This window comes from Ictidomys tridecemlineatus, chromosome 6, assembly GCF_052094955.1.
Source record: "Ictidomys tridecemlineatus isolate mIctTri1 chromosome 6, mIctTri1.hap1, whole genome shotgun sequence".
In the NCBI taxonomy this organism is placed as follows: Eukaryota; Metazoa; Chordata; class Mammalia; order Rodentia; family Sciuridae; genus Ictidomys; species Ictidomys tridecemlineatus.
The window spans coordinates 193,698,804-194,275,519 of record NC_135482.1 but is presented as its reverse complement, the minus strand read 5'-3'; the positions used below and the strand labels follow the sequence as shown (position 1 = coordinate 194,275,519).

General features: G+C 38.4%; 2 pseudogenes; one reads left to right on the top strand and one right to left on the bottom strand.

Moving 5' to 3' along the window:
• Positions 1-9,600: 9,600 nt before the first annotated feature.
• Positions 9,601-10,462, bottom strand: LOC101956897 (small ribosomal subunit protein eS4, X isoform-like; annotated as a pseudogene).
• Positions 10,463-296,562: 286,100 nt separating this feature from the next.
• LOC110598583 (large ribosomal subunit protein mL42-like) lies at positions 296,563-306,811 on the top strand (annotated as a pseudogene).
• Positions 306,812-576,716: the final 269,905 nt, after the last annotated feature.

The window sequence follows — 576,716 nt, the reverse complement described above, 5'->3', positions numbered from 1 at the left end:
TTTACAGCCATTTTTATTATTATTTTTTGTACTGAGGATTGAACTCAGGGGTGCTCTACCACTGAGCTATACCCCCAGGGAAGAGGGGTGGGAGGGAGAGCGAGGGGATAGGGGAGTAAGAAGGATGATGGAATGTGATGGTCATCATTATACAAAGAACATGTATGAGGACTTGAATTGAATGTCAACATACTTTATATACAAACAGAAATACAAAAAGTGTGATATTTATGTGTATTAAGAATTGTAATGAAAAAATAATGTTATCTTAGATTAGGTAGAGGGAAGTGAAAGAAGAGGAAGTCAGGGGATGTGGGGATAAGAAAAATAGTAGAATTAAACAGACATTATTACTGTATGTATATATGTGACTGTATGACAGTGTGAATCTACAATATGTGTACTCAGAAAAATGAGAAATTATATCCCATCTATGTATGATACAGCAAAGTATATAAGTGCATTCAATTGTCATGTATAACTAATTAAAATAAATTTAAAAAAGAAAGCAACATTTGTAATCAGCATTTCTGTTTGTCATGTTCATGGTAGTCTTCCAGTGGAATGTAAAAAATTAAATAAAAAGAACAGAAGCTGCATTAAAGTAGATAATGCGTATTTCTAACTGCAAAAAAGAATTGTCTTAGTCTTGGGAAGTGGTAAGGAATAAAGCTGTCTTCCAAGAGAGGGTAATTCCACCATGAGCTAAAGAGAAAAATGGTCGCGAAAGCAAAATCCTGGAATGTGAGGCGCCATTTTCTTCACTCCTGTTGGCCTGGAGGTGCTCACTGGGTTAGGTTCACCACCTAAATTGTGGAAATTCTGGGCCCAGGACACCATGTTTCCTCACCCACATCACTAAGATCAGCAGGCAATCTTATTTTCTCAGGACATATAGAATGATCTGGGTGAAATGTTCAGCCCAGTTGCATGTCACTTAACTCATCTGCATGTGAGATGTGAAGACCTGTTCTAACAGGTGTGCGGCACTGATTGAATGAAAACCAGGTCAGTGTAAAGGAGTTGCACACTGATGGAATGACTGCATGGAAGGCATCTCCCTCCCACACTTGGATTGTGCCAGCTTACTGAGATTATTCACTTAAATCCTCTGTCAGTGAGCTTTGTCCTTCATGGCATAGTGGCTTAGGTATCTATCCTGCAGAGTTAAGGTGGTATGTTCATTAATTGCTCAGCATCTATTTATAGAGCTATACTGCATGCCAGGTACCTATTTATTTACTGAAATAATTATAAAATAAAGGAATAAAGGAAATAAAGGAAGACTTGATGTCAATGTCAATGTCATTATCATGATCATCATCATTACCACCACTATCATTATCTTAGCAGCTATTTTTTAAATGCAATTATAGTCTACTTTCTACTGTTCCCAGTAATCTTACACGAATTGTCTCATTTTATCCCTATCAGGCTTCTGCTTCACATTGCCAATGACATATAGAAAACTCAAGGCTCAGAGAGCTTCAGTAACTTGCATATTTTCACACAGAACCTGATTGTCCTGATTATTACTAAGTATTATTCCTCATGTCCACAATTCCTGATAAAGGTTTTTGGAAGTTCCTTGAGGCCAGTGAGTGTAGACAGCAGTATCCAGACATGGCACACTCTTGTTTTATTTAATTTTGTGCACAGATGGGAATGACTAATGACTTACTCCCAGTTGCATTAAACAAGATTAAAGACAGTGACAAAGACCAAAGCAATGTGTGGAAGGCTTTATATTGCAAAGCCCAAATCCCAGCTCATTCAGTATGTAATGTGGGTTGTGTGCAGGTGTTTGTGTGTCCAGGTGGTATACTACTACCTGGTTAGCCCAGTGATTCACGGATCTCTAGTACCAGCTCACACCACCCTGGTTTTATCTTTATGGGCATGGAGAAATTCACTGCAGCCTTTGGTCCCAGAGCTTCATGACAACTTCAGGGGCTGCTACTTATTAAGTGTTGATGGACCATCTGGGCTCTTCAGAGTTTTGCATAACATTTTCTCCAACTCACCCTGGAATCCTAGATGTTGGCAAGATCTATCCATGAGTCATTATAGAGTTTTAGGGAAAATATGGCCACATTTGATTAATTTGGGTTTTGAATCAGGAATACGAGGAAAGTACAGGTTAGCCTAATTTAGAATTATTCTGTTTGTTATATGATCTTTCTACAAAGATTTTGGAGCACAACACTGCATTCAGTTTCCCTCACCTCATTGTGATTCAGCCTTCTTTCTTTTAACTGTTCAATTTCAAGTTCTGGCAATTGAATAAAATGAGGTATGGGACCTGTTGCAAATACGTTAACTACATTTCCAATATTACAAAAAAAGATGTTTATGAAAAACACATTGTTTCATACATACTTTACCCAAATGGGTTGAACAATGTCTTCCACGCACACAGCAAGAGCTCTCTGTAACATAAGTCATATCCAGAGTGGGCCTGCTCTTGCCATCACCGCACAGAGGACGGACATAACGCGTTTTCCTATGAATAAATCTTCAGACGGTAATGCACTGAGCCAGTAATTGAGAACAAACTGCCTCAAACAGACCCGCACATAACAAATCAAAAACAAATATGTGCACTTATTTATGTGTGACTGTCTACAGACACACACACTTAAGTAGCAGGTCCAGTCTGTCTGTATGAATGGTCTTAAGAAATTCTAAGCCAGAAATAATTAAATATTTTTCCTGTGCAAAGACTCTCAGATATATTAGCAGATAATGATTTGTTTCTTAATTTTTTGGAGCTAATAGGTTTAGGAAATTTTTTCTAGTACAAACAGACCATGACCTTTGTTACTTTTTTCCTTCTCAAAGGAAAAAAATCATGAATACAATCTGCAAAATATAAAGAGTTTAAGATTATTTACACACATTGGAACAGTCATTGAAAGATAGATTGTAAAGACTAGAACAGGAGCCTAAATGTGTATAAAATTAACATACAATGTTCTGGATTACATTTACCACTTTCTTTCATGAAAAATAGACTTTTATTCTTATGTTTTCTATTCTTAAAATCATTGAGAGTTTACGTCCTGTTTTTGCAACAACCCAGATGGTAGGAAAGATATACCTGCTTATTAGAATGCATCATTCCAAATATCTTCCAATGGAAACAGTAGCATAGGATGGAGAAGATCCTTACCACAGTGGCAGTGATGCTGGTGATACCATCAGAAATAAGGCGTTACCCTACACCAGAGCAGGGGCCTAGGAGGTTATGTGACTCCACAGAAAGCTATTATCTGAAATGGTTTTTATTAATCAAAAACGTATATGCTTATTCCCTCTCTAAGTCTATTTAGCATGCTTCTGCTGTACCTGACAGAACTTCCAGGTTTTTCTACATTCATATTGAATCAGCCACAATTCAAACTAATAGCATTTTTCTGGTAAGATTGAAAAGGATACTATGGATCAAGGGATCCATAAACTGTTCTGGAGTTTTCGATACCCGAATCTTGGTCCTTTAGTTGATATTTGTCTGTGTTTTATTCAAACAAATGTTCATTAATTGACCTAAAGCTTTCTCTAAAACTTTTGTGACTTTAAAAGTACAATTAAACATAATCTTTCTTCCTTCCTTCCTTCCTTCCTTCCTTCCTTCCTTCCTTCCTTCCTTCCTTCCTTCCTTCCTTTCTTTCTCTGAAATTGAACCCAAGGGCACTTAACCACTGAGTCACATCCCCAGCCCTTTTTAAAAATATTTATTTAAGGAGATAGGGTCTCACTGAGTTGCTTAGGGTCTTACTAAATTGCCAAGGCTGGTTTTGAACTTAGGGTCCTCCTGTTTCAGCCTCCTGAGTCACTGGGATTACAGGCATGTGTCACTACACTGGGCTCAATTAAAGATAATCTTGATATTTTGATCTTTATTTTATAGTGAAGACTTATACCATAATTCTAAGACAAGGAATGATTTAAGTAACAGTGCAATACATTTTTTTACAGTGAGCATAGAGACAAAATTCTTTATTATTATTAAAGACTATTTTTTTAATCCTTTTGTTTTACCATATAGTTTTTAGAAAATTCGTTTTAAGTGGTGGGAAATTTTTAGGGAGGGTGGAGGTTGGTTGTTCTGGGTTTACTTCTTATATAACAAACTGTTCCTTTTCTCTGTTTAGTTTCATTTATTTAGGTAAACTGTGAAAAAAATAATTGAGAGAATATTAGTGACATTGGAAAGGGAAATTCAAGAATGAAAACTGTCTGGGATGAGCAGGGTAAAGGGAAGGAGGGCAAAATATGGCAAAATCTTCAAGCCTTTCCCTTCTGGGTTGGTTGGACCAGAAGATACATTCTGGCTTTTGCGTTCATTAGATGAACCCCCTAGGGTAATGTTTGAATATGTTGATCTTCAAATAATAGTAATATAGTTACTCAGTCCACAAAGATGTTATGAGAGTCTTTATTAAACTGGGAATGGATATATTGGAACATCTGTTATGTATTTTATAAACTAATGTGCATTTGTATAATGTCTAATATATTTGGTGGTACAACATAAGCATAAATAAGAGAATTATAGAGAGGGTTCACAAGAGGGCCTTCTGATAAACATTACCAAAGCAACTATCTGATTTAATTCAGTAATTTTTAGATGTACACCACAGGAGACGGAATGCACTACAGAGTCAAGTTATTTGTTGACCCCCGGTTGGTTCATGGAAAAAGTGGCAAGGATGGAGAATCAGCCATCTAAAGTTCCAGGAAGGATTGCTCTCAAACAACAGTGTTGGTTTCCCTGTTGCTTTAAAAAAGAAAAGAAAACTCTCTGGTTCATTGTGAAGTTCCCTGTGTTCAAGATGTCGGGTGATGGCAGTGGAAACAGTACAACCTTTAAGAGGAGCTGCAGTCCTACCCAATCTCCCCAGAGAAAACCTTTAATGAACCAAGTGGTTTACTATCTTCCAGCTAAGAAATGAGAACTGATAAATAGGGACAGATTGAAATCAAGAATTCTACACTCACATAGTAGGTTAAGTCTTTGTTCTTCTTTGTGGGTCCTTTCTTATCTTCTTTGCTCTTTCTTTTACATATTTCCACAGATTCTGAAGTTTTATTCTATATTTCTTCCCTCATCTATTGGTTGTTTATGAATAAGCTGTTTAATTTTCAAATGCATAGTTTCCAAAGCTTCTCTTGTTTTTGATCTTCAGTCCTATTGCATTATGGTTGGAAAAGATTCTCAATGTGATTTCAATTTTTTAAAATTTGAGACTTCTCTTGTGGTCTAGCATGTATATGATGTATCCTGGATAATGTTCCATGTACTATTGAGAAGAACGCACATTCTCCAGCTGTTGGATGGGGTGTTCTTTGGAGGCCTGCTGCGTTCATTTGGTCTCTGATACAGTTTAACTCTGCTGTTTATTTGCTGATTTGGGACTCTTTCTTTTAGATTGCATTTTTCCATTCGTTCCTCCTTTGAAGTCCATATGTTGTTGAGCCTGAAGGATGAGGGTCTCTTCCTGCGTTGGGTAGGACTTTTGAGATTATAGAAAAGATTCTCTAGCTGAACTGGCAATACATTATGATTTATGTTGGGTGTCCTCAGAGAGACATGGACATGTGGCATTTTCCTAATAAATACGGTCATATTATGGCAGAATATTTAAAATTTGCATAAGTTTTTTTTTGTATTAAAACAAGCCTTTAAGGTAATTTTATATGTTCAGTATGGTGCATTTGGCCCTGACTCTGAATGTTGGACATGGAGAGTTGAAGGGCAGGCTTACAGATGTTGCCCCTTCTTAACAAACAGCCCACATTTGTCTGTGATGAGCTGTTTAACTAACTTTGTTGGCAACTGGGGTCATGGTCATTGCCAAGACAAAAATATCCATCCTAGTCACCATCATTATGACCAAAAATTTGGTATGGGTGATATTTAATAAAATTTGAGGCACAAAACAAATAACAGATTTCTTAAGTGACATCATATGATATTTAATTTAAATATTTCTTTACAACTTCAGTGCCAGATGATTTATCTTTATTATAGAAAGTACTATTTATTCAAATATTTCCTTAAAAAGACCTATGAAGGTGTACATAAAAGTATGTTTGTTCATGTATAAGTTTTGGTGATTATCTTTTTCTAAGAAAATGATTTCTTTCTCCTTTATAGCAAATTGTGTTATAGCATGCTAATGGGGATTTTAGAGTCTGTAACAATTTACGGTTTATATGATAGATATGTGATTGTATTTTTTTTTAATGAAGTAATGCTTCTCTTGGATTTTTTTTTTTAATGAAACTGGTGAAAATGGAATCTTAGGAGACTTCATTTCACAAGCAGATGCCTGAAGTGCATTCCATCAATGTTTACCCTTGCCTAAGGAACAGGAAGTTCTCAAAAGGTTAAGGATTTGTTTAGGCTGGTCTAATTGGTCTATTGGCTTAACTACAAGAGCTTTGGAGAAACACATGTGGAACATCCCACTGACAACTATTTTATATATTTTTATTTTAATGTTTCTTAGTCAAGTAAATGGAGGCGGTAATGAGTGCATTTGACTTTGAGCTCTCTTGGCTAAGCAGGCACCAGTAAGACTGGTGCAATCCTCTAGGAACACTGTGCATGTGGAAGACAGCACCTCCCACCCCTGAAGGCACCCCTATTGGCTTTTCTCACTCTGCCATCACATTGTTGCCACCTGCCACCCCAACCCCGTCCTTTCGCTGGTCTGCTTTTCTGATTAGTTGGGTATTTTCTAAAGCACCATTTCCATAACATGCCTTCCCCTAAAACCTGCCTGTGTTCCCATCTCTCCCATTTCAAGTCCTCAAACTCTGCCTGGGTTTTCAGTATGTGAAGAGTTTGCCATCTTCATATATTTCTTAATTATGTTCATGTTGGTACCTCCGGTTCAACACAATATTTAAATTTTCTTTTTTTTTTTACTCCGGTTTGTACTCTAAGCCTCACTTTTAAACTCTTTTGAATACATGTTTGAAGACTGGCAGGTTTCGGGCCTGCCTTAGTCAACGTGAGACCTGTGAACTTACATGGAATGGCATACTGGAATCACGGATTTCTTGTAACTGACCAATGAACTAAAAGCATGACTTCAAAGGAAGCCGTCAGTTACGACTGCTAATGAGTATAAGGCTGAGCCTAGACGGCAGACTTGCCAAACGTGCTCACCTGATTACAGGTGTGGTCTTTAGCATCCTGTGTGTTTACTGGAGAATGAAGAATGCCCCGCTGGGAACACTGGCTTAGATATTTGACCTCTGAAAGGGTTTATAGTGTTTTTCAATTATCAGTATTTGTGGTGAGCACTATAGGATGGTGAGATTAAAACACAGAAATGCTCTTAGAGTTTTTTAAACAAAGACTTAAAAATGACATATAATTCTCCTAGTATTTATGTGATTTCCTTATATTTTATTCCAAAGAAATATTATTAAAATAATAAAATAAACATAAGGGCTTATTCAGATCAGTAGAAATGTTAACTTAAATCAACTATTTTTGTCTATATGATGTATGGTTTATAGCATGCTTTTTTATGTACTAAATTCTTTCAAAAAATTGAAGTGCACTAGAAGGAAACAAATTAGAGTTAGGATTTCCATCTCCATAGCTCTGTTACTCAAGAACACTTACAGTATGTTGGGAAGGATATTATTTTGGTATATAAAATGATCACATTCATAACCAAGATGGACATATTTTTGGTCCCTAAGCAACAATACAAGGCAATACTTATTCAGGAGCCTGAAAAAGATTTTGAAGACCCAACAGCACTCAGCCATGGTATCCAAGAATGCACATGCTCACGACCTGTCAGTCCCCACCAGGCGAGGTGTGCAGGTGAACACTGAATGATTTGACATGTTTCTGAATTGAGCTCTGTTGGTGTTAATAGTTCAATTGATATTTTTAGTTCGTTTTGATCAATGCACACCTACTCCATGACTCCTTCACTAGTCCGATAATATTTTAACACAAGTAAATTTTAGTTTACTATTCTTAGATTATAGTTTTTCAAATACGTGTGCTCGAGGGTATATCATATGGTGTACTTTGGTAAAATTGGAAATATTTATGACCAGAAAAGAAAGAATAGCTACTAAAATCACATCCCCTCTTGGTATTACAGAAACTTGACAAGAACAAAGCTTTTCAGTTTGTTGCGGCTGTGTCTCAGCAGCTAGAGAAGACCTGAGGTACACCAGGGCAGGTGCTTAATAGGCATCTGTCAAAGGAAAACAAAGAACATGATAAAACAGGAAGGGCCTGATTGGCCTGTTCTTAGCCCTGGTATTGGATTATCCCCTACACGGAGACCTTATGAAGCACATGGGAATATGAAGCAAAAGAGTATGTTTCAGGCTCAAATATTTGAAAAAAAAATGGTGAAAAAAATTTTAAAAGGTGCATTTTGATTGTACACAGCAGGGAGGTTCATTGTGACAGCCACACATGCATATAACATAATTTAATCGATATCGTTCAGTACCGCCCTTTTTCCTCTCCTTCTCCCTTCCCCTATTCCCTTTCTCAACTCTAGTGTTCTCCCTTCTATTTTCATGAAGTTCCTTTTTGCATATTTCTATCTAGCTTCCACTAAGGAGGGAACATACATCCTTAACGCTCTGTGTCTACCTTATTTCGTTCAGCATGATGATGTAAAGTTCTGTGCATTTTCTTGAAAACCACATAATTTCATTCTTCTTTATGGCTGCATATGGGTGCATATTCAAAGACACCAGATTTGAATTTCGGTAATTTTATGACTGTGAGTCACAAATTTAAAATTCTTTGTTTATGTCCCAGTTTTCTCTTCTATAAAATCAAGGTAGGACATACATTTGAGGATGTTCAATTTATGAAATGAATAACATGTACAAATTGCCTAGGAGACCACCTGGCATAAAATGGACACCCAATAAGTCCTGCCATCGTTCCTGTATTTGCCGAAGTGCCGCGGGTAGGTCATGCTGTCACATCCAGGTCTCTCTCCTTGCTCTTATCTGGATATCACCAGACGGGTCCTCTCTGCTTTGATATGTTTCATGATAACTCTGGAAAGTATTCTAACTAAGACACCAAGAATAAATAGCAGATTAAAATGTCCAGGGAAACTAGCTACTTACTGTTAAGGGGATTCTTGAAGAGTCTCACCACAATAGAATGATATAATGACAAACTTTTAAAATAGAGTGTCAAGACCATTAAAAAGAGTTTTGACCTGGAACATGACCTTCTGAGCAGCAATGCTATTTTCTATTGCCCTCTGTGCTGCATGTGGACCTGTGACTGGAATGAATATTCTCAAACTTGCTGGACATTTTTTTCTCACTTGATGATAAACTCAAAGCACGTAAGTATCTGAGAAAGTAGGTAGGAGGGTCCTGGATCAGGACTGGCAGGTTTCTTTCTGTCTGGATGCTCAGCTCTGCAGGGAGAAAGGGAAAGCAAGAAGCAATGCCGGCTGTCACACCAGTTTGGAATGTTCTAGCTGTGACCAAGCAAGACAGGTACATCCTAGCAAGTGGGAGGGGCCTTTCCACTGGATCTACTCTCTTTTCTTTTTCTTTTTTTTTTATCAATTCATTCTGTTATATTTTCTTTAATTAAGTACAAAGACCTCTACTCTCTAAGCATATCACCTAGAAACCATTTATTTCACCTACTGCTCTGTTTGGCAGCCAGTCTCTTGTCTCTCTCTTCAGCAATGATGAATCGGATTCCTTTTCCTTGGGGAAGAGAAATCCATGGTTTGTTGCCTTTGCCAATAGCAAAAATGTTGGAGAGCTGGGTGGCAAAACTGTTGCCATTGGCATCTTTCACATGAACCACGTCAAAAGAGCCAGAATGTCTCTCTCTTTCTCTTGGTAATCACACCAATTCTTCCCAAGTTAGCACCATACACAGGTTACCAGTGTCAAACTTGATGAAATCAGTAATCTTGCCAGTCTCCAAATCAGTCTGAATGGTATCATTCACTTTGATTAGGGGATCAGGGTATTGAATGGTTCGACCATCATGCGTCACCAGATGAGGGATTCCTTTTGTGCCCACAAAGAGCTTTCTCACTTTGCACAACTTGTACTTGGCCTCCTCAGGTGTAATGCGATGAACAGCAAAACGACCCTTGGTGTCATAGATCAGATGGAAATTCTCTCTAGTCTTATCAATGCTGACGACATCCATAAAACCGGCGGGGTAGATGATATTGGTTCGGACTTTGCCATCAATCTTGATGAAGCGCTGCATGCAAATCTTTTTTACTTCATCTCCCGTCAGGGCAAACTTAAGTCTGTTCCTTACAAAAATGATGAGAGGAAGACATTCTCTTAGCTTGTGGGGACCAGTGGATGGACGAGGAGCAAACACTCGAGTCAATTTATTCAGCATCCAGTGCTTTGGAGCTCCTCCCCGCCTCAGATGCTTCTTGGGACCACGAGCCATGGCTGCTCTAGGAATGGAAAGAGCTACTCTCTTTTCATGAAGCAGTAGAAGTTCCCTGGAGTAGGTCAAGGATGCCTAATAGAGTTTAGAAAAGATATGTGACAATCACAACGAAGAGATTAAAAACTGCCTCTCAAAGGCAACAACGACATTGATTTTATGGAGGGCTCCCACACAGAGATTTTAAATCACAGCTAATGATGACCCTTTTTCGTGAGACACATGTGAATAATAATGATAAAATTAGAATAATAAGACCATCCAATTTGCAGAATTATCCTAAGTATCAAGTCACCTTATAAATTAAATGGCAGTGACCACAGAGACTCCATCCCAGTCCTTCTCAACCTTAACAGCATCATAGCACTCAGTCCCAAGTTGCTATTAAAAAAGGGATTTTTGTCCAGGATCTTAACTTGCTGCTTGCAGTGAGAGGAGGCTCTTGCTGGTGTCTTGACACCTCCGTGAATCTGTTCCTGGAGAATGTGACATCTCTGGAGGGAAGACAAGAGGAAGTTATGTTCATGGTGTGAAAATGAACAACAGCTCACAAAGGTCTCCAACTATCCGCTGCCAAGCAGTAATTGAATGTGCATGGCCGACCTGGGTTGTGTGGGATGCTTCAGAAGGCCCCGAGGACAGGAAGAAGAACAAGGCGAGCAGCACTTTCCTGCACAAGAACACATAAGTTTTGGGACATAATCAGCTGTGAGAAACTGTTATAAGAGCTATAAAATGGGAATGTATAGAATGGTTTTTTGAGAGCACTCAGGGAAAGACATTTGTGCCCAGGAAGAAGGGAGGGTCAGGAGACGCTTCAAAGCTCCACAGAGAATGAGAAAGTGTTTTTTACAAAGACCAAGAAACAATGAGCTCACAAAGGTTTAGACTGGGCCATCTTTCCAGCCCTGTGAATCCCCTCCAGAGACCCATTCCCTGGGCAGAGGACATTCACTGAGATACCAGGATGCCATCAAAAGCCTCCTGAGGATGCCTGCAGGAAAGGTCAGAAGACTCAGGATTGCTATAGCACAGGGTATATTGGGAAACAGTGGTATGGGGCTGGGAAGATGGCCAGGGCCCAGACATTGGAGGACCTTCTGCACCAAGCCAAGGAATTCAGTCTTTGTATCTCATCATAGAGAGCATTAAGGAATTTTGAGCCGGGGATAACATGATTGGACTCTAATTACATAAGGAGCAGCTCCAATGTGAAAAATAAATAAATGAATAAGGTGTATAGAAGTGAGCAGGTGTTGGAGGTCAGGGAAATCAGCGTGTGCATGGGGTGGGGGATCTCCTGCCTTGCTTCCGAAGAAAGGCATTTGAGTCAAAGCTGTGGCTATCCACAGGGAGCAACAGGGAAACAGCTTGCTAGGGGGGAAAGCACGTGTCCCACTAAGATTCCGGGTTAGGTTAAAAGAGGAAGTGGAGAAGACACACTGGGGAGGCCAGTAGTCTCCTCTGCCATCGTCACCAAGGACTAGTCAGTGACACCAAGCAAGTTTCCATCAGCTCCTCCCCTCAGTCCTGGCCTCTCCTGAGTAGATGATCTGGCGAATGTGACATTTACACTGGAGTGCCGCACGACAGTAACTCCAGTGTTTGTAAACTTTGGGTTTGAAAGTTTGTGTTGGCCGATTTCCCTCGTTTGGGGTTTGGTTTGTTTGGCTAGGGAGTGGCATATTCAGACAGGCTCGAACACCAGCCCGCAAGTACAGTCCCGGGCGTGGTGCTTGCTGGGGTTCAGCACACCAGTGAGCTCAGTGGACAGCCCTGGTGGTGGGTGTGGGATGTGCGGGCAGCAAGTGGAGTGCAGCAGTGAACACAGCCCGTTTGGCTGCCCCCAGCAGAGGGTGGGAGGGAACTCCATCTGGAGTCTGGAAACTGGGTTCAGGCTCCATCCTGCCACTAGTTCATTTTATTCCCTGGGGGAAAATACCTCAAATTCACTTTTTAGGTAAACTGCAAAATAGTTCAATTTTCGATACTCTCTTTTCATTTTCTTCTCCTTCTATGTTTTAAACTAGGAAATGTACACAAGGCCAAGCACATTTCTGATTTGTGCCTATATCTGCTTTTCTTCCTGTCTTGAGTAAAACAGACTTGTTGAAATTTTAAAATACACTTCTGGATATTTATAAGAACATGGCATTACTGACTTGAATGAAACTATTACTGGCATTTGATAATTTAATAGATCTTTATTTTTCCTGGAAGCAAGTACATAGATGCTGTAAAGGAAATGATGATAAAGGATTCATTAAATGAAGATCCGGTAATCAAATGAAATCTAGAACCAAGAGGGTACATAGGGCTTAGTAGACTGGAGGTTCATAGTGTCTTTTAGTAGAAACAATCCAATGTAAAAGAAATATCTGGCAGTTAACACCCTGACAACCCTGTCCAGGGATGTCTACATCTAATATATGGACTCGCTCGCTCATAGCTGGGCAGCTACTGTCTCTGAGTTGGTGTAAACTCTTTCATAAAATGGAAAGTTGGTTGTTGATTTTACTGCATTATGAGGTATAAATAAACATGCAATATTCCTATATATATATATATATATATATAGGAATATTGCATGTTTAAAGCCAGATACAAATGTTTATTCTTCTTCTCATCATGAGAGGCAGAGACTTTCCATAGTGAGAAGGGTTCTAAAGACGCTGGGGAAACTATTCCCTGAGACACAGCTTTACGCATACACAGGGAAATTAGAGTTTTGACTCTGAGATGATACAAATGGCTAACCTTGCTTCAAGTGCCCAAGGAAAGACATATATCTCACTCAGGGAACTGGATAATGGCACTATAAAGCATATTTCCAGACGGGTCTAGTGAGAAATATTAAACTTAAAATGGACATGGAAAATTACCTATTGCAGCCTAAGATAGTTGCTTTGAAAATTGGCATGGAGGATACTGATCCAACAAATAATGGGAACAAAAATATGTACCCATGCAGCTTTAATATATATACATATATATACTAATTTATATACATATATAAATGTTTTAATATTATATATATATAATTTTACATATTATATATATATAATTTTACATATTATATATATATATACACATATACACATATATTTCATTTTGTGGAAGAGAAAAAGAAAGATCTATCATTTGGCACAAAAAATAAATCTGAATTATAAATGTTATCTTGGCCACAAAATAGTAATTAAATTAGGATGATTTAATTGCATTATTCATGCTAGAAAGTATGGTATTAATTTGTTAGACAATCTAATACCCACATAAAAACTGAAACTGTATGATCATTATACTCAATCCTCAGAAGAGGTACAAAGATTTCTTTTTCCAAAAGTGCTTCACCTGATAGGCGGGTGAATTGAAATGTGAAAGTTAGATTTTTTTAATATTTATTTTTTTAGTTGTAGTTGGACACAATACCTTCATTGTATTTATTTTACATGGTGCTGAGGATCAAACCCAGGGCCTTGCACTTGCTAGGCAAGCGCTCTACTGCTGAGTCACAACCCCAGCCCCCATTAGATTTTTTTTCTAGCACTAATAGATTAAAAAAACAAAAGCAAAAACAAAATATACTAATTTCCATATAAACATTATCTCATTTTATCTCCCCAAAGGACTGCTTAAATTTGGAACCCTTCTCACCCTCAAAGACAAGGTCAAGTGAGTCTCAGACAGTTATTCTTGGAGCACAAGCCAGCACAGGGCCCAGCAGGACTGAGCATAGCTGTCTGGCACAGAGCCCCCTGTTCTTACATTATTTGCAATACCAATGCTTCAGGGTTATCATTTCAGAGGGAATTTCAAGCTATCTGGGGTGAAAGCCAATTTTTTTTCAGTTTTTAAAATTTCTGGCCCATGCAGGGATGACTTATATATTTACAAAATATAAAGAAATACTACACTGATTTGTTATATTTTAAAATATTTTTTTCTAGTTTAGCTATAGTATTAACATATACTTAACATATTATTAACATTTATTTTATTATATTGATGTCAAATTACTATAAAAGTATTTAAGGATTATTCTTAGGTTCTACATTTAATGTAATTCTTTTTGTTACAGCTTCATGCAGACATAATTGCCAAGTACAAATCGTATATATTTAAAATAGACAGCTTGATATTTTGATATATGTATACATGGTTAAATAGTTGCCACAGACAAGGTAAGTAACATACCCATCATCTCATGGTTGCTTTTTGTGAATATGTATATAAATAACACATCCTGTTGTAATTCCAGTGGCTCAGGAGGCTGACACAGGAGGATTGCAGGTTCAAAGCCAGCCTCAGCAATTTAGCAAGGCCCTAATCAACTTAACAGGATCCTGACTCAAAATAAAGAAGGGCTGGAGATGTGACTCAGTGGTTAAGTGCCCCTGGGTTCAATCCCTGGTACCAAGATAAGAAAAATCAGATCTACCCTGTTAGTAAATTTCAAATACACAGTACATGATCATTAACAATGGTCACCTGCTATATATGAAGTGTACCAAACTTAACATCTTACACTTCAGACATGGGCAAGTTTGTACCGTTTGCCCACTGTCTCCGTAAGTCCCCATGTTCTGTTCCCTGGGAACCACCATTCCATTGTTTCTCCAGTTTTGAGTTCTAGATCATACATTTTAGGGAGATTCTTCAGTATATGTGTCTGGCTTATTGAACCTCCTAGCATCACATACTCCAGAATCGTCCACAGTGTCTCAATAGCAGAACTCCCCTCTTTTAAAAACTGAATACCATTCCGTTGTTGCCTGTGTGTATGTGTGTGTCTCACACAAGTACACCACATTTTCTTAATCCATTCATCTGTTAATGGACACTTGGTTTCTTTCCATTTCTGACTACTGTGAATAATGTAACAATGGAAACAGTAATGCAGCTGTCTTTTGAATATATGGATTTTGCTTGCATTGAATATATTATAACAGGAAGCAGAACTGCTGAATGATTTAGAGGTCCTATTGCTAACCTTTTTAAGGAACCCCCGTACTGTTTCCTTTGTAGCTGTATCAATTTATATTACCACCAAGGTGTTTGGGTTTTCTTTACCCCAGGTCTTCTTCAAGACTTGTTATCTTTTGACCTCCTGCTAATAGCTGTCTCAACAGGTATGCAGTATCATTGTGGATTTTGACTTGCATCTTCCTGGTAATTAGTGATAAAGATAATTTATTCATATCTATATTGGCTATTTCTATATCTTGTGTTTGGAAAAATGTCTCTTTGGGTCGTTTGCCCATGTTTAAACTTGGTTATTTGGGTTTATGCTGTGAGCTGTATGAGTTCCTTACAAATGTTAGATAGTCACTTCTTTTAGGTCATGTTGTTTACATGTATTTTTTCCCATTCCGTAGGCTGCTTTTTCCCTTTTTTATGAAAATTTTCATAAAATTTTCAGTTTGATATAGCTTCACATTCTTCCTTTTTTATAATTGTCACCTGTGCTTTGATGTCACAACTAAAATGTTAGGGTCTGTAAACAAGTCAGGATGGCGCCTGGCATTTTGCCAGAGGGAGTGGTTTGTGAAGTAACGCCAGTGAGCCATTAAGTGTGGAGATTCCTTATTGGTTGACTGCTCTATCTAGTTTATGTTAATTAAGATAAGCTGTGTGGAATGTATGTATACCCCTCCTGTCCTACAATAAAGGGCTCCCACTCCTGCTGTATCAATGTACACAAGTTGCTCATCACCCCCCCCCCCCCCCCCCCCCCCCCCCCCGGTTATTTGGCTGCAGCCGGACTGCAGCACTAAAAAATCATTATTGCCATGGCCACATTCTGGAGCTTTGCTGTGTGTTCCAATATTTGATTTACATTTATTAACATTTAAGACAATTAAATTTTTTTAAGTTGTAGATAGACACAATCACTTTATTTTATTTATTTATTTTATGTGGTGCTGAGGAGAGAACCCAGTGCCTCACATGTGCTAGGTGAGCACTCTGCCATTGAGCCAGAACCCAGCTCTACATTTAAGATTTTAATTCATCATCCATCCATTTTGAGTTGAGTTTTGTGCATGATGATAAGGATCTGACTTATTTTCTTTATTGTTATTTTCTTTCTCTTTTTTTTTCCTCCAGTTCATACTCATGGAATATCTTCCCACCTTCTTCAGTTTTATCTTCTTCAGTTTCTTTCATTAATGCCTTATAGATGTTACTGTGAAGATCTTTTGCCTCTTTGATTAATTTTTCCTATTTTATTCATTTTGACGCTATTTTATCTGCAATGGATTTTCTTATTTCTTTTTTGGATAATTTGTGATTAATATATGGAAATATAATTAATTTTGAATCATGATTTATTCATTATTTGTTGCTCATTTTTTTCTATTGAATTTTATAGTGTCTTGCATCTTAATTGAATCTGTTTACTAGTTTTTACAGTGTTTTGATGGAGTCCTTAAGAGTTTTTAATATATAACATCATTTTATCTGAAAACAGAAACATCTTATTTTTTTTCTGATTTTATTGCCTTTTATTTATTTTTCTTGCTCTGTTGCCTTAGCTAGGACTTCAAGGACTTTGATAGATTTTCCTTATTCCTGATCTCTGAAGAATAACTTTCATTTTTTTCTGCATTGTGTATGATATCAACTGTGGGTTTGTTGTATGTATCTTTACTGTGTCGAGATACATTTTTTTCTATATCTAATTTGTTGAGAACTTTCATTGCAAAAGGATGTTAAATTTTTTGACAAATGTTTTGTCTGCACCTATGAAATGATCATGTGGTTTTGTACTTTAATCTGTTGATGCTGTATATCACATTTATTTACTTGTGTATGTTTCACAATCTTTGTATTCCTGAGATAAATTCCACTTGTTCATGACACTCTATCCTTTTAATGTGTTGTGTAACTCAGTTTTCGAATATTTTATGAGAATTTTGCTTCTATGTTAATCAAGGTTATTAGTGGGTAATTTTCTTCTCTTGTAGTGTTTTCATCTGGTTTGGAATCAAGGTAATACTGGTGTCATAAAATGAGTTTGAAAGTACTCTATCCTTTCCACTTTTGGAATAATTTAAAGCAGATTGATAGTAATTAATTTTTAAATGTTTGAATAAATGTTTGAAAGAATTCACCAGTGACAGCATCAGGTGACCTTTTTTTTTTTTTTGTGGTGGAGTTTTGATTACTGATTTAATTCCCTTACTTGCTCTTGATCTATTCAGATTGTCTATTTATTCTTGGCAGGTTATATTGTTCTAATAATTTTTATATTTCTTCTAGAAATTTTTAACTTATAATTTCTCAAAGTAGTCTCCTAAAATTCTCTATAATTTTGTGTCAGCTGTGATGTCTCCTATTTCATTTCTAATTTTATCTGAGTCTTCTCACTTTTTTTCTTAATTTAACTAAAGCTTTTCTAATTTTGTTTATCTTTTTGAAGAACCAACTTTCAGCTTTGTTGATCACTTCTATTGCCTTTCCAGTTTCTATTTCATTGATTCACGCTCGGATATTTGCTACATTCTTCCTCCTACTAGTTTTAGGCTTAGTTCTTATTTTTCTAGATTATTAATTGTAAAATTATCTATATGATATATTTTTTTTCTTTTTTCTCTATGTAGCTGTGTAAGTCAGCTTTTCAGCACTTGGAAAAAATACCCAAGATAATAGACTTGAAAGGAGGAGAGATTAATTTTATCTTATGGTTTCAGAGGTTATGTCTGGGAGCTTATGGCTTCAGAGTTTTGGTCTCCTGGAGAAGCAGAACATTACGGTGGGTAGCACATGGTGGAGCACAGGGCTCAGCTCATGGTGGCCAGGAAGTCAAAGAGGGAGGTGAAGAGAGTGCGGTCCCCACATCCCTTTCAAAAGAACTTCCTTCCATGAGGGCCCATCCCTAAGGGTTTCACCACCTCCTGGTAGCAACAGGTGACGGCAGTCCTGTGTGTATACATGGGCCTCTGGGGGGCATTTGTGCTGTAAACATCCCTCTTCCTGTGGGTTTTGCTGTTATTTTCCAAGTTTTAATGTGTAGTGTTCCCATTTTCTGTCATCTCAAGGTCATTATTTGATTTCTTCTCTCACCTACTGATTGCTTAGGAGTGTGCTGCTTCATTTCCGCCTACTTGTTTACCTCCAGTTTTGTTTCTGATATTGTTACAAGTTTCCTAACATCGTGTTTGGACAAGATGCTGGATGATTTCAGTGTCCTTAGATTGGCTAAGACGTGTTTGTGGCCTACTGTGAGATGTCCTGAAGAAAGCTGTCTGTGCACTTGAGAAGGACATGTGCTCTGTGTCCATGGGGTGGAATGTTCTGCCGATGTCTGGGGGCCCATTTGGTCTCATGTAGGCTTAACCTAAACTTCCCTTACAGAGTCCAATGATTCCCTACTGATTTTCTGTCTGGATGACTTATCTGTTGTTGAAAGCAAGGGTACACAGGCTCCTATTATAGTGCGTTATGATTTCTCCCTTTAAATCTGTCAGTATGTGCTTTATATACTTGAGTGATCTGATATTGGATAAATATATATTTATAATTTTATATCTTCATAACTCTTAGATCCATTTACCATTAGATAATAACCTTTTATAGTCTCCCATTTCAGTTCTGGCTTAAGGTCTACTTTGTCTTCTATAAATGTATATACCTCAAAGCTGAATTGTGTCTGTTCTATGCTGCATACAGTGAGTCTTTCTTTAAAAAAAAAAAATCCATTCAGCTACTCTTTGTCCCAGGGTTGGAAAATGTAGTCCATTTACATTTAAAGCAATTAAAGACAGGTTAGAACTTGCTGCTCCATTTAGCCGGCTCTCCTCCCTCCTTGCTATTCTCCTTTACGCTTGGATGGTTTTCCAAGGGGGTAAGTTTGCATCCCTTTCCTTTTATCTTTTGGGTATCTCCAAAAGTGTTCTGTCTATAGTTACCAGGAGACTCACCTATACCTCTTCCTCCCATTTTCTATGGTTTTCTTGCTGTAATTTCTTTCTCATTTGTTTTGATACAGGTTTACCTTGTGTAATGTTTAAATCAAATTAAGCATATCGATCTCCTCCAACATTTTTTATTTCCCTATGTTAAGATTCAAAACCCTTTGAATTGTTTCTGGAATGTACAGTGCATCACGGGTCTGTGTAGCAGTTGGCCAGAATCTCTTGCTCCTATCCTACTGTAACTGGGTACCGACTGGTTGACCTCTCATTTTAATTCTATAATAACTGTTCACAAACAGTTTCTAGTCTCGGTTTTGGTAGTTTGAATATAAACTCCAATTTGGGGTCTCTTAGCATTCATTTTCTAGAAGTTTCTGGAATCAATGAATTCAAGTTGCAGAGGTTTTTTTTTTCCAGGAATATGATTATGTCCATTCTTTGTAATGAGCAGTATAAGTCTAATATAATTTAAAAGCACCAGAAAATTTTATTATCATGTTTCCCACAAAAGCTCTGTCCAAGAAATTCTCTTGAATAGCTTTATAGATTGTGTATTGCAAACATGATAACTTATTTAAAATTGTTTTTTCTTGATATGATTATCCAAATTGTTATGGGTTGTGTTTAGGTCATAGGGTATCATCTGTGATAGGAATAAGAGCCATTGTACCATGCTGCAGGCATGATCCTTAGCACTCACTTTTCCTTCAGATAACTTGACCAGGGTCTAACATCTGACACTGATTCCCCCTCCCATGACACGGACTATAAGGGCAGTAGGCATATTGGTAGAAGTAATGATGAATTTTTCTATCAGTCTGCATTTAAGCAAGTTCTAGCCACATTCTCTAGGTTTCTATTTTGAGCTGGATAAGTATTTGAAACACGAAATTGTGCTGATTGGAATGGGTAGACTTAAAGAAGGTTACATCTATCATAACCTCACATGGCTACAGGGGTGGGTAGGTCATTTAAATGGGTACAGATATCTAGGCATAAAGCAAAAACCCTGGCAAGACCTTTGGCAAAATGGAGAGCCTTTACCCCGATAAAGATGTCACGTTCAGCATGTGAACGCTGCTTCGTGAGGCAAACAGAAAAGGGGACCTGGCTACCGGCAGTTCTCTTTATTCTCTGCACACATCAGCAGATCTGAACTTTAAAACTCTTCAGAGTTTTCAAATATAATAAAATCAAATTCTAAACCATTAAGTTTTATTCAATATAAAAGTGCTTTAATTTTCTGATTTATAAGCTACTTAAAAGGGTTTTCCGCACAAAGTCCTCCCAGTTTTGAGCATTACAGTGATGAAAAGGGAGAAAATGGAAAATAAGAAGCTGAATGTGGGAGATATCTCTGGCTGTCACAGAGTCATTTGCAGACAGCCGTCGGTCCCGTGGGCTGGGTGCTGGCTTCCAGGGTGAGTGAGAGGGACTGCGGGAGGGGGCTGAGCAAGACGGGCTGGGACCCAGGTGAAGAAGTGCTTCAACTCCTGGTGGACGTTCACTGGGTCCTGCTCCGTGCCAGGCACTTGCATTGGGGTGCTTTCAACCACTTCAGGAACTAGTTCCTCTCAGTTTCTGATGAGATTAACTGTGTCACAAGGAATGTGTGCACATGTGGCCACGCGTCTAGTCACAAGGGACACATTCCTAGGTCTGCAGGTGGCTTGTCTCTGGGTAAGCATCATAGAGGGTGGTCACACCAACCTAGGTGGCACAGGCTACCCCTCCCCTAGGCTGTGTTGTAACGCTGCCATCACATGTGTGGTCCCACACATCATTATGCACTCTGGGCATGTATTCAGGTTCCTTGTCCTCTGTATTTGCCATATTTGAAAACATGATTCATAACTTCTTAGAGCAAATATTTAGAGTGGAAGAGATTTTATTTATTTTAAATGTCTCTTTGCATTGCTTGTGACTTATATTGTGTTCGTCAGGAAATATGCCTTTCTGCCTTTTGGCTCGACTCTAAACCTCACTGGAGCACAAGCTTCCTGGGGGCAGGGAGTTTCCCTGTTTCCCTTACACATTTCCTGTGTTTGGAGCAGCATCACCCATGGTAGGACCTTGATGAATATTTCCACGTGGGTAAGTGAGTGAATGGATTTTTTTTCTAAATTAATAGATGGGAAACTAAAACATTTAATAACCTGATTGCCTTTACATGACTCAGAGAGTCTGAAAAAAAAAAAAGCCATTCCTCTCAGCAATCATCTTAATCTCGGTGCAATGAGGAGCAATTAATCAGAATAATTACTTGTGCAAATCTGGGGCTTAGGCAGATCATCCTGTTTTCAGCAAGGAGGAGAGGTGCTGATATGGGCTGAGGGCAGGATGGGTACTGAGCCTATGCTGGACCTTTACAATAGCAGAAGCAGGGCCCAGAGAGACTCCAGACAAACCCACAGTGAGAGCTAGGAGATGGGGAGTCAAAAACGACTTCACACGTTCTAGGACTGAGACTGAGTCTTCATGGTAATGTCCAGCAATTTCTTTCACATCCCTGGCCAAAAGACCAGATCGCTAATTTGATAGCATTACCATGTTTAGAAATTTAGAAATAATCAAATAAGAAAAATTTCTACCTCACTAACTTACCTACCTGGCTGAGTCAAGCTTGGGAGTTTCAGTACTTGCCAGACCTGGTTCCTGTTCATAGCCAGTTTGAGACCCTAGAAAGAAGGGAAAAAAAAAACAAAACAAAAGATTCTAGGGTCATGCTACATCGTGACATCTTCCCAATGTGCTCATGAGAACAAATACAAGCTAGGCCTCAGAAGGTCAGTCCATCCTCCCACACCCAGTCCACTCCCAAGGGTTCAAGAGTTAGTCTGTCTGTTTTTGTGTTTGCCTTCTCAGTTAATGCAATTCTTAAACATATTATCTTACAATTCTCTTGAATGCCTTCTCAAATATATGCTTTGATCTTAAGTAGATTTCTAAGCAATTTATAAGTAATAAAAATAAACCATATATCTCTCTCTCTGTATATCTATCCATTCATCCAGTTTCATTTATCTATTCTAAATATCTATTTTCTACATCAATGACTTGAAGGGAGGAAAAAATGCAGTTGGGAAATTGTTAATGATGTACCAACATTATTTGAACACATGCATCATGCATCATGCATTGATTATACTACAAATTGTAGGGGAGATAGAGGAATAATAGATAGATAGATTCATGATGGATAAGTGAATGGACAGATAATTGTAAACAGATTACCTGTCTTGATCTTCGAAGTGATTATATACATACTGTAAGAAAAATACGTATCTCTAAAGTGGTAAATTTTCTGTTTTTAGAGCAATGAGGTATCATTGCCAAAAATGCTACTATTTCATATTTCTTGAAGAATAAGACATCTCCTAATCACTGACAACTTACTTATCGGGATTGGTTCACTTGGTAGAAGCATTAAATATGCTGTGAACATCTGTCAGTCGATGTATGCAACTAGCCAAGATATGGTTTCAACTTTCTTCCCCTCCACATTTTGAAATACACATTAACCTACCTGAAAGTCACTGGATAACCTAATGAAGAAAATGATAAATGTCCAGGAGTCAAAATAATAGTGTTACAGGACTTTCCTAGGACTCCAGAAAATCCTCTCTCCCTCCAAGAATTTTCTTGTGCTGAATTACAGACCCATGGCCAGCGTCAGGATGCACATTGCATTGGAATACAATACACAATGAACCTGCATTACAGATGTAGCCATTATCAAAAAAGCCTCATGGAGATTGAATTTAGGACAATTTATTTTAGAGATAATCTTGAAAGCATGATAGCTAACGACAGTATGACCCTAAACTCAATGACTCTTTATGCCAATTAATGATTTCAGGATTATTTACTAGGGTACTTCAAGTTCACAGAAAGTTTTAAGAGCACCAAGACTGTTTACCACACTGTCATCTCAAAAGCAATAGAATTGGAAGCAAAAGGAAATGCTCAACCACCTTCATTAAGAAGTTTATTGAGCTGCTCATCTCAACAGCAGGGTATAAACAGAGAAAACAGCCTTGGAAATAAATATTAAAAGCTCATCTCCATAGACCTATTGGAGGAAACAGAGGGCTAACAACCTTTGATATAGCTTGGGAGACTCTTCCTCAGCTGGAAATGCACCAACGAAAACCTTTCCAAGAAAGGAATCTTTTTTTGAGAAAGAGAAGAAATTTTTTTCAAAACCTATTAAAACACCCAGTGTGAAATAATAGAAAAAATTAAAGGATGCATCATAAAATAATACAGCCTCAGAAATCAGCAGGTTGTTACGGAAGAGGAAAAATACTACCTCAGTCATGTTAATAAAATGAGAAGTGAAATTAAACACTATAAATAAGATTTCTTACAGTCTTTAAAAGAAAATGGTTCTAGAAGAATAGTTTGCTGAGGCTTAACTGTTTCAAATAATTCCTGTTTAAATCAAACACTATCATTCAGAGTCTGAGTGGTTTGGGATCTCAACCTCTGGGTGCCAAGCTGGGTTATGATGTGAGAAAAATGCTTTGCAAGAAAATAAAATTGGGTTCAAGTCCTGGTCCTGCCTCACATTATATTATATGACCTTAGAAAGTTGTTTAACCTCATCATTTGGTTTTATCATCGGTTCACTTGGGAAATATCCACTAGCTGCTGGCTGAAAACGTGAGTTTGGGATTGGGGCAGACCTGAGTTGGGAACCTAGGGATGAGCAGGTTCACTCCATAGATGGGTCTGTTTCCTAATCTGTAGGAAGGATGTTAATATGTACCTCTCACAGTTGCCAGGATTGAAGAAAAGAATGGGAAAGCCTTTGGTTTAGCCCCAGGTACACAGTCAATACTCAAAATCAGGGTCAACATGATGTTAGTTATGGTAGGAAAGAGTAAATTACCCACCTTCTAAAACCACTTGAAATCCAGCAGGTGCTGAGTGGGAACTCACTTCTCTCATGCTATTTTCCACCAAAGTATTACCTCCTTAATGTTAAAGACTCACGGCCACTATCGACAGTATTGCAATATAGCTACTTAGCTAAATATTTGGCAGAATAACACATACACACACACTCCATCTTGCAATCACACAGTGTCTTAGAGTGTAGGAATCATTCTTATGTATATTACCTCATTTGCAAAGCACAGCAAGCCTATGAGGTAGATGGCATAATTATACTCATTTTTCAAAAATGGTCAGGGTTCAGAAAAATTAGCTTGTGAGTCATGTGGCTGGTTAGTGGCTCCTGAACTTCTGGCACTTAATTCAATGTATTTCCATGATCACACCCCATCTTTGGTAAACTCTAGAATTTTTGTTCAGAGAAGGTGATGATCAACTGTAAGAAGCAGATTTTTTTTTTTTTATTAGGAGCACAATAAAACTCTCACAGGAAGATACTCCTGAGAAATACATGGCATCGATAACTCTGTGTCCCTCTTTGGAGGTAACCCCAGGGTCTCGGTGACCTCAAGCAGTCTCCAATGATTATTTTCTCCAGAAAACTCAGACATAACCTCAAGTATAATCTTGCTCACTCTGCACAAAAACTAAATCATATATAACAATCCACTCAAGGTATTCAGCATAGCTAGCATTTCCCACATTTATCATGTATCACACTGTACCCCATAAATATGTACAATATTTTGTGTGTTAATTAAAAGGAAAATAAAAGGATACCACAGCCTTCCAAAACAAAAACATAAACAAGAAAAGCACAAAAGTGTGGTTAAGTCGGCTGTTCCTTTAATCAAAAATCAGGACGAGTCTTCACACCTGGTTTCTAGAATCTGTAAATGTTATGGGGCTGGAGACCAACTGGCAGAGAATGGGAAGAGGATGAGAAACAAATGCTTTTATTTACTGAGAAGTTATAACAGAACCCGAGCCCAGCAAAGCAGAGGGCCTTGGGACTGGGACGCTTCCCTGCCAGCCTCCCTTCTCCCGCTCTTCTTATTAACCTTGTTCTTTTCATGTTAAGACAATTTGTAAAACTGTCTCCTCACTCTCTGCTTCCCTTCCTGTCTTAAGCTCTGTGGATTAATGTAACCCTCGGTCAGATCTGGGCCACCAGCTCCCACAGGTGGCTTTTGCTTGTAAACAGAAAGCCGAGGTGGTTTTACTGTTTATGTGCAAGTCACTGAGTAGATCAGCAGGTGGATTAAGTTGAAACCTCTTCTTCCTGGGAAAGGCTGGACTGGCTGCAGGAGGAAGGCTTCTTCCCCCTGCTCCAGGAACACCAGACACACCTGCCCCATGTCCCCAGGACACAGCCGTCAGCTGGTGTCATTAAAGGTCATGGTGCCTGTCACTCTGATATTTTCAAAATGGAAATACTCGAGGGGGGAGGGCCACACTGGAACAAAAATATCTCAGGTTTGCATACCTATGTGAGGAGCAGCTTTAAATTAATTTAGAAAGAGGCAATTATTGCCTTAAATAAATGGTGCAATCTGAAACATTGGCAACATTTTGCAGTTTTCTCTGAGATCCATTCTTTGAATAGGTTGCATAATTATCCCGAAAGTGGAGATGACAGGAGTCTGATTAAGGAAACAGAAAAATTGGGAATATCTTTCCAAACTCAGAAGCAATTAAGCTGCCATTTGGGAGGCTTGCAGAGTCGTGTGAAGAAGGTGGGTTTTACTGAGACCCGGGCCTTGGTTACAAGAAGCCTCCCACTGAAGCCTGACACAGTGGCTTCCGGAGCTAGCTCCATCTCCGCTGATCGCCTCTTTCATTTGCAACAACGTTTACAGCAAATTCCTTTCAGTGTGAATGTGCCTTTCTGATCCGTCATTCCTGATTCCAGCTCCGTTATGTTGCCACGGCAGAATACGGCATGTCCACATTTTTGCTTTGTCTGACGCTGCATGCCCAGCCTACCTGGCCGTGGAATTAGCTCAGGATGCAGATGCACTAGAACCTGTGTCACTCCTGGCAGGCTCATCTCCAATAGAGATGGCTGGAATAAGGAATCTCTGAATGGTACTTACTTCTGCTATTCTCCTAATCCGTGTAGACAAAGATAACTCAGCAAACATAATCATTTTCTTCTCTGTACCTTGATCCACTGCACTGGCTAATTGCCTGTTGTGAATGTGAGATGGTGCAAAGATATCAATGACAATGAAAGCCTGGGATATGGAGTGGTTATACCGTCATGCACTGAGCAGAGAGCTAAGCATTCCTGAGTACTGGTGAGCAAATGCACATGACAGCACTGATAACATTTTTATGCCAATGGATCAACAGGAAGAAAAAGAAAAAAAGTATATGCTTATAAATGAATGAATGGAATTTTTGAGAAACAAAGAGTGTGTGAAAGCAGGAGTATCAGCTCTCAGCCACGACCCCAAAGCTCAGGAAAAGGCAGGATTCTGCAAAAGAGATGGTGTGCACGGCTACCCCAGACTGTGCTGAGGATGGCAAGACACTGGCCACCAAACACGGAGATCAAAGGACACCAGTGATCAAATAAGGAGGCCTTCTGAGAGTGGCTGACTTCCTGGGGATGGGGAGTATAAACAAAGACAGTGGCCTTCAACAAAAGCAGGACTGTCCACCAGGCCCTTGCAATCTTGAGTATAAAGAGTCCCTGGAACTGAACCTTCTCAGGGGTATTACATCAAAACACACCACTGAATCCCTCCTTGCTTCCTCTTCTGTCAGAGCAGACCTCTCTGAAAAGTAAACTGGACTCTTTGTGTGTAAAATACTAGGTCTGGCTGAATGCAGAAGAAAATCAGAACCCCAGGTCTGTGAGTGACTTCTCTGAAAACCTTCCTCTGGATGCTCCCTGCCAGCTCCTCTCCATCCCTGGATCCTCAGGTGGCAAAGGAATTCAGGGGTAAAACTACAAGTGGCCCCAGTGTTCTGTCCCTGCCCTGCTGCAGGGAAGGGCAGGGCTTCTCCCTAGGTCTCTGGGTATTTCAGGGCAGCAATTAACTAACCATTTACTAAATCCCTGGGCACCCAGGGCTCTTTCTCTTCAGAAAGGAACTGGCATATTGTAGGAGATCCAGCGCTTCCGGCCCCGCCTGACCTTGCCTCTGTGCCCTGCTGATCAGCTTCATTCTTTGCTGAAAACCTACAGTTTGGGAATTGTGACAACTTCATGATGATGATGATGATTTTTTGACCTCTCAGAATTCCTGTAGATTACTTGGGGTCATTCTCATCTGTCTAGTCAGTATTCTTAATCTTTAAGACATTGTTAAAATACTAATTTCCCAAAGCCATGGTTTTAGGAATTGTGATTCAGTGAGTCAGAATGATGGCCCAGGGACCTGCATTTTAGGTGTCAAGCAAATGAAACAAAACATAACATGGGACGGGACTGGCAACAGCTTACTTCTCTGGCCTCAGATTCTTGCCTCTCTGTGCAGATAATAGCTGATGTTTCCATTGTGAATGTTCTTCCAGAACCTGCAGCCCCCATGATGTGCTTTCTGCAAACCTTCTCAGTTACATGTTTAATTTTGCTCAAGCCAGGAAACAGAGTTGTCTGATGACCTCTGAAAAACAAATATCAATGCTTTCTTTCCTGCTATAAAGGCAAAATAGAAAATAAGGAGAACTAGAGAGCATCCAGGTTTATTGTTTTCTTCATCTTCTTCCTATCTGCCATTCTAATTTGTTAAATAAGTTGTAAATGAAATGTCTGCCAAAATACTTAGAAGGCATCTCAGGAAAATTGGAGACATCAAAAGTATATAGGTAAGTTGGGAAGATAAGGGCAAATGAAGAAATTAGATGTATTTGAAAGGGTGGACATCTACTACCCTGAATTCATTCTTTTATAAATTCACAAATGGATCAATAAGCTTTTTGTTACAAAAGCCAACTTAGTTCAATTCTTCCAGCACCCCCTTGAAGTTATCTTGGATCATTGTTGAAGAGTGGAACACTGCTCATTCTCAGTTGTTACATTTCTCTGTCCTCTCTTCTACTTGTGAAATGGCTCCTGTGTCCTGTGTCCTGCTAGCTGGAATGGTATCCTCAGGTAACCTTCCTTCCAATACCATGAACTGGTCTAGGTCATATGTCAGTGTTTTTTTATAAAATGAGGATTATTTAAATATTAACTCACTCAATTGATTTATGTAGCCTAAATATTAAAGCCTTGCACTATTTGTGAAGACCAATAAATAATTATGGATAATTATAATCATACCACAAGGTTCAGCTATTTTTTTAATTTAAAAACTAAAAATGTTCTTAGTTTATTGAACACGTAATTAATGTGAGAAAATTTGGCATGCCAATTTCATTAACTATCTTTTCATCAATACTGATGTAAATTAGAATATTTAGGCTAAAAGATCTTATTGAGAAATTTTTTTATTGCCCAAGTTTGCACAACCTCACAGATGGTTCGTGCTGCCTTCTGACCCCAGAAACACACTATCTAAGAGACTCCAGGCACGCCCAGTCTCTATTCTTTCCTTCACACACCATTGTTTAACCAAATTCTCTACTCTTCCTAATTCTGTGTCCAACAACCGGTTAAATTCCCATGAATGTAGAAGTTACTCATATTACTATAAAGATTACCTGATAGTTCTTCTAGGTTTGTTTTCATTTTAAGAGGGACTATCAGGGTCAAGAATGCTTGAAATCAAAGTTGCTGTCTTCTGAGCAAGGATATAACAAAAGCTATGAATGGACACAGTAGTGAGAAAATTCAAATTACCCCTCAGGGACATCTATAGTGCTTTCTGTGTAGACTCCACATAAAATGCAAGCACTTTACCCTCTACATGAAAAAATGTTGTACCAGTGTCACCCAAGCATTATTCTTTCTTTTAGATTTTTCAAAAATAACATTTGTGTGCCTACTTTGAAGCATCATTGGCCTCAATAGAAGGAGACAGAATGATCTGAGTGGGAATAAATTAGACTTGAAGACATTGGTGCGGACTCACATTTAGCTTAATATAGATTCAGACGGCCGCATACAGACACACTTAGAGGTGAGTGTCTATGCTCAAGTTAGCATAGTGCATAGGCTGTGTTGCTGCTGCTGAGAAGAACTAGGAGGAATGGCTCCCCAGGGGCCATGAGCAGGCCTTGCACCCAGATCTTGCCTTTTCCTACCACTGCCCAAGGAAAGGAACCCAAGCTCCTCAAAGCAATAGTTGATTCTAGGATTTAGGAAGGAAAATAGGGTCATTTTTAACCCTAGAGCATCTTGAAATGCCAAAGGTAAAGGAAGTACTCAAAAGGAAAAGAGATGCACACACTCACACACACCACACACACACACACACACACACACACATACACACACACACATACACACACACACACACACACACAGAGACAGAGAGAGAGAGAGAGAGAGAGAGAGAGAGAGAGGCTGACCGCTGGGGGTATGTCGAAGGGACACAAGGCCAGATTGGAAAAAAAACAAATGGCCAAAGATGGAACATTAGAGCAAGTAAATAACTAACCAGTGCACATTATAATCCATACTATGAAGAAAATGATTGAAATAAGAAAAGAACAGGGAAGGGGACAGCAATAGCCCAGGCAGAATTTCCAAGGATTCTCAGATTATGCAATCTAGGAAGTGAAGAAAAACTCTGCATTCCTTAGGCATCCACTGCACGTGTGACTCTTGTGATGGGCAAAAGGTGCAACTAATTCAGTCCAGGGGGAGAAATAAGAATGTCCAAGTGTTTCTGCCCTTTTCAATGCTTTATTCACTCAAATACAATTTCACTCTATAGGTTCTTCATCAAGAAAATGACAGTCCTTAACGCTAGGCACTGCAATAGACATCGTCAACTCAGAGCAAAGAATTCTAGATTAATTAATTCACTACAAACAATTAATTCTAGATTAATTCTGAGTGCTGCAAACACACTTAATCATGACAGGCTCATGACGGACATTCCCTCTGCGTGCTAAGTTCAAGTGTCAGTCCAAACATCTCAAGGCTTAGGCTCTAAGTCCAGCAGATGCACCCTCACTCAGACCACAGTGATCAGGTCAGGAACCAAGGCCGACTTCTCCTGGGATGGAGCTGACGGCCAGTGGAGGAGAGAGTCCTAGGGAGAAGTCTTGGCTCTCACCAGGGTCAAGATGTGGCTGTAGAGTTGGAGAACGGAGAGGAAGTTGCAGAGGATCAGCAAACAATGAAAAGTGTTGGGATGTCGGTCCAGGTCCCCAACAGGCTCTCAGGTGAGGGCATCAGTATGACTGGCTGAATGTCTGTTCTTTTGCTCTATTATTTATACTAAATTGGGGGCTTTTAACCCCCCTGTCAATCCTTGTCAGCCACCACTGGGTCTCTCAGTGACATCATCTACCCTGGGGGTGAAACATCTGGTCTGGTGGGCCCCACCCTGATCTTTTCACCTTCCCTTCTGACGGGTGCCTTTGGGCCAGGACACCCTGCCACAGGCTTCAATCAGAGTTTATCAGGGTGGGGAGAAGTGACTTGTCTGTGCCTGAGGGCCACACTGGAGGGCTCTGTTCCGAGTGCCTGGTGAGACTGCAGGTTTCAAACTCAAGTTTTTAAAATGGAGTTGCTTAGGCTCAGGCCTCAGGCCATCCATCCTCACAGACTGCCGCCCGGGAGGCAGCTGTGGAACCCGGCTGATAAAGGGCAACTTCATGGTCCAGAAACTCGCCCATCTTTGGCCACATGACTGAGACTGACCTCAGCAGTATTGAATCACAGTGATCTCATTTGCCCTTGAAATGACGTGCTAGCCCAGAAACACAACCTCAGTCTAGATATGGAAACAAAATAAGATAAACTCCAGTAAAAGGGCATTCACCATCAAGGGATCAAGGGAGGAAGTTGGAAAAACTGCCACAGCCAATAGTCTAAGGAGAAAGAACTGGTCAAGGACATGGGCTATCCTAAGAGGCATCCCAGAGCAGATAAGGACATTAGGCGAATACTAAGGAAACCTGCACAAAACGTGGACTTTAGTTAAAAATAGTGTGGGAACATTAGTTCATTATTTCTAATAAATACACCATACAACTACAGCATGTTAACGATAGGAGAAAATGAGTGTGGAGTATACGGTAGCTCTGTGCTCTATCTGCTCAGTTTCTCTGTAGGTCTAAAATTGTTCTAACAAAGTTTCTTTAAAAGATGACAAAAACTGTTTAAATAATTTATAATGAAAACAGTGGCATTTTCACATATCCTTTCAAAACCATTAATAGAAAACTTGATAAACTGTCAGTTATCTATAGCTTTTTACCTTTGAACTTTTTAGAAGAGAATTTTCAGAGCTACACATTTTATTTTCCCCTCTTTAATACAGTGGCAGGGTCGCAGTAGGGAAGAATTAGACTGCAAGTACATTCGACAATTTACTTCCACACATTCTTTCCTCAAATATATATTTTGAATCATTTTTTTTCCTATTTGACATTTCCTTTTATTTTTGCTCCCTTAATTCTTTTGTTATAAACTTTTAAAGCTAAAATTTGAAACTCTGAACAGTACATGTAATAATTTAAGCTTCACCAATTAGATGTGGATTAAAATTTTATCTCCTAGCTACACAGAGATAATTTAAGTGACGCAAATTACTTTAGCTCATTAAGCAGGGAAGGCGTGATCATCTCCATAAACCAGAAGGTTTGAGATGTATCAGAACGATGTAGAAGTTTTATCTGGCAATATTAGACTTGTTTACTAAAACTCACTTTGCATAGACTGTGGAGACATTGCTTTTAAGAGAGACAAATAAAAATGTTTTTAATAAACTAAACTTATTATGCACATGTTTAATGATTCTAGTCTCCAGTGTATATTTTTATATTATAAATGTTTTCCTATTAAAAAGTATGAACATGGTTGAATTGTTTTTAATGTAGAATTAAGAGAAAATGTAAGACTATTTTTAGAAAATATGTTTCACTTTGCAAGAAGGTGTTCCTGTTATACATACGGAATTAAATCGTTTGGCTTTGTTTTCTTCTTTCCTTTTTCTTTTAGTGCCTATGAGAGAGTCATTCTATTTGCTGATTGCTCCCATATCTCAATATCTTGTGTCAAATTCTGATTCCACTGCCTGAAGGCACTTCTATTTAGACAGCTCATCCTCACCTCCACCATGGGGTTTTGAAGATTGCACATAATCCAGCTTGCCTTCTCGTTTCCATTAAGAATGCCATTCTGCTCACAATCCTGATCCCCTCCTCCCCTTTGGAAGTCAAGTGTTCCTTGCTATTGTGTTTGCCACGTCTTGTAGGAGATTCCTCCTCTCCTTCTTGGGTGATGTTACTCTTTAAAGTCTTAGGTCAGATTACCCTGGAATCAAAACTCTGAGGAGTTGAGGGGAGACATCAAACGTGCTTGAGATGTGAAAGACCTAGCTGTGAACCGGGTCCTAGTTCCCTCAATGCTCTTCTGTTGCCTTCTAAAGTTGGGGACTGAGTAGCACGGTGGCCCATGAAGACGGTTTCCAGTTTTGACATATCCCGTCACTTCTAGGACAAGACAAAGACCTCAGGGTGCATGACAAAGCAGTTTATGTCACAGTGAAGTGAGTCAATGGAGGCTGGCGTGTCACTGGCCACCTTCCCAGATGAGACACTTGGGCAGGCTGTCCACACCTGGGTACTCTCAGGTCCACAGCCTCGACAGCCAGCAAAGGGACAAGAGTCAATTGGGGGAAAACTGTGACAGGCAATAAGGTGTAAGAACAATAGCCAAAACCTCAAATTCTTCATGTTGGCAGGGGGAAGGATGCAGGAGGTGGGGGCGAGCTAGAAAGCACATGGAGAAAGAGGGAGAGATGGTGGGCGGGGGGAATGAGGGAAAGAAGAGAGAGAGTGGACAAAGTCTCTTCCATGCTGCTTAAAGAAGTAGAAGGTATTTGAATTCAAGGTAACAAATTTTACCAAACAGCCTCAAAAAGCACAATGACTCAAACTCCAGAAGAATTTAATCTCTACTTTTCCCAGCCTGAGTGGTTTCAGATTCAAGGTGGGGCTCTGTTCCCTGAAAGAATCAGGCTGACTGGGTGTCCGCCTTCCAAGATGCTGGAGCTGGCTCCATCCAGACAGCTACAGAGGAGCGGAGGGGAAGATGAAGACCAGGAGTCTACGGCAGAGAGGGAGTCGGGCCTGGAAGTATTGCACTGGGCTCCTGCTCAGGTTCTTTAGCCACAACCCAATGGCTCAGACATAACGAACTCCAAGGTACCCTGAACTATACCGCTTGCCGTGTGGGCAGTAATAGAAGGCAGGCTATGTTGGGATATGCACAGAATTCTCTGACATACTGAACATGTCTCTACTCCTCCAAGTGCACTAAGCTAAATAAAAGTTTGATTAACATGAGCTTTTGGTTTAACATTTTAAAATACCTGGATGCTCAATGGTTAATATCCAGATGATTCCAAATTGTCCCTCTTGGCTCACATCATGATGCTGTACAGCTAGACCCTGAATTTGCATGTCTCTGTTATTTTCTCCAACTGGAAACTTGATTCTCAACTCCATTTGACTAAAATAGCTTCCTATAAAAAGATCTAGGAATTCCCACAAGTACAGCTCAGTCAGAACCTTTATTTAGTCTTTCAAAAATGGGAAACCATTTAGAAAATAAAAATTTTAGGATGTGACACTATGTATAGAAATTGTAAGTAAAACAAACAAATGCAAAACAAAGCAAATGAATTAGTCTTCCTGGAATATTCAGGGGAAAAAGCACAGTTCCCTGTCATCGTCTCACTGTGGGTACATGCTTTTGAGACAGGAGGAAGTTTCCGTTAGCCCGCAGACCTTAGGAATCAGAACCAGCGGTGAGTTGCATGAGCTGTTTGGCTTCTCCACAATCACGAGCAGCAACTTATGTGTCCTCCTGCCGTTCAGCTGGGCTTCCACATGCATACAGAGACTTCTCTTCTCTTCCACACTCCTGCATCCAGCAATTCCATCTGCTTGCTCTTCTTTTACTGTTACTTCTAGCAGATGTTTTGCCTATTGATTTTGGTCTGGGCCGTCATCTTAGATGTTCTGCTATCGCCTAAAATGAAAAATGTGTGATATCATCATATTAATCACCTGCCAACATTTCTTCTTCATCGGTGAAGCTACTTCACCAGCACCCTCAAGGGTCCTTGTGGATGCCTAGCTTTTAACTGAGCCGTCCTTGACAACTCTCTTCCCATAACTGATCACCAGTCAAGTCCAGATGTTGTTAATTTCACCCTGTGAATGTCCCACATATGGATTTCACTGTCTTCTCTGTGTTATTGTTCCCTCACTAGACAAGTGCTGGTCCTTTAATGAAAATTCTGATTTCTAAATCTCACTCATATTCAGAGTTCACATTTATTTTTTTGTAAAACTAATCTAAATCATAGATAGGAATAATGTCACCTTTTCTCAATAAGCTATAGTAGATTTTTGTTGTTCTAATAAGACAAATACCAAGTCATTTTAACATAGCATTAAAACGCCATCAAAATTGTGTCCAGAAGCTTCTTCATACATCTTCACTTTTACCTGTTCTTTTATCTTGTATTTTATTCTGAAATCACAGTTCAACTTTGCCATCTATCTCTAAGGAACTTTGTCATGTGTACATACTACCATTTAAAGTACATATATGTAGAACAAATGTAATATTTCCAGGACAAAAACTAGAATATGTAACTCTTTAAATCTGAAGCTACTTTTTCCTTGGAGTCTCTCCTTCCTCAGTGGCAATGGCATAAACCTTATGTAAATATCAACTCTGGGTGGTTTCAGCTTAACCCCTGGTCTTCCCAAGATTCATTCACAGTTCTGGAGATTTTTTTAGTGTCAACATATAAAAGAACAATTGTCTGGTCATCGTTATCTGGTCAAAGCTGATATCCTCAAACATGGCTTTGTCCTTTCTGGTCCTTATGAAGAGCAACTGAGATTACTGTGACCTCAGGTGAAATTGTGCCATGTCCCACACTGTCATGGCAAGCACATGTCCTCATCCTGACCCTCAGGCCTGTCTTTGCCTTCTCCTTCTCTGTGAATGGCATGTGTTTCCCAAGAACACGGGGCACATTGGCTGTTTTGTGGTGTTCTCCAGGATGCCAGTGAGTCTCGTGGGGACATCATGGACCAAGGCGCCCTCACACCACTCCTTTGGCATCCTATCAGGGTTCTCAGAGAGTTCAGTAAGTCTGCTGTTTCTCTTCTTCGTTTCCAGGTGGGAAGTGGGACACAGTTATTTTCTACTTTCACATTCTGCAGGTCACTTAGATTGTGATGTCTTTTCTGACGGAATTTCTGTGATAGAGGAAGGATGTGGGGAGCAGGAGCAGAACTGGACTCAGAGACCTTGCTCAGCTTGGCTTATGCATTGCTCTCTCATAGGCGCTTTTCTGTCCCCCAACATAGAGAAGAGGAGCTAACGTATTTCACTGTGCATTATCTCAGTGAACAACATTACGTCTCCTGGGTGGCTTTGAACCACACAAACTTACTTTGCAAGTTCTGAAGTCTGGGAAGCAGAAGACCAGGGTGCCATTGTGGCCAGATTCTGGTGAGGACTTACCTGGTTTTCTGAGGGTAACCTTCTTTCTGTATGTATCCTTAATGGAAGACAGATGGGTCTCTGTGTGTCATCCTCTTACAAGGGCACTGATCCCACCATGGGGCCCACCCTTACAGCTACATGGAAAGCTCACAGCCCCCTAAAGACTCCATCTTGGAATATCACCACACAAAGGGTTAGGACTTAAACAAAGGAATTTGAGATGAAATGAGCTTTCAGCTCACATAAGCATTCTTCTCACCTGAAGCTGGAGGACCTTTCTCTCTCTCTCTCTTAAATTTGTTCTTATGAGTTACACAGGGGAGTAGAATGCATTTTAACATATTATATGTATAAGGATTATAACTTCCCATTCTTCTGGTTGTACATGAGGTGGGATTACATCAGTCATGTGTTCATATATGTATATAGGAAAGTAATGACTGATTCGTTTTACTGTCTTTCCTATTCCCATTTCCCCTCATTTTCCTTCACTCTCCTTTTTCTAATCCAAAGTACATGGAGATTCCTCAGAATACTTGGAATGGAACCACCATTTGACCCAGCTATCCCACTCCTCAGCCTATACCCAAAGTATTTAAAATCAGCATACTACAGTGATGCTGTCACATCAATGTTTATAGCAGTTCCATTTAATAGATAAACTATGGAATCCTCCTAGGTGTCTTTCTACAGATGAATGGATAAAGAAAATGTGGTACACCATGTAATACCACTCAGACATAAAGGACAATAAAATTATGGCATCTGATGGTAAATGAAATAGAACTGGAGACTATCATGCTAAGTGAAATAAGCCAACCCCTAAAATACAAATGCTGAGTGTTTTCTCTGATATGCAGATACTAAATGAAAATAAGGAATAAGGGGAGAGTTGACAGAGAAGATGAGAAGTACTTTGGTTAGACAAATGGAGAACTTTTCTTGATATCAAAGGGCATGATTTGAAACTTTTTTTAAAAAAAATGATTGAAGTGAACAATTTTTCTGGGCTGCAACATCCCTTCCCCAAGATAGAAGCTTTATAATAATAAGGCTTAAAATGTTAGTAAAATGGTGTGAAGGATCAGAGGAGAGACAAAGGAATTACTCTAAATGAAAAACATGAAAGTTAGCACTTCTGAATACCCTTCCTAAAAGGAGAGGTGCAACAGATGCAGCTCTAGATGTGTATATATAAACAGATAGTCTCTGGAATCCTCCTAGACACTGGCTAAGTAATTATAGCTTGAGAAATATGTTGGGTTAATGGAATATATATATATATATATATATATATATATATATATTTCTCTGTATATTAGAATTTCTAACTGAGTATAGGAATAATAAAAGCTAAGCTAATTGAGTAGTTGCTTGGTATTCTATTTTTATTTGATAAATAAAGCAGTCACTAAAATATTATGTTTTAAACACTGGTAGGAGTTTGTCATTTAATTTGTTTCATTCACTTGTAAATGCTCACAACCTATCAGTAGGTGCTGAAATTTCTATAGCGTAGGTACAAAATGAAAGCTTTCACAGTACTATTTTTCTCAGTGCCAGATATTAAAGTCTTAAATAGCCAATTCTAAAGACACTTGAACATTGCTTACTGTTTTACAAATACTTTATATAATATGTAAAAAAAATGACATTTATTAGCTCCCTGGTTATTTTTCTTTGTGACTGTGAACAATGCATCCCAGGAAGGGAAAAAAAAAAGAATTGCATTTGAAATCTAAAAAGGCTACAAATAATTAACCAGGATAAAACAACCAACAGGAAGGAGAACAAGAGAAATAAAAGAATGAAATTAAATTGTGATAGATCGAGAGGTCCAGAGTGTATTCAGAGAATGAGACTCACATTTCTTCTTTTATTAGTTATTTTATCTAAGAGGTCTAAAAGTACAATTTTAAAATTAATTAAGTAAACTAAAAGATGCATAACCTTAGAGAACACAGAACATGTTGATAAGGCTTTCTGATTTTTTAGTGGTGAGCATAGGATTACATTAAAATTTTTGTCAAAATAAGTGATATAATACAAGTTCTACTTTTTATTTCCTGGTATCCACTCCCTGAATTTCTGATTATTGAGCATCCAGTTCAATCCCAACTTAAGCAAATGCTGCACCAACTTAGAATTAGTCAAGAAGCACAGCGTGGGGAATAAGGTGGCATGAATTCAAGTTCAGGTATCTGCTCCCTTTTAGCACTATAAGCCTGGTCAACTTACCAAACTCTCTGAATCTTCTATTTCGCCATTTATAAAAAAGGGATGATGGTGAAGATGATAAAATATCTCAGTCACAAAACTGCTGTGTAAAGCATGGAGTTTGTTGATGTACAGACAAGCACTTTCTTAACAGCTTGCTGGAATAAAATGTAACTCCTTTGACATTTTAGGCTAAGGATTTTTTCCTTTCCATTTCAACTTTTTTTCCCACTTCCTCGTAGAGAGGAAAATGTGTAGCATATGTTAATGGGAATTATTATTTGACTCGGGTTTTACCATTCCACCCACCACGTTCATGGAAGTCATTCTCCTCTCCTCTCATCTATTTCTGAAGTCTCTGGTGCCATATGATATCTATCTACATCGAGTTGAACTGCACTCAGAAAATTATTTCTCTATAGAACTCAGAGAGAGCTTGCCGTCACGTGAGGCAGGTATTACTGTAAGGCATTGTGACTCAAAAGAGAAGAAAGCTGCTCATTATGTCAATTACATTTATGGGAAGCAAGGGAACCCAGTTTCCCATCCCTCCTGTGAATTCTTTCAGTAAATTAAATTATGAGCACACAGACTTGTTTAATTAATGGAATGCACTGCAACTTGGAATCCTATCCTCTGTGCACAGAGAAATCACCACATCCAGAGTCAGGGATGTTTTCTACTCAAACTTCCATCATGGATGGCTGTACATATCCCTATTTTTTGAGAAAAGAGATTATCATTATTGTCACACTTATGTAAGATGTTGATAATTTCTGAGTCTAGCATTATGGACTGTGCTTAGAGGTTCAATAAATACATTTGAGTAGAAAATAGATCATCAAAATCACAGAGAAGGCTAATAGTACAAATTATTTGCCCAGTAATTTTGATAAAAAAAATAACTGCTATGCAAATAAACACATGTCAGAGACACCAGAGTAACTCTATTCCCTTGGCATGGCTGCACTCTGGAGCTGATTGGATCAAAAAATAATAATAATCCAAACAACTCTGAAATTTTTCTGTTGCTCACAGTGTCCAAAAATTCAATTCAGCAAATGTTTGTTGAGTTTATGTTTTATGCAAAGCACTTTCTTAGATATCCTGGATTATAAAGCTGAGAAGACAACTTTGGCAACTCACAGTTAACTGAGACACTGAAATGTAAATGCAAATTTCTACAAATCTATGTGAGCAGTACCTTGACAGGGATTTCTGCAACGTGTTATGGAAATAAAGATTCAGAAGCAATTACATAAACAAGAGGGACTGGTGGGCTTGTGGAGACAAGGGCCCAGAAAACCTATGCAGAATAAGTACTCCTGCTTATAGAATAGCTTAAGCTAAGACCTGGGATATTAAAACTGAGTCTAATTTCTTGGAAAACTGAGCAGTCGAGTTTGGGTTGTGATTAGAGATGGAGCCAGGGACAATAGGATAGTCTGCAGGCAATGATTTGGAATTTAAATGCTTACAAATGCTGCAACAGCCATTGAGATGTTTTAAAGAAGAGTGGAAAGACCATCTTGTTTCTGTAAAGTCAGTTCTCACCTAATGGTCCAATAGAAAGAAGGACACACCTTCCCTGCAGGACAGTGGGTACAGGAAGTGATGTGGCTTGCTCTGCCGTGGCCCCGGGGAGGATGCCCAGTTGAAGGAAGTGAATGGCCAGTGTGATGCTGTCCTGTTCTGTGTTGTTAGCATCCTTTGCCTGTCCTGTTGGTAGCAGGCTGCCTCCTTTCTTCTGACAGACTTTTTCTCAGCGGTCCATTATGTGACTTGAGAAAGCTGTTTCTGTTCCTTGCCCAACTGGGAGGACAGGTGATGAAGGACATTTGCACTTTTTCATGATCAAGACATCTCATGGGTTCCAGAGCAGGTGTATGCAATGAGAATGAGTCTCAAGGCGTGTAAAGAACGGACACAATGATATTTGATACTTCCCACTAGATATGCCTGAGGAGGTGTGCAAGATTGGAAAGAGCTGGTCAGTCCTTTGGGATCAGAACGTAGCCCTGCCTCAGAACCCAGGCAGAGAAAGAAAATGAAGTGATCCTTCAGATAAAAGAAAGCAACAGGTATTTTTAAAGTGAGTGCCCTGAAATTCAGAAAGCAGTTTGCATCTTTGGAGTATTGGTGGTTGATTTGTTTATGGAAGGTATTGACTGGGAGACTTGCACATATGGGAGAAGCCAAGGGCCTCAGGAAGGAAGCCTGGGGAGCAGTGGACTGGATGGACACAAGGCTGGACTGTAGAGGGTGCTCACCTTCTCCTTTATGCTGTTCTGCAACTGTGCACTTTCAAAATTTAGCACATGTTGTTTACACTGAAAGTCATTTGTTTTCCTAGTTCAGGGACTATGGGGAGGTAAGACCCTGGGGAACTCAGTGTGGATCTTGTTCAGGTTTGAAGGGAAGGCAGTAGTGGAGCCACCATCCAGGAAGCGCAGTTATGTAGGAGACCCTCATGCTGAAGGTTTTGGTGAGTGGCAGAACAGTATTTTAGTTATGTTTTGGAGGGTAAAGAGGATTTCAATAATGGATGGGATGAGGAAGATAAGCAAAGAAAAAATTTTCATCTTAAATGTGCTTGCTAATAATCTGACTCCATTTGGAAAACGTCCTCATCTGTGTTTCATGTTCTTGCTGAGCCTTCTCTATATGAAACAGTAGAGGAGGGAGCCACTTCATAATCTGGCCTCATAAGCATGTGTTTCTGGTGTATAAGAGCCTGGCTGGGACGGATCCAGTCATCACTCACCAGCTATTAACTACAGGATGCATATCTGTCAGACTTCAATAGTCTGGAACTTTTATTTCCATAGAAGAGACAATTAGATATCCTGCTTGCACCTTGTGATAACTCAAGTCTAAATATTTAGCCTACCAACATAATTAAGCATTTTCTACAATGGTGCTCATTGTGGGCTTATTTATAGCAGGAAAAACATGTGAACAAAAGTCCCTGTTGGGCAGTAATAGGGGACTGATTAAAGAAAGGAGATATGACACTATGGTGGGATTTATGCAAATAACAGAAATAACACAGGAAAAACTGAAAACGGGGGAAATATTTATCCATTTATCTATCTATCTATCATCTATCTATCTATCTATCTGTTTATTTTTGTGGCACTGGGAATTGAGCTTGGGGATATTCTACACTGAGTTGCCCTTGCAGCTCTTTTTTTTTTTTGAGACAGGGTCTCACCAGGTCGCCCAGCCTGGCCTCAGACTTGTGATCCTCCTGTTTCAGCCTCCTGAGTTTCTGATATTATAGGCCTGCACCACGTGCCTGCTATAAAAAGCATTAATGATACATTGTTTTATATTCTCAACTTATCCAACTCTGTGTTTGTGTTTATATGTATGTGCATGTAGTTACACACATGTGTACGTACACACACACCACCACCACCACCACCACCACCACTACCCCTTTTTTAAAAAGAGTTTTATAAATACTTGAGATACACAGCAAAATGTTGATCATTTGATATTTCTGGGCATGTAATTTATGATTATTTTTCTCTCTTTGCTTATTTCTAATGATTCTATAATGGACATATGAAAACTTGGTGGTAATATTCAAGATTAGGTTTTATAAGTCGGTTTTTAAGAAAACATTGCAAGCTCAGTCAGCCTGGCTGTCTTTGAAAACCTGCCTTGCTGAGAGAGAGAGAGAGAGAGAGAGAGAGAGAGAGAGAGAGAGAGAGAGAGAGAGAGAGGTGTATAGGTGTAGGGATATTTATGCTTATAAATCTGTAAGTCCAGGGAGCCTAAACCAGTCTAAGTGAAGGTCCTCTCCAGGGTCTGTGGACATGCAACTGCAAGCAGGGATTCAGAGAGCACTCCACCAGAAATAGCCTCATTGTGGTCCAGAGATAGCAGCAGCAGTGAGCTAAAGCTTGTAGGTATTGCATGCTACCCTGTTGTCTCTGTGCAGGACCTACAGTTGGTGGGAGTCCACCATCTTTCTGAACCTGTGTTCTTCTGTCTGGTTGCTTGGGCTTCCTGATGATTCACTGAGTTCTGATCTAACTCTGTTTTTGAGTGAGTTGCCTTCTTTTGTTCCAATTAAAAGCTGTGACTGACTAAGTATTGGTCTTGTGGGACAAGCATGTCAGGCTTATGTATATAAATTTCTTAGGGAAAACTACAGATATTCAGAACCTTGAAAGAACAAGAAACTGCATGGAAATTTTCGTTATATATCTCACTGGCTGGAAATGAACGATAACTAGATTTCTGGAAAGAAAGAGTCATAAGGAAATATATTTGTTATCATTTTAATCTATCTGACTGTACCCAGGAAATCATGTCTTCTAAAAAAATGTCATAATCTTAAGATTAAAACAATGTGTCATAAAACCAAATCCAGTTGTAGCAGTAGTTCAACTCCATCTCATCTAAAGTTATTTGCACATTTTTTAATCACATAATTTTTATTTTTTAAATCTATTCTAATTAGTTATACATGACAGTAGAATGCATTTTGACACATCAGATACAAATGGAATATAACTTCTCTATATAGTGAACTATTCTTTGCTTGAATTTTTTTTTTCCTATGGGCTTAAGACACTTTTATATTTAATACCCTTTTCACATTTCTTTAGAAGTTTCACCATTTCAGCTTGTCAATTGCTTCATGAGGACATAATGATGATGTCAGTCACAAGTCTGTCTCATTTGGTGCGTCAGCAAGCTCCGTCAAAGTATGAATCTGCCACTTGCCTAACTGCCGATATGTCTGAGAGTAGGAACTATTTATTTCTTCATCTTTGCAACTGGTAAAATGCAAGTGGAAATCTGGAACGGTTTTTCCCACCACCATCTTCTGATTGGCCATTTGTAGTCCACATTTATAGAAGGAAACATTAGTAATTTTAGCCTGGTATCCATTTTGTAATGGATGTAGTATTATGACACTATTTTTTATAAAAATAACTATCGCTTTTTAGTTTGTTACTTTTTCATCCAAATGCTGGCATCACCATTCGACAGAGGGGTCACACTCAGATGTTTTTTTCCTCCAAGTAAAATGACTTGTCTAAGAAGAAAGAGTGAAGAATTGGAATTTATGATAAAAAATTGCAACAAAGCAGAAAGGGACTTTGTGGATCTAATGACTAAGCTAGTTTTTATTAACAGCTTAGGATCAACCATAGATATATAGGCTATAAATACACATTTAAAAATTAAAATATTATATATATATACATATTAATTATTAAATATATTAAGAATTCTTTTCTCCAATCAAGAAGATCAATAAAAAGGTTCTGAGTAAACCTTGGCTTTCATTCCCTGAGTCTGCCACCCCAGACATCAGCCAGCTGGCCAATCACACTCACTCCCCGTTACCTTGAAACAATGAAATCACAGTGCATTCTGCAGACATCTTGTGGCTCTGTGAAGGTCCTTAGCCCGCAGAACTGGGTGGGGAGGAGAGGAAGGAGGTCTACACTGAGCCGGCGTACATCCTGCAGGCTCACCAGAGGTTGTGCTTGATTTCTCTTCTGGAAATAAAGGTTGAATATGATTTTCTTTATAGTTGGCATAAAAGTCTTTAAGGAAAAGGAGTGAGAATGAAAACTAAGTTTAATTAAATTTTATCTTAAATGGAATATTTGCCATGCTGTGTCTAAGGAGTGGAGCGGCTTAAGGCTAACCTAAGACAGTGTCTGAGGGCAACAAAGCAACCACAAAATATGGTTTCTGAAGGTAAGTACATCAGGCAATTCAACTGAATTGAGACTGTTCAATTCCCTGAAATGAGGGTTCGGTAGAGTGGTGATGCTTTTGATCGTTCTCACATTCTCTGCGAGGTTGTTCTACAGTACTTCACGGCTGCTGCAACCAGCAGAAGCCAGGGAGAAATATGTGAGGCTTATTCTGTGCAAGTAGTGGGCTGATCCATGCCAGAAAGGCCGGATGTTGGACCAAGATGCCACCTGAAGACATGATATCTCAAAACGGCACGTGCTTCCATCGGTAGAGGCTGGGTTCCTCCCTTGGGTCAGAATTGTACCACTCTGAGCTCTCCAGCACCTAGAGACTGACTTAATGTCCCACTTGCCATTGGATGTTCTCATCCAGTGTGTTAGGTGGGACGAGAATGGGATTTGGTATGTTTACATGTCCTCTGCTGATTTAAAGTTCAATCTATAAATGTTACCATATTTAAGTCTGTGTGAAGATCATATTATAAGTGCATAACATATATTTATTTATTTATAAACACACACAAATGAGTCACATATATCCTTACCTGTGACCTCTAATACATATAAAATCAATATACAGTATATCATGTGCTATAACTTTCTTTTTCTTTCTAATCAGAAGCCTCTATTCTTCCTTCAGTCTTTTCTTTAATGCAGGCTCTCTATGAGGATTTAGCTGAGAAGATATGCAAAGGCCTAACTGGTTTTTGCTGTTATAAGAAGGTTTAGAATAACAATTATATTCTCCTCTGAAAGGAATTCCTGTGTGCCCACTATGGCCACAGGACAGGTTTCTGTGCTTGTGAAGTTACAAATGCAGGGAAGTTCCCTTCTCAGGATAGACTGGAGTACGCCCTAAGCAGATATGCCTGTTTTTACTTTCCATTTTCACTCACTGATAAGCAGAGGTTCTTGTGAAAGTAGTGGACTGGTCTATGAGTGAAGGAAACACACCAGGTGCACTGACTGAAACCGTTTTAACTCTCCCCTCTGTGTCCCAGAACCTAGAGTCAGAAGAAACACATTGCCCCCATACAACACAGAGATAAGAATTAATAAACATCAAAAGGGGGTATTGTAATATTAAATGAGATGTAAACTTTATGAATAATAAGGAAAAAAGTAAAATTGCATGTTTGGGAGACAAGAAAATCTAGGAAGGCTAAAAGATTAAAAAAAATTACATGGAATGGAGGGAAATGAAGATGAGATCTTTTTGCAAATTTTTCCCACACTGCATTAGAGAGATGGCCCTGATTGGTGCACATTTTGTTTCATGTCTATTTTTTTCTGGAGTTGTATTCACCTGCTTGCATAGCCTCTCTACTGTGACCTCAAGTCAGAGGGCCTTTGTGTTTCGATGATGTCTATCTTGATAAACTCTGAGGGAAGTAGGAATGTCAGAAACAGTGGCTCTGGAATCCTCACTTCCTGGGTCTATGTCTCTTTAATAGTCAGGGACATAATATTTATGTGGGGACATATTTCATAATCTCTATCACATCCTGATATTCTGATATTTTATGCCATGGGCTGAGCCCCCAAATCAGGCCCTTTAACAAGTGTCCCAGGAGTTTCTGATGCTGGACTCCACGGGCTCCTTGGGGAAACACATGCTGATTTAGACAAGGTTCTGGCCACCATGTTTGCTCGTGGGTTGTAAAATCTTAACAAGTACACCCAACCTTCATTTGAACAAGTGATCTTGTCATTATTATCTGCCAATGAGCATGCCCACGCTGCTTTTGGTAGCCCCTCCCACTTTTTTGAAACAGAGCACAGTTCCCCAGGCATGCTGCACATACATATCCTGGACACAGAGAATTTACTGGGTGTTTACAGAAGGAGTTGCAGCCTCACATAGGTTTAACAGGTGCATCTGGCTTCTTGCCTGTAGGTCACCTTGGAATAAGAAGAGATTTAAAGGATCTTAAGAATCTTCAGGAGAAGTTCATTATACCTGGTGCTTCCCAAGTAAGGAAGCCAGCGGGGTACTTCCTTCAATGGAATGGCATGGAAGACACAGGTGGTGTTTCCTCCTTATATCTCTTCCTCTCTTTCTTCCTTTATGTTAAAAGATAATCATCAACCCTATGGAGAAAAGGTTGACATGGATCTTGCTGGAGCAGAGTTGGTTGAGGGCGGGGCAGGGAATACAGTAAAAGAACACATAGCAAATAATCTAGGGTTTCCAGGAAGCCATCAACAAAGGCAAATGAAAGGATGCAACTGCCGCAGTCTGTCTGGGCACAATTAACCGGGAGGTCACGAGCCACTTGTAGATTCAAACAGGAACTACTTTATTGCCAGAACCCAATGGGAACTCTCCAGAACTCCAGGGAAACTCCGCGAGAATCAACGGGAACTCCGTGAGAACTCAATGGGAACTCAAAAGTAGCGGGCACCTGAGGTAGCAGGAGCCGCCTTATTGCCAGACAGCAGAGGTTTATATACACAACTGAATACACAGCTTGTTTCAATTTAGCATCATCCAATTACAGCAATCAGTCATTATCTTAATAATTATACACAGCTTAACTTGATTATCATCATCTTAATGGCTCACTGGCATTACTTCTCAACCACTCCTTCTGGCAAAATGCCAGGCACCATCTTGAGTTGGTTGCAGCTCTCAACATGCAACTTCTTTCCAATAAAGGTCTATTATGAAATAAAAGTGGGACACAGGGTATGGTATTTGGTTTGCAGTTTGCTGTTCTCTGCTCTTGACTTGGACTGCCAACATATTGAGGAAACTGCTTTCTAATAGTTTATTTTTAAAATAAAAACAAGAATCACCTCACTTTTCCCATCAGGTGTTTGGTGAAAACATTCATTTATTCCTTTTTCCTTCAGTGACTTGCTGAAAATTGACTACATGCAAGTCCCCTGTCCTCCCCATTCCATTCTGCAAAGACCTGTCAATTCCATCTTGATATCTCAGAGTCACTCTTTGGAATGATGATGGGTACACCTAAGGGAGGTTTGTAGTAGGGATTTTAGTAGCAACTGCAAGGCCACCTAACACCCAGCTTGTCATTAGTCCCCAATTCTTTGTGAGTGTAAACACATAAGATTATTTTTAAATTAAGTGAAGCACTTTAGTTGTAAGTTGTCTTTTAGTCGAAGTTGTTCATTCTGGGTCAATAATCTTGGGGTTTCTCCACTGTCTGACTCTCCCTAATATCATAATAAAGGGCATAGTTCATCATAGACCTTCAATAAATACTTGAGGAATAAATTAAACTTCGATTGTTCCAGTTTGGATAATTTAAAATTCAGAGTCTCTTAAGCGAAATGAGATCTACAGCCCACTTTGCAAGTATGACATGTGTTCTCATTTCTAAAGTCATGTATTTGTTTCCATAGCTCTTTAAAACTTGTTCATTTTGCAAGAGCTATGAGGAGAAAAGAAGGCTGTGAAATATTCTCTTGGCAGATAAAGACTAGGCCTAAGTAAGACTCTAATTTTTTTTCTTGGGGTCTCTAGTAAATTGTCTAAAAGGTATTTACCATTGTTGACGACTCTGAGCAATCAGAATTGAAAAGTTATCAAGAACTACAGTCAGACCTGCAATGATCAGAAAGTCATGCCAAAGCTGATTCCATTTCAGGGCAGACAATGTCCAGTGCCTCTATCTCAACATACTTGTCACGATTGTGTCCTTATGTGATACAGATGGCATTTTGTAGAGTTATTTTGTTTTTTGTAGAGTTAATCACTTGAACAAGCAGTATATTTTCTGAGAATGAAGTGAAATCTATTTAAACCTCAGTGCAGGTAAGGACCAATTACTGTATTCTGCCTAAAGAGGTACATACAGGGTGTTTAAGATGAGAGGTAAGTGGATAGGAGAAGAGAAGCAGTCTTTGTTGATCTAGAAAAATATATAGATTGATGATAACATTCTATTGTATAAGCACATTAATAAACACTCCTGTGTATAGATTCTCTCATTATCGTTCTCTTAGGAGATGGATGTCAGACCCATCTTCCACAAATCTCACTGGAGGTTAGGTTTAAGCAGGATTTATTCTTTGTGAAGAGAATATTTTTGATGGGTTTTAAAAAGCCTTAATTTCCTTCTTAGATTTCCAACAGCAATTTGGCAGAAATAACACATTCTTTTCATAATTATATTTATATCTGAGTATTTTCTAAATGGTATTTATTGTGTTTCCTTCCCGGGAGGGAACTTTTTTTTTAAATATGTTCGAACAATAGGTCGAAAGCTAGCAACAATTAAAAAGCCACATTCGGTATAATTTCCTGTGACAATGCTTCATTTTTCACAGGTTCGTCATTGTGTTTCCCAAGCATGATGTAAGCAAAGTGGAGCCCAATTATCCACGGCTTCCTCATTACTGTCGTATATTAGAATTAAGGGCAATTACAGTATAGTCCACACTGACATTTTGAATAAAGTTCAATGTGGACATAGCCGTTTTAAAATCAACTTAGAAATAAAGTTTATGAAGCTTGATTTCTTCCTTTGTTCTGCAATGGGCGATTCTCCAAAGTGGCTCCCGGATTTGAGTGTCTATTAACATGGGACTTGTCTGGCTCAAGGACACTGGGGAGCAGGGCTCGGATGCAGCCTCAGGTGTGATGTATTCGGGACAGGCTTTACCGGGAATAAGGCCTATTTGTCAAGCAGAAAAATGCCCACCTTCTTGCTCAGCATTCCACCTCCAGGAATTCATCTTACTGAAACGTAAACAAAGTGGCAAAGACACGTGTGTATGGATGGTCACTGAACTGGAAAGACGCCAACTCTCTATCAGTAGTAGGACAGTTAAACAAATGAGGGGGATCCAGACGATGGCCTGTTTGGCAGGTAGCTGGGAAACAGTGGGACAAAATGGAAATGTGGCCCCAACAGAACAGAGCGTGGAAAAAGCAGCTTGAGGAGACATCACACAGGTTGCAAATTCCACATGCCCCGAGAGCCTATCCCGTCACTTCAGGCCAGATGTGAATGTAGGACAGTCAACCCTTGTCCTCCAAGCTGCTTGGCTTAATAAGGAGATGATTGGGGGGAATGGAGCAAAGTGCCCATGGATATCCCATGCAGAAACCAGTGCCCGTTACGCCAGGTATTCAGATTTTCCAAGAGAAAGTGGGCAGATTTGGAAGCTAATGTATATTCCCATGTGCATGTTTAATATTTTCCCTTCACATAAGCATATTCAAATATAAGCAAAATGTGTGTGGGCTCTAATGGGTCACCCCTGCTGCTTCATGTCAAAGTTTAGAAAACAGCGCACTGGATTGCAATGCCAAGTTCTCAAAGGAGCTGGACACAGGCTGATGGAAGGGCACAGTCTCTTCTACACACCTGTGTCACTTCTCTTGTTTTAGTGTGTATTTTTTATGCTCATAGTAGAAAAAGCAGTAAAGCCAGACCACAAAGTTTCATGGAGTAAGCAATCTTACCTACAGGCACCGCCCCTATCTCTGTGACTCAGCAATTTGACTTTCTAGAGCTCTGTTTCTTCAATCCTGAAAAGGGGCTGAACAGGCCTGCCATTGATGTGGGTGAGCATCACGTAAGTCGGTGCACACGGGTGCCCTGTTGCAGTTCGTTTCTTTCCTGTCACTACCAAACCCCTGCATGCTTGGAGCCAAGAAGTAAGTGAAATATGAGAATAGAGTATTCTGAGTCCAGGTTTTACAAATGCGCTTCTTTATTTCCTTGGCACAGAACACCAAAATGTGTGTCTTACCCTCTAGGAGGATTTCTCTACATTAAATATTTAATGGTTCTACATTGTTTTCTTAATATAACAAGAGATTTGGGAAATACCACTAACCATTTTATTTGCTTTTTTGGTAACTCATTTCAGCTATTTGTTCTTTCAGTAAATCTTTAGTCATTAAGAAGTCATATCTAATTTTAATGATGGGAATAGTCAATATAGTATATGACATTCAAAATGTGAAAAATTGCAATTATAGCCATTGCCAGTTATTTATTTATTTATTTTTATTTTTAGGGGATGTTTAAGGTTCTTCATTAGAGATTCTGATTCCCTTAAATATTTAAGTGAGCTATCAAAAAAAATTTTAAAAATTGAATGTTCCTTATATAAGTGGAAAAAACTGATTTTGAATGTAGATTTTTTTTCTTAGAAAAACTAAAATTAAATTAAGGGATACATAGCATTCTTTTTAACCAAAAGAACATCTTAACAGCACCTACCACTTTAACCAAGAAAAAATTCTTCCTCATGAGTTTCACTTTCTGCAATATCACCAGTATCAACAGCAGGAGTCGGATCTTTGTGAGGTAGTGAGCCTTCTCTCCAAGGCTTCTGAGTCTGGTTCTCAGTGCTCTGGGTACACCTTCTGTGAAAGAAATTGCATGTGGTGCTGCCCCAGGGTTTCCCAGGGCTCTCCTCTATGGAGTTAGTGCCACTGAGGATGAGAGTCACTCTCTACAGAGCCTCACCCTCTGCTCCCAAGCCAAGTGGGATGGCATCCCAGACCACCTCCCAGGGCATGTGGTCTAAAGAGGTGAGGCCTCCAACCACATGGAGAGCCCCAGGCACACTGCAGGTTCTCAACACAAAGTGGGAATTATTATTATTGTTGTTGCCATATAATTATGGACTAGTTTAAACTACTTTCAATTCTCCAATTGGATGAGAATTGTCATTTAGATCACTATATTAAAGTATTTTAATGTGTCAGTTGCTAAGTATTAGGGCCAAGTAGAGCTATTAATATACACGGAGTAGCAGAGGTTCATTAGGTCCAGACACAGTTGGAAGGAGTCCAAAGAGACAGAGGTTAAGAGGGAAGAAAAAGAGCCTGAGAACGGACTGTGAGCTCTCTCTGTTATCCCCAAAATGACAATAATAAAAACAACTGACATGTAGTAAGCATTTTATACTAGACACCATTCTAACTGCATTGTTATATTAACATATTTAATTATTCTAGCAATTCTATATTATTGATATCATCATTTTATCCATTTTTAGATGGAAAAAAAATGAAAGCACACAAAACTCCATTTGATCATATACAATGGTGACAAAGAAGAACAGAGTTCTTATAATTGTGAAATGTACATCGTGTCTGTACACAAAACAATAAAAACATGGACAAAAATATACGTGAGGTGTTTGGAAGAGATAAAGTCAAAGAGGTAAAAGAAGGTAGAACCAGGGTTCAGAACAAAGAGAGGCAGGAGTCAAGACAGCCAGTAAGGCTTCCCTTGCCAACAGAGGTACCGGGAGGAGCAGCCACAGGAGGGAGGGGCCACGCAGGTGTCTGAATGAGGATCCTGGTGGGCAAAGGGCAAGGCAAGGGCAGATCTCAGGGCCCAAATGCACCTGCAGAGAGGGAGCTCACTGGAGGGAGCACAGAGAGAGTGTGAGGTGCAGCCAAGACCAAGAGGAGACTCAGAAGAAAACAAGAAGCCCAGGCAGGCGGGGCCTCCGGTCCCCAGGGAGCTGGGGATGCTGTTCGGATGGAACGCAGCCATCGATAGTGTTTGAGCAGAAAGAAGTCAAGTCAGCTTCTGGAAGACATCTGGGTCTACGTGACACTGGAGTGTTGGGCACGTCACTGTGTGTCACTATGTGCTCGCCCACATTCCACCTAGACTGGCTCAAAGCACCTGCTCAAGGTGTGACTTTGGGTGATGATGACGGGCCCATGATTGAAGCAAATGGTCCACTCCGTCTGGGGGCGTGGGGGGCGTTGCATGTGGGGTACAGGGGCCATGGGAGTTCTGAACTTTCCACTCAACTGTGCCACGAACCTCAAACTGCTCTAAAAAATTGATGTCTATTTAAGAAAAAAAAAAAGATAAGTGACAGCCTATAGACAATAAATCATAAGGAGAAAAGATAGAACCAGAAAGAAAAATGAGACTACGGCAATTGTCCAGGGACAATCTTCCCTAAGATAGTAGGTTTTAGGAGGTTTGGGACGTAGCACATTGGAGGAGTTAAGGAAATTCTCCCACAGGTGTGTGAGTCAGAGAGCTACGGTTATGACCAGGTGGCGCACACTCAGCCTGACTCTGGCCACTCTGTCTGTGGCTCGGCCACCTCTCAGCAGCTCGTGTTGTAAGTTTGCATACATAGTAGACACACAAAAAATGTGCCTTTCCCCAGCCCCTGTCTGCAGGAGAAGACTCCCGAGGCTGGCCAAGGGGTTAATTTCACTTCCCATCCTCCCCAGTCCAGAACCCAGCACAACGTCTGGCTTGTGTTCACAGAAATAACATGATATCAAGGAGAATTGTTTAACTCAGATTCTATAAAACCTGAAATAGAAATCCTGTAGACATGGAACAGCTGAGCAAGGTGTTGGAGACAGATAGAGTACATTTTCTTTAATACCAGAGAAGCTAGACAAGTAACTGATGCTTTTCGGTGTCATTAACTGAGAAATCTGAGAACATGTTTCTCACTAGAGAGAATTCAAACTTCAGTCAAGGACAAAACGAATTTCAGTTGTACTTACTTTGTCAATAAGTTAAAATTTCAATTGAGTTATAAATATTTTGCCAATTTTTTACACACACAAAAAAACAAAGAATTTATAAGTAATACTTCTAATAAATATTTATTTCATTTACTGCTGGCAGTAAATGAAAAGAAAAAATATTAAAAATTGAAAAAAAAAAGCATTTTCAACAAAATAGTGACTCTTGTTATCAAGAGAGCAAATGCTAACAGATAAACAAAAAAGTACTAATTAAGATAAAACACACCCCAAAGGCTCAGATGAACACCCTGATGGAGTTTCACAGGTGAGTAACAACTAGGGTCTGTGGAGGGATGAGCCCCACACCCACTCACCATAGTCTACCCAAAGTGCATCCAGAGCTCTCTGGACAGTGAAAACATCCTCGACTCAGCTGCTAGAACGCAATCCAGGAACGAGAAGAAGCCATCTGCTGGTCAATGGAGGAGGACTTTGGAGGAGATCTTCTGCACTGGGCTTCCCTTGGGGGTGTTGTGTCCTATGCTCAGCCACATGAAAGTCACTGCTCAAAGCAGAAATGAGCACAATTTAAAAAGAAAGAAAGAAAGAATCATAATTGAAACATCACTATCCAAAAAGCTTAATGTCACTGATTATTGTAGGAAAACTAACCACAATACCCGCTTGCTCTTCATTCATTCAACATGTATTTGAACATCTGACCAGGATTATGCAATGAACAAAATCAAAGAACGTCTTTGCTCCCTGAAGCCTATGTTCCTGTGAGGTGGTGAAAGTCACACAAAATGAATCATGCCTCATCCAGTGTTAGATAGTATGAGAAGCAGCTGTTCAGGGAAGGAACATAATGGAGGGAAAGCTAGCTACCAGGAGGAAGTGAGAGGTGAGCAGACCTGAAAGGCATTTCATTGTATACAATCAGTGAAAATCCAACAAACTCTGGGCTTGAATCTGGTCGTGAGACCACATCCTGCTGGATGCTATGTTGGGGTTTCTTTATTTGCAAATTATGGATTGCACTATTATCAACTTCCTCAGTGTGTGGGGGGATTAAGTGAGACAGTTAGGAATATGATTCCATGCAGTCTCATATATAGTAAGTGCAAACGTTTCACTTCCATTACTTTTGTTGGAAAACTCCTGCAGATTGCTCCAAAAAATGATGTGTCACCATGGTGGGATAGGCTGACGTCTTTGCAAAGATAGGACACATTCAATACAATTAAGGGGGGATTTGGGTTAGGATGCTTGAAGGTCTGCACAACTGGAATTCCTATTCAAATACTAAAGAACTTTGTAAATATCTGAAAGGGCATCTGTAGTTGGGGGGGCTATGGGGCTACCTATTTAGAAGCTGATGCTACTTCAAAACTTGGGTTTTCTCTGCTGCTGTTCTGAGCCATCCTTAGCACTGCCCTTTTGAAGACATGGAGCCTGATGGGGACTTTTGGTGTAGCCGTGCTTGCGATATGCAGGGCACACTAGCTTCTGTCCCACAGCAGCCCATCCCTCAAAGCCCACTGCTCAAATACAAGGGAGTCTGGGCTCTGGTCACTGAACACAAACCCTGCAGTGCCCAGCACTGCCCGCACTGTGTGGTGGACAAATGAGCGGTTAAACACGTCTCTGACAACAAAATGCTTACACTTCATCCACACTGAGGGTGGCAATACAGAAATCCAAGTCTAGAAAATAATTTTATAAATACCCAACAAGGAGTTAGGTCCGCCATCAGGGCTGGTTTAACGTTGGACGAAGGACGTGGAAATTTTCCATTGCTCCCGTTTGCCTTTTTTAGTGTTGGCTATCTCTGCTGTCTTGTAGCATGGCTGGAACCTTCCATCCACTTAGGACAAAACCCAGAACTGCACTCTTCAAAACATTCAGCAGGCTTGTGTGCTCATTTGCCGAAGTCTGGCTTGGCACAAATCAGGAGCCACTTGTCAAAAGAAACTAACTTTATTTTTAGAACTACAAACGCCAAACAAAACAGCTCCTCAGGGAAAAAACCCTCAGAGCCCAACTGCCACCACCGGCTTCCACACGCCTCTCTCCCCCACACCAGCCTCTCAACCTCCCACAATCCTCCTGCTCCTGAGGCCGATTGGCTGGGTTGCGTGGGCAGAGCCAAAGAAGTCACCCAATGAGCAGCTCCGTGGAGGAGCCAATCAGCTAGATGTTGCTGGGGCCGCTGTGAGCCAATCATCAGCTGGCAGTCTGAAGGGCAGGGAAACAGCCCAATGAACATCACCACAGAGGAGCCAATCATCTAGATGTTGCTGGGGCCACTGTGAACCAATCATCAGCCGGCAGGTGGAAGTTTGCTGGGGCCCCTTTGGCTGTGGCTCTCAACACTCATTTGCATTTAAATTCATCAAAATAAAAGGAAACTCAAAGTTTGGTTCCTCAGTGCAACCAGCCAGATCTCAAAGCTTATGAGCCATCACGGGAGATGGCTCAGAGAGAAGATTCCTGCCTTTCCACGAAGCCTATTGGCCAGCACTGAGTTTTAGAAAAAGGGTGAAAAATCTTCCTGTACTTCTTTTCTAATAGCCTGTCCGTTTCCCAGAGTACCTAATTAGACCAGTCTTTATGGATCTTTGACCAGAATTGATTTGCAGGCCCATTCTGGAGCAAAGTAATCAGATTATTGTTGAATCCATCAACCTTCCAGAGATGCAGGGTGGAGTGAGTGTTCTCCAGTTACTCTGGCGGCATGGTGTGGCTATGTTCAATGGAACTTGATTTCTATAAATAGGCAGGGGCCAGTCTGGGTCCTCATGCTGCAAGGTGAGGATCCTGTTTTAACTCCTGAGTCTGAAATCAGTAGTGGGAGTTCTTTGGTTTTGTATTTTAAAGTTCAACAAAAAATATTCTCATATTACCATCTTGTGATACAGACTTAACTGGAAATTTGGTCTATGATTTGCAATTAAAAAGTCACAGTAGATTTCAACCCCAGAGTATGCACATTCATCAAATCATACATGGGATCTGGAAAGGGTTTTCTAAAAAATTAATTCCTAATGAGGAATAGCAGAAATACTGTATATGAGCATGACTTGGAAAGATAAACACAGCATGTAACTTATTTTTCCTACAGTAACTCTAAATACCTAAAGTTAAGAAGAACCATATAAAATTGCTGTCCTGTTTAAAAAAAAACCCACTGGCAGCACCAGATGCCACAGCCATTGCTAATAATTGTATACCAGAATTTTAAAAAGTACGATTCTTATGTATGAAGGGCAGCAGACTTCTGGGGCTGACTGGATCACGTCTACACTCACACTGGTGTGCAGGGGTGAGCCAGGTTTCACAACATCCCTGAACATCAGAACGGTCACCATCCCAGATTTCCAAAGGAAATCAAGCCCTTTTTTTTGAAAAGCAAGCGCTCTTCAAGGGGCTGCTTCCCTCGCTCTCTTCTCAGTGTGCTTTCTCAGGAATGCGCTTCTGTGCAGGAACTGCATGGCTACCAGGAGAGCGAGGCTTGCATTTATTCAGGAAAGGCAACCAAAGAGCACCAAGAGCGGCAGCAAGTGACAAGGTGGAGGTGGGAAGAACGTGTACCCAGACATTCTCCGCAAATGTTGCAGCCAAAGCAACTATTTCTTTTTCTTTTTTTTTTTTTTTTGCTTTTTCTAAAAAATAAAGTGAAAATAAAATAAAACTGCATATCATTGCATAATACAACATAGCTCACCTCTTCTGTGGGGCAGAATGTGAATATTTTGCTGCTTTCCCAGAATATTTATAGACTTCCTGAGAATGAATACTTGCTCTCCAAAATTACATTTTTAGTTGTCTTCTCTGTATCCACAGCTCTATGAAATGTTGGGTCGAGAACGCTGAGGCCTGTTGGCACAGGAGTCAATGAACTGACATCTGTTGCTGGTGGTTTCATTACCAAAATGTGTATGTATCTGAAAGAAAAATTTCAGAAGGAAGTGTTTCGGCTCCATGTCAATTGATAGCTTTATATTCTATGCCTTCATAGTTTATTTTGTATGAACTTGGTCCTTTCAAGAAAAAAAAAATAAATCCCTTGAAGCTATCTTACAAAAACTCTGCTAGGGTATTATATGTATAAGAAGACTCTAAGAAAACAAACCTGTGGACTGGAGCTAATGAATTATCTATGGATCGAAGTTCAGATTTCCAAGGTTTACTTAAAAAAAATGAATATATTCAGAGAAATGAATGTCATTACTATTTCTTTGTCTGCTACCAAATGGCATTAAGGGTAGATTTTATTTTATAAGATGTACACAGTACTCTACCTAGGGTAATCGAAAAAGTATTAATAGTCAGAAATCATGTAAATTTCAGTTATGTATTTATGAAATATATTGAGGCTGTCAGTCTTTATTTATTACAGTGTGCCACAGAGTCTAGACAAAATAATAGCACATTCTTTGTAGAGGCATGCATTTCAAAATTCATTGAATCTGCTGTGATGCCAATCCCTGGGTCTCATTCACGAATTTTTTACAGTTGATTTTTACATTCCAATAGGAGAAAAAAAGTTACCAACACTTTTCCTCCTTCAAATTCAACTAGCCGTTTGCCTGTAGTGTCCGCACGTAACCTTGAATGTGACCATTACTTTTGGTTTTTCCCTCTCCTGCTCTTTCTTCCTCACATGCCAGTTTATTATGCAAGTGCTACCAATTTCAAACATTGCCTTTTTGAGAACTCGCCACACTCATGCACTATGAAAACACCCTGTTTCCAATTCTAATTCATTGCAAATCCTCATCTAACTGCTACAGATAAACAGAACCTGTAGCCCTGGTTTTATTATCCATTAGCTCAAATCTGACCTGATTTTTTTTTTTTTTTGAAGTAAAAACCATAGCTAAAAATCCAGTGTTAGAAAAAACAGAGCTAACACTTGACAAATCTGGAAAGGCTGACTGACAGAGAATGAGGAATCTATTAAATCTTCAAAGATCTGGTTTTCTATGGCCCAGCCTCTGCTCCAGGCAACCCGAGGTATTGGGCATTAATCCTGCATTAGTTCCTGCTGCCCCAACCTCCCCCATCGCCCCTCCCAAAACGCAGCAGGAGGCCTGTTATCACCAGCCCTGGAACCAACTCAGTGTGCACCACTACTCAAGAGCAGAATCCTTATTGAAATTATGGGCTGTCCGATCGTTTAAACATTTTTATTTTCCTCCTGCCTTGCTCTTCTTGGTCTTGTCCACAGGAAATTGATTTCTACCTGACAGTCATCCATTTATAAGGAGGTACTTTGTACAGAGTTCTTTATCTTCTTGCTTATGGTCCTCTTTTCTTCCTGGCCTATTTGTCTGCCCTGATATTTTTCTGCATGATAACAAGGTTATCTACTGAACAGCAATAGCCTTAACACAGGAGTGACAGCTGTTCAATTTCAATGATCTTGGGAATTTTCCCAGGGAACAAACACAGTGGATGTCCATTAAATGTAATCATTTTTAGATTTGCTCATTCAAATACACAACCTGAACTTTAGTTTCCATCTCCAGGATGGAGGGATCACCCTCCGTACAGGAGAGCCCTGAGATGTCCTGGTCATGCCCACTCTGGAGGCAGACTGACTCTGGAGATTTCCAGCAGGATATTTAATGTCTATGTTTTCACTTTCCTCCTCCACAAAATGTAGATGGAAACACTGCTTTCTGCACAGTACTGCAGTGGGGATTAAGTGTTCAACTCTTACTTTGGTGCCTGGCATGTGGAAGGCACTTCATGAATGGGGGCCATTCTTATCCTGCAGTGGACAAATTTGTCTCTATGACAGTGAAGGAATCATCTTGAATGTTTTGTCCTTGTGACAAAGGACTGCCATTTCCATTGTATTAGCCATTATCTAAGTAGAAGGGACGCTATTGAGTTAATCTAGTGATAATAATGTAGAGAGGTTCAGTGACACTTCACTCTGACCAATGCCATTTAATCAGATTGAAGAATCGTATCACTTTTTACAGTCAATCACCATGAAGCTGTAAATCTCCCAGCTCTTTTTGGGGGGATAATTTTCTGGGGTAGGCATGCGGCACATTGCAATTGGTTCTCTATGTGAGTGCATGAGCTCTTATCTATAACATTAAATAGAGTTATGGAAAGGTGAAAAAATGTAATAGCTATTTTAATTGTACATGTGTGCAATCTTCAGGTATTTCGACAAGAATTGGCAACTTTATTATCATTGCATTGGATGCAGAAGCAAGGGAAACAGTTCTATAAGAACCATGGGTTGCATCCTGTGCTCAGATGTGAAATCCAGATGAGCGCCTTGTACTGCGTTAATGTCAGGAGTACAGGAAGAGGCACAGGATTCTCCCCCTCCCCACACATTCTGCTACTTTCCCACCTGGATTCATTTAGCCCTGTTGACTCTACATACCAAGCATCTCAACCATCCATTCGTCCACAGTGATTCCTCCCAAGGATGAGCCACTACCAACTTGGGCTGAGACTACAGCAGTAGTCACCTGGCTGGTGTCCAAGATCAACCTTCTCAACTAAATCCAAAATCACAGAACTATTTTAAATCCTGCAGTTGGAGTATGACCCTTTCTGAGCTTTAAGCTCTGAATGGCCCCCCATTTCCTATCTAGTGAAGCACCTCATCCTTGCCTCCTCTGCAGTGCCTTGCATTATGCAGGCCTGATTCCCAGACAGTCTCCTCCTGGTTCTCCCCTTGCTCTGTTCGCTCTGCCATGTGGGTTCGTGTAAAGTCTCGGGATCTGGCGCATGCGCCATGGCCCTTCAGATCCCAGCCCGGCACTGCTCCTGGCACATTCATTTCCTGCCTTCCCAATCCTCATCTTCAGACCTCTCGTACATGATCCTTACCAACCTGTGCTTGCCCACTATTGACCACCCTGGGGGTACCTGTTGATGATCTCCTGTTAAGGTCTGTAAACAGGTCAAGATGGCTCCTGGCATTTTGCCAGAGGGAGTGGTTTGTGAAGTAACGCCAGCGAGCCGCTAAGTGTGGAGATTCCTTATTGGTTGACTGATGTATCTAGTTTATGTTAATTAAGATAAGCTGTGGAGAATGTATATATACCCCTCCTGTGCTACAATAAACGGCTCCCACTCCTGCTGTATCAATCTACACAAGTTGCTCGTCACCCCCCGGGTTATTTTGCTGCAGCTGGATTGCAGCAATCTCCCTGTTATATTTTGAAGTCACAGGGGACAGGAGTTGTATTTGTCCTAAAAGAGCACAATACCATCTGACATGTAATCGTATCGCTTGTTGAATGCATTATTAAAGAAACTTAGAGAGTGCTTAGGTCGTTTTTTAATGCTGAGTACTAAGTTTGTTATTATTGCAATTACTAACCTATTAATTCTATAAATTGATGAGTTTCACTGTGACATTTGCACACATGCATTATGGTGCTTTGCTCATGTCTGTCTTCCCTGCTGCCCTTCCTTCTCTCCCACTTTTCTTTCCCTTAAAGCCTGTCTTCTAATTTCAGCTCTTCATACACACACACACAGACACACACACACAGACACACACACACACACACACACACACACAGTTTTCACAAATGCAGTGCTTGTGTTTTTGTGCCTGGCTTATTTTGCTTATGGTGATGACCTCCAGTTCCATCACTTTTCTGCACATGACATGATTTCATTCTTGTGTAGGCTGAGTCACACTCCATTTCTTTGTGCATGCCTCTGTTGATGGGCACCTAGTCTTAATCCATATCCTAGCTATTGTGGACCTTGTGGTAATAAACATGGGTGTACAGGTATCTCTTCTGTGTGCTGACTTCGTTTCCACTGGATGGACACCCCAGGGTGACATAGCTGGATCATAGGGTGGTTCTAGTTCAGCTTTTTGAGGAAACTCCATGCTGTTCTCCCTAGTAGTGCTACCTACACACCCTCCAGGGTTGTATACTGTTCCTTCTCCTCTACACCCTTGCTGGTGTGATTCTTTTCGGTTGTTTTGATAATAGCCATTCTTACTAGGATGAGATGGAATCTGAGTACAGTTTTCACTTGCCTTTCCCTGATGGTTAAAGATATTATTGGGCATTTTTTTTCCATATATTTTTTCAAGCATTTGTACTTTTTACTTTAAAGAAGTGTTTCTTTGAATATCTTTCCCATTTTAGTGGGTTTACTTATTATTTTTTTCTTATTTGTTTTTGTTCTTTACATATTCTAGATGTTAATCCTCTATCACAGGAATTGTTGAAAATGTTTTCTCTCATATTGTTTGAATGGTTCACAGAAAAAAATTCAAACTTGGACCTGAATAATGTCAGAACTACTTGATTAAATCTTCAGTTAGATTATTTGATCACGGGAGCGGACTGTGATGAAGTTATTTAAAGCATTGTCCCCATGGCTGGAGTGTAGCATTCCAATCCTGCTGCGCAACACACGTGTGTCTTTGGGCGAATCACTGAACTCGTGCTATTGGCTCTGTTTTCTTAGCCATCAGGTAGTTGTGAGGATTAAATGAATGAAATACCTTAACTATTTAAAATAATGCTACAAAACAACGTATTTGTTTTGAAAGCTAAAATAAGAGAGAGAGTGTTCTAAAATTATACTCACTAACAAGTCTGAAAACAGCCCATGTGACCATTCCTGGTGTGTTGGGGACAGGCTGGACGTCTGGGGTCTCTGACTACGTGGCTCAGAAGCACTCTGGTCACATGGGCAGAGGACAGATTTGGTGTCAGCAGCCAGGGATACGGCCTTCAGGCCTTCGCTCACACCGTTGCAATCTCCTCTCCTGAGTCACCAAATTCCATAGGCAGCATCCTCAGACACCTCTACAGCACCCATGGCAGGGGATTTCCCAGAGGATAACAGGGGTGACTCTTTGAAGAGAGAAAATCCAGGCTTTTTGCTGGGATTCTTCATAAATTGCGATTTTCCAAGCACAAGTTCCCCCTTTTGTGCTAAGAAAAATGTCTGTGTACAACTATTTTCATATATTTTATGTGATAAATTTCTCTTCTACCACATTAAAAGCTCAGAATAATTTTTCTTGGAAAGCCGACAGAAGCTTAACAGAAATCACATTGAGTTGAAGTTTTTAAATTTCTAAAGAACGTAGTAGCTTCATCAGCTCTTAAGTACATTTCAGAAAAATTAAATCCAACGCAATCATTGATTTCCCCCTTCACCCACCCAGGCTGCTTTATGGAGGAAATAATCCACAGTATACTACCTAGGAAGACATGCTTTCCAAGGTAAATCTGCTCTTGAGAAATAACAAGTAGCTTCGGAAGAATTGTGAAGTCTCTATATTTCAAAGGAGTATTTTAAAGTACAAAATTATAATTGGCTCTTTCTGTCAGACTGAAAAAAGACCCTGTCCCCATCAGTAATTAATTTTAGATATATAGTGATCCCAAAATTTTCATCTCTTAAATTAACTGCATATTAGCACTTTTTGGTCAATGAGTTTATTTTTCTTTTCATTTCCAAAGATGCATTAAGTAAGAAAGAAAAGCTTTTAAACAGACTTAATTAACAGCCAGAAATGATGTGATTTATGTGCAGGAATCGTACATATGGCTAAAGTTCTTCCTGTGCCATATTTTCAATACATTAAAAATATTTTCTACATTATAATGTTCTATAAAATTATTCCCAGCAGCTCTGGGGAATTTAGTTATTATATCCTTGGCATGATGAAAAGATACACATTCCTCTGGGATTTTAACATTCTTGAAGGGGTTTATAAGCAGTACAAAATGGAAGCTAAAACCATTTTCCTTAATTTTCTTTTGTGTTTCTAATTAGGCATCATAAAAACACAGTCGAGAGCAGACACCGGAAGTAATAAATGTAGAAATTTTGTATATATTCACTGCATTTCAAGCACATATTGACCCTGTGCGCCTTTGGAGTAAATGAGCTTGGGAAGCCATTGCCTATGCCTGTGTGCTTCTAGGACTGCTGAGCTGGAGGCTAATCAAGGGCTTGTTACTTTCCTGAGTTATTGCTACACACATTTTAAAGCCAAAGTAGATTTACTGGTGATGACATTTTAAAACAGGAACATTGGGATGATTTGGGAAAGAGAACCAATTCTGAGGCTCAGCCATTACCATGGCAACACCGGGTTCAGAGTCTTCACTTGGAGGTAATCATTGGGTGCTCTCAAGGAGAGCATCGATGATTTAGTCCTGCTTTTGTCGGGAAGGTTAAGTGGATTCTATTAATAAATTGGAAAATGGGAAATCTTGGATAGGTGCGGCTAAGGTCCACTGTCCATGAAAGAGGTGTCATTAATGGCTTCTCGAGCCTAGTCCCCCCATGAGGGTCTAATCTGCTTCAAACAAGGTAGGGACGTCACCCCCCTCCACTGCCCACATTTCTTGGATGCCATATTGTAAGCCTCCCCAAAACGAAGGACACTGATTATTTCCTTTATCAGTTTTACGAATCATTTCTTGTTTAAATTGACCAATTAAAAAAAACAATAATTTCCCTACCTACCAGTCAAAACACATGTGTATCACGAAGGGATAAGCCATCTGTTTCATTCTCTCCCTTGAAGGAGGAGTGTAAAGTCCAAACTAAAGTCACATATTTTTGACAAAATTTCCAGGAAATTTTACTGAACAAGACCCATCACACACACACACACACACACACACACACACACACACACACACGCGCGTGCGCACACACACGCAAACACACAGAGCGCTGTCTCTATTTCAGTTGTGTATTTGGACACTTTGCTTTAGGAGACCAGTGCTTAACATTATCCCCTACTTTTTAGGGATAAATTCAGGTTCCCTGTAACAACACACAAGTGTGTACATATCACCGACATCAGAAACGATACCTGGCGGTGGTGGAGGGAAGGAAGAGGGGCTTTTCAAAACAGCTCTGTGTACAGATTGCTCTTGATTGTGCAGAATTTCAAATAGATCTTATCAAATAAGAGGCTGTGAGCAATTCCTGGTCTATTTAAAGCTTTCTGAGGAACAACCAAGGTCTGCACAGCACAGCTTTGGGTCTCTGTGGATCATCTGCTGGACTGTCGATGTGCCCACGTGGGTCACTGCCACTCTGTAGCCTACACATGCCCTGAGCACACTTCCTGAGGGAGAGGTAGGGACAATGGCTGACAGAACTGTGTGGACCTGCAGGTGACTGAGGAGAGGTGGGAACGAGGCTGAGGGGACACTTAGCGTTTGAGACTGTTCCAGACTGTCACTCCTGCATTCTGCAGATGGTCCTAGGCAACTGCTGAACTTAACTAATAGGCAGTGGCCACTAAAGCAGAAGATGTCCTAATCCCCACCTGGAAAGAAAGATGGTTTTCCCCCACATACACAACAAATCTTTTAATATTTGAAGCATCCAAAAGTTTTCTCTAAGAACAGAGGAGTCTGTTAGTTTGGGGAACCAGGGAAGCAAAATGCTTTTTATTTTAAAATTTTTCTTAAATTACCAAACACAACCATCTAAATCTTAACTGGAAACACACAGGACGACCTGCTAAGGGCACCCAAGACCAGTCAGTCTTGAGTGGCAACCTATGATGACCCTGAGGCCCCTGCTCAGCTCTAACCAAAACTTCCCCTGCCCTGAGACTTCAGACATGCAAGGAAGAGCCGAGCCACAGAGGCGAAGGGTGAGGTGTCAAAATCTGAGCATGCAACTGAGAGAATGATTTGCCTGTAGAATAAATCTTCAAGCAAGTGGAATGATGATACATAATGCATGAGCCTGGAATTCAAGGGGACGGTTGGCGCCGGAGACATAAATTTCAGAACATCAAGATGAATGTTCTTAAAAACTACAAGACTGAAAGAAATTAGCACGAGAGCAAATGTGTATGAAAACAAGCAGAGGTCCAAGGACTGAGCCTTTCATGTCCCCCCACTGGGAAGATCAGGGTAAAACAGGAGAAGAAACTGAGCAGAATCTGCCAGGAAGAAGAGACCCAGGGCAGGGAGAGGCCCAGCCCCAGGCCCTGAGTGGAAGGTGCACTGGAAGGAGAGGGACACCCACCGGGTTCTCCTGCCCTTGTGCTCCTGGCAGACCATTCCCCTTCGTCACAAAGAGCCCTGACAGCGGAGAGCAATGCCACGTGAATACTAATGTCAGGTTTGGGGAAGGTAGAGGGTTCTGAGCCCATTTATAGTTGCAGATCCAATCACAGGAAGGAGGTGAGTTTGATTAGAACGTATCTAAGAAAAAAATAGGAAAAAATGAAGGACTAATGACTCTTTCTGAGGCATTCTGGTGTTGGGGGGATGAGTTGGAGAGAGAAATGTTGTAAAGTTTATTTGTTTAAAATGAAGGAAACAGTCGCATATTTGTGTCCTGAGAAGAGTGATTTATTTTATTTTTTATTTATTTTTTAGTTTCAGTTGGGCACAGTACCTTTATCTTATTTATTTATTTTTATGTGGTGCTGAGGATGGAACCCAGGGCCTCGCACGTTCTGGCCAATCGCTCTACGGCTGAGCCCCAGCCCCAGCCCCAGCCAGAGAGCGAGTTATTAATAAAGGAAAAGGTCAACACCAGGGAGAGAGGGCAGGACGACTTCGGTGACATGTGTAAGGAGTCGCACCAGACAGACTCTAGCACACCTCGGGGACACAGCTTCCAGCAGAGGCCGGCGGGGCCCACAGGCGCGGCCCCTGGGCTGCGGTCCTGGATGACCCGTGACAGCTTCTGGTTTTTAGCTGGAACAAAAACCAAGAAGCCAGTGGAGAGCGGGCATGGAGGAGGGAGCGCTGGAGCTCGCGGAGGGCGAGGTCAGAGGAAGGGAGGGTGAGCCTGCTGGAAGACAGCGAGGCTACGGTTTCCAGGCAGGCTGCAGGGCCCGGGTGACTAACCGTGGACTTCACGCAGGGCCTGCGGGTGTAGACGTGGGGTTTCCCCCAGTTGTCAGCTCGGAGGGGTCCTGCGGGTACCGGCGTGGAGGAGGTGGGAAGGTGATGTCATCCAGACCTGAGTGTGGTTTCAGAATGACTGTGATGGAGTGCGGCCAGGTGAGGCACCCAGAGTGTGCACGGGGCGTGGTCTTGCTTGCGCCCTGGAGAGGGTGAGGTGGCAGAGAGGGGACATAACGGTAGAAGACACTGGTAAGCCAAAAGTGAGCTAGGAAGATGGTGTTTGGGGACATGGATACTCAGACTTAGGAAATGACCACACCAAGCCTGGAGGAGTCCCCTGATGAGACTGATGGATTAGTGAAGGGTAATGTGTCCCTTCAAGGGAGAAGGGGACTCTGCTTCAGTGATGTCCGCAGGAGGGTCAGAGAGGTCAGAGCCCTGCACACTTGCCTGACTGAGTTCTCATTCCTGTGGCTGCCAGGACGGAGGACAGCTCTTGGGAGAAGAGGGTCCCTAGGACTGGAGGTCCAGCTACTGCAACATCTGCTCAGGCAAAATCACTAAAAACAGTAGCAAGAGGAATCTAAGAGTTGGCGGGTGACAGTGTGGGGTAAGGGGAAGATTCTAGAGTGAGGCTCACAGCTGATTGTCAGGGAAGAAACAGGTGATGGTCATGAGGGGACCTGAGTGATATCTCCAGGCTCAGCAGCTGCCCTGGGGACCCACCCACAGGGAGAGGGCTGAAGAGGGGGCAGACAGTAGCCTGGTTCCCACTGCCAAGTGCCCGGTGTCTTCCGAAACCTCCAGTTCAAATTCCTGAAAATTGAAGTGTGATGGTGTAAATGTCATTTTCAAGCTTATGAGGCAAGAGTGCAGTCAGAGACTTGTCTGTGAAGTGTCCACCTGTGCTTCCATCTTCTGGAGTTGGGGTAGGAGTTTCAAGTGGCTGGGGCTGATGAGACCTCTCCCTTGCTGATATAAACTATGGCTCTCTGGAGATTGAGTAATTAACATGCGATTCTACTCAGAAAAAAACCTGTAGTTAGGAAGCTCCATGCAAATATGCTATGGAATTCATCTGTTAAGGTGATTAAGATTCTGCTGTTCTACCCAATTGGTACCTGACCAACATGATTTTACCCAGTTCCAAAACCATCCTGGAGGGGCAGTGTGTGTCCCTGCTCCCTCCTTAAGGGGACCTTTTGCATGTGAAAACTTTACCTTGACTGACCTCTGAGCAGTAGCTGGGCTGGTCAGGACTGTGACTCCAATGCTTCTAAAATACTCAAATTGTATTCAATCATAGGAGCAATCATATTTAATTTGATTTCCATCTTTTTAAAAAAGTGAATCATACTTAGCCTAAACCCAAATAAACAGCATCAAATGTAAGTGGAATTTTTTTTTTCACTCTTAGTGGAAAGATTTAATTCTGAAGCACACACATACACACATGCTATTTATATAATAAAACCCAAATTAATCAAAGCAGGGTCATTTACTTATGTAGTTTTAAGTCTACAGTATGATACAGTGAATCTTGAAACCCAGAGTGGGAGTTCAGATTCTTAAATTCTATAAGTAAAAGTGTAATCCTGAAATTTTAGCTGTTTAAGCTGGAAAGTGAACTAACTGAATTAAGTAAGATGGAGACAAACAAAAAAGCAAACAAACAAAATTTGAGCTGTTTTGAATTGTAGTCTTCCAAGCATTCTTTTAGTTTGATTGTGTTTTGTGTTATAGAACAGGATGTTGCACCAAAAAATATGTATAGAAGTTAAACTGTGATAAGTCTTCACATGATTTTAGCCCAAAGGCCGAGAAGCAATTAAACTATGATGAGTCTTAATGAGGAACAGTGCATAGACTGCTTGCCCCCTTCCTTATCCTCTATTTGACACTTTCTTTCAGAAAAACCATCCATATCAGGAAACGTATCAATCCTGGCCTACTGTGTAGAATAAAGTGTGCATTTCCTCGGTGCTTCTTCACTGACAAAGAAAGTGCCTAACTGGAAGGTCATGAGTTTGCAGAAAGGGTGAGGAGGGAGACTTGGAGCTGATGGTGGGAGGCCAAGCAGGTCTGCAGCCCCGATCTGCATTGACTGGGGGCTCTGGGCACACTTCCAGCAAGCATGAATCAGGGCACTCCATCTGTTCACGTTTATGCTCAACTAGCACATATCCTTTGCTCCTCTTAATCATAGTTCAGCAGTAAACCTAAGTGAACACAACCTTGAATCAGGACCAAATTGTCATTCTCACCAACCTTTGAACCCAGATAAGCCTGGTGCTGCTCCCCTGATCGCACCTGTGGAGCAAATAAAACACTTACACAGCAAATGCCTTCTGCTTCTACCTGTGGGTTTGGAGCATTTTACAGGAAATCGCCTGATGATTGCTTTAGGTGATAATGGAAAGTATAGATGTGCCAATTGCAGCAGAGCAGTGGCCTTGGTGGCTTTGAATGATGGCATCCTCTGTACTGAAGGAGGTTGGGTGGTAGGGGCCAAGGCTCTTCCACTTTCTTGACACCAATTTGACCTTAGTTTCTTACTTATTCTCTCTGTAATAAAATTGATAAAATAAACACCTGCATCCTGTGGTACCATTGATTTCCATTTTTCATTATGGTTTTAGCTCACAGAATCTCACTAATAGTTTCATGCATTCGCTATTGGGCACACCCGCTCTGTCAATGTGTCCCCCAGTCTTTTCAAGGTATTGAGTTGGTCCATGTGGACTTTTGCCTTGTTTATACTGCTGCCTCATGTGTTAGACCATAAATGATAAAACCTGGTATTTCTCTTTTTTATTAACTCATATACTTGTTCATTAACACTAAGGCAAAAGTTTTACCCAATAAACTGGAAACCACAAGATTTCCTCATATAAAACAGCAGGGTCATCCCAATAGCTGTTCCAACCCACCTGCCAAATCTTGCACCTACTTGGCTTCATTGAAATGTTAATATTAGTTTTATATTTTCATAATTTCTCTCATATGGTTCCTTTGGTTGTTCATCCAAATAAGCCAAGATCTAAACATGGGGGTACTTTTCACAAATTACTGGAAGTCTTTCTTTGTACACAGTATACAATACAGAGAGAATCTCACAGGCATTAATTCTAATATTAAAAAAAAACTTGCTATTTTTGTATCAACTGATTAGGAAAAAAAGAAACTCAAGTCAACAGAAAAGAAATCCATTGTCTACTAGTTCATTGCAAAGGAGCAAAAAGTAGTCAAAATACTGAAGCTATCCCCCATGGTAAAACATTGTTTCATTGGATGAACTTCCAAACAATCTCTGGAAATATGTCAAAAAATATGTTCCTAAATCTTTTCACCAGAATGGGCATTCCTGAAGTGGATTCCAAATTTGTTAATAAATAGATGTATATTTGTCAACAATTTCAGATTCCTAGATCATGAAATATTTTCAATATGCTGAAAAAGTGGACAAATTACCAGTCATTTCTTCACCAATTGAGTATATGCTTCTTCTGATGTTAATATTTTAGAGGACAAAATGACATATGCAGGTTTTTTTAAAAATACATTTTAGCCAGTAGTACCAATAGTTCATGATTTCTTTTTAATGCTCATATTTGGCAAAAGTTGCTGGTTTCATTGTTGCCAATTTTTTTCCCTTGAAGAACTAGAAGATAAAGCTCTTTAGTGTTCTCATTTGCAAATGACATCCCTGGGGTCCCTCTACAAGGCACTGAAGTGAATTTCAAAGTCACCTGTCATTGTTCTTTTGCTGTTACCCTTCAAATAAAATGACCTCCTAAATGGGGAATATTCTTGTCCAGCATGTGAGGCAGACTCATTACTTAATCAAGTAGGAAGTGAAGTATTTAAATACTTCAAAAGAAAATACGGCTGCAGACACGTAATACTTAATTAAGAATAAAACTACAAACACCAAATAAAGAGTGTTGAAAAGACATTAGAACAAGATGAATTAAAAGGGCATATTTGCCATCTCTCTTAAAAAAAAAAAAACAACGAGAAAAGGGATAAAATGTACAAAACAATCCTTTCTAAGACATTTTGTATCTGTGACAAAGGATGCATATCCCTGAGTGGCTGTAAATGAGCCATGTGAGGGCAGCAGTTTCCTGTTGACATTTTGAAGAATTTCCAAGCTGTAAAAGAAGAACAGGCAGAATTCAGTGGAATCCATGGCAACTCATGCAGAAAAGCAGGTAAATGCAAATCATAATACAACTCATCAAAAGAAACCAAACCCAAATGCACATGCATGTTAGAATCAGGTGTCATAGACCATTATAAAAAATTTTTAATAGCATCCTGTACATTATAGTGTTAAAGATGTAGAAAATGTAAACAAATAAAAAAAAGACAAGAAAGGATCCAAGTCAAACTTAGATAGATGAAAACTATATTGAATCAAATGAGACATTTACTTGATGAGATTAACAGCAAGTTAATCAATGAATAAGGTAAACTGAAATTGAAGACATAGTAATAGAAGCCATCCAAAATGAAATCAAGAAAGAAAGATTAAAAAAAAAATAAATATAACATCAATAAGCTGTAGGACAACTTCAGGTGGCCTTATGCATGCGCATGGGTGTTTTTTCTGAAAGCTCGGGGAAAATGACCTGGGTTGGGGGTGGGGGGGGCACATAAAAAATGTTCAAAGAAATCATGGTCAAATTTTTTGAAATTTGATGAAAATTAAATTTACAGATGCAAGAAGTTCAAGAATCTCAAGCAAAATAAAACACCAAAATATTCTTATTAATGTGTGTACAATAGGTATAAAAAAAAATCTTAAATGAAGCTGGAGTGAGGGGTGGGGAGATTGTTATATGGAGAAACTAAGGTAAGAATGACATTATATTTATCATTGGGATCCATGCAACTGAGAAGAGCATGAAGCCACCACCTTGGTATGCAGAAATGAAAACACCAGACAAGCTTTAGTTTTACAGGAAAAAAATGTGAAAGGCAAAATTTGTCTTTCAAAAATGGAGATGAAGTAAAGATTTTTTTCAGAATACAAAATTTGAAAGAATTCATCAACTGCAAACTCCCTACATAAGAAACATTAAAAGAAGTCATTTTGGTAGAAGACAAATGAAACTGGTTGGAAATTTGGACCTAGACAAGGTATTAAAAACACTAGAAATAAAAAATATATGACATCGTCAATTAATGTAATATAGGTTCACCTGAAAGTAGACTAGTTCAAGCTGTGTTTTATAAACAATAAAGACCCAATTGAAATCACATAACATTATATCGAAGTTAACAAATTAGATAAGATGCAATTATAAAAATTACATACAATTAAACTAAAAAAGGTATAAAAGGACTCAGGAGGCTGAGGCGGGAGGATGGTGAGCTCAAAGAAAGCCTTAACAAAATCGAGGTGCTAAGCAACTCAATGAGACCCTGTCTCTAAATAAAATACAAAATAAGGCTGAGGATGTGGCTTAGTTGTTGAGTGCTGCTGAATTCAATTCCCAGTAGATTTCCCCCCTCCTCCCAAAAGAGACATAAAAAGAGGAATTAAAAAACTAAAAGAAATGGAAAACAAAGGGTTAGATAACAGAATAAAAAGCAAGTTATCAATATCATTAAATGTAAATGGCTTGAATACTTCAATTAAAAGAAATAAATTTTCATATTGAACAAAAGAAGAATACTCAACTTCATTCAGCATACAAGATATAGTATGAATATATGTGCATACATAGGTATTTGAATGCACATAAATATTTTATATTTATACACAGAATAAAATAAAAGTGTGAAAAATATACCACATTACAACTAATCAAAACAAAGCAGGGGTAGCATATTAATATTATTAGTTATGAAAAGAAAGTGTATTTTGTAGGGAAAGAATATAGCCACAAATAAAGAATTTTGTTTCCAATTTTTAAAAGGGCTGAATTCATAAAAAAAGAAGTGACATTTTTAAATACTTACGCACCTAATAACAGAGCTTCAAAATGCATTAAGTACCGAGCGATATAGACATGATAATGGACTAGGAAACTAAAGCCCCTTTTGTCCTCAAATGATATAGAATTATCAGCAATCTATGTACAAGAATAAATTTGTGAGAACTCTCATGACCAATTGACAAGTTACAAAATCCATTCCTTTGTGAAAACAAAGTTCCCGTGAAAGAGGTAAAAATACTGTGGTGTTTGGTGTATGCTTTGTGTCATTCCCCCTAGTGGCATATCATGCAGCAAGTAAGAGGAAATCCCTGGCTGGGACTCTGCCTGGGGACTAACTAAAAGACTGGGTCATGTATCCAACATTCAGTCTTGCCTGAGGTGGCCCAAGAAACTGATTTCTTTTTGACTTGACCTGGAGTACTGACAGAATTGGTGCAAAAATTAGAAGCTGTTGAACAGAGGTAAGCAGCATATTGAAGCTGCATTTCTGGCAGACATCAGGGGTAGGAAGAAATTGTAAAAGAGTTAAGAAGTGCAATTACCTCCTGTCAGCTTATGGAGAGGGTCTTTCCTTGTACACAGTAAATACAAAAGGCAGGAATAAAAATTTTTTTTCAAATGCTGAATTTCCAGATAAAAAGTTCCAAGCATACAGGAAATGGGGAGGCATGGTCCCCAAAAGGAATTAAATGATATACTCCAGACATAATTTTTAAAAGATGACAGTTAAAATCTTACTCGATAATAAAGGAGTAATAGGTTTTTTGTGTAAGATCAGGATTAAATCGAGGATATTGCTCTTACCAGTTTTATTCAGCATAATATTAGAAGTGCTAGCCAAAGCAATTAAGAAAGAAAGAAAGAAAGAAAGAAAGAAAGAAAGACACAAATTGCAAAGGAAACAGAAAAATTTTTCACTTCATAGATATCATGATATATATAAAATTCTAAAGATTTTCCACATACACAAATAAACACAAAAAGCTGTTAGAACTAAAAAAAAAAAAGAATCAACATAGTTACAGGATAAAAAACCAACACACAAAGTTCAAAGTTCAATTGAATTTCTATACAAAATGAATAATGTGAAAAAGAAATTAGGAAAACAATTCTATTTGTAATAACATCAAAAGAAGAACACTTAGAAATAAACAAAGTCATACAGGTAAAACACTTGTACACTGAAAACTACAAACCCTTCTGAGAAAATTAAAGAAGATACAAATACATGGGAAAAAAACTCACATTCATGAATTTGAAGAATTAAAAATTTTAAGACGTTCATATCATATCATAGGATTTTTAAAAAACAAAATACATTTACACATTCAACACAATCCCTCTCCAAATCTCAGGGGATTTTTTTTTTTGAGAAACTGAAATAAATTAGTTCAAAATTCATATGGAATCTCAGGGCCCTAAATATTGCAAAACAATTCTGAAAGTGAAGGAAAATTAAAGGATTCATACTTCCTGATTTCAACACCTAGTACAAAACTAGAGTAATCAAAATATTGATTACTGGCCTAAAGGTGGCCAAATAGACTGATGAAATAGATCAGAGTCCAGAAATAAGCCCGTACTTTATAGTCAAATAATGTAAGTGTGTCAAGGTCACTGAGAGCAAAAAGGACAGCATCCTTCACAAATGATTCTGAGAAACTAGATATTCACATTCAAAAGAATGAAAGTGGATCTTTTCCTTACATCATATGTAAAAATAATTTTGGAATGAAATAAAGATCTGAAACTATAGAACTCCTAGATAAAAAGATACATGGGAAGAGATTCATGACCTTATATATATTTTTATGCACTGGATATGTAATTTTGCATGTACTTTGCTCTCTGAAAGGATATATGTGAAAATGCTGATTGATTATATATATATAATCATTAATGTGCAAGAGCAAACCAAAACCACAATGAGGTATCACACTACTTCCATTAGAATTTTTTAAAAATTAAAACAAAACAAAACAAAAAACAAATTACCAAAAAAGAAAGCAAGTGTTAGCAAGAATGTAGAGAAGTAAGAGTCTTTGTGATCTCCTGGTGGGACTGTAATATGGTACACCTTCAATAAAACAGTAGGGAATTTCCAGGAGGTAGAGCTACAAGTCTACTTCTGGATATTTATCCAAAATAATTGACAATAGGGTCTCAAAGACATATTTGCCTACCCACACTCTATAGTAGCAACATTGAACTTGGTCAAGACATATAGCAACACCCATGTTTACAGACAGATGAATGCAGGAAGAAACTGTGGCAGACATTATAATATTATTCAGCCATAAATAGGAAGGAATTGCTGTCACTGTCTCAGAACAGGGATAAACCCGAAGATATTATACTAAGTGAAATAAGGAAGTCACAAAATGACAAATACTGTATGACTCCAGTTACAGAATATCTAAATCAAATTCATAAAATCAGAAAGTGAATGGTGGTTACCAGGGACTGGAGCATGTGGAGAGAAGAGTTGTTTAATGGGTATAGAGTTTCAAATTTGAGAGAAGAAAAATTTTAGAGAAGTGTTTTATAGCAATGTGAACATATTCAACACTAGACTTGAAAATTGGTTAGGATGGAAAATTTTATGCTTTGTAGCTTTTGCCACAATAAAAGTATAAGTAAAAGCAAATAGAACTGAGTGAACTAGACAGTTAAAGATATGATTTAATATTTTAATATCTTCTTTCAATAGTTGATAAAAGAAAGAGAAAATCAGATGCCTGGACTGTCTTGATTGGAATGATAGCTTGGAGTAAACCTGTGTCAGGGCATTATATGGAACATTTTAAGCAAGTAGAGTTTATTTTGATTCGATTTTCCTCAAAGCAGTTAGCACAAAGATAATTTAAACTACCTTCATGGCAATTTGATGCTGTGAGTTTATAAATAATTACCAGAACTATGGCTTAAAATTGAATTGTAGGATATGATAGGAAGGAAGAAGACAGCAAATGCTGCAAACTGCATTGATGAAGAATTCATAACTCCACGAGAGAGCTGCACATTGAGGACTGCCCACAGAACATTCCGTTTAAGAAGAAAACCGAATCTTCTTTGAAAGATGGTCATATTCTCTTTCCTTCTTTTGTGCTGGATATATAATTTTGCATGTACTTTGCTCTCTGAAAGGATATATGTGAAAATGCTGTATATCATGTTTGGAAAAAAAACATATGAATCATGTCTTCATGCTGTCATGGAAAACATGTCATGAGATAAGGAAAATTAAGTAAATTAGTTCAAATACTTCAGACAGAAGTTTGCAAAAGACATACCTAGAACTGTGCTGCTATAAACATTAATGTGGCTGTATCCCTGTAGTATGCTGTTTTAAGTCCATTGGATATAGACGGAGGAGTGGGATAGCTGGGTCAAATGGTGGTTCCATTCCCAGTTTTCCAAGGAATCTCCAGTCTGCTTTTCATATTGGCTGCACCAATTTTACAGTCCCACCAACAATGTATGAGTGTGCTTTTTCCCCTACATCACCACCAACATTTATTGTTGTTTGTTTTCATAATAGCTGTTGTTCTGATTGGAGTGAGATGGAATCTTGGAGTAGTTTTGATTTGCATTTCTCTAATTGCTAGAGATGTTGAACATTTTTTCATATATTTGTTGATATACAATAGTACAATCGTATATCATCTTCTGAAAAGTGTCTGTTCAGTTCCTTGGCCCATTTATTGATTGGGTTATTTATTTATTTATTTATTTATTTTTGGTGTTAAGATGTTTTCTTTTTAAGTTTAATTTCCATATTTTCTTGAAATTATTACACTAGTCTTCAATTTTAAAATACTTCCTCTGACCATGCATACACGGCTGAGGGGTATTGATAAGTAAAGCAAAGGAGAACAATGCCCCATCCCTTTTAGATTTACCTGCAGTGATATTTCATAGGTGTCAGTTTTGTCATGTGACTTTCCTGTTTAGAAGCACCAGCCACACGACTGCATGTTTGACTCCTTGGCATAGCTGACCCATATCCTCACCTCCAGAACTTCCAGAGCATTCCCAGCAGACCAGTGGCATCCCTAAGGAATGTTGGGGTGCCCTGTGCCTTTGCTCATGCTGATGCCTGGGCTCAGCCTGCTTTCACCTCTTTGTCCATTGGGCTCACTCCTCTTTGTATCTCAAGGCCTGTCCCTCCAGGGTCAGCAGGTCTAGAGGGCTTCTCCTCCCCCTCCTGGAGGGATTGAATGTTCCTTTATGGTCCATTTGTCCTGTGTGCACGCTTTCAAAGTGACACCGTTCCTGATGTATGTTGTTCCTTGAAACCATGAGGGCTGCACCTTACATCGGCATCTATGCCTGCACATAGCAGGCACTCAACACGTATGTGTTGGATTGGAATAAAATTAAAACCATTTTAGATATTCATTCAGGTATAACGCCGAGTTTTTCCCCCCAAAGCTGGATAATTCAATGCATTCATCTGCGTTACGAATTGCGATAAAAATCCATTCTAAAGAGTGACAAACAGCAAATAATCCTGGGTATGTCGTTCAAGTAGCCACCCCAAATTTAAAACATACACACGCACACACATGCACGCGCGCACACACACACACACACACACACACACACACACAATCCTAAGCATTTTCCAAAAATTATTCTGGCTTCCTAGAGAAGCATTTTCAAAGGCCCAGGTGGAAAAGGATTGAAAACAGATGCAGAGCTAGTGACCTCAGGGGTCTGAGGTTGGACCCCCTCCACAGGAAGGCAGCCTGCAGCCAGGATGAGGAGGTGCAGCGCTGGACTTCCTCGTTCACCCAGCTTTTCAAACTGCAGACTCCAGCACCATGGGGAGAGAGCAGCCACATGGCTGAATGGATGAGATGAAATTATCTATTTGGAGAAGCCAGGCAGCACTTGCATGGTGTTTACTTTTTAAACAAGATGCTCTTGCTTTTGTGAAATGGCCATCTCTTCAAAATTTAGCAATGTACCTGTGCCCGTCACCTAGAGCTGCAGATCACATGTTACATGGACCAATCCAGTGTCACCAGGGCTTATAGAGGAGCCAACGTGAGGCCAGGTGTTGAGTCACAAATATGCTCTTTACCTTAATTCTTAGGGCTGGGTCTTCTTTGCATTCTATCTTGTATGGTGGAGAGATAACAGGTCACATGTTGGAGGGAGAGGTCTGGAAGCCACGTCTTCCCATATTTAGCCCACTGTGGGTCTGATCACTGTGCGCTTGACATCATCTATCTCCCCATTTACCTAGCACTAACTACCACACTAACGCATGGGATCAAAGTGGCTCTTAGCTCTGGAGAGAGAGAGAGAGATTTTAGGTGTCAGTTCTTTAAGAGGGGAAATTCTTTCGGAGCTTCAAAAAATATCACTGAAGAGAGGTGAAGGAGTGTTTAGGAAGAACATGTCTGAGTGTTACCTCTTCGGGTTACAATTTTACTGCTTTAAAGTAATTATAATTTTCATTGCAGGAACTATTAAAAAGGCTTTTACCTGACAGTAATTTTTCTTGTACTCACAGGTCGTTATTAGAATGAAGGGAAGAAAGGAAGACATGAAAGGGAAATGGGACTGTTTACCAAGTGCATCTCCACAGACAAAAGGAGTTGAAGAGGACGTGCTAGGCACCTCACAGCCAGCGGAGCGCGAGTCACTTCAGAGGCACAATTCTGCCCTGGCTTCCCGTGAGCCTGTGCGTTCCTGGGTGAGCACCAAACACGATTTTACTTCTCACTCAAATTTCCTTTTTTTTTTTTTTTAAACTCTCAGATTTTTTGATTGTGTAGTTTTTGTAGTGTTAATAAGCTGATTTTTTATTTTAATTTTTTATTTGTTCTTTTTAGATATACATGGCAGTAGAATAAATTTGGGCTATCTCACTCATATTTCTCTATCAGATGATCTCATTTCAAATCTAGACTAAATTTCTCTTAATGGCTGGGAATGTATGCCCCCCTTTATGGGACGTCCCCACTTTGGCTCTTTAACAATGGAGATTTACATTCTTTTCTATTCATATGTTTACATACACAATTAGGCATCTTTAAGTGCTGGATACTGTAAAAGGCTCTTGATTTTTTATGTCACTAAGAAATATCCTCATGACAGATATATATTTTCCCCAAATTATACACCAGAAGTCAGATTTGAAATTAAACAACTTTTCCAATGCCCTTCCTGGAGTATGCACCTCCAGCCCTGCACATTCATAATCCTGCACATCCCCTACATTTCTTAAATAAATAAAACACAACCTCACTTTGAGACAACTTGCATTCTAGAGACACATCATAGACCAATTGACCAAACAGTGGGAAGTGTGGTGTGTTTGTTCTGGTCCTAAAGAGATCTTCACACTACCTCAGAGTGCTGTGTATCCATGGGTACCAGTGGAGGCAGAATCAGTGGAAGAGACAGATGTTGACTGTTGATGAGCAGGAGGAGGAACGTGTGAGACAAAGGGACATACCTGCCTTCTGGGGTAGAGGGGCTTTCTCAGGACTCTTGGGAACCTCATGCCCCAGTTGAGATTTTCTACTTTGTGCCATGGAAAATGCTGTGCATCAGACAAAGGGTGTGCCTGATACAAGTGTTTCTGGTTCTTAGGAGGTTGCTGTCACTTCTGAAATTATGTCAAGTATCACTTTAACTAGCAAGGTCATCCTCTTCCCATGCATTTATCCAAAAGGGAATTTACTGCACAAATTAAATATAGAAGAGCTTCATGTGCAGTCATTAATGTTTGATAGGCAGTTGCTGTAATCCATGAATAATCTAAAGCACCATCTTAGTTATTTGTTTGACTTTTGTCTCGTTGGTGATTTTCTTTTTTTTTTTTTTTAAATCAGATCATCCAAAAGCAGGGATCTTAATACCTTCCTGCCAACATGGAGGTTAACACTAACACTGACATAACTGAGACTAGCAGCACCTTGAGCACCTGCTCAAAGACCTCCCAGGTGCAGTGTGTCACCTGGATAAGAAGACGGCAACATCTAGAAGGGGTCAAAGCTTTTTGGTGACTCTGGTTATGAGAGCTAAGATTTGTACTAAGGAAAAAAAAAGAAAGAAAGATTTTTAAGAAAGATTCTAGAATTTCAGCTCAAACTATTTTTTGAAGTAACCCAATATTAAATCAAGAGGCCAGAGTAAACCACAACATGAAAATCTGGAAGACAGCTCCAATTTGTTAGCATATGACCTACTTAAATGAGAAAAGAAAATAACAAAATTAGCTTTTATCTAAAGGTCTAGAACTTGGTTGAGACAAGTGTTGAAGACAAAGGAAACATTACCTCATGCTGGTGGCTGGGAGCCTCGTGGAACCAAGCAGACCCAGCGCCCAACAGCTGGTAAGGAGACCCACACCATCAAGTCAACGGCCGGCCATCTTCCACGTCCGCCAGAGAAAACACAGCCACACTTTGCTTACGGTGTCTGGTGTCAGAATGACCCAATGTTGGCTCGCATCCCTGGAGGACTATGGAGAGAAAGCCAAAGCACACACCAGTGTGTCCGCCCCGTCAGCTGTGGGCCAGAAGGAGACAGAATGCTGGGGATTATGTCATTGCTTTGAAGTATTCAGAGCCCAACATAGGACAAAAGTTGTTTTTTTCTTAATTATTCAAAGGAGAAGATGCTGAAATGAGGCCCACTTGTAGTTCAGTTTTGAGTAAGTACAGACAGAAAAGAAAAATCTCTGAGTTTTACACTATAATCTTTGGGAAAAGACCAATAAGAACCAGTTCCTTGTAAGTTATCTTCAAAACTAATTTGCTCAAAAAAGAAAGCAACTCAAGACTCCATATAGACAAGCAGCTGGAATGAACAAATGGGGGATAGAAAGATTACATGAGGATGAAGCTGAAGGAACGTAGGAAATGCCAAAGGGGAAATGAATGCGAGTTTTCCAGAGCTTCAAGTATGCAAACCGGCTCAACACAGAGGTTCAATAAGAACTTCACTCAGTAAATGAAAAGGTTTATACCTGGAAATATCACTTGGAGTCACAGGAAATGCCTGCAAAGAAAGATCTTGTCATAAGAAAGTAGAGTTCTTCCTAGGAGAGAAGGGCACTTCATCTCAAGGCATTCTTCCCACAGGTCCATAACCCAAGTCCAGCAAAAAAAAGCACCTCAGCCAAGGCAAAACTGAAGGACAAATCACAAAACATCTGACCAGCATGCTTCAGAACCTGTAGGGTGGAGAGACACAAGGCTATGCTAAAAGGGATTGAGCAGACGCCAAGGTGAGATGCAAGAGGGATGTGGATTGCAGAAAATAGCAGTCCATTGAAGAAATGAAATCCAAGCAAGGTCTGCACATTACAGAGTGTCACTTTCTTGGTTGTGACAAATGGAGCATCATCATGTAGGATGATAATGTCAGGGAGGGCGGGGACAATCAGGGAGGGCTGGGGAAAGCCAGGCCACAGGATGTATCTCCTATCGTAGAAGCTATTTTGTCAGTCTAATAGCCCATATAAAATTTGAAAACCTTAAGGAGAAATATTGGAAAATGCCTGAAAAATTATAGAAAGAAACTAATTTTCAATCTATTCCCACTGCATCATCAAGAGTGAGGATCAAATTATGATTCTTTCACAATATAGAAAAATTCTGACAATTTACCTTTACCCACCATTTTCTTTGATTACTAGTTTAGGACATACTAGAGTCAAGCAGAGGCTCAGACTAATTAAAAAGTATGGTAGAAAAAAATGGAAATAATTTAGAAAAATTGTCAATAATATAGGAATAATAACAACAATAATATAGGAATCAGTTTTGTTTGGGGTGGAAGATGAATGTCTTCAAGTGAATGGACTCTGAGAAATTAAGAAAAAAACATTCTAAGTACCCGATTGATTAGAAATGTGAAAGATCAATAGGGTAAGAGACAGTGGTGGGAAGGGAGGAGAGAGAGGGGAGGGAGGGATGAAGTGACAGAGGAAAGGAGTAAGGAGGAAAGAAAATGAAAGGAAAATTCCAGAAAAGCCCAAAGGTTACATTAAAATACACATACCATGAGTGATTATTGCCTCCTCATCTCTTTCAAGAGCACTGCTTCCTTGGTCATCACGCTGAAATCACTAGGCGCTGATCTCGGGCGCCCTGGCAGGGAGTGTGGGAGCTGCTGAGGGCCATTGCCAAGTAGGAATGACGCATCGAAATTTCCTTGCCAGCGTACCCCATGTTGCTTAGAGGAAGGACTCGTGGAAATGGACTTGCCTTGGACATTCGCTGTGACATTGCATGTATGTTTGAGAAAGGTGACCCTGCTCAAGGACCAGGGTGGATCCAGGTTTAGGGTGTATCCTGCAGGTTTTAGGAAGTATCCCTGCTCCTTGGGTTTAGGGCATTCCCGATTTAGGACAATTTGGGTTTAGGGCAGTTCCAGGTTTAAGGTTATTCCTGCTGGGAATAGGGCGTATCCTGCTGCCTGAGTTCCCGTTGAGTTCTCATGGAATTCAGAAAGTTATGGGGATAAAAAGCCTGGTGGAGTATGTGAATTTTGCGGGCAGAACTTGGATTTCCCCAGAACGTGTGTAGAGGGCCGGTGTGAGTTCGGGAATAAAGAATTGCTGTTTGAATCTACAAAGCTGTGAGTGGCTCGTGATCTTGTGCCCAGCCAGACTGCGGCAGGGAGCATCCTGAAGGGCAGCGCTGGGTGCTCACCCTGCTCAGCAAGCACCTGGGGTGAGCACTGCACTAGACACTAGGGATCCAGGGAGGCTTCACCCAGGGAAGGAGTCCTGCATGGAAATCTGAAGTCTGTACAGGCCACGGGTAGGAGGTGTCAGTCGGAAGATACCTTGGAGAAGGTGAAGAGGTAGGAGAAAACACTCTGTCTTCAAGATGCCAAAATAAATTGAGATAAATGAGAGTGACAAGTCTGGGTATGGGAGGTATGGGGTGGGCAAGGAAACGGTGTGAGAGGTTAGGGCTGTATTATGGAGTAAAATGTATTTTTAACATGTCGAACTTCATTCTAAGATAAAAAACAAAGTGATTTAAACAGGAACATTGCTGTCATTATATAACTGCAAGAAATAAACCTTAAATACAGCATAGAGAATGACTGGAATTTGGAAAGAAAGAAGGAAGGTGGGGTTACTATGTTAAGACATAGTTTGGCCTAGATTAAAATAGGACCAGTAAGGGAAGGAGGGCGTGCGTGGAAACAAGGGACCTTAGGGTGGCACAGGTAGCAAAAGCACTTCATGTGTATTTGAACTCAGGAGAAGAGGAAGAGGGAGGTGTGGAACAGGAGATCCAGGTTCTGGGCTGATTCCTGCGGCTGATACTGCTGTCCACGTCTCCACTCAGATGGCTCCAGATGGCGATGGTGTGTGGGGTGTGGGGAGAGCCAATGAGTCCACTGCTGACATCTGGAAATGCAAGAGCGAGCTGCTCAGGCAGTTGGATATTTCATTACAAGCTCAAATTAGAGGCATGGGCTGGACCTGCTTTTGGAAAGCATCTGATAAAGTCTAGCGATTGTGGTCATGGCATTCAATATTAGGTCAAGGTTCTTTTGAGAATTGTGACTTCAGATGACTCTTACGTCTTTTTGTTGTAGTTAATGGGAATCAAATGTAGAGCACTCAGATGTTTCTGTGAAGAAAGGTGGGGTACACATAGTCATCTTTCCTCCTTCATGCCCAAGTCATGCATTAATATCCCACTAAGGTGTCTATAAAAATACAGGTAGAGAACATCTCATAACAGAACCTAATTATAATACAGGGAATCAAATTCTCACGTACAGGCATGTTATATTTTCTTCAGAAATATGGAGAAATAAAGATAAATCAAAATGAGGCAGACATATTTCTGTCAGTTGTCATTTCTTACTGGTACAGATTTCCTGAGCATAAACCGGATTCTGTTACCAATTTAAGTGACTTGGGCCACGGTTTTCTCTGTAGCCACACCCATGCTTTGGTTCCATTTAACCTATTAGTCTGGAGTATTTTGTTCACAAAAGTATTTAGACTGCCAACAGGAAATACCACCTACCTGGGGAGAACTGGCTCACAAGTGATATGCTGCCCAGCAGTGGCCTGGGTAGGGTATTGCTGCAAAGTAACAGGAACTGCACAGCCTGGGGTGGAATTGGGAGGGGCAGTCTCCTGGGTAACACCTTTGCTTATCTGTCTTTGGATGACATAAGCTTTCTGCGGTGTTCCTTAAATTTAAATATCTTATCTTTTTGGACCCAAGGCTATGTTTATTTGAATGTATCATATCTAATCCTCTAGAACATCATTAACCTGAGGTGACTATCAGTTCCATATGATAGTAATTGAACAGCAAAATGCTATGATATTATATACTATGTGAAACTACTAGTGAACCCTAAGGGAAGTTCATTAATTTTTACCGCTAGTGAATTATAAGGAAATGTTTAACCAAAGGGCCTTAGGTGTCAAAGGAGACCAGAGAGGAAGGAGTAGATGACCTTGGAAGGGGGGGGGAGTCCATCTGGGTTTGAGTATCAGGTAATCAATCAGGTGATGAGTATAAAGGAAGTTAGCTCCTAAGGCCCCAGGGCAGGAGAGAAGCGAGATACCCAGGTGGGTAGCACATAGGATCCCCACAGGGACACAGGGAAGTAGAGGAGTATAGATAGCAAGAGTCCTGGGTGCAGGGTGAGTCTGGTAAGACAAACAGTGGACTTATTTGTAAATAGAGAGAGGACCAAGGTATCCTATGCTAAGAGAATAAGTTAAAAGCATTAAAAAGTTAGCAGCTGGTGTCTTGCATACAAGCCTAGTAATTGGACATAAGAACTAATGGGAGATGCTCTAGATTTTGTGTCTGTTTTATGGAGAGGGTTATGAAGATAATGAAATAAAAAGTAATTAAATATAGATGAAGAGGCTGATTTTCTTCTGCACAGGAAGCAACTGCAAAACTGCTAAAAGAGACAAAGTTTGAGTTGTTAGATCCTAAATTAAAGCAATAGTAATGAATCATTATTATGTAGAGGGATAGGAAATTATCCTCAGCCCCCAAACATCTTTTTTAAAAATATCATATGCAGAAAGACAGCCCATAATAAAGATCTCAGTAAGTTTATTTCACATGCAATTGTTTTAAATCCATAGAATGGGATCAACCTCAGGGAGGGCAGGCTTGATTCAAGCAAGAGAGGGTGGGGATGGGAAGCCATGTGGTATAGAAGGCACCACAGAGAAAGATTGGCAGCTTAGCCAGCAAAGGTTTTGCATGAGTGTGTGCATCACATGACAATGGCAATTAATTATGAGCTGGTTGCACAGAACTGGAGAGGAACAGTTGCACTCAACTCTTAGGAAAAAAAAATATCACAAGTTTATGAAAAGATAATGGGGAAAAAGAGGATACAGAATGATGACTATCAAATTTATTGGGCGCTCAGCAACACCCTACCACACATAGGAATGAAGGATTTTAAAGGGAGGCCAGTTTTAGGAGGAAGATAGTTTGCTTTGAGCACATCAACTTCACAGTGACTATTGATCACTCAAAGGGATCATTGTTTGGCAGGTAGCCAAGTAGGACAGGAACAGCAGATGTATATAATAAAATCACATGTCCATTCCCTGGGTGAACCCGCAGGGACAGAGGGAAGTGCAGGATCTTCCAGAGGTGCATAGAGACCCTGGGTGGGCACCATGGGAAGGTACCAAGAGCTGTAGGAACTGCGGAACTTGAGAGCCACAGAGGCCAAAGATGGCGTGATTTGTAGTCACCCTTGGTCATCCCTGGAACTGCCACAAAGGCTTGGGGCTGCTGGTGGCTCTGAGGAGGTTACAGTTTGATCTGGAGCTCACCCTTAGCTCTCCAGGAGCAAGTGAATGAGCTCATGAATCCAGGCCACAGAACTGAGGATGCCAGGGCCAAGGTGCAGCCAGCGTGGGCCAAGGACTCCTAAGAAGGAATTCTTGGACAGCGTTTCTCTGCATTTCCATTTTAGGCCAGAAGTCTTTGAGGACATGCTACAGAGAAAGAGGGATTAAAAAAAAGAATAATAAGTGAATGATGTAATTGACATTTTTGGCAAAGAAGGTTTAGCTTTAGAAGAAGAAAAATTCAACAGCAATATTCAGCACAAAAATAGTGTAACATGGGACATTTGTCAAATTCCTGTGGCATTGAAGGACCATTTCTTGTTAAAGCATTTTTTTTCTTTCCTTGTCTGCAACAATTGGTGTTCCCATCTTCTTAGAGCTAAAAAGTAGATCACCCAAATACTATGGACGGTTTTATAAAAACTTCCATTAGAACATGATGGGTGAGATCATCAGGGTAGGTGCTGTCCTTCCAATTCAAATGCCCACCTGTCAATGCAGAATGGAGTCCCTGCTAGGAGATAGTATAGAGGTAATACAGATATCAACAACCATGATAAGGAATGGGTGGTTTTGAAATTACCCAGTCCATTACTGATATTCTTACATAGTGAAGGAGAGAGAGAGAATTACCCTCTCCACCTCATTCCAGGGTTACACCAGCTCCTCTGTGTAGCATCAAAGAGCCGCCCCAAGCAGTCCTGAGAACCTCGCAGGCAGAGTCCCCAGGTCTCTGTGCATTCTCCACCTTCCCTCTGCTTGCTTCCTTTCCTTGTTTTCCTTCCATAATCCTTTTCATCCTCAGTTTGGGGGACTTACCCCTTGGATCTGCATCAGACTTTCCATCCATGGCATCTCATGGGAGGTGGGAGCCATTGGTACAAGGCAGGTGCACCTCAACTCTGTCCCTGGCTTCCTCATGCTCCTCCTTGTAGGCCTCCAGCTGTGTTAGCCAGCCAGTGAAACCAAAATACCTGACAAGAACTGTTTGGAGGAGAGAAGAGTTAATATGTTCCACAGTTTAATGGATTAGACCCAATAGTTGGCTGGCTCCGAGGCAGAAACATGGCAGAAGGATATGGTGGAGGATAGCTTCTCCACTCATGGCACCCTGGAAGAGAGAGCTAGAGAGAGAGAGAGAGAGAGGAAGAAGGAGGAGGAAGAAGAGGAGGAGGAGGAGGAGGAGGCAGGCGACCTGGGAGAAGATAAACCCTTCCAGGGCACACCCTTCAGTGACCCACTTTCTCCAACTGGGTGCCACCTCTCCTAGTTCATGCCACTCTCAATGGATCAATCCATTAGGTGGATGCTGATGTTCCATTCGTAGTCTAAATTCCCCACCTCTGAAACTTGTGGCATTAGGGATCATTCTTTGAATGCTTGAGCTTTGGGGGGGACATTCCAGATCTAAATGATAACACCAACCAAGGGGCACACCTAGGGACACTTAGGGATTCCTCCAGGAAAGAGGAGCATACATACACTTCAGAGCAGATAGGAAACTCACCCCCCAAACTCTATGCAGTCTTGCAAGTCTGTCCTAGGCTCAACCAAAATTTTGTTTCAGTGTTGATCTTGTTTTTCTACAAACAGGATGCTATTATTATTTTCCACTGGATTGCATTTAAATCACAAAGCACCCTATTATATACATATACATGTATTTTTTTTTTTTGTAAAAGGAAACTAGTGGGATTTTAAAGAGCCAACACAAATTCACTGGGGAAAAAAAGTAACTGTTTCCAACACATGTGGTATCATTTGTAATAATATTTCTTCCACAGACTCAAACATTCTCTGGTGTCCTGGAAAGGTGATTTCCCCTCCAATGAGTGAAGCAGTTACATTTATCTTGGATAAGAATAAACAGAATACAATAGGCAGAAGAACTGTAACCTCCTGTGACATCTCTTCTTTATCCTTTAAGTTCAGAAGGACAGTTATCTCAAGATTTTGTGAAAATAAGAAAGGACTTTACTGAGGCCTTCCATGTAACAGACACTTCAACTCATCACATTCTGAACATTTTGTTATTCTTTTCTCTATTTGGTCCTGAGGTTTTTAGTCACTCGGGTGCCCCATGAGATGAGGTTGCCATTCCTTTGTCATACATGCATGTATTATGCGTGTGTGCATACATACACTCACACATAGCTTTTGCATTTGTAATTATTTTTTACCCAACTGCCTCATAAAAGATTAAAATAGAACATTAGACTCCATTCAGAATTTCACAATGCCTCAGTAATAAATCAGTTCTCATCATTTGAAGATGATATTTCAGAACTATGAGGTGGGACAAAAGCTGATTTGAGATTCATACCGTTGTATACCTACTCACAGGAAAAGAAAAAAAAAAACAGAAGCAATTTACACATCTGCAAATCTTAGGAAATGGCTTAGAACATTTGCATGATTTGGGCACATGAAGCCATTTTAGCACACAAATTCCTTCCTTTCATCTCGAAAGAGTGTAGAAAGGATATAAACATGTTTTTTGCAGATGATGTGAATTATTGACTGGCATAAATAGCAGCTCACACTAAATGCTTCAGAAATGTGTTCTTTATTGAGTGAAGAAAGCATCCGGAAAAAAATATGTAGGAAAATCATACTTTATGAGAGCTTAAGATATGAAATTAAAGATACTATTTCTGTGTGTGTGTGTGTGTGTGAAAGATTGTCAGCGTGTGTTGTAGCTGACATTAAAATTTCAGGTTGATCTTTGTTATCCACTTAAATGTTTATAACATTGGTTGAGGCGTTTATACTCAAAGATGACAATGTAATGAAAGAGATAAGTAAGAAAACCTAAAAATCATTCGCAGTATCTCTAATATCTATACTACATGAGATGAATGAACTTAAAAGAAAATACAGATGTTTTTTACCTACTAAGGCAAACTGCTAGAAATGTGTAGTGTTTTTACAATGTCAAGTAGTGTATTATGAAATGAACCTTAAAGTCTTAAAAGACTATATTAAGGGACTGTAAATAGTTTATCTGAAAGAGGAATTTTTACACTATAATTCAAATAATGCAAGAACTACAGGAAGTGCACAGCTTGAAGAACCCTTAGTGTTTGTGTGGTTCAATGATTCTTCTTCTATTATATATATATATATATATATATATATATATATATATATATATTTTTTTTTTTTTTTTTGGATACTGTGGATTGAACCCAGGGTACTTACGATTGAGCCCCTAACCCTCTATACTTTTCATTTTGAGGTGGGATCTCACTAATTTGCCCAGGCTGGCCTTGAACTTGGTCTTCCTTAGCTTCCTATGTCTCTGGATTAACAGATGTGTGTCACTGCACCAGCCTTCTGGGATTCTTGTGAGAGCGGCAGCTGAGTCCCTGACAGTTCCCAGGGGTGGTGAAAGTCCACTCACCCTGGTGGTAAAAGGAATGGTGATTAACCTGCCGGTTTGTCTGTTCTCCAGACGAGCCTGCCCTGTCTTCCTATGCCCTTCACCACACTCCCTCCGTGAGCTGCTGAAGCCAACTCCAACCATCAGCAATCTGAAACACCCAGGTCCTCATCTTGAGAGTCCCTTTTCCCAAGGAGCTTATCTGGCCAGAAAGTCGAGTCCTGTTTCCAGTAAAAGGCGTACATGGAATAATTGGTTCAACTTGTATCAAGGGAAGAAAGTGTGATGTGACTTTTTTTCTTCTTGGCTATGTATAATGAATTACAATATTAGATTGTAATCTTCAAAAGGAGAGAGACAAAGTCAGATGTTTTAACATCCTGTTGCTCTGACGTGCACAGTGCCTAGTAATAATGACCTCTCCATCTCCTCCGTACATTTGAGTGTGTTTGTCAGTACAGAAACACACACATCTCATGTACATATGCACAATACATAAATGGTTGAGTATCTGTAGAAGTGACTAAGTAGATAATATACTAATCATGCCTGCAGCCATAGGAAACCTAGGGATTTGCCATGCATTTGTCTAAAGTTCTGAGACTGAGTAAAAATAGTGAAGTAAAATTCAAGATCTACAATCCAATAATTTGACTTCAAAATATTTATGTAGGATAAATGTATAAATGTTTACAACAAGATATGCACAAAATGTTCATGGCAGTATTATTTGGAAAAGCTCCAAATGAGGAACAGCCTATATGTCAGTTAATAGTACTAAGGGTGAATTGTGGTATATCTATAAATGGGATTATTCCTAGACAGAAGTTTCAATGAATGAACTATTATTATACCCAACAACATGGATGAAACTACAATTTTTTTTTTTTGAGTTTAGGAGGCCAGACTACATAAAATTGTATTTTGTTTAAGAGCATTTATTTAAAGTTCAAATGTAAGTACAACTATGATATTATGGTGGACGTCAGATAGTGTTTACCTTTATGAATTTCTGTAACTGGGCTTCAACAGAAGGTAATTTTTTAACTAGATGATGACGCTCAATTCTTGATCTGATTCAGGCTCTATGGGTTGGTATACTGTGAAAAGTTTAATCAAGAAGATTGTAAACTCTTCCTATATTTAAATTAAAAAATAGTCATCCTCTTTCATGATTGGGTGTCTTTTCTACTTTTCTACTCTATGCTGCAATTTCCTCATTTGAAAAAATGAAGAAAATAATGCTTACTGCTTAGTGTTGGCAGGGAGATTTGATTAGTAGGTAGACTGTGTCAACTCCTGATATGATACCTGGAGCTTGTACTCGGCATTGTAGTAACAGTTGTTTTCACAGACAACAGGACAGTGTGAGGACACCTTCTAATTACCTTACAGCCTCTTTAGGCCCACCTGGGATACGGGATATCGATTTCATTAACAGGTTTCCTATAGCCTAAATAGCCATGAAGAGGGTCGATTCACAGCAGTCAGGAGTGGTGTTTCTGTCTTCCTTCCTTTTCCCTCCCTCCCTCCCTTTCTCCCTCCCTCCTTCCCTACTCCTCCCTCCCCTCCCTACACCTCCTTTCCCATTTCCTTCCTTTCCTTTTTCCTTCCCTCCTTCCTTTTTTCTTTCTACAATTTTTTAAAAAATTACAACTAAAATCATGGATATTTATCCTGTATGATAGGATGTTTTGAAGTGTATTTACCTCGAGCAATGGGTAAATTGAGCTAATTAACTTATGCATGACCTCACATAGTTGTTTCAGGTATACTGATTGATGATTTAAGCCTGATTCATTCATTTAATCTAGGCATTTTTCAGGCCGATTTTGAAGCATGTGCAGCACTAAGGATTGGGATTACCAAGATCAACAAGAAATAGCATCGTTACAAAGTATATAAAAGAGAAATTAAGGACATAGAAATTTTGTGAGCATTAAAGGAGACACCAACTAATTTAGGGATGTTAGGAGTGAATACATGCTGCCATGGTTTTTTGTTCAAGATTAATTAGATAATTCACTTCTAATTGTGGCAAAATACATAACATCAAGTTTGTCATCCTAACCACTTTTAAGTGCACAGTTGAATCCTGGTAGGTTAGTTCACACTGCTGAATGACAAATCTCTGGAATTCCACATCCATGGGACAAGGTCTCATTTCCTCTTCTCCCCAGATCTGGGAAGAGACCATCCTACTTCCTCTGTCTACAACTTGGACTGCTTTAGGTAATTCATACACATATTAAGTAGAATGAAGATATTTTTCATTCTTTTAATTAGAATATTATTTCCTCGATTCACATCAACCCACTGTCTAGTTATTCTTTATATCATACATATGTTTGGTGATATGACACTGTTAGGATCTGGGCCTGGAGTGTGTTGAAGGCTCGGTCTCTAGTGCAGCTGTGTCCAGAGGAGCAGCTTCTGGGAGTGATTAGATCAGAGGCTCTGACCTCATCAGTGGATTGATCCATGAGAGCTGAGGGGATGACTGGGAGGAGTTTAAAAACTTCAGGAGGCGGGGCTTGGTGGGAGGAGGTCTGTCGCTGGGGCTTGCCCTTCTTCTCTCTCTGATCCCCAGTTGCGGGAGCTGAGCAAATTTCCTCCACCAGACCCTTCTGCCATGATGATCTACCTCACGTCAGGCACGAAGCAACGGAGCCAGCTGACCATGGACTGAAACTTCTTGAAACTCAGGCCAAAATTAATCTTTCCTCCCAAGTTCCTAGGGTCAGGTATTTTGGGCACAGCAATAAAAAGCTGGCAGACAGTTACAATATGCTATAGATAATATTTCTGTATATATTTATGTATTTGGAGCATTCATTTCCCAGACTGCTATGGGTTCCACTGGTTTGAGCACCTTTGGGGAAAATCTGGACGACTGTCCAACATTTCAAGGGAGGACACTATGTTCTCCCACACCCATCCCTTTGGTGCTCGTTTGGGAAACCCAGGGCTGGGTAGATGTCATAAAAGCTTGAGTCATTTTTCATAATAATGTGCATGGTTTTGTCTTATTTTTATGTTCATGATTTTATTTTGTTAGCCAAACTGAAAGCAAAGGTCAAAGAAATACTTCAGTGTCCTCATAGGCTGTTGACGAGTGCAAGAGCTCCAAAGGACACAAAGAACCCAGTGCCTGGTGGCCCAGCTCCATTGTCCCCAGAGCAGCTCCTTTCTGCTGACCTGAGAATAGAAAAATATAATTTAGAAAATATTAGTCCCAGATTTTTATTACACTAAAACAATAGTGTACACATAGCACAAAATAACACAATAGAAAACAAGTAAAAATAACATTTCATTAGTATTTTTAGGTTCAAATTTATGTAATTTACTTATTTCAAAGTTAATCAAGATAAATAGTCAAACATGCCAGAAAGTGCCGACATTTGTTTTACAACTCATTGTGGAGTGCATGATGTATTTAATTATACTTTAAGTACATCCTTTGTGCATTAAATACATTTAAACAAAAGTTTGAAGGTACCTTAAGGGTCTTGTGAAAGTTTTGGTATGATAGGTGCATTTTAAGGGCAGATTAGGAGTTTATTTTTCCAAAGATGGAAATATAGCTGAAGATGTAAGAAAGAACCGAGTGGGTAAAGAGAATGGTAAACAACAAGGGCAGTGATGAATCTTCGGTTAGACAGTAGTGTCCCCATTGAGATTAAATACACACACACACACACACACACACACACACACACACACACACCCCAAATATATATATATATATATGAATGAACAGGGAAAGTTTGGTTTTGGGGAGGGGAGTTACTGGGAATTGAACTCAGGGGTACTTGACCTGAGGTCACATCCCCAGCCCTATTTTGTATTTTATTTAGAGACAGGGTCTCACTAAGTTGCTTAGCACCTCACTTTTGCTGAGGCTGGCTTTGCACTCGCGATTCTCCTGCCTCAGCCTCCCGAGCTGCTGGTGTTACAGGAATGAGCCAATGCGCCCAGCAAAACAGGAGAAGTTTCTCCTCAGTGCTAACCGCACATGAGGGAACAGTTTAAAATTATGAAAGCCTAGGCCAGCTTCAGATCTAGTAAAATTAAAAAAATTTAAGTTTATAGGGTTGTGGCTGGTTTTTTTTTGTTGTTGTTTGTTTGTTTGTTTGTTTTGTTTTGTTTTGTTTTGTTTTGTTTTTGCTTTTGGTGAAGGAAACCAAACTCTCTAGGCGGTTATAAGAAGCGGTCAGTTTTAGAACCAGTGTTGTACAGGTCATGTTAAAGTCACCATTCTATCGGCCCTTTAGAGCTATGCTTCTCTGTGCTTTGGTCCTCTGGTTTTTGGTAAATGCCATCCAAAAAAGATATTCTGAGCAAACCAGGATGCAGAAGGAGAGCAAAATCAGGTGCTTACTCCAAGAGCTTCCTCTCAGCCTGTCTTTGGATCCCAAACATTGAGAGTCAGCCTCTGTCCAGGCCCTGGATCCAACAGGCCGTGTGCTGGCATGGGTCCACCCAGGGCGTCTTCCCATGGGCCACCAGAAGGCATACCCACGGTTGCTTTCCCATTGCTCCCCCAGAGTTGTCTTCCTTCCCAAGGCCCCACCAGGGTTTCCTTCCCTTGGCTTCCATGGCTCCAATAGGGGTCTTCACATGGCTCCAGCAGAGGACACTTCCCCACGGTGCCAGCAGGAGGAGGCTTTCTGTGACTGCAGCAAAGATGTCCCCCACGCTCTAGCAGAGGACGTTTCCATGGCTCCCTCTGGATCCCTGACACCTCCCTGTCCTGGCTGACTCAAAGTTAGGGAGTTCAGTCCCCTGCTGTGGCCACCCCTGCAGCTCCAAACCCTTCTGTTGATCCCTTGAGCAGGGGCTGCCCCTCCATGGTCGGCCCTTGTATTGAGCTCTCCTAGTGCGCAAGGAGAGGGCTGGCGAGGTGACGGTGACAGCAACGGACCTAAGAACGGAAAGGACCTAAGAACAGAAAGGTGACCCTTGAATTTGAAAGGTCAGGAAAATCTTCATCCTGTAGGGGCTTTAGTGATGCACTGACCTCACAAAGAGAGGACCAGGGCCAGGGTAAGAACACGGTGAAGAACGCAGGAGTGGCCCTGTCACAAGGTCAATGGTAGGAGGAAGAGATTGAATTTTTTTTTAAGGATGTACAATTCATCAGTTGACATTGTCAAGGTCTAAAAAGTGCTATGTACTACCTCCAGCGGTTGTGACAGAATACAAATAATATACCATCAAGAGACCGTATAGGAGCCACAGCAATATACATAGCCTGTGCCCTTAAAGTTAGACTTTCATTAGCCTCTCAAGAAAGCCTGAGAGTGGAGTCTTGCTTTTTAAATGATCAAGGGTAAAAAGACAAAATATAGAAGATGAACAAACTATCAAAGCATAAGAAGATGGACTTATTATTATTATTTCTAATGATAAGAAATGAGCAAATATAAAAACCAGCATGTTTTAGCCAAAGCATGATAATGATTTTTAAAAAAATTGAAAACTATCAGTTTTGTGAAAGAGAAGACTAAATTAATTATTGTTGGTGAGTTTCAACTTATCTATCTTTTCTGAAGATTGGTAGAATAATCAGTAGTACTGAAATAACAAATTTAAATTTGAAAATATCTATGTAAAAGAAACAAATTATCAAATTGCTTATACTAAAAGAGTGAAACAATTGGATGTTCATCACTGGGAAGTGTTATATAAATAATGCAATCTACAGAGAAAGAAAGCCTTCTGCTCTTGGGTATGTGCTGCTTTCTTGTTGCCTCCCAGCCTTCTTTCATTTTTTTTACATGTTTGAGATCAGTTTTTAAAAATGATGCTCAGTTATCTAAAACAAATACCCATCAAAGAAAATTGTGAATAATTAAAATTACCTAAATAATAAAATTATCCAAAACACTACTTATTACTAACACACCCTGGATGGCTCAGAATTAGAAGAGAAACATTCCACGTGTTTGCTGGAAACTAAGTTCTCACATTTACTATCAACCGATCACGGCTAAAACTTTGGCTAAGTGAAATGATAACTATGTTAAATTGTTTGGAAAATACAAACTTCATCCATTCTTAGCTATTCCAAAATGATCTCTGGGTATAGTCAGATTATCAGAGAATCTCCATACCTAGACATCATTTAGAGTACTACCATTTGACCTTTTCCAAAAATGTTTTGCTAAGCTGGACTTTGGCATGACATCATTGCTTTATCTGGAGGGATAGTTTAAGAAATAATCATAAGTTGTTTTCAAAGAAAATATTCATTATTTCACACAGAGTGTAGGGTTGATTTTTAAATTATTTTCTTAATACTTACAGTAGGACTCTCATTTTTTATCTGTTAGTTTTCTTTTTACTCAGGCATTCTGGGATTTTCTACACTGCATTTTCCAGTTCCCCTTTGCTGCTAGATGTTCTAGTTGAGTTTGAAGCTCCCTGTTAGAAAGGCCAATGATTTCATGGACAAATTTTATGAATGGATTGTTCCCTGACTTTTTCCTTTTTAAAATTAATTTTCACTTGCTTCATGTGTTAACTTTATGTCACTGTGATCAAGATATCTGATAAGAACAAATTGGAGGAAGTAAAGTTTATTTGGGGATCACAGTTTGAGAGGTTCATGTTCCATTGACTCCACTGCTTTAGAACGGAAGTGAGGCCCAACAACGTGGCGGAAGAGGACGGTGGAGGAAAGATGGTCAGCTCAAGGCAGCTGGAGACCGAGAGAGAAGGAAGAACTTGGGCAAAACATATTATTTCCTAGGACATGCCCCCAGTGACCCACTTTCTCCATTCACATACCACCTGCCTACAGTTACCCCCAGTAATCCATTCCATCTATTGATCCATCAAATGAATTAATCCACTGATTGTATCACAGCTCTCATAATCTAATCGTCTCCTTTGAACAATCCTACTTGCCTAACACATGAGCTTTCAGGGGACACCTCATGAAACTTCATACCCAACCATAGCACCTCTACCTTCCAGGTTTCCAAGTATATTTAATCCTACTTCCTTCTCTGTAAGACACACTGTTTCCTTTAAAGAAAATCATGAATTAAAGGCTCAAATAACTCAGACTAAGAATACAAGAGTCCATTCAATCTGGAAGGCCAGGAGTGCGTGGTATGGTTGGTTGTCTTGGAACTGTGTGTTGCTTCTCCTGCATTTGCTTTCCTTCTGATTACTTTCCAATCAATCAGAACTTCCATCACACCTAGAGCCCTTTGTGATGGAGAGCTGGCAATTTACCTGATTTTATCCCATCAATTGAAAGAGTCAATCTGGATAATTCAGCCTGTGCTCAAGGCTTGGCACCAGAATCAGGAGGCACCACACCTTTGTAGGTTCAAACAGCAATTCTTTATTCCCACTCTCACACCACCTCCACACAGGTCCAGGGGCAATCTCGTTCTCCCGTCTGCCCGCACAATTCACCTACTCCACGAGGCTCTCTCCAAATCCCATTTTAATCTCACGAGAACTCAATGGGAACAAGCAACAGGAACACCCTAATCCCAGCAATAATCTTCAACCTCTAACTTCCCTAAAACCCATTATCTTAAACTGGCAACGCCTTAAACTCAAGGAGCCGGTTACTTCCTCAAACCTGATCAGCTCTAAACCCGGATCCACCTTGGTCCTTGAGCAAGGTCACCTTATTAAAGCATGCATGCAATGTCCCATGGAATGTCCTCTAAGCAGCATGGGGTACGCTTGGCAAGGAAATTTCGATGCATCATTCCTACTTGGTAATGGCCCTCAGCAAGCCTGCTAATTTAACTGGGTCTTCATTGATGAAATATTAGTTAACTGACACATTGTCAAATCCCTCCCCTCTTCTTTCTTCTTTTGCTTTAGAGAACTCCAAGGAGAAGAAAGAAGAGAAAAAAAAAAAAAGGAAAGGAGAGAAAAGAAGTGGAAGGCAGCCAGACAGGAAGGATTTTTTTTTCTTTTAAAATTTATAGATACTATTTACAGATCTTACCCAGAATAATGTAGGATTATCTAAAAATTTGCTTTCTTCTTCTTCTTCTTCTCCTTCTCCTCCTCCTCCTCCTCCTCCTCCTCCTCCTTCTTCTTCTCTCTCTCTCTCTCTCTCTCTCTCTCTCTCTCTCTCTCTCTCTCTCTCTCCACTATTATCTATGGATCTGTATTACTATCTCCAACATTATCATAATATGGCACAGCAAAATAGAATCTGGATGCTGGAGATAGAACTCAGAGGATCCCACTCCACATCCAGGTGTGTGACCCACACACTCTGCCTGACTAAGTAGTTAACTAAGCTCTTGAGTATCTAGCTAGTAACTAGAGGGTACAGGTGACCCTGGATACCCTTAATCTAATTTGCAGGTGGACGAAGCCAAGGTGGAGATGGGCAGTGTGCTCGTCTATCGAGAACGGTCCACACTCAGAGTTGGCATGTCATAGGAGGTGCCCATCACGCACAGGTGGGTTGACTCCTCTGTGTCAGGAAAGTCACCGCAGTGAAGGATTTTGAAAGTGTGAAAAGAGACAACCTAAGTGACCCAAGTCAAAGCTGGACTACCGAGCTTCCATGTCCTGCAGGGTGATCTTTCAGGTTATCCATTTTACTCCTTTTTGAAGTAGATAAAGCTCCGAAAGTGGTGGAAAACTGGTAGCAATGGTGAGGGCACCTGGTTTTAGAAATGCAAGTGAGTTCTGCCCCAGGAAAAGGCTGCAGCTTGCTGACCGACCCCTTCCCTCTGTGGAAAATCCAATCTGTGGTGCCTGTGAGAGCCCTCCCGCATTCCTGAGGTACCGCCTATGCTTTTGTTTGATAACCTGAATTGTGCTTGGAACTGTTTGTGGTATCTAAATAACTCTCTAACTAAAGAGTTGCATAGAACCATTGAGATGCATTTGGTTGAAACATATTTTCATGATGTTTCGTTTTCAAATATATTAATCTTAAATCCAATGTATTTTGCTCTTAATTGTGCTCTTCCTCTCACAAGCATTTTAAATATTTTGTTTCAGATATTCTGTAGCATTACAGCAGGGTATATTTTTACCATCTTTAAGTGTCATGTTTTATAGTTGAGTATATTATTGTGAAGAAGCATTGGCCCAATTATACACATGTAAAAAAAAAAAAAGGTACCTCGAAAGGATTGTCTTCCATAATTCAATGTAAACATAGGATGAATCCAGAAGTCCTCTTCTACAAACCAGTGACACTAAAGAAAAGTTAAAAATTGAAGTCTGGAGGTTTGGTGGCTAATAATTGCTGTGGAGCATCCTTCGGGGAGAGAAAATCCAGGAGGAGAGCGACTGTGGGTAGCTGAGAGCAGTGGCCAGTGAGACAATTAATGTTCATAGTGTCCGGATGCGGATTAGAATGCCATGAATAATTGTGAGATATTTCCTTGAGGAATTGCTTATTTTAATCAAGTGATGTACAGTGCATTTTAAACTAAAATATATTTATGTTTATGCGTGAGATGATAGGAACCTAATGAAGTAAGAATCTATCCAAAGCCCTCCCTGAAATCCATATTCCACTAAACTAATAAAGGATGCAGAACATGTATTATTTATTCCATCTTTTTTGATGCTCAATTAAGGAGTTCCACAGACCCATCAATAAGTCAGGCAAGAATTTAACAACCATCCTATTATTGGTCTCTGTAGTTTTTATTTGTTCCTGTAACATTAAGACAATTTCTATGAGGTCGATTAAATCAGATTCTAGATTTAATCTAGAATTTTTAATACAAGCATATTAAAAATATACAAGCGTATTAAAAAATCTCAACGAATCATTAAACTTATAAAAATTTTTAGTGTCTTATCGATGTCAATATTTTGTGAGATATATTCATAAATAACAAATTATTGCCATTTTAAATGGAGCATATTTCTTCAATCTTTTAAAAAATTGATTATGATAAATTCCTTAGATTTTAAAATCAAATATGGAAAATTTCTTAAATAACTTGAATTATCAAAATGCAACCTTATAAAATATATTCTGATAAACTGGAGCAATTCTTATTAAAGGAAGTTTTTTTTTAAAATGGATGATCCTTTCAGATTTATAAAATGTGTTAGGTAGTTTGATGATGCTAATTAAATTGATTAAGGGGTAGTGTTTTCTTCAGATTTTTTGCTGCTGTCACTGAAAGACTTGGGAGGAAAAATTTATTTGGGAGCTCACAGTTTCAGAGGTTTCAGTCCAAAAACAGCAGGCTCCATCCCTTGGGCTCAAGGTGAGGCTAAACATCATGGCAGAAGTGTGTGGCAGAGGGAAGCAGCTCACATGGTGATCAGGAAGCAGAGAGAGAGACAGACACTCCATTCTCCAGATACAAGATGTATACCCCAAAAGCATCCCTCCAGGGAACCATCTCCTCCAGCCACACCCTACCCAGCTTTAGTTATCACTCTGTTAATCCCATTGGGGGAATCAATTCACTGATTGGGTTAACACAATCTTTCACCTTTAAACCTTGCATTGTCTCACATGTGAGCTTCTGGGGGACCTCTCACATCCAAACTGTAACACATGGGTTTTGGAAAATTTCTCTGGATAATTTTGCTCCTATGAATTTTTCCTGAGGGCCATTGCCAAGTAGGATTGACGCATGGAAATTTTCTTGCCAGCGTACCCCATGTTGCTTAGAGGACATTCGCTGGGACATTGCATGTATGCTTTAGTAAGGTGACCTTGCTCAAGGACCAGGGCGGATCCGGGTTTAGAGCTGATCAGGTTTTAGGGAGTATCCCGTCCTTGGGTTTAAGGCGTCCCGGTTTAAGACAATATGGGTTTTAGGGAAGTTCAAGGTTTAAGTTTATTGCTGCTGGGAATAGGGCGTTCCTGCTGCCTGAGTTCCTGCTGAGTTCTCGTGGAGAGAAAGTATTTTGGGACGTGAATTGTGCGGGAAGATTTTAGATTTCCCCTGAACGTGTGTGGAGGCCAGTGTGAGTTCGGGAATAAAAAATTGCTGCTTGAATCTACAAGGTGTGTGGTGGCTCCTGATTCTGTGCCCAGCCAAGACTGAGGCAAATTTTAAAAAGTATTAGGGTGATATTTTATTGTTTCTTTTTGTTTTGCTTATATAGAAGAAGGGAAAGAAAAAAAATACTTTAAAATGACACTGATATGCTTTTAAAGTTAAAGAGTTGGAAGAAACTACACATATAAAGCACATATGCACACACAATATCTATTAACAGCACTTCTACGATGGAGGTGAACAGATAGTGGGGCAGGCAAAAGAACAAGAATCACAGGTAAAATCTCAAAGCTGGCCATATTTCCAGAAGGTTTGATTCATCTTAGTGCTAGTGCTATAGAAATTATACTGTTAAGTTTAGGGAATTGGCAAATAGTATCAGAACTTGGTGTAAAAATAGGATTTAATACACACTCCGTTTTTTTTTTTTTTTTGCTTATATTTCATTAAAATATGCTATGATTAATGGGTATAGCAGCCTTGGTATAAGCTCCTGCTGCAATTGACAAACTTTCCCATTGAACAATGGTATTCTTAAAGTTTATTGGCTTATGAGTCATCTACATTGACTAGTTTAATATTTAGATAATGTGATACCAACGGATGTGAAGCAATCCATTTGAATCATGTTTTTCCTCTACAGTTGGGAATGTCATGTAACCACAGTGGTGGGCCCTAGGATGACTGTAGGTAGCTTTCCTGGCAGTGTGAGTCTGGGAAGCTCTTTGGCATTGTGCATCGGAGTAGGAGTAGGGTGACTGTTGTTTTCTAATGGAACCTGTTGGTTCCAGGTTAAGAGCAAGTGAAGACCCATAAACTCTGCTCTCCAGCCTCTTGCCACGTGAAGTCTTTGCCTGCTTGTTGGGACGCTGCAGGCCACCGTGGAGAGCTGCCTTTGGAAGACTGGCACCTTCTCCCACCTCCCACTCCTACTGCCTCCTGGACTCTGAGATCAACATAGGACATTTCTACTGTCCACTGACTTGTGCGATAGTTTTTCTTATCACTAAGGCCAGAGAGAGATATTTCTCATCCGAAATGCAAACTAGATCAAGGATGAAAGTATATTCCATTCTAGAAACATGATATTTTAAAGGGAGGTGTCAAAAGTATGCAATTCCAAAAGCTATTATAAAACACAGTAGGAGCTATGGACAATAAATGGGAATGTTGGAGGATACAACATTTTGCAAACTGAAAAAGAAATTCCAGCAGAGGTGTGTTTGATGAAATTACATGAAAGCTGCGAAATGTTCAGAACGTTTGGCCAGGAGGAGCTCCCAGGGTCACTGGCAGTGCCCCCACTCGCTGGCCTGACCCTGTCTGGTCCCGGGGGCAGAGGGCTCTGCAGTATCTCGGGTAAGGAAGCACTCCTAGCTCTCTTTACTTCAAATTTTCTCTGTGATTTCACTTCATGGGCATTTTTAATAACTCTTTAAGCTTATCTTCAAGGTGAAAGTTAGATTTTTTTTCTTAGAGAGAGAGAGAGAGAGAGAGAGAGAGAATTTTTTAATATTTATTTTTTAGTTTTCGGTGGACACAACATCTTTATTTTATTTTTATGTGGTGCTGAGGATCGAACCCAGCGCCCTGCGCATGCCAGGTGAGCGAGCTACCACTTGAGCCACATCCCCAGCCCTAGATATTTAAAAATAAAAAATAAAAACACTTTAAAATTGCTTGCGCCGAGAATGTATCAGTGCAGCCTGATCCTGCCACTCTCCAGAAAGGCCTGTGGCATTCTTGAGTGTACCATGTTTATTTAAGTGATACAGGCCTTGGGTTCCTGCTTCTCGTCTGTCCTCTCTTTCCCACTGAGAAGTCAGCTGAAATGCACAGACAATGCTGAGAATGTGAACACAGGACACACACAAAAATATTTTATGAAGCAGAGTGAAAGGTAAGTGGTAGAACTGGTTCTGCTTTGATTTTTTGCATAATATTTGTGAAACCCTTTTCAGCTAATATTTTTGTCACTCATCAGAAAGAGACATAGCTTAAACTGGGATTTGCCTTCCAAAGATATTTTTCTTGATTTGATTTATTGAATTTGAAGATGAATGATTAACCAAATTTTAATTTTAATTTATTTTATTTTGTTTTATTTATTTTTTTTTTTAGTGTGTAAAGTCCCAAATAACTTTTCAGGGACTCAGAATGCAGAGTTAGGAATGACTTTAAACTCTCAAGCAGCTGATACTAGCCGCCGAGCTGTTTCTTACACTTTATCAACCAAAGTGACCTTGAATACATCCCGGCCAGAAACCTCAAATTCTAGGCAGTCCATTTTCCTAATGCACACTTGTGGCCGTTAGAAAACCATCCTATATTGATTAAAATTAATTGATGCATGTATTGCTCACTACAACAACAGAAACCCAATATATCTTCTTCCCAGGTAAGAGTTCTTTCATTTTTAAAAACAATTGCTATAATTCCCTGAGCTTCTTTGTTCTACACTCATTCCGATATGACAGTTTCTCCAGACTGTGTGCCCTTCACACCCTCTCCTCTGTTTCTGCTGACCCTTGCTCATGTCTCTTCCCAAAGACTGGGCGTAGATTCTTCCCAATGAAGGCACTTCAGCCAGCACACATCAGAGCTAACACATGTTCTTACACGGAAGAAGATGATCTCTGTATCATAAAAACGAGATTCCATTATTGCTCTTTAAAATCGTATTCCTAGCAGCTGAGGTAGACCCTGATTTAATATCTTAAATTGATTTTTGAATTTAAGTCGAGAATTTTCAAATCCCATACTTGTTCCAAAAGGGAACGTTGAAATCAAATGGAGATTAGGATTAGTGTTCCAGCTTCACCCTCAAACAGTCACGTGGCTCTGAACAGATGATTCCCTGGGCTGCTCTTTTCTGCAGTCTGGAAATAGTAATGTCATTGCTTCCTACTTCCCAGGACTTTCCTGGCAATTAAGAAAGAAAACTTAAAAGCCCTTTAAAATGATAAAACCTGATATCATTTGCTTATTCATCTAGCCCTGTCTCTCTCCTGCCATATCAATGGAACTTGATAAAAAACAAACTTTTTGTGTTGTGTTTTTGTTTTCCCCAAATCAACCCATATTCTGACACCAACTTCTGTCCAACCATTCAATCCAAACTGCCCAGAGTCAGAGAAGCCTACAGGATAAGGGCTCAGATCACAAGTTGCCAGTGCCTCAGACGCCAGACCTGAAAGGCCACCCAGGCTCTCTGCACCTCAACTCAGGGCTTCCCTCAGTGCCCCCAACACTTCTCGGTCGACATTTGTCAGAACAACTTGGAAAGTCACTGCACTTACTGATTATGTGTTTATGACAAAGGACACAGTTCAGAGACAGTCAAATAAAGGAATCCAAGAGTCCCAGGAACGTGGCGGGAGGGAAGGTGCAGGCTGCCCTCTCAGGGCCCCTCCCTGCCCTACACCAATGTGTCCACCAGCTCACTAATTCTGGGGATCTGCAGGTTCTTGCTCCAGGGCTTCTGGAGCTCATTCTGCAGCACCTCGTCCTTCCCTGGAGGCTGGGGTGAGGCCAGAAGTTCTCAGCCTCTAATCAGGAGTGTGGTCTTTTGGGTGACCAGTGCTGTCCTGAAGCCCTCTAGGGGCTCCGCCCCGAGTCACCGTGCTAGAATAAGTGTGGTGGCAGAAAGGGCTTCTCAATAGCATAAAAGACTGGCATCACCAGGCAGTCCAGGGTTTCAGTAGCTAAGTGCTGAGAACCGGGGACAAAGACCCAGCCGACCTGCTGTCACGACACAGCATTTTCATTTTGAAGCCTACATTTTCATTTTGTCACTTTTTAGAGACACCCATGTCCCTCTGCCACTTCATTCCACAGACAGCTGTGAGGGTATTTTCTGTCCCCTTCCCACCAGCCTCTCAGGGCCATCAGGAGCAGGTAGCCCTCACGTTCCTTGGGCACTTCTGTTCTTATGGAGTTCTCAGTACCACCGTCTCCTTGCTCTCCTATTGAGTCTCGCTCCAGGCACACTAAAGAGCAAAGAAGCAAGAAGTTATAAGTGTTTGAAATGAGAAATTGATGTTCAGAGATTTGTCTTTTCCCCGGGACAAATGCATTTATATTTGTTTTTGTTTTACCCATGGAAGGAAATGTTTGTATTACTATATATATTTTTAACAATTTAACTTGTATCTCTACAGAATAGTAAAATAATCAAATAACCAAAATGTGTGCCCCTGTGTGATCAATCACCTGGGAGTTCTGCTGGGATGACTCCTAGCGATTCACAAAGGACACTCAGTGGTTCCTTCTTCCCATTTCTAGACAGTTTATCCACTCATTATTATCTAGGTGTTAATTTCTAGACGTGTTCTTGATCACAAAGATGACAGTCTCGGGCTGTTCAGCCTGGTAGTCTCCTAGGTGCAGCAGAATTTGAACAAACCCTGTGGGGTTCCTCCAGTTTACTATGCAGTTCTAAACTGGTGCATTGTTAATCTCCTAGGAGGACCAGAAAACAATCCACGATCAGGAGTTTTTGCCAAGAATCATGCACTTTTTATTTTTAAAACCTTTATTTATTTTTAATACCTTTATTCACTTATTCATTTTCATGTGGTGCTGAGGATCGAATCCAGTGCCTCACACACACTAGGCAAGTGCTCTACCATTGAGCTTCAACCCCGCATTTGGGCTGGACTTTGTAAAACCTCCGGTCTCTGCTATTCTAAGACCAGGAGACTAACTTTAAGAAAATGTGCACCGGGTTTTGCCTGCATGTCGAGCATGTGGATGAATTCGTTGAACTGCTAAGGTGCGTGGTTATACAAAGCGACTCTTGCAGGCCAGGTGCCTGGGAGCTTTTCCAGGGGAGACTGGGGATCTACATGTAAGGTCAAACCTGTTGTCTAACAATGAGCTTATCAGACCTGATAAAATGAGAAACCCTTTGCAAATCTGACTCCGAGTGAGGTCTTGTGTACACAAATTGCCCAATGACACCAGTCTGAAAAGGAACACATATATTTAGAGAGCTTATACAAATAGCTGCACAGCATTTTCATAAATAATTAAGAGACTTAGAAAGGTTTCTACTGTGGGGAATCAGTGAGCATCAGAAACTTTCTTTTTTAAGAGCCAGTGTCTCAGTATATTGCTCAGGATGGTGCCCAACCCTTGTCCTCAAGACTTTCCCCTGAGAGGCTGGAATGACAGCTATTTGCCACCACACCTGGCTAGAGAGACTTTAAGAAAAAAAAAATATTTAATTTTCAAAAGCCGACTTCATGAAGTTAAGGATATTTGTTGTGTCAAATGAAGGTCTTCATTTTGCATCTTTTAGGACATAGAAATGTATTAAAACTATCCCCCCAAATTTGCATTTCTCTCATCATTAATCACCTGTGTGATTGGTTTTCATCTTCAAGGATCCAGTCGCAGGAGGTCTGCTTTTGGGCCATCCCCTGTCCTGGAAATCCTGACCCACTGTGCTGCTGCTGTCTGAGTTTGTTAAGTGATGCCAGCTCAGAGGCTCCTTCACAGAGGCCACTCTGGGGGCGCTGGGTTAAAGTCACTGGTAGAGACATATTTCCATGGGGCCGAGCTTCTCTTGCTTATTGAAGACAGAGACTCTGGTGTGAAGCTGTGTGAGAGTCTTTGAATAAGCCTCAACATAAAGAGCAGCTTTCCTTAGACGACAAAGTCGGAATGGCCACGGGCAACTTTCATAACCCATAATATTAGCATGGAAAAGACGAGAACTCTCCATGAGAATTTTCTGTGTTGACTTTAATATATCTTTGATTATCAAAAACAATAAAATATTTTATAGCTGTTGAAAGAGCTAAGATTATTTACCTTCTAAGTTTACTTTAAAATATTTTAATGTCACTTTGATTAATTAGTTAACCAATCATTGTTTTTCAGGTACTCACGATCTTATCTAAAACAAATATCCAGATCTCCTCTGACAATTCTTTGGATTTTGACTTTTAAAGATGGTATCCTAAATTAAGAAAAATAAATGAAATGTTTGCATACCTCTTACACCTAAAACAATGTTTCAGAGATTTCACAAGATTTGTTCTTTTGTTGGATAGAAAGAGAGATGCTAGAAATAATTAGGTTTTTCGATGTGCTCGGTGTTTCTCAACCAACCTGGACACTTCAGTGAGGTCTGCATAGCCAGTTGCTAAACCAGAAGAGACATTCAGTCACTGCAAAAGTTTGAATAGGAAAATATTATTGTATTAGTCTGCTTGGCTGCCATGACAGCATACCAGACTGGGTGGATTAAGCAGTGGAAACTTATTTTCCCACAGTTTGGGAGGCTGGAGGTCCAAGATCAGGTGCTGGCAGAGTTGTTCTCTAGTGAGAACTCTCTGGACCCCAGCCCCTTCTTCTCACTGTGCCCTGCCAGTTTTGGGGGGATGGGGTGCGCTCTAAGTGCCACTGGCTTTTCTCATTAGGACTCCAGTCGTACTAGATTATAGCCCCCACATCACAACCCCATCTGAACTTGCTGGCCTCATTAAAGACTCTATCTCCAAGTATACAGTAGATATTTGGGTGGTATACTGTACAACTATTCTGTAAGATGTTAGAAATGTTTCCTTGGTGCTAAGAATACTTCATGGACATGCAGAACATCAGCAAATAGGCTAGCCCATATGCTGTGCAAAGTTTCTGAAATGTTTTTATTTATAGTGACTGTAGACGGAGTCATGTTCCCTGAAATTCATATGTTGAAGTCTTAACCCCATGACTGTCATTGTTCTGAGAATAGAGACCCAAGCCCCATGGTTCCCCATTGCTGAGGATAAAGACCCAAGCCCCCTTGTTCTCCATTGCTCTGAGGACAGACACCCAAACCGTGTGTCTGGTCTATGAGCCTTTCTTGTTCTACGACTAATTTGCTTCTTCTCTGCAATACCTTCACGAGCCAAGATCCTCTTCACTTCAAGCATCACTAATTTCTCTTAGTTTCCACCATGGGATCCTAGACATGTTATTTTCTTTTTCCTTGCAATGTTGGTCCTCTAAATTTCCCAAATCGCTGCTTGGCTCATACCTTTAAATCATCCAAGTTCACCTCATTTCTTACTTGTCAGGGTCCTTTGCCTTGACTACCAAGGCAAGGCCCAATTACCTGCCTTCCCCACGGTTTAAGAACAATTATAATCTTATATTGATGTTTGTGATTGAATTTTTTTCCCCTACCACTGCACAGTAAATTTCATGGGGCGAGGGGACTGTGTCTAATTCTACTTATTATATTCCCAGTGCATACTGTGTATTTGGCATATATAGGCTATAGGTATAAATTGTTGTATCCATGAATGAATGATTTGCTGCTCTATATTTCAAAGTCTAATTATATCTTCAAATATTCAAGGTAATATGTTTGCTTCCAGATTTGATGTATATCTGTTATGATGTTATCTGACTCTAATAAAAATGCATTAAACAATAAGAGGTGTTTTATCTCCCATCACAGGAAGGCCAGGGGTAGACAGGTCACTGTGGTTTTACCTTAGAACCAGATGGACTCACAGACAAAGTCTATCTCTCCCTATTACCAGAGCATAACCTCTCTATTTATAGATTACTGAAATATCTTTAAACTCAACTGCTCGAAAGAAAAAAGAGATGAGAATGTTGCCTTTCTCCCGGAGAATTTAGGGAGCTACTGAACTAATAATACATTGGAATAATTCTGAGTAGTGTTCCAGCACTTGGATACTACCTACTGCTAGAATTTCCTTCTGCATAATGAGTATTACTCATGCAGGCCCATGATACCACTCATGTTTACAGCAGTTATTGCACCAGTTAGGATGAGGTTTGACTGGTTCAGTATACAGTAGAGAAAATGCTACCTTGGTGGCTTGGACATGAGTTTATCTTTGAAAACAGGAATTGGAGGGCGAGGCCATGGGTGAGAAGTACAGGAAGACTCTTTGTAACTCATTGCAGTGGGGTCCCTGCCTTTGGGAGGGAGATTCGAGGGAGAGGGAGTGACATCAGGGGACTTGGCTCACAGGGCCTGCCTGGAAGCAGCCATTCCTAACAGGGACAGAGAGGGAGATGGAGGGAGATGGAGTGGAAGTCCAGGAGGCAGCAAGAGAGGGGCATGAAGAGTGGCCCGTCTCCTGTCCTGAGTAAAGGTTGCTAAGGGTGGAGGTCCTCTGAGGGTGTGTACCTGCCTCTGTGACCCTTTGCCCTCCCTGTTACTAAGACACCGTTCCAAATAACCATGTACAAAGTCTTGCCAATGAGCTTGAACTCCTTTTGATACAGGGTCCGACTTCTGGAGTGGTGGAGAGACACATTTGAGGACAAATGGCAACGAGAGCTGAGGTGAAGAGAAATACCTCTCATACTTGAGTGGCGTGTGCAATTCTTCATTTATTTTTTTGACTCCTGAAACAGCGATTTGAAGAGAGACAGAAAAATATTTTCTTTTCTTAAGGCTGCCAAGAATAAAGCCTTTTCTCATTTGTTAAAATAAAGAGGGGTAATAAGCTAAAATAAGAAGACATTGACCTTATTCCTGAACTCATGTGAATATAGAAAAAAAAACCCACTTCTTTTAAAGTGAAGCTAAGTTCAGTTATTTTTGCAGTCACTGCCTTTTTGTAGACCCTGGTTATCTTTCGGGTTGTGTCGATAGTAGAACTTTCTGGTTGCAAGGGGAAATCTTGAAACCTTTCACTGACTGCACAAGCATCTCTCTCTAATGTCTTCTCTCCCGTATTCTTGCAAAGGAATTTCTTCATGGCTTTAAAGCCCCTCAGGGGTGTTGGTCTTTTCATTCTGTCAGTCATACATATGGTTTGATGAAGACCACTGGATACCATTTTGCGTACAAAAATTGGGACCTTGCAGTAATCTCGTAACTACAATGTTAGATGAACTGGGTTTGCACTCCCTTACCCACTTTTCTTCCCACAAGATTATTATCTCTATTATTTTCTTTTTTTGTAATAGCACAATGTGAAGGGCAGGTTCTATAAATCTCAGAATAACTAGGAAATTAAAATACAAACCATTTCTTATAAAATTGAATTATCATGCTTAATTCCATGTGCTATTACTAACAAACCCAAATCATTTGGTCAATGTGGATATTCTGTTTGTGCCTGATTATCTCTTTCAAACTCTAATTGGGTATTTATAGCTGCTTCAGATCAGTAGAATAATGAAAAAAATTACAAAAATTATTGTCATTTTTGTTCCCTTTCTTAATGATATTTCTTTCTACAGTTATATTACTTTCTGGATTTCAATTTTTATTCTTACTGAAAAATAAACATTTGACTTTTGAATAGATTTAAATTTACAGAAAAATCCCAAAGAGCATAGAGGGAGCTCTCATGCACTCCACTGAGGCTCCCCTATTGTTAATGTTTTATATTAGCATGTTACAATTAAAGGAGAAATGCAGATATATTACTTTCAATAAAAATCCACATTTCATTCAGAACTCTTTACTTTATTCCCCATACCTTCTTGGTTTTTCCCTACTGTGACACCATGCAGGATACCACAGGACTTTCACTTACTCATCTCCTTAGGCCAAAGAGTTACTTAGACTTTTCTTAATTTGATGACTCAGATAGTTTAGGGGAGCTCTGGCCTCTTGAAGCATGTCTCATTCCTGTGACTTCGTGACGTTTTCCTCTGGTTAGACTGGGTGTGGGACATCTGGAGGGAAGATCCCAGAGGTAAAGCGCCAGTCTGGTCACCCTCCTCCATCACCCTCCTCCGAGGGTGCCCACCATGGGCCAACTTGCTACAGTTGATATTAGCACTGAGCCCAGGATCAGGGAGAGTTTTGCCAGTTTTCTTCTCTTTGAAGTTAACGTCTCTCCCATCTCCACACTGTCCTCTTTGGAGGAAGTCGCTGAGCACCCCAAACTTACTGAGTGGAGAGTCAAGCCCCACACCCCTGAGAGCAAACCGGCAATATGAATGACTTTGAATTCCTCTGCGTGAGAGACTCGACTATTCTCCCCAGTTCGTTTATTTCTTCAATCATTAATTTATATCAGTATGGACATTTGTTTTGTGTTTTAGGTTATAATCCAATCCTCCTTTATTTTTGCTCAAATTGTTCCGGATTTGTATACTTGGCACTTTTACGGGCTTTGTGTCTTTTGGACATTACTGTGACTTTGTTTAGTTTTTTCTTGCTTTCTGACACTTCAAGATGTTCCAAGCTTATCTTGTATATTATGTGATCCAGCCCTAGAATTAGCCATTTCCTCGGGGTTCTGACAAACGGTAGTGTCATTGATTCAGATTGCAGTATGATTCAAAGTGCATATGTGGCCCTCAAAGCCTCACCTGTTCTGTCTTCCCATCTCCACAAAAGCCCTGGGAACTACTGATTAGTTCACTGTCTCTAAACCCTTCCCATTCCAGAATATCACATAAATGAACTCACATAGCAAGCAGCTTTTTACAGACTGGATTATTTCACTTATCAATATACGCTTAAGATCCATCCATATCTTTGAATGTGTTTAATCAGTGAATGATATTCCATTTCATGAATGTTCAAGAATTAATTTTTCTATTCACCCATTGAAGGACATATTGGGTGATTCATTTTGAGACAGTTTTGAATAAAATATGTTATAGAAGCAAGCATGCAGTTTTTTGGGTTTATGTAAATTTTCATAAAGTTTATTAAATACCTAGTAGCATGGTAGCACAATTGATTGCTGGATTATGTGATAAAACTACATTTTGCGTTGTAAGAAACTGAACTGTCAAATTGTCTTCCAAAGAGTTGTTCCATTTTGAATTCTGGTCAGCAGAGAATGAGGGATCTCATTGCTCAACATCCACACTAGCGATTAGTATTGTCAGGGCTTTTGGGGAGGAGAGTGACGGGAGATGGGATTAGTCACTTGGTTGTTTGAATTTTCATTTCCCTATGACAAATGATGTTGAATTTTTATATACTTATTTATAATCTAATTTCTTTGGTGAGGTATCTGTTTATAACTTTTATCCATTTTTTAAAATTATGTTGTTTTATTCTAAAAAATTCTTTTTAAATTTTATGCACAGGTAATGTGTTGGATGTGTTTTGCAAATATTTTTCCATCTGTGCCTTTTTTTATTCTAACATTTTCTTTCATAGAACATAAGCTTTTAGTTTTAATAAGGCCTAACATATCTATGTTTCCATCCATGGTGATAAAGGGGTGGTATTTAAAAATTCTTCACCAAACCAGGGTTTTATAGATTTTTATCCTTTTTGGGCTCAGAGTTTTATAGTTTTCATTTCACCCATGTTTGTGTTTCATTTTAATTCAATTTCTGTGTAAGGTATAAGATCTTCATCTAAGTTTATTTATTTATTTTTGCAATTAGACATCCAATCAATCCAGTATCATTTGCTGAAAAGACCAGCATTTCTTCTCCGGGTTTCTTTGGCTCTTGTCACAAGTCAGCTTCTTGTATTTGCATGTACTGGTCTCTTAGTTGTTCACTGTGTTGCATTGATCCCAGGGTTTGGTCTTTGGTTAGTGCCGTGTTTCCTTGATTACAGTATCTTCACAGTAAACACTGAAATCAGCCAATGTCAGTGCCCTGATTTTCTCCTTCTCCTTCTTTTTCTTCAGTATTATGTTGACTTTTCTAGATCTTTTGTCATGTGTATGACATTTAAAATCAGTTCTTCTACATCTATAAAGTAGCTTGCCATGATTTTTATTAGGATTGCATTGCATCTGCATTTTAAGATGGAAAAAACTATATCTTACAATGTTATATCTCTGATCTGCACACATGAAATATCTCTTCACTAATTTAGATCTTTGATTCCTTTCGTCAATGTTTTGTAGTTTTCCACATACAAATGCTGTACGTATTTTGATAAATTTGCATTATAAGTATTTCATTTACTGCCTCTATGGCAATGTTTAATTAATTTTAAGTTCCAAATATCAGTCTCTCATATATAGGAAAGCTACAGCCTTCTTTTCACTGATCTTGTGTCCTATAATCTTGCTACCTTCACTTATTACTTCATGTGAGCACAGCAGAGCTCTGTCCACAGGATGAATCAGTGCAGGCCTAACCTGTCACTTTTGTTCTCTGATGCAGCTAATTAAATTTCATGTTGACTACCTTTTTCTCATTGTGAGAATGCCATGATGAATTAGAAGGTTTCTCATGCCAGAGATGAAACTAGAAGTCCTCACTTCTTGATTTTAAAAGCACCTTCTTATTTTCCCTCTCATGTATGTCTATGAATGTTTATCTTTGAGGAATGAGTTATCTCTGTGTAATCTACAATCCAAAGAAGAATATAATTAACAGACATACATGACAATTATCACAATTCTAAAGATGATTATGTATTCATACCCCCCAAAATGGATGTTAACAATTTAGAGGTTATTTTTTATTTAAATGATTTTGCATGTTTTCCTTCTACTTTGTTTTCTGTGAAAACCGGTATGAGGTTCTTTGAACACCAGGAAAGAGCTTCCTAGCAATTTGGGAACCATTCCTGCTCTCTGAATGGGAACCCAGCACAGCAGGGGGCTGCCAGCGGATGTCCTTAAGAATAAAGATGTCAGTTGTTGTCCACATTTGACTGAAAGATTCAGACACGCACATAGGCATACTAAAGTGATTAGCGCCTTAGCAGAGCTTCAATAAGGAGGAGGAAGTGAGCCCCAGGAGAAAGGGGCAGGTAGCTACGGCCCTGGCACTGTGGGACACCCCCGTTGGCTCTGCAATGTCTCACTCTGGGGAATCCTACGCCAGCATACAACAGCACCCCTCACTTCCACAGAGAATCTGCCCTTTGTCGCACATGCTGTGGGGCAGTAAGAATAGCTTATTCTAAGACGAGAACACATGGGGTAGAGCTTTAAAACCTGCAAGCCATGCACTGTTCTTGCCTTGAAGTTTCCTTAAAGCTGTGCCAGGCATCTTGCTGTCTTTGTTTCCATTTTTGGACTTGGGAGAGGAAGAGCATCAAAACCTCTGCATGTGGGGCATGAATAAGTGTCTGTGTGTGTTTGTGTCAAAATAATACCACTTAGAAAATCAACAGCCAGAAGAAAGACACTGTTTCACCTGCCATCTTATTTTGTGAGCTTCGTACACCATTTTGGTATCACCAGTTATTCTGTTCAAGTCTACTCATTTTTTTACACCTACAAAGAAAATATATAAGAAACACAAATAATATAAAATCTATAACTATATAACAATAGGGTTGGTAGCTAGCCATACTCTAGCTAACAGTCCTAGGCTGATCAGACTATAGTAGTTATGGTCCTATGAGGGACAGAGACTTTCTTCTTTATGCATGGTATAAATAAAGTAACATTCTAAGACACTGCCATGACTTTTTCCATGCATATTTCATGGATTCCATTGCATAAGATAATTTCCCTCCTGCTTCTCCCTATTATCTATTAAATGTTATGTCATGCTGGGGTCCTGTGCTCTGAAACAGTGGCAGAAAACATCTGTAAAATGGCAAATGCATCCCATTACTGATAGTGACGATCACAAAGTCACCTTTGTATCTGGGTTATTTATGTTTGCAGAAAAATAAAGGACTGCCTTGTAGTTTTCCAAGAAGAAATTATCTGCAGCACAGGAAAAAGAACTATTGATGTTGGAGAAGATGGGTTTCAAGTCAGCCCTTGCTTTCAGGAACTGTATTAGTTATCTATTGCTGCATAACAAATAATCCCAAAACCTAGAGGCATAAAACTCTGCCAAGGATTTGTTATCCTTTACAAATTCTAAGGAAATTGGGAATAGCTTAGCTGGATGATCTGGGCTGAGGGCAGCTCATTAGGGGCCAGGACTGCTGCCATATGAAGGTGTATTTCCTCATGTGCTCACACCTGGCTTCCCTCAGGGGATGGAGGAGAGGGCAGTGCCTTGCAGGTCTGGTCTTGTAAGTCATACATTGTCCCTTCTATAGAGTCCATTTTCTGGGAGTTAGTCACTAGGGTTAGGTGCACTCCAGGGCAGGGCAGGAGCTCCCCCATCTGAAGAGGAGGGTGAAAAGACCTGGTGGCCCATTTTCCTACCACCATACTCCAGAAGCCGTGTGACCTGGAGCAGCCAAATCCCTGAGAGCATCAGTTTCCTCCATACGTAAAGATAACAAGATCTGCCTCAGAGAACTATTGGGGTTATGCAATAGATGACGCCCGTGACATCTTTGTCCCAGGTGGGCTGCTGCAAACATGTAAGGTTGATCAGATGATGGTGTCACTGCACCGCCACTGCTGTTGTTCATGGGCTTGATGTCACGTAACGTGCAAACACAGAGGAAAATCCTTCTTAATGATGGGAAGGTTTGCTTGTTGTTTGTTTTGTCCCCCAAAATGATGGTGAATTAAAGAACCAGGAATACTTGTCTTGTTTTGGGTGGCTTGATCCATACGGAGATTGAGCCTGTTTGTTTTTATTTTTGATTTTTGGAGAAAGTACGAGGTGGATGTGCCACCTGCAGATCTGTGAGCCGTCGGGGCTCAGGCCCCATCTGATCTGCACCGTCCTCCCTGCTCCTATCGTCCGAGTCTTCTGCTGGCTCCACTTGCTGCAGGGAGCCTGCAGGCCAGGCACATGGACCAGCAAAGGGCAACAAGCGTGTGTGCTGAATGGACCCTGCTCTTTCCCATCTTTTAACTTTGAAATAAATTTAGGGTCTTGGAAAAGTTTCAAAAAGAGTGGATGCTTCCCTTGTGCCCTCCATCCAGGTTCACTTAATGGCAACATCTTCTGTAATTATCATCTCTCTTGAAATCAGGAAATCATCAGTTACTATGAACTCATTAACTAACTGACTCTAGTACTACTGTTAATAATAATAATAAAAATTTAACCAATAGCACCATTATTTATCAACAATATGGTGATACTATAAAATATAACAATATCTGCTATACAGTACAGTAGCTTAGGACATTAATAATAACACCATTGCTATTTTTAGCTAATAACATTAATTAAATAATAAAATAAAATATGCAGATTTTACTAAAATGCTTCTTTTTTTTTTTTACCACTAATATCCTTTTCTAGCTTCAGGATCCACAGTGCATTTATCTGTCATGGTGCCTCTGTTGCCTGCCATCTGTGCCAATCCCTCACTTTTCTCTTGTGACCTTGAGTCTTTTGAAGAGTACTGGTTCTTTACTTTGTAGAAAGCCTCTCAATTTGGATTTGTCTGAGGTTTTCACATGATTAGATTGAGGTTGTGCAATTTTGCAAAATATTGCCAGCAGACCAAGCTAAGAAATAATGGCACAGCCATCCAAACATGAAGAGCCCACTTTTCATGAAGAGGTCACCATCACATTCTCTAAAAAGTCAAATAACTGGCATTTCCATCACTTATTAGAAGATGAATTTAAGTAAAGAAAAGCATGTGCCAATTATGGTGATGTGGCAGTTGTTCAGCGAAGTCAGTAATCCACTTCAGGGACCCGGAGAGAGATTTTCTAGATGGACTGCCTGTGTACAAGTTTGCCAGCCTTTGGGAGAAATAGCCGAGCGGCATCCACAAAGAGTGTTTAAACAAACCAATCTGGATGTCAAAAGGTGACGCGCAGCAGAGGGCTGGTGGCGTGAATTCTACATGGATCAACACCATGGCTACTTCCTAAAATAGACAAGACCTGTAGCCAGGCCTGGGCCCAGAGACCTTTCTTGTATAAACTCTCCAGGAGACATTTGTCTTTTCCTTTGAACTGGTGAAGTGTCTCTCAGGAGTATGACAGGTGAGGCTGCAGGAAGAGCCTATGGATTGATCACAGATCCCAGTTCTGCCCTCAGACCACAGGAAGAGAGGAGTAGACCCTGGGGCCCATACTCTGAGCCTCTTGTTATCCATCCTCCTGTCACTCACCACAGACCAAGGAATTTCAGGTGTCCACAGCCAAGGTAACATTCTCACAGTTAGCCTGAGGCCCCTCTGCGAGATGCTTCTGGAATTTTCTTTTTCTCTTGCAGTCTGAACTCATTTGCAAGAGCAGGCCCCTTGCCTGGATTCTCCTTGAAGTCAGACCACACCGTCACTACTATGTGCCTCTCTACATCCAGAGAATGAAGATGTCATTTGAAATACAGTGTGTCACAGGGGTGGCAGGAGCTAGGCAGGGAGAGCAGAGAATTGACTGTAGGCATGTGTTTGTGAAGTGGGGGTACACGGGTGGAGACGCTGCCTGGCCTGATTGGCCATATTCTAGGTGGCAGACTGTGAAATCCATCAAGTCTAAAATGCTATAAAATTATAGCACAAGGAATAATTAACAAGGTAGGAAAATAGGATATACCTTACATCTTTAACACATCATTTCCTTTTTAATATGGTAAAATGCAGGAAATACAAACATACATAAAATGCATTAAATTCATCATTTTAATCTTTTTAGGTAAGTTCACAATTTTGTGCAACCATCACCACTATCTATTTACAGACTTTATTTTATCATCTTGAGTACAATGTGAATTCCTTTTAAACACCAGCTCTTCACCCTTTCTTCCCCTAGCCCTTAGTAACCGTGATTCTACTTCATGTCTTTATGAATTTGCCTAATCGGAATGTCTCATATAAGCCACATCATGTAATACCTTTTCATTTTTAATTTTTCTATTGCAGCACAGATTCTTTAAAGTCCATCCATGTTACAGCACATATCAGAATGTCATCTTCTTTTTTTTTTTAAGGAACATTATTCCATTGTATACGTCAATGTTTTGCTTATCCTTCCATCAGTTGATGAACCCTTGGGTTGCCTGCTCATCTTCATGCTTATGAATAATGCTATTATGAACACTGGGGTATAAGTTTCTCTGAATTTCTGGTTCATTTGGAAATATGTTTAGGAGGGGAATTGTTTCCCATGGAAATTCCACAAATAACTTTTTGATAAATCACCAAACTGCTATTTCCTTGGCTTTAGAAAATACCATGGGATGTGTGGTACGCAGACCTCCATTGTGCCTGGGGGGCGGGGGTCCTGCGAAATATCAGCAGAGCTTGATAGCAACCCACAGACACAAAATGCCTATCCGTTCTTAGAAATGATGTTCTCTCACTCTTTTCTACATTGTTTTCCATGTTGGATAAGTGAGAGATCTGTGTTTAAGCTTGGACATTTTTGAGTCATATTAAAAAAATAATTCAAGTCAATGCTATTTTCTGGTATATCAGATCTGGTTGACAATAGGAAGTAAAAGAAATTAAAAAAAAGCTGATGTACTGAGGTTTGTATACTAAAGAAGCTTGTATAAAATTAAACATTTAAAATTTTTGAGGTTCATAGGTTGATGTCATCGATTTCTAAAAATATATTTTATCACTGGCTTCTTTGGAAACTAAAGAACTCAGTTCCTCTCCAAGGATATATAAGATTTCTTTGTCTTAAATAATATAGCTTAAAAATGGTTCTCTTAGAACTATGAAGGATGTCAGAAAGAAAAGTGAAGAAAGAAGATTGCAAAAATTAAAGGAAATAACAAGGACGGCATGAGCAGCGAGACCCAATTCAAACTGTTCGGGTCCCACCAGAGTCTTTCAAATCTTTTGATGCTCTTACAGTATTCTGATCCCTAATAACCCATATTCTTGAAAAATTAACCAGAAAACTAGCATGAGCTAAATGTCTTTATGTTTGAATTAGAGAACAGGGAAAGGTCTTGCTGCCTTCAGGGAAAGCTTTTAATCAGAAGGTCTCTTCCTCCTGGCTTTTGACCTTCCCTGACGGTCAATTGTTTCTTCACACTGGTCTTAAAAAGAGCCTGTAGCTCTAAGGAAAGGAGGACCGGTATCTTTTTCTTGCTTCGTGTGGTTTATGTCAAGATTTTCCCATTGCAAAAGCACCTACATGTGCTGGAGACAAAGAGGGATGATGATCCAAAAGCATTTTCAGCTTTTGTTAAACTTTTTTTTTTCTCCCAAATAAACGGAAGCACTTTTCATCACTGCTATGAAAAATTTTAACTTGAATGGGGAATATTTCAGAAACTATGTTTCCAGACAAAAATATATTTTTCTGCAAATCATTTTCTTCCCTATTTCTAGCAAAACCACTGTGCATTTTGCACCCTCAAGAATCCTGGCCTGCAAGGGTCTCCTTCTGAGTATATTAATACACATGCACAGTCTGTAATTAAAACACCTCGCTTTTCTCCATTACAATGCCTTATATTTCTAGTTCCTCTAAGAGCTTTCCGGTTTACTACTTAAGTAGACTGAGCCTTGTGTGCCAGCTTAGCAAAGAAAGAAATGAAGAACAGAAGATGACAAATACCTTGTTCATAGGCACCTTGTGTTCCAGATGGTCATAAATGAGCAGTTCCATTGTCCTTTCCAGAGGAAAGTTGGACCCTCACTGCATCTTGTCCACACCTCGATAATATTTGAGGTATACATTTTTTTCAGCATCTGGTAGAGTACATCTGGAGGAACTTCTGGAATGTTTAAGTTCAATAAGTGAGATTTTTTTCCATTAAAATCTTTATGAAGTACCTTAAAAAAAAGTGAAAAACTCTAGTTTAGAAGGTCTTAGGAATAGGAGAAATATAATTTCATTGGAGAATTTCTCAAGATTGCCCATGTTTTGTGTTATTTTCTCACATCGTCAGTGTCTTTCCAATTCTGGAAAATGTTCAGAATTTTTAGTTGATGTTGTGGGCACCTCCCATGTTTGGTATATAAAACAGTATGTCCCAAAGGGTTTACAGGAATTTAGCAGCATATTTTCCTGTTTTTCACATAGTGGGAAATGACTGAATTTTAAAGACTTCTGCATTATACTTCAGGCAAATCTTAGTACCTCAGAAAGGAGTACTCTATAACCATGATGCCAATTTCTCATCTTACTTCTTTGGTAATATTGAGTAGTAGTTTTGATACATAGGCATGATTGATTTTTTAGTAAATTTCTTATTCTCACTGAACTGTAAGGATGCTGAAGGTGAGAGTAGGGCAATTATCAATTTGAAACTTCAAAATTATTTTGCTGCTGACTATTCCATATCTTGGCGTTTGTATTAGCTCACTTTCATTACTATAATGGAATAATTGAGGCTGTGTTTATTGGAAAAGAGATTTATTGAGTTTATAGTTTAGAGGCTGGATGTCTAAAGAGCATAACACTGGTTCTGAAGAGGGTACTTTTTCAGTGAGTTCAGGGTGGATCACACTGAAATGGCAGGAAGACAGGCAGTGAGAAGGATCATGTGACAATACCAGAAGCCACGTAGAGGGGCAGGGGCCCACTCTTGTGTCTCCCTGGGTCATGCCTCTTAGAGGTCCAATGCTTCAACATTGCCACACCCAGGACCAAGTTTTCAGTATGTGAGCCCTAGAGGAAGAAATCACATCGTGACCACAGAGCCTTCAACATGTTTTCATTGATGACTCCACAAAATGAAGGCAGTGGAAAGAAGGGAGTTGATACATATTCCAATTTCAGCATCTCATTAACCCAGATAACCAAGGCTAACCACCTTCCAACGAATCTGTTTTACAAATATTTACAGAAATGAGCAAATATTAACAATAGCAACAGGACACTGCCGCAGTCCGGCTGTAGCAAAATAAACCGAGGGGTGGCGAGCAACTTGTGTAGATTGATGCAGCAGGAGTGGGAGCCGTTTATTGTAGGACAGCAGGGATATTTGTACATTCCACACAGCTTATCTTAATTAACATAAACTAGATACAGCAGTCAACCAATAAGGAATCTCCACACTTAATGGTTCGCTGGAGTTACTTCACCAACCACTCCCTCTGCAAAATGCCAGGCGCCATCCTGACTTGTTTACAGACCCTAACAAGACACTGAAAGTATTTTTTTTTAAGTGTGAAGCCTAAGGAACTGATAGAAATTGGAATGAAGAAATTACAGATACACATACCTGGAGGCAGATGTCACATCCTACTTGGCAGACATGGAATCAAAGGCCGTTACTAGCAAAGGTAAGAAGTCTGAAACTTTATTAATTAATTCATTAATTTACTTATTTATTTATTTTAATTTGTTATATAGGACAGCAGAATGCATTTCAATTAATAGTACACATATAGAGCACAATTTTTCATGTCTGGTTGTACACAAAGTAGAGTCACACCATTCATGTCTCCATGCATGTGCTTGGGGTAATGATGTCCACCTCATTCTACCACCTTTCCTAGTCCCCTGACCCCTTCATTCCCTCCCTCCCCTTTTCCATATCTAAAGATTCCTCCCATGCTTCCCCTACCTCATCCCCATTATGGATCAACATGCTCATATCATAGAAAACATTCAGCATTTGTTTTGGGGATTGGCTTACTTCACTTGGCATAGTATTCTCCAACTCCATCCATTTACCTGCATTTTAATTTAATGCTGAGTAGTATTCCATTGTGTATATATACAACACTTTTTTATCGATTCATTTATTGAAGGTTATCTAGATTGCTTCCACAATTTAGCTATCACGAATTGTATTGCTATAAACATCGATGTGGCTACATCACTGTAGTTTACTGTTTTTAAGTTCCTCGGGAATAAACTCAGGAGTGGGATAGCTGGGTCAAAGAGTGGTTCCATTCCAAGTTTTCCAAGGAATATCCATACTATTTTCCATATTGGCTGCACCAATTTGCAGTCCCACCAGCAGTGTATGAGTGTGCCTTTCCCCCCACATTTTTGCCAACACTTATTGTTGTTTGTATTCTTAATAGCTGCCATTCTGACTGGAGTGAGATGAAATCTTAGAGTAGTTTTGATTTGTATTTCTCTGATTGCTAGAGATGTTGAATATTTTTTCATATATTTGTTGATTGAGTGTATATCATCTTCTGAGAAGTGTCTGTTCAGTTCCCTGGCCCATTTACTACTTGAGTTGTTAGTTTTTGTGGTGTTAAGATCTTTGATTCTTTATATATTCTAGAGATTAGTGCTGTATCTGATTTGCGTGAGGTAAATATTTGTTCCCATTCTGGAGAATCTCTATTCACTTGTTTGTTTCTTTTGCTTAGAAGAAACTTTTCAGTTTAAATCCATTCCATTTATTGATTCTTGATTTCATTTCTTGTGCTATAGGAGTCTTATTAAGGAACTTGGAGACTAATCCGACATGATAAAGATTTGGGCCTACTTTTTCTTGGTTGCAGGGTCTCTGGTTTAATTCCTAGATCCTTTATCCACTTTGAGTTGAGTCTTGTGCATGGTGAGATCTCCTCCTTGATGTCTCTTGTAACCCATTGTTCACTCAATAGCATATTATTTAGTCTCCAGGTGTAGGAGTAGCTTTCATTTTTTATTTTATCATTGATTTCTAATTTCATTCCATTATGATCTGACAGAATTCAGGATATTATCTCTACTTTTTCATATTTTCTAAGAGTTGCCCTGTGGCATAGTATATGGTTAGTTTTAGAGAAGAATCCATGTGCTGCTGAGAAGAAAGTGTATTCATTCATTGAGGGATGAATTATTCTATAAATGTCAGTTAAGTCTAAGTTGTTGATTGTATGATTGTGTTCTATAGTTTCTTTGTTCAGCTTTTGTCTGGAAGACCTATCCAACGGAGAAAGAAGTGTGATAAAGTCGACCAAAATTATTGTATTATGTTCTATTTGACTTTTTAATTTGGCAAGAGTTTGTTTAATAAACATAGATGCCTCATTTTGAGGGGCATATATATTTATAATTGTTAAGTCTTAACAACAGTATGAAATGTCCTTTTTATTCCTTTTGATTACCTTTGGCTTGAAGTCTACTGGATTTGACATGAGGATGGAAACCCCTGTTTGCTTCCACAGTCCATGAGAGTAGTATATTTTTTCCAAGCCTTTCACCTTCAGTCTGCAGATGTAATTTCCTATGAGATGAGTCTCTTAAAGTCAGGATTTGTTGGCTCTTTTTTTGTTTTGTTTTTTTATCTAATCTGTGAGTCTATGTCTTTTGATTGGTGAATTTAGGCCATTAACATCCAGAGTTATCATTGAGACATGATTTGTATTCCCCATCATTTTTGTTTGTTTTTGGAATTTAATGTGACTTGGTTTCTCCTTTGATTTTTTTTCTTTAGTGTAATACCTCCCTCTGCTGATTTTCATTGTTGTTTTCATTTCCTCCTCATGGAATATTTTGACGAGGATGTTCTGTAGTACAGGCTTTCTAGTAGTAAATTCTTTAACTTTTTTTTTTTTATTGTGGTAGGTTTTTCTTTCATCTTCAAATCTAAAGTTTAATTTTGCTGGATACATGATTCTTGGTTGGCATCCATATTCTTTCAGAGCTTGGTATATGATGTTCCAGGATCTTCTAGCTTTCAGGGTCTGTGTTGAAAAATCTGCTGTAATCCTAATTGGTTTTCCTCTATATATAATCTGATTACCTTCTATTGTGGCTTTTAAATTTATATTCTTATTCTATATGTTAGGCATTTTAATTTAAATGTGCCTTGGTGTATATCTGTTGTGATTTTGTATATTCAGCATTCTGTAGGCTTCTTGAATTTGGATTTCCAATTTATTCTTCATGTTTGGAAAGTTTTCTGATATCATTTCACTGAATAGGTTGTTCATTCCTTTGGTTTGGATCTCTATGCCTTCCTCTATCCCAATAACTAAATTTGGTCTTTTTATGCTATCCCATATTTCTTTAATGTTCTGTTCATGGTTTCTTATCATTTTTGCTCTGTGGTCTACGTCCTTTTCAAGATGATTTATTTGATCTTCATTGTCTGATGTCCTATCTTCTAAGTGGTCAACTCTGTTGGTGATGCTTTCATTTGAGTTTTTAATCTGGTTTATTATTTCTTTCATTTCAATGATTTTTAAAATTTTTTTTGTAGAACCTCTATCTCCCTGTTGAGGTGATCTTTTGCTTCTTGGATTTGTTTATGTAACTCATTGTTGAAGTGATCTTTCACTGCCAGTATTTGTTCTCTTATGTCTTCTTTGGGATCCAAAAACATTTTACCCATGTATCTCCTGAAATCTTTCTCTGTCATTTGATTCTGCTGTGCTGCCAATTCTTCTAAAGATGTGTTGTCTTGATTTGTTTGTGGAAGTTTCTTCCCTTGTCTTTTCATGTTGGTCATGTGTCTTCTGTTTCAACTCTGTCGATATGGTGTGTTATTGTTTTTACCCTATAGATTTGTAGTGCTCTTGTAGGGTTCCAAGATGTCTCCTTCGTGGGGAAGGACAATGTTAACAGATCCTAATATCAACAATACATCACCTATGAACAAATTGTTGTTTTTAACACATTTACAGTTTAGTCTCAATGTCCAGAAATGTTGGATTCTGCCGCAGTCCAGCTGCAGCAAAATAACCAGGGGGTGACGAACAACTTGTGTAGATTGATACAGCAGGAGTGAAAGTCGTTTATTGTAGGACCGGAGGGGTATTTATACATTCCACATAGCTTATCTTAATTAGCATAAACTCGATACAGCAGTCAACCAATAAGGAGTCTCCACACTTAATGGCTCGCTGGCGTTACTTCACAAACCACTCCCTCTGACATTTTGCCAGGCGCCATCCAGACTTGTTTACAGACTCCAGCATTCCCTTGGCAAAATGCCAGATGCTATCCTGACTTGTTTACAGACTCTAACAGGATTCAATTATTATTTAAAATATAATCAGTAGTTTCATAAAAAGGTTTACAGTTTCTGGCAGTGGACAATGAACTGGGGATCAGACATAGGGTGATATGTTGAGGGGAGAAGACGTGAGGGTATATAGTTATTATAACTTAGGAAATGTGAAGGAGGAATCTAGTAAAGAGGGTTAGTAGCAGGAGAAAAGAAAGGTGGTAATTTGGGGTAGAAAATTACATGGGAAGACAGTAAAGTACATAAAACAAACACACATATATGTTTTTAGAAAATACATGATGTTAAAATAGTATAATTTGGAGGGTGAAGAAATAAGAAAGAGAAAAAAGAGAAAGAAATAAAGAAAAAAAAGAGAAGGAAAAAAGGGGGGGAGCTTATGCAATTCCTCTGTATTGTATTATTCAGGTGACTCTGTCCTCAAACTCCTATTTCATGCAAAATTCTTGGTTTTAAATATGTTGGGGATGTGAGGGCCAGAGGATAGAAGGTAGAAGAAAAAGAAGAGAATTAAAAGTACTCTTAGAGATTCATTTCTTTCTCTTCTCACCCAGTAGGTGGGGTGGTCTCATCCACTAGGTGTCTCTGCCCTCAGGATGATGTCGGTAACCAGGTGTGAAGACAGGACCTGGTTGGAGCATCTGGAAGCAAGGGGTGGGGGGTGGGGGTAGGTGCTGCCCACCAGTCCCAGCAGGGAAATAGTGCCTCACAGGTCTTTTTTGTGGCCACTCGTCTGACTTGAGCCCCTGGTATCATCTCCCTCCCTTGTGTGGAGATTTCCCAAATTCTGATCTCTCTATTATGCTCCAAACTTTAATCCTCTCCCTCTCTTATTTATCAGATCCCAACCGCAGGTGTGTGGGGTTAATGTGGTTGGGTTTGGGGGAGGAACTGGAAATCAGGCACCTGCTCAAATGGCTATCTGATCTGGTGGCCACGCCCACCACAAAATGTCGAGGAAGGTTTTCCAAGATGGAGTTGTCTGCTTTCAGTGCGGGTTTGTCTGGTGATGTGGGGGGAGCTGGGCCATGGTCTTGTGCTATGGATAGGTAGCACCCGAGTGACCTGCGTGGGAGCAGAGGTGCTGATAGGTTTTATTGTGAAGCCGCTTGTGAGCTGTGTGTGAGCTAGAACTGCGGGCTTTGGGTCTGGAGTCCAAGGACTTACTTGAGCCCAGAGGCTCGATTTCTGTTCTGATGGTCGCAGTACTGGTGATTTCTGTGAAAATACACAGCCCCTGGGGATCCGATCTGGGAACTGCCCTCACCTAATATGAGAATGTTGGGCCAAGATGGCGGCGCCCTGCTTTCAGAGCTGGGTGTCTGGCGAGGTTGGGGAAGACGGGCCATTGCGTTGTGCTGTGGGTAGGTAGCAGCTGAGTGACCTGCGTGGCCGTCTGCAGATGTGTTGAGAGGTGAGTCTGCTAAGGTGCTCCCGGAGTCTTGCGTGGACTGGAACTTTAGGCTTTGGGTCCTCCTCGAACGAGGCCCAGAGCCCTGCTCAGGTTCACAGCACTCGTGATTTCTGCAGAGAGCAGCTCTATAGGGGTCCTCTAACACTCTCAGAGATGCAGTATTCTGACTAGGTAAGATCTGGATCACAGGGCAACACAGAATGCTGCCTCCCCTGGTCCTCCATCTTGAAACTCCCACCTATTAGACTCTCCATTCATTCTTCATGTTTGTAAAATTTTCTGATATTATTTCATTGAATAGATTATTCATTGCTTTAGTTTGTAATTCTATGCCTTTCTCTATCCCAATAACTCTTAAATTTAGTCTTTTGATATTATTCCATATTTCTTGAATGCTCTTCTCATGATGTCTTACCACTTTCATTATGTGGTCTATGCTCTTTTCAAGATTATATATTTTGTCTTCATTGTCTGAGGTCCTGTCTTCCAAGTTATCTAATCTGTTGGTGATGCTTTCTATTGAGCTTTTAATTTTGTTTATTGTTTCTTTCATTTCAAGTATTTCTGTTTTTTTTTCAGAACCTCTATCTCCTTATTGAAATTATCTTTTGCTTCCTGTATTTGATTATGTAGCTCTTTATCAAAATGATCATTTTCTTACTATATTTGCTCTCTTATATAATCCTTTAATTCACAGAACATTCTAATTATGTACATCCTGAATTCCTTCTCTGTCATTTATTCTGTTGTGCTGGCCATGGATTCTAATAATATAGTATCTTGGTTTGTTTGTGGCACTTTCTTCCCTTGTTATTTTATGTTGTTTGTGTGTCTTCCCTTCTACAATTGCGATCAGAAGCATTATTGTTTTTTTACCCTATAGGCTTGTAGTGTGCCTTCAGGGTTCCTAAACCTCCCCTTTGAGGGGAAGCACAATGTTTACAGATCCCAATAAAAACAATATACAACCTTCAACCAAATAGCTGTTATTAAGACGTTTACAGTTTTGTCCCAATATACAGAAATGGTGAGTTCAGTTATTATCTACAATATAACCAGTAGGTTTGCTCAAGGGTCTACAGTTTCGGATGGTGGACAGATAATGAGGGTGAGGCGTAGGATGACATGTTGAGGGGAAAGGAGGTGAAGATTTAGAGTTATTAGATCTTAGAAAGTGTGAAAGAGGAATCTAAAGAAATTGGTAAGTAGAAGGAGAAGAGAGAAAGTGATTTGGGGGAAACAGATAAGTAGGAAGAAATAGAGAGAGTTTAAAAAACAAACAAACATAAAAATTGTAAAAAACAGTAGGAGATAAATGAATATTCAACACAACTGAAATGTAACATTCTTACATCTGAGTCCTTAGTAGCCTAAATCATGCAAAGTATTTGGTTTCACAAATGTTGGGGATATGAGGGCAGAAGAATAAAGAGGAAGAAAGAAAAGAATTTTGAAGAAAGATGCAGGGCTTGTTTTTGTAGGAGATCAGTATGTTTCCTGCTTCCTTTCTTGTCCAACAGGTGGGGTTGTCTGTTGTTGCTGGTATCTCCACCCTCAGGATGGTGAAGGTTATTAGGGTGGGATGGTTGGTCTTGGGCACAGCTCCTGGAAATGGGGTTTAACAGCAGCTAGTTCTCAATGAGGTACTGCACCCCAAGGATCTCTTCTGGGGCCCTGTTCATGTGATGTGGGTGCCTAGTCTTATCTCCTTATATCATCTGGAGACCCCAAAATCCCTGGCCTCAAATTTAGTCTCTACACTATATCTCACTCACCTCCTCCCTTTCTAGTTCCCCATCAGGAACCTCTCTCTCCAGAGGTCTTGTGGGCTGCACACCTGTCATGGAGAACTGTTTTCTATTGGCCAGATGCACACGGGTTTTGTGAGCTAGGGACTGGCTATGTAGCCGCAAGTACCGTGCTGGGTTAGCAGCTGCCAGGGGGGAGTTGGGGACTTTTGGAGCCTTGATATTGTTTCTAAGCCCCAGCCAGTGTCTGAAGCTGGTAGCTTCCCCAACTAAAGATGGCAAGGAAGGTGACCAAGATGGAGGTGTCTGCTTTCAGCCATGGGGTTTTGGGTTGGATGGGGTCGGGCACTGTCACTGAGCTGCGTGTTCAGAGATGCAGTTCTGTGGTGTGCAGGAGTGTGGCTATTGGCTGTCTCTGGACCAAGTGCTCTGTTCCCTGGTGCAGGCTACCGCGTGTAGGGGACTATGGCAGTGGTTGCAGTGAGCCAGATGGAGGCCCCAGAAGAGCCCCACGTTGGTAGATGGTGGTCCACAAAGGAGTGGCAGCCAGAGTTCCTGGCGTGGTCTGTGGCTGGGTGTCCTGTATGGGTGGCCAGCCAATATCCTTGGGCTGTCAGAAGTCTTGCATGTGTGCTAATGTATAAGAAGTCTGAAACCTTTACTACTGAAGGGAGTAGCTATTGTTTTCTGATTCACTACATGTTTTAAGAGATTGTTCTTTACCCTAGACTTCATGTTTCCTATATATCTTTCATATGAATCATTCAGGACTATGTGCCAGAGATCTGATACACTCTCACATTAGCCTCACCTGCCACTGCAGCTTCTTGTCTTGCTTTGCATCTGCCTTACCTTCCCTTTCTACTTTAAAAGCATGACTCGAAAAATATCAGAAGGCAAATTTCTTTGCCGAAAACTTCTTTTTTGTAAGTCACTGTTTTTTTTTCTTTTAATCTTTAGTAAAAATGGCATATTTAATAGTCTGAGTAGTCTTTTTACTAATTTTTTCATTATATATATATATATATATATATATATATATATATATATATACACCATATGAGAGAGAGAGAAAGAGAGAGACATGATACATATTTTTTCTTTACCATTTACCACCTACTCATATGATAGGAAGTGTGATTTTGAAGTCTAAGATAATTAATAGTCTTTTTATAAGTTTCTGATGCAAAATTACATTTCCATAGAAGCACTGCTAAGAATTAAAATAATAGAAAGTCATTTGGGGGATCATCTGAAAACTGTGACTTCATTCTGCTGGAAGAAGACATTGCCTGAATAATTTGCAAACCTGTTGTCTTCTTTTGCCCTCCCAGGCTCCCATGTTTTATGCAACAAGTACGTGATGAATTACAGAGAAGTGAATTTTCAAAAGACATGAATTTTACATTATATTCACGTTTCTCCCCTCAACCACACCAAGGCTCTCTTCTCCATTGTTCTGGGGCTGTGTGGTCTCCTCTAGTGTCTTCATCCCTGCTCCAGTGAACTAACCTGCCACTGCGGCTTATGGTCTTACTTCTGCCTTATCTTCCCTTTCTTCTTTGGATATATTATTCAACAAGTATCAGAAGTCAGTTTTCTTTGCCAAAGACTATAGATATTTCTTTAAATCCCTTTCTTTTCTATTAATCTTCAGTGTGTTTAGTAAACATAGTATAGTTAGTGGTCTCAGTGTTCATCATGTGGATCTTTTTCTTATTCCTTAATGTATTTATGGGTGACTATCATTGAAACCGAAGAAGAGATGATCTTTTCCACACCACCATCAGCACTGTCAACAATTAAGTTTAATTCATGAACAGAGTACAAACTCAAAATCATGAAATTTAGCAGACTTGAATATTATCATTTTGTTTATGCTTAATAAATGATTCCTTTGATATCTCTCTTTATTTGTCCTTGATATCTTTTCCTCAAGCATTATCTATCAGTCTGGTAGTCTATGCTAAAGCAAATAGAGACATTTCAGTTATTATAATACCTGAATCACAAAAATGTGTTCCTAATCCTCCCATGAGATGGTTGGAAAGACCAACTGCAAGGGTCACGGTCAGTTTAGTTGAAGCATGTTTCATCAGAGTTTCATCAGAGTGAAAGGATTGCTAAGGTATGTCAAGTCCCAAGCCTATTGATTATGTAGGTCACTGAGATCAAATAGATGTGCAGTCTGAAGTACCTACGCAACATCTTGACTTGGATACATGGTGGTGAAAAGCAAGAGGAGATTCTGTGACAAGCTTTTTAACAAGATGTAGTTTTCTAGGAAAATGCAGTCCTTAGAATCTGAGTTATAAAAATCTGAAAATGCTTATATAAATGTTCATAATCTTGCCAATATACCATGGTGAAATGCATGCCATGAGATTTCAGAAGTATTTCTAAAAAGTAAGTCTTATTGGAAAATATCCAAAACAGACCACACACACTGAATCAAACCTTATGCAATGGCTTTTTCATATATACATGTATATTAACATCTATATTTATATTTAGATCTAGCTAAAAGAGAATTTTCACACACTGATAAAGCTATATAAAAGAAGATGTCAATAATTGTAGGTTTTCATTATGATACTATGAATTCAAAATACATGCAAAACAAAATACATTTTCTTAAGATCTTAAGCAAACTTAGAGTGAACAGTTTGGTGCTTAGAAATATTTCTGGAATTAGAAACAATTATTTTTTTTTGCCAAGGACCATATATTTAGGTACAGATCATTAGCAATGCTTCCTTTAAAATTTATTCAGTGAATGGTACATGCTAACTCTGAGAGTAATTAAAATCCATAATTGTATGGAAAACTTTGCTTTACTTAAATTTTTATTAAGGCACTGGATGTATTTCATGTAATTTGCATGCTTCAGGACCATCTGTTATCCAAAGCTTTCCCTGTACAATGCTTTTAGCAATGTCCCATCTTCTCTCTACTTATCCTTCATTATTGTGTCTGATTCATAACATTAAAACCATCTTAATCTATAGGTTTGCTATTGTAAGTTTGGGGAAATTATCTCTTAAAATGTTTTAATTATTTTATTGTATAATCTATAGAAATAATAAACAGCAGCATCTGTGATTTTAGAATAAGATTTTAGAATTTCTTCAATAAAAGGAGAGAGACATGGGCTTTCATCTTTGGGCATAGTGTGTAGATGTGGATTAACGCACCGATAGCTCTAACCTGTCCTTTGATAATCTGGCTACCATGCCTGTGTGAGTCACTGATGCTACATCTTTATTAAGAAGAAGGTACTAGGTCATATTGTGGTAGTAAATGTCCTCAAACCTCAGTATCATATTCTCCAGGTTGACGATCACATGCTGCAAGCTAATGTCTCAACTGAGTTACACCCTACCTGACCAGCTCTGCCTCATGTCACCTTCCCGCCTTTATTGAGGATGACCGGATATTTCTTCAGAAGATTGTTGACTATGAAAGAGAAAAAGGTATTATGTTCTGTTTCAAAAGTCCAACTTGGTAGAGACACTTTGCTTCTGCTGCTATGTCACATGATGCTAAGGCCAATGATAATGGCTTATAGAGTGGACAGTGGTACAATTGACCAGTAAATCACAGAATAGTGTTAAGGGTCATATGTTTCAATCACACACTCTCGAAGTCGCCTGTTTTTGTTCCCATAATGTAATTTTCCATAATATAATATAAACTAAAAATAAACAAATTGTTCTGTCATATCCAGAATCAATGTCCTACATTGCACCTACTTTAATCAGAGTATAAAAATATCAGATAGTTTAGGTTTAGTATGGAAGGTTTTTTCTTAATTGTTGCATATAATTGTTTATATTTATTGTAAGCACAAAGAGCTGCCTCAGACCTTTAAGTGCATGTGAGTTCACAAGCACGCACACACACACACACACACACACACACACACTACACCACACACCGGCGCTATTAGAGAAGTTACTATGACTTAAAAGTTGCTTTCTGTTGACTTGGTGTTTTGTTGATAGTGAGTGATGGTTTAGGAGGTGGTTGGAAGGGAGTCATTCAGTGCTGCTGCTGGCTCCTTTGGCCATCTTTCTCTGTGGTCTGCTGTAGCCTCTTAGGTGCAATTAGCTGGTCGAATGCCTGTGCAGTCCTGTGTCTCCCTAGGAAAGATGTTGGCCTGTCCTGATAGAGGCAGTTGCCCAAAATGTCCTTAAAGGTCAGTCTTTTGAGGCTTAATGAGAGGATATTTATTTTGATGGTGACCATCTTTTCTACTTTTATTTGAGTGCATGAGAATTTAGATGAGATTGGCCTTGCTGTTGAAAGTCAAGGAAATGTTCGTGCTATTATGATCAATATGGAGTTATTGTTTTTAATATCTTTAGCTCTTCAAGGACATTTTCCTTAGTGGTTTCATTTTAGTATGCTTTCTTTTCTTTTTTTTTTTCATTGAATCATATTTGGAAAATATAGCTGCAATTAAATTATTTCATTTGAAGCATATTTAATGATTCTACTCGACAACTATAACATTGCAGGTGTATTCCCTCATTTCCAGAGTCATCAATTTCTTCATCAGGATATAAGAATCTAGTTTTCTTTTTTTTTTTGTACAATTTCTAAGATATGAGATAACTGAAACACAAAGATTTATCATTATACAGTTCTGTATGGTTTGGTTTCCTCTATGTAATGTGCTACACAGAATACTTTATTTCCAGCTGAAGATAATTATTTTTTAAAGTAACTAAAAAACAAGAAATAGGAACGCACTGACACAAATAGCCAGCAGTAAATTCAGAATGCACAGCAGAATGTTCAAATTAGAGCACATGTCTCCATGCTCAATTACCTAATTTGTAATTGCAACTATTCATTGCATTTGATTCTTCCCTTCAACTCTTTCCTTCCCCTCCCCACAGCTCCTCCCTTGTAGTTTTTATATAATAGCTTAGTAATAAGCCCAGAATGGCTGTGCATTTCTTACCCAACTCTCTCCACTTCCAAAAATCTGTGGTCAAGTTTGCAGGTGGCAATGATGCAAAGCCAGAAACGCTGCACCTTCGTACTTCTCCTGGAAGGTTCTGGATGTGGGCAACTGTGTCAACCACGTGCAGAACAAAAATGCCTATGTTCATAAACAGGTGAAAGACGAGTGTGTGTGTGTGTGTGTGTGTGTGTGTGTGTGTGTGTGTGTAGAGAGAGAGAGAGAGAAGCATCCTGACCCTAGCGGCGTAGAGGGGAAAAGCATAAAAAATTAAAACTCAGTATCTAAATATATGGAGAGTAGCAGTGGGGAAATGTGGAAATGTGAGCTCTTTGCTTAGACATTATCACCTAGAGCTAATAAGGTGTTGGTACCTAAAAACCTGAATGATCATATTAAAGGAACATTCAAACTTTTCCAATCCATTGGCTCAAGGGGGTGAAGAACCAGGATGTAGGTTCCGTAGCAGTCGGCAGTGACCATCTGATTCCCTCTGGACTCCACTTGTCAGGGTTAGTTAGGATGCTGGCTAAAAATACAAATTTCAAATTAGTGGCATTTTTGTTGTTTTTATTGTGACAAAGCACACCTAACAAAATGTGTTCTCTTAAGGATTGTAAGTGTAGTTGAATGCATTAAAAATGTGTGCAATATCATCACATCCATCTTTAGAACTCTTTTCATCTTGCAAAACTGAAACTTCATACCCGTTAAACAAATCCCCCTTTGCCTCTCTCTTCAGCTCCTGTTCCGCTTTCTCTCTCTGAACTTAAATACCCTAGTGCCTCCTCAATGTGGAATCACACAGTGCTTTTTTCTTTGTGATTGACTTCTTTTGCTTAAACGAATGTCCTAATGTTTTCTCCATGTTATAGAATGTCAGAATACTCTTCTTTTTTAAGACTAAATAATATTCCATTGAATACATCAGCCACATTTTGCCTATCCATTCATCTGCCAGGAGACATTAGGGCTACTTCAACATTTCAATTTGTGTTCATGAGTATACAAATGTCTTTTTGAACCCCTGCTTTCAATTCTTTTGCGTATATACCCAGAAATAGAATTAGATCATATCGTCATGATTGTGCAATTTTCTGAGGACCACCCTCCTGCTTCTCACAGTGGCTGTCCCACCTTACATTCTTACCCATGGTGCCCAGGGTTCCATTTGTTCTCATCCTAGAGAACACTGGTTAAGTCTATGGTGTTGACAGTAGTCATCCTTCTACTGTGGTGTGGTGTGTGTATGTGTGTGTGTGTGTGTATGTGTGTAAAAGACAGAGAGAGGTGTGGTGTGGTGTGGGTGGTGTCTGTCTTATTTTAGGGTTGACTTTCAAGTCCCTGATTATTAATCAAGTTGAATAGCTTTTCAGCTGTATATTGGCCTTTTATTTATATAGCTTATTTTGAGAAATGTGTTTTCAAATCCTTTATTTTTTCCCCATTTTTGGATGGGATTATTTATTTTTGTAGTTGTTAAATTTTAGGAATTCTCTATGTCTTCAAGACTTTAATTTCTTGTTAGATATTCAATTTACATAGACTTTCTCCCATTCTTTGGGTTGGGAATTGACTCTGTTGGTGGTGTCTCGATGCCCAGTTCTTCAGCTAAACTTCAGGACTTTCAGGTCTCACCTCTTAAAGTCTCCACCATCTCCACACTGTACTGTTTGGCCCAAGGTTTTATCCCATGAATCTTTGAGGTTATAATAAACAAAATCCAAGCCATCACAGGTAGTATTGATATGGTATCTGTCTTCCAACTCCCAAATCCGGAATGTCTTTCCATTGACTGACTTCTCAATTTTTTTTTTCCAGAAATGTTTTGTAGCTCCCTCATGTGAGTCCTTAACCTACTTGGTTAGTCAAGTATTTCCTGGCTTCAGAGTCAGCATAATTCTGGCTTCATAGAATGAGGTCACAGTGTTCCCTCTTCTTTAGGATTTTGGAAGAGATTGGGAATTGTGCTCATTGAATGGTTGGTACACTCGGCATGGAAGCCATATGTCCCGTGACTTTTTCTGCTCTTCATCTCCTTGCTCGTTATTGCTCTATTGAGATTTTATGTTTCTATATAATCTAGTCTTGGTAGGTTTTATATTTCTGAGAATTTGTCTTTTTCATCTGGGTTATTTAGTTTGTTGACAAACTATTGCTCATGATCCTCTCTGATAATCTTTTTATTTACAGAGATTGGTAGTAATGTTACCACTTCTATATGTCTTGTTTTTTAATTATTTTTGTTAATTTGGGTGTTTTCTCCTTGGATCTATTTTCTTCTGGCCATTGAGCTAAAATTTGTGATTTTTTTTTTTTTGCATTTTGAAGAATTACCACATGGTTTAATTGATTTTCTTGATGTTTTTTCTTTTCTTCATTTCAATTGTGTCTGATTTTATTTTTGTCATTCACTTCTTCTAGTTTTGGGTCAGTTTGATTTTCTTTTCTTCAGTTCCCTAAGTTATAAAGTTAGGTTGTTGACTGAAGGTCTTTCTTGTTCATTAGTGTATGCATTATAAACTTTTCCAGTAGCATTGTTTTTACTGTGTCCATAGTTGTGGTATGTTGTGCTTTCACTTTGGTTGATCTATAAATATTTTCTAATTTCTCTTTTTTAATTTTAATTTTTCAATTACTTAAAAGCATGATATTAATTTACACTGATTTTTGAGTTCTCAAATTTTCTTTCCATTATTTATTTCTAGCTTTTCCCCATTTGGTTTGGAGAAAATATTTTAGATGATATCTATTTTTAAAACCTAGTGAAGCTAAATTTGTGTTCTAAAAAATGTACTATTATGGAAAATGTTCCATGAACACTTGAAAAGATACCATGTACAACTGAGGAGAACGTGATGTATTTATTAGAACTTGTTGGTGTATTGTGTTAATTTCTTTATCTTCAATCTGGTTATTCAGTATCCAAGGGTTGGACATGATAGCTCCAACTGTTTTTGTCAATTTTTGCTTTATGTGTTTTGATCACCTGTTATTAGGTACATAAATGTTTGGTATGTTGAATGTTTATTACTTTTATTGTCTCCTATAATGTTTTTATATTCAAAGCCTATTTCATCTGATTTTAGTATAGGCACTCTGTTCCTCTTTTCTTACTATTTGAATGACATATCTTCCATTCTTTGACTTGCAATGTGTTTGAGTCTTTCAATTTAAAGTGAGTGTTGTAGACATAGTACAGCTGAATCTTTTAGTTACCTCTGTCTTTTGGTTGGAGATTTTAATCTGTGCACACTTCAAGTGATTATTGATAGAAGGATTTCTGTAATTTTGCATTTTTATATGCTTTAGAGCCTTTTTATACCACATTTTCTACACTGCTGTCTTCTGTTCAGTTGATTTTTAGTGAAACATTTAAACTCCTTTCTAATTTTCTTTTTTGTATATTCTTTTTTTCTATATTTTGTGGTTGCCATGGTGATCACATTTAATATGCTAAAGTTATAACACTGTAATTTGAATGCATGCCAGATTAACTTCAGTAACATACAAAAACTTTTTTTCCTTTAACAGCTCCATCCCCACCCCTTTCAGTTGTTCATGCTACAAAATTATATCCTTACACATTGCATGTCCCAAATATAAACTAATGATATTTTTGATACATTCATCTATTAAATTATGCAGAAAGCAAAATGGGATGGTGCGAGTCAAATTTACAATACCAGTTTTTAGACTAATAAATTTTTAAAATGTTTTGGTGTCTTAGGTCACGTAGAAAACAGGAAGTGGAGCTTTGCACCTGGCAGTATCCTAGCCAATGAGGTTTATCTGAGCTGCGATTATTACTTATAGAGAACAGAAAGTAAGGTTGCACAGTGTTGTGATAATGCTAGCTTTTAAAATTGCTAATAAATTTACCTTGAGTGGGCCTTTAATTTCTTGCTATAGCTGTATGATTAAGGTTCTTTCCTTTCAACTTGAAGGACTCCATTTAGTGCTTCTTGAAGGAAAGGTCTAACAACTCCCACAGCATTTATTTATCGGGGAATGTCTTCATTGTCTTCACTTTGAAGGACAGTTTTGTTGGATATGGGATTCTAGCTTGGTCGTATTTTTATTTTAGCACTTGGTCTGCATTGTGATTTTTATTTCAATACTGGACATTTGAACCTAGAAATGTGCTTGCTCTGGAATTCAGATGCCCTCTTCTTTCCCAGAATTTTCTGTATTTGTTTTTACATCTTGGTTTTGTCGTGGTCTTGTAGACTGCCTTTGTGCCAGAGCATTAGTGAGCGCGTGAGTTGTAAACTTATCGTCCTCCTAAGCCTCTTCTGAGCCTGTCTTCCTCCTACCTACACTTGCCAACTTTCTAAGTCACCTTAACTAGACAATTGCTTTTGAATGTTCTGGTCTTCAGTATCAGGGCTTCCCACGGAGAAAAAGAAGGAAAATGAAGGGAAGACCTTTAGATACCCTGGAAGTCTCCTCAGCCGGCAGAGAGGGGCTGGCAGCTGTGGGGAAGTTGCAACAACAATGGCCACTACATCTTTTGTCTGGGAACAGAAGGGGTAGGCAGGGCCCTCAGCAGAGACTCCCGATATTGGGGATGCGAGAGCAGCAGGGTCTTTATATGCACCACCAGATTTCTCATATCTGTGGTGGCTGCTCCAGGCAGAAGTGCAAAACTGCCTGCCAAGAAGGTGAGAAATGCAGGTCAATTGCTGTCATTGTGCTCAGAGCTCAAATTTACCAGAATTAACTATGATTTATAGTCCAGGTCTTCCTCTGGAAGTTGCTTTCAGTAGACTCCAGAGTTTCAACACTGTTATGTCTGAAAGGTTCTGCCAGCGCAATTTCCAACCATGAGCCAGGACTGGTTTTTGTGAATACTAACTCTACCCTCTTCCCAGAGTCCTCTCTTCCCAAACTTTTTATGTCTTTGTTTTCTAGGATTGAAGCTCAATACTCCATCTTAAATATTTGTCTGAGTGATTCTTTTCTATTTTAAGTTTTCAAGCGAGAATTAGCTGTCTCTGTCCTAGTATAAAATAAAATGCACCATGTAAATCTAGCTCTGTGTGGGTTCTCATATAATTTATCTTCCAAACCCAAACAAAATCGAGTACAAAGAGGTGCTATCAGCAATTCATCTTTAACAGCAGAAATAAACTGGGACCATCTGAGACAGTGCACTGAGAATAACTTAGTGATTTGGGAAATTTCTTTAAGGGATAGCACTGAGATTTTGACCAATTTTTTTGCATGTAAATTCATATTGAAGTGACATCTACAATGTTCCAAGCATCCATACGCAACAACATAAAGACATTTCTTTGCTGAAGATTTTATAGAGATCACAAAAGAATGATGGCAGACATATTGACTCCATCTTATGTCTTTTAAATTGCAATCATTTAAATATGTTGGTTATTATTTTGTAGATTCATGGTGTATAACATACAGTGACTTGCTGATAATAACTCCCATTCCTGAACCTCCTGCCCTGGTGGAATCTTGTAGCCAGAACATGGTGTCTTCTTACACCGGTCAAGATTCATCCGTCCTCTTCTGTAAATTCTGGCTGCACTCAGTTGCTCCATACCACCTTCCCCAGCATTGATCTTTCTTCTGTTAGATCTAATAGGAGTATTTTCAGAGAGTCATGTTTTTCATTGGCAAGTATTCAAATAAAACTTTATGACCAAATCTTGTGAGCTGTGGCCAACTTGGCTTCTTCAAATGAAGTGCATTTGCCATAGAGCCATTGTGTCTATGTGAAAAATGATGTCTTAAATGTTTTGTGGGGGAAAAAGAACCATTCTGGATTGAAGTGAACACTAAATTGGTTTTCCATTTGGAAAAAAAAATTACATGCTAGAATGCTGTTTGTGTAAAAGCATTAAGGGTCTCACCCTAAAGGAAGTCCCTCGGGGGATATTCTGTTAGCTATTGTTGTTTATGGGGAAATGCTCATTCTTAGAAGACTTGGGTACTGACAAGAACTTGTAAACAGAACAGCAGTAGATGTCAAACTGTGCCACGGTGGGGGGAAATGTTCTTGGGTCACCAGTCTGTTACTATAGATTGACTGATTCAATGAGTATAAGGGGGCACAGATCACCATGATTAAAATGTTGCAAAGCAGAACTGTCCTCTTTGAATTCATCATCCGATTGATTCACCCACATTGATTTCATAGAAAAATCAATATCCCAGCTCTAAGCCTTGAAGTCACCTATGTGTTGGAATTCTGTTTTTCCTCTGAAGTGGTGGGAAGTAGCCATGGATATCTTCTTGCCCAAAAAGTATGTTTCTCAGGCTGATTCAACCATCCTTTCTTATGTTTAGTCTATGGTTGGTTGTATTTTGTGTACTTCTCTTTTTCAGGTAGATTGAAGAGCTTTCTGGGGTCCTGCCTGCCACAGCTTCATGGTAGCTGTCCCAGTGTCCCACGTGGGCTTAGGGTCAGGTGTATGAAATGATCCTGAGCAGGTGCAAGATTCATGCCACCAAAGCATGGAGAGCACTTGTCTTCTGTGCAAGGGGGAGAGAACCTCAGGTCTGACTTAGACATGGAGTTTTAACTTCTATGCCCTGTGACATGTTCAAATTGCCTCTCTGGCTTTATAAATTTTATTCATAGATATTAAGTTTTTGTATTATGGCTAATGAACCCCCATATTCCATTTGCTTGATCTTGTTTTGATGAGCGACTTATGTTGCTCTTGACAGGTAGCAGGTACAAGATTGCATTGCCCAAACATAAAAGGACATCCTTGCAGTAAGATGAAAGGAAAAGAAAAATAGGCCTCTGACAACAGAGAGCACCTGCATGTACGTTAAAAAATTCTGGCTGCCATCCAGACCATGTGCTTTATCAATAAGATGCCAATGAGGTGGATGTGTCACTACTTTCCATTTTGTCATGCCTGTTTCGTTTAGATGTGGCTTTTGGCCATTTCTGTATAATTTTAACAAAATGGATTTAACTCCATAAAAAACATCCAGGAAGTAATTTGCCATGACACATTTTAAAGCACATGTTATCTCTGATGACAGCATGTTTTGTAGTTAGATCTTGGGAGAGGAAGCAGAGGGAAAAAATGATGGGAGCTAATGTAAAATTATCCTATCTGTGTCCTCTTGGGCTGGTCATCTATCCTCTGAATCCTAATTACCCCTTTAGTTCTCACACCTGCCATTTCCCCAAAGCTATTACTGAGCAGAAAGTGCAGCTTAGTGTTTTCAGTTCTGATAGAAAATATTATTTCTGTGCAATCACGACTGTGAAAATGAATGAGTTCAGCATCAAACGTTTCTTTGATAGAAAATTAGCCTTTGGTTTTAGGGCTACATAAAACAAAATGGAATTTGGGCAGTGGATTTTTAACTCAAACATAAAACATACCCTCAACTAATTCAAAATGCTGTAGATTCAATGGTATCAAACATCTCTACTTCTAGGCTGAGATGCGTGGGGAAGGTCCTGGTGGGCAGCTGAGCAGTGGTGCCGAGCCTACGGCTGTGTAAGTTAGAGCTAAACTTTGCAGTGAAGACTCTGAAGGGTACTCAAGGATATTTTTTGAGATCTTTATCACATATTCTGTACACAATTAAATGCATTTTTTTTGTACTTTCTTTTAATGACTGTTCCTATGCAATGGTGGCTTCAGAAAGGCAGACTTTTTATTCTTTGTAATTTTTTTTCCTCAATCCAATCCCATTTCCTTGGTGGAAATGGAGATTTTTAAATATAGCAAAAGCAAGTGGTATTAATTTAGAGAGTTGCTAAAAGTGAAAATTATGCAAATGTAGGTGATATTCACTAATAACAGCAGGCACTTATTTTGGGGGTCAATATTATATCCTATAAGAGTGTAGGAGGTCGGCCCTTTATTGGAAGGAGGAAGCAAAGAGCAGACACAGAAACAGGAGAATTCTGCATCAATCGGTTTCCTTTTATTGTAGAGTCACTGTAAAGTGATGAACAACCAGAGATGCTATCAGTTTTCCTTTGAAATTCTTACTAAGAGCAAAGGAAAAGAAAAAGGAGGAAAGAAAAAAAGGGAAGGGGAGTGAAGGAAAGAAATTTTTCATCAAAAAGGAATTCTTTGATGACGAACATCTTGAAGAAGTTATTCTATTGAGTTTGACCCTAATATGCAGATTTTAAGTACTTTTGCTTAAAAATGTGTCACTTTTCATGGCTCATAGCCTCAACAGTTGGAACCTGGTTTCTACTCTAGCATCATGAAGACTGACAGGCCACCAGCAGGTGCTAGTTCCCACAAAGCCACAGGTGCAGATCTCCTGTCCCATGCAACATTGCTTAGAGGCTTTTGTTTGGAATTGTGAATACTGACATGTGTGCAGGAAGTTAGCTCAAGTGAAGTCCACATTTGTAGCTTTTACATCCCAACTTCTCCTCCTAAGGAGTGTGATGTAGGAGAAAAGAAGAGTTGACAATGTGAAATTCAGAAGAAGTCTTTATCAGGACCTAAGTGAGTTTGCTTTGTCTTGAATCCACATTTATTGCCCTTTCTTAATTCCAGTAATTCTTGAAGAGAACAGATCAAGCTTTGTATTTTAATTAGTTTTTTTTAGTGTTCATGGTCTTGAAGATGAAAAGTAAAATAAAATAAAATAAAATAAAAACAAAATTCTATGGATCTGTGTGAAAGAGGAGAGGGCCAAGGTTGTTTTGTGATTAGCATTTATACTGTGCAAGAGTAAATGACAAACTTGAGATTAGATTTGTAATATGGAACCAAATGAGCTAGAAGGGAAGCATAATATTTTGAATTAGAGATAATAAATCAATGTCTCATAAAAATCAGTGAGTACAAAAAGAGAATATGTAAGAGCAAAAAAGTTGGAGAAATGATATTTTTAACCAGTTACAAGATCTGCAAACAAGCTTGTGCCATCACTTAAATATTAGTCAATTCTAAGGCATAACCAAGTTTGTTGTGTTTTTTTTTTCATTTTTGAGGATCTTAGCAACAAGAGCTTGCCAACAAACTAATTGACTGGCATTCTAAAATTATAACTGCAATTACAATATCCTCATGTCCATGCTACTATGCATTATGAAAAGAAAATTGATATTTTGCTCTATGTTCTAATCATCTTCAAATTGGGAAAATCATACTATATTAACAAAAAATCTCATTAAATAACTTTTAGCCTAGTCTAATTTTTTAAATCAATCGATTTCATTTAGGGAATAACTTTGAGGTTTTTTTCTTCTTTGAAATTGTGTCTTTGAAATCAATGTTTACATGGTTCTTTAAAGATAAAAGAGTCTGTCCATGAAATAAGAGTAAACAGTCTATAATTATAAAATCACCTAAGTTTACTTAATCTCCTTATGAATATGTATTTTAAAATAAGTTGAGTATAGAAACATAGACATATCTGTGTAAAGATACAGGCACATTCAGGAAGAGGAATCAATCCTCAAAGACCTATAGAAATATGAATCTCAAATGTGTGCAACATATTAAAGCTGTCAGGCCCCATGAAATGTTCAATATTTATAGATCGACTTGTATTTCTGGGTGGGCCAAATTCCCACATCTTGTTTTTATTTGTTTAACAAGACTAAAAGGAAATTTAAAGTACTTAGACCATACTCTTTATGGACCTCAGAGAACACCGTAAAGGGCATGATCATATTGATTATTATGGGCTGCGAATGTTCCAGATACTGTAACTGTGACAGAATTCTCCCCATTGCACCCATCATGGTGCTTTCCATTTGCCCCCTTGTAGGAATGTGACAACTTCTTTCTCAGTTCCTTTTTTATAGGGTTTTGCCAATACAGCACCAAGGAACTCCCTGCTCTGCTGGATGAGGGTGTCCTGGAGAGACACCTACCCTGACCATCCAAATGTGGTTCCCAGCTCCTGATGGTTCCATGAATCCCTAGTACATCTGTAGTGAGTTCCCCTCTGAAATCTAATTTAGCAGGTTAATTGCATGGGGACTCTGAGTAATAGCAGCTGCGGCAACAGGACAGCGAGTGCATTCTAGAGAATGGTAATGTGAGTGAGGGGCATGTCCTTCTTCTGCCCCCGTGGCAGGGATCACTACCCCAGAATGAACCTTTTCCCACGAGAATAGATGTAACCTTGGGATCTTGCTCGCTCAACACAGAGCTCCAGAAAGCTATTATACCTGAATCTGGGATGACAGGGAATGAGAAGCTGCGTGGTATGGCTACCACTTAGAACCCATTTCCCTCTGCCACTCACCAAGCGTTGTTTCAAAGGAAATTGCTGCCCACCAATGAGCATAAATGGATTTATTTGTAATGATATTCTTAAATATTATGCTTTAAGAAGACTCTTGGCTCCAGGAAAAACAACAACAACAAAAATATATAGAATATATAAGTGACAGGGCTGGGGTGCAGCACAGTGGTAGAATACTTGCCCAGTGTGTGCAAGGCCCAGGGTTGGATTCTCAGAACTCACTGCAAACAAACAAACTAAAAAAAATAATAATAAAAAATAAACAGTTGAAAGTAAAATGAAAAATGTGGGAGCTGGAAACCTAGTGGAGGAGTTATGGGTAAATGGGGAAAGGTTCGGGCTGGGCCATGAGTTTGTCTTGCTTGGTTCCTCTGCACACCGAGGATGTCAGCATCATTCACAAGGTGGGCACCAAGCAACAGCTGCTTACAGTAGGAAATGGGTGTGGACTGTCCACTTGAAAACTGATGCTGAGGAAAGGTGCCACTGGCCACTGGTGGGATCAAGGCTTACCTAGGAAGGAGGAGGAAGCAGACATTGTGTAGGTAAGAGAGGACCAGCTGCCTGCTAGATCTTACTAAGGGCATGAGTTATCCCAAGACCACAGTGAAAAGATAGCAGGACGATGGGATCTGGCTCTGGACCCGAGACTGCAGGACAGGCCTGGAGAAGGTCAAGTTGAAGCAGAAGCCTTGTCTTCCAGGGACAAGAGTACGTCTGAGAGAAAAGAAGAGAGGAGATCCACACATTCCAGGTGAAATAGAACAATGTAAGAAGGTGTTTTAGTCAGATTTTTCTTTGCTGTGACTAAAAGACCTGACAAGAAGCATCCTACAGAAGCAAAGTTTGACGCTCACTGTTTCAGAGGTCTCAGTCCATAGATGGCCAACTCTGTTACTTTGTGCCTGAGGTGGCCAAAGGGTGTGGGGGAGGAAATTGTCCAACAGTACTTGGCCATCAGGAAGCAGAGAGAGACAGACCACTCATCACCAACAAAATATAAAATCTAAGAGATGTCCCCAGCAACCCTACCTCTTTCACACCTTACTTGCCTACAGTTAACCCCAATTAACCCCCTCAGTGGATTAGCACATAGATTAGAAAGACTCTCCTAACCCAATCATCTCGCCTCTAGACTCCCTTGCTTTGCCTCATGCATGAGCTTTACAAAAACTCCTCTTATCTAAACCATAACAGAAGGCTCTAAATATGTTGAATATTCATAATAATAAAAATAAAAAGACATACCATCACTTTCTTATTGCTGCTATGGAATATTGATGCAAAAATTACACAAACTTATTAACTGACAGTAGGCTAGAAGTCATCTAACATCAAGATGTGGCCGCTCGTCAAAGTGTGGCAGGGTTGCTTTCCTTTGGGATGGTCCTGGGGGAACTACCTCCCGCCTTTCCAGCTTCCAGTCACCTGCTCCTGGCTCATGCTCCATCTGAAATTGCATCACTGCAACTGTGCTACTCTTGAGGTGCCTGCTCTCTATTTCCCACGGTCCCACCTCCCACTTGTAACGAGTTGGATTATATTGCACCAGTCTGGATAATCCAAACATATTAACTTAATCACATGCACAAAGTCACTTCTGCCATGTAAATTAAAATGTTTACCTGTTCCAGGGACAAGGTCATGCACATGTTTTGGGAACTAGAGGAAAGGGGAGGCATTGATATGTCCCCTCAGCTCTCAAACAGATTATAAAATAAATCTATGCAGAAATGAATTGATACCTATAGGAAATAATCAGGTATATGTATTAAAAATGAAAGATCATAAAAATATTTAATAGAGAGTTGCTAGAGTGGATACATTGAGGAAGGAATTCCCCCATGGTATCACATCTGGGATATGCTAAGGTGCACACCAAGGATGTACATGCACGTGTGTGCCCACACCTCTCCACACACACACACACACACACACACACACACAAGAACGTCTCAAAGGTCTGAGGGACAGATTCAGAGTTTCTAACATACCAAGGAAGTTCAAATCAAAAGAATAAAGAGAATACAGGAGAATCAATAATGAAAAGTGGGGAGATGTTCTCTAAATGGAAAATATGAGCCTTCAGACTGAATGTGCATGTCTAGTACTGAAAAAAGAAATGAAAATAAATTCAACACAATGGCACAAAGAAATAAAATTGCAGAACATCAAAAATCCATATTCCTTTTCAGTTAGACAAGAGGAATAATTTCCAGAAATCTATTATACAACATAGTGACTATAGCTAATGGAAATTTACTGTGTTTTGGAAATTGCTGAGGGGATTTTAAGGTTCTCACCATTAAAAAAATAAGATTTAGTATGGGCAATAATGTATGTATTAATTAGATCAATTTAGCCATTCCACAATGTATACACATTTCAAAATAGCATGCTGTACATGACAATATATACAATTTTCTTTTTTCAATTTAAATTTTTTTTAAATGTTAAAAATAAGTTTAAAAACTTAAGAAAAACATACTGTTGTTAAAAGCTAACCAAAAAGAAATCATGATTAGACTTTTCATCAGCCATCAAATTTTTTAAAAGGAATAGGAAAATATCCAAATGCCTTGGCAAAAAACACACGCAAAAATCATTAATGTCAACAAGTCTTTAGAACTTAGAAGTGTATACTTAGATGAAGCTTCCACAGGGGAAGGACAAAATGAAGTACATTCTGTCTTATGGCTCTGCCTTTCCTTGTGAGCTCACTTTATTTTGGGGCAAGTAGTTTGCTTGGTGTGACTTTCGATTCCTGAATATTGGATTTCACGTAGATACAGACATAGGTATTTGTTCAGTCTCTGATTTGAGGTGCAGGAGCGGAGAACATATTGGTAGTGAAGATGAGCTCAGGTCGGGGTGTGCGAGGGGGCCTCTCCCTTGCCTAGGTCTTCTCAAGGCGATAGGAGGACAAGTGATACCAAGAGACCTCTTGACCAAAGAGGCTGGACTGACATAAGTTAAAGGAACTGTGTAACACCAAAGAGCCATGGTCACAGGCCAGGGAACATCCACTTCACTGAAACAAGTTTATCACAAAAAATGGCCAACAAGTTGATGGCTTTAAACTGGGAGAACTATTGGGTTTCTAATGAATTAAAATATTCTGGATAGGGGCTGGGGATGTGGCTCAAGCGGTAGCGCGCTCGCCTAGCATGCGTGCGGCCTGGGTTCGATCCTCAGCAGCACCACATACCAACAAAGATGTTGTGTCCGCCGAGAACTAAGAAAAAAATAAATAAATGTTAAAATTCTCTCTCTCTGTCCCCCCCCTCACTCTCTCTTAAATAAAATAAAATAAAATAAAATATTCTGGATATTATTAGGAAGATGGACAAAGAAGTTTCCTTGGATCAGGACCAAAGATTTACTATATTCTACTGACTGTCCACATGTTCATGTTTGGGATTCATGTAAATATTGTACATGTGTTAAAATACCAAATAGACCTTCACTCGAGCCAATGCTACCAACCTCCTGGTGGTGACTTGAAGTCTTGAGTTGGGAAAGATATGTGTGTAGACTCAGAAAGCAGAATCTACTAAATTCTAGTGTCAGTTTCAGGCATCCATCCTCAAAACACTGGAGTGGGAGGAATGGCCACATGGATCTTGAGCCACTGGGGTTTGTTCCATAGTTTGTGGTAAACGTTCAACAGTAAGTTCTCCTGGTTGGTTGGGGAAAGACTTACACGCAGTCTTTGCCAATTTCCCTTATGTAGATAGTCCACCATGGCTAATTCACTCACAAGATGCCACATGGTTCAGAGCCCAGTTGGTTGTCGCTACCTGACGTGAATTGACCCCAGCACGCCATTGGTTTGGTGACTGAATTCTGTAGCTTAAGTGGTTACCATTTGGTCACCCAAAGGTGAGTAAAGTATAGGTGCAAAAAAGTTTGAGTTTAGGTTACATAATGTTTATAAGAAAACAATGGGAATGGTCTGTGGTTTGCATATTTGAGACTGTGAGGAATGGTTGGAGAGATGTCTACACTTTAGAGAGAAGAGAGTTAAAGAGTGATTTCATCATTTTTGGGTTTATACTGCCTTTATTTGGTGGTAAGGGGAAGAGGAGGATCAAATCAAGATAACTGTAGACTTAAATATTCCCCCTTTCCTACCTCATAGTTGTATATTATATTAAAAATAATTTTGGTGACAAACACATTAAACTTTTTTCTTTTGGACTGGCCGTCAGTTGTCAGTTGACCCAATCTTTACACCTTGAATCTGGCTCACTCTTACAGTATAGGGTGGATTATTCAAAGATAGAGATAGTCCCAGGGAACAACTTCTGAGGCTAAATGATCCAACAGAGCTTAGAAAAGGCAAAGGCAGGAACTCCCCTATTAATTATTGGAGTTGAAAACCTCAATCCTTACCCAATTCTGTTCCCTCCACGTGGTTCAAAACTCTTATGTACTGTCACTGTGCAAGTTCTTTGAGATTTGCTAGCCCTCCTTTCTAGCCCAAGGCCTACTTCAAGCTATTCTCCGTGGTATTTCAACCTTTTCTTATTTCAACTGAAATAAGCATTGGAGAATTACTGGACAAATGAATAATAATTTGGCCACCATCTAAAAATTCTGATTCTCTGAGTGGGAATGGGAAATATTTTAAGTCAATTTTTACTGTTATAAAAGCAAGATTACATGTCCTCTGCACACTTCCATTGGCTCAATATGGACAATTGTACTATTTCCAAGAGGTTATCAAATATAGTTGGCATTCCAATTTTTTCTGTTTTACAATTTGTAAGTATAATCACCTTGCATTCCTTGCCTGAAATGCAAAATGTGTTTTCTTTGAAAAACAATGTTAGATTCTACCTAAGAATTCGTAGTTCTTCAATATAATCATTCTTGTCTAAATCTTGAAAATAACTTAGAATCATTAAATAGAAAAAAATCTCTAGTAAGAAAATTAATATGTATTGTTCACAAACTAAGTTGAACAGACTGTTCAGTTTTAAATTTGTCTCAAACAATTCAGTCATTCACAAATGATGATGTATTAAGTAATTTCATTTATTATTTATTGATTCATTTATTAATTCAATTCTTTGTGAAGCCAGTATTTTGTGTGACCCATGTGTGTGAGGGATGTATTGAGAGAGAAAAGGAATGCTTAATGATCTCCCGTGTGCTGAGGGTTTTATTTGTACGACGTTTAGGTAAATATGGAGGCAGACACTACATCCCTTTCTCAGATGATAAAGTTGAGGCTTGGGTTAATCCTTCAGCTGCAATCACAGCCCCTCTGGACTGGCAGCCTGCCTCCTGCTCTTCCTGGCTTCAGTCCTGACTCTTCTTGGGGCCACCTGGCTTCTCTCAGGGAAGTACAACATGAACACAAGGCGTGTGGTTCCTGACATCAAGGTTTTCAGTGTAGACGAAAACGGAAACTCCATTGCCAATATCATGTAAAAACAATGTTTTTGATTTAAAACATGATACAATATTAAATGGAAAGAAAGATACCCTTGGAAACCCGAGTACCGGGGAGTTTGTTTTATTTATTTACAAATACAATGAAATAGCAAGATCCACATCCACTCATCATCTGTCCACTGATGCTTTATTTTGTCCTTCATTCACACATCAATAGCAACTTTTTAAGTGAAAAAGATGCCTTTACCCAGGTTTCTTTACAACTACAGGTATTCTGAGACTAAAATACGGATGGTTATAATTTTATTATTGCATTCTCCTGTCCATATGTATACAAATCACATATTTCTAAGACTTATACTAACACATGTATAAAGAAAGACAAATCCAACCTATAGAATTTAAAGCAGATTTATGTGTGTTTTGGGGGCCCACAGTTTAAGAAAGGGAATTGAAAAGAAGGGACACAGTAGAAACCCACATTTACAGAAGCTTCTGCATCCTAATTGTGTCAATGCATGCATTTGTCGAACTTTGGTAAATCCAGAGGCACTGATGAGCACTGGAGATGACTGAGTTACAACTGCTCATATTTACCAAGCAAAGAACTATATTTGTCAAGATAAAAAATATTCATGACACAAAAGTTTTGCTAACAGGAAAAACACATAGACCTTGTCTTGGTCCATCCTGGCTCCTATAACAGAACACCGTGTGTTGGGCCACTGTCATCATGCACATTGATTTCTCACAGTTCTGGAGGCTGGACATCTGGGGTCAGGGCACGGTTAACTTCTGTTGAGGGGCCAAACTCTTATCTTACCCTCCCGTGGCAGACAGCAGAGAGCTCTCTGGGTGACGAAGGCACTAATCTCTTTCTTGAGGGCTTCACCCTCACGACCAAATCACCTGCAAAGTTCTCAGCTGGGAACATCACATTCAGGACTAGAGTTTCAAAGTATGAATTTGAGCCACACAGATATTCAGCACACAACAAACCTGAGGGAAAGTTCTTAGTAAAATGCTTAAAGACAATTTTAGGAAAAATTCATCCCTTCTGAAACCAACATTAGTGGAAAACTTCCTTTCCATTTAGGGCTTAGTGTCTGTTTTGGTGAATAAGAAAAGGAATATTATATTATGCAAACGCACACACCCATATGTACATACGTATTAGATATAATACATCTAGTACTGATTGATTATTGCTAAGCCAGTACATATGTGTTATAGTTTTATCTCCAATTAATAGGGAAGAGTTTTCTTTAATATTTATTTTTTAGTTGTAGTTGGACACAATACCTTCATTTAATTAATTAATTAATTATGTGGAGCTGAGGATCGAACCCAGGGCCTCAAACCTACTAGGCAGGCACTGTACCACTGAACCACTACCCCAGCCCTGGGAAGATATTTTTAATCAGCTGTTAATATTATACATTTTTAAAGGTCCTACATTTTCTTATTTTTTTTTCTTGAAAACAAGAACAGAATGGAAATATTCTCACTATTGACAATTGTGTCTTCAAGTGTTAACTATATTTAGAAGTGTTTAAGAGAATAATTGGGTTCATTTCATTCCATCATATTGTACTATAATTATAAATTGACCTTTGTTCTATTTATACACACAGATAGTGTATTCTAATAGTATTTTTTTGTGAAGAGGGAACACTTGATGATAGCCTAATTCCCTAAAAGAATTATATGATAGTTCATAAATGACCTCGCCTTCAGAAATAAATAAATAAATAAATAAATGAAAGACACCTGCATTAGAGATCAATTCCCTGATGTTCAGTTTAAATTTGCCAAGCTGCGCTATCCAAGGACACCTTTCTTGTCCTATCATTTGATGGCGATGATTTCCATGTGTTTTATGATTCAAGTCCATTCTGTTTCAGACAATAGTGTCTTCAAACATTTCAGTTCTTCAATTGACTGGCTAACTATGCCTTGTAGAAATTGCTTTACTTGGTCAGAGTACACTGAGTTTTAAATAAGAAGTGGAAAATACATGTTGGGCAAGAATGGTAGCCTACATGTTACAGAGTGGTTCCACATTTAAATATTATTTGCAAATATGACATCAAACTTTAATGTTTTATTTCATTCTCTTATCACAGGGATTCTAAATATGATGTGACAGCCATAACTCTAAATCTCCTTGTCTTTGTCAGTCTCACCCCAAATCTTTGCTGTGCCATCATGAACACTACCATGCCTGTAGCTTTTATATAAGAAACAGGTGGTTAAATACCTTCACATGACTCTGACCATTTCACTGCAGTCTCTTGTGTTGTATTTTGCAAATACCTATATAATACCTTCACAAATTGTTCAGAAGCATCCCACTTTTTGCTTTATCAGTTCCATTAAAAAGTGCATTAACAAAAAGTGAATTAAAGTTGAATGTTAATAAAAGCCTCACTTCCCTAATCCATCCTCTTAAACAGGAATATTTTTAGTTTTGTCGTTGACTCTATGTCAGTCACATCCTGGTTCACAGAGCAGGAGTCTGCAGGGTGCTTTGAGATTCACCATTCCTTCACGCACCTCGGTTGTCCTGGTTTCGTAAATTCAGGATCTGAAGTTGTGATCCTGCAAACTTCTCTCAGTAATGGGATTCAAATGCTGCCCTGTTTGATCTCACTGACTCTTTAGGGCTCCAGATTCTTGACTGGCACTTCAGACATCACCAAAGAGTGTTCCGCAGCCTTCAAAGGGTACATTCCAGTTGTATGGGGGTGATTTACCTTGCAGAGAGCATTTTGCGTACTCTGAATCACAGCATCCATCCTCACAGGCTCTCTGAGCCCTGTTCAGTCTCATTTCCATCAGCTGTGGGGCGAATGGAGGTGGTTTTCAAAGCCAAACCAACCTTGAAAACAGGATGATAAGTGGGAGGCGAATGGGTGGACACTCTTTCTCCTGGCTCCCGCCCCAGGGTCCTGTCATTACTGGAATCTTGACTCTTCCCTGCAGTTCTTGCTTTGATATTCATCACCAGCCTGGGGCTGATTAGGGTTCCAGTAAACCCCTCAGCATCACCTGAAGGTAAATGTCTGTTTCCTTTGGATTCCTCTGATCCTCCTCCACACCTCTCGTGAAGAGTGACCTTTCTAATCCCTGCAAATAGAAAATACAGAGAGGAGGAGTAGAGACCTTTAGAAAAGGAAATATCAATGAAGTTAGGATGGAGGGCCAGGATGAAAGAAGGACAGAGAGATTTGGAACCAGAGGGTGCAGCACTGCAGTTTTCATCCGTGTTTCCCACCTTTGGAATTTGGAGAAAAGAAACTGACGGAGGTCCATATGCCAGGCTGGTCCTGATGATGGAGGCCACAGCTGAACATGGAACACATACATGGGGCTTCCCCATGTCCCCTTGAATTCACCATATTAGTAAGCTGGCAGGCTTCGCCCAGTGGCCTTTGCACTGAGCAGCAGAGAAAATGAAGGTCCAAAGTCAAGGATGGCTCACAGGAGGGTGGTTCCATCAGGTACGTCTGTTCCTCTTTTCATCACGGGGAGGGAAGTTTCCACAGGAAGTTGTGGGTGCAGTGCAGGAAACCGCTCCCTGGGGAGGGCCAGTTCTGTCCACTCTAAGGAGACTCCAGAGTGTTGGACAAACAGCACGTCCCATTGGATAGCACACCAGGGTCAAGTACTGTGACTGCTTCTAAGTGTGCCATTTTAATGTGTTCATGATACCCGCTACAGTTGGTCCGTTTTCTCTTTGCATATTTCCACCATTATGAATTTTTCTTTACTTATTTTTAGGTTTTTTTTGTGTGTTTTTCCTCCCTAAGATAGAAGCACAAACATTTGATTAAAGGTAAAAAATTCCCTTTTAAAATGGGTATACCTGCATCCTTCATTTCATCACCTGAATTTCTATTTGCTTTATTTCATTATCATTCAGTTTCACCTGTTTTCTAATTGGCCCCTGCGATTTCTGCTTTTACATATAGATAATTCCAAACCATGTTGCTTATTCCCTAAAAATTCAGAAATTTTACAAGATATATCATTGTTATTGATTTCTAATATGATGACACTGTGCCCAGAAAACATACTAGATATGATTGCAATCTAATTTATCACAACTTGTTTTAGGGCCGGGATTCTTATCTTCAGAGTAGACATTTTATGTAGAGAGACCAGATAATGTATACTCTGCAGTTATTGGATATAATGTTCTATATGTGTTAATTAGATGACTATATCTGATCCTGTTCAAATTTTCCAGATCCTTATTAGTTTTTTCATCTGATTATTTTATTAATACCTGAAAAAGACCACATTCAATGTGTGACCATAGTAGTAGCTTTTTCTGTCATCTATTTTAGTTGTATAAGTTATGTATTTTGAAGCTTTTTGTATATTTTGAAGCTTTATTTTTTAATTTTAAATTTTGATTCTTTTAAGAATACCCAGATATTGGGATTTTTTAAAATTAATTTTATATATGACAGTGAAATGCATTACAATTCATATTATACCTATAGAGCATAATTTTTCATATCTCTGATTATATATAAAGTATATTCACACCAATTCGTGTCTTGATACATGCATTTTGGATAATGATGTCCATCACGTTCCACCATCATTTCTGCCCCTCCCTTCACTTCACATCCCTCTGTCCTATCTAGAGTTCTTCTATTCCTCCCATGCTCCCCCTCCCTACCGTACTATGAATCAGCCTCCTTATATCAGAGAAAACATTCGGCATTTGTTTTTCGGGGATTGGTTAACTTCACTTAGCATTATCTTCTTCAACTCCATTTATTTATCTGCAAATGCCTTGATTATATTCTCTTTTATTGATGAGTAATATTCCATTGTGTATATATACCACATTTTTTTATCCATTCATTTACTGAAGATACTGTATCTAGGTTGGTTTCACAGTCTAGCTATTGCGAATTGTGCTGCTATAAACATTGATATGGCTGTATCCCTGCAGTATGCTGTTTTTAAGTCCTTTGGATATAGATCAAGAGAGGGATAGCTGGGTCACATGGTGTTTCCATTACCAGTTTTTCAAGGAATTTCCATACTGCTTTCCATATTGGCTGCACCAATTTGCAGTCCCACCAGCAGTGTATGAGTGTACCTTTTCCCTCACATCCTCGCCAACACTTATTGTTGTTTGTTTCCATAATAGCTGCCATTCTGACTGGAATCAGATGAAATCTTAGTTTTGATTTGCATTTCTCTAACTCATAGAGATGATGAACATTTTTTTTCATGTTTGTTGATTGATTGTATATCCTCTGCCTTCATTCCTAGGTCCTTGATCCATTTTGAGTTGAGTTTTGTACATGGTGAGAGACAGGGGTTTAATTTCATTTTGTTGCATAAGGATTTCCAGTTTTCCAGCACCATTTGTTGAAGAGGCTGTCTTTTCTCCAGTTCATATCCTTGGCACCTTTGTCTAATATAATTGTAATTTTGTGGGTTAGTCTCTGTGTCTTCTATTCTGTACCATTGGTCTACCAGTCTGTTTTGGTGCCAATACCATGCTGTTTTTGTTACTATTGCTCTGTAGTGTAGTTTAAGGTCTGGTATAGTGATGCCACCAGCTTTACTATTCCTGCTAAGGATTGCTTTAGCTATTCTGGGTTTCTTATTTTTCCAGATTAATTTCATGAATGCTTTTTTTATTTCTATGAGAAATGCCATTGGGATTTTGAACGGAATTGCCTAAAATATGCATAGTGCTTTTGATAATATGGTCATTTAAAAATATAAATAAATTTATCTTTCTGGGACTTTTCCTACTCTCCCAACTACCTATTTCTCTTGAGCCTAAAAATGTAATGTTCACAGTTGTTACAGAGTTCTTCATCCCTAGATGAATAATTTGAGCTTTTTCTAGTGAGTGTATACACAACTGGGTGCAGTGGCACACTCCTGTGATCATCTCCAGGAGTGGAGACAGGAGGATTGTGAGTTCAAGGTCAGCTTTGGACAGTGAAACTCTGTCTCAACACAAAAAGGAAATGCAGCTCGAGGGAGAGTTCCCCACGTTCAATCCTCAGTGTGTAAGTGTGTGTGAATGTGTGTGTGCCTTTGTGTATAGTGTTTTTTAAGGAATTACGTTTTGACAGTTTCGTTTCTTCTGCTCTCCTACAGCAGCTTAAAGTACTCTGTAGTCTTCTGGGCCTCACTCTTCCATTTACTGTAGCATGAACATTGACACAAGGGTCCTGTGTCAAAGTGTGAGAGAAGCGTGGAAAATGGAAACTGTTTGACCAGGTTCGCTATATTCCCTGTCCCTGCTGGAGGGATTGATACAGGAGACCAACATGCAGTGTTTCTCTGCTTACACCTGCCTCTGAAAAGTATTATCCCCTTCTCAAACTTGATTCTGAAGTTATTTGATATTATCAGTTACACTGTACTTTAATAAAAATACCTGTGTCTTATTTGAGGAATAAATATGAGTTCATATCTGAAGTCCCCTCTTTCAATATTGGATGACAGTATTGATAACTTTTTCCTCTGGAGTCTGCAGTCGTTTCTGTTGTATTGCCATCGACCTGGAAAAGGAAGAGTCTATTTGTTTCCTGATCATAAGCAGAAGCCCTAGGCCATGGTGGAAACCATCAGTGATCTTTTCCTGGCCTTTCCCCACCCCAAGGCACTTGGGTCCAGATGTGGCTGTGGTGTTGATACCCCAAAACTTCCAGCAAATGCCAAAGCCAATCACATCATGTCTAATATACAAGCTTATTTCGAATTTATGTGGATTTTGAAAAATCTGTTTTCTTTGGCTTTAGAAAAGTTACCAAATAGCATATTGCCTTAAGAACAAAATGTTCTTTAATTGGAATCAAATTACAACCTTATGATGGTAACACATGATTACATAGATGCGATATTAAAGTTTATGAGCATATTCTTTAGACAAAATACCCAAAGATACCAATATTTTCATTACTAAAGAGTTAGTTTCCAGTTCACTTAATAAATGTAAATATTAGGAATTTGATTTTATTAAGATTAAAATGTGTTTTTTACTTCTGTATTCAAAGCATACATAAAAAATGGTAACTACATCTCTGTGCAATGGTTTGAAACATCTGGCATAATTTAAAAGCAACTTTCCATTTGGCTGGTACAGTAAGCAAATGGAGTTAGGAGAGTTGGTCTCTGTTTCTTGATGTGAATGTACATGACTAGTACAAAGTCTTTTTGTTTTAGTACTATTTTCACTTCTTTTTTTTTTTGGTGTATCTCTGTTGATGTGCATATAAAATGACATTTCTATTGTATTACGGCTTAAAAATAAAATAGAAAAATGTGTGCATTTTGAACACACTGTTGGTTGTCTTCTAAACAGTTTCCTTTTTCCCTCTTGGTAACTTCCTTAGCAGAACCATGCATTTATAAAGATGATATTACCGTTTTCACTGGGGACAAATCCCCACAGCAGTGCCAGCCATGATCATCCCAGTGACGGGAGTGGGAACACATTAGTCCTCACCAGAGAGCGGTGAAAGCGACTTTGCCAGGGACTTAATGGAAAGTTTCCTTTTGGCAAATAGAAAGACAGGTCAAATGTGCACAAGGCAGAGTCCAGGAGAGCACGGGACGAGTGCACCAGGGCCAGGGAGGACAGACAGCCTCGGGGCCCTGTCGCCTGGGGACTCCTGCTGAAGAGGGGGGACACTTTTTCCTCAGTGATAATCTGTGTTCTAGTCTTTGTGTCTGGGTGCAAGTCAGCCTACAAGACTAGTCCCAGTGGAATATTCTGAGGCCTCTGTTCCTTCTAATTAAGCTTCAGCTTCTGTTTCTAGTAATCAAAAATACGGTATCTTGGACTGGGAGTGTAGCTTAGTGGTAGAGCACTTGCCTAGCATGCAGGAGGCCCTCAGCTCAATCCCTAGAACCACACACACACACACACACACACACACACACAATACACACACACACACACACACCACATGCACACACACACCATACACAACATACACAAACACACACACACCACAAGCACACACACACCACAAGCACACACACACCACAAGCACACACACACACACAATACACACACATGTGTGAGTGTGTGTGTGAGTGTGTGTGTGTGTGTGTGTGTGTGTGTGTGGTGTGTGTGTGTGTGTGTGTAATGATACCTGGAAGACTACTGACCTGTATTCTAGTGGTAAACTTACCTCCTGATTATTTGACATCTTTTAAAGATTTAATAGCTATATTTCTTGTGATATTATATATATATATATATATATCGTAGTATAGAAACTCATTATTTTGTCAATAAGTTATCAATTATAAAGAATATTTTGATACTTTAAATAGCTATTCTTATGTGATTGAAAATAGTCTTATAAATAACAAACTCTCTATAGGTTTAGATATATTCTTGAGTATTTGGCATTATCATACCAATCAACATTGGTTATTATAAGGTATTATAATACTTTTTTGTAATACTTTATAATAACCAATTGTTAATACTTTCTAACCACTGACTACCTTATTCCAGACTTACATGCTGGTAAATAATAATAATAATTTTTAAAAGCCAGCATTCTTTTTTAATAAATTAGTACAATTTCAGGAAAATTAAATTTTCCATTTATTTTTATATTAAATTTCCAAAAATTTTAAGGAAAAGCACTTTAATTTATATAATTCTACCTAATGTGGATGACTGGGAGAGTAATGACTTTAATAGATCATTTAATTGTCTACTTTTGTACATCTGAAATGAATAAAATCGGTGCGATTCATAACATATGGTGAGTCTCAAGCTAGAGTCAGATGATATGCGAGAGCACATGAAGTCACCCTCTGGTGGATCCTAGCTGCACTCCACAAAGTCTTGTATCACTTTTAGTAAATGTCAGATTGGGCACAGAGAGCGTGGTGCTCACCAGAGATACAACTTGTGTTAAGGAAAGACAGAGCGATGTGGGGAGACAGGGAGAGAGGGAAGGGCAGCTGCCTCCCTTCCGCATGTCTACACTGCTGCCTTGCTACTTAGGAAAGGAACTGGCTTCATTTCTCATTTCTTTTGCCCTTGGTTTCCACATACCCTTGGTGTCAGGAAATTCTTTGCTCAGAGCCTCAATCGCTCATACTCAAATTTAAATGCATTTCCTCCTCTGTAATCAGTGAGGGTAGAGCAGCTGGTCACCATCTTCTACACACTCAACCTTCGAGCCTTTTCTTTGGACTAAATGATCCTACTTCATAGAGTCGTAAAATTAGAGGAGACCTTGAAGTCATCCCATCCTTCCTCTGCCTTTAGACAACACTACCCTTTAACCACCCTCCCAAACAGATGAGCAAATCCATCCTATTTTTAAAAGAGATCAAGAGAAAAGTAATCAAAAGCCTCCAACAGTCACACATTCCTCTGATGAGAAACCCTTGCTTTCAGGAAATCATCATCATTATCATCAAATAGCATTTTCTAAACACCCACATGTGCAAAATGTGGCCGTGTGTTCAGACCCTAAAGGGGGCCCTGGAGGCCCAGAAGAAAGGATTGGAGAAAACCACAAAGGTGCACAGCTCCCTGGGAGGCGGGGAGAGCCAAGCCACTACCGTGCTCAAACCTACAGCAAACCCAGCAAAAGAAAATTATTAAAAAAAAAAAAAAGAAGAAGAAAAAAATCCCAGAAGCTCCAGGGGATTGTCATTTTCTTTTTCTTTTTTTTTTATTTAGGAAAAGGCCTTGTAATAAAAGATCATATCCATTTCATTTTCTTCTGTCTAAATATTAGGATTTACTAATTGTCAAGCTCAAGTTTAACGCCCAAAGAAAGCGGGACATGAAGATGCCGAGTGTTCCTGTGAAAGGAATCTGTGTCAAAGCCTTAACATTTGGAACACAGAATGCTGTATCCATTGCCTCTGCTACCAGTGGAGAGATAGGTTGCTTCTGAAAACTTCAGAAATTCTCTTTCCTCCCATTGCTGGCTCCTTTTTCCTGTTCCTGAAGAGCTGAGCTCAAGAGCCCAAAGGCTGTGCTCCCAGGCAAGGTTCAATGCCCAGCCAAGGCCAGAAGGTCTCACTTCGAGGTAAGGGATCCTCATCTGTGAGTGCTACTCCTTTCTTCTAGGTTAAATTGACCAACTGGCCTGGAGGTAAGCCTTTCTGTCAGAAATATTCAATGAAAGGGAAACTAGCCAGGTGACAGGCTGGGCACAGAGGCAGGACAATGGAACCCAGGTGGTCCTGCAGGTTGCCTTCACCCCCGTCAGGCATTCTTCCAGGGAGGGAAACACACTGTCTACAGTCACACATCATCCATATTCTCCTTCCTCACCCCTGTGGGTTTCTCAGCTGCACCCCATTGCTCACCCTTGCAGGAGGCCACCTGGAACTGTGAAAGTAATCAGTTCCTGGAGTCTAGGAGCTGGCCTGAGCCTGCAGGGACCCCTCCCAGGGTGTGCATTACCCTCAATAGGCTTCAAATATTTGGCTGCAGAAGCTCAAGGGGTTATTATGATTACAGTCACTGTTTGGTTGTGTTTGGGTTCCTAACATTCAACAGGCAATGCAGAATATCATTACATAATTTCTGTTACTGTGGATGGCAGATTCTATCTAGAAGAATTTATCATAAACATAAAATAAATTAATATAATATATAATAGTATTAGGTTATAGTTATTTTATTTTATTTTTTTAAAATTTCTAGTAAATATGTCCATTCTATTTTCTAAATTTATTGAAGGCTTAAAATTTTTACCACTAATGAATAACATATTTAGATCTTTGAGGGAAATAAGCCACTATATTAATAGAATTGAATACCACCTATATTTTAAAGAAAAGAAAATAGCACTTGAAGCTTTGCTATGTAACTACATTTAAACTAATTGATTACATTTCAAGGCAAGAACATTCATTCTCATTTTTTTTTCTTATAAAGAAGTTTGGCCTCAGAGAGGAATTTTTTACAATACACTGAATTTATATGCAGACATAGCTGATCTCAAAGTATATGTATGTTAAATGAAACAAGAATCAACAAAACTAAGGAAATGCCAAATTTCTAGAATTTATCATAAAAACTTTATGGATAACCACTTATCGATGATATTCCTATTGACATGTACACAACAGATGTTTCCATTTCAACATGAAGTTGGTGCATTCCCATTTACTCCTGTAGTTGTACAAAAGCCCATCTGACAGGGGCTGGGAATATAGCTTAGTTGATAGAGTGTTTGCCTTATATGCACAAAGCCATGAGTTCAATCCCCAGCACCACAAAAAAGAAAGAAAGAAAGAAAGAAAGAAAGGAAAGAAAGAAAGAAAGAAAGAAAGAAAGGAAAGAAAGAAAGAAAGAAAGAAAGAAAGAAAGAAAGAAAGGAAAGAAAGAAAGAAAGAAAGAAAGAAAGAAAGAAAGAAAGAAAGAAAGAAAGAAAGAAAGAAAGAAAGAAAGAAAGAAAAAAGCCCAACTGACACTAAATGTATTTAGATCCTTCACCGTGGCCATTAAATGATGCCCACTGGTACCTTCTCTATACCACTCCCCAACCCTCTCTGGACTTAGCAGCTGTACTCAGTGTGCTCACTGCATTAGCTGGGTGGGAGGTGCTACCTCTCTATCTCTACTAGTTGCCTCTAGGGTGAGACTGGGTTTTGAGTCCCATGCCTATGATTTCCTAACAGCATCTACACTTCGTGAATACTGCTTCCAGGACTTCACATAAAGTTGACAGTCTACACTTATCCAACCTCAGGGTGGCATTTTTCACTGTGTTAGTCAGATTTTTGTCACTGATGACAAAATAGCTTAAACAGTCGACTTATAAGGAGGAAGGGTCTGTATTGGCTGTGGTCGCAGAGGTTTGGCCCCTGGTGGCACAGCACATCTCGCTGGGAGTTGTGCGGGTTTGCAGTTGTGCAGGTGAAGGACACATCTTCACCTAATGGCGGCTGGGAGGCAGAGAGAGAGATGGTTTTTTTCCAAATTGCCTAATCATGAATTAGGGTCCCCATTTCCCCTTCAAGGGCATGCCCCCAATGACTTAATTTTCTTTTATTAGCCCCCATCTTCTAAAGGTCCCACCATCCCCAATAGTACTATAGCTTTGGGGACATTTAGGATCCAAATGGTGGCCCTGGCATTACCAACATCACAGAAGAAGTGGCAGGAGGGAAAGGAATGGCACCTGCCCTGAGTGACTGAGCGCAGCCAGAACCCAGCATGCAGTCATCCCATGCCCAGGGCCTGCCTGGCCACCAGCTCAGAGAAGTCCTCTCGCTGCTTCATTTCTTCTGTGTTACAGGTAGAAATTGTAGACCTACAAAAACACATTACATAATCTAACTTCATTTTATCCTACATAGGATACAAAAGATTGCATACGTATGTATCTAAGAAAAAGTCAGTAAGAAGTGGTGTATAATGGAATTTTCAGAAACAAAATTACTCTTAGCACAAATATTCTATATTTTGTACCTTAACATAGCATAGTTATTGTCCTTACTATTAGTATCAACCTGAAGTAAAAATATATATATCACTTTACCAATATAGGAGACTTAATCTATTGAAAATTTTCTAAAGGTATGTCTTAATGTAACACACTTCTATGAGAATTGTCTTAAATTTCACTTGCATATTTTTCTTATTAATCAGCACATTTGATTCTTATGAATCATTGTTTGTATTAAGTTTTGGTTCTACACATCTGTAGTCCACTGGGCAAATTTAGAGTCAACTGATTTTAATTCAATTCAGTTTAAATTCTGTGAATTCATGATTAGGCATTTTAGAAAAGAGTATTTTCTTGAACATTTTTTCTGAAGTTAATTTCTTCTACACTTACAGAAGTAATCTAAAGGAATATTTGTCCAAGTGAATGCTATAATCTATGAAAATAAAGTTCTTACCTTTAAAAATGAACAGTTCCAGTGAATTATCTTTATTAGATTATGATTTAATTTGCATTTACATTTTGTTATATGCAAAAATGAGTGGATCTGCTCCTTAAAACAGTTTCACCAATTAAGAAGTTTAAGCCAACATTGTTCCTCTTTCTAAATAAATTTCTCTTCTTATATGAGGTGATACTAATCCATGTCATTTTATTTGTTATCTTGTCCCATCCTGTCATGAGCATAATGACTTCCAGTTGCAAACACTAGGTGAGAAATAATAGACCCTTGTATGCCCAGGTAGCCTCCACAGTCAATATAGATGGATGTTAAAATCCCTAGCCACATGTCACTCACAACTGTCAACCTGATTCTGTTCCGGTCTGCACAGGTGTACTCCTGCCTCACTGTTAATGGAAATTTACTCTGATTCTCAATTGAGTGAACAGTGGGTCTAGAACCATTCTTGATGTAGACTGCATGACTAGATTCTTTCATAAATAATTCCAAAAGTGGAATTTTAAATATTTGTGGTCATCTACTATAATCAACATGAAATTTGTGCCTAGCCAGGATAATCATCTTTTGTAAGCAGAGCAATGCCTACTATTACTGTACTGAAATCAGTGAAACTCACTCACAACGTTGGTGTCTCACCAGGAGAGTCTCAGGTCGGGTATGAACATCTCAGTGTCCTGGTCCACGTACTTAACATTTCAGCCAAGGCTTGAAACAGCCTGTAGGAGCATTTTCCATCACCTCTTGTAAGCACTGGACTTGAGCAAGATGCATTCCATTAATCAAGTCCAGGATGCAGTCAAGACCTTGCTTCTGTTGGAGCCAAAAGGAAAAGAATGATTACATAAGCAGATGAAAATGACATATGTGACTCTATTTCTCTGAGCAGACTTCAGAACATGTTTAATCTTGAATTTTCCTATTTTGAAAGGCTTGCCAAGTCAGCTCTCAGACATCTCATGGAACATGTTGTGGTGAAGCTACATCAAACACTATTCTGATTCTGACACATTTCTCTATACAATTGCACATACCTGGCCTTCAAAACAGGGTAAACTAAAAATCACTGAAGGAGAAGAAAAAGGCTGCTATTAAAATCCTTGAGGATTTCAAAAATCAATGATCCTGCAGAAGAAGAAGAGGCCATTTATCATTACTGTCTCTTTGATGTCAAGAAATGGGGGGAGGGGGGAGAGAAACAGAAAAACATTGCCCTTAACATCCCAGCTGGGGTTGGTTGCCTTAGGATTTACAGAGCACTTCATCACCCCATTATTTTGATAGCTCTCATAATGTCTTTGCAGAATCAAGATTAATACTGCATATTATAATCATTTCATTTGAAAGATGAGAATTGGAGAATCTATGTCATTTTCAGCTGGTAAGTGAGACAGCTAAGCAATGGCCCCAGAATCCATCTCCAAAAGATTGAGAGCAAAATCTGTGTTATTTCCATTCCCTGGCCATGTGTGTTTTACTAACAGGACATCTAATTGTGAATGGAGCATAATCTTTGTTTAAATTAGTGTGATTAGAATATATCTAAAATATTTCTAAAAGTGATTTCTAAGTTCTCTTTGGAGTAAAATGAAGAAAAACAAAAACCAGGTATTTTTATTTCCTCACTTGAAACAAATTCAAATCCTCTGAGTCAACACTTTCTCAATGATGGTGTAAATGATTTCATTCCAGATTACTTGAGATTACGTGCAATTATTAGGCAAGCATATTAAGATTTCTTAATCTTGATTGGCTTTGGGGCTGAATCATATTTGTTTTAGGAGGTGGCCCTGTGTGTTGCAGGTTGCTGGGCACCTGGCCCTCTGCTTACTGGATGCCAATGGTACTCCCAGTTGTGATTGGATATATTTAGATATCTTCAGACATTGCCAAATCACATCTGACTGGGATTCACTGGTTTACCTTAATTTAATTGCTAGGACTGGTGCTATCTCTTAATATTATATGGGGCAATGGAGAAATATTTGCCATCAATTAGAGGAGGCATTAATCTTTTAATAATAGTGCTGTAGTAGATACATTGGCACACTGCATAATTTTCTAACCCGATTGCATTTTTGCTCTTGGCCCACATTAACATTTTTCCAGGCAGCCCTTCTGATCTTTCTCTGACTCTTCTTATCTAGAGAGGAGATTTTCTTTCAGACTGTTTTAGTTCCTATCAGCATCTCCCTATTAGGAGACATTAGATTCCTGACATTTTTACACATCTTGAAAGTGGGGCACTGATTGCACTTTTGTTCTAGAAGATCTTCACAAGAATCTTCATCTGGTGACCAGCATACAAAGATCATGCTGTCTCAGGAGCAACACACAGACAGGCCTCCTCCCGGGGGAGAACTCTTGACTTCTCAGGTCTTCCCGATGGACGCTGGCTTCACCAGACCCTATACATGTTGCCCTGAAGGATTTAGTGGTTGGAAAATTTGCACAAAAAATATTGATTTTCTGGCCACTGTTGTTATTGGAAGTAATAACCTGTCCTTCCATCTCTCACCCAGAAAGCTCACTGTCTCCCCCACAGTATCCATATGCCTACACTAAGGCTACATTTTTATTTTGTAAGTAAATATGCAGTCCTCACATTTCTTGAACACCTATTCTTTAATATAGATGGAAAATTTAGATGCTATTTGTTTCTCATTGTTGACTTCTACATTGATCATTTCAATAGGCCCTAATAGATTATATTACATGATCTATCTTTTCATGCTTACCGGAAGAGTATTCTTAAGGATGCTATTCACTGTGTCACATACCTTTGCCACTGTATATGCGCATATTTGCCCTGAAAAGAAGCAGCTATTCTTTACATAAACAATAGTTTCATTTCTTTTTATGGATATCACAAAAGTTGTGATTTACTGCATTTGCATCCTTGTTATGTCTTTAGGAAATGAGGGCTTCCTTTTTTAGCCAAACTCTAGCAGCTGTGCTCTATCATTTGGTAATGTTTGGTGTTAACCTTACCACTGATTTATTATTTTTCTACCTTTAAATAATTGGACATCTGGGGATGGAATTTTAAAAAAAAATATGCCAACCTCTTAAAAGGTTCACATAACAAGTCACCTTCAAACACGTTTTTATTATTAATGGGAGAAAGCAATCACATGGACAGTCTCCCCCATGCATTGCCCTGGAATGAGAAGATCAAAAGATTGTGTGTGTGTGTGTGCATGTGTGTGTGTGTGTGTGTGTGTGTGTGTGTGTGTGTGTGTGTGGACGGGGCTGGGTTGGATCCCAGAGATCATCTGGGAAAAAATGGTTGAGATCCCAATGCAGTTTGGTAAAATGATGTAAAGCCCTGAAAAGTCTCTTGGCAAAGTGTTGTGAGTGCGCTGGCCCCCGGGGCTGGAGAAGCGTGCCCCAGAGGCATCAGGAGAGTCCAGTTTGACACCAGGTTTCAACATAAAGTTCAGGATCCAAAGGGGAGGCTTATTCTGGTGGAAGTGTTGCCAGAGGGGAAAGCCATGAGTACACCCACTTCTGCAGGATCTTTCTTTGAGGAGAAAAGGCAAAAGCATTTAAATGTCAATTTTTTTAAAAAAAAAATATTTATTTTTATTTTTTTAGTTTTCGGCAGACACAACATCTTTGTGTGTGTTTCTGAGGATCGAACCCGGGCTGCACGCATGCCAGGGGAGCGCGATACCGCTTGAGCCACATCCCTAGCCCTTGAATGTAAATTTAAACAACTTTAATTGTTGAGCCAGAGCAGACAGCAATTCCTCCCCTAGAAGGACTCTCCTGCCACAACCGCAGGGTGGGCTCAGAAGGCACTGGTCCCGCAGGTGGGAGTCAGGCCTTCTGCTGCCACTGCCCCCCGGGGGCCGACTGGACCCTGGGGCTCGGGACACTACGGGATTTGCTTGTTTGCTGAATTGAGTGAGGGAAGTGAGGGAAAGTAGTGAAAGACAATAAGTGTGCCCAATGAGAAGCATGCCGATGACCACTCTGAATTCCTGCCCTTTTCTCTCACCTGCCAGGTGTTAATGATCCTCAGTGCTGTGTAACAACTAGATAAAATAAAGAGTGAAAAATGGCCCCTTAATTAGTTCTGGGAAATCCAGGTAGGTGTTTGAGTTCACTGAAGGACGTGGGCCTGTTACCAGGTGGTGTAATCTTTTTCTCTTACATTTCTGTAGGCCTGAAATACATGGCAGTTAAAATATTTTCTTTGCGTATTGCCTTAAATCAGGAAACAGTGTCCCGCTTGGTGATGGAGAGAGTGCTGAAAGCATTCGGGTCTGAGAGCTAAGGTAGTGTTGATCATACTCTGTGGCAACCCAGTAACAAGAATCTGATGAATATACAGAAAAGGATTCATTTCAGAAAATACAATATTCTTTGAGAAGCATTTATTTTCTAAAAAAGTTCAGCTAAGTATCTGTAGGTATTAGATACCTATTCTATCAGCCCTAGGCCTACTTATATCATGAGCTTTCAATAATCATAGACAACTTACACGAGTATCAAATAACCTTTGTAAATCAACTCGTATCATCACAACACAAATATTAAAACAAACAAACAAACAAACAAAAAGGCTAAAATAAACTAGAAAGAGGCTTAAGTGTTTGGATCTGGCCCAAAATGACCATTAAAGTTGTAAATTTCCTCATTACACCGATAACAATGTAAGCCATTTTCTCTATCGATGGAAATGTCCACATTAATTCTGAGTAATAACATCCCTTCCAAGTGGCCTTTGGTATTTTCATTTTAGCTTTTATGAGCTTGAGTATATTCTTGATTTTGAGGAATGTGTTAGATGTGATGCCGAATTGCCGGGTCACCCAAATCTGAAGGGATTCTTTGCTGCTTGTAGCTAATATAATGCTTTCTTGTTAAGTGGTTTTGATTATGGAAATAATGAACTTTCTCTGTAGATACACAGTCCAAGTGAGTCACCTTGTGTTTTTTTTTTTTTTTCTTTTTTCTTTTCTTTTTTCGGGGAAAAAGGAAGGCTCTAATGCTGTGGCCTCATGGTTTCCTCTGAGGCCCTTTATGACCATTCCAAGGCAGGCATTCAGAGGACAGTGGAGCCAGCATTTTGCTTCAATACCCACGGATTCCAGTGATGAGCTTTGATGCCCATCAGAGCTGCTGAGCCTGCCAGCCACCATTGCTACCCATTGCCTGGTGGTTCGACTGGTTACCTGGGGCAGGGTGGGGGTGGAAGACACTCTGGCAGACTCTGCAGGAACCTCGCCAGGGCTTCCTCAACACACCTGCACCCACCCCAGTTTTGCTCTTGCAAAAACTCCTCTCAGCTCCTTAGTGACCTCTTCCCCCAAATGGGAGTGAAGGCACAGCCAAGGTTCTGGGCACAAGCCAGGCTTTCTTCCCCATCTCTCTCAGATGGCATGGGTTGCCTCTGTTTTTTTGTTACTTTCAAGGTTTTCACATGTGAAATAAAGGAAGAACTACACATTATGTCTAACATTTTTCTTTCAAAGTATTCGTATCTATGATAAAGTTGAAAAAATATGAGGCATGCTAATGAATAACTTCCACATACATTCAACAGTTGTGAATTTTTCTGCATTTGCTTTCTCTCTCAATATCATCCATGGATCACATATGAAGAGACTATTTTATTTTATTATTATATTTTTTTAACTTGGAATTGAACTCAGGAGATTGAACTCGATGAGCCACATCCCCAGCCCTATTTTGTATTTTATTTAGAGACAGGGTCTCACTGAGGTACTAAGAACCTCACAGTTGCTGAGGCTGGCTTTGAACTTGAGATCCTCCTGCCTCAGCCTCCTGAGTCTCTGGGATTACAAGCATGTACCACCATGCCTGGCACTCTTTATTTTTCTAAACTCTTCAAAAGGTCATTGTAGACATTATGATGGTTTTCATCACATATAAAAAGAAATCAGTAATAATAATTTAATAATATTTAATATACAGAATTTCTCATATGTAATTTCTATATAGCTTTTCTTAATCCAGGATGAAATAAAAGTTTAAATTCTGCATTTGATTTTGAATTTGTTATTTTGGGGTCTTAAGTCCATTTCAGTGAGGAAAGCCTTTTCGTTTGTGTGGTGGCTTAGTTTGTTTTGATTTCCTGAAACACTGACTATTTGAAGAATCCAGAACAGTTGTCATTAGAATGTGCCGCACTCTGGACGTGCCTTATTGTGTCCTTCTGTTTAAGGGAATGTGAAGCATTTTTGGAAAGGACGCCACTTAGGTGACACTGTGTGTTTAGGGCAATGTAATATGAGGCACATGAATTTGTTATTCTATCAGCAGTAAAACTAATTTTGATGAGCTAGTAATGGTAATGGTGTGATTGCTAGTTCTCTCCTATGTTTTAAAGAAACATAAACATATATTTTGGACAGGGCAGATAACAGGTGATAGATTGTTGCTTGGTGGTAACATAATTATTTTTTTCTAAAAACTTGCATCCAGTAGTTTTCTGCATTTAATAATGGGTCCTTGTCAAAAAAATTGTTTATTATAGGTTGCAAAATGGTGATATTTATCATATTGGTGATATTTATTCATATCAATGGTGATATTTATTCATATTTATCATCATCATTCTTCTGAAATAAACATCTTTCCCTTTTAGATTTTTTTTATATTTCTAAATTATATGTTTATAGTATTATAAATAGTTTAAGAATCTTAAAAATTTAAAGACATGTAATGAGGTAGAATGTGATGAATAATTTCTATGACTTTATAGGAAAGTCATATTTTGATAAAAATAAAAAAGGTCTAGTACATAAATCCATGAAGCACTTTTCACTTTATACATGTCTAAGTTTTCTTGGTATTTTTGAAAGCAACTTTTGTTGAAATTAGAAAGGAATAAAATCCACCGGGCCTTGAGTTTCAACTTTCTGTTCAAACTAAGAAATGCCTGGCTGTCCAAAGGGGTCAGTCAACAGTTGTGAATTTTTCTGCATTTGCTTTCTCTCTCAATATCATCCATGCATCACATATGAAGACACTTCTTTATTTTATTTTATTATTATTTTTTTTTAACTTGGGATTGAACTCTGGGGCACCCAACCAATGAGCCTCTCTCAGAGGCCTCCTCTTCCCAGGGTGGTGCCTCGCTATGAAATGCCTAATGCACTTGTATTTCTGCCTCCCCTTGTGGAACAGGAAGTAAGCATATCTTTCAATACATCCGTGTATTCACGTGTGTATGTGTGTGTGTTTGTGTTTGCATGATTGTGCGTGTGCATGCGTGTCTACACATATGAAATTTCCCCAAACAATCATGCAAACTGAAGGCCAATAAATGCATACTTTTCCTGGCTGCAGGTGACCATGTCACTTGCAAGTATTAGAGTGCATTTTTTATTCATGGAATTTAGATGAAGTTTTAACATCAGAAGATCCCATGGAGACCCAGATGATTTAGGATAGTGCCTGATATGCCTACAGGTCTTATTTTTTTCTTTCCTTTGGGGATTTGTTGTTTCTATGGAAAAAGTGTCATTGTATAAAGGTTCAAAATGTATTCCCATTAACAGGGTGTGACGGTCACTGTGTCCATTCTGTAGGCCGTGATCTCCTTTCTCCAGGCTCTCAGCAGAATTTCTCTGAATGCCATTATACCACAGGAGAGACACCCTCTGTCTGCGGGGGTATCTGGGTGACTGGCTTCTGTTTTATATTTTGGACTCTCTTGATTCTCTTTAATAAATAACAATTTACACAGCCTAATCAGGTAAAGGTATGTATAGCCTGTGTGATAATAAAGATTCATATGTTGAGACTTTTATAGAGATAAATTTCTTTAACAAAATATTTATAGAATGCAAATTCTGCAGAAGATGACCTGGGACTTAATGTTGGTGCCATTATGTTTAGGTCTCTGACTTGATCAGGTTGGTCAACTTCTGTGAACTCTGGACGATCAACTTTACTACTGTTTTAAACACTCACCTCATCTAAAGATCCAGTGCTTTCAGAGAAACATTTCAGCTGGTGTTTGACCACATTTCTGGGTACTCTGATTTAGTCACATAGACATATAAAACTAACCACCCAGTTGGTCTGCTCCAAGTGGTAGCGACAGTTTTAAGACACAAAATTCTACCTAGATAATAAGAGGTGTGTGGGGAGGGCTCGATTCCCCTAGAAATCTTCCTCTTATGTGTTAGTTGCTTGGAGAACATCTCCTGTTGATTCCCCTTAATGTGCCTCTGACCCTGTTCCTTCCACATTTCCATCTGAACACCTTTGGTGAGGTCAAGGGTGCCGCTAGCTCCCGGGGCCTGAAGCCAACAAGGTGTTAGGGCAAGTAATACCTGAATCTGTCATAGAAGAGGAAATCTCCCCTTTTCCCGCACCTGTGCCCTAAATGGCACTTTTTATTTGGTTAAGACTCATAAAAATCTGCCATGAAAATAGTGACTTCAGCTTCTCATTTAGCCTTTCTCTCAAGTGGTGCTCAAAACGGTGTCTGAAGGCCAGGGTAGCACGTGCCTTCCCTGCTGCCTTCAACACAGCTGTCATGTCTCCTTCGACTTCAACCTTCTGTTCTCCCAGCAATAGCTCAACAGGCACAGAATTTTCTGTGTGATGGCGTGGCGTCAGAGACGCTTGGTCCTATACTCCCCTGTGCCAGGATCCAGTTCTCACTCAGTCCCTGGACGTCCCCCTGCAAACAGTGGTTCTGTTTCTTTTACGAATTCTGTCTAAACCTGGAGGTAATTTCCAGCATGATAATTCACACAGAGGTCTGAATTGCAGGAACAAGTTTGACCAAATATCTATGCCCTTTGATGACCCAAACCCACATTTCCTCCCAACTTCACCTCATTACGGTCAGGAAAATGGCTGAGGTTCTTCACTTTTTTTTCCCCCATGGAATGACGCTTCTGATTAAGCTGGCATTCTAAGAAACCCTTTTCTACTCCCTTTCATGGGATTCTTGACAAGACGGAATCAGGTGTTCTGGCTGGGACTCCAGGCTGGGGTTTCCGGGCACCCTCATTTATCATGAAGTGAGTCACTTTTCTGTTTTTGTTTCCACTTTATTCTGAAAGGCACCCGCAGAAACATTACAAGAATGCAGGGTTGCAGCACATAAATTCTCCTGGTGGGTCTGCTCTGTGTCTGCACAGTCAATCTATCCTACACAACATCATCTTTGAACAATACAAAGTCATAGCTAGGGATAAAAGAATGAGTTCAGATAAAACAGAACTTTCCACCACCCTGAATATTCACCTCACATTTAATCTGAAGCCAATTATTTCAGTATAAATGCATTTTTTATGGCCTTTGCCCTGATCCCCCAGTTGGGAAGTTTTTGTACCTGGTACTTCTTTGTTTATTTGATTTTACTGTTTCCTTAATTTCTAAGCCTCTGGCTATTTTGTTTATAGAAAGGATTCCTAATTTTCTACTTCTGTACACATCCGTAACCATTTTCAATTTTGTTCAGAGGGAAGAGGAAACTGTAAAATGCATTTGGATGAAAGGAAGACCCTTTTATAGCACTATGTTAAAATATCATAAAATGAAAAGGAGTTATTGTTATGTCAAATGGGAATTTATCAGTGCCACTCATTCACTTGGATATATTTTTTAAATTAAGCCCATCACAAACAGAAATCATAGCAAGAGCTGACCCATTTCTTTGACCTTAAGTGGCAGCAGATCTGAAGTCTGGGAAGGAGATCATTTTTTGGAGGAATAAGAAGTTCCCAGTGTTTACAGAGGCAGCCCAGCTCTTTAGACTCACCCGTTTACTTGGAAGGCTAACTATTAATACCAAGTGTAAAGAGGAGGCGTTTCCTCTTTAAAGAATGGAGAGGGAGTGTTAGGTGCCAGATCCTACACATGGGTTTCTTCGAAATACTGAGGTCCCATCGGCCCTGGGTGCCATAATCCAGAAGCTCAGAGAAAAACCCTTGCACCAGGAACAACTGGGTGTAGATACTATTGATGAAAACCCAGAGAAAAGCAGCTCACCTCCTGCCCGCGTTCCTCGCCTTCCTGGACTCCTGGGGGAGGGTCTCGGTCAGGTCTTCGTGACCCTTTGCAGAATCTCTGCAGAGGTCCTCCTCGGGCAGCTCCTGGCCACACACCAGGTAGAGGGCTGGCTGGAGTCAGGGTGTAAGTCGGATGCCCTTGCCAACGCTCTGGACTCCGACTCCAGGTTGAGCAGGAGGGCTCCTTTGTTCCCTTCTGCACTAAAAAAAAAAAAAAAAAAACAGAAACAGAAATTAAAACAAATGTGAATGATCAAGTCCAGATTCCTTCCCCCTTCAATGATTGTCCTGTTCTTTCCAATTTTAACAAAATTGGGGAGTCGATGATTCCAAGTTGTTGACTTTTGCCTTATAAAGTCCGTGGAACTGAAAGTGTGCGTGTAAATTCTGAAGTCAGGCTTCATTGATTCATAGGGAATAATGTATTTTATTCTATTTTCTCATTCTGTGTGTTTTTGAATAAGGGACATTTAAAAGTTCCCTCACATCAATAGAAATAATTGGGCGAAGATGGCTTGCTGAAAATTCATAGGTATGTCTTCAGAAGAGTGGTTTAATTTTTATTTCTCCAGATGAACACAAAGAGAATCATAAAAATAGAGCTAATAATGAACTACGTGCTTCAGAGAAAAAGGTGAGTTTCTCATCACTGGAAATATATAATGAGCCAGTAGTCAAGGATCACTAATATCATTAAAGATATTTCTTATACATCCCTGTTTGCTTGTTTAAAAGTATGCAAAGTGGCAGATACTGACTTTATTTAATTAAACTCAAAATTTTAATAATCTTTGCATACTATTTTATTATTTATTTAATAAACTAAACATGATCATTGCAGTTGGAGAATTTAACTCAAGTCTTTCTTATGGCATGCCATGAAATGAACACTTTGGAATTGTCATCTATATTAAACAGCTGTAAAAATTTAGAATGTCAGAATTTGATGATTTCATATAAAATTAAAATGATTTAGAGTAATCCTTGGGGTGGTTTATAAGTTTTGTCACAAAAAAAAGAGACACAGAATAAAATAGAAAACAATTTTTAAGGGGGAAAATGTAATTTCCAAAACATCAAAATATCAGCATTAAATTATCTTCACAAATTTTCTCATGTAGTTTACTTTTAGTATATAAGTACAACATTATTTTCAATAGAGTATCTCATTCTTACTGATAAAAACTGCTTCAGCCAGAGTGTAACTATTTAGAATTGATCTTAATTAGTATGGCTGATGCACCTTCTGTCTTGATTGCTTTCCCATTTGGGGTAAGTAACTTTGGTGGCTGGGTTAGCTCTTTTTAGCACCACTTAGTGAATTAAGTGATACTGTAGTAAATGCAAAGAATCCATGTGACTTCCCATGGAACTAATTTATAATTAGGAATTATGAGAAACTCCTTAAAATTAAATGTTTGTTTTTGATTGAATTTTGCAGAGGTTTAAAACCTTCTAATAAGATATAGGTTCTGTTTTCTAATTTTGTTACATTTAAATTTAAATATTTTTCCAGAATAATTTTGGACAGAGTCATTTGATTTTTTAAAAAGATTAGGCTCAAATATGCAGAAGTCCCATTAGTAATCCATTTTTGAACAAGAATCATAATTAGTCATGAGGGGAAAGTCATTTTAGTGGAAAATAAAATTCTAAAAAGCTAAACATTAACTGCCAAAGTTGCTTTTAGCCCTTTGCAAATTCTTTCTATGTGATGTCATTCTCTATATTTTTGAATGCATATTTCCAAAGAAATTACTTTTTGCTTAATATAAAATTCTAGGTAATTAGATGCACAAGTGTAGTAAGGCAGCATCAGTGTTGCCAATTTAAACAGGAGGAAGAAAAACAACGGAGGAGTTCAAGTTCTAACCGCTATGCTAACTAGCACACTAGCATGCAGGGCCAATGCCCAGGAGGTACCCAAACACACACATATTTTCCATCACTGAGGAGCTCCAAGAGCTGATTCTGAAACATAGTAGAACTTAACTTTTGTTGGAAAATAACATAATTCTGAGATATATTCCTGACTGTCCATGCTTGAAAGATTTTTGACAAAATGATGGAAGAAAATATAAATGTCCTCAGCAAAATCATCTAAGGTAAGTCATCCCCCTGTTTCAGAAAAGTGTTTCCTAGACTTGCACTTTCCCAAGTGAGGTCTGATGATAGTCCAGGGCTGGAGATACTTTTAATGAAAAAATAAACTGATAGCAAAGCAATTTTAACATATGAACGAATTGATGAATTACCAAACAAACCACATGTTTTTCTTCTCATGACAGTCTGCTCATAGCACACTATCAAAGCCCTGAAGATAAAATATGGATATATTTGACAGTGTAGTATTTTCCTAAAGAAAATTTCTTACTCTAGTTTCTGATTGTTTTTTTTTTTTTACTTTCAAATTCTGAATTGCAATTTAGATGCAAATCCTGAGGTCAAATCTAGACTTGAAACTGTTCAGTACAGAGCAAGTGTTTCTGATCCTTGGTTTTCTCATTTAGAAAGCAGAAATGATAAATCATGCTTCATGATACTGTAGTGAAGAATAGAGAAGAATATAAACTATTATGCAGATAGAGGAAAGGCATCAATCCCAAGAAGACAGCCATGCTGATTATCATCATTATTTTTATTGTAACCAAAAAAAAAATTGCCAGGGATTTATTTTTAAAATACGGTTCTCTGAGAATTCTGTTTAAGAACATGCATAGAGTGACCAAGTGGATGAAATATATATGTTCAAGATTTTGTAATGTGATTTGGAAATAAAATTCATGAAAAACTGCCCTGTCCCTCTGAGAACACCCAGCTTTCTCCTGTTGCACAGATGTTAATTATCCCTCTTCACCAAGACTACTAAGAAACCCGACTGGGCTGCAACTCCTATTTTCCAGACACTCCTGGAGGATGAAGCAAAAAGGAAAACAACCTTAGCTTATTTAACACACTGGCCCCAAAGTGCAAGTAGTGTGATTTCCAATTTTACTTCAGTCATCATTATAGTTGTTCTATGTAATTATTAGTTGTTATTTATAATACCTTATCATCTCTAATTCATAATTTACAGTTTATTTCAGATACACATGTATATAGGAAAATTTATAGTATATGTAGGGTTTGGTACTGTCCCTGATTTTAAATGTCCTCTGTAGTCTTAGACTGCAGCTTTCACGGATAAGGTGGGATTACTATAAAAGGTTAGAGGTATGGGAATAGTGGGGAAGTAAATTTAGGAATTATATAAAAAAGCAAGATATCCAATTCTAAACTAAACTGTACAGATAATTTTATGATACAAACAGAAGTCTTTAGAAGAATAGAATGTAGGCATGTTTCCACTATCCAATCAAATCAACCCCTTCCATTTTCTGGGTTTTCTTTTCTTTTTTTATACTGGGAATTGAACTCAAGGATGCTTACCTACTGAGCTACATCTGCAGACTTTTTATTGTTATTTTGAGAGGATCTTGCTAAGTTTCTGAGGCTGGTCTTGAATTCAAGATCCTCCTACTTCAACCCCCCACATGGCTGGGATTAGGGTGTGTGCCATCATGCCTGGCGTCTTTCTATTTTCAGATGTGGAATTGGGCATTTGGGGCTAACATGAATGCAGTGCTTACAACTTGTATTTCTCTTCTCTCAACACATCACTTGCAACTCTGCTTTTATTTATGAGCATGTTCAGAAGCTTTTGTATTAGAAAGATAAAGAATGGAAGAGTTTAAAGTAGAAAGATATGGAGCAATTACTAAGCTAAATCTGAAGGGAAGCCAAACACAGAAATTGCCTTGGGAGTAATTTCAAACTCAGAATAACTTATATTTTTATACTGAGTGACTTAACAGGCCAAACAGGTAAAAATTACAGCCCAAAGGTCTCAGAAGTTGAAGATCATAATAGACTATCTTAATCTAAACTAAGCTAAAAATTTAAAAATCTCTCTTTACATAAAGTTGATTCAGAGGTAAACCAGAGACTCATCACCAAGATATACATTATCTTAGGAAATTCAAGGACTTTCACACTGTAAATTCTGAGTAATATGGTATCAGTTCAGTGTTAGGTTCAATCCAAGTGTGAAGGAGGCAAAGTCAAATAATCTCAGGGAAAAGTCAAGTTCACCCTCGGCTTCAGTTTCCGAGCATCAGCCGGCCAGTGTGCACACGACAGGCCCACAGGTGGAGGTTGCTCTGTGATGGGAAAGAAATTAATCCAAGGTTCTGCAGTTGTCTGAATTATCACCATGGTCCAGAGAAACTGTCCACAGTATGTTTTTAAGGGGGGAAAAAAGTATATGTAAGGAAATAAGGACCTGCTTAGAGGATGATCTGAAGAAGTTGAAACTAATCAAGGGGCGCTTCAAAAAAATAAAATCTAAATAACTGAAAAGAGTTAATGCACAAAATCATTCGTACCTCAGTATCAGGTGAAGACAGCGAGTCAGGAGTGGTCCAGAGGAATGACACAGAACACAACAGGGGAACCGGGTGACCAGGGGACAGAATGAATGGTGTGCACAGAACCCAATTTCCTGAAATAAAGAGCAAAATGAGTTGAGGTGTCCAAAGACATGGTTGTTGGGGATTTTCCAGAACCGATCAAAGATACCAATACTCCATATTCAGAAATTCTAAGAAATTCCAAGAACACAACTGAGAATTCTAAGGTGAACAGAAAGAGAGAGAGATTATAAGAAACAAACCTGAAAGGAGAGCTATTTCATTCAGTCATTTCTCAAGGGCAGCATTGAGAGAGTGGAATGGTATCTTCAGGGGCTGACATACTACATTTATGAACCTAGAATTCTACATCAGGTGAAAACAGTGTTCCCACCTTAGAACACCCATTAGCTATTATTTCCCGGATATGATTTGCTGCATTTCCATCCCCAGTCCTTCCCATTTCACTTCCTGTCTCCCTCCCTAATCCCTGTCTTCTGGTCTACTGTTCTTCCTTCTGTTGATTTATTGTTTTTTTTTTTTTAAATGGTACTTTATAATTATACATAAAGGTGAAGTTCACAGTAGTGTATTTATATGTGCATACAACATAACTGGTATGTGCACATTGAGTCTCACCATTCCTCTCTTTCCCAAACTTGGGGACAATTGGCCACCAGCAGGTCCACTTGTAGGCAATTCTAAGTTATGAACGTCACAGGGAGCAAAGTTAACACTGATAGAAGGGCCAAGATGGAAGAAGGAAGAATAGCACACACTGGAGTACACATTCAGAGTTGACTGAATAAATTTTGATTGCAAAGCCAATAGTAATTCTTTATCAAAAAAGCAAAAATGAGCAAGCCATAGAGTTAAAATGTTCTCCTGTGTATATGGATCATGTGAGGGATACAAGTAAGAAAGTATCTTTATTAAGTTTGTAAAGATAACCACTATATTTTAGACTTAGAAAAATTAAGTATATGTGATAACATTTCTCATAAAGAATACAATATACAGAGTACAATTACCCAAGAGGTCATGAGCATATCATTTTTTAAAATGTTTTATGTGCATTATAGTTATTTGTGATAGTGGGAATCCTTTTGACACCATCATATGTGCATGGAATATGATTTGCTACATTCCAGTCTCCAGTCCTTCCCTTTTCCTCCCTTCCTCCCTCCCTCTCCTAATCCCTGTCTTCTAATCTACTGGTCTTCCTTCTATTTATTTATTATTTTTTAAATGGTACTTTATAATTATACATAAAGGTGAAGTTCATGGTAGTGTATTTGTATGTGCACACAGCCTAATTGGTATTTACACAGAGAGTTTCACCATTCCTCTCTTTTCCCATTCCTACTTTCTTCCCTTCTCTCCATTCCTCTACTCCACTGATCCCCCTGCTATCGTCTTGGGATGACCCACATTTATTTCCCTGTATTTTGGTCTATCTTCTGTATGTAAGAGGAAACATTCAACCTTTGACTTTCTGAGTCTGGCTTGTTATACTCCACATGATGTCTTCCAGTTCTACTCATTTACCAACAAATGCCATAATTTCACTCTTCTTCATGGCTAAGTAAAACTTCATTGTGTGTATATTCCACATTTTCTTTATCCATTTGTCTGTTGGGCACTGGCGATGGTTCCATAACTTGGCTATTGTGAGCTGGGCTGCATACACAACTATAGAAGGCTAATTTTTAGGTCAATTAGATAAACACCAACGAGTGGGGTAGCTGGGTTATGTGATGATTCCATTTTTAGTCTTTAGAGGAATCTTTGCAAAGTAGCTGTACAAAAACTTTACACCAGAATAATAATAATAAATTATTTCACAAAAAAAGACATTTCTCAAAAGAAGAAATACTAATGACCAACAAATATAAGAAAAAAAGTTTAATATATCTAGCAATCAGAATAATGCAAATAAAATCTATATTGAGATTTCACATCCCTCCAGTTAGAATGGCATTTTCAAGAATAAAAATAATTCATGCTGGCAAGGCTGTGGGGAAAGGTACCTCATCCCTTGTGAACATACTCTTGAAACAATAGTATTCCACCACAGAAGCAGGACCAGCAGACCAGTGGAGGAAGGCATGTCATGAGCAGGGAGGAGGTCCAGAGAGCAGGAACCAAAGGTCAAAATTCAAGGTGAAACCTGGGAAAGGAAAATCTGAGTCATGAGTCCTGGAGACCCTATCAATCAATCTCTCACCTTCAGTAAGAACTGACTCTTTCTAATTAGTTTCTAATAGATTAAGTCAGGCCTAGGAAGAATGATAATCCATTCCATCAACTGGTTTGAGAATTAATTCTGTCTGCAAAACCCTTCAAAGCAGAATCTAGATTAGAGTTTAAATAAACAACTAGGAAATGGCTTGTGAATACTAAAAAATGGTCACTGGATCTCTCTTGTGGAATCCAACAGTTGCCATAAGCTTACAGAAAAAGGAATTCTGGTATTTTTCTTTCAATAAATGTTAACAAAGCTAGCACATAAAAACTGTATCATAACATCTATTTAAATATAAAATAAAAATAAAGTAAGTGGTACATGCCTGTAATTTTAACTACTTGGGAGGATGAAGCAGGAGGATCACACATTCTAGGTCAGCCTTGGCACTCGGAGATCCCGACCCAGTCTTGCACAGGGCCTAGGCTCACAGTAGGCCCAGGTCCATCCCACCATGGGAAGACACCCACCAGAGGCCAGCCTCCAGCACAGGACCACCCCTTTCAACCAGAAGACTACTATAGAGCTCAGGCCAGGACTGGATCTGTCTTCACCAACTTGTGTGGGACCCAGGACCAGGACTCACACTGCGAGAAAGGAAGGCACCCACAACATGAAAAAACACGGAGTGAAGTGCTCCAAACAAACCACAATACAATAACAGAACCCATGGACAGAGAAGTTGATGAAATGTAAGAGAAGAAGTTCAGAGGTTCATAATTTAAATGCTCTGTGAATTAAAAAATGACCTAAATGAGCAAATATAGGCAAAAATTGATCAAACTACAACAAGGAGATAAGAGAGCAAATGCAGGTAGCAAAAGGTTATATCAAGAATGAGAGATTCTGATAAAAAGTCAAAAATCCTTGAAATGAAGAATACAATAAACCAATAAAAAAACTCAATAGAAAGCAACACCAACAGACTAGATCACTTGGAAGAAAGAATGTCAGATAATGAAGACAAAGTATACCATCTGGAAAATAAAGTTGATCACACAGTGAAGATAGTAAGAAAACATGAACAGAATATCCAAGAATTATGGGACAGCATCAAAAGATCAAATCTAAGAGTTATTGGGAAACAGGAAGGCACAGAGTTTCAAACCAAAGGAATTCATAATCTCTTCAATGAGATAATATCAGAAAATTTCCCAAGTATGATGAACGAATTGGAAAACCTAATACAAAGAGGCTTATAGGACACCAAATATACAAAATTACAACAGATCTACACTAAGGCACATTATAATGAAAAATGCCTACCATACAGAATAAGGACAGACTCTTAAAAGCCACAAGAGAGAGAAATCAGATCACATATAGGAGAAGACCAATTCATATCTCAGCAGATTTTTCAACCCATACCCTCAAAGCCAGGAGATGGTGGGACAACATATACCAAGATCTGAAAGAAATGGATGATAACCAAGAATCTTATATCCAGCAAAACTAAGCTTTACATTTGATAATGAAATAAAAAGCTTCCATGGTAAACAAAAGTTAAAAGAACTTACAACTAGAAAGCCTATACTACAGAACATCCTCTATAAAATATTCCAAGAAGAGAAAATAAAAACAATGATGAAAGTCAGCAGAGGGAGGGATTACACTAAAGTAACACCTAATCAGAGGAGAAACCAAGTCGTGTTAAATACCAAAAATAAACAAAAATGGCTGTGAATACAAATCATGTCTCAATAATCACTGTATAACATGTTAATGGCCTAAACTCACCAATCAAAAGACATAGATTAGCAGATTGGATCAAAAAAAAAAAAAAAAGACCCAACAATATGCTGCCTCCAAGAGACTCATCTCATAGGAAAAGACATCCACAGATTAAAGGTTGGGAAAAATCATACCACTCACATGGACTGTGGAAGCAAACAGGGGTTTCCATCCTCTTATCAAAAGAAACAGTTGATATGAAATAAAGTAGACTTCAAGCTAAAGATAATCAAAAGGGATAAAGAAGGACACTACATACTGCTCAAGGGAACCATACACCAATAAGACATAACAATTATAAATATATATGCGCCAAACCATGGAGCATCTACATTCATCAAACAAACTCTTCTCAAGTTCAAGAGTCAAATAGACCACAACAAAATAATTTTGGTTGACTTTAACAAACCTTTTATTTATGTTTTTATCACTAGATAGATCTTCCAAACCAAAGCTGAAAAAAGAAACTATAGAACTCAATAATACAATCAATAACTTAGACTTAACTCACATATATAGAATATTTCATCCTTCAACAAGTAAGTACATTTTCTTCTCAGCAGCACATAAATCCTTCTCTAAAATAGACCATATACTGTGCCACAAAGCAACTCTTAGCAAATATAAAAACGTAAAGATACTACCCTGCATTCTATCAGATCATTATGAATTGAAATTAGAAATCAATGATAAAATAAGATAAAAGCTATTCCAACACCTGGAGACTAAATAATATGCTACTGAATGAACAATGGGTTGCAGAAGATATCAAGGAGGAGATTGAAAAAATTTTAGAGGTGAATGAGAGCACAGATACAATGTATTGAAATCTCTGGGACACTATGAAGGCAGTTCTAAGAGGAAAGTTCATTGCATGGAGTTCATTTCTTAAAAGAAGAAAAAGTCAACAAATAAATGACTTCACGTTACATTCAAAGCCCTAGAAAAAGAAGAACAAATATACACCAAAAGTAGTAGAAGACAGGAAATAATTAAAATCAGAGCTGAAATCAATGATATTGAATCAAAAGAAACAATTCAAAAAATTGATAGAACAAAAAGTTGGCTGTTTGAAAAAATACATAAAATTGACAAACCCTTAGCCATGCTAATGAAGATCCTGTCCCAAAGTTCTAAATAAATAAATAAATATTGGGGATATGATTCTGTGGTCAATTACCCCCAGATTTAGTCCTTACTGCCAAGATAAAAAAAATTACAATACATGAACTAAAATCAAAAGACTTGAGAAAGAAAAAAAATAATAGACATAAGAGTAAAACTTCATGAAATTAGAAAATAGAAAGTGAAATTAAAAGGATTAATAAAAACAAAAGTTGGTTTCTTGAAAAGATTGATAAAATTGGCAAAAGAATAGTGAGTAATAACAAAGAGAAAGAGACATAAATATTTGGAAGTGAAAATTTGGCACTTCAGTGTTGTATACTCAAAAAAGAAAACAAAGAATTTCCTGAAAATCTTATGCCAATAAAATTGAAATTTTAGATTAAACTGATGAATTCCTAAATATATGTTTCTTAAGACATATTGGAAAAATAGTGACAATTCTAGTGCCACTTCAAAATACTAAATCAGTAGTTAAAATCTTCTATGGGAAAATTATTCACATATATGTCTTTCATAAGTATTTATCAAATATCATAGATAATAGATTGAACGATGGACATAAATAGAGTATGACAATTATGTATCTTGTAATATGGTTTTGGGAAAATAGACCCTTATGTGAGTAAATTTTTATAAGTCGGACTATTTGAGCAATGTCTATCAAAATGCAAATTTTATATATAAATAATGTAAAATGTGTACATAATTTCAGTTTTAAGTATGCATTAATACATATAGAATTCATTTTAGTATTGAAGCCTTATTTCAACTTGTAATACTACAATTGAAATAAGAAAAATTTTTGTCAATACAACTCATTCCATGTATGCAAAAATTACAAACAAAAATTGTAAATCAAATCAGCCATACATCTTCAAAGGAATATGCATGTAGTCAAATTTGGCTTATTCCAGGAATGCAGTGTAAGCATAATGCTATAAACATAAGTCAACATACTTCCCCACACTAAAATAGTAAAAATGAAAATAATAAATATTTTTGTACCTTCAGATTAAAACAAAATGTGCAATGCACTTGTGATATTTAATATCCTTTAACAAACAAGAAATAGAAGAAAGTTTCTATTGTAGTAATGAACAATATCTACAAAACCATCTACAGCAACCACCCTCTTTAGTGGAGAAACTGAAAGCTCTTCTGAGTTCAAGGAAAAGAGATGTCTGTCACGCTTACTCATGCAGATTTGTAATGTGAGAGCTATTGTAGGGAGGCAAGAAAGGAAAAATGTACAAAGGTGAAGAAGGAAGAGGTCAGATCATCCTTTTCCACAAAGTATATAATTGTGTAAATAGAAAATGAAAATGAATCTATACCTATGTTGGTTCAGAATAAATAGATTTTCACAAAGACATTAAGAAAAAGACAAATTAAGAAAGCAAATTCAAAAACATTGTGAAAAATAAAATACTATAACTGAAACAGCATTTTTGATATTATTGCATCTTTTAAGTAAAACACTGAAGTTCAAGTCCATGAATACATTAAAATGAAGAGATTTGCACTTAAAATCCAATCTGTGCTTGAATATACACACAGTTGTTTATTCAAAACTAAGTGTGGTTTTTTGAAAAGTAGAGAAAATGATTATCCAACAAATGTCAAAAAGAATGATGTGTAAAACCTGCAAAAACAAAATGAAGTTTGAATTGTACCTCAAACCTTATGTCTGATAGGTTTCCCACACATCAGACAACAACATAAACAAAATACCAGAAGAAAACATGAGCGTTGCTGTTTATATCTATCTTGTATTGTATTGATCAGTGATGAAATGCACAAATCCAAGAGAAAATATTTTTCTATAGTGAAAAATATAAAAGATTAAAATTGAGAAAATTTAAGACATCAAACAAAACAATCTCCATGTTACATTGACACATTCAGGACATTCTAAAATCTTATAAAAGAAAAGCAATTCATGGCAAAGATTATGGACAAAAAGTTTCTAGAACATTCTTTCTAATGCATGAACAGATGTTCGAGTTTACCATAATGAGAGAAATGAGAAAACAGAAGTAACCGAACTTTACCTGGAAAAAAACGAAACTCATAGGGAAGGACCCTCTTGTGAAATTATGAGAAAAATAGACCTCACATGAGCAAATTGTTATAGCTTTTATGCAGGACTATTAGATAATATCTATCCAATTTAAAAATGCCTGGAAGCTTTAACTACTGATTTTATAATTTAGTATATAGTTTAAAGAGATACTCCTACATGTGAAAAAGTAGTAGGAACAAGAATGATTACTATAGCTTTACTTATATTTCTAAAATAATAGAAATAGTATCTGTGTCAAAAAATAGTTGATTGGATAATAATTATAAGACACTTGTTCAATAAAATATTAGGCATCATTGAAAATGATTAAGAATTCTTCTATATGCATGTAGAGCTACATTTCAGACACAATTTCAGTGAGTGCATTGCCATTTGTGTGGGTATATGTATACACCACCCTCCATGCCAACATAAGTATATAAATTGTGTAGTCATCTGTGGACAAATACTCAAAAAAATAAAAAAATAAAAAGGCGCATACGCAAAGAAAGCAGGAGTTGGGAAATTGCAGCCTGGGGAGGGAGAACAAATATCTTTTCTACCTTCTGCCTTTAACTCTTACCTCACATGTATGCTTATTCACCATGCAAATAGATTTTTAAACATTTTGGTGGGATTCTGTTCTTTAATTGAAACATAGTTTAGATATCAATACCTTTGTAGTTTTAAACCACTCACAGTAGGCCATACCGTTATGAAGCACACCATTTACAGATGATCATGTAAACTTCTGAGAGCTCCTTGACTTTCTTACCATCCAAATGCCAACTGCCGAGTGAGAATTAAAATCCAGACGTCACTGCAAGATCTGTCCTCTTTATAATATTATTCAACGCCCTCCTGTGATATATTTTTTAAATGTCATATACTTGATCCTATATGAATGTGGTATTGTAGACTGAATATCTGAGGGCAGTCAATGAGGGTAGGGACCTTAGCAAGGCCCGCTATGACCTCTTCCTTCACTATATGTGGCCTCACCGAAAAGATCAGCCTCCACGGAACCAGAAGGCATGTCCTTGCCAGACATGGAGTCAGCCTGCACAACTTCACGTTGGTCCTCCTGCATCCAGAATGTTGTCACATGAATTTCTGTGGTTTATGAGTTCCATGGGCTTTTATGCAGGACTATTGGATAATATGTGGTTTTCTGTTATATTAGCCTAGAGAGACTAAAAATACATGATGGTGACAAAATCCAGTAAAGGAGAGTTGATTTGATTATTTTATTAAAATTTGATGTGAATGTCTGCTATTGTCTGGATATTGGGTACTTAGTGTAAATTTTTGAGTCTTCCTTAGATTTACAAATTGAAACTGAATTGGAGGTAAATGAGGTTATGAACGTAGAGGCCTCGGAAGTGTGATTAGTGCTGGTAGGGGTGGCTCGGGAGCCCAGAGTTCACCCTCTCCATTCTGTGAGGCTGCGGAGAGAAGATGGACCTTCAGCAGGCAGCTGTATGGCAGCTCCTTGATCTCCAGTCTCCCAAACCTTCAAACAGAAAGCCCCCTTGTCATTTATGTGCTTACCTCACAGTTTGTGGTGTATTGTTAGCTCAGAAGGACTAAGGCAGTCTCCCAACTCAAGATTGTACTTAGTGTATGACATCTGTTCAGTAAATATTTTGGAATGAACAATGAATAAGGGAATAATGAATGCATATTGCCTTTGAAGGCTTTGTGTGTGTGTGTGTGAAATGTGGTAATAAATTAATTTGAGACTTTTTTTTTAACATTGGGGGTGCACCCTCAGTCTCCCAAGCTATGTAAGGACTCTTGAACAAGCTACATACCCAGCCAATTTTGTTTTTATTTGGAGACGAGGTCCTGTTAATTTGCCCAGGCTGGTCTCGAACTTGCAATCCTTTTGCCTCAGCCTCCAGAATAGCTGGGGTTACACCTGTGCACCATCATGCTTGGAAGAATTATTTTTCCACAGTTACAGGAAGCAATTGGCAAAATACTAATGTCTTCGAACTTACTGAAATTTGATAAGTGTTGTATTTATTTTATGCAAATTTGCACACTAAAATGAAATCTTCTTACTGTTCAAGTACATTAGTGGAATGCACTGATCTCAAATTGTAGAGTCATGTTTAATTGTGTTAGAATGCATACTTACTGATGGAAACTACAAGACAGATAAAATATTTGAGCTTTTTATCCAGATCCTATTGTTGAAATCATCAAATCATCAGTGACTTTTACTGTGAAGGTAGGGCAATACGACATTACCTCCAAAGCTTCAAAGCCCCGAAAGCATGTCACAGATCCAAATGCAGCTCCACATGCCAAGAATATAGCTAATATACATGGGAATCGCTCCAAGAAGTCCATATGGCAGTGTGAGTTGAACATCCTTTACGCCGGCGATTCTGCGCTCGCCCGAGTTCTCTCCCTGAAATAGCACCTCTTTTATTTCCTGCAGTTAGCTGGCCCCGGAGTCCCTGCTCCTGCCAACTGGTGTCTGGGATGTGCATCTCCAGAAACCAAAGTGCTGAACCTTGCCTCCCACCAGCCTGTTCTGCCAACATCCATCTCCACACACCTTAAATTATATAGATCAAAGGCTGACAATCGTGTGCCACCTCAAGTAGAGCTATGAAATGTTGGTCTACCGCCCTGGGGGGCGCGATGTTGTGACAGCACTTGACTCTGAGCGAGGTAAGTGGGTGTCCCCGGAGGGCAGCGTGTCCAGCTTCCTAGGAGAGGAGGGTAGGTTTGTTGCAGGGGGCTGGTGGCACATTGGAAGTGGCCTGCTCAGTCTACATGGAGGACAGTCTCCGCGGAGGACAGTCTAGGTGGAGGCTGTCGTGTGAGCTCTTGACTCTTAGGCTCAGTCTAATTGGAAGGGAGGTTTGCGTGGTGAGAGCCACGGGCCACGCTGTAAAATCAAGTCCCCGCCAGCACACCATTTCTTTTAATGGATTTCTACACATTTGGAAAGTTTTCTAATTTCTCTTTAAAAAATAAGCCCATAAATGTCAGGAAGAATATATATATTTTTTTCCTAATGGAGTTTGCTTGCCAAACTGAGTTGGTTGCCGCGTCTGTAGGTGGGCTGCAGGAGGCCAGTGCAATTGAAGAATTTTTTGACATGGTTTCCCTTTTTAAAGGAATTTTTAAAGGTAAAATATAAACAAAGCATGGTGTATTCAGGTTTCAAATTAGTCAACAGATGACATTATCAGGAAGCATATTTTTAAATAAATCTTTGATGGAAGTCGTTGAAATGCATAAATCTAAACACTGTGCCACCCACTTTCAGATGTACATTGAGAACAAAAGAAACAATTTGTGACAAAATTACAATTTTCTAGTGCGTTGGAGCTATATATGTCCTTAGGACTTTGGCGAACTTTTTTTTTTCTTCCTAGTTATTATATAGGTCAGAATCATGTAGACCTTTAGGCCTTTTGTCTGTATGCTATTTAAACACAATCATGATTTTTTTTTTACTTTCAACATTTTAAAGTAGGTAACTAAAATTATAATCATTTTTCTTAACAAAATTAGATTCAATTTCAAAAAATAAGTAACTTCAGTACAACAATCTCTAAAAAAATTTACTTCTTAATAATCTTCATTACTTTAAACTTTACAGAAAAATGCTTATTTTAACACTTCCCCCCCCAAAAAAAAAACAGTCATTAAATTATCTAGAGTTTCTTTGGAAGGCAAACATTCACAACATTTTTTCAGAGACACATATTTAATGGGAAATCAGTTTTTCCAATAGCCATTTTCAAATTAAATTCTAATTTTCAAACAACAAAAATAAACTCATTCGTTTATATATATATATATATATAAATATATATGTAAATATATATATTTAGCTATAGGTGGACGCAATTTCTTTATTTTTATTTATTTATTTTTATGTGGTGCTGAGGAACCCAGTGGCCTTACCTGTGACAGGCAAGTGCTCTATCACTGAGCCACACCCCAGCACCCCCCACCACTGTTTTTTTAACAAAGAGTTACACCCAAATATATGTTAAGTCCTGATTATAAAATGAAGTTTTAACAATTTAAGATGGCATAGTTCAGATATGCTTGATACAAATAGCATTGTAGTTTGTTATATTCCTTGAAACAGTGTCCATATATAATAATTTAATGTATTGAACTTAAGAATCACATTCAGCCTGGAAATGTGTCCCACGCCTCTAATCCTGGTGGCTCAGTAGGCTGAGGCAGGAAGATGAGAAGTTCAAAGATAGCCTCAGCAACTTAGTGAGACCCTGTCTCAAAATAAAACATAAAAAAGGTCTGAGGATGTGGCCCCGTGGTTCAGCACCCTGGATTCAATCCCTAGTACCAAAACAAACAAACAAACAAACAAACAAAAAATCACAACCATATATTTATTGAGTCTCTATGATGAGAAGCTTTCTATGTCCACACTATCAGGAAGGGTAACCACACTTAAGATGTTTATGGTCATGTGAAGACAAGAAGAACGTCATGAAATGAATTCTGTACCATGTGGGGAATGTCCTGCAATGTGCAGACAAACTGCTGCAGGAACACGAGCTGTACCCACAGAGGACAGTTGGCAAAGGTAGGAAGGAAGACAGGATTTATGAATTTGATTCTTGAAGTTCTATCTAATCAAAATTGCTTGGGCAAATCATGGGAGTTCTCTTGAGCATGACATTTCTTGATATTAGGGAAAAGAAAAAAAAGTTAGAGTGGTGGTTGTCTCAGGGTTAGGGGTGAGAATGACTCAGGATGAGCCCAAATGGGGTGATGTTTTAGCAGACTCCGAAGGCTTTCCAAGTTATTGCAGAAGATGATCTAGAAATGACTTTGAGGCGGGGCAGGGGCAGCCAAAGCTAGCCGGGGAAGTGACACATTCTCTTTTGGCTTACAAAGGTCACTCTGCTGAGAGTGGAAGGGCAGATTGCAGAAGCGAAAGGCAGGAAGACATCACCTTCAGGGGTCATTGTGAAAGATGTCCTATGGGTGTGGAGTGGGAGAAAGAAGTGAGTGAGTACAGACGGGATGTGTGGGCCAACTGGACATCAATGAAGGTTCACAAAGAAACGGCAGCTGGCCACAGGGACAGTGGCATCGTTACCAGAATGGAGAAGATCACTTGGTGGATCAAAGGAAATTGGCCATTTGAAAATTCAACTGAGCTCTTGTACTTTTTAAAAAACTATGACGTTAAATACCAACAATAAAAAACTGAAAGCCATTACCACCTCAAATTCTCCCTACAGAAGCTAGCTTATATAACATTTTTTAAAGATATAGTGTTTTTGAAACTATTTAAAAGATCTAATTGAAATGATTTACCTCACAGATATTCCTGTTTCTCTTCATAAGTTTCCGGTTGTTTCTTTTTTATTTATTTTTGGATGACACAGCAAGAGCTTTTCTTGCCTGAGTGGACAAAGAGTTGGTCAGAGGTGAAATCTGGGGACAAAGGAAGGCAGAAACACAAGCCATTGAGTGGAGTGCGCCCAGGGCTCTGTGATAGCAGGACAGTGATAGTCCCAACATGGTGGTTTCCAGGCTGTCACTGGGGGTAAGAACCAAGAGGGGAGTCGCTGGAAGCCGTAGTCCAGAGCAGGGGTCTGCAGTCCAGAGCAGAGAATCACCGCAGGATGACTGGGGGCCCCACACCAAGTCTAAGGGAGTTCACCGGAGCCCAGGAGGGTACTAATGACTGCATGGCTGTAACTCTGCAGCTGTTATCATAAGTAGCTCTAAGCTGCTGGTGGGTGGGAGCTGCTGTCTTCCTGTGCAGCGTGCTCCACCTAATCACTTTTCTGCACAATACTACACCAGCATTCAGGGTGTCTGGTAAGTCGGCCTCGCCTTGTCTCACTTTGCCAAGGGTGTGAACCAGAAGAGGGCAGGATGATATGGGACGGGTGGTGCTTTCAGTTGCCTACACAGTTTGCCTTCAGACAACCAACCTGGTGTTTGCACTTGGGGTGTGAAGAAGCCACTGATCCAGGGCAAAGAAAGCCAGAGGCCAGAGCCTGACCCTTACCAGGGCCCACTGCAGAAGAAACCCAGTCCCACTGTAGACACCTAGATAACTTTTGCTTCAAGCACAGGGGTACTTCTGATTTTTGTTTGTTTCTCTCTTTAAGAAAAAGAACTACTTTTCTACCATTTCTTACTTGAGGGTTCTTAAGCATGTTAAACCTCTCTTCAGTTCTCTGAACTCTCATTAGGCTCTCCCTAGACCTGAGGATGGAAACTGGTCCTCCAGAGAAGTTGGTCTTCCATCCTTATTCAGCGAAAAAAACAATACAAAAACAAATAGCTAGTCTGGACTTCCCAAAACGTAAACCATGAAATCTCCTCTTTCACCTTCTAGTGAAAACGAATGTTTAAATGAAAACTTATTTCCTGCTAAATAAATTATTGGCCAAATAATTTGGCCCAGTAATCTCATGTTTCTCTGGGTTTCTGTCCCTTAATTTTGTGAATTTTAAGATGTCTATTTAACTTTTTTCACATCTTTCTGCAAAATAAGTCCAAGCAGACATAAGTCCAAAAAAAAAAAAAAAAATCTTGTTCAAGAATCCTAATGAGCTGCTCGATAGGAGCTTAGATCTCCACAAACTTCCTGGAGTCAGGTGACTTTGAAAACCAACATAAGTGTCAGAGCTGCTAGTGAGATGAATTGTCTTTAAAGATTTTATAGCCAGTTAAGGAAAGTTTGATTTCTGACTCACCCTGGTACTGAGAAACTGTTCGTTAGGATCATTCCCGAAGAGAGGAACACCAGTCTCCCAGGGTTAGTGTTTTATCAACAGGAACAATTTCCTTTCTCTCCGGTTCTCCCTTTTTGTTCTAGTGTTTTGGTCCTTGTTATTGAGATATCTCTACTTCATGATTTCTTTCTTTAGGAACCATTTTCTTGACATGTGATTAACTCAAGTGAAGTGACCCGTGGAGCCTTTTTAAACACCTTAAGAAATGGTGACCCTTTCATCTTTTTTTTTTCTTTTTTTTATTGGTTGTTCAAAACATTACAAAGCTCTTGACATATCATATTTCATACATTAGATTCAAGTGGGTTATGAACTCCCATTTTTACCCCAAACACAGATTGCAGAATCACATCGGTTACACATCCACATACAACAGTTACTAATAGGGCATTATGTAAAAATGACCCTTTCATCTTAACTTTAGAGTTTCTGTATTAGAAGCAGGAAAAGGGTCACTCTGTTAAGTTTTAGGAGCACAGTCCAAGTCTACTTCTCAACTGGTGAAATGATGATCTACTACTATTTAACAAGTTACGCCACACTCGAATGGCTTTAAACAATAACTATTTTATAATAGCTCTCAATTTTGTGGGACAAGATTTGCCAGGAGACCGTTGAATGACTCTCTGTTACGTGGACATTCATGGAGACTAGCTAGGTGAAGAGGTGGAAACTCTTGTCTGGAAGATCTAAGATGGCTCCACTCAATAATTTAACCTCTGGCAGGGAGGCTTAAAGGCTTGCCCCACCTGGGACCGGGGACACTGCAGGTGGCCTCTCCAGCAGGGTAGGCGCTCATTAATGGTACTTTCTACTATAATCTGAGGACCAACATTGAGGTAATTCCAAGACAACAGATGCAAAACTGCTTATGTGGACTTCTAAAGTCCTAGAAACTTACTTCTGGTGGATACCATTAGATAAGAAAGTCATTAAGACTGGCCATGAATCTGTGCCTTCACTAATGTAACACACCTGGGTCATATTTGAAATGGTTTATTAATTAATTAATTCATTTATTTAGTTATCATCTCATGTTTATGTTTTCTTAACTGAGAATAATATAGTGAATGCCAGGCTCCCAGAGTTGTTATAAGAACTTAAGAAACTTAATGATGTTACCTCTTTTATTGTTATTTACATCACTACTACTCTGTATCTATTAAAATTAATTTGAATTCTGTGCCATTTTTACTTATTCACCTGTCCAAAATTGGTTCCCATCCTCAAGTTGGCAACACTTTGCTCCTTATATATACTCTTACTATAGTTCAATTTTAAAAATCCTCTTGGATCTATTTTCACCCCAGCCTTATCTACATTAGCCCCTGGCAGTGGGAAAACACACACACACACACACACACACACACACACACACACACACACACACACACTCGCCCTATAGTTCTCAGTGACTGCACTTGACTCATTTCTACAGCTTCATGTCACTTTCATTCCTCAGGGAGTGGTTCCTGGCCTTTGAACTTTTTTCTCTGGTTCTCTGGGAGACACTCTTCCTTCAAATGTCACAACTTCTCTCTCCCTCGTTCATTTATATCTCTGCTAAAATATTGCCTTATCAAAGAGGCCTTTCTTCTTCACCCTATTCCTAAGAGCACTGCCTCCCATGCTGGGCGGGGTCACCACTATCCTCTAATCCTTTCTGCTTCTCTTCAAAGTGCTTGTCTCCACCTGACATAATATGGATGTGTTTGTTTATGGCGTGTCTGAATGGAAACTTCACAACAACAAGAATACGCTTCTCTGTCTCTGAATTCCCAGGGTCTGGAATACGGCCTGGCATGCAGTAGGTGTTTAATGAGCAAAATAAATAAATAACTGAGAAGACCCAAGAGGATAATTCACTTTGTCTTGTTTAGGTTATTGGTATATGGTTACTGCTTGTAAAATCTAAAATTTCATTGAAAGTGATGTATTATTTCTGACACGGCCTCAGTTTTGTCTATAAATGTAACTGAACTCCAGATTGTCATTAAGGTGTTGTTCTGTACCTTTCTCCCTCTCTCATTTGGATTCTGATTCAATGCTGAGTTTGGGCTCTGATCTCTGCCACACCCTCAGCATGGTGCCTGCGGTGGTCGGCTGGCCCATGGGGGCCATGATGTTGATGGGCTGTTGAATGCTGTGGGCAGTCTCTTCTTTGGCTGATGATGGTCTCACAGAAAGCAACACTCCTCCTAGTGGTTTGGCAGGGCCCAACTCTGGAGTGACCCCAAGTGGGTTGGCCAAGTGGCATAATAAGCACAGCTGTCAATCTGCTCTAGCTAAGAGCCCAGCAGGCACTCCTGGGAACTGGAGTGGGGAAATGTTGGTCTGACCTGTTTTACCACCTGTATGTGGGTTTGGATGCAAAATAAACAAAATAGGTTAAAAAATAATAATAATAAAGAACCAGTGTATTTAATGAAGACACGTTACTGGCTAGTTGTCTTCAGTAGCAACCACATCGACAATTCACTCTTTTTCATTTTCAAATTAGTTTTTGGTTGTTTTGTAGAAAGAGATGCTTAGCAATAAATTAAGTAATGGTAATTAGCCACATGTTCTTCATTTTGGTGAGTGCTTTGAACATTTCTCCACATAGCTATTAGATATTTCAGCCACATGTAGAAAATAGAGTCAGAGGATTCCACTTTTCTTTTTTTTAACAAGCAACATGATTTTAAAGCAGAAGCATGAAATGTGAGTGATTGCAAGTCTCCGTGAAACACCAAATAACATGCTCGTGTGAATATCTTATATTTGTTTCTTGGTGCTTTTGATCTCAGAACACCTAGCGGGGCTGGGGGAGTCTTTTGCTGACTTGTTGGCATTAGTGCTAAAGATGAAAGAAACAGTCTTCCCATTCCCCCTGCTGCTGATTGTCCTATAAATAGGACGCTACCCAGTTAACCCTGCCTGCAGTCATACGGAGAGTTTTATTAAAAATAAACAGTGCGTGGCAGGGTAGCAGAATGTGGGATTTCTGCTTAGATGCCCACAACTCTTTCAAATACTTCATTAAAATGTGCAGGAAGACTCCTTGGTGCTGCAAGGATGCTATCGTTATGGAAACTGAGGTTGTTGTAGCAAATCAGCGATTTTCAGTGATCATTTAATAAATGAGTTTATGTTTGAAAATATCCAGTGTGATAATATGAATTTTATCACCCCCCAGTCCTGTTTCTTTTATTTTGACACAATATGGAAAATGTTGTTTTGTTTTGACACTCAGAGGAGATGCTCTTTTTACTAAAAATGACTGAACAGTAATGAGATCTTAGTGAACAGTCTTACCAGATTTTCCTAACACAAGGAAATCTGATCCCAAGGAAGCCTCATCCTTCTGTAATAAAAGATCTTAGGTGCGCCCGCGCCATTCCCAAAAGTTGTGCTCCTTGTTCCAAAGTTTTGAACTTGATTTTACCAGGATCCACATAAAATCCATGAGTAGCTCTTGTCTAGACACAAAGCACTCAGAGGACACATCCAGGAAGCCAGTGCATATCCATGGAGTAAATCCCAAGCACACTGTGAAGAGGGACTGAAGATCCTGCCGCCATATTACCCCACCTCTTCAATGGTCAGGTCTTTACCAGGCCTGAGTTAGCTTCTGCTCCTCCCAACACCGCTAGAGTTGGGCCTCTCTATAGGGAGCACAGGGGGAGTTCTGATGGTTTTTTTCGTTTTATTGGTTCTTTTAGTTTCCCATCACATTTGAATTCATTTTTAACAAAATCATAAAACATGGAATAAACTTTGCCCTAATTCAGTTCCCAGTGCTTCTCCTTGCCCTTCCCTCCACCTTCCTCCTGTTCCTTCCCATTCATTCTACGGATCTTTCTGCTATTTACTCATCTTTTTAAATTTTTACTAGTTTTTTTGTGTGTATATATGATGGTGAGGTTCACTGTGGTAGGTTTATATCTGTATATAGAAAAATTATGTCAGATTCATTCTACTGTTCTTTCCTTATCCCATCCCTCCTCTGTCCCCTTCCATCTCCTTCATTTGCTCCTACTGATTTTTCTTCTGTTTTTATTCCCCCTCCTCCATGGCCACCACCAGTTGTTTTGGATTAGCTTTCATTTATCAGAAAAAAAAAAAAAACACTCAACCTTTGATTTTGGGGGGACTGGCTTATTTCACTTAGCATGATAGTCTTCAGTTCCATCCATTTACTGGCAAATGCCATAATGTCCTGCTTCTTTATGACCATTGTGTTTATATGGCACATTTTCCTTGTCCCTTCATCTGTTGAAGGGCACATAGTTGGATCCATAGTTTTACTGCTGTGGATTGTACTATTATAAATACTGATGTGTCTGGGTCACTGTAGTATGATTATTTCAAATTTTTTCGACGTATACCAAAACATGGTATAGCTCAGTCATGTGGTGGTGCCATTCCTAGTTTTTTGAGGAATCCCCACACTGCTGTTTTATTTGCATTTTCGATAATTGCCATTCTGACTGGAGTGAGGTGAAATCTCCATGCAGTTTTAACTTTCATTTTCCTCATTGCTAGACATGTTGCATATTATTTTATATATTTGTTGACCATCTGCATTTCTTCCTTTGAGAAATGTTTGTTTAGTTCTTTTGTCCATTTATTGATTGGGTTATTTGAGGTTTTCTGGTGCTTTTGTGTTTTTTTTTTTTTTTTTGGCTCTTTGTATATTCTGGATATTAACGCCCTATCTGTGGAGTAGTTGGCAGAGATGTGCAGCCATTGTGTGGGCTCTCTCTTTATGTCCTTAATTGTTTCTTTTGGTGTAAAGATGCTTTTTAATTTGTTGTCATCCTGCTCACCATTTTTTTTATCCTATGGCTTCTACTTTAAGAGTCTTGTTAATTAAGTCAGTTCCTGTGTTGGGTCTATATTTTCTTCTAGTTGTTGCAGGGTTTCTGGTCTAATTTCTAAGTCTTTCTTCCACTTTGCATTGATTTTATGCAGGGTGAGAAATAGAGGTCAAGTTTCATTCTGCATATGGATTCCCATTTTCTCAGCACTGTCTATTAAAAAAAGGCTATTTTTTTTTCCAATGTATGTTTTTGGCACCTTTGCCTAGTATCAGACAATTATATTCTTGGGGTCTGTCCTTCCTTTCTTCCTTCCTTCCTTTCTCTCTCTCTCTCTCTCTCTCTCCCCCTCTCTCTCTCTTTCTCTCTTTCTCTCTCTCTCCCCTCTCCCTTCCCTCCCCTTTGTTTCTTCACCAGAGATTGAACTCAGGGGCACGAAGCCACATCCCCAGCCCATTCTTATAATTTTTTTTTTTTTAATTTTGAGTCAGGGTTTTGCTAAGTTGCTTTGGCCCTCACTAAGCTGATGAGGCTGGCTTTGAACTTGTGATTCTCCTTCCTCGGCCTACTAAGTCACTTGTCTGTGGCTCTTCTATTCCATTGGTCTTTATGTCTGTTTTGGTGTTTTTATTACTGTAGCTCTGCTATGTAATTGGAGGTCCAGGAATCACAATCCAGGACTGTGATTCCTCCTGCTTCACTTTTCTGAAGGACATTTGAAGAACACCTGGAGTCCAGAAGTTGAGCTTGCTTGCAGATGGGTTGTCCTGAGTCTGTCACCCCACATATAGTCAGGAGTCCATTATCCAATAACAAATTGACAGTGCTGCTTTGAGCTACTAGAAATGCCAGATCAATACTGAATTTCATGTGAATCTCTGGTTTTAGTTGTTATAATTTTAATATGTGGTTAGTTTATTAACTCAAGCGACTTAGTAACTTTTGTGTGCTTCACTTTCTCATTTGGGTAACTCAGAGTTATTATAATTTTATCCATTCTGGTAAATTGGAAGATTTATAACCTATGAACTGAGTTTAGGCTCTTAGAAGTGTATTAACTATTGTGATTTGGTTTTTGTGTATATTAAATTGGATATACCATTGAGAGGTATCATTTAAGAGGTGTCCATAGACATTGGGCTTTTGGATAGGCAGATGATAATTGTGTCTCCATAAGATGACATGCATGAAGTTAAACTGCTTAACATAGAAAATATAATTGAATATTAGTTATTATTATTTTATTTTATTGAACAAATTAGAAACTGCTCTGAATGTAAGTTATTGCAAGGGAGCACACTGAGGTGACCATGGGATGTAACACAGTGGTCAGTGGATCTCAGATAAGTGGTATGATATTTTATTAGTGACTAAAGTTTTCTGCTCAGGATGTCATAACTTAATACCATAGTCTAGGGGCTTAAACAACAGAAATGTGTTTTCTCACTCTTCAGGAGACCAAAAGTCTGAGATCAAGGTTGCCTTCCACAGGGTTGGATTCTGGGAAGGGCTTTCCTAAGTTGCAGCAAACTGCTTTCTTATTCTCCATTCACTGGGATTTCCTGGTCTGGTCTCTGTCATGTCCTCTCCTTGCAATATCATCATTCTTATCTGATTCAGCTTCTACCCTTAAGACCTCATTTCACCCTAGCTAGCTCTGTAAAGTCTCTATCTCCAAATGCTGTCCATGGGGGATAGTCTTCAGTGTATGAATTTTGGGGAGGTGGGGACACAATTCAGTCCATAATTTGACATTTCAATAAATTAAAAAGTAGCAAATACCTCTGCCTTTTCATTATTAACAGAGGCTTCACCGAGTATGGAAAGATGGATGACTTCTTCATTTTAATTCAAACTGGGATTATATTGAAAAAAAGGGCAATTAAAATGGAGCAGTCAACATTTTCACTGTTGATTTGATAATGTGTTAACACAAGGTAAACGTTTGATATTTCTAATTTATTCTAGAGACTGACTAATATTTCTATTTTACTTTCTCAAATATATTAATTTTAATAAACTGTGTTGTCATCTGATTACACCAAGTGCAGTCAGTTTGGAAAACATGGATGCACAGATGAACATAAATAAGAAAGAAGTCCTGTACTAGTTGCAGGACCAGAGGTCTTCCAGGGTTATTGTCATTTTGTCCATTATAGTCAATTGGAGGGTTTATGGTTTGCTCATTGATTTGAGGATCTTAGGAAGAGTAGAAGCTGTTGAGTCAATGTGTGCTTTTACTTTGGCATATGTTGAGTTTGAAATACGATTGGGACTTTTAATATAAATGTCCACAGGGTATTGGCTTTTGAATGGGCAGATCAAAAGCCCACAAGAGGAGCTCGGCTTCTAAACAGACATCTGTGCATCGTGTGTGCATAGGTGGGACTGAGGCCACACATGTGGTTGAAATTGCTGAAGAAGAAAGCACACTTCAGAGAAGACAGGTCCACTTATCCATTGGACATGCAAGGCATAGTGCCGGGGGCACACAGTAATTTTAGATATCCATGGACATTTTTAATTTATTTTGAAATCAGAAGGAAAACAAGAAATTTTAAAGGCAAATAAAAAGTTTCAATCTTATTCCCAAATCAGAATAATATAAAATTTTCACAGACCGTAAAAATCTATTAAATTTTACCTCGAATAAACAAAAATAAATAAATAAAATGTTTAAGTATTTAAAAATAACTTTCATTATTAATATTAATATGATAGTAGGGCCCAATGAAGACAAAAGTTCTTGGCATCCACAAAAGTTATAATGTGACCCTGGAGTAGCATCCTTTAAATAATTTGGGAAGAAATAAATACCAACACGAGGGTGTGAAGATGTCCCAGGTGGCTGACGTTATTCACCGGGTCAGGACCCCCATCCCTCAAACATGAGTCATGACATTTTTGGCATGTCTACAAGATCTCAGAAGGCAACTGAGGTCCCTCTGCTCTGAGATTGTTATTTTCCTATTATACCTCAATTACATTTATAAAGTTCTTTCTTTCATGCCAGCCTAAATGGTTTTTGGAGTTATTAACTTTCATGTTTAATAAACCAGTTGCCATAGCAACAATCATATCACAGATGTTTTTGCCAAAGCCTCTCTGAAGCAACCACCTTTGTCAATATGTTATTTTGAACATTTCAAAGGATAAATACTTGAAAAAAGCAACACACCTCTCAGGTTTCAAGCTCACAATTTGCGTCACTAATTATACACTTTCTTTAAAGATTTTTTTTTCGATACTATTTAAGAGAAGGCTGATGAGCTAATTTCAAGAATATGATACAGATCAAGGGTCAAAATAAGCCTGGCACAGTAGTGACTCAGGAGACTGAGGCAGGGGGGTCACAAGTTTGGCAACAACCAATTGGGCCAGTCACTATTTTTAAATTTAAAAAAAAAATTTAAAAATGGCTGATGATATAGCACAGAGGTTATGTGTCCCCTTGGTTCAATCCCCAGCACATAAGTAAATAAATAAATAAATAAATATTACCATTCTTCTAAAAAAAAGCGTTCTTTCAAGAAATAAAATAAAATTGAGATCACGAAATATATATATCATGCCAATTGTTTTATTAGCCATAAGTGCTACAAATAATTACCAAACTTTGTAAGGTTATGGGTGTTTCTAGTGAGTAGCACCAATTGTTCTCTCACTATAGGGCTCAAATTCCTGGCATATGTAGGTCACCAACAGGGAGAATTTGTGGTCTTAATTTGCTTTGTTTCTTCACTGCTGTCTCTTATCTGACCTTGAAGTTAAGTCATTGAATCTATTGCAAAGGATTATTTTTCCCAAAAGTAAGAGGTATTATTTAGTAGTCACTTATTTTGATGACTAATTAAGTGCTTTCGTTTCTACTTTTCTTTTCTATGCTCTTTTTCCATTTAGGTTTTAAAAAAAGTGTTGTTATTGTTGTTTTTGTTTTTGTTTAATAAAACAAACGACATCTACTAAAAGCTATTCCAGAGCCTAGAAAAATAAGGGTTCTTTTCCTTTGTTTTTCCTTTTGTGTACCCTTTCCTGTCTCTGGGAGGATCAGAAGCACAAGCACAGGGCTGAGGACCTGCACACGGAACTTTCCCTACAGGATGCGTCCTGCCACACAGAGCCGCACACTGAGCCTCTTCTGCCTCAGCCTTCTCGTGCCTAATGTGAGCAGGGATTCCTTGTTTGTACCAGCAGGTCCGACTTTGGGCAAGTGACCCTAACTTGTCCCATGGAGAACTAGACTTTCCTTTGTGAGACACCAAGAGGCACGGACTGCAAACCAGGTGAAGGGTCTGGAGTCAACGTTTGGGCTCCAGGACCAAGGAAGACAAGACACTAGTGTTTCTAATGGGGTGCGTGCAATTATGTACGTCCATCTGTCTCTGCCCCTGTGCTGGAGAGTAAGGACCGTCAGGTCTTGTGTCTTCCAAGACTGGAAGTTTCGGGTCCTCTTCATGTCAGCCTGGCCTAGGCCAACCTCAGATGAATATTTTTCCTCAACAGAAACTCAAAATCCATGTGTTTAAAGATGCATAACAAATGGCATTAGAGCAACAGTGCAAGACTCATATTCAAATATGTACCAAGAGCACATGTTTATTCTTTAACAAAACTATTTCTTAGTAAGTACGAATCATCAACCACTCTCAAGAAGGGAAGTGGATTGCAGTGTAACTGCTTTTCTGTGTTTTTGCGGTTCTGTGAACATGGACCTTTAAAATCTCCCTGAAAGATTACAGTCTGTGCATTCATTATAAATCTCCAAAAAAAAAAAAAAAACACCTTATTTTTCTTTGAATTTTGACAGCATGAACAACGGAATTTAAAATAAAAGTTGAGAACAGTAGGTCCCCTACTGTGTGCGAGAGCCCTGGGGCTGCAGGAAAACACAACTCACACCCTCTTAGGTGATGGACCTGGAGGAGGGAGACCCTCTGTGAAGTCATCCTGTGAGGTGGTGAGTCCCCTCACGTTTACCTGTTGATATCTGTGGTAAAGTTAAAGCAGAGTGGGGGAATATGTTTTATCTTCTTTCTAAATGTCGTGCTTTGTGGTTAGGTTAATGCTTTGGGTGACCCCTGTGACAGGCGAGCACATTGAGAGGCTTCTCCCCTCGTGACCCTCTGTGAGACCTGAGCTCTCCCTTGGGATTACAGATACGTGTTGGCAGGAGGAGGAGCAGCGGAGAGAGCTTTGGCGTGGGACAATGGAATAGTGAAGTTGATTAGCTCATTCAAAGGCTCGGGAATCTTTGGCCATGTCTTGCATTGTATTCTTTCATTTCATATCTTTACCTTAAATTCCTCTGAGATATGTACAAATACCACCACATGTGTGTGTATACCTACATGTATATATGTTATACATTATGTATCATGTACATAGTATTATATATTATGCATAGCATTACATTTTTTAAATCTTTTTAAATAGTTATAATATGTCCTTGCCAAATGGACAGAACTCTGAGTTGAAATATTTTTGGAAGAAAAATATCATCTTGTTTCAGTTCATTTTAGAAAATTTATTTTGCTGTTTTAAAAATACACACCATATTCTTATATTGTGGAAGTCTGGACTATTTGCCTTAGGAAATAAGGATGTGGATCTTCTACTTTTTACTTGCAGGAATTATACTGATATTATTATTTGTTTATCGAGTGTGCTGTAAAATTTAGAATGTATATTTCAAATTATTAACAAAAATTGTTGTTGTTGTTTTTCCACGTTTGACTTAACTGTCATTATGATTACAATTAAATAATCATCCCTCTCAAAATGTTTGGTTAAGCAACACATCCCTGCATATTTGAAAATCTAATAAAAGGTTTTATTAAAGCTGCCGACTCAAAATAGATACTTGTGCCATGTTAAGTAGTGGTTTAAAACCAAATCAATGGGTTTGCTATTATGGAGACAAGAAAATGGCCTGTCGTCAACATTATCAATATTTCCACCAAATTGAACGTGCTGAGGGAGCTGTTAGCAGTTACCTTGGAAACTATCAAGAAGATGTGCAGTGGCTGGAAAGCAGATTCTCCACATTGACCTTAGGACAAAGTTGCATTTCAGGCCACCTGGGATCCAAGTCTTGGGAATGTGGCCTGTATGTCTGGCTGTGCTCTGGCGCCATTTTAGGCTGATGGTTGCTTAATTTAAGTTCAAGTTTAACTTTGGCCTTTCCAAACTTCCTGGAAAATTTCCTGAAGTCATTCAAGTTCATTATCATTTTGCACACCAAATGACCTATCCTTCAATCATAAAATAGCCAGTTTTGATTTAAAGGTTGCCCACCCAACTCCCACATTGCTCTTAAGGTCATGAAGAAACAGTTGGTGGAATTCCTTGCCTTCTTCTTATATTTTAAATTAGTCACCCCCTTCATAATATAGTCCTTTGTTTTTTAAACCTATCAGATTTTTCTAGTTCTCAATCTAAGTCCCTGAGTGCCTTTTTTTATTTATTCTTTCTTTGTTTACTAAATGTTTTATCAGTGTTTATTTTTTGCATTAATAGTTGTTATGGATTGAATGTTATGTGTCCCCCGAAAGCTCCCATGTGAGACACTACAAGAAGGTTTAGAGGAGGAAGGATTTTGAGAGCCTTAACCCAACCAGTGAATTCATCACTTTGATGGAATTATTAGGGTGGTAACTGAAGGTATGTAGGGTGTGGCTGGTGGAGGTGGGCATTGGGGGCTTGCATTTGGGGTCTATATTATGTATCTGGAGAGTGGAGTCTCTTTCTCTCTCTCTTGCTTTGTGATGCTCATGTGAACAGCTTTCCTCCACCACACTCCACCGCCATGATCTGCCTCAACTGGAGCCGGGAGGAGGAATGGAGCTGGCTGTCTGTCTATGGGCTGGGTGAGGCCTCTGAAACTCTGAGCCCCCAAATAAACTTTTCCTATTCTAAAATGGTTCTTGTCAGGTCTTTTAGCCCCAGCAGCGAGAAAGCAGACTAAAACAATAGCTCAATGTCTTTATGTTTTCAATATGCAGAAGAAATAGATTACAGTGAAGAAATAGATTACAGTGGTTATACACGTTTACCCATGAGCCAGTTATTTGGTCTGCTAGCACTGCCTGGTATACTTGTAATTAAATCCAACTCATTTCCCATATCTTTTATTTGCTGTACAAATTATTAAGCACATAAGAGAAATGGAGTCAATCCAAAAACCACAGAACTAGAATCCTGTGGCCAGACAAAGAGGTGGTCTGAGAACTGTAGGCATCAAGTTTCCGTCTCCAGAGCTCCACTTCACAGGAGTCAATAGAGCAAGCCCCTGGTGGAGCCGGCATCTCCGCAGGGCGCCGTGTGTTGATGAACACGCATCCCACCAGGCCTTAGTATGTGGGAGCACATTAAATATCAACTAGCATCGAGCACAAGAACAGGGCAGAAGAGGATCTGCTCGGAGTCTCGCTGCTTTCAGAGGAAATGGCACGGATTTCAATCTGCATGGCAAACTTGCCTGAGCTAGAATTTTACCAGAACCCTAGGGTTAATAGCTTTGCTCTTTGAGAGTGCTCTAAGCTATTTTCATTTCAGGCCACATTTACATTTACATAGTACCTATCACTAGAGCCCCAAGGTCTCTGGCTGGGGAGAAGCAGGTATTTACTTCCTGAAGTTAATGCATTTTCTCCCATTGCTTTCCAGCCTTTAGACATATTTTCAGGTGAGGAGGAAAATATGCATATGTATAAATGGCCACTTTGGTTTCTAAAATAGAAAAGGGATATAAACCAAAGCCTTGAATTCTTTTTAGAAAGGACAATTACAATGGTTGTTCATTTAAAATCTCACTATAATCCTTCTACACTTACTATTCCACTATTTAAATTCATTATTATTCTGTTTAAAAGAAAAAAATTCAGAAGTCATCTGCAGGTGGGCAATAATCAGTGCTAAGGCATGCCGGCCGCTCAGGGACCACACTCCCATGGCAAATGAGATGAGCCCAAAGGTCTGGTTCTCTAACTTTTTAAGTGGAAGTCCTGATCAATAGCAATTACAGAGTGTGTCAGACCAGGAGAGGGTTAGGATGTTTTCTTTTACAAGTGAGAGGAGACCCGACGTAACCTACCTCAAGGAAAAAAAAAAAAAAGCTACCATATTGGCTTGCATGCAGAACAGTTCAGGGCTAGATCTTCAAGTGTGGCTTCTATAAGGGCTAAAGATCATAAGCAGCACATGGCTCATTTTTTATTGCATTTATTGATTAAGTGTTTTCTCTGAGCTCTGTTTAGGTACCAGCACCTACTCATGGAAAAAGAGTGTCATTTTTCTGGTGCATGTAACTAACAGCCCAGAATGGACTCTTGAGAGACCCCATTATGCCACCTCAGACCCCATCATGAGGACGAGAGGCAAGGAAAGTGGGGATTCTCAAGTTATACCATGTCCAGGATACAGAAGGGTGGTGTCCCCTGGCGCCCTTTAGTTCCTAGCCAGTCTCCATTCCCAGGGGCTGGGGACTGGACAGCAGAAATAGAGGAGAGAAGATCCCAGTTCCCCAAGCAGCAAGCAGGTGTTTCGTAGCTACGAGAAGGTGACGCCGGGGGACTGGCAAACATGGCTTCCATCATCGACAACAATGAGTGACACCTACTGACACTTCTCGCTGGATTGTGCCCCAGCTGGTCACCTCTGCCACGTCATAAAAATTAAAACAATAGCACACCCTTGAGCGTTCACTATAAACTGGATCCTCTGTTAGAGCATTTAGAGAGATTTTCTATTTTATTCCTCATAGTCATCCTGTGGGGTAATTTATTATTTCACTTTGAACCAAAGAAATTGAAATACAATAATAATAATAATTAGCATGCATAAGGTCACACAGCTAGTGAGAGGACAAACGGGGGGGTTGGAGAGAAGCCCGCCCGACTCCCACAGCTGTCCCTGTGCCCCGAGAGTGCTGGCGGACGGCACTGCTCCAGATGTGAGGTGCTCTGCTCACTGCTGTGTCTCCTTCAACCCCTCTTAGGTTTTCGGTATCTCCTTGTCCAGCTGATGCCTAGACACTTGAAGCGATCCTTCCAGAAGGGCAGGCACCTTCAGAACCTCCAGCTTCCTGCGGTCCCTCTTCACTAGCGGGGCCTGTTAATGACTGTAGACGTTTTAATGGAGCCCGCCACCCCCATTCCAACCCTCTTCCATGGAGGCTTCCTCTCTCCCTAGGTCAGCTTGGCTTCAGGTCCATGCAGCCCTCCAAGGAAGGGGCATCCTCACTGCTGGATCTTTACGGGGAGTGCTTACCACACTGCCCTGGACTCAGGAAAGGTTTGTTCTGAGTCCCGACTTGCGCGTCCCTGGCTAGGCCCAATCCTACAGGTGTCCCAGTAGAGTCCAGGAGAGAGGTCCCAGAAGATCCAGGTTTTTTGAACTCCAGCCTCCTGGAGGCTCCGTGAGAGTGGAGTTTTTCTAGTTTTTCCAGGAAATGGCAAAAAGTGGAGCAGGATTAAATATGGCCTGCCAAGGTTGTATAGATGCAGAGAGACAGAAAAGCTCTGCACCATCCCACCCGCAGGCCCACACTCATCCCTGTTCCCTAGCACCAACCGCACCTAACTTCTGTGCCCATCCTGCCTGAAGGAGCAGCTAACTACACTCTTGTTTAACCCTGTCTACCCGATTCACATGTAGTTGAGATAACTTCAGGAGGGTGGCAAAGGCCCTCTGTGAGCTTCAGGTGGATCAGAAGAGTAGACTCCGATTTGATTTTGTGATGTCCACCTCACTTTTGAGGTCTAAGATGACCTATTTGTACTATGTGCCTTTGACAATGTACATTCTCAATAAATTCTCTCTCTAAAGATGGATCACACCCACTCAACAGAAGTACTTTTGTTAACTCAAAGACTAGATAAATCATTGAATGCGTAAATGCAGGAGTGACACATGAAAACCAAACTGCATTATAGCAATGAGTAGGGACTTCACTGATGAAGCAAGTGATTATTGAGCATTGGATATATGATAAATAAAGACGATGGAAACAGCGGGAGACAAGGTGGAGACGGGCCCTTCCTTCAAGTGATGGTTGAACCATATTACAGAGTTGATGTTCCACAGCTTTCTACCTACATATAAATATCATTTTAATTTGTTTCAAACAATAGTAAGGGATGTTAATATTTAAATAGGATATTGCAAAATGCAGTGGCTTATGAAGAAGAGCAAACTCAGTGACTCATGAACGATATTTTAAGGTCCCTCAGTGGTTCCTTAACTTCAAATAACATAATTGAGATGGGCCCAGTTTTCCAAGTTACCAGGAACAAAGGCAAGAACTTAGCAGGGGGTGCTATAAAAATATAAATTCAATGTTTAAAAGGCATTTGCAAGTATACTATAAAACTCAAGAATTTTGTAAAGAAATTAGTGATTGTATAGTAACTTCTCAGTTTTAAGAAAATAAATAATTTATTAAATTTAATATTAAGGGTTCCTGAGCAATGTGAACTTAAACATAGCACCTGTTAATAGTTCTAATATTTGACTTTTTATTCAATGGTAGACATATTAATATAAGACTGAGCTGTAGTTCAACAAAGAACAGTTGATTTTTGTTTTGTTTTACTTTAATTTGTGTTTACAAACAAGTTTCTTTATGGGTCTGAATCTTTAAAATGTAAAAGCTATTTGCTTTCAGGTAGAAAACACTTTTGAACTGACAAAATCGAGTTTTCCAAAGCAGATCCACTTATGTTACTGCTCAACTGTTTTATAAAACAACACTCCTGAGACAAGCCTTTCAGCTTCTTTCTAAAAAGGCGAGAATAATTTTTTATTTTTATTTTAAGGAACAACTTGGGGAAATGCAAATAAGAATATCACCTTTCTAGACTTATAAGAATGCAAAGATATTACCAAATGTGGGTTTTCTGGTAAGTGAAATATATTTTCCTACCTTGTTTACTAATGACAAGTCATCTAATGAGATTATCATCCCTTCATCCTTCCTCCCCATCTGTTTAATTGTGGATAATTCTGGAGTTATTGCCACTGTCTTGTTTGGGAAAGGACATCCATGGAGCCACCAACTATTCAGAAATAAGTTTTCTATATAACCCTCCCATTTTCATACTCTTTGTTTCTAATTCATATTTTCATCTTAAAACTGATAAAGTTACTAATTTAGAGATAGTTCGTTGTAAATTTTATTTCAGGAAGCACAAAGGAGAACGTGCTTCTCCACCGAGCCTTTTCTGCCCTGTTTTAACAGCCAAATCATTTCCAATTTTCTGGTGTGTAAATTCAGTGTGATCAGTACAAATAAACAAAGTGACAAGATTTGGGCAGTTGGAACCCATTGTTTTACAAGGTCTTTGTTTAAAATCTTTCATAATTCATCCTCAGAAACGGCCTTCCTAGTAATCACTTACCTTTAATGTCTTCATTTTCATTTAAATGTTCAATGATCAGGATAATTAGAATTAATTTGGCATTGTCATCGTATGGTAATGAAGCCTCTGCCACTTATCATGAGCATCCTGCAGGCACAGTGTTAGCAGACCAATATGTGACTCCCCACACTTCACACGCTGGTTTACGGTCTTTGGTTGAATGGTAACAGTAGGACCTGGCCTGCTTCCAGTGTCAATTCACGTCAAGCTCTCGTCTCCCGGCTGGCCGGGGAAAGCCTCCTGCACCACTCAGGTCTTCTTCTTAAGCAGCAACAGAGACACTTCTGGCTTCATCTGAGTCTTACAGGCTGGGCCTAAGTCTGTGGTCTGAACAAAACGCAATACCTCTTTGAATAAAGATGGAAAGCATCCCAGTCCAAACCTTTGTGACCACTGAGCAGAATTCAGAAAAGCAACGTTCAAGAAACTTCGAACGTGACAATTGGTGAGGGAGGAAGTGTGATAGCAGAAGAGCCTGGCTGCCTTCCTGCTCCGGGGCTCTCTGGCCACATTCATTCCTGTCCACACCTCTGGCTGAGCAGGAGGAGTGGGGTTCCCCACCATCTTCATTCTCCACTTTACTTCTGGGAAACACTGAGATAAGACAGAGGATTTAACCGGCCATGAATCTGGAGTAAGATTTGTGTCTAGATTTGTCAAAGGAGGTATCTCAGGAGCTTCCTGAAACACCACTTGCTTCAGAGCAGAACCTCAGCGTTTTCTCCATCCCACTTAAAACTCGTCCTTCATTCTGAGTCATCTCAAGAAGGCAGGCTGGATTACCCACATCTGTGCTAGTCTAAATTGTTTTCATTAATAAAAATGCAATTAATGAAATATAGACACTACAATAAGTGTGTCCTTTTCCCCAGCAACCCCATTGCCAACTTGTTCCTGGCACAGCAATGACTTAGGAACAGAATCGCTTGCTTTCAGTAACTGCAATTGTCTGCCTGTAAGATGGGGTCAGTTGGGGAGATGTCCTAAACTTAACAGGTTAGTCAACAAGTATTTTTTATAGTTTTGGAGTCTTGGGAAGGACGGAGCTGGGATTTCCCTGGGCTTTCAGTGCTGACTGGGGTTGACATCATGTGAAGTCCCAACGTCCAGGATGGCCGTTGACCTGGCTGCATGTCAGTGTTGTCTGTTAATCTGGCTGCACCTCAATGCCGGAGCTCAGCTCACACAACCAGCAGCTCACCTGCTCACGACGGTGCAGCGCGGCGGTGTCAGAGTAGTGGGACTTACAGTGGGTGGCCCTGGAAGAGCGTCCCGAGAGAATCCAAGGCAGACACGTGTGGCCTATTTTTAACTAATTTTGGAAGTTATAAGGATCCTTTTTATTTGTTCTTCAGTCTGCTGGTTATGGTTGTTTGAATTTCAAGGGGAGAGGACATAAACCTCATGTGTCATGAAAGGGAAGCAGATCAAATAATTCAAGTATGTGCTTTAAAAAGTGATCGAGTGTGAAAAGGCGGAGAAGACAAACGCCTTAAAATGCCCCAGAGATAATTCAGGTGGTACAAGTGAGGTAAGGGAGGCAGGCAGGGACCTGCCTGGGAGAGGGCAGTGAGAAAATCCTTTGCTGATGGGGGTGTGTGCAGAGCCAGCCTGTGATGACTGGCAAGAGCAGGTTATCCACTCTGTTCAGCGTTGTCACACTGATGGCTCAAAAAGGACCCCCCACCTTGGGATGTCTGCACCACAGAAACTGGCAGACCCTGGGCAGAGGGGCATCTCTTTTCCAGAGACCCAGTTGTCAGATAGTTTCCAGCACACCATGGTAAAGGGACAGCCAGAAGCTGCCTACAGTGGCCCTGCGTGTGAGGAACGCTGGTTGTTGTAGGTTAGCACACACCACAGCAGGCTCCTGATACCTAACAGGTGACAGCAGAGGATATGCTGATGCCTAGCACATATCACAGGGCACTCTGGGTGGTGGGAGAACACAGCACTGAGAATTTGAAACCAGTTTCCAGAATCCCCAAGAGAGCACTAAGACCCCACTGGACACCATGGTTGCACAAGGGCACGCTGGGCACGCTAACTTGTTTTTTTACTGTACATTGTTACACACTTAACATTTATAAATCTGTTATTAAGTATATGAAGTATTTAAATGTTCTGTAGGAAATCAGAAGAGTCACTTGGTTTTTCTGATCTTCGGATTCCCAGAAATTAGTTGAAATTGGCTTTCTGCAGTACTATTCTAATAGGAGTTGTGAGATCAACAAAGGGAAAAAAGAGCAATATTAGTGAAGGTTTTAGTGAATCTTTCCCAGATGTGGAACACCCGTCCCAGGCTTATAAAAGTGATGATGGACCACAGGAAAATGGAGAAAGATCCTCACTAATGTCTACACTCAGGATGTGGAAAGGGGGGCTGGGCGCCTCAGATCTGAGAAGGAGGCGGAGCACAGGCTGTCCCTAAATCCTGCTGCTGCCTCAGGCCTCCGCTTCCTGCTGTGGAGCTTCACACTGGGCTGGGAGGACAGCCCCACAAGCCATCAAGAGGACTGGAGAAGTCTATTTTTTGAAGGTGAGAAGTACAGTTTTTGCAATTTCACAATAACATTAAGGTCTTTATCTGAGTCAGAATGTGAGTAGAAAGAAGACGTTTTAATAACATGCCACAAAATAATCCATTTTAAACATTTCAGAATATTGAAATTCTTTTGGAACTTAATAAATTATATATTTTGTCATGTGTGGGATGGAGTAAAAGTGTGAATGAATTCAGAATTGATATTTTTAAGTGACAACGTTTTATTCCTACTCTACTCAATTGATTTGAGTTGATTCAAAATAAGGCTTTCGTAGAATTTTTAAAGCATATCCCATTGATGTTTATTGTTTGTATTTGTTTAAATATTCTAAAGAATTACTTTTTAAAAATAAAGATGACAACCTGTCTTTTCTTTCTGCATTCTGTAAATCTGAAAGAAACTTTATAATATTATCAGAAGGGAAAACAGAGCTTATTTATCATTTGAAAACCTTTGTCAACTTATTTTTCCTTAATGTTTTAAAGTAATAAATCTTTTGAAATACAGACAACTAAGAAAAATTCAAAATCCCACACATGTCCCTCCATCAAACAATGATTGCTAAAGTTTTAACATGTTACTTTTTTGTTTGTTTATTTGGCACTGGGAATTAAACTCAAGAGCAATTGCAGCATTGAGCCATATCCCCAGCCATTTTTTTTTTTTTGTATTTTATTTATAGACAGGGTCAGTTTATTGAGTTTTTTGGTCTTACTAAGTTGCTGAGGCTGGCTTTGAACTCTCAATCCTCCTGCATCAGCCTCCCAAGCTGCTGGGATTAGAGGTGAGCACCACCATTCCTGGCTTAACATGCTACTTCAGTTATCTATGCATCGTAGATGCAGTTCAACAGATGAGTGAGTGAGTCGGTAAATTAATGATAGACAAATTGATAGACTATAGATCTTTGTAAATATATGATAGATGGGATAAGATTGTACTTATAATTCCATGTAATAACAATTTATTTTCAGTTTAACATTATAGAGATTATGTACCTCAAATTCACATTCATGTGTTAGTTATAAAATAACATCATGCCATATATTCATGCTATACAAAGTTTATAGTGTTCACTTTGAATGATTTACAGTTTAATTATCTTGATTTGTCATAATCATTTTGACTATTTTAACTCTACTAGTGTACATTAATCTTTAATTTAAAAAATGTATTTGTCACAGTTATGTTGCAAGAAAGATTTGTGAGTACTTACAATTATAACATAGTATCATTTACAAATTTAAAAATTGCTCTGTGAAAAGGCACTCAAACATTTTAAAGAACTGAACACAGCACTGCTCCATCTTAACTGTGCATTCATGGATAAGGTATTGAAACTGGAAGCCTATACATCACTATATGTATAAGAAAAATCCTAGTGTCTACATTTAAGATTGATTAAAACAATACATCTTTAATATTTGTCAATACATCAATGATATAAAAATACTTGTTTATGGTTATCATCTTTATTGTTATTATAATTATCACCATGGCTCTTGAAACACATCTTCAAGTGTTTTTTAAATCGTCTATGTTATTTTGCATTCACAGAAATGAGGAGAAGTGCTTTCCCAATCAATACAAGTGGTTGGATTTTAGGTCAGTACCAGAAGGCCCTCCATGCATTCATTGTACAGAACGCCTCCTCCAAGTCTTACTTTGTGGCAGAGGTACTCAGGTTAGACAATATGTACATGAAACTTTAGACCTTGGAGTCAATGCTGGAATCAATTAAGACCTTTGAAGCTCTTGGGATTGAATGAATATATTTCACATGTGAGAAGGAGATGAGTCTGGGGGAGTAGGGGAAGCACACTGTGGTCTGAATACTAGTTTCCTCTCAGAAATTCAAATGTTGAAACCCTATCCCCGGGGTGACAGTATTAGCAGGTAGCGCTTTGAGATGATTCAGGTGGAGTCTTGGTGAGTTAGATTAGCACACTTCTAACAGAGGCCAAAGGAGACCCCCTGTCCCTTCCCACATATCACGGCACAGGCAAAGGGCCTTCTAAGCACTTAAGAGAGTTCCATCAGAACCCAGATTCATTAGTGCCTTGGTCTTGTATATTCTGGCCTCCAGAATTATGAGAAATAAGTTTCTGTTGCCTATGAAAATACATGGCCTACGGTATGTTGTTAGGGCACCCTGAATGGTCTAAGACATGACCCCACAGTGAAATTAAAGGATTATGGAAAAGTAGTGTATTTATTGCTACAAATAGTAAACACAGTATGTCACTATGTTTTCATATATGAGAAGACAAGTGAGATTCAAAGAACAGGGGTGTTTCTTTTTTTTTTCCTTTTAAAAATGCTTCAAGAGTCTCATTTTGTTTTAAAAGGGAATGAGCACCCCAAAGCCATGAAGCTTTTGCTCTGGTCTTGACAGTGGTGGGCAGTGGTTTCAAAGGCAGTGAGTTGGTATCAGGTTAGAATTGGAGAATTACCTACTATAAAAATATCTTCCAGTCCTTCTACCAAGAAACCATCTAGCGTGCCGTGAACAGGGCCTGAGGAGCGTGACTCCATGTCAACAGGAGTTGACACCCACAAAGGGCTACTTTGTATTCTGAGACAGAAAATGTTGAAGTGTGAAAGCAGAATTTATTCACAAATAAAAAAATGAAATAAAATAAAATCAGTATTTTATTTACAAATAAAAATGCAGAAATAATTGTTTATAGCAACTGATGAAAGCAAGTAACTATTATATCCATAATTTTCTTTTCTATCTTTTCAATGTTTAGAGGAAAAAAAATGAATATTAAGCTTAGTCAGCACAAGGGTTACTTTCAAATTGGGAGTAAATATATGAATTTCAAAAAGGCACTGAACACATATGCACAATGTTCAAGTACATTTTTATATAATATGCTGGCTATTACATAGCATTCTGAAATATGTGAAATCCCTGAGATATTAATATTAGCACTGTTGTTATCCAAGAAGTGAAGGAAACCTTCACCTATAACTTAATTATTTTATATTAGTTTAAAATTTTAAATAATCAGTCATCTAGCCTTTACCAGGATTAAATTAAGTTCTCTCATTTTAATAATAAAGATGAGTTATATATTAAAATTATTATTATCTATTTGTCTTTAAAAATTATATTAAATGTTTCATGAACTACTGTGCTAAGCACCTAGAGGTGTTCAGGGAATGTTAACCCTAGATAAATAAGTGAATGTAGGAGGCATATATGTGCTTTGGTTGGACATGTCACAATATCCAAAAGCTCCTGTTAATGCAAGAATATTCCAGGTGGGATGATTAGATTTCGAAAGCTGAAAGCTGTAACCTAAACAATGGATTAATTCAGTTGGTGAGTTGTTCATTTGAAAGGGTTGTACCTGTGGTAACTGTAGGCAGGTGGGACGAGGCTGGAGATGGTCTCTCTTTCCGGGTAACAAACGATCACAGATTTAAACAATGTGTGTGTCCATGAAGGGCTCCTCTGCCCTGCTCTCCTTCGCCTTTACCCCTCTGCTCCCTGTCCACCAGGTGCTCTTGAGGTGGGCAGCTTCCCTCTTCTCTGCCCTCCCACCAGGTTCTTCTGCCCCACCTTGACCTCAGAGCGATGCACTCCTTGTGAACTGAAACATTTTGCTTTTCTTGCTACCATATAACTAAATGCTCATCAGTAAGATCCACTGGGCTTTCTCTGACAGGGAAGTACCTTTGAAGTACTTCCCAGAAATGACGGAAGAGGTTGGCATACCTAATAAGGACTGGTGGCCCAGACGGGTGCAGCTGTCATGGAGTATCAACAGCAAAGTAAAAACTAAGGTTGTTTGTGAAGTTAGAAACATTTAAATAACTGTTTTAGTCACTTCCTTTCCCTGATTTTTTTTTTTTGGTTGTATGCAGGCACAGCCAACAGGGAAGTGGAGAAGCCTGCTCACATAAGGCAGAGGCTGATTGTGCCTAATCAGAATGATTATGTGGAAATCAATCAGAATTTTCTCCTTTGAAGATGTCTGTTCTGACACGATGTCTAACACTGCATGAACTTTTATTCATAGAGTTTTTCACAATGACTCTATTTCTCTCAAGGTTGTTCTGAGTGTTTCATGTTTGCACACTCTAAAGGAAGGGGGAAACAATTCCACACATTTTATTTGACTCATGGAGACTTAGCTAATAAATTAACATTGTTTAAATCTGTGATCATCTGTTACCCTGAAATAGAGACCTAATATATTAGTTTTTATTTTTTCTTATTTATAGTGAAAAATCATTTCATTCATTTATTCATTTACACATTCCTACACAGATTGATTTGACCAGTTGGAAATTAGACACAAACTGCACAGTTTCTCCTGAAGGAGATCTGTGTGCCCATGATAGAAAAGAGAGAGGGTAGGGAGAGGAAAAGAAAGAGGGAAGAGAGGCAAGAGAATGGGGAGAAAGGAGGAAATTGCAGTGCAAAACAATGTCCATTAGTTTCAGGTTGCAGCAGTGAATGTGTGTAGATGTCTGCCTTGGGAGTACACACTTTTTATTAAAGAGAATGTGTGTTATGAGGTTCTATTTAGTCATTGCCAACATCAAGGGATGGTATGTAGAATTGGCTGAGAAGACTGAAGATGTGTAAAGAGAAAATTAGGGTTATTTCAGGTTACTTTAGCTAAAGATTGCTGCCATGTACCTTGTTATCATAAGCTTCTTGGGACCTTGAAATTGCCCTGTCAAGAGGTAGAGACAGTTCCTATAATTTTTAATATGGGCAAATTTGTTACTCATTAGAAGACTTCACTCTGGGTTTAGGTCCTGAAACATGAGGTATATTCCAGCATCACTGGAATACTGGGTCTTGAGGTCTTTAGCCATCATGTAAGAAGCCTCCAATGGGTTTGTGTCATGGTTACAGTGATTATTTAAAGAACACAAAACCTGCTGCATGTATTGTTTTCTGTGATACCCAGCTAAAGTAGCACTTGTTAACACTGGTTCAACTCTAGGTGCATAAATTAATTCATTTCCTATCCTAAGAATATCTTAAAGAAGCAACTAGTCTATCCTCTTCTTGACTAACTTTATATGTAACCAAATAAAACAGAGTATGTTTGAAGGCATGAAAATCCTGGGATGTAAAGTTTATGCAACTATTAAGAATTGCAGCTTCCAGAGGACACTAAATATATTTTATGTCACCATACATTAGGCTTTTTACAAAGAGAATTTCTTTTTACTAGATATCTCAGTTTCTAAAGATAAGGAAATTATTATTTTCTGGTTTTGAAGGGAATAATCTCTTTGGACATTATTTTCTATTAATTTACTCATTATAAAGATAATTTTCATAATCAAATATGACAAGTATATTGCAAATAACAATGTACTATGAAACTTTATACTGGGAAGGAAATTAGATTCCATGCATTCCCCATTGATTACTTTATATATCAATGAGAAACACTAAGTCTAAGATAATGACTGAACAAAAGATTTAGATAATATGGTTGAGCTAGAAACTTCTGTGGTGTACTTCTCCTTTGACATTATGGTGATGGGACTAATTTTATTTTTCTGTTTAGATGTCTAAACTACATTGTTGAACCCTATTACCTTGCCCTTGATTTTTGTGTTGCACAATCAATTTTTAACCTGAATGTGTGAGTCTAAACATTTGTGAGATGGTTGACCAAGTAATCTAATTCAATTAATCAATATCTACATTTTTAAGGCCAATTTGAGGCTATTTGTATTTAGGTCAGAGTATTTCAGTGGCAAAATAGATGTTAAGAAAGACTTAGTGTTTCTCATTGATAAGGCCAATGTGAACCAATTTGAATTTCATTGGACTTAGAAAAATTTTGCAATGAAAGCCCAGTGGATAATTAACACTATGTTTAGGCAACTGGATATGTGCAAGATTGCAAAAAGTGAGAGGGAAAATAATAGCATGAAGCAGCCAGTTCCCAGGAAATATTTCAAGAGTAATGTAAAGGAATGGAAGTTTAAAGAGATTTACCAAATTGTAATGAAAGTTAGGAACATGCACTACATATTTTTAAAGATCCAACAGGATTTAATGATTGGTTGAATTCCATAAGGGGCCCCCACTTGCTATACATTCTGACTGCAGGTTGTAGGTCAAGTGCTGTAAAGCATACTGGATACCTGAGTTGGTGACAAAAAAAGACACCCAGTGCTTGTCTTGAGAGCGCATGGCGGGGCCATGGGTGATGAGAGAGCGTCCCTCCCGAGGGCCCCTCTCCAATGCACAGTGTCCTCTTCCCCACCGGTACCCACTTCCTCTTCTGTCCCAGCTTTGGTACAAGGATTTGAATTCTTCCTTCAAGTGTTTACCACAACTATTATAGGTCACTAAAGACTGTCAGAAATATAATCTAACAAAAACAGTATTGGAAACTCTTATTCTGTCCCCAATTCTACCTAGTTGGCATCAGAGTGAGCTATTTATTAAAATTCTGTGAGACACTGAGCACCACTATAAAACTATATGACACCACTGGAGAAAATTAGTTTACACACCATGAAGTTGTACCGAGAAGTTTGCTATTTTTGTGCAGCTGCTCTTTCCTTGGAGCCTGATTTACTATGAACGTCACAAATAGAATTTTAAGGTTTGTTTAAAGCTGAATTAATATAACAAAAAATTATGTCATGGAAAACAGTCATATTTGACCTTGTTTTTATACCTTTCATGATAGATGTTTGATGATCTTTATGCAAAGGTTCGTGGGGTTTTTATCTTAAAGTCACAACCTTAATGATACACATTTGGGGTACACAATTTTACTTTTCTCTTAAATATGATAGGAAAATGAGCCTTCTAACTAAAAAAAATAGAGTGAACTGTTATCATCAAACATAGAAAATGCGTACTCTTCTAGATTTCATACTGGCAAAATGACCAATGAGTGGAGATTTAGTAAATGCTCAGTGATTTTCATCAATTATTAATGTGGGTTTGTGAAATTCATTGTTTCTCCAAGATGAATCATTCTTATACCTCTTGGTGAAGGCAATCGTTCATTTTTTAGCAACCCAAACCTTACTAAAAGCATAAACACTTAGCAACATTCATGTGCCCTAAGGTGGTTACTATATCAATTTTCCTTCTGTGCTGAGGTCCTTGGTTGGTTTCCATTTCTGTCCCACAGAGGTTAGCCAGAGTTCACTTGCCCTTTTAGTTACGTTTCTAAACCAGATGAAATATGTTTTTTATAATTGAGCTAACCACAGTTAATTGCCTAACAGACGATGCCTACACTAAAAGAAAAAAAGAAAGAATTAATTGCTTGGAAAAGAATGCATTACATATTTCAGTCACATCTACACAATCATGCTAGAAGAAAGTGAAAAGGCTCTGTCAACAGTGACCAGAGCCAATGGCTACCGAGATGCCCAGTGCTTATGTGATTCTGTGCGGGACACGTGTCCTTTGTGCAGGTATTCTCAGGTATGGGAAAAGGAAAATGACTCATGACTTCCTGGTGATGCCGTGTTAATTATGCATTATCAATTTTCCTGTCACTCCACCGGAAACTAATTTTAGGAGCTCTTTAGCAAAAGTTTAGGTAAAATGTAAGAAAGTATCATTTGTTAAAAAAAAACTGGACACTGAAAAAATGAGATTATTTACTATGAATGATTTAAAAATTTATTTCCTAGTCAAGGTCAAGTACCAGGTTACTAGAAATTTTCAAGATATTTTCTGAAAATCTGAGTGGCATGTAAAAAAATTAGCATTTACAGCCTTTTTGCTACTTTTTTCTATACATAAAGAGGTATCAATGCCTTGTTTCACCAAACCATGGTAATAATGCCAATGAATTTCAACCTTCACTCTCTAAGTGTTACAGTGAAGGAAATGGACTAAAAGGATGGACACATTACTTCTCCTGGCTACACTTTAATAAATTAGCTACCATAGTTGAAAACCTAAAAAATATAATAAACTTTAAGAAATTCATTTATGTTAGGTTGATAATCAGGTCAATCTCAGAAATTCTTGAGGTAGCTGCACTTTAAAATGAATATAAGCTTTCTAGTGCCTGGAGGTGTTTCAAATGTTAAATCATTGAGTCAAACATTTTTTCAAGTCTACAACCTTAAATGAAGTTTTCCAAACCCAGTGGTTTAGAAAAGGCTTGAGTAACTCAGATATATTGTCTGTTCAAAAGAACTGAGATCTTTGATAAAGCAGTGAAGCACAATAAGCTTATTCATGAATAAGTTCCTATTCATAATTCTACTGTGAAAGAAATCCAGTCATAAGACAGAATAATACTTAGAAGACAACTACTGCAGATACCCTCTTTTTTTCTATTTATTTATATATGTCAGCGGAATGCATTACAATTCTTATTGCACATATAGAGCACAATTTTTCGTATCTCTGGTTGTAAACAAAGTATATTCAAGCCAATTCCATATTCACAATGGAATATTACTCAGCAAAAAAAAATTAAAAAATAAATAAAATCATGGCATTTGCAGGTAAATGGATAGAGTTAGAGAAGATAATGCTAAGTGAAGTTAGTCAATACCCTCTTTTTTTATTCTTCCCCATCAATCCTAAATCAACTAAAATCGACTTTGGCTATTTAAATACTTTTTATGTACTTCGTATATTAAAAGTTCAACAAGAGAGGTGCATGGGGGCAGGAAAGATAGTGGAATGAAAGTGGACATCATTACTCTAGGTACATTATGACTGCACATGGGGTGTGATGCTATATCGTGCACAACCAGAGAAATGAAAAGTTGTGCTGTAGTTGTGTACAATGAATCAAAATGCATTTTTCTATTATAGATACCTAATTAAAATAAATAAGTTAATTGATTAAAAAATAAAAGTTCAACATGAGGAAAATTTTTCAGTCCAGAGGAGTCAAAGGAAGCCTATTGGAATGTACGTAAGATCTGTGATTGCCCTTGTCCTGACTGGTGTGTGTGTGTATGTGTGTTTATGTGTGTGTGTGTGTGTGTGTGCGCCAGGGATTGAACCCAGGGACTCAACCACTGAGCCCCATCCCTGGCCCTTTTTTATTTTTATTTGGAGACAGAGTCTTCCTAATTTGCTGAGGTTGGCCTTGAACTTGGATCCTCCTGCCCCAGCCTCCTGAGCTGTTGGGATGACAGGTGTGCAGCGCTGCACCTGGCATTTTTTTTTTTTTTCTCCTAAGTGGACCCAGCAGCAGAGGCAGTCCAGGCAGAGGAACTGTACCTACAAAGCTTCCAAAGGGAGATGGTGCCTGGTGTCCCGAGAAAACAAGGAAGTCTCTGGAGTGCTTGGAAGGGGGCATGAGGTTGGGAAATGGCGGGGAGGATGGGGCTGGATGATGCCTCCTGGGGTCCTTATGAGAATTTTAGTCTGAGAAATCAGAAGCTGCGTGAAGTTTTGTGAGTCCTTTGCTCACGAGAAGACACTGAGGCTGTAAATAGCAGAAGCATGGAAATCTCTCGGCCCATCGGCTCTGTAGTCCAGACAGAAGGAGGTGTAGGCTGGGGCCGAGGACCTAGCCCAGAGAGCAGAGGAGGTGTGAAAGGTCTTGTGCTGAGGAACCAGCTGAGGCATGAAGGTAAAAAGGGGCAACAACGGGGTCAGCAGTGACTCCACATCTTTCAACCTGAGCAGCCAGAAAGACCCTCGGCCTGTGCACCTTGCATTCCAAGAGCCTTCTTCACCATCCTTCGTCTTTTGCATAAGTCTCAAACTGCTTCCTGCTAGCGACTTGGCACTTTGCAGTTCCATCCTCCTGGACTGCAGTTGCCAAGACTTCCTCATCTCCCTCAAGTCTTCCTTCAAACACGACTTCTCGCTGGAGCTTGCCTTGCAACCCTATTTTGAAGTGCAATCCCACAGTGACATATCCTCTCTATCTTCCCAATTCATCTTTATTTATAGCACTTTTCCCAGCCTAACGTCAATATTTTGCTTGGTCATTTCATTTATTGCCCATTTCCCCAGTCGAATGGCAACTCCATGAGAGCAAGGACACCTTCTGTCTCCTGAGCTGTTCCCTGATCGCTCCCCAGAGCTGAGAATAGCACTTGGCATAGAGTAGATGCTCTGTGAATATTCCGGATGTGTGAATGGATGCAGGGAATAAGCCAAGAAAGAGGAATGACGACTTCAAGGCGAAGTCTTGATTCAAAGTCAAAAACTGTCCTGGCTTCTCAAGAAGGAGAGCTGTTGAGGGTAAAGGATTCATCCTAAGCAGCATGTGCCCTCGTGGTCGGTTCTTGGTGAAAAAGCAAGATAGCATGAGCCCTGTGACATGACTTGTCTGCTCTCTGAGGGATGAGAGCCTGCAGCTCACCAAGTCTGCACACCGAGGGATCCTCCTCAGTCACCCAAGTCTACAGGACAAAGACTGTTATTCTCCCCTGCTCTATGGAAGCATCTCTCCATCCTTTTTTCCCTAATCACAACCTTCGGTGGGGACTCACTGTCCCCTGGAGAGGGCCCAGCACTGTAGAATGGTGTGGAAGACCTTCACAATCTGGTGACAATGTCTACTTGTCATGCACCCCACTTCTCGGGTGATTCCAAACCCCTAGCGTTCTGCAAGCCACCGTGCCCTTTCCCACCCCATGGCTAAGTGCTCTGACCCTTTTTATTCTGCCTAGAAAAACTTTGTCCACTGTGGTCTTCTTGTGAACTCCGGTTTCTCATTCAGAGGCTAGTGCAAACATTTCTTCTTTAGGAAAATCCCTTGTACCCTTCTCACCCTCTCAAAAGGGTTGTTTCTCCCTCTAGGATCCCCTCTCGATTCTGATCAGACATCTTACTCCCATGACTGGTGAGCATGCTCACTTTCCGTTTTTGACTGAAAGGCAAAAAAAAAAGGAAAACCACATGTTCCATTTTCCTTGTATGAACAAAACTCATTACATCATCAGAGGACATTGAGTTGAGTAACTGATTCGTATTAATGAAGCAAAATGGTCAAAATTGATAAAGCTCCATTGGAAGAGTAGAGATTAAAGCATCTGCCATCTTGTCAATTTTCTAGAAAACTGAGCACTGCCTGATGTGTTTGGATGCTAACTGGGAAGATCCCCCCAGAGAGAGGACACATGCAGTGACGAAAAGGGAAAGATGCTTTAGTACAGAAAGTGGCACAGAGACATGGACATGTAACACATGAAAAGTGGCCATAAGTGGGCAGGGGACAGACAGCCACACACGTTTCACTGGAACACGGGTAGCCACGAGAGGCCAGTTGCGGGAGTCTTTAAAACTCACAGTCGAAGCTCTCGTGATAGCTGCGAAGTCGGTGATTGCTAATTGAGGCCAGGATTGCTCAAGGTGATTGTGTGATTTCACAGATTCAAACCTCTGATTCAGTCAGTCATCACGCCCCAGCTGACGAGTAGGAAAGATGAACGAGACGGACACACACCAGAACGTTTGGCAGATGCTGGAGCAGCAAGGGCAGCTTTCACTGATCCAGGCTCTAAGTGGTCGCCTGAATTCTCAAAACCCCACCCATCCTCGGAAAGGGGCTGATGAAGATATTTCAAAGAATGTTGTGTCTGTTTTTTGTTGTGGTTCTCTCTTCTCTGTACACTTTGCATGTCCTGTGCCAGTTTGTCAAAGGGAAGGGTTTTCTCCCACTCCCTCTATTGCATAGTCCTTGGACCAGAGAAGAATCTAGAACAGAGAAGAAGCACATTTAGAGCTAGTGAATGTAGAAATTCTCTTTGATGGGTAGCAGAATGCAAGATAGTTCAGGGTTTTCAAATTCAACATCTTAGCTCCTCCAAATACCACATTATTTAGCTTTTCTGAAGGTCTCGTTTTGTAAGTCTCCACCTTGGGGCAGAGAACTGAGTGGGAAGATATGTGTTTGAATAAGTTGTCTTTATTACCAAGTTGATGTCTGTACAGATCTGTTCTCAGCATTGATGCTAATTTATTAGACACATCGAACATGGCAAACAGTGACAGTGGTGACTGGTCTTCCCCAATTGTTTTAATTGTGTGTCCTCACACCTCTTCTCCTCACATACAAAATTTTAGAAGTCTGTAGGGATATCTTGGTACATATTTATGCAGATTACTTTTATATTTATGGAAGGGGATCACTTGTTCCCCCAGGTGGTTGTAAAATGGCAATTTCACTTTGACATGATACAAATTGGTTTAGAGAAAACAAATTATTCTAAAGTCTTTAGGAACTGAGATGACGCTGTTGGAGCAGAGTAACAGCATAAATAAATCTAGAAGATGGCGATTTTTATCTCTCCAGAATTAGATGGGCTTGTCCTGGATCATGCCTCTGAATTTAGGTCACTGATTTTTATCCAAGGATGATTTTTGACTTGTATAAGTAAATGGAAACCAAGAGCCACCATAAAACAAGAGTCGGTTTACAATCTTTTGAAATGTGTATTTATACGGACCATGAAATTTAAAAAAAATATTGTGTTTAAGAAAAAGTTGTTTTAGTACTGTTCTGAACAGCAAACACCAAAAGTATTTTTTTTTTTTGAGAGAGAGAATAAGTAGATTTTGTGATTTAGTCCTCTTCCTAGCCTGTCCTGTAAATAGGGAATACTGAAGCATGGAGGGACCTCTGAGTTTAGGTCACATGTTATTTTAGTAAAATTGTAGTGAAATTGAAGTTGTCTATGAAAAACTACACAAAGATAAGGCCACAGCTCACTGGGTTTCAGGATGTGGTCATGCAACTGGCATTCGAATAAAACTGAGACAATGGCAGGATTTGGGATGATGCCTCCGTGCCCCACCCCAAAGGCAACTGCTGATCTGCCTCTTAGAGGTTGGCTGTTCTCTTGCAGAGAACCCTTCAGGGCACACAAGTTCCATTGTAGAGCTTAAAAGTGGAACCATATTCTCCTACTTATCAGTTATTAACCAAGAGGTTTCAACATGGAACTAAGGGAAAGTGGAAGGCTTCAAGGCAGCTTTAACATGAGAGGAAACATCTTCCCCAACTCCTAAAAGAACACTGCACATGGACCACGAGGCCCAGGTTGACGGTGAAGATCCTGCTTGAAGGCACCCGGGCCGTTAATTTCACAATGTTTTCTCTGCACTGTTTTGGCTCAGCATTCAATTTGTCAGTGTCAAAACCTAAATCACACCAAGTTCCACAAACATGTAGCACAGAAAATGGATTATAGAGATGGGCAGTAAGGTCCAGGGATCGGGGAAGAGGGGACCATGATAAGCAGGCACCACACGCGGCCAGCGGGCTTGATATTGCAAGGGACTGAGAGAGATTAATTCAGTGGGTTCAGGCAGGACGCTTATTTTTAACAATTAGTGTTTTATTCTCAATGATCGGGTCCCACAGTTTAAAGTGCTTAATGAGTTCTTACTGGAAAGTGACTGTTTCAGGAGAGTATAATGGCCTTTAATCACTTCACTCAAGCTATTAGTTAGAAAGGTTGTCAGGAAATGTTTTTACTTTTGTTATAAAATTAATTGAATTTCCCATTGAATGGAAAAAGGAATTTGTCGATATATAACCTCCAACATCGTGATCCTTTTTCTTTATCCTGTTTCCCCCTTCTCCTCCCAGTGCTATTGATTCACTTAACCATTTCTCATTTCTTACATGGCTCACATAGCCTAAAAAATGAAGGAAGTAGTTTCTAGCTAAGCGACTCCCTAGTTGTAGTGCTAGGTGATGGGCAGCCTGGCAGGGCTCAGTAGTCGGGTCTGTTCTCAGAGATGTATCCTTAGGGGATTTGACATTGTCTGAATGTGACACAGTGCACTTACACAAACCAAGAAGGCTCGGACGTGTAAGCAATATAGTCTGATGGGAACACTGTCAACTATACAGTCTGACTGAAGACAACGTGTGTTACAAGCTACACAAATATACTTGTATTACCCCCGTTAAGTCACTGAAAACCCCAGTGAAGCAAACACTACGTCCATTTTACAATTGTGGAAATTGGAGTTTAGAGAAGTACACAAGTTGCTGAATGTCAAGCCAGCAGACTTCCAGAGTAAGCATTAAAGCACAAGGCCGGATGACTCTAAACACCTACTCAAAGGGGCTTTTATATAATAGTTAAGGCTGAGTATTACTGGGAAGTATAGCATATGGGTTGATGAATTTTATCCCTTCCAAAACAGAAAATTTTCCAAGTTTTCAGAGTGTAAATAGCGAACCCTATTCAGGTTCATGCCCAGGTTTCCTGATCATCTTCACAAGAGGGGCTGTGTGAATAGTTCAGTGGCTCTTGAAGGTGATACTTGGGTAGCAGAACCAGCATCCATGATACTTTTAGGAATGCCAATTCACGAATCCCACCTTGACTCCGACTACCTAAGAATGGGGCTGAGAGAATTATGTTTAAACGTGCTTTGGGGATAATTATTATATTTGATAAAGTTTGAGAACCATTTTTTTGAAAGCTTAAATTGGGCAGTGTATTTCATATACACACACTCTACAAAATACTGTTATGTGATTTTGAGAAATTTAGTTCATCTTTCTAGGTTCAGTACAAAATATCAGTAATAATAGTACCAGTGTCAAAAAGTAAGTACTTTTGAGGTCTGTGTAGCACACATAGAAAGTCAAAATGTCAGTAACAATAGTGCCAGCATCATAGAATAGTTTTGATGTCTATCAAGTGCTAGGATTATATGGTAAATGCTATATATAAGCACAAGTACATACACAGAGGCTTTCTGAGGATATATATTAAAAATTGCTATGAAAACACCTCATTAAATACCTCAATATTTTTGAATATTTTAATAATGAAGTTTAATATTATTACTGAATAGAAATAAACGTTTCTTTTCAACTTGTTTCAGCATTTAAAAACTATATAAAACATGAAAGGAAAGGTGATGAAAGCTCATAGATATGATACAGTCAATTACACAGTTTTGTGAAGATGATTTCATACAGAATTCAAAGTAGATGCAATTAGTGCTACAAATTAGAAGTTGCAAATGATGATTTAACAAACACATGATTTAACAAACAAATCAGAGAAGAGAAAAAAAAAATCTCCACTGAATTTGAATCTCTAAAAGTGGATTTAATCTTATGATAAGCAATTCTCGGGAGATAACACGAGGTGTTATTCTTCATCATTCCAAAACATGGAGATGATGGAAGTTGAGAATCCTTGTGTCGGAACTACGATTGTCAGTGAAGACAATGAATAGAGTCCATACGTATGCATTTAATTGCAAAAACACAATGTTCAAATGTTCAATATCGTTTGCTTTTTATGTACAGCTCCAGCTTTACTGAGCTGCATGGCTGAATGGGGTGAGTAGCCCTATCTGTGATGGCACGTGGGCCATGGTGTGAGGCCAAGGATCTGAGCAAAGAGCAAAAGGCCGCGTGAATGACATCACTCTCGTCCCACAATCTGGGGGACAGTCAGGTGTCTTCATTTTTACAGCATGAAGTCAGGGCGTTGGCTGAAAAATGCTCTTGCTTTTCTAGCCCACCTGCACCCGTGAAACACACATCATTAAAGAGTAGGAAAGTATGTTGAACCACGCTAAGAAGAGAAATGGAGGGGACATTTGATAGACACACAGTTCTCTTCCTCATTTTAAAAGGACATAAAAAATAAAATGGCAATCAAATTTTTTTTACAGCATTTAGAATACAAAAACTGATTTCCCTGGCTTCTCTTAGACCATTCTGACAGTAATACAATGGGTTTGATATTGCTTTTTTCCCATTTCTCATTTGGGGGACAATGTGAGAATTCCAACGATGTGACCAGGGTCACACAACCTGGCCAATGACCTAGATCAGGATGGGACTTCTCCTTAGATTTTCCTCCAAAATTTTTGTTCTTCTTACTATGTCTCACCTTGCTGTATAATTTAGGGATTTTTAAAATTAGAGTTTATGTACTAATAAAAAAGTAAGGGTTTCTGGAATTAAATTAAGAAATATATGTTATTTTATATATGAAATTTTAGATATTTTATTCCAAGAATTTTCCACTTAAGTTGTGCTTCCTGATGTGTACAAAACTTTTATCATCAATGTGGTTCACCTGTTCTCAATTTTAATAGTAACAGTTTTTAGTTAATATAATTATTGCCAAGGAGAAAATTAACTAATTTGATCATAAGTATTGTTAGTTTTTATTCTGAAGGTAATGAATCCAATGCTTTTCTCTTTTTAGTTGTAATTAATTTTGTTGATTATAAGAAATGTTCTACAAGAAATTTAAAGACGCTTTCATCAGATTTTATTTTGTAACATATTTGACATTTAGTTGTTATATATTTAATGCAATGCACATTCTGAAAATACTCTAATGTTCACACAAAACATTTGGGCTAAAAATATTCAGGGTTTACTTGGTACAGATTGAGATATTATGATCGCAATCCCCTATGTAGTTTTTATGGAGTTCTAAGAGTGCTTAGTCCAAAGATTTTGTAAAAATATGTGTAAAATAAACATTGTAGAACTAAAAATAATGTGCTTTTGTTTATTAGGAATTACTAACAGATAATGTTGATTTAGCTCTGTGATAAGATATTAACATGCATTATATCATTTGTCACAATGTCACATGAGGTCAACATTTTTATTGTCCTAAATTTGCAATAAGGAAAATGAGTCTGAGAATTTTAGTGATTTACACAGCAAAGAAATGTCAGAGCTTCAGGATAAACCCACACCTTTGCAAGTCGAAAGTCCATGTTCTTCTAATTAGTCATTGATTCTTTTTAGTCATGCATGACAGTAGAACCCATTTTGATAAAGTTATACAAGCATGAAATAAATCTTGGTCTAATTAGGACCCCCTGTTCTTAACCCCTGTCTCATTACCCACCCTGAACTCTGAGGGTCCCATGAGGACTTGGGTAAGTCAGTTTGATGCATTCAACGTACAAGGTTCTGGAATCACATTCTTTTCTGGGTATGGCAGACAGGCTAAGATATCAAGCTTACTCAGTTCCTATCTTCACTCCTTACAGCTGTGAGCCTAAATCTCAGGAACTGCATCTGGAGGAGTGGGTGGCAAGCCCACAGGGGGAGGTGCTGGGGAAGTTGAATGGAGGATAGTACCTGGAGCCATTGTCCCCATGTTGGGACCAACAGCTGGTGACAATTGTAATTTCTATTATTTTTTCTTACACGTACATTTATAGGGGAAAGGTAAAGATTATCTACTAGTTTTCTTCCTCTGAAAAGGAAACAAAAAGCAGTATGCATACTGCTCTTACCTGCTTTTTCTAACTCAAGTTATGTTGATGTTCCCCATTTCTGTGTAGCCACTGACAGATGTGCCAGCCAGAGTTAGAAGTGTTCTCTCAATTCTCAATTGCTTTCTCTACTAATTTCTTTCCACCGTATCACAGTTCTTCTAGGCTATAGTTAAAATTTTTGAAACAATATTCTGCTGATCTCTATCAATACTTTGCATTTTGTTGTGAAATATATATATATATAAACATCTCAAAGTCCCTCTGGAACCTGTTCACTGCCTTCTGGGCTCCTTTGTCCCTCAACACTCAGTTAAAGTAGCACTGTCCTCACGGGCTCTCATTCAGCCAGCATTTATTTAGCACTGACACTAGGCCTGGGCTTCTGTGGCATCTGGCAGTGTGTAGGCCCCCAAATAACTCAGAGCGAGGTGTGACGCTGCTGCATGTCTACACCCTGGGCACGTTCCCAACATGTCCTTCTCCAGAGCCTTCAGTTCCAGGTGCTCTGCCACCCATGCTGGTGGCCGGGGGTGGGACCCTGTGAACTCCTGAAAGTTCTTATCTTTTAAGTACGAGAGGTCCGTGTCTATAAACAGTAGATCACATCACCTGTCCCTCATCTTTTAAAATTTTTTTAAGAGAGAGAGAGAGAGAGAGAGGAGAGAGAGAGAGAGAGAAAGAGAAAGAGAGAGAATGAGTCTTTTTTTGTAGATGGACACAACACAATGCCTTTATTTTTATGTGGTGCTGAGAATCGAACCCGGGTTCTGCCCGTCCTAGGCAAGCGCTCTTCTGCTGAGCCACAATTCCAGCCCCCCTCATCTTTTTTTATTCCCTATTCCTTCCTTCCTTCCTTCCTTCCTTCCTTCCTTCCTTCTTTCCTTTTTCTTTCTTTCTTTCTTTCTTTCTTTCTTTCTTTCTTTCTTTCTTTCTTTCTTTCTTTCTTTCTTTCTTTCTTTCTTTCTTTCTTTCTTTCTTTCTTTCTTTTTCTTCCTTCCTTCCTTCCTTCCTTCCTTCCTTCCTTTCTTTCTTTCTCTCTCTCTCTCTTTCTTTCTTTCAATGGTGTTTGAAAACACAGGGGCACTTTATCACTGAACCACATTCCCACCCCTTTTTCATTTTTCTATTTTGAGACAAGGTCTCATTAAGTTTCTGAGGCTGGCCTTGGACTTGCCATCCTCCTGCCTCATCCTCCAGAGTCTCTGGGATCACAGCTGTGTGCCCCTAGCTGGCTCTCCAGTGCTTTCTACTTGACTTCAGGTGATGTCTTGTCTTCCTGCCATTTCTTTCCTCACTCGGCCAGTCATGCCAATCAATCTCTTTCCTCACAGCATCTGCAGAAGCATCTCCTTCTTGTTTTTCCCTCATCTACTCTGTTGTGCAAAGCATGACAATTGTATGGTGCAGCTGCAGTGTTCCCAGACACACATTGTGAGGGACGCAGTATAACAGAAAGTGACAGTCCTGGGGGCCACTGATATGATGGGACTCCAGCTAAATGGGCCTTCTCACCATATCAGCCTCTGCTCTGGAAAGAAATCCAAGATCCTGAGCAGTGTTCTAATTCTCATTTCTCTAGTCTTCTCTGCTACAGTTCTCCCCATACATCTAAATTTTCAGCCACATTAAATGGCTTTCCATTTCCTAGAGAAGCGATTTTGCCCCCTGCTCCCCTGCCTACAATACTCCCTTCACTGTCTTTGCATGTCAAACTTCCTCTCATCATTCAACGTTGAACTTGGTGTCCTTTCATATATTGAGTTAGAGATCCCTCCTCTGGTTCTCCAGTCATTGTGATTCCATATTTATATTTTAGAATATGACTTCTTTAATTAGGGATACCTAGGTTTCAGAGCACTGAGATTAGAATTATGGACACTAGGGAGGACCTGGAGCATGTGGGTCACAGGAAGTATTCAGTCAACAGACACTTTGTGGACATTGTAAGTTATAGGGACTCAATGTTCCTGGTGAATTAAAAAAAAATCTCATGGAAATATTGCTTATGCAAATATTAACTCAAGTTGGAAGATTGAACAAATACTTGTTTACTTATCTTCCCAAATCTTGTTTTTTTAATTTAATTTTATTTATTCTAATTTGTTATATATGACAGCAGAATGCAATTCAATTAATATTACACAAATAGAGCACAATTTTTCATGTCTCTGGTAGTACACAAAGTAGAATCACACTATTCATGTTTTCATACATGTACGTAGAGTAATGATGTCCATCTCATTCCACTGTCTTTCCTACCCCCATGTCCCCTGCCTCTCTCTCCCTCCCCTTTGCCCTATCTAAAATTTGTCTGTTTCTCCAATGCTGCTGTGCCATCCCCATTATGAATAAGCATCTTTTTATTATCAGATAAAACATCTGGCATTTGTTTTTCTGGGATTGGTTAACTTCACTTAGCATTACATTCTCCAGCTCCATCCATTTACCTGCAAATGCCATGATTTTATTCTCTTTTAATGCAAAGTAATATTCCATTGTGTATGTACACCACGTTTTCTTTCTCCAGTCATCTACTGAAGGTTATCTAGGTTGGTTCCACAATTTAGCTATTGTGAAATGTGCTGCTATAAACATTGATGTGACTGTATCACTGTAGTATGCTGTTTTTAAGTCCTTCAGGTATAAACCCGTGAGTGGGATAGTTGGGTCAAATGGTGTTTCCATTCCCAATTTTCCAAGGAATCTCCATCCTGCTTTCCTTATTGGCTGAACCAATTTGCAGTCCCACCAGCAATGTAGGAGTGTGACTTTTCCCCCACATCCTCACCAACACTTATTATTGTTTGTAAAATTCTTGATAGCTGCCATTCTGACTGGAGTGAGATGAAATCTTAGTTTTGATCTGCATTTCTCTAATTGCTAGAGATGTTGAACATTTTTTATATATTTGTTGATTTATTGTATATCATCTTCTGAGAAGTGTCCATTCAGTTCTTTGGCCCATTTATTGATTGAGTTATTTGGTTTTTGGGTGTTAAGATTTTTGATTGACAGCCTCTTCAACAAATGGTGCTGGGAAAACTGGAAATCCGTACACAACAAATGAAATTAAACCCCTGTCTCTTGCCATGCACAAAACTCAACTCAAAGTGGATCAAGAACCTAGGAAATAAACCAGAGACCCTGTGTCTAATAGAAGAAAAAGTAGGCCTGAATCTCCATCATGTGGGATTAGGCTCTGAATTCATTAATAAGATTCCTATAGTGTAAGAATTAAAATCAAGAATCAATAAATTAAATGGATTAGAACTAAAAAGCTTCTTCTCAGCAAAAGAAACAATCTGTGAAGCTAATAGAGAGCCTATGGAACGGGAGCAAATTTTTACCACATGCACATCAGATTGGTTAAGTTTTCATGAATACTTAGGAACAGTAAGAATGTAAAAATCCACATGGAAGTATCAGCCATATCTGAAGTATGTGTGACAGATGGAAGCAGAGGGAGCGGATGCTCACTTCTTAAGCGGGGACCAGAGGTGGTTTACAGGTACACAAAACGGAAATGAGCATGGTGTCAAAATGAAGGTGCAAATTCATGAGTGTTCCAACAGGTGCGCTGTTCAGACTACCTCTGTAAGTCCACCACCAAAGAAGAGATTAGCATGGAATTTATGGCCAAATACTGCAGACTTGTTTGTGATTGACACGGAGTGAACCCTCTGAGAATTTCCAGGCTGCCAGTGTATCTGCAGGGTCCCCAACAGAAAACTTGTCCATTTCATCAGTTGCTAGAGGAAAGGTACAGCTTGTCAGCCTGCTCTCTATGTGACCAGACTTCAGATCATTTTTTCACTCACAAGTATTAGGTCATTTCTAGTAATATTGCTAGTCTCCCATACGCACGGGCATGGGAGAATTAAAGGTCTCTTTCCCTGCAGTCTCAGACAGAATTCTGCTGCACATGCAGACATATATTATGAAGTAGGGACAAAATCAATGGCACGAAGCTTAATGAAGTCCTAGCTCTCTGCCTTTTATGTCTTCTAATTGCACATACCATAAAATGTTTACTCAAGCCAGAGGACAAAATAGTGTAAGGACAGAATTCAGCTAAAGTTATGGTCAGATAATTGTACCAAAATTATCGGATCAGCAGTTGGATCTGAAGTCATTTCAAAATCAAGCCTTGGGCATCATCTCAAAATACTCAGATTCTCAAATTTGCTAGGTCCATATAACCTGTTTTGAAGTGGTGGGGGCACATGGGCAGTAGTTTCTTCACATATCTTCAACCTTAGTGTTTTCTGAATTAAAATAATTTCTGTTGTATGAATCATGGTGTTCAGCCAAACCTTTGGTCTCCGCAGTGATGAAAATAAATAGCATGTTTTAGACACTAGGAAGAATCTAAAAAGTGTTTCAGATTTTGGATTGGAATTCCTACTAGTCAACCATCCCAAGGTACCTGTTCCTGATTAAATCAACTTTTAGCCTAGAGGACATCTCAAAATTTATATTAGTCTGCAACTTACCAAGTTCCTTTTTTAGGTCCAAGAATATCAAATATTTATTGGTCAGATGCTTCATGGCTAACATGTATATCATATTACCTATACTGAACTCAATTTTAAACAGCATAACACGTTCCCTGTTAGCCTTAGTATTGCAATTATCCATTGCCACATAACAAATTAATCCAAAATTTGCAACTTAAAACAAGAATCATTTATTATGTCTCACAATTTAGAGACATTCTCCCCTGGGAGTTTCTTCTGTTTGTGTAACACTGAGAGATCACTAGGTTCTCTTCAACTGACACACAGACTCCTGTGGACATCAGGCACCTGGTCAGGGTGGCACCTGGTACAGGCTGTACTTGGTGGTACTGCTGACCAGCATCCATGTGTGGCTTCCTCAGTATGGATTGCTGAGGAAAGTCAGACAGGGATGACAGACATGGACTCAGAGATGCCACTTTCAGAGTACAGAAAATCAGAGTTGCCAGTTTGCTGAGATACGGGCATAGAAACTGGTTAGCAATAGCTCCACCCTGCCCTATCAGCCAAAAACTGTCATGAATTTAACTTATATCTAATGTAAAGGAAGAACAGTGGTTCCTTCTTCTCCCATGCTTTGCTACAAATGGGTCAATCTCTTATTCCATCTCTCTTGCCAGGGCCTGTCTTTCCTTGGGTTTTAGGCTATTTGGTTTCAGTGCAATCTCAGTTCTCAGATGGTTTAAAAAATAGGTCTGCTTTTGTACTCTTTCCAACTTTTTCTTATCATTAAGGTGTTACTCATGCTTTTCCAAGTCCCACATCTCAAGTGGAAGTGAAAGTCCCTGACTTTAGATTTTGTCTTGGCAATTCTAGATTCTACAGTACAGAGGAGTGATACCTGCGAAAGTGCTTAGGAAAATCACTTTGAGATTAAAATTCCCAGAATTACTTATTTAGACAAACTGTCATTCTAAGAATTAGAATTGATAGTTTTAGATTAATAAAAACTAAGTAAATCATTTTAAAATGAATTTCACAATAAATACTTTTAAGATAATATATTTGAGCAAAACAATGGAAAGGAAAGAAAACAAAACAGAAGAATATGTCAGAACTAAACTAAGAGTGGTTCCAGTCCAGGAGATAATTGGCAGCATATTCTAAAATCATTTTTAGCTGACTTTGAAATCACTTGTTTCATATTAGAACAGGAGGTGAATATTAAGAAGAATGCATAAACTATATTCTATTATACCATGACATAGAGGACAATCAGAGTCATTTTGATTTTTGATCTGAGTTTTTATAGTGAGAACAATTTAGGTAAAGGATGTCATATTATCAGTACTTTGGTTATTATTACATAGAATTTTCACTCTATACCTAGATGTGATTGTTTTATTTTCTCAAATAACCTACTATTTTCTCATTAATGATAACATAGAAAAAGTCTCTTTTGCTAGGGAAATATAGTTCATCATTTCTTGAATATCTATCTGTGTTGACTTGGTCTTCTAGGAAATAAGAAACATGATTTTAATGGGTACAGGTTGCATATTTTAAAAAATGCTCTCATTTTAAAAACACTGGAATTTTAACAACATGTTTTAATTTTCCAGTCCATAACATTTTTAGAAAGTTTGTTTACCTTCATGCAAATTAAGGTTTGGATGTTCTTGGATTTCCCAGTGGAGGTCTAAAACACAAATCTATGCAATTTGATCAACATGTGGTATATGCAACATAACTCTCTTAACCCATTATATTCCAACATTTCAGTTCTGTAACTCTTTCAATGAAATTTACACAGGTGCATTAAAATAGAATGGAAGTTATAATCTAGATTTTATGATTATATATCATTATATTATTAATTAATATTAGTTTATTATGATGTAACTGTGCTTTTCTTATTATATGATTACATAATGATATTACACGTAAGTTCTTATGTGTATTTTATACCTGGGAAAATGGTTAGCCAAAATACAAAGAGTTTTAAAGTTATTAGATCTAAACTATGAATGAACTAAGCAGAATTAGTGTAAATGTAATTAACCTTATCTATAAGGGGCAGATAGATCATGGCACATCTGCAGCTCTGAAACTCCAAAAGGAAGCAAAAATAGTAGCACTATGATCAAGGCATACAACCTGAACCAAATCTTTAGGAAACATCACATGAACCCCAATCAAAGACCATTTTGTTGTTAAAATTCCTTCAAATATGCCAGTGTCATGAAAACACAGAGAAAGTCTGAGGACTTGTCCCAGATTAAAAGGAACTGGAGGGCATGGCAGAGAGCAGTACGTCATAGGATGCATGATATGAATGGACCCAGTCACAGAACTGGAATGTGTAAGGCAAAGCAGGTACTAGCAGCCCATCTTTGTACATTTCTTGAAACTATAGCTGCACTGTGGCTAAGGGAGTGTCCTTTTTTCAAGAAATGCACACTGAAGCATTAAGGGGCTGTAGGGACTCAGGTCAGCAGCTTGCTTGCACACATGTGTGCAGTTGTGGGTGGCCAGGAACACACATGGAGCACATGGGAAGAGGCAAGGGTCAGACACTGGGAAGAGGGTCGCTGGGATGTATACACAGCAATTATTATTATTATTATTATTATTATTATTATTATTATTTGTAAACTTGAATAAAAAATGTTACTCAAGAGAAAACTAGCATAACGTCATTTTAGTCAACCCAGCACCCTGAACTTACACTTGGGGTTTAGCTTCTTCCCTTGCTTATAGACTTGATCAGTCTATGTGTAAGGACAAGCTGAAAGACCTTGAGAAGCACCAAGTTGTAGATACAGAATTCCCCTTAAATCAGAGAAAATGCATTTCATTAAGTCACACTGATGGGTGGTGACTTTGAACTCTTCACAGTCCATCAAATGACACCAGCAAAAAACCCTCTAGTGAGTTCCTACTTACTTAAACTGAAGAATCTAAGATTTGTATCTTATGGAGTCTATTTTATTACACTAAATATAAAATTTGAGAAACAAATTATTGATGAAATGGACAGAAGTGTTATTACAAACTTCATGTTTTAGTGCTTTACAAGCAGATATGAAGGGCTAAAAATAGTAAAATGTTATTGGCTTGGAATCTGTATAGAATTTTCCCTTTTAACATGTACTGTCTTCTAAAAACCTGAACAGAAGGCCCTAAAATCAACAAAATGTGCTTTATTGACCAGCCTGGAGAATTCTCTCTCTCACTTTCTCCTCCCCCTTCCTACTTCCTCCAAGGCCTTAATATCAACAGAAGACGGAAATTCATCTGCACTCCACTTAGTATGTGCAACCAGCTGTGATTTTATTTTTTTGATGCTGCCACAAGAAAAAAGTTGTTTTTTATCCTGAGCTATAGGTGTTAATTGGTATCTTTGTATCTTGCTAATTAAGTTCTAGCAACACCTTTTCCCTCTTTCTCGTTTGCATTTAATGAGCTCCCTTGTTGTATTAATTTATTAGATAATTAGATAAAACAAAAAAAAGTTCAGTTTCTTTAGGAGTGTTTTTGGAAAATATACCTTCAATCTTCAAACACAGATAAAAAAGTATACATTTTAAGAAAAAAAAAAAAAGCTCAGGAAGAATATACTTAATATTAGCCTGCACATTCACCCTGACATTTATGATGAAGTTATCATTAGGGCTTGAACAAAAAAGAAGAGATAGATTCGAAATCTCAGTCAGTAACAACTATTTTGGTGTAAGCACATATGGCACAACATGATGTGCATAACAGAAACCTTTGCGATATTTAAGCACAACAAACAAATTACCAGCTAAGCAATGTGACCTTTCGGCTCTAATTATCATTTTTATTTGCATGTTCATTTTCTTTCTAAAATTCTTCTGAAGCCATTGGACAGGCATCATTAAATTATCTATAATTTATTATGACACCAGAATTTATTTGATAAAAAGAATGAAAAAATCACTGGTGTACAGCGAAACTGATTATTGTTTAAAAGAATTATACTTTCAGTTCATCAGCAGTTAGGGAATCATGGAAATTTGAGTGAAAACGTGCAGATGTTGTCAATTTCTCTCTACTGTTCTCAGTCTTGTTCAGGTCATTTGCTGTCTACATTGCCAATCGTGAAAAGAGCTTATGAGCCAATGGCACCTCTCATTATTTTTTTTTTAAATTTTTTGCTTTTGGTTAAGCCATAGATCCCATTGGACTGGACTATTCTAGTTGTCTCATTGGAAATGAAAATGTTCGTTGTCAAAATTATACATCTTTGGAAATAACTATCAATCCCTAAGGTGAAGTGGACTTCTAAAATTCAAAAAATCAAGTTGTAAATATTTATACTAAATAGCCAAACACATATCCAATCAATGTTGAAACCACATCTCATGAACAAGACACGTACTTTAAAGCTGAAAGTCATGATAATTGCAATCCTGCAGATATTCTCTGATACATGAACTGACAGAATGGCTCCTTTTCCTCCCTAAGTTTTAGTAAAGTCGAGTTTTCCAGCTGCACTTAGCACATTTTAATAAGAAACCCTAAAAAAGCTCAATGATCGCTACTCTAAGAGGCGACGCTGTCAATGCTTTCTGAAGGAGCTGTCCTGGTATTTCAAGCTGCCCACGTAACTGGGATGCTCTGCTTTTGAAGAGACACAGGTTTGTGGAGAGGTCGTAAGCTGAAAAGCAGTGTCAGCTTGTCTCCACGTGATCTTTTGGTGAAATGCCTTGAAGTCAAGTCTCTTTCCAGTGTCATATGCGGCTAATGAATCAGAAAAGAGTTTTCTCCCACGTATTTAAGAAGAAACCCAACCAGGTAAAACAGGCACAGCAATCTGAAACTTCTTAGTTATGCTCTTCCCCGAATGCTAATTTAAATCCCTTATGACTGTCCAAAGCATAAAGGGGAAGGGAATGCACAGAGAGGCAATTGGGGAGACAGAGATAGCAGAGCTGTGAGAAGAGTGTTTGCAGAAAATACTCTTCCCATGTGTGGACTTGGCCTTTGAAGCAAAGAATTACAACAGGAAATTAGGAATAGGCTGGTGCAGCCCCATAAACAAGTACAAAATTGTGTCAGCACACCAAAATATTTCACTAGACAGCCCTTCCCCTAAGGAGGTTCACAGGTGGTGTAATAAATGAAATCAGCAGTCCCTCTACATGTCTAGCTTATATGGTTATTTTGGCTCAGCCGACCATTAGTTATTTGTAAGCTGGGGCATAAATACAGACACTGGTTGAATATTTATGTACAGCTCCAGAATCTACCTTCATTAATTTGTCTATATATGGGGAATATGGCTACGGGGGAATGGAAAATATTTACTCTGGGGGCCCTTAATGTAATACATTAAACACGAATGTGCTCTTGGTATGGGGGGTCCTGGAACTGTTGGTAGGTGTTGGGTCCCTACTGACCCTTTATCATTTTCTGTCTTTCCACAACTGAATATAAAACTGAAAAGCTGCCGTTAACAGTTAACAAATGGTGATACTGCCAGACTCATCTTATAAGAAATTCCCTAAGTTTTTATGCAGACATAAGAGTTTTTTATGAGCTTACTGGTAGAGCCTGGCCTCGGAGCTCAACTACATATGGCCCTAAACGTTCTCCTGCATGGATAGAAGAACAGCATTCTGAGACTCCTTCATTTTTCTCTGAACAATAAAATGAACTAGTTATTGAATTTCTGTTCCCACCCGAGCCCTTGTAACTGTACTTTTAACAGAAGAAAATACTCTAAAAAAGTAAACAAACACAAGAGTTGACACTGAAAGCAATGTTGTCTGTGTTCAAGTTTTTCCAGGTATCAGATTTGGAAGGTGTGCTTGGAAAATGGTCTCACTGCAATCATTAATGCTGAGCCCAGTGGAAGCAATGGGCTAAACATCACTCTTAATTGTAAATCATCTTCTCAATTATCGCTTGGTACCTGAAGACCTCGTTCTTGTTTTGCATAAAGAGCAATTGGAGTTGTTTGCCAAAGCACTTTAAAGATATTTCCTTAACTTTGGCAGAGAATCATCTTACAATTTCATTCCATGCTGCATCTTTCTAGACTTTTATCCTGCCAGAGATCTTTTTCCTAAGGTTAGGCCTCCTCAACTCCCAGGTTTCTCTGATCCAAAATGAGGCAGCAGCTGAATTATTTAATGAGTCAGCCTTGACTCTTGAGTCTACCAAGGAAGGAAACTAAAATTTTACGAGATGGCTTATTTTTAGAGATTAAGAAATGGGAACGGGGGATGTGACTCAGTGGTAGAGCAATTGCCTCACATATGTGAGGCCCTGGATTTGACTCCCAGAAACAAAAAGAAAAGAAAAAAAAAGGAAAGAAATGAATTGTCATCTCCAACTACCTCCTTGAGAAGTAAATTTGAGAAGTAAATTTCAAGTCAGAGAATGAGCTACCTGACCAAGACCTCATCAATGATTAAAGCCTGTACATCTGCCACCAAGGCTGTGTCTTGAATCTCCCGGCAGCTGTGTTACAGCACAGATCCTGGGCTCCTCCTTGACCATGGAGTAATTTTTAAGTGAATTTCCTGTGATTATGTTGAGTCTCCATTAAGCTAGTATGATTCCTTAATTGTAAAAGCTAACACTTTTCAGGATAAGTCCTTTATATAAAACCATGGGCTTTACTGACAGAAAACTGTCTACTTTTTGAACTCATAATCCAATACTTTGTGAAATGAGTTAAGCGTTGGTAGGAAGTATGTTTCTTGTTTTCCTAGTATGTTATAAAATGCTATATTTTCTGAAGTTATGGACTATTTAAATACACTTAGAAAATATTTATATTACTTTTTGTATTATTTTCATCTTTCAAAATAGTAATGTTACTAAAATAAATGAGGTGCTATATCAAGTGCAACTTGCACCTATATAAGAATTTAAGGACTTTAAAATATTCACCTCATATTTGTTAGAAGACATATCAACAGTAGTTATTTATACTTCAGGGATAAGATGAAAATAAGCTTTTTACTGATTTCATTAGTCTAAATTGAGGAATGATAGAGAAATTAAACAGTTTAGAAATATTTCTTTGGAATATATTAGTGAAATCTTTAAAAATACCTTTAGTGCCTTTGTGAGAAACAGAAATATTGTGTGAAATGCAAAATATCTTTGGGGAATTTCACAGAATAAAGAGAAATGGTTGCATATCACCTTTCCAGCTGAGATAGTCTTACTGTGCCCACATCAAACTCTTCCAAAGACAAAGCAAACATGGTGGCTATTCAGTGTCATTTACTCCAGAATAGAGTGACAAAGGTATGAATTTCATTGGTTCTTGACAGGGAGAGCAACTAGGGCTGACTCTAAGCACATATCTTGTTTACAATATCCTAGATGTGAGACTATGCTAAAAACAATGTGGGGGGTTTGTGGGGTGTGGAAACCATGCAATATGCTAGGTATCGCATCAGTGAGAAATAATTCTTGGCTACAAATAACTAATTGATCATTAATCTATGGTCTAGTTAAATCTTTTTTTTTTTTCATTGTGGAAGAGTAAATGTGAAGTTGGGCACCCAGGTCTGGTTTCCCCAGTATATCTTCCTATCCTTTCCCTATGCCTTTTAATGTTCCTCTGGGGTATGGACTAGAAAGCAAAATAATTCAATGTCCTTTCCCTTACCCTGAAGAAGTAGGGGTACCATCACCTAATTATACATTTTGGATGATTGCACTAGAAGACTGCATGTAGGAGACTATTTAAATGGCTCGCAGACATAAAGAGAAGGAAGGACGGGGACATCTTCAGACATAATTTGTAGATAATATTATAGTTACCTTAATAAGAAGCAAGTCTAAATGATATCAAGTAGACGGAAAGAGGGACATTAAGTCTGAGAAACACTTTTAAAGAACAAAATGTTACTGGTTTTAGGGAATTTAGTATCAGATAAATAAACAGTTGATTTAAAAGATGAAACCCAGAATTTTCAACTCAAGATTGTTTCTTATTTTAACATTGCCATAATAATGCTACCTTTTCATCTATCCAAAACATATCATGGTTTGTCACATGGCTAAATTGTGGCTTCTCTTGATTCGGCTCCGTGGAGTAGTTGGACCTGGCTCAGGCTGAAGGCTGGATGAGCCTGGCTCATCAGGTTTCATCCTGAGGCACACACTGAAGTTCCAGGGCAGCCTTGCCCACACTACCTATCTCATATGCAGCAAGAGGAGCTGAGGGCATGCCCCACCAAGTCAACCCACCTGGTATACATTAAAAGTGGAGGATGGGAGCCAGGCACGGTGGCTCATGCCTGTAATCCCAGTGGCTAGAGAGGCTGAAGTAGGAGGATCATGAGTTCAAAGCCAGCCTCAGCAAAAGGGAGGCACTAAGCAACTCAGTGAGACCCTGTCTCTAAATAAAATACAAAACAGGGCTGGGGATGTGGCTCAGTAGCTGAGTGCCCCTGAGTTCAATCCCTAGTACTCCCCTATCCCCCCAAAAAAGTGGAGGATGGGGAAGGAATCACTACCCATCCTGGGATGACAGCAAAGTCATCATGCATGGTCTACCACCAGGAATGAAGCATGGTTACCAGTGATCCACAGTCTCCCACAAAGCACAGTGTCTTAGTCAGACTATTTGTCACTGTGACCAAAAGACCTGACAAGAAAAATGCAGAGGAGGAAAAGTTTGTTTGGGTCTCACGGTTTCAGAGACCCCAGTCCATAGATAGCTGACTCCATAGCTCTGAACCCAAGGGAGGCATGGCAGAAGGAGGTGACGGAGGAGAGCAGCTCAGCACACAGCAAACAGGAGTAGAGGGAGCTCCACTCACCAGAGACAGAGTGTGAACCCCAAAGGCTCCCAGTGATGAACCTCCTCCGGTAACTCTGCACCTGCGACAGTTACCACTGAGTTAACCCACATCAGTAGATTAATTCACTGATAGGCTACAACTCTCATAATCGAATCATTTCACCTCTGAATATTCTTTCATCATGGCACAATGAGCTTCTGCGGGATACCTAATACCTAAACTATAATACACAGCAACTGCAAGTTATTCACATACAATGGTTAGATACAAAGGTCCACTTGAGGGTGTAATAGCTGCCTGCCTCAAGTGTAATTTTTTTAGGCCACATATAGAAGGTATGATATAATTGAAAAGAAAATTGCTTTAGTGATTGGGAAAGTGTCTTTCAGGTAAAAGAGAATGAAGGGACAATCATTACAGACTTGTCTACTGTCTTTCAGGGTAGGCTAAAAAGAGAATTCTACTTACAGAAAGGCAAGAACACTCAGAATTGAGAAGGAGACTGTAGTTGCAGCTGCTCCTGTGGAGGACTGTGATGATCCCTCCTGGAAATGCGCTCATTTGTGATGGCTAAGGCCATGTGCTCTGTATTCTTAGTGACTTGACAAGTGGATCTAACGTTCCTATTTATCCAGCACTTTGTGCTGATCCTAGCACTTACCCGCATTACAAGGCTTTTTAAATGAAAGTTTTTGTCACTGTTCTAGAGGCAGAATGGGGTATTTTTTTTTCCTTCCATTTAGTAGTATTTGTTGATGATGAAATTAAGCCTACTGTATTCTCAGTAATCTATACAGTTTGATTAAAAAATAGCTATGGTACATTTATTTCCAGGTACTAGTTTTATTATACAAATTTTGGACAAGTATTCACTGTTAGACAAAACTGATAAGAAATTTAGGTAATAAATACTTTTGTAAAAATGACATGAGTCTTTTTTATTTTTCGTTCTTTACTTTGTTCTGGAGATCAAACCCAGGGCCTCACAGCATGATACCTATCTCAAGTTATCATTTCCCACATGTAAATGGGAGAATGTAAATTAAAAGTTACATAAGATTGTATATATTTTTTGCTTACTATGGTCATCTCTGTACCACTGAGTTGTTATTCCAACTGTCTAAAATATTAAATTATATTATTTTTAACTCACAAGCTACCTTTTAAGTACTAGATTTTTTCCTCCAACTCTTTGCTGGGGAGACCAAACCCACAGTTGTAGAAAGTGTGTATTCCATCAATCATTTCCAAGAAATGTGTCAGTAATAATCACATCAATTACATGATTAAATGGGAGGCCCGAGTCACTGAAATTTTAGGTCACATAATTGGTCCAATGTCCATTATGACATCTTAAAGAAGTACATTAGATTGAGAAGAGACTTCACAGGAAACCCAGGGCACTCTTTCACTACAACTGGGACTCTTGTCACTAGTGTCCTCAAGTGAACTGGAGGACAAAGCCCTGGCAACATCCTCATGGAACAGGTGGGTTTATAAGAAGCTATCAAATCCCAAGTGTAAGGAAGAGTTTTAAAAATGAAAAAGGATATGACTCACTATCGGAAAAGAAAGTTGGATGATTTGAAAGTGCACAAACTTAGTAGAAGAAATTCATGGATGTAAAAGTGACAAGTGAGAAGAAGAAGAAAGTAAACATATTTGCCTCAACACACTATGATATAAAAGAACAAAAATATTGAGAAAAGTTTACACTAAAAACAATAGGAGAGTCCAATTTCTGTTAATTACTTAGAAAATTGGACAGTAATTATTTATCACAGTAGTACCACGATTAAATAATTCCACTTTAAAAATCCAGTGACTTACACAGAAAAGGATAGAAAGTACTTATGAAATGCATATGTAACTTTGATATCAGTGTGACATCACTGTGGGTAACTGAAGACAATTTCTAGGAAGGATTTATTCAGTGGTTCCTAGATACAACCTGAATGTTGGACTTTACCAATTTCTAATTTCTTCTTGTTTTACTATCTCCTAAATTGGAACAAAATAAATTATTATTCACTGAATTATTTCCTGAGATGTTAAACTGAATCTGCTATCTTGCTAAACAATGAGAAAAACTAAATTGTACCAATTTATGCAAATACAATGTTACGTAAACAAGAATGTGTCTCTTAACAATGGAATGAGATTTTGTTGATGTGATCAGGTTGTTAAGGTCTATGCAATGCTGCATTCATAATAACCACTATTAACTCGGTTATCCTTACATTGTTTCCTCAAGTAGAGTGGTTAAATAATTAAAAGCAGAGATTCAGTGGAAATGACATTCTGCAGTTTTCTTGTGCAATTTTTTTCTGCACTGAGTGCCACACTCAGCTGGAAGAAATAATTTGTCAAATATTCTCCTCTACCAAACAGTGGTGAGAGTCCTTCAGAGAATTTTCACACTAAAATAATCTATTAGTTTTGAGCTGACAGCATGACTCAATCCTGGTGTCTTTGTATCCAGAATTTCTCTAAGGAATACGGTCAAAAGAAACAAGAAAAACTTATTTTTGCCAATGCCATCCATCATTCAAATGGCAAAACAGATGTATCCAACTGAATTCAGAGAGTTTTTCTCTCATTGTTGTTGGCTCTCTTCTTCATGAGCTGGGTTTGTGGTGGAATTGAGTCTCCTGGTGAATCTAAGATGGAAGCTTGCATCTTTTAAGGGTATGTGTTCTTTACTAGCATCCACCAGGACATTTTTTAATTGGGTAATTTAAGTCACACACACATTTTTGAGCCAAATACTCTAGCCAATGGAAAATATTGTGTTAATTGGTTCACCTAAAACTCTATTATTGGACATAGTTTCATCTAAAACATGAAGTTGTCAGTGAGGGAAGACAGGTTTTCTTACCTGGAGAAAAATTAAACTAATACTGCTATGAGATTGGGGAATGCATGCTAAGGAGAAAATGGTTGAAATAGAAAGATTATAAACCAGATCTGCTTGCACTGGGTATTTTAATTTTCACTGTATTAGAAAATCTGCTATGGTTCAGAGCTTACTCAATTCATAGGTCTACACTGGATAAAAATCTACCTGCAAAATGGCAACAGAGTAGCTATGTCTTACTGGTCCTCCTCCAAATCTCCAGACACACTAACTTCTAAATCTACAAGGCCAACATTATCATATTTCTTTGCCTCATCATGATTTTTTTAACACTTCTGGAGAGCCTAGTATGTGCTATGAAACGTGGACGTGAAGACACTTGGAGCCTGTGGCTCCCACAGAATATTTAATATCCCCACCAGCTCTGGGTGGTGAATGGGGATCATCCATGCAGACACAGGGAGAAGCCTTCAGAGAAGACTGAAGGTCAAGGCCAACTGGATGTTAAATAAAGCAGCACGTGGCTCAGAAGGCTGAGACAGGAGGATCCTGAGTTTAAAGCCAGTCTCAGCAAAAGTGAGGGGGCTGGGGATGTGGCTCAAGCAGTAGCGCGCTCGCCTGGCATGCGTGCGGCCCGGGTTTGATCCTCAGCACCACATACCAACAAAGATGTTGTGTCCGCCGAGAACTAAAAAATAAATATTAAAAATTCTCTTTCTCTCTCTCTCTCTCTCTCTCTCTCTCTCTCTCTCTCTCTCTCTTCTGTCTCCTCTCTCACTCTCTCTTTTAAAAAAAAAAGTGAGGCACTAAGCAACTCAGTGAGACCCTGTTTCTAAATAAAATACAAAATAGGGCTGGGGATGAGTTCAATCCCCTGTACCAAAAAAAAAAAAAAAAAAAGCAGGGGATTTTCAGGAAACTGTTAAGTATCTTCATTTCTTACTCGGAGTGTAAAGGGAGATGATTTCTATCATTGGAATGATGGCCATAAGATCTTACAGGGTGTCATAATAACCAAGTGAAAGCTGGAGATTATAGTTTCTCACCAATGGAGTATCAGTGAAATAATTTTATGGGTGAGTAGCACTCGGGTTTTTACCTATGGGAGAATGAATTCTGGAAAGAGTTTGGTACATCACCTGGAAGCAGTGAGGTAGTTTGGAGGCTATTTCCATCCCTCAGACCAGAAATGAAGACCCAACTTCAAGACAAAGGTAGGTTTGTGAGGTGGGGATGTGTCCAGGTGCCCTTTTATCCCATCTGTAGGAGAGAACTGAATTCAGGGCATGAGGAGATGAGAAGCAGGAGAACTTGACCTGGTTTTCTGACTGGCTGTCCTTGTGTGCAACAGTGCAGGAGCAGAATCAGCTCATGTTTGCAGGAAAGGGCGTGGTGAAGGAGAGGGCTTTACTTTAATATGTTGAGTTCAAAGTGTGTGAGGCACTCGGGTCCTGAGGTCCAACAGACACCATGATACTTGTGTGTGGAGCCCTGTACAAAAATCTAGATGTGAAATCTGCCCTAGGGCTGTCAGCCTGCATGTGTCAGTCAAAACAATGGCAGTGTATATGGGATCAGGAAGGAAGAGGATTAGGAATGAAAAGTGAGCAAATAGAAGACATTTGTGTTATGCTTAGTATCTAAGGAAGGAAATAAGGAAAGGCGTGGAGCCAGTCTAGGAGCTGGAGAATAGAAGTTGAGAGAAATAAAACACATTTTAGCAGAGAGTGATAGCAATGGAGTTCAATGGACAGACAGCCAAAATGATGGGCAGTGGTCGGTTGGCAAGATGCTGGCCATAGCCAGTTCATTTTGGAACTGCATTTCTTTCTTAAAGAACACTCTTAAATGAATATTTTATCTTTTCTTTCTTAGAGGTAATTTATTGACACTTAAATCACACAGTGTTGCAACTGGGATTTCTTAAGAAGTTTCCATGTCTAATCCTCTTCTTCCACAGATGAAAGTTCTGAAATGCAGAGTATGTTAGGACCTGTTCAAAGGTACACAGCTGGGGATAGCATTAGCACTAAAATTTAATTGCCTTTATTTCACTTCATCTCTAGGATCTATAATAATTTATTCTCCAAACATAAACCATTATCTTTGTTTTTTTAGAGCAGTATCCTGTTTCCTACCAAGTCCTCCTGTTTTGCAGTCCCTTAGTTCTTATCAGCTGTCAATTCTTCACACACCCTCCCTCTTCCTCTCAGCCTGGATATCATAAACAGCGATCACTTCTCTCCCGTCAACCTAATTGAATCCATCATGCTGTGTCCTTCACTTCCACCTGACCCTGAAACCTATACATCAAGATCAATCCTGCCATCTTTCCCTTTGGTCTCCACACCTGTACTGAACACAATGCTGCAACTGTGTGGATTACATGTCCTTCTGATTCTTGCCATCTGAGCCGTTCTTGATCCCATGGTGCTGAGCTCAACTCTTCCGACTTCTGGCACCATGTACACTGCTCTTCCCAGGTGGCCATACCTTCCCTGATTTCTTAAAGTCTATTCCCAATTCTCCTTTCCTGATATTTAGAATCCACTCACCTTCCACTTCAGAGACAGCAGACACACTCAGATGGAGATGCACTCACGAGTCTTCATCCCCAGCAAGCATGCCTAGGACCCCAGCAGAGAACACCCTCCCCTTCCTTCTAATTCATCTCCCTGTCCACTAACGTCAGTCCATATGAACCTCTCCTACTGCTTCGGGAATTACCTTGTCAGTCATTACACTTTTTGTCTTAAATCTGTGACATCCCACACTCTTCCTGGGTATTCCTGGGTGGATAACCACGATCAGGCTTTGCCTTTAAATTATGTAAATTTCTAGGATTTTAAAATTGTCTCTGGCTTGCCACTCTTCTCTCTTTCTCCCCATTCGTCTCCTTCTTTATTCAGAGAGAAAACTTTGGAAGAGTCTTAGGTTTTGGATATGAGGTGTTCCCCCAAAGCTCCTGTTAATGCAGGAACATTCAGAGATGGAAAGATCAGATTATGAGAGCTGTAACCTAATTAGCCCATCCAAGTCTGCATGGACTGGTTGAGTGGTAACCTCAGACAGGTGGGGACTGTCTGAGGAGGTGGGTCGCTGGGGGCATGCCCTGGAAGGCTGCATGTGCCCTGGGCCCCTTCTCTCTCTCCGTCTCCTTCCTGACCCTGCCATGAGCTGAGCACTTCCCTCCACTGGGCTCTTACTCCATGATGTGCTGCCTCGCCTCAGCCCAGAGCCATGCAAACGGCTTTCTATGGTCTGAGACCTCTGAAACCGTGAGCCCCAGATAAACTTTGCCTCATCTCAGTTGTTCTGGTAGCGCATTTTGGTCTCAGGCATGAAGATGCTCATGAAGACGCTGCTCAGATAGTTTCAACTTTCTCACTTCTAAGTCACTTCTCAATTCACAGGAATTCACCCCAAGTGACTGCCCCTTTATGGATGAGTCCAAGTCAACACGTGTGCACAGATGCAGACTTGGGCTGTATCATTTTCACCTGTGCTCTTGAATACTGCTTTGACAGAGGTGACTTCGTCCAGGCAATGGTTTTAACTTTGCACCTTAAAATTATCTGGGAGTGAAGGTGCATGGGGGCTGAAAAGATGGTGGAATGTGATGGACATCATTACCCTGGGTATACCTATGACTGCACATATGGTGTGGCGCTATATCGTGTACAACCATAGAAATGTAGAGTTGTGCTGCAGCTGTGTACAATGAATCAAAATGAATTCTGCTGTCATATAAACCTAATTAAAATAAATAAATTAATTAAAGAATTATCTGGGAGTAAGAACAATTAAATCATGATATCTTTTGGTGGGTTCCAAGCATTACTATTTCTAGAAATCTCCCTATGTAATCATAATGTTCAGTAAAGGTGGAGAGCATATGACCTAAATGTTAACCCAGAATGGAACAAGGAGAAGAAACTATGACTCACTAGACAGACAGTACACAGTAAAGGAAGAGGACACAGAACTCGCAAGGAAAGTGTAGCACATGGCATGACACTGCTAACAGAGTCGGCAAGTAGGAGTGGGAGAAAAAAGGAATATGTTCTGCTTCCTCAAAAATGAGTAGAAAGTTCCCTAGAGAGAGTCAGAGGAAGAGAAACGGCCTTGAAGGAGAAACAAATTTCCATGTAGAATGGGAAGGAGGTTTTAATTAAGTTTGAAAATGCTAAGTAATTCCCTCACCATCACATTTTAGAAATCACAAAAGAAAATGGTGAGTGGGAGCGAGTTGCAACGGGAAGACAATCCCATGAAAGGAGGGAGGCCTAGCAGAGAGCAGGTAGCAGATACAGGGACCCTATGGTTGTGACTTTCATATTTCTGGTCACTGGGACAAATTGTTGTTCAGATTGTAGTCCAGATTCTACTTTATAGAAGAATTGTAAAGACATTTAAAATCTCTCTTCCTTCATGGAACAGGATGATTCCTCAAAGCGGAAGTGTAGATTGTATGGAATCTCTAGGTGAAGTGGTAGGTAGAGCAGGCAAGGCCACCAACGATTGTGGACATTGTGCCAGGTCTGTGACCAGTGATCAACACTGACAACACATAGCCTGGACACGTACCTAACACCCAAAGTAGCATTCATGCAGTTATAAGTATCACCTAAAATTAACAACATAATCTCTCTGATTGTGTTTCAGTGTGTGTAAACACATACGTATGTTTCTGTGTCAAAACCAACTTAGGACAAGCATAAAGGACTTGAAATGTCAAGATCAGCAGAACTTGTTAACTGAATTTCCCAAACCTATCAAAGTGTTACTCCACAGTTCTTGTTTGGAAATACCTGGAGGTTATTGTCAAACCTTCTCTAACATCGTTCACCTTTAAACTGGATTGGACCTAAATAAACTTAAAAGGTAGTATTTACAGAGTGCTGAGGAGCAAGTATTATGCAAAGGGCTTTATGAGGAATTATTAATTAGTCACATAATAATATACTTAAGCTTTTATTTTGTCATGGGATAGTTCACTCTCATTCTGTGTCTTTAGGGTTTTTATGTAATCCTGAATTAAAGGACTTTTGAGATGTCATTAATGACACATAGCTCTACTGACTGAATCCTATATGACCTTCTCAGTCAAAAGGCATATGTACAAAGTTGGCTAAACCTTGTTTGTGACATGGTTTTCCGGCTGTTGTTTAATATTTACATAAGAATAGAATGTTATTCGTTACTGTTTGTTTAGAAAGGCAACTACAGATAGATTAATTGACACAGGCCTCCAAATGGAAACTTTAAGCTCAAGATCATGTATTATGAATTCCTGAAATACAACAGTGTAAAATAAGACTGCATGAATGACAAAATATCCCTCTTTACCAGAGTTTTCTAGGTGACGTTATGATACCACTTAGGTTTTAACCTATATGTCAAATGATCAATAATTTTCAGTGGAAGTAATGTAGGAAAATAAACTGTAAATGAAGTCAAAGAATCAAAAATATCTAGGAATGTGCCCATAACCTGCATCGGTGGGAATGAAGCTTACACAGAGGAGAGTGAAAGGGAGGTCAGAAAGGAGCTAAATAATTGATCTCCGTGTCCTAAAATTAGACCAAGGAATTTGATCTTTGCAGTCTATGAGTAACCTCTGAAAGATGCAGAGATTTGATCCAACAGAAGCAGAATGGTGTCTCATGCCAGCCTCCTCCCAGGCAGGAGAGGGTGGAAGAAATCACAGGTCAGCAGATCTTCACAGTGTCTAAGTCCTTTGACTCATTTAGTGGGTTGGGGTTATGAGGCAATTCAGCAAGACCTAATGAACAGTTCCTAGCAATTACAGAAAGTCAGAGGTGACTCCAAAAATGTTATTTTGAATAAGTTACAGAGATTCAATCCATTAACCATAAGAAGAAAGGCAGCACTTAATGGAATCGAATTCTATAGTGATGGGAAAAAGTTAGGGTCTTTTATAAGGAATCAACATATTAAGAGGTTTCTGAGTTTCCTGAAGTCCCAAGTCACTGCTCTTATTGATCTTACTTACAGGAAAGACCACATGAACGCATGCAGAATTCACTGGTGGGTATAAGTGAGAAATCTTACTTTTCAAATGACTGGTATAAAGATTTTGTAAATAGCTTTCTAAGTTGCTAGGAATTTTCATACAGCTTCTAATATATAAAGAGATGGCCTAGATATAGATGCTGTGTGCATGTGAATTTTTTATGTGACATTTTTTCCCACACAGTTTGCCTCATGTTTATATTCTTACTGCTTCCTATAACTTAACCTTAGTTTGGAATATTCTGATTTAAATACTTACAATATATCACCAAAAAAAAAAAAAAAAAAAAAAACCCTTGGGAATCTTGGTGATCCAATCAGCATGGTAGTGCAGGAACTCCAAGTAATACATGAATATTTTCTATTCACTGTTTCTCTCAGGATTTTGAGTCCTCGTTCTGAGATTGCAGAATGAGTTTGAATATAGCTGCTATTAACATAGAGTGGTTAGTAGAGATCTAAAGTGGAAATGCTAATAAATTATAAATTACTATAAAGCATATTGAATTAGTGTGTGTGTGTGTGTGTGTGTGTGTGTGTGTGTGTGTGTATGTGTGTGCTAGGGATTGAACCCAGGGCCTTGTGTATGCAAGGCAAGCACTCTATCAACAGAGTTATAACCCCAGCCCTGAATCAGTGTTTTCAATGACTTGAGAATCTCAGTCTCATTCTGAGACATATGGTAAGGCACTTTTGGATTCTTTCATGAATTTCCTCTTCTAGCTGCCATTCTTGCAAAAAAAAATTTAACAGTTAATTTTTATGTCTGTATTTTTAAACCAAACCTGAAGTTTTGTGATGATTGATTTATTTCTACATTTTTTCCTTCTTATTAATATTTATCAAAATAAATGAGCTCTGAATAACTGAGTCCCGTGGTTGATTAATGCATGTTTCTCACATAAAGTATAAAATCTAATATATTCACAGTAATTAAAAAATCTAAAAGAACAAAGCGTCACCTATGCACACATACATGGAAGATCATTAGGTAACAGAAAGAACCAAGAGAGCAATTTCAGCCTAGTGTCCTATGCAGAGCCTCAACCAGGGTTAAAAATCAGAGTTTCCTCCCTGAAAATATTAATTAAGAAAATCCTCATTCTGTTAAAAGATTAAAGCCTATATTCTTAGTGGATCAATATAGCAAGACTGATTTCTTGCTCATGTCAAGGATCGGAGTGTTTTCTGAAGTTCAGGATTCTCTGATGTCTGTCCTTTTATGCCAGCTCTGTGAGACTGTCTCCACCCCTTCCTGAGAGCAGACGTGGGATGCTCCCATCCTCAGACCCTCCTTTTCCATATCTGTAATGCGGGGTCCTATAGCAACCCACCCAACCCCCCTTCAGTGTCATCATGAGGGTAGTTTAACCATCTGTCTCCTGTTTCTGCAGCTTCCCCCGATTCCTATCACCATGGCCATCGCTCTCACCCTGAAAACTCCAGACCAGTGAACGCGTTGGTGTTGTTCACCACATGGTCTCTGCCACCACTCCTCAGCTCTGCCATTGTAGTGGAGCAGCCATGGAGATATATAAACAAAGAGGCATGACCGTTTCCAATAAAACTGTTCAAAGAAGCAGGAGGCCAGTAGGGGACCCTGGTTTTGCTGACAACTCCTCTATATTCTTTTTTATTCTCTATTACTAAATCACGTCTTTATGATTTTAGCCAACATTCTTAGAAAAAAATTCTGATTTGTCTAATTTCTAGGGTCTGACTTGCTTTTCATGCTTCAAGATTCTGCCATCTGACTTTCACCCCCTGAGTTTCCTGAAAGCATCTTGCCAAGGGTGGCTTGCTGAACGCATGACCACAGTCTGGCCCTTGTCACTTGGACTCCCTGTGCTGTGGACTCCACTTAACCAGTAGAGGCTATAGATGTTTGCCCTTTTCACAAGGGGGCGGTTTGTTTGGGTGTAGATTGTGCAAATGTCTCACCTTTTCTCTCACCTGTGCACACTACTCCCAGATACTTTCCCTTCCCTGAGCAGGGTATTCCATGTGTGCTTTCAGACCCTAGCACATGGTGTTTTCACTGCATGTACACCTCTAATTTTACTGGACTTGGAAAATTGTCACCTTTCAAAAGCAAAGACTGTTGCATGTCTGGATAAGAGCTTGAAGCAGATAATCAAATTTGCAGATTCAAACCCACCCCCAGCCAGTCATTCAGGTTCTTCTCACAAAAACAGAACAAAAAGAAGAATATTCTTTTCCTCATGAGCCTATATTTCCTTCCTGTGTGGCTCCCATCAACTTCAAGGATGCATGATTCTCTTCAATTAAAAAATAAAAGTGAAAGAAGCAAGCTGAATCCTATTCCCTACTCAATCTACCATGTCTCAACTGCCTATCAACTGTTTATACCAATTTTTTTTAAAAAAACAGTCTCCTCTCCATTTCCATTTCAGCAGCTCCTGTTGGCTCTTCTACCTTCTGCACTCTGTACTTCCACCCTGACAATGCACTCGAGTGATTAGCTATGTCGGTGGCTCAAAAGGCAAGAGCCTCTCTTTAAGTCCTCAATTTACTGAAGAAAGGTTCTATTGACATGTGAATTTTTTGATTATTCCAAGCTTCATAAAATATTACCATGCTTTGGCTTCAAGAACCATAATTGCATTCTTAAAAAATATTGTTTTCTGCCTCTATTGCAGGTTGATCTCTACTTTTAAAATTTGCTTCTTCACAAATTAATATTTAACTAACTGAATTATTTAATATTTTCACTTGGGGTTCTCAAGAGCTACCACAAATGTAGCATCCCCAAGGCAAATCTCATGAATTTCATGCCTTACAAATGAAACAGTGTCCCTGTGAGTTAGTTTTCCACTGCAGCACTCACAGGAGTGGGCCATGGAATGTGTGTTCTTTTTAGCTGGTGTCTTTCACTCAGCACAACATTTCTGAGATTCATTCATGTTAAATTTATTGCTTGACCTTTTTTTATTGCTATGTAGTTATTCATTGTATTAATATACCAAATGTTGCCTATACTACTTAAAGTTCCGTAAAATTCCCATATAGTTTTTTCTTTGGACATATGCTTTCATGTCTCTCAGAAAAAAAAAAAATTTAGCAGTGAGTTTCTAAACATGTGGTATGTGTAAATTTAACTGCATTTGAAAATGCAAAATTTCCAGGATTTTCACTTACATAGATGCTAATAAGTTAACCTATAAATGCTTTGTAGATGCAGGTAGAAGACATGATACTTTGGGTTCAGGAAAGAAAGGACTTTTTTTTTTAATCCACATCACAGCAAACAGCATGAAAATGATGTCTGTGTTAGTTTGTCATATCCTCCATGTTCCACAGAGATGACCCCGAGAACCCAGATGGATACCAAAACATTACAGAAGAGGAACCACAAACTTTGGGAATCTTGAATTTTAGAGTAAGTAGTTTGCAAGTCTGAACTTTGTCTTGAATGACATTTCTTTGTTCCTCATAATTGCTTCCTACAAATGTAACTGAGAAAAGTACCAGGGAAAGGTCACTGTGAAACTTGCAGAAAATGTGGCATAGAAGGAGGAACACATGGAGTAGTTTCTCAACAGTTGGATAATTTTCCTTCCCTCAGCAATGTGGAAAAATTCTTTAATTGTATTTATTCTAGTTTGTGTTTATTCATCTAAATTTCTCTGAAGGATAATGATGTTGATCTTCTTATTTTAGTATTGGCCATTCACATATCTTTTTTTCTTTTGTCACATGTATATTCAAAAGTTATTTTAAATTCAATTTTAGTTTCTTATTTTTTCAGTTTCAAGGGCTCCTTACATTGTGGATATAGGTATTATGTCAGATATGGCATTGTAAAATTATTTCCCTCAGACTATAGCTTATTTCTTTTCATGGTCCCAGTGATATCTTTTGAATAGCAAAATTTTATCTTGATGAAATGTAATTTTTTCTTTTTTTATAACTAGTGCTTTTATGTACTTATATATTTTTTTATTCCAAGAGTTTCTATTATCATTAATTAAAAGACTCTCCTTTTCTTGTCCCCTCTCTATATAATTATCTTTATCTTTCTCCCCATTGAATTCTGATTTTTGTCAAAAAAATCAAATAAAAATATTAGAATATTTCCATTTTCCCTGTATTCTCTCTAGAGTCTGAAAATAGAAACCTCAAGCCAATATCATACTTCTTGACTACTGTACGTCTAAAGTGTTATAAACAGGTAGTATTTGATAAGCTCTACATCACTTTATAATAATAATAATTATTATTATTAATGTTATTAGTAGTTGTTTACAACAAAAAGGCTAGTTCCATAGCAGCTATGTAACCATAAATAAGGATGTTATTACCTATCTATTCACAATTTGATAGTTTTTCTTTCCCTTAGTAAATTAAAGTTTGCCACAGATTAATTGCTGTTCCTCCCACTGAAATATGGACAGTATTTCCTCTCACTTTGAATGTGGGCTCATTTTAGTGATCTCTTGTCCTAAAGAATGTTGGGGAAAGTGATGGTTGGAGACTGCCCAGACGAGATCATATGAATTGCTGCAGCTTCTTTTCAGCTTTCTTGGAGTACCTTTTCTTGGAGTACCTTTTCTTGGAGTACCTTTTCAGTGAGATCCTGAGACGCCACGAAGAAGTCCAGCCACCCCAACCCTGCAGTACTGGAGAGGGCACATGGGGCTGTCCTGATCTGCCTTTCCAGCCTAGCCTAGGATTCCAGCTAGCCTGCTAAGACTTTGCCCATGGGAGAGTAGATCGGTGGACCTCCAGGCCATCTGCCAGCTGATTGTTCCTTTGACTTCTAGAAGAATCCATGGGCAAATACATCTCTGCAAACAAGTGGAGCAGAATTACTGTTAGCAGCTGTCAGGTAGAAGTGGCTCTTGTGCATCAGGTTTGGGTGGAAGTTTTCAGGATCTCTTATTAAGAGCTTAACATCCTGCATTGCTTCTTCTGATCAGGTTCCCTAGCATACTCCAGAGGACATTAAGATCACACCGACCAGGGCTCAGATCAGGAGTCTCCCTTTACAATCTATAAAACACTGTATCCTATTGGCAATGTTTCTGTCATTCAACCTTGTCATCCCTATAGCCAGAGAAAATCCTGCCAAAGGACATCCCATCTCTGCTACCAAAAAAAAAAAAAAAAAAAAAAAAACATAATTAAGTTTCTGAGCTTCTCCATATTGCATGCTATGTATACACCAAGGGTAATTTTTCCTGCATCTGAATGGATTGGGGGAATTCAATGACATAAGGTATGTTAAAATAAATGTACTAAATGGCATTGAGGATTTGCTCAATAAATGCTAGCTATTGCTATTATGAAGACTGGATAACAAACAGTAAAGGTAGGTGTCACATAAAAAGGTCAAATCAATGCCAGTTTTCTTTTTTTAGTTTGTTTGTTATTCCCCCTTCTAGAGAACTTGTTTTTTTAAAATTATTTATTTATTATAATTTGTTATACATGATGGCAGAATGCAATTCATTTCATATTATACATATAGAGCACAATATTTTAAGTCACTGTACACAAAGTATTTTCACACCATTTGTTTCTTGGTACATGTACTTAGGGCAATGATGTCTAACTCATTCCACCATCATTCCTACCCCCTTTCCCCGACCCTTCCTACCCTCTTTCCCCCACCCTTTCCCTCCATCCCTTTTGCCCTATCTAAAGTTCCTCCCATGTTCCCCTGCCACCATCACCATGAGTCAGCCTCCTCATATCAAAGAAAACATTTGGCCTTTGTTTTGGGGGGTATTGGCTTACTTCACTTAGCATTATATTCCCCAATTTCATCCATTTACCTGCAAATGCCATGATTTTATTCTCTTTTAATGCTGAGTAATGTTCCATTGTGTATATACACCAAAGTTTCCCTATCCATTAATTCATCTACTGAAGGTCATCTGGGTTGGTTCCACAATTTAGCTGCTGGGAATTGTGATGCTATAAACATTGATATGGCTGTCGAGTATATAGAAAACTGTCTGTGCACAGTCTCAAAGAGCTCATGGCTCACTAGTTTATACAATTTAGAGTCTAATCATGGCTATGGTTATAGTTGTTTTTTAAATGCAAACATTGTTGAGATGCTAGCTAGTTACTTGCTAAATAATTTTATTTGTAGGGATTTAAAATTCCGTCATAAAAGACCCAACAGCTTTTCAACTACAAAGGATTTAGTATTGCCTTGTTTTTTTTTTCCAAATTCAAAATTGAAATAATTTAATTACTAAACAAACCATTGACAGCATACTACAAAAAAATGCAATTGTATTTGAAAGAGCTATGTGTTCCATTGTTTCATAGAGGTGCACTAAAGGCACAATTTTATCAAAGATACTGAGGGGAAAAAAGTGAAAGATGGGGAGGGGATAAGGCCAAATATCAAATGCAAGTTTTGTCATAAAGAACCTTGTCCAATCAGTCTGATATATTTTGTGGACCATATTTGCAAATCATGAATTTTTCACTAACAATAGTATGGGGAGTGTAAATGTTTTCCTCTGTAGGAAGATTTTGATTCATTTTCCTGAGTTTAGGGAACTTAGCTTAGTAGCTACCTTGCACAGAAATGCACACGGTAGCATGCTCACATTTAGCACAGAGTTTGCATGTATGACAATTTTAATACTGCTACCTTGAAATGTAAGAGAAGAAGGAATAGGCTCCATGATGTCACCTACTACCAGATTTTGTGAAGTACAATGCAATTCTTGCTGATAACCACCTAATGCAAATTGTCCAGTGATATGTCAAGAGAGAAAAGTGATGACAATTAAAATGTGAACTCATCTCAAATTTATTATAGTGGTTAGTAAAATTATCTGATTCTTTCTGAGGACTGAAGCCTCCAAAGTTTCACGAATACATCTATCTGTAATCCTTCCCTCCCCAAAGCCATTCTTGAATGGGCAAGGATATATCATTCCCCACATGACTGAATCTCCTTGGTATTGTGTTGTCCTTCTTTATCCCAGTTGGTGATACCTTGAGCTGATGGGATTCAGACTTACTCTAAGTCAAGTGTCTCAATGTCGATCCTTGTGTTTGGGTTTTGTTTCTTTTTTTCCTGTTTTTATTGTTGAAGCCTCAATCAGTTGACTGTTCACCCATTTTATCTTAAGAGGGAATCATGGAAAATACTATACTCTCCTTGATTCTTTTATAATATGTCAAAATCAAAAAAGATGAACTACAATCCCTGGACATGAGAACGTGTAGCCCAGTGAAGAATACAGGGATTGAGAAAGGAAGGAAGGAAGGAAGGAAGGAAGGAAGGAAGGAAGGAAGGAAGGAAGGAAGGAGAGAAGGATGAGTAGTTTCTGCTGCTTTGAGAAAGTTGTATAAAAGTTTATGGATGAGGCAAAAAGAAAAAGAGAAAATTGACAGGGATGGGGATGAAGGTGGCTTGACAGAGGAGGTGAACTGAACCTGAGAAATAATAAAGGACCACGGAGACAATGAAAGGAAGGTTGGTCTGAGAGAAGGCAAGAACAAGCAGTGTTAGCTATACAAATGGTTAAAAGATAGGTTGGTTGCAAGTTTCTGGAAACTAACAAGTAGGAACTAGCAGTGGGGTTGAACATGGAACGAAGGTAAGTGGACATTTAGTTTATTTTCCAAATTGGATCACATTTGAGTATCTAAGTCATAGTAACTTGCATAGACCAGAAGCATCTTAGCCAGGCTAGGACACAGAAGAGAAGGCAGAGAGATGAAGATGAGGAAGGAGAAGAAGATTCTTACAGTCTGAGAAGAAGGACTTGACATGCCACGTCAAGGTGGAGGGAACATGGGTCAAGGAGCGCAGAGTGCACCTAGAAGCTGATAACGACCCAGGGTATCACGGTTGGTTTTGGAGATTTGGAGAAAACTTGACACAATGGGCATAGGTGATGATGAAGGTGGTGAAGATCATGATTCAGAAAAGATGGGCTTAGAAGGGTAGGGGGAAGATCATTCCTGTGGAGGACCCCTAATGACTGTGCTTACTTGTGAAGAAGAAGTCCTCTCTGAAGGAGTCGTTGCAGATAAAGCAGTGGAAAAGGAGCAAAGTTCCGAGGCAGGTGAGAGGGAATGATCTCAAAGACATAGGTAGATATGTGGGGCCAGGCAGAGTGGCCATGTATCCATTTCATTTCTGCTTATGCTGTCAGTTGCCAAAAAGACTCCTTTCCTCACCCTACAGTGAAAGGTGGCCGTGTGACTGAGCTACATCCATAGAAATGACATGTGCCATGCGATGGGCTAAATCTTTACTCTGGTGTGCCTCTGGCCCTCCTCCTTCTTCTCCTAGTGCAGGAAGAGGCTGCAGCCACAGAGTGAAAGAAAGCAGGACCCCTCGGCAGAACCAACTAGAAATGCAAAGTTGGGATGGCATTTGAGCAAACACCCACTCCAGTTTGGTTGCAACTTTGTTGTTACGTGAGACTGTGTATTTCCACAGCCTTGGCCACATAACCCTTGTGCATGTGAAAAAAGAGGAGCCAGTGGGAAGGAGGTGAGGGAAACTGTGAGAAAAGGGAAGGGGTGTTAGTGGAGACCAGGAGGAGAGATGGAGATAGTCACCTCCTGACACTCCAGAGGTGCAGGAATGGAGGTCCATGGTGAGGAGCCTGAAAGCAGAGGGCCTGGGAGGAAGAGTGATTGTGAGTCCTGGAGGAGGAAGCAGGGGCATAGGATTGCAGAAGAGAGCTCAAATTTCCAAGCCAAAGCTGAGCAGAACCTGGATGCCTGACATTTATGGTGACACCATGTCTCAATGTTTCTGATATGTGTCGATTACATGCTTTGGATGAAAGAGGCCAGAATTAATTAACTTTTTAAAGATATTTTTATTAAGGCATTAATACATAGCCTCAGTAGCCAGGTCTGTTTGTTTATTCTAATGCAAAGATATTCCCAAGTTTTCTACTCCAAGGACATTCATTTTGAGTTACTTTCTTGACAGTCACCATGAATATGTGTAGGTCTTCCCTAATATCACAGTGCAACTTGTCATCTCCAGAGGCAATCTCTGTGATAGGTAGACATGAATAATAAATTACCTGACCCAGATAAAGATCTTTCTGTTTCTCTGATTGCATTCACCAACCACAAACCAAGATTCCTTGCACAGATTACTCAGACTGTAAATACTTCACAAACCTCAGTGGTATGAATGACTAGATTGAGAAGATTTCCTAAGTTTAGTAGCAAAGTACTACAATTCTGTGGAAGGTAGCATTTTGTAAAGCATACACACAGGAGTCCATAAAGAATAAATTTGGTATAATGGAGTTCATATAGAATGTGTCCAAAATGCCCAAATAGAATATGATATTAATTTCTAATTTACAATCTCTCATATAAACTTAAAAAAACCAAGCGGCTCACCGTTTAAAAAAACCCTGCTAAATTATTAAAATGAAAACTGATACTTATTTGTTAAAAATCATCCAGTGTATTTTATTATTATATGGCAGATTATACTCTATGGTACTGTGCTAAAACCTGCACATTGCCAGTTATCTAGGATGCTAACAGAGCATTCCTAAAGCAGTACATAAATACAAAAATTATTTCCAAATATGTATTAAATTGCAAATTCACAGTTTAAGTAAATTAAATAATTGAAACAAGTGATTTATTTTAATAAAAAACTTAAACTTTGTTCAACAGTGTTAGTAAGAACAAGGCTAACTTTGGTGAAGCATTTGTTAATTTACAAGATTTTATTAAATTTATCTGAAATGAAAGAATCTTAGTACAATCTTCCACTTCTGGAAATATGGGAGATGGAGCAGGTACTCTAACTGATCATCCCACATTAATAATAAAACCCTAAAGTCTTAGAAAATGCTTTATAAATGAATCATTGCACCAAAAAAGGAAGTAAGAATTATGTGTTGAAAACTAACTGGAGTAAGAAACTGGGAAGGGAAGTAGAATTCTCAAGTAGGTTTGACCTAGAGAATCTTATCCCCACAAAAGTTGAATTTCAAATTGGTTTTCACACTGTTAGACTTTATGAAAAATGCAAAACCACCCAGGGCTCTTAAAAATGATGGGGATCTATTGAAAGTTCTTCTAGAAAGCTGGAACCCAAATACTAGCCCCTCAGCATAATCATGAACTGAAACTAAATCAACCCTTTCTTCAGGTGAAACAAGGAAAGTTATCTATAAACTTGACACTGAATGGAAGGCAAACCCATAAACGTATGCACAGACACAAACTTCCCACTAATCCTTTAAGAAAAAGGAAAAGGAGAAAGAAAAAGTTGGACCTCACATATCCTTCCATGATAAAAATAAATAAAAACGTCACACAACAAACCAGAATTTCCTTTCCAGCTGACATCAGTATGCAAATCCTCTTTGGTGGATTTCACCTGCATTATTCAAACACTGCAGAGGGGGCTCCTAGGAGTTAGCACTCACAGTCAACCTTTACTAAAGAAGAGAGCAATCCCCCACAGACTGTAAATGTAGTGTTTAAAATGTTTACAAAACTAAAACACTAATTTCAAACTATGATCAAGAAAAAAGAATATAAAAAAAAAAAAACAGGCTGACTTTTAAAGGGACCAAAGAGAATTCCTAAATATAAGGGAACAAATGGCTTCTGATGTGATACCCGACACAACCCAGAGCCGCAGCGGGGACAGAGCTGAGGAGGTCACCTGCAGAGGCACACTCCAGGACATGGTAGCTCTGCAGGAGAACCTTGCACTTGAAGAAAGAGGGTGAGGGGTCAGCGGGCCCCCCCTAGAGATCCGAAACAGGCCAGAGAACATTTCATCATACCTGGGGATTATCTTGAACTGATGGATGGCAGTGACCAACCTCTATTAACTGACCCAGGGCCAGGATAGAGGCAGAGATGGTGGTGGAGAAGCGGGCAAGGACCGGGGGGATTGCAGGGAAGACGACCCGTAAGACAGGTGAATTCCAGAGTTTGAGGCTGAGCAAAGAAGGAAGGAATCAGCAAGGAGCCTTGCAGGGAAGACTCAGCTGTGGGGCAAGGCAGAGGCCATTCAAGGAGACCAGAGCCCCTCTGCGTCACAGTTCACGTTTAAGGTGATGCTCCACCTCTCTATGTTCACAAATTTTGTTTTTCATCCATGGCTGTTACCAAGCACTTGATTTCACATTCTTTCTCTGTGCGCTGGTTGAAGTGGTTCCACAGTGATTTTCAGGCTCTCAAACGGTCCTCTGAAAACTTAAGGTGTTAGGGTCTGTAAACAAGTCGGGATGGCGCCTGGCATTTTGCCAGAGGGAGTGGTTTGTGAAGTAATGCCAGGGAGCCCTTAAGTGTGAAGGTTCCTTATCGGTTGACTGCTGTATCTAGTTTATGTTAATTAAGATAAGCTGTGTGGAATGTATATATACCCCTCCTGTCCTACAATAAACGGCTCCCTCTCCTGCTGTATCAATGTACACAAGTTGTTCTTCATCCCCAGCTATTTTGCCCAGCCAGCCAGGCTGCGGCATTAAGGCAGCATTTAATTATGTCCACTCTTCCTACCTTTAAACCAATGAAATTTCTAAATGCATGTAGTTCCCAGTGAGCCAACTCCCGGCTCAGCCTCTGACTTGACCTGCGGGGCTGTTTGGGGGGTTAGCACCTGTGGCCTGTGCTCTGTGCTGGCCGCCTCTTCTCAGGCTTCCTGTTGAAGGCGTTGCCTACTTGTGGAAGCAAAGGCCCTGACGGGGGACTTGAGAACTGATAGGAAGCTCCAGGAAGCTGTGTGTCTCATCCCTGACTGCGCCGTCTTGGGCAGTGTAGCCCTTGGTTTCTGACTGAGGGAGCAGAAGGGGGGAGAAGAACCAGAGTTCTCTCTGAAGACCTGCAGACAGGCAAGCTGAGTTTTCACTGCAATACTAGAAAGGCAAGGAGGCATTTCCTGTGACTAAGTAGATAAAGTTGACGTTTTGTTTTCTAATAAAGAATAATGTCTCTATAAACATTTTTACCGGAATGATAACATTAAGGGACAGATGATTTGATTCTGAGTAAAAACCCTTTTCCATCATTCCTTCTTCCCAAGGGTCAGAATTTGCCACGGCTGCCATAACAAAACCCCACAAACAGCGTTGCTTAAAACCAGGGGGAGTCTTTCTTTAGAGGTGTGTAGGCTGAGAGTCTGCAATCGGTGTGTGCACTGCCTGGTTCCTGGGGGCTGCTGCCATCCTGGGCCTGTAGATGAGTCGCTCCAGGTCCACCTTTTTCCATGGCTGCTCTCCTGGGAGGTCTCCAGTGCCTCTCTGAATTCAAATAGGGACACCTGCTATATGGGCCCACCCCGAGAGAAAATGGGCTTATCATAACTTCATGACCTCTCCAAAGACCCTGTTTCCAACTGGAGAGCATTCACAAGAGTGGACCTTAACAGGTTTGGGGATTTTGTCTTTCTGTGAGAGTCTGGCAGTGAGTAAGACCAAGTATGCTTCAAGGCTTCTTCCCATGGTACGGCCTCAGTACCTCAGGACCATGGTGTTTCTGGGATGAGGGACAAAGGGGCAGAAGCCTCAGGTCTGGTAACAGTGTGCCTGCTCACCAGAGGGGCGCAGAGTTGTGTAGAGAACTTGAAACAGAGGTTGATATTTTGATTCTTATGGAGTAAGGAAAATTGTAATTAACAATAATAATTAATTTTAATTAATGATAACAAATTGTCAATAATAATAATAATAATAACTTATAATTAATGATAATAACAAACTCACTTGGAGGAGTACAAGTGACCAGAGCGCTTTTTTTAATTTGTTCTAATTAGTTATACATGATAGCAGAATGCATTTCGATTCATTGCACACAAATGAAGCACGGCTTTTCATTTCCCTACCAGAGCACTTTTGGATAACTGAAAGTGGGCAGATGCACTGTGGGATTACTTGGCCTTTCATGGGGTAAAACATTTGCCCTAAAAGTGGGGATGGTTTTAAGTAGGCAGTGGAAGGAGGCAGGGAAATTAAGTTTCTGATTGTATCTTTCCTCATTTTCCCGGTAACATAGATATAAAGCAAACTATTAATATAGTTTAGGAGATTAAGGCAATGAGTACGGGTTAGAGAAGTTAATTAATAGGATGACCAGCTTGGAAATATAATTTTAAATAGCAATCCATTATATTAAATGCATTCGAGCTTTACTATAAAGAGCGCTTTGAAAATAATAAACTCTAAATACGGATAATTCGGTTCCAACCACTTGAACTGAGTAAACCTACTCTATAGCGTGGAGGTGGGAGGGGGCAGGAAACGGGGACATTAAGGCGAGGGCGTCTCACTGAGGTATGTCAAATCCTATTAGACCAGGTAATTTCCTTGGCTGGAAACAGGACAGGGCTCCTATTGTCTTGTCTCCCTGCGCTGAAGTCCTTTTACTTACTCTCCATGCTTGTTTCATTTGCAGGTAATTCTATTCCTGTTTCTACATTTGCTGTGCTGGGTCAGTTTTACCTTTGGTTTTACTTAACAATTAGTGTGATGTTCACAGTCAATATTTAAAAATGTATTACGTTATTCTAGCTCTCAGTACTGGAAGTTGCAAGTTTAATTTTCCTTACTGGATTGTTATAGTTGGTTGTATCTAAGATTTTGAAACGTTTCCCTCTACTCCAGACAACTACGTTCCTTTGAAATTTGATTACCTGCGAAGCTGGACGTGAGGTTGGTTTTCCTTGTAAAATAAACCATTTAATCTGGAATGCGTACACTTCCGCCTGGAACTTGAAGGAAGGGAGTCAGCTTTGGACTGTTTAGACGTTGCATATTTCTATTAACATACCGCAGGTTGCATCTGAAGTTCAATCACCTTTGTCAGTACTGACACCTTGAAACTGTAGTTCACAAGAGAACTGCATCAAGTCTTCTCATCTTCCCACAGAGAGGCTCGGAGCCTGAGTTGACAGGCAGATGTTGGCATCCTGGCATCAGAGTTGGAAAGAGAGATCCATGTTGACTAAGAGCTTTGCCCTAAACCACTCAGTCTCCCGTAAGACCCATCTAAACTGTTACCCTTAAGAATGTTCAAAAGGCCATGCAACAGAAAGGCCTTTGACATGCTCACCATAAATTCAGATTACCCCAGGTTCCCTTTCTACCAGATGGGCAGCCCCATTGCCAGCAGGAACTTACTTGTTTCTTAAGGATTGGGCATAACCCAACATTTCATTCAGTTTTTTCCCCCCTATTATCTCACCTCCTCTCTTACTTTGAGTTGTTTCTTTGCTTTTTTTTTTCCTTTCTTTTTTTCTAGGTTATAATATCACCATTAGAAGTTTGTTAATTATCACCCTTCCAAAATGAATAGTAACATAGTTGCTGGGAAAACCTTACTATCAAAATCCAACTGCGTAATAACCAAGAAAAATAAGACACACAAAATAAAAGGTCAAAAGCAGTGGACAAGTGCTTATAGATTTGTTCCACGTTGATCAGAAATCTTAAAAGACCTTTAGTCTAGCGTCCTTGAAATCACTGAAAGATAAAGCAAAAATGCTCTCATTCAGGTAAGAAGTCTTAAATTCAATTATGAATGTAGCAGGTAACAAAAAAACAAAAACAAAAACAAAAACAAAAACAAAAAATAGCATGCATTTTCTGTGTTGTTCACATGACCCATCCAGTCAAAGTGTGGCCAAATTCTCTTTATTTATTTTCCAAAATGGCGGATCATTTACATGATGTGGTCAAAAAGAGACTCTATAGCTTGCTGTCTAAGACATTGCCAGTAGGCCAAGAGACTGTTCAAAGATCATGGGCATTAAGCAACTGATTGGATATTAGGAGAATTTTTCCTCAGCACTTCTGCTAAATTTGAGTTCTTTTTGTGTTTAGGGAAATTTTATTGAGCAGCAGTTTAATCCATGATGAGTTTCCGTGATTTCAGGCCTGGATTATGGGAAAGGATAATACATGATTTAAGTTTTGTTTTCAACCATAGCATTCTATGAGATTTATTTTGAACAACTTTGCCGTTTTATAAATTGCTGTTGAAATCCTATTGTAAACAGGTTGTTATATGGCATTCTCAAATAAAAGAATAATGGACTATACTTAAAATTTTAGATTATCATTACTAGAAAAAGCAAAGATAAATATTCACTTCTAGTTCATTGACCCTTCAAATCTAAAAACCTTAATCTGGAGTTTAATCATTATTTAATATACTTTAAAATGTTTCTATAAAGAAATTAATCCAATTGATCTTTTAATATGTCATTTTTCAAATCAAAACCTATGAATTGTTGAAAAAGGGGTGCTCTTAATTTTATATACAGTAATAACAAATAATGGAAGTTTGATAATTTCAAAATCTAAAATCATATATTACCAAAGTACTAGGAAAAAGGATAAAGGAAGAAAAAAAATAATTCACACTTTTACCAAAACAATTGTAGGGAATTTTTGTCGGGCTGCGATTATTCTTCTGTCATGAAAAGTTCTCTCTGAGACATAATGGCCACAACCATTTCATTTTCTAACTTATTAAGCCGTCTCAGGGTGAATTGAGAGTTTCAATTCCAGGTTATGGTTATAATTACTAACTGCAAAAATCCCTGTTGCCTTTCATTAAGTAGTTATAATATTTAATTGAGACTACAGGGTGTCTACACACACAGCATAGTACCATACATAATTATCCGTACACATAAAGGAACACTGAGGGTACGTCTAACAATGGAACAGATTATCAAAAAATTACATTTTTAATTTAAGTTTTGACTTTAATCTTTTCAGTGATTAAATACACATCTCTGCATTTTTCAGCAAATGAGGACATTAAGCTAAATAAATGAACCATAAAGTGAGGAAGGGGGAAAAAATCCTTGCACTGCAATATAAATGGATCAATCTAATATTCATTAACAAATGACACTATGTCTTTATTTTCTAACAGCTGCGTGAGCAAGGACAGCAGGGGACTGGGGCTGCCAGATCCTGCCAGCTGGACGGTCCAGCACCCTGTCCTTTAGGAACTGAGGCAGTGCTGGGATCAAGGGAGAAGGGACCTGGGTGGCCTTTGCCCCAGCCTTTGGCTCCCACAACTTTGCTTCTGAAAGAGTGCATATCCTTCTGACCACGAGGAAACTTCCAAAAGAGGAACTTGAAAGGGATTGGGTCTCTTTGTGCGAATAGTTTTGAAGGTCACCATCATCCAGGTTCGTTTTGAAGGGAAGTCCAAGATAGAAAGGTACCTGACAGTAACGAAAAGCTTGCTCATTGAAACATCTCTTGCGAAAAGTTCCCCATGGGAAATGGAAATCTGGAATTCTAGAAAAAAAAATTGGAATTGTGCTAGGAATTGTGCTAGGAAGTACCCACTTGCTACCTATAAAAGCTTTCAAAGCTTGTAAAATTGCAGCAAAATGGATTTTAATATCATGTATGACTAAAAAGAACAAATAAAAATTATATTGCAAAAAGAAGTTAATGTGAATTTCTTGGGGGGAAGCTATAGGAAATTTTTTAAATTATTAGAACAAAAATAAAAGGCTGCTCCTTAGCATTTATGGAATGCAAGTAAATTTATTGTTATTTTAAAAAAATTCTTTCACTTTATATTTGGAAACTGCTGTACAACAACTTCTTATGCTATCCACCTCAAACCCATCTGAAATAGAAAGGTAAACATTCTTATTGTTTTAGTTATTATTCATATTTATGAACAACATTCTTGCTTTGTTATAATTACAAGTATTTATTTCCGTAGAGATGGGAAATAAATTCTTGGCTACATCTGCCAGATATCCATTGTCAATAAAATGTAGAGCCTAGGAGAGCCACTTTATCTCTTTGGTCAACACTTCCCGTTTGAAGAAAAAATAAGTGATATTTGAAATATAAATTCAAAACTTTATCAAACACTGAAGGTTTGTAATTGTGGATGATTCGTTTGGAAACAACAAAACATGTGTATAATTAGTTTCAGGATTTATACCACTCACCAAACGGTATTCTTACAGGTGTAACAATGGAATTGTGGACAATGTGCTAATAATTCTCGCTAACATGCAGTGACTGGAGAGTACTGCCTAGCGCTCTATCAGCACAGCACATGGAGAGGGGCCATGGAGACTGAGTGAAGTGTGGGACCTGGAGGAGCAGAACCTTCCAGTTCTTCCCATGCTTTCACATCTAAACTGTGCACACACTCTAGCACGCTCAGATGCAGGGGAAATCATCCTCGGTCTAGTTTGTTGAGGAATTATTTAAGTTCTGTATGAGTGAGTTCTTGATTCCACACAGTAAACACTATCCCTGGGCAATAGTAACGGGAAAGCTCTTATTGAAAAGGTAGTGGGGATTTCATAAATCTCCAGGAAGTCCAGAAAGTCTGCTTCTGTACATGGTCAGAGAGACTAGGAGACCATAACAAGAGCCAGGCAACTTCAACGGTCAGAACAGTGCCGGTTCAACCACTGAGGGCCCAGGGCTGGTGCGTTCACATGGAAATGGCCATGAGCTTGGGTACTGAGGTATCCTGTCTCCTTGTCTTTCCTGCTGATAGGAGCAGGTCAATAGAGATGCCACTCCAGGGTCTTCAGTGCAAGTGGGTGTCTGTGGTGGGAGACGGTGGCTTCTACTGCAGGGAAGTAAAGCCCTATTCCTCCTCCCAACAGTGGGAAAGCCTTGTCTTTCTCACTCTGCATAACAAACATAGGCACAGATTCAAGTCAAAGCTGGAAGAGTCACTTCTGAGAGTTGAGGAAGCCCTTTGCATGCAAAATAGATGACTTCTCAGAAGGGAATTTAGTCTACAAAGTGTGTCCTCCAGTCCGTTCTGTATTCCTGGTGATGTAAGTCCTCAATTACTTCAAGTGTGTCTTGTTTCAGTCACAGTTGCTCAAGCTGTATTTTATGATGTGGATCTGAGGCACTTTTTAATTTTTGTTGTGTTTTGTTGTGTTTTGTTGTTTTTTAGTGGTATTCCTGGCATCTCCAGAAGCAGGAGTCTCCTGAGAATTGACACTTGGGTTTATTTTCCAATTGAACCAACTTTCAGAGAAGCATTATTGAAATAAAAAAGTATTAAGAGATTTTTTCCCCCATATTATCATTGTGGAAAGTATCGCCATCTAGCCAGGATGGCGACCTACGCTGGGTTCACAAAAGCTGGTGGCACCAATAACTTAAGAAAACAGGGAAGAAAGCACACAAGCACACAGAAATACCTTTTCAAAATCCAGGATGGCTCTCGAACTTAGGGGTCCATTGGAAAGAGAGAGAGCCACTTGAATTATTTATTCTTATACAGGGAGGACATACAAAGGGAAGTTCTATGGCAAAGGGTCAGGTTTCAGGGGGTTGAATCTAGCTTCGTGATGTCTTGTGGTCAGTTGATTGATATTTTGGCAAGTTACACCCATCTCAGTCGGAACATAGGCAGAGCAAGAGGAAAGTGCACACATGTTTTGCATGGCCCAAAGAGCACGCAATACCAGACCAGTCCTCTCACACGCTCAAATGCTCATAGCTCCCGCACACACAGCCCATAGCTGGGCTGCAACGGGTAAGAACATTTTGCATGAGCTGTAAACTCTTAAATGCTTCAGTGTACAACGCGGTGTTGTTCAACGCAGCTGCACTGTGGCCCAGTCCTCTGGAACATATTCATCTTGTGTACCAATTACACCCATTGCAAGGCAGGTCCCAATTTCTCCTCCTCCAACACCAATAACAACACAAATGAGCCTGGAAGACATTCGTTAAGAGAAATCAGTCAGTCACCAAAAGGCACATATATGAGGTTTTAAAATAGTCACTGTCATAGAAACAAGTGACAGTTACTTGTTAAAAACAAACAAGCAAAAAACTTCCCCCAGCAATGACATCTTTTGAGGGAAATTTGACTGATCTAAATTATAAGCCACTGAAAATTCCCCAGTATGGTAAATTGAAAGTGTGGTGTGTGTGTACTGATCCCTAAGTATAGGATTAGAGACAGAAAAATGCAGCAAAATGCTCTAAGGAGAAGATATGTGCATCCATACCATCGCAACAGCGGGGCAAAATGTGCTTTACCTCAGGTGAGATCTTTTGACCAGAGTGCTTCAACTTTAAAAGATGTGTGTGTGTGTGTGTGCGCGCGCGCACGCGTGTACTTGTCCATGTATTTATATATATGCACAAAAATTCAAGACAACCAAGGCATTACATTTGGGATACTTCCCAAAAGATGAATGATTTAGTTGATCCAGTTAATTATTACAAAATTAATTCTTATAATCTGCACTGAAATTAAGTTAGACCTTTTCTGGATGTATCTTTGAATGTTTTCAATGTAATATGTATTATGTTTATCCCTATGTCATATAGAAATGGCATCTTGTATCTTAGAATTTCAGTGAGACCTTCAGATGTTCAGGAATAGTCAAGTAAAATTTGAGAAGAAACTAACATTTTGATTAATCTCTCAATAATTGTTATTTATTATATCAAAAGTTAATCACCAAAAAATTGGGCTTACAGATGTTGCTTGGAATTATGGGTATAAAACTTTATTTGCATTTTGGAACAGTAGTTTTGATGCAGAATAATTCTAGGAATATATTTTAGTAACAAGAAGAAAACATTTAAGTACAATGCTGACTATTTTCTGTTTGAGTATAAATAATATAAATAGTAACAATAGCAATTTATTGTCTTGGAGTTCTCTTTAATGTTCCAACTTCACACAGCTAATTTTTTCCTCTATACAATGCCTATGAATTATTCAGGAAAGATACTCTTATGTTCACTTTATAAATGGGATAACTGAGAACTCAACAAATTCTATAATTTATCTCAGGACACAGAGCTGGTTAGTGGTAAATCTATCATCAGAAACCTCAAGATTACCGGGGATATTCTTTTCCAATTCTGAGATCCTCCGGGATGGTTCAGGATTTATCCCCCTCACTGAGAGCTACTACTGCTATTGGACTCTGAGGCTTTCTGTGGGAATTTATCCTGATTATAGACAGCCTCTTGTTAAGAAAGGTTTAATAAAGAATATAATTTTAGCATGTTTCCAGGTATCTCCTACATCCTTGGGGCTAATAGAGTCACACGTTTTAAGAGAACCCTAGAGGACAGAAAAGATTTGGCCCTCCTTCTGCCTTGTCTCTTCCTTTAAAGAAACCTAGGGTGCACTGTGGTGGTACTGTGGGGGTGGGATACATCGGCTGAGAAAAACTAGGGGGGTATTACAATTCCATTTTGAAGGCCTGCTTTTCAGTTTATGTCAATGACCATATATAGGACAGCTACCACTGCTAGTCACCCTCTTAGGCATTTCACACATGAGAATATCCAAACCAAGGCTTTCTGGACTTGTCCCAGAGCAGATGAAAGGTCATCAGCATCGTGTTGGCAAGTACTTGGGCTGAGTTTGTAGGGGATAGAGGCAGTGGAGGATGAAGAGCCTGTTTCTCTACACCCTACAGCTGGGTGCCATGCCCCACATCCAGACCATTCCTGTCCACAGGAGTGGACTTCGTGTGGCTGTGTCAGTGCCACCCGCATGCTACTCAGGTGATCGACATCTGCAGGGTAACGTGGCTCCTCCGGGACTCTTATGCACACAAAGGTTAGAAACTGTGTTCTAAAAGGTGTTCTTCTAGTTTTGCTTTGGGGATACAGGCCTGAGTAAATTCGCAGGAGATTCCAGTATGCACCCATGTGTGAGGAACAGAAGAGTAAGTCTACCGGCACTGTTGTCCTAGTCATGCATAGTCTGTTCTGATCAATGCAGGGGTGATCTAGGCATCGATGGCTTGAAAGAGCGCCCTGAGCATGTGATAAGCTCTTTGGAAACAACTACTCTAAGCAATACTTTGAGGTGACTATTTCTCCCCTCTTCTCAGATAGGGACCACTGGGCCAGAGGCACACAGCAGGAGTTGCTGAATAAATAATTCAAGTGGAACATCTGGACCTGAGGTGTTGACACTAAACCCACTTCCCCGGTGCTCCTTCTTATCTAAGAGTTTCCCTGTTAGTTAATAGATTACTGATTTCAAATTAGTATTAAGTAAATGTGCTTTCCCAAAGAAATTCAATGAAAACAAGAGAAAATCCATTACTAATTGATGTAGTAGTCATGACCCCTCAAAATAAATGTAAAAATAAAGAGAGAGAGAGAGAGAGAACACTCAAAACATTTTCTTTTTCTACAGAAAATATAGAGAAATGGATTTTTGGTTAGACTTATTCTAAGACTTCCAAACAATTGAATTATTTGCCTACATCATTTCTACTTTTAGGATGACTATATTCAAAGATTTTTCCAATTCATTCATGCCCATATATTTTGTGTTAAACTATCTCTTGCCTTTCTCTTTAATTATCTGTATAAATGATCTAAAAATCAATCCCAAAGAACATAATTTATTTCTCCATTTTGACCCCTATCTTTGAAAGATCAATTATATATTTTAAACACATTTTTTTTAAAAAAAACTAATCTCTAGAAGTCCAATTTCTCATGCAGGCCAAATTAGAGAGGTTAATTAGGAAGGAAAGTCAGAGCGATGGCCATGATTAGAACGTGGGTATTACTTCAAATGCAAGCACTTTGCAGTCTCAGCAGCAGACACAATTCACTGGTCAGACCAGCCTGCTGCCAAGCCGGTGGATGGCTGTTTCCTGGAGGGACCCAAACAGAGCCCAACGACGGGGCCCATCTCCCCAAGGAATGGACCCCGAATATTTGGCGTCAATAAGATGTGGATTTCAATCCCATCCCCGTGGGTGCCTGGAGGCCTGACATTGCCGAAACTTGCAGAATATTTGCTCCCCATTTAGTATCTCAGGAAAACCGTATATGTAAAAGTGAGAGGTCAGCAGGATTTAAATTGTCATAAAGAGGTTGGCCTGTGTTTCTGCATCCTCGCCGTCTCCAGGGTTGAAGCTGTGAGAAGAAGAGAGCTCGGTGTGGTGTCGGGAGTTAGCAAGCGTCCCCAGCGGCGTGGCTCTGTCCTCTGTGTTCCCAAGCTCCTGTCATGGAAGCCAGGATGAATTCTGGCCTCTAGTCTGTGACTCTCTGCCTTTCGACCATCTTCAGGGTTCCCTGCTTTTACTCAAGTGCTTCCTTCAAGGCCAGATTAGTATGAGCTACAGCAACTCATAAGCAGCTCTTCTAGCGGTGGCGGCCGTGAGTTGTGCTGGTCCCCAGAATACACAGTTGACTAGAGGAGAACTGGTCGGCAATGAAGCAGCTTGGTGGTCTCAGTCAAATTTCTCCAACTGCAGGTTCAGGGGGTGCCCTCTCTATTTCAGTCTGCTTTTTTTGGGGGGGGGGTGACTAAAAGAGCTGACCAGAACAACTAGAGAGGAGGAAAAGTTTATCTAAGGGCCCACAGTTTTAGAGTTCTCAGTCCATTGATAGCCGACTCTATTCCTTGGGGCTCAAGCTGAGGCAGGACATTATGGCACAAGGGTGTGGTGAAGGGAAGCAGCTCACATGATGATCATGAAGCAGAGAGAGACAGTACACTTCCCAGATACAAAATATACACCCCAAGGCACATCTCCAATGTGCAGCTCCTCCAGCCACACCTACCCATCTTTAGTTACCAACCTGTTAATTCCATCAGGGGGGTTTATTTACTGATTGGGTTAAGGCTCTCTTAACCCAGTTATTTCTTCTCCAAACCTTCCATTGTCTCACACATGATCTTTTTAGGGACACATCACATCTGAACAATAACCCTCTCTTTCTGTCTCTCTCACCTCTCTCTATGAGAGGGAAGCTGGGGATCCATAAGACCAACACCTCGGGAGGTGATTAGGGGCATAAAATGGAAACTCAGAAAATAACTTGGGATTCTAAATATCTGTTTCTAATTTTTCCTATTTACTTATTTATTGTGGGAGTTCTCTGGAGGTCCATAATATACTGTGTTCCTATAAAACTATAATGCTTTTTAATTCAGTGGGTTTAGAATCCCCTGGCAGAGCAGGGCACAGTGGCACATGCCTGTAATCCCAGTGGCTCAAGAGGCTGAGGCCGGAGGATCACAAGTTCAAAGCCAGCCTCAGTAAAAAGCAATGCACTGAGCAACTCAGTGAGACTCTATCTCTAAATAAGATATAAAAAAGGGCCAGGGATGTGTCTCAGTGGTTAAGCATCCCTGGGTTCAATCACAGATACCAAAAAAAAAAAAAAAAGAATTATTTGGCAGATATGCCCAATATCCTCAATATTGCTTTGATAAGAAACTATTTTATTGGTCCTTTGATGCCTTTTGACTTTTGAGTCAACGAGTTTTCTTACACAGTGCTCAGGGTCATGACATTGAGGGGGCTCTCGAACTAGCGGGTGCATCAGAATCAGTTGGATGGTTTCCAATGTCCAGCTCAGAAGGTCTGGGGGTGCTCCAGAATTTCCATGTCTAAAAGTTCCCAGGGGTGACTGACACTGCTAGTGCAGGGGCGTCACTTCATACAAAACTATTTCAGTACTTCAATGTAGTCACAGGGAGAGTCAGTTCCCCTGAGGCTTTGAGTCCAAGTCCTGGCACTTAACTGCTGTGTCACGTTGTCTAAGTTATGAGACTTCTCCATGGCTCAATCCCATGGCCCACACAATGGGAAAAGTTATGGTACCCCTTAATAGATTATTGTGAGGATTAGGCAGATCCATCATTGATGATGCCTGCTACGGAGTAACCACTCAATAAATTACGTCAACTGTTAAAGCCACTGTCTAGAAGATGTTATAGGTGAGCAAGGAGTGTCCTAAGTTCTGTGGTGTGATGATGGCATTCGCTCTGTGTCCATCAACAGCCAGTCTCCCTGTGACATAGCTCTCCTTTCCTTAGCTTAACCACACTGATCACCTCAAGTAGTTTTTGGGCTTCTTATGTATATGTAGTGGGATAAAGAAATCGAGAATGTATGACAAACTAAAAAATTCAAACTGCTTCTCTATTTTTTTTTATTGAAACATTTATTTATATTCCAGAGCCGCATATGGATGCCTGCAATTTTTTTTTCTCAGTTGATGCTATTTATTTTAATCATTGCTTTGGTACCAGAGCCCTGTTTTTTGTTCTTTTAAGTATCCCTTATTGTGCTTCCCCAAAATAACACAAATACTGAATTGCTCATAAATGTTTAACTTGTTTTCATTTCTTACAGCAAATGTAAAAGTACAGCTAGCTGTCTTTACTACCTGGTGTTTTCATCACACGATTAATTCTAATTCATTCTTATGTAAGAATAGAACAAGTTATATTTACTACTTAGGCGTGTTTTCATCATTCACTTAATATATAATCATTCTTCAGTTCAGAAGGCAGGCATAAGAACAGTGTTTTTGCATTTTCCTGAGCTCCATTTATCCTAAACCCTTTTAAACAAAACAAAACCCAAGGCAAAATTTTGCCTGGAAAACTTGAGAAGCTTGATTCGTTCCACCTACTCTCCTCAATTTAATTTGTGCTCCTTATCCTAGAGAGTCTAGAATGTAAACTTGGTTTTTTTAAATTATTTTTTTTAAAGATCACTTTGGAAAATCCTGCTAAGCAAGTGAAGTTCAATGGCTTCCTCACAGAAAAAAACCCCGAGGAAAGAATTAGCAGGAATTCCTCCCTGAGTGCGTCTGCTACTTGTTTTTTATGCTTGATTGCTTGTCATCTGGCAGAAACCGATGGTTCTCTTACTCCACAGAAGAGCAGAGGAGACCCACTACAAGTTATCACCGCTTGGATGTGGGTTAAACACTTCACTGTTGTCACTCCAACATGTGCCCTCCAAGTGCCACTTGGCTCCCAATTACAAAGGACTTCTCTGGCAAAGCTTTAATTTAAAATAGACACAGGTGACAGCTCTATTATTTTTGCACATTCAGAGGCATCCACAGCTGTTTTTATTTATCTCAACTGTATATGCACACATTTGTTGTAATTATTAGTTTCTGATGCAGTTAGAGATAAATATTTCAAACGCCCATCAAGTCCAAATTAAATTAAGGTAATCACACTTTTCACCCTCGCCCCCTTGGGCCCTGCTTTCCTACAGGAAATTGCCACGACTTAAAAGTTGGAGGCTCATTTCATCCCATCAGAAGTGCTTTCTAAAGTGGTCTAAGGTTCCTGTTCCTTTCCTTCACAATTTGTGACTGACATTTTATTCCCTCGATATTTAACACACCAAATAAAACTGCTAAGTTCTTACATACATATAAAAATTTTAAAATTATGTTTAATCGCAGGTAGTATTTAAAAAAAAATAAATACAAGAAAAAAAAAAGCGTGGCATGACATCAATTGAAATCCTCTTCCAGATTCTGCATGTGGATGTTGGATTGCCATTTAAATTGCAAAAACCCAATTTGGTTTTAATTTGTTTGTTTCACGTGTGGCGTATTCACTGTATTTTAACTGCTGAAGGACAATAAAGTCATGGCTTTACCGTTGATGACCTAAGAGGAAACAAGGAAGAAATAAAACAGGGTTTCTGAAATTTGGAAGAGAGGGAAAAGATCTTAAAATGAGGGGATAGATTAAAAAGAGAAAATCGCGGTTTTTTTTTTTTTTAAAGGACTTTGATTTGCAAGGTACATAGAGGATTATGCCTGAAAGTATAAGGAAGATATGGCATTTTCTTCCAAATTTTACATTGAAATTCCTTTGGGGAAAAAAAATCACAAATTTTGTTGCAAAAGAGGCCCAAGTTTGGTTTCCTTTCAGATGGGAACATAGTGATTTATCATTTTCTTTTCTTTAATTTGAAAGGAGACCTGATATAAAACACTGTAGGAGAGATGGCTGGTTTATTAGTCAGAATAGTGTCCTTTGCAACCATGGTGACAACATTAACTTTGGCTCTTCTTGAGGTCTTCATAAGTTCATTAATGATGAACAGCCTGGAATGAAAAATTGCATAGCAACTCACCCAACAATCCTTAAGGAAGTCAGGCACCTGCTCAAGAATGCAGGGAGAAGATCTAAGTCAACCATCACCCACTGTAAAAGTCAGAATAGGCAGGTAATAAATGATGAGAATGGCATTTCTCTGCTGCATAAAGGCCATAAAAAGAGAAATACTTTAGGTTTAGCAACAGAGAGCTATGTAATGCTGGAATTCTTGTTGTTGATCACCCTGATTATAGTTTTTAAAACTCCAGTAGGTTAATTTATCACTTACACTTGGATACTATCAAGATGTATTTCTGCATTGTACACATTGGCCACTGGAGAACTCTGATTAAATGGAGGCTTGGGCAGATATGTCCTCTTTTAGGAAGATAATCAGATTGATATTTTCTGGTTTAGAGGCACACTACTGTTAACTGATTTGACTTTTCCTAACTTCAGTTTTTCTGGTTTTCTATTTGCTGTAAAGGGACTCTTTTGAAAGGGACATTTAACTTTTCTCAATACAACAATCTTTGTCTGTCATTTATTCTCCTCCAATAAATAACATTAAGCCCTAGTCCCAGCCTTTGTGATAGACCTTTGGAGGGAGATATGCTTCTGAGTAAGGATATGATGAGATTCTGATCATTCGCTCTCCAAAAAGCCCTGCCACCACCTCATTAGCTAAACACGAAATGTTTCACTTCCTTCATTTGTACATTTTGGGTGTGGGACACATGACAGGTGATAATAGAGGTTATTAGCTGCAATCCCTGTTAAAACATTTAAAGACATACTTTAACACATTTTAATAATCATTAAAGGTACCTCTTAAACCCCAAATCTTTCAAATGAAAGCTTATGAAACTGTGTGAAAGTCAAAACAAGGTATCACTTTCTTATCCAACTTTTTATAAAAGCTATTTAGTAATTTCAAATGTACTTTTAATTTAATTCAAAAATAAATATTTTATGATATGTTAACCTCTGAATAAATCTTTATATTGAGTTTTATCCTTTGTGAATACTTAAAAAAATAATATTTTTTTGCACCTGTTAGCCTGTACTCTCTGTATTATTCCCTTTTTGCCTCTTACCTACCCTGGTCAAGATACATTTACTTTGACTCTGGAAGAATGCTAGCTATTTATTCTACCTCTATTTCCATTTCCCACCAAAAGCGCTGTCTTAGCAGACATTTCTTGATCTTGTAGTCAGTCCAGTTCCTGAACTAACCTACTGTGTTTTTCTTCTTTTACTATAGCAAATATGTGAGGCTAGGTGCTTTTAAAAGATTTCTTGAGTTCACAGTTCCTGAGATCCAAAGCATGACACTAGCATTGTCTTAGCTCTGGGGAAGGCCTCACGGCAGATGTGCTTGCACTTGTGAGAGTGCAAGTCACGTGATGAGGCAGGAAGTCAGAGTGTGCGGAGAGGCCTGTCCTTGCTCTTTCATATTAATGCCCTCTGGAGAATTCATATTAATTATTAATTCCTTCCAAGGGCAATGTCCCCAAAGACCAAATCATCTTGCCGGAGGCCTACCTTGTCTCCCAACATCATCACACTAGGCATCCAGCTTTCAAGTCAAGAACCCCTGGGAGTACACCAAACCACATCCCAAAACAGCACCTGCCAGGCGGCACCGGTGGTCTTTCAAACTGGGCCGGTAACTCCCCGTTGCTTATTAACCCTGAACAGCACCTTGCAGTCCACACTGACATAGGTCACAGTCTACCTGTGCTGCACCACGGGCAGTGGGACTGTCCAGCACATTGTGCTGCCAAAACAGTGTTTGGAAAGCTGTGTTCGACCAGATCCCTCACAGAGGAGAACATGGGGTCTGACAGAGAACTGTCTCCTTTGAAAGGTCCAGGGTCTCCACATAGATACAAATAAGATAAGAAAAAATAGACACGTGTTAAACCATGGAACAGCAAAGGGGATACTTTATGGAAATGAACTCACAAGATAATAATTTGAATTTGACAAGGTGATAATTAAAGTCCCCAGATAGATCTCCTCCACATCTGTATGCCTTTCAGTAAAGTTGGTTAGCATATTAACTACTGCCAGAGAAGGCTAAAAAATATTCACAGGATGTAAAACTATCAATTAGTCTTCATTTCAAGTCCTATGCTAAGTGTGACAAAATGTGATGCATACAATGTTACACAAGTGGTACTAAGCTCTATTATAGACATTAAAGCCCAGACAAAATCACTAAGTGATAATTCTGTCTGAAATATTCAAGACATTTAAGTAGGAATTGCCACTCTTCACAGTTTGAAAGAAATATTGTGGATCTTCAAGGTTCTTTAGGATTAATAATTTCTTATTTTGAATGACCAGAATAATTCTGAAGTATTATATATTAGATTGTAGACACCCACACTTTATAAACACATGATTATTATAACCTACAGCTTTAATTTTATGATTTTTTTTCTCCATTTGAAAACTGGAATTCAGTGACCAGAGAAGAGGGCATACAAGATGGAAGATGTGCCAACAAAAAAAAAAAAAAAAAAAAAGGAAAAGAAATCAGTAAGCATTGTGCCATTCAATTGCAAATAGCAATCCCATGTGTTTTCTTCTTTCCACCTGGGTTTTATTATATATGCATTTTAATTTAGGCATTTCAATGAGAAAAAATTGAATATGATGGTAATATGAAACTGTGAAATTCTGGAAGCCAACTGTTTGGGGTGCCACACACTGTGGATAGTAGATCTCACCGCTGAGAATATCCTTGGACCTGGCCATCTGTACAAAGAGAACTTATGAAGAAATGAACAAAGAACCATGAATAAAGGCTTTCAGAAGTACAATATCACTGATGTTAGTCATATTTTTATATAAATAACATGAAGATCACACTCCTGGCTTTGAATAACGTTGTCATTTTTAATACAACATAGGAAATTCTAATGAGTAAGGAAGGGTCATTTGGTCCACCCATGGTCAATGGGTAATGGTATAAGGCAGAATCTGAAAATGTTCCTCAAAGGCCTGTGGGCTTGGTCTCCAGCCCATGGCACCACTGAAAAGTGGTGGAACTTTAAGAGGATGGCCTCGTGGAAGGAAGTTTGGTCGTTGGAGGTATGCCTTCCAAGGGCAATTGGAGACCACATCTCCTTCCTTTCTACCTCCCATATGTCATGTGGTAGACAGCTTCTTCTACCATGCTCTTTCTGTCACACAGGCCTGAATGCTATAAGGTAGTGACCACGAACTGAAAAATCTAAAGCCATATGTCAAAATAAACCTTTCTTCCTTGAAGGTTGATTATCTGAGGTATTTGGTTACGGTAATGGAAAACTGACGAAGACAGCAGATTAATTGTCAAAACTGATTTTTACTTTTTTCCTATCAGGAAGGATGACTAGAAGAGAAAAGATCCATGGTTACAAAAAGGAGACTTATTTGAGAGAAATTCTAACATGAAATTGTGTGGAATTGGGGGAAATGAAATGAGAAAATCTCTACAAGACCATGTAAGAAAACAAATTCTACTTGAAATGTTAAAAAAGGGAGTGTGCAATCAAAAGCAGGAGTATTGAAGATGGCTTAAGGATACATGGACACTTGGATAAGCAAGGGGGAATCATCTTTTGAGTGCAATACCACATCTGCTCTTGGAGATTAGCAGAATCACTAGTTGGCTTTGACACTGTGTATGCATTTGTGTGAGGTGTCAGACCACACACAGCTGGTGCTGCCTCCGGAAAGAGAAGACATACAGTGTCTTTCTTGAGATAGACAGGAAAGGCTCCTGAGCTTGGTAGAACTCTGGTGGTGTTGAGGTTCTGTCGTATGGAAGGACACACTGCTTATCCCTCTGGAGAATTAATGGAAAACATCCTCTTTGTATTTATATCTTATAATTCATGTTTTATGCTTTTTACTTAAATGTAATTTTGTTTTCTCACTTGATCAGAAACTGTTGATTTTTACCAAATTATCATTATCAGCTGGCCAGCTCTTCTGGACAACCATCCATTAAGTTTCCCATAGAGAACCATGAGGTACCTCACCACTGGGCCTCAGCTCTTAGGTGCTCTCTCTCTTAGCAGTCCTGAGAGGATTCCATTGGTGCAGCCAAAGGAGACCATCTGTTCTATTATGTGAGTGGGTAGGAGTTTTGAAGGAAGTATGTTTTTGTAGAAAATGGACTTTTTTTCCCTACTTAGGAACTCTTAGTCTTTCCTCATCTCACGTTTCACTGTTAAGACATCATGTTCCTTCCACTGAACTATTCTCCAACTCCAGTCTTATCTTTGTGAATGAATTCACATGTCACTTCTCTCATCACCTTCTCTTCTCAGTACCACCATGTGTCCCTCACACCAGCATTGTCCCTGCACAGTTTTCCTGCCTTTACCCCTGCCAGGTCAATACAGAGCAAAGTCCCCAATACACCTTAACCACATATGGAGGACATTGTCAGAATAGATCTTGTAAATAAATGTTCCTATGCTTTTGGAGCCAAAAAACTATTGGTTTTCTTAATTTCCAAGAATATCAAATTCTAGGAAAACTGGCTTAGGATTCATTGAAACTGAATGATCTCAGGACTGTTTTTCTGCTTTGGTTGTTTTACTTGTCAAGTAAAATAATTAAACTAATTCCCTCCCCACTAAAAGCAATATTTGAAGATTCTGTTTTCATGAAGTATTCAACTTTTATGCTACATTTTTGTTAACTCATTTTTCTAAAAAAAAAAAAAGTTAATTATTGCTGTTTTTCACCTGACTTTGTCCCCAGCACAACACAAATCTTTTGATCATTCTTTAGTTAAATGTAAAAAAACAAAAAAACCTTATATTTTATTTCATCTCTGAATTTTTAATATTTTCCATTTTTTCGCTTGGCCTGTTTGAGTAAGATTTTAGTACCTTTTGCATCCCATTTCCCTGAAAATTTGCCTGAAGCCTCGAGGAAGTGCTGCTAGCGCTTGTGCCATGATTATGCCAGATGCTCAGCATTCTCACTAAACATATAAGAAGGAGATATCCTCAGGTAACATGGGTTAGTGTATCCGAGGATCCACAACTTCCAGACCCTTACCTGGTACTTTGAACTTGCTCTTAGGAAACACATGTGTCTTAGGTACTTTCTGTTTTATAGAAACTATTCCCCCATCTCAACTCCGTCTGGCCCATTTAATCTTTGCAGAATTACCCATTCTGCAGCAATCTTCCTTTGCTAATGCTCCTGTGACGCTGTTCAGTGCTTCCGTGCTGCATCCTGTCATAATCCTAATTGTACTGTGGATGGGTTCATCTCCTAAGGAATCCAGAAAAGCCAGCACCCTTCTAGTCACTAGTGCAGTTATGGCCCATGCAGCATTTGGTGTTCACCTGCCTTGGCTGGCTTGCTTTCGTCTACTTATTTTTGAGTTTTCCTAAATTAGGGAAACACCCTTGCAGCTCTATTTTTTTTTAAATATTTTGAAATATTTGAAATATTTTTTAGTGAAGGATTCAAGCTGAGGCTCAGCCTCTCACTACTCCTGGGACACCTGCTGACTATGGATAAAGACAGACTGCCCTGCAGATGGCTGAACATGTCCCTCTGTCCATAGGAACAGCTTAAATTCATCACTAGAAATTTTCTGTTCCTTTTTTGTGGAAGTGGGTGGGAAAAATGATTTGATTATTAAAAAAAAAAAGACACAGTTTTCCTCTTAGGAGCATGGCATTTTGGGAATATGATGAAGCACAACTTGTGATTTGGTAAACACTGATAAAAATAGATTCTTCATTGTCAGTTGAATTCCATTTTGGTAGGCTTTCTTGTAGAAAGCCATTTACCCTTCTGTGGACCTTACAGACACATTTCTGGGAAGAAATGTGCCAAAGTTACATTCACAGGGAGTTTAGACCTTTAAATCTGAAAAATTTTAAAAAAAATAAGAATAAAAAAAAAGCACTGATCAAAAATTTAAAAAGCACTGAGGATCAGGAGAGAAGTGACCACCCTTGAGACCCTTTTGGAAGGGGCTTGCTGTGAAACCGTTGAGCAGCTGCAGTCACTGGTGCTGTCACTTCCTGTGCTCAACCACTCACCCCCTCATGTGATGGAGTGGCACTTGTACTCCATTGCTCATGCCTTTGCAAAACCTCTAGGGGGTCCACACCAATGGTACCTCTCTTGGACATTGGCTGTGGTCTGAGTCATTGACTTGCTTCACTCAAGGAAACTGTGTGAACATAATGGAAGTTTGGTTTGAGCTCCTGTGTTTCCACTGTTGATCAAGAATGAAAGAAGAATGCAGCTTGCCTAGTCTTAACCCACAACATGGGGCCACATCCAGCCAGTTCCAGCAGAGCTTGGCTGAGCCTCAACTGACCCACAGAGTTTCCCAAGTGTTTATAAAATACCACTGTGCGATGCAGTGAAAAATTCACAGATTCAATACTTTGTGCAACAACTTGCATTCTGTTGAAGGCACGCCTGGTGCGAGCCCAACTTAAGAGGGGGACTAAGTGACAAATCTAGGCCCAGCCTAGCAGCCATGCTGCACTGTGAGAGGTAGCTGCACCCACGCAAAGGAGTCAGAACAAAGAAAATACAGAGAGAGTGTGAAAGAGGGCCATAGGTTTATGCAATCAGTAGGCTCCCTGAAGGGCGGGCAGCAACTATGACATACAGAGTTTTCTGGATACAGAAGCGTTTCTCAGGGATTCTCAGAAATAGTTGGGGAGAAAAAACCCATAAAAGACTGAATTTTCTGCCATAATACACAAAGGGACACAAGCTCTTGCTATTTAGGCATTAAAGGGAAGCATGACCCACCCCTGCAGGCTGAATAAGTGTGAGACACCTGGTTTACATTTATATAAAGCTTTGCACAGGATAATTCAACCTTCTAAGCTCAATGCAAAGTAGCATGTCCAATCTATTAAGCACAGTGCCTCTTAACTCATAATACATAGCATATAGCAATGCCACCACAGCGGCTAACATTTATTGTGTTCTTTCTAAGGACTAGACTGGGCCCCAAATTTTGAGGTTTTCACTCATTTAAGGATGTATCAGATAAGTTATTTTGCTATCACTATTTAATAACTGAGTAAACTGTGGCTTAGAAAAGTTTAGTAGCTGGACCAAAATTCAACAGCAAAAACAAAACAAAACAAATGACTATGTAGTTTATTTCCTACACGACATGCCTTTGATACTGTTTCTTTTATTCTTTCTTTTTACTTCTGTAACTAACACATAGTACTCTAAAAGCAAGATGGCACCCAGGATTTGTTAAATATGCAAGTATATATGTACATATGAGTGTGTGTGTGTATAAAATATAATCTATAGGGAGAGATTATATATGAATATGAATATATATGTGAATTTTAGAAAGATTTGGTATATGGCCACAATAAGAGATAAAAAGGCATTGTGACTTTTGTGTGAGCTTTGTAATACATAGATGTACTAGTTTTATAAATGATATTTTTTAATTTATTAGCTCACTGCTAAAATGTGTTGGGCCTTATCATTTAGATGATGTCTATGTATATTTGGGGTAAAATGCCAATGAACTCTTACTGGAAAATTTATACATTGCTGAGTGTAAAATGCTTTACATCGGTGCGGGTGGGGACTTACTTGAAAACATTATGTGAAGAACATTAGGAGCAGAGAGAAAATGCATCTTAAGGAGAAAATTCTTTCCAATTAAAATCCTATTTCAGTACCTCTAAGGAAAAAACCCTGGTACTATTCCATGGCTATCCCAATAGCATCAACCTCATGGAAAGTACATCTGCACAGGACACGGCCTGGATCCAGCTCCCATCCTCTTTCCTGGCACACTCCCCCAAAAGCCCCCATCTTCTGAATGATTTCTACCACTGGGCTGTGATGTATAGCCTCTTATTCCAAATGTGTTCAGTCTCAATACCAAAGCTTTGGGATGAAATGATTTTGTACATTTTTCATCTATTTTTAAAAGTGGAGAGATATTAGATAAAATATTAATTTCTGAAATATTTAAAATAATAGAGGCTGTTATAGTTCCTGTTCCAAAATCTTTTACACTTACAAAAACAGTTTCAAAATTGATACCCTTACATTTAAGTAGCAAAGTTTTAGGGATAGCATTTTGTTTTTAAATAAAACCATGTGATATCAATAATTTAATTTTGCTAAAATCCCTAAGTTGTTACATTAGACTGAACTCAAATTTATTCTCTTTTTTGTTACTAACTTACTTTATATTTTTTGTATTAGGAATTGCTTCTATTTACAACCATTTAATATGACAAGGGATAAATTATATCTTTATGTAATGGCACCATCCAACTTGATATACAAGGTAGGATTTGGTGTGTGTGAATTAATCTACATATTAATAAGTTTTACTAAGACTTCCAACAGAAGTAAGGTTCTAAATGCTTTCTATATCTTTGGATTGCATAGATTTCATACATGTAAATCAGGTCACTTGGTTGTATGATTGAGTGTATTTTAAGAAGAATATCTACATTATTTGTAAACTGTACAAACTACTCATACACACAACCCCATTACATTTAAAAATACAGATATACTTTGATGACATAGAAGCATTCTGATTTAATCAGTGTTGAGTGATCCTTAAGGACTGACATATTCATTTATGTTTTCAGTATTGCAATTATAGCTTTGCTAGTTTACATAGAAAACTTCCAATTGATTTTTCTCATATATACTTTTTCTCATAATACTTTTTCTGGCAAAGGCTTCATTTATTCAGAAACTTAGTATTGGCTATTATTATTCAATTGCTAGAGAAGTAATGCTCAAGAGGGGATGAACAGAAATAATCTTTAAAAAATTACAAGGAATCACCTTATCATTCTTTTTTTAATTACAAACCACATGCAAAGGTAACAGCGAACCATATTTAAGCATCTTCCCTTCTAAAATTCATAGAACTACCCTCTGATTCAACAAGAGTTGACCAAAATACTTAGTTAACATTTTTTCACCCTTGGAAATTTAGGACATTAATCTATTAGCCCTATAATCCATATTTCACAATTTACTTTAATGTGAGAAAAATGCTAAGTTAGAGATGGATTTGTTAATTCAGACCTTATATGGAACCCTAGGTTAATAAAAAATAATTTCTAATAAATACATATACTTTGACTGAATACTTGCTTTGGTTATTATGTTTTGAGAAACAAACAAACAAAACAAAACAAATGAGTTAAAAATAAATACCTGTTGGCCAAGTAGTATAAAATGCTAATTATTTGATATTCAACGTGGGAATGGAAGACTTTCTAACAAATCTGCTTTAATATGAAGAGGAAAGAATTCTATCTAAGTTAAGGATACTTAGTAAGTACCAAGACTGTGTGTGGAGGGCTTTGTGCTAAGCACCCTGCAGGCTTTGGTTTCTATGGTAAAGAAGGATTATGAAATTTAGTCAAGATCACACACACACAAAAAGAGTACAGCTGGAATTTAATCCCAGGAAGTCATTTCAAAGACTCAACATTTGACCAGGCTCTCTATCTTGCTGATTTTGAGGCTATCAGCATGTGAATTTATTCTTATCGGGTTAAATGAAATTCAAGCAGCCTATTTAACTTGAGTCTCAGATACATCCACATAAAAATAAATGGTCCTATTTGTAACATTACCTTCAAGTAGTAAGTGTACTATCTACAATAATCTGATCTGGCCACGGTGAAAGACTTCACATCCTTCTCTCTTTCTCTCTTTCTTTCTTTCTTCCTTTCTTTCTCTCTCTCCTTCTCCCCTTCCTCCCTCCTTCTCTCCCTCCCTCCCTGCTTCCCCCACTTTTTAGAGGAAAATTCTACAGAAAATCATCTCAAACAGGAGCTGCTATACCAAGGTGAGATGTGCAAATCATCTGCATTGTTTGAAAGGTGAGGCAGATTAATCACTAGCAAAACCATTTGATAAGACCATTACTGGGAGACCAGTATCACAGGGCAGATGGACAAATGGTGTTTTACATTTACTGAGCAGCTGCAACCATAACCCTGTCATGTAAAAACAACAGCAAACAAACAAACAAAACAAAAACATATCAACTAAAAGATCCCCCTTTTAATTGTAATAGTAAGTTCTGCATCTACGTAGGTATTTAAAATTAAATTCTTTTCTTTTTTTTTTTTTGGTTGATCATACCAGATACTGTTATTATATTTTAAAGGAAAGAAAACCCATTAAGAAGTAATTTTCTCTTTGTATTAATATTCTAAGAAAGGACACAAAAATCAAATATTTCAGAGTAATTTATATAAAGTATAAGTAAAAGCCATACAAAGTCGTAAATTATATTTTGGTGATTAGCATTCTCTAAAACAATTGCTAGAAATATCTCAGTAGGGATGGTACAATCAGTAATATTGATGAAAATGTAATGTTATAAATTTCAGATTAAAAATACCTATTAATGCTGAGGAGAAGTGTTCATTTCTCTTTGAGATAAGTTTACACCTTTGAATTTCTCTCCCCATACGTTCATGAAATATCTAAAAAATATCACAGAACTTTTGCATTTCAGTTTATCTTATTGATGAAAATAGCACACAAATCAGCATATATAATATTCAGTAATAATGTATTCATGAAATATTAAAAATTGAAAGGGGAGACTTTGGGCTACCTATTGTCTTAGTGCCTATCATTAGGTTAATCTTAGATCTAGAGGCTGCAAACATCATCATCTATTATCTTGCGCACAGCTTAGTTGGGTTCCAGGCTCCAGTTCATTGGAATCCAATCAAGATGTTGACCAGACTTCGTTGCCTCCTTGAGATCTGGCTGGGAAGAATCTACCTCTTGGCATCACTCGGCTTTGGTAGAATTTAACTCTTTGCGACTGCAGGACTGGCCATTTTACTGGAGGTGGTTGTAGGATCCCATTTATTCCAGAAGCTACGGGAAAGTACCTGGAACCACTCACCATTCTTTCCACCTTTCCAATATGGCCACTCACTGATTCATGCTTGCATGTAGACCTGACAGCGTGGGCAAGAAGTTCTCTATAATATGACCAATGCAGAGGAGTCGTGTTCCATCCAGTCGGCACAGAGCCCACCTGTGTATAAGAGAAAGAGATTATACACAAGTGTGACCACCAGCAGTCAAGGATTATGAAAGTCACATTAGAGTCTGCCACACCTGTACGTGTGGATGGAGCTCCACAGCAAGACTGTGAAGTAGTATTTAAGTCTCTTCCAAAGCCCAGTTCTGACAAGAGGTAAATCAGTGGCTTATTATGACAGCTTGTCAGCAGACATTCCCCGGAATATCTGCTGCTATGCCCATATTGGTTGTTAACATTTTCATAGGCTGCCGTTTTTGCAAAAGAAAATGGACAAAGCTTGGCTTTTGTGGAATTTACTTTCCAGAGAGAATAACTACTCAGATATCGTATGCTTGCCATCTTCCAGGCAAAGGACTAATCACTTTATATTTATAAGACGGACTTCCAATTTGTTGAGCCCCATCCGTGACCAGCAGACTCTAGCTAAACTCGTAATAAGTAAATATGAACTAGATTTGCCAAACAGAGAAAGTCATTTATAAGAATCATAGAAATTGTCTGAGAATTGAGAGTGTTTATCTACAATGACTGGAAGGCTTATCTTAGACAAGTTTAGCCTGCTGGAAAGTATTTTTTTTTTTTAAAGGACACTAGGAAAATCTATCTGGCTTGTCCTCTTGGATTAAAAAAAAATGCAGTTTTTAAAATTACAGATATAAACATTATCTTCTTAAAGCAATTGTTGAAATGTTATTCTATAGAAAATGCCCAGTAGTCTGGATTTCAAACTTATTGTAACATTGGCTACTTTGGAAGAAGAAAACTGAATTATTAAAGCATATATTTTCATATGAGAACACTAAAACTGTAGGCTGGTGTACCATCCACAGGGTCACGCAGAGAGTGGACGCTGGGGAAAAATTCAAATCCTGACAGCTGGCCTCTGAGCCTGTGCTATTCAACTTGCCATCCATTTACGTTTAAATATCACTGTCCACTTCTGGAAAATTACTTATCTATCTATCTATTTATCTACCTACCTACCTATCCATTTGGCAAGAACTTGAACTACTAGGCAAACGTTCTGCACTGCGCTACACTATGGAGAATACTATAGGGGAAAAGAAAAAGATGTGCTACAGGTAGGGAAAATAGTCATTTAAAAACAAAACAGTTTAGCTTTTACATTTTTCCCCAAATCTTAACAAGATGAATGAAAAAAAAAAAGGTTAGTCACACTGTCATAGGTATGCCCACCATCCCTGGGCTCTGTGCACTGTAATCTAATGTGTGTGTTCAGTTTTACTCTCCTGCTAGATGTGGTGGCACATGCCACTTGGGAGTCTGAGGCAGGAGGATTCCCAAGTTCAATGTCAGCCTGGGCAACTTAGTGAAAGCCTGTCTAAAAATAAAAAGTTAAAATTAAATAAAAGGGCTGGGCTGTCACTCATTGATAAAACACCCCTATGTTCAATCGCCAGTTTAGAGAGAAAGAGAGAGAGAGAGAGAGAGAGAGAGAGAGAAATAGAATTGCAGTTTGACTCTCCTGGGGAGCAGTTCATGCACTGAAGCCCAACCATGTAGTCTCGTTATCCCTAATAGATGATGTAGTACATCATGTATAGGAAAAAAAATCCAGTTGCCTTTCAACTTCTACCAAAAACAAAACAAAAAAAGCACCATCTTGATGGACAGTAGCATCTCAGTTTGAGAGATGACCATAACAACATTTCAAACAGGCCGTCTCCTTGGGCTCCAAATGGAGGACATTTTCTTCATGTTTTCCTAAGCCCGATTCTAATCTCCCCCTTCAGAGGGCGAGAGAATAAAATTGAATATGTTTTCCACTTCTCTGGTGAAGTAAGCAGGATTTTCTTGTGCTTCTTGAGTCATTGTCACACTTGTAATCTCTTCAAAAGCGAATTTGTTCTGGAAAATAATGGGTTAGAGCCCTCTGTGGAGGAATACAATAGTAGAATATTTTGAAATAATTGTAAAGCAAAACGGATTGTATTTTCAAGCTCTTTGAAATATATATGTAAAGCATTGTGTGCCTGAGGTTGAATAAAAAGATAGTTATAGTCATTACTCAGTAATGCACCAATTACAAATAGCATTGTGTGTATATTTTCTCTATTATAAAATCAGAAAGGGATGGAAACAGATTATAATCATGTTAATAATTTGATTTGCTTCATTCATCTTTTGAGTTATCTTTTCATAAAATTACGTGCTGCGTTATTCCTTTCTGCAAAGTGGAATGGTTTATGTAAGGAGAAGGCTTTCCTGTTAATCAATGTTGACAAGAATCTTATACCAAAAAACAGGGAGCGGGGCTATTGGCAGGTTAGAGTGGGTGAAGAGACAGATGAAGAAGACCAGACTGAAATTATTACTCGCCAGAAAACTATCTATTGCCATTTTATGTTTTCAGAAGTCCCCCCATGAGCTTCCCAAACACAGCTGTGCAGCGTGATTGATAAGCTCCTGCTTTTAAGCTCATTCACATCCATTAGTTCTGCCTTTTCCTCTGTTAAAAATCTGAAGCTGTCAGACTGAAGTAGCATGATCAGCTAATGTTCTTGCCAGATTCAAAGCGTGTCCCTGGGGGTGGCAAAAGTCTTCTAAATCTCTAAGAAATGACTCTCTAAATGTTGCCTGTTGACACCGGTCACTCCATTTACTCTCTCGGAAATGCTGAAATAGATACCAGGCAATTATAGCAGTGGTGTTTAACAGGCCTTGGATGATCAAATTCTCCTAAATGTTTCATTATTTGGACCAAACAAAAGAGTACATTTGAAGCTCACTATTTTATGCAAGACTTCTTTAGAAAATAGTTCAAAATTATATTTTCAAAATTGTTTAAAATTTTCTAGTTTTCACTTCTGGTTTACTGATGATTATGTAATTGGTTCCCTCTACTATTTGATTTTCATCTTGAAAACTGCGGGTATTTTTTCTCTCATCTTCTCTTTTCCTGGCTGTAGTAGTTTCAGAGTTCCTGACTTATCACATTTGGGTATATTGTTTTATGAACAAGGGGAAGAGATGTCAGCAAGGAGAAATGACTCCTAAGATGCTAATTCCCCCATCACAGAACATTCAAAGTGATTGCCAGTACTCTTACAGGACACAGAACAGAGGTTGTTCTTAAAAAAGATAGGAGATAAATCACTTTATCCCCTGGCTCCTTCATCAGAGTGTTATATAAATTTAATCATGTTTTAAAAATGGGTCCCATTAAAGAAGAACAACAGCAAAAAACACCAAGAACCAAAACCTGGAAGAGGAAAGGGCAATGCACGGTAAGGAGTATGCAGAAGAGAAACAGAAGCCAGCCCTCTACTAATTTTTTAATGTGGAAGATAACTCATGAATAATTGAATAAATGTGAAACTTGGGTTTTTTTCAAAAGGAAGCAGCAAATTATGTCATTCCTTCCGCCCTGAGCTTCCTTGTTTTCCAGAGCTTTCTCCCCGTCTCTTGGTCCTCCACCCCTGTTCCCTGGCTATTCTCACTAAATGCACCTGGTCTCACAGGTCTGGGTCTTGAACTATTGAGCTTACCCTTGAGATAGGTTGGGAAAGTGGACCAGCCCTGGAAAGAAAAGAAGGTGTGTGAAAATACGATGCTGAGATGGACGAAGTTGAAGTCACAGTCACGTACCTGGGTACTGCAACCATGGCACACTTTGTGCTACCTCTTGTTCATGATGCAAATTACTCAAATGAGCAGATCCTATTGTGCACACCTGCCACTACACAGGTCAGTGGACACAGAGAGAAGCAGAGGAGCAGATAGGTGACCTGGGTTTCAGTTAACATGGAAAGATTTCTTCCAGGAAGTACATTTCAGTATGTAGACTTGAATCAAAAGAAGCAGGTGGGGTTTGGGGGAAAATGTGTTTCAGGGAGAGGGACCAGTATACAGGCAACTCAGAAGCAAGGGAGTGCTCCATTATGTTGAGGAAGTGAAACAAACAAACAAATGCAGCCTCAGAGCAGAGCAGAGCACTTATAAGAGAGAAAGCTGGGGAATTGATTGCTGTGGTATATTCAGACCCTATTAAAAATTCTGGAGAGTACTCTTAAAATTATAAGCAATCACTGTAAGTTTGACGGAGGACAATGACATGAGTGCATTTGCCCTTTTAGAAGACCACTTTGGCTTCTCTGTGGAGTAGCATACAAAGGAGCTAAAAGTGATGCCAGGTGGCACCTTGGGAGATTGCCTAAGTGGCCCTTGTTGACATACGGTGACAGGAGTGGGGAAGCATTATTTTCCTAGTACCAGAACTACCTTAAAATAACCTTAAAGTTTCTCTCACGCAGTTTAGGATCAAGATGTCAGCAGGTGCTTGCTGTGAAGCTCTGGGGGAAGAGCTGCTCAGGGCCTTGGCTTCCAGCGTTGCCCGCAGTTCTTGGCGCTCCGTAGCTTTTCCACGTGTCATCCACTCTGACATAGTGTTCTTCCCATGAGTCCTCACATTTTCCTCTCCCTGTGTCTGGCTCGGTGCCTCTTCTCTTCTTATGAGGACATCAGTCATATTAGATTAGGGATCCCCAATGACTTAATCTTAACTTGATTACATCCGTAAATACCCTATTTCCAAATAAGGTCACATTCACAGGAATAAGAGATTAGAAATAAAAGATGTTCCTTTTAGGGGGACATAATGCAACGTAAATCATGGAAAGGAAATGAGATGATGAGCAGCTAAAAGGAACCATGAAAAGATTTTAAAACATAGTTCCTGGTGGCAGACTCAACATGACTTGGTGACTAAGTGGGAGTTGAGGGATGAAGCCAAGTCACGGCCAATGTCCAGGCTTCTGACATGAATAATAAATGGTGACACCATTTGCTGAGACAGGGAATTCAGCAAGTCCCCTTAGTGACTGGGTAAGCATGGGTTCATTTTTCCATATGCCAGGTTTGACCTGTCTGTGAAATGTCCATTTGAAGATTTGAGCCTGGTGACTGAAAAATGGCTATGGAATTTGAATGACAGATCTGAGTTAGATTTAAGTATAGGAGCGATTTGTAAATAAATTATAATCAAAGCCTTCAAGTAGATAACATTTCCTAGTAAAATAATGTTTAATCAGATAGAAGCCAATATTAAACATTCAAAAGGCCAATGAGGAATAACATTTACAGCCAAGGACAAATAGGGACCATTATATACATATATATAAAGAACATTTGACACAATGGGTTTATAAGACACTTGACATTAGGTTACCAAGGACTATAGTGTTTGAAACACAAGATAATAAGCAAATTGAGCCCTACAATTGCCCCAGTTTACCTCAGATCACCAACATGAAAAAAAAAATGTGCTGTCACTTTTTCTATTTACCATGGTATTAATGATTCCAGTCATAGCAGTGAGGTTAAAAAAAAAATTAAGAGGACTTCATATTGAACAGGAAGAAGTGAACTGTTTTGACATGAAAAATGTGAGTCATAAAAAAAATCAGTAGAATAGATAAAACCCACTAGAAATGTGATTTCAGGAAGAGTGCAGGACTCAAGCTTACTATGCAAAATTAAATCTGTATGTAAGCAAGACTATTGAACAATCTAAAATTGAAACTTAAATAAGAATGGTATTATAATAGGATATAATATGAAATAAAAATAATTCTGAGGATCTATATAAAATGTCTGTAAAGTGAAAATGATAGAATGTGTCCCCCAATTAATTATTAACTAAATAAGTATAATGAAATACATTTTCCATGGAATATAAGACTCTGTATTCTTAATGCTGATTTTTCCTAAATCATCTTCAGAGTCTGTAAAATCCTAGCAAGCTACATTGTAGAATTTGACTAGCTGAATCTAAAATTGCTATGGAAATATAAAAACCATACAATAGCCATAAAGCTTTTTAAAAGAAGAATAAGGCTGAAAATAGTTAAAATTTTAAGATAGGTGTTGGCATTAAGATAGAGAAACAGTTGAATGGAATAAAAGTAGAATATCAAAAGAGACTCACACATATATGGCTTATAGCTCAGTTGGTGGAGTGCTTGCCTTGCACGCATAAGGCCATGGGTTCAATCCCTAGCACCACACACACACACACACACACACACACACACACACACACACGCACACACACAAATTTCCATCCCATCAGTTCAGCTTTTTGTCAATGTAACCAATACCTGAGATGACTGAAGTATAAAGAGAGAAGCTTTATCTCAGCTCTCAGGTTTGTAGGGTCCAGTCCACGATGACTCTTGATGCTCCATTGGCCTGTGTTAAGGAAGCACATTGGAATGGGCATGCAGTCCATGGAGCAGAGAAGGAAGAGGGGACTGGAGTCCCACAAACCGCTGAATGAATGAATCAATGAAATGGTGACAATCAACCTGTAGGACAAGAAGAGACAGAGGAGTAGGCAACAGTTCACGAAGTTCCACTGATATTGAAGACCAGGCATTAGATCAGTCTGAGACTATTTGCATGGCAGCATGTGCTGGGTGTGTTCTTGATCTTGAGATAATGAACTAGCTAAGCAATTTCTTCTCGGTTTAGTAAAAGGCAAGGGACAAATCAGACCTTGTGCCGCCCTCTGTGGACAGATTTAGATATAGATGCCACTGGAGTAGAGGGTTTCAGGGAAAAAAAAAAAAAAAGGGCAAGGAAAGTCAATTGGTTTAAAATACCTTTGGGGTTCCTCTTGCATGGGAAGAGCAAGCCAGGGTCTAGGCTCTGGATATAAGTGAACAAGAGTCACTGTCCTTTCTTTATTCTTTATACCTCCACCCTTCGTCCCTTGAATAAGTATGATCAGTCTCTTCCTGCTCAGAGAGGGAAAGAGAGCCTTTCTCTCTGGGATTTCACATCTGCCCTAAGAAAAGCTGCCTTTGCCCGTGTTCATCAAGGTACTGCAGGCACCACACTCTGATTGGTTCAGCTGGAAAGTTGCAAGGGGTGTATTTGAGTACTGGACACAGGTCTGGGCCAGATCTCTGTCTCCAGAGACAGTGGGACTACACTGTGGAGCTCCTCTTAAAACTTGGCCATGAAACAGCACACCCGACCCTCCCACTGAATCTGGGGAGAAGCTCTGTTTGGAAACTGTCCTTAGAAGACATATCTGTCTAGAAAATGACATCCTTTTCAATGGAAGTGCAACTGTTAGATGCTGTCCGTTTAAGAGAGCCTCGCTGAAGGTTGAGGTTTTTTAGGGGTTGCTTTTGGCTTGAAATAATTGCCTCATTGGATGGTCAGAAATGACCAGGAAACCAAATAGTTTTCATAGTATTAAATATCATTATGGACTGTTAATCATACTGCACAGTAGAAATCTTTTGAAAATTATTTTGAATAATAGATTCTATTTTGGTTTTGGGCAAAGACTGAAATATAAGCTATAAAATTGATTTTTAATGAAATTTGACAAGCAAAGAAATTAATGTCCAAGGCATAGAATTTTTAATTCTGGAATGATTCCCCTAATCCTCCATTATTTTAAAATCCTTGTGCCTATTTTCAGGAGTTAAAATAGCTTGGCCATGTACCTATTGCAAAAATTATGCTTTTCTGCCACATTTAATTTATTATTAAAATATTTATTAATTAACCATTTCAGCCCAGTTTTTTTCAATCCTGTCAAATGTTTCATGACTACTTTTATAAAGGTTTTTAATTCATGATTTTGCATTTGGTTTCTTTTTTGTGGGTGTGATTGGCATGTGAGTGGGATTTTTTCTTTAACCAAAATATTTTAGGTATGTGACCCAAAGCAAATCAGTAATTAATGTGCACTGGAGGAAATATAATTGAAGAGGGAAGTAGAAATTGTAACTGACTGAGTGCAGCCAGGCTAAAGTATTACAGCTTTCGTGGGCCAGGACAGCTTTAGAGAAATAAGAAGCACCAAGGCTGACCATCGTCCAGAACCCAGGTCTAGAGATGATTTCATTTCATCTGTTTGGAGCTTCTCACAGAAAAGTCTGATGGTATAAAATGAATCTTACAGAAAAGAGTATACACTCCAGGTCAGAGGTAGAACTGTGGGTGGTGGACCAGGGAAATTGGGGGAACGCAAAGTAGATCCTCAGCTAACTGGTGGGCACCAACCAGAATCATTAGGACATTGCTGATGCTTTCTCAGAAGGATAAGAAGCATTGATGGAGAGCAGTAGAGGCATAAGAAAATGGTCAGAGATGCTGTCAGAAGCTCCAGGCAAATCAGGACTAAGCCAGTTATGCAGAAAAAAAAAAAATGGACATTGAGCTCTCAACACCAACAATGGGTGCATGGCCATCTTGAGACAATAATCACTGAAATCATGGGCAAGATAAATGTTTTGTGGGCCACCAGGCAACATAACTCAAAGAACAACTTGGGTGTTATCAAATTGGGAAGAATTGGGACTCTGGCTAGGGAAAGATTGCATTTCCTATCAATATGTATCAGCAGATTTAGAATGAGGTGAAGGAAATCTTCTGTCTCCTTTTATTATCCCCACATCCTGTTTTATACCCAAAGGGAGAATTAGGAATATTTACTTTCCCCTTTTCTTTTCTTTCTTTCCTCCTTCCCCTCCACCAACATGTAATTTTTTAAAAAAATGATAAAAACAAAGATTTGCATTTGGGGAAACAGGAGATATTTTGTCAGTGAAAGACACCATATTTTATAAAAATAACTCTGGATGAGCTATTGATGGTATTGGACTCATTAGGAACTCTAATTATTGTATCCTCACATAACTCTAAATTAGGCATATTTGAAAATTCAGAACACAGACATGGGTAAATGCCTTTATGCTCTCAGGATTTAAAATGGAGATGGAGAAAAAAAATAAAGTGGGAAATTCCTGTGCCTGGGTATTCCCAGGCTCATTTCCAGACCAGTGAGCTGTACTAAGTTCAAGTTTCAGATAAGAATTTTTTTTCTTCTCTTGTTGGTTTTTCAGATAAGAAAATTTTTTCTTCTCTAGTTGGCTTTTCTAAGTGGTGAACTAAAATGTCTCAGAAAGACCCTGAAAAATAATAGGCTGTGTCAATGTGTAGAATTATTGACCTAGGACTTTAGTGAATTACTCCCTGGGAGGCCCACCAATGTGTGTCTCAGAGTTGATTTAATAATGCTCTTCCTAACATGACCCATTTAAAAACGAGTGTTTGTATAAGCTGTTAAGAGATGAAGTGCACAAAGTAAATGTGAATAATCAGAGCCTTTATACATTTTCCCACTCAAGTTCTCTTTATTCTCCAATGAAAACAAAACCAACACTCCACCTTGTGCCTTCCACAGAGTCGATAGCGTGCACCTATTGAACTTCTCAGGGGAAAACCGGTTGTATTTCAAATTGCCTTAAAGATTCATATAGTAATATTTTTCAGCCTAAATCACCCCAATAATTTCTAGTCCACTTCTTCCCTTCGGTTTGCTTACACAAATACAGCTCTTGATGAAAATAATTTAGCTGTGGATCCATGTGAGGCTTTTTAACCTGCCCATAGTACAGCATGCCATGAACGAAAATTTACTTTGGGTTCTCAAATGTACCAAGCAGAGTTTATGTGGTCAATTTCCTCTCGTTTTCTAAATTGTCTGGAGGACCTCATAGGACATAAGTCCTCTGACAAGGGGACCACTTTAGCACCCACATTACAAAAGCTTCTGTGTTCACCAGGGAAATATCTTCCCTTGAATTAAATGTTACCTCTTTAGCACTCCCATTCAGGCACCTGATAAGTCCACTTGAGCTATCTTTTGGGAAAGGTACATGGGAACAATAACACTTCCTTTTTGAACAGTTTAATAAAGCTTTGTGAGGTTTCAAGATGAAAGATAATGTGTAATGCTGATAGCACCCTCCAAAGCCCGGCATTCATGGATCCAATTACGGTTTTTGTCATGGTAAAAGCCACAGTGGATATATTAAATGGGAGTGTGGCTTAAGAATTAGGGCCCCCGGAGTCTGGGTATCTGGTTTCTAAAGTTGACTTAACTTCTGCTTTCTTATCTGACTATGGGCATGTGGCTTAAGGTCTTTACCTCAGTGTCTCCTTCCACCAAATGCCTCGCAAAAGTCTGAGAAATGCTTTTGAAATGACAGCGCAAATGGCCATTTAGAGTCACCCTGGAATTATGAAGAAAAAAATGAGGTGAATGTTAGAAACAGGAAATATAATCTTCTACTTAATTTCAGATTTATCATGAAGTTTTTTCCTTTGCTTTTTTAAGAGTCATGAGGTTTCTAGAAGAGGAATGACATTTTCAAAGTCTTACGGACACTTGTAAAAGAATGCTCTTTCCACTCTTATTTCTCACCAAAATTCTAACTCTGGCTTTTCTCCAACTCCCTGGCCCCCCGACCTCCCAATTCCAAGTTGAAAAGACTACATTGCCATCTGAACTTCACTGAGGGTAGAATGGGTTTTTGGAAGCTGATTTGTTTCAGGTAACTTTTATCAATTTATGCTTGTCAGATTTTGTTTCTTCATGTTTGTGTATGGAATTACTGACCATAGATTTCAAATCCATAATCTTCAACTTGATTAATGTAACTATTAAACAATTGATTATGAATTCATAGCATTTTCTAATCTATTTTTAAATTTTCATTGGAGGAGCATTGTCATTGTTGATTATTCCATTGCCCTTTGTCTTGAGACCACCGAGATGCTGTCAGACAAGCATCTGTCCCTAAGACAGCACCTGTTTCAAGTATACGTATGTGTACCACTAGTTTTCAATAATATGCGCTGTGGTTTGGTTTTATTGTGAAGGACTTCTGTGAAATGTGTATGCTGACTGACAATTTTCTCCACAAATTAAAGATTCAATATAAATGAACAATTTCAAAAACTTACAAAGATTGTCATAAAAATCTTTCAAATCAAATATATTGCTTATCTCAGAAATATTCAATACAGGTAAATGAAATGTAAACATTTTAAATTGGAAAAAATAGATTATGAAATCTAACTTGAACTCTCTAATCAAGTAAATCTCCAGCAGGAAGAGTTTTATGGGATGTGTCTACAATGTATTCTTTCCTAACTCCTTGTTCCAGAGGAAATTTGGTAAGAAAGTGTAAGAACTTCTCTTCACATTAGGGATATGAGGATTAATTTAAGTAATTCTCCTGTAGTACAAAGATTAGGCAGCTCTGATTAGAATTGGGTTGAAAATGAGTAGAAATAACCTCTTACAAAACTTGTCTAAATTTAACGTCACTTTGAACCAATAAACTATAGCCTTTACTACTTTGTAGGCAGATTATAGCTCATCAGTAAGATGAAAAATCACTGTGGAATTACTCCATAATAGTTCTGTTGCTGTGCCTATAAATAGCGTTCCACTGAGTGACTCTGCTTTCTCTAGTTGCTCAGCCATGCTTTTCTGTGACACAATAAAGGACCCTAGAAACACTGCAGATGACAAATTAGACCAGCCTCAGATAAAACAAGCACAGTCCACACCAAATTCTCATGGTTATAAAAACCTATTATTAGGTTTCCAAAATAGTTATAAAAGTAATTTTTATAATTGATTTAAAATTAATCTTTGTATACAAGCTTAATAAATTAAAATAAAATGATTGGAATTTCACTTATGATCTATTATGCCTACCTTCGAGGCATGGTAGATATAATATGTATATCTACTTTTTGTGTATAAAAATCTACACAAAACAAACACATTAGTTCAGTAAATAAGTAATTAAACAGTTGTCCAAAGGGACAAGATGAAGATAGATGTAGATATTGCAGTTGGACAGAGTCTGAGGATTAGATGTTGAAACAACACAATATAATCTGGAAAATAATTTTTGTATTGTCTGACAGGTATACACCCATGTACCTCAGAGGGATAGACTGAAATGGGACTTTTTCTTTCTCAGGCCACAGTTGCCTATGAATAAGCTTATTTTCTAAATAAGCTTATTTTCAATAGCAATGTTACCTTCCAATTGTCACCCAGTATCAAAATCTCCTGGGATGTTTGACAAAGATGAGTATTTTGTGTTTGATCCAGATATATGGGTATGGGAAGACCTGGCAATCTGCAAATGTAACTCACTTTCAAGAAATTCTTCTAAGACATATGTTTGAGAGCAACTACTAGGATGTGATAAGAAAATATGCAGAAGCCAGTGATACATTTTTTAAAATGGTTTTAAGATAGATGCTGTGTTATAGAGAAATAATTTTTGAGCTAGAAGGAAATTAAAATTACTCTTTAATACAAAAAAGCCAGGATAAATCATTGTTGTAAGGCCCAGGATTGGTGTTGAGCTTCTTATGATTAAAGGTTTAAAATCAAGTGGATATTTTCTGTGCATAGGGCCTATGTGACCAAGGACAGATTCAAGGTCATAATCATCTCTGAATGCCCCTGTAGCATTTGAAACCTTCATCCTTTTTCTCTTCCTTTTCTCCTTTATTCCTTCCTTCTCTCTTCCTCTCCTTTTTGCTGCAACCAAAATGACTTAAATTGACACATAATAGCTACTGACTATACCCCATCTTTTAACATACATGTTGGCTTAAGGATAGTGCAGAGATTATAGGCATGATCCATTTCACCTGATTTGAAGAGGGTTTTGATTAAGACTACATTCCTTTAAATAAAACTCTAATGAATGCCGCTTTTTGACTGATATACACATTTCTGGTTTTTGAATTGTTGCCAAAATGAAGAGTGACCCATTTTTTTTCCAGATCAGATTATAATTGTAATCATCTAATTACTGAAAGACAAAAAAATATATATCAAGATACCAGGAAACAAAAATTAAATGGCATGCTTCATGCTTTTATTCCACATGAAATGGGGGTACCAAACCCTCCTTACCTAACATGCCCTCAGCTCCACGTCTTAGAATGAAGAGGTGCATCCCCTTCTGGCCTGGGAGCAGGAGCTTGCCCTCCTTCTTGCTGTTCATGAGATTGTCTTTGGAGGAAATCTTCGGTTTTGGCAGCATCTTAGGGGATACTAGGTTAGGTCAAATGATTTCTTTATTTTTCATAGAATGAACGTGAATGTCATCTTGAACACAGAGGAAAAATTGAAAGGTGTTGAAATGGACTATAAAGGTTACTAAATCCCTTGTCCAATACGATCTTTCAATATCTTTCTGTCTTTTATCATCGTTGAGCTATTTTTACACCTTTGTAAATGATTTTAATGCAGTATCTTCCATAAAAATGAAAAGTAGTTGTGTCCAGGGAAATGCAATTGACTATTATTCTGTGAATAGATCTGTTTTACCTGTATGTAATTTTCATTTCCCCTTTGACATGGTTGGAATATCTTCTTGTTTCTCTCATTAGTTAATGAATCAAGTGCAGTGCTGGGTGTGTTCACTTTGCACCTGCATGAGTTTGCCATTAAACATTTGTAATATGTTGGCATTTAACTTAATCTTCCTTCTAGACAATAAGTACTCCCTTACTTTCAAGTAAGTAGCAAAAACTTATTTGAAATTAGGAGACTATTAACTGTTTTTTCTTACTAAATCATGACCATTTTCTAAACACTCTCTTGTTAATACTATCTTCTAATTGAGTTTTATATTTAATCTGTGCTAATATTATCTTCTTTGCCCTAGAGCTGAGGCTTGCTCCAAAATGTACCATTTTTTTTCCCAGTTCCTTATCCTTCCTCTTGGTAAATATCAATTGCATTTGACACACATTTGGATTGACTAAATATTCTCTATATTATTGCTATAATGCACTTATTGAATTTTTTATGGTAGGAGAGATTCAGGCTAACTTTACATGACTGAGCTACTTTATTATATTCATATAGATAAAATTATTTGATTGATTTTGTTTTTCCTGATCAACACTCTATAATTCATAAACATGCAATAATAGATAGACAATATTGATAAAAATTTCACCTGATATTATGTTGGCTGACTTAGAAATGAGAAAAACAAAGAGGCACAAGTTAAAAGGCATTCTTTTAATTATTAGCCATACTGGTGAGAGAGAGAGAGAGAGAGAGAGAGAGAGAGAGAGAGAGAGAGAGAGAGAGAGAGAGAGAAAGTAAGTTACCTGCATGGCTACAAAGAAATTTTGGATCCTTAAAAACTGGAAAAAGCAAGCATTTTACAAGAGAATAGTCTACTTAATATATAACAAAGATAACTGCTTTATGTTAGGAATTGGTGATTATCAAAAGATTATTTTTCATGTCTATAGTTGTTCTGATTATAGACATAACCAGAATATAACTATAGTCTCTCCCCACCCCCATCCCCAGTTTAAATGAGCAAGGAGATTATTGCAGTAAAGAAAGATGTCAAGCCTGCAGACAAGAAAATGGATCAAATTATGGTTAGGCAGATTAAACAAGCAAAAATTCAGCAGTTGGAATTTATTGTAAAAGCAAATAATAAGAAATTATCCCAAAAATAGAAAAGTGAAAATAGTCCTGAAAATGAAATAAAGAAGATATGCAGGAATTTTTTTTTCTTTGAAGAGAAACTGAGAAGACACGATTGTCAAAAGCTTAAATGTTGCTTGTGAGTGTTAGAAATATGATGGAAATAAATAAGCCAATTATGAAAAATCTCTTTAATTGGTTCTCCCATACATCACAAAATTCTGCTTGATGCTGCTTTTTTTTTTGTGAAAAATTTAGGGCTTTCTTTTAAAGAGCTATGATAAAGAAAAAAGGATGTTATCAGGAGGAACATTTGAAGGTATTATAATTACTTTTGAGTAAGAAGACTATAATTGCAAAGTGTTTCTAAACTTGAGTTTATAAGATCCACAAGCACTTGTGAGGATGATGAATGCAGAGAAAACATCAGACTGTAGCCTTTCACAATCTCATTATTTCATAAAATGTATATTCCCTCCGTCCACCTGTCAGGAATGTTTGAATTTTTCTCTATGGGATGCTACCTTGGCCCATGATTTGTGAGTGTGACTTTGGTGAACACTGGAGAGAAATCAGAGAGGACTGGGTGATGTGTCCCTTTTTTAACATTCCCTGTCCTCGTTGGAAAGGAAGGCTCTGATAAACTATGACAAGGCAGAATTAGCTTCAGTGCAGGGATATTTTGTGAGTTGAAGGGAGGAAATGTACCATGGGGTTTAAGAGCAGATGAATGATGATAAGAAAACATGAAGACACTCTGCCCTGCAGCTATTTTGGAATTAGCATTCTGTCTAGCACCAACACTATTGAACCACATGGCGTACAGCTCAAGTGTCTCAGTGGGATGGAGAATCTCTCCTACCTGTAGGAGTTATATGCCTTACTTGCTTCTACTTACACATGTGCTGAAGCACATTGATATTTGATGCCTTTGCTAATTTTGCACTTGTTTTTAAAGTGAAGCTTCATCTGATGAAAATGAGCATTTGGAAAAAATTCCTCTGCTCTTCCAACATTCCTTATTCATGTATTTGTACAGCTATCAAAATTAGCACGAGAACAGATTATTTGCTACAAGATCTCTCTCCTTTTGATGTCTTGCTTCTCTCTGTTTACCCACAATTATTTTCATAATATTTTATTGTGATGCCACCAGCTAGGAACACATCTCTGAGGGGAACAGTCTTCCAAGGCACGGGCCATGATTGGAAGACAATGAGCTTGTTTTCATTCCAACATCCTTAGCTTTGTTAAAGGCTAAGTGGAAGAAATTAACATGCTGCATGCTTTACAATCCAAATTGTTTCTAATTATTTTGCTTCTCAAATGAAACTGCGAGGCATTGATTGGACTTTTTAAATACATTTTATATCAGTTACCCTCAGTTAACATTTAAAATTTTTCATTGTTGTCAAAGATACTCTATTAGTTGGCGCTGGTGGCTTAATCTATTTACAGGAGACCTTCAAAAGCAGAGGATGTTTTCAGCTTTTATCTGAGTACCCCCACTGCTGGCAGTCTTGCTGGAGGCAGGGGTCACAAGCCAAGGTACACAGGAGGGTTCTAGAAGCTGGAAATCCTGAGTGAGTGCTTCTCCTTTGGAAGCCCATACATCCTCTGAAGCTTGATTGCCAGGTGTGACATTCCTGCACCATTGGTTGGCTCCCACCGCACAGGACTATGGGATATTCCTGGGTGTTATGAAATCCCCTGAGTGTGTAGAAGACTGTCACAGCAGTGGTGGGAAAGGTTGCGAGCCCATGTCTTAGCAGGCAAGATGTCAAGTTATGGAAATTTAGAATTTCTGTAAATAATAAAACTCAGAATTTCATAGTTTAAAAAATACATAAGCAGTAGCCATAAAAATTGTATTATTTTCCCCTCTCCTCCTTTCTTCCATCCTCCTCCTCTTCTTTCTCTTCTGCCTCCTTCTTTTTAAATCATAACACCTTTGACATTTAACAAAACTAAACATTGACATATTGTTAATCAAAGCACTGTAGACCCTGGATTGAGTTTGTATGTATAAATGTTTGCAAGGTGTTATATTTTCAATATTTTAAATTGAAAGAAAAATCGGTCCTTAAATTCCTAATTTACAAAGAGATTCAGGAAAATCATTTAATTTTTGGTTTCTCAAAATATCTCCTTATAAATTTTGAAAAATCTTCTATGTGCTTCACAAGTTTGCATTTTGTGGGCTCTAAGTGTGAACAGTTATTAACACCCTCCCCAAACGATGAGTTATATTTTAATTGAAAAAAATAAAATTCCTATATCTTGAAAATTATTTGAAGTTTTTCTACTTTGAAAATTATGTCAAAGGTAGTACATAGCTATACCATAATTTAGTCTTACTTTTGAAAGAATTTAAATTAATATAGAGATTAAAAATAACAGAGCAATGAAATTCAAATAGTTTTGAGATTTTTCTCAGGAGATTTTAGATTTGTAAACCTATGGAGTAGAATTTATCCAAATTACATCTGAATGTTAAAATTAAAAGAAATACTGCTGGAATCCAGACTCCTGTATGCTCTGTGCCATGGAATAAAAATGAGTAACATCAGCGGAGCAATTACTATGTATCAGGATTGTCACTTGTAATTTTTAATCTTTTTTTTTGTATTTTTAATCTTGTCAACCATCCAGCTACAAAAGTGTTAAATTCTCCTAAGTCTACAGTTGATGAAATTGGGGTTCACATTTTGTTATAATTGGTGCAGCCCTACCTGGCAAATGGCTGACCGGAGAATTCATTCCAAGGTTAACTGGCTTCCAAACCTTTGCTTTATAAAATCCCCAGCCTTTTCCTCTCTCTTTCAATGGCAGAGAAGCGCAGAGATGACCCCCATGTGTACAAAATACTAGACAAATCCCTGGGAACCAACAATGTGAGCAAGTGACTTATAGCAATGAGAACCCTGTCCTAGTCCTACTATGGACAAAGATGCTCACAAACTCTTTGATCCTCCTTCCAGGACAGGCCAGGGCCTGAGTCTCTTTCCCCTTGAACACCATGGTGCTTGGACAGGTTTGGCTTTGACAAATATAGTGTGACAGAAGGGAGGTTGTGCCAAGACAACTGGCCCAGGCTTCCGACTGACTGCTTCCACTCCCGCCTGTTGGGAGGTCACTGGGCGCTCTGGGTATCTCACTGCACTGAGGCTGCCTTGCTATGAGGAGTCCCAGGCTACTGTCGTGAGGAGGCCAGAGAGAAGCCTAGCAGTCATCAGCGCTTTCAGGCTTCTGGGTTCCCCGCTACAGCAGAGGCATCATGAGGAGAGATGACTCCCTCTTCTACGCCCTTCCCAATTCCCTGACCCAGGGAGACATGATAGAAAAGAGACAACTTGTGCTTTAGCCAGTAGGATGGGGTGTAGTTATTTTAGGCATCAAAAGATGGTCAGAGCACTTCTCCGCCTGATGGTCTGTAAACTTGCTCTCTGTTACTTATCCATGGAGTGGCTACTCACACAACTTATTTTGCTCTATAATTTTCCAGTAAATTATAAAAAATGGAAATATCCTACATGGAAAACTGACTCATGATTAGTGTCATTGTGAGTAATCCCTTTGTAAAGGATAAAATATTAAATGATTGATTGTCATTCTCATTTAGGGAAGTCTGGATATTTTCTTGAGCCCTTCCATTTAGACATTCAAGTTTGTAATAATCTGTCATTTGTTTTAAATCACCATTTCTCCTGACACCAATTTCTAGGATATCAATCCATGTGAAGTAGGGGAAATTCAGGAATACGTGAGCATAGATATTTTAGGAAAGATTGGGAAACAGAGGTGTCTGTGCTGTTCAAAACCTGTAGCTCATGGCTCCAAAGATCACTTTGCAGTTGTAGACACGTCAGGGTGCATGCCTGTGACAGACCAATGGCTACTGTCTCCCAGGCCTGCTGGGTTCAGTGGAGCAGAGAGACTCTCTGTCAGCAGCTCGCTCAGGCCAGAAAGGATACCAGCTGGTCTCCTTGCAGAGCCTCTGCAGACACTCATGGGACTAGGCAGGTGTGATACCCTCCTTTGCTGGGTGTGGAGGGAAGCAGAGTCCAGCCCTCAGGACACCACAGTGGAACTCATGTGCCAGCCCTGTGAAGGTGGCAGAAGACAGCTAAAGACAGATCCTGAGCCCAGCAAGGGCAGGAGACAGACAGACTCTAAACTGGAGAGGGCTGACTGGGGAAACTCCAGCAGCCATGCCTCCACGGGAGACAAGGATTTTGCCCTAAGCATAACACAATTTTGAGCTAATTGATGGTATTTTTATAGAAAATAAGTGTCCTCCCCATCATAAGGGCCATGGCTGGTCTTGGTTATGAATAATCTCATGAGAAATTTTGACTATGAAAAGAGAAAAATAACTCTAGAACTACTCTGTCCAATATGGTAATCCCTGGTGTGTGTGCCTATTTAAATTAACTAAAATTTACAATTTTTTAGTGGTTCTGGCACATTTCTGTACTCAGTTACCATAGATGCCGTGCTACTATTATATTGGGCAGCACAGAGAGAACCATTTCTGTGACTATAGGAAGATCTATTTAAAAGTCCTTCTCTGGAACCAGTCTAGGTTCTTTGGGTACCTATGAGCTAAATCTCAGTTTGCCTAATTTCTGCTTAGTTAAAAGGCTTGCCAACTGTAGACTTGACCTGGAGAACTATAGCAGCAGATAGTTCCTAGAGACTATATCTGGTCCTTGCAGTACATAGCGAGAACTTTGAAAGCATTCTAGTGGCAATCTCTCATTTATCCACTGTTCCAAACCTCAACTTAGGACTTGTTTATCCATTCAAAAAGTGTTTCCTGAGCTCCTGAGATTTATCAGGCACTATTACGAACACCAAAAACCTAAGGTGAAAATAACGAAGTCTTTGTTTTCATGTATGTTACAGTTTAGGTACTTGATAAAGACAGTGAAATGTCAAACACATGATTTAACACCACAGGAACGCCTGGGAAGAAGGTTTTCTAAAGGTGGTAGGGTAGAGAAGATGCATTTTTCAATGGCCAGAAAAAGCTTAATTTTGAAAACAAAACACAAAAATTTATTTTGCTCCTGGTATACTAGCCAACTATTGTACTATGTGATTAGTGCAGTGTTTTATTAACACCAGTAAGACACCATAAAATGTGTTTGGAATTCTGAGACCCGTGTCCACCCTCAGCAGAATGATTCACACCTCAAACATGTGGACCAGACATTGGTTTATTTAAAAATCCCTAGAATAAATTGTTAGGTACAACTGAAACAAGTAACTGAGACACCCAAGTTCCCCCTTGAACTCAGTTCGCTAGACAAGTACTATGATCCAGCTTATATTGGCTTCAAAATGATGAATGGGTTGAAAGGGAAAGAAAGTAAATCATAGCAGACAATTAAAAAGGAGAAATACGGAGAAGGATCCTGGCCAAATCATATTGTTATATTGTGTGCATGTATGAATATGTAACAATGAATCCCACCATTTTGTACTATTAGAAAAAGGAGAGAAAAAAACCTAGAAAACTGTTAAATTAATTTAGAAAATAATCACAGAGGGCCACCATTAGATAGTGTCTGTGAGAACAGGGGATGAGAGAGACAGAGAGGAGACTGATCTTCAATGGCAGTTGTAGGAAAGTCTGTAGTAATCCTGATGCCTTCAGTTTTCCACTTGAGAGAAAATGGCAAAGCAATTTTATGCTATAACCAAACCAAAATTATTTGAAGGGAGTTGCGTTAATTTTAGGTATTACAACTGTAATTGTAATTACTTATTCTTTAATCATGGATGCACACTTTTCTAAAGTTCTGAGATGAGCAAAGTCATAAAGAAAAAGATGATTTCATGCCAGGAAATAAGATGAACACTATTCCTCATGTCCGATGTAACTTTAAACCTTCCACATTATTCAACATATATGTGATGCAATTGGAATTTCTAAATTAGATTTACTCTCTTATTACATTTAAAGATGAACAAACAAACAAACAATGTTTTGTCTTATTTAGAATCATTTTTAGAACTTGCAAAATGAAAAATGTTCTTCAGAAAAGAAAAGCCATTCAACATCAAAGCCCAATAAAACAGTAAACTGGACTAAATGTATTCATATATTAACTTGACCTAAGTCTGGGAATTGAGCCAGACTTTTTAAATTATACTACCATTATTTACAAAAAAAAAAAAAAAGGAAAATTTTAACTAACATTATTAAATAAAGCACATATACACACACATTACAGGAAACAAAATAAATGTTAATGTTAACAAAATGTTAAAGATGTGTATATATACACACTGTGCAAATATAATATATTCTTGAGCAATATTGGAAATAGTAACTTTGCCAGGGGAAAATGTATACAATCTCTTGGCTGTAAGGTACATGTTTATTGTGTTATATAAATACACAAAAACGCCCTTCCACAGTTGCCTAAAACAAAATTGAAATTGTACATTTGAATTTAAAGTTTTTCTCTCTGCTTCATTCCTTGGTGAATGGCAGATAATGAAATTTGGGTGTTTGCAAAAACAAATGTAATATAAATGGTACCTTAGTTTTCTGTGAAACAGAAACATCTTTTATGCATTTACATAAAAATTTGCATGTGTTCAGAAAGTTGATATTTCATATTCAAGACTGACCTCATGTAAAGTCATATTTCATTTGCTCCAGTGTTTAGTGAAGGGAAGACATATTGGTTTTATGTTTGCTGTCCTTATTAAGGCAAATTATCTTTTCTGCTTAAAATAACTTTCTTAATCAGACTAGACATTTAGGCCACCTGTACAGACAAACATCCCACTTTTCAATCTCAAATAGTTGGTCTTTCTCGCCCCATTCCAGGGTGTTGTGCATTTCTAAGATGATCATCTTGGTGTGGGGTCCTGAATTCTCCAGCAATGCAGCACCGTGGTAACTGGGCTGGAAGGTTGATGAGCCCAGACAAGAAGAAGGTGCTGATGACAGCGAAGTGTAATTGGGAAACATTGCCTTGGGGGAGAAATAGTTTGAGGCTGGAGAGAGGTGCTCCCCAGCCGCTCTTTCTCCAATGAGATTTATTCTTGAAAGACAGCTTTAAGAATGTGCAACTGAAGAACAAACTCATTTGCTGCTGAAATATAGACCACAACATGCTCAAACTCGCTCTTTGCAAGGGTTCAAGAATGAAAAATGTACATCTCTTCCAGACATTCCCAAACTGTCACTGTGAATGGTAACCCAATATTGCCTTTTAGAAATGGAGAGCACCTTAAGTAAAAAGCAATTATTCCACACAAAAAGCATATATAAATGCCAGCAGTCAAAAAACACTGTGAAAAGACATGATTAAAACAGATTTCAAAAAATATTTATGTGTAGTTTGACTTTTGAAGCCCACAGACATTTTCCTTTGAGGAAAAAAAAATCAGAAACACAAAAAAAGGTTAAGGAAAAATGCAAGAAGTCCATTTAAGAAGGAACAGAGTAAGAAATTATTTCTACTTTGTTACCAGTCCAAAGCCAAATGTAAGAAAGTTCTCAAAGACCAGAAGTTAGCTTGAGTATGAAGAAATCATGATCATCTATTATTTATTTTTATTTTTTGCTCTGTTTCTTGCCAATCAGTTAACACATTGTTAGTAGACCTGATTTTATGTTTATTGTATAAGAAAGTTATATTCTCCCATTTTAAGGGAAGATTTTAACTAAATCTTCTAATTGTACATTAGGAAGTCGTCAAGGTCAGGTCAACTCATGCTTTATCATAAAGCTATCCCTGCCCTTTGATTCCCACCTGCCTCCTTGAGTTTTTTAGAGACCCTGTCTGTTCCTGTCTTGCTGCCCTCCTTATTTCTAAATGTCTATTAATGGTTGAGATACATTTTTAAAATAAATTCAAGTGCCATAATAAATTCAAAGGCTACACTATTCTACAAAAGTCATTAGTATATGTATTGTATTAAATGTTGGTCTAGGTTTTTGCATCATGTGGGTATGCCTCTGTGCCTGTATGCATTTGTTTATATCAGTGTGCAAATTCATTAATTCCTTTTAATATCTATAGAGTATTTCAGGATATAAGTTAATCACTTCAAGAGACTATTTAATTTGTTTGCATTTCCTGCATGATGGGCAATGAATATCTTAGTGAGTTTCTACCTGACCCTTTCTTTCTCCCTGTGTCTTCTGAGTGATGCATGTATCTGTTCTCCTCAACTTCATCCCCAAAATCCACTATATTTTCTCTCTTCATGAGCGTCTACATGAAAATTTCATGTTTTTTTTTTCACCTAGTGCAACAGTTCTTTTAAACTCACATCCATAATAATTCTGCACAGGAATAAGGCAGACAAATGTGTGGAAATAAATTCCACTTGTGTATAAATATCTAAGCCAGGAATATCTTTCATATGAAATTAAAGCTAGCTAAGAATTCATTGAAAAGTTTTCCCATACTGTCTCCTTAAATCTAGTTTAAAGAAACTATAACAGGATTCCAGGAATAAAGACCTCATGGAATGGAATCTCTGGAAAAAGAGATTATGGTTCCTAAGATCCTAGGAATGCAAGGGGCCTGAAAGACCCCTCAGGCAGAGCGCCTCTTCATTCCATGCTGATGGGGGTGGGGAAGTGGGGAGGGGAGGGGAGGGGATGGGGATGGGAGAGGTGGGGGTGGGTGTTGATGTGGGTTCTGAAGAGTGCTCTGTGGAAGCAGCATCCAGCAAGCAGGCGTTCCTTCCCTTGCCCTGCTGCCGGGCTCTGCCCAGGTCCTGTTTCCATCTCTCCTTCCAAAAGGGAATCCGTGGGGGCAAACCCACTGACTTGGACAGGACAGCCTTGGTTTCAGGTGCAAGACTTAAACTGGGTGAAGTGCCTGGAGCCTTTGCTGCAGTCCTGCTGCTGTGCCACAGTCATCTCAGCAGAGAGCGGCTCCAGGCAGGCTAGGGAGGGGCATCCTGCCAGTTTCCAGCCTGTCTCAGAAGAGCATTCCCTCCACTTTGAAAAGTATCTCTTTTGTAAAACATGATTCTTTATGAGAATTCCATCTTCGCAAAGATTGTCTGAGTGAAAGAAAAGGAACTGAACAGCAGGAGTGATGGTCTTTAACCAATTTAGATTTTCAAATACAGCCTAACACTTAGCGGGCTCTGGAGGGATCTATTGAGGTTGTAGGAAGTAACAGAGAGGGGCTGAGGATGGGTACACTTAATTATAGGACACACAGGAGGACATTTGTCCTCTCGCCCCTCATGAGTGCATATCCATACATGTTTTCAGATACAAAGTCAGGACACTTCAAAGTTATAATCGAATCCTACGTACTGAAGTGTAATCCAAAAGAGCACGACTTTGAAACCTCCCCAAGTGTTAAACATGCGCATGGGCGGGTATCTTATGTTTGATACAAAATAACAGGTATACAGAACTCTTGATTGATCCGTTTTTCATAGTTATCCTGAAATGTACAGTAATAATGATTTTGAAATTTTATTAATAATATTTTATTATAAACTGTTACTTAAACATAATTTTCTGAAGAATTTCATTTATATATAATAGTACCATCTAAACCATATAACAATATTATCAAGTAATTAATTTGGAGAGTTTGTTTTAATAACCTGATTAGAGCACAATTAAGAATTTAGAGGAAAAACCTTACATCTTTTCATAAAGTTATCACCTTGTGTTAGTCTAATAACATTTCATAGATGGTTAGCAATCTATAAAATTAAATTTTGTAGTAAGAGAGCTTTGAAAAATATCACCAATATTAGTATTTCTCTTCAGCATGTGAGAATGTGTCACTATCATAATAATTTAAAATAATATTTTTAAAAACTTTCTTTATCAGAAACCTGAGATACATTTCTCCTCTTCCCCCTCCCCTCCTCCTGCTCCTTCTTCTTCCTCTTCTCTTTTGGCAGAAAAGGGTCTTCTTTTTCTTTCTTTTATTTTTTTAAATTATAGACTTCCATTTATATTCTTTTATTATTTAAACACATCATTTCATTTTCTTTTGGCATCTATCACCAGTTTGTGTATTAAGAACTAAAATATCAGTTTGAGGCAACATGGCATTCTCCTGATGAGCTTTATCTGGTGTTTGTCATAAACCTGCGTTCTCTTCTCTTCCAGGTGACTCTCATTGTAAAGGAGATCTCACTTTGACATCTGATGGCAGGATTATAGTATGCTCCCTCCCTTTGCAGATATCCCACATGAACACACACAACCTACCCCTCAACCAGATCCTGTGCACAATAGTGAAGAAACACAGGATCAAGGGCTAAAAACCAGATTAGAAGAAAAAGATGAAACCTTGAGCAAGGACCCGTGATAGGAGAACTTCTTTCTACTAAGCATCGTTGGTATCCTCATGGACACTATCACAGATGTCACAAGAATCTGAATCTTCAAAGACACAGATGATGTTGAGACTCTTGGGGGAATCTAAGAAAAATGTTATCCAGTGTCTCACTTGCCATTTGAGAAAATGCAGTCTGGTATATTCACTTACATGTTATATAGTAAAAACAATAATATTAAAAATATATTTTCATATGTTAGAATATGCATTTATCAATCTCGGATTTGAAATTTTTATTTAGAGGAACCATTTCATCTTTTTTTCCTTTTGCGACATTAAAGGCTACCACTTATTTTTGTGTGTCTAGTATGAGTATACTTACATCATGGGAAAAATATTGTTATTAGTAGAAATGTGGTTAATAAAACATGGATGCTTCCAAAAGGATATTCTTAACTACCACTTTGTTAATCTTTACAACTCATTATTGTTAATCTAATTATTATTTTCCTGATTTTTAAATAAATTTCAAAATGTGTTTAACTGAACATATCCACCAATGGTGTCACCTATATTTAAAATTTACAGAAACAAAAGTCAGTACCTGGAAAAATATAATTAAGATCTTGCAAATCTCTGCTTACTTGGGAGGGAGAGCATTTGTTCTTTGACACAGTCTATCCAATGAATATTCATCTCACCCCTTGCCTGTCCCGGGCTCTGGGTTTGTGTGATGATCAGAAGTATTCCTAGGCTTCACGAACTCTGCTCACATAGACGCCACAGTGCTTTGTGGTGAAATGATGGCATTGTAGATGCAGGCCAGATTCAAATGTAGATGATGGTTCTAGAGCACAGAGGTCTAAGTTAGCTGCTTAACGTGGGTCATCAGGGATGTCTTTCCATAGAATTCTCCAAGGAGCCTAGGAAGTCTGCAATGGCAGACACGACCTGAGAGTGGTACAGGGAGCACGTCGGGAGAGGCGGGAGTCAAAGGAAAAGCCGAGGAGCAGGGGCCTCTGACCTGCTCAAGAGGTCAAGTTCCTGACTGAGTAGAAAGCAGAGGACGGCAGTGTGAGAGGGGGCTGGGGGGGCCGGGGGCTCAATGCGAACACTCTGGGATTCATCCAGACAGATCGGAAAGCCATTAGACGGATTTGCTGTGGGGTTGTGGGGACAAGATGAACATGCATAATTTGAAACTCTCAGGTTGTCACCTCGAGAGATCTGGAGAGAGGACTGAGGGGACTCAGGGTGGAGGAAGGGAAGCAGGGTCAGAGTCCTCTCCAGTAGCCCCCCCAGAGAGATGACAATGGCATTGTGGGGTGGGAGGTGATAGCACCCTATTCCTTGATTTGTTTTTAACATGAATACAGTCATTTCAGAGCAGGAATATTACTCAAATCATTTAATATCTGGAACAAGGAAGACAGACCAATCATCACATGCCCCAGTCTCTGCGGCTGAGGATCAGCTATGCACTTCAAGTTGATCTATAAACATGTTCAATTCTGTATCAAAAAAGCAAAAATGTTCATTTTGGTAATATTGATTCTGCCTATCCAAGAGCAACGTAGATCTTTCCATCTTCTGAAGTCTTCTGTGACTTCTTTTGTTAGGGTTCTGTAATTTTCATTATATAGGTCTTTCACCTCTTTCATTAAGTTGACTCCCAAGTATTATATTTTATTTTATTTTTGAGGCTATTTTAAATGGGGTAGTTTTCCTCATTTCCCTTTCTGAGAATTTGTCACTGATTACAGAAATGTCTTTGATTTATGGGTGTTGATTTTATATCCTGCTATGTACTGAATTCATTTACTAGGTCTAGGAGTTTGTTGGTGGATTTTTTGGGGTCTTCTAGGTATAGAATCATATCATCAGCAAATAGTGCTAATTTGAGTTCTTCTTTTCCTATGTGAATCCCTTTAATTTATATCGTCTATCAAATTGTTCTGGCCAGTGTTTTAAGAACTATGTTAAATAGAAGTGGTGAAAGAGGGCATCCCTGTCATGTTCTAGTTTTAAGAAGGAATTCCTTCAATTTTTCTCTATTAGCATGATGTCTATGCTAATGCGTTTAGCATAAATAGTTTCCTCAACAAATGGTGCTGGGAAAACTGGAAATCCACAGGCAAAAAAAATGAAATTAAACCCTTGTCTCTCACCATGCACAATACTCAACTCAAAATGGATCAAGAACCTAGGAATTAAACCAGAAACCCTGTGTCTAATAGAAGAAAAAGTAGGCCCTAATCTCCATCATGTGGGATTAGGCCCCAACCAACTTCTTTAATAAGACACCTACAGTGCAAGAATTAAAATCAAGAATCAATAAGTGGGATGAATTTAAACTACAAAGTTTCTTCTGGGCAAAACAAACTATCTGTGAGGTGAAAAGAGAGCCTACATCTTGGGAGAAAATCTTTACCCCTCACACATCAGATAGAGCACTAATCTCTAGGGTAAAAGAAATCAAAAAGCTGAACACCAAAAACCAAATAACCCAATCAATAAAATGGGCCAAGGAACTGAACACACACTTCTCTCAATCAACAAATATATAAAAAAATGTTCATCATCTCTAGCAATTAGAGAAATGCAAATCAAAACCACTCTAAGATATCATCTCACTCCAGTCAGAATGACAGCTATTAAGAATACAAGCAACAATAAGTGTTGGTGAGGATGTGGGGAAAAAGATATACTCATACACTGCTGGTGGGGCTACAAATTGGTAAAGCCAATATGGAAAGCAGTATGGAGATTTCTTGGAAAATTGGGAATGAAACAACCATTTGACCCAGCTATCCCACTCCTTGGTCTATGCCCAAAGGACTTAAAAACTGCATACTACAGGGACACAGCCACATCAATGTTTATAGCTAAACTCTAGAACCAACCTAGATGCTCTTCAATAGATGAATAGATAAAAATGTGGAATATTACTTAGGAATAAAAGAGAATAAAATAATGACATTTGCAGGTAAATGAATGGATTTAGCAAAGATAATGCTAAGTGAAGTTAGCCAATCCCCAAAAGCCAATTGCCAAATGTTTTCACCTATATAAGGATGATTCATAGTGGGGTAGGCAGAGGGAGCATGGGAGGAATAGATGAACTCTAGATAGGGCAGAGTGGTGGAAGGAGAAGGGAGGGTGCATGGGGTTGGAAATGATGGTGGAATGTGATGGACATCATTATTTAAAGTACATATATGAAGACACAAATTGGTGTGAATATACTTTGTATACAACCAGAGATATGAAAAATTGTCCTTGATATGTATAATAAGAGTTGTGCTGCATTCTGTTGTCATATATAAATAAAAATAATTAACTAAAAAAATGTTAAGGTCATTTTAAGATTTTAGAAATCAGATGGTTAGATTTTGGTAGCTTATATTATACTACAGTTTGACAGAATCTGATTTCAATGGCAGTTTTTTTCCCCTCATATAAAAAAACAGCAAATGATGCTTTTCTTCATTAATGAGCAAGGCCAAGTTAGGATTTCTTAAAGTTAACACTTACACAAAATATTTTATAAAAAAAAAACTCAGAAAATATTGTCTATTTTGCCATGTTGAAAACATCTTACAGAATACCAGAAAAAAATGATTCTTGCCTTCCAATTAAGGCCCTTTTTATTATGAATTATCAAAACTCAAGTACAATAGTACTATAACTGACCAGAACTGATGATGAGATAATCTATAACCATGCAAATAAAATAATAGTGTTTGCTGTTCAAGTAAATACTTACCATTTGAATCTCAGGGAAAGCACATTGCACTGAAATGTTTTTCAACTCCTGATATTTTGTATAGATTTTTAATAAGCTCCAATTTTACTGAAATGCATACAATGAATAATCAATGTATCTAATGGTATATTCTCTTTTTTGTTCAGACTGAGTCCAAGCATTTTTTAGAAAGCAAATGCTATGCCATTTAATTTTCTTAGGAAAACATTTACTGTTAGAAATGTGTTTTCAGTTCTGCCTAGTATTCAACTCAAAAGCACATCACAAGAAAAACTTGAATTTGCAGGAATGTCCTCAGGTTTGGAGATCAGAAAAGAAGGTGTGCCCCCTCACCTCCAGGTAGAACTACCCTTGTGTATGAAACAGTAGAACAGCAATATCTCAAAGGAAGAAAGAGAAACAGATTCCTCTGCTGGTTGCACATGAGTTTTGTCACCTGGTTTTCTTAATGATCACTGGTTCTCTAAGTTTCCCAGTGTTGGGGCTGGGGATTAACTCAGGGGGAGTCCCAGGACTAAGTGTGGGTGAAGCCTAGGGCTCAATCCCAGCATGCATAATCATTGTTGAAAAATTTTTCTAGATCGCACAGACACACCTGTTACCGCAGTTGAACAGTTGGACTTTCTGATGTTGTCATGATATGTATAAATTGCCATCTGAAGAAAAGCACAGTTACTCCATTTTTCTATTTCTTGAATGCCAGTGATTGTGTAAAATTCCTATGAGATGTATGTGTGAGCTGGAAGATGTTGGGGTGGTGCTTTGATTTGTGTATGGTCTGTCCTTTCTAAAACTCATGCTGAAATCGAATTCCACTTTGGGAGAGGTTAAGAGGTGAGACCAGGGGAATTTCAAGAGATGGTTGGGCCTCTGCCCTCATGAAGGGTTAATTCCCCCATCAGCTGATGAAGTTCAGAGTCCTCTCAAGGTTAAGTCTGGAACTGACACCAGTTGGACCAATGCTCTCGTGTGCTCCCTCTCACCACAGAGTGCCTGGTGCTGCCTCGGGACTCTGCCAGCAGGACCGTCTCCTGACGTGGCCTCTCACCCCGTACAGCACTATTGTAGTGCTGCGCAAGGTACCTTTTACCTTCTTCTCCCTTTACCTTCCCAGATCTTGGTATTGTGCCATTACTGACAGAAAATGGACTAGGAGAGAGGGGCTGAAATGCAGGGAAGAGAGAGTTGGACTTGAAAATGGTGGAGTCACTAACAGTGGATGAAGTGGCAGAGAGTTTCAGAAGAAGTTTCAGAGAAAACTGAAGGCATAAGGTATAACCTGTGGTGTTGATAAAGGCCCAGGAAATCTTTCTATCACGGGTAAAAATAATGAAAAGAGCACAATGTTAGTGTCTCTAGTTTTCTATTAATATCTCTATACACATTCATATTGATCTGTCTCCGTCTATTTAAGTCTACTTACGTTATTGGTTTCAAGCTCAGAGTTGTTTGGGAGGGTGCTCGCTTATCATCTATGCTGGTTAAATGGGGAGGTATAAAGAGACTGTGATTATAGGCATGTATGATTCAATCAAGTAGCAAGTACTGTCAAGACAGTGCCTCTAATCAGATGCTATGAGGCCCCGTGATTGCTGTAGCTTATTTGCTGTCTTAAGGCACAGAGTGTGGATATTCAGGTTGTGATTTTGGAACTTAAGACAGCTGAGCCAACTGCCTACTGAACTCACTGTCACGTGTGGAAGACTTACAGGCAATTGCAGAAGACACATCGTCCTCTACAACTGCTTTGATCGGATCTGATAGAGCCCCGGCAGGAAGGTGTGAGACTCCCTTTCTGGGAACTGGTTTTGCGGAATCACTGGGCATGTGAGGTTTGAGGGACACGTGCTGTGAATTTAGAAAGTAAACAATATTAATATGTATAACTCTCTGGTATTTTTATAGCATCTTTATGAATATCAAAACAATTTTAGATGATCTACTATTAGAAACACTTCAATGTAAACCCCACTCTTATTTAACTCACATTGATAGTGTGCTGTGCTACAATAATACAGATTCAATACCTTCCAGGAATTCCTGTTTAGTAACTTTTATAGGCTGAGTTTTTTCTTTTTAACAAAACTACTTTAAATATTACACCAACTTTAAATATGAAAGCACAGTGGCCAAACACAAAATAAATGCACACATTGAGCTTCTGGAGCACACTAGAGTGACAACAGGGCTCACAGGGTCCTCTCCCCACCTGAGTGGCCACTGCCACACTGTCTGTTCTGATAGAGGCCTTGTTGGAATGCTGTCTCACACTTTTCTGTAATGTTTCAGGTAAAATTTTTGACATTGCCAAATCAGCAACAAATTCTGCTATTTTTGCAATGCTAAACTGCTAGACAAAAAAAAAAAAAGAAGTGCCACAGGAAATGACCAGAGGCCCCAGATGTGCACCCTTGCCAGTGCCACTATTAGGAAAATCATGCCCATGCAGGGATCACGTCACTGTCACTGCTGCTGTCTTTTGGGGACCACATCTGACCACTGTTCCAAACCTCTTTCTTTCAGAGTGATTCAAAACAAAAATCCCAGAACGATAAGTTTTGTGAGTGAGTTTTAAATATGAACTCATCCAGAACAGTATACAGCGTCATCATCAAAATAACAATTTAACAAGGTTGTCTATTGCAGCTCAAGCCTCTTCTATAAATAAAACACAGCGTCAGTTGTTGTCTCTCTTATTTCAGTGCACAACCCCCTTCTCCTAGGTCCCCTTCTCCTAGCTCCTGTGAGGCCTGCCGGCACTGTGCTCTCGTGGGTTAAGAGTGGAGGAGAAGACAGAACTGAAAGTAGACGGTGACTCCGGGGTCCCAGAGCCTGTTATGACAATGTGATTAGGGAGGAGCTCAGCCATACAGTGCTGTAGTTCATCTCCAGGGCTTAACACACACACACATACACACACAACAACAACAACAACAACAACAACAACAACAACAGGACTCTGGATCACCTCCTGTTTCAAAAATTGTGCTTTTGTTTGCTTAAGAAAAATGAGATATTGTATCCCATGTGATTCAAATGTATGATATGTCAAGGTCATTGTACTGCCATGTGTAACTAATTAAAACAAATTAAAAAAGAATTTTTATTAAGACATCAGTTGCTTTTGTTTCAGGTTTTAGCTCTCTAAGAGGGGTGAATCAGCAAAGGTCTCACAAATGAACAAACAGGCTTCTTCCATTGCGATGGCCAGGGAGTCAGAGAGCAGGTCTATTTTGGATTTCCCTTGTTCTGCTCCTCCTTCCTTCCTTTTTCTTTCTGAAAGACTGAAAGCACTCAGTATTCCCTGAGGATATTCTCACAGCGGCTCAGTTTGCCCTCGTACTTGAATTTGGAGAAGGTGCTCACAATGCTGCCGTTTATTTGTTCAAAGGCTCGGGCACATTCTGTGAAACGGACTTGAAGACAAGCATCCCCTTTGTTGTATTCTTTGTTATTTACCCATTTTGTCAAATTATTTGCAAGTAAAAGTGTCAAAATAAGGTCTCTAAAACTTACTTTGGAAGTGGGCTTTCTTTTGAAGGACAGTTATTAAAATAAACTCCTAGGACTGTTCATTTTCTTTTTTCCTCTTTCTCAAATAGAGCAATGTCATCACTTTCCCCCCAGTATTATATTTCTCCTCAATAATTGATATGCTACATTAAAAGAACACAAAATGGTCTTAATTATGCAATAATGATCAAGGCAGAGTGTTTCCTGGGAACTAATGTTCGCCCGAGAGGACGTGATGGCTTGAGGTTCGGCTGGTTATTAAACCGCAGGAAATGCTGCGGGCCAAGATTTGTATTATTTCTCTGAGATGAAAATGAACCAAAAAAAGGCAAAATGGATTTTTTTTCCACTAATGGGTAAAATGGCCTCATTTTAGATTCAGAAGACATTTCAGTAGAAGGAACATGTTCCATAATAGCTAAATCAAAATTTTCAGTGGTCTCTGCTTTTGGTTTTTAATATGATATAACAAATAATATTCTACTGTTGATTTAGAATTTTGATACAGCCAAAAAGATCACTCAGCATTTAAGTTTCTGTCCAGTTGTATAAATGCATAGGACATCATGCCCAACATTTGCTTTGAGAAGTTTTTGTGAGCTAGAAATATATTTTTGTTTAATATTGAAAATAGTTATTTAAGAAAATATTCAGCAATACTACTAATATAATCTATAGCAACCAAAAAGCATGGGTTTTATTTCCTTTTCTTTCTAGGATTCCTTCAGATCAAATGTTGGGGAAAGAAATTTCACCAAAAGATGGTTGAGGATTTTCTTTTGTTGGATCACGCTGTATAAATAGAGATAAATCATTTAACTTTCTGAACTTAGAATCTTTCCTCATTAAATAGATAACTAGAGCTGCCCAAACTCTCTGATTTATAGCAAAATCATACCAAAAATAGCATTTCGTAAGTTAGTGCTAAAAAAAAAATGTAGTCACTAATGTATTTCCTTTTTCAAATTAACCAGGTACAACATTTTTTTTTATACTTTGCTATATGAAATTTGCACATTTTGGTGGGGTACGTCACAGGCATAGCTGAGAACTGACAGAGCTCCTAATGGCCAAAATAAAATAATTTGAGAAAATAATTAATAAGGCATATTGGATTATAAACCAAAATACAAACTAGCCCACACTGATAAAACAAATGATGAAGTACATAAATAAGTTGAGGAGAACTTATTCTCCTGTGCAGAATTGCAAAGATTTGATGTAAATGCTCCATGTGCATGGAAGTGAATGTAATTCCCTATTCTTTCTGCGTGGCCTGTACATGGTTACTTCTTTCAGAAGGACTCGTACACCATGGAAAGGAGAAAGAAACGGTTTTAAAAGCAAGAGGAGTGAAGGTGACACAGGTATGATGAGCCAAGCAAGCCTTGACAGAGTTATCAGCAGCATTTATAAGCTTGTTGGTCAACAAGGGACTTTAAGAATCGCATCAACTTTCATGATGAATGTAGGTGTTCTGCTTAATAGGGAAAGTTCAAAAGCCATGTCCTTTAGGGAAACATCATCTTTTCTCTGACACTATAAAAGTGCCTAAAATAGCACATAATAAGCATATGGCCGCAAACTTAAATGCTTCATATTGCCAAGGAAACATGTTGGCAGGTGCATAAGAGACCTTGCTGAAGATTTAGGGGAAAGATTATTAAAACAAACTACACAGTGTGAAATGTTTGCTATATATGTGGATTTTTAAAAAAAGGGCCCAGTCGAATGCAAATGTAATTTTCCAGAGGGAGGAGATTTATGTCTGTTTTGTGTTCAGCTTTTTCTCTAGCATTTAGGGCAGCCTCTACCACACAGTAGGGACTCATTCAATTTTTGTTGAATGTACTCAATGAATATTTCATTTTAGGCTATTTGCTGGATATGACTTTAATAATAAATATAGCTCTCTTATTCTGTTGGCTGCTAAAGGAAATATGTACTAGAGAAAGTATTTTTTCAATCATAAATGACTGCTTAATAGCACAAAGTTTCATGGTTGGGAGGAGAAGTTACTATGCAATGGAGTCCTTAAGGAGCCGCAGATTCAATGGGGACATAGGAGGCAGCAGGTGCTTTTGAGGCCAGCAAGACCAAGGGACCAACTTTCTAAGTTCAGACTCTGATTTTCTATGTGTAACACAGAAATGACAAAACTGACCTTAGAGAGAACTTATGAGGACTACATTAGCTAATGCACAAAAAGCACAGATAATTGCCTGATATTATGAAATCACTCCATGAAGACAAGCCATTATTAATTTTAACATCTATTATTTAAATAAAAATCCTTGGACACAGTTGCAGACATTGCAGTATACACAGAAGCTGTTTGCTTCATAATGTATAAGATATCACAGCTGAGAAATTGCAGCCAAGATGTGCAGGCACCCCACTATCAGAAATCAATTTTGTAGTTATTAATTCAAGATGTATAAAATAGTATGTCATGAATAAATTCTTCAAATCATCATATGCAGAACTTTCTTCAAATTATTAACAATGAATAAATTCAAATGGTTTTGAAATCTTTTTTTTAAATTAAATATTTAATAACTTCAGATTAGAATATAAGAATAATTGATTGAAACCGGAAGAGATGAAGATTTTTTAGTCAATAACAAAATTGTTAAATAGAGTTGAAATTATTAACTACAGTTGAAAGTTAATGTGACTTGATTATTACAATTAGTAATTATAGTTAATGATTAATTTATTTCATTAGTTCATAGTTTGACAGCCTTTAAAACCAAAGATTGAGATAAACCCATCCTAGAATCCCGGTCTTGAAATTTTTGTATGTTAGAGATGTAAACTAAGATTTTCCAAAATACAGAAGCAAATTCCCCTCACTTTGTCTTCATGGAAGATATTCTTCCTTTATCCTTTGTTCGAATAAAAAAAGTAATATGGACTTTTAGAAGTATAATACCACTAATAAAATACTGTTTATTCCTTATTCACCTCATCATTGAGATTTTTATTTTTGACATATCTCATGATGTACATAAAATATTAGTATTGCCAAATTTGTATTTGATTTCTAAAAACATGATAAATCCTAAAAGCTGAAACTGTGTTAGACCTAAGGAAGCTTTTCATTTTTCTTGGGAGAGATTTAAATAATAAATAATAACAAAATAGTAATAATAAAATATTATACAGTATTGAACGAGAAAGTTCTTTTCCCATATATGTCCTTAATTTTCAACTGCTCATCTTTTCTTGGAAAGTGTTAACAGTGCTCTTTCCGTCCAGGACTCAATACTTGTGTTCACTTTTCTCAGGATGCCGATTTATTTATGGGAATGCCCTGGCTTTCTTTGTGGACTTCCTCCTCCATAAGACTTCTTTTTTATGTAAAACAAATGGAAGAGGAAGAAACATGTAAAAATAACAGATCTGCTGCAATCCAATGACCTTATGAAGTTATTCTCTATCAAATACACACACACACACACACATGCACACAGTTTCACTTCATTCATTTCAGTACTTTTTTTTCCTTTTCTATCATCCAATCAAATTTAATCATAGACAAATTCCAAAGCATGTACTGTATGCTTATTTTCCAAAAATATCGAAGCTGCTATTAACAGATTGGTACAGTAGTTGAAGTAACTGGAAGACTTCCATCCTCATATTCATTAACACATATCTATGAATTGCCTCTATGAGCACAGGCAGATGGGAAGCAAGTTAGGATGCATTGGTTGGATTCTGTGCCTCTGAGGACCTTTCACTCCACACAAGATAAAAATAAGTGTCTCTATAATTGTACCAGGAAGCACATTAAGCAATGTGAATGCCATCACTCCATATTTCAAAGTTAGAATGATCAGCTTTGATTTGGTTGATCTATGTTGTCTTTGTGACAGGAGTTGGTATTTAAAAACCTCAAATTATGGTCTATATTTCAAAGTAGAAGGGTGCATTCAGGTACTCAGAATCATATATACAAAAATGTTGACTTTCTTAAAAATGGTACACTTAAGCAGTATATTTTTCAAAAGAATGAAATTTACTTTGAACTAATTACATAAGTTCTGAGTTGGTGGTGATACCCACTTCAGTGTACGCCAAGGGCCCTAGGGCACAGCTGTGAGGCTGGGCTCACATCTCACCGAGTGGCCCACACATGGGGACCCTAAAGAAATCAGGAAATCTCCACTGCATCCAAGTTGCTCTGCTTCCTTAAGGAATTCTTCCCTTTCAAAATGTATTTGGGTCTCTGTGCACCCTCTTTAAAATGCAACCAACCCTAGGTCTATTTTAAGACTCACAGAAAGTCACCTTCATTTTAGCATGAAATGGCTTAAAAAGCAGATTACTTTTCTCCAAATATCAGCTATAATTTCCATTAAGGGACCAGAAATGTTGATTGCAGTTGGCGGAGAGAGGTTATTTGGCATAACGGGGAAAGTGTGTGTGATGCAAGAGCAGCACAGAGCTGTGGTCAGAGAGGAAGGTGGGGGTGGCTAGAAAAGGGGACCTTGAGGGCTAGAAGACCTGCACAGGCGAGGAAGAACGCAGGAAGCACATTTTGGTCACTTTGGATTTTACCACTGGCTGGCCCCGGGAATTATTCTGATAAGACAAATCAAATTAAAACTTTTTCTACCCAATGTTTCTTAGCTTGATTGTATTTCCTCAGTCACGTGTCTACCTTAAATCAAGTGTACTGTCAAATCAAATACTCTAAGTAGGCTATAAAAATGTCATTAAAACATTGGAGCCAATGTCTGCATGTAAATGCTGCTCTCATTTCACTGGAGGTGATGCTGGAGAACTTGCTGGAGAAAGATGGTTTTGCTTCCCTTGACATTAAGAAGCAGAGGCATTGATGGCAAAACCCGCACTGGTTTTCTCAGGCACAGTCCAGGGCTACACTCTTGTATCCTCCCAAGTAGTGATCCCTCTACCTCCTCCTCACTAGATAGCATAGTTTTTAGACAAAAGAAAGTGTGTGGTTCTTTATCTGCGTAGACGCCTGGATAACTTAACATTGAATGAAGGGAGAAGTAAATGCATCCTTTATACATCATAGGAAGCCTTTATTTTGTTTTAGAACTCTATTTAGGTCCTATGTTTTCTGGAGAAATTCAGGGGGTTTTGTTTTGATTTTGGATTGTTTGGTTTGGTTAGCACTTTTGTGTTTTGCTTGCTTTTTTTTTTCCCCCGGAAAAATTAATACTTTGACAGGAGAACCACAGTGATCACTCTACTCCGAAGCATCCTCTGAGATGAGGGTAGCACACAGAGGTGAGCTGCATGCTGGCTGGGCTGCAGGGTGCTCAGCATTCTCCATACCGTGACACCCTTTCTTGTTGTAGAGAAGTGAAAATGAAATTATTAATGAATAGGCATCCATTTGAGCCTCATAGCCACTTAGCTCCCATGTTTATATTTTTTAATTATTTGGGGGTGATTTTTATAGCCATAACCTAGTAACATTTTGATCATCAAATTTATTGTCACTGCTATGATGCCAAGAAACTCAGAAAGTCAAGTCTAAACAAATCTTTAGGGCTGGTTTGGCTGGGGAAGAGTAATGTTGATGTAGTTTCTGTGACCTTGAGCAGTCCCTGGGAATGTGCGGTGTCATCAATTCACTTTAAGGAAGAGGTCTTAAAAACTTAGTGGCTTTTATGTTACTATTGTTAAATTACTCAGCAGTGGTTTGGTTTCTGAATTCTTTTAAGTCATTTTTGATATCCTCTACATTATGCCATAAAATTAATCTTAGAATTTTATTTTTTCTTGCCATCTGTTTAATAGATGAGAATGTATTAGCTCACACGTCTTAAAGAGGTAGATGGAAGGACAAGGGGAAAAAATTAAAAACTGTTCTAAAATGGTTAAACGGAGTTTTTAAACTCAAATTTAGTAGAAGTTAACTAACAAAACTATATTACGTCTCAGTGAGTGTTGCCTTTCAAACCAGAGACATTGTGAAGTTGTGCCCTTGTTCTAAAATTACTCTTACTTTTCAACCTTTTGGAACTCTTATTTTGGAAACTTCTCTGGTGCTAAAGTGTGGCTCCTAGATCCAAATCATTTCCCTTTTATTTTTTCTGATAAAATATTTTACCCAAGAGAACTAAATCAAATATTTTTCTATTTTTCTAAATAGTATACTTTTTATATTAATGAGATTGAAAATCCAATTGTCATTATTAGTATATTGAAAATTGGATATATCTCATATTTTATATATCCTTATTATCCAAATGATGCCAGCCTTCTGGTGTAGGGTATTGTATTGCCACGGGACTCCCTTGGTGGACACTGCCAAGGCAAGCTTGGTGATCAAAGCTGAAGAAGGGATATCCTGGGACATGGAGGCCAGAGAGAGAGGTGGTCTTTTTGTCAGTTTTCAAAACAATAGGAAAGGCAGGACCAGAGACAGGACAAAGAGAGTGTGGAGAAGTGAGAGCAGGGAGGCGTGAGGAGCTCCTGTGTCAGCCAGGATCAATTCAGCGTGAGTCTTTGTCCATCTGCTATTCACCAAAGTCAATCATTATTTTCTGGTGGTTCTAATGAATGTGGGTTTTCCTTGGTATCATGATTTCAGTGTTGTTAATCCTCACTAAATCTTAATGATCAACATTATCAATAGAGAAAGTGCAATTTCCTTCTCTTATTAGGTGTTATGTTCTGTACCTTGGATTTCCACCAAAGTCTATCATCAGCAAACCTGAGTTCATGGAAATGTCATCTTATGATGGGGATGGGGGTGGATGACACAGGACAGCAGGCCCATCTTAGGCTTCCCCACTTGCTGACTCAACTTTGTGCCCAGACCTGAATTACTTAGCAATAACAGGAAAAAAATCACATTTCTCATTTATCTCTGGAAGACCACTTCTTAGGGTAGTGTTATGGCTTAAATATTAAGTGTCCCCCCAAAACTCATGTGTGTATGTGGAAGAAGATTCGAGAAAGCTTAGAGGAGAAATGATTGGGTTAGGAGACACTGGATGGTAACTATAGGTTGGTAGGTGTGACTTGAGGAGGTGGGTCCATGGGAGTGTGCCTTTGGACTTTATATTTTCTCCATGAAGAATGGAGCTCTCTCTTTCTGAAACCTGTGGAAACAAATCATGCCAGTGAGACTTGTACTTTTGTTTTGCCTCAACACACACATATAGATAAAAATAGCATGGAAAAAGTGATATTTAATAAAAATATTCTGGAAAGATTACAGGGAGACTGTGGTCTGGTGTGACACATTTTTCTGAGTAGCACTCATTTTCTGATTATATGCCATGTCTTGATGGTCTGTTGTTTCTGGGGTGGGTACAGAGTCCTCACATATTTTTCCATCTGGAGGCTGGTTAGAGCGATAGCAAAGGCTAAGTCCAAGCACAGCAGACAAGTTCTAGAGAAAGGAGAGTGAAGAGTCAAGTGATGAGCTAGAGAGACAGAAAACCACTGTTACCAATCTTTAAAGACCTTGGTGGGAGACGGTGATTGTGCAAGAAGATGTCATCCTGGGACATGAAGCTCATGCATGGGTGGAATTTGGTACACACAGGGAGGATGGGAGGTGGATACTCTTGTCCTCTGAGGCCTCGTTTTATAGTCCCAGTGACCTGAGGTCTCCAAGTCCAGAACCAGCCAGGCAAGTCTTGCTTCTTAGGCTGTGAAATCCCTTCTTATACTAATTAGGTTAATTGGAGTCGAACCTGTTAGATCCTAGTCCAGGTATTTGCCCTACCTTAGTTTTATGCTAAGGTGTCATGGGCTGGAGATGTGTATTGTTAAAATGAATCTTAAAGTTTCACTTAGCCAGGATTATTATAATAGAAGTGTAGTCACGAGTGTTGATGGAAAATGAGGACAAAATAAATATGCAAGAACTGGGACGTATATAATCTTAAACATTCACATCATTTTTATTATCTCTCTTTCCCACAGCCTTATGAGGCCTCGGATGCTAATATAAAACCAAAATTAGAAACTTCTCCTCTGAGGATGTTTATTGCTCAGCCTACTGTGCATGAAGTCTCGGTTCTAAAGCCTTAACTCAAAAAATGACATTGTGTTACCCTTTGACATGTCAAAACCAGAGCCTCGCTGTGGCTGTGGCCATGAATTACGAAAGAATGGGTTTTCTAAGACAATTCGTCTCTCTTTCCATGCTCCCTCCCAGCTTCACAGTGTGCAAAGACATGGAGAGCGTTTGTGATTTCAGTGCATGCTCATTGTCACCATACTCTCTCTCTCACACACACACACACACACACACACACACACACACACACACACACACAACACAGAGTGTGTAGCACTGGCAGATGCGAACACCCAGGTGCAGGGACCTGCCGGTGAAGATCTGCACAATACCTTCCCCTCCTACGCCTCCTTCCTGTTGTGCTGATGATCAAGATCTTCAGCTGGGCAGGGCTGCATTATTTGTTTTCCACAAGATCAAGTTGAGCTAAACAGGAAGAAGATTATGGGTTACTAAAATAGGTTTCTCAAAAAGTTTCAAGTTTTGATTTCCTATATTTAAAGCATTTCTCCTGAATTACAAGCATAAAGGAAACATTAATTATAGAAAGCTAGAAATATACTGTAAATTTTCAAAGCTAATGGCTGTCTGTGCAGATTGGGAGTCCTTTTATTCATGGGACCTATTCAGGTTTGGAGCGTCACACACTATGCCAGACGATGAGACTGTGACAACGAGACTGTGACATGGAGAGAGTGATCTACCACTCAGGTGAGAGGGGCTGACGACCCCTTTCTCAGTCACTTTTATGCAAAGCCAACCTCTTCCACAGAAGCAGAAAAGCCACTCTTTCCACATTCTGACTCCATCGCTCTGTTCATTTACCCTGATTTGTTTTTATAGAGAGGTGTGCTTGACTTAAAAAAGTCACCAGGTTTCATGCTGGAGTGAACCTTATCTTGATACTTTAGTAAGCGGCTGCTGAGCTGTATTCTTCTGTTTCTGAGTTGTCTTTTCTGAAATATCCATAGGAACCAACAGAACTTCCAGTTCAGTTTCAGGTGGCTTCTGCTCCCACAGACCTGCAGCCCCCTGGCCTCGCCCCTCACACTCGGCTTTCCCCTTCTGGCTTAAAGAGCAGCTTCTATTAACGCCAAGGGTGAGTAAAGACTCACCGGAAAGCAGGTCTTGCCACCATCATAGAAACTGATCCACATGCCTCACCAAATATCTATGGTGAGCTGATTCCAGAATTATCTGTGGAGAAGCAGGATTTTCATTGTTTTCCCGTTGAAACTCCATCCTGCGCCAAGGTAACAACCTTTGGCCTGGGGCACCCAGCATGTTTGCACCTTGCCACACCTGGGATTGTCCAGATTTAACCAGACTCTGGACTGGTTTCCTTACAGCCAATGAGACAAGGCCTCCATGGACTGATGTCTCTGCAATGCCAAATGTCCCTACAAGTTCCCAAAACCCGAGTTCCAACTTCTACCATCACGTTCTGTTCTGTATCAATGTGTAGTCAAGAATTTGTTCTTGGGCCTCATTTTGAGAAAACTAAGAGGAAATTTCTCAGTTGCCCATCCACAACTGAGCAAAATTAAAGTTAGCATGACATCTCATCTCGGGTGGAAATTTAAATTATATTTGTATGTGTGTGCTAATGCATATAAAACATTTGAGTAAACATAGAATTGCAGGATACTTGAAAATGTTTTACTTCCTCTAGCCTTGGAAGCACACATAGCCACTAGAACACAGTAGAGCGCTAAATGTCACTGTTTCCCTGGGTCAGAGCGTTTGGTCAGAGCCTATATCTTTTCTAACATGCAAATAGACTAAGAAGAAAAACTAACTATCAGCAAAGGGAAAAGTAAAAGTAGGGCCACCCATTGTTCAAACTCATCAAACTTTTGTAAAAGTATTACAGTGAAATGTGGTGTTTTGTCATGGAGGAGCCAAGAATTAGCCAAGCCTAGATATTAACAGGTAGAAGAAATCATTTTATAGTAGTGTTAATATCTAGGTAGTGAGTATGCTTCAAGTAAGCCAAATTCAGTGAGAAGACAGACAGATCTTAAATGCCTGCAAAGAAATAATCCGAACGCCTTCTGGACTGTGTCAGTCCATCAGAGTTCTTGATAGAGATGATTATACTTTAGCCCAAAGGTTACACATGTGCACATCCAACTGCCCCATGATATGTCACATCTATTTCACCTGTGAGAGACACCTGGGGTGCCTCTAGTTCCTCGAGGTTAAGCTCCAGGCTAGAATGGCCATCTCATGGGCCTGCAAGAGGTTTTCTTTGTGCTATGGTCTAGACATTTTTGTCCCGATAATTCCCATGTTGAAGCCCCAATATGTTGGTGTTTGGAAAGGGATCTTTGGGAAGTGACAAGTTCATTAGGGTGGAGCTGTCATTAATGGGACCAGTGCCCTTAAGAAATAAAGACCCCCGAGAACTCCTTCCCCCATCTGTCCCCGCCCTTCCCCGCCTCTCAATCTGCACAATCTAACTCCTACCTGAAGTTGGTTTTCCCAGCTTCCAGAGCTGTGGAACATTGATTTCTCTTGTTTATAAGCCATCCAGATGACAACAACGTGTGATAGCCACCAACATGATTGAGACGCTCTGTCGTCCAGAAGTGGAATTCCAGGTCTACATGTTGTTTATCTAAAATGTAGATTTCTCTATTCAAGCTTTCTATTTAATTTGTCTCTATTTGATATTTTGTTTTCAGGAAAAAAAATAAAGTCATTTGAATTTTATCTTTTATTATTTTTTAAAATGTTTGTTTTCAAATTTGAACATTCTAATTTCGTCTTTTAGATTTTGCATTCATTCATATTCAGATTTGAATCGTGAAAAGTGGACTTTTCCCATTTTCAGTTCACTGAAATGTAAAAGGAATCTTCTCGTTGGTACCCTGTGCTCTCTAACTAGTCTTCAACTCAATAGCTCTGATTTCACGAGTCCAGACAGATGGTGCAATAGTCCCCTCCACTTCCAGTGAGCTTTCGCGGAGGTTTGCTACTTTGTGCCATGAGTTAAGCAAGGTCCCAGTGCTCTTCTACAGAGAGCTCACCCAGTCCTGAGACAGAAAACCACGCCTCATGTCCTGCGGACAGCCCAGAGTCTCTGTCCCACCCCATCCTTCACAGTTGCCCCTGGAGTGTGCCCCAACCCACTCCCCCAGGCATCTGGGGATCCCAGGCCTGCAGGGGCTGTTCATAGTTCATAGTGGTTTGACTTTGTTTTGCTTTTTATCTCTCTGGATAACTGACTCCTGGCACTACAATCAGCAGGTTCACCTGCAGATCTAATGAAAACCTGTGTCCCTGGGCTTCCGCCCACAGCTGCTCCTGGGCCTGGGGGCGGGGGTGGGTGCGGTGGAGGCTCCCCACAACTTCCCAGGCGGGGGACTTTATTTTCAGGTAGATATTTTGAGTTAGAAGGCCTGTCACCCTCTGCTGTTGACAGAGCAATGTCAGGACTCCAATGCAGAAAACCACAGGGGATGGCATTGGGATGCCACCAGGTGACAGCCTGGCCTGGGGACCCAAGGCTGCTCCTGTTCTGGAGAGGATGGAGCCTGCGGAGTGCTCCCTGCTTGAAACCCGAGGGCAGTGAGTCACTGAACCTCTACAGAACATCCTTCCGCCCTGTAGCCTGGGGAATGTCCACTTACCCTTTCATGGCACGTTCCTCTGATGGGTCCTCTGAGCAGAAGGTGGCCATTGCCAAACTTAGGGGAAGGATGCTTAGAGCCTTTCAGACTTCAGCGAGCGACTTCCTACGACAATCTCAGAGCACCCCACCATGTTCCCAGGGCTTCAGGGTGCGTCGGTCTTCACCCGCTCCCTTATTTTATACCATTACTTTCATATAGAAATATTTGTACCTCCACGAACTTTTGACCTGCATTTCAATAATGGACCAAATCATGCCAGAAGTTTCTGGCCAGGACACTTCTAAACATCACCCAGATATACACAAATAAAACACAATTAACTTAGACGTGAGGGAATCCAAAAAGAGGTTGGATTTTAATTTTAAATTTCAACATTTGTTGGGGATTTTTTCTTATCTGTACTGTTGTAAGCCTCTTGTTTAGAAATGTAGGCATTTGACTGACTGCAAGGTAATCCTGCTCATTGTGCTGCTGTGTGTGCAGATGCGTGCACGTGTGTTTATCACATGACTTCCAACGAACATGTTTACAAGGCTCCAGACTTTGTAATGGATAAATAACTAGTTCTCTGGAGACATCCATGATTCTTAAAAGAGCCTTTAAAAGCCTGAAATCTATGTTTCTGCCAAAAGGTGCCTATAAGTCTGCGTGGAGCAGTGGGGAGCACTTTCTTAGTACCCGAGGGGCGAGGGCAGGGCTGCCTTGCTTCCTTGAGGGTTGGGCAGGGAGGTATGGTGCTAAATAAAGCTTGTCAGGCTTCTATACATCAGCGCCCTGATAAGGCTTCCTCAGGAAAGCACCAAATGCAACAAGGGTCTATTCAGAAAACGTTGGTCTGAGATAGGCCATTACAATGGAACTCATCTAAGTGACAGCAGGGCTTAAGTGTGGAATTTTTACTCCCAGTCCAGGAAATTCTAGGGCAGGAACCAGAGCCTATCTTAACTCTTGAGATGTGGCCAGAATCTAGGTTGTTGTTCTCCTGTTTCTGGCTTTTGAGACTTGTGAATTTGGAACGATAAGAACAGAATAGCATATTCGTTCTCCTATGTGACACTTGTCAGATGAGGAGAAGGAGGGGGAGTCCTCCAACAAGCCTCCGCTCCCCTGCTCATTTCTGGTTGAGAACAATCTAAAGCCCATGTTAAATCCTGGTGTGAGCCATAGAAGCCATCTTCTCCTTCTACGCTTATTAGATGTATGACCTAAAGGCACTCTCAGGCCACTTCAAGACCAGAGATCCACACGTGGTGCTTTTTAAAATTTTACCTTGTGCATTTAAAAAAAAATGTACATTTTGTACCATTGTCTTATGACAGGGCTCCTGTAAGATGTATCTGGCCTCTTTGCAGAAATACCAAAGCATACATTTTGTGAAAATAATCACAAAGAATGGAACCTCTCAAGTTAATTGGGTCCTTTTCACTAATTCCCATCAAGGGCATGAAAGCCCCTGCTTAAGTGATCTTTCAAATGATTGGTATAGGTATCCAGGAAGTTCTTTTGGTTATCTTATCTCAGTCACTCTAGGTATAATTCCCCCTTGTTTTGTTTTTGATAGAGAAAATGATGCTATTTCTACATTATGGACATTGATGGTGGGGTTGTGATATGTCTAGAAAAACATGGAAAGATAACAGGAAAGGCAACAGGAAACTATCTTTTAATCATTTGTATACTATTATTACACCTAATGTGTGTGTGTGTGTGTGTGTGTCTGTGTGTGTGTGTGTGTGAAGAAGAAAATCATGATGCATATGACACAGTAAGCTCTCGTTTTATCTATATAATGCTGAGGCAGAGGATCTGTAAGAAACCTCAGTGAGTCCACTCACGATGTCTATGCTCGTTGTCTAAATACTCAGGGAATTAACACAATACACAAATCAACAAGATCAATAAATTATATCATTGCATTCCCATTTGAACATCTCATAATTTTAGAGGTACTGTATTCATCACCAAAGTTATATAAGAACAGATATTGGGAATTTATGATGCGAACTAACCCATCCACGTGAACCCACACTTTCCAGTAGTTTTCCAGATAAAATGCCCACTGTAGCCAGAGAAAGTGATAGGAAATAGGCCAACCCCACCTTAGCCCCTCCAGCTAAGTAATCATCGCAGCCCAGCATGTCATGGACACCTGTGTCAGTTACCTACCAAGGGCACAATCAAGATGTATGGGATTAGTCCAGAGACCACCCCTGGGTTCGACTGTGTGCACAGCAGAGAGCAACGTGGAAGTGCATCTCTGTGTAGAGATGGGCAGTAGGGAAGTCCACTGTGTGCTCCCAGATGACCCATATCAGGTCATTCCAAGGAACGCAGCCGCATACTTTGAAACAAAGCTCAAGCTTCACTTCTGGACAAAGTCATAAGAACGCTTCAGCTTTTTAAAAAGTTTAAAGAGTTCCTTTGCTTTAGTATTTTCATCAATAGGTAGAAAAGAAGTATAAAAGTTCAAATCTTGTTAAAAAGACGAGATAAATAGATCAGTTAATTCTTGGGTCCAGACCACCAGGAGGTAAGTGTTCGACGACACTGACACTGTCTGCACCTTCCCACTGGACTTGGTACTTCTGTGATCCTGTGTGGTACTGGAAATAAAGGTCCAAGGACTCTGAGAGGAAAAGACAGTGGGATGTGGCTGAAGAAGACTTAGATGAGCAAGCATTTGGCCGATATAAATCCCTGGGTGAGCATTAGCTGAACGAGAGGTTGGGAGGAAAGAGGGCGATTCTGGGGAGAATGGAGAGAACTAGGGAGAGCATGAGTGTGAGGGGCATCTGACACCGAGAGGCCTGCTCTGCTGCTCAAGTGGAAGATGGTTCCCAGAGGTGTCAGGCGGCCGAGAGAAGGCACAAAGGGCTAAGGAGGCTGGGTGGAAAGCCTGTGACAACTCCATTCCCAGCGGGCACAGAGAACAGGAGAGTGAGAGCCATGTCCACACAGAGCAAGGTGAGCAGCAGGAAGCTGGAAGCCATCGTTTCCAGAAAGGATCCGATTCATAGACTATTTGACAAAAAAAAGTGATCAAATGCTAAGACACGGACATTAGAAAATCCACAACAAACAGAAATAGATTGTGGTGTCTTGGGTTGCAGAGACCCTGGAGGGCAGACCACGTTCCCACATGGGCCTTCACCAGGGCCCATCATTCCACGTTGTCACAACGGAGCTGCTTCCCATTATCTGCCTGGAGTAGGAAAAGGATAGTCTGAGACATATCGTGTCGGGCGTCCGGATGGAGACACACTGAGGAGGACGCCTGCCGTGGTCTCCTTCGGGTGGAGAAGGCCCCCGTTTAAAATGCACGAGGAAAGAAGGATCATATGTGGATTTTGTTTTGAAAGCACAATCCATGTAATAGGGCCTGGGTAAATTAATAGAGGAGGTAAGGGGGAGGAACTACTTCACACAAAGAGAAAGCTTAAAAATATTTACTTTGTAAAATAAAAATCAATAGTATTTTTAGTGTCTCCAGAGAAGACTTTTAATTGCATTACTTTGCCATTAGAATATGTAAAAGATTAAAATATTGAGTTTATCCAAGTACTCGTTTGTACCTTACTCAATTTTAGACACACAGGGAACAACCCAAAGTAAAAACAAATGCTAAACCAAAGGAAATTGTCCTATTTTGTGCTTAAGTTATTTTTGAGTACACGGATTTTCAGCATATGGTATATGTTCTTAATAACCTATATTGAACACTTTTGATGGGATGACAAAGTTTAATAGTCTGTTTAATACTAGCTGCTCTGGTGTCCCCTGTTCATAAGACAAACTGCAATTCTCACGATAGCTTTCCCACATTGAAAATAAATATGGTAGTGAAAAACAACCAGCGTAAGATTTAGTACATGAAATCACATGCCTGATGACCAGATACCAATGCTGGGTAAGGGATGTCAGTTTTGAACCCGAGGAATGACTACATTTGACCAGGAAATCCATAGATCCAATGATCCTACTCGGTACTGATTTCTGCAAGTAGGTTTGTGACCTAGATGTCTGCCAAGGAAGTTGGGAGTGACATGCAGATGAGTGATTGTTTGCTGTGTAGTTCACTTTCAACTCTTTAAGTAAATTCTGAGGTTGCCAGAAGCAGGAGTGTTGACTAACTGGTTTGTACTGTTATTCCTAATCTAATCCTGATAGCAAGGTATCAGCTTGCTACATTTGAAATCAAGTTAATTAACACATGATCTCTATATTTTAGAAAATATTTTTTTTGCATTTTATTTTGTTTAGGCTTTAACTGTAATCTGAAGAGCTGAAGGAAATTTGAAAACTAGACTATATTTCTAATAAATTTATTTTCATTGACCAAGACACTGAAGGAGAATGCAACCAAAGGAAGAAAAATCAAGTAAGTAAAGCGGGCTTCAAGATCACATTGCTTCTTACTTTTCTTTAAATTCTGTATTTGCTGTAAGTGTATGGAGACAAAATAAGCACAGGATAGTTTAACCAGACTTTCACATTATGTGATTCCAAGCCCATTAGACCATCAGCAGGATTTGGTTCGAGTTTATTTTCTGAGTTGTCTTGGATGCTCTCCTTCCGGGTATGTCTTCTCTTCTGTCTCATGTATCATGTCTTATTTCACCTCTTTTGACAGTATGTCAAGCATTAGCTGCAGAATAATCTGTATGCACAGTGGGAGAGAGAGGCAGACCAAATCCATACTAAATGGGGAACCAGAGTTTTCCAGCCGCTGATACATTATTCTCCCTGGTAAAGATCTGCTAAGCATATGGAGACAAGCTCATGGATCAATAGGGAGAACTTTTAAATGTACGACCATCCTGTGAAAATTTATAATCTTGACTGAAGATATGTTTGGATAGTATAGCAATATTCTCATAAAATTTTTGGAGTGACACATAAGGAATGATAGAAATCTTAATATAAAAAGCACATGTTAAGTCCTTGCAAATGATTGAGCTGTCTTTCTGCCTTATAAATATATTGATTTTCTTTTTATCCTGATCTTTCATAATAGCCGAGTTCTATATATCTTAAGAATTCCAATGACAATAAAAGACAACTGAGATTAGTGCAAGAAGTTTAGGCAGGGGAAGCAAGAGGCCCCGGGTCATGGAAAAATGCACTGGCTTTAACTAATTTTTCGGGGTGTATCCACTGAGGATATCATTTTCTTCACCAACATATGATGCATACCTTTATTTATTTGATATTTTTTTCTTCACCTCACAGTCTATAGGATAGACTTGGAAAGGAAATTCTGCTAGACTTATGTTTTTAATATACTACCTTAAATGCTAACATTTCTTAAAGATATTTACCCCCAAGACATATTTTAGGTCTATTTGTTATGGGAGAAGATTCAGAAGAGACCTTAACTGAAGTTTCCTCTCCTTTTTCTGGTCTTCTCACAAAGAGGGAAATGGTTTCTGAATTAGTGCATATTCCACTGAGAACCCAGCAGGTGATTCCAAATTAAATTCACAACCTTCCAGGATGACATTTTCCTTACAAAGTCCCAGGATATAGCTTTACCAACTGGATTCAAACCAAACCTCTTTATGACAAAGTATAAATCACTAAACTACGAAATCAAGAACAGTACTCTCAATTAAAGCACAATGGCTAGGAAGGAAGAAGTGAGCTGCTATGTGCATTGCAATGGAGAGATTAAAAATTCCGCACAATTTAGGAAAATTTCCCATGGTCTCAAGTTCTGTAGTATCAGAGATTCAATTGCATTAAAGATGTTGATAAATTTAATGAAATAATATTTTCTTGTATTTTATTCATACTTTAATTTAATTCATACTAAAAATTCATACCTTTTTTCTTCATTCAAGGCTGTGTTTAAACTCAGTGTAATCAGTTTAAAAATAAAGAATATAGAAAATAAACATGCAAAATTTTCTAAGTAGAATAGCATGCTTATTTAAAGCTTAATTTCTTTCCATAAATTTTAAAATTGATCAAAACCAATGCTATTTTGGAAACAAAATATATATAAATGATGATAAATGATAATATATATAAATGATATAAATTTTGCTAGGTTTTACAGGGATTATGGCTGTAATCCCAACTACTTGGGAGGCTGAGGCAGGAGGATTTCATGTTTGAGACCAAGTTGGACAATTTAGCAAGACCTTGTCCCAAAATAAGAAATAAATAAAGCTAGGATGTGGCTTCATAGTAGAGTGTTTGCCCACAAAGCATGAGGCTGTGGGTTTAATCCCCAACACAGTTAAAAAAGAACATGAAAGTTTTCAACACACCTACTTTAATTAGAGATTAATTTCACCCAGGTGTGTTAGAACTAAACCAGAGTCTGTTATGAAAACCATTTTTATCCAACAGTAAAATAACAACATATAACCTATTGGCTATAGCAAGTTTATTGCACAAGTATGCAGCAAATGGTACACAATTGCAATTTATTTATTATATTGAAAAAAGATATAATGAATTCTAAGAAAAAGTATTGAATGTATTATTCTGGCTAATCATATTTTGTGACATTTGTACTTCTTTGATTTTGAACTCAACCCTGTTATGAACAACCAAAAAGTTCTCTGTTATTACAATTTTAAAATATTTGAAGTAATCTGATGGCCCCAACATCACGTAATAAAAATCATAAAACATTACATTAACAATTACATTAGTGTTGCAAAAACTTACAAACAGCATACCAATAGTACAGTGCTGTTTTGGCACTTGTGTCTTTTCTATGAAGTTTCAGGAGAAACTTTCTAATTATTTGTTCCTTTTTGGTAAGATTTTTACTGAATTACAATACGTTCAATACTTGGAGTCACAAAATTTACAAATAGATCAATCAGTTCTTATAAATTAATATGGTCTTAATCATCATCCATTTGATTTTTGCAGCTCTTCATTATGTCGGTGACTCTTTTTTTTTTTAAAGGCCTCTATTATTTATATAGTAAAATTCAGTTTGCTAATAAAATTTTCATTTTATAATATTTTATTTGAATGCCTTATTTGCAAAGTAGAAGAATGAACAATTATGGTGTCTCATTATAATTTAGCAAGTATTTAGTAATTTCACTTATTTCTTCTTTTATTACCATAAATTTTATTTTTAAAAACTAGTTGTCTTTGATAAATGATAAAAATCAAATGACATTTTTTCTGTATTTATATCTATTTAGTTATTTTAGTAATGAAAATGCTTTAAAATATCTGTATACACTGCATTCAAGTTTTTTCATGATATGAAATTTCATGAATTCCTCTGAATTTTGCACTTTAGTTTGAAATATTGAGATTACATTAGAAGGATGTAGAATTTATCTCTTAGTTCACTAAAGTTAGAAGTTGAATCTCCCCAACTTTAGGCTCAAAATTCAGGATATGTCTAAGAGGAGATGAGCCTCACTGGGAAGAGACTGCTAATCTAGAGTTTTCAGTGCCACATAGACAAGGTGTTCCCTTTAGCCAATCACTGGGATGTGCTGTCAGAAAACCTATGTTCTGATCTGAAAAACAAGTATGAATGGTTAGACATCATACGATCTGAAGGGAGAATGTTTACATAAAATCTTAAAGGAGAAATGCATTTACTAAAATAATTATTAACTTTTCTTTTTTTTTACAACATCATGCATAAAGGTACCTAGCCTTATTTGGTTATTTTTCCATCATCTTTCTTCTTTTCTCAACTTATTGACCATCAGGTCAGTTTGGTTTTGCACTCACAGAGAAGGATGAGCTCACTTTGGGGAATGTGTGGCCTCCGTGGTGGCTGACCCAGGAGCTCAAATGCATTACGTTTCAGCTTAGTAGCTCCTGGGTCTAACCCTCCAACATGAAAGCATCTGATGGGCATGCACTGGAGGTGGACTGACAGAAACTTTACCAGCAACTTCCACAGAACCTTCGCGTAAGTCAGAAAGCCAGAGATACTGCTAAAATGTCTGGTGTAAGAATGCTTCCCCCATCTCTCCCCTACCCATTTGAAAATACAGGGCAAACACTCAAAATGTCTTCCTTTGGTTGTTACTTTAGTGTTCAATGCCAGTGGGTGGAAGTAGGATAGTCACTCCTCACTCGACATGACCCACATTGAGAGCAACTGCCTTACTGACACTTCCCTGTCCTTCTTTTAAGTAGTTAGTTGGAAATTTTGTACCTCAGGTAGGAAATAAGGTGCTATTCCTGGAAGTTGTGGTACTGTGCCCTTGAACCCTACCCCCGACCTTCACTGTGCAATAACTGCATGCCAGTTCCTGAGCTCAGTTCCTCACATTGATAATGATATCAATATTTCAAAATATCACGTAAGGTAGATCTTGGCAAACAGAATGACACAGAAATAAGCCATTTCCCTAAGATCACTGAGCTCTAGAAGCAGCACAAATAGGACATCAGAGGTGCCAAGAGATGGCCCGTGTATCTCTGAATATTGCAGTGTTTTTAATAACCCAATCTACTGGTTATTTTGCTTAATTTTATCAAGAGGATGAAGTCAGAAAGCAAGATATGTCTCCTACATACATACTGTAGGTTTAACTGCATTGAACTAAACAGATACTTTCTCAGGTGGAAATTGTCTGATCATTTCTTAATAGAAAATGAGACTGACTTATGTGTACACCTCTCCCTTTAGGACTGAGTGGTGAAATGACAGCTAGCTGCTGTGAACTAGACAAACACCAACTGTGTTTATTGCTTTACATTTGTTGTACTTAACACTTGACTCTAGGGGAAAAAAAAACTATGAAATGTCTTTAGTTATTACAGAATCCAGAAACCCTAAGCACATGTATCACTAGCTTCCTGCACATTAAGGGAAAGGCCATTGTACTTTGTCCAATTTTTCAACCATTTGGGCTTCACAGAACTGAAGGAAATAAACATTTGTACTTTAATATTTATCTCAATCGTTCTCTAAACATTTAGCTTATTAAGTGCTTATATCAGTCAATATCAAAACAAATATATGTGCTAGATTTTTTTTACAGATTTCATAGCAGAGGGAAAAACATGGAAATATAAAGATGTCTAATATTTACAATTTTCAAATCTTTCAGTATTTTGTACATTTTCAAAGGGAAATTATGTATACACATGTATATGTGAACATCTACACATACACTCAACTATAAAGAGATGAAAATATATAATTTGACTAAGTTACTCATAAAATCAATGCATTGTATGAATTGTCAAAACTGTAAAAATACACATCATATATTATTCAAGTGAATTACAATCTAATATAAATTATATTACATGAGGTTGTATTTGAAATATTCATCATGTAAACATTTGAAACATCTTACTGAATCAATTAGCTTTGATACTTCTGTAAGGACTATTATATAATGTGGCATGAAAGAGCTTAAATGAGTATGGTAAAAATATGAATGTGCTGAAATACAATATTGAGATCTGGTACTATCCTTTCCTTAGCCTTTATCACACCTTGTTAAAGTGGTATCCATTCAAGCTGGAATTACTGTCAGACATTGTACTCCTATGAGGAGTTAATTCTAGCTTCATCTGAGATTTTAAACTTCAACCCAGTACTGGTAAACAATTGATACTAAACAAATATTTGCTTCGGCTGATAGAAGAAACAAGTCTTTCCTATTAATCACAGTAATTGAGATGGTACAGGCTTTTCAAATATGTAATTAGACTGAGAGAAAGAGAGACATCAAACTTATGGACAAATTGAAGGTTAGAAAACTGAACTAACCTGCTCCAAGTTGCTACCCTGTGCTAATTTCCAGGGGAGAAGGACGAAGGACATCTATTTAGCAGTGTCTCATGTACAACAAGTCCATTGTACGAGGATATTTTTATTCTTTATTTCTCTTGTTACCAACAAGTTTTGTTCAGCACTACAGTGACACAAATCACTGGAGGGCAATTCATGACATTTTGAAATATTTCACTGAAGGAGAGTGGTAAAAATTAGCTTTACTCTATTTAAACTTTCCATTTATTATGTTTTGCAATTTTTTTGGAGTCATCATTCAAAAAAGTGGATAATTATTTTATAGATGGTTACTTTTTTTCAACAAAGTATATCATTAAATTTTCTTCATGAATATGAAATTGTAATCTGGTATTTATAGACTTTTAGTAATAGGATAATGTCATTTTAAGGAAGAATTGCAAAATGAGCTGATTGGAAAGGATAAAAAATTCTGAACTCTTTTAATTATTAAAGTCACAATTTTACAACAGGCAGAAATATTTCTGGGGGGAAAAGTGGTCAAAAAAGTAAGAAATTTTTGACTAATATCCCAGAACTTTTTATCCATGGTTTAAATTATTCTTATATTTCTTATCTTTAAAACCAAGCTAAGGATTTCAGAAGAGCTTTTAAACTTATTTTTCATTATCATTTGCAAAGTATCTTCCAAAAAATTGTCTAGTGATGGTTTTTTGTGAGGCATAATTTTCTAGTTACGGAGACAATGTTTTCACTCTAAAATGAAGTAAGGATATATAGCAGCCATGTGATCATATTTTTCCAGAATATTTGTGATCATAGAAGTTCAGAAACTCATTCATGTCTCCCTATTATCCACTTTTACACAGCATACACAGAGTTTAAATAATTTAGAATAGTATTATATACTGTTTGAGTCTGGCTTTTACTGCCACTCAAAACTGGCATAAAAACAAATTACTTTTCTTAAGATTAAATGGTCACAAAATATCCATTAAAATTCAAATCATTAGAACTAGAAATATAACTTTGCTGTTTAGGCTGATCCCTGTATGAGCTGCCATTTCTCTCTGCCTCTGAAATTATATTGAAATATGCTACTGCTGAGGGTGGGGTGTAAATTATAAATAATTATATTTAATTGAGAAATTTCATTTTGCAAAAATAAAATAAATGATTGTTTGAGTAGAATTTATGAGAAGTAGAAAGGCCTTGATTCAACAATGCCTTGCCAAATTGAAGTCTCAAATTTTACAGAGAGAAATAAAGCTTTTTTGGGGGGGTGTGAAGCTGGCTGCTACCTAAACAGTGCCCATATGCTAGTGGTTTTCCCTCAACACTCACATTTACCTTCCAGCCATATATTTGCATCTCACAGTGCAATATGATTTCCCTTGAGCCGTTCAGAGTTTGTGTCCATGCTTAGTGAGAATAATGTCATTTTAATATCAATTATGATATTCTCAAATCTTCATTGGTTGTTTTGGTCAATTGTTGGGAGATGTTCCTTGCTCTCAGTATCAATGTCTGTATTTTGGAGTCCATAATAACAACAATAGATATTTATGCAGCAAGCCACAGTGTTATGTACATTATATAATCATGCAATCTGTGTGTGTGTGTGTGTGTGTGTGTGTGTGTGTGTGTGTGTACAGACCTATGGTATCATTTTTACTTCTCTAGTTTGTAATTGAGAAATCTGAGAAATTGGGCCATTTGCTTGAGATTTCTTAGTTATGTGTGACTAATAAAAGTTAAAGTTATCAGCTAGAGTTAATAGATTTTTGCAGGTAGACTGGATGTGTGTGAGATAAAGAATTTAAGGGGCTGATATACTCTTGTTTTTTCATTTTATGGGGGAAAGGATCATTCTTTTTCTCTGTGTTGTGACTTCACAAGTGGCATTAGGTTTTATAAGGATGCATTTAAGAAAGTAGAGGCTTTGGCTGAAGTGAAGGCTTTGGATTACATGTGAAAATTCATTTTGACTGTGAGTAGTATGTCCACGGATCTCTCCTCCCTTAGAGGATTTCACTCCAGGTTTATCCCACATGATTACGGAAGATCTATGTCCTGTGCTTGATGAGAGGAAATTAGATGTTTGATGTAATGGGCAAAAGCTTGTGTAAAGAACTGAAGCAATGATAGTGAAAAGGTACCTTGATAACAATGTATAATACAAACAATAATTTTGATACTCTATAATCTTGACTGTAGAAGTGTATTTACAATATCACTTTACTATTCATTAAATAAAAGAGAAGCAGAGGCAGATGGAAAGTCCTCTGCTAAGATGAACAGTGGATCTCAGGTGTTTTGTCCACTCAAATCAGCTAAAAAGGGCACTTGGGCACTTCCAGATCTAACCCAGATAGTCTTCAATAGAAATTACAATAAAGTTTAAATAATTTTAGTTTATATTTTCCAGATTAAAAAAAAAAAAGAAGACCGAACTTGTGTGGAATTCGGGTCCCTGGTCCCCTCTGCAGCTTTTTTTTTACTTCTGACATTTCGATATACTATTAGTATAGACTAACACATTCTTTGTTAAACTATTCTACATGCTTTTTCTTTTAAAAGTTTTAAGTTTTTTATGTTAAATTATACCAGATAATTGCATTTTAAATATATACAAATATGCCACAAAAATATCATAAAAAATTATACCAAAAGTACAGAAGCATTGAAGAAAATAATTTTTTAAAAAATAACATGTTCACTGGGCGTGGTGGTGCATGCCTATAATCCCAGTGGTTTGGCAGGCTGAGGCAGGAGGGTTGCAAATTTAAAGCCAGCTTCAGCAAAAGCAAGTTGCTAAGCAACTCAGTGAGACTCTGTCTCTAAATAAAATAGAAAATAAGGCTGGAGATGTGGTCAATTGCTCCTGAGTTCATTCCCAGGTTTCCAAAGGGAAAAAGAAAAAGAACATGTTCTTTTATGGGTAACTGTCCATTCATTAGTGGTGGGGCTTGGCCAATAATACTTCCCCCTTCCTCACTGCAACCTAAACTGTCGTATGTGATGCATGGCTTTCTGGGACTGTGTTTCACAACAGAACAACACAAGGACGCTACTAAAACCATCGAGTCTACTTTCTCAGTTCAGTGCGGTATCAAAATATAAAGAATGTCACTACCATGTCACTAGCAGTGATCAGATAAGAAGTCATATAATATTAGTAAATGAAGAATAGTAACTTTTATGGACTAAGTTTTGGAGAGGTGGTCCAACATCTCAGAGATGGTACTAAGACCACCCAGCCCAGCTGTCTACAACTTGATTTTTGGGGGTAACATGTGTGTTTACTCACCCACCAGGCCTCAATGCTCAGCAAACAAAACTAATCCATGAAACATGTTAGCTAATTGTGTCAATACAGCAAAAAGTAGAACTCTCTGGGACCTTCCCTATTACACCATCCTTGCTGGGTACTGAGAACAGAAACCAACCCTATTTGCCTCACTTAAGCCACAGATCAACAAGCTCAGCATGGGGGCAGCTCTTAGAATACAAGAAATAGCCCGAGCCTGACAGAAGGCACAGGCCTGAGGGGCCTGGTCTGTGGTCTCCTGTAGGTACCTCCTAGGGTTGAATCAGCTACCTGAGTGTTCTCTGCCTTATAACTGACCATATAGAGTCAGCTCATGGGAAAGAGGCTGACAGTGGCCCTGCTTTTCTAGGGCAAGCACAATATCTCCATAGGCAGCCTCTTCAGGATAGCTGATAATGGAAAAAAAATTTTCCCTCAAAGAAGCTGAGCAATATTCCCAGAAGATACATAGTCATCCTCAAAAGAGGCCTTTACTGTGTTGGCCCTCAATTCCAATGTCTCTTCCTCCAAGAAATCATTTCCTGATTACTTTAAGCTTCTCTCAGAATATCAGCCTTCCATGCACATGCATGTCCCAAATATCCAGAAAGACAAGACTCACTGAGGACAAGAGCCACCAATCAGCACCCTCAGGGACCATAAAGTCTAACATGGTGGCATCCCATGCTGACATTTCTTGCTCTTGTTTGGATCCCAGTGCCTTGCGTTTTCTGTACCCCTCTTTCTCCATCAGGAGATTTCAAGGCTCTTCCGTGATTTTCTCATAAGTGGATGTCTGCATCTTCTTTAACATCTAGTGCATAGTGTACGCCATGGCGCACACTGGTGACACCTCAAAACTTGTCTTAAGTGCACCATCTCTAACTTAGGGGTCTCTTAAATTTTGATGGCTTCTCTACGTGTACAATGAAATCTGAACTCTGAGTGGTTCCTACAGCATTTCATAACCTTCCCTTACCCTACTTCTAGGTTTACTTGGATCATGCCATTCTTGTAGTTCACACTCAAACCCCACCATCTAGCCAAATGTAAACTCATCTTCCATTTTGATGTTCTTCCATTTACTCATGATCGATAGTAACTATTATTACAGAAAAACTCTGTGCCTTACATTGGAGTTGCCTGTATATGTTTCTGCCATCCCCTATAGATTTTGAGAAAAGGAATTATTAAATGAAAGCTCCTTTTCCACATCTAATATGATACTATGCCCATGGGAGAAGGAAATTATTAACTAATTTTTAAAGAAAGGTATTTTTGCTCATTTCTTAAAATCTTTTATGTATATATTATATCCCAACATTACACTAGCCTTGTGGAAAGAGGGTTATGTGAGACACATTTCTTTCCCTTAAAGATATTAAGACATATAATAATTAGAATAAATTGTTAGAGCAGAAATAAAGATATAATGCAGACTAAAAAGGGGAATGGTCAGTTCTTTTTAGATGAAGAGGAAAGATTTCACAGAAAATGTTAGTTGGATCTCAAAGGAAAAACGGGTCTATAATTCTTACATATAAAAATACAAGAGCTGTCCAGGTAAGAGAAAACGAAGAGACGAACAAATGCATGAAGAATGATGGAGATGAAATATCCAATGCACGAGACAAAATAGCAAGAGATTGAATTAGGGAATTTGGGAGGTAAGAATAAACTGATTATTAAATTATATATTTCACACACTCACACGCACATGTATGTCTATATAATACACATGCTGAATAATCAGTTTTTATGTAATGGAGACCCATGGAGAAGTTTTGGAGTGAAGACTTAAGTAATTGGAAGGGGAGCAGCTCAAGGGCAGCTGGTAGCTGGGACAGCCTGAGTTTGTTAACAGCAGAAGTGAGTCTAAACAAGGAGTGACACAGCTGAGGGAGATGTGCCTGTTAAGCAGAATCCTGAGCACGTGGGAGCTGATAACGAGAGGAAGTTGGAGATGGAGCCATCTCCCCCTGGAGGAGGTGGAAGGGGTGGATGCCCAGGTAAGGCTGTGGGGAGGAGGAGCGTTAGGTTGAAGTGCTGAGGTCCATAGGCGAATTCTAGTGGCTGTTGGAGGGTGGGAGAGGGGAGGCAAGGGTGGGAAGGGGCCTGCACAGGAACCCAGGAGGAGGGCAAAGTACAGCAGGCACGGACCAAACTAAGGAGGGAGAAGAGGCTCCTTGCGAGTTTTAATGTGCACCCAAAAGGTATCTGCAAAACAGCCGCTGGCTGGAAGGAAGAAGGGGTGGAGCATCTTTATCCTGAATGCTGAAGTGGAAGTCGGAGAGCAGGGCACTGGACATGAGTAACTTCTGAATCCGTGCTACCTCGTGTGGTGGTCAGTGAGCGTTCAGGGCAGGCGTGCAGAACGGCCGGCAGAGCCGGATCCGATGGCCGCAGGCCCTGGAGGGATCACGTAGACTTGGCCCCGCATCGCCTGGAGCCCTGAGCAGGGCATCCACGAGTCGCAGTCCGTGGTGACTGCCACCGCAGCTCCCTGGTTCGCTGTGTGGGCTACCCCTCCACACAGCATGCACTTGGAAATAAATACAATTACAGGAGATGCTCGGTGCCTGCTCCCAAAGACGCATAAACCTCTCCATCTTCCTAAAATTTACTTAATTTTAAATTTATAAATAGACCCTTTAGTTGTTTTTTGCTGTTCAGCTTAACACCTTAATTCCATTGGAAAGATTATTCATATAGCAATATGATGACTCTTTATTTTTACCTTTACAGAAGTATTATGAGTTAGACAGGGCAGGGATTTTGACAGCTGTTTAACATATGAATTAATGTGGGCTGCCAAATAATACATGATGTTCTACCACAGTATAGATGCAGGTGTCTCAAATAGTCATTTAAATGCATAGCAGAACTATACTAGCCAACACAGCAAGAGATTTCTCTGTGCATTTATTTCTCCTTGTAACTGAACATATTGGCATTCTGGTGTAACCATCATTCACCCTTGAGTTTTGTTGGTGTGTCCACCAAAACCCTGCTATTTGATTTGTCCACATCTAGAAGTTCTAGAGTGAAGAGCTAAAGGCCTTATTTGGAGAATGTTTCCCAGAATACCCATCATATACCTGAGTAACCTGTACAGTACCACTGTTTTCTTCTATTGGTTATAGCTTAAAATGGTGGTGTCACCTTAGGATGAGTTCATGTTTATTATGTATTTAAATACACAGATTTTAGCAGGGTGATAAAAAGTATTAATAGATTTTTTAGTCTGTTTATTAGATATAAAATAATGCAGTTCTCTCCAATTAAAATCTTGTCAAGATTTGCATAGTGACATATGTTGTGGGATATATGAATTGAAAAAAATAAGTATTCAGTCTACTGTTCATAGTGCGGATTCTGCATCCACAGATTCAACCAAATACAGATCTTGCACTAAATAGTTTGGTCCATGATGGTATCATGTGTCCTTGGACACTGGGTCCTGGAACCCCTGTGGATACTGAGAAATGCATTATTTTTGATGATTAATGATATAATTTTAGCAAGTATTTTTTTTTTATATGAACCATACCTTTGTTAGAATTATGAGTTTAGGATGATTCCATGATTGAGGTATGAAAACTTTGTGTAAAATGTGAACTCCTATGTACATCTTAGTGCTAAGCATAGAAGCATGTTCTGCAGACCCTTAAATGTGATACAATATCCCTTTCAAGTTCCAAACTCCATTGCGATTTTTTCTCTTTTCTTTTCTTTCTTTCTTTTCTTTTCTTTTTTTTAATTCCAGGGATTGAATCTAGAGGTGCTCAACCACTAAGCCACATCCCCAGCCCTTTTTACTTTTTGAGACAGAGTGTCACTAGTTGCTTAGGGACTCACAAGTTGCTTTGAACTTGCAGTCCTCCTGCCTCAGCCACTGGAACTGCTGAGATTATAGACATGAGCCACCATGCCCAGCTCTGTTGCATCATTGAACAAAGGTATGTAAATTATTTTAAAAACATATTGATTGGATTTTATTTCATTAACAATTGAAATTGAATGTCACGAATTAAAGGAATGGTTATTATATTATGCATTATTCATCGCATATGATTTTGAGAGTTTTTTATGACATTAACCATAGGTCAATTAATAATCCAAGAACATGTGTTTATTTCATAAATCCTATTCCCATGATGCTATCAAGTGCCTTTGAAGATTTTTACATGCCTTCACTAAACTGAATGATAACTTCATTCTGGATAAGATATTTTTAAAAATAAAAAATGCTTAGATATTAAGCAATCTATACATATTTGTTGAATGAAAAAATGTGACCAAATCATTCTTGTAAAATCTGAGGAATTCTGAATATAGAGATTTTTTTGCCCATTTCCTTTAATTTTTCAAAATATTACACGATACAAAAATCACATGCACAATTTAGACTGTAGCCATTTTTAGAAACTATAATTTTTGATTCAAAAGAAATCTGCAATCTTGCAAAAATGAGACTCAGTTTAACAGCGTGTTTCCAAAGAGACTGTAGCTGCTTTTCTCTCCTTTCTTCTTAAACAAGAGCCTTGTGATGGTATCTCTTAATATTCTACGCACAAAGGAAAAAAATCTAAAAAGCAGAAGAAATCTCCGTTGGGCCTGTCAATACATGCAGGGCCGTTAGATCTGAGAGCGCGTGGTAGGAGTAAGGACCACATGGGGTTGACTCCAGTTCTCCGTCTGACTGGCCTAAGAGCTCAGAGATCTTCCCCAGCAGTGGGCTTCTCTTTGGGACAACCGAAAGGCCTTTTTCATTTACTTCATCGGGACCAGGTGACTCAAAGGCTGCTTCGCCAGCTTAGAATTTTGTCTTTTATTTTTCAGATTAAAATGTATGCACACATGGCATAAGATAAAGGGGGGTTAAAAAGAAAATTCTTTATCAACCTGATGTATCCACTTTTCCTTGTATAATATCTCCAATACAACACTGGATTTTTTTAACACAATTATAAAGTGAAATATAAGATAATATTTCAGTAGGACACCTCTTTGCTTTGTTATTACCTGCTGGCTTTATTACTACTATTATTTTATTTATTTTTTCTTTTTTTATTGTTGGTCGTTCAAAACATTACATAGTTCTTGTTATATCATATTTCACAGTTTGATTCAAGTGGGTTATGAACTCCCATTTTATAATGTGAATAATTTTAAGAGATCCAGGTTTGAATTTAAGATTCGTTTCTTCAAGGTTTTTAAAAGGTTCGTTTTTAAGTTACATGATTAGTTTATGTATTTATGCACAGTATGAAATTCCAATACATGTGTATAATAATGTAATGATCAGATCAGGATAACTGGTATATTCTTCGTCTTAAATACATACCATTGATATGTGTTGGGATTGCTCCAAACCCTGTCTACTAGCTATTTGGAAATTACATAATTAATTAATTGCTGTCATCCATAGTTATCCTACTATGCTCTAGGATATTAGCCCTTGTTCCTTCTTTTCGACTGAACCCCTGTGCACATTTACAAATCCCACGGATGTCCTGTAGTTTATTTGGGCATCACTGTTGAATTGTTTTCACAGGGGTCAAGAAGCAGTTGAAGCGTGGGCCAGAGAGCCTTCTGATGTCCCCACAGTCATGAGAGTTTCAGCTCACCCTGCAAATGGTCACTGCCAGATGCTGAACAATTTCATGTTTTTCCTACAACATCTAGTTTCTTAGTAAGTTCTATGCTCCATGGCTAATGATAGGGTAAAGTAGCTTCCAGAATAGGACCCCAGCCACAGCAAGCCAAGAAAATTATCTGGATGGCAGACTCCACCAGAAAGATAGACTCTACTAAAGGGAAGGAGGAAAGGAGAGAGATGCTGAGCAGGCCCAAGCCGCCACCCCAGAGGGCTGCTCTGGTACAGGGCTGCTCAGCCAGTAACAAGAGAACAAGATGAATGGAGCATTCCAAATAAAGCACTTGACACAGAGCGTGCTTCTCCACCTGCGAAAGAAGAAACTGGATGCCTCCTTCGCATAACCCCGGGGGATCAAAGACATAAACTTAAGCAAGAAAAATACAAAACTCTTAGGAAGAAACAGGCAAAAATTGGACTAGGACAAAATACCAGCAACAAAAGAAAAACAGACAAGTTGTATTTAAATAAATTGAATACTTTTGTGAATCAAAGAACACATTCAAGAAAGTGAAAAGCAACTCACAACATAGGAGAATGATTTGTAAGTATATTTGATAAGGATTTGATATCTAGAGCATATGAGAAGCTCCTCCTTCAGCACCAAAAGATAACCCAACATGGTGATGGACAAAGCTATATGAATAAGCTGTTCCCCAAAGAGGAACTACGAACGGCTAGTAAGCAGAGGGAAAAATGCTCCCCAGTAGTCATTAAGGAGTGCAAATCCAACTAGAATGAGACATCCTTTCACACCCAGGAGGATGGCTATAATAAAAACACAAAATAAATGGACAGAAAAGAAAAACAGTTCATGAAGATGTAGAGTAATTGGGACACTCATGTATCATTAGTGGGAATGTCATAGGGTACAGCCACTGTGGAAAAAGGTTGGCAGGTTCAAAAAATGTGAAACAAAAAATTATTATATGACCCAACCGTTTTGCAGAGGTAGATAAAGCCCTGTGGGGAGTGAGGCATATTTTCACACAGATCTGTATATGAATATTCCTGTCAATCATAGAAACAAAAATGTCCAGTATATCCACACACAGGAATATCACTCAATCATAAAAAGGAATGAAGCCTCTTTACTTTCCAGACCATGAATGAACCTCGACAATATTAGGTTGAATGGAAAAACTCTGATGTAGAAGAACACTACTGTTTGGAATCTTCTAACCAGGCGAATCCAGAGATGAATAGCAGATCAGTGGCTGTCTGTGGCTGGGGAGAGCAGGGCATTGGCGGTAACTGCTACTCTGTGCAGAGTTTCTTGTTGGGTGATCACAATGTCCTGAATTTAGTTAGTGGTGAAGATTCCAAAACAGTGAATATACTGATAACACTAAAGTGTATTCTTGTAAATGGCGGGTTTTATATTATCTGAAATATATCTCAAAATGCTAAAATAGCACAAAGATTTACTGAAATAACTGTTCAACTATATCTATTCAGAAACATATGCAGGAGCCTATCAGATAAGGCTAAAAACATGCTTAATTCTTGCATTTATTAGGCATATATTGAGTGCCTACTATATACTGAGCACCTTCCTAAGTACAAAGGACTTGGCAATGATTAAAAAGCCATGTTTCTTCTAAAGATCAATGTTCCTCAAATATTTTTGTTACAGAATACTTTCATAATCTAGGAAATTATTGTCAACCTTACCAAGCTTGTGTGTGTAAGACTTATCTATCAATAGTTACTATTTTATATAGTAAGCTGAGAAAAAATTAACCCAATTATTAAAATAAAGTTATTAAATGTGAACCCTACATTTATTAAATATTTTATAAATGAACATTTTCAAAAACTTTTTCACATTTTTTACAAGTATTTTGACATTTGTCTTAGTTGAAGACAGACAGAATTTTACATATGCTCCTGTACTTAATCTTTTGAACTCTTTATTCTTTGTTAATGTGTGCATACCAATAAAGGACAGATGACCACGTAAGCTTCCAGTGACCTCCAAGGAGACAATGGACTTCCAATTTCCTCTTTCTCTTCCCTTCCTCCCTCTCTTCCTCTTGCCTCTTTTTCCCAACCCTTATTCGTCAATAGATGCTTATTGATCAGTGAGTTATTTTGAAACACTTTAGTGAATTTAATTCATTAATATAGATTTTGTGGGTTAAATGGGTCCTTGGATATGTTTTTTAGAGCTATTCTTCTAAATGATTCTATGTTGCAAGGTTACTGTTGGTGATGATTTTTTTTTTTTAAAGAGAGAGTGAGAGAGGAGGGAGAGAGAGATAGATAGGTAGAGAGAGAGAGAGAGAGAGAGAGAGAGAGAGAGAGAGAGAGAGAATTTTTAATATTTATTTTTTAGTTCTCGGCAGACACAACATCTTTGTTGGTATGTGGTGCTGAGGTTCGAACCCGGGCCGCACGCATGCCAGGCAAGCGCGCTACTGCTTGAGCCACATCCCCAGCCCCGGTGATGATTTTTTTTAAAAAAATAAAATTATGATTAAAACAATTTTAGGACTTAAAGCTAAAAATAAATAAACTATAAATATACCCATTTAGCATTTTAAACATATGCTTTCATGTCGTCAGGAATCCCAAAATACCATAGATATTAGAGGAAAAAATAAACTGTTGTTGCTTTATAATATATCCCTTTGTGAGTTCATACTGCTAACCCTTTAAGGGTATTGACAGGCTATTATTTCTCATATGTACCATCTTTATCTAGAAAACTGAAAGAGCAACTAATTACATCCTTTCTCAAATGAGTGCAACAGAATGGCTTTTGTTCACAATTTTTTAGTGTATTGAGCAGGACTGTTGAATGACTTAAGAATCTACTATGGCGTGTGCTTGTGCTGATGTTCAGCTACCCTCAGGCTATTTAAAGTGTGGCATGAGGCTCTGATTGTGCACTTGTGCTTCAGTATAAACCCCTGAGGCTCTCTGCATCATGTATGGAGGGTGTGCACCTCTATGTCTTTCATTTAGCTGCTGTATTTGGGGGCTGACAGACATGATAATTACTATTCTTAAAAGTTTGCCCAAATGTTGCTGGGAAAGGGCAGAGAAGGAGCAATTAAAATGAAGGTCATGGAAATAAACCTATTAACGAAAGCGTAATGATTTCTTGAATAATCCCTTCTTCTTTCCCCTACGTAGGGATTTTTCCTTATAAATAATCACATCAGCAAGTCTAGGTATACGGCAGTTCTGTAGAATTGTGCTGCAAAATGCATTTAACTGCATTAAAATACTAAGAGAAATCTTGAGTTTTCAAACCTGAAAGCATAATTTTCAGCTGCTTTGAGAAGAGAGACAAGCTCCTCTTGAAGATATTAGGTATAGTAACACATTTGTACAGAACACCAAGAATAAAGGGGTTGTGATGGGGAGCACCGCATCAGGCTAAAGAGCATCAGAAAGACAGACCATCTGGAGAACACGGGCACATCATCATTGTACGTAGTTCTGCTCTTCATACTTCCTCAATCCTGCTTTCTCTCTCCCTGCTCCCTATATTATTATTTTAGCTTCAGATCATTTCAGCTGTGTTTATCCAGACTACCTGAAAACATTTAGACTTTGTGCAAACAAACACCATTCTTCTCCTATGGTTTTAATAAATGAGATCTACATGAAACACAAGTGCCACCAGGTCACTTAACAGTTGGGGATTCCAGCCTTTGAGTCATAGCTGAGGTGAGACTCTTGAAGGCAACAGGTAATGCAGGTCTAGAACCTACAGATGTTCTTCAAAGTAACTCAAGTTGTAAAAAGGAAGCCCTTAATTCATTGTGACATAATTTTGCAACAGTTAAAGATCAATGAAATAATAATTATTTATTATCTTTACCTGGAGGGGTTTTATTCCTCCTGATGTTGTTATATGTAACTGTCTTCCTATAGCCAATGTGTGCATCAATGTTTTAATAATGATAACTTTTGAACTGCTTTCTACGGTGTTAAAATCAAGGAGATGATGGTGATGGTGTAGATCTCCTGATTACATTATTCTACTTATACCAGTAATGTTGTAGCTCTTCTGAGTCAGAGTCATGGTTTCTGTTTCATTAGGAATCCCCTTCCCACTAAGAGGGAAAGGGACTCTTTGTCAGTGTTTTTCTGCAGTGCTTTGATGGCACTTGCTTAGTTATGTGGATATAGAAACCATGCATGTCTAGGAAAGAACCAAGGGGATTTTTTATTTTGCTTTTTTTTTTTGGTGTTTTGTAAATGTATCTATAAAGATCCTGAATTTAGTTTTCTACTTGCATTGTAGTAACAACAATAACAAAAACTTATTGAAAGATAGGTAGCATATGCAAGTTAGGCAACTCTGCCAGAGGATAAGGCTGATAATATTTTTAATGAAAAGATGTACTTGAGTACTCAAAATATTCAAAAACATGACCATGTTGAAACCATAGGCAATGTTTCATAGAATGAAACATGTAAACTTTGTTTTGTAAAGTTTCAGCATATATTGATTAAATTGAGTATCCTTAGCATACTCATAAACAATTAGAAACACACTAAAGTAAAAATAAACAAAAGAGATGGTATTGAAAATCTTAGTGCACCATTTTATGTGGGTGAAGGGTTTAGAAAATCTCAGTGAATGAAGTAGTATTTTAAAGTACTATAACAAATAACTTTTTGAAAATTATTTCATGGCATTTTTCATACAGGTAATTTAGCCATCAAAGTAATTGTGTATGGTTAGTTTTAATGAATAACTCATTGACAAAAATTGAACCTAGAAGGAAAAACTAATTAATTCAAGGTCATGAAACTAATCTGTAGAAAAATAAGGATTTTAGCACAAGTAACCTTTGATTCAGAATGTTTTACATTTTTTTCAAATAAGAGCAAAATATGTATGTAGCATGACTTCAAATGACAGAATTATAAAAATCACAGAATAAGGATCCCTAACCATCAGCTTCTTTTCCCAAATTATCAACAATCATACCTTCTTGTTCTCCTTAAAATAAAAATCATAATATGCTGTACATCCTTTTCATCTATCTGTGTGTAGGTTGATTTCTACATAGGTACTCTTATCTACCTAAAATAGTATTTATTATATACAGCAACTACCTTTCTGCTAATAATGTGTCTGAATGCACAAATCTATATTTTACTAAAAGTTATGTTGGATTTTCATATATGAATGGGTCTGAATTATCATTATTATTATTATTATATTTTATTATTACCTGAATTATTGTTGTTATTACCAAAATGATATAATAAACAGGAACTAATTTCATCTCTTTACTGTAAATTGTGTCATTATTAGTCAATTCAAAGGTTGAAGTGATATATCTAGAATTACCCTTGAAATGTTTCAGCAACAACAAGAAACAGACAAAAGAGGCCGAATCCTCAGAAGTCACTTATCTGGATAACGAGTACATGGAGGCTTATTATTGATGGCTTATGTTCGTGTGGATTTAAAAATTTTATGATCACTTTGTGCAAAATTCCTTTGTTAGGCAACTGATTTTAGGGAAAGATCTAAGCTTTCTACATATCACTCCCTTTTTTTTCTTCATAATAGAATTGCAATTCCAAATTGAACATACTGATCTATTTCTACAGGAAAACATAGGTGATTTTAGTAAAACTTAAATTTCATGTGGAATGACGTTTGGGAAAATGTTTTATAAAGGACGATAATGGTGGACATATTTTGTGAATGAGTTAAAGTCATTCAAGTGAGGAACATCGTCATCAACAATATTCTGGAGGAACTGGGAATAAGGAGGTGAGTGATGAGAAGTTGGCATGATGAATACATCAAAGAGCAGAACATATCATTGCCTTGGTGACTCACTCCCTCCCTGTCCCCACTCACTCCTCTCTCCATCATTGTGACATCTGTATCCTTATCAAATGCACATGGCAGATGTATGTGCACCTGCTATCAATTCTCAATTAAGGACACCTTTCTGTCCTATTCTCATGATTAAGGAAAGAATTTTGCTCTTATGTCCTTGAGAATTCAGCCCCATGGGGGGTGGCTATTTTTCTGTGATAGTAGACTCCATGGATTGTGATGGCAATAGCAGCCCATGATCTCCAAATACTTTGTGGCCATCTCATACCTTTGGATTAACATAATACTAGCTCCTGGTGGCAGCTACATACCCCAAGTTCAAGAGTAGCTCATAAAAGGGAAGAGAGGGTATGTGAAAGAGCCTACTAGTCACACACAATGGACTGGAAGATTGCTGTCCTAAGTGTAATTTCTCAAACATCTTGGGCTTAAAATGGAATAGTGTTGTGCCTCTCATGGCCTAATGATAAATTTATATTATTATTATTTCATAATGTGTCAAATGCCTATACTTAAAATCTGTGGATAACAGATTGCTAAGTAAATATGGTAATGTATGGGAAAGCATCAGAAATGCCTCTCATCCATAGCAAAAGTTGGATGGGTTTCAGTCCCATCAGAATCTCTGGCTTCTTCCACCAGCCTTGCTGTTATTCCCCGTCTTTTCAGCCTTTCTTCGCACAGCTGTCAGGGCCCCGGATTGCTCTGCATTGTCTGCATAGCTCTAAACTCTTAAGGAAATTCTTCCTGCATAATACAGGAACTGATGAAAATCTAACTTAGCGAACAGGCTGTGAGGAATGGCAGAGTTTTTTACTTGAATAGTAGAATTTATTAATTGTACATTATGGTCCAAGTTGTTCTACTTTAATTAATTTTCCTGCTAGTAAAAAAAAAAAAAAAAAAGAACTAGTGGTGTGCAAACTCTCACAGCTGAGGCATGAGAATCTTAGGCCAGGATTTAGCCCTAGCAGTTCAGTGGCTAAAGTGGCTTCAAGTACCCAAGGATTATCTCCGTTCATTTGAATGCTTTTTGGCTAGCAAGTTAACAGCTGAGTGTATTTTGAGTAAAATAATAAAGGAAACAGCTGATAAAAATATCGATGTTGTGTATCTGCTGGAGGAGATTTGTATCTGCTCTTTCTCAAACCACTGCTGAGCTGTCGGTTCCTCCACTTCTCGCCACGGCAATTATCTCACAGTAGTGTTATCTCCAGACGTCTTCCTGACCAGACAGAAAGGATCTTGGACGAAGTTGCTCCTCTCGTTTGTTTTAAGGAGGTCTGTGGGGTTCTCCTAGGAGCTATCTACGTGCTGTTAGAAATCCACCTACGCAAGGGCTGGATGGAATGGCTGTGGAGGGGCTGTTCTCTGCTCAAAGCGAGATGTGGTTTCAAATTGCTAAAGCCAAATAAACCAAGAAATTGATGGTGAGCTTCCACCTGAGGATGGGCTTGCTCTCCTGTTTATGAGTCTGTCAAAAGATATGTCCAATAATAACCTTTCAGTGAAGTAATAGCGTTTGATGTCTTTTTATCTTCTAATCATACAAGGAAATGGAGCCTGTCGTAGCAGCCAAGTGGTGAGAAGGGAAACATTTCACTGGAGACCAGAGAACTTGTGTAAAGTGAGCAGGATACTAAAGGGGTCTGCCCTGAATAGAGTGGCCAAGGAAACTGAGATAGGAAGTGAAAGCCCATACAAATAAGGGGAAAAATGGAATTATGATTTATTTTTATGCATCATAGGACTATAAAATCTTTAAGTCTTTTTTATCTAATATAGATTAGTGCATTTAATTTTATAAACAATGGGTTTCATGGTGGCACGTACTTCACTTTTATAAAGCATCTGTGAGAAGATTGTGGAAGATTGTGGATTTTATAAAATGGATATTACTTAGTAAATATTCAAATTTTGAATAATATTATTGAACTTATTTTGTTTCACAGAATACAAAAAAAGTATAATTAAAACTTCAAAATCATATTCAGATCAATATCTTGATGATTTTATAAATAAAATTTTAAAAATTAGATGCTGTTTTATTTCATCTCAATGTCTGTTCTCTGCCCCAGAAGTAATAGCTTCATAGAACATTGAACTTTCCCTTAACTTCCATCAAAGTAGCAATTTAGAATATTTTTACATGCAGAAAAACACATTGTTGATTCATGTGTGTCATTATCAAGAAAACCATTTTAGATTGTGAGATGGAGAGTCTCTTCACCTACTAGCGATGAAACTTATTTCTGCACACCATCCCAATGGATAAGATACTCACATTTATCAGCAAAATGTCACAAAATGGACTGTGAAGGTGGGGTCTGAGTAGGTGAAGCTGCAAGTGCTGAATCTGCAGTACTGACTTTACACCTACACTTCAAACAATTAAGGCTGAACTCTTCTGTTGAGTTGTGAGAGTAAGGTTTCCACCTGGTCCTGCCTTTCCTCATTAAAATCCCCAAAGATATTTGTTCGTGGTTCAACCTATAGGACTGAAAAAAGATGTGCTGTATTATTTTGGGGTTCCCAGTTTGTGAAGACTGGGGTTTATCTTGCAGCCAGATCAAAATCTATCTTGCTGAGAGGCTCCTGTATTGCTGTCGAGAAGCAAATGAACTGATTTCTGTGTCAGTTATTCCATTTGCTCACTGGTGCCTTGACTTTTTCCAGACTCAATCTCTTGGATTTTATTTTGAAACTCAGAATAATTCTTGCCAAACCCTTTTGGAGAGGTGTGCTTTGAGAAAATGTGAGTGTGTGAAAAGGAATATGCACTTCAGACCAACCCCTTTACATGGTTTTCCATGTGATCCCCACTGTCTAGCATATCTTACTGATGAATTTGCAAGATACTCCTCTTTGGAAGTTTTATTTTGCTGTCTAGCACAATGCTGTACACAAGTGGTAAGCAAAGTATGGCTGGCTGACCCCCTGCATCACTATTATCTGATAATTAAATTAAAAACACCAATGAATAAAGAATAATAGGATGCCTCTACTGACATGGAATTCCTTTATGATGGGGTCACATCTGCTCCTGCTCACCATTATTACCCTACAACTGCACCTGCTTCCTGACAATTGATGTGTGCTGAATAATGAACTGTTGAACTCCTCCTAGGACATGTCTCCAAGAACCTTTGGATCCAAAAGTGTCATTTGGGCAAAGGAAGATTCAAGGAAGGACTGGTACATTTGTGAGGATATCAAAACACCCCAGGAATACTTATTGAGAGGAAAAATGTCTTTATCATGTTTATTCATTGAGAACTCACTATATTTACTTTGCATATTTTCCCAAGGAATCCTAGAATTCTGTTGCTGAGGTTTTTCCATATTAAACATTTTTTTAAAAAACCAACTTTATAATGAAAGCAATTTAGTAATAATATAAAACAACTATATTATTCCAACTATCTTAATGTTCAAGGTACACTGGCTCAGAATTCTTTACTGATTACTCTGAGTAAAGTTCAGACCTTGAAAACATTTAGCATATGAAAAATCTATTTTTGATATATTTTCTTAATTTAAATATTTTGAGGGAAAAACTTCTTATTCTGCCAAAATTATGAAAAATCTCTATTTAGAAATTTCTACTATTCGGAAGACTTAAAATAAATAATAACCCATGGTCACAGTGTACTTCTATTATTCACTGGTATAATTTGTTGCAACATGTTTGTGCTAGCAGCTTAGCATAACACTTTTCCCCCTGTGAACCAAAAAATAAATTGCATAGTCTTTTTGCAAATGACTTTACAGTAGTGGAGATAAGTGAAAACCTTGGCGTGGCATGCAGATTTTGTATTTTTCAGTGCATTTCACTTAGGTGTGCTGTGTCCAGGAAGAGACATGCTTCTCAGTCAAGGCTGCATGGCTCCAACCTTGATATTTCCACTTTGCAGGGCATGCAGGAGAATGTACTAGACTTTTCTACTTCATTTGGCTTGAAAATCTCATTGTGCCTGGAAATTTAAGACATGGAAAAGAACCCTCCTTGATTAAAGGAAGGGTTTCATGTTTGGATAGTGAATAGCGCAACAGGCGGTAAGTTAAGTAGAAATGTTTACCTGCTTTGCAATTCACAGACCCTGCACTTCTACAGCTTCCATTAGTGGCTACATCAGCCAGGGCAAATTTCCTTGATTCTTTAACCAATTTGTTGATCTAGAAAAAAAGGGGGCAACTCTGTTATTCAGAGTCCTGGTAAGTGGTAAGGTATACGTGAAAATAAGGAGGCATGTCCTGGACTATGCCACCCGCCAATTACTCTTAGGCATACCTCCAGCAACGGAGGTAGCAGTCCCTTTGTAAGTTGTCACTTTTCAGATATGAACGTGTACATGAATATACATACAGCTTTGCTAACTGTATAACAAATATTCATGTACCCACAAACACCAGCCGGTATAAAAAAAGTGGTCTTGGAGTTAGAATTTTATAAAACTGACCAGCAAGAGGCTACAGAGTGAGGAGTTAAGAACAGGGGCTTTGCAGACAGTCACCTTGGTTGAACTTTCGATTTGACTTGATTCCTGCATTTTTGGGGTGGAGAAGTTACTCAAATTTTCAGTCTCTTTCTCTTCATCAGAGTTTTCATGTCCATACCATTGATTTGTGGTATCTAATAAAAGAGATAATATATGAAGCACTGTCACCACGGCCAATAAAAAGGAAGTACTCAATAAACGTTCATCGTCATTTTACAAATCTCCTTAAAATGACATTACATTTAGAACCTCAAATGAGAGCATTTTATTGGACAAAAATGTAATAAGTGGACAAGATGGGGAAGATTGGTGGCAAGGAATCAAGGTGGATTTTCAGCTTTAACTCCTTGACCTTGAGGTTGAAATTTAAGTCTTCTAGTGCAATTTTTAGAAAGTTTCAAACAGAACTAAGAGTGTCAGGATGCCTCATTTTAAACCTACCTGTATCAAATGTTTTCTGTAAGAATGTCTGTGAATTAGTTGCATACTTAAAAATGCTTTGAATAAGGAGAGAATAGATTGATCTGATTTTATTAAAATAGAAGTTATTTTCATGGCTTACATTTCTGTTTTTATCATAAAACTTTTCATGTTCTTAACCAAACTAATGAAAGTTATACTAGGGGGCATTTATATAATTTTGCACTAATCACCATTTATAAAGCTATTGAACTTTTGGGGGCATTTTTTTTTTTATTGAAAATGCTACTCTAAATGAAGAGTGTGCTTGGACCTTTTTGATGGTACAAGTCTGGGACAGAGAACAGAGATGACAGTATGTGAAGCCACTGTTATCCATTGAGGCTCTTGGTTGCAAGTAACAAAAACAAAATTTATAACAGGACAATAGTTGACAAGGACACTATTGGAGAGAGAGCACATGGAGTCCTCGGGGGTTGGGCAATAAGCAGTGGAGGAAAGACAACAAAGGCATGACCTTGTGCTGAATCTGAACATGGGCTCCAGAGCCCACGTGTGTGTCCATGTATAGGCACACACATACTCACCCAGGGAAGTGAGAACACATGCAGAATCAACATCCCGTCATTTCTGTACTTGAGTGTGAGGCCAGGTCAGTTGTGTCTGACTCGCACCCTTCGTGACCCAACACATACTCCCTCTAACTTCAGAGCACACTGCAGTAATATGCTGGAATGTTCATGCCTGAAGATTTTAAAGGATGGTTACCTGTATGGAGGGGAAACAATCTTTTATTATCTTTCTATTAATGGACATGGTAGTTCTATAAGCCATGTATGTACAGAACACAGCTTTTGCAAGGTTTGTCCCTTATTTGGCATGACAATGAGTCTTCAGTAGGCCATTTGGTGTTTCACAGGGGAACATGGTCAGAGTGCTGAATCCTATGGTGATAACTCCAGTGCTTTGTAACTATCTGTATATATTCTTTGTCTAGTAGCCATAACATACAGAATGCTAAAAGAGATTGAAGAGGTTATTGAATGTAGAGTCGAGTCAGCAGAGGCAGAAAGAGCAGGAAGAACCCATTCACTGTCAAGCATTTATTCCACCTCGGGTGAATCAACGACCTCTGCATGATTCACACAATAAACTCACTGCCACGGAGTTGGCTGGTCTCCTTAGCCATACTGCTCTTCCAGGCTTGGTATTGTTCCCAGTATGGAAGGGCTGGAGCCTAAGGCGTGGTATCAGCTGGGTTGCCCTGGGTGAGTGGGTCTATCTTATCCTGTCAGCATGTTTTTATCCACGAGGCCTTGGTCACTTGGTCACTATGCAATAAAGAAACACAGGAGGACAGGCCATAAAGGAGGTGTTTCATCACAGAATCTGCTGACCTGTTGCTTAGAAGTAGAAAGACCTAGACAGGTGAGTATATAGCAAATGGTGGGTTGTGGCCACTGGTTAGGTTGGATACTCAGGAACCTAGGAAGAATAGAATGGGAAAATGACAGGAAATTAGTGGACGAGGTATCTGTGTACAGCTTTCCGAATGGGAAAAAATCCTGGCAATATTTTTTATATATGGATGCTCACCAAAGGGTGACCTCAGAGGAGGAGGATGTTCATAACCAAGAGCTGACCCCTTCTGTGGTCCCCGGTTAGTTCTATCCCAGCTGTTCCTTTCATTGCCGTGAGGCTCATGATTGGAATAGTCCAGCTGTCAGGGACGGAGGTTATGGGAGGACTTCTACTCACCGAGAGTGGCTGCCTTGGACCCCATCGGAGGCCCAGTGTGCCTGCTGCAGGACCCACACTGAGTCCCCAGTGTGGAACCATTACTGGTGACCAGGCATCTAATTGGTGGCACAATGATTGCATGGGACAGTGTTTTGTTCTCTCTGGGCAGCCGCTGTGAATAAGGTGTGACTTCCCGGCACACCATGCTTCTGCTCCTTGGGCTCACAGAGCATTACCCCCCTCCTGGTTTTCCTCACAGCCTGGCTTCTGCTCAGGGTACCCACTTGACAGCAGCCCAAGTGCAGCAACGGGTCCTGCTTCTGGAGTTCGCTGGCCTGCCTCTGCAGCTGGCTTGATAGGCACATGGAAAAAGACCTTTGGTCCACTCAGTCTCATTGTCACCTTGGTGGCCATACCTTAGAGGCTGGGACAACTGTCTCTGAAGACCTTTTATGCTCTGAATTAGTGTCCCATATGTGAAACCAACCATCTCATCAAAATTCATCTTGCCAATAGTCAAGAGCTGCATTTGCAATCTAGCCTTGTCCAGTTTACCCAAGATTCTTTTTATTATTTTTTAGTTTAAAATTTTATTTCTTCTAAAGTAGCATATATAAACTGTAATAAGAAGGACTTCTGTAGTGAGGGAAATTTTTAACATATGGCTAAGTTTGGCAGAGAGTCATAAAAAATCACATTGTGCAATAAAATCTAAAAATTATAGCATTGTTCATAATTTTGTTTCTTTGAGATTGATTCTGCTGACATTCAAATGCAGTGACAGTGGAATAATTTAAATGGGAATAAAAACACAAAATGGTTGCATAGAATGATTAAACTAACGTTATTCAAGTTCTGTTTCTGCACCTTTACAGCCATGACATGATAACTGTCTATTTCAAATCAAGGGAACACAGGAATATGCAGCTTCTGAAGCTCTGGATACAAAACTGCATGGAAAGGAGCCCACACCATTCCAAGTATTCAGATGGACTCTCCCTTGAAATGGATGAGAATAGCCAAGTCAGTGCTTGTCAGGAATATTTATAAAGCTGGAATTCTCTAATTTAATAATCATACAGAATAAAACATTTATTAAATTTAAAAAGTAATGCAAGTATGTTTATTGGATGTCACACATTGTTAGTAGGTTGAATAGAAACAAGGTAATTGTTTAGAATTTAAACCAATGTAATGATTTTGAAGGGGTTATTGATCACGTTCTAGGGAAACAGCCATGGGCGTACTGTGACCCAGAACTGGGACCTCTTTATTGTCCTTTGCAGGCAATACACTTTCACTTTGATTCTTGAATGGCCAAAGAACTCTGGATTTCCTATAAAAATCAGTAACTTGGGCTGGGGATGTGGCTCAAAGGGTAGCACGCTCACCTGGCATGCGCAGGACACTGTTTGATACTCAGCACCACATAAAAATAAAATAAAGATGTTGTGTCCACTGAAAACTAAAAAAGAAATATTAAAAAAATTCTCTCTCTCTCTCTCTCTCTCTCTCTCTCTCTCTCTCTCTCTCTCTCTCTCTCTTTCTCTCTCTCTCTCTCTTTAAGAAAATCAGTAACTTTTGGTGTGCAGAGTGACTCATTTGTAGAAGTACCCATCTTTGCAGAAGGCGAGAAGATGTTAGAGAAAACTTTTGGTGTTCTTGCAGTATCTCACTAGAAGTACGTATCATCTCTTTACTTACAGAACTTTGACTATGTGACTTCAATCACATTTTGGAATTGTATGAGGAGAACATCCCTCTTCTGGGGACTTCTATTAGGTATATGTGCACTTGCATCAGACTACTTTTAAAAAACAAAAGTAGAAAATTGCTTTAGTGAACTGACATTAATTATTATCTCTGGGAATCCACAGCCAATTACAGCTACAATAATCCATGGGTCATATAATTCGAATGACTGTAATGGCCCTGATGTTCACTGAGGACACAATACCCCTCTGCCTCTCGTAGGTTGGTGCTGTGATTTTTTGTTTATAACAACATAAATAGGTACACTCCCAATTGTTTGGAGAGACAGTTGTGAAACACTGTTTATTTTTTTGGCAGCATCCATCTATAAAGTATATTTAATCTCTTTAAATAAGAAATAAGAATTTCTTAAATGCACAGTGAATGAATGGTTAAAGATATCAAACTCTTGACAAAAATCATAGCATTTATGTCTTACTACTATTTTTTCATGCTTTTTACCTTAAATCAAATGGGTTTCTGGCACACCTCTCTTTGGAGTTTCCATGGAGCTTAAATTTTAGCCAACAAATTTATTAAACACCTAAATATAACCTACTCTATCCAAAGTCTTTGAGTAAAAGTTCACTTTGAAATATTCACCCCAGAATAGTTGGTTTTCCTAATTCTTTGAACACTTTGAGAATCCATTCTTATGAAAATCCTCACAAATATTTCTCATGTAGATAAGTCTTGCCATTGTGTTGTGATGTCTTTTTGAGTATGTTTGCTCTGAGATTTCAAATTAGCTCTGGCCCAGGTTCTGGGTTTGGAGACAATAACATGGGATAAATAGGGAGTTGGATGGAAATTATCTTCTCAGACTGAAGTAATCTCCTCAATTGCTAATGTTGCTAATGCAAGACTAGGAATGATACATTAGTAAGTTTCCTAATATTAGCCAGATAAATTTCTTTTCCTGCTTACATTAGTAAAAAATCATGAATGTTGCTTTCATTCAAGGACCATGTGAGCTAAGTTATTGGAAGGTTAAGGCAGTGAACAGGAAAGAATTGGAACCTGACCAATGAGATGGTATGAATGGGAGAGTTCAGAGCATCTGGAGGAGCCAGCTACTGGATCTTACCTTTCTTACACCGCACAGTAGGAGTTGCAGCACTACTTGCTTCTTCAGTGTTCATCTTTCCACACCCCAGAGTTCATCTTTCCACACCCCACCCGAGATTCACCTGGAAGGCGTGGTTTGCATTTGGTTGACACTGGGACATGTGATTTCATTTTTACGCTAGTGAGCTTAGCAAGGGGTGGGGGTGGGGGCTCCAGGCAGCACAAAATAATGCAAAAGTAGGGAGCAGCAAGGAAGATTGGTGGGCAAAAAGTGAAAGGTGACCCTTTTATGTGTATCCAGAGAGTTTTATGACAAGTCAATACAATATATTATTTTCTCCATCTCCCATACTCAAGAAAAGATGGACAATAATAACTACCCTGTAATATTGCCTTTGTTTAAATAATGCAAATGAGTTATTATTTAAAGTTTGAATATTTAGCTTAGGTTAATTTATCTCTTACTTCTTCACCTTTTAAAAATAATTTCAGCTTTTCAAAAATTTCTGCACTCAAAACAATTTCCTCAATATAAAAATGAAATAAATATCCCTCAACATTAAACATTTTACTCCTTGACATCAGAACAAAATACATGCCTTACTGTTGAAAATTTGAAAACACCATTAGTAAATATATCATTATGATGCTTTGTGGTTTTATAGAATTTTCTGTGTTAGCCACTTGAAGAGTAATTATTGCTTCAGAGGTGCAGTACATTGTAGAAACTTGTTTAGAGATTTTTGAAAATTGTTTTCTTTCTTTCTTTCCTTTCCACATTTTATATTGGTACATTATAGTTGCACATAATGACAGGATTTGTTGTTACATATTGCTACATGCACACAATATAACAATACAATTGGACTAATATCACTCCTTTACCCCCTTGAAATTTGATTTTCAAATTTTCTTCTCATTGAGAGTTGTTTCTGGTTTATATCTGGTGATTTTCTTTTGACTACCTTTTTGTAAGTATAGTAATTTTCTATGTTATCTGTCTGTGCTGAGAATTGTGCATCGCAATTATGTTGGGTTCCAATTAATTCACCTGAGCATATTTTAAAAATTGCTGATAAACCAAGTCAATTGAATCATATTATTTAATATTCCAACTATCATCTTAATATTTAAAACAAAAATCTTCCCAGGAAATTTTAATATATAGCTATGATCAATGTTCACTAGTATAAATATTACTAAATTCAAAATGATCTCTATCCTTCTGTGATACAGTCATGTCCATTGATTTAAAAAAATAAAAACAAACAAACCAAGAAAAACTTACAAATAATACTGTTAACTAAGAGGAATCAGACTAGGTGGAAAGTCCAAATATACACTCTGTAGAATGAGCACATTCCTGGTGTAAATGTTTACAATTTACCAAAAAATAAATAAACAAATAAACTCAGTGTGCCTCTCCCTCTTATGCACAGCCAGCCAAGGATAGGCGCCACCTCTCCTCACAAACTGACGGCCTCAAAGACACAATGTCCATTCCATTCTTTGACAGTTTCCTTCCAGGTAGCAGTGGTCATAAGCTGGAGAGATACCATAACAGGCAAGTATGGAGTATGTAAGAACAACATGTATCAAGTGTATCCTGTGGCTTAATTTTAAGATTTTTTTTTTCTGCAAAGGTTTTAGGTTCTTGAAACACTGTAGGTTCAATAAGGCTTTTTGCCATCCTTTTTTGAGCTTAGTTGAACCAAATAATTTGGACGAAGATGTTTTGTAAAATCAATCTTGATTATGATATATTTACTAAAATAATTATAAGATTCCTAAGTTTTGCTTGTATTTATAAAATTGACAAAGACAAAATGAAATATACATGTCTCATATAAATTTATGTGATTGTTTTGATGCCATTAAATTGTATTTATATAGGATTTATTTGTTCTTATGATAAATTTAGTTGGCTGCTGAAATAATCCATGTATTTATTTGCATATGGGTACATGATCAAGTATGAATTGAAATCCCCATTATATTTTAATACATATTTCCAGCTTATATTTGGTAAATTGACTTTATGTATATAATATTGGATAGAGTGATCTTTCTTTTTTCTGATCTTTTAAGTTAGGGATGTATCAATACGGTCTTAAAGCACTCAAGTGTTTTCTTTTACCTTTTTAGAAGTTTTCTAAATTAATGTAAATTCTGCAGTATGGTGTCAGAATAAAATTTGTATTTAAAATAGAGCTTCATATGCTTCCTTTCTTTCTTTATACCAGTGTTTAAAGTAGTCAATCTCATATTTTATTTCAATCATATACCTTGAAATTGATGCACTGATTTGTCAGACTAGAAAAATTATAGAGTGAATATTTTAACATAAGAATAAAGTAAATGAATATTCTTAGAATACAAATCAACTATGTTTGCTTAAAGAGTTTTAAAATATTCTGTATCCATATCATAAGCTACATATTTTCTCCCAACTTTCTAATGTTATTTTCTCTTAGTTTACTCATACTACTCAATATTTAACTGTCTTTTTGAGTTGAGCCATGTTGGAGAAAATAAGTTCTTGGGGAAAAAATTATTATGATAAATTTTTATAATTATTTAAAGTATTTCTAGTTAAATTAATTACACGGAAACACATTACTATTTAAAATTGTCAAGGCTAAGATGAACATTTTAGCGATGTCATGAGATAATGATTACCCTCACATTTTAATCACTTTTAGTAAAGTATTACAGACTTAAAATAGGTACTGAATTCTAAACAATTATCTAGTCTACAATATGTATAGTTTGCATTCTTTTACTTTATGAATACATGAACATTATGTTTTATTGATTCAAACTTCAGCATCATTAACACTTTCTCTCTGTTAATTTATTTCAGTGTGCTATGTGATGATATAATCAATCCCACATCCATTCATAATGCTTTTTAATTGAACTTAAAAATGATTTCCTAGGAAAATAATACATAAGGGATACTGCTGTTACTACTAATGTAAAACATGTTTCAGAAATAGAAAAAAATCATAACTTGTCATTGGAGAGATAAAAATGATAGGTATGTTATGCCATTAAAGTTCTTGCTGTTGCCTCTGCTTTAGTCATTTACCAACACATTGCTCTTACTGAACTGCTGTCATCCATTATTTATACAATTTGTTCTTGCTATTGCAAAGAATGTGTAATGCTATGAAGCCAGTGCACATATGTATAAGCTATTGTGATATTTTAAACAATGTAAAATATGGGGAAATTTTCAGAATCTATATAATCATATTACTTTCTTCTTTTCCCATGGGTTCCTGTCAATTCTTCACTACTCTCAAACCACCAAACATCTCTCTTCTGTTTTGTTTTTCATTTGTTATTTCAGGTTAAATTTGATCTATCTAGTAAAACAACATAATGTGCCTCACTCTGGTTTTTTTTTTTTTTCCAAATTCTCAAGGTGGCATAAAGATCAGGGCTTTGTGCATTAAGAACCTTATTTTTCCCCACATTATTAGCTTGACACAGTGTATATGCATGTAATTTATGCACATTCACATATAAACAATATAGGAAATTGACCCATCAAGAGGCACTATCAGAGAGCAATATATTATCTTTTACTGTAGGTTAATAATCTGGACATAGACTTTATCTGCATTTTCATACAACACTGCCGGAGACAGATGTTAAGTTATTGACCATGAGGACCATCAGTTCTGCTTTGCCTCTTCCTGCATGTGGAAGTGGTCTAATAGGGCCATTTTGGTCAATCTGGTTTGGTTCTAGTAAGACAATGGCCATCAATCCTTGGGCAATATCATGACTCAAACATGTCCAGAGAGGAAAGTACAGGTTTCCAAGATGCACATGAAGTTGCAAAACACACCATTGCTCTCCCCCTGGGAATGCTGACCTTCCTTTATTTACTGGCTGGGACTGCATGTTTGCCTGGATTACTTTCCTGGTCATTCTTTTGTTTCTGGAACACTCATCTGTTAACCTGAATACCTCTCTCTCTTCTTCCTCCCACTTATCAAAATCCAAAGAAGGTTTTATAGATAGTAATTCAATCATTTCTAAAATTATTTACAAAATAGGAACGCAGGGTTTTGACATTTCTCATAAATGGCTGGATGAGGATAAATTTCTTGGATCAAAAGCTATATTAGCTGAAGGAACCACAGATTCAACTCAATTTAACTAAAAAAAGGAGACTTCTTTTGCATTTGTTAATGTTGATATTTGGAATGAGTATAAAACAATTTTCAACAATCTTACATTAGAGGGGTTTAAATTATAAGATAAAGAAAGAAAACAAAGTAAAAAGCCAACTCTACATTAAAGTAAAACCTTTCCATAAAGGAAGTAGAATATGGTACAATTTTAATGGAGGAGGAGAATGTCCTGGATCAACCTATCAGCTGACACAATACAGTGGTGAACCTTTTAAGAGCCATGGCATTTCAATAATATGAGATGTGGAAAGACCTAAAATACAGTGATAATTGGTATCACATGCTATTAGTTAGAATTAATGTTATCCCAAAGTATAAAAGCTGGGAAACGTTTTACAAAAAGCAGAGCATGTTGCCTGGAGACACAATTAACTTGGAATTGCTTAAAGCTTAAGCATTTATCATGAGCTCCACCAGTATGAAGCCAACAAAGGAGCTGACCCTGAAGCTGTCTAGCAGACTCTGTGGTCTGCAGTACACTATGAGAGGAAGGGTACCTCTCCAGTTGCTCCTAGGAGAGGATTGTCCCTAGGCACATGGGCACCACTCACAAAGGCAATGTCTAATCTGGAATTGAGATTCAGGTAACAGGAAAGAATGAAATCCTAACATAGGAATATTTGAGCTCATTGGATGGTCTATTATATATTTGTTTTTTTGAACAGTTGGGAGTTCCCATTAAAACATTTCAGAGACTGAGAAGCTCTTGAAAAGGGGGAAAGAAAGAAGCAGTCTGAGGACAGAAATCAATAGGGCAATGATAAAACCTCCCACAAAGTTGAAAAGGTAGCTCCTGGGGTTGAGTGTGGATTGGAAGAAACTTGTGTGCAAAAACATGGAGGGCTCTTGATGGCACAAACGTGACAACAGGGTGCAGTGGTCAAAGAGGCCAAAATGAGCCACACCAGCTTTCCTGGAACCTCAGGAAGAAGTCTTCTTCTTCTTCTGTGGGCTTTTTGTTCTGTGGGAGGGAAATTGAGAAACTGAAACACATCCAGAGCCATAGGAGAACAATGGCTTGGATCATGAACTACGAGGATCCTTTGAAAGAACTCAGGAGATTTACCTTGAAAAAGATGTTTGTTGAGACTCCGGTGGGTAAGGATCGGCAGGTGAGAAACTATTTTCAAAAGCTCCAAGGCCTGCTATCTGAATGAATATTTAGACTTGTTGGTGGCTTTCTAAGGCTTTTCTAAGAACCAATAGCTTTGATGTCAAGAAATTATAGCAATTGCCTTTTTAAGAATTGGTATCCATCCTGCAGTTCAAAATGCTACTTTTTTAATATGTTGCAAAATGTGCTTTCATTTGGATTACCTTAAAAGTCCATTCTGACTGAGATTCTATTATTTCAGTAATGGTCTATTATATTCCTGCCCAATAAAACAGATAAGGGACTACGGTAGGATACTGCATACATAAGAATTAAGGCTTTTGTTTTTTAACATATAGAATAAAAGGTACTTTAGGCTTTTATAGAAATGAAGAGAACTGATATGTGAATCACATGAATTTAATTGAATAGAGTGACTGTGTTTTAAGTAAGAAAGTTTCATATAGAAGATATAATGGAGATGTTGGAGGAACAATAGTTGTTTAAACTAGCATGCAAAATGACCTCCCAAACCTAGAAGTAGAAGAAGCTTCAGATAGCACTTTACTCCTGAGTTTTTAGTTACAATGTTTTCTCAATAGATCTTTCTTCAATGGGGACTCTGTGGGTCAGGCAGCTTGTTCCCAACATTTCCCTCAGTCTCTCAAGAGACATCTCAGTGTGCTATGAGAAAAGTTCTAATGAAAGTTGAAAACATGGCCGAGGTTTCAATTTTCTCAATGACATAGTCCCAGATAAAGTTTGATAGTTTTACCTGGGTCCTGTGCCACTTTGGAATGTCACAAAACCCATGGCACAGTGTTGGAACTTTTGATCTTGTGCTAAATCAGGCTCACTGTAGGAGGCGGCTCGGGCTGCTGGGGTGTGGGCATTGCTTTGTAATTGCAGCAATGTGCTGACTTGGCATCTCATCAAACATTCTTTTTGAACCTTTCTGATCACTTCCAGAAAAGGGAGGTTCTATTTGGTTATGGTTCATTGGTAGTCACTTAGAAAACTCCATGCATGTTAAAGGTATGCTTCTAGTACTGTCTGTTTTTACCAATGTCTAGAAGGAGCTTTGAAATATGGACAATGCTGAGAACTAGTTTCCATACTCTAATAAGGTGAGAAAATGTATTGGACATTCTGGAACAGGAATCCCATTTGATATGATATTGGGTAAGAGTCACATACAGAAGTAGTCTAAGTGCATAGAAAGAAAAAAAATGCATGAATCTTATGTGATTTGGACCCTGAGGATTTCTAGGACTGATTTATGTTCAGTGATCAAAATTTTCTTCCTTCTTGAAAGTATTTTATTCGTCACTTCATTTTAATCTGGAAATACTACTTGGTAATAAATGTTGCTTTTACAATTATTTGACATCCATGACTTACTACATGAAAATTCCTATTTTCAGATTTCTTGGTGAAAAATAAATACATTCAATTGCACAACATTTGCCAGTCACCTATTAAGGGAAACTAGGATAAAATCAATTGTCTAATATTCTGAAGTTGAGATTGAAAAAAGAACAGTTATACATACCCATCATGTATTTCTTGATGCATAAATGTTGAAACATGGTGAAGATGTGTTTCCTGTGTATACTCATATAAGCTTATGTAACTACATAATAGAAATTGTTTCTATCTTTATTTATAATTTTTTGAATTCTTTAAATATATTTGATTTGTTTATATATATGTGTGTGATATATCTATATCTATCTATCTATCTATGTAGTTTCCATACTCTAATAAGGTGAGAAAAAGAATTGAATATTCTGGCATAGGAATCTCATTTGAAATGATATCAGGTAAGAGTTGCATACAGAAGTAGTCTAAGTACATTTCATAGAAAGAACAAATGCATGAATATACATATGAATATATGAATATATATATATCAGTTTATTTAAAAGAGGAATTAATTGTAAATTTTTTCTAATTGTCTTTAAAATAATTACTATTTTATAGGCCAAGGAAATAATATCTTATTTTATAAATGATATAGAATAAAGGGAACAATATTTACTTGTATGCACCCTGAAAATTATATATTAGTACTTTCAGATTATTTATGGTGATATTAAGATCTCAACATAATTTTATGCAGAGGAAAAAATTTGATGATCAGAATGTTTTATAATTATTTTTAGTTAAATTTTCTATTTTCAAAGTTACTGTTTCCCTGTTGGAGGAAAGTATTCTTGTTTCTCTATTTATAAGAAAACATTTAGTTTTGTTATTTCTCCATTCTTGTTTGATGTTATTTACCTCTCAACTTCTTTTTTGCATAGAGAGAGTAAAGACATAGTAATAACATTTAATGTCATGTGTGTATGTGCACATGTTCCACAAATTAAGGCTTTCAGATTGGTTTCAAAATTCTAAAAAAACCCTATTATTGGCCAAATTTTAATAAAACAAGTGTAATGATATATAAGCCATATGTGCCACTTGCCATATAATTCAGACATATAAAATATAAGATTCAGCTACTTTGAAAACATTTTTATCAATCCAGGGTGAAAAAAAATAAAGGAAGAAAACCTGCAGCCACTAGTAGTCATTCCTGATGTTAGCAAACAATATTCTATCTTCTATTTTTATATACTATTCTTTTGGGATATCCTGTAAAGGGAATTATATAATATGTTGTCTTTCTTAATTGGCTTATGTTATTCTGCATAATGTCTTTAAGATCTCTCAATGTTGTAATGTGTATTACTATTTCTCAATTAATATGGCTTTTTAATTGTTGAATAATATTCCACTATATGAATATACTGTATTTGTTTATTCATTCATCCATTGAGGAGCATTGGGTTGCTCCTACTATTTGGCCCTTATGAATAGTGCTGTCATAGACATTTGTGAACATTTTGATGAAGTGCTAGACTATTTGCAAAGCAGCCACATTATTTTATTTAGTATCAGGACACCTGATGATTCCATTTTTCCCGTGTGGTCACCAAGACTTGTTGCTGTGATTTTTTTGCTTCTGTTTATTTACTAATTTATCTATTTTAAAATGGGCAAATAAATTGTATATATTTTTATGCACAAAATATTATTTTGATATGTGTATGCATTGTGGAATGGCTAAATTGATCTAATTTACATATGCATTGCCCCACTTACTAACATTTTTATGAGTACATGTACTGTCTCAGTGTCTTTCAAGAATATAATATAATGTTATTAACTATCATCACTATGTATGCTGTATCTCTGGAGTTTATTTTTTCCTCTTACCAGATTGAAATTTTGTGCCTTTTGAATGACATTTCCTAATCTTTCCCCTAATATACAATTATACTTACACACACACACACACACACACACACACACACACACACACACATCTGGCTCCTGGGAACCACCTTTCTTTCCTGTATTTTCATAAGTTCAATTTTTTAATGTCTCACATGTGAGTGAGATCATACAGCAATTGTGTTTCTGTTCCTGGCCTTGGGTTGCTTAACCTAAGGCCCTAAACATGGGTTATCCAGTTTATTGCAAAAGTTAAGATTTCCTTCCTTTTTAAGGAAGACTAATTTCCAGTGTGTATACTTAACACATTTTTTCAATCTGCTCATCTTTTGATGGATATTTAGGTTGATTCTATATCTTGTCTATTGTGAATAATGGGGCAGTAAACATGGGAGTGCAGATAATCCTTTTAACCTAATGAAATCATTTTCTTTGGACATGTACCCAGTAGGACTGCTGCTAGATGGATCCTGTGGTAGTTCTATTTCAGATTTTCTGAAGAACCACCGTACAGTTTTGCATACTGGCTATGCTAATTTCCATTTCCACCAACAGTGTGTAAAAGTCCCCTTTTCTCTGTATCATTGTGAATGCTGACCTTTGACTTTTCGTAAGAGCCATTCTAGCAGGTGTGAGTTGACATCTCACCGTTTTATCTGCCTTGTCCTGATAATTGGGGATGTTGAAGATTCATATACCCACTGGACATTTATGTGCCATCTTTTGAGAAATTTCTGTTCTTATCCTTTATCCAAAAATAAACCAGGTTATGTGTACACTTGGTATTTTGTTCATTTTTTTCCTTATGCACATTTAATATCAACCCTTAGGAGATGTGCAACTGAAGAATACTTTCTCCTTTCCACAGGTTCTCTCTCCACTTTGTTGATTGTTCCCTCTGCTTTGCAGAACTTTGCAGTTTTGATGTGATCTGATTTATTCATTTTTACTTTTGTTATCTGTGCTTTCACATCCAATAAATCTTTACCAAAAGCAGTGTCATGGGCTTCCTTCTGCGTTATTTTATTTTATTTATTTATTTTTATTTTTTTAGTAACTTTACAGTTTGGATTTTATCTGTAAGTCTTCAAAAGCTTTTGACCTGACTTTTCTGAGATGAAGGTCTAATATAATAACTCTGTATGTGGATATCCAATTTTCCTAACTTCATTTATTGAAGAGAATATTCTTCTCTGCTTTATGTTCCTAGAACCTGTGTCAAAAATTAGTTGATTATAAAACATGTGAAATCATTTCTGAAATTTCTATTCTACTGCACTTGTCTGTGTGTCTGTTTTGATGCTAATGATTACTATGCCTTAAAGTGGTATAAATCCAGTGTTCCTCTTTTTTTTTTTTTTTTTGTTTCAAAATTGTTTTGGCTATTTGGGATTTTGTTTGTGGTTCCAAACATATTTTAAGGCTTTTATTTTCTATTTGTTTAAAAAAATCATTAAATTTTTTTATGGAGATTGTATTGAATTTTTAGATTATTTTGGATATAATATACATTTTAACAATATTAATTCTTCTAATCCATGAACATGGGATATCTTTTCATTTATTTGTGTCTTTTTCAATTTCTTTATCGAAGTGTTATAGTTCTCTGTGTTAGGAATTCTCATAGTGTGATGAAATCTATTCCTACTTCATGCCGCAGTCTGGCTGAGCACAAATCACGAGTCACTCAAGAGGAACAAACTTTATTTCTGAACTCCACCAGCACACTCCACACACACTACCCAGGAACTCTCCCGAACGCCACATGGCTCCTCCAGGAACCACCAACAAGAAATCCCTCCTCCAGCACTTCCCCAACCAATGGGAACTCTCCGGGAATCCCCGCAAGAGCTCAACCAGAACTCAAAGGGCACTCCGCCAGAACTCAAAAGTCATCATCTTAATGGCTCCCTGGCGTCACCTCTCAACCACTACTTCTGGCAAAAATGCCATGAGTCATCCCAGCTCGGCTGTGGCCCTCAACAACTTCACTTATTTTTATAGCTTTTTTTCTGCATCTTTTATTTTAAAGTTGTAAATGGACACAATACCTTTATTTATTTATTTATCTTTATGTGGTGCAGAGGATTGAACCCAGTGCCTCTGCATTTTAAGCAAGCACTCTACCCCTGAGCCACAACCCCAGCTACATTTTCATTGCTTTTTAAAATGGAATTTTTAAAATTCATTTTCAGGTAGCTAACTTTTAGTATTTAGAAATGCTACACATTTTTGCATGCTGACCTTGTATGCTGCAACTTTATTAAGATTACTTATTATTTCTAACAAGTTTTAAGTAGATTCTTCTTCCTTTCCAATCTAGGTGCCTTGTGCTTCCTTTACTTGCCTAATTGATCTTACTAGTAGAACTTCCTAACTTGATAAACATGTTTTGGCTATTTGGGGTTTTGTTTGTGGTTCCAAACATTAGGAAGTAACATGTTGAGAAAAAGTCATGATAATGATGACTCATTTGTTTTCATACTAGATTTTTTTTTTTTTTTAACCAAGGATTGAAACCAGGGGCTCTCAACTACTTAGCCACAACCCCATCCCTATTTTTGGATTTTATTTAGAGACAGGAATCTCACTGAGTTGCTTAGGGCCTCATTGTTGCTGAGGCTGGATTTGAACTTGCGGTCGTTCTGTCTCAGCCTCCCTGGGATCACAGGCGTACATCACCGTGCCCACCTTTATACTTGGTTTTTATATCTTTAATGTAGATGACATGGATTCAGAGTCAGTTCTTGTGCAATTTTGATAGAGTTCCTAAAGATTTAGTAACAAATTGTGAGAAATTTACCAGTGTTTCTCACCCTAGAGCTTTCAGAATGCCTGTTTGCTAATCTGGTGTGTCCAGCAGAGGTACACCAAGCCTCCAGGGACATATTTGCATACCTCAAATTTACTGAAAACCATCAAGAGCAGAGCTGTGTTCAGCAGGAGACTGTGACATGTGCATGTTATATGACATTCTTATGCAGTCATATAATAAGTTGAAAGATTTAAGATCAGAAAACCAAGCTCAGGAAGAGAAAATGGAAAGCAGTTTTCTATACACAACACAGCTGATGAAAGACTGCATGTTATGTAACCTTACCTCTTGACTGAGTGCCAGGGACTGAAATTGCCTGGGTCTGAGACACAGGTATAAAAGACCCTAAAACTTGAAAATGCTAATCTGAATGGTGAAAAATGAAGTTGGAGACCTGAAAACATATAAACATAATTCAATCTGAAGTGCTCTGAAATTATTAGCCTAAACACTAAAACCAGTTTTTAGAAATTACTTAAATACTGAGTGTGATGCAAGTAGGCAATTTGCTGTAGAAATAGCCCATAGAATGCAATGTTAAAAGGCAAATTAAAAATCAATATCTTAATCCATCAGCTTTGTAAACAGAGTTGATACAATCCCTTTTTTATTTCCTTACTCTATTGGGAAATTAAGTGGATTACACAGAAAAATGGAGTCTCTTTATACCAATAATAGCAAATTTCATTCATCCAAGTTTTTGTGTAATTTGCACTGGTGAGACAGGCTGGGAAATCATTTTTAAAATTTCTTCTGTTATTAATTCAGTATAATCATTTCTCACATTAATTTCACAAAAATAAATGAGATATGAATTTAATGCTTTTTATCTTAAACCTGTTGTGCTCATTCCAAGGTCTACTTGCTAAATTTACTCTTTTTAAAAGTTTTTCTTACCCATAAATCCTCGTCTAGACCCTGGCTAACAACTACATTTAGATTAATGAAATGTCTGTCCCATAGTGCTCTGACTTCTGGCTTCAAGCCTTTTTGACTTTCAGCTAATCCTACTCTTGTGCATGATCCAATCCAGGAGGGATAAATGATCACAAAGAACTCTCTTTTATTCCTATGACTTAACATCACTTGACTCCAAGGTCATCCATGCCCTTGCCTTATTTCTGGCCAAGATTTCCTACGTTTAAAAATCTCAGTCATTTATTACTTACTTTCTTCATAATTCCCTTTTTATGATTATCACTCACAGAAGTTCGCTCCACAGCCTATCCTGTAGCTTGTGCTTTTCTTTGCCATAGCACACTCAGTTCCAAAGAGGTTCCCACAGAATGACATCCACATTGAAGTGGCTTTAAAAAGTTAGCATGGCAGCAGTCCCAGATCTTTTCTTTACTAGCCTGTATTCAGAGGATCTATCTGTGAAGGTTCCAACTTTCTACAAAGCTGTATGATAGATTTTGTGAAATCGACGTGATGGTTCATTTCTTGGATTCCTTAACTTCATATCTAGCAGCTCAGTTCATAAGGTTCCTTGAAGACAGGAATTCACAAGGCAAACTTCAAAGTGCCTACCTACACTCTGTAATCAGCCTTCACTCTTTTCTTTAAAAGTTTAGGCATTTTCCGTAAACACCTATGACAAAGGTTCCTAAAATCATGTTCAGTAATTCTCCAAAGATCCTGACTACATATATAGACTGATGGCAAGAAAATCAGGGCTTTATTTCCAGTCCTATTATTTAGGAACTTTGTAATCTTGAGAAATTTCTTGAACATTTCAAGCCTTCGTTTCCTCATGTGTAAGATATTACAAACAAAGCTCAGATCTCACACTGTTGAAGTTCAAATAATAAACAATAAACATAAACTGTACAGCACTTCCTGATATATTGTGGATTTTCAATAATATTTTAAAGGAATTTCAAATGTAATTATCATTTGCAGTTTAAAATAATAGTGTGCAGAAGCCTGGTATTGTAGTGGGATTTGTGATCTGAAAGATCTGAGTCTGAATCCTGTTTCTAGTATTTATAGATGCAAGGAGTTGGTAAACATTATAACTTCAGTTGTAAAATGGAAATCTTAAGAGTCTATTCCTGAATTCTGTAATAATGAGGTAAATTTTCAAATAAAAAATGCTTCATGACTTGGTAGGTGTTATGCATAATTTAGTTATTGAAATATGGAGTCATTGATATCATTATAAGAACACAAATAAATGCATTTTTACATGCAATTTTTACTCTATTGTCTTTTTAGTCTTAAGGGATAGAAATTAATCCCAGAATCTCAAGAGGCTGAGGCAGGAAGATTGCAAATTCAAGGCCAGCCTCAGCAACCTCTCAAAGCCCTAAGCAATTTAGCAAGACCCTATGTCTAAATAAATAAATAAATAAAAAGAGGAGCTGGAGATGTGGCTCAGTGGTTAAGTACCCCTGGCTCAATCCCTGGTACTAAATAAATAAATAAATAAATATTGCCACAAATAATGAATAACAAAATTACAGAAAGGAAAGTAGACATACTGACCAGGGGTGACTGATTTGGGGAAGAAGGCCTTCATTTCTTTAAATTTTACTACCACCCATTATGTGACATGAGTGATTTTTTAAAATTACTATTCTTCAGTGACATCATATTTGCCTAATTTATTTATGATTTTATAAATAGCTTATCATTTCTGAACCTACTATGAAATAGCCACAGGTATGTTTTTTTTAATTTTAATCATTCAAAAAGGCCTATGTAATACCTTTGTCATATTGTGATAAGGAACTAAAAATAATAAAAGCCAAATTAATGTTCCTCTGTACCACCAATCACAGTCTCTTTAAATTCAATGGATGTTCTTTTTAGTTCTGGAAACAGATGCACAATTGCTTATAGACCTATAAGTTTAACTTGGGCCTGACTTTTCTTTATGGATTAAAAAAAATCAGGGCTAAAAATATTTTATGTTCTTTCTATGCATAAAACAATCAAGAAATTATTTATCTGGTAATCTAAATATGAAAGCACATATTGATCAATTTTCTAAGTGATGCTTTATGGTCTTTGATTTAAGAATGTAGAAAATTGGAAAGAGTGAGAATGGGCTGCTCCCTTGGATGCTGTGTGTGCTGAGAACTATTAGCAATGGCATCCACGTTCATCCACTAGTGCTCACAGGTGGTTCTGATCCTCGTGGCTGACCACAGGAAGCCACCCTAAACTTGCTTGAATATACAATGTGTGATGTGACTTCCTAATTTACAGATAGTAGAAGTTACTATCTGCTTCAGGAAATTTGAATAAGGGTGGTGCATTTGTGTATGTACGTGGTGTGTGTTAGCACTAAAACTTTAGATTATTGGATATGATATATATCTTACTATTGGAATTATCATTAAAGGCAAGAAAATTCGTATTATGGGTCGTACTGGATTTAAATGCAGAATTTAAAATTTCAAGGCTATTCTTAGTCCTCTTCGATAGTCACGATAATCTTTATTTATTTATTTATTACATACATGACAATAGTGGAATGTATTACACTCATTATTACCCATTTACAGCATAAGTCACAGTTATCTTTGATAGAGAATAATAATAGTAATAATGATAGCTAATATTTACTGAGGACATTTTAAACCAGAACTCTTCTAAGTGATAGATACAACAATCTTATTTAAACTTCATAAATTAACCAAATGGGTAGGCACTGCTTTTTTTTTTTCTTCTCTTCTCTCTTTGGATGTGGAAACTGAGGGACAGGGGGTTAAATAAGTAATTTACACCGGCTTGCTGTGAATTCACTTTGAACAAAATATTATTATTGACAAAATACCAAGTAATTTAAATTCTATTATCAGTTTTATTGTTATTCTTGAATCATTCTTCCTTTTACCTGCATTTTTTAAAAATAAAAATAATTTTGGAACGACTGACACACTGCCATTAACTCCATGTTCATTAATTATTCTATAAGAAAAAAATCCCTGGAGATTTTCAGAATTCTGGGTGCCCACTGCAGAGTGGATTGGAAGAAGGAAATGGGTTGGAACAAATAGGTCTGACCAAATGTCATTAATTATTTCATGCATAAGTTGTATTTGTAATTATTCTAAATAATGCGACTAAAGGAAAAGGGAAAACTCACATTAGTACAGATTAAAAAACACATGAACTGCACATGTCGCTCATCTCCCTGTGAACTTCTGGAGGGCTCCTGTGATTGGTGCAGTCCAGGACCAGGTAAGTCTGAAGCCTGGAGCATGCTACTGGAAAGTGTCCCCAAGGTAGAAAAGTTTATAGTTTTCTCCATATACTGAGCTTCCACACCAGGCTTGAACTTCTAATAGGGTAATGAGAGTTCACTAATTTTTCAAGACAAAATAAGTGGGAAGGGGAACACACTTATGTTTGTGTGTGTGTATGTGTGTGTGTGTTTAATACATATCCAAAACATATTGAAAAAATGAAGTCATGGTAGGTGTATTTATGCTTTGGTGGAATATGCATACCTATAGAAAAACTTTGGTTTTGAATCTGAATCCTTCATTCCAGCTTTTGACCTTTCTTCTCACGGGACTAGTCAGATTCAAAACTTTAAATTATAAAAGTCAGCTCCTCATGGGTTCTTTCTTGGGGTAATAATTCTTGTGAACATATGGAAAATGACTTTTTGAGTCATATAAGTCAATATCTGATAAAATGGATTTAGCAGAAACTTTCCAAATATTCACCTTTTGGCTGAAACTAAGCCTGGAGAGTTTAAAGCCCACAAGGAGAATTTTTGAGAAAGTTATGAATGAATGGATACTAGTTTATTATGGAAATGCAATTGTAACCAAGCACTATAATGTGTCTAGACATAAGGGGCTCAGTTGCCAAATATGAAGTGTTCTAGTTTTACAAGAAATCCTCATGGAAAGTGCACAAGATGTTACATGGTGAGAATTCTACCAAGGGTCCATATGTGCTTCTGTCACCATTTGGAACTTGTTCCCCTCTTAGGAGGGGGTTCTTGTGAACAAGCAGGAAACTATGAAACACCGTTCCTTGGACCTTACATATAGGTCCGGGGGAGAAAAATCAAGTATGAGAAGAAAGAGCATCATATAAATTATTTTTATAATTGGTGTTTTGTTTAAGGGTATTTGACAAAGCTCTTGCTGTGGGATGATTTCAGAACAAGGTCAATGAAGAACCTCACAGCTCATTCTCTTTCCCGGCACACTGATTGGAAGATTATATTGACATTCTTTAGATTCTCAGAGGTCTTAGGTGAAATGCACATGGAGATTTGTTCTGAAGGCCATTGCTATGAGCGGCCATAAAGGAATTCTTTAAGGCTTAGAAATGAAACATTTTTAAGGATGGACAGAAAAGCAAATGCAGAAGGCAATGCTCTCCTGAAAAACTTCTCATGCCAGCTCATCAACTTCTGGTTAACTTTGAGGATACCCACAAGATTATATCTGGCGAGAGTCTGATTTTCTGGCCCCTCACCTCTAGGAGGTAGCAATTATTAATACTCTGTGCGAGTGTTGCGTGTGGATGTAAGATATCCAACAATCCAGTTCTCTTGCAGGCACTTATTTTTACAAATGACTTTATAAGGCCCGAAAGAAGAATCATTCTCTGGCGTTTTTAGAATCACTTCCAGCAGCGCGTCTCCAGAGTCAAATAGAGCTGTCTTCATCACTTTTACATATAGACTTCCTCAAACACTAAAAAGAATGATAATCGGCTAATTATAAATTCACTGTTAATACAGCCTTAGAGCTGAGAACATTTCACTCCGGCAGTTAATTTAGTCTGTGGTAAATTCTCACTGTTATTTAATGTCATTTATCACCTGCTGTTTTGTCTTACTGAGAACATCCTGCCTGCCCTGCGCTGTCTACAGTACATGGACCTTCTGTGACTTTAATGTACTCGGAACAAAGGCTCCAAAGTGCTGCTATCGGGGGATTTTGGCAACTTGCCTTAGATATATTCAAGCCATTTTGCTGCCTGTCACTCAGGGCTGCACAAATTGAACTCGGAGGAGAGGTAAAGAGGGTCTATCAGGCATTTTTTTTTGCTGGGAAGAATATGCTAATAAAGCGTCCTCAGCAGGAAGCAGGCTGTGTCTGAGAGAGTTTTGTCAACTCTGAATTAATTTTGTGTGTTAAGAAACACGGGGTGCTTCTAGAGCCGGCCTGTGGTAATTAATCCTTCCTGTTTCTGGGAGAACAGAACTGTAATAAATGCAGCCCAGATTTAACAGATGTGTGCACACAATGTCTGCTTTATGAGGAGTAAAACAAAATGATGGGTACAGAACAAAAAAATGTTGATTTAAAAAACTAGAACAGTATGGAAAGCACGAAGCTTGGAATTCCCAGAGTTTATGCAAATATAGTATTCCTTTAAATGTTCACAGACAACGTGGTTTTGAAAACATCTGTCTATGGGGTTGAATGCTGCGAAGAGACTGAAAAAGACAGATGTTTCTTGTTCTTCAGAAAATTGAGTGAAAAAAAAAAAAGAAAAGAAATTGCATGCAGACATTAGGTAGGAGATGGAGTTTGCTGTATCTAGGTGTGGTTGGTACTGGACACAAATAATTAAATGGTGACAGTAGTCTAGGATCTCTTGTTATCTTAGTTCTTCAGTTTTTCTCCAAACTGCTTTATAGAGAAAAAGTGCAAGATACATTACTTGTATGGAAACAAGGGTCATGATGCACGGTGATTGGAATACTGACCCTCTGAGCAGGAGAGCTTGACTTTCAAAGCAAGGCATGCATTTGTGCTGGGAAGGCTGACACTGAATATATTTCAATACCGTTTGCACATAAGGTAAATGAGAACAGGCGGATGTGTATAAAAACAAGCCCATACCCAAGGACGCATTCTCAGGGTAGGGTGGCCAAACAGCCTCGGCCATTCCATTGTGCCTGCTCTCCGTCTTGCATTCTCTCTTCCTTTCTATCTTATTGAACTAGCCCTGCCATCCTAGGGCCCAGGCAGGAGTCTGACATGGGTAAGGTGAAATAGAAGGAAAGCCCAGCCCGTGGCAACCTGTTTGATAGGGCATGTTTTAAAGAGAGTGTAGCTACCCCCCCTTTTTTTTTTTGGTCTCCAATGAAAATAAGTGATATCTTAAATATATAGTTAGAGATCTGAAAATCAAAATGTGAAGAGAATATAATAAAACCCAGCTTACTGCACATCACTGATAGCCTATCATGCAGCACAAATACTAAGAACAATTTGACTCACTTTCAGTGAAATGTGTGCCTGCCTCATGCAAAAGAGCAGTTTCTGGAGGCTTTGCCAATTTTACCCAGGAAAGAGTTGATTCAGAAATTCAGTCTGGGTTAACCCTTTACATTTCAGTCATTTTATGTAGGTACCTTCTGCTCCACAGAGTTTCATTATCACTAGAGTGTTTTTTTCAGATTATTTCCTGTGTTGCATGAAAGACGTCTGACTAGCTATCTTCATGTTGCTTAGGGTCTTGACCAAAATCAATCATTTAACGCTTGGTCAAAGCTTTTGGCATGTTTCCGTGAAACAATGTACTGGAAATGATCAGTGATCCTCATAAAACAAGCAAAGCAATTAAGCAAAACTGATCATTTTATGTATTCTTTTAAAGTCTAGTTAATGAAAATATTCATAAAGATAGTAAGTACTTTCTCCACCATGTGGATTATCAACAGCTTAACATAGTCTGAGTGGAATATTAAACTACCTCCAGGTGAAACTCATGAACCAAGTCTTTTCTAATTGGATACTAGAGAACTAAAATACAAAGATATTGCACAAGGTGTATTTAAAAATTACATAATGATAACTGCAAAAATTCTGGATTTATAAGAATCCAAGTTTTTCAATAAAATTTATTCACAAAAGCAAACTTTACACTTTTGAATCAATTGTATCTTATTTTTTTTTTAAAAAAATAATTCACTTAATAAGCATATTCAAAAAGTACCTTTGGCTTAGGGAAAAAATATGGTATACAATTACTTATAAAAATTAAATAAGATTATCGCCTGCTCCTGAAGAACACGAAGTCTATTTTGGCTTCTCCAGGTAGATTACATTTCATTTATCAAATGTAAGAAAGGGATTTCACGATGTAGGTAAAATGATTTTGGCTTTACTGACTGAAAGGCATTGGAATGTTAGAGTATTTTTCCAAATCGAAAAGCCAGCATATATGACCACCTGAAAGGTCATGGTTTCTCAAAATAATTCTTAAAAGTAATTTTCCAATTTCCTATCTCAATGTTTATTTAGTGCAAATGACTTTAAAAAAAAAAAAGAGAGAGGAACTTCCTAGAATCTTTATCACACATAACAAGGATACTCACTCACAATGCCCGATTTGGATCAGTTGTGCAAGATGTAGTATTGGGCCATCTCAGAAAATTTCCAAGGAAGTTGGGAGATACAGACAAATGATGGAGAAGACTGAACATTCTCCTAGGAGCGGCAGAGGAGTACCAAAGCCTTCAAAACACAGTGGAGTCAGTGCAGGACAACGCTGCTGCTGTTTGGGGGAAGATGAGCCAGGTTGTCTCTGCAGCTTCTTACACTCTGCTCACTAAGTGGCACTCATTCCTAGGGTTGGGAACATGGTTTGTGAATAGTGTCCTTTTTCAGTTATTTTCAAACCCCATTATGAATTGAAATCATCTGGCCAAGGCCTTACCTCTAGAGATTCTGAATTTCTAGAACATTTATATTCTTGAAAGGGATTTTGTTTCAAAATGGTTAGAAAAGTCCTTAGTGAATGTGTGGCACATAATGGTTATGATTATTATAATTATTTTTGTCATTAGGGTTGATGTACCCTGAGGGTTACTGTGGTGTAACTAGTATCTAAGAATCATTCTCATGGAAAAATACAATTACATCAAATTAGAAAGCTTCCGCATGGCATACAAAATAATCAACAGAATGAAGAAACAACCTATTGAATAGAAGAAAATATTTTCAAACTGTCGTTCTCAAACCCGTATGAGGTGGAGGTTAATATCCAAAATACAAAAGGAACTTAATGGCAAGAAAAACAAATAGCTCGATTTTACATTTATATTTCATTTTATTTTTTAGGGGGAAAACCTGAAGGAATGTTTTCCAAAAGAAGACATACAAATGCTTACCAGGTATATGAAGAGCTTCTCAAAAATGCTAAATATCAGAGAAATGCAAATTAAAATCACAATGAGGTAGAACTTCGTTTCTTAGAATGTCCATCCTCACACCAACAGAAGGTAAGTGTTAGTGAAGATGTAGAGAAAGGAGAGCCCTTATGGAACACTGTGGGAATGAAATTAGTGTGGCCAGCCGGGAAAACAGTGTGGAGGTTCTAAAGTCTAAAAGTAGAATCCACATAGGACCCAGCAGCACCAGGACTGGGTCTATATCTTAAGGAACTAGAATTAGGGTGTTGAAGAAGATCTGCATTCCCATGCTCTTTGCAGCACTGTTCACAATAGCCAAGATAAGGAATCCACCTATGTACCCATCAGTGGATAAGTGGAAAAAGAATGGGACAGATACACAGTGGAATACCATACAGTCATATAAAAAACAGAACATTCTGTCATTTGTAACAACAGAGATAAACCTGCAGATAACCATTTTTGTTCACTGTAAGATAAGTATCTCCTATAATAGTCATATCTTTCTCAAAGATTAATATTTAAAACCAGACACCATATATGAAAAAATGAACTTGTGTATCTTAACAGCAACACTGGTGTTGATGAGCATACTAATTCTTTCTTGCTATTCCATATCATAACTTTCTAAATATAAGTCAGCCTAAATGATATAAACCAGGCACAAAAAGACAAATATCTTATGATCTAACTTCTATAGAGAATCAAAAAAGTTCATCTCATAGACATAAAGAGTAAAATGGTAGTTGTCAGGTACGAGGGAGTTTGGAGAAGTGGTAAAGGTTTTTCAAATTAAAAATTTCAATCGGATAGGAAGAATGAATTCAAGAGATGTGCTGGGCAACTTGGCAACTATCGTTGTTAACAATATATTATATTCTTTTAAAATACTGTGAGAGTAGATTTTAACTGTTTCCCCACAAACAATTATTAGAGGAAATGAATATGTTAATTAGCTAAATTTAGACATTTCACAATGTATATATGCTTCAAAACATCACATTCTGTACAGCAAATACATATAATTTTATCTGTCAATTTAACAAAATAACTTTAAATGAAATGAATCGCTGTGTCAGGATACAGGACTTGCCTGCTGTCATCCGGCATCCTGACAGTTGGTGCCCGTGTCAGTCTGGGAAGTCATGACTGCCTATGTTTTGCTTCCTTTTAATTGTTATATGTATATTAGAGCCCCAAAAATCCATTTCATGATCCCCAAACTCGATGATCTTGCATTTCAATAGTCAAAACATGACTGCTGTTCTCCAGTGTCAGCTCTCTCTCAGGTTAGCAGTTGCTGAGTAGAAGTTCTAGTTCAAGATGCCAAGTGCTGCCACAGCTCAGAGGACATGCCTTACCTGCTTCCCAGGCGACCTGATGGCATTGCTGTGCACTCCAAGACACCCGTCTCCTGGATGGTGGTGCCTTTCTCAAACACTAATGTTCCAATCAGGAGTCTGTACCTGAAGAACTAATGGTTGGGACTCATGGCGACCCGAGAGTCGATGCACACGGTGCCTCCTCTGGTTGTACTGTACCAAGACCTTGTGAATGACACTGGGAGTTGGGTTCATTTACAAAAGTTAATGGTCAGAAATACCACGGAATCCATGAGTGGTGTCAAGGAATATTAGGAACATTTTAGAACACTGAAAAACAGGATTCCGAGTTTACATTTTCCAAAATGTCTGGGGATCGGTACAACAAGATACATGCTTGACAGGCCCTCAGTGTATCTGAGCCCTGCTCCGGGGATTTTGGCCTTTTTCCCAAGGTTTCAGAGACCACGCTCAGTTTAAACATCCCCTTTGTCTGAGCATCTTTGGACATCACACATGGTGGGACTCTGTAGAAATGAGAGGCCCTGCAAAGACGGGAGCTGCTACCTTGGGCCTGTGACTTTTAAAGTGGGATCGCCTGGAATATGAAACTGGAATTGCTATATTTATTTTTTTTTCCAAAATGGGTAGTAGAAATCCGTTGCTAAGGTTCTGTTAATTCTTTCTCCATCATCAGCTAATGATGATAAACAATGTCATGTGAAATCCTCCAAATGTTTACATATGGAGGTGGAAAGTATTCCTTCCTAGTTGTTACCAGCAAAAGTATTAATGATTATTTTATTAAAGTCGTAGAGTACATGAGGGAGTGAGAGGAAAAGAGCTAGTAAATCTGTTAAATGTTCATTTTCTGGTTCCCACTTAGGAATGCTCTCAGGTCCCAAAGTGGCCGTGCGGCGTGCGACATCTCAGGGAAGTGGCAGGGCACCACGGTGGTTAATTGGGCCTGTGGAAATGTAATGACCTCTTTCCACCCATCATAGCGAATCTTGGTTAACAGGCAACAAATGAAAAAGCAATCTTTAGCAGGCTATGAATTCCCAAATATCAAGTTAGTGAGGGTTTGGAAGGGTTTATTTGAAGAATTATCCAAAATTTGATTCCACATAGGAACACATTTTCCACTGTGCCCATCTGCCTTTCCCAGTCTCCAAACATGGGCTCCAGCCCACTCTCTTTGGGATAAATCAATTTGTCAGGGCAATTGGGCACCTATGTGGTGGGATGTTCCTGGTAATTAAGGTTTATAACTGCAGCTGTTATGATATCTTGGCTTCTAACCTTGCGCTGGTGGGGAAAGCCGTCCTTAACACATCTGGGGGCCTTGCTGAAACAATAGCGTGGTTGCTGCAGTCGTCTTGTGTAATTTCTGTGAATAGTAGGGTACGTTTAAACAGTCCTAATGGAGCGAACAATACTGTTTTAAAGGGCTCTGATCATTACTTATCTCTCAGCTGATTATAGGAATCTTGTTGGAAGCGTTCAAAGGGTTTTTAATTTTGAGTCTCTTTATGTCTTCAACCTAGTGATGACACTAATTTCCCCGACTGCCTGTGAAAGGAAGCCTAGTTTTGTCCTCAGACGTTTTTGTTCCCCGTGTCATGTCTTTTGTGTATGCAGATGGAGCTGATTAATTCCAAGGACTTTGCCACATTAAAAAATAATTTAAATAACTGGGCACGGTAAAGAAAACTAAGTGTTTCTCTTTAAGGAGGAAACAACCAACAACATACACACGCGTGCGTGCACACACACACACACATACAGATATGTACTCAATTTTTATTTCTTCTAAACAGAAATGATGTTACTGTTTCATCTTTATGTATATATGGTATTTCCATATCCTAGAGATTATAAGATTTTTTCTCAATTAACCATATTTCTTTGTATGTAATATTCACCAAAAAGGGTTATTCCCTATTATTCCCTTGTTTATTACAGTGTCACTTCAACAAATGCAAAGTGAGTAGTAAGAGCTATGAAGCAGACAGGTCACTGTGTACCTCAGGGTCATGCTTCACCGGGCAAGGTCATTGTGAAGGAGAAAAACTCTCTGAAGAACACATAGCATTTGCTTGTTCTGTAATTGCCACCCCAAACACAAAACAAAACTACTAAAATGCCTTACATATGACAGATTTTGTTTTAAACAAGAAAATTAAATCCTGTAACATTTGGGCAGGTGTCTATATTTGACATTTTTTTTTTGTTATGCCTTCTGAAGGTTTTGTTTATGACACTCACTTAACAACCCATGTGCCCTTATAGAATACTGGATTGCCTGTGTGGAGATCATTCGATACTTTCTGACTGGGTCCCCAAACTCACCCACCTTTCCTGGCAGCACCTCCTCCTGTGAGGGGTTCCTGTGCTGTGTAGTCTCAGCAGGAGCTCAGCCTGCGGCCCAGCTGCCATGGGACCTCCACTGAGAGCCAGGTGTGCATCCTATCTTGGCCTTGCCAATCAGATGCTTTTGCTCAGAATGCTGGTGAGATAATGGAACCCACGTCAAGCATGGTGGGACCCTGTGGATATGAGAGGCCCTGCAAAGACGGGAGATGCTACCTTGGGCCAGTCTGAAACCTCACCTGGGCTTCCTTCTATCTGACCCAGGATCACACTTACCTCCTCCCCACCATCCACTCTTCATGCTGATCACTTGATTTCCTGGTTTCTTTCCATTGCTTTGATTCATTTTCTTGGAATACCTAGATTAAGTTATTGGGTTTTATTATTTCAAGAAAGGCCACTCTGCAGTTGATGTACTCTGGTAAAAATATATACTAAATGAGCAAATCTTCATTATCTTCTATTAGATGTTTAATTTTTAAGTGTATTTTGAAGTTATTTGTGTTTTCAATCAGTAAAAAATAGTAAAATGGGGCAAATGAAAATGTAGGACAATTAAAAATAAAACTCTTCAGACATTCTATGAACCTTAGGCAAATTCAAAGAGGAGTTTTACAATTCAGCATATTGACATGATATGACAATCAGAGAGGAGCTCAGAGCTGAGTAAGGACCCAGGAGAAGTCCTTAGGTAAGCACAGATCCATGAGTTAGAAACTTCTTGAGAGCTGTGGAGGTCTTTGGTCCATACCAACTGGTCCATGCTCCTCAGGATCGGTATTATCCTGGAAGGTTGTTATTGAGGAATCTTGAGTCCTAACCCAAACTTGTAGAATCACTAGCTGTAGTTAAACTAGATGTCCACTCAATTTGCACACACACTGTAGGTTGACATAGTGGTGTAGATTACGTATTGTGTACAAGGTGGTCTGTGTCTTCCAGTGATGCTTGAATAAAACTGGAGCTCCAAAGCCAGGGTGTACAAGAAGGTTTGTAAAAAAAAAAAAAAAAGTTAAAAACAATTCTGAAATCAAAATAGAGTCTATGGTTTAGAGTTTTATTGTTCCTGGCTACCCAGGAGTGTTCATATCCCTTAATGTCTAAAATCTACTTTGTCTATGTAAAGAAAGAGGATCAAAAAGGAAAATAAATGCAGGAAATTGAGCTATTTTCTGCACATTGGATCAAATATTCCATTCAAAGCTTCCCTGTTTATTCTCTCTCTGCTGATTATGTCCTCAAGCAGAGATTCTTAGTGAAAATCTGAAAGATCGCTTAAAAGTGCCTTCCACCATTTGTGGTGCTGTCAGAGGTCGAAGTCCATTGATCAAAAATGACCCCAGGAAATTGATGGATATTTTTACTCTGTGGTAAAGGCAAAAACACAATATTAAGGTTTTCACGTGGTGGATGTTTTCTTTCTCTGTGGGTGCTGGGATATGTGGTGGGGAACAGTGAGGAATAATTTGAAAGGACTTGTTGGGATTTGTGCTAAATAAAGTATAATGCTTTCTGGAGTTTATATTAAAATTTTAAAAACCATCAGCTAAGAAGCTGTAACACACTATAGTGAACATTTAATAAATAATATGCTTGATTTCTTAGGACCTCTCTGCATCAAAGGGAAAGAACGGCTTCTAGACGGCTCCCTTTCCCCATCCTCTATCGCTACGGAATGAATACTGGCTCTTCTTTAAATTTGAAATGATTGATATCGATCTAGTTATCTGAATATTTCAATTATTTGTATATGCCCCATGTTTTAGGATTTTCAAACACATTCACCTATAGTCAGACAGTCTTTGTCTTTAGCAGCACACACGATGATATAAAATTGCTCAGTGAGGTATTATTTCCACCCTGAGAAATGAGTAGGGTGGTTGTTTAAATTCTGGAATTGGATAAACACTGACTTGTGTTGGAATATTGACTCTGAGATCTTCTCATGACTAAGATCTGGTGCAAACACATTGTCCATTAAATCACTCAAAAATATTTCATGGGTGCTTGCTAGGTGCTGGTCCTTTTCTGAGCAGTGGAGTAGACTGGAGATTCAAATTTGGCCCTTAAGCTCACAGAACCCACATACACAGAAGACACAGAGCCACACTAACCTTAAAGCCTAGTCCCCCAGCCTAGAAGTGTGTCCTTTCTGTTATATCATGCTACCTGCATCACCTAGAAGAGTGTTAGTATAGAAGACAGGGCAAGTATCTTCTCATAATCATATTTTCATAATCACATTTCAGGTTTGTATTTTACCTAATTTTTAGTTTAACTATATCTTAAAAATATGTTGATTTCAAATTTATTTTCTGAAGTAAAATAGTAATATGTTGGTATGTGGTGCTGAGGATCGAACCCGGGCCGCACGCATGCCAGGCGAGCCCGCTACCACTTGAGCCACATCCCCAGCCCCCTGAGGCTGAACTTATCTCAGGCACCAAGCTTCATTGTGTGCCGAGGGCCATCACAGAGCTCCTTGCGCTGCTCACTGAAGCTCTGGGAGGGGACTCTGACTTTGCTCATAGTGGCTCTCAAAGCTCCACAGCTTCTCCAGTGCGTCATCCAGCACAGGTGTGACTTCGGCTCTGTTGAGCAAGGTAAGCACTACAGTCTGTCCACCAGTTTATTTTCCATGATAACAAAAAAATTGGTTTTTAGTATTATTGACTTTTAAAGAACCTAGCATACAACACTTGCTACCTGTTTGTCCACAAGATTTATGAGTGATTGATGGCACATCTGTGATTCCCTCTCTTTCCTGTCTGGAGAAGTTTGTACTGTCTCTGTCTTACACATTTCATTTTTGAGCATATCACATTACAGGTTATTTAGAGATGGCTTTACAAAAATATATCAACTGATACCCCAAAACTAGTCCTTCAACTAAAGGGTTAAAATTGTATTTGATAATCTATTTCAAGGACAGAAATGTATCAAAGAGGGAGTTACCAGTTTTTTAAATACTCTTAAATTCATAAACGAGGCCATTGGCCAAAGTTGTTTTTCTACAAACATTTAAACACATATATATTAGAGTCAAATGATTACAGTTTAATAAGAGGGCTGGTAAATTTTTAATTCTCAGAACCAAATAATAAACGATCTAGGATTTATGGCTTCATCATCTTTGTTGCAATTTCTTTAACTTTGTCACTATGGTACAGAGGACAAATAATACATAAATGACTGTGACGATGTTTCAATTAAATTTTATTTACAAATAGTTGGTAGGCAGGGTTTGGCTCTTAGGTTCCAGTTTGCAGCTCTGGTTGAAAACATTGCAGTTCTCCCTAGGAACACCACTTATGTTCCCCTTAAGGTGGGGAAGCGTGGGTGTGTTCCCGCTGTGGGGATGTCCTACAGGCCAACTCCACCTGGCTGCTCGGGTCCTCTACAGAGTCCTCAGGTGGGAGCCTCTACGGTTGTCAATTCTCACATGATTCTTAACTCTTTTTCTAACTTCAGACTAAGCACCAGAACGCTCCAGTCACATAAATATTATCTCTTAGCAGTGAGGAGGGGACACAGAGGCATCAAGAACTGTCTGAATCATGTCATCAGCAAATAATGATAGTTTGAGTGCTTCTTTACCTATGCATATCCTTTCAATTTCTTTTGTCTGTCTAATTGCTCTGATAGAGTTTCTGACTATGTTGAATAGAGAACCCAGAGCAGCCAGATGGAGTTGACCTGTAGGACATCCCCACAGCTGGAACACACCCACGATTTCCTATGATGAAAGAGGGCATCCCTGTCTTGTTCCCATTTTTAGAGGAAATGCTTCTAATTTTTTACCATTTATGTTGGCCCCATAAAGCTATCTATACTAAATACTATCTATTTAGTATAGATAGCTTCAATGTTAAGCTATGTTCCTACTATCCCTAGTTTTCTAGTGTTTTGAACAAGAAAGGGTGCTATATTTTGTCAAATGCTTTCACTGCATCAATTGATAGAATCATATAATTCTTATCTTTAAGTCTATTGATGTGATGCATTATATTTATTGATTTCTGTATATTGAACCAACCTTGCATCCCTGGAGTGAACCCCACTTGATCATGGTGCACTAATTATAAATATGTTTTTGTATATCACTTGCCAGAAATTTATTGAGAATTTTTGCATCAATGTTTATCAGAGATACTGGTCTGAAATTTTCTTTCCTTGATGTGTCTCTGCCTGGTTTTGGTATCAGGATGATACTAGCTTTGTAGAATGAGTTTTAAAGGGTTCCTTCCTTTACTATTTCATAGAATAATTTGAGGAGTAATAATATTAGTTCTTCTTTGAAGGTCTTGTAGAACTCAGCTGTGAATCTGTCTGATCCTGGGATTTTTTGATTGGTAGTCTTTTGATGGCATCTTCTGTTTCCTTGCTTGAAATTGATCTGTTTAAATTGTGTATGTCCACTTGACTCAGTTTGGGTTGATCATATGTCAATAGAAATTTGACAATGTCTTCGAGGTTTTATATTTTACTGGAGTATAAATTTTCACAATAGTTTCTAATTGTCTTGTGTATTTCAATAGTGTCTGTTATGATATTCCTTTTTTGATCACAAATTTTAGTAATTTGAGTTTTTTCCCTCCTTCTTTTCATTAGAGTGGCTAAGGGTTTGTCAATTTTATTTATTTTTTAAAAGAACCTGCTTTTTGTTTTGTCAAATTTTTTTGTTTGCTGATGACATAATTCTATACTTAGAGGATCTAAAAAACTCTGCCAGAAAACTTCTAGAATTAATTAATGAATTTAACAAAGTAGCAGAATATAAAATCAATACCCATAAAGCAAATGCATGTCTTTGTATCAGTGATGAATCCTCTGAAAGAGAAATTAGAAAAATCTACCCCACTCACAATTGCTGCTAAAAAATAAAATACTTAGGAATCAACTTAATGAAAGAGGTGAAAGACCTCTATGATGAAAACTACAGAATACTAAAGAAAGAAATTGAATAAGACCTTAGAAGATGGAAAGACATCCCATGCTCTTGGATAGGCAAAGTTAATATTTTCATCATGGCCATACAACCCAAAGCACTATACAGATTCAATGTGATTCCAATTAAAATCCTATTGTCATTCCTTATAGAAATAGAAAAAGCAATCATGAAATTCATTTGGAAAAATAAGAGACCCAGAATAGCCAAAGCAATTCTTAACAAGAAGAATGAAGCAGGTGGCATCACTATACCAGAACTTAAACTGTACAACAAAGCTATAGTAACAAAATAGTGTGGTATTGGCACCAAAATAGACATATAGACCAATGGTACAGAATAGAAGACACAGAGTCAAAAACCACATAAATAAAGTTATCTTATACTAGACAAGGTGCCAAAAACATACATCAGAGAAAAGAGAGCCTCTTCAACAAATGGTGCTGGGAAAACTGGAAATCCACATGCAACAAAATGAAATTAAATCCCTATCTCTCACGATGCACAAAACTCTACTCAAAGTGGATTAAGGACCTAGGAATTCAACCAGTGATCCTGCGCCTAAGAGAGGAAAAGGTAGGCCCAAGTCTTCATCACATTGGATTAGGCCCTGATTTTCTTAATAAGACTCCTAAAGTATAGGAACAAAATCAAGAATTAAAAAATAGGATGGACTCAAGCTAAAAAGCTTCTTCTCAACAAAAGAAATAATCAATGAGGTGAAGAGGCAGCCTACATTTTGGAAGCAAATTTTTGCCACACACATGTCAGATAAAGCACTAATCTCCAGGATATATAAAGAATTCAAACACTTAAAATTAAGGAAACAAATAACCCAATTAATAAATAGGCTAAGGAGCTGAACATAAACTTCTCAGAAGAAGATATACATTCAATCAACAAATATAAGAAAAAAACATTCAACATCTCTAGTAATTAGAGAAATGTAAATAAAAACTACTCTAAAATTTCATCTCATGCCAGTCAGAATGGCAGTAAATCAAGAATACAGACAACAATAAATGTTGGCAAGAATGCAGGGGAAAAGGCACACTCATATGTTGTTGGTGGGACTGCAAATTGGTGCAACCAATCTGGTAAACAGAATGGAGATTTCTTAGAAAGTTGGAATGGAACCACCATCTCACTCCTCGGTCTATAACCAAATGACTTAAAATCAGCATACTATAGTAACACAGCCACATCAATGTTTATAGCACCTCACTTCACAATAGCTAAACTGTGGAAGGAACCTAGATGTCCTTCAATAGATGAATAGATAAATAAACTTTGGTATGTATGCATAATGGAATATTACTCAGCATTAAAAGAGAATAAAATTATGGCGTTTCAGGTAAATGGATGGAGTTGGGGAATATCATGCTAAGCGAAGTAAGCTAATCCCCCAAAACCAAAGGCTGAATGTTCTGTCTGATAAATGGAAGCTGATTCATAATGGGGAGTGGGACATGGGGAAAATGGAGGAACTTTAATGGGGCAAAGGGGAGGTAGGGGTGGGAAAGGGGTACGGGGGCAGGAAAGATGGTGGAATGAGATGGACATCATTACCCTAGGTACATGTATGACTGTACATATGGTGTGATGCTACATCATGTACAACCAGAGAAATGAAAAGCTGTGCTGCAATTGTGCATATGAATCAAAATGCATTCTGCTATCATATATACCTAATTAAAATTTAAAAAGAAAATAACTATCTGAAAAGTACACTAGAAGAATCTCAGAAAAATTATCATTTGTCTTTATTTAAAATTCCCAGGGACCCGGTGTATATTTTCCTATTGCAGCTTGTCCACTTTTCATTGCATCTATATTAATTGGACAGATATAAACAGCTTGGACTTTCCAGTAACTGACATTTAATCTTTTGACAGGAAAGAGATCTCTCACTCCTAACTGCTTAGGACCAACCCATGAGGTGACTAGGCAAAGGGACTGGCCTGAGCCATGTCCTAATGGATATCTGCAGGTTAGTTGGTGCTCACACGTGACCTGTGCATTACAGATAAGTTGCTTACCTCCATCAGAGGCTGGGAGGCTCTGCTCATGGTGTCTCTCGGCATCACCTTGGGAACAGCCATTCTGTTCTCATAGTGATGGACAGAAGTTCAGAGGAAAGAGCTCACACATCCATTATGGGAGGACCTGCCATTTCTCTGCAAAAAGAAAGAAGAACCATTATGAAAAGAAAACTGAGAGAGGAAATCCAGAATGAAACTCATACTCATTCTCAGATGGTCTAGTTCTCAGATGTCTGGTTTGACAGGACATAGGATTTAAGAGTGTGGGATGGATCCATTAACCCACCATATTTGTGTGCCCTTAGAATGTCTATGTGTGCCCCAAGAATTTCTCAAAGCTAATCTAAACAGTTAAGCAGTACAAATTTCACCTTTATAGCTCATAATAAAAATCTTAAAATACTATTTTCCAGGGATAAAAATATATGCAACATGACCATATAATACTGACACATACATTTTTATTTGCTATTTACTGACAGCTTGGTTTTATAGATTACAACCTCTTTGCTTACATTTATGAACATATGACAAAGCACACATCAATTCACTGAAAATCAGAGACAAAAAAACTCTCTGAAGAAAACATCAGATGCATTTTCAGGCATTGATAGAAATACAGCATTGATACATAATTTTTATTAAAAATTTGCACAGAGCACAGAACTATGAATTTCCAATGAGACAACATATTGATGAATCATATAATGTCATGTAATATCAATGAGTATTTATTAAGTTAATTTAACTTCTTTTTTTATATTTTATGACCACCTTGCAAAACTTTAATAGGGATTTTGTCAATATAAATCATTTAAATATTTTTTATACTGGCCATGAATAGGCATGATTGAACTATCAAAGAGAAATAACAGCACAAACCTTGAACTGCTAAACTACAACTCATTATATTTTAAGGCACTCACTTTGTGAGGGACAATTCATAGTCGACCTGATTATATTTTATTATTCAATGTATAATTTATTAGCATGATTAATACAAATATATAGTCTATGTCTTTTTATGTCTTGATTTCTAAATGAAACAAATGTGTTATCATTTTTAGGCACAGAAGGAATATTTTGTCATAATTCATATATCTGGTTCCTATTTTATAAGAGGTAGAGTTTTCACAATGTTCAATAGAAAAATCAGATATAAAAATCAAGATTTCAAAAAGTTGAGCTTTTTGTTACTATTAATGCTCTTTGATTAATAATTAATTTTCATTTGTATGCATTTTTATTCTTGAGAGATCTTTTGGTTTCTTTCTTATTTTCCTGGTATTCATTCTTAAATATATAAATAACCTTATTGACATAATCTTGTTTTTAATTGACATCGATAAAATACAATTTTGTGGTCCACATGTGCTCTTTGTTTGAAAATTTACTTTAGGGCTGGGGATATAGCTCAGTTGGTAGAGTGCATGCCTCTCATGCACAAAGCCCTGGGTTTAACCCCCAGCATAAAAAAAAAAAAAAAAGAAAGAAAGAAAAATGAAATTCACTTGAAGTATTTTAACACTAAAACTCCCAACATTAATATTTTTATTTCTTTAAAGTGCTTACTAATTTTCAGGTTAATAATGAATTGCTGTGTATTGTATAATGAATAGAAAAATGCAGAATTCCAGAGTACACATTGTTTTATGGATGGAAATTAATTACTGGACTTTTACTAGCATAATCATTATATACATAAATGCCTCTGGAACCCTTCCCTCAGTTCAGAACACCAGTCCCTGCCTAGGTTTTTACTCACAACTGACTGCACGCCTGTATGACGCATCTCAGAGACATCTCCATCCTTAGGACAGTGAAACACAGCCCTGAGCTCCCTACACCACCCACTCGTGCCCTTTGAGGAGGCCCTGACTCTGGCTGGCACTTCCGATGAGCTTTCTTGTCCTTTGTCTTCCACTCATTTCTGCCAGAAGCCCGGGGTCATCCTGAATCTCCTGGCTTCCTCGCCCTCCGTGTCCATCACCCAACTCTCCCCCTTCCTGATTCCTCCCTTATTCCTGTTCTGTCTGGGCTCCAGCCACTGGCGAATGATCCAGGGACATAGACATTGGTCAGGTCACCTGTTTACCTACAGCTTTCTGTGACTTCCTGTACATGTCGGATAAAACCTGGGGACTTTGCTATTGGAAGATACCCTGGATCCTTCCTGCCCCTGCCTGGACAGCCATGGTGCCTCAGCTGGTCACCCCCTTTCTCCACACCACACGAGAGCTCAATCTGATCCTTCCACAGAATGGAGCCCTTTTCAGAACTAAGTTCTTCATTCGTATTATAAAGTCTAACTTGAGCTTGCTGAACAGGCTTCCTTTAGACTTGAAGTAAAATCCAGCTGGACTCCACTGCACATCTTACAAAATATTACTGCATATTAATTCCTGTGCAATATCTTTACCAACATTTCCATTATATTATATCATTAATGAAGACAAGAGACCCCTGGTCTCGGTTAGCTGGTAGAGTCCCTGGACCGAACAGCATCAGATATGTGGGCAAAATAAAAATTAGGTGAGTGAACTTTTGAATTCAAGCTTTGCTTGAAGATTTACAATTTTAGGTGTCTCTGATGGGTTATTTTTAACGATCATTTTATCTATTGGTTGCTAGAGATGACCACCATTTCAAATAATCATACACAGCTAGAATTAATTATTCTCTCTTTATATGCACAACATGGCTTGGAATTTGATCCTTCCAAACTCATAACATGTTAACGAATAACTCTTTGGCATCCTCTCAGATCACAATTGTCACAGTGTAGCAGAGAGACATACCAGTGGGACCTACATCCTCTATGGACTGAAGAGAATTTGGAAGCAGGAATTGTGGGAGAGGAATTTTTTTTCAGAAATGATAAAGCTGACTAAATGCTGATCTGTTCTTCATCATCACTATAGCCCCTCAAAATTCTAAATAATGTGGGTGATGACATAGTCCTGGGGCAGGGGTTTGTGTCGGTCCAAATCTGAAGGATGCCATGAATAGAGTTGAGTTTTTATGGGGAACATGATTCTTTAAACTTTGCAGAATAACTTTGTTATCATTTAGTAACACCATTCACTACTGGAAACTTAAGTTGGGCAATTACATGGTTAGCTTCTAGCTCAGCAAGACCAGCTTATATTTTAACAGATTGGTTCATGATGTTTTAAAGGTGGGCATAGTTTATGTTTCAAAACAGTACTCTGCATTCCCATATTCAAACAATGTATTTCAAATAAATGACATTTACTTAGTGGTTATAAAATCTAAATAATAGGATTTGACTTATTCTTTTCCATGACCACTTACAGCTTCTATTTGTAAATGGTAAAATAGACTTGATGTAACAAGATGTAATATTTTTGTTTGGAAAGTGTAAATTTCAGCTAATGTGTGTGAAGTACTTTCACAAACTTGAGTGTCTTAGAAAGTAAAACGTGTCCTTCCTTTTTAATTTCATTATTATTTTATTTTGAAACTAAAGCATATTTAAGAAAATAAGAGTCATCCTATGTGGTGTGATTGAATAGTTGTTTTAATTGTAGCTTTTGTTAACATATTGGTTTTATTAAAATCCATTTACTATCTATTGGGTACCTTTTTTCTAACATTAATACATCATGGTTGCATCCAAAGATCAAACTTTAATTAGCTAGTGAGATATAAAAGCTATTAAAAGAAGAGTTGTATTTCTCTCCTCTTTTTTGTTATGGTTAAATAAATGAGTACATTAACTATTTTTTACTGGTGTAAAAATTACATCTCTATAAAACACTACAAAAGAAAGAGTCTCTCTGTATTCCTTTGCTGGTCAAGATTTTGCAGTGCGGGTCGTTTCCTGGTAACCATAGAAGTTGTATGGCATGGGGCAGGATGGTGCTGAGGAGACATCTACCCTGGGTCGTGGCATGGGACGTAGGTCACTGGTGCTGTCTGCTGAGTGCCAGGACAGCAGTCTAGAACCTTCCTTTGTCCCCAGGCACACTCTCTCTCCTCGTCCCTGTGCAGTCCCAGGGAGCCACGAAGCAGGTCACTCTTGTTATACATCGTGGCAGAAGCAATGGTATCCCATCCAGGCCTGAGTGCTCCTCACGCTCTGTTAGTTCATGGCTGGATGAAGGCAGAAGACCACCACAGGACTCTCGGTGGCCCTGGGGTCAGTGAAGACGATGTGCAGCTGGGCCTGTGCCAGCTGGATGGCCTCAGAACCTTAGTGAGACACATCTTCCCTGGGGAAGCCCCAGAGGTCTCTGGGCTGTGGTGCTGCTGCACTTCCTCATGTCTCACCTGACCAAGACGTCTGCCTCCCATAAGGAGGAGTTCACAGACTGCAGGGAGCCGGGTGGTGAGCGTGGAGTTCAGGAAGAGCTCCTGATGAAGTGGGTTTGCTGGGAGCTGGGAGGAAGGGACCTCAGATCCCCGGCTCCTGAAATTCCCCAGCACACACTTCAGACTTGCATACCTGAAAAAGTGGCCTGAATTTTTTCTGAAGTCTGGCAAGACTGAGTGGCTGGCCAACACCCAGAAATTCAATGCCACCTTCTTGGGAAGCTGCTTCTGAACACCCAGGAGTGCTTGCATATTGTAGACCAGCCTCACATTTCACCTTCATCAAAAAAATAGCTCATGTGATTTGAAAATGAGTCTTTCATGCTGTCCTCTCCCCATCTAGCTTGAGATTTGCCTGAGGTTAAAGATCACATCCTTTGCATCTGTCTGTGCCCAACAGCACTTAAGAAAACATTTGTATATGGCTATTTCATCATTTATTTACAAACACAAATGTGTACTACCTCTGTGTCGCTCTCCATAATGGGCCTGTGGATCAATACTTTGAGCGTCTAATTGAATCGAGATTTGTTAGCAGATACAGAAAGACGACACAGAGTGGTGAGAACATGAGTCCAGGAGGGGCACTGCGCAAGGACAAGCATGTCCCTCGGCTGGAGGTTCAGTTACACTTGCTGTGATAGGGGCCCAGGGAGTTTATTGGAAGAGTAAGATGCCAAGCTAAGAAGAGAATTCCTTACACCATGAGGAGAAGCCAACCAAGTGCAATAGCTTAACATTTGGCCAGAGAAGATCTGCAGCAATGAAGCATGTAAATCAAGAGATTTGATCTTCTTTATACAAATGCATGGTGTCTAATCTCAAATCATTACCCAATGTCAAAGCAGCAAGTACAACAAACATCCAGTCAGATGCTAATTTGTTTTATTTAATTATTAATCCTGTGGTCCTGGGGGTTGAACTCAGGACCTTGTTCATGCCAAGCAAGCACTTTACTACTGAGCTGCACCTGCAGCCCTCAAATGTTAACATGTTAGCATTTCCAAAAGCTTCCTTGCTTCCCAGGTTGGGCAAGAATGATATTTGCAGAGACTTTAGAATACTGGGATTAGAGTCACATTGATTTTCAACCCATCCGGGCTATGTGTGCCCTGTAGATGGACTAGAAGGGAATCCCTGGCTTGGTGCCTGATGGCTTCACCTCGCTGGGGATCCGTTTAGCACCCTGCTGCCACCCTCTGCAGGTAAGGCTGCTTCCTTATTCTGGGTATGTTTCTGCTGTGTGGCTTCGGAGTCCCAGAGGCTCCACAGGAAACAACATAATGCCTTCATTGTAGAGAGCTGTGTCATTTACGCAGGTACTGATTCCAACCTAATGTTGAACAGACAAGTGTGATTCTATCTGACCATGCCAACATCATGACCATTACGAAATGACATTCAAGGATAAATATTTGGAAGAAAAATGTTTCTTAAGGCAATGTGAGTAGTTTAAATTAGGTGACATACATTTTATGTAAACATAAAATTGATAGAATGAGATACAAAAAAAATTAAAATGTTCATGAAAAACTTTTGGATTGTTCCTTGGAATTTTGTTGAGAGACTAGATATGATGTGTAGAAATATTGATCAACTGGATCTATGAATTTAAAAATGTGTAAGATTTCATATGCCTGACCGAATAAAACTCTACTACCAAACTTATTCTCCAAATGTATTCAAGCTCCTAATTGCCATGGTCTGCCAAATTACAAGTAAATTCTGGGGTCTAATAATTTTTTCAAATATAAAATACATACATTAAGGTATTTTTCCTACCAGAAAGCCCTTTAGAAATGAGTAAGGAGTCACATGCGTCCTGCCACATCAGCATTTTCCTCTTCTGAGATAAGGAACTATCTGTTCCATTCAGAGCACTCAATAGTTATGAGAAGTATTAAGATTAACTCAGGGGTTAGGGCTGTGGCTCAAGCAGTAATGCGCTCACCTGGCATGCGCGGGGTGCTGGGTTCCATCCTCAGCACCACATAAAAATAAAATAAAGATGTTGTGTCCACCAAAAATTGAAAAATAAATATTAAAAAAAGATTAACTCAGATTTATCTCTGCATGTCTTTCTTCTAGAGAAATTAAAGCATTTACTATTTATTTATTGTCATAATGCTCCTTTAAAATAAATGAAAGACTAGATTTACTATATATTCTAGCTTGTAAAATTGAACCAAGCCAAGTTAATATGGCTTTCCCAAGTTACGAGTCATGGGGAAGATACAATCTGATGGCTTTCCTTCAGTGAAATCCACCAATGACAAGCTGCACGTGGTAAGCACACATCTGTATGTGGAATTTAAATGTCGCCACCTATCATAATGTAGCTAGACCCTTTCAAAGCCCAGGAGACCATCTCCTGTAGCAAGTGCAGAATCCTCATTCTGTGTCTTCATTACTGCATTATTCCCCAAGGAACATGCACCCTAATTGCCTTATTAGTTTCAGGAAGCCAAGAAACTCTTCCTACTGAGCACTGGAGTAGAGAGGTCAAGAGCACCTCAGGTGGTATTATTGATACCATAAACCTGACAGCTCTTGGAGACTTTTCTATAACCAAGGATTTCTACATTTTTATTTTCAAGGACCACATGACAGGTAGTAAGCTGTAAGACTCCATGTCTTAGAATGTGAATCAAACTCTTCCCAAGGAAACACACAAACTCGATAGCTATGTGTTAGGCAGCTATTCATTGCTGTGGCCAAGGTAACTGACAAGAACAGCTTAGGGAAGGAAAGGTTTGTTTTTGTCTCATGGTTTCTGTGGTTCAGTCCATGGTCATTCATTATTACTCTGGGCCTCAGGTGGGCCTCATCATGGCAGAAGGGCACGGATGAGGGAAGCTGCTCCATTCATGGTGGCCAGGAAGAAAAGAGAGACAACAGGGATCTAGAGACACAATGACATCTAAGCATGACCCTGGTAGCCTGATTCCTCTAGCTAGACCCTATCTGCCTACAGATTCCACCAAGTATAGCTGACCTTTCAGATGTTCAAATGCATTAATCCACTGACTCAATTATAACTCTCATAGTCTAACCATTGCACCTCGGAACATTGCTGATTGCCACGTGGGCTTTTTGAATGATCTCTCATATCCAAGCCATGACCAGCTTCTTGCCATTTGGGGAAAGTTTAATTTTATTCAATAATATTTGTTTAAATTTTTGGATGGAAATAATTTTGGTTTAAATTTTTGGATGGAAGTAGAATAACTGAAGGTGCTTTTCTACAATTCCAACATCCTCTGGAGGAAATTTCATCAGTTGATCTCCTTTGCTCAGGGGCAGCAGTTTATTTAATTGTATAGTTAATCAATATGCATAAAGTGGGTAATAACAAGCACTCCCTAGAAGTAGCTACATCTTCAAACCAGGAATGCTGTGTCTCCCAACCAAGTCTGCTTCTCTGGTGGATGTCAATAAGGCCTTGACATTGAAACTCTTTAGTCCAAATCCATCCCACAATGATCCCGACTGTATTGTTCTCTCCCATTAATCTTGACCCAGGCTCTGCCTTTCACGTTAGCTCACTTGTAGTTTTATTTCTTTTCTTAGAGTAGCTGGCCCCTTGCCATCCCTCTCCAAATTAGCTCCCTACTGGGTTTTAGTATTCTACTCTTGGCTACCCAGCATCATTCCTGACCAGTTCCATTTGATCTGTTTCTTTTGGCACCTGCTCCATTGAGGGAAAAAAAAATAGTTATTTTCCCCACAAAGTAAAGAGATTTACAAAAAAAAAAAAATGATTTACACTAATCGGTGTGAAAAAAAATTGTTGTTATCTAAGATTTAGTTGAGATGAGTTGAGACGAAACACTTCAATAATTTCATTCAAGGTGTCAAATATTTCTATCTTGGAGCACCTAAAAACTGAATTTAGGATTTCTGATTCCAGATCCTTGTCTACTAATCAGTAATGGATATAACCACATAGATTAAATTCTTTCAGTTTAAGGACATTTACTAAGCACCTATTTCATGCAAGATGAAAATTGACATCCAAGTGTCTCATTTGAGATGAAAATTCAAATGTAATGATCTCACTCTTGGAGTGCAGATGATATTATGCTGCATAAAAAGACCTTAAAGATATAAAGAGCCAATAATTTTTATTATGGAACATCTGTGAAAACTTCAAGAATGTAGAATTAATTGCTAAATCACAAGAGACACTCTTTCAATGTCCAGAGAGTCACCGGGTACCCAGGATGAACCAGAGAGGACTGTTCCTCCCGCTTGGCAGGGCCCACCTCTTAGAGGCAGGTCCACAGAGCTGGGCATGGTGCACTGAGAACCCAAGCTGAGCGCACTGACAGGCAGGCGGTGATGGAGTAGACCTGCCTTCTGAGAATCAAGCACGTCTAACATCCCTGCAGCTGGGGCTGTAGGCGCCATGCCAAAGCCTGCCCTTTGGCGAGCTTTCTCCATGAGCTCATCGACATTCTTTACTCTAAGAACATCATGACTGTGAAAGATCCCCATAGAAGGAGATCACAAGAGCTGAGAGAGGACTGCATGGGACAAAGGAACAGGATGATCACCAGTGACCTGTGTTTCCCAAACCAAACCCACCTTTGGGATGAGCACGGATGGCATCAAAGAGTTATTTCAGCCCTACACTTCTCTGTTCTGCTGGAATTATGGGTCCCCACAAAAATCCCTGGAAATAATTTTGGTACGTCCTCAGGAGCTATGTCTTTGAAACATCCTTTAATACTCCTCAAACTCGTTTTCTGGTCTGCATTTACTTTCTTCCTTCTTTCCTCCGAGTCACAGCTGTCATGTCTGCTCCTGATCCTGAAGTTGGAATCTGCTGCTATGCCATTCATCCCAACCACACACGCCCTTGACTCTGAAGAAGTAGGCGCCTTGGCAGGTGCGCAGGCTACTTGTGGCTGCTGCTGTCCTGACGGACGGCCGTCGGTAATGCCAGGTGAGCACTGTCCTGAGCTCATTTTTGTCTGATGTCAATCTGAAATCTCTCCTTCCAATTTCAAAATGGTTGCTGCCAAAGTCACAGGCACTGTCTCTACTGTCGCAATTACCTGCAGCAGGAAAGCATCCAGCGCTTCAATGTCCTGAGGATGTGCAGGATGTGATTGTGCCTCTTTTGATTCTCTCTCTCTTCTTTATGTTTTTCACTTCCTTGGTAGACACAATAATGTTCTCCAAGGTCCTAATCTCTTGAGCTTCTAAATCTTTCCTTGTTTTGAAAACAGTCTTTGCAGATGTGCAAGTTAAGGATCTCGAGATGTAGAGATGATTCTGGGTTGCCCAGGTGGGCGTAAATGCTGTCACAAGTCCTTTGCGAAGACAGGCAGAGGGAGGTTTGATAGAAGTGGTGGGAAGACACAGGCAGAGGTGCAGGCAACCAACAGGATCCTGAAGAGGCAAGCAACAGAATTTCCCAAGAGCCTCCAAGAGGGTCAGCATCCTCCAAATCCAGGATGTCACGCTAGTGTGCTGAGTTTGGACTTCTGGTTTCCAGATCAACAAAAAAATAGATTTATTTTGTTATAGTTACCAATGTGCCAGTGATTTGGCACTGGCAGCTACAGGGAACCAGTACAACCACCATGCACTGTGATCTGAGCCTGAATTCACAGGGAACATTTGATTAGCGGTAGGATTTGTGATGAACTCAGCTTTTATAGCAAGCTATAAAAGAAGAGGTGCTTTTCCTGATTCTGTTGTGAACTGGAAGTTATCTTAAGATTAAACTAAGAATAATGGTTGCAAGAAGAAGCCAACTTGGAAGAATTTTAGTGTGTTATCAAGTGTAAATAAATAATAGGCATCAAGTTTGAGTAGATACAATCTTATTTTTCATTGCATCTCAAAAATAATCACTGGTAATTCAGACACAAACAATAAGGGAATTAAATAAGTAATGTTTATATGTTCATGTTGTTTGAAAATGATCTATGGGAATTATGATTATCACTGTTCACCTGGGAATGTTTATTAGAAAGCTTAGAAATGATCTGTAGATTTAAAAAAAAAATGCTGAGAAAAGACAAATCCTGAAAATCCTTCTCAGTTCCACCTGAGGAGTGTCCCTGTCACCAATGTGGTAATTCACTGCCAAGTGCAGGGCTCAGAGGTGGGACCCGGAACACAAGGCCTGTCCTCTAGGACTTTGTCTAAATGAGTATAATTCTGGAATGTATTAATGTATTTTAAAAGGGCAGAAATTTAATAAAAGAATGATAAAAGAAAGGGAAAAAATAGATGAAGTGTCCCCGTGAGGAATAAGTGGTGGTCCTCAGGAGGAGGAGCTGCCCAGGCAAAGACTCAGAGCTCACCTTCAAGTGTCTGTCGTCCCTCTGGAGCCCAGAGAGGTCACTGTTACTCTTGTCAGGAAGTCCTCTGTAAGTGTATTCTAGGGAAATTTCCCTGGCAATTCGTGGTGCCCAGGAGACATGCCTATATTGGGAGTCCCATCCAGAACAGGTGGAGATTAAATGGAAGACATTTTGGGCATGTGAGCAAGCTCCGGATAAAGTGGTGGGGGTCACCTGGATCTGGTGTGCCTGTCCCTACCTTTCAGGGCAGAGGCTGGGCTCCAGAGGCAGGTCCTCTACTGGGGACGTAGGGCATAAATGGGCTCATACCTGGTGCCAGGGACTGAACCCTGTCATGAAAGGACAAATCCTCACTAGCTACAGGATCTGATGGAAACTTGATATTGAACTTCCAGCCTCCAGAACCGTGAGAAATCATTGCCTGTTTTTCAATCTATGTTGTCCACAGTGTTTTCAGAGCAGCCTGACAACCGCAACTGTGTGACATTGTTCAAGTGTCCAACTGTTTGACATTGTCCAAGGCACGGGGAATGAAGGAGGAATACCTCTGATCTCATAGGCTTGTTCTAATGCTTTTGTCTCTGTTTAGGAGTCAGATCCACTGAATGGAGAAGAAGTTTTGCAATTCCTATGCTAACAAAAATAATGTGGGACAGAGGATGGCATGAATAATCAGAAGATGATGTGGCTGGCTGAAAATGGTTGCCCCCAGACACTGATTGCGTGCGTTATGTTCACTACATAACGAACACCAGGATGTGCCTTAGGGAAGCATCCACCCTAAGAAAATATCATGGACTCTGTGTTCTCCCGGGCATTAGAAAAGTGCCACAGAGAGACCCAGGAGTGCTGAGGTCTAGAGTTCCTGGAATTTGGCTGTTTGACATTGATGTTCTCTGCTGTGTCTTCGACATGCATCGTGGTGTGCAGTGGAGCTGGTCACACTCTGAACAGGGCTGCCCTCAGATCCATGCTTGCAGCACATGCTTCGTGAAAAACTAAGTGGAGTTTCGACATTGGTCCTTGACTTAGGAGAAGAGTGGCAGCTTCTAAAGCATCTGAGTTGTGTGGACCCCAGCTTATCCTTCCAGAGAGGTGACTTGTCCACATTGGTAATACCCCCAGGGAAATGGGTGAAAATACCCAAAGAAAAAATGCAATCATGTATATTCTGTAATCACCTGGGTCTACCCTGCTGATAAGAAAGGAAAGAATCCCCGGGAAGCTCACGAAGAAACTGGCAATTTCCTCCCCTTTCCACAGGGAACCCTCTACTTTTCAGCAGTTGGAATTGCAATGCTTTTAAATATATGAGCAACTTAGGCACCAAACTGCGGTTCTGAGAAAATCAAAAGTGGGAACTGTCCAGTTTAATTTCCTATTATGCATATGAAAGGCCCATTTTCCTACAGGCACAGCACTTCAAAAAAAGTCTAACTTTTTATGATGAAAAGCAAGCAGAGCTTCTCTTTAAAATTTTCATTAAGTTCATGAAACCTATGTAAAGGCTTGACATGGGGACCAGGGAATATCAGAGAGTTCATAGAGGTGAGGCTGCAAGTAATATATTGTCACAGTTGTATCTAGGTCAGTGAAAGATAAGTGTTTGGCATGTTCTCTACTTAAAACACACAGGGTTAACTTCACACTGTTTACAACGAATGTGCAGAATGCTTCCTGGTCATACATTATACGGGAAAAATTTATGTGAGTCTCAACACTTGATAGATGTTGTTCCAGCAAAAAAACTGGGTTTGATCAGTTTGGGAATATTTTTTTTTCAAGTTTTTACTGTCTTCAAACAAACTTTTAGTAGTGCATTTTAGTTATACATAACATTGAGGTTCATTTTGGCATGCAGAGAGTAAAATTTGCCCACTCTCAGACCCGAGTACTTCCTCTTTCCCTCTGCTTGCGGGCCTTCCTCCTATTACCATTTAATGTATTTTAATTCTCACTTCATAGATATACTTGGAGGTGAAATCCGCTGTGGTATATTCATGTATGTATCTAGCATAATTTGCTCAATTCCTCTGTCTTTGGTTAGTTCCTGCTTAATGACTAAGCAGAAAGCAAGAACCAAAAGCTGTTTTTACACTGAGAATGATGTTTTTGGAAACACATTAATGGTTCATTTTTGAAATCTCAGTTTCCTCTTCTAATTTAGTCTTAGTTAAGTAGTTTGGGAAATGTCTCACTCATGCCTTGATTATTCACTATTATACTAAATATCTAACAGGCATTTACTGCATACCAGATGCTAAACAGATGCAGCAATTGGCAAAGGAATATTAAGGTGAAAAAAGATGAAGGACCTGCTTTTGAGAGGGTCACTCTCTCTTACTCACAGGAGATACCGCTGTGATGTGAAAGAATTAAGATTTCACAGGAAGGGTAATGGCAATGGAGCTGGAAAGAACTTAGACAGCATACATCTGTGCTTGGAGGTGCCAAGGAGAAACCGGCTTCACAGAGGAAGAGTATTTCCAGGAGCATCTTCAACATTCCTTAGGAGCTGCCTGGGGACATTCTCAGCAGCAGGGATGACGCACAGGAGAACACCAGAGCAAGAGGAGCCATCTGGCTGGAGGGTGTGCCTGATGGCAGCTGGACCAGGGGAACGCGCTGGGGGTGCTGGCAAGTGCCCCTGTGCTGCACTGGCACCGCGGTGGCGGTGGGAGGGTATTGACAGACAAGGAAGGATACTGTGGGGTCCAAACCTTGGGGTTTGCTCTGGAGATGTAGAGGATCTTGACAGGCATTTACCCTCGCTGTCTCAGGTCTTCATTCAGAAAATTTAAACGGAAATACTTTCGTTTCTGAAGATGAAATGAACTGATGGTACGTAACATGCAGAGAGCGGAATGTGGCACCTCCTCACTGTCTATCCTCTTGTCTTTTCATTTCTCTAAATCTTCATCCTGAGCCACACTTTCCTCTAAAAACCTGCTGGGATTTGTTTCTTTTCAGTCTTGCGCCACAAAAGTTGATGATGGATTGAATATTAATTACTCTAGCCCTTAGCTGAATATTGGTCAAAGATGGTTAGCACAACAAAAACTTGTCTTCAAAACTTGAAAATGAAGCGAGTAACACATGTAGATACCTATCAATAGGGAAATGAGGTCAAGAAAACTTAAGTTATGAGGTATCAACAGTAACTTTATGTAGATTTTTTTAAAGGTATTGCAGAAAATAAAACTGCTTTTCACAGGGAGAATTGTGTAAAATCCCATGGGCTTTTCTTGACACCTAATACTTGAAATTTCTTTCCATCTGTACATTTTTGACAATCTCTTCTTAAACAGAAGAAGAGCCAGGCCAAGCTGGTACTCAGGACTAGCTATCTTACCTGATGTAGGTACCAACCACTCCACCTCATCACCTCCAAAACCAAGTAGTGGCTCCGTTGGGCTAGGAAGATGTGAAATTGATTCTTAAGAGCAAACATTTGTAACAGTTGGTTTTTGTACTTTTCATTCAACTTTTATAAAAAGTGCAATATGTAGATTTTAAGATGATGTAAATGGGAAATTTAATTAATTTAATCAAAATATTATTCTTTCAATAGGAACAGATGAATGTTCTAAAAGTTTGTTGTTTTTGGAATGGCATTTTAGGTTTGCTTTGGAAGTAAAAGTATCATTTTAACCAACATAAAAACAGCCCCTAAAATCTCTAAATGTTTGCCTCCACGTTTTTTAAACAAATTCCAAAGATGACAAAGGACATTCTCTTGAGCAGTATGTTTCCTATCAATATGATCGGGCTGGCTCTAATGACTAACACCTTTACTGTTGCCGCATATATGTTTGCTTATTTATCACTCACACATTATTTACCTGCTATAGTTCTTCCCATTCTGGTGACAAGTTTCATAAAGCTAGTAGATAATCTGATCTTAACAACCTGTGGAACAAATAGAAAAAATTCCTTTAAAAACTTATTAGGTAAGGAAAACAGAACCCAGCCCTCTGCTTAACCGCTGACATGCCCACAGTGGGCAGCAGTGATCCTTCAGGATCCCTCAATTGTTGACTTCCAGTTTGAGACGCACATTTCCCTCTAGCCCAATCCCAGGAGCCACAGATTCCTACTTCCACTGCACCCTTACTTTTCCAGGCAGTCTGAGCTTTGGGACTGGTGCAGAGCCATCTCAACAAGCAACTCTCTGTTTGGAGCAGGCCGTAATGAGGGAGACCAAGAGGGTTCACACCAACTGCAGGAGGAAGGAGGAGTTCCCTACAGGAGGAAGGCACCCAAGGTACTCACCCATTTCTTGGTGAAGCATGCCACTCCCTCTGACTAATCTTCGAGGACAAGGGGGGATACCACCTACAATTCATAATATTATCCTCTTCACAAGGGGTCAGGAAGACATTTGCTTAGGAAAGGAATTCTGTTTTCACAACCAGAGGAGCTGGAAAGATTTTCATCAGCTCCCACCCCCGCAGTAATCTCCAAAATGGCAGGACTCGTTTTCCTTGAGAGCTCAACCGTTGTGCTGGGTGGAAGGATAACCACAGTTGAGATCCACACATAGAGAAAGCTGGGCATGTGCAGTTCTAGCCACAGAACTACAGAGCCAGGCTCCCAGGGGGGTTTCAGAGCCACCAGCCCCCACACTCAGGGAGGATGGCTTGTACCTACAGAGAGGCTCTGTGACAGTGACCCTCTTTCTCCCATGAGGGCAGGCTGTCCTAGGCTGGCCAGGCTATCCAGGGCAAGCGTCCACGCAGGACCCAGTGCTCTGAGCTTAGACCAGAAAGGTACTGTTAACCTCAGGAGCTAGTGGCCTTTTCTTCTCTTAATAACTTTAAAAGTACAAAATTTGATAGAGATGGAGAAACATCACAGCAAATGATCCAAACAGGCACCGAGGAGTAGAAACAGGTTTAACAACTTCGACTCTATGGAGTTTTGATTGCTCTGAAAACTGCTTTTAAAAGTTCTGAGTCACTGAACCATGCAATAAATAAATACGCCATTCTCCTCATAAAATGATGTTCTTGGCCTTTATCCCATTCTTTTGTTGTAGAATATATTTTTAGCAGTTTTGCTGGCAATGATGATTTTCCTCCTACCAATCTATTCATATCTTTTCAGTATACTTCTGATCAAATTTAGGATACTTTGTCCATCTATATTTTGGGAAAAAAATTCTCTTTGTAATAATTTAGTACATGATTTTAGGTTAAATTAAGGGAAACTTCAAGAAATTATGTTAAATCTGGTCATAAATAGTATAGCATTTTGATTTATAGGACAAAGAATAAGTTTTATATGTGCACCCTGTTCCTGTAATGTCTACATATACAGTTAAGCTATTTGAAGTTAAGTGCAAAATTGAAAGAAGAATACAAAAAAATAAAATTGGTTACAATAGTCATTTAGGAAACAATCAACTATACTGGGACAAAGTGATGTTTTCATTGAATTTTACCTTCCGTTTACCTGGCTGATGTAGCTGTAATTGATGTACTGGAGTCCAAAGGAAAAGGAGAATTGAGCACATCTGTGTTTCCATGTTTCTTCCTTCGTTCCTCTACATTATCAGTTCTAGGAACTAGATTATACTGCGTGGGCACATATGAAATGGAGAGTAGTAATCAGCCTAATGGAAGCAAAAATTTAGACCAGAAAGGTACTGTCTAATTTCCATCTTAATGGTGGATTAATCTGTTTAGAAACATTAACTCATTATTTTATTTAACATTTTTTCCTTTTATTTTTCCTTGTTGGTCAAAATTCTCTTCAAATGTTACTGATATATTTCCAAAACACTAAGCCTATAATGCACTTGTATCATTTGTAAGATAAAGCAGAAAAAGACATTTGCTGGGGAAAAAACAAATTGATGTGGGATAAGCAGATGGGAGAGAGAGGCATTCCCTTGGATGGGGAAGAGAAGAGTAGAGCACTGTGGACGCAGGGTTAGGGATTGTTGGTGATGGCTAAGGACAAGGTTGAGTGAATAATCAAAGTAGACAGAACCTCACAACAATCTGAGGTCCCAAATATCAGGCAGAAATAGACAAAAGCCGTAAGATACAAAAGAACCAGTCTTTATCAGATCACTACCAGGACTGTAGGGGTCATTGAGTGTTGTCGTGAATGGACACCAATGACCACGGTTATGAACCTGATGCCTGTGTCCATCCCGAGTTCACTAGGCTGAATTCTTACTGGCTCAGCACCATTGTACTGGGAGGTAATAGAGGCCCCGGGGCAGAGCCCTCATGAATGGGATTCCTGCCTTCATAAGAAGAGCCTTGAGCGCTTGCTTGCCGTCTGCCTCTGCTCTTTACCACAGGAGGCCATGGTGAGAAGACAGATATCTGCAAGCACAGGACCCTGATCTATCAGCACCACGGTGCAGGGCGTCCAGCCCTCAGAACTGTCTGGAATCAGTTCCCGCCGTTCAAGTCCTCCCACCTGCGGTAATGTGTTAGAGTAGATGAAGTGAACAAAGCAATCACAGCACAGCCTGCCCCATGTGGCCCAGAACACACACATACCCCCCCGACACACATGCACATGCACAAACATGCACAGAACACACACAACACATGCACACACAAACACGCACAAAACACACACCAGATACATATACATAACACAGCACACACACATACACATCCATAACACAAAACACACACAACACAGATGTACAAAAAAACAACACACACCACACACACACAAACATGCACAGAACACACAACACATGCACGCACAAACACACACAAAACACACCACACACATACACATACATAAACACACCATGCACACATATATAACACACACAACCCACAGATGCACATACAAAACACACACACACACCACACACACACACATGCACAAACATACACAAAACACATGCACACAAAACATACACCACCTTACATATACACATACATAACACACACAAGACACAAAATACACACACATACATAATACACAACACACGGATGCACATACACACACACATTCACAGACTCTGGCTTTTCATAAGATGCAATCAAGAACATTATTATCTTCACAATTAGGTTGACATGATAGAATACAGAGAAGTGGAATATTCTCGCATGTCTGATTTTGGACTAAAATTCACAGCCTTCCCATGATATTTTAATACACCAGGTCTTTAGAGGTGATGAATGAGAGTAATTTAGCTATCATTTTTCAGCATTTGGAGTATCTGGAGCAAGGCTTTAATTTTAGAGTAGTTACATAACCTACCATTGAATTCTGATCTGTCTAAAAGGTCTTAGGTATTTTCGTATTAGATCAAATGTAATTTAGCAGTTAAGAGTACTACAGTATAATTCCATGATGTATTCAAATGTGTCAATGTATCTGAATTAATTTCTTCTATTCCTGTTAATATGGGTTGATTGTAGATTTTTTTTTTGATGAGTTGAGCCCTATTGAGAAAAGACTTCTCTTTTCTCGCAGGAGGACATCTTTAAAATAATGATAATAATTTTATGAAGCCGGAAAACCTCTATAGTCTCTATAGTCACTTTGCTATTATATTCAAAATAAGAAGTAAAATCACTCATTCACATAAAAAAGAAAACTGAAACAACTGTTTCAATGGATGTTCACATGTGCAATCTTAAAAAATCCCAAATTTCAAAGACCTTAGGAAAGGAGTCCAGCAAGGGCCCTGAAATAGTGTGTGGTGTGTTTAAGCAACTAGTAAATATGCTACAAAACTTTATTTAGTAGCACTAAACAGTACTTGACCACAGTAAGTGTGTAAAACCTATTTAATAAGAGTAAAGAGTATTTGGTGATAAGTGTGTACAGCAGCACATATATTCAAAGTGAAATGAGAAGAGTCACTAGGAAACTTGGTTCCCATCACCCATTCCTCAGAGGAGATCTGAAGGCGAGCGAGTGTGTCCAGATGAATATTCAAAGAAGCAAAAGGCAAAAGTCAAGGTGAGTGTCAGGAAGCCACACACACACACACACACACACACACACACACACACACACACATCTACGCATGTGGAGTGAGGAAGGTGTGGGGGCAGTGGCCCCTGAGTATTGCTGACCACAGCTGCCCAGCTGTGCTTGCTCAGTCTTGGCAGAAGAGCAGGTGTTTCCCTGGAGCTAAGGCCAGAGGAGGCAGCATCGTCCACACCACAGAGTGGTACCCAGCCTCCATCAAATCCCTGGGGAAGACAGGGAGGTCCCAGTGGGGCTCAGGACATGGGAAGTTCTGAGGGAGGTAGTGAGGAATGACGTTTCTGGACCCAGTGCTCCTCACGGAGGAGCCCAAGGGCTCTTACAAGGGAGCTCAGCTGGCCTCTGATCTCTGCTTGAGCTCTCCTCTTGGTTTTGGTCTGACTAGTGTAACGTAAGCCATCAAAATGCAAAAGAAACAAACCTTCAGACCTCACACCCCGATGCAGCTACATGTACAGGAAATGACAATATCCCAAGCTTTAAAAGGTGCTTTCTGTGCCTACCTTAGCAATCAGGGAAGAAGCACTTACACTGAAAAGAGCAAAACTATTCTGTCTACACTCCCGATGCAATCAGCCACAGCACCACCACAACAGGAGCTTCTCTGTGTCCTTAGGATTTCTTATTGTCTTCGAAACTCAAGAAAAATTAATGCATTGCCTGTATAGTCTGATGGGTTTACCTCCAACAGCTATGGAATTAATTAGACTCTGTTGTCTAATCTTCCTTGGAGAGGCAAGACCCTGGCAATTATGATTCATGGAAAAAGTGAATATTCTCTATGTACACATCATAAAATAGTAATTTTGAGGTTAAGGCTATTTGTCTGCCAGTTAGACTGGTATGTGTGTGTGTGTGTGTGTGTGTGTGTGTGTTTCTGTGTGTACACATTTTTGTTTCCACTTCAGCTTGATTTTTATCAATTGAATATGTGATCTTATTAGCACTTAGCACAATTTTTGAGAAAATAAAGTGAGACTAGCTAACACTCTACAGCTGTTCAAAGAGAAGATATGGGGGGAGAAACTCAGCTCGTTGCTATTTAACGGAAATTCCTCTATGCAAGAATTTCCAAGTAGGTTACAGGCCACCTTCTAGATGCTGCTAGGATGCTTGAGTATGTCTCCTTCCAAAACATCATGAAAATTCTCAGAATCCTTTCATTTTAAAACCTGGTAATCAGATAGGAAACAGCAATGATCTAGGAAAGCAAGGAAATACTGTTTAGAGTGGGGGTGTTTGATTCCTAAAAGGAGATAGATGGAGGTTCGGTGAGTGATCTAACTCAGTCTGCAGATGTCTAGCAGTATATGTGCTCCTACACTCCCATGAAACATGCTGTAGGCTTTACTGTTTTTCCCCATACATGAAGGCAGGTCCACATAAAGACCACAGAAGTGATTTTACAAAGCTGAAAACACATTTTTTACTTTTCTCTTAAGCGATGTGGTTTATCTGTTAAGATTATAAGATTGAAAATAGATTTAATTTAATATCAATTAAATGAAAACTTACTGTACTTGGACAAAATAATCCTGTGAACTACTTGCTACAGGATCCCCTGTAATAATTTTTTTAAAGCCAGAAATTCAAGAGCTTGGAATTCCTTTTTTTTCCCCTCTTTTTCATTATTTTCTTAATGAGAAAACATAGGAAAAAATAAATCAAGGTAAGGACGAGAATGGAGGTGGTGAGTTTTATCTTAAAATAGTAAAGATGAGGAAAGTTTCATGCCAACAGTACTTGAAATAATAATGCAAAATAATCTTAAAAGGTAAAATTGTTTACATGTATATACATTTATTTCCTGTGCCTATGAGACTGTGACATATGTTTACACTTTTTACTTGTATGGAATATGAACAGATAATATAAGAGTTTTTGGTGGATTGAGAGAACATGAGTATGAAATTGTTCAATGTGGGGTTCTCGAAGTTCTAAAAGTCATAGTAGCTCACATTACAAATTTAGCTTTTCAGCAAGAACATAATCAGGTGTGGTTAATAATGCATTTTTATCGTAGAAATGCATGTTCCCAGTTGACCTTGGTACAATCGTGAGAACATTAACAGAGAGCAAAACTTACTTTCTTCTTACATTCCACCTTACGTTCCTCTAAGGTTGTTCTGTTCCAGTAGCTCAAGTGCACAATCTAATCAGCTTTCTCCCAGCCAGTTGTTCTCGGTGCTTATCGTCTCGCTTAAATGTTACTGACGTGATGATCATTTCTCATTCCCATAACATGTGACCTAGGAATTTGACAAAAGGCAGAAGGACCCTGGTTCAGGAGAAAGCTTCTCTGCTCTTCTTATCTAACCTTCCTGAATCCCAAACCCATTCTCCTTCCCATTATCCCTGTCTCCAATGGCATGAGAGCATTTTTAAGATTCGCGTGTATTCCATCAGAACACATTGTTCTTTTCACCTAAGTATTCCTTGCGAGCTCGCTCTTTAGATCTTGATTCCCACTACCCATCGAGAGTAATGACACAGAAGCGCCCTGTTTGTTTAAAAGGTATCATGCAGTGAAGTGAGAGAGAGCTAAGAATTTCTTTCTCAAATTGATTTCAGCGATCCCTAGGAGAGACCTCAGCCTGCACTCTAGGAATTAGCTGCCATCGATATCTTTGTTTACTCTCTCATGTCAGCTCATGGAAGTGCATTATTAATGGTGTGTGTGACTCCTTCATGTTTGGTATTACTGTTTTCATACAATGAAAGATGATAAAGTGCTGCTGTTTTTATTGTGCAGTTTAATTGCTCATTGCTAGAAAAATGCATACTGTTCCCTTCAGGTTCAATTCTTCTGTGTCTCAATACTTCCCACTAGGTCAAATTACTCTCAGACTATTTTATCTTTTACCCTTGTCTTTCCATCTTCTCTTTTAAAAGGAGATACATTTTTGTTCATTGATAACCTGTCCTTTATTTTACAGAGTTATCTCTGACATTTATTCTTTACAATTGCTTTAAAAAGAAAATGTAAAGACAAAACTTGGTATTCAATTTCAAGTGATTTACTTTTAGACTTTCTTTACTAAACTGGTTTACAATTTCAGAGACTTGACTTTAAATCTTCCTCTATGAACTCAAGTGATGTGAGAAGTTAGGGAGAGGGCCTAGGCTTTCATTTGAGGAATAAATGAGATTTTAGCTCAAAAGTAAGTAATATTATCCTTCTATATAACTTCTTAGAAAGTACATTGCAATATTTGTTTGGTACAGATTTTGAAGAGAGAAAAATCAAACATTCTTTTCAGGTCTTTTTGTTGTTCATGTCATTAATTTAAAAGATCCTAAGCAACTCAACAGCTTCTGCTTAAATTGTTGGTGACCTCCAGGCAATCCTTCTCAATGGTATACATTGTGAAAATTTGATTCCTTCAAAATTTAAAATTCAGAATTGCATGTAATTCAGTGGTTCTTATCTTCTCAAGGGCTGGGGCCTTGTGTGAGCAGGTTTAAATGCTCTCTAGAAACGAGGGTGCAGAGCCAGGACCCATGGCTGGTCTTTAAACCTACAAATGTTACCAGTGACACAGAAATCCTGAAATGTGTGGAATCCTTACTTACTTCTCAACTGTAGACTGATTCCCAAGGTGTTTTTAATTTCATAAAATGCCTGAGCAATTTTCAAACTACTGCTTCTCATAAACAGAAGCAATAATTATTCCAGCGGTAGATTTTAAGTCTTGAAATTAATTTAAGGTTATTCCTGTAATAATAAGAAACCAGTATTAGGTGTAAGCAGACCTAGAATATGCTTACACTTGAAACCCAATTTTCTCAGTTCACTAAGCTTCAACATTCATAGTGTTTTTTTTTTTAATCAGTTTTGTTTTGACAAACAATGCCTAAAGAAAGTACTTTGATTAATTTAGGATTGAAAATCCAATTCTGATTACTCTGCAAGAGATTTTTCCAATATTTCCAAATGTAAAGTTTACTGATTTGACTAGCACTTAGAAAGAAACGGTGTGAAAACTGAAACAAACTCTCATTTCTTGCATAACCGCTGGAGACACTCCTCCATTCCCCTCCCTTTAGGAAGCCTGGGAAATGCAGTGTCACTGCCTTCTCTGTGACAGTGTTTGAAACAACTCTTGTCCTTATCAGTATTTGTGCTTCTTTTTTTTCCTCTCCAGTCCTTCTCCAGACTCTACCGTGGGATTCTGCCCAAGTTGCAATCCTAGCGATTCTTCTGCTTCAGATGTTTTTCCAGACTTCAGCCTGGGCTCCTCTGGTTGAGCAGCGTAAACTGGGAAGGAGCCATGGCCAGTCGCACATCGTCCCTCATGCTGACTGTTGTATCAACTTGCTTCGCAGCTTCAGAACCTCCTTCAATTAGAATGACCTAACAAGTTGAAAGAACATTTTCAACTGTCAAAATGTTAAGGCCAAGAGATTTAACGACTGCTCAAAGCTGTTGTCATCCACATAAGATGGGAGTGATGGTCTGTCCTGTCTTCAATCCAAAGCGGCCTCCCGTCCTTTCCCTTCCTGGTGAGACCCGTTTGGAGCCCTCGGCAGTGTGCACAGGGGAAGTCTGAGTGCCACTCCCAGGGAGTCGTCCTCGCGTGCAGTAGACCAGGCACGTGGCACTCTGCGCATACTCACCTGGACCTCTGCAGCCTGTGCAGCCTGTGTAGGGTTGACCTCAAAAGGGGCCGCTGCCCAGTTCTGCCTTCCCTTATAAATGGCATATTTGCTAGCAGAGACCACAGTAGGAACTCTATTCTGAGGTGACAGGAAAACTGGTTAACCTGGAAGTGTTACATAGGACCCTGCTGGTGGTTATCAGCGATTAAATGAAGGTGCTATATTGTAATTTTGCTTTCAAAACAGAAAGAAAATGTTGCTTTTAGATATAAAATTTAAGAGATTATGAAACACTCTTGTACATAACTGCCTAAATTGTCTCTCCAGTAATTTAAAAGTGTTTAGTTTTGTTTACATGAAAAAGAAAAAACTGTAGAAAAATTTCTTAAGGCCAAAAAATAAATTAATTAATTAAGGTTTAGGCATGGCTACAATGGATTTACTAAGTCAAATTATGTCTCTTTTTTTCCTGTTTGCAAACCAAAAGAACAAAAATATCTTTCCCCGCTCCATATTAACAAGAATCTGCTAGCACAAGACAGTTCCCAGAGATTCACTGCTATCCTGAATGAATGAAGGAGTACTATAGACATCAGGTACATGCCCAGTATAATCCACTTTTTGCTAGCTTGATCTGAAAATATAGAAGAGATTGAGCAGACTGTGAAACATATGAAGTGTCTATCAGACAGTGATTCTTACACTTGCCAAGTGTAAATTAAATTTGGATATCTGTCTCTATGTGTGCTTAGCACAGACATATTTTTTTAGGCCATGAACTTTCAGTTGCTGATAAGTATAAATGGTCTCCTTTGTTTCAAGATAAGATATAATGTATATTATTTAGCTATTTCATCTTTATTATTGGGATCTAAAATGTAAAATGCTTAATACTAATTTTAAAAAAGAGAAAGATTAAGAGCACAGTATTTAGTGGAGTCTAGCTACATAACTGCCTAATTTTAACTACATTTATTAACTCATTGCTACTATTTCATCGATGCTTAAAGAATATTTAAAGTTTTATCCCAACTCATGTTTCTAACCTGTTGCATGCTTAAAAAATAAATTATCACCAGGATGATGGAAAAACTTGCTTATCACTTGTTCATCTCATGCAATTCAGTCTAACAAGTCCCTAAAGAACAGTTGGCATCACGTGAACCAGTCCTGGGACTCATTGAATATTGAGGAGCAGAGTGGGTAGGGACACTGCCGCAGCAGGCAGAGAACTGAAGTGGTGTGCGAGGATGTCAGCGTGCGCCACAGATTCTGTGCCCCTTGACGTGGTTAAGTTGGGGAATCCATGCTAAAGAATCTGAGAAGGAAGATTTCACTGCATAACTCATGACAAACCTAAATTACCTTTGAAAAAATAATAGTGCTCAGAATGGGAAATTTAAGGAATATTTAATTTAATTTTTTTGGATAAGTTTGCCTCTCCCAGTTAAATCAACCATGTGCTATTGAATAAAATTAGATCACAAATGCACTACTGACCCAAGAACAAAGCTATGCATTTCAAATGTGGTAACATAATCTATATTTTAAACATTGTGTATTTGTGTACAGTGGTATGTGACTTCCCATCCTTCCTGTTTTTTTATGTCATATTAAGATTCAACTTTTTATCAAGAATAAGTTTCCATCTATATGTTTAAAGGACCAGGGAACTGCTTTCTTAAAATAAATATATTGAAAGTAATATATTCTTTAAAAAATTTCAGTTTTATTTGCATCTGAATTTATTGATTACTTAAAACTTTGTGCCTTATTTTTCAAATGCCATGAGATTTTACCCATTTATATTCATTACCAACAGCAAAAGTCATATTGAATATCCTCTCTATGCATAGGGAAGTCCCTTGATATTCCCAAGAGTTGATTCTAGATCTCCTCACTGATACCCAACCCATCAGTTATACCCAAATGGTGTATTATTTGCATATACAAGATGCATATCTTCCAGTATACCTAAAACCACCTTTGGTTTAGTTATAATACCTAGCACACTGCATTACTCTGGGAACAACTGTCACACTGGATGTTTAGGGAGGAATTATAAGAAAAATACTTCATACTATGTTTAAATACAGACACAACTTTTCAAATAACTGTTTCAACTGGTAGTTGTTTGAAAGGGATGATGAGCAGCCTGCTGCACAGAGGGTTGGTTATACAGGTTAAATCTAGGAAGATTGAAAAAAAGAGATAAGTCTGGTCATAAATAATGATTTATAACAGAACTTGATTCACTTTGGCCAGGAGTGCTGAGAAAGAGAGCAACCTTTACCTTATTTTGTGTAGCTTTAATGGCAATAGGAGAACTATCGTCAGTTCTGAAAGGAGAACAATTCAGTCTAAGATGTTTTCATCCTCAATATAAGATTTAGAAACCAAGTTGTAAGCTTTTACTACAGACCAATGTCCCTGTCTCCCTGAAATTCATATCTTGAAGACTAATGCATAATGTGATGGTGTTTGAAGTTGGGGCCTTTGTCATTTGCAGGTCATATGGGTGGAATCCCCATGAAAGGGATCCCAGGGAACTGCTCACCTTCCACGATCCAGGCACATTCTTTGAACTAGAAAGTGGGCCCTCACCAGACCCGGGCTCGGCCACAGCCTTGACCACAGACTTACAGCCTGTGGAACTGTGAGGAGTAGGTATTTGTTGTTTGCAGGCCACCTAGTGGGTGACAATTTGTTATAGCAGCCTGACCTAAGACCCTTACAGGTTTCACTAGCCCCCTCACGTGACCAGCGTATTAAGTACTGGGGTGGCTCTCAGCTGGGGTGACCTGAAGTGCAACTGCCACCTAGTAGAGAAAAGCTGGGGATGCTGCCAGCATCCTGAAACAAGCATCCCGGATGCACAGAGCAGACCCCTACGACGGAGGCACGCCTGGATCCCTACGTCAATAACGCAGATTATCCTAACAATTTATCTGACTTTTTGTTCCAAAAATGCAATTAGTCAAAATGGCTATATGGATTTGTTGGTGTTACCAATAAAATTGTATCAAACCATTTGATAACCTGCCTAGCAATCATTCAATCATTATCCATACAAATCATGGAAATAATGTGAAGAGTACAGTTTTACTGGTGATGGTATGGGATCATTTTTTGAATACTTAGGCTGTTAAGGGAGAAACATAAAATTCAGACGAAAAAACTAAGAAAGGCAGCAAGTAACCCTTGAACTTGAGACCCTGGCCTTGAGTTTCTGAGCCTCAGTTACCTTTTTATTTTTCCTTAAACTGAAAGTTTCTCATGATCTTGCAGGGCTGCTGTGATTATGGGAAATGAAGGGCGGGCATGGCGAGGACCTCTTTGTGGACTGGAGGAGAGAGCTATTATCACAGGCAGCAGTACCAGAGCTGGGTTTCCACTAGTGCTACATTAACATTCACAGCACGCCCTCTTCACCATGGTCTATACAGGATTCAGTTGAATAGTGGAGAAGAAAGCTCTGTGATTAGGCTTCCTTGAGTCTTATCTCGTATTTCTTAGCTGTAGACTTTAAGCAATTTTCTTATTCTTTCTTGAAATCTCAGTTTCCTTATCTATAAAAATGACCTTAATAGATTTCACTTCACGGGCTGCATCCAGTTTTTGGAAGTGTGTTGATTCTTGTGTACAGGAGTACTAAGTGCCACTCCAAGGTTGCACTGTTATTCAGGCAAATACTGCTTTAAAAATACAGTCAGGTAAAATGTATATTGGGAAGGGTAGGCAATGTCAGGAAGAAATTTCGGAAAGTTATGGAAAGTTTCTCTATCCTCTGAGAAAGTAGGGTCTAATGAAAGTCAATATATTTTTTGTTGATGGTGGTGGTTAATTATCATTGACTTATATTGATGATATTTTCTTATCATGACCTCATTATAAAAAGGTGGATCCCATTAAGAACTTATTTATATTATAATAATATGTAACTCAACCAGCACATTCCCCACCCACACTGAAAAGTGTAATTTCATTAAACCCATAAATGTTGCCAGAGGCCTATGCATAGGATCATCATGTCTGATTTTCCCAACAGCTAAATTGCACATTCCCTGAAATGAAGCTGGCAGGGTACATGTTCACTCATCGAGAAAATGCATTATTCTTACTATCCCTTGTTTCAAGTTTTGTTTAGAACCTCTGTTGGAATTAACTCCCTAATGATATTTTCTGTACTACAATTTATTTTTCTGTCCTTAGGGCATTTATATTAAAAATGTTTGTGGCTTTAAGTTTATCAACGCAGAATCCGGTGTTGTCCTTGTCTTGTTTATATGAGCTAAAGCAAAGATTTCCTATTTTCAGCAGCAAGCACCATCACTGCAAATTAGGAGAATACTTAGGAATCTGTTAAAAACAACCGCTGTAAATGATTTTTTTTCTTTATCCCCCAAATGAGTTTTTATATAAATGCCACTGAATGAATTTCATTTCCAAATCGAATCATGAGCTTTTTTTTTTTTTCTCTAAAGGTAACAAATTATCCCGATGATGAGTTTGTTAACTCCCTTTCTGTAAATAATTCCAGCTCTGGTTTTAACTAGCCCCCACCAGACCACCTCTTGCTTAGTAAAAAAAAAAAAAAGTCTGTCCTCTAGGGATTAACACTTGCCCCTCCTCCAGCTCTGCTCAGTGAGCTCCTTTTGATGGACTCACAAAAATATCAGGTTGCCTCATTCTTAAGACCACACCAGTCTCTTTACAGGCGACTCACTATTTTTTAAAACACCTTTTGAGTCGAGCTGACAGCTTATGTACGGTGAGAGTAGATTTCATTTGTAACTAAAAATGACTGTTAAGACAAATCAACCCCAGGAAATTGAGTCTATAACAAAAACTTGGATAAGCCTCAGCGGTAGCAGTGTTTTTCCAATGCAGCGGGAGAAGTCAGGGAAGATTGTTGATGTTAAGCTACAGCAGTGCTTTTAAGAGGGACTACCTAACTCTCAGATAGAATACCCCATGACTCAGCTCCCAGGGGCGGCTCCTGAATGATCACACTTCTATATTCAATGGTAATAAAAGGTGTCATTCAAATGACCGAGGTGTGCAATTTCATACTATGTAAAGAAAAAATTGTCTCCTTCCTCTGTAGGGTCCTTCTTCATGGCCAATTCGAATTGGGTGACTTGGTTGGGCTGCACGATGAAATAATCTGTTCTGAAAAGCATGGATCCTTAGGCAAAAAGGAGTCCTCAAAGTTGATTTATTTTATTCTGTATTACTCAATAATTCTGGAAACTCATTGCATAAGTGCTCATTCTGACATCTCACTCACCAATTGGAGCCTACTCTGGCTTCACATAGAACATTCTTGCTTCTATACTGTAAATCAGCAAGCTGGATTTGCTGGAGTTTTCAATATACATTCCATTATTAATGGATCTGTTCAGATTTTTAGAAAATTCGTGTGAAATTAATCTCTTTGTTGTTTCCTAAAGCAGCTACTATTGTTGTTTGAAATTATTTTTCTTTCAGCTCAAAATAAGCTTTTTGCTCTGATGCATTCCTTGAAATTATGTGTATGTGAAGAGGAGAGTTGCTCTTCAGATGGGCATCTCCCGGTAGATATACATATTAAGGGAGTAAATGACGAAAAATAAAACAGTTTGGAGGAAAAATGAGCACTTCTAATAGCTTGGTCAAAAAGGTTTGCAAATATTGAATCATAGATGGACCAGAGGAAAATATTAATTCAATCAGTTCAGTAGCTTGAGGTACATTCTGAAGGGAAGTCCTGTCTGGGTAAAACAGTTGCAACTACACAGTTTTGACAGTGGCTCTGAAATACATGAATTGATTTAACTTGACTCAAATATAATGCTTAGTTTTATCCTGTTCAATATTTCATGGTTACAATTTACTACTGATTGTGAAAATTAGCTTTTACTTGACCTTAATACTGGTAATTTAAACCACAACCTTAACACTTACACTGTTATAATTCTTATTCTAATTCTTGGTTAATACGTCTATCCTCATCCTGGCCACAGAGAAATTTATAGATCCCCCTTGCTTGAAGCTTTGATTGTTATGGTCTGAAGACTTAAATGCAGTAGTGTGAATTATTCTACCAAATCTATTCAATCATGATATTTCATCAATCAATATGAGTTCTAGTAATATTCGTTGTACAATATTTGTATCGTATAGTATTTTTCCTAAAATTTACGTATAAAAATGGAGAAATCCTCTCCTGCTTAAGCGTATTGTTGATAAATTTTTAAAGACATTTAATGGCCAAATTCCTTAGGAATTGCATTATACTTTATCTAATATAAATTATAAATGGTTATATCTCTCCATTCAATAATTTATATGCTGTTCTTAATAAGCATTTATTGAGTAGTTTCTGTACAGGGTATTTCTTTTTGCTGAGATTCCACTGTAAAGAAAGCACAACACCCTGCCCTCAGAGAGCCTACATATGAATGAGAGAAAAATAAAAGCAGAAATAACACTTGCCGCAACACCCCATAAAACAAATGCTTCAAAATGAAGAACAGTGTTTCACTCTCTTAGTTTAAAATGTAAAATGCGAAATATAGTTTTTGTTTTTCCCAGAACTAGAATGCAGTGGGTCATCAATAATTTTTAAAGAGTAAGAGAATATAATAATAAAATACATTCGGGGGGGGGGTAATAATTATCAAGATGGATTTAGGGAGCCTATGCACAGCTCAGTTTGATTTATTGCGAAGATAGACAGACACAGGTATGTCTTGTATTTATTCATAAAGTAAAAAGTGTTTTAAAGAAGAAGAATCGAGTGCGTATAGATCTGAGTGTCTTTTACACTAGAGATGCTTGCAATTTCAAAGAAGAATACCAACAGAGAAAAGTTACATTCATCCAGCCCTGAACGATTTTTTTTCTTGTACCTTTGTGAGAGAAAACTGGCTGTGAGGCAGCAGTTACTCTTTCACACACAGATGGACATAATAGGCTCAGAAACATGGCTCTTGAATTGGAATAACACAGCCCTGCCAGCTCCCCTCCCAGGTCCCTCCCAGTCTTTGTGTTTCCATGATAAGGGGCATTTGAAAGCCATTTGCATAGTTTCCAGCCCTTGAAAAGACGTTTTGTTTCCTTTTCTTCTCTTATTTTGATAAAATATTCTCATATTCATAGAGCACTCTGGTCTCCAAGCTCAGCTCTTGGTTTTGGTCTAGAGAGCAGAAGAAAGTGCAATTCAATTTTGAGACCTATCTACAGTTTTGCTTAATATTCCCATTGCACAAAGTCAGAAGATTTAGGAGAGAATTATAATTGCCCCATATTTAAAATATTATTGAGAAGGCAATGGACTGAATTTAAAATGCACTTTGAGATTCAGTCAAATCATTTAAGAAAAAAGTAATGTTTTGTAAGTTCATTTGTAAAGTTCTGGTGAATCTTTTTTCTAGGTTCTACTCAGTTATTTTTGAAAAGTTAATAAGGCTCCTGTGTTAATAAGGTTATCAATGGTATCTGCCACTATTTCTTTTAGCTTTAAAGGCACTTTATAGCATTAAAAAGAAAGAAAGAAAAGAAAGAAGGAAAGAAGCAGGCATTATGGAGATATTGTGATTTTGCACAAATGGAGGAAATTAGGAATGAAATATCCATATCTTATGATGGTGAATTTTTTTCTGTCACCTAATCTGGATTCATATTGCATTATTTACGTGAAATTTATTTTAATTTTTTTTAATTAAATGACGTCCAAACAGCACACACTGGCAAGTGATAAGGAATTCTGGAAGAGTTACCACCATTTTTTATTCCCAAGACTTCATAAATTTTTTTTTCTGTACTACTAAGTGATATTTTTTCCAAAAATAATTATTGACTAGTGTATTTTGTTATGACACTTGACATCAAAAGCTTTTGCTTCTTTTGGTGGATATTTGTTTGCTTCCTGAAAAAAGAAAAAGAAAAAAAAAGGATTGCCACTGTTCCCTCCACCTGGAATCCCTGTCCTCTGAGATCCTTCTGCTCTTCTGGCAAGGTTGTTGCTGGTGGTGCTGGAGTTGCTCCTGGCTCTCATCATCCAACATGTCATTCCTCAGGTAGGAATCCTCCTCCTTGGAAACGGAGGCAGGGCTGTGTTATTCCAATTCAAGGGGGGCAAACTTAATTGCCCTTTGCCACGTATTGGGGCATGGCTCCAAGTTTCTGATAGCTTTTTCAAATTAATAGCCATAAATAGCTGTTTTCAGGGCTACAAGTGTGTTTTAGTTGTAACAAAGTGGAGGGCCAAGTGTCACCAGAACCATGGTGACACTGCACCCAAGTGGGGGACTTTACTCAAAGCACACTTGACTCCAGGGGAGGTGGAGACACCATGACATTCATGTGTCACATAGCAAATCCTTTAATGCATCCTTCATCACTGCAGAACACAAAAAGACAGACCCCTACCAGAAACTAAAAATCTATTTTTCTTCACCTTTCCCTTTGCCAAAACTGGTGGGTAAAACCGTACTGCTGAAGACCTTGATCTGAAGCCATTATTTGTGTAGCTCCTTCTTGTTGAAAATCAGAAAGTCATTTAAGATTTGGGTAGACAGCTGTGTGAAGTGTTGTCAAGTAAGTGACGTCTGAGAACTAGCAAGGCAGAAAAGTAGGCAGCTGGCAGTGTCATTTAAAATGCAACTGTGTTTGGAAACTCCTGGGAGCCAAAAAAGGGATGAAGAAAAAGAAAGAAATGTCTTCTAGGCAGGAAAAGTACAAGGGTGAAAATCATATGTATATAATTATATATTATATTTATATACAAAATATATATTATATGTATGTCAATATAATTATATATACTTATATCCATATGGGTATATATATACACACACATATACATACACATATGTCATTACAAAATGACATTTCTGTTTATTTGATTGTGCCAATAGGACAGGCCTAAGCTCATGAATTATGCCTGAAAATCAGTCATGAGCACTTGCAGGCTTCTTTAGAATCTAAGAAACATTAATTTTCTAGGGACTCAAGGTACAGGTCAGTGGTAGGTGTGTCCTGGCATTTGTGAGGCCCTTGGTTCCCTAGTAACAAATAAGCAAAGAAATAAATGAATTTTCTACATCAATAGACTAATGAAGGACTCATTGGTGACTACCCTCCAACCATAACCCACCCTCCTATCCATTCTTCCTTTTAGTTTAAAATTTGAATCCTGTTACTTGAGATTGTGAAATAATTCATTTAGTTTATTTAGTCAAAATAAACCAAATAATATCTGTAGAAACTAAGAAATTCCAGGTCAATGGTAAGTCTCCTCTTCAAAAGCAGTAGTTAATTGGCATTGGCTACAGCTTTCTAGTTATCTAGAGCTGTGTATAGGTGATCACACAGATCAGTCTGAAAGCAACCATGGTTCTCTTGCCCACAAGTCTACAGGGTGATCAGGGCTGCCGTGCACAGCTCTCCTCCTCTGCACATGAATCCACTGGGCCAGCTTGAAGGCCAACTTATTTGACAGCTGAGCCTGGGGTCATTGATCTCTTGGCCTGAAGCAGAGGCTGGTTGCCAGCTGGGGCAGCCTGATGGACATATTCCCACCAAGGGACACTTTGACTTCCTGAGAGCATGTCTGCCATATTCCCAAGTGAATGTCCCATGGAGATAACGGGGACAAGCATGACTTTCTCAGGGCCCAGCATTGGAGTTGGTGTAGCACCCTCTGTCTACTCAGAGTTCCACCCAGGATCAAGTAGCAGGGTCACCGAACTTCTGGAATTGAGGAATACCAATTGCATATTTTAAGAACATGTGAGATGAGACCTTGTGGGGGGCCTCTGAAAAATTCCACTCAGCACAGTGTGTGGTGTGGACACGACAGTCCATTCCCTCTCCTGTGAAAACATGGGTGCCCCCTCCCTGGGCCCCAAGGCCCTCAGGATGCACTCCTTTCCCAGAGCTGACGTGACAAACAGGTCGTGTGGCTGAAGCATAGAAAGGTATTTCCCTATAATATCCAATGCGTGAAGTCAGAGCATAAGGTCTCCTCGTGGCTGGTTTATTCTGATCTCTTCTGATTTCCCGGGCATCTTTTCCCCATGCCTTCACATGGTGCTCCCTCTGTGCCTGGACGAATATTTTCTTGTGAGGACACCAATCGTGTTGGATTAGAGCACAGTCTGCTGACCTCATTTTAATTTAATTTTGTTTTCAAGTCATAATTTAATTATGTCATGTTTCCAAACCATGGTCATATTGTGAGGTCCTGGCAATTAGAGCCTTAGAGGTAAATTCAGCAGGGACACAATCAGTCTCATACCATGAGAGCAGTTCAAGTCTGTGATGCCGTGGTGTAAGACGTCTCCAGGTGCAAGTGATTACCCAGGTGCACCTTGTGGATTGAAGACCTGCAAACTGAAGAAGGAAGACATCTTGTCCTCCCCACCCCACAGTGACATGCCATGGTCCTGAAGAGAGACTTTTGGTACCTCTGTCCTAAAAGGAGCAGCATGGAGGCTCACAGTGACCACCTGGGCATAGCAGTTCTAAAGCCCTGTGGGATACATCTTCATCTTTACAAAGACAGTGGAAGAGAATGATCTTATTGTTCCTTTAAAAAGGATGAATGACCTCTTTTTTTGTTGTTCTTTTTGTATTATTTTTTTATTTGTTTTAATTAGTACACATGGCAGTACAATGATCTTGACATATCATACATTTGAATCAGATGGAGTATAATTTCTCATTTTTCTGAGTGTACAGATTGCAGAATCGTATTGGTCATGCAGTCACATATATACACACAGTAATAATAGACCCTCATCATTATACAAAACACTTGTATGAAGATGTGAGAAAAAAAAGAGAGAATAGGGTTACCTTAGATTAGGTAAGTGATGGGAGGGGAGGGGAAGAGATGGGGGGATAGGAAGGATAGTAGAATGAAACAGACATTATGATTACTGCATGAATGATCTCTATAAAAGAGAATGTTCTTGTGTACTTGTCAGAATTTTCTTTCCTAGAAATTCCCTGAGTCTTGGGCTTGTCATTTCTTACTATAGATGAAAGAGGACAAGGACAAGGTCAACTGAGGTAGATTGTGTTTTCCACCGTCGCCACCACAGCAGACTCCATCCACGCGTGACTCTTTTTGTGCAACACTACTTGGCTCCTGTGTGGCTATATCCCAGCCCTTTGGAACTTGGTGGACTATAGGGGCTGCTCCAGATGGGAGAGAATGGTGGAATTGATACATCCTGGATCCAAAAGCCAGACAATACAGTGCTTTATGATCCCAACATGCTCACAGAGACTCATTTCAGAATTTAGTCCCCATGGTGGGAGAAAAGCAGAGAAACTTGGGAAACCATCTGTGATGTTCTGGCTGACGGCCCCACCTGCAGCCTCAGTCAACATCAATCATCAGCACGAACAAGCAACACCTTATGACTGCCGTGTGCAGGGTCCCTGGCCCACCAGATGCCCCTGATGATACCTCATGGGGCAGACACAGGTAATCCTGTAAGCCTCGCCCCAAGAGTGGTTTAGTAGGACAATGAGATTGCTGATGTGCCAAGCCCCAGAGGTTTGTGGTGAACAGGAACCTAGTTTTCTTCCCAGAAGCAGTTGCTGCTGTCACAATTCAGACATGGGTGCTAACCCCAGGACAAGAAAGAGGGAGAAAGCAGGGACCCAGCTAAGGATCATGTTAACAGAAGATCCTTGAAGATTGTGACAACAGAGAAAAATATGAAAAATGATATTAAAAACTGACAAAAGGTAGGCCTTGGTTTACATTATTAAAAAAAAATTGTAATACCAGGGGCTGGAGTAATGCAAAAACTTAAAAAGAATATTCTTAATGAAGGTGATGGTGTAGGGAAGGATATTGAGGCAGAATGGTAAACTGAAGTACCACTTGGCTTGGACTGGTCACGTAATAAATGAAAGATGGGAGAAAATTGAGTGAAAGAACTATTACATAAGAAGAATCAAAGATCTGCTGACTGTGAACATAAAAGCGTGCCTCATCCTGGTCTCAACAGAGGGCACATGATGCTGAAATTAGACAATGGTTTGGGGGCAACGGAAACTCCAGGAGGCCATCAGGAAATTATTGCCTAAAGAGGAAACCGAGCGTGTGGATGGAAAAACTTTCCACAACCTCATAGTACTTTAAGGGGGTGCTTCACAGAGGCTCTCAAACGGATGTCACTAGTAGGACCACTGGTGTTATTTTAATTGTGATATGTAACATTTAGTCCATGAAAAACATTCACTTTGAAACTTTGACCCTGGGCCCTTTTGCTGTGAAATAATATTATTCTACATTTTCTGACCACCCTACATTTTCCATCTCTGCCACATGCATTATTTACTGGATCTCATTGTTTTAATCGATCCTATGGGGTTAGCAGGACAGATGCCAGTTCTCCACTTTCTGCAGGAACGTTAGTGTTTTGAGGTCAGCCTTCGGATCTCTGCATCTCCGCTTGCCCATCAGCCTGGTGCCTGAGATGTCGGCTCCAGAGCGTCTGCTGGAACCAAATGCGGTCCTCACCACCTGTGCAGTCTCCTCAGTGCTCAGCAGAACCGGCTCCAGGGAATGTGTTTATACCATTCTCTCCCATTTGGAGCAGCCCCTAAAGTCCATGTCAGATAAAGTAAGTAAAAAGCCCCAAATCATTAAGCATGTTTTCTAATATTAGGAAGTTTTCCAAAATTGTGATTCTAATGTGATATTTTTAACATAAAAATCAAACAAGCGGTCTTTCCACTTTGCTTGACCATCTTGCATTTGATAAGAGAATGCCCACATACATTTGATGTCTAAATTCATTGATAAAAATATCAAGATTTTATAGCTTCACTATCTCCCAACAAGTCATCCTAAGACAATGATATTTTTATATTAACTATACAAATAAGTCTTTGCTATAATTTCTTAAACTTAAAATTACAGTAGGGAAAGATCACTCATTTAACATTGATTGCCTAATATTTAAACCATTGGCAAACTATGAAGAAATATTTATATAAATATTCCTTGATGCTTCCATACTTCACTGCTTTTTATTAACAATGGTAATCAAAATTACTGTGGAATAAGATTGATCAAAATATGTGTATACACAAACATGGTACAATGAACCCACTATTATGTATAATAATAAAATCCTTTAAAGAATAATGATTGAGGATTGTATTTACAGTCATTCAAATGCATAATATATGTAAATAAAGTAGATGTTCATATCCTGAAGTTAATATTTCATGTTTTTTCAAGCTCCACATGGATATACTTATATGTATTATAGTAATAGTTGAAATAATTTTGTTTGGAATACCTTACAAACCTGCTAGTCCTTCTTTGGGAAGTGTCTTTCTACTCCTTGGTTTTGGTGTACAAAGTCCAGCAATTCAGAGCAATGCAGAGAAGTGGGCTGCCTCACTCATTAGTCATTTGTTCATTCAATTTTCTTCCAACAAAATGTGCCAAGCCGAGCGACAGACCCTGTGCTGACCCTGGGTTTCTCTCCTATGCTGCATATACCTGGAAAGGGGAAAGCCGCTCACAGGGCAGTGTGCAAAATGTTGTGATAGGGCTGTGCACAGGTGCCAGTGGAGGTCAGAGTTGAGGGCCAAGAGGCTTCATTGAAGAAGGAATCTCAGTTCAGAGCCTAGTAGGACTTGGCCAAATTGAACAGTTAATTGAGGAGTTTGAAAAAAGTAGTGGTCTGCCACATGGTTATAGATTAAAAACAAAAGGAATCTTTATTTTGGAAAGATAAAGGAAAAATGTTGCCTTATCTATCATAAAAAAATTATGAAATAATACAAATCATACATAAATAATATTGTGCAGCAATATAAAAATAGAGAATAGCATCTTATATCCACTTGATTTAGGTGCTGATTGTCCATTTATTGAATGGAGTTCCTTTTTTGTCTTTCTGAAGAACTTAGGTTTCCCCACCAAACAGAATGCATTATTCAGATTTATTAAAGCAAGAGTCATGAAAAATACAAAGGATAACAACAAAAAAACAATTAGTTTCTATGCTATATATTAGCTGAATATTTTGTAAAGAATATGCCTTTGGCATTTATAGTAAACCATGCTAAGAGATAAATATTGTTATTATTCCTCTTTTGAGCCAGAGGAAATGAGAAAGAAACAGTCAGGTCACATAGTAATCAAAAAATAGAAAATATTTAAGAAAACTTTAAGGTTGTCCCATTGCAAAACTGTTTCAAGGAATAAAACAAAATTTAAAATCATCATTTTATTATTTAGTATTAACATTCCAATTCTAGTTTCCACCCAGATTTTAGTGGTGTAAAACCACAGCCACTATAACTTGCTTATTTTATCATCCTGGGTACAATGAAAAAAGGAAAGTTACACAGTAACTTTAATAGAAAACTATAAACTTATGTATGTAAATATATGTCTATGTAAAATTAATATATATATATATATAGTAAAGAGAAAATAGAAATAAGATATAGAATGTAACAAATTGTAACAGGGTATTGTAATAACAAGGGAATGTGAAGAAGCAAAGAGAATGTTAAAGAAGGAGCAGATACAGTATAATATATCTATAGAAACTTTTAGGAAGAATAGAAAACAATGTAAGGCAAGCAGTTCAATGTAAGATGATGTGGTGTGGAGCACCCTTGGCTGTGTTGGAGAGTAAGTGGCTGTCTCCACCATGACTGAGATGCAGCCCCCTGGAAGAGCCCCCAATCCTGCCTCAGACCCAGGCCTCCTGGGTCAGGACATGTCCCTTGATCACTGCAGGGCAGGCAAGTGAATGCTCTGCTTGCTGATGGAATCAGCTAAAGACTTGGCCTCTGGATTTGCTAGACAATGACCGTCTATAGTGCTGGGGGAAGCTGCAGCCAACTGAGTTGACATTGGCTGCCATGTGTTACCTGGGACTGATCCTAGAGAAGCCACTCATGCTGCAGGAGACTTCAAAGCAAGAACAAACACCACAGTTAGGAAAGCAAAATCCTGTCCGGCAGCCTCTCTCCCTCAACCTTTATTTACCAAGTTTAGGATCATACTGTCCAACAAAGGAGAAAAGAAAGCAAGGGGCAGCTCCTGGTTTACCAGAGAGCAAGCAGGGTGAACTTGTAGCTGAGAGGCAGGAAATTGGTAAGTGGCATTCTCACAGGGTCTAGGAGGGAATTATTAAGGAAAAATGGGGATGGCTTTTTTTTCTTATTATATTTGAGGCTCAGCTAGGAAGCGTTGATGCTGGGAATTACTCAACTAGGGGGTTTGGAATTCCCCCCAAATTTGTCCAGGTTTGTAGCCTGTGCTGGCAGAAGCCTGAGACTGGCATTGTTGATGGAGGAGTCCTCAGATGACCTCTTCAGAGCCTGGTGGCCTCAGAAATTAAAACGTCTTGCTCAGGGCTTCAAGAGTGAGTGACCAAGGAGAAAACACTATTGCTTTCTCCTCCCCAGCAAGGCAAGTCACTCAGCGCCACCTCAGGTCTGTTTCCTTGGTTAAAAGCACCTCACAGGATTCAAGAGGAGGGGACACAAAGAAGTGTTAAGGTCCCTTGTACAAGAGGACGAGCAATGAAAGATGACTTGCAGTCATATTTGGAACACGCGGTTGCTCACCATTAACAACTTAAAATCTAATTGGCTTCCTTATGTCTCATCTGTTTTTATTTTTGGCTGGCTTCAACCCAGTTTCTCAGTTTAAATGATCTTTTTCATCTTCATAGTTGGAGCTCAGAGTATTTAATCAAAGGATTTTGTTGGAAGAATTTATATTCTCCCTGACGAAAGGAATGAGTCCAAGAACAGAGCATGCCTTCTTGTGACATTTTCAGGTCTTCCAGGAGGACAAGGAATTCAGAAAGAGCAAGTCATTTTAGTTCTCATTGATGTTTTTAGCATAATAGAAAGTTAATGGTGGAATATTCCCAAACTGTGCTAAGATAACCTGCTTTCTCCTTTATATACATAATCCTCTCTACAACCTCGGATGTCATTGGCCATTTAACACATATAGTTCTGTTGGTTTTCCAGCTTTCTTGTTATTCTGCTGCTTATTCTTCTCCTTCACTGAATGGTAATTCCACAACCACTTTTGAATCTCCACGTTCAATGATTAAACATAATTAATTAATCAATACTTTACATTATCAAGTGTATATTCTTGCACAATTTTATTGGACACTGTTTTTATTTGGAACGGTTTTATTATCAACTATGCACCGTATTACTGGCACTGATAACTCAGAATCCGGGGAGCATATGCCATGTGTTACCTGGCACAAAGCAGATCTGCCACATGATTGGAAGCACTGGGAAAAGATGTCCTCTGGACATCTCCATCTCATGCTCTTTCCCTTACCTCCACTCACTATGTCCAAATTTAAGACCTTCATCTTTTCTTCCAAATCAGCTTCTCTTTCACGTCTCCTTTTCTCATATTGAACTCTCATGAACATGTAACTCCATGTAGGACACCCAGGAAGGATATTCTCTTTCACTAGTAATCTGATTCGTGCCTGGCTCTTTTCCCAGTGCTTCCAATCATGTGGCAGATCTGCTTTGTGCTCCCTCCACCTGGCCGTCCCTGACCTGTCAAATGCTCATCCTTTCCACCTGGATACCTGGCTTTTCATGGTGTGAGCTTCCAGTTCACTTTCCAAAGAGCTGACACAGATGTTTTCTTAAAGGTGATTATATCACAGCCCTGCTTGGAAGTTTTTAAATGGCTCCCCATGGAGTTCAAACTGCCATCTCTCTTGCTGTTTAGGTCCACACTTCCAGGCATCCCTCATTTCTTGCACTGCCCTCAAGCCATTCTCTGACCAGGACTTTCACAGGATCCTTCTTCTGACAAAATGCCCTCACCTGCGCTGGCTCTTGTAGACACTTGCTACTTCTCTGGCAAGGTTGAAACATGACTTTTCCTCTTCCTCCCCACCCCCCTGAATTATTATTTTCAGCTTTATGCTCTAAGTATTCTTGAACATATGTCTACTTAAAGTATGTACCATATTTAACTTGCAATTACTAGTTTGGAAGTCGCCACTCTTAGTAGAGGTGGCAGAGATATTATTCCCCTTTTTATCTACAGAACACAGTTCAGTATCTCTTACTGTGAACATATAATCAATTACGTTTGATTGAATGATTTCCTGGCTAGAGGTCTCTTGTTCAATATGGCTTTATCTTATCAAACTAGAAAACTATCTCCTACTTTTCATTCCATAAAATGTTACTAAATTTTGACCAAGGCATATATCTATCCACTATGTCTTTCCCCATGGGTTGTTTTAGCAGAAAAATATTAGATATAGAACTCTAACAATCTGTTGAAATAATTGCATTTAAAGTGATTATTGAATAGTTGGATAAATATCTGCCATGTTTATAATCATTTCTATTTGTTGCATTTTTTCTTTTCCCCCTGCTTTCTCTGGTTTTAATTAAACATTTATTTTTGTTAAAATATCAATTATATTTCTTTTAAAGAATTATAGGTTTCAAGTATGTGTTATAAATTAATATAAACCTAAATAAAATTTTACCACTTTTTATGAAGCACAAATAAAGTAGAGGATTTCAAATTCTTCCCTTTTGTCCCATATGATATTGCTGTGACTCATTTCACTCATCTATATTCAATAATCACTAAATACTTATTGCTATAATTGGAAAATTAAAAAATATCTATATTTCTTCTCCAATACTCTCTATTTGGATAGATATGTGTTTCTAGCATAGCATTTTTCTTCTTGAAAATCATCTCTTATACATCTTGTATGTCAGGGTTGCTGGAGAAAAATCTTTGTGTTTTTCTGATATAGTCCTCGTTTGTCTTCCACTTTGTTATAATGAAAATGGACATAGAATTTTAAATTCACATTTTTCAAAATTTCAGTATTTTAAATATGTCACTCTGCTATCTTCTGGCATGGTTTGTGATAGGTACACTGAAATTTTTATTTTCTTTCTTTAGAGGGAAGGTGTTCCCCCCCACCTCTGGTTTCTTGCAGGACTTGATCATTGTCCTTGGTATTATTAGGTTTGAATATGATATGTGAAGCTGTAGTTATTTTAATTTGGCCTTGATGTTTCTGAGTCTTTTGGGTTTGTTCTGTGTCTATCAGTAACTCTATAAAGTTCACAGCTTTTGTTACTTTCAATGTTTCTTCTTCTGAATTCTTTTCTCTCCTTAGGGTAGTTCAGTTATGCACGTGGTAGTGCCCAGGGGCTCCTACCTAGAGAAGGTCTGCGTCTTCCACATCTCATAGCTCAAGCCACTCTTGGGGTGGCAGTAAGATATAGAGGCAGGTTTTATGCCTCCATTTTTGAGCCCCAAGTTGTTGCCAGTCGAGCCCCAAGTTGCATTGCTGATCTGAGCTTTGGAGCGTCCCTCCCCCTCCCTCAGGTGAGACAGGAAGACGGGGTGGGGGTGGGGGGTGGGGGGTGGGACCTATAGTCAGGCCAAGGGTGCTCCTCAAGGAGAGCAGGATTTCGCACAGTCTTCTTCCCTGATGTCAGGTCTTCATTTTGGAGAGTTTCTGGACAATATTTTTACTCCCCTCTTTGGCTCAGAGACAATGGGGGATTTTTCTTAATTTTTCCCTGTGAGAGACAGGTCAACCTCTTCTAGCAAAGTCTATAAAAGTAGAAGGCCATCCCCTAAAACTATGGTCTGTAAGAGTTTCTTGCTGTCAGACCGGTTGTCCAGTATATTCAGTAAACATTAACTTAGTTTTTACTCTATGCCACATTAAGCCCACCTACATTCTTCCTCATTTTCCAGTTATTTCCTCTGTAAGTGTCGATTCCCAGCAGGTGACACCTGGCACCTTCTATCTAGGTGAGCCAACCTCACCTGTCAGCTATGCCTTCCTCTCCAGGTTGCAGGGTTGTGATTTGCCCTATGACATTGGTCATGGGCCCAAGAAAACATGCCTTTGTGTAGCTATAATGCTTTTCCATGTTGTAAGCTTTGGAGTGATGATACCCAACCCGACAGGCTACTACATGTCAGTACTGTTGATAATTTAATAAATACTTATTGGACAATTTTTGTATATCTGAATTGCATGCATACTTCTAACCACTTGGATTTCAGAGCGCCTTTATTGTGACTAAGGCAAATTCCCACTTCCCCGAAGCTGCCTCAGCTAACCAGCTACTGAGCGTTGGTTGAGTTGTGTTTTGCCCTGTTAGCTCTTGTGCTCTTACAGCAGGATGTGAATACTAACTCCACTATGCATGGGGGTCACTGTAGCCGAGAGAAATAGACTGCAAAGCTCAAGGTTAGAAAGAGGCCACAGCGTGATTTCCACTCAGATTTCTGACCTCAGTTCCACGAAGATCTTAAAATTGAGGAATTAATGTGGGGGCATTTGAAATAGTCACAGGCAAAAAAAGAAAAGAAAGAAAACAAATACAAGATAGCATATGCTCAAATGCTAGGCTCTCTGTCAGTCCTGCTGAGATGATTTTCCCTTTTTTTGCAATCCTACATCAATGCAGGCAGGGGTCATTCCCCTTCTCTATTGTCCCATTGGGCACCCAATGAATACTCCCCTATCTGCATTTTAGCTTCTCAAAGACAAGCAATAGGGTATTTGTAAAGTACCACAGCTACTGACACAGTGTTGAAAATTTCTATGCACATTAAGCATTTCTCTCCTTCATGAAGGCAGATCCAAGTAAGAACTGACAACATTTTGAGATTAACAAGGTGAATCCCAATCAATTAATGCCAACTATGGTTTTATCTGTAAGAATTTAATTTCATACACTGCAATGCTTTCCATTCATTCTCTCTAGAAGCGGGATTGAAAGATTATTTTAATTTTGGTGGACCTGTGAAAACAGGCTGTATCTTGGACAGAAGTAATTATATAATTTTATATCATGTGTATTTGACTCTTGTTAATCTGCATAAATACACAGTACATTTTACAATAATGTGTAAATTGTTTCCTAAAGGCTACAATGGTTTTTCTTCACGAACCTAATTTGCCTCTTTAAGTATTTAAGAGTGTTGAGTTCTGTTGGGGCATTATGGAATATTTTAAAGTGACCTTTAACTTGGTCTGGGAAAATTGAATCAACAGTTTTATTTTTTGGGAAACCTGTCCTCTTAATGCTTGATTATATTCTCCTTCTATTCCTTACATTTTATGGTTTAGAAATAAAATTTTATAGTGTAAAAGTATTTAAGAGTGAATTTAATTTCTGCATTAGTTATACCAATTACTGACATTCGTCATAGGCAAATGGGCTTAAGTAGGTCTTTCGGATTATTCTGAATTTATATTTGAACACCAGATTTTGCATTCTGTATCCTGGGGATATTAAAAACATTAATAAGCTGCCCCAATCTGAGAACTGTGTGCTCTAGTATGGTCATTTGGCAGAGTTCTTGCAACTTGTAATTAAGCTGTATACCAAGGTATCCCCCATACAGGGAGATGGAGATGCAGGTTTGTAGTAAAAGAAAAGAAGAGAGAGAGAGAGAGAGAGAGAGAGAGAGAGAGAGAGAGAGAGAGAGAGAGAGAAGGAGAAGAAGAGGAGGAGGAGGAGAAGAAGAAGAGGAGAAGAGGAGGAGGAGGAAGAGGAGGGGAGGAGGAGAAGAGGAAGAAGTGGAAGAGGAAGAGGAGGAGGAGGAAGAGGAGGGGGAGGAGGAGAAGAGGAAGAAGAAGTGGAAGAGGAAGAGGAGGAGGAGGAGTGGGGTGAGGAAGAGGAAATGTCTTCCTTGGCAGTCATTTTCATGTGAGATCTTTTACATTCAGTAAACGTTAACTTAGTTTTTACTATATGCCACATTAAGCCCACTTGCATTCTTCCTCATTTTCCAGTTATTTTAGACACATTTTTTCTACTTATTTCCAGTCACTTGCCAATTAGTTTGATCTATAACCACACATTATTTTATTATGAATTTAAGAACAGCTGGTGTTTGGTTTACCAAATTCCCACCTATTCTTTTCATCTCATCTATTTCCACACAAGTTTGCATATTTTTGCAAGAGTTCTGAAAAGAGATTCCTCTTCCTATATTTAAAGTAATACCATCCATTTTTGTTCCCTACAGCCCATTATGCCCTCGCTGACATGGTACCTCTCCAAACCCTCCACACCAGTCTTCTCCTGTGTTTTTTTAAAGTCCACTGATCTTTCCTTTTCCAGTCGATGCCTTCCCTGGTCCAGCTTGCTGTCCTGGGTTCGTGCAGGGCTGTCCTCTACCCTCAGCACGCTTCCTTTCTCCAACACCTCCCATCTGCCCAAATGCAGCATTCCCCCCAGGGGGCTGCCTCAATGACCAGAAGACCTACTTCTTTCCATATCTCATAGCTTTCAACTATTTTATCAGTCTTTTAAACATCTTTCCCAATTTGAACATTACGAGAACAGTCTCCTTCAAGTTCTAGTCTCTTTTAAAACTTTCCTGGGTCTCTCTGACACCCTATTTTCCTGACCTCATCTGTATTTATTTTCTCCTTTTTCTTTGATTGCACTTTCTCTGCTATTTGGGTCTCTTCTCAGCTCTCACACCTTGGAAGTCCTCCTGAGGAAACGACTTTGACTCCTGTAGGTTGCACTTATGTAGAGTTGACAACTACACACTGGAGGCAGCAGACAAGAAACTGTAACTAAAGCATTAAAAAAGCAGAAAAATCATTCTTACCTTCCCATGTGCATGAACTCTATTTGCTTCTTGAGATTGGATCAGGCTGAATTCTGATGGTGAGCAGCATCTGGTCCTGAGTCTACTGCCTGAGAGGATAAGAGCTGAGGAATTGATGGAGCTGCCGGACCCTCTTGTGTATTCATCCTGATCACGGAGGGACTGCAAGAACTCCTCTTGCTCTCAGTTTTCCTGTAGGTAGGAGACATGGTGTCATCCTATGCAAGGGCAGGGAGCCATCCACCTGTCTTATGATCACAGAGGGACATGGCACTCTCTGAAGACACATTTTGCATAGGTCCCCTTGGGAACTCATTTCCAGTTCTGAGCTATTTATCCCCCATGTCCACCCACTCATCCCCAGTCTCCTCACCCAAACTACGCCTGCTATTAGGGAACAGGACCATAGATTTGAGACTCTGAACTTGTGTGTTTTCTTCAGTTCTTTCTTTCTATGAACTCTGTCTGCCCCAGGGTCTTCTCTCCAGCCTCCTTCAGGAGACTTTCATCCAAGGTTGTCTTCCCAGGGACATCTCCCTTATGTACTGAAGTCAACGACCAAGGTTTAGCTTTCCACGGAGTAAAGGTAGATTGCTCTTCAAATTCTTTTACTTTCTCTCCTTCCCTCCCTCTCTCTCTCCTTTCATCCTCCCTTCCTTCTTTCCTTTATTTTATCCTTCCTTATTTTCTTTTTCCCTCCTTCCTTCTTTCCTTCCTTCCTTCCTTCCTTCTTTCCTTCCTTCCTTCCTCTTCTTCCTTCCCTCCTTCCCCTTATTCTCCTTCTTTCTTTCCTATGTCATGTTGTAACCCATTGGACTATTTTATAAAGATGGGGATAGGAAGGGAACATAGTGGCAGATTTTATCAGAAGGAAAATAATAAACTTCAATTGAATGAGAACTTGGAGTTTAAAGTCCCTTTTTTCTTTCACACGATGTTGGTTTTGTATTTAGCTAAAGCAGAACCAGACTCCATGCCTAACAGGCCTGGCATTGAGAGGAGAGATGAAGCAAGTGTGTCCTTTCCAGACAAACTGGTGAGATGAGAGTACACTGCTCTTCATGCCCAGGTCAACTTGCAGTGACACTAGCATCACATGCAATTTATGACTGGTGCTTCTGAACTGCTTCTAGAGTGGAGGCATCCCAACCTCCCAACATGCGGACATTGCCACAGCCAATCTAGTATGGTCCTTACAATTATGACAGGCTCTGCCTTCAGCTACATCCCAGCTCTGTCAACCCAGCTGCATGCAATAGTGAGTTACTGGACATTTTTGAGCTTCTGTTTTCAGTAAGGGTTATTTATAGTCCTTTAAATATAAAGTTGTAAGAATTCACTGAATGGAACACTTAATGCAGAGGTTGGCTCATAGTAAATATTCAATAACTGTTAATCATTTATGTTATGGAGACATTGGGTCTTAATAGAGCACTTGGCACAAATTAAATATTGAAAAGTCTTTGGAGTGTCACCACTTCAATAATTGGAATAACAAAGCTAGGGCACAATCGGTAATTCCTTATTAGTAAATCCAATTGTGTCTTTCAAAAAGAGTTTCTGGTTAGCAAGACAGTAATAAAATTAATATTTATTTTATTTTTATTGGCAAAGGAAGAGTTCACCTCAATTAGATGACTGGCTCAGCTGTCCATAGACTCATAACAAACTACAGAGCGCCTCTGTTTATGGGAAGGCTTGTTCTCACTCACCTTTCTGTGGCCTGGCTGGGCGGTCCTTCTGTTGCTTTTAGCTGGACTCGTACATATGGTTTCCCTCGGAGCTGGAGTCAGCGGAGATGCTGCAGAGCAGGGACTTTCTTTCGGTGGAAGCTCAAGGACTTTCCCTTACCGTGGTTTCTGGTCTTCAAGGAGGGCGTCCTGGGCTGCTTTCTTGGTGCCTGACTTCCAAGTGTGCATGCCTCTTAGAGCGAACGCTCATCAAATGTCTGCTGTGTCCTGCTTGTTAACATCCCATGGCCGAGGAAATCACATGGCAGCCAAACTCAAGGAAGGAAAGGACGGATGAGCAGAGGAATGCTGGGGAGTCAGACACATTGGCCGATGTCTGTGTACCTGTCCACCTAGACAATGGTGGTTTATAAGATGTGAAATGGGTGAAGCTGGGAAGTATGCTTCCCAGAGTCAAGTTCCCTGCATGGCTACCAGTTAGAGTCTGGTGAGGAGGAAGTCCATGACTTTGGAAGTTGGCAGTGAAGTAATCATCATCTCTCGTTTATGGTTGTTGCAGTGGTGAGGGAACATAGAAATCCCTGCTGGGTTCTGGCTGGCCCTTGCTCTCCTCTGGTAGATGTCTAGCTCATTCCCCTGTCCACTGATCCCATTGAACTAAAGTGGTCCCATTGCCATGATCAGACACTTAGCACTAAACCCACCGAGTCTGGATTGCAAAGAGTCCTCATTTTCCCAGAGGTGACCCTCTCTTGGCTTTCTGTCTCATTATGTGTGGGACTGGCTTGTCTGATGGGCTGATCTCAGCTGCGTCCCGATCTGGATGGTTCCAGCTCTCTCTATGCTGGTGTTGGCTCTGACTCTTGTGACACTTTCCCAAAACCCTGCTCAGAGCTCTGATGCCCTTTGTGTCTGTTGGCTGATGCAGTGGCGAGCTCTGTGTTCATTCTGTTCAGTTCTTATCTTCCAGTGTGAGCCATAAGGAAGGAGAAACAACTGTGATACAGCTGTATCCAAGATCAGAATATGAACAGAAGCCTGGGGTGAACTACCTACAGAAGTAGTCAATACAAGCTTGCTATTATTCTTAATAAAATGCTACACATTTCCAATATTTGATTTCTCACTGGAATAACTTATCTTTAAGTCTCATTCTGTGATTTATAAATGTCCTTGGGTTGCATATCACATCCTGCCTTTTAAGGATGAATGTGGCAGTATGAGATCACCTTGTGTATATAAAAACAATGCGGGATCCCTTTAAGCTTTTGCATGGTTATGTTCATTGTGTGCCCCTTCCAATTGATTTTATTAATTTTGCCCATGCAACCTGCTACCTCCTTACTATTGTGGTTTTCTTTGTGCCCTTGGATATTATTTACCTTGTGATAGTAGTGAAATTGATCCACAATTGCTTAACCTAGAAAAATAAGTTTAAAAAAATGTGAGCCAAGAAAAAAAAATTGATCTTGGATTTTCATTAGCCATGATATGAAGGATAAGGAAGCGCCCTTGCCATGCGCCCTTGTTAAGTGCTACAAGATGAAGAGAGCTTGTCTTTATTTGATGGTTTTGACTGGTGAATATTATACATGTAAAATTATTTATTATGTTCTAGTTAGAAAAGCAATGCATTCTCAACATAAAATGGTTGAATAGAGAAATAACACAATATATGATGTCAACTTAACCATTTCACACAAAGATCAATGTTATACTCTTTTAAAAATGTTTCTGGGATGTTCTTTTCTTTGTGTTTAATAAAATTTAATATAATAATGCCCATATGTAATCTTAAAACTCAAAAGCATTTATAAATTAAATATTATATAAGGATACTTAATAATTATTTCAAGAATGTCTAGAAAATATGCAGCAATGTAGTCCTGATAGTCACAATTCCAGGAAAGGAAAGATTATGATGTACACTTTCCATCAACATTTATTTGGTATCTCATCAGCATTTATTTCATAATAAAGTCATATAAACTATTTTTATTTTCTAATTAAGAATTTCTATTATGGCCAGCAAATTACTTTCAAGATCTGCCCTGTAGCTCAGTGATACCACCATCAGACTCACTCATGATGAGAGCTTCCCATCCAGGATTTCTTTTGATTATCATGGGGCTGCATTACTGGCTTTGCCTTACCCCAGAAAAGAACCCTGGGTGTGTTTAATCCAAATGTTGTGATTGTGCTACAGGTAGTCTGTGATGTCCTTTGCCTGGACTGAAGGGTGGTAAAAGCCATAGGAAGGTGGGACTTGGTGTTGTCTTTGCATGAAATAAATGACTGTCCCTTTCCTGCTGGCTTTCATGAATTTAATTTATGTAGAGGTGAGAATGCTGGGCGTGCACTTAGGACTTTTCAACTCAAAGTTTCCTGAAGCTCTGCATTTCAGGAAGTCAGTGGAGTCCATGAAAATGGCCTTGACCTTCAGCATGAATGGTCTAAATTGAAAGAGTTATATTCAGAGCACTGAGGCGCCACCAGACACTCCACGCCCGGCAGCTGCATTGAACAGTAGGGGCACCGCTGGCTCAGCGGAGCTTGCCTCTGGGAGCCAGAGAGAGCAGATTTCCCTGGCAGACCTGGGCATGCAGAGTGCCACTTCCAAGGCGGACCTGGGTTTGCAGAGTGCCACTGCCAAGGAGCACTTGTCTCTCTGCTTCTGGACTTCCCGAGAACAGCTTCCTCCCAAAGTGGACGTCAGTATTTTTTAAATTCTGCCATACCCATGTAATATAAAGTATCTGGACTGATAAGAGAAATGTCTTTCTTCAAGTTATCTAGAGTGATCTGTGGAAAATCAGCAGACAGTTGTGAATTGCTTTCCTTTCTCTCATCTGCAGTTAGCCAAGAACAAAACCATTTTAAAATATCATAGCAGAGAGAAAATGCAGTCACGAGGAAAGAAGGAGATAATGGAGGCAGCAGGAACCTAGTGCTCCCCGCTCTGCCAACCCACCCAGGGTGCCCAAGGGACATGCTGGGACAGACAGCGTGGGGAGACAGCAACAGTGCTGACTAGAGGTCCTGATAGACGCCAGGCAAGATGTGGGGCCCAGGCTGGGGTGATTCCAAATTTAGAACATGATGAACTCCTTGCTCAGATACTTGTGTTTTAATAAGTATCATAAATGGGATGAGAACAATAGAAAAGTCAAAGTACAGGCCATCAGTTGACGTCAGAAAATTTCAGCTATCAAATACCCCAGTGAGTTTTCCAGGGTTACCTTTGTTTAATACTTGCATTATGTCACTGTCAAAAGTCAGTTTACAGTTAATTACATAGAAATAAAATAGATATGCCGAAATCTTTGTGAGGATTCCATACCTTAGAAAGCAAGCCTTAATTGATATGTTTTGATCTTGTCAGAAGTTGCCTTTTATTGCTAGTTTGTGGCAACTTCTCTTTAAAAGAGTCGAATTCTGCTTCTACGAAATGCCATACACACTCAGTCTTCATGCTCTGCTGTTCCCAATTGGTGCTTGTGCTGAAGACTTTATCCCCAGTGAGGTACTATAGTGAGGGGGTGGATTCTTTGAGAGGTGAGGCCTAGTGGGAGGTCCGTAGGTGTTGGCTATCTCTATTTCCTTTGCTTCTCAACTTCAGAAGTGAGCAATTTGGTCAGCTTGCATTCCCAGCATGATGGGGGGCTCTTGCCAGAAGCCCAAAGCTTGGAGCCACCTGATCATTCACTGCAAGCTCTAGAATTATGACATAAGTAAACCCTTCCTCTTTTAAAATTAACATCCTCAGGTATTTTGTTAGAGCAATTTTGTTAGAGTGAAGCTGAATAATATACTCTAAAATAGGAAAATTAAATAAAATGGGTAAACAGAATCTGCAATTACAAATATCAATGAAATACATCCCTTCCCCCTTTTACATTAAGGACAAGTTCAGAACTAAATGGAGTTAAACATTTTATGCAGTCTTTGGTTTTCTATGCCCCTGTCAGTGTGAGGTCTGTCACTCACCCACCCATATCTCACCCTGAGAGGTCACACAGGGTGAAGGAGGGCAGTGGGCAGTGCAAACACAGCAGTGCCCCTAGGCAGGGTCTCCCTGGTCATAGGAGCACAAGGGCATCTCTTACAGCAAACCTGTGCTGTTGCAGAAATTTATTTTCTTTCTTGCTGTTTCCTGATTTGAGTAAAGATAGGGTAGTGGATGTTAGCTCAACTATTCCAGAACATGACTAAGATTTATTTTCATAGCATGGTATTTTTTTAAAAAAAATAATTTCAGGTGAACAAAGCAAACTGTCTCTATTTAAAATAAAAATAGTGACTACAACTTTTTAGAGCCAACTCTGAGTTACAAATTTGGTACTCAAAGGTAGTAGTCAGATCATGGACTCTTTGAGGTAGTCATTATCACTCTTTTATAAGTGAGAACGCAGAGGCCCAGAGAGCCTAAGTCACTTGGCCTATATAGCAAAAGAAGATAACACCATTGAGCCGAGTTCTTTAGATACCACTGTCCATAGCAGTATATCTCTCTTCTTTTGTTAGTAGTAGTGATTGGATTTCATTAGTATAGCATTTCTCCAGCATTAAGTGTATATAAATGTGTGTATATAAATATTCAACAGAGAATATAAGAATCATTATAAATATTTTCTTAAAAAATGTTAGTTGGATCCAAACTAAAAAGCTTCTTCTCAGCAAAAGAAATAATTAACAATGTGAAGAGAGAACATACACATTGGGGAAATTTTTTTTTACTGCATACACATCAAATAGAGCACTAATTTTCAGGATATAGAAAGAACTAAACAAACTTAACACCAAAAAAAAAAAAAAAACCCAAAAAACAAATAACCCAATCAATAAATGGGCTAAGGAACTGAACAGATACTTTTCAGAAGTGGATATACAATTGATCAACAAAAACGTGAAAAAAAATGTTCAACATCTCTAGCAAGTAGAGAAATGCAAATTAAAACTGCCCTAAGATTTCATCTCACTCTAATTAGAATGGCAGTCATCATGTATATAGGTAATGAGAAATATTGGCGAGGATGTGGGGGAAAAGGTACACTCATACATTGCTGTTGAGACTGCAAATTGGTGCAACCATGTGGAAAGCAGTATGGAGATTCTTCATAAAATTTGAAATGGAGCCATCATTTGACCCACCTACCCCACTCCTGGGTTTATATCCAAAGTACTTCAAATCAGCATACTACAGTGACACAGCCACATCAATGTTTATAGCAACTTAATTCACAATAGTTAAACTAGGAAACCAACCTAGATGCCCTTCAACAGATGAATGAATAAAAGAAGTATGTGGTATATATATTCAATGAAATATTACTCAGCTTTAGAGAATAATGAAATTATGGCATTTGCCAGTAAATTACCTCGCTAAGCAAAATAAGCCAATACCCTCAAACAAAGGCCCAATCTTTTCTCTTATATGTGAATGCTAATTCACAATGGTGGGGGGCACTAGGATGGAATAGAGGGGAGTAAAGGGAGGAGAGGCTATTGGGATATGAAAGATAGTAGAATGAAACAGTCATTATTACCTTACATGTAACTAATATGACTGCATGACTGATTATACATGTTGTGTTTCAACAACATGTACTATCCACAAAAGGAGAAATTATACTCCATTTGTGTATGACATATCAAACTGCATAAATACATTCTACTGTTATATATAACTAATTCAAACAAATTAAAAAGAGTTTACAAAGTAAAACAAAAGAAAGATGTTAGTTCTTGACCATGGAATCTCTCCTGTTTCTATAATTTTGAGTTATATAAAGAAGCACCAGGCAATAAGAGTAGTCAAACTACAAAATACATTGAAACCTACTATGGTCTAGGTTCGGGGAAAGCGATATTCGTGAATTAACTAGTTTACTTATCTATTCCTATTAACATTATGGAGATGGACATTTTTTCTTCACCACTATCACCTTATCAACTAGGAAACTCAAAAACAGAGAGCTAAAGTTTTGTCTCAGGTGACTCAGCAAGCTAGTGGCAAACCTGGAATTTAAATTTGCTATTCCTACAGAGTAGAAAATTTTAGAAATTCTGCCCAAATGCTTTTTTAACTTAAATTCTACACAATACAGTTGACCTGATTAAAAAGATTTAAGAGTACATTTTTACCTAAAATAATGTTACTTCATACTTCAAAGATAGAAATATTGATTAAAATCACCGGATTCCAATGTATATTTAGATAGCTCATTCAGAGCTGTGTTTCCTACTTAGCTCATTAGACAGTTGTATATCACTTAGTGGGCAATAATAACATATTCTTTTCTGTTTTTTTTTTTGATACTGAGTATTGAACTCAGGAGTGCTTAACCACTGAGCTACATCCTCAGCCCTTTATATATTTTATTTAGAGACAGGGTTTCACTGAGTTGCTCAGTGCCTTGATAAGTTGCTGAGGCTGGCTTTGAACTCACAATTCTCCTGCCTCAGCGATTCGAGTCTCTGGGATTATAGGTATAGTATTCTAATAATAAAAAATGATGCCTTTATTTTGACATCATTATTATCTATCTATCTATTTTTTAATTTATTTTAGAATTGAAAGTGGGTAAGTTAACACTTTTGCAAAGCTCACTCATTTGACAAATTGAAGCCAACAATTAGTGGGGTGAACAAAGAGGAAGAATATAAAACAGTTAGAATCCACCACAATTGTTCTAGTAAGGGATGATCAAATACCTAAGAGGAAGTGGGAGAAGAGATCGGTGTTGGAGGAATTGGAAGCTACTTTGAATGAGGAGGACTCGGGTGAGTTTGGGCTTGTTGCCTGCCTGGCAGAGGGTCCTCACCAGGCAGGGAGTACAGCAGGCTGAGGTTTGGGGCCAGGATACCAAGAGATTTCATTTGGACCTACTGAGTTTTAGATTTGAAATATTCCTAGACATTGGTAAAATTGCATTTTTTCAAATTTTTGTCAGGCAGAGTGTCTTCATTACGTTAGGATTGTTCCAACATGAGACAGTGTGTGACACAGAGCAGGAGCTCAAAGGACTGCTGGGTGACAAGACTCAGGAGAAGGATTTGGAGCAGAGGCCTCTGGATTCATGATGATGGAGGATGGAGAGAAGTGGGGCATGAATCCCAGAAAGAGTGGGACCACGGAGAGGACCAACTAGGAGGAGCTCTGGGGAAGCAGTAGCCCAGGGTCTGGCATTTAAAGAACTGGTTGCAGGAAATCAAGGGGAAATGTCATGTCTTGTCATTGTGGGAGTGATCAGAACATGTCAGGCACGTAGAGAGCCTCCCTCAGACTTTGTGCAGAGGATGTAGAGGATTCCTTTGTTTCTTTAGATCAATCAGAATTTCAAACCCAAGTTCAAGAGTGAATGACAGTGGAGACGTGGAAGCAAATCCATGACAATCTAGAATACCTGTTGCCCAGGGAAAGACAGAAATATAATCAAAGCACTTTCAACTCCTAAAATCTTGGGCAATATTTGTGCAGGAAAATGCTTATGATATGATAAAACTGAAAATTCAGGGTATGCCATTGGACCCACACGATGTCAATGGTAAAATGACATGCACATATTCACATATGCACATCTACACGAAACCATACAAATAATTATAAAGGAATATGTTATAATGTGAACACAGAAAAGTGCCCTCTGAATGACAGGATCTTAGATCGTTGAGGGTTATTTCCTATAACTTGCTGATGTTTCACTATAAGCTGCAACAGACGTCATATTCGTAAAAAGCATAACAACAGGAAGAAAGGGGTATTGGGCTCTGCACCCTTAGCTACCAGCTCCGGGGACCTTTCACTTCCCAAGTGTCCCTGTTGTCACTCATGAAGGTCAATGTGAGGAGGAGCCCAGGGACTCATTGCCTACACAGGGATTCCACAAGGGAGGCAGCAGCCACAGAGAAGCCTGAAGGAGTGGAGGGGAGACTGACATTCTGTTCAAAGTCACTGTCAAGCCCTTGAGGTGAAGCTCCTGCCGAATGATGTCAAGGTGGCACTGTGATCACGGTCACTGATGAAAGTGCCATCTACACGTGTGCCTGTCTTTTCTGTGATGGGAAGCATAATGTGCCATGCATCATTTATTAAAGTTCACAGGTAGAAACAGGCAGGGTTACAGCCCTCAGTGTTGTCTTTCATCTGTGAATGGGAAAGACAAAAGCAGAATTATGAGGTTGAAAGAGGCCTTGCGAGATCATTTAGTTCATGGCTTGATCCCTGGGAGAACCTTATGAAGTATTGTATATACTCATCAGCCAGTCGAGCAGGATTTATTGAATACTCACAGGTGCGTAGCCCCCTGCATAGTACCTGGCTTCCCCGACATCCTTTTCTCAATACCATCAAAGTTATGTTTTCTCAAGGGCTTGAATCATTTTGAAGAAGAGTTAAGGAGGGTTAAGAAAACACTGTATATTCAGCATAAACAATAGCTCCACAATCTGCAGCATGCATAGTGTGCAGTGGTAGGAATAAAAGATGGATAGGGCACAGCTCAGTCTTTAGGAAGTTCACAGACTCAAGCAGCCCAATCCCCCGACCCTTCACCCAAACACTTGTTACAGTTCCACTCCAGCAGCCCTGACCTCAGCCAGCCTTGATTATGGCTATGAGCATCTGAAGCTGATCACGTGTGCCTTGGAAAACTAGCAGCTTCTGTGGTCACTGATGTATACAAGCACATATTGCATATGGCGGCAGCACAGAGAAGGTTGTTGTGAGATGTGTTCTTTTTATGTGACGGTACACAAACATGTCTTTGTGGGAAAGGAAGACACAGAATGACTAATGCAGTTGATTCAAACTACAGCCCACATCCAAAAAGAGTCTCATTTGTGATTCTCAAGCTTGTTCCCCAAACGTTCAGATCTTGTCTCAACCTCAAAAGCTCACGTGCTAGTATGCCTTAGTATTAGCACTTCTGCAAGCAAGTCAAGTCCACTGCTGGGTGTAAACTGGCCTGTGTTCCAGGTTTCTGGTTAGGAGACCATTGGAATTCATGGCTTCCTCTTTCCAGCCAGAGGAGAGGAAAAACTAGCCTTGAAACTAGGTTTCTAGATACGGTATGTATTTTATGGTTGAGCAGGTGCTAGTCGCACCAGGGTGGATCACAAGCGAAATGTTTGAGAGGTTTATGAAGTAATGTGACCCACTCCAAATTCAGGATTATGTAGCATGACCTTCCTGTACATCCTACATAAGTCACTTTAGGTTTGAGTGTACAAGAAGACACAGGCTCGTGATTTATTGATGATCCAGAACAGAGAATCACATGTGAAAGATTGTTCATATGAGCCATGGAGGATTGAGCTATTTAAGAAAGAATAGGTACATGTCAGCTTTTACAAGGCCATTAAAAACCTTCAGGAAAGAACTTTTGTTTTCCATGCTATTGAGAACTAAACTTCACACTTGGCCTAGCAAGAATTTGTCTCCTGAGCGGATTTAGTGGATTATGAACTAGTGGGGTAAAATTCCACTCTGCACATATTACCTTTTGATGATGCCTTATTTAGATCCAAATGGACAATGCAGAGCTCTTCCCAGATCCTTCCCTGCCGCCCCAACCCCCATCTGTAGGCATTCATTCTGCCTACTAAGTGGCTGCAGATGTGCCTTTCCCCAGGATTTCCCTGAGCCTCAGGGCCCTGCCTCACCCAGTCCCTGTGACGGTGGATGTTGTCCAGCCACGCTGCTGAAGTTGGGCATAGATGCTGAAGGGCATCAGAGTTCCCTGTGGCCGCTGCTGTTGAAGCCATATGTTGTGTCAAAGTCACTCTTGGTCCACTCTGGCCTTTCTCACTCTCATGCAGCTCTGTCTGCAAAATTCCCTTAGCACTTTACATCTACATGCAAATCTGCATTGAGTGTGTACCTGGGGATGACCAGACAGCTGCAGTAATTCCTCATGTTGGGAAGTCATCCTAGCCCATTACATTTTAACGTTTCTTTTCATTCTTTTATTTTCTTAGCAGAATGCATTGAATAGTAAGGTCAATTTCAATAAAATATTCTTAAAATTCCCATCAGTTCAAATTTAAACCACTTTTTCTTCAGATTGAGGTCTCATGCAGTTGGTAGGAACTCTCATTGATATTGAAGTTGCATTGTTATCTGACAATAGGGTTTAATCAGAAGTTGTTAAATATTTGTTTGTCCTTAACCTTATATTGGATAAATTGTACCTTATATGTCAGCTCATAGGAAAAAAAATAAAACAATTAAGCAGCCCAGTGGCAGACTGACATCTAACAGACTATTTTCACTGTGAGTTTAAATGACAACTATGGCTTAATCCAATTTGTGTTTGCAGCAGCCTATGGAAGCTTCAAAGTGCCTGCCGAGCTTGTGAATGGGCTGCCAGTGTGATGCACTGGTTCTAAAATGCTTTCTACCCAGATATCAATTTTGTACACTTTTGCCAGATCAAATCAAGCTATTAAAGAATGCATTTTCTCTAGAATTAACAGCAAGAGTCATTCTGTGAAGCTCAGTTTCTATATGACTTTTAGAGGAAAGAATTGATGGGAAGATTACTCTTTGAAGGTCCCTATTGTACTTGGACGTGTTCATACAGACCATTTTATAAGACCGTTTGCAGGTTTCTGTTGGAGGAGCTAAGAGGTACAGCTGGTGAAGGTGGAAAAAATAAAGGATGTGACTCCAAGATACTTGTGGTATTGGTTGGAAACAAAAACATAGCAATTGAGTTGTTAAGATCAGCTTCTCCATGCACCACTAATGAGTAGTGGTTTGTAGAGTCAGAGAAGTCATACTACTTTATCGTAGGATGGATTTGTTCTATTTTAATATTGGAATATTAATATTAAATTTAAATACAATATCTCCCTGATCCAATAGCCTTATGAAAGTAGATATTATAGTAAATGCAAAACTATTTAAGATATTATAGTAAATGCAAAACTATATTAAGAAAACCAAAGCAGTTGTCTGTTTAAAAAAAACATGTGTTTTTATATTAATACCCTGTTGAGCTTATAAATAAATACACTCACGTGATATAATAGAAATAATCTGTTTAAAAGAATGTTTCCTGCTTACAGAGGTCGGGGAGACATAGATGCTTATTGCTCTAAAAGTCATTGGAGAGTTCAACAATTGTATAAAGATTTTCTTTTCTTGACTCATTTACCACTTCACTTTTATGAGGAAGAATAAAAGAATAAAAAGAAAAAAGAAACATAAAGGCTGACTTCAAGGACATAACAACCCTCCAAGGATGGAACAGGGAGCTCCGGCCAGTATGACTGGCATTCTGTCCTGAACTCTGTTATTACTATTTAAAAACAGGATCTTCATTACAATTACAAATCAAAGTTCTTTCATCTATTAAATGACAGCATTCATGCCTTCTAGCTATAATATCCTATAATTATATCTTTTGCCAAACTAAAATTTTAAAACCAATAAAATCACTGTATCTCTCAGATTTCTTTTTGCTTGACTAAATTACTCAACTTTGAGTCAATATAAATTTCAAACACATATTAAAGTTCAAAAAATTTTGCAATAATAATAAAAATGATGCTGATGTCATTCGTTTGTGTATCTGTTTTAAAAATCATTACATGGAAGGAGCAATTTGGAGATCTTGGTAAATTAAATAAGAGAACAAACTCCTTGATATATTTGTTGATTTCTTAATCATGTTTTAAAATGTCTACTCTGAAGCAAGCACTTGTCGGGATTATAAATTGTCAAGAGATTAACTGATGATAGAGGATAGATGGTAGATAGATAGATGATGGATAGATATGTGTAGGGATTTGACAGCCTCATATACTACATAATTAAAACGTATGCAAAGCAACTGCATTTACTGCCCTTTACATGCACATAAAATATTTCCAAGTATCCATCAACTTCAGAGCATCATAAAACCATGGGAAAATTCAGACTTAGATGCTCTATTATATTTGATCTCCCTCCTTCACACTCCCTTCTCTGGGGGTGGAACTTAGGGGTAATTATGGATAATTCAGAATCTTCCTCCTATGTGGGTCCCATTAGGAAATTTTGTATAGTCATCACTCATGTCTTAATTTTTGTGTCTGTAAAAGGATCATGAAAATAACACTATCTGCCCTATATCATTGTTATTTGGATTAAATCATTTAATACATTGCAGGAACCTAAAACACTGGTTAGCAGTTACCAGGTTGTGTTCAAATCCTGGCCACTTTCACCTGACCTCCTCTGCAGTAGAACTGTCCGAGGTCATGGCCAGCAGTACTCAAGGAAGATGTCAGATGTCCAAGGTGCCTGACAGTCTCCTGTCTGTCACTGGGTTTGCACTGAGCACGTCCCGTGTTACTGAGGAACATTCTGAAGTTCTTTATCTTCTGGGATTTCCCCAAGGTTTAGCCAAAGTTTCCATCTCTACATCATCCCTCCACAAATGTTTCAATCCTACTAGAAGCCGGAATAAGTCTCCCCTTTGCTTCTCCTGTATCAGCCATGACCACTTTGAGTCTACTTAAATGCTGCTGTCTACCTTAGTGAGACGCATTGGGGCTGGGGAGGAGCCTGCTGGGTGAAGCGGAGCCTAGCACTGCTTCTGATTCTTGCTCTTTCCAATCTCTTGTTAGTGCCTAAGTCCTATGTCCTATTTAGCCAGACTTTCATTGCTGATATTTGAAACTTATATCTTTTGAATGTCAAATATTTTTATCTCCAGTGTCTGTCTTTAGCATCTGAAATGTTCGGTTTAAGTAGAAAAAACAAAGAATTAGTAACTCTTGTTTTCTTCTTTATTCCAGGCTACATATGTTCTTGTAAAGAAATGAAGAGAGGGAGCCCTGGGCAAAAAAGAAAGGATGGTTTACAGAAATCTACATTTTTGTTAACTAAAATAATACCCAGTGGTATCTGTTTAAATCATCTCAATCCCTATTTAAAAAGGTGTATCCATTCCTAGGTATGCACTGAAAGGAAATGAAAGCAGATACTCCAATACATGCACAGGCTAGCATTGAGCAATAGCCAACGTGGAAACAACTCAAATGTCCATCAATAGACTCGTGGACAAAGAAAATGTGATGTGTATTCAGCCACAAAAATAAACGAACCACTGATGCATGGTACCTGATTGAATTTTGATAATATGAAATAAACCATAGAGCAGAGACCAGGTGCTGTATGACTTCATTTATGTGAAATGCCAGGAATAAGCAAACCTATGAAGACCTAAAGCCGACTGGGGGTCGTCAGGGTTGGGGGTGGGCAGGATGAGTGGAGACTGCTTAATGAGCATGAGGGATCCGTTTGGAGTGGTGAAAAGGTTCTGAAACTAGAAGTCATGTTGGGTGCACAGCACCATGAAGGTACTTAATGCCACTGAATCAACAGTGTACGATAAAATTGTTCAAGTGGCTTATTTGATCTGCATTGTGTCACAGTAAAAATAGATGACAATCTAAATACAATTAGTGTTAAGTGCTTATTAAGTACTTTATATAAAAGGTGAGGACAATTTTTTCTCATAATCTTCCTTACAATGACCCCTTCTGTGATTCCTTCTGTGTCCTATCTGACATTTTTCAACAGATACGTTGAAGGTCTCCCCAGTATTGTGCTCAACCTGAGCAAAGAGTTGGAACTTTCTTCTTCCAAAATATAATATTTTTTTGAAATCCAAGAAGTACACACTGGTATGACAGATTGCCTGCTGTAGTCAGCTATGTGACTAGTTTCTGATAATTTTGCCTTGGTACCCTGCCTTGCTGAAGGAATGTACTCTCTCTCATAAATTTTAGGTTGGCTCATACTTCTAGCTTTGGCTAGAGATGGGAGTAGATAAAAGTGTTTGCTACCTCTTAGCAGAAACTGCGAGAGACAGGAAGTGTCACCTGGCCCACTTCATGCTGCTGCCTGCTTCCTCCTTTCCCTGGAGTCTAAAGTGGAGTAGAACCTAACAGTTCTTTTCCCCCAGGTTCTCATGTGACCTTGAACAAGAACAAGCTGTAAGAACTTGAGATTTGGGTGCTATTTGTTGTCACTACAAATGCTAACAAATACCCATGCCAGGCATAAAAAAAAAAAAATAGAATAATGAGATGAAGTTCATCTTGGTCCCACAAAGCCAAAGTCACCAAAGTCCTGGAACATCCCTGCGTTCTTCCAGGGCCAGAACAGACCAGTGAACAAAGCTAACAAGAGCGTCAGTTGTGAGGAGGCCACATTATAATCAAGGAGGCTAGAATAATAGGCTACATATTCTCCATTTTGCAAGAGGACAGTGATGTGGAGCAAAATACAACAGGGGAGGGCAAGCAGCCCATATAGATGGGGAAGACGAAATTTAACCTAGGACTTTTGAGGAACCTCCTCTGGAAGTTAACATTGGATTCCATAAACTTAAAGGCAAGGGATAAAGACTGAAGTGGGGGAATTGTTTGAAATGGGAAAGGGAGTGCAGATGCCCTGGGCTAGGGCAGGTCTGGGAGTCCTGATGAGAATCAGGAGCTCTGAGTTTGCAGTAAGGCTGCGAAGCAGGCAGCGTTGCCTGGGTGCTGGCTGATGTCTGGGCTCCCAGGGGTTCCAATGGCCCGTGTCTGAGTGGGGCCCAAGAAAGGGCACTGTGAGTAAGTTCTGTGGGATGCGGAGGAGCCGAAAGAGTACCTCTTGTGATCTACAACTCCAGGACTAGGGAGGTTGCGAGGAAGCCTTGGCATGTGGTCTGACAGGAAGAGGTGCCCAAGGCTTTTAACAGAAGAGAGGCACCACCTAGCTATAAAGATGATTTTGATTGTGTTCAGATGGAGCAACAAGGTGAGCCATGTGGAAGTGGGAGATGAAGCAGGATTGAGACATCTGTTGTTGGGCTTGCCTTACACAGAAAGAGAAAAGATGCCTTTACTTCAATACAGCATCAGGAAGTTATGATCTGGGTTTCTACACATCCAAAGACATTACATCCAATGACCTCTGTTTTCTCTGGCAAGGTCATCTGACTATGAATGGGAAAGTGAGGAGAGATGTGATTACTTTTATGGGGAGAACAGAATGATCATTGCAGAATACGAGAGACTTAATCGAGTGCAGAAATATTTTATTATGACAAAACTTCCCCTGAATAAACAAATGAGGCTGTGAGTCCACATTTACAGTTCATGGATGTAAAATGCTACATCATTTTAATGCATGATAGACGAAAACCAGAATCATTCCTGGCACTTATGTATCCCAAGTCCCAAACCCACTGTGGCTTCCTTGCCTCAAAAGCAAAGCATCCTAGAGACTGAGGCCACAGAGCCCCTTGATTTTGGTATTTCCTGCATGAATGCAATGCTTTCTCCATACTACCCTTCCTCTGTTCTCTTCTTCCAAATATTTTTAATAATTGTTCCACAAGAGATTAACCAAAATAGCATTACAACGTGTTGGTAGGGCTTGACATAATAATACAGAACCAGAGTTTGCTAAAATCAACAATATAACGGTGAAGATGAAGAGGGTGGTGATGAAGTCAGCTAAACATTCTCATGGCACAGGCACTATGCTACATTCTTTTCCTGTTTCAACTTAATCTGTCCTTTTCAACATGTGCCATGATTGTACTAACGGTTTCCCCATTTCACAGAGCAGGACACTGCAGCCCCTCAGCATACTCTGTGTGGCTGGGCATACCGTGACACTGAGCTAGCCCTGCTGAAGTGTTTTTCTGCAGCTGTCCCTCAGATGCTGGTGGCAATAAGAGAATGATGAATTTGCCCTCACCCCTATCCAAAGTGGACTAGGGACAATGACCCCTATCAATTAATGTGCACAGGAGTTATGTCCAGAAGCCTTTCTATCCCTGGACTGCACATGCAGGAGAAAGGTGCCTGGGCCTGGTGTAGGGGAGGTGGATGATGGGACACTAAAGGCTTCTTGCTGGAGCTCCGGGACTTTCTTTGAAAGAGACTGAGCTAAGCACCCAGGCACAGAGCCTCTGCAGCAATGCACACTCAAGCACTCTTGCTAGGGACAGATACTTGGCTCTTTTTCCTTTAAATGAGAAACAAAAAAAGACGATGAAGATGTTGAAGGTGTTTCCTTCTTTTCCCTACTTGCAACAAATCCCATGAACATGTTGCTGTTCTCTTCACCCTGCCTTACAGTATGCTCCTCTGCATTTATTTTTTAATACACAATGTTAAGTCAAGTTTGATTTTTGGATGATTTAAGGGCAGTGCATAAAGATAATTATTCAGATTGTCTTAAGGAATAATTGCTCAAGTTTTAGGGTTTTTGCAAGGAAGGAGACATTAAAACGGCTGTTCTAAACGCTTTTATCTCCTAGTAAATGAATTACATTCATGAGGAACATGTAGAAGGTCACTCAAGTTAAGAGATCTCTATTCCCCACAGGATTTAAATCACTGGGACTTTTGGCCACATTTATCACTAATAGAAACTATTCTACTGAGCAGGAATAAATACATTTACTGTGTCTAAATAATGTCAGAGTGTGATTTTCATTTACACGATAGCCACCCTTTCCACTGTTTTCTTACAGTTTTCCCTTCCACTGCATGATGTTTATTGGTTCATTATTTGTAAAATAGTAAAACCTCAGCTGAAAAAAAAAAGGGGCATTGTGTCTTTAATTTAAAAACCGCCTAAGGGCCCTATGGGGTATATTAAATCTGTCTCTTTGCCGTATATCTTGATGTACGTTTTACTTGAAACCAGGTGTTTTGTATATTGGACTTTTTAACACTGCGGGGAGGTAAGTATTCACAGCTGGAGTTTTATGCTTCGCACATTTTCATGTTTGAGAACAAGAAGCAAACCCGGAGGACAACCCCTCCAGCCCGAAGAGAGGCCCGGCAAAGGGCTTCTGTCTCCGGGGGCAGGACATGGATATGATGAAGTCACAGATATCGGCCCTGCATGCCAACGAGATGCCAGCGCTACCAAGACAAAAAGTGTCAAGGAGTCCAAGGGCACAGGTTCTCAGATCAATCAGCAGCCAGGAGGTTGTCACTGCACACAGGGGCTGAAAAGCAGTATCAAAGCCTCTGGAGAGAGGGGGGAAGCTTTTGTGGGGCCGGCTTTTGTCTTCACGTCCAACCCTGGAAGCCAGCTTAGGGCGACTGAAAGGCCGAGTTAATCTATTTCTAGTGAACATTGTTCCACTGTGTGTAGTTAGCCCCGAATCATTAAAGAAAAATAACTCGTTTGGCATGACCAGAAACGCATTGATTTTCCTGTGGGGTACGTTGGTTGGTAGGAGCTGAAGTTTTGCGTATGTTATTGTGTGAGGGAGAGGGGAGAGGGGCCTGACCCCACATCAAGAGTGCAGCAGCAGCACTTCCTAGCCCCAGCAGTGAACTTGGAGACAGGAGGTGGTGTACTAAATGAAAAAAATGCAGCAGCGTTTCTAACGTATTCTCTTCTGGATTCAGTTTCCTGGCCCAAAGGCTTCTTAAAAATCCAACAGCACAAAAGGACTTTCCCCACTCTTTGGTTAGCCACCCCAGAGAAATTTGTCACGGTATTGCAGTGAGATTTCAGTCTTTGTGGTGGTCAGGGAGAGATTTGGAGGGGAGTGTCTGAGCGGGTTAGGATCAGGAAAAGTGCCATGCTGACTGTCCTCATCACTTAAGATGTGCCTTTGACATCCCCGGGCCACAGAGAAGTTTCATTTTAGTTCAGAGGGTTAGAGATCAATCACCCCTCTGTGCAAATACGGCAAGCACGCTGCATCCAGTAACATGCTGTTGGTTCAGGATTTTCACCGCTTGAGAAGAGGCACCTCTAGACAGTATGACTTAGCCCTGTCATCTCCGGCTCCAGCTGAATGACAGTCCCCCCTCTTTGCTCTAAGACCTTGAAGACTCCCTCTCTTGTTCAGATGTCAGCACTTTGATGCACACAGTGACTGAGCATTGGATTCTTGGTGGTTCCAACAGTAGGCAGCACAACATTTCATGCCAAGAAAAATAATAATGAAACTCTTTAAAAACTAAAAAAAGAACACCAAGAATATCAAGTAAAGAGAGATTATGGCTAAATGTCACCAATGAATAGTAATACCATAGCTACCACAGGGGACAAGAGAAAGGAAAATCTAAAGGCAGTTGACTAATGTTTCAAAAAATCATTTTGGCAATCTATGGTTGAAGTGGATTGAAATATGTTTCTTCACACTTGGGTCTAAAACCATTATGGTTTGCTAATGATTCTCTCAATATGCCTTTCCCTTAACCGTTTCTAGTGACCTAAGTTGTTTTCATGGGTCACACTTTCGTGTCAGAAAATTGAGGATGGTGTTTTATTTAGACATAAAAGGAAGAATCTCCCATTGTCTGGGTTTGGAGCACAGCATTGCTCTGTGGATGTCTGTTTTGTTTCTGAGGAAGCAGGATGAGGAATTAGAATGGGAGGAGGCAGTGTGGAAGCTTCCAAATGCATGGTGAGGCAGGTATGAGGGCTCCACTCGCTTGTTGGTGTTGGAGCTGGTGGAGCTCACAGTGACAACCTATGTTGAAGGCAATCACAATCTTTCACTGCAGGTAGCTGGAAAGTCCTCACCTGATGCACATAGGTATCACCCTGTGCGGAGCAGCACACATGCATCTTTTCATTTAGGCTGATGACAATTGTTTTTGCCTGTTTCCACTGCCATCTGCATAGAGGCCAAATCGCCTGCATCAGAAATAAAGGCCATCAATCTTCCATGCTAGAATGCACCTATCTGGTTTAAAGCCATAATTTCTACTAATTCCATGTGAACCAAAATTGGCAAATCTGAAATTCTATGAGATTGTGGAAAATTCAGGAATCTTTTCTAATTTTTAGCATTCTTGCCAAATTAAAGCACATTAATTTTGATATAGAGACTGAAATTTAATGAAAGGACAGAATCATTACTCAAAACATTAATTAATAAATATTTCAAATAAACTTTTAGAGTCTATTATGGTCTAGATAAAAGGTGTTCCCAAGTAAACCCATGTGCAGGGATGTTTAGAAGCAAGAGGATTAAATTATGACAGCCTCATCAGTGAGTTAATCCATTTGATGCATTAACGATTTGAATGGATTACTCTGTGACGAGTGGAGGTGGGTAGAATGTGGCTGGAAGAAGATCATTAGAGCCATACCTTTGAAAACAAAATCTTGATGCCTGGTTTCTTGATCTCCCTTTCTCTCTGTCTCCTGGATGCCATGAGGTGACAGCTTTCTTTTGTCACGTCTTTCTGCTGTGATGTTCTAACGCATCTCAGGCTGAGAGCAATGGCGTTAGTGAACCATGATCTGAACTTGAAAATCATGACCCCAGAATAAACTCTTCTATTCTAAGTTCTTCTTGTCAGGAGTATGGGTCAAGTGGTAGAAAGATGACTAAAACAAATGGTTACTGTGTGATACCCTTGGGCTAGATCCCAATGATAGAGTAATAAATAAAATCGGTTTCTTTATGCGCCATGTAGAATGACTACCACTTCAAGTATAATTTTGATAGCTTAATTCTATTTTGTCTCCATTGTCCTCCTTGTTTACACTGATGCTTGCTTTAATGTTCTTAGAAGTGTTAGTTTTGGGTCATGGTATGTTTTGGAATATTTGAAGAAGCACTTTTCGCGGGGTGCAGTGGTGTCTGTATGTAACACGACCTATGGGGAGGCTGGTGTACGAGGATTACAAGCTCCAGGCCTTCGCGAGCCATATAATAAGACCCTGTCTCGAAAGAAAATTTAAAAAAAAGAGAAGTTGGGGATGTGGTTCAGTTATAGAGTGCTTGCTTAGTATGTGTAGGACCTGAATTCAATCCCTGTATCTGAAAGAAAAAAAAAAAAAACTCAGCAACTTCTACTGACTGAAAATAACAGCGAGTTACTCTGAAGGATCTGAAGAAACACAAGGCAAAAATCAAGGTTATTTTTTTGCAAAGATCTTACAGACCAATGGGCAAAATTTAGGATAAAATACATCCATCAATAGGAATCTGATTGCCACTTGATGAAAAAAAAATGCAGTAATGAAGCATTTTAGTGCAAGTTTGTGTAAGGTGTTTAATTCTGCTTTATTGTATGAAAAAAAAGTTTATATTAATGTTGGAAAATGTAGTCAATGTAGGGAAAATAAAACAATCTTTTTGGAACTAGTTGATTTTAGTCTGTGCCTTATGATAACAGCCTGGGTTAGCCGACAGTGATCACAGGAGCCTTGATTCCATCAGGATTTCCTCAGGCCCCCACTTTTGATTAGTTCATTCATTTATACATGCCTCAACCCATTTATTGATGAGCCACTATATGTTTATGTTGCTAGTTATTATATTTTAAAAAGGGACTTTAGATTTTGTTCTGAAAGACAAAAATGCTCTCTTCAGACAATTTGTTAAAGACAGGAAGTACACGGCACAGAGTGTGAAAGTGACCAGTGGATTGGAATAGTAACTTCTTGCAAGGATTTCTTAGACACACAAGAGCTTAGATATTAAGAGCTATAAGGATGTTTGAGGAAGGTGTGTGGACGTCATTCAATGAAGAGGACTCTACATAACAGTGAGGCCTGTGCTCTCAACTTCCCTTGCCCTTCTCCCCTTGTCCCATGATCCCATTCAGTATGCAATTTAAACTGAAGCTTTTATCATGATGTAATTAAGTGGAGACATCACAAGGGAATGCGAGTTTTCAGGGAAAGTTTGGATTAACAGGAAGGAGGTGACTGATGTATCCAATGCACCAGGTCTTAAAATTCCCCGCTTAGGGAGGCACCAGCCTCCTCCCCAGTGTGGCCAGGAACAAGGACACAATGGGAGGAGGACAGGGCAGAACCACATCTCCAGTCCCACATCACCAGCTGTGCATTCCCGTTAGAGGTAACTGCAGCCCCTCCAACAGCCTGATCCACCTCGGGGCACTAAGTCTTTCTGCTGCAGGTGAAAGATGCAGCAGTTGCTCACAGGATTTACCCAATCAGTATTCATGGTTCAGAAAACACTTGCCTCCTTCGGAGACCACAGGAGGCAGGTGACACTGGGAATTAAAATCTGCAAGAGAGAAAGTTGATGATGTTCACTAACACATGGTCAAAACCAGTCTCCAGAGGGTTAGAGGTGGCCAGTTCTGCCAGGCTTGCCTGCAGTGAACTGACTTCATCTTTCATCCTGCAAACTTATACTGAAATCATGACAGCTGCACGGGATCATGATATGTCTAACCTGTTCATCTGGTTTGTTGTCCTGTCTCCTCCTTTCCCTGATATCAGAGACTATTTAGAATTATACTAATGGGATGTTAGAGAGGAAGAGTGGGTATTGTGATTTGCCTCAAACTTAGATCCACATTTGGTTGCTTGTTTTATTTCCTGGAGAAATATGTGGGTTCCTTTAGTGCTTTTATATTTATATATACACCCACCTGCCTTCAGGTGCCATGTAGTAAGCCATCAGCTATCAATGGATTTATCCATTTTCTGGATTTTCACTAATTTACTCTCCCAAGGAGGCAGTGAAGGAAATGGATTAATCCATTGTTGACATCAGACCCATCAGACCCATCAGACCCAGAGCATATCCTCAAAGCCCCACCTCTGAACCCTGCTGTGCTGGGAATTGTGCTCTCAACACAAGAACCTTCAGGGGACTTTCCAGGTCCAAACCATAACACAGAAGGTCAGTATCAAGTTCAAAAATTCAAAGATTTTGCATATTTTTAAAAAGATTTGCTCTTTTTTAGATACACATGACAAGAGAGTATATTTAAATTTTTAAATAATTAGTTCTTCACTCAATCACAAATAATTAGCTGGGACAAGTCAAAGAGAGGATTAATAATGATCATATTTTTGATTAGTTCCTTATGCTACAAAATTTCGACTTTTTAGAATGAATTCTAAAATTAAATATTTTAATTAAATCAGATTTACGTTATTTCGAATCTACTCTCAATCCTCCTTTACTTACAATGAAGTGGGAAATGAGGTGTTTGAACAACTCACTGTCTGAATGTATTTAGATTTCTAAATGTATTTCTTAATAGAAAAACTTGAACAAAGGCATACAAATAACAAAAATCTGTCAGTTAACACATTGTCACTATGAAGGGAGTTCAGGTTCTACAGTCTACTGGGGAATTATTCAACATAATCTATGCTAATTCATTAAAAACAAGAAGCAATGCCTTGTATGTGCAGACAACTAGAACATGTATGGAAGGTAGGGCCAGGTAAGACAGGGCGCTGGGCTCTGAGAAGTCTGCAAGGATATGCATCCTGTATAGCCAGGACATGGACAATAACCGTATCCAAGAAGCATGTCCCCTGCTACAGTGTCCTGAGTGACACTCACAACATAGGTGTTCCTGACAGTCATCATGCCCAGCAAGGCTTTCTTCCTGAGCTGATGTCTCTGGTGCTGAAATCTTTTTTCAGTGTTTTTCACATGTACGATTCTAGTAGGTTACCAATTACCAAACTAACAAAAATGGTCTCAATAAAATCTAGGTTTTATTTATAGAGTTTTAATTTATACAATTTCTAGATATATAGCATATATTATAATGTATGTTAGGGATGATAAGTAATATATATATAAGGCAGATATATGTGGGCATATGCATGTACATACACATACAATTGATAACCACACTTAAAGTGGGTTTCCATTTTTTTATTTACATGGCCAATCTTTTTTCAAAAAATGTTTTTGAAGTTCTCATCATAGATTGAAAACTGAATTTTTCATACTCACTTAATATCTGAAAGCTCAGTTTTAATTCACTGGGTATATATGAACCTTTAGTCTCATTGGGTTCCTTGGAATTTAGTATTTCCATTTTTGAATAAGGCATTCATCACCTATGGTGAAATCATTACAACTGAATGTCAAAAATATCCAACAAGACAGAATTTTAATACATACCAAATGGCATCCCTTGAGGGGGAAAAAAGAGCTTACCAAGGACTTAGATGTACATATGTTTACAATGATGATTACCCAGCACGGAACCTCAGAACAAGGCTGCTGTTTACAGTGGATGTAATGAGCTTTCTGTGCCCAAGCTCAACTCCTTTTAGAACCCCAAACAAAGAAAGTGTGTACTGGAAGAGCTCTTCAACTGACGCCATAAATGGACTCTCTGCCAAAATCAGGAGGAATCTAAGGCCTTGACTGGGGTAAGTGGTTCTTAGCAGAGTTCATGACAAAATAAGGAAAGCCCCAGTGTTTTACAAACAGCATATGTTATATGCTGAGTTTTCTTTATTCTTGCAGGAGGCCTGCAGTTATTTTTAGCATTGTATGCAAACATCTTTAATGACTAGGGGAAAGACAACATTTTACACTTTATTTGATAAAGAATTTGCCTCTTTGATGATGTTACCATTGGATAAATGCACTTAAAGCAGCAAGATGACAAAATTTTGCCAGAAATGGTTTCTACAGTGGGAAGAAATGGCACCAAAGTGGAAAAATTTCTGGAGATAAATATAAACATGCTCTTACTTCATCACTTTAAAAAGCCTTTCTTAAAACACCAATATAAAAATCAAAACTTCATTGGAAGCCCATAAGTTCATACCAAATGGCATCCCTTGAGGGGGAAAAAAGAGCTTACCAAGGACTTAGATGTACATATGTTTTCTGTACAAATTATAGTTTATAACATTCACATATTTTTCAATGTTTATTAAAAAACACATTACATAAAATTCACTATCTTAACTATTTTTAAATACACAGTCAGTAACATTAAATACTCTCATATTGATAGGCCATTGTCACCATTGTCTAGCCCTGGAACTCTTCATTTTGTAAAACTCAGTACCTATTAAACATAAGTTTCTTAGCTACTGTTCCTCACCTCCTGGAAGCCATCATTTCACTTTCTGCCTCTAAAAGTTTGAATACTCCAGGTATTTAAAAAAGTAGCTTACACATGATTTGTCATTTTGTGACTGGCTTATTTCACTTAGCATGATGTCCTCAAAATTCACTCATGTTTATCATCTGTGGAAGAATTTACTTCCATTTTAGAGTCAATATTCCACAGTATGTATCACTATCTTTTGCTTACCCACTTATAAACTGAGGGACACTTGGGGTGCTGCCACATTATATCTACTCCAAGTAATGAATTACTATGAACATGGATGTATAATTTTTTCTTGAAGACCACATTTTCAATTCCTTTGAATACATTAACTGAAGTAGACTTGCCAGATCATTAGGTAATTTCATTTGTAATTTTTCTGAGAAAACATCACATTGCTTTTCATACTGCCTGCTCCATTTTATATCACCAACAGCAATTTCCAAGGGTTATCATTTCTCCATATCCTCACCAACAATTATTTTGTAAAATGTACTAGTAGCCATTCTTATAGGTATGAATTGGTAGCTTATTGTAGTTTTGATTTGCATTTCCTTAATGGTTTGTGGTGTTGTACAATTTTGTTTTCAGGTGCTTATTGGCTATTTGTAATACCTTCTTTTGGGGAAAAATCTCTATTTGAATCCTTTTATCATTTTTGAATTGGTGTGTTTGTTTTGTTTTTGAGCTTTAGGAGTTCGTTCTATGTTATAGATATTAATCCAGTATCAGATTTTAAATTACGTTCCCTTGTTGTGTAAGATTTCTTTTTTTAGACTGTTAGTGTCTTTTAATGCACTTTTGTAGTGCATTTGAGTCTTATATTTAGATAATGGGATAATTTTGATTTAATTTTTGTTTATGGTATTAGGTTAGGGTTCAAATTCACTTTTTTTTTGTCATTGGGATGTACAGTTCTCTCAGTACCTTTTACTGGAGAAATTATCTTTCCTCTATTGAATTAAAAATAATTTGACCATGTATGTGAGGCTCATGAACTCCCCATTCTAAATCTTTGGTTTATGTATATGCTAATATTATACTGGTTTGATCTTTGTAGCATTATAGTAATTATTATAATATTTACTATGATAATTTATTTTTAAATCAGGATGTGAGTTTTCTAGCTCTGTTCTTCTTCAGAATTGTTTAGACCATGTTACTTTCACTTCCATGTGTATTTTAGCATACATTTCTCTATTTCTACAAAATACACCATTGAGGTTTTGATAGGAGTTGGATTAAATCAGTAGATTACTTTGGGTATTATTGACAACCATATAAGCTCTTTCAATGCACTTATATAGGATATTTGATAGGTGCTTGTTTTAAAGTAAACAGTCAAAAAAGAACTTTAATAAAATCTATTTATTAATAGTCCAAAGCTCTGTACAAAGTTTTACTTAATATGGGATGCTCTGTGTGAAAAAAGATGTAAAATTTGAAAACTGAACTTGTACTAACAAACAACTATTTAAAAAATGTGAGACATTGACCACTGCCCATTTTATAAGTTTTAACTTTAAAAAGTTCCATTTGTGGTCAAAATGCTTAGGGTCTGGAACTATTTATAAGCTCATACTTCAAGTTTTATAATCATCACTTCAGATAAAGCATTAATGTGGAGATATATATATATAGATATATATATATATATATATATATATATATATATATATATATATATATATATAGTGTGTGTGTGTGTGTGTGTGTGTATACCATATATTGAAAGACAGGCTTTCCTTTTCAGAGCAGAGATGATCATATGTGATTCTGGTTTAGAAATATGGAAATAAGGTTCACTGTGTATAGCACCTGTTCAGGTATGTTTTGTAGTATGTGTGTGTGTGTGTGTGTGGAAACCATGAGCAGTTACAGTTTTATTATACCACACACACACATATAATGGGAGATCTTGAAACTGTAATGAGAGAGCAGACAGAACAATTTTAGTCATGGCTTTACTAAAAATAAATTTGTAATGTGTATTTATTTATATGAGATATGTGATGTATATATTCATGAAATATAGATAAAACATATTTGCTTAGATGTACAAAATAAAGATCCAAGAATACTTTTTCAATTTGGAAACCTAGACCAAATAAAATTCTAGTGACCTTTAAAATTTTATAGTAATATATAAAACATTTTATAGTTTTTTTTTCAACAAAAGAAAGGAACTTTAACAACTACAATAAAGAAATTTAGAAAAAAAGTAAAAGGAAATCAATAAAAATTTCATTTAAAATCATGAGTATTATCTTTACAAATTAACTGGGTATTCTGAAACATATAGAATTCCCCATAGCACCTTTCCTTAAATCATTCATGATCAAATTTGTGAGACAAGTCATACCCAAGCTAGATGCAATAGTAAAAAGAAACAGAGTAGTGGCCTCAGTGCCCACCAGCTGAGATGCAGCAGGTCCACTGGAGAAGTTCAGAGTGGGTCTTGGAGTAACGTGCCAGCGGCCTGCTGCTGTTTGTCACCCCTGTGGTGGGGACAAGCCCTCCGCCATGCTGGTCAAGATACCCACCTCCACAAAATGGAGCTCTCTGGCGTCCTGCAGACCAAAGGGCAACTCTGATGGTTTCTAATCCTAGTTTGGTCAATTATCAGCTGTCTTATAAGCTTCTGAACCCGAGTCTTCCTATCATTTCATTTCCAGAACATTCCAGTGTTCTGGAAACCCAGCACTATACAATTTTTATTTTCTTGAGAAATAATTAGGACCCAGGGTTGACTCATATGACTCTTTTATATACCCCCCACTCTACATCTTACACCATTTCAGTTTGTGAGCTTTCTATTTCAGTGTGATATTAATTTTAAAAAGACTTAAAATTAGACATCGTGGGTTGGTTTTCCACATTAAGGGATGAATCGGAAAACATAAACCCTTTAGCTAAGGGAAAACATTCCTTTTATAAAGCCAAGATTAAACATTCAAAGGACCATATTGCTATTATTTGGAACATGTATTACTATCTGAGGTATTCTCTCAAAATACAAACAAAAACCAATGTTCAAGAGGAAAGCACATGTATATTAGAGGGTGAGAAGCAGAACCTCATTCTGGCAAGAAGAGTGCTTTAGGAAGAAGTCTCTAAGGTCAGGTTTACTTAATCTTACTTGCTTCCTCCTTCCATATTCAACCCTCAGTACTTTGAATATAGCTTTGTAGACAGTTGCTTGCTTGGAAGGTGTAGCTTCCATGGTCTCATTGTACAGCTAAACTAGGATGATTAAGGAAACACAGAAGAGAAGAAAATGTTAGAGAAAAATATATAATGGATGTCACCACTATGTTGTATATATTCCAATCTACAAACTCTGCTTCTATTTTATTAGCAGAAATGGTATAAGACTATAGACTGCAGACTAGTGGGGTCTTCCTTTGCATGTCTCCCTTCTTTTTGATACTTTGCAAATTCCAGCTTCGTTGCTTCTGTGACCGCCTCTCTGCCCCCTGAACACAGAGAGATCTGGCTCCCAGTCTGCCTTGCTCACATTCGGCACAGTCTTGATGATGCCTCCAGGCAAGTAGCACAGCTAACGAGTCCCCCCTTGGCTTTCCCTCTTTTAAGATTCTCTCTGTTGTGTTCCTGTTGTCCAGCCCCTGAAGAATGCTGTTTTGTTTGCATGACCCATTTTTTTTTTTAGTTTTTTACTACAGAAAAGCAATTCTCAGATGGATTACATTTTGAAGGGAGAGAGTGAATGAATGTCCAGGGATTCATTTTGCTTTAATGTTGTATAAACTTTTAAACATAATGCAATTTTTTTTCTTTAACACATTTTCTTAAGAAGTGATTACAATGCTTATTTTCCTGTTTCTCCAGGTTTTTTTCTAGAACATTTTTACATTTTGCTGTCCCTAACCCTCCTCTTTATCACTCATGAGGCTTGGCCTACCCTTAAACAGGAACATGACACCTCTGGTTCCTGTAATCCGTGCATTTTTTCAGACACCTATTCTCTCTTGAGTTTTCACTGTTGTCTTCTTTCTGTCTTGGTATTTTTTAATTGGGGACTTTTTTTTCCCAGTGCCGTTCTGGAGAAATGAATCTCTGTTCATATTCTCTGTTCTCTAAATTTGCGTAGGGGTGTGGCATGGGACGATTCTGACAACCTACCTTCTTCTGTCCTTCTTGGGCTGGACCCCAGGACAACAGACCTGGTTCCTCAGTCAGTTCTTGGTGTCCAGCAGGCTCCATGAGAAGGAAGCTCCGCTAGTTTCTAGGCTAGCCGATATTTGAAACCAAGAAAGTTCAACTCCTAATAGGTATCATTTCTCTCTACATTTGCTAACACATTTACTAGAAAGAATTTCCACTTCCTGGATACGATATAATCCCTGACTCCACATCCTCTTATTTGATGTTATATGTTTCCATTTTTTACTAGGGAAGATGTACTGAAACTGGGGGACTGGAGAGATGGGATGCAGACAGACGGCTCTACTCTGTGGGAATGCGTTAGAATGTAGATTCTCTAATTTCTAGATTTAGAGTCTTTGAGTTTTTGATCCTGGGAGAGGACCCTAGAGAACTGGATAACTTGTGAAATGTTATGAGCGACCCTCAAGTGTACTTCTCTAAATATCATCCCCTTATCTGTGTATTAATGGAAACTCACAGTCAGTTACCACGCAGCAACTCTTGCGGGCTGGTCAACATCTCATTATGGAAGGTAGGAACTCTGACATACCAACTGGGGATTTGAAGAAATTCCCAAGTATTTGTAGATTCCATGTTTGCAACTTAAATTAAAAAATCATTAATTGGTTGTTTTAATTCTTACCAGCTACCATCACACAATCAGAGCTTCCAGTGTTCCCTATGAATCAATCCTGCAGTGTCTTGGGAATACCTGAAAGTGTATCTTCTCTCTTTGGTGTGATGGTATTTTAGTTATTATATAATTTCCTATGAAATGTTACCTCGAACACCATCTGCCACTCTTTGGACAACTATCATGTTAATTAATTTCTGTATCACACTATCCCGTGTTCCCCTGGCAGAGTGAATGTTGTTTTGTTATTTAACTATTTCATGCCCACTAATATGAAAATTATTTTGAAAATTACTAGTACACTGTGTTAAAAAATTATACTGCTCATGTATAACAAGGAATAATGATACAGAGGGCACTATCCTCAAAATGGGAAATATCTAAATTCTGAATTATATTTGGTTCATGTAGGAATAATATTTGTGCATAGTAAATATAAGCCAAGTAAACATGCTTTGAAGAATAACCTAGTTATATTCACTAAATTATGTTCTGAAGGATGTCTTTAAGAAATCCAGTTAATATCTTCTGCATCATTCTATCCTATTTGAAAATGGAGGGTAAAATATTAAGTTTCATTTATCTGTATTTCTAAAATTACCTAGAATTGGATTTCATTTGGACTCAAATCATGTAATGCCAGACTCAATCAGACCTCATGTCCCTGTGCCAAGGATATCTGGTGTTCTGCATGATGACGCATCACGCTAACAGCATATATTTGACTTTCTAACAAATTGTGCTATGTAATTACTTTTTACTTTATTTTTTTTAGATAAGAATATAAGACAAATCTTGCAAAACTTTTGCACACTATTTTGCCCAGCTGACTTTTATGATAAGCCAGAATCTATATTGTAACTGATGATATAATTTATTTAAAAAGTTGTATCTATTAACTGTGAGCTCAAAAGTGCTACAAGTGCCAGTCTGCATAAAGCTGTGGCCCTGTGTGATTCTACCACTTCCTGTGTGGTCACAGACCTAACCTCACTAGCAGTAAATCCCCAGGCTGAGGATTGGATTTCTCATTATCCTGGGGGTTTAGCCTGATAGGGTGAACACATTGTCCGTATTGTGCTCTTAATACAAGGTAGAAGCGCTTTCTAAAAGAATCAGAATTCCAATTTGCCAGGCCCTTGCCCTTCCACTTACTAGTGTCCTTGTACTGAGAGAGGGAACAGCAGTGACTTGGTGTCAGGGACACTTAGACCACTGGACTCATGAAGCCATGATTATAGGTCAGCTGCTACATGAACTGCTTAGCTTTATGTAGCTTTATAAATTCCAGTTGCTCTCTAGGCCAACTAACTACAGTGCCAAGTACCATTGGTCATAAAGACAGGAGGACAAGAGTGTAGGGTCTAATGAGAGGGGATAGGTTCTGTCCACCAGGAGAGGGGGGAATAAGTGTATGCCTTTATGACAAGGCTCAGCAACTTTATACATTAAGAACATCATCACCATGGAAACAAACCAAATGAGGATCATTCTGTTCATGCATAGAATGCTGTTTAAGTCAGCTACAACTACTCCAGGATCCAACCCTCTCCATGCACCATAACAAAAGAGCATATGGCTTTAATTAACAGCACAAAACCCCAAATACCAGGTAGCTGAAGTGGTTTCCAAGAGCAACTCTTTAGAAATCTTGTGCTGGTAGTAACATAACCTCTGTGATCTCCTATGAGTGACTGCAGAGACCTGGTCATAGCTGCTTTTCCACCTCAAAAAGATGAAGAAAATAAAGGATAGTTAGAACAGCAACAAGATGCTGCATCTCAAGCTTTCTCCATTGCGATACTAATATCGTGAAATTGTGTCAAAAAATGAGAATTTACATGTCACATGTTGCATTGAGTTTTCTTTGGTGAGGCCCTTTTAAAATATGTTAATTAATTTTAATTCGTTAAAATTCTAGGTGACAGGTGTGTTTACCCATATTAATCAGTATGTGATTGGACTCTCTACCAGAAAAAAATAAGCTTTTATAACCTTCTACTAAGATACTTTAGGTCCTTAAATATTTTTATGTTAAATCTTTTCAGGAAGACTGCTTGTTATTTCAAGATGCTTGATAGCTACCACATAGGTTAAAGTGAGAGTAAGGGGACTGACAAGGTTGGGGGTAAAAGTGGATGATTTCAAAACATGGGCAACATCATAATGGTACATGGTGATTCCGCCCACCCCATTGTCCCCTTTGGAGGTAGTGCTTGTAAGCACACTCTGACTCAAAATAACTGTCAGGACAAGAATGTTAAAACATGGGGAATATTTCTCACTCTGTGTAGAAAATAGAATTTAAAGAAAAAAAGTTGAGGTTTTTCTTCACACTCTGCCCCCAATAAACTCAACTGAAAAATAACCAATATTAAGTCATTATACCAACATGATAGGAACATATCGAGTTAAATTTTTGAAAATTTTTAAGCTCTGTTAAAAAAATGAAGCTTACCAATCACATGACACATTTGAGCTGCCTTGGTATGTAATAATTCAAACAAATAGTAATAGTGGAAAATGAACTCTTCCAACTTGGTTATTATCTGATTCAATAGTCTATGTGCAGCATGGATCACCCATAGTCCACATCGTTTTGCATCGAAGATGCCATTTTTGCAGCAAATTTCATTTAACACTGAGAAAAATAATGCTGACTGACCTGTCATCAATTATAAAATGCACCCCAGCTTTATCATGAAATGAAAAAGTGGTATGATGTCATATTAAATAAGTCGTTCAAAATATGTTCATTTTTCTTCATCTCCTTGAAAATGACCATGGTGTAAACCACAGACTGTCACATGAACTATGTGTATCAAAAGGTCTTCTCAAACTGAGTCTCATCTCCTCTCTGACTCACGACACCCACACTTGTTCTTCTTCAGTAATCTTGATGATATTTTCAAATTGTAAATGTGATTATAGTTCAATTAATTCTTTAACTGCTCATTTCTCTTAAGATAAATCTTTAAAGGCAGAATTATTTTATCTTTGGTACGGGGATTTGAACCCAAGAACACTTAACCTCTGAGCTACATCCTCAGCCTTTTTTTTTATTTAAAAAATATTTATTATTTTGAAACTGAGTCTCCTTAAGTTATGTAGGGCCTCACTAACTCATTCAAACTTTCGATATTCCTGCCTCAGCCTCCTGAGCAGCTGGGATTACAGGAGTGTGCCATGACAACCAGCTAAATGCAAAATTTTAGAAACCAGAGTCTCTTAGAGTACTAACTTTCCTAGCTTCCTGAAGTACAAGATTTCCTATCATAAAATAAAATACAAAATAAAACAAACTCTGAATTATTAATTTCATTTTTCCTCACTATCTCTTAAAATTTATTTGAGGAGATCTTTAAGAAAAGCCTGGGTGGTAGGTGTGGCTTCTGAACATGGCCCCAGCAGGACTTTTCATCGCTGAGGTCCATTATTTGTGGTCACCTTGAAACTCTGTCAAGAGGTGGAGTCTTTTTCATCTCTTTTTAATCTTACCTGAATTCTTCCTTAATTTGCACAATAATTTGTGGCCAATGAAAGGTTACATCACTTCCAAGGCTGGCTTTAGAAGATGAGCAGCTTCTACTTTCAATAATTAGAAAAAACTTAATTCTCAACCATTTTTACTGGGTGAAATTAAAGAATTTTGGGATGTGCCTAAACTGTGATATTTTGATACAAATTTGTTTGTAGAAAATACATGACTGAAAAAGTTTTCCAAGAATTGTATTTTGCTGTTGCCAAAAAATTAGCATGACTATTACATGTGCTTCTGTGCTAGACATATGGGCATGTGGAGAATAATTTTTTTTTTTGCTTGATAGTTATTTTCTGTTTTATTTAATTTGGCAGTAAGGTGAATTGATAGTGGATCAAACTACATTCCTGTTTTATTCTCTTCCTTGCTTGCTTACATAAAGCTTATAGAATTTGATTATTGAAATATTTTTGGAACAGAGATGTAACAAATGTACTCTGATATTGCCATTGATAGTGGGGCAAATACAGTAAATGCCAGAAGTAACTTAAGGATTGAGAGCTAAAGGGACTGTGCATACACCTCACTTTTACTGTTTATTTTCAAGGAAATTACAATTATAATATTGTGACGGGCCTTTCTTATGTCTCTTAGTTATGATGACTCAATGAGTTGCCCATTAAGAATGCACATAAACTGGTCCTTGTGAGTAAGAGAAGAAGAATTGGAACATCTAGAACAGGGGAGAGAATGAGAGAGAAGGGAAGGCAAGCTTTGGCAAATATGTCCTTGACCTTTCCAAGCCATCTGCTTGGAGTCCCAGAGGCCACAGAAAAGAGAAAAGGCTGAGGAGCAACACATAGTTATTCTTACAAAGTTAGATACACCTGACTCATGAAGCTCATCTCAAAGTACGAAGTACGGGGGGAAAATAAGGGTGTGGTGTCCCGAGTAGAAAGCAGTTGTCAGCAGCAGCCTGGGATCTGCTCAGATGCCCTCTAAGGCCAGTCTGTGTCCTCTAAGGCCAGTCTGTGTCCTCTAAGGCCCTCCTCATCTATGGACCCAGGTCAAGCTATTGGGAGGATGAAACCGACTTCACAGGTATCTGTGTGCATCTTCTTTTACATTGTCTGCCAACATCTAAAGGGTAGCACGGCCACACTCTCGGTACCCAGTGAGATCTCCTTAGGTCAACGCCTGCCCAGAGCTCAGGGAAATCCTTGCCTTTTTAATGCTTCAGTCTCCTTAGCATTTCCCATCTGTCTGTCCTCACTCATAACCTTTTTTGGTCTGTCCTGTGGTTCTGAGCTCATGAGCTAGGATTTTGCAAAGAATCAGTAACCAAACATCCATCTACATGTTCCCTCAGCACCTGGCCCCCTTGGAGGATTTCTCCCTGATCCAACTCTGGAGGGTATTTCCTGGTTCACTGCACAGTGTGGCGAGAAGGGAATCATATTGAATAGCTTTTAAATTTGCTTCAAGTGTAATAAGGAAATGTGATTTTTCAGGAAATATAAATTAAGTCTATTATGGAAAGGAAAATTTAAAAGTTAGATTAAAAATGTTTATTTTTAGGAATTATACTCCCAGGTCTTAATCTTGATCAAAAGAACCAGGTCAGCCATGTAATAAGACATTTTTAAAATATTGATGTCAACTAATCTCATTCTAGATGCCAGTGGGAACATATTAAAGATGGAGTTACCAATTATATAACACATCAGTGGTCTTGGAAGGTTAGAATGTCCTTGGTACCTGCTGAGATTAATCCTGATTGGTAACTGGAGAGAAATTCCACATAGATTAATAGTTCACATTACACCTGTCATGACTATCACCACAAGTATTACGGTTCAGAAACTCATCCAGTGTAATTCTTATGCCATTTATCTCAAGAAAAACACAGTAATGGAGAATGACAGTTTCCCTCACTAAAGGTTGTTTAAATTGCTACCACATTCATCCATATTTTAGGTTTTTAAACATTATGAGCGGAAGGAAACTTAGAAGACTTCAGTATTCTCATGTGTCCCCTGAATCATAACTATTTTGTGCGTAGCATAAATAGACCATCTTCTCTTTAATTGTTTCAGTTCAAATAGACTTGAAAGTTTATCTTCAGCTTCTTTACTTTGTGGACCCCTATAATTCTTAAGGGCATTTGCGTGTGCAACTTTTGATATAAAACAATGTTTGCTTTATTCTTTTTGCTTTGTTCTTTTCCAAGGCAATGTGTTTCACACGTGAAAATGGGTGTGTTCACTTTGGCATTTGCTGATTAATCTCTATCTCGTGAGTTTTTCACCAACCCAAGATGTACTTGGAGTTAGCATCGTGTTCGGGAGTGTGGCTTCCTCGATGTGGAAGCCATGTATGTCATTCACATAAGAGAGCAGTGCTTGCCAAGAGAAACAGCATCTTGCTAAGCAGATGGGATAGTAGGGCCTAGACTGGGATGGCCATTAGTGAGGTCAGCAATCCTGTCATTTGGCCAATGGTCCATTCACCATTACTGCATAGGCCTATATGGTTTTGCCTGTTTTGAATTCTTGGGGAATTTGATAATGTTTCTCATCCTAAAATACCTATCTTAGATACTTAGATTGGTGGGCGTTAAGCTTCTCTGTCTGGATGATTTATTAAATTTCTCAATATTTTTAGTTGCTCTATTGATATGTTCTGTCGACTTTTGATTAAAGAATGATCCCATTTTACAATGTTACAATTCATTTTAAAAATAATCTTCTGTTTCTGTTCCACATCATGATTCTTACTGTTTTGTTACGGTAGAATATCAAGTTTGAGCAAAGTAACTATCATCATCTTTGTTGGATGGCTCTATTACTAATTTAGTTTGATTTTGTGATTTTATTTTACACATCTTTTAACACAGAAATAGAAATATCCTAACTTGTGATTTGGTATTTCTTGAACTTCTCACCAAGCCAGCAAAGGAACAGGAAAAATATATATATATATTATATATATTTTATTTTATATATATAATATTTTTGTCAACAGTAAGGTCAAATTTTTTATGGAGACTTGCATATTTTTTTATATAAACCAAAAGTAGATTTAAAACTTTGGCTTTCATAGTTCTCACTTTTTGGTAAAAAACAAAATATTAGATATTAACCTACTAGATTTTTTTTTTTTACCATAAAGTAAATAAAAGTTATCAGGGAGGATGAATGAGTTTGCAGGCTGAGGTTTAAGGAGATGAAGACGGTAAAGAACTGATTTAGGTCAATTTAAATGCTGTATCCATGGTATGTGGTTATGAAAACAAACACACACAAAAAACAAAAATCACAAATATGAAGCCACGCAACAAAGCCATTTATGAAGGCAGTAGTATTAAAATAAAAAATAAAATGAGTGAGTTACACGAGGAATCAGGGTGAGGATGTAATTCCCTCAATGAGGCCTGGAGGCACCAGTCCATTCTGCTCCCCTGCTGCTCCTCACCAGGTGCCTGGAGACCATCCACAGATGCATGTCTCAGAAGGAGGGGATATTGAGGACTTTCTTATCGAAAATGCTATGTCAAATCAATTTATTCTGTTTCAATATTCACTTATTTAAGTCTTGAATTACTAAGATAGATTCTGCTTTTGTGTTCTCATTAATATTTTGTTGTTTTGTTTGTTTTTTACTACAACAAATCTTGAGCATGTCAGTGAAGGGGGAAAAGACATTTTCAGGCCAGATCCAGACTGAACAGTTCACGGGACATGTGGAAGCAAATCTCACATAAATATTGAAAATAATCATATCACAACCAATGTGTATTCTCCAGGTGAGTTAATCTCTGTCCCTCTTACTAACCTGCACTCTAGTCTGACATGTTGTTGACACATAGATAGAGAATGTGATGGACACATACAGAATGCCAATCCATTGTGCTTCCAAGCGACACATTTTATTATAATATGTAAAAAACAGAACATCAATCTATGAATCTATCTCGAGAGAAAGTTAACCATAAGTTGGCTTTGGTTTCTAAGCCACCTCAATATTCAGTTCATTTTGGACAATATAGTTAGTATTTATTTAGTGGTTAAGACATGCTAGACATCTTTGTAATCATGTAATTGCAAATAATGTGTTCTTTCCTACAGGTGGAGGCTGATCCAGTTAGAGTTCTAAGGGCACTGGGAAGAACTAAGACCTGTTCCTTCTTTGCCTGGAAAACTCATTTCTCTGTCTAGAATGTTCTAGAATGCACAACTCTTGTGGTGACTCAGAACATGTTATTCATGTTGTAAAACTCATTAGTAACTTCAGTTTTTCGGAAGAGAGAACTGGATGTATTCTACATGGCTAAGAAAATTCTTCCTGACATTGCCCCTGCCTAGCTCCCTCCTGTGCCAGTTCTATGTCAGTCTTCATTCCATTTCCCCTAGATCCTTGTGATTCCAGGGTTTGTCCTGCTTCCTGGTCTGTGTTCTTTGGGAAGAGCTCCCCCTTCTGTCTAGGAAGACCTCCCCCTGTCACCTTCTCCAGCCACTTGGCCAAATCACCTCCTACAGTATCATCAGCTATCAGATCATTGCAGAGGACTGCTTTGCCACCCTGCTGCCACCCAAGGTGGTCTTCTTCCATATTTTCCTGACACCTTATTATTGTCTTTCACATGGTTTTGTAATCATTTCTCTATTCACTTACCCTTTTAGTCTCTTAAATTTGGGGTGACAGGAGGATCATTTCTGTTTACTTCTCATCTTTGGCAGAGGTTGACACACTGAGTAGGTGCTTGATAGATGATTGTGTGGTTGACTCAGACAGAATTCCATAAATAAAAATAACACAGCTCAATTCCTTCTCAAAATTAGAATGGAAAAGGGGAAAAAAAGATAACAAGTCGATGTCAGAAGCCAAATAAGTCTTGCCTACTCGATTTTGTTCAGTTTGGTGACTTATAGTTAACTCTGTGTTACTGTGATGGGGCATTTCAGTTTGTTCTAACCATCCTGTTTCACTCTACTGATCTCTATAGGGATATGTACTTAGTAGTTGGGATGTCCGGCAACTGCAATGATTTAAATTTCAGTCATTCACAGGCTGCTCAGACTTCTGATTCACAGTGGGAAAGCCCCTTCCAATTGAGCAGGATGGCAGAATTGAATTGATGCTTTCAATTCTGATTTGATTTGATTTCCTAGAGCAGAGAAGGAAAGATAATTATAGGAGCCAGAAAAGTATATCATGACAATAACACTTAATAACTGGCCCAAAGATACTGTTTTCTTTGGATGATTTCCACATGAGCTGGGGACAAAGGTCCTCCAGAGTACAGTTACCTTAGGCAGATGTAATATTTTCTCTCTTTGTTCATTCGCATACATTTGACACTTTTATGTTTCCTTGTAGTTACGTATTCTGGTTTAATTTATAACGTACTATCTCTGTGAACAAAAGACCCATATACTATTATTTTCCTTTTTCTCATTTGCCTATAACTAACTATTTGTTTCCAAAAGAAATTTTATCAAACTAATAATACATAGTAAGCATGGGATTCTTCATATATGTTTTATGTTGTCCATGAAGTTACAATAATCAAGTGGTAAAACTACACAGGGACAATGTTTCTTAAATGCCTTAAAAGGATTTAAACACTTAAAATAATAATCAGAATTATTAAATTTATCCTTAGCCTTTTGTACTTCACATTGTCTCTGTATCTCCAACATCTCAAAGACTTCAAAGATTTAGTTTTGAAAATTCTACCTCCCCTTATGTTAAGTTCATATGAGTAGGATTTCTTTAGTCTGGAATGTATTTCTAATCTGCTTGATATCTTTAACAATGCAGTGAGTCTACCTGATAATCTCAAGAGAAGAAAACAGAACAACTCATGTAAGCAAAAGCCTAGTAAAAAAACTTTCTTTCTAAAAAACATAACAAATGTTCTAGAACATAGCTAATGTGTAATAAGAGATTTACTGAAATATGATACTGATATGGTCTATTCAATCTTTTAACATAGAAACAGAAATAACCTGGTACTTCCAGGCCTCATTGAGTGGAACTACATCCTCACCCCGATTCCTGGTGGGACATATTCATTTTACTTTCTATTTTAATATTGGGAAATGGCTTTGTTTGTGGCTTTCCTTTTGTGTTTTTGTTTTGCACATTTTTTTTCATAACCACACCATGGATACAGTATTTAATTTGAGCTAAATCAGGTTTTCAGCTTCATGCTACAGCTCCTTATACCTCAGATTGAAAACTCATTCATCTTCTCTGATAATTTACTTTGTGGTAAAAAGAATCTATTCAATACTCTCACATATTTGAACTAAAATTTTACGCATAATTTACAATAAAAATTATTGATGTCTCCATAGAATTGTTATTTTAATTACTTTCTTATTCTGCTGTGAATACAAGAATTTGAGCACTAATAACAACAATCTGAAGATGATACAGAATGGTTTTAAAATATTTGTAAACATCATCTCATTATAAATAACATAAAAAAGATTAAAAATTAAAAATAAATACTGTGTACTGATGCTTTCATCTCAGTTTCCTTATAATTTTTTAGTGATCAAACTATGTGACATAATATCAAGTATGTTTTAAACATTTGCTAGTGTACACCTTAAAGTTTAAAATACAGAACAAAGAATAAAAAATAAATACTACATAGTGTTAAATTATCCCACTCCCAATAATTATGTCAAAGTTACTCAATTCATTTAATCTTACCCTAATCATAAAATCTTTGTGCTTTAACTGATTGGGTTAGGCCATTTATATTTAATGTGATTATTGATATTGCTAGATTAAGTTGTACCTTCTCCCTTCATGCCATTGTTTTCTGTTTGTAACATTTGTTTATTATTTTTTTGTCTTTATTCTGAATTTCCTGATCTTTAATGAAATTTTTTATTTCTCTTTTATTTTTGGCTTGTTTTTAATATTTCTTAATAATGACATTTTATACTTCTTTTAAAAATGTATTTTAGATTTTTCTAGGGTTTATGAAATCCATTTTTATTTGTATTTATGCATATAATTTTATATAGCTTCTTCTGTGTAGAAGAAATATATAGCATTGTATACATTCCTTTCTCCATCATTTTTGCCTTCTACTTGTCTTATATTTGAGATTTATATATTCTATAATATAACATATAGTCTATGAAAGAAATAATACTTGGTACAAAATTTGCTTTAAAGAGCAGTTATTTTAGAAAAAATAAAACACTTTTTACCTTTATTTATCCCGTTGTGAAGTTCTGTTTCTTTGAGGGAGGATGATTTCCTGATGCTTCAGCTCCTGGAAGGATTTCGTGGAGGTTGTCTGGCAATGAATTCCCTCAGTTAAGTTTGTTCTACGAAAATTGACATTTTTCCTTTACTTTTGAAGCTTTAAATATTCAATTTAGTTTACTTTCATTGTTTATACAGAATTCTAGGTAAGGAATCTTATTTTTCTTGTAACACTTTAAATATTTTTGTTCTTTGACTTTGCTTCTGTGGTTGCTAACACAGAGTTTGCTTTATTCTCAACCTTGGTTATAATAGACAATGTGACTTTTTTATCTGACCACCTCAGTATTTCCTCTTGTCTTTGTTCATCAGCAGTTTGAATATCTCTTCTATTTGTAATTTTTATGTTGTTTTTATCTGTCTGATATTAACTTGTTGTTCCTTGTGATCCATGGGTTTGGGGTTTGATATCTGCCAATAATTTGTAAAATTTTCAGTCATTACATTGCTTAATATTTTTCCATGATGTGCTCACATTTTTCCATTTACATATACATTGACAAATATATTAGAATGTTTGATATTGTACGACATCTCCGGAATTCTCTGTGATCCTTATTTAATGGTTTTTCTCCTCAAATTTCCATTTAGGTAATTTGTGCTTACTTATCTTCTGGCTCATTGACTATCTTCTAGACTGTTTTAGGTCTAACCATGAGCCAGCCAAAATGATTCTTTCCCTTTTAATGTTTTTTTTTATTTAACATTTCTACGTGATTATCCCTTACTTTCCATTTCTTAGTTGAAATCGCCTTGTCACACTTGCATATTGCTGCCTTTTCCATTAGAGCCTATAACATTATTGGAGTAATTTGAAATTATGTTTTGACTGTTCCAATATCTATCACGTGTAAACCTGGTTTGGGTGATCATTTTGTGTTTACAGACTGTATTTTTTTCTTACACTATTTTTGTTATGTCTCAGATACTTTTGTTGATAGATTGATATGTTGAATAGAATTATAGATAGTGATACATGTTCAATCTTATTTTGTTTGTATTTTCCATGGGTAACAATAAATATGCATTTATTTCTCCTGGTCCTTTGGTGTTGGTGTTTGATCCATTCAGAAGCTTGACTGGCTTTAAAGTAAGCCTGTTTGGATGTCCCTGTGTGTCCGTCAGCTTTCAGTCACTATAGTACCTGAGATAATCAACTTATAAAGATAAAAGTTTCCTTTTGAGTCACGGTGTAGGGGTGTAGGTTCCGATTTATGATTTGTTGGCTATGCGGTTTATGAGCCTCTGGGGAGGTGTCACATCATGGTGACAGTGCATGGTACAGCAAAGCTGCTCACTTCATGACTGAGAAGCAAAAGAAAGAGTCAGAGGAAGAGGCTATATTCTACTATCTATCCCCTTCAAGGATATACCTGCAATGGCCTTAATGCTCCTCATCAAGCTCCTCTTGGTAGAGGTAGTACCACTTCCCATTATGGCTTCCTTAAACCAATTTAGAGAACACTTTTGTTAGAAACCATAGCACCCATCTTGGCCCTAAAATTTACCCTTACTTGTCTCTTCAGCTCTTCCAGCTATTTCCAGTGATATTTTCTCCAGTGCTTGTTAGTATGAGGATGGAGGGGAGACACAGTGTGCATGTCCTGATATTCTGAATAAGCTTCAGCTCCAGCAGACATCAATAATGTGGGCTGGGGGTTGTCCTTCCCAGGTACCTTGCCTTCTTCCTCACATAGTGCTATGAATGCTTGTTACATAGGAAAGGAGATTGAGGTTGCAGACAGTCTTAAGGTTACAATCAATTGACCTTGAGAAGGGAGATTAGCCTAGTGTAATGGAATGGACCAGCTCTACTCACAAGGATCTCATAAGTGACTGAGGTTGGGAAGAAAGTCTGATCATTGATACCATATGATATGATACGTGATATGTGACTGTGTCAGCTTTGAAAAAAGAGGAAAAGGAACATGGTCCAAGGAACATCATCATTGTAGAAATTGGAAAAATATGAGACAGATTGCTCCCTACAATTGACAGAAGGAATATAGTTCTGCTGATATCTTGATACAAGCTTAAAGAAATACCAGTTTTAACTTTGAAGATCTAGAAGTATAATATGATGCATTCCTGTTGTTTTTAATTTGAGAAATTTGTGGTGATTTGCTATAGCAGCAGTAGGGAACTGATACACAACACTGTTTAAAACAATCTGAATTAATAATTACTGATAATGATATTACCACTTTTGCTATTCATTGTGTGGATACATATATACATGGATATATATATATATATTGTTGTCCTATTTCATCCCAGAATTTAGGAAAGCAAAAATCAAGATTTATGGACAACCATCATGATTCTCTATAATCTTTACTTATTGCTATTAATTTTCTCTTCCCAGTATTTATTGTAAGGATTAATCTTTTATTCTGCATAATAATTTATATATTTATTATAACCATAAGAATATTTTAGGCCATCTGTGAAAGAAAAAGGAGAATAAAACTAAAACATAGTCCTATTCTAACTGATTATATATAGATAGTTTCTACATGGGAGGGAAGCAGAATCATCAGCCCTTTTCACATAGATTTAAATTCAAGTCAGTCAGATATTTAAATAAAGATAATAAAAAATTGATAAAATAAATAAAAATAAATGAGTTAATAAATATTTTCCAATTGTATCTTTCTTTGTTTATACTTATAGAAAGGGTCAATATCTTAAATTAGGGGTCAGATAAAATGAGCTCAACCATAAATGTTGGTTAAATTAATCAGTCACAGTTTATTATTTTACCTCTGGTGTTTAATTAGAGTTGTAGTCAGGGTAGAAAGAAAATATAAATAGGTCTTACTCAACAACTTCTTGGATTATCTTCTGTGTAAAGAATACTGAGTATAATATGTAGCCACCTACTAAGGTTTATAATATTTAGAAAAAAAATTTCCTTCAACCTACATAGAATTATTTTCAATTACTTAATGCCATATGTTTACACACATATATATCATATATAAATATATGTATAACATAATTTATAGTGAAAAGAATCTCCATCTTCTCCTAAGTGCAGATGGGTGTCTACCTGGAACAGATGGGCCAAATGTTGTACAGGCTGGTAGAAGATTTTGCTGTAAATCCTCAACCAATTCCTAAAGGCCAGTGTGGGCTAGGATAAGAAGGCCTCAGATCATAATAAGCAGGTGCACACTTCTCTGCAAGCTTTGAATCCAGGATGCCAGCAGGGTTCATAACTGAAAAGACCCTTGGAAAAAAGTCCTTTTGTGAGGGAAACTGGAAGGGAAGGTATGTCTGTCATGCTTAATTTATAAGTTAGTTGTGTAATATATAATAGAAGCAAAACTATGCCATTTGTATTTAAAGAGTATCATTACACTGAGTATATATTTTTAAAAATATATATCTTTGCATGCATCTATTACTTTAGTGTATGCACACGTGTGTGCATGTGTGTGTGTATGTGTTCTTAACTGTTTTTTAATAAACAAAATAAATGAAGGGCTCCACGTTTCTTTGTTTTAATTATGGATATGTCAAAGCAGAATATCTCATTCATTTATTTAGATCCAGAACCCAACAAAATAGCTTGGTATACTGTAGGTGCTTAATAAAAGTTTCACAAAAAGACCTGGATACTATGTCCGATCATCTGCCTGAAGATATTGACTTCAATATGTTTAACAGTGAATGTGTCCAAACTCAATCCAAGCGGATCTCTCTCCAGGACAAGCATCCTAGTTCTGTTAATGATTCACCATAGGAAAAAGAATTTGTCACTCTCCTCCCTGCCTCATTCTCCTCTTCAAACTCTCAAAACCTTCTAAGAAACCAAGTACCTTTCAGTCTCTTAGAAGGCTTACAGCACTGCATTCCTTACTGTGGTGGGAAATTGGAAAAAAAATAGAAGCGATTCCATGCTATTTCTAACATATGCATAAACTATAATAATGAAGTCTTGAGACTTTAACATAATCTGAAAATCATAGGGTCATATTAAACATCATTTCAGATTATTAGAGTTTCAAATGTATTTGGGTCCTCATACAAAATATGACCTCAGTTTGTCAATCATTCAGACAGATTATCTTTTTCAATGGCTTTTAGCCAAGAACTTCTGTGTATTCCAGGGGACATTGAACTGTGTCTACAGAAATGTTTATTGTCCCAACTGATATTGTCTCAACTGGTATTTATTGTCCCAACTAATATTGTTATTCTTTAGTGGGAAGCTACTAAATCTAAAGCTACAATGTATATAGTTAGACCTTTTACAACAAAGACTTACCAGCCTAAAACATAATCCTACCACATTTGACAAGCGCTAAAATATCTGCATTACAATGCAACATTCAAGCATATGTTTTATAACCATATCAACAAAAAGAAAGATTAAAAGAAAGTCTTCTGATGAACTCTTACATCACTCAATTTTCCTAGTCATACTTAATGCAAAGCCAGGTGCTATGCTTTACCTAATATCGTAACTTTGTCAGCTTTTGAACTTCCATGAATTCATTCAAAATTTATAAGTCAGTGAGCCACCTGAATGTCAGAATGGCTGGTTTTCTGTGTTTTCTAAGCAGAAGCTGCTCTCAGTAGCATGTGAGAGGTGGGGTCTTGTTCTTTTAAACAGTTGGGGTTCTGGTGCATTCCATTTTGATCCGTGGCTCTGGAGCTCAGTGCTTCCCAGGACTGCAGTACAAATGGACTCATTTCTGCTTCCTCATTAATTATTTCTTATTAGTAAGTAAAGTCGAGTTACATAATTCCATAATTAGGTTTGTATTAGTGCTTTGTTGTGAAGTCTTTTGATGTCTGAAGGGACCAACAATAACAACTCCATTAATTAAAAGAATACCGGTAAATTATTCATTCATCGGTCTGTAAGGCAATCTTTGGCAGTCTCTTGTTTTTCTTTGTAATGTGTCATTGTTATTTTCTGATCAGCTCTGCCATCTGAAAGCCTTTCATGGCATTTTCCGTGTGTGTAATATAATACAGTTTGAAGGAGCCTGAAATATTATATGCTTCTCCACTTTGGAAGACAAGAGGCAGAGTGAAGAGATCAGTGTCTTTGTCTGGATCATTTTGTTGTAGGTGTTAATTTGCCAAGGTATTTCTCCATTACTGCTCAGACCCGAGCATTGGGCTCTCTTATTGGATAATTATTTATGAAGAGATTTAAAGAAAATATATCACGGGAAATGTTTACTCAGTGTTCCATGTTTGATCTTTTGGGTACAATCTTTTTGCTAAAGCTGGAATCTATTTCCAATGACTACATATGAATGCAGCACACGTTCTGCGGCCTAACAGATGCCATCTGTAAAAGCATTTACTTTAAATTAGTGGAATAAGTAATCAAAAGGGCTTTGTACTTAATGCAAAACTTTTGGTGACTATTAAATGCTCATTAGAGGGTGTTTTTGCTGTATGACTGTCAAAATCAGCAGGACGCTTATGTTAGATTTCCTGAGTGGGTCAAGATTGAATATGATTTTACAACCTAAATAACATAAATGAATGCAGGTTATTTCAGCATCTCCAGATGTTTTTTAAACTCTTTGCCCCTAAATCCAAAACTTAATGCCATTTCAAATTCTTCAGTGGTATTTTACTGAAGACTTCAAAATTAAATGTTTTGGCATCTTTAGATAAATAAGGAACGTTTTTACACTACCAACATTTATAAATGAATATCATGATACAATCAATAGTGTTAAATATCCTCCAACCCATATATTATGGAACTATATCCCCTGGGGGAATCAGATAAAATCAGCTTAACTATGCTAATTATTACAATAGCCAGTTATTTAAAAAATTTTATTATGATGGTTTATTTGGTAGATTATATATATGTTACAGTTTGAATCTCTGGACACATGTCCTTATTATCACTTAACTTTAATTGAACATTCAATATCTGTCTTGTTAAATCTAGAGAGACGCATCTATTCCTTTCAGCATTGTTGTTTACGTAGAACCATGCCCAGGAATGATATGGCACAACTAAATGCTTAACTTCTGTCATGGTCTTACATTGAGGGAATGAAGTTTTAGATATACTAACTAAAGTCAATAATTGGCCTGATTTTTAGAAAAAGATAATTTTGAAGGTCCGTCTGCATCAGAGAACTGGCAAAAAGAAACCCAAGAGTCCATAATGTCACACTTACAGGCCAAAATACACTAAAAATAGTTGGGCCAACATTGAAGGTTAAATACAGAGAACTAAAGCAAATCAGGCTCTAGTTTAAAAAAAAATATATTCAACCAGTTTAGAAAGAAATACCATAAGAGTTGCATGATGCCATTTTAATTTATTTATTTATTTTTAATTGAGAAAAGTATAAATTGGCAGAATAAGCTGCTGCTCTACTTTCTTAGAAAATCCTTACCATGGGGTTTAATTGTTTTACTCCCTATGATGTGCAGACTGAAAACTGCTTTTCTGATTCAAGACTCTAGTTTTCCACCAATGTCGCCTCTGGTCTTCAGGGTCTGGAGGCTGATCCGCTCTCCCCCTGGCAGTCCCCACTCTTCTCCAGGCCAGGAGGAGCAGCCATTCCACAACTGGCTGTCGTCCTTGTGACACATCACAGCAGAAACGAAAATAATCTCAATCTTCATCTGACCTAGACTCATTTTTTGAGAGCTTCCCCAAGAGTAAAACATTTGGGGGGATACAGAATCTATAATAGAAAACATATTGGCATTTTTGTGCTGGTGTGGGCTACAGGGTAGGTATATCCACACAGGGAACCCAGGACAAAGGGATGAACCGTGTCCTGACTCCGTCAACCCACAATCATGTGTTGAAAGTGGCAGTAGATGTGTCACCATTCAGTTATTCTTACTTCTTATTTTTTTCAAGTGTCTGTTCAATAAATGCTACATTCTTTGGCTACAACACTTCAAAATGAAAGCAGTCTTCATCCTAAGCTCCTTACAGTGTGTTGGTAAAGATGAGTTTGAGCATGTGTTATTATATGGCAGAGATATAATGAACTGAGCACTCTGCTGTGGGTGAGAGTAGGGTGCTCCCAAGAAATGGGGGGCTCAGGACCAACAAAAGACAAAGTCCCTTGAAAAAGGTAACAGATCAACTGGTTCTAGAGGAGCACTGGAAGTAAAGCAATTTGGGAAAGGGGGAAAGAAGAGTTGTTCTCAAAGAAACCTAGAGCTAAAGACATGGAGGTGAGATTTTCACTGACGGCGTGTCCCCAATATGCAAATGAAAATCATCTATGTGTTTCTGTGATTATCAAATAAACCATAAATTAGTAAATTGGATAAATTTTAGCCATGTTAATCCTAAGTAAATGGTATGGCAGAATTTCAACCAAGTTATCTCAGTCACGTGATGAGTAGATTTTAGAATATCTCAACAAAACATTCTCAGTTGTCCTCTCAGTGAAGAACACATCTGTATTTAATCAGAGGAAATGGAAGGAAAGGCCATATTAGCGTGACCCTTTGTTCCTGATACTATACAAACACGTAAAATCTTAGGAAATAAACACATGGGAACAAATGAAAACATTTTAAAATGATCATACTGTCTCAAATACTTCATGAGCAAATTGTGTTTTAGGGCCCCCTGATCTACGATGACAGTCATCAAAAGGTAGCAAACATTAACTCCTTGAAACTTTTTATAAAATATTCAGTGAAAAACAATATAGTAAGATGAGCTTATTCAGTGGAGAAAGAACATGGCTTAGGAGCGCTCGTGTTTGTAGGTTTACAGCGTGTGCTTAACCTATTATTATAATGTTCACCCTTTCTTCTTCTTTTCTCCACATAGATAGAATTGACCTCTGCTTCCACAGGGGATTCTGGGGTTTGATGAAGTTTGGATTCTAGGCTCAGTGAACATGACATCGCATACATCTCCCTCCCTTTGACTCGGAGGCCAGTGAACCATCTCATTTCCTCCACTGAATCATTTAAAGGGAATGCAAATATTTTAACGTAATCAGATGATGAACTGAAATTGTGTTAGTAAATATTCTCCAGGTTTTTCCCATTGGAAGAAATAAGCTGAATTGATGCTTTCAGTTGAACAGCAAAGATATGTAGCTGTAGAATCTCTCCTAAGACGAACCCTCATGAAACTGAGGTAGAACAATGACTCCCTCCACTGTGAGCTTGCCTTCCCAGAAGACTCCAGGGGGCAGCCCTGTGTCCCTAGGCCTCACATCCTTTCAAGGAAACCTGTTTTATGACCCTGAAGTCAGAGCCAGGCTCCCTGCCACCTGTGAACCCCTTGGATTTCAGGAAGCTCAGCCCGCTTGTCCGGTGGGGAAAGAGGCAGCAAGTGTTTTCATCCAGTGTCTACTCAGTTCCAATCCATAGCAGTCTGTGCACATCAACCCCTATATGTGTTTGTTTGTTTCTTTCTTGTTCTGTAGGACCTGTCTTTCTTGTGCCAGCCCCATCTTTTGATCTAGAGTAGAGGATGATTTACATCTTATCTTCTTCCTGAGAATTTTGACATTGTGTTGCAACCTCCTGTCACATTCAAATATTGAGTGGATCTCTCTCTTGCGCCCTCTCTCTCATTGGTTTTTATCATCAGTGATACACTCAGGCGTCTGCCATTTCCACACCAGCAGCCCCACAGAGATTGATGATAAATGCAGGTGTGTGTCAGAGATATGTCAGATACCGATAAATGTTAGCTTTCTCAGGCCCTCAGCCTCCAGCTTTGTGAAGCCAACAACCCCAGGCCTGGAGCCAGCAGCTCTGTGTCCGAGAAGTAGAGTTGGAAAGGACCACGTTGGTTTTCAAATACTTTACAAAACAGATTTTGTGGAATATTTATCAATGGTTGGGAAAGACTTTTATCCAGTTGCTGGGCATCTCCCAAACCAGAAAGCCACGTCATATCATTTATACTTCCACATGCGTTGCTTTTTTCCATTTCTCTTCTTGTCATCTTAGGAAAAGTAAAAATATTAATATTATTACATTTGACACTTGAATAAATATTTTAAAAATATTCTCTGGAACAAACTGAGAACTGTACCAAGAGCACTTCTTCATCCCCATTTGCAGTGGCTGTCTTGGGGATCAGCAGGGGCGTGGGTCACATGCAAACCCAGCAGCATCCCTCCTGGACCATGCTCGCTGGGAAGAAGGCTGTACAAACACACTGTGCATCCAGGCCTGTCCGACATATTTTTGGGCTGAATGAGCTGAGCATGCCACCTCCAGGAGATCTGCTCAGGATATAAACCACCAGTTATAAAAATTGAGTTTCAAAACCAAATTAAAAATTTGGAAGAAATTGTATTGGACACCATGCACTTGACATTTTCCCAAACCTTAAATAGTTGAGAACCGACGTTAACATTTGAGTTTTTAAATTTTATCGAAGGAAATGTGTCAACGTTTCGAAAATTAGCATAACTAAACAAACCAATATTTTCTGAGGGATTAATGCATGATGCTGCAAAATCCTGAATGTATAAAGGATCCATTTGAAGTGCAAGATGGGTTTAATAGACACGTGGATTACACAGAACAATGGATTTAATAAAAGAGTGGGGGGAGAAGTTTAGTGACAAGGTTTCAGATTCTACTTTGCGACTAAACTTAAGACACTTCTCCTTAATGAGTTTGTGTGTAGCATCAATTATCTGAAAAGACTATTAGGTGAATACTCTTTTTCTCCAACTTTATATCGGTGTGAGGCCATATTTCCTTGATGCACTTCACCCGGAACAACATATTGAAGCAGATTGAAAGCAGAAGCCGATACAAGAATCCAGCTGTCTTCTATTAAGCCAGACATTAAAGAGATTTGCAAAATGTAAAAGAATGCCACTCTCTTGAATTCTTATTGTTTTGAAAAAAAAATACGTATTTTAAAATACGTTAGTTTTGTTAACACGCAGTGAGTAGACTACCACTTTAAATGTATTAATATTTTTAAAATGTAGCAGATTTAATCTATGAAATAACATATACTGATAACTATAAAACATGAAAACAAAAGTGCTCTTGGGAGTTTTCAGTCATATTTAAGAGCACAAAGAAGTTCGGACATCAAAATTTCAACGACTTCTGTATATTTGTTTCCTGGTACTGCCCAAACCAAGTAGCAGAAACCAAGGTCGATTTTCACAATGGAGTTGGTTCTGGTTGTTTTTTGTTTGTTTCCCCTGACTCCAAGTTCAGAGCACTCATCTCAGGTGTGGGGAGGAGCCTGCTCTCATGGCAGACTCTGGGGAGCATCTGTCCCAGGACTTCTCCTGGCTGTTGGTGTGACATCCATCGTTGCCCCTCTGCCTGGTGCTGCTTAAGCCCGGGCTCAGCCCCGGGTCCTCTCTGTGGGCCTGTCTGCAGGCGGCGTTCTTCATGGTGCGTTTCTCCATGGCTGTGTCTCTTCTAGGACATCCAGCCCCTCGGAGTCATGGCCCCCCTACTCCAGTGTGACTCCATCTTCCTTTCCATCTTTGTCACCTTTGCAAGGATCTTATAAGGTCACAATCACATGGACCCAGGAATTGGGACTTCTAGGGATCAAAGTATCTGTCAGAGGGGTAAGGTTCACCTCAAGATGCCCCACTTCCTGGGAACCCGGCTGCCACTGTCACTTACTGATGATCACCCCTCTTTATCTGTCTTTGTTGTGGTTTGCTCGTGGACACATTGAGGTTATTTTGACTTGTTCATTTTCCCATGGCTTATTTGAAGTACTTCACACAGTTTAGAATCAATAAGTAATTGTCAACTGAATCAACTAGTGATAAATTAATTATTTAATATATTGTAAGAGACACTGAACATTCCTTTTTTTTAAAAAATCTTTTGAGATCCCATTAAAGGATGCTGGTTTTTCATTCATTGTCTAAAATAATTCCTTATCTGTTTTCCTTTGGAAGCAGTTTGGTATACAGAATGAGCTAGCATTTTAGTGATAGACTCACCTGCCTTATAATATGAATGAACCAGTCTCTAAAGTACACAGCTTTGAAGAGACTTTTCCTATATATCCGTCATCCTGATTCTTATTCTACAAAAAAAAAAAAAAAAAAAATAGGAGTACAAAAAATGCTTGCCTAGAGGAATTTGGTAAGTGCTGTTAGATGATATATGGGCTATGTGAGAAAATGAGAGTCTAATACAGATTTTAAAGTTTGTTTGCTCAGAAGAATCTAGCCTGTATTTGATGAGCCAGGAGGGGAACCTAGGCGTCTGCATTTTAGAAGGTCATCACTTGATGACTACATTTACACACACGTGAGGCAGCAGGTGCAACATGTTAGCAGTACCAACAATTAAATCTTGGTTACAAAGAGTTCTGGAACAGAACCCCTTTATTAACCTGTTGTGTGAGTCAGAACCTTTAATGCAAATCTCAAATAAAGCAAACACCTTGTTCAGGTCAAATTATATATAGCAATTTTTAACAATGTCTTGATAAGAAACATTTTAGTTGCTGTCATTATTTTTGAAAAGGGAGTTTGCTGATAATGACTCAACCTGTGCTCTGCTCTTCCCAGAGGAGGGCTGCTTCTTGACCAGCATGGGAAGTGAAAACATCCCGTGTCTCTGGGCTGTGACATTAGTCTGCACATACAGCCTCCAAACCCTCCTTGGTAGAGATAGTATTCTCTTTGAATTTGAATTGTGGAATATTCTGCAGGTTATAAAAATATCTGACACAGTGTTTGGTTTATATTAGGTGCTGAACAATTATTAGCTTGTCTTCAATCCTGTTATAGAGGTAAAACAAAATGTGAAAAAATTATTCTTTTATTTGTTTAATTAGTTATACATGATAGTAGGATGCATTTTGACCCATTGTACACAATTTTGCATTCCTCTGGCCTTACTGCAGAGTCCCAACACTAGTGTAATCATACATGTATAGCAAGTAATAATGTAAAGGAAACATTTGTTTTGTATCATGGACTTGCTAAAGCATCCAGTGCAGAGCTCTCTTTCATTTTTCATTTTCCTGGTACTCCCAGGTAACAGTGGTGACTAGTGTGTCCGTCACATTTTGAGCTTTTTGGAGGTCATCAGAAGGATGCTAAAGCTGGACACTGAGGCCAATTATTTGTGACTTCAATTATTGTTCAGGAGAATCTGAACTCAGGGCTTGTGCAAATTTAAAATGTTGGCACATTTTGCAGTACTTTCTAGTGTCTTTGTCTACACATTTCAGGAACTGTTTCTGGTTTAAAAGTTCAAAACAGCCTAAAACTTCAAACAGCAGCATCGTTCTCTGGCTTTAATGGCAGCAGAATGGCACAGAACATCTGAGCTCATGCTGCATAATGACGTCCTTTGGCCCTTCCGCACGGGCCTGCTTGTCTCGTGCTCTTAAATAAAATGTGAGATCTTGGAATGTTTTTCTATCTGACAGGATAAAATTGAGGCCTTTCTGTAAGATGTAATGGGAGTTTAAAGGCAGATTGCACCCTGAAGCAAAGAACCACTCGCATTTTTGAATCACAACTGGTGAGCAATGGTGGCTTGATCACATGGCCATGCCTGTTGCCTATAGTACCCGTGGGAAACCGGCTGTCGTTGGACGGCTCAGCTGCCTGGTCTTTTTAAAGTTGCCTGAGAGAGCGCTGCTATAAACTTACTTATTTATCCTATTTATTGGATGAGCCCATCACATAATGGTCTTTGGGTGCGTTTACAAGGGCAATAAAAAAGGCTATACAATTCTCTCTTAGCAATTTCTTAGCGAACCCAGAGCTCAAAGTAGATACAAGCATATGCAATTCAGCTATTTCACTGTTCTATAACAATCTTTACATTTTTATTTAGCTTTTTTTAGGGTTATAACATAATAAAATTGAAAAGGGGGAGTACATAATCCTAACTGAAATACTAAAGAAATAAAATTATGGAAAACAATTCACGCTCTTTTCCAAGGTTCCTGGAGAACAGCTCTGGGTTGGAGGTCCTGTCTTCACAAAGTTGCACATCCTGTGTGGAGAGGCTTTCATTGTGTGTTCTTCTTAGATTTCACTTCAGATTAACAAGCATGCACACATGGTGCAGACCACCAATGCTACATTGCACTGCCTATGAGACATTCCTACAGAATTCTAGCAAAGTGGGTTAGTGGGGCTGTAAACAAGAAAAAGATGGAGCGATAGATGAGCATGTGCAAGCACGTGCGGGGAGCAGGTCACACGCATGGGCACAGGTGTCTAGCGTGCAAATCCTGACTGACAGCAGGAGGATAAGGTAGCCTAGATAAAGATCTTAGACTTTGCTCAACAAATAGCTATTATTGTCTACATATGTAAAGTGCTGTCAAATATAACTAAGAATAAGGGATGGGTCATTCACTCACTAGTGCTTAGAATTTCTAATTCTCTGTTATGTTACTTTCAGTGAAGTGATCCACCACAGCTGGTGCTGATCTATGTGAAATGCAGATGAAATGGATAATAGTATTTGTTCAATGATGAAGGTAAATATGCTAATTGGATAAATAAGACCAATGCAAGGGTCAATATATTCTCAGAAAGTTGCTAAAATAACAATAAACTATACTTACATTTTCAAGTAACTTCCGGTGAAGAATTTATTTCATTTGATTCCATCATTTCAACAAATCTTCCTCCACCTGTTGAGATATGTAATTTGCTTTGCTTGGTGCTGAGATTAACCCAGCGAACACAGAATGCTCTTTGCCTTCGAGGTGGTTAGTGCATTGTGGAGAAGATAACTGTAATTCAGGATATAGAAGAAAGAAGGGAGTGCAGAAATGTGGACATCGGAACTCCCTCCCGGCCCTGCTTGAGAATATTATAAAAAAGATCACTTGGCACAGTAGTGAGCAGGTCAGAGGGGGCCACCTGACCATGCGGAGGAGGCTTGGGAGAGCCAGGAGACTGGAAAGATGGACCACAGTTAGGCTGTGGGCTTCTTCAGGAGTTCCTGTAGTCTGCTGGTGTGATTTCTAACTTGAGTCTCCATGAGGAAGCAGTACAATGGGAAGTTATGCTGCAGTTTGGCCCTGGTACAAAGGTGATTTGGGCTATAGAGAAACAGGGCTGGGGCTTCTGGGTAAGTGATATCACTGGACTGGCAGGAAAGAGAGGGAAGTTAGGAGGGGCACTACTGTGGTGTTGTCAGTGTGATTTTAAAAATACACGTGAAAGACACTATAAAGTTGAATTAACGTTTACCTGTAAATGGATATTGGAGCAAAAAATAGGATAAGAGTCAGGGTAACGTAGATGACTTCAGCATGGTTGATACAGAAATTGGAGCAATTAATGGAGAAATAAAAAAAAATGGAAGAAAGAACGAGCAGGCAGAAGTTCTGTGTTGAAACTGGGGATTGAAGTGATGGGGGGGCGCTTATTAGGGTGCATCCAGAAGGCAAAGGATACCTGGCACGAAAACTCAAAATGGTCTGGAGTAGAGATAAAATGTGTGCCTTACCAGAGGAGAATCGTGACGTGAAGTCAGGAGACTGTGTAAGATTATCAAGTGAGAGAGGGTTAAGTGCAGACATAGAGCAGCCGTACCTGGAGGTGGGAGATGACCAGGGAAGGACTGCCATAGAGGGTTCAGTGGAGAAGTCAAAGCTGCAAGAGGGAGATATAAAGGCCCCAGGAGTTCCAATTAGACATGCAACACAACACATTCTTCATTAGAAAATAGCCAATATGGGCTTTAATTCTCATTTTTAATAGGCGTGTGATTAGCATTCATTTACCCTCACACTTTGCTATCTTTTAATGTTTTTGTTAGTGCATTAAAGTTATAGATAATATCGGCTTTATTTTGACATAGTCACTTATGCATGAAATATTATTTGCTCCAAATCAGTCCCCAGTATTTCTTCTTTCGTTCCCCTCCTCCCCCAACACACAGCAATTTTTATAATGTGTTTTGTTTTCTTTAACCTAAAAATTGATGTTTAGAACCCCTTTTTACAAATATGCATTGAACAGTTTCATGTTACTGTTGAGGGGTGTTCACATCTCACCAAATTGCTGTCCTAAGTCTGACTGCTCCTAAAGGGGATTAATTTCCCACATTGTAAGGAGTTTCTTTTAAAGATAGTAGCATGATATATGCATCAACACAGGAGACCTGAAACCAAAATGCTGCAGGAACTTGCAGGAGGGAAGTTGGTTCAGAATCACTGATGCCTCATTGAAAGAAGCAACTGAGATACCCGGTAAACGACAGGCCAGTCCCTTTCTCCCTTTCATGCTACTCTGTGTCTTAAGTTTAGGGCACACGCATACTGAACTAAATAACTTAATTTGAATATATATCACTTAGTTCTCAAAATACATTATTTTTTTTTTACCACTTCAGTATACACACAAATACAGAAATAAATTTAGGGAATTAATTTTATTTACTGTAATTTCCATTTCCATTTCAAATATACTCCATTTGTCTCTCTGTACCTTTTCCCCCCCAAGATTTAGAATTAAGACAGTGGTATCATCCCATTATTTTGTACAAGGATGTACAACACCAGTGAAGAAACATGGAAAGAAGTTAAAAATATTTAAAAAAAAGACAACGGTAACATTTTACTATAATTACTTAACATTTTACTATTTTACTTAAGCTTTAAACATTTTTGTAGACTATACTCACATTTGATCAAACCTCATCTTATTTATATACCTAAACATACATTTGTCATATATAACACATTCACTTATTTTATGGAACAAGACATTTTTTATGAACTGTTACAAATAAGTCTATTTATTTCTCTTTCAGAAAATACAAAGATGTATTTCTTATTTTCTTCAGTTATAATTTTTATTTTTCCTTAGCATTTGAATTGCAATATACCTGAAATTCTTAGACATATTACTTTTTCCTGGAGAAAATAAAGAAAATCCCAGCACAGCACTTAATGCATCTAATTGTGTGGCCATTGTCTTCGGCATCAGAGGCTGTTCTCCAAGGCCGTTCTGTCATTCTCATGACCTCCTTGTGACAATAGGTTACCTTGTTATTCCCAGTATCAATTGCCATGCCTTTGACTCCCTCTTGATAGTATGGAATCCAATTCCTCTTCCATTCAATGTCAGCAATAAAGGATTTATTCAGCAGCTGAAGATGGTGTCATTTGAAATGAGAAAGGAAGCCTTCTTTCATTCCAATTAGCAACGAGGGAGAGAGCTGGTCTCTTCCCCCTACTTCCCAGGCCTGAGCAGGACCCACACTGAAACTGAACCCTGTCACCTGCTTGCACTGTTGCAACTGCACATCCTGGAGCAGGTAAAATGCATTTTCTGTGTAGGGGAATCCAGACATCTCGGGCGAGTTGCTCACCTGCTCCCAGAGAGATGCAGGGTCATTCCTCTTTCCCTAGGAGGAGGCTTCCACTGGGCCAGTCCTGAGGAGGGTCAGGACACACTGCCTGTCTGTGTAAACCAAAGACGCCATGTTTCCAGCCACTGACTCCTTCGCTTTCCCTATGAGGATGACAGACACCAAGAAAATCAATTATGTTAGAAAATGAAGCTGTTGCTTGAATTGATACACCATAAATGAATGTGATTCTTCAGTAATCCTCATGATCTTACTTTTATGTACTCCATTCCCTGCCAATAATACATATTTATGTGGTGAAATTTTATACCTTGTCACTAATTTTTTCTTTTATATTTGATTGAGTTGCAAATAGATTAATCGTAAGTATTTACTTTTTTCTTTCATATGTATACATACGTGTGTGTGTGTGTGTGTGTGTGTGTGTGTGTGTGTGTGTGACTTGTATTTATTTGTACACAGCTAAGGGGGGAGAAGTTCCCAAGAGCCCTGGACCAGCTGGCACCTGAACCCCCCACAGATCATTGTCCATCTCTCAGTGCGTGGGACTGGCCAGTTCAGGTTTGCACCCAACCCTGCTGTCCTCACCGGCCGTTTCTGGCCCTCTCTCTCCCGTCTCTTTGGCAGCTGCTGGTTCTCCCAGAATCAAGTTTTGCTTTTTAAGCTCTTTAAAGACTTACATTTTACCTCTTAAAAAAAAAGTTACCATATGCTCCAAAAGGTAGTTTCTAAGCTCATATTAAGTTCTCTAAAAGAGGAAAAGCAAGCTTACAAAATATTTGTGATACAAATAGAACTAATATACATACTCCAAACTTTGCCTACTATTTCTTTCTCTCTTTTTTTTTGTATTTACGTTTATTTGAATGAATGAGATTTCATGCTTCTTTCACACTCTGGTTTAAAGTTATCTAGGAACAAGCAGGTTTTGAGATGTGAGAAAAGAATATGTGGATTTTAGAGCTTACGGAAGAGGTGGAAAGGAATGGTCAAGCCCAATGGCACTGAGGTCTCAGAGGCTTTTGATAAATACATACAGAGAGGTGTTTAGTTACACAGCAAGCATGGAATGTGTAGATATTCAGGGAGAGGGCAGAGAATTGTTGGTTTATCTTTTTATTTTGAGGGACAAGAGACAACAGATTCAGATAGAAGTATAAATAAGCATCATGCATCTTCGATGATTAAGAACTTCTGAAACCTAAGAAAAAACTGTAACTTAGAATTTTTTCTTCAAGATACTTGACCACTGGTCTTATCTCCAAGAAAACTATAAGAAAGATTTAATAGTAATTTTAATAATGTTATTTTAATTTGAATAGAAATTATGAAACATTGGTTTTAGTTTTCTCTGTAAACATAAAATACCTACATTTTAGGCATGAGGAGGTACTACAAACAAGACCCAGTGATGCTCACCTGTAATCCCAGCTACTCAGGAGGATGAAGTGGGAGGAGCACACGTCTGAGTCCAGTTTCAGCAATTTAGAGAGATCTTGTCTTAAAATTAAAAAATAAAAATAAAAAGGGCTGGGATGTAGGTCAGTGATAAAGCACCCCTGAATTCCGTCTGTATTGCTGGGTGTGGAGATGAAGGAGGTCATGCATACTGATCTCCTCTGCACCCTCCCTCAGCTTGCTAATGTTCTGAATACCAGTGGACTTGGTGAGCAGAGACCAGCCACAGAACATGCACATTGGTAGGTTGGTGAGGGCCTGAGAAGCTGAAAATGAACTGAGCTGAACCAAATCAGAATCTGTTGAAGAAACCTGCACAGATTCCTTCTCTGCTTCCCTGACTGGGTGTGATAGTCCCTGCTGCCTGGATAGAATGACATGGCCCTGGCTATAAGGTGCATGGGACATGCATGGTCCTCTGCAGCTTTGCTCTGGATGAGGCCACTAGGACCACCCGGGTGGGCTGAGGGGCTGTCTGGTGCATGAACAGTGCTGCTTCATTTTCTCTCTATAGTTCCAAGTACACCTGAAATATTCTAAATATTACAGGAAGATCCATTAATCCATTTGTTCTTTCTTCACTCATTTCGTCCACCATCATTTATTTTGTGCCTACTGTGTTAGGCACTGTGCTAGATGCGGAATGGAAATAAGAAAGGAGGCTTGCATGTTTCTTACCTCTATAAAGCTTTCAGACTTCTAGAAAATAAATAAAAGCAAAGGGAAAATTGTAGCAACTATTGTAATGATAATTACATATTATGACACATCCCGTGAGACAGAGACAGGCAGCTTCAGTGTGCCACCTGAGCAGTCATCTTGGTCCCATGCTCAGAAGGGTCTGTGCTCAACTTAAAGTTCTCACTGTACCTTTTGGAAATTCTAAATTATTCTCCAACCATAGGTGCTATGTTTTCATTTTTTCACCAGCCTCTAAAATTACTTTGCATATTCAAAGATGCTACATTAATTAAAAACATGGGAATACCTGTTTTAGATATAGTGTTATAAGGGAGGACAATCCAGAGAAGGTAATTCCAATTAGATTCTTCCTCTAAGTCCTAAATATAGGTAAGATAGACTCCAGAGCCATCCCTCTACCTTTTACTGATCTACCTGTTGCTCTAGCTAAATCAGTGAGGTTTAAAAGAATTAACAGATTAAGCAGTAGAAGAAGATTCACAATATATTTACAAACCAAATCCCTTCTAAAAGTGGACAAAGGATACAGAACAATAAAAAATAGGCCAGTAAAATATGAAAAAATGGGATTCCAATAATCATTAATATAAAATTAATCATATGTGGGATAATTTATTTTACCTATCAAATTGGCAATTAAAATTTTAATTCCCCCATGTGCAGGTATAATTGCACAAATGGTGCTATTATCATGTACAATCAGAGAAATGAAAAGCTGTGCTCTATTTGTGTAAAAAATAAAAATTAGGTAAAAAATGTAATATCTATGGTCAGTATTCTTGTTTCAGGGAACATAAGTTAATATGATCACATAGAGATGGAATTTACTGGAAAGAAATCAGAAACTTTGAAGTTGAGGAAGGGTGTTGGTCTCAAGTTAAGCTTAAAAGAACAGTACTCGAAACTCTGCTTGAGAACTGCTCTGTGCACCAAATTATCATACACATTCATGACTCCTGTAGTAAAATAGGTTGTCTCTTCCTTTGCAGGTGCCACCTCTGGATCAGGAAATGCACGAGCATCTCACCCAGTGTCCTGTCACTCCTTCCATTACTCTCACCAGCACTGTGGATTGTGTAAAGTGCCTTTTCCTCAAGAAATGCACACATCATCATCCCTTCTTCCTTATAGCTCTGTGGATCTCTGTTGCATTCACACCCCACGTTCGTCTTTGTCCAGTCATCTGGTGATGGACATCTAGGCTGTACCATAACATGCCTAGAGTGAATCGCATTACTGTACACAGTGGAAGAAGGAAATTCTGTCATTTGCAAGTAAATGGATGGAACTGGAGAATTAGACTCAGAAAGTTAAGGGTTGGATGTTTTCCCTCATATGAGGAAGCTAGAGATTTAAAAAAAGGAATAACATGAAAGGGAATCTTATGAAAATAGAAGGGAAATCAGTAGAGAAGGTAGGGAAGGACGGAAAGGGGAAGACCTGGGGAATAAAATCTATAAGATTATGCTACACGCATTCTTGAATATACCACAATGCATCCGACCTTATGTATAAGTATAATGCATCAATGAAAAACACATGTACATGTAAAGAAAGAGATGGTAGATCAGGAGAGTAGAGGAGGGGGAACAGGAAGGGGAGGGAAAGCGGGGAGGGAAGCAGAAGGACTGGGGAATGTATTGGTGCCAATCATGTTATGTTCATATGTGAATTTATCACAATGAACCTCACTAGTCCATGTAACTATAACACACTAACAAGAAGGAAAATAGAAATTTCCGGGTTGAATCTACATGTACAATGATGGGTGAATTAGCCTCCCTGTTCCTCAAATTGCTTCGTTATAAAATGGCATTAGTAATATCTTTCTTATATGAACATTTTCGTATGAAATGAAACAAGGTATATAAAACATAATGCAGTGTCTCAATCATCAGTTGAAAACTTCAACTACTTTTGGCTATTTTTTTGTGAATTGAAATTTTGTTCAGTTCATTTGTCATTCACTTTTGGGCATAACCGAGTTTTTGTTAATAATGTGAAGGGTATACTTATATTAATTTAATAATTTATCTTTTTCCTAGCACTTGTGTTTTAAATGTTTACTCCCAGTTCGTTTTGTTTTCTTTTTCTTAATATTATGGAAATATAAAGTTTAACATATGTTTTCAAATCCACTTATGTTAATTTGATGTCCTTTTACTGTTTTTGAATTTAAAAACAAATTCTCATTGAAGAATCAAATTAATGTTCACACATGTGTGCCTTTTTATTGCTACTTCCCTTCTCTATTTAACCATTTAATCAACCTGGGAATGTGTTATGATGACAAACATCTATGATGTCTTTAACAACAAAGAATATACAACCAAAAAAATCAGTATCCAGAAAAAAGATAAATGGAATCTTTTCCAAGTTCAAAATATACACTTATAAAAGAGACATAATTGAGCCACAGACTGGAAAAAAAAAATGTTTGCAGCTTATTTGAAAAAGGACTTATGCTTTACTCAGCTTTTCCATTGACCTCACCAAAAAAACCTGACAAGGACAATTTTAAGGAGGGAAAGTTTATTTGGGGGCTTACTATTTCAGAGGTCTCAGTACATAATGGCCTATTTCATTTCTCAGGGCCCAGGGCAAGACAGAGCATCATGATTGATTGATGGGTGTGGTGGAGGGAGGAGGCTCAAGACATCACACCAAGAAGCAGGGAGAGACTAAGTTCAGCTCATGAAATATATAGCCCAAAGGCAATCCCTCCAGTGACCCATGACCCTACCAGCCTGCAGTCCTCGCCCAGTTCATCCTATCAGGGGATTGAGGCACTGATTGGGGTAAGGCTCTCATAACCAATTCATTACACCTCCAAACCCTGCATTGTCTCACACCTCATATCTAAACCATAGCACCAAAGGAGGGAAAGGGGAAGACCTGGGGAATAAAATCTATAAGATTATGCTATACGTGTAATTCCTACAAATCAACAATTAAAAGGAAAGTAACTCACACACACAAAAGTAGATATAATATAGCCCAACTTCAGAAGAGTTGAGAAGAGCTACAGGTTCACAGCAGTGTTGACCACAGTTCTGTTGACAATTGCCCCGGAGTGAGAAAGGACCCCCGTGCTCAGCAACTCAGCAACAGGGGGATAGAGACAGATGGTGTAGGTGTGAAGCTGAAGGGGATTGGGTGCTGGCACAGGTTGGGTGCCCCTGACCCTTGCAGACAACGTGCCAGGTCACAAGCACTGGAGGGTCCATATTCTACAGATATGTTCATAGTAATCACCCAGGGTGAAAAGATCCATACAGACCCATACAGGACCAGAGGTTAGGGGACATAGGGAATGTGGAAAGATCACTCAGTGTGTAAGGGTCTTTAATTTGGAGAAATAAGAAAAATGCTTTGAGACTTGAGAGGCACAGTGATTGCATAATACTGTTGAAGCACTGCTGAGAGCCATTGCCAAGTAGGAATGACACATGGCAATTTCTTTGTCAGCCTACCCAATGTTGCTTAGAGGAAGGACTCTCCATATTGGACCCAGGTCATTTGCAGTGACATTGCATGTAAGGTGACCTTGCTCAAGGACCAGGGCGGATCCGGGTTTAGGGTGGATCAGGGTTTAGGGCTCTCCTTGGGTTTAGGGCAGTTCCAGGTTTAAGGTGTACCCTGCTGGGAATAGGGCATATCCTGCTGCCTCAGGCCCCGCTCCTTGAGTTCCCATTGAGTTCTCACGGGATTCAGAGAGTATTTGGGATCCAGAACGTGGAATTTGGCCAAGAACGTGGATTTCCCCAAAACGTGTGTAGAGTGCCAGTGTGAGTTCGGGAATAAAGAATTGCTGTTTGAATCTACAAGGCTGTAAGTGGCTCGTGATTTGTGCCCAGCCAGACTGCGGCAAAGCACCAAGGACCACTAAGTTGCTCATTTTAAAATGGTTCCTTATATGTTATGTGAATTTTACCTCAAAATTTATTTTAAAGATTGGATGGTCAGAAGACTTGTATACTTCGCCAAACAAGATATATGGTATGTCCAATACACACATGAAAATAATCAACATTGTAAGTTATTATATATATACACACACACATAAAACACCACTAGAATACAAAAAGAAAAAACCTGATGCTTTCATTTTGCTAGAGTGTCAAATAGCTCAATCACCTTGAATAGCCAAAGCATGACCAATATGTTCCATTTATTTATTTATTTTGGGTACATTCATTCCATTCCACTTCTGATCACGCACTAAGATCCCTGAGAACATGTGTTCCTGTGTTCAAAAGAATGACTTGATCAAGAAAGTTCATAGCAGCTAGATGTGCAAGAGCCTACAAAGAGAAATAATCCAACAATCCACCAATAGAAGAATGGGTAAAACCGGGAGGCAAAAGCCCTCTGGCTGATCTATACTCAATCATCAATAAGGATGAAGATACTTGAGTATTGAGAGAGGATGGATAAATCCAATGAGATTATTTTAAGTGGGAGGAACAAGACACAAATAATAACACATTGATTTATCCCATTTACTTTAGGTTCATGAGATGATGGGACATGTCAATATCTTTCATTAGATCTTAGTTGCATGTGTATAAATAATTTCCAAAATTCATAAGACGGAACACTAAAATTTGCATATTTACTTTGTATTAATGGACAATGATATATTTTCTTTGTTAGTGTGATTTTTCATATTTAAAATAAAAATAACTTATTTTATGACATTTAAATGCTGTGGACAATCGGCCCTCACCCTTTCTCATTCTGGAACAGGTTTTTGTACCTCCAGTTTGAATACATATTTTACCGTTTTGTCTTTTAGAATTAGTATCATGCCTGTGTCCAACCTCATTTGGCATGCTAATAGGAATACACCTGCTGATCTGCCATCATATGACATAATTTCCTAAAGTGCCACCTGTGATACAACATATTGTACAGCTTCGATTTAAAAACTTTATGAATATTAAAAGCAAATGTTCCCGCTTCCTTGAGTGCATTGGCTTCATATTCTGCTCACCAAGCCTATCCCAGGTGTTGATTTAGAATTCAGTGGTACAAAACGATTATCTATCATTCTAAATTATCTCATATTCTTCTAATCCTCCGTGTATCTGAGACAGAAGCCTGGGAAACACGTTCTTTCCCATTGACCATGTAGCACATTTTGTCATTAGTGGCTGAAGCTGCGTCATTTGGAATTTCAATCTAAACAAAGATTCATAAGTGCGTCTCCCAGCAGCTGCCTTGTCAGGTTGTGAAAGGGAAAAATTAAACTCCTATATTTATTCCAAGCTCTTCTGTGATGGATCTCATAGGAGAGCTTCATTTTTATTTCCTGTTTATCAGAAATAAGCCTATGGAAGACACGGTATGTAAGTAATTATGTAAAGCCATCACACAGATGGTGGATCATAATAAGCGATTGTTGATAGGGATTTGGTCCTTTAACAAGCATAGAGAAATGGCATGTGACTCTCCTTCTTATTAATAATAATACCTAGTGCTCGTTAAATTTGGTGGAAGTTCCACTTTATCAGGAAAAAAGAGATCTGGCACTGATAATAACTGTTATTGAAAGGGGAAGAAACAACACAGGGTTTCATTTATTTTCTGTGCAGACAGAGGATGCTACCAGAGATAGAAAAAGAGACAGACAGTCAGACAGACAGACAGGTAGACCTTATGAAACAACTGAAAAAGAGCAAAACTGCAGTTATAATGCAGCTTTTTCTGGATGCCATAAGTCCCTTTTCATTAATCTTTTAGAATTGACCCCGCAGGAAGCAGAAAATGATTTCTCCAAATTGTTTACCTTTCAGCCTCTTTCAAACTGTTACTTGTAAAGTCCTAGAAGTATGAAGCCACTGGTTCAGATATTCATTCATGTATCTGTTCAGAAGTATTTGATGAGACTGGCTTCTTCCAGGCACCGTTGGGAAAGGCAGCTGTGAGTCAGAATAGCTGGTCTCTACTGTCAACCTGATTATTGGCCCTGAAAAGAGCATGATTATCCGGTCTATTAAGAATCTCTGGAATGAGATTAAATTCACCATTTATTCACCCAAAATGTATTCATTAAATGTTTAATTTTTTACAACCCAGAAAGAGGAGCTGGACTAAAATGGAAAAATGCTACAACAAACTTCAATACAGGGAGATTTACATTGAAATTTTCAACTGCTTAAAATTTGAATGTAATAATGTAAGTAAAGTTCTGGCCAATCTGTGGCTAAATGCCTGAAGCAAATGTCCCCAGACATTTCCAAATGTCCCCCAAAAGGCCATATTGCCACCTGCTGAGAAGCATTAAGAGAAGAATTGAGGAAGAAGAGATGTAAAGACCTCAGAAACTGATAAAAACAAAAGTCTCATTAGATACAAAATTAATGTTAGTTACCATAAAAAGGATATAAATTACTCTTATTCTCACAACCATTAATACTGCACAATATCTACTAAGTCTTTTCTTCTCCTATACGTCTTTGCTTGAATCATTCAAGAATTTGAAATAAAACCATATTCTTGAAACCATAAAATGAACAAGAATAGCTACTATTATTTCTTGTTGCATATTTTGGGATAACGTTATTAACAACCAGATTAAAAAATAACAAAGTGATCAAGAAAGAATTTGCATCAACAGAATTCAAAATGAAAATAAAAATTGCTGGCAATTGAGATTTTAATATAAAATTTGGAAGAGTGTTTACAACATGATTTTCTTTCGTTTTTTTCTTTTGTCAAGAAACTCACTCTTTGTAGATTAGAGATGTTAATCCAATAACTGAGAAAAGAAAAGAGTTTTCAAAGTAGGTATGAGAAAGAATCAGTGCAACATCAATATGCTTTTTAATGTAACATCAGAATTATGTGTGACAGATGATATCAATGTTGACATTGCTGGCATTTGGTGTAAATAGGTTGGTATTTTTTTGAGGTACCTTGTGCACAATAGGATGCATAGAAGCTTCCCTGGACCCTGTCTTCTAAATGTCTGGAAAACATGTCCTCAGGCATTCCCAAAGTCACTGAAAGGCAATATTGCCACCTGTTGTGAATCATTGAATTAAGGCAGTGATTAAGGAGAAGAAGATGTGTGGGCTTCTGAAAGTCTTTGAGAGATAGCTCACGCAAAGGGAACTTTGCCCAACTGACTAGAATCTATAGCTAAGCATCACTAGTGACAAATAAAATAATATCTATAGTATTCCGAAGTGTGCAGATTAAGACAAATGAAAAAAGACAGAAAAAATATCAAGATGTGAAAATAAACAGCAAATATCAAAAAGTCAAGTGAGTAATTCTCTAAGTCAGTGACAATAGAGATCAGTATTCCTAATCTTTGTTTATTTCAACATCTGTTTAAATGTTGTAGTTTTGGATTACAAATATAAGTGAAATTAGCAGATACTAATTTTGACTAACTATGCAATCATATTTTGACTTTATTTTTAAAAGATCAAAAATATGTATACTAAATAGCTTATCATCACTTTTCTCAATTATCCAAACACTAATTAGCTTGAAAAACTAACCTTAATGAAACACCTGGTGTCTTTAAAAGATCTAAATAATTTACCTAGGATTTTATCAATAATTTGAACTCATTTAAGTACAGAAATTTGCTAACTTGTTAGGATTAATTTATGTTAAAACTGACTTTCACTGAAAAGTATTTTTTGAGGTGGGTCAAGGAATAATGTGAAAGTCCTACTAAATTTTTAGTTGTAAAAATTCATTAAAATGGCACCCCCAACATTATTTATAATGTAAAGATTTCAAAACAATTTTCAAAAAAAATTTTCCTGACAGTCATTCCTACACCCATGTTGCCATTTGTCTGTGGTGGACTGGTGGCCAAGGCCAACCATTGGGAAGTTGTGTCCATGTGGCGGAGGGTGGAGACAGTGTGGACCGGAAGGTCTCCTTGGTTGAGTGCTGCTGAGCCAGGCCCTCCTGGCCTCTGCTATTCTGCACCTGTGTGCACAACTGGTCTTCCTCTTCTTTCTTCCTCTTCCCTCTTCCTGATTTCTATTAAGCATCTCCAGGGACCTCCTGGCCAACACTTCAACCATCAAGTCTTAAGTTAGGAAATGAGGGAAAAAAATAGCTTTTCATGCTTGCATTAAATTGAGAAATACAAGGTTTCATATTTAGAAAATGAGTTCCAAGGGGAAAAAAATTGTGAGCTCTTTTTAGATGAGTACAAAACTAATAATCCATAGCTCAAACATATTAATGATTCAAAATATGTAAAGAACTTAGACAGGACATTTTCAGACATTGTGTAATAAGCATATGGAATGAATTGAGCAAAATGACCATCAAAGAAAATAAATGAATGAGCTTAAGAAGCAGACATTTGTACATGAGGAAAAGGATTAAAGCAAACAAGGGCCAGTCAGTGTGTGGAATTGTGATAAAAGTGGACAGCCTCTTTGAACCACATGGTACTTTCAGCTCATCCATCTAAAATACAAAACTAAACTTTTAATTAAAATATGCCTTCCAAAGTCCATGAATATGTCTTAAAATACTTAGAATTATGTTGGGTTTGGCCTAGGGCATAATTTACAGAGGTAGTTTGAGTTCTTGGTTCATTAATGAAAAACATACTTGCCACTTGGGAAGGAAAATATAAAAAAAAATTCTATCATGTCCATTAGATCCAGTAATAACTCCACTGTAAAACTCAGTGCATTCTAGAAAAAAGTTTGTGGGTTGGTTGATCATTACTGAAGAACGCAGAAGTTGACCATTAGTGAATGCATGTAACCCCTCCACCCTCCGCTTCCTAAGGGGAGACAGGGTTACTTCTGGAAACTTGATTGGGGCCAGAGCTGTCTAGATTTCTTCCTTTGCTTGAATTGGGCTTCCCTTAGCTCCATCCCCACAGGGCTGCTATAAGTAGGGATTTTTTTTTTAAGTCTTTCTTATCTTTTAGAATCTATTTCTTCTCCTCATCCCTACTTGTTACTGGCTGATGTATTGATGCTGAAGGAGGGACACTTCCATCGTTTGTTTACACCTAGTGTGTTTATCTTAATGGAGAAACTGTATAGTCTTTTTGTCTTCAACTATTTTAAAGATAAATGATAAAAGAACAGTTGTGTTGATTGATTTGTGACTATGGACAGCTTCAGAGGTTACACCAGGCACACTGTGTATTTTGACTCATTTTACAATACCCTGACAGATTATTTTTAATATTGCTATTAGGAGATGAATTGTTACCCTGTCTTTAACCGACAGCACCTTAGAATATCATTTTATTTGAAAAAGTGTGTGTTTGCAGATGTAATTAGCTGACAAGGAGTTCATGCTGGAATCGGGTGGACCACTGGTGGTCCAACGTGACTGGTGTCCATAAGGAGAGGGGCAATTGAAACACAGGCACACACAGGAAGAATGCCTTGAGAAGATGAGGGTAGAGAGGCGGGAAGTGTCTCTATACCCAAGGGCCACCAAAGGCCCCAGAAAGTCATTAGAAGTCATAGAGATGTATGGGACAGATTCTCCCTCATAGAAGGAACCAGTCCAGCTAATACCTGACTTCTGGTCTCCCAAATGGTGAGAAAACACTTTTTTTTTTTTTTTTTTTTTTAAGTAAGCCACAGAGTACTTGGTTATGGGAACTTGGTTATAGTAGCTTCAAGAAAACCAGTGTTTTAGTCATCTTTAGAACTGCTATGACTAAAAGACCCAACCAGAACAACCACAGGGGAAGAAAAGTTTGTTTAGGGGCTGGCTCAGGCCATAGAAGACTGGTTTTATTTCCTTGGGCTCAAGGTGAGGCAGAACTCATGGTAGAAGAGTGTGGCAGAGGTAAGTGGCTCACACGATGATCAGAAAGCAGAGAGACACCACTTATCAGATACAAAATATGAACCCCAAAGACATGCCCCGTTACCCACCTCCTCCAGCCACACCCTACCTGTGGTTCATCCAGTTACTGCTCAGTTAACCTCCACCAGGGATTAATTCACTGATGGGTTTAAAAGCTCTCATAACCCAATCATTTCTCCTCCAAACTGCTTTGCTTTGTCTCACACATGAGCTTTTGGGGGACAACTCACATCTGAGCTGTAACAACTAGCAACAGCATTTTACAGCTGAAGACTGAAAGCTCTGGAAGCAACCACAGCCCAGGAAGGGAAGTGGGACCTTCCAATCCACACATTCTCCTAAAACCTCATCTGAAAAATGCAATTTCAGGTTGGAGACTTTCTCTAATCTCTTTTTGTGTTCTGTGAAGAAAGGACACAAAATTATAAAAAAAAAATTTTTTTTCACAATTTTTAAATCTACCAGAAAAGAACAGAATAAACTTGTTAAAGAAAAAATAATCTTCCTAAAAGCTGAGAAGTCATACAGAATCATTGTAGATGTTAAATAGTTCCATCTTGAAAAGTTATGTTAACAAATTACCTGCTGGATAAGGAAAGACCCTTAAGAGACATCTCAGATTGAGTGTCAATGATAAGGGGGAAAAAACATGTAGAAGAGGTAAGTGAACTGAACATTTGAGATAGATAATCAGGCTGCACTTCATTAAGGGAGAGAAGTTACCTGGAAAGGGATTTCATAAATGCAAACTGTAGGAAATTATCAAATAGATCAATTTTGAATGCTGAGAGTGATCAAATAGAAAGAGCTACGTCTGTAGAAATAATTTTTAAAATTTATACTGTTATTTTTAAATGATTCAATGTAATGTTTTGAAACATGCATACACTGTGTAATGTTTAAATCAGATTAAACATATCTATCTCCTCAAATATCATTTCCTCAAGGTGTAATAATATAAAATCTCCCTGAAATGCATAAGATAGCTTATCAGTGTCTGTAGCCCCCTGTTCTCTCATAGCCCCTGAACTTCTCACTCCTCTCCACTATCTTAGCACCCATTGATCAATCTCTCTCCTTCCCTCTTTCCCCTCACTGGTCTCCCCATCTTCTGGTTGATATGGGCTAAAACTAAGAGAAGCCTTCGTCGCTCTTTCTGTAGCTCAGAAATTCTGCCTGTCTCTCCTCAGGATATTTGCTCAGTCCACAAATCACCATCAGCTCTTCTCTGTTCAAGAACACAGGACATAAACTTCCCTGTGTTATCAACTCCACAACAGTGCTTCTCACAATTTACATCTCAGATCTTTTTAATGCCCCTAAAAAAAAGTGTTGAGAAACATTCCCAAAGATATTTATCTCATTTAGAAATCTGGACAAAGTTTTAAAATATTTGTTTACAAATTAATTAAAAGTAACAACAATACAAGCATAAGGTATTATTATCAATTTAATATTTTATGAAAAAGAACTACAAATTAGTGAGAAAGAAGGAATTGCAGGATGCCTTTGCAAATCCCTTTATTGTCCTGCTTAATTGAGGCTAGCCACTTTTTCATGTCCGGTTTGCATTCAATCTGTTGTAGTTATGTTGTTTCAAATGAAGTGTATAATGAAAATCTAGCTTCAAAAATATATGTAGTTAAAAAAGAGATGAGTATTTTATTTGGTGTTCTGTACAGTCATGGCTAATCTTTCTTTAAATTACATAAAACCTAAGAAAAGGTGGATTCTTAAAGATTAGTGATGACTACAACTAACTACATGTGCCCACATTTTATAAAATTACTTTATGAACCCATTGTCCTAACCTCTTTGTGAATGAATGGATACTTTGCCATACCTGATCTTGTAATTATGCACTGGCTACTTGAAAGTATGAATTGACTCATGCAGTCACATCTTCCAGAGATTAGCACATTTCATTATATGATGTAAGTCATTAACATTTGCCAATATCACCTCAGACCATAGCAGAAGAATCTGTTCATACTGGGATGTTATCAAGCTCATGATGATGAAGAGAAGTTTTCTAAATCTGATCTTTGTTTCCAAGCTCAAATTCTACCTTCAGTCTATCATACTGTAAGTTATTTCCATAAAAGTAACAGCCTAGCTTTGCTCACTGTGGAGAAATCATTGGCCTAGCAGTGAGCATGGTCTGTCCGTTATTAATTCAGGTAAACTGAGAACGCGAATAATTGCATTGAATATGTTAGCTAAGTTTAATAATCTGGAGGGGAAAGATTCATGGTGGGTCCATGACCTTGAGTGGCCAGGAGTGACCTTTCCTCTTTCCCTGACACTTTTCTTTAATTCTGAGCACTAAAGCTTGTTATTTTTATGAACATGCAGAAGCACGGCTCTGTCTCTAGCTGGAGTCCATTGCTTCAAGTATTGGCCACCAGGGGACATCCAGCATGTCCTCTGTGTGCACTGGAGTCCTCATTAGGGGTGGTAGGGCAGACTGTGAGCTGTGGGGAAGAGGAATGGAAGGAGACAGGAGGTAGGAGAGAGGCAGTGTGGAGGGGAGGCAGACAGGGATACAAGTGGGATGGCATCTGTGTGGCGAGATGGATGGACTGTGAGGCAGTGGCTCAGATCCTGGGCTCAGATGTCTTCCTGCAGATCCACTGCTCTGGAGAGCTGTCACAGGAAAGTGTCTCAGACTCTCAAAGTCATCTCGCTTTGGTTGTTTATTAAATGGGATCAATAATATTAACTACGGCCGAGGATTATTGTCCGAATTAGGTGAAATGCATTAAGAAAACAGGACTCAGCCTGCTGCTTGGTACTATGCCATGCCTGGTAAAAGTTAGCCATCACCATGCACCAAACGTGTTAGAGACGGAACCTGCAGTGTTATTAAAGAAGACAGAATGCTGCCTTTCACTTATCATTCCCCTTCCAACCGGCACAGCGACCTCACCTCTGCCCACTCTAGGCCTGGGGCTGGACGTCCTCTGTGTGTCTGGGCAGTAGCTTTCCTGTGTCCTGTTTGCTGGAGGCTTCCCTTGCCACTCGCATTATTTACTCTGGGGAGAAAACTATGAATTTGATAAATTAGTTCAGATAAAGTCAACATTAAATTGTAATTCTCTGGGATACAATAGATTTTTCCAAGGTCTAGACAACTCAGAAGAGGGAAGAGCTGTCAGGGGCATTTCACGAGAAGGCATTTTATTAGCGGGGAGAAGCTGATGATTGCCAAGGCCAGTCAGGAGCAGGCGAGGTGGAGGAGGGGTGCGCTCAGGAGAGGCCAGAGGATTGCTTTAATTTTGTTTATTCTCCTGTTCCCCAAACATATTTAACCACATTGTCCTCCACGACTTGAATCAGCGATTGAGCATCATGTGTCAAGTGCTTCCAAGGTGGGCAGCGCTGGCTGAACTCCTTCACTGTAATTAATATGCTGTCACTTCTCATTCCTGCGCCTCCTTTTAAAGTCCCTCTCCGGTGCCCATTTCCGATGCCGTGTTGTGCTGGTGGAGAGGCCAGCATGTCTCCTAAGCGCTCTCCGGTGTGTGTGTGTGTGTGTGTGTGTGTGTGTGTGTGTGTGTGTGTGTGTGTGTGTGAGCTTCCCTGCAGGCTCCACCCATCTTTTGTGTTCCTTCAACAGCCTGCTTCAGGAGCTCAGAACTTTGTGTTTTGTGTTTTTTTTTTTTTTCCTATCAGTCCAGTTCAGATTGTCATCCCTTTTTTTTTTTTTTTTCTTATCTCATTTTATGCTGTTTTTTTAGGACATCACTTTTGGCAGAATCTGCCATTAATACTTTCGGAATTCTAAAGCCTGTTGAAAGCCATTTTCACTCCCAGAAACCTTTAAATATATAGAAAAGACTTGCCCCAATCCTAGATCTAACCTAACTCACATGCCCTTTCCCACTATGAACAAATATTCATGATTTTATCTGACATGAAATTATGGGTAACATAAAACAAAAACCCTAAATTTGCATTTTGAAAGATAGCTTGTCAGTTTATTCAAAATCCCCTGAGTGTGTACTTGTGTACTCCTGAACCCTGTATCTCCTGTTTCCTATAGACTCAGGGCTAATAAAAGATACATAGCATTGAGAGAATCAGTTGCCAGGATTGCTTCATTGTAACTTTCACATTTATGCTTCAACAGGTTTCATTACTTGCAGTAAGAATAGAGGGCCATGGAAGGTTTTAATATATATTATATGGTGTTTTTTTTTTATATTTTAAAGTTGATACAATATCTGATATTTATCGTAAGGATACAGAAAGCACTGTATTCATTTTCAGCCAAATTAAAAATGAAAAAGAACAGTAGTAGTGAGACTCATGCATTCCAGTTCAGAATCTGTGTCCTAATCGCTTGTCATTGTTGCCTCAGGGTGTGGGCAGGTTTGCACAGCAAGGCTCTCAGTGAAGGGGGTATTTTGTGTTTGTCCATATGAGCCCTGATTAGGAAGATTCTGATCCTCAGCTACACAGCATCTCTCTCACTACCCAGTGGCTAGCTCCTGGCTGCTGTCAACTTCTGGTGAGTCACTATAAAATACAATATTTTAGAAAAAATAATTTGAAAGAAACTTACAACTATTAGTTATAGGAAATAAAGTTATTTTAGAAGTTATGCAATGACCCTAGTAGTTAATAATGTACATTTTAAATAAATGAGGATTATATATTATTTTAACTTCCATGCTGATAAAATGATTTAAAATGTTCCTTACTACATTTGGTTGATAACACATTGAAATAATAAATGTAAAGATGTACCACACTGGAGATATAAATTTATTTGAATCATTTGTACAAAATTATGCCCTGAAAAAATTGTATTGTTATTATTATTTGAATAGAAAAATATATATCCATAGCACCTTTTGTAAACAGATAATACAACTGAAAAGTTTATCAGCTTATGAAACTTAAATATTACTTTTGAACTGTACAGATGCTGGAGTAATATGACTTTATTTTAAGATAATTCTCTCTTATGTCTCTAGCTATATCTTATGCCTTCTGTTTCAAGAACTTTTAACATGTAATGTAGATTTGTTTTGTTTTTCTTTGCTGTTGTATTTTCTTGTGATATCTAAAACAAAAATCAGTTATCATGGGCAATAAATTAGGAGATATCTTGTGTAAAAGAGTTATTTTTCCTTCTACATAAGGGTATACTATTCTTTTATAGAGTGTTTTTTTTTTTTAATTCATTTGCAAAAAAAAAATCTAGATGTGATTGCTCATGCTTGTAGTCCCATGTGCTTGGGAGGTTGAGGCTGGGGAATCATTTGGTTACACAGGTTTGATAACAGCCTGGGCTGAATGTGAACACATATTGCTAAGTGTGTGTGTGTGTGTGTGTGTGTGTGTGTGTGTGTGTGTGTAGGGAGAGAGAGAGAAAGGGAGAAGATTAGTGCACTACAAGGGAAAATGATTGTGAAAATCATAATGCAATTATTTTATGCTGCTAGTTTAGAAAACAACACTCAGGGAAATTAGGACTATCAATGGACCCACAAATCTATAGTCTAAGTGGTCAGTTATTACTTCTAATAAAACTAAGTTTTTCTATTATCATAAAACTCATTTTATCTCAACATCTTTTCCTCAAATCTAACACCAATAATATTTGATTTTTTGAAGACAAAAATATGTGTCTCTTAAGCTGGTCTACATTATACACATTCAGGGTTAGATATGTGTCCTGCCATAACAGAATCAAGTGGGTGCCACAGTCTGGCTGGGCACAAAATCACGAGCCACTCAAACAGGAACAAGCTTTATTTCCAAACCTCCCGCCAATGCCACGCCTTCTCCCTGGACACCCTACACCAACAGGAAATCTCTCCTCCGGAAATCTCTCCTACCGCACTTCCCCAACCAAAGGGGGTTCCATGACAGCTCCAAAGTAGCAGGTCTAGTCAGACAGCAGGGGTCTAATCTCCAATTGAATGAATATCTTAGCATAATCATTATCATCTCAATGGCTTGCTGGGGTCACCTTTCAACCAAAAATGCCATAGTCACTTCTACTTGGCTATGGCTCTCAGCAAGTGGGCTTTGTAAACAGGCTACACATTTATTGTCAGGTGTTCATTGTCATGATTGTATCTAGTACTGAAGTAAATTTACTTACTTGGATACCAAAGGCAATGAAATAAAAAAACGTATTTCATAGACACTCTCTTTCTTCTTTCTCTCTCTGAAAACAGTTTTCAGTTAGATTAGAAACTAACTATATTTATTACGAGGATTTAAAATGGAAGCAGATTGGTTTCTGGAGAACTAACATTACTAACTGTTCTTAATATAATGAATGAGAATTATAACATATGAACGTATCAGTGGATGATAGGTCACAATGAATCTATATAACTAGAATTTATTTGACATGGACAATGGGTGTGTGCTTCATGGTTTACAGTCAATCTGTTGTGCAAAGTGCTCAGGGTGCAAGCACTACTTTGTTCAGGAACATATGCACTAAATGTTGACTGATCTTGGGGTCTCTGGTTCCTGTGGCCTCTCCTGGAAAGTCATATTCTGGCTGATGAATAACTGAATACACCACAATTCTGGGCCTCAGGGCACTGCCTACTTTTCCCGCAAGAGAATCTTATGTGGTCACTTGACCTGCCTTCTCTTCTATCTCTCTTCTTCCCCTGCTAACTCTATCTCTAGTAGGATTCCTTGGGTCTGTGTGCACAGTTATCTGGCCATACAGACTTCCATTCCCTGCCATTGTTCGTATTACCTGTAATTTTTATGTCACCAGGATATTTTGACATTACCCCTCTGTGGCTTCAGTAAAGGGTCCTATTTTTCACTTACATTCATCAGGTTTTCAAGAAGCCTGAATTTATTCTCCGGATGTCCAAGAATAAAGTAGGTATTATGACAACTCCTGATTAGTGAATTCAGACAATCAAATATGCAATAAGTGTCTTTAATCAAACACTCATCTTGATTTTCCTCAACTACATAGATGTGGTTCCCATCTTCAAATAGATGTGTAACTACAATTTCTAAACCCAGACTCTAGGATCACAAGCCAACTGTTCACTGTTGATATCTAATAAGCATCTCATTTTTTTTTTTTACCGATTTTGTTTTAAAAAAACAAATGACAGTGGAATGCATTACAATTCTTATTACACATATACAGCACACTTTTTCATATCTCTGGTTGTATATAAAGTATGTTGACACCAATTTGTGTCTTCATACATGTACTTTGGATAATGATGTCCATCACATTCCACCATCCTTGCTAACCCCCTGCCTCCTCCCTTTTCCTCCCACCCCTCTACCCAATCTAGAATCCATCTATTCCTCCCATGCTCCCACTCCCTACCTCACTATGAGTCAGCCTCCTTCAATCCGAGAAAATATTCGGCATTTGTTTTTTTGGGGGGGATTTGCTAACTTCACTTAGCATTATCTTCTCCAATGCCATCTATTTACCTGCAAATGCTATGATTTTATTCTATATTATTGCTGAGTAAAATTCCATTGTGTATATATACTACATTTTTAAAACTTTATTCATCCACTGAAGGTCATCTACGTTGGCTCCACAGTTTAGCTATTGTGAGTTGTGCTGCTATAAGCATTGATGTGGCTGTGTCCCTGTAGTATGATGTTTTTAAGTCTTTGGGGTTTAGACCACGGAGAGAGATAGCTGGGTTAAATGGTGGTTCCATTCCCAGTTTTCCAAGGAATCTCCATACTACTTTCCATATTGGCTGCACCAATTTGCAGTCCCACCAGCAGTGTATGAGTGTGCTTTTCCCCCCACAACTTCACCAACACTTATTGTTGTTTGTCTTCATAATAGCTGCCATTCTGTTTGGAGTGAGATGATAACTTAGGGTAGTTTTGATTTGCATTTCTCTAATTGCTAGACAAAGCAACTTGATTTTAAAACAACAAAAAATAACTCTGTATTTTCTCACACTTCAAAGTTGTGGTCTTCTCAGATCGACACAATTCTGCAAGTGGAACCATCAGTTGCATAAATTAAAAATCAACATTTTTTTCTTCGCTGTTTTCTCATTTCCTCTCTGATACTCTCCATTTGCAGGTCAGAATTGTCAGACTGAAAGACAAAAATGTCAGCCATCCCAGTAAAACACATCCCACAAGCATCACCTCCAGCTTCACCATCCCTGCCCCATCCTGGGCACTTCTGGTTGATCTTTCCTGAATCACTAAAGGAACCTCTAATCTGAACTTCAACTCTAGTTCTGACCCTGTTCTTTGGGCTTTCAATTTAGCAGTCAAATAAAACTTGCAAAATATTATGAGATTCTCATGTTGGAAATTTTGGGTGACTTTTCACCAGTCTCAAAAAAATTTAAAATTTCTTCCTCTCACTTGCTGAGCACTGCATGCTCTGCACCTGTATCATCATGACCTTCTGTATGGTATCCTAAATCCTAAATTGCAATGACTCCATCACTCCAAATGGTTGCTTAACTGGATTTTCTAAAGCTAACAAAGTACAATGAACATGGGTCGGATACAGCCTGACTCATGATTCTTCCTAGGAATATCCTAAGCTAGACACAGATCAGTGCCCTCCCAGGACTTTCATCTGAGGAGATGGAAGAGGGCTGTGTTCAGTCCCACCACCCACCGTCACCCACCATCTGGTGATCAGGTGATGCTGGACACTGGGAGGATTCTTCCTGTTTGATGGCTTCTGCTCAGGCATTGAAGTACATAAACACTCCAGAGCCCCATAACTGCAAAGCTCCCCAGGGAGAAGTCCTTCTGACCTTGTTCTGTGTTCATCCAATTATGGACTTTGTTAGACTGTTCAGGAAGAGCATAGAAAACTAAAAACCACACATGGGACCATACACTTCTGGGAAGCAATTACTCCTTCAGCTCAGACACAGGTTCAAATCATGTTAAAGGAAATAAGTATCAGCAGCTCAGTGCTTTTGAATGTCTACTAGTGTGTAAGGGATGATTCCAACTACTCTGTGTACAATTACTGCAGATTCACACACACACACACACACACACACACACACACAAATACAGCTTGAGGCCTGAATCATCATGCTCTATCAATATTAGCTATTAATGTTAAAAAGGAATATGATTCAAAACAATCCAATGAGGTAAACACTTTGTTCCCATATTTTTCAGAGAGGAAATGAAAGCATAAAGGGTAAGATAATTTATTTTGTTTGTTAGGCAATTAGCAGATCCAGCCGAGCACTTAAGCAGAGGTATGGTGACTCCAGAGTCCAAGCCAAGGTCACCTCAAGTTAGCATTAATTTAAAACATGCCACTTTTCTTCACCTTGTAAAGATGCTTCTCTATCATGCTGATTGACTTTTATCTTCCTGTAAAAGTGAGATCACCCACTTAAAGCCACTGCTGCTCAATCCAGGAACCTCGGACTTCCTCAGGATTGGTCACTGAGTACTTGGACCAAACCATAGTGTGCTCAGTATTTGACAGAGGAATAAAAGGACTTGTGGCCACATGGCATGTGTCTCACCAAAGACCAAAGGGGATGAGCCGTGTTGGAGAAGGTGTGCAGTGTTTCCCAGGAAACACGGGTGGTTCAGTTTTAAACAGTTTCTATGATAATGTGAACGCAAACTCATACAGACTTCATTATGTGTCAGATATGATCTGTGAGGTCACATATTAACTCCTTAAATGTTCTAAACAACTCTCTGCAGCTAGGGACATATACTGAAGCTGAAACAGAGACACATTAAGAACTTGTCCAAGGTCATGGCTGGTAAATAGGGAGAGAAGACAAACCTGGGAAGCCCAGCTCCAAGTCCTGCTTTCACCATGCTGAGACTGTTGCTTCTTTGGAGATTGATATCTCCTGTAGTGTAGGAAAGTCATATACCCAAAAATAGATGACGAGTAGAAACTGGGCAGTTAGACAACATGGCAGTTAATATCACCAGGAATTTTAAACAGTGATTGACAAAGAGAGAAGGGCTTGCATCTCCCTGGAGTTTGTGGTGAGCACAGGGAATTTCTCACCTGGCAAGAATTAAAAGTCTCTGAATTTATAACAGATTATATTCATCCACACTCATTGATGCTCTCAAGATTTCCAAGGAGACAAACTCAGGCTGATTGTAAAATCTGAAACATACAGCCACATATTACATGTTACTTTCTTATACAGGTATCAAGAGAGACAGATTCTATTTAAAACACATTGGAGGAAGAAATTTTTGCTGGAGATGCATTTTATACACAATGCCTGGCAGGGAAGGAATGTACAGCATATGGTCATTTTCATTAATTCTGCTCTTAAATGATGTGTAGAGTCTGAAAACAGATATCACAGAACTGAATATATTCTACAGGATTCTTAAATATGAGATGAATGTTTAAAATACAATATTTTATTAAAAATAATTTCTTGGATATAACTCTCAAATTATGTATTTACTGGGATTTTTTTATATTCCCAGTAAAATATATATGAATTTAATAAATTCTTCAGAGGATGCTTCTTTTATTCTTAAAAACTAAACACAAAGATGCCGGAGAAAGGAAAAAAAAATGTTCCATATAAAAACAAATTTTCCCACAGGAATTTAGCATATCTAGAGCAGAGGCAATCATAGGTAGAACTCAAATACGCCCACACAGCAGGTGCTACAGAATGTTTTGTTTGTAGTGAATATAACAGACTATATCATAAGAGTATGTCATTAGGAAGAAAGCAGAAAAATGATAATATGTCTCCTGGCTAAAATAATCACACATTTAGCAAATATGAATATTAAATAGATTTAATTATATAATCATATGCATATATATTTTCGATCACAAACAGTATTCATATGTACAATGTATACATTTTTCATTTATATATAAATTTTGTAATTGGATAACAAATCACAGTGCATTATTTTAATTATATGGAACACAATTATAAAATTTTATAAGTGTATTTCATATTTATATAATTAATAGTATACCAAATGTTCAGTCACATATTTATATAAAACCACATGTCACATAGTCATCATGTGATAGAGACAGACAATACAGAGCTTTAGGATTTTTCTACTATGGTATTGAACGTGAAACTCCCACCCAAATGCTGTGCTCACACTGAGGACCACAGTGAGTTCATCATCAGTGTGAACTTTCTCTCCACTGCCCTCTGCCTCACATCACTCTCACCTCCATCAAAGTTGTGAGATGTAGGATACTTGGGGAGACATGGATGATGCTGTTATGGGGAGTTAAATCTCCAGCCACCAATGCCAGTGTTCACGTGTGACTGCAAGTTGGTGCAGTGGGCAGAGATCTGGTTAGCTCTTCCTGGGAGCTGCTCTTGGGAGTTTTCTCACAGTAGCCTTGCAAGGAGAGGAAGCCTCCACTCCCGTTCTTTCCATCCGCTCTATGGATGTAAACCCACGTGCTCCATATTATGAGTAAAATAGCCACTGGATTGGTTTCTACATATGTTACAATATAATGAGTATTTATAGTGACATCTAACACTGACGATGGTGCATTATCCAGGGGGAATTGTTCTCCCCAACAATTCTGCAGCCAATTTCCTGGTCTCTTTTCCCCTCCAATTGCTTTAGGTAGCTTGTCTCCAAAGGTTCTGAGAGCTCATTGATTGAGGTTGTTCTAGGCCATTTGTCTTCCACAAAAGCACTACTTTGTGGTTCAAAGTAAAATCATGAAATTGAGCCCTATGGCAGTGTGAGATACTTTCTATCTTGAATACAAGGTGACTTTCTCTCTGAGGGATGCTTTGGGGAAAACGTCAGTATACTGAATCATTTATGATGAAGTCTTCTACTAGGTCCTAAATAGGACTCCACAACACTGAGAAGCACTTGCAGTTGGCACCTTGAGCAGGTGGAGCTCTTGCTGTGGAGGCGTGTAGCCCGCTCTCTGAGTCATCTGTCACTGTCACCCACTCTGGGTGGGGCTGTCGAGAGCAGGGTGTGGTGTACATCAAAGGAAGGCCTTCTTTGCCCTCAGGGACCCAGAAGAAGAAACAATGACTCCACACATCACCATTAGCATGACAGTGGAATAGTGCGGTTCATTTTGACGTAATCCTACATGCGTGGGATGCCATCTGCTCCATGACAATCCCCAGTTCTTCCTCTTTTCCTCCCCTTCTCCTTTCTGTCTTCCTTCTGCCTCTTCTCCCTTCTCTACCTTCTGCCTTCTATTTATTTACAGTTTTTAAATTGATGCTTCATAGATATATTTAAAATGCACTGTAGTATATTCATATATATGTGAATATATTTTTTGCAAGAAGTGGATTTCATTCTGTAGTGGCTTCTTTTCCCATGTCTTCTCTCCCCCCACAACAGTGCCCTTCTTCTACCTCACTGATCTTTCTTCTGTTTTCATGGCATCTCCCTACCTTTCTCCCACCTGTTTGGGTCTAGCTCACCCATATGAGTAAAAACATTCAACCCACTTTCTGTGTCTGGCTCATTTCACTTAGCGTTATATTTTCCAGTTCATCCATTTATCAGCAAATGTCATAATTTCATTATTATTCATGGCTGAGTAAAACTTCATTATGTATATATACCATATTATCTGTATCCATTGATCTGCTGAAGGGCGCCTGGGTTGATTCCATAACTTGGCTAGTGTAATTGCACTGTTACAAAGAGTAAAGTGGCTGTATCATAATAACTTGCTGATTTTAGTTCTGTGGATAATTACTGAGGAGTGGGATAGCTGGATCATGTGGTGATTTCATTTCTAGTGTTTGGAGAAACCTCCATGTTACTTTCCATAGTGAATACACTAATTTGCAGTCACCAAAAATGTATGAGTATACCTCTGCTCCACACACAATAATTGACAAATAATGTCAATTATTGCCATTGTGATTGGCGTAAGATGAAATCTGAATGTAGTTTTGATTTCCAGTTTTTGTTTTCTAGGGATATTGAACACTTTTCTTACATAGATTTGTTGGCCATTTTTATTTCTTCTTTTTGAAGATTTTATATTTGATTCACAATTGGAAAATATAGCAAAAGATGCATTTGGCACTTGCCTAAACATATGCACAGCCTCTCAGTTGTCAGCATCCCTCACTAGAGTGGAACCACCAATGGCCTCTCATTGACACATGACCACCACCCAAATTTCATAATTCACATTAGAATTAACTCCAGGCGAGTATATTCAATGGGTTTTTGACGGGATGTATAATAATGGCGTTATGGTTGGGCTAGGCATCGTCCTCCTAAGGCTCTTGTGTTGATGTAGGAATACTCAGAGGTGAAGTGATGGGGTTATGGGAGTTGTAACGTAATGTAATCATTCTAGTTTGAACGTACTGGCTGGATGGTGACTGTAAGCACCCTAGGCATGGAGGAAGGGTCACACCCTGGAAGGGTGTCTCCTGTGGCACCTTCGCCTCCCTCTCAGTTTCTGGACTCCTCCATGAGCTGACCTGCTTTCCTCCACTGGGCTCTTGCACCATGATGTGCTGCCTCACCTCAGCCCAGAGCAATGGAGTTGGCCACTTATGAAGGGAGACCTCTGCAGCCCTGAGCTCAACTAAAATTTTTCTCCTCTAACTTGTTCTTGACATGCATTTTGGTCACAGCCACTCAGAGGTAAATACAGTTGTTCATAGCGTCAGCAATTTCTTACACAAACTGGGGTCAATGACAAAACTGAGAGCTGATTATGCAGAAAAGGGAAATTTATTCTTGGCCAGAGAATAAGGAGAAGGTGGGGGAAACAACCTTCAGATCATGCTGTCATCCAAGTGAAAGACAAGGGTCCTTTCAAGAGTAAAGGAGAAAAATTCAGATGTTAGTTAAGGAGTAGGGGAATTATTCACATCTTCTTGGAGAGCAGACTGGGTCTATCCCAGAAAAAAACTAACGTGAGATCCTTATGTGAAGCTGCTAGAATCAGACTCTGAAGCAGAGCAAACCAAGATGGCACTTGGCGATTTCATCAAGGCCAAGTAATATGATGAGACAGTCCAGGTGATTAGCAGGACCTCAGAGTGTTCTTTATGGTTGAAACCAAATCTTCCTGGTTCCATTCTGCGTTAGTCTCATAGCAGTAGCTGAAGTCCTACAAATCTGCACGGCTGGGTAGGTGTTCCTCTGGTCTAGAACAGAACACTGGTTAGCAAAGGGACTGCTAGTATCAAGCTTGAGGTTTGAGGGTGTGTCTGTTTGCCTGGTGACTCTCTCATGGAACGTCTGTACTGCTCTCAATTCCTCCAGCTCCACCTGCTTACACCTATTTAACAGCCTTCCCCCAGGTTTTGGCAGCCACTGCTTTGTTTGTTTGTTTGTTTTTGTTTTGTTTGTGTGTTTGTTTCTGTTTTTATCATCTCAATTGCTTTGTCTTTTTCAGAATATCATATAGTTGGTATCATACAATCTGTACCTTTTCAGATTGGATTCTTTCAAGTATTAATATGCACTTCAGCCTCATCCATATCTCTCCTCATTTGATAAAGCATTTATTTTCAGCACTGAAAAATACTTTATTATCTGGATGTACCACAGTTTATTAGTTTTTTCACCTGCTGAAGGACATCTTGGTCGCTTCCAAGTTTGGGCAATGATGAATAAAGCTATTATAAAAATCAATGTGCAGGTTTTTGTGGATGTAAGTTTTCAAATGTGTTGTGTAGAGACTAAGGAGTTCAGTGCTTGGACTATATGGTAAAAGCATATTTAGTTTCATAAAAAAAACTGCCAAAGTGTCCTCCAAATAGCCATGGCAGAAATGAATGAGGGGGTTCGTGTTGCTCCACATTATCATCACCATTTGGTGTGATTGGTGTTCTGAATTTTGCCCATCCTAATAGTTATGTGGCAACATATCATTTTTTAATTTGCATTTATCTTACAGAAAGTGATATGGTGCATTGTTTCATATGCTTATCCACTAAGTGTCTAACTTTGGTAAGGCATAATCACATTTGCCGGCTTATTGGGTTTTAGGATCTCTTTCCACATTGCGTACGACATCTTTATCAGACTTTGTTTTCTTCAAATAATTTGTCAAGGTATTGGCTTGTCATCTTACTCCCTTGGAATTGTCCTAATGGAAGTTTTAATTTAACAAAATCCAGCATTCAAAGTGGTTCCTTAACAATTAGTCTTTTATGAAACATGTTCTGTTTTGTTGTGGGGGGCATGCTGGGGACTGAACCCGGGGCCTTGTGCATGTGAGCAAGCACTCTATCAATTCAGCTACATCCCCAGCTCTGGAACATGCCTTTGTGTTTTATCTGAAAGCTCGTCACCATGCTAATGTTCATCTAGGTTTCTTCTATATTATCCTCCAGGAGTTTTACCACTTTACACTTAGGAATCTAATCATTTGTAGTGAAATTTGTGAAAGGTGAAAAGTCTGTGCATAGATTTTTTTTATTATTTTTTTTTGCATGTAGATGTCCAGTTGCTCCTATGCCACTTGCTGGAGTCTTTTTGTCCTCCACTGAATTGCCTTTGCTCCTGTGGGGTGGTTTGGCTATGCTGATGTGAGGCTATTTCTGGGCTTTCTATTTTTTCTATTTGTCTACTTTATGACCCATAATGCTCTGTCTTGATTGCTGTAGTTTTGTCACAAGCACTGAGGTTGAACAGTGTCAGAACTCCAACTTGATTCTTCTCACAGTTATGTTTTATTGAGCACTGAAGAAAAACATGTAAGATAAAACTTAATGAAGACTGAAATTTAATCTGGTGGAGAGTGAGGGAAATTGAAAAGATAACTGCAAACCATCTCAGGTAGAGATGGAGGCCCTGAATTAGGAAGCAATTTTGATTTGAGGATCTTAAAAAGGAACTGTGCACAAAAAGAGGAACCAAAGAACCAAAGAAAGAGGGTCATTTGACAGTGTTGGACAGGGCAGGTGTGTTTTATTTATTTATTTTGGTTTTTTTCCTTCTTGTTTCTTCCTTTCTTTTTCTGAAAGGGGGTTCAACATGAGGAAAAAGGGAGAGGCAGAGATGAGACCTAAGAAAGGAGAAGGAAGGTGGAAGGTGTGTGCAGGAAGAAAAACCCAGGCACCAAAGGAGAGAGGCCTGAGGAGGGGCCACTGACCTTTCAGGAAGCAGAAGTCCCCCGTCCTCCTGCTTCCGTCTTGGCAAATGAATCATATTCATTTGGCTCCATCACGGTTCAGACACTTTGTGCAGTGACAAATCCTCTCCTCTACTTTTACTGACCAAAGCCACCATTGCTGGTGCGTCCTGGTGCCCCTGAGGGGAACTCCACTTCCTCCCAGTCCCTCCCCCACTGCATCCCAACCTCCACATAGGCAGGGCTCCCCTAAATTCTTCAGTTTGTCTATTTGGTTCATCCTCCACAAGGAAGAAAGACACATGTCTCTGGGTCCTTAGGGTAACTACTTAGTATTTCCAGCAACTTCTAAGATCTTTGGCAAAGAAGCACTTAAAGGAAATGTTTTCAATCCGGAGCTGCTAATAGGTCAGTAAACAGGATTTATTCAGCACAGCTGTATTCAAGGCCCTGAACTGTGGGCTGTAGGGAAATGCGGAACTCGCCGATTGATGTGAATTCCTCATGAGAAAGATGATTTAAGAAAGCTTCAATTAAAATAGGATAAATAGGACAACTCAATCAGATGAAAGCAGTTTATCTATATGATTAAATTTCTAGGTGAAATGGGGGAGGAGAATTTGAGGGAGAATTTTGAACAGGGTTCTAAAATATTCCACAGGATCAAGTGGGTATTGCCTATTTTAAATCAGAGAAGAAGCAAATAAGGCACATATGGATGTATCCATAGTCAGGAAAGGAGCCTGAAGGCAGGAGCTAAGAGAAACAGGGAGAGAGAGAGAGAGAGATGTGTATCTGCAATACATTGGAGAGGGAAAATGAGTACTTCCCAGGACACTGACAGACTTGAATCCCATTTTACTTGCTATTTAATCTTTTGCATGTTAGTTACTTATAAGTAAGATGTGCTAGTGATGGCTAACCTATGTTCTGATATCTTTAGAGGAATTGCCTTAGGATATTTGCTCAATAAGTGTCACTACCATTAATCATCTCTGACTTTTGTCTGGGGACTTCTACTTACATTCCCCCTCACATCAATTAATATAGTGTTGCATTTGTCCTGATTGTCCCAGAAGTAAACAGCCTCTTATTACTCCACTATGTAGCTTCTTCAATGGCATTTCATCACCAAGAATCTGAGAATGGTAGGTTATCCATAGCCCGATGCAATGTTGCCCTTCCTGAACTTTCTATTTTCATTACATAATGCTTCTCCTTTTGTTCCTTGATCCAGATACTTTATGAATTAGCAGCACATGCTCAGTCAAAACAGGATCCTTCTGGAGTCCCAGCCTTTGCAGACTTGGAGACCTGTGTACATAATCCTCATTGTCATTGTGGCAAAATCCTGTTTGAATCTCCCTTCTTTAACCTAGCTTCTTTCACTACCATGTAGAGCAAAACACACATTCACTTTTGTGTGCACTGATTTCACTTTTTAGGTTAAAAATGAAATCTGTACTTAGCGAAATATTTGTTTACTTATTTGTCAATCCATTATCCATTCTTTTTCATGATGTTGCAAATCTAAAATTTAATAGACAGTATTGTTATTTTTAGTATTTTGAAAGAGAAACTTTGGAATGCAGTTAACATCTAATCTTTATGGTTTAGATATTAAGTGTCCTCCAAAAGCTCATGTGTGAGAAAATGCAAAAAAAAAAATTTAGAGGTCAAAGATTTAGGTTAGGAGAGCCTTAACCTAATCACCAAATCAGTGCATTAATCCAATGAAAGGGTCTATAGCTGGGTGGTAACTGTAGGCAGGTATATTGTGGCTGGAGGATGTGGGTCACTGGAGCATTTCCTTGGGTTATATATTTTGTCCTTGGTGAGAGGAGTCTCCCTCTGCTTCCTGGTGCCATATCCTGGGCACTTTCCTCTACCATATCTTTTTGCCATGATGTTCTGTCATACCTCAGGTCCAGAGGAATAGAGTCTGATATCTATGGACTGAGACCTCAGAGACTGTGAGCACCTAATAAACTCTTGCTCTTCTGAAATTGTTCTTTTCAGGTCTTTTTGTGACAACAGCAAAAAACACTGACTAAGACACTAACAATGGCTGATAAAAGATTGAATCATTAAATAAATATAGGAATAAATGCTTAAAGTCTTCATAAAATAGAATTTCTTCCTATTTCATGCTATACCTCTGTTACCTTCAACGATGACATATACGTATTGAGAGGTGCACGGAAATGCAATAGCTTAGTACTGATATAACTGGGTAGTCAGTGTTCCATTAATTGCATGGCAATGGGTGTATATTTTTGTATGAGGAAACTGGGAATAAACTATATTTGGTGAGGTAAGATCTTCATTAAAATCCAAAATAAGATAAATATGACCTGGGAAATAACAATAATTATTTAAATAACACACTCAAGAAAGGACAAATCCAGATTGGATGACACACACCATTTGGAGATTCCAAGATGGTTTCATTGGGGCACATCAGCAAAGGTACCCAGATTAATTTGGAGACAGTACAAATCGCAAGATTGTGGAAAAATTGTTCAATCAAGCTGTATTTTTGTATAAAGCAAAACTCAGAATAATTGATTTGAAAATGAAGTAAAAATAAATAAAATAACTCAGATTGTCATGAGATTTTTTTTTCCTGTGATGAAAGAAGATAGCCGCAATATGAAGAAGTTGGCAAAAGTATTAAAACAGAAGCTCATCTGTAATGGATTTTATTCAGAGCTTCATTTCTTAAAATGTTGCCACAATTCAGGGTATCTTGATGCAGGAGACAGCTGGAATTGATAATAACGTTTCTCAAGGCTGTCATTAGTTCTGCAATATTAGCTTAAAATTAGTATGGAGGAGAATGCAAAGTTCATACAGATTTTTGGTTCAGTTCCTTACAGCATATAAAAGATGAAATGACATATTTTAATAAGCCATCAGGACTTGTTTTCTTCAGAAGAGTAGCCTTAATTTTTAAAGAGGTACTATTAGAAATCATTTTACTAAGCATATAGAAACATTTTAGTTGTATTATAATTCAATTCCAAAACAACTCCATAAAGCATGAAGTTTTTTTACTTATAAGAAATATGCTTTCATTGAATTATTTATTTAAAATCCATTAAGGAAAGATTTACACATATGTAAGCAAAGCACACTTATTGCCTCTTCAATAAACAAGGGGAATATGCCATCTACAGAGAACCTAGTCTTACGTCAATCAATCACATGTAGCCCACAGACACCAAATCCAAGACCACTAATGCAAGGTGATTGGAAGGCAATCCCATCCTTTGATCACCACGTGATCAGGTCAGATGAAAACACCTGGGAACCAAGTTATCTATACATAAAGGAAGGCTAAACAAATAATTTTTATTTGCTTAAGTCATATAATTACTTCTAACTTTTGAGGAGCAGGAAGCATTTATCAATAACAGAAATAAATATAATATATAGAAAATTTTGTATTTATTTTCTATGTTAACCACAGATTATATAAAACATTATGTAAAATTTACTAAAAATGCCAAAAAGACATTTAGTTGGTCACGGGTTTAAAATAACACCATTAGTATCACTTTAAATTATTTGCAATTATATAATCATGATCACAAAGTTTATTTAATTCCCTACCCATAACTTATGTATTATCAGTTCACCTATCTACATGCTTTTGTTTGTTGATTTAAAGAGTCCAGATAAATAACAAAAAAATTTTAAAAATACTACCTTATTTTTAATCATTTATAAATGTCTAATTAAATCTCATTTTTGTGTACATTGATAAACCGCTTAAGTGTAATGTTAAAATAGCGTTACAGGGCTGGGATTGCGGCTCAGCAGTAGAGCACTTGCCTAGCACGGGCGGGACCCAGGTTGAATCCTCAGCACCACATAAAAATAAAGGCATTGTGTTGTGTCCATCCTCACCTAAAAAATAAATAAAAATTTTTAAAAATGGCATTACATGAGCAGTTCTACGTAGCTCCCAAAGCAATTCTTTATAGGAAAATGTGAACTAGATCCTTAATGTTTTAATACGCACAAGCTTAGTGACAGAGATTGATGATCAGCAAATATAAAGGAATAATATAAGTAAATAAAAGCTCAATATCCACAAAGATGGAAAATATTGGAATTTTCAGCTGCAAAATATAGAGTAATTATATATGAAAATATATTGAAAAATGACACAATTTTAAAGACTGATCATTTTACAGACATTATCAAGAGTAAAGAGATCAGAAAATACATGGCAGTATGTAATACTTAACATCTATGTGCATTTAAATTGTATAGATTTGAAAGTAAACAAAGTTTACCATTATAATAAACAGCTGAAGAGAAACAGAATTGGAAAATACAGTCAAATAAATAGCAAAATGAAGCCCTGCGAGATAAAGAGATGGGAATAAAAAAGAATCATGGAGATATAGAAAGGATAGAAAAAATAAGGTCTAACCAGTTAATTTACAGGGACAATAGAGAAAGAATAATGAAGAAAAGATAATATTTGAACATATAGTGGCTGAAAATGTTCCAGGCCTCATAAAAATTACGAATTTAAAGAGAGGGGAGGGAGGATGCATCTCAACAGACAAAAATCAATTCTTACCTCTTTTAGTGTGGACACAATGGAATCTACTACATCTAAAACCAAGAGCAGGACAAAGAAACGCATTCCCTTAGGTGCTCTTCAGTAATGGCCTCCAACTTTTACACAGTGCAAGGAAAGACAGAAAGAAACTAAAAACATAGGGAGAGAGAGGAGTAGACACAGATAATTTAACGAAGCCTTGTAGAATACTCCTGGAAAATGTCAACAATAATATGACAATAGCCCAGTGTGCACATGGAAGATCAATATGAAGACCTGAATATTTTCAGTATGTCTATATACTACAACCAAGAATATTGAAACCTCATTTTAAAACACATTACATCAATTATACATCAATAAAACTGAAAATAAAAAGAAACAGCAGCAACACATTGTATACACTACCAATATATAGAAGAGGCAACTTAGGTCTTACAAAGGCTATGCAAAACAGGAGAGAAAATGATAAAACTCTATATTAAATGTGACATAAATATGTGGACCAAATACTCTATTCTTGGATGGTACTTATCAATTCCCAATGATGTAAATTCTTTAAATTTGACCTAGACAATATAAGAACTTCAAGTACTAGCAGATTGTCAAGCTAGATCTAAAATAAAAATACAAATGAAAATAGTCTAGAAATCAAAAAAAAGAGAAGAGTTTATATATATATATGTATATATATATATATACATATATATATATATTCATTCTATAAATAGCCAAAATTTAAAATAAAGCTATAGGAAATAAGAGTAATAAATTAATAAATTTTATACCTTCTGTTCAGTAAAAGACAATTGAAAAAGTGAATCCATATCTAGGAGAAGATATTAGTAACACATAATTGACAAGTATCAGAATCCAAAATAATACATTAATAATTCAAAGAATTTTACCCAAGATAATTTTTTGTCAGAAGATTATAAACAGAACTCTCAGAAAATAGGAAACATGTAAGTCCTTATTTCTTATTACTTCATTCCTTATAACATTCCTTGTTTTAGAAATGGACATTACAATCAAAACAAAACACCATTTTGTTCTTGTAAAATAAGTACTACTAATAATAAGTCAAATAATACAAAGTATCAGAATACAGTTCAGCAGGAACTCATATTTTTTTCTATTGGAACATAAATTTGCACAAAGCAATTTGATATTTGCATGTTATACAGCCCAGAAAAATCTGAGCATAGTATGTTGTGAAGAAATGTCTGTATGTGTATTTCAGGATCAGTCTGGGGTAGGGAGTTAAGACAGAGAACATTACTTCATTAGATAATAGATAAGGCATTTTTTACTAATAAAATGTAAGATTTTACAATTATAAAAATGAATGGATTAATTTACCCATGAATTTAAAATTAAGTAAAACTTTAAAACATGTTTCTTAACCAGGCATTAACATGTGATAAAATTATTTAACACAACAAGGGAGGATTAAACACAAATGTTAAGATGGTGGATATATATGAGTGGCAGGTGAGAGGTGGGTAGCAGAGAAGGACAGAAGGATGTGCAAGTTATGAGCATGTTCTGTTTTGGTGGGTGAAGAGACAGGTTTACAAGCAGCATTTACACATTGCTTTTCTTTATAAATTAAAACAGAATGTATCAGTTATGGTGTATGTTAAACATCACGTATTGACACATAATAAAAATATTAAGACTATACATACAGGCATTAGGAAAGAATTTACTAAGACACAATCATATTTGCAAATGTTTTAACAACAAAACATTCCCAATTTTCTTCCCTGAAGTTATATAAACCTTACATAACTTACATGAAACTTTAATAAACTTGTAAATAAGTCTGTTGCACAATCTGACAAAATTCTGTTAATTCAAATAAACATGCCAAACATCAAGGTAGAAATTAAACATACTGTGGTGCCTTCAGAACTTTGCAGGGAGCCGCAGTGCACTGGAGTCAATAATGTACTCAACTGAACGTTTAAAAGTTAATGTACTGTCCTGATGTGGGCAATTCAAAATGGGCATAGGAATTGGATTTAAGCCAATGTCTTTTTCCACTTACAGTAGATCATTATTAACAACTGAAAAATGGATGTTTTTCTACAGTTCAAAAACTTCTTCTGCAGATGTTTTTATATGTAGCTGAACAACAATAACAAAAAGACTTGGATAGAGTATCCTTTAAAGAAATGATGGGCGAAAAAACATCAGATTTTCTAATATTTCTGTCTTCATGTCAGTAAAATATGTGATTGTGCTTGATTCAGTCTTTGAGATTCAATAAGATAATTTATATCCATTAAAATATTAAGAAAGCCTTGAGTATCATCACTTGAAAGATATCTTAGAAATCACTAAGCAATATGCAAAAATGAGATGAATTACCCATTAAATCTAATAATTTCCCAAGAAACAGATTTTGACAGAGTTCTGACTTTCAGAGAACCATATTATTACTTTGCCTAGTGTAACTGTCAAATGTGTGTAAAATCATGAGATAATTCACAATTTTCTTCCATATGCAGCTTTCACATTAGCTTATATTTTTAACTTGTATAATTTCTCATGTATTTTCTGTTTTAAAAAAAGCCAAAAACTTTCTCAGAGGAAAATAATTTTATTAAAAAAGACATATATCTATTACATTACTTTCTGATAGATATCTTTACTGATCCATCAAATATGCAGAGAAAAGTCTATAACCATTTTAATAAATGGAATTTTAGTATAATATCAAATACACTAACACCCTCACATTGTGACATGCCTAGCATTTAATGATTCTACCACCTATTTTCTACTTCATGGGTTCTTCATTTTGAACTATTGTGTCTTAAATGTTATGTTCATTATCCAGAATAGTCTAACTAAAGAGAAATAAATATTTAATTGCTTAGCCATAAAAGTGAATCAAAATGTCACTTCATATGCATATATCCAGCCCAGGTTTCTCTAGCTTCATAGGTATAAACAACAAATCTCCCATGTTGGTCCACTGAAGACATCTAATACTTCTTGTCCTCAAGTAATAAGGTGTTTCAGTTCATGGAGACCTACATAATCAATTTTTAAAGCAGCTTTTCTGAAGGGTTTCCATTTTTTTCTAATCTGTACAGATATGCTTGTTACAAAAAAGACCACCCCAACAGTTAATTCCTTAAATAATGATTATTTATTTTACCCTCAACTCTCCACTTGGTGTAGGGCTTGAATAGATTGGCCTATTTCTGGTCCATAAGGCATTAGCTGGGATGGCTTTATAGGGATTGGCGTTTCTTCTTCCAAGGTGGCTCCCTTACATGGCGGATTAGTACCAGCTGTGTGCTGGGGTCTCAGCAGAGGTTGTTGCCAGAGGCCATCATTTTCCTCTTTGAAGGCCTCCACCTGGAGATATTTATGTTTCAATAAATTTTTCTTCAACCTCACAGTAGTTTTCTTTTCCAGGGGCATTGGCATGTGAACTGAATTTAATTTGTAGATATTCCTCAATAATTACTAATTATTTCTAAATTTTAAAATTGATTTGTTTCATGTTTAATTTTTGCATTTTTTTTCCTTTGTAAATTACATTGTATCACACTGAAGGGGGCTTTTAATGTAGCTATCATAATCCTGATGATGTTACTTCTTTCTTAGACTTTTATGATCCCTAAAAGTTCAGGTTTCATATCCTTTGGTCATTTTTCAATTTCTTTACTGAATTCATTTTTCCAGCCATTTTTCCCTAAATGAATTACTTTGCCATTCCCAGGAATTATTCATTTTAAAAAATGTATTAAATGCAATAAATTTATGATGGTAGCACACACCAATGCTTTCCACATGAATGTCTATCCTAATTGCTCAGAAGGTTAAGAGGAACCCTCTTGGAAATTAAATCAGAACTAAATTTACCTCACAATCTAGCAGACATTTATCAAGTTGCTTCTTAGAACATACTTGTATGTACCAATATCTATTTCTCCTTTTCTTTTTCGGACACACAGGTCTGCACTGACCATATTCCTAAGATAAGCAATCATGGCTGTGGTGGTGGGAAACCAAGATGGGCTCTCTGGTTACTTTCTTCATCCTTGCTGCAATTGCAATGGAGTAGTCTTGTGATAACTTTGGAGAAGCAAAATTAGAACAATCTGGATTACTGTGGCCATATGGAGAACAGCTACTTTGCAGTGTGGCCTGGGACTTAGCAAGCCTCTGTCAGTGGGAAGTCAACTGGCACTGTGTCCATGAGAATTTGGGTTTGTTGCTACTTCATTCTGGTTAAATCCCAGGTCAATAATTATAATCCTGTTTATTTTTTGGTGACTATGAGAATTTCAAGTGACTACAGAAATTTGAAACACCCTCTTATTCTCCTTTGTATTCATTGGTCTGGACAAAACATGAAAAGGTATCCATTGACAATAGAGAAAATGTGATAATTATGCACAATGGAGTCCTACTCAGTAAAAGAAGAATGAAGTCATGGCATTTGTTGGTAAATGGATGTAACTGGAGAACACCATGCTAAGTGAAATAAGCCAGACTCAGAAAGTCGAGGGTTGAAACTTTACCCTCATATGTAGAAGCTAGAGAGAAAAGAAGGGGAAATCAGAGGAGCAGAGATAGGATATCAATGATAAGAAAAGAAGGGAGAGAAATGAGAAAAGTTGGGGAATAAGGAGAATAAAATTACCAAATTATGCTATTTGTATGTATGAATATACCAACCATGTACACCATTTTAAATAAAATTATAATGTACCAAAGAAATACATACAGATAAGACATCAGAGTGGTGAAGAAAAGGGAACCCATTGAGGGAGATGGGGAGGTCCAGGGACTGAATTTTTTGGTGCATATGTGAGCATGTGACAATGAGCCCACCATTATGTAAACCTATAATGCAGCAATAAAAATATAACATAACATGAGAAGGCAGTCTCTGGAGATACTGTACATAACCTCTCCTATCGATGTTCTTGTCTAACTGAATGGTATTCCAAGTTGCCATGAATTCTTGTTATTAATCCTTAAATGTTAATTGTTTGCGTTTCTTCAAATTAGAGATTCTATTAAATATAGAAGGTATGTATGCTTGGGTGATGATGGAGAAGAGCACAATGATTCAAACTCCCTTGAAAGTCCATTCATGGTATTCCTGGCTGAGGTAGCCAAGTCACATATTTAAGATTTGCTTTCACTGACATTGAGGGAAAATTGGTTTTTGTTTGTTTGTTTACCCCCTCCCTGCACAGTGATATATCCCTGCAGTTTGTTAATATACTTTAAATAACTCCTGCCTAACACTTTCTTATCATTTATTGATTTCCTTCATTTTATTTATTATTGTAATTTTGAATATGTGTGTTCTTTGGGAGAGATAGGGACTTTTTTAGTCAAAATGCAAGGATGTTAAATTGAGAATTTTACTACTCTCATTAACTTAAATTCTTACTAGACATTTTAAATAGAGGCCAGAAACGTCTACTAAAAATGTCTCCTACTTAAGTACATCAGTGCAATAAAAAACAGTGAATATTTAAATCTTCCAGTGAGTTCATTTTAATTTCCCACAAGTCTTCACAGTTGAGCAACTCATTTGAATATTTGGGAGCACCTAAAACGAAAATAAAAGAGTCATATATTTATATTTATATATGTATAGATGGATGAATAGAGATAAAAGTATATATGGGCGTAGCTATCAGCCCAGTGTATTCCCTAAGCAAGTGCTGAAGTTATATTAAATTTTCAGGGAAAGGCTACTCAATATTTTTTATATTATATTTTTAAATAAAATATGAAATATTTCCTATTGTGTAACACCAAGTGTACACCTTTATTTTGCATTGAAACTCATGCTCTGAAGGCTTTAATTTTCTGTTGATTGCACAGATAAATTTAGTTTTTGACTATTTCAAATATAGTGTTAAGAGACAGTCTTCATTATAAACTTTCAAATAGAGTCAACTTGTTTCCATAACTACTGGGTGACTTGATTTTGAGAAGTGTTCTTTCAGGTGCATGCATTTATATACACGGTTTGGTAGAAGATGAGGAATGAATCAAAGGTAGGGTCAATTTGTGATCATTGATCTGCACTCCTGGAAAATGGCTTTTGAAGACAAACATGTGATTGTTGTCATATGTGCCTGTCTACAATTCTTCCTATTATGCTCTTCAAAGAGTTTCCTAAGCAAGCATCCATGAGCTGCTTCTGAGATGGGATGCTTCGGGAGGAATTGGAGAATAGAGTAAAGAATAGCAGCACATTCCTGCTTCAGCTCCAGGACAGAGCACTTTGACATTTAATTATGTCGCCAATGAATGTGTCCCTGAGGGCAATTGTGAGGACGCACAATGGTCTTACCCTGAGTGGACTGGTCCTCCTTATTGATGTCCCTAAGGTCAGCAGCACTCATCAGTCAGGACTTGGGCTGTGCTTCAGTCTCCCATGCAATAAGCTCCTGTAGAGAGCATCCCTTAGGAATACTGGGATTTCTTTACTATTTGGGCACCAGGGATTCTCATTCAGGTAAAAACGAAAGACAAAGGGAACTGACAAGAAGTTCCCTCATATTAGATTGAGTCAAATTGCATTTCTGTTCACTTCTGACTTCTGGATGCCCGGAAATCTCCATATAACATTACCAATTGAAAACTACATTAAAAAGTGCCTTAATAGGTATTTCTCTTTATCATACTGATAACCTATTTCTTGACTTTTTATTCTTTTGTTGTTGTTGTTGCTGTTGTTTGTTTTGTTTTGTCTTTTTGAATTCTAGTAGCTTAGTGATGTGGCTTTAATGTGCTGGAAGTGGACTATTACAATTTATCATAATGCAACATTCTTTAATCAATAAAACTAAATACTGGTTTCACTTTATCATAGGATACTCGAAACATTGTATCACTAGCACTTTAACAGTGTTTCAAAAAGCAAATCACAGTAAATTTTTCATCTTCTTTGGCAACTTAATTATTTACATAGGATAGAAAGATGACATGGTTGATGCCTACGCAAAGATTCAAGTACTATAAGAATATGTGCTGCATTTCATGCAGAGTTGATAGTGCTATTTTTAAAATGCTGTATTGTCCATAGTTGTATATTTGCATGGATCTGGCCTTCAGTGTTTTACAAATGATCTTCATTTTGAAATGTATAACTTTCCTAGACATTTGGGCTGATGGAGTTTTCCTATGAAAATGTCATTGCTGGAGTTAATTGATAGCTGTAACCTGCCATGGAAAAGCACATATGTTTTAATGGGAAAGGCTTATCTAGAGAAGGAGACTCAGTATCACAGTCAGAAAGCTATCAGGGGCCCTCACGTCACTGTCCTTTTTAAAATGAGGTCTTTAATGTTTCACATAGACACATACTCACACACACACACACCAAACACTCATTCACATCATTGTTCAGAGAGATATATATCATGCAAAATTGTTCACAAGATTCTGGTCTTTTTATATTTAACTATGTGGAAACAATATTATTTTTTCAGATTAATAGATGTTATTAAAAGAGTTATAAGTAAAAGATTTATGAAACTGCATTTTATGAACTTTGTACCAAATATACATAAGAAAGATTTCTGCAGAGCCCAATTGATTGATCATTAAGAAATCTGAAGATTTGGAGAAAATGAGAATAAAAACAGAAACAGATACAAGAAGAAAAACAAATAAAAACTTTAAGTTTGAATTTTATTTCAGCAACTGAAATGAACATTTGTCTGCAATTAAGTAATAAGATAGATTCAATTTTTTTTTTTTTTAGTAGGGATAAGCATGTTAAGAAATGTTTAAAAAATGAATTGTGGGTGACATTTAGACTAACAGAAAATTTAAAAGGATCAAATTAATTGTCTTAATATTTCCATAAATTGGTAATGGTTAATTTTTTACAAATAGGCTTCTAATTGACATTTAATCAAGCATACATGAGTGTATGTTAAATATAAATTAATTACTGTAAGTTAAAAATACCATAATTTTATGGTGTGTAAACATGTGAGTACATTTCAGTTACCATTTAATTAAAGATTTCACAGATGGTAAATGTATGATTAACTAACATCTCACTACCTTTCTATGGAAAGCATTTTTGGGGTTAAATATAATGTAAAGTTAATTAGATATTATTTATATAATAATACTTAAAAAGTTGTTGGTGATTTAGCTCATCTATTTCATTTCTAAATTAACTTATCTTTACAGTAATATATGTGGAAATTAGAATGTGCATAAAGACTGCTTATAAATTCACAGTTACATGATTGTGATTTGATTACCCATCAATGCAACATCTTCATGGAAAATACAAAAAAAAGGCTTGAGTTTTAAAATAGTATCTATTTATAAAATTATGTTAAATAAATAAATATGATTATACATGATACAGGAAACACTTTTGAAAATGTAAATTTCTATAAATATGTAGTGGGTACTAATTAACATACTGCATTTTGAATTACTACTTTTCCTTGACTTTGCCCTTTTCCACTCAGTGATTTTTGACTGATATTAACTTTGTGCCCCTATTTACCTCTTCCATTTCTCTTACATGTCCAGTAAGTGCCATGCATTCTATCTTAAAAAAAATAGAATATTGTTGCAAACTCACCTCAATTGGTGTGGTCATTGATGATTATTCTGGTCCTTTAGCAAAGATCAGTAGTTTCCTGTAGGTGAAGTCATGGAGTTTTTACCAACACAAAATCAGTAGCTGGCAATACATTATAATGAAGGCTAAGTCCAGCTAAAATCTGCTACACTTACAAATGTTTATGAGCAAAACAGTAGGAAAACTGTCATTAGCACCTCCATTGTGAGTAGTGGCCCTTCATATGGAAGGAAGGCAAATTGCATGACAGGTTCAAAAGAAGCAGCTGTGTTCTAGTGAACGCAGGATGCATCTAACTCCATTGATGTCACAGTTGCTGTTGTGTTGTTAAATAACAACTGTTCCAGAAGCCTCAAGGAATGTTTTTATTCTCAATAGTGTAAGAATTATAAAAGATTTGGGTTGCCCAGATATTTCCAGTCTATGTGTATATCTGAAATTTTATGATTCATTTATAATTATATTTATAATTATATAATTATAATTCATTTATATTTATATTATATCAATTTTCTATTGAAATGTCTATTCCTGATGAAGATAGCTGAAGAACTTACAATAATACATTAATACATTTCTGGGATATACCTCTCTGATTGTAGTTTATAAATGAGTGCACTTCAAATATTAACATGCATATTTAGGATATATATTACCATAGATAATTGCATGTAAGTTTGAATAATCATGTATCATGCTGAAGTATTTGAAACAAAGTTATAGAAAATACAGGAGACATAATGTTTATATATGTGTTTGTATATACACACATATATATGTTTATATAAGTGTATATATATGTGCACACATATACATATATTTTGCCAATTAAATTTGCCATATATCTAAAATCACAACCTTAATTATTATGAAGTAATCAGTGTGAAGTTGTTTAAGCAGTTTATAAATGTATGGAATAATGCCAGCTGAATTATGAAAAGGGACAAATTTGTAAACAACAGGCATAATGAAAGTACCAAAATTTAATTATATCTATGCTTATAGTCTCTTGATCACTTAAATTTTTCTACTAGTAATTGAAGATCAAATGCTGTTCTGTGCTTCACCTAAACCAAACATTATGGAAGTTACAGAAGGGGCTCAAAAACCTAAATCATACCCATGCTTAGATCAGGAGGCTAAACTTTCCTAAATGAATGTGTTATCGTGTGATTTTTTGAATCAGGATGCATAAATAATAAGATGCAAAAAAGATTAAAGTTAAGGAGTAAGCAATGGAGATCTACATTTAATTGAGTGATAAATTGCTTGATGTAAGGACAGAGTTCACCAAAAGAGAAATTATTAGTTAGAATGTCTTCATGGAGAAATTATCATGGGGATTATGAAGGTCCTCATAGCCAATTGTACATTTTAGGAGATACTGAGGCCTTAGCTTCTTCATAGTGGAGATGCAAAGAGGAAGCCTGGCTTCTCCTGGGGTTCCTAGAGTTAGGTCTTGCTCTACAGTGAAAAGAAGGGAGTGATTTAACTCCTGTTCACTCCTCTCCCCGGCACCTTTCAGATGTCATGCTAAGACAGATATACTAATATTTTCATTCCACAAATATGAAAGGGCACATGTATGCATCTATGTTATAGGTACCTCCATCACTACAGATTTCATACTATGTGAGCTTTACATTCTAAAGGAATTACTGAGAATTCCAAAGAGTTTTTGATTTTACAGGATACATCCATAGTATATATGGTATCAAACATTAAATTGACATTAATTGACAAAAATCTTTTAAAATTATTTATTATTTATTAAAATAACAGTAAAAATACACTGCATGATAATGTAACATAGATCATTTAAAATAACTATAATTTTCAACACCAAAAAAAAAAAATCCTGATTGTAAGAGAATAGCTCAACATGGCGGCGGGCGCGGAGAGATCAAGTCTCTGACCTCTTCAGCTGTGCAGGCATAGGGAGTCGTAAACAGCCTAATTCTGTTTGCTGAGGATCACTAGGCAATGCTGAGCTGACGTGGATCTGGAACGAGCAGTCTGGGCCTCTCAGAACACACACTGAACCTGGATCGGCTGAATTCAAGCTCCCGTTCGCCTGCTTCCCGCAGACAAACAGCTGTGACTCAGCACTAATCCATCCGGCTGAAACAACCGGTCAGCCCTTCTGATCCTACGGAGGTAAATGCCAACCGAGCCTTCATAGGTAGTGGCCACAGGTGTGAAACGGGGCTTGGGAGAGACAGTAAGGACCCACCCGTTGCATTGGTCACCCGGCAAAGGGAAACGAACTGTCGCCATTTGCAAGAGATACCACCATGGCAGAGAACTGACGTCATCAGACTGCGGCGGAGGAGATAACTTCATTGAAACCTGCGGCTACAGGTGTGTAATTCGCTAGCCTTCCCTCTCCACACATCGGGGAAACCTTAAGGGCCAATCTCAGCTCTCCTGTAAGGGCCTCTCCCAGCTCTCCCGTGAGCACGGTAGCCAGACCGAGGGAATTAGAGGTGGCGCGGGACCCGCCGGCGCGGGACTACCGCTCCCACCAGTGCAGACAGCTGAGGTCTCTTGTACCAGCTACCGGGGGTGTGGCTACCGGAGGGGCAGTAAAATTCGCTGAGGATTCTCAGCCCCAAGCTCTACAAACTTAGGGTCTGAGGGAATGGCAAACTGGAAAAGTGTGCCCAGTCATTCATGACAACAGGGCTCCCGGGAGCAGCAGACCTGGTGTGTACCCAGTATTGTGGTGAGCGGCACCCGTGAGAGGGGCCTGGCTAGAGGAAAAGTGGGGAAGTGACTAGACACAAGAGGACGCCCTAGGCACCCAGGATTGGAGACTTGACCAGTCTGGGAGGAGGAGCTGCTGCACAGTGATTGGTTTCCGCGTATTGATAGGAGAAACTTGGCCTGGTGGTCACAGCGCCACCTACTGGAAGAGAAGTTAATCAAACTCTAAGACTGCATTTATTAGTTTTTTTTTTGTTGTTGTTGTTGTTTTTGTTGCTGTTATTGTTGTTGCTGTTGTTGTTGTTTTAATTTTGATTTGGGGTTTTCTTTCAGTTTCATTTTTCTTTCTTGTTTTTTTAATTTTTTTTTTTTTTTTTTTTACAATTTTTTTAAAAAATTTTTTTTCTTCCAATTTTAATTTTTTTTATTATTTAAAAATTTTTTTTTCTTTTTTTATTTCCTATTTTTTTTCTTCTTTTGTCTTTTCATTTCTTTTCAATGATCTTATCCCCCCTTCCTTGAATTCTACCTGCTTACTCTCATTCTCTTTAGTGACTTTTTCCATTCCCTTCTAATACCTTTCCTCCCAAGCATCAAATAAATTTATAGGAGTAAACAGTAACGCAGCAGTCAAACAGAACAAGAAGTAACATGAGCAGCTTCAAAAAGCAAGGAAGATAAGGAGTACAAACAATGCAGGACAGCCTAAATATTCAGGAGGAACTAGAGTCATCAGAAAAATGGTCATATAAAGAACTCAAGGAACACCTTAGACAGATGGAATGGAACCTTAAAGAGGATACGAGACAGCAAATTCAAGCAGCAAAAGAACACATTGAGAATGTATTACACAAACAGATAAAAGAAGAAGTTAAGCACCTTTATCAGGAGATAGAGATTATAAAAAAGAATCAAAACATAATCTTGGAAATGAAGGAAACTATAAACCAAATTAAAAACTCAATTGAGAGTATCACTAACAGAGTGGAGCAAGTAGAAACCAGAACGTCAGATAATGAAGACAAATTATTTCATCTTGAAAAGAGTCTAGCCAACTCAGAAAGGCTGGTAAAAAATCACGAGAAAAACATCCAAGAGTTATGGGATAACATAAAAAAGCCAAACTTACGAGTCATCGGGATAGAAGAAGGTACAGAGATTCAAACCAAGGGAATGAGTAACCTGCTGAATGAAATAATTACAGAAAACTTTCCAGAAATAAAAAAGGAAACAGATATACAAATTGAAGATGCATACAGGACACCGAGCACACAAAATCACAGTAGACCAACGCCAAGACACATTGTTATGAAGATATCCAATATACAGAACAAAGAGAAAATATTAAAAGCTACAAGAGAAAGGAGACAGATTACATTCAGGGGTAAACCAATAAGGTTAACAACGGATTTTTCATCACAGACACTGAAAGCAAGAAGGTCATGGAACAATGTATTTCAAACACTGAAAGACAATGGATGCCAACCAAGAATTCTGTATCCAGCAAAATTAAGCTTCAGGTATGACAACGAAATAAAAATTTTTCATGATAAACAAAAGTTAAAAGAATTTGCAGCCAGAAAACCAGCATTGCAAAGCATTTTGAGCAAAACACTACATGAGGAAGAAATGAAAAACAATAACCAAAACCATCAGAGGGAAGTGCCTCGGTAAAGACAGAGGGCGAGGGGGAAAAATAATCATGGAAAAACAAACTAAATTTTTTTTTTTTAAAAAAAAAAAAACGATAAATAATCAAACATGGATGGAAGTACAAACCATATATCAATAGTAACTCTGAATGTTAATGGCTTAAACTCTCCAATAAAGCGACATAGGCTGATATCATGGATTAAAAAAACAAATCCAACAATATGCTGCCTCCAGGAGACACATCTGATTGGAAAAGACATACACAGGCTGAAGGTGAAAGGATGGGAAAAAATATACCATGCACACGGTCCTCGTAAGCAAGCAGGGGTGGCCATCCTCATATCAAATAAAATCGACTTCAAGACTAAGTTAATCAAAAGGGATAAAGAAGGACATTATATACTGTTAAAAGGAACCATTCACCAACAAGACATAACAATTATCAATATTTATGCACCAAATAATGGCGCTGCGACATTCATAAAACAAATTCTCCTCAAGTTCAAGAATCAAATAGACCACAACACAATAATTATGGGTGACTTCAACACACCTCTCTCACCATTGGACAGATCCTCCAAACAAAAGTTGAACAAGGAAACTATAGAACTCAATACCACAATCAATAACCTAGACTTAACTGACATATATAGAATATATCAACCATCATCAAATGGATATACATTTTTCTCAGCAGCACATGGATCCTTCTCAAAAATAGACCATATATTATGCCACAGGGCAACCCTCAGTAAATATAAAGCGGTGGAGATAATACCATGCATTTTATCTGATCATAATGGAATGAAACTGGAAATCAATGATAAAAGAAGGAAGGAAAAATCCTACATCGCATGGAAAATGAACAATATGTTACTGAATGATCAATGGGTTACAGAAGACATAAAGGAGGAAATCAAAAAATTCTTAGAGATAAATGAAAATACAGACACAACGTATCGGAATCTATGGGACACAATGAAAGCAGTTTTAAGAGGAAAATTCATCGCCTGGTGGTCATTCCTCAAAAAAAGAAAAAACCAACAAATAAATGAGCTCACACTTCATCTCAAAGCCCTAGAAAAGGAAGAGCAAAACAACAGCAAATGTAGCAGAAGGCAAGAAATAATTAAAATCAGAGCGGAAATTAATGAAATTGAAACAAAAGAAACTATTGAAAAAATTAACAAAACTAAAAGTTGGTTCTTTGAAAAAATAAATAAGATCGACAGACCTTTAGCCATGCTAACAAAGAGAAGAAGAGAGAGAACTCAAATTACTAACATATGGGATGAAAAAGGCAATATCACAACAGATGCTACAGAAATACAGAAGACAATTAGAAATTATTTTGAAAACCTATATTCCAATAAAATAGAAGATAGTGAAGACATCGATAAATTTCTTAAGTCATATGATTTGCCCAGACTGAGTCAGGAGGATACACACAATTTGAACAGACCAATATCAATAGATGAAATTGAAGAAGCCATCAAAAGACTACCTACCAAGAAAAGCCCAGGACCGGATGGGTATACAGCAGAGTTTTACAAAACCTTTAAAGAAGAATTAATACCAATACTTTTCAAGTTATTTCAGGAAATAGAAAAAGAGGGAGCTCTTCCAAATTCATTCTATGAGGCCAACATCACCCTGATTCCGAAACCAGACAAAGACTCCTCAAAGAAAGAAAACTACAGACCAATATCTCTAATGAACCTAGATGCAAAAATCCTCAATAAAATTCTGGCGAATCGAATACAAAAACACATCAAAAAAATTGTGCACCATGATCAAGTAGGATTCATCCCTGGTATGCAAGGCTGGTTCAATATACGGAAATCAATAAATGTTATTCACCACATCAATAGACTTAAAGATAAGAACCATATGATCATCTCAATAGACGCAGAGAAAGCATTCGACAAAGTACAGCATCCCTTTATGTTCAAAACACTTGAAAAACTAGGGATAACAGGAACGTACCTTGACATTGTAAAAGCTATCTATGCTAAGCCTCAGGCTAGCATCATTCTGAATGGACAAAAGTTGAAGGCATTCCCTCTAAAATCTGGAACAAGACAGGGATGCCCTCTATCACCACTTCTATTCAATATAGTTCTCGAAACACTGGCCAGAGCAATTAGACAGACGAAAGAAATTAAAGGCATAAAAATAGGAAAAGAAGAACTTAAATTATCACTATTTGCAGATGACATGATTCTATACTTAGAAGACCCAAAAGGGTCTACAAAGAAACTACTAGAACTAATAAATGAATTCAGCAAAGTGGCAGGATATAAAATCAACACGCATAAATCAAAGGCATTTCTGTATATCAGCGACAAAACCTCTGAAATGGAAATGAGGAAAACTACCCCATTCACAATATCCTCCAAAAAAATAAAATACTTGGGAATCAACCTAACAAAAGAGGTGAAAGATTTATACAATGAAAACTACAGAACCCTAAAAAGAGAAGTAGAAGAAGATCTTAGAAGATGGAAAAATATACCCTGTTCATGGATAGGCAGAACTAACATTATCAAAATGGCGATATTACCAAAAGTTCTCTATAGGTTTAATGCAATGCCAATCAAAATCCCAATGGCATTTCTTGTAGAAATAGATAAAGCAATCATGAAATTCATATGGAAAAATAAAAGACCCAGAATAGCAAAAGCAATTTTAAGCAGGAAGTGTGAATCAGGCGGTATAGCGATACCAGATTTCAAACTATATTACAGAGCAATAGTGACAAAAACAGCATGGTACTGGTACCAAAACAGGCGAGTGGACCAATGGTATAGAATAGAGGACACAGAGACTAATCCACAAAGTTACAACTATCTTATATTTGATAAAGGGGCTAAAAGCATGCAATGGAGGAAGGATAGCATCTTCAACAAATGGTGTTGGGAAAACTGGAAATCCATATGCAACAAAATGAAACTGAATCCCTTCCTCTCGCCATGCACAAAAGTTAACTCTAAATGGATCAAGGAGCTTGATATCAAATCAGAGACTCTGCGTCTGATAGAAGAAAAAGTTGGCTCCGATCTACATATTGTGGGATCGGGCTCCAAATTCCTTAATAGAACACCCATAGCACAAGAGTTAATAACAAGAATCAACAAATGGGACTTACTTAAACTAAAAAGTTTTTTCTCAGCAAGAGAAACAATAAGAGAGGTAAATAGGGAACCTACATCCTGGGAACAAATTTTTACTCCTCACACTTCAGATAGAGCCCTAATATCCAGAGTATACAAAGAACTCAAAAAATTAGACAATAAGATAACAAATAACCCAATCAACAAATGGGCCAAGGATCTGAACAGACACTTCTCAGAGGAGGACATACAATCAATCAACAAGTACATGAAAAAATGCTCACCATCTCTAGCAGTCAGAGAAATGCAAATCAAAACCACCCTAAGATACCATCTCACTCCAGTAAGATTGGCAGCCACTATGAAGTCAAACAACAACAAATGCTGGCGAGGATGTGGAGAAAAGGGTACTCTTGTACATTGCTGGTGGGACTGCAAATTGGTGCGGCCAATTTGGAAAGCAGTTTGGAGATTCCTGGGAAAGCTGGGAATGGAACCACCATTTGACCCTGCTATTGCCCTTCTCGGACTATTTCCTGAAGACCTTAAAAGAGCATGCTACAGGGATGCTGCCATATCGATGTTCATAGCAGCACAATTCACAATAGCTAGACTGTGGAACCAACCCAGATGCCCTTCAATAGATGAATGGATAAAAAAAATGTGGCATCTTTACACAATGGAGTACTATGCAGCAATAAAAAATGACAAAATCATAGAATTTGCAGGGAAATGGATGGCACTAGAGCAGATTATGCTTAGTGAAGCTAGTCAATCCCTAAAAAACAAATACCAAATGTCTTCTTTGATATAATGAGAGCAACCATGAACAGAGCAAGGAGGAAGAGCAGGAAGAAAAGACTAACATTTAACAGAGTCATGAGATGGGAGGGAAAGGGAGAGAAAAGGGAAATTGCATGGAAATGAAGGGAGACCCTCATTGCTATACAAAATTACATATAAGAGGTTATGAGCGGAATGGGAAAATAAACAAGGAGAGTAATGAATTACAGTAGATGGGGTAGAGAGAGAAGAAGGGAGGGGAGGGGAGGGGGGATAGTACGGGATAGGAAAGGTAGCAGAATACAACAATTACTAATTGGGCATTATGTAAAACTGTGGATGTATAACCGATGTGATTCTGCATTTGGGGGAAAATTGGGAGTTCATAACCCACTTCAATCTAATGTATGAAAATATGATATGTCAAGAGCTTTGTAATGTTGTGAACAACCAATAAAAAAAAAAAAAAAAAAAAAAAAAAAAAAAAATCCTGTGAGCGGAAAGTGCATTGTTTTATACTTTGCAAGTCTTTTTAATAACTGGCTTGATAAAAGAAATCCTGTTCTCATATCAGCTTTTTCATTGCATACATCACATCTATTATTTTGGTGAAAGTATTTGAAAATACCTGGCCTCACAGAGCTGTGCAGCTGGAGAAATATTTCCAGATGATTGTGCACATTGTCTTTTATACCATGCTAACGTTTGGCAAATGGGTGTTTTTAGAGTTTGCTGTAATGTGTAATTTGAATCTTCATTAACAATTTTTTACATCTTTTTCATATGAAAAAATGCTGATCTTTCTTGTACTTTGAATAAATTTTTTACCCATCCATGATGTTATAGCCTTGTACATTGGTTATTTGGAAAATAAATGTTTCAGATATATGATCTCCCAAACATGGATACAATTTACTTTTTTAATATAAAAGAAAATCCCATCCAGCCGCTTGGAAACTGTAAAAAAATTCCTGCAGATTTTAATACCCTGATAAGGCTAATGATGAGAAAGGCTTTATTATAAACTACTTTTAATCGAATGGATGCCTTGCTAGTTTGCGGGGACTTTCCCAGTGTTCCCATATCGCACTTGAGAAGCATAGTCTTTGGGCACAAAATGGATACAGAAGAGAAATATGTGCCTGAAAACCCTTCTCACAATTTCTCCTTCTGCTAACACTCTCCCTGTTTTCAACCCATCACCACTACAATAGGATGGATGAGGGAAAAACATTAACATTCTTTTCCTGATGCCTAAAAAACTTGTTTTTTAAACTGTTTTCTTTTCCTACAGAATAAGCCCCATCAGTCATGCAAATGTGTTGATACACTCGATATTTTTTCAAAGTAAGATTAGACTCTGACCAAAAGAGCATAGTATACTCCAATTTCCAAAAGCTCAGATTTGCTAAACTATGTGTGTGTTGGTATTTTTCAAGGAGTCCCAACAACCTAAAGAAATGATTGATACCACCCTTGGGACCAGAAACTGAAATACTTCCAGCAGATTCTCCTCTTCCTCCTCCTTTTTCTTTCTCCCCTTCTCCAGCAAATGCCACAAGGTCAGGGATATAGAAGACAAGAGGGGCGTGATAGATATACATCTAACAGCTGACCTGTTTCCCATCTTTGCTGTTGTATCATTGCCACTATAATTGTACACATTCAAGGTGTGCAATAGGATGTTTTGATAGCCTTATACACTGCAAAATGATCACCACAATCCAATCAAATAACATATTCCTCCCCTCAATTGATTACCATTTGTGTGTGTTTGTGGAAGGGGTATATATAGTGAGAGAACCTTGGAGACCTGTTCTCCTTGTGAATTTCAACACAGTGATATTAACGTGTTCACCATGCTGTATATTAATCTTCACCAGGTCGGTGGCTTCTGAGTCTGTTTGAGTTGCCAATTTTCCACATCCTAATTATTCCTGCATCCTCTTTGTTGTGTGAGGGCGGGGACTTCTTAAACTTTGGCAATGTGGCTTTCCCCCCCTTATTTTAACTCCTGGAATAATGACCCATTCTATTCTAAAGTTCATGACCTAGGTTTTATTTTAGCTGTCAACTATACTTAGACATCACTGGGCACAAATAGAACAAAGAATCATAAATATATTTACAGCAAATAAACTGAAAAAACAAAATTATCATTCCTCTACAGGATGCCACATGGCTGGGTGACTTTGCCAAGCATTTTATTGACCCTTAGCTGTCAGATTTTATATGTGCTTTTTATGACTTTACTTTTGAAATATTTTATATGAAAGCCATTGTGACACTTTCAATACTTCAGAAGCCAAAATAATTATGTGTGTGTGCGCTCTTTACTTAAACAGTGAAGAATTTGCAGTTTTGCTTATGCCTATGAATATACACATTGTTGAATGGATGAGCAAGAGTGCAGCAATTGGAAAAGCAAAATTAGTTTACTGACATGTTGTTAGTGCTGAAACTGATTTACTACCCTCCAGACTTTCATAAATATAATTATCAGTGCATCAGATTCTGAGAAGGGGATTATAAGGAAGGAGGCCTGAGAGAACTGTCTTCAACAAGTACTTCTGCAAGAATGAAGGACCTCTAGAGTAAAGAATTCAAATGCAAGAAGGGGCATTATAGAGGAGTGCTTCGTGTCTGTTTTCAGAATCAAGGTAATGCTAAGATTCAAATAATAGAAAATCATTAAATAGTGTGTACTATTACCTATATCTGGGGTAACAGTGGTCTGTGTTTCTATTAACGTGTATATGTCATGAGCTGCTTATAATAAAACATTGATTTCAGCTCATTGTGAGCTATATTTTGGCAGAAAATTTTCTCTTGCCTGTTGATTGGACTCTGAAATAACGAGAGATTCACAGAAGTTGCTTTGGCAGAAAATAGCAGACCTTCTTTCTTGTAGCGTCATCAGCTTCACCTAGAAAGGTCACGGGTCCAAGAGAGAAAGGAGCATCTTGGAGGACTCCATATTGGGGTACATATGAAGAACTCAGACTTTATTTAAAATCTGGTTCTGATGTGTGGTAGCCCGAGTCCCCCGCAGTTTACCCACTCACTGGGTAAAGCGTCTGACGCTGAGTAAATACTCAGTAAGTTTGCTCCTTTTTATTTCCTCCCATCTTGCATATATTTGCAATATTAATCTTTGAGTCACCTATTTTGAGCTCTACTCAGTATGACCTTATTCTTTCAGAAATCGTCATCGTCTTTGACAACCTAAAATAATTTTAATTACTACTGCCTGAATATACCATACTTTATTGAACCAAACCTGTGCTGAAGGATTTCCAGGCTCGTCATGATTTCCCAAGTTTTGTATATGGCTATAATGGACAAACTTTGGCACAGTTTTTCATGCTTCTTGTGACATTCTTTTGATGGGAAATAGACTTGAACTTGTAACTTTTGGGCCATTGATTTGTTTGATTTTAAGTTTTGATTAATGTGGCAAAAACGCTCTAACTCTTTGAATTGTATATATCTTTCTCAATAGATATATACAATAATTTTTTCAGTACTCCATAAAGCTTCAGGACCATTTCCTCAAACTTTTGCCAATACTAATGTTTTGGGGGGTCTTTTTAATCATACATGACATGAAACATACTCATGAAAGCATAGAATATAACTGGCTCTCGTTCAATCCCCAGGACTTCCCTTTCCCTCTGCTCTTCCCTCCCCCGATTCCTTTTCTCTACTGATATTTCCTCTATTTTTAATTTTAACTTACTTAATTTGTACTTTTATTATAGTTAGTGTCATGTGACTCTACGTGATGACGATATTCACTGTGATGTATTCACATATGGACATGGGAAGGGTAGGTCAGATTACTCTGCTGTTATTCCCTTCTCCCCCCTCTTCATTCCCCTTCTCAGGTCCAATGAGCCTAGTGTATTTCACTTGGCTAGACAGCCTGCACTCCATTCATTTATAGCAGATGCCATAATTTCAGTCTTCTTTGTGGCTAATAATCCAGTGTGTGTGTGTGTGTGTGTGTGTGTGTGTGTGTGTGTGTATGTGTGTGTGTGAGATTATCTTCTTTTCCCATTTATCTGTTGGAGGGCAGCTAGGTTGGCTACGTAGCTTGACTATGGTTAATTGTGCTGCTATAAACATGGATGTGGCTGTGTCACTGTTCTATGCAGATTTTTAATCTTTTGTATATATATGGAGGAGTAAGATAGTTAGTTAGGTCATATGGTGGTTCTATTCCTAGTTTTTTGAGAAACCTCCATACTGCTTTTCAGTGTGACTGTCATAATTTGTCGTCCCACTACCAATGTCTGAGTGTACATTTTCCCCCACATCCTCACCAACATTTATTATTATTTGTATTCTTGATTACTGCCATTCTGACTGCAGTTAGATAAAATATTCCTAGGGCTTTGTTTCTGATTTCCCTAATTGCTAGAGACATTAAACATTTTTCATAAGTTTATTTACTGATTGTATTTTTTGTTTGAGAAATATCTGTTTAGTTCTTCTTCCTGTTTATTAATTGGTCTTTTGGTTCTGGGGTTATCAATACCCTGAAGACCAGGTGGCAACGGCAAAAACTCCTATTCTATAGGTTCTTTCTTCATGATCTTAATTCTTTGCTGTGCAGAGACTTTTTAATTTGATGCAACACCATTTATTATTTTATTGGTTTTATTTCTTGCACTCTAGGAGTTTTGTTCAAGAATTTTTTTCCTGTGTCAACACATAGGAGCCAATACTGAACTTGGGAGGTAGATTACAGTAATATGAGAGTTAATTTTTTAACTATTGGTTGGCTTAAAAATTTTTATATGATCATAATAATCAAACTTTAGGAAAATTTTTACCATCATTTTATGTGTGGTACTGGGGATTGAACTCAGTAGTTTTCTCCTAATGAGCTACATCCCAGCCCTTGATTTATTTTGAGAAAGGGTGTTGCAAAGACTCTTCAGCTGGCCTCAACCTTACAACCATTCCACATCAGTCTTGATAGGCATATCCTACAATGCCCAGACCACAAAACTTTTCATATAGCTTCTATGTACTTTTTGAAAGTGACTTTGTATATATTGCATCTAGAAGTGTAAATATAATGTTTTATTTTTTATTTTAAATAATGCTTGATTTGTATATTAAATTTAAGTTTTTGAAAAAACAACCGTGGACATTCAAACTTGATTGTACCTCATTAATAGAAACTATAATTTTATTTTATATGGTTACAATTGTAAAGTACAGTTAAATTGTATTTTTTTCTGTCTCTTAATGTCTTTATTATGCATTTATTCATTAAATTATCTAGCCATTTGGAATTGTTTTGATATGAGAGATGTGATAGACGCTTATCATTTTTTTCAAATGTTCTATCTTTCTTACAGCATTTTTAATCATTTATGTTTTCTGTTCAAAATATTGTTTCTTCCAGAATCTTAAATCTGTTATAAATTTTGGAGTTTGCATTTAAATTTCTTACAGCAATTCTTAGTATGCTGCCTTATGAAAAAAAAATTAAGAGAATTTTCCACATTTGTACTACAGTATTTATTTCTTCTTTCCACACTGTGCATATGGAGGGCATGCTACAATCCTGCTCAGCACTATGACTGGATAAAAGATATGGAAGTTAGAAAAATAAGCATAATACACACTTTATTCTATAAGAAAAATGCATGTTAGTAGATAACAATAAACAATTCAAGGAAAATACAAATAAATGATGTTGAGTTTAAGAGTCAAAGATTCTATTTTTGGTGATATTAAGAAATGATTCATATGAACACATTTAATGTGCATTCAAAACTGTGGGTAGCAAAATGATAATTCAGAAAGTGGCGAAATTCTAAATGAAGAATATAGTATAAATATAAATGACTGAATAGTGAGAAAGTGCCAGATATGTTCTTGGTAGCTAGATAAAAATAGATTGGACCTTATATTCAGAGGGATCACTGAGAGAGGAGGCTTTTGGGAAAGTCAGGACAAGGCTTTGAATCTTGCTGTGACTGCCAGATTGAGTTCAAGTTTAATTAATTAATGAATGGGAAATCATGAAAAGTTTTTGACAAGAATGTTGATATGATCAGATTATTAATTAAGACCAGTGACAATTATGCAACAATTTGCAAGCTGGTATAGAATCTCAGGAAATCACAAGGAGGCATAAATCCTAGTCATATGATAATTTGAATTCTTGATGTTATCTACCATCTTTCTTTGAAATAGAAAAATAGCCCTGATTCTAAGTCAAATATATGTGTACAAAACAATTTATCAGTAAAAGTTAAAGTAAAAAGATTGGTCAATTTATCTTAAAGTTTGGGCATCCCCTTAGCGAAGCCCACTAGCTAAATGTCAATTTTGGAATGATTAATTCAAAGATAATAAAATTGTCTAATGTACATTTTAAAACAAAGATAATATGGATATAACACCAACAGTGAGAATATTATCATTTGTAAAGGGTATCTTTATCAATAGTGCCAGACAATTGGCTAAATTTTGGTTAATATGATGACTTATAATGAAACAAATACACATAAATTTTTTTATACTGAGGGGATTTTAGTGCAAAAATTGTTGAACACTTCTTCCACCATACACATATATCAGGACTTGATAAACATTCTGCATGTGTCCTTTTTTGTGTATCAAAAATAGTATATACACTAGCAGTAAAGCATATAGCAGTTTATTTTCCCATTGTATGCAAATAACTTTATTATTAATTTAACAGAATCTTGTGTTATACCAACCAGTGAGGTGTGACTAAAAGATTTTGCTATATTTCCTTTGTATTTCAGATGGAATATGTTTATCATTAATTTGCCAGAGATACTGTGAGAAGTCCCTGTTTCAGCTATTAGGAGTATGACTATAAATGGTACCATTTAGACGTTCTGCCTTGTCTTCCTTAATGAAAATTAATTTTGGTTGAGGAACAAGCTACTTATAGCTTGTTCTTAGAAAGTTTGATGGATTTGCTGATTTTTTTTTTATAAAAACAAATGCCTCCATGAATTCTTGCTCCTGTTTGACAGTGTTGAAGCAGACATCATACTGGTCATCTCTAGGTCAGTAAAAACCCATTTCACACACAACAGATATTTGTGTAGAATCATGACATTTAGCCACTCAGATGTATCCCACCTTGTTCAAATGCATATTTCTTACATTGCACTTGCTCTGCTTTTTACTTTATGGTGATATGTAGTATTGATATAGTATTTTATCAATATATTATGTTTTAAAATGTATATATATAGTAAACTTTAAAAGAAGTTTTGAATATTTATTCATTTATTGAGATAAAACAGGTAAAAATAAGGAAAGTAAATATTTAAGAAAATTAAACAATACCATCCAGATTTTATTTTTTAAATAATATTAATCAAGTCAAACTGCACTCTTGATTGATGGTTTATCAAGATGCACTGACTGGGGAGTCTCCTGTCACTCATGGGCTCCTTGTAGATACAGCATTGGAATGTAACTAGCTGCTCTGTGAAGCACAGAACTGACCTATTCCACCTTGCTGGATGAGCAAGGAGGATGTTATTTCATCACGTTTTCCCCTCACAAACCACCAGTTCTCTCTGTGCTTTCAGAAACAGTGCTAGATTCTTACTCTTTCCAAAATGTATTATGAATGTATTAAAATATGTCTATGTACCCAGGGCTGCAGCGTCCCAGATGACAGCAGCCAAACTAGGATCTTTCTCTGCAGTGTGGTATGCAGACACTTTGCCTAAGGTTACAAGTAGCAGCTTGAAGTAGCCACCAAGGAAAGCCTGGTGATTCAAGGATCATGGCGCAGAATCACAATGACTTCAATAGTGAATACTCTGGCCCAGGTAAAGTAGAAACCATAGCCCCCCCCCCAAAATAAAAATATTAGCCTGCAATTTTCCTTTATTGTCTGGCTATGTGATAGAATATGGATAATAAGAAAGTCAAAGAAATAAGAGTGTAGAGTTAGTACTGATCTTCTGATAAATTCACTAAAATTTTAACTCAAATCTTTTGCTGTTAGTAATTGCATGCTATAACAATCTTCTTTTAAATGCACAGTAATACATTTTCTTTTACTTATGAGAGATTCATTTTACACAATTAACAGAATATCATTTTCTTTTCCTTTTGGAAAACTCATAAAAGGAAAATAAATATAAATAGTGAAAGAATATGTCAGTTACTGTCAGCCCTCCATATCCTTGGGTTCCACATCTGTGGATTCAACCAACCATGAATCAGAAATATTCAAAATAATTGCATCTGTATTGAATCTGTACAGATGGCTTTGTTTGTCATTATTCCCTAAATATCAATATAACAACTACTTAACAACATTGACATTGCATAAGATATTAGAAATAATCTAGAGATGATTTATAGTATGTAGAAGAATGTGTATTAGGTATATACAAACACTATATTATTTTACATAACTGACTTTTGCTATACAAACACTATATTATTTTACATAACTGACTTTTGCATCTGTGGATTTTGGCTTCCTTGGGGGAATTCCTGGAATGAATGTCCATGGATACAGAGGGATGAATGTACTAAAATCAGGACTTATTCTCTTTGCAAATAGGTTACAATTAAGTGTAACTTCTCCAATTCCATAATTAAAGATTAAGGTACTATAGGCATTGAGGGAGCAAATAGGAAAAGTCCTTGCCTTTACTTGAAAGAAAGGCAACAGGGAGAAAAGAAAAAAGCCTGGGGACCAACTCATCATGCCAAGTGAAAGCCAAGAATCAAAGCGGATGGTCAGAAACATGCCTGATGCCTGATAGACAGAGGGGAACAGAATTCCAACAGCCACGAAGGAGCAGAGAGGAGCATCCTGGGAGGCAGTGCCAAGTCTGAGTGGGTGATTCCAGAAATGGAAAAGGCTAGAGAAAATTAAAGAAGGAAGATGGAGAGATGAGGGAACTGGGGAGTGGGAGAGAAACTTTCCCCATAGTCAGACGGGCAGTGTGGGCCAGGGTTTTCAGACCATGCTGGGGGGGATTCAACCAAAGTTTTGCTGGTTCTTTTGCTCCAGTGTGGGAAGCTTCATCCTGTGACAGCTGAACTTGCATAAGCTGATTGAAGGCTCCATCAGGGAAGGAAAGTTTGTGGGAAATGAGATGAAGATGATCTGCAAAAGGCTGAGCAAGTACAGTCAGCTCTCAGGACAACTGAGAAGGAACAGGCACTAGGATCATTTGTAGCGCAGGTGGGAGGCCACGGTGGATCCCTGCAAGATGACCAGCTTCATTGCTAAGTTCTGTGCTTGAATGGGGACATCATGGTGGGGACATGATGGTGAGAAGGAAGATAATGAATTTATATTCAGACACTTTTTTGCTCAAAGTCATGAGGCTGCCCCAGTTGGAACATCTGCAAGGCATTATTAGTGTGTGGAGAAGACTGGGAGGAGACAGAGGTGCAAATGTACATGCCCCCCAGCGAATGTGACGACCAAGGGTGATGGAGATTGTGAAAGCAGTTTTATCATGCGCATATGACACAAAGCAGAATTGTGAAAGCCACTGGGGGTGAGGTATGAAAAGAAGCTAGCTAATGAGGCGGAAGACACTGTCAGCGGAGTCAGTGATCCGGCTGTGCAACAACGTGAGTGTGAGGGGCGGTTTGCACTGCTCGCCTTTCTCAACAACTAGGATAAAATAGTGAATAAATTAGCAGCTAAGGTGTCTGTGGGTTTGCATGGAGAAACCTCTAACTGTGAGAGAGTGCAGGGGAGGGGCTCACATAATCACTCTATATACCATCATTATTATTACCAGGATCCGATGTCGAAGCACAAAACATTGTACACTGTTCTTAGAAGCATTCATCATTTATATGATTTGCAAACATCTGGCAAATTCCTAATCACCCAACAAATGCAGTGGATTTTTATCATACCTAACGTCAAACAATAATGAATCGACCTTTGTTCCTCTCAGTCAAGGTCACTTCATGCCTCCCCACTAAGATCCAAATCGCTGCCTTGTGCTTTTTATCTAGGAATTGATAGCACATCTGATGTCTGATGCTATCTTCATCAATGCTCCAGTTGCTAAATGAGAGTTCTGACATTAAACTGAAGTGTTTATTCAGGGAGAGGCAGGGTGCCCATGAAGATCCATGAGCATCTGAGTAGGACTCATGGTAGACGGAGGAGGTGGTGCCATACAAGAAGAGCAAATGTCAGGGACTGTGTGAAGGCAAGAAGAGGGGGGCAGAGCGAGGAGGAGGAAGGTGGCACCTGAGGAGAAACCAACAGGGAGCTTGATGGCAGCAACTGCACCCTGAACAGAGCTGCCTGGTGGGAGCTGAGCTGGCACAGCACCTTCACTATTCAGACCTTCACTATTCACACAATGAAGAGGAGTGAAGCCCCTTAGATCAATTCTGCATCAATTCACAGCCCCACAGAGAGAAGTAATGCGATGCTTGCTTTGTACCTCCTTCATTAAACATTAGTGGACTTTTGAAATCAAGGAGTTTGTGTCCAACTACAATAAAACACCTTTTCATATTGCATTATGTGTTAAGTCATCAGGTAGTTGATAATTGGGAAAGTTAAAATTCAGAAAAGACACTGTTTCTGGAAAAATAAGGAAGCAAAAAATATTTTAATTTTTTCTATTTCTCACATTATGACCTCATATTTCCTATCATACGAAAGGCATTTCCAAAACTTTTGATTCAGACATAAACTATTAAGTTTTAACAAGTTACCAATACAGAATTTAGACATACAACTAAGATAAGGTGCACAAAATTGTTTTGATGCAAAGGCTATCCCAAGATAACCACCTAACATAATCATGTAGACTATAAGGCATTGAATATGCCTAGATACCATAACATTAATACCAATCCACGGTTCTTCACTCTGATCTCTTTGCGAACAACATCAATTCCTTTGCACAGACGTCATCCTGTCTCATAGAAAGCAGTTCTATTTCTTTCTTTTTTTTTGCTTATGCTCCCACCAAACAGCAGTCATTAATTTACTGATACCCTGTCTATCAGGCCCACATCGTCTTGATTAGGGCTGTTATCCTAATCAAAAGGCTGATAATTAAGACTATCCATCTGTAGAGTTCTAAGTGCTGAGATGAGTTGCAGATCCTAATTAAGATTATTTAGGTGTTACTTAAATGCCATCATTTGATTCAGCTAATCATACCAGCAGGTACATTAGATTTGCATTAATGTTCTGCTGAAGCCAGCAGCTATTTAGGCAGATCAAAAATGTAGATTGCAGACACTATTTCAAATGTCTTTATTTGAAAGTGATACTGAGACAATACATTTAGATAAGCAGGATGTTAGAGCAGCTTAGGTTATTTCAATGTTTCTTAATTTGCTTTATGGTAATAAGTAGAGTATTTAAAATAAACAGCCTATTTATTGAATTTACTGTGTATCTTTCATCATCTTGCACCCTCTCTCACACATGGATATGCAGCCCAAAATAGTGATACATCTTTCCAGTGTTTTCCACTTTGTCAATTATTCTTACTGAGGCATATTAAAATTTTTGCAAACCACATTTTATTAGTAGAAATATTTGGGAACAATGAAGGATGTTTCAGATCCAAAATATCTCATGTTATATTAAGAACAAATAAATAAAAAATGTTTTAATAATCATATAAATAGCCAGCCATCCTAATGCATTAATAATAAAATGATTATAGTAAAGTATAAATCATTAATGTCTTATTTTATATTATTTTTTTTCTTTGCTTAATGGAAAATACAGAATATATTTTTGATTGATTGCATAGGTACAATGGAATGAATTTTGTTCATAAGATCTTGGCTAAGTATCACTTCCAAGTTATTTCTCCCCATATTGTGAGGACAAATTCTACAACTGCCTCTGAAAGTAAGTACTGCATTTCTTTCTCTTTTTTTCTGAGAATGATTCACATAAAAAAAAATATCTGGTCAATAATTTGAATTCTCTTTTTCTGGTGTACAGAGGCAATATACACACACTCAGGTTATATGCCCAGATGTTAATTTCTGAAATTCTTGTGTTAAAGTGTGTATGTGGGTGGGACTAGGAGAGAAGGCACAGAGCCATAAAAGGAACTGGAAGCAAACTGAAGTCCAGAAGCTCTTGCTTCTGCTGTGTGCTAGGTATTCATGAAAAAGGGTAATATTGTAAACAGAATCACTTCTTGCTCAGGGGTATCCCTGTGTGAGTGTCTACATGATATAGTAAACTGATTATTTTGTGCTCTCTATCCCTATATTCATTGAGGTCTGATTGACAAAGTTATGTAAATTCAAGGTCGACAGAGATGATTTGAATACATTTTTATCATGAAAGGATTATTGTATTCAAGACAGTTTATACTTCCGTCCCTCACCTAACTACTGTTGTTTTGTGTTTTGTTTGGGGGTTTAGGATCTGCTTTCTTAGTGACTTTTGCATATGCAGCACAGTAGTGTTGACTAGAGTCACCATGCTCTCTTTGGAGACTTTTTCATCTTACAGCTGCAGTCTGCACCCTTCATTTACATCCCCCACGTCCCCCACACCCTAGCCCCCAGTACCCACCATTCTACTCTGATTTTATGACTCCAGCTTCTGCAGATTCCACAAGGTCATAGAGTGATGGTTTTGTGTCTGGCCTATTACACTTGGCATAATACCCTCATGTTTCATCCACACTGTTGTAAAAGGCAGGATTTCCTTTTTTATTGTAACCTAAAGATAGTCACATATATATGAATATTTTACGGACCTATAGCCATACCTATTAATTTATTTATTTATTCACCAAGGGACACTTAGGTTTTCCCTAATAGGTGGGCTCTTGTAGATACACTGCACTGGACATGGATTGTGGACATTTTTTTTTTGACTATTTACTTCATTTCATTTAGACTTAGATATAAGTGGGAATAGTGGATTTTATGATAATTCTTTTTAATTTGAGAGATTTATTTCCATAATACCTGCTCCAATTTTCATTCCTCTTACTCATGATTGCTATCTTTTGATATTGAGGTACTAATGCTCCTATCACGTGAGAGGTGATATCTCATGGTGGTTTTGATTTGTATTTTCCTGGTAATTAGTTAAGGTATTCAAGATCTTTCCATGCACTTGTAGATCATTTGTTTGTCTTAGGGGAAATGTCTATATTTATCCTTTACATAGATTTAATAAAATTGTTGTTATTATTTTGCTATTGAGTTGGATGACTTCCACATATATTTTTAATATTACTCTCTTTTCAGATACATGATTTGCAAATAATTTCTCCTATTCCATAAATCATTTTGTCGGTTATTCGGTTATTCTGTTTAAAAGCAATTTAGTTTCACATAGTTCAACTCAGTTATTTTTGCTTCCATTGTGCAATAAATAAAATCTTTGCTAAGACCAGTACCATAGAGTACTTTCCCCATGTTTCCTTCAGAAATTTTATATTTCAGGGTCTTACATTTAAGTCTTTAATTCAGATTAAAATAATGTTATGGTTCAATTTCATTCATTTGCATGTAGATTCCAGTTTTTCCAGCATGGTTTATTATTGAAAAGGCTAACTTTTCACCTGTGTATTCTTGGCACCTTTGTTAAATATATTAGATAACTGTATATCTGTGAGGTATTTTTTATGGCTCTTGATTGTTTTTTATTGGTCTCTGTGTCTGTTTTTATGCTAGTACAATTCTCTTTTAATTACTATCACTTGTAACATAGTTTGAAATAAAAATGTGATGTTCCCAACTATCTTCCTCAAGATTATTTTTGCTATTAGAAATCTCCATGCTTCTATACCTATTTTAGAATTATTTTTCTATTTCTGTGAAAAATGACATTGGAATTTAGATGCAAATTGCATTGACTTTGTAGGTTGCTATGGGTAGTAAGAACATTTCAACATATCAATTCTTCCCAAACCTTAATACAGAATATCTGTTCATTTATGAACATCTTCTTAATTTTTTTAATCACCATTTTATAGTTTTCCATGTTTAGGTCTTTTACTTCTTTAGATAAATTTATTTCTTAATGTTATATATTTGATGCTAACACAAATGGAATCTTGTTGCTTTTTTAGATAGTTTATTGCTAAATATAAATGATTTTTATATGTCCTTTTGTATCTTGTAATTTTACTATGTTATTTTATCGGTCATTATTTTGTTGTTGTTGGAGTCTTTAGGGCTACATATGCTTACATATGTAACTGCAGACAGAGACAGTTTTACATCTTCCTTTACAAATTGAAATATTTTATTTATTTATTTTCCCTAATTCCTGTGACTAGAGCTTTAAGAAGTAGGTTGAAAAGAAGGAGTAAGAGTAGGCACCCTTGTTTGTTCCTAATCTTAGAGAAAAGGCTTTGAGCATTTCGTCATTGAGTATGCTAGCTGTGAGCTTGCCATATGTAGGTGTTTTAGTCCATTTTTCCCTTTCTGTGACTAAAAGACCTGACAAGAACAATTAGAGGGCAAAAGGTTTATTTAGAGCTTACCTTTTCAGAGGTCTCAGTCCATAGGTAGTGGGTGCCTTTCCTTAGGGCTGGAGGTGAGGCAGGACATCATGGCAGAAGAGTGTGGTGGAGGGAAGCAGCTCACATGATGATCAGGAACCAGAGAGACTCCATTCTCTAGATACAAATATATACCCCAAAGCGACGCTCCAATGTCCGCCTCCTCCAGCCACATACTACCTGACTTCAGTTACCACTCAGTCAATCTCTATCAGGGGATTAATTCACTAATTGGGTTGAGGCTGTCATAACCCAATCATTTCACCTCTGAATGTTCATTGTCCTACACATAAGCTTTTGGGGGACATCTAATATCTAAACCATAATAGTGGGTTTTATTGTGTCAAGTTGTATTTCTTTTATATCTAATTTGTTGTTTGCTTTTAGCTTAAAACATTGTTGCATTTTGTTCAGTGCTTTGTCTTTATCTGCTGAGAGATCATATGGCTGTTCATCCTTGATTCCATTGCCTAGCTGATTGATTTTCATATATTCAACTGCTCGTCATTTCAGAAATAAACCCTACTTTAATGTGGTATACCATTCCTCCTTTTACTTTTCTCTTGTATTATGTCTGCTGGTGTTTTGTTGAGAATGTTTGCATTAGTGTACAGAACTGAGTGAACTGTGTGTCTTCTCTTGAATTGAATCCAGTGCTGGCAGCACTACCACTGAAAACACTTCTGCATCTCAGATCCTATGACCCCTGCAGCTGCATGCATGTGAGTGCACTAGTTCTGGTGACAAGTGGCTTCATTTCCCAACATGGAGGAGAAAGGGAGAACTTTTGTAACACACCTGTTTCAACCACCCAGAACTCCAGTATCCTTAGCTGCTACAGCCATCATGGACACTTGGACCACTATGGACCATCACAGTCTTTGCATTCTTTATAGGCATTGACTTCTGCTGAGGTAGCTGACACAGCTGCTGTAGCTCACTAGAAACCAGAGGTGTGCTCCCTACCAGCCAGTCCCTGGAAGCCACTCGCAGGTGGACATCTTTTCGAATGTTTGCAGTTCAAAATCCTGCCTACAATGTACAGATGCCAAAGCAACATTAGAAACAAGAAAAGCCAAAGACATATATATATGTCACCATCAAGGAACATGGCAACTATTCAGAAAGTGTCCTTAAATGGAGATTCATGTATTTTCTGGGAAAAAAATTCAAAATTATTAGTTTAAGGAAATTCAGTGAGGTGTGACTGTTTCCATCATAGGTATCTGGATTTCAACGACACTGTGTTGTATTTCAATTCATTGCTTTAAAAAATATAACTGGTTTTGTTTTCCACCATTTACAAAGTAGACTTTAAAAATTATAAGACTTTTAAATCTTAGTCATAAATTTCAACCTGTACCCTGCACACTGTAATAAAACAATTATACCTAACTGGATATTGCAATGTCATTTTCTTCTGCCTTCAGGTAGAAAAGGTGTTACGTGGTAAACTTAAAGATATTGATTAAAAACCAAGAAGGACAGAAAGGAGAACCAAGCCACTGAGTAACCTGCATGTTGACTAATCTGATGCTGAATAATTTAGAATTGAATATATTTGGAACTATTAAAACTTTGAGACTACTAATGACAGCACTCAACAATCTTATTTTCTTGGAAAGTGCCCAAGAATTCCTTATTTATGGCTCTTTTATTCTAATGTGACTAATTTATATTTTGCCTGAATGGCTTTCCTAAAATTGATTTACTTTTAGTGGAAGAATATGCTTTTATTTAAAGTTTTATTTGCATCACATATAAAATACTAATTACTTTAACTTACCCATAATGTTTCTTGGTATATGTCAATTTTAATTAATTTGTTGAATGCTATTTTACCTTGAGAAACTTGCTCAGAATTAAACATTGTGATTGAGATTGGGCACAAGTTCAGCCAGGTGTGGTGGCACACACCGGCTACTTGGAAGACTGAGACAAGGAGATTGCAAGTTCAAGGCCAGTTTCAGGAACATAGAGAGACTCTATCTGAAAATAAAAAAAATAAAGTGGACTGAGAGTGTAACTCAGTGGCAAAGCACCCTGGGTTTGATTTCCAAAACCAAATTAAAAAAATGAACACACGTTCTAAATATAGACTTATACATAAAATACTGCAAAAACATTGTGCGTAAGATGACCATTTCTGAGTACCAATTGTATACTAGACATGCGACTTGCATTATTAGTTTTATTCTTCAATGCCCTGTAAACAAACGTGACCGACCTACCACCACAGCAGGGGTGTTTAGGATCTCCTGCTGACTCTTGCTGTCTGGGCACCAAGAAGATGATGTTTTTCCTCATGGGCAAAAGGAGAATAGTGACATCTGCTTTGCAGGGATGTTTGGAGACTTGAGGTTCTTGTTTTCATCCTTTTCTCCCCAAAGAAACCCCTTCCTGTGCTGTACACCTCCTCATTTAGGGAGTGATAGTTCATTCTTCCATGTCCGTGTTATACCGTTAGAGATGACTTCAGTGGTTCTTCTCCCTCCACTCCACAACCAATCCACCTACAAAGCCTGCTGGCTCTACTGTGATGTGCATCACACCCTTCCCCTTCCCACCCCCACTGAGGCCGTCACCCAGAGTGCCACTGTGCTGAACATAGTCTGCTGTGAACTGACTCCATATTTTCTCCCTTCTCTCTGACACCCCACCGCCCCTTGGCCTTTCCTAGATCTCCTCCCAAATGCACTGCTAGCTTCACGCCCTGCACGGGCCTTGTTGACCTGGCCACAGATCTCGTCCCTACAAACGCTTCTCCACAAGCTCCTTCCCCGGCTGGTGTCGGGCTGGTGTCTCCTGCGGATGTCCCAGTCCCTTCTCGCTCTCCCTCAGCTCACTGGGGACTCCACGCCAGCTCAGGGCTCACTGCTCTCTCCAGGGCCTGCTCCTCTGTTTGCTCCTTACTAGTGCACCCTCCCCAGCTGCCCCTCTCAGACCCCTGCTCCTTCCCTCACCTGTCACATTTTCCTTCAGAGCCCTTGACATCATCTGGTGTGATATGTATTTGATTGTTTTGAAAATCTGTCTCTTCCCGCTGAACATAAATCTCATGGTGTTCAGAACATAGTTTGTTTTTTGAGGATACTGAATCCTCCTTGAATAAAATAATCAGTAGAGTATACAAAGTAGTTACTCAATTAGTATTTCACAAACAAATTACAGATAGCAGTAATATGAAATTGGGCAGCCTAGTCAACCTTTTAAATACTTTTTTTTCTTTTATTAGAAGTAAATACAACTTTTTAGTACATATGACGTGCTCAGTGGAAGATGCTCCTTCTTATGGTCAATATTTTTATGTTGTTTTAGTCCTAAATCTATTATCATGTCATTTTTTTATTATGGACACCCCATAAAAGTGGGTGTTTCCAATTGTAAAGAATTTAAGCCCCATGTTGAGGTTATGATAGGTTCTCTAGGTTCAAAGCACATGTAAGGAAAGACACACCTAACCCCCTGTTGACATGCACTATGTGGAGAAGCTTTCTAATGGATGATTCCACCTTAATTAGAAAGTGCAGATCTGAAAGTGGTCAGTGACCAAGTTTGTGGGTGTGAAGGACTGATACTATGGAAGACTTGTGGGAATATTGTTCAGGTTGTCATATGTCTTAGGGAAGGATCATATGCTTCTGAAATTAAGATTAGACGATTTTATCAGAAGAGAGATATGCAAGAATAAAACTTTCTTAAGTATTGTCTTTTTTTTTTAATGAAGGAAAATGCTGTACTAAAATAGTTAGCAAGTTAATGAAACAACTTGAAAGGAAACCCTGAGAGGAAAAGCTGATTTTATTATAACTTATCAGAGAATATTTAAGGATGACAGGTTCAAAGCCTTATTGAACAAAGCCATTTTTTTTTATCATTGCATGTATCAGGTTGATTTGGAGAGATAGTTCTTTACACTGTACATACAATATGATATCCACACAAAGAGGGGCAGAATCGAGCGATCATGAGTGATGTCATTTTTTCTTTATTTTGTTTTCATAGTCATTGATTACCAAAATAATGAGGCCAAAGCACTAAAATGATATCAGCAGAAATTGTTTTTGAGGTAAATGGGTGAATATGATTGTGATGCTTATATGTCATGGTAGACATATTCTTATTTATAGTTTCCCCCAAACTTAAGCAATTATCGTTTACTATAACACACACACACATACACACACACACACACACACACACACACACACAGCTTGATGAATTTTAATGAACTGAACCTGGCTTCCTGAAACAGACTATCAATAGTATCCCAGCAGCACCCCTCTGACATACCCAAAGGAGATTGGTGTGTAAATAAGAAACTTAAAAAAAATAGACTGTGGGTGAGCCATTGTGTTGAAACAGGTGTCAGCTGGCTCTGGTGATCTGGGCCTCCAGAGCCACACTGTTCTCCGGAAGTCTAGTTCTCTGATGAGGACCTGAAGTCATTGCTGTAAGTTTGCACACACTCGAATGTGTTTCCATAATCCTTCTAATTCCTATGAGATTTCAAGTATCCCTTGATAAATCCCCTTCTGCTTAAATTAGCTGGAGCGCATTCTGTTTCCTGCCGTCCAGGGCCCCGAATGAAACAAAGATTAATCCTCTCCATGGACACTTTGAAACACCAAAATATATTGAAAGAGGTTCCCAAAGGAGTACAGACACAAAGAGAGCGCGAAAGAATAATTTCAGCATGGAAAACTGTGAGGGGTGATGGTGGAACTCTGCTTGGTTTTTCTGGGGTAGTAAAGAAAAAAAGTAATTTTCTCCCGATCATGGAGACTCATAATACAATTAAGTCAGCTTGTCCCACAGAGTGAGGCTGTTACGTAGAACACAAGTGGAAACTACCAGATGCAAAATCTGAGAATGTTACGCATAGGCATTCATTCCTGAGACATGGAAGCCAGAGTCAAGCTCCCAGAAACCATGGCTTTTCCAGTTTTCTCAGAAAAAAAGTCTGTGGGGTCACCTGTACCTGCATTTGGTTGCCTGTCCTCCTTTGCAGTCAGAGAAAAAGACATAAAAAGACAAAGTGACTTTGATGGCAGTGTGACCAAAACTGGCAAGTCAGGGATTCTGCCTTCCTGGCCTGTAGCAATGTTAGCGTTTCAGGATCACGCCAGGCTCTAGCGCACGCCATGCGCCTGATCTAGTGTTCCCAGGGGGATGGTGCCCAGGCCAGGGCTCTGGGAGAGTCCCAGCTTCTGTTCTCATCTTAAGGTGATGGCTTGAAGATTAGCAGGAAATGGGAAGAAAAGACAATTTAGGACTTTTAATTTTAAATGTTCAGTCACAACAAGACAGATGCACACCATCAAGAAATTTTAACTATAATGAATGCATTGACTTGTAATTTTAAAAATATGACAGCACATACCCTTTATTATAGTAGATAATTCAACAAATGTAGGATTTTAAGTAGCTCAACACTCATCTTGCCGGGTCCAGAGTACCAGATGTTGACAGAGTTTCAAATATGTTGGTGGCATACAATTGCATAAAAGTGGTGTCATATTAATTCTAAGGTGATATATTGCAATTACATGTAAAAATAAAGATTCTGATATAAATAATTTATGAAAACTTTAAGTACTAGGAAGACAAAATAATCAGACACTTAAGTAAAAACTAGAATTGTGCATGTGTTTTTTTTTTTTCCTACATCGGTTCAAACAATCCAAATTTATTTACTACATTGATATGGAAATGTATAAAATTTTGGAAAAAAATATTGTCTGCTACAGAGACTTTTCAGATAATCAAGATTGTTTTCTTAGCATATGGACATTGGTTTCAAAAAGTACATTTCTTTTAATGTATTCATATTAACTTAAAATAGATAACCCAGAGTTTTTTGCCCTTGACCCAAGGAGCTCATTTTCAGGCATATTTCTCCTATTTTGTCCAAGTGTTTTCCTTTCTAATCACCTCCAGGTTCATTAGCTAAGGCCCTTCCTGCCGGCCGCAGTCCCTCCAGCCCCCCGCTATTTGCACTGGGAAACTAAATATTTGTGCGACTGCTTGCCTTTGCTCTTCCCTCCTCAGTTAGCACAGTGGAACCTCACTCAGACTCAGGCTTTGCCCCCAGCATGGAGGGAATTCCATCTCCTCTTGGAGGCTGGTATTGATCTCTTCTGTGACAGCATGGGTTCTGACCACTGGCCACTGTTCATTCACTCACAGCCATTGGCAGGCACTCCTGGAAGAGGGCGCAGTCCGGTTTGTGAATTTAAGGAATTATTCTGCTGGTCAGAAATAGAGGAGAGCAAGTACTCACATGTGTCCAGTGTGCTCTGGCATGCACTAAATATCCTGACACACAGGAAGAGAAAGCAGGATGGGGAGCCAGGGTGGCACACTGAAGTGGGGGGCTGAGGGGAACGGTCAAGGGTAAGTTGTAAAGAAGTAGAATGTGTGGGTTTCCCTTTGCTTTATCAGGTCAAGATGTCATTGGCATATGATGCGTAGCACACACTCAAAATGTATAATTTCAAATATGTATTTGTGCTTATATGTATGAATTCACCACCTTAATTAAGGTAATGAACATATCCGTTACCCTCCAAAGATGCCTCACGCCTTTTCAAAATTAACTCCTCCTTCCTTGCCCTGAAGCTCCCTCCCTCCTCTGCCTCCAGGGAGTGCTGATCTGCTATGTCACTAGAGACTGCTTGAAAATGCTAGAAGTTTCTGTGAATGAAATCACACAAAGGGACCTCTTCTTTGAGGACGAGAACAAGTCTGATATTTTTCACTCATAATAATTATTTTGAGATCCATCCACAACGCACGCAGCCCATGTCAGGGATCTATTCTCATTAAAGAGCACTGGACCATATTGTGTGAATTTATTCATCTGTGATGATGGACACTTTGTTTCCAGTCTGGCTATTTTAAATAAAATTGCTATGAGGAAGTTTGGAGATAGAAAGTAAAAGTATTTGTTTGTTTGTTTTTTTTCTGTTTGGTTTGATTTTACTTTGTTTTAGTGCTGGGGATTAAGTGCAGGATCTTTCACATACTAGGTGAATGTTCTACCACTGAGTTACGTCCACAGCATAAGTATAGATATTTGTAGGTATGCATATGCTTATCTTTTTTTATTTCTGTAAAGTTATTGATGGAAGAATAGAAATATTTGATGATATAATAGTTTGAACCTTTCAGAAAATGCTAATATCTTTACATACTTAAAAAAAAGTTTAACTTTTTAAAACTTTTGATTCACATCTGTTAGTTGTACAAGTTAATGGAATGTGGAGCGATGTTTCAACACATTCAAACAGTACTCACTTGTAACAGTGGACAGTGTCTGAGGGACCCAAGCCATGGTCTACTCTGCAGTTGACAGATGTTTCCCCAGTCTGAGCTTTTCCTCTGTATCCTCCCCATGTTGCCATTAGAACTTGAAAAGTTTTTATTTTGATGATGTTCTATCACTTGGTTATTTCATGGATTATAATCAGTGTCAAATGGGTATTTGGTTCAGGGTTGCAAGGACTTTTCTCAGAGTTTCTTGTTCTAAAAGAAAATCTTCTAGATTTACAGTTTTAAGTTTTTGCATTTTCATCCATCATTCATTCCGAGTTCACCTGCGTATGAGACATGAGGTACGTATGAAAACAGTTCTTTTGTTTTGATTTTGCTAACAGACCTACAATTCGTTGAAAAAGCATGTATTTAGAAGTCTAGTTTTTCTCTAATTGCCTTTGCACCTTTGCTGAAAATCAGTTGCCCAACTCTTGTAGGTCTACCTCTAAAGCCACTGTCCTGTTTAATTCTGTCATCACGTAATGCCCACACTCTCTCTGTTACTCTTACTTCACATGAGGCTTTGAAGTCAGGTAGTTTCCGTGGTTCAGCTTCATGCTTTAATTCAAACCTGTTGTGGCTACTCTAGACCCTTTCTACCTCTGTATCAACTTTACTCTATCAAAGACCTGCTGGGAGTTCAATTTTACATGCAATGAATTTATATATCAATTTAATCCATATAGTTTGTCTGTTTTTCTTTCCATCTTGGCTAAAAGCAGAAAATATATCTCTGCTAAGAATAGCTCATTTTGATGGAGTCTTTGCAATCAAACTTGGTTATGAATGTAAATTATACTTTCCATTAACTGATGAGTTTGAATGTGACAACTTAATGGGAAAAAAATGAAGGAAACTACAGGGGTAAAATGAGTATCCATACATGGGGTTGAAAGACACCCATATTGAATGATTATCAGTATTGTGAAAATTTGTGGCAATTTGTTGAATTCTTATTTGAACACAAGGGATTGACTAAAGACAACATTTCCTTTTTCTTTCTTTTTTTCTTTCTTTCTTTCTTTAAGGTGGACACACAATAACTTTATTTTATTTTTATGTGGTGCTGAGGATAGAACCCAGTGTCTGATGCATGAGACTCGATCACTCTACCATTGAGCCACAACCTCAGCCCTTAACGTAATATTTTATATTGAATATTTTATTACAGTCTAAATTTAGTCCTCCTGGCTTAATATCCTGAAAGTGCTCTCTTATACGTCTGTAATTCTCATTTTTTATTTAACTTCTATGAATCTCAGCTTCCTCAACTATGAAACTGAACTACTAATATAGTTTATGGCAAAGGACTATTGTTTAGCTAATGAAAAATATATGGAATGTATTAAGTATGCAAAAAAATGCGACAAAGAATACGACAGATGTTGAGATGTTTGAATATTTTCAGTATGGATGGATAGAAGTCCCATGGGCGCTGACATGCTTCCTTGGCACTGCAGTCATTTATAAAGTGGGCCAGGGAGCAGAGGCCGGGCTGGAAACCATGTTAGCAGGCAGCCTTCACACCTGGTGTTCCAGCAGGTTGCTAACAGGGTGACACTGCCATGCCTGACTATCCTTACTGCCTCTGTACCTTTCCCTCATTTCTCGGTCAGACATGATTGCTTTAAAGATTTTCTTGATATCCCAGACCTTAAGTATTTATGTGTGTTCTACTTTGGTGCAATTTTCATGGATTTTTCATCCTTGGTATTTATTGAGATGCTTCCCCTCCCCTCCCTCTCTCCCATTGTTCTCCTCTTTCTTCTCTCTCTTACCTCCTCCTACGAATGGCTCCTGGGATTGAACCCAGGGGTGCTTCAGCCCTGAGCTCCACTCCCAATTCTCTTTACTTTGTATTTTGGGACGGATCTTGCCAAGTTTGTAAGGCTGGCCTGGAACTCACAATCCCCCTGAGTTGACCTCCTGAGTTATATCTCCTCCCGCTGCTTTCACAGACACAATTCGGTAATCACAGCTCTTTAACATTCTCCGCTACTAATTGTAACATCAGTAATATTTCTTTTTTTAGGATTTGATAAAAAAAATTCTTTAATAAATATAAGCTTACATATTGACACTTAAAGCTTAACAAGAATAAAACTAAGTTAAAACAGGACGAAACAGATGACTGATATACATAATGGAATAGCACAACTTTCTCAAAATAGTGGGTCTTAGCTTCATTGTAAGACTTCTAAACAGCGAAAATTCAATTATCCAAATAATTCAAATTTTTGTGTATAGACAAAAACAATTACCAAGAGATCACACTTACAATGTACGTTACAAACACTGGTATTTAGTGTCCCTACATTTATGTAGTTTCAAAATATGTTTATCTACCTACTATAAAACCACCAACTGTCCTAATATTTAAAATATCTTATGAATGCTTTCCTTTACTTATTAGACCATTAAATTTTGTGTTAATGTTGGATCATTCTAATTTAGTCCTTATACATCAAAATATAAACTTAACAAAGTACTACCTTGGAGCAACTAATATTTCTAATTTTGTAACTCTGTTACATATGTGATACAGAAATGAATACAAATTCTCTTCTAATATGGCCTTGATTTCAAATAGATTTCTTTATATAGCATTTATTTACATTTACCAAATATGCATTATGGATTGACTTTTTCCCCAATTAAAAAAAATACTACTTTGCAACTTCCTTAATGAATGTGACTTAAGGCATTTCTCAAAGATAGACTGTCTTTTTACTGTGGGATTTGTAGAAGTTGAGTATTTTTATGCTTGATAAAATGTAACTTTTATACAAGTTCTCACTCCTTCCTATTTATCAAAAGTTAATTTTAATCTCAGCCTACATTGTGCTCCATTATCCTGCTTCTTTTTAACAATGCCATCTGCATTCTTTTTTATCCAATGAACTTCAAACTGATAGTTCTATGAGGCTCAAGTTATGTTAACTTTTGAAGGTGATTTAGTTTTGTGTCTGGAAATTCAATGAAGGCACATAACTTCTCTGCAGAGAACAGACTGGGTACACATAGGAATTAATCTGATTTTAGTGTTCAAATACCTAAGATCCTTCAGAGGCATCAGTATCTTCTCTGTTGTTGCATCAATTGACTTTGCTTCTCATTGTTGGATATACTTTCTTGCTTATTTGCATGCCTGGATGTTTTTATGTGATAGAAGAAATTTTGGATGGAAATATATTTGTATTGCCATAAATATTTTTGAGTGATGTTTTGGACCATACTTATTTTTCTTAGAGTGGATTTGACCCTTTCATATCTTAGTTTTAAGTGTTGTTACGAAAGACCTCTGCAGTTTTCAGCCCAGGATGGTTTCCCTCTACCTAGAGGAACTGTTTTAAATATTTTCTAAATACTGTACTTGAATCACAAGGTTTCTGTTGCAGACTGCTGGGAGCAGACACTGTTCTCACCTGGGGAAGAGTTCCAGAAATTATTCTTTCTAATATATTCTGGTTAGCTATTTATGCAACCTTGGCTACTTTCTTCCTACATTTGCAAACATGAGACTGGGCTGAATATTCAACAGGAAGTTTCCTCAGCTCTTTAGATCTCTAACTTTTGCAGCTTTATCTTCGTCAGTTTTTCTCTGTGGGGCTAGCAGCCTCTCCACATTCCACCTCTGTGACTTCAAACCAGGGAAGCTACTGGGTCCACCTGGAGTCTCAATTTCAATTCCATCATTAGGAAACGCTCTGTAGGCAGGACTATGTGTCTATTCTAGTGTTTACATAATTTATTTCTTCTGGATCAAGGACTGCTGTTTTTCTGTCTGCTATCTAATTTCCTGAGGACAGTTTTAATGTATTTTGTCCAGTTTTGTGGCATTATTGCTTCCTGTGGAAGAATAAATCTGGTCCATGACATTTCATCTTGACCAGAAGCAGAAATTCCAACTCCCTTTTACTCCGTCTCATCAATAAAATGCCAATAGCTAAGATTAAAGTCCCTGACACACAATAGGATCTTTCTGAAAACCGGTTCCCTTCCATTTTTATGTTCCACAAACATTCATATTTAAAGAGCTCTTCTTAGCTACTTATTCGTGTGAATTATTTCTGGGTTGAACCGAGTTTCCAGATCATTAGGATCCAGCCCACACTGAGTCCCACAGGGACCTCCACCCAGGCTTTCCTGGCCTCCCACTTGCTCACCTCCCCAGCTCACCCTCCATGGCCTCACCTCTGCCACTGAGCCTTTCTTCCACGGCTGCTGGGTCATCTCAGTCCTGGCGTCCTGAGCACGTGTGCTCTCTCTCCCCCTGTGCTCTCCCACATGAAGCCTCTTGTACCCCCACTACAAAATTCTCCAGAAATGTGGGTGTTATGGGGAAATGGCCACATTTGTGACGCCACCAAGAGGGTTAGACGTGCCACAGCAGTGTTCTTGCAGGGCTCACAGGTCCACACAGCTCCCCTCCCCCTGGTTTTCTCATGTCCTCTCCATTGCCCACTCTCATTCACGCTTCTTCCCAGATGGCCTCCGAAGTCTCAATTCTTCACCTGGAAAATTCATGGAAATGCAGGTTATCTACCAGTTGTTGCAGGGCCTGGCTGGCAAACAGTATCCCTAAGGAGCTGTGCACCAGTGGTGCAGTGGATGCTCCACTGACCATGCTTAGAACAGCACAGCACTGGGACACACAGACCCTTTTCTCAGGAGGCAGCTGCCATAAAGTAGCGGGGTGGGGTGTGTTTTTGCACACATTTCACTCTAATGCAATTACATGGCGACTTTCTTAACTAGTGGATCAAAAAAAGAAGAAGAAAGAGAAAGAGAGAGAAGCAACATGTTTATAACCCTTTTATTTTATTTGATGTGTCAGTTCTAAATCTTAAGAACAAAGTACTTATTCCCATGGAATTCTTCCAATCAAATCAGTCAATGGAATATGTAAAATATGAGGAAAACATTTCTCATATCATTTGCCAATATTTTTTCCTTACCTAAATGATTCTCTCTGATGAAATCATTTAGACTTTTTATAGAATGTTTTGAATATACTAAAACACTCAAAACCCATTAAATAAAAAATGAAGTTATATAAGTGGCATAATATTTTATAATATTTTGAATAAGAATGGGGAATTTTGGCAAATACTTACTTAAATATGTATATCCTTTCTGTAATTGGGGAACTAAGGAGTTAACATGTTTGTGCATGGACATTGCTTTGTATTCATGACCCTCTTTTCTACTGAAGTGGCTCTGGACACCATCCCACCTGCTGCAGGAGCATGGGTCGATCACCTGGCAAGAACTTTTACTTAGAGATGACTCTAGGCAAAGCAGAGTCAGATATTTAGTCACAGAAAGTAAAGGCTTCTAAAGGAGCAGCCAGTCCCATCTAAATCATTAAAAACAATGAAAAATTATGGTCCATGACTAAATGAAAGAAAATTGAAATGAAGTCCTAATGATTCCCGAAGCACATGGCTACCAGCACTGAGATGCAGTGAGCTTGTAAATCCTTAGAGAGGGGCCTTCCCTTACTCCAGAGAGATCAGCTCATCCTCACTTTCCGCCTGCAAGGTGCTCTGGGACCAGTGCTGTGCCTCTTCCTGTAGAAACCTGGTTTGGGTGTCCAGGCCTGCTAAGAATAAATGCCACCTGCTACCCACGGCCCAGCCTCTTTCCCAGAGTTCTCAGGGTAACTGTGGAAAGCCATTGACATAAAGCCAGGCATTGTCAATCCCTGTGAGAGCCACACAGTTACACACACACACACAAACACACACACCTTCCTGTGAAGATGCTTTGGGGAGTATATGTGAGACCTCAACATAATTTTTTTTTCAAAATTCTCTATGGATTCAACTTTGCTTCATGCTGAGAAGTGTTCTGCTGTTAACATATTTGTACTTAATTTACCTAAACAGATGGTGCAGACACACCCACCCTGATGCTAATACTTTAAAAAAATGTGCAATAATTTTCTTTTCTTCCTTTCTTCCTTAATTTGGAACTTACATGTTTACATAGGCAGCGCTGTCCCCAGGCTCCAAGCCATCCAGGTAACCTCACTATGGAGAGGTTGTCATAGGATGATCATTTAAGGAATGCACATAAAGAGTTAGGAAGATGCTGACTATGTGGTTCACCATACCTTTTTAGGCTCCTAGTGTGCTGAATACATTGCACACTTGGGGTTATGCCAAAGTTAAACCCACATGACACATTGGTGCTTGCAAACACAGCTATGAAGGGCTCAGCTAAAATAGTTTGCTGAGGGCCATTGCCAAGTAGGATTGACGCATCGAAATTTCCTTGCCAGCGTACCCCATGTTGCTTAGAGGATATTCGCTGGGACATTGCATGTATGCTTTAGTAAGGTGGCCTTGCTCAAGGACCAGGGCAGATCCGGGTTTAGAGCTGATCAGGTTTTAGGGAGTATCCCGTCCTTGGGTTTAAGGCGTTCCCAGTTTAAGACAAGTTTAGGGCGTTCCCGGTTTAAGACAATATGGGTTTTAGGGAAGTTCGAGGTTTAAGTTTATTGCTGCTGGGAATAGGGCGTTCCTGCTGCCTGAGTTCCCGCTGAGTTCTCCTGGAATTAAGAATTGTGCGGGCAGAACTTGGATTTCCCCAGAACGTGTTTGTGTAGAGGCGAGTGTGAGTTCGGGAATAAAGAATTGCTGTTTGAATCTACAAAGCTGTGAGTGGCTCGTGATCTTGTGCCCAGCCAAGACATTGGCAATAGTTTATCTGCATTATAAAGTAATTTAAGATACAAACGAGAATGTGTACTACCCAGAGATAAAATATTCTTATAATTCCTTAACTCACTAACATTTCATGTGTTATCAAACATTCTTGGTAAAAGTTTATGTTTATATTAGATATCATATTATAAATGCACACATATGCACAGGTCATGTGTGTATGCTGTGCCCCTGCAAAAGCACACCTGCATTTTCAGTGGCTACCATGCAGAATTAAGAAAGTCTTTCAGTGCCATTGAGACCACTGAAGAAATGGCTTTCCTCACCTGAACAACAGCCTGCTACCAATTCCTAAGAGGTGTGCCTGTTCTTCCTGCTTCCCCAGGGGGGCTTGGCCTCTCCTTCATCTCCTTCGCTGTGCGCTGACTTGAGTCACTTCTGCAAAGCTCAAAGTGACTTTGCAAACTGTCTTCTGCTGACCACGAAGGTGGAAAGAGAGCAAGCAACAATTACCACCTCTATTTCTTGCTTCTGAGATCATTTTCTCCTCCCCACATTCCTTTTCCTATAGAGTTTTCCCATTGAAGTTTGTTTCCAGGGCACAGGAAACTTTTGCTATTGGAGATTTTCACTTATCACTCTTCAGACTGTGTCCCTGTGTTCTTCACTTCATTGATTTTAAATTCCTCTGGCTCTGCCCACACACACCCCCACTTTAAGGAAATGTCTCTGCTCTATGTTCCAACTCCTGTTGTGATTAGGCTATTAGACCTGTTTGCAGGACCACTCAGACCTATAAATGACCTGGGACAGGGAATCCATAGTCAGGTCAAATATGTACTGTGTGCACACCTGACGGTAGCATGAGAAAAATAATATTTTGCATTAGAGAGAAAAGATACATTAGTATTGGGCCATACAGTATTGGGCCAACTGTATGGCAGCCCTGGGCAAAAGGAAACCCCTACCTCCCAACATATACTCTAACAAAATGCACATGAAACATACTTTCAAATGTAAAGAATGGAAGCAGACAATCTCTGAAATGAGATGTAAGTGGACACATCTATTGGCATTAATGAGGCAGTGCAGGGAGTATAGGGAAAAGAGTAGTAAATTTGACTACCTTGCATGAGTTTCCTGTGCATTAAAAGGTATATCAAGCCAGGTGGAGTGGTGCACGCCTGTAATCCCAGCAGCTTGGGAGGCTGAGAGAGGAGAATCAAGAGTTCAAAGCCAGAATCAGCAACTGTGAGGCATTAAGCAACTCAGTGAGACCCTATTTCTAAATAAAATACAAAATAGGGCTCAGTGGCTGAGTGCCCCTGAGTTTAATCCCTAGTACCCCAAAAAACGTATATCTATTGGCAAATGAATACTTGGAAGCATATAACTTAAACATTAATACTATTTATTACATAAACATCATATAATCTGAAGAATTTGAATACATCAGTAGGAAAATGTGAAAATGTTCTAACTGGTGCTAAGAAGTTAGGAAGCAAACACTCCATATCTACAGGAGAACATGTAGGAAAATAAGAAAAAAAAAGTAACTTAAAGCATTAATCTAATTCTATTTTACTTACAAATTGGGGGATTTAAATAGACTATGCATTATTTAAAAGACTGGGCTAAATATTTCTTTCACAAAATATTGGATTTTAAGTTGTTTTTTTATAGGAGGCAACCTGGAAAAATATATCAAAAGTTTTTAAAAAGCATGTACATTTGAATCTACTTACTTCATTTTTGTACAACCGGGAGACATTTCAATCTAAATTAAATTTTTAAAGAATTTGCTATAAGGACAATTTTTACATGTAGTAAATTTGTATATTACATGTAGTAAACTTTACATGTAGCAAATATGTATATTGTTTAAAATATTTAAATGTTGAAAACAATTTACATGTTCAGTTATAAAGAATATATTCAATTATAGCACATAAAAAGGGATTCTGTATATGATTTATGATGTCTATGTAAGATATTTTTTAATATCTTGAGTAAAAAATAACTACCTACATATTAAGGACATAAACAAAATTCAAACAAAAACATGGTATAAAACCCTATTAAAATATTTTGTGGTTATTTATGAATCAAATAAAATTGTTAAAAAAGATGTCACATCTCTTTCTACATGTGATATAACTTTATATTACAGTAGGTAACTTTAAAATCAAACTTTTGTTTGATGGTGTTATTCTCCCTTTTATAAAACTCATTTGCTTATTCCTGGGAGGCCACTGGGTGACCATAAAAGCATTAGATGAGGCCTGGAAATAATGTTGGATTTCTTATTTAATTCTTATTTATTTCTTATCTGGCTGTCTCTACAGAATTGACATTATCCTTTCTTTTCATACTCTCTCACTTTAGCATAATTTCAACTTAATTCATGAATATGGTCCTTATATAACTTTCTAATTTCCAAGAAAATAAAATGGGGATGATATTTCCAAATTATAGGACTGCTTAAGAAGAAAAGATAATGCATATGTCACTATGTGTCTGGTATTTGGCTGGACTCAGGAATTCAAAGCCAATTCATGAATCAAGTAAGAATACTTTCCTTTGTTCCAAATAACAATATACTTGGGTTCTAGTAAGGAACAGTGTTTTGGATTATGCAAATGCTTTCCTGCCCCTTTACTCATTACCAGCTACCATACTGTCATTTTCCTCTAAAAGACAATTCATGCCGACCATCTTTGACATAGCAAATGATTTCCTGAAAGTGGGGGTGACTGGGAAGTTATAGAAACTGGTTTGATTTTCCTTCCTCGTTTAAGACACTCTGTGTTCCTTTTCTTGGATGCCTCCCTTTCAGCTGAACACATAGTAATTACCACGGCCCCTAAAGCCTCCCACATTTGCTGTAACAACAGTCAGCAACTGCGAGACACGGTAAGGAATTTAGCATTCTCTCATCCCACTAGATGCAGTGGAGGATGAAATGAAGTGGATTGCAAAGATGTAAAGTTTTTCACTAAGATTAATCAGTTTGGTTGTCAAAGTATCATGTGTTTTCTCCATTTTATTTGGAAATTAAAAAGAAAATAAAACACCTCGTGGTATATAGAAACTGGTGATTATCCTTCCTAATCATTGCTAAGTAAAAGTTTTCCCTGCTACTTTTCTTTTAAATGACTTTATATGTGAGCCATCATGCCTGAGGAGGACATTGCAGAGTTTCTCAAGAACTAAACTCTGTCTCATGGGATTTTTTCCTAAATGCAAGGTTTGTTAGAGACTTGTACACACATATACACACATGCTCCCATTTCTGTAAATGACGGAGACATTATTACAGATGTGCTACAGGAAAAGTCTTTATAGGGTTTTATGGGTTTTCAAGCATAAATTTTAGAAAGGCAGAGAGGATGAGGGTGATGGGAGACTTGCAGGTCATGAGAACCTTCAAATTCTGCAGAATGTGGAAACCTGTAGAAAAGAGCCCCTATGCATTTTGGAGTTAGATTGTCAGATGTATTTTGTTTGGAGTTAGATTGTCAGATGTATTTTGTATCAGAGAACATTTATTTTAAGCAGAGATAAGATTTGAGAGCTGCAATTAAACTTGCTCCTTTGTGCATTGTCTCTGGAATATGGGAGCTGATCTCCCAGGTCACTAGGACACATCCAAATCCTACATATGCTGCACAGGTCATTTTGCCAAAGCAGAGATGCTGCTTTGTTTATATGTAAGAAGACAAGAACACTCTGCCTTAGGTAGGTATTTATATCTTTGGTGAGCTAGAAATCATGCCATAAGCTTATCTAAGTCTCCCTTGCTGCACTTCAGTAGATTGATAACCAGATCTATTTAGTTTGTGATTTATGTGTATTCCATTTGATTCAAGGAAGTTAGAAAGGACTTATGACTGTTTATCATATGCTGAGAACCTCCTGGTATTCTGGATTTGGAATCAGAAAACATAAATTCATGCCCAGCTTCATTGTGAATTGCTAGATAGCACTGAGGAAGTTATTTCTCCTCTCTAGGCTTTAATTTCTCATCAATACTGGTAGAATCTATTTTAAGAAGTTGAGAGAATCAAATATAATTCATAAGAAAGACTTGGTAAGTTTGAAAAAGACGATATCATTTATAAACGTTAGTCAATCCAATACAGTAAACATCTTCAGTCAACATGGTGCTTTGAATTATTCCTTTTTATTCTTTTTAATAATTTAAAATGTCATTATACAATATTGCTTTGTCATGTCAGACATGTTTCTGCAAAACTAATTTACCTCCCAGTTTATATAAAAATACATATTTTTGGTTTCAAATGACAAAATTCTTTTAGCTTCTTCTCTATTAGTCCAAATGTCAATAAGGACTAAATCTAGTTGTTTTTTTTTAAAATCTATTTTTTAAAATAAAGATCTCTTCTATCCAACCTTCAATTTCATGTCTTGCTTTCTGTTTGCCCTTCCTTTACAGATTTGGGAAAGGAGGAACTGTGTGTCAAACACACCTAGGCTTGATTTCTAGCACTGCTAGTTACTGTCTGTGTGATCTTGGTTATATAATATAACCTTAAACCTTAATATTCTCACCTGTACAATGGGGATAATGAAACATAAGCCTCTCACAGTGATTATATTTAATTAAATTTTTATTATAATAATAGCTTTCCCTATTCAATATCTTCAATGCTTTCTATTTTCACCAAATTACATTCAAAATTCTCATAAAAACTTCTTAGACCTTGACCCTCTCCCCATATAACTAAATTTTTTTTTATTCTTCTCCCATAGTTGTAGCCACCACTAGATGTTACTGTCTTGACACCAGAGGCACAGAACTTACCTCCCCAAATGCCTCTTAAATCAAGGGTAATTGTTTATTTGATTTCCTGGTCTCCAATAGAGGAGAGTAAAATTTACTGCATATACTACAGAGCATTTCTTAGGCAAAGTGTGCCAATCATTGTTAATGAACATAGAAAGGGCCATGGCTACCTATTTCCTTGGTATCATTACTCTTGGGTGTAGGTTTTTGCTCTTTATACAACTACAAAACAAATCTTTCTTCATGTCTCCTCTGTCTCTCTAAATGAGAGTGGCTGATTCCAAGTGAAAAGATGGAACCTTTTTCCTTCTCTATACCCTCTCTCCCCCCAAAAGACTGCAGAATAAACAGAAAAATGTGTAATATACATTCACTTACAAAATTCATACTTGTAAAGGTCAGTTGTCAGACATTGGCCAAACCTTATTTCATGTCATTCTGTTCTTTAAAAATGTAAAGGTGTTTAAACTAGACCATCACCCATAACTATAAAATTATTTGAAGAAAGGTATACAGAAATGCTTCTCTACTACACAACAAGACTAATTCCAGTACATAAAATACAATAGTACAGCTCTTGATCATGCTACTGACTGAATTAGCATCAATATATTTCCTTTGGATGAATTATTTCCTAATTAATAACATGAAGACTGTCTATCTTTAGGTGACTGGCTTGATTCTGCATTGCTTTCTAAGCACAGAGAATTCTGAGCAGTGAGACCAGGCTGGGGAAATGACATGGCAGATATTTATGGAACTAGCCCATCCTGAAGGATTGCAAGGACTAAGTCGGGCTGCATTTGTGAAATGAGGGCACCTTACTTGGAGCCCTCCATCCATTCATCCAAGGTCAAAGCAAGGACATAGAACAGTTTAGAACAGAATTATTTACGACTTGTCAGGACCAAGACAGGTAGTGGATAAAAAGCTAGGCAGCCAGAGACGAACACTGATGAGACATCAGAGAAAACAGGACAGATAAGGAGGAGAGGTATG